Source organism: Ochotona princeps, chromosome 11 (assembly GCF_030435755.1).
Source record: "Ochotona princeps isolate mOchPri1 chromosome 11, mOchPri1.hap1, whole genome shotgun sequence".
NCBI lineage: Eukaryota > Metazoa > Chordata > Mammalia > Lagomorpha > Ochotonidae > Ochotona > Ochotona princeps.
Window position 1 is genome coordinate 47,833,629 of NC_080842.1, and position 447,583 is coordinate 48,281,211.

The 447,583-nt window shown below is 42.7% G+C and overlaps 3 protein-coding genes across 11 annotated transcripts; 1 reads left to right on the forward strand and 2 right to left on the reverse strand.

The window, feature by feature from the left end:
* Positions 1 to 9,848: 9,848 nt before the first annotated feature.
* Positions 9,849 to 13,824, forward strand: PHOX2B (paired like homeobox 2B). Its single transcript, XM_012931340.3, has 3 exons — positions 9,849 to 10,639; positions 11,507 to 11,694; positions 12,719 to 13,824. The coding sequence occupies exons 1-3, from the start codon at positions 10,399 to 10,401 to the stop codon at positions 13,235 to 13,237; spliced, it is 948 nt and encodes a 315-aa protein (XP_012786794.3). The 5' UTR covers positions 9,849 to 10,398; the 3' UTR covers positions 13,238 to 13,824.
* A 41,660-nt stretch (positions 13,825 to 55,484) lies between these two features.
* On the reverse strand, positions 55,485 to 367,846 carry LIMCH1 (LIM and calponin homology domains 1). 9 transcript variants are annotated; one of them, XM_058670165.1, is made up of 34 exons: positions 367,625 to 367,829; positions 236,460 to 236,530; positions 212,193 to 212,262; positions 145,156 to 145,262; positions 141,306 to 141,336; positions 139,283 to 139,393; positions 132,315 to 132,510; positions 126,604 to 126,856; positions 125,099 to 125,365; positions 118,344 to 118,643; positions 116,650 to 116,892; positions 115,775 to 116,101; positions 114,642 to 114,748; positions 114,421 to 114,532; positions 113,748 to 114,008; positions 109,676 to 109,711; positions 104,674 to 104,800; positions 103,119 to 103,276; positions 102,526 to 102,934; positions 98,627 to 98,845; positions 86,877 to 86,967; positions 85,215 to 85,378; positions 82,743 to 82,848; positions 79,170 to 79,207; positions 76,299 to 76,379; positions 74,607 to 74,699; positions 73,656 to 73,760; positions 72,340 to 72,467; positions 71,234 to 71,355; positions 69,839 to 69,965; positions 67,641 to 67,718; positions 66,064 to 66,172; positions 63,393 to 63,495; positions 55,485 to 58,326 (listed from the first exon to the last, which is right to left on the reverse strand). In XM_058670165.1, exons 1-34 carry the CDS (start codon positions 367,718 to 367,720, stop codon positions 58,301 to 58,303), a joined length of 4,872 nt encoding a protein of 1,623 aa, XP_058526148.1. In that variant the 5' UTR covers positions 367,721 to 367,829; the 3' UTR covers positions 55,485 to 58,300. The 9 variants fall into 9 exon arrangements, with proteins under 9 accessions (XP_058526148.1, XP_058526145.1, XP_058526142.1 ...); XM_058670162.1 differs by lacking the exons at positions 113,748 to 114,008; positions 114,421 to 114,532; positions 114,642 to 114,748; ... (2 more) ...; positions 118,344 to 118,643; positions 125,099 to 125,365 and having other exon boundaries at positions 367,625 to 367,846; XM_058670159.1 differs by lacking the exons at positions 109,676 to 109,711; positions 113,748 to 114,008; positions 114,421 to 114,532; ... (3 more) ...; positions 118,344 to 118,643; positions 125,099 to 125,365 and having other exon boundaries at positions 367,625 to 367,846.
* Positions 367,847 to 406,547: 38,701 nt separating this feature from the next.
* UCHL1 (ubiquitin C-terminal hydrolase L1) lies at positions 406,548 to 417,721 on the reverse strand. Its single transcript, XM_058670389.1, has 8 exons — positions 417,689 to 417,721; positions 416,984 to 417,586; positions 414,176 to 414,326; positions 412,831 to 412,916; positions 412,702 to 412,749; positions 411,149 to 411,215; positions 410,250 to 410,308; positions 406,548 to 406,943 (listed from the first exon to the last, which is right to left on the reverse strand). Exons 1-8 carry the CDS (start codon positions 417,719 to 417,721, stop codon positions 406,857 to 406,859), a joined length of 1,134 nt encoding a protein of 377 aa, XP_058526372.1. The 3' UTR covers positions 406,548 to 406,856.
* Positions 417,722 to 447,583: the final 29,862 nt, after the last annotated feature.

A 447,583-nucleotide genomic window follows, 5' to 3' on the forward strand; every position in this document is an offset into this window, starting at 1 on the left:
ATTGTCATGAAAACTAGTAAACAATCAGAACTCAATATTTCTCTTTTTATATCTTCCATATCTTAATAACCAGGCTATCTCATACTAACTGAACGTTGGGCACTTTATCAGTAACTGATAAAGGAACTTTCTTCTTTATAAAGCAGTCTAGCTCATACAATAACAAGAATAATATAATTAAAATGTTAAAGTTTTGGAAGATTTATTTTTAGTTGAAAGGTAATTACAGACAAATCTCCCATTTGCTGGTTTACTTCCCAGATAGTCACAAGGGGCCAATCTGGGCCAGTTCCATGCCAGCAGCCAGAAGCTTCTTCTGGGTCTCCTCCATGGGTGCAGGGTTCCAAGACCTTGAACCATTTTCTGATGTTTTCCCAGGCACTTTAGCAGGGAGCTAGATTGGAAGTGGAACAGCTGGATTCCAACTGGGGCCCATTTGGGATGCCAATGCCTCAAGAAGATGTTTGGCTTGCTATGCCATAGCGCCAGCCCCAAAATATTATTTATTCCCTTTCCCCATGAATGGTATGATGTAATCTAGGCAATGATAATGAATGAATCCTAAAATCATTAGGTAAAAGATGATTGAAGGGAGGTGGGATTTTGGCCTAGTGGATAAGATGACAGTTAGGCCACCTGCATCCCCTAAAAGGGTGCCACCCTAGAAGAATGCTCTGCTCTGGCTCCGGCTTTTTGGTGATGCAGACCCTTGGCACAGGGGGGTTGTGAAGCTTCAATAATTCAATCTGTCACTCTGTCAGGGACTGTGTTCCTGGCTCCTAACTTTAGCCCAACCTGGACTATTACAGGTATTTGGAGAATGGATCAGCAGTAGGAGCTATCTCTCTTGCTCACTGCCTTTCAATTAAATAAAGAGATGATGATTTATTTAAAATGCAGAGTCTCTCTCTCTCTCTCTCTCTCTCACACACACACACACACACACACACATACACACTCAAAGATGTTCCATCTGCTGGCTTACTCCTCAAATGCTGCAATAGCCACTGGTGGAGCAAGCTAAAGGCAGGAGCCAAGAACTGGTTTCCCACGTGGGTGCAAGGGATTGAAATATTTGGTCCACCTTCTGCTGGATAGGGATCCCTGGAGTTTGGGATAAAGCTAGTTGGCCTCAGCTCTGTGCTGTTTTGTTCTCAGGTTATTCTGTTCCGTTTTCCTGTCTCCTCTTCAAACATCTCTTCTTCTCTTCTTCAGGCTCAATCCTAAAAGGTAAAGGCAGGACAGGTATTCCACACAGCAGTTAAACCACTTGGGATGACTGCATTGTTTATCAGAATATATTGGTTATTCCCGCAACAGCCTGGGTTGAGCCCAGCTGAAGTCAGAAGCCACTGCATTAGGGTCTTCCACAGGCACAGTAGGGACCCCAGTGCCCAAGCTGAGTTTGCACCTTGGTTCCTCCGCTTTCAGTTCAGCTTCCTGACAGCATGTACCTTATGTCTTGGCAGGTGATGATTCAAGATCCTGGGCCCATCCCCTCATGAGGGAGACCCAGTTTGCCCTGATTCCTGTGGGTTTTGGGGAAGGAACCAGTGGAAAGAAGATCTCTCTCTGCCCCTATCTCTGTGCCCTTCACAGAAAATGAAAATAAGTAAGTGATAATTTGAAAATGAATGGTAAAAGCCTATGAGTAAGCAAGGGACTTAATGAATTTGTGATCAGAACCCTCAGCCCTCTGATTCTGTAAGCTGCCATTTGACTTAACCACACAAACAGATGGAAGCAGTGGGAAGAGGTGGGGTGGGGGAAGTAGGCAGACAAGAAATGTTGTGTATTTAAAAAGAAAATGAATATTCTCCATTAAGTTTAACAGGGGAAATACTACCAACATGCATCACTGTAACCATTTTATTGTCTCCTGAGGTCTAGGTCGAGTGGTGCCTGTCCCTGACTACTGGATTGCATTTGCTTCTATATTCTGAATCAGCTGAAATTCACATTAAAATGCATGATGCTGCAGCACATTACTGGCAAACTCCCACAAACCTCCAGAAGAAAACAAAGTGAGACAAACTAAAAAACAACCACAAAGGGGTCTTTCAAAAACCTGGCAAAGAAAACATTTTCAGGAGTTTTCCAGTGCTCTGGCATTTGTGTACCTATTTCAAGGTTGTGTAGTTTTAGGCCGACAAGGACAACAGAGGTCTCCAGGTGCCTCTTGATTGGCTTTCTGGGCTGCTAAAAGAGGCAAACCAGCATTATGGGATATTTTTTTTCTGAGTAGGAGGGTGGTGATGTAGGCTGCTTGAGTACCAGAAGCAAGGGAAATGGAAATCTGCGTGATGTGACAGGAACACCCTTGCTTATGGAATGCCTGGACCTTCACCATCAGTGAGCTCTTTTTCCCTCTGCTACGTCTGGCTCTTAGCATCTTCCTTGGAAAATACACCCAGGAGAGTCACACACCAAATCCTGAGACCAGAGTGGGAAGGCTGGAGGAGTGAAAGAATCTCTCTTTTCTCAGGGTGCACGCTTCCTTAGGCTCCAGAACAGCTCTCTTGCATTTCCCACTCTTTACAATGTTACTCACATTTGTTCTTTCATAGAGAAACATGTGCAGACCTCCCCTCCCCAAATCAATAAACTAGAGGCCACAAAGGACAAAGACCTCACATAGTGTTTGCCTGTCACTCGAGGCAGCTGTTTTTGTCCAACCTGTGTGGTGACCAAGGATCAGAGCTGGTTCTGGAACCTGTGCATTCAGGCTGCACCGAGGAGACCCGCACTCTGATTCCTGCAATCAACAGGTCTGTTCCATCCCTAGAATCAGCTTTCTAGACCATATCTGAGCCACTTTCACTCTGCTTTCTTGCACCTACTAGTTACTTACTAAATACTTATACAGTTGAATAAATGAAAGAATAACTTGTTATCATCAATGGTGACCATTCCCAGAGAAGGAAGACTGTTAAAGAGGGTTGCTAGGTCCAAGCTGCAGGATAGAACGGTTTGCCAGCACATCTGGGAGGGGGCTTTGTTTGGAGGGTCATCTTGGGTTGCTGAAGCCTCAGCACTGAGCTGAAAGCCTGCAGGCGCTGCTTGCCTTAAGATTGTACTTTTCTTAACTTCTTTTGAATTCTTTCATGTCTCTTTACACTGTGCTACCATACTCTGGCTTAGGTTTCCATCACTTCTTGCCTAAAATGAGGCTACGCTCTCATAATTTATCTCTTGGCTTCTTGGTCAGTCATCTGTCTTCTCCAAACCACGTTACACTACACTATACCATGGTGCCTCGAGATAGGACTCCAACCCATGTCTCCTGACTTGTATGTCATCACAGCTCTGCGTGTGTGTGTGTGTGTGTGTGAGAGAGTGATATCATCTCTGCTGTGCTAACTAAACTGCTTACTGAGTCCCAAACACTTCACACTGTCCCTGGCTTCCAGGTTGCTGGCCATCACTAATTCCTATATCTGAGGTCTCCTCTTTTTCCACTTCACTACCATTCTGTTTGCCTTTGCACCCAATAGTACCTAGCATAGCAAGTGTTCCCTCCTCCAGAAGTCTCTCTGGAAATCCTGAGGAACTACATGTTCATGCGGATCTGTTGAGGCCACTCCTGCATGACTGACAGGGCAGTTGCCACCTGGAACACAGAAGAAAGCAGAAGGAGGAGACTTGTACACTAGCTCTCACAGCTTCATGGGAGGTCACACTTCACATTCTGATCAATGTCCGTTGGCTAAAGAAAGCCACATGGCTGCATCTAACTTCTAGAAAGTAAGGAAGTGAAACAGCGCAATACGTGCGAAACAGTGTTAGTGATCTTTATGTTCCATAAGGTCAAAGCCTGGACAATCCCTAGTGGATGTGATGACCTTGATGAGAAACATCTAACTTGGAGGAGATGACAGAAACCATATTGGAGAGAGCTATTGAATAATTGAGAAATACAGATGGGGCCAGTTTTGGGGTGCAGCCAATTAAAATGTCACTTGCAGTGATAGCATCTCAATATGGGCACTTGTTCAAGTTCCTGCTGCTTCTACTTCTAATCCAGCTCCCTGCTAATGCCCCTGAAAAAGCAGCAAAAGATGGCCCAAGTGATTGGATCCCTGCATCTGAACAGAAAACCCAGCAGAAAATCTTGGCTTGTGTCTTCAGCCTGGCCTATCCCTGGCCATTGCAGCCATTTGGGAAGTGAACCAGCCAGATGGAAGACCTCTCTCTCTAACTCAACTTTTCAAACATATAAAATAAATTTTTAAAAAGAGGGAAATAAAGAGAGTGAGAAGAGGCAACTCCTTCAAGATGTTTAGAGAAGAGAGATGGGTGTGGGGAGTGAGGCTAAGGGAGGATACCTATTGTTTGGCTATTTGTATAAGCAGGAATTGGGTGCAAGTTGACATGGTAAGATGTATCCAGATGAGCAGAACAGTGAGAAGAGCCATGAAAGGGAAAGTTGGGACAGTCCCTGAGCCAGTCGTTGAAGTAGAAAAAAATTCAGAAATCCTTAGACAGAGTGAGCCAGAAAGAAATGCTGCTTTGTAACTCTTGTTGTTTCCTAGAGCAAAGGCTGAGAGGATGCTGACTGCACTGTCATGTGTGTGCCCCCTGCAAGTTGGGTCTTATCACAGGCAACCATACAGATGCTTCTAGCTGCCAATATAAGCATACGTATCAGCCTAGTGGAAAAATGGCTCAGTCTGAGTCACTGGCAGTCAGAGTTCTAAGTTTTTAAAGCTGTTAAGTGAAAAATCAGTCTCTGTCCACGCTTGCCCAACAATATGCCGGGGTATTATTAACCCATCTTCTTCCTGTGTTCAACCTAGAAATGACTTCATGGGCTAGTATACAGTCACACAGGTCAAGGAGCAAAGGATGACACTGGCTGGCCATTGTCCTGGGAGTGTATGAGGACATCCTCGAGCTCTCGGGACATTGCTACCTCAGAACACGGTGACTTCAGTTCCTGGAAGCTGCTGGCCTACACATCCTGCTTCTCTCCATTCGTGCTCTCTTGAGCCCTGCAAGCTTGATCAGGGGTCCTGATTGCTTTTTTCTCCTCCAAACAACAAGTCCCCACCCCCACCGCCTGCATCCCCTTTTTCTTTTGGTTCAGGGAGGGCTCCCTGCCTAATTTAATTTTGTTGCTCTTTTCTTTGTTCCAAGCAGATGCCACTTTTACATCTGTGCCTCTGATCAAATGCCCTCTCTCTCCCCCACCACCAGCCCAGCAGATGTTGCTACTATTAGCCAAACTCCAGCCAAAAGGTAACAAGGCAGCCCTGACTGCTAATCACAGCATGCCCTTCTATGCTGGAGAAGAGGAGGGACAAAGCAGAACAGGCCTCTCCCCATGACGGTGACCTTAAAGCGATGGACACAGGCACCCATACCCTGCTGCCTACAGAGCCCAGCACTTACAGGCTGCCTGCCAAGCCAATCCCAACACACACACACCAGGAAATATCATCTCTGTGCTACCCATAAAACTCCAACTCAAACCCAGAGCAAATGCCTTTTCAAGGAACAGCACCCTGAATGACAATATTTACTCACCTGCTGGAAGTCATCCTGCATAAATACTGCATATAATGTAGAATAAAGAATTTAACCAACCTACCAATATATACAGGCTTTCCAGTAAATTACTTAAGAAATATAATGTTCTGCCTTTATTTTTTTTCTCACTTGATAGATACTCTCTGATTTGTCTAATTTACTCTTCATGCATGACAAACGTGCAATAGGAAAGATGGCACATCAAAGCACCATTTCAACTCCAAATTTAAGGTGACTTCACCAATATCCTCAGCATCTTCATCACCATTACATTTGCCAGGTTTTTTTCCAGATGCCAAGCACTGTGTTAATTGTCTTAAACGCACTATTGCCAATCAGTTAATTATTAAGTCTCACAGTGCCAGAGAGTTAGTTACCAGAACTTCAAAGAGCTTCCCTTATGAAATGTGTGTATGATGGTTGCTAGGCAAGGGAAAGTGTGGTACAAATTACAAAACCCTAGGAGAAGGCTGCGGGTCACAGGGTCGGGAGTGCTGTGGCTTTGCTGGATGTTCTGGAGGACACGGTGTCTGCTCCAAGTCTCACCCAGGTTATTTTCTTGGTGCAGGTGAGTAGCCAAGGCTGTCACCTGCAAAAAGTTTCCTGGAAAAACACAAGGGGCAAAGAGTGTCTTATTCTGTGGTCGGGAGAATTCTAAGGCTGGGAGTTGGGACCATCTCCACTACAATGCCAAATATAGCAATCAAAAAGAAAATTCCCCTGAAACTCTCACTGGTATTTAATATTTTACTCATTCCCGTGTTACTGTGCTTCGCCTGAGGTAAAATAGCCGCAGAACAGCCTCCTGCGAGTGAGGCATTAGGCAGCTACAAGACAATGGCATTTTGTTTGCTGTTTTGTTTCCTTGTCTTCTAACATTCTTTCTGACTTTCAAGAAAAAAAAAAAAAGAAAGAAAGAAAGAAAAGGAAACCCTCCAATGAATGGCAAAGAAAAAGAAAGAAAAGTTTCTTTTAAACTTTCAACCTTTTTCATTGGGTGTTACATAGCATGTCAACATTTTTTTTTTCTCATGGTGGATATGTGGCCGCCTCTTCCCTTTTTGGGGCTTTTCGGTGATCTTCCCCCTCCCTTGCCTTTTGGCTTTCTGTGATTGATTCAGGAATCGGCTAGGGAAAAAGTAAAAATTCACCGTGTACACATAGGAAGAAAGGCAAGTCAGGGTGATGGCACAAACCATCCATCTACCCATGCGACCATTTATCCATCAATCCACCTCGCTACCCACCGGCTCCATGAAAATAAATAGCAGGCACTGTACACACGGCTGGCTGGCTGAAGTTGTGATCTGGACAAAAGGTCTGTTTGGGAAAAAAGGATGCTGAGGCCTTAATTCTATTTGTGCCGGTTGAAAATCAGGAGGGGTTTTTCTACACTTCACTTTTATTAGATTATTTCTTATAGATGGTCTCTTTTTTCCTCCCAGACGCGTGGTGGAGGCCGCTGAAGCAGTTGGTCTATAGTTGGAATAATCAAATTAACCATTTGGTACAACTTTTAGGGGAGAGCTCGCGTGTAGAAGCACAACTGGAACAAAACGCAGCGCTGGGGCTGGGGTTGAGGCCTGGCCTTTCATCTCTGAGCAGAAAGCAGGACCCCGGGCCACAAAAGACGGGCCAGGGGGACAGTGGGCCAGGGCCGGGGGCGGAGGGATGGTGACACAGAGTAAAATAAACCTACAAGGCCGACAAAGGGGAAAATGAAGTCCAGCGCATTTGCTCAGCGGACCGTGAGCGGTCCCGGGCACTGCGAGGGTTTTTCCTACAAAGCCGAGCAGGATCGCGACACTCCGACCCCGCCACGCCGGGCAGCAGGGGGCACCCCGAGACAGTGTGGGGACGGTTCGGCACCCCAAGAGCGCCCGAGGCGGCCCGGAGCCTGGGGGCGCAGGGCGGGTAGCGGCCTAGCCCCGGAAGATGACTTGTGCTGGAGTCACCCTCGGCCGGCAGGGACTGCACAGCGAACTCCTCGCCGCAGCCTGCCATCGGATGCCCAATGTACACGGTTGTCCCGCAAGAGTCAGTCTCGAACACTTCCCGAGCTCCTGGCACTGCAGGCCAGCTACCCGCCTTGCCATCCACTCCCTAGCCCGGGACTCTGTAGGACACCCCAAGCAGAATGGCCCTGCACTCGGGTCCAACGTAGGAACCTGGATCGCCAGGCGTGGGGCTGGGTTGAGGCTTTCCCGGGACCGGCAGAGCGCGCGCGCTGCATCCCACCCAGACACACCCACACCGGGGCACGGACGCCAGGCAGGACGTGGACGCGGCTATTGTCCAGCGCAGGCCTCCCCCAGGAGCCGCCTGGTTTTTCTCTCATGCAGGGCAACGCGTTGAACCCGGCCTCAGCAGTTGGAAGAGCAGGTTGACCAGAGGTGCCATCAGGGCCCAGTTTTCCCCAAGGCGGACAGGGGTGGGGCAGGGCCGCTCTCGAGGCAACTGCCCCCCAGCTCCACCCCCACCCAAATCAGAGTGCCCCCGGAGACTTCGACACCCGCGGTCCTGTGGTTGACAAGCGAGCCCCTGCCTCCCAGAGGTGACAGCAGAGGGGGTAATTCCATGAGGGTCCCGCCACCTCCTGGCCCCCACACAGATTCATATTCATGAGAGCCGGGTAAATCAAGACAAATCCCCGCTGTAATAACACTTGGATTCGCATCCGTCTTTGCTGGCCTTTAGGTTTGGGGGACTGGAGACAGATGTGTGCGTCCCTTTTCTCCTCTTGTCTGGTAGCCAGAAAGAAAAACCATTTAGAGCTTCGCAATTTGTTTTCCACCCTAGTAAAACCTTGTACGCATTTATTTTCATTTCACCCCCTCCCCGTCCCCCGCGAGCACACACACACACACACACACACACACACAAACACACACAAATGTGCGCTGGTCACCCAAGACCCCTCTTTATCAAATACGCATTGTACAACCTACAACTGCAATAAAATGGTCAGCTCTGCCCCTATCAAACGGCCACCAGGCGTGGGGCCCGGTACCTGCACTCCTGAACTTTTCTCCTTGTCCCCGGGACGGGCAACCACTTGAGAGGGGCTTGAAATTGGCCTCTCAGCGCAACCCGGGGCTGGGGGACCCCCCGCGGTCCCCACCGAAGCCATTAGGGCGACCGCCACGGTGGAATGCGCAATAAAACACCACCGCGGTGGAGAGTGCTCGCTCATCCACTCCCCGGCACTCGCATCGAATTAAACCACTTAGTTTGGCAAACACTGAACGCCTAAATGCCCCTATAAAGACTTTATGAGTTTGTTACTTTAATTACTGACTTGTTACAGAGCACATAAAGGGGGTAATGAATGCAATAAAACTAATTATCTACACATTTAATTCATATAAAATATCTAGGGTTTGTTTACACCGCACGGCGATTCCGCTAAGCATTCCCCTTCTTGTCCACCGAGAGGAAGGATTTAATGAAATAGTTTCCTTTATTTTGCCAGAGCCTCACGAACCGAATGAAAATTACCCTCCGTTTAAATCATGGGACCACCGAGGTCCACAAATCACTGCTCGCCTTTTTGCGCCTTGCTGCCAGTGCCCAAGAGCCCGAGGAATTGGACAAGCAAGGTGCCCACGCTGCAGCCCTGGTCTAGGCATGTGGAAGCGGCCGGGATCTGGTCGCTGGTGCCCGCACGGGAAGACGGACCGCCAGGCTCTTGGCGGAGCCCCAGGTCTGCAGGAGGGGATGGCGGGCACTGGCTAAACCCAAGTCGGCCGAGAGAAGGAGAGTTCCGAACAGGTGCACAGCAGACACCCGCTAGCTCACAGAACCAACAGTCACACCGAACCCCCGTACCAACCCTTCGCCAGCCCGGCGCGCCCACTGCCAGACGCAGACCCCAGGATGGGGAACCCATCGGCTGTGAAACCAGAGGTTCCACATTTAAGAGCTTTTTGGTTTGGTTGAATTTTATTTTTCAAGCATCTGTACCCTCCGAGTCTCCAGAAAGCACAGGAAGCCCCCACGAGAAATGCAATTTATCAGCTGCTCTCTGATTTTCTAAAGACCACCTCTTACCAGGTGTATTTGAAAGAAATCCGCTTATCATTCGACATAAACCCCCTTGGCCCACTTACTCTACGTTACAGGGCGCCTGAGTCTTGCCAATGTCTCAGTCCTTTATAACATTTCATGCACTTCAGGGGGTAGGCTTGTTGCTAAATTGAGCGTGTAACACTCTTACAAAACAGGTTTTCTATGACATCAAGGTTTCCTCTCCCTAACCAAGGGGAAAAAAAAGGAGGATCAAGAAGGGGGAAAACACACACACACACACATACACACAGACACACACACTCACTATCTCAATTTATGCCTAAGGTATATGATCAGTTAAAAAGGCTTAAAAGCTCGGGGAAATTGGATCAGGGAGAATCGTCACCCAACTTTCATTATTTCCAAGTAGTGTGATTGAATTAAAGGGCAGGGAGCTGGTTAGAAGGAGGATCAGGGGCTCCGTGCGTAATGGTGTGGTATTAAATTCTAATTAGAGATGCAGGAATCAATGATAGGGAGGTTGGACAGCTCAGTTCCCCAGCGCCAGCCCAATAGACGGATGAGTTATTGTCATGTAAAAAGCGCCAGCAATAAGACCCACCGCTTTGCTATTGTCCAAGTGGAAAGAGCCAAGTTTATTATGAGGACTATATGCTCTAGAGACCTCAGACAAGGCATCTCATAGGAGGCTTTTTCATAAAACTAGGCTCTGCCGGTAGTAAGGAGGCCACTTCAGAGGCAGGCGTTGAGCTGTGCACATCTTCCCCACTCCAGCCACCTTCTCCACATTCATCTTTTATTTCATTTTGCCACTTGGCTGAGCCATCCAGAACCTTTTCAATGTATAAAATGGAATATTCTTACCTCAATTCCTCTGCCTACGAGTCCTGTATGGCCGGGATGGACACCTCGAGCCTGGCTTCAGCCTATGCGGACTTCAGTTCCTGCAGTCAGGCCAGTGGCTTCCAGTATAACCCCATCAGGACCACTTTCGGGGCCACGTCCGGCTGCCCGTCGCTCACGCCGGGATCCTGCAGCCTGGGCACGCTCAGGGACCACCAGAGCAGTCCGTACGCAGCAGGTAAGGACCGCCAGCTTTCTCCGCCGCGGAAGCCGCCCATCCGCTCGTATATAGGAAGCTTTGATTGCATTTGAAAATGGAAATGTGTTTAGTATTTACCAAACGAAATTTGCTTACACAAATGAAAGAATTTATCACGTTAGAAGCGATTGCAGGGAGGGGTAATTCACTTACAGGGTTACACTATCCTAGTCACACCCGAACCGCCAACAAAATTATCTTAAGCTGCCAAAATGATAGGCATAATTTATTTACTTTGCGATGAGACGTAAAGCTTAGAAAATAATTAAATAACAAAGAGTAAAGCTCATTACTGGCAGTGTCTCTCTCTCTTTTTAAGAACCGACAGCGGCTCACACCTCTTGGGTTGGTCATTTTTAGGATGGTTTCTTTCATTTCTTACTATTATGATTTCTCTCTGCAGTCCTTTGCCCAAACTTTTGGGCCGGGTCAGCTTCTGAGAATGGAAAAGTTCCGATGGCCCAAATGCTTGCTAACTGTTCCTCCGGCTCCCTGGCATTCCGATTGATGTTTTTGGACTTTTCTGTTTTGGTTTGGGTTGCGAATTTTTGTTTTTCTTTTATTTTCCCTCGTTTCCCTTACCCCCTTCTGAGAGCGCCGTCCCATCTCTCCGCCAGGCACCATTTCAACCCACCCAGAGGCGCTGGTGCCAGAAGGAACCCCGCTAAAGCCGGAGATTAGTCTCCACAGATACCGAATTTTCTCGGTTTTTCTCCGCGGGTCCTCTAGGCTGCTCTTAACGCAGGTGTCGGCGGCGGCTCCTTGGAGTCCCCACCTCCGGACTAGGGGGCCCGCGTTCTTGCTACTGTTCGGCTCACGGTCTTTCTCCTCTTGTCACCCTCTCAGTTCCTTACAAGCTCTTCACCGACCACGGAGGCCTCAACGAGAAGCGCAAGCAGCGGCGCATCCGCACCACGTTCACGAGCGCGCAACTCAAAGAGCTGGAGAGGGTCTTCGCGGAGACACACTATCCCGACATCTACACCCGGGAGGAGCTGGCCCTGAAGATCGACCTCACCGAGGCGCGAGTCCAGGTACCAGCGCCAGGCGGGGAAGAGCAGCCGACCGGACTCGGTTCGCACCTGTCCAAGCAGGGCTTGAGGATGGGGAAACAGGTGGTGGTGGTGGTGGTGCGGGAGGGATCTCGCCACCCCAGGACCCTGGACCGGCTACAGAGGTTCAGTGGGCACGGCTGGGCGCTCCAGGGAGTGTTAGGGCGCGCACCCTTGGCGGTGGATCCGCAGTCTTAAGACTGTCTCCCACCCGGGACCTTGGGGCTTGAATGAACTAGGCACTTCGGGGACAGGAAGTGCCCAAGCCGAAGGAGGAGCGCAGATCTTGCTCTCCTGTAACAAGTATTTATGTGTTTACTTGCTGCCAAATGCCTCCTAACGTAAATCTGTTTTCAAAGTGTGTTTCCTAGGGAATTAGGACTTGGGTCAGATTTGGCACTGCACAGTGACTACACGAGGGTCAAACACAACTGATTCTTCTACTTCTCCTCCCCTCCCCTCGAGGGTCACGGGTGCTCCCTGGAGCTGGCCGTGGGGTCTCCCAAGTGGTGTTTCCCGGGGCGGAAGCGCAGCAGGAGAAAGATGGGCAGCCACTGCACGCCCCTCCGGAACCTCAGGCCGGGACTGGGGCAGCTCAGCCTCAAACTTCCAGGCAGCCTCCTCCTCTGTCTCCCAAAGTGGGATTTAACTTTCAAGGCGAGGCCTAGCCATGCTTGATGAGCTGTAAGGGATGGTCAAGTTGCAGACTGAGCAAAGGGCCCAGCCCAATATGAGATTCCCCTGCAGAGTCTTCTCACTTCTCTTGCAAGCTGCCCTCTCCCAGGCAAGCCCAGCCGGTCCTCCTGAAGTTTCTCCTGAGATGCACAAGCAACAGGAGGAGTTGATTCGGAGGCCTGGGAGCGCACGGTGCGCTGGGTGGCGGGATGTGAGGTTGATACTGGCCGGAGGGGCACGAGGCCCATCCTCACCAGCGCTTTGCTTTCTCGTTTCCTTCCTTATCGCCCTCGCTTCCCCGTCTTCCCCTCGCGCCTCCGGTGGGGTCCAGGTGTGGTTCCAGAACCGACGTGCCAAGTTTCGCAAGCAGGAGCGCGCTGCTGCTGCGGCGGCGGCCGCGGCCAAGAACGGCTCCTCGGGCAAGAAATCCGACTCGTCCCGGGACGACGAGAACAAAGAGGCCAAGAGCACCGACCCGGACAGCACGGGGGGCCCGGGCCCCAACCCCAATCCAGCCCCAAGCTGCGGCGCAAGCGGTGGAGGCGGCGGCGGCGGGCCGAGCCCTGCGGGAGCTCCCGGAGCCGCGGGGCCCGGGGGCCCAGGAGGCGAGCCCGGCAAGGGCGGCGCAGCGGCGGCGGCAGCAGCGGCGGCGGCGGCTGCAGCGGCAGCGGCGGCGGCAGCTGCTGGTGGCCTGGCTGCAGCCGGGGGCCCTGGACAAGGCTGGGCTCCCGGTCCCGGCCCCATCACCTCCATCCCGGATTCGCTCGGGGGCCCCTTCGCCAGCGTCCTCTCTTCGCTCCAAAGACCCAACGGTGCCAAAGCCGCCTTAGTGAAGAGCAGTATGTTCTGATCTGGGATGCGGTGGCGGCCGCAGCAGCGGGCAGAGCCGGGCCCTTGCGGGCGAGCGGGCGAGCGGGTAGGCCCAAGGCTACTGTCTCGCTGCTGCCGTGGCTGCTTCCCCAGGGCCTAAAGTAATCGCGATCAGAACAAAAAAGAAAACGACAACGCCCTCATTTCAACCCAATTCATACCCTCCTCTTCCTCAGCCCCTCAAACAAAAACAAGCAAAGCAAAATGTTAAACTCTCCCTGGCTTGCACCTGCAGAAGGGGGACTATGAGCGGAGCGGCCTGGACTCGGGGAGCACTCTCAGGGGGCTATTGTCTGCGTGCCGGTGTCTGTCTGTTTTGGGGGCAGGTGTCAGGGAGAAATGAGGCCACAGCCAGCTCCGTAACTTGCTTAGAAAAAGAGGAAAAATAAACAAGAAAACGAAAAATGAACCATTCGTAAGGCAGCAACTTACAAAAAAAAAAAAAAAAAACCGAAAACAGGCTTTAGAAATAATAATAGAAAAAGAGACAATTAGAGGAGGGGAGAATTTGCAGCCAGTGCTGTTTGAGGGCGTGCTTGCCCTTCTGCCGCTACCTGGGGTCGACTACAGCGTCTCCAATCCCCATTCCTGGGGTTGCAGCGGCAGTGACTCGCTTAGACTGTCCCAGCGGCCAAAGTGACTTTCTGTCCGCTTGCCTGCTCCACCTCGCTCAGCACCATCCCGCTTTTCAGCGAGCCTGGGGACCCCCACGCCCTTTCAGCTAGCTCCCACCCCTGAACCCCGCCAACATCGCCATTCTCTTCGCTCGGCCAGCTCCAGGAGATGCCTTTTCGTTCACAAACTGCAGCCTCTTCTCCCGGCCCCATCCCACGGCTCTTTCGCTTCCCTCTCCTGCCACTCGCGCTGGCGTGTTTTCTTCTTCCACCAGCTTGTACTGAACTTTGCGGGCGCTGCTTGGGATGGGAGTCAGGTGCAGGGTAGGCCCCTGGACACGAGCGAGGGGCGCGCGTCCACGCAGGTGTGGGCTGTGTGGGTTTGCGTGTGTTGCAAGGGTCTGAATTGGACTCCCCTCCGGTCCGGTGGATGGACTGTATATTGATTCATTCTTTGCGCAGTTTAGACAGCTCCGTTTGGAATTTGTTTTGTTTGTTTTTATTTTTAAAAGGCACAAGCGATAGATCTTAGTTGAATGTTGAGGCTTTAACTTTTTCAGTGTCTTTCTACAAACTGTTCTGTGACTCAATTGTATCGTGTTAATATCAGTACAGACTGTCTCTACGTGACCGTATGATGTTTTTCTCTTCTTGTAGTCTCTATGACGTGTCTTTATGGAGTAATAAGGTTCTCACGGGTTCAAAATTCCTTTGTGTTTAGAAACGCCATGGTCCAGGCAATGGTGTATATTTTTTTCTCATCAGGTGCATGTCTGTCTGATTATTTTCTTTTCATTGGACTATGTTTGTGAACATAACCATAAATTATGTTTCAGATTTTTGAATTTATTTATATGTGTTATGATGGATGCATCTATTTAAAAGGGAAATATTTCTACATGTGCATATAGTTTTCCAAGAGTGTACCATTAACTTGGTTGTTGATAATAAAAACAAAACACAAGTCTAGCCATTGAATGCTTCTGACACTTTTCCCAATTTGTTTGTGTTGGGTCGCTGCTTCTTTGGAAATTCCTTTCAAATTGATGAGGGAAGGTGGAGGGTAATGACTAGATTGTCAGAAACGTGTGCAGCTTTGGAAGTCTAGGTGGATCAACCATTTAAACTGAGCACCCAACTTAAATGTGAAAGCCAGGTAGATTCTTCTGGTTGATGCTTATTCGTCCCCCCCGTCACAGGTCACAGAAGAATTTGGACATACACTGGGGTCATACGGGTCTTTGAGAGGGACTTGAAAATGTGGATGATGGCTACTGGCACCTTCAGGACAGATATTGGAGCAGTCTGGGTGACCCAGCCTTCCAATGCCCCACAGACTGCTGGTGTGCAGGGACAGCCAAAGAAGGGTCCCCAAGAAGGCAGATGAATGGGGACAACATTGGGCACTGAGCGGCTCTGGCTTTGTTTCCTTATATGAATTTATCTACCCTCCCCAGTGCACCCACCAAGCAGGTGTAATCCATCCCTTCTTTCCTTCTAAATAAACGAGGGTATGGAAGCCACAGAGGGGTTATCTCACTCAAGGCTCCCTGAGCTTATGAGTAAAGGCCAGCTGAAGAAATCCAATTCATGGTCTCGCACATCAGCAGTGCCCAAAGCAGGGACCTGCACAAGCAGCAGCAGCAGGGGCAGCAGTGGTACCCTGGCATTTGTTGGACACAGACTCTAGGGCCCGTCTCAGACCTACTGAATGAGGAACTCTGGAAAGGGGGAGAACCAGCAATGTGTGTTTCATTAAGCTTCATTGACAATAATGGGGCACATTGAGAAACCAGATAGGAATGTTCCAGAACTGGATGCGTGAGAAGAGCTGGTGGCAGTAGGGAACTCTGGCAGCTGCAGTAGTGCACTTTGCAAGGGAAAGGGCCACTACCACAGCCCCCAGACACAGCCCTGATCTTCCTGAGCCACTGGAGAAGATACCTCCTGCCTGCCAAAGCCCCACTAGACTTCTGGTCCTTTGTTGAGTGAGGGGAGGCTGCGCTCTGCCTCCTCTGGCTTGTCCTTTAGTAAAATCTCTCTAAGAAAACAGTGTCCATCAACCAAGCTGTTCATCTTGCTGTTCTAAGATGCCTGACATTGCAATCTTGGGTTGTAAATCTAATCTGGAAGGGCTGGGAAAGACACATAGAAAGGCAGGAATTGCTAGACAAAAACAGCTTTCCAAGCCCAGGTAACTACACCAAGACTTGGCTGGAGTTAGAGTTGGCTTTTCTGAGGCACTGAGTGCCCCCAGCCTCAGCTTTCTGAGAGTCCATCTGCAGAGCAATCCACATTCTGGTGAGGTCAGGCTCTACACGGAGGAAGAAAACAAAAACTGCAGAAAGAAGAGAGAAAAGAGAGAAAAAAACCAGGTAGCTAAGGAGTTTGGGAAAACTCTAGTGAAATCCAGCAAAATCCTTCCAGCTGTGAATGAATGGGTTGAGGGTCCCCACATTCCTTGCTCCTGGGCTACTTGAGTGCTTTCCCTTTAGGACAAAACACAGAGATGACAGAGGGAACCATGTTCCTCATGATCCCTTCCTCGTCTACCCTAGTGTTCCAGAGGAGCACACTGGAGGAGTCTGGGACTGGCCAACTTACCTTCTTTTTCCTTTGGATCACGTCTGCTTTTCTCAATTCCCAGAGGCCAACAAGGGTGGTATGTCTATTGCCAGGCGCAAAAAACAAGATCCTTGGGATGTGATGGCACCTGGTGGCAGGACATTGTGTGTGCCCATTGTGTCATCTCCTTGGAGCCCCACACAGTGTGAACAAGCTCACTTTCACTTTTCCTCTCCTGAGGAATTTGCATTTTGGCTCATCAAGGCATCCTTTTTCCTGGCAACTCCCGGACTACATGTGACTTCACAAAAGCTGCATGAGCTGGTGCCAGATGGCCTCCCCGAAGTCAAGTCTCCTTCCAAACAACCCAGTACGGGGAGCCCAAGAGTGGTTCCAAAGGGAAGTATTGGCCCAGCTGTCAGAAACTGCTCTTTGGCAACCCCCCACCGCCAAATGCTTCTCTGTGGCTACCTCACTGTCCTAGGAACATGGTGGATGACTAGAGTTGCTCTTCAATCAGGGAGGGGGTATATGTGTCTTTGGTTGGAAAATAGCCCCATGAGTCTGATTTATCAACCCTCAATGTGAATACTCATACAAGTGTGGGGCTGTGGGTTGTCTAAAGGAAACAATGACCAACAAATAACTGGGTGGCCCTACGTTTTCAACAAATGTTGGATATAATGTTTTTACTTCTGTTGGAACTCTTTGGTCCTTTTATTCTAGAAATATTTATTTATTTGAAGACAGAGTTATAGAAAGAAAAGGTAAGAGAGACACTGAGAGAAAATCTTCCATCTGCTGAATCATTTCTTAAATAGTCACCATTTAAGAATGGACCAGGTCAAATCCAGAAGCTAAGAGCTTCTTCTGGATCTTCCACATGCATGACAGGAACCCAAGTACTTGAATCATCTGCCTCAGCTTTTCCAGGTGCACTATCAGGGAGCTGGATCATCAGAGGAGCAGCTGGGATTCTAATCAATGCCCATATGGCATGTCAGTATCGCAGGCGGAAGCTTCATCTGTTATGCCACAACACTCGCTCCTAGATCCTTTCTTGATTTCTCTAGCTCAGGTCTCAGAACATTAAGAAGAGCTCTCAGTCATCATTTAAGTCAGTGTCCCAGGAAGCAGAAATAATGAGCATGCTGAGCTGGGTGCCAGGACACTTCACCAAGGGTGGCCAGCTGAAGCCTATAGTCAGTCCAGGCTCCAAGTACTAGATCTCGAGGCCTCACTCTATGCTAAGCAGTGTTTCTAGCATAAGAGTTTTAATGTGAATTGTTCTCACAGTTATTCTTTGGGAGATGCACTCTTCCCATTCATTCATTTTGGGAAACTGAGGCATCCAGGGGTTCATGCATGTGCCCAATAGCACCCTCCTAGGAGTACTACAGCAGGAATCCAGCTCTGCTAGACTCCTCACAGAGAGAAAGTTCAGGGTAACACGTGTATGTCTTTAGCCTCTGTTGGGTAAGGGGACAAGCCCAGAAGCAGCCAGCCCTGGAGCATGCACTGACTGGGAAAGGACAGGTGCGTTTGTGCAGTGCAGAGCCTGAGCTGCTCCACTGGAGTGGCTGGCCAAATCAGACAGGAGCCCAGGATCTTGACAGACCTTCCACCGTTCAAAGGACAAAGGCAAGCCAGGGATCGGCCGCCTCCTGCCATGACTCCAGAGCAGCTACTCAGAAGTCCACATGTGGACGCAGTGGCCAAGTGCCTGGCCCCAGCTGTGTTTTTGTGTCCCCATATAAAGTGGAGTACAAAGACCCATGGCCTTGTCTGGGTTGTAGGCAGAATTGGCCAGACATAGGTCCCCATTGCCATGGTGGACAATTTTGACATGTTGGGCATGGTTTGGATCAGGAATTCTTAGCTTGGAGTTCACAGGTAGAATAGAGGGATAGGAAAAAAACCCACCAGTATGTGTAGTCATTTCAGCCTGGAATTCAGCATCTTTTACATGATGCAAGTGACATAGCCATGGTAGTAATTATTTTATTTATGACTTTGCCATCAATAGAAATCACAGATACTTTCATTTCATATTTGAGTCTTTGAAGCTATCTTAATAGATCTCACTATTTATATTCATCATTAGTTTGAAATTATGCTAAGCATTAAGCCAGCTATTGTATCTTGTTAGTCATTGCATTGATAAAGAGACACATATCTCACTGCAGCACAGATTTGTTTTGGAACAGCTTTGAGCATTGGGTGTTCGCTGCACTGGTTAGCACGCCCCTTGGCATGCCCACATACAATACGGAGTATCTGGGTTCAAGGCTCTGTTCTGTTTCTGATTCCAGATTCCCGTTAATCTGTACCCTAAGAGGCAGCAGTTGATGTCTCAAACCCTTGGGTCTTTCCTCCACCTATGGGAGACCAGGATGAAATTCCTGGCTGCTAGATTCAGTCAGGCAAAGCCCCAGCTGTTGAGGTCTGAATGTGAACTGGCTGGTGGTGTTGCAGCCTGATCTGACCTGTCCTGCACCCTCATGCTGCTTTTCAGATCTGCCAGTGAATGTTATGAGGTGGCCCAGCCTGGCTTGCTCCATGACCTGACCTACATTATGCTGGTGGGTGGTGGGTACTGTAACCTGGCCTGGTCTGGGCTATTCCTTGCCTTGGTTCTTGTTCTCACCTGCAGGGACCACATCCTGACAAAGGAGTTCTCCAAGCTCCTCTATCAGGCATCCTCCCAGTGGCACATTTTGCACACACTGGTGGGTCCTGGGATCAGGCTTTGTCCACCTCCTGTCCTGACCGGAACAGTTTCTTTGCCCAACTGGCCATACCCATTCCAGTTCTTAATGTTGGGTGTTACAGCACAGCCACACTTGGTCCACGCCCAGACACAGCTCTCAGGTGGTTAAGCGGGAACTAAGACCTATTCCAGCCTGTTCTACACCCACCCTGGCTCTCACAAGCACTAGTGGGTGCTAGAGTCTAGTCCAATCCGGTGCACCCAGACCCAGTCCACATTCATGCCAAAGGAGACTACAGCCATGTTCATCCCAGGCCTCTGCACCCATTCTGGCTCTTGTACTCACCAGTGGGAGGGAACCCCAACCCAGCCAGAATATCCCCTTAGCTCCCCAACCAGGCCTGTTCCCAGCCACAGATTTTGCACATGCCAGCGGAGATTGCGGTTCCACAGGGGTAAGCTCACATATTCCTTCCATCGCACCTCCGCTCTGCCCCCAGACCTGATTGCCTTATGAGTTGGTTAGTGGCATTGCCTAGCCTAACATTACCTGTCCCAAGTTTTGACTCTCACTGGTGGGTACTGTGATCTAGCCCTGCCAGGCATGTCCCAGTCCAGCTTTAGTGTGTGTCAGTGAGTGGTATTTGGTGATGGTAGATGCCAGCTACCCCAGCTCAGGTCTCCCACATGTGCTGGTGCTTCTGTCTGACCCTTAAAGGTCCTTCCATTCTCTCCTCCAAACTGCTCTGCCTCAGCAACCCTCACTTACCTGCATGTAAATTGGCCTCATCTATGGAAGTCCCTCATTAGTCATTCCTTACTTGGACGTGAACCCTCAGGTCCCTGCTCACCCCGACCTGTGTCATCCCCCAGAACTGCTACAAACCCTCACTCCCAAGTCCCCAGAGCAGACAGGGCGGGTAGGTCAGCGGACCCTTGACCAGGTCCGATCTGGGACTGCTACTCAGTGATTTTCAAGAACACGTTGCTATTCCCTATAGTTGCCATGTTGTACAATAGGGCTCTTGAATTTATTCCTCCTATCTAACTGAAATCTTCTACCCTTCAACGCATATTGCCACAGCTTCTTCTGGCAGCTGCTTTTTTGTTTTTCGTTTTCTTTTTCTTTTTAAAAAGAGAAAAAAAGAGGTATTCACTTCGCATGTTCACTTTCTGTTTCTTATCCAGCTTCCTCTTTGTGGCCTGGCAGTGGAAGATGGCCCAAGTCCTCAGCCCTTGCACTCATGTGAAAGGCATGAAAGAAGCTCCTGGCTCCTGGCTTTGGGCAGGCTCAGCTCTGACCCTAATGACCATTTGGGGAGTGAACCAACGGATGGAAGATCTCTCTATTTCTCTCTCTCTCTTTGCAATTCTGATTTCCAAGTGAAATAAATAAATCTTTTTAAAGATGCTGTCATGAAAAGAGCTTAATGGGCATCACCAGATTGCCAAGGGTTTATAGCACACACAGGAACCCAAGGAGTTCTGGCTGTTTGTCTGGAGCAGGCTGTTTTCTTGTGATGCTCTGACCAGATGTGTTCATTTTATTTTACTTTTAAGGTGAAGGTAACCTTGAAGGAGTTTTAAACTGATTATCTGTTCCTTTAAAGAACAGACTAGAATAGAACAAACCCTCAAACAGAGCAAAGAAAGTTTCAGCATTTAAAGACCCCCAGCTGCATGGAGGCAGCAGTGAAGAGGAACCTCAGGGGGAGTTTTGGCTGGATTTGAACATCCTCTCACTGCTTATTGACAGTTCACCTAGGCCAGATAGCGTGTCTTCACTGCAGGTAGCACTGCACTTCTTTCTCACTACTGAGATGCAAAGTTGTTAAGTGTTGCTCAAGGTTACACCGATAATAATGGGAAAGTAAGCTCTCAACCCAGAGTTCAGCCTTCTGACCTTTATAATTAAAAGGTTAAAATAATAATAAGCAGCAAATGATGAAGAGAAGTCCTCATTTACCTCAGTTTATTTCTTGGTCTGAACCTGAAGCTATTGGGCTTATATAAAATCCCCCAAGGCCAAGTGATGGAGCAATGAAGTTACTTCAGCCATATGCTTCACGTCACAGACCTCCCTTTGGGGAAAGTCAGACGTCAGGGGGAATACAGGCCTCTCACCTGGCTGTAATTTTATTAGGAAACCAAATGGCTGACTGCTTGCTGGATGACTTCTTGGATGAATTAAGTGGTGATTTCTAGAACAGGAAGTGCCTGGATATAAAACTTAATTTCTGTAAGGCAGGGTTGGCAAGCCTGGTTTGTTTGAGACACACGAACTTTGTGGATTGCTTACTGTCCACAGTAAGTTCTGCTGACTGTGTTTGCATTTGTTATCTGTTACAGACCTCAAGACTCCTGGCATAGAATATTACTATTCTCGTTTTCCAGATGGAAAAAAAAATCCAAGTGACAGAAAAGCTGAGCAACTTGCTCGGAATTCTGAAATTGGTAGGTGTCAGAGGGAAGTTTTATCCCAAAGCCCCATCCTCTGGCTCTTCCAGAGTTCAGGGGAGTCACTGACATAGCAATCTAGATCTCAATGTACCCTTGGCCTTCCTGTGTGAATACCAACAGATGTTAAGAGGACAGAGATGGTGTAGGCACTGGGCACAGTGGTTAAGATGCCTGCATCCTGTACTGGAGTATGTGGCTCGAGTCCTGGCTCCCCTGCTTGCAGTCCAGCTTCCTGTTGATGCATACCATGGGAGGCAGGAGGTGATGGTTCATGTATTTGGACCCCTGGTACTCACACTAGGGACCAGGGCTGAGTTCCTGGCTATTGCAGAAATTCGGGGAATGACCAAACTGTTCGTTTTCTATGTCTTCGTCTTTCAAGTAAAAAGAAAATAAATATTTAAAAGCAGCTCTCTTTCTTTTAAAAAATAAAAAGCAGATAACGTGATGAACAGGTTCTGAAATTACATCCTGGTGGTGGCTGCAACATCCGTCAGTATGTTAAAACCCACTGAACCATATACTCCGAGAGGGTAGATTTTGTGGTATGTGACACATATTCCAGTGTAGTTTAAGTTAGTCACCATTGATTTTATATGTATCTGAAGGCAGAAAGACAGAGCTCTTCCACCTGCTGGTTCATTCTTTAGATGCCTGCAATAGTCAGGGGGAAGTGGGGCCAGTTAGGAACCCTGGAAGCCAGTCTGCTTCTCCTGTGTGCCTGGCAGGAACCCACATATTTGTTTGCAGACCTGCTATGAACAGGTTACCCACAGAGCATAAAATCTCCCCAATCCAGTTCTTGGAAAGTTGCTTCATGTCTGATGGTCAGGTGCCAGGGATTGCAAGAAGAAATAGACTGCACTTGGAGGAAAGTATTGTCTGGGTATAAGCTCATTGTGTCTTTGTTACTCTCTTGTTACTAAGTTTCAGTTTGGTGGGAGAAGATCACCTGCTGACACAACCCTGTAGTCCTTTTCCCTTTGGTGGGACTGTCCTTCAGAACCAGCCATAGGACTGGTTCATGCTGGCTCCCATGTCTTTCTTTTTTAAATTTTTTATTAAATATTTATTTATTTTTATTACAAAGTCAGATATACAGAGGAGGAGAGACATAGAGGAAGATCTTTTGTCTGATGATTCACTCCCCAGGTGACCGCAATGGCCAGTGCTGTGCTGATCTGAAGCCAGGAGTAAGGAACTTCCTCCAGGTCTCCCATGTGGGCGCAGGTCCCAAGACTTTGGACCATCCTCAACTGCTTTCCCAGGCCACAAACAGGGAGGTTGATGGGAAATGGAGCTGCCGGAATTAGAACAGGTGCTCATATGGGATCCCGGCGTGTTCAAGGTGAGGACTTTAGCTGCTAGGCCACGCCACCGGGCCCCCATGTCTTTCTGAAGGAACAATCTGTTCTAGGAGTTCCCAGTGTATCAGCAGTTTATCAGATAATCACACAGGGAACACCCAGGCCCACCAACATTGCCCAGGGGAATAAAAGCCTGAAGTGAACACCTCATTGATGGTGTTGTGAATTGATTGTGTACTTGGGATGACAACAGACCTGAACTGTCTGTATCATGCAACATGTGGTAACCTGGAAAGTTATCTTTTCACCCCAACCCACCTAATGCATCCCACCAGGTTCACACTAGCACCTCCTCTTGAAGAATAGCTCTTGTTAGGAATTTTCACTACAAATGCACACACCAGGCACAGTGAGTCACACATGTCTTTATTTGTGCAGAAGAGATGGCTGAGGGAACAGAGAGAGAGAGAGCAGAGAGAGCACAAGGGAGCAGGTATTGGGAGTATGGAGCCGTGAGGGATTGATGGGTAGGACCGTAGGTGGGAAACAGAGATACGGGGCCATGAGGGATTGGTGGATGAGGCCATAGGGTATAGGGCCACAAGGTTACAGTGGATTAGTGGAGAACAGGGCTACAAGGTTCAGGCATCTAAAATGGCACCAGGTCTAAGATGGAGTAAGTTTTATCAGTCCTCAGGGCTGATGGTTGATGTTCCAGTCACTCCTCACACCTTTTACTTTTGTTGGGATACAAGGTGTATGTTTAATGTAGCATTTTAGCTGCCATGTGGGATACCTACATTTCATATTGGAGTGTCTGGATTTTGAGTTCTAGCTCTGTTCGACCCAGCTTCCTGCCAGTGCACACCAGGCAGGCAACAGATGATGGCTCCAAGCATTGTACTCCCTGCTGCACACATGGGCAACCCAGATGAAGTTTCAGGCTTTTGGTTTCAGCCTAGCCATGCCCTGGCTGAAACCAGGGAGCATCTGGGGAGTGGGCCAGCGGATTGGCAGGTTTCTGATTGTTCTGTTGCCAAAAATTGGACACAAAAGACAACAACAACCTCATTTTCTGTCTCATATGAAAGAAGAATCTTCATGTGGTCAATTTCAGAGTGCAAAGAGGAGAGAGGTCTCCTGACATAGTGACAGGAGGGAGCTCCAAGGGAAGAAAGACCCTAGAAAATGGTGGAAGTGGTGTCTTTTATGCACCGTCTCAGGAAGGGGGACAAATGAGTCAAAAGGAAGACAGGGCAACTCACTCACAATGGGCTGTCTTTGTCAGAAGGGAGTGACTGACTGCCTCCTACTCCCATTCCCATGAGAAGCTTAAATCTTAGGGCCCATGTTTTTGATTCCTCATGATAAAATTTCAAAAAGATGCAAGGTGATGCTTTTATCTGGTCAAAGATCAAGGGAAGACTTCTGATGTCTTCTGCATTCTACCTGGGACCGCTAGACCACCCCCTAAAGAAGCCCCTACTGCTGCTGTTCCTCAACAATGCCCCCTGTCAGTAGGAAGCAACTAAGAGTGGTCGCCGACCCATTTTCCCTAACAGCAGTTAGGGTACCTTCTTCTGGGGGCGGGGGGGTGGAATGAGAGAGGATTTAGACTGGATGGTAGGCAGTTAGTGTATTCTGGGTCCCCAAGTCATCATTTTTTTTCTCAAATAAAAAAGGGTATTTCCCCCACCATGTCTTGGATTTACCAGAGCACGTATCTCCCGAGACAAGTGCATATTTTAACATATCAAGAACACACGTCCCCAAGAGACAAGGGAGACATTAACAAACCAATTCCCGACCTGAAGTGTCAGCCCAGTTCTGTCTGGCCATTGCCAAGGGGGAGGGCCTCAGACTGGTCTCTTTATCATTAGAAACGGACCAAGGAATTTGGCTGGTGACACCTTTCTGGACCTTTTGTCCCAGGCTAGGTACCAGGAATTCTGCTTTGTTTATGGAGAAACATCTTTGAGATGAACCTTTAAAAGATGCTTTCCCCACCATTAATATGAGTTTTTTCCCCCACGTTTCCTCCTGCCACTATGGCAGAGGTCTAGGGTTTTTCTCTCTTTTCTCCTCCTGCCACTATGGCAGGAGGTATGGGTCTGTTCTATTTCAGAGCCCCCTCCTGTCACTAGGATGGAAGCCTCCTTTCTCAGCTTTTCCAATAAGTCTTGCTTTAAAACTTAAAAAAATCAATGGAACTTTCTGACCCTTTTAAAATCTCAGGTAAAACTGATACTCGGTAGAATTCACATCCCCAAAGGGGCTCTACCTACCAGCCCAGTTGCTATTCTTAGGCAAGACCAGAAGCCTGAATGAACATGTCTTTCCAAAGGAGGGAAAAACAGGAGGGACATTAACTACCTATTAACCCAACTGATTCTGCGCAGTTCTGCCCCTTTCCCTTTTAAATAAATAAATAAATAAATAAATAAATAAATAAATAAATAAATAAAACTCTGTTTTTGATTTATCACATATTAGAAACAGTGCTAAGCACTTGCACCTTCAGTATATATCTGTACCCATTTTAAAGATACGGAAACTGGGATTTAAACAGATTGTGTGGCCCAGCGCAATAGTCTAGTGTCTAAATCCTTGTCTTACATGCACTTAGATCCCATACGGATTCCATTTCCCATCCAGCTCCCTGCTTGTGGTGTAGAAAAGCAGTAGAGAATGGTATAAGTCCTTGGGATCCTGCACCCAAGCAGGAGACCCACAAGAAGCTCCTGGCTCTTGGCCTTAGATCAGCTTAGCTATTGTAGCTGTTTGGAGAGTGAACCAGTAGGCAGAGGATATTTCTGTCTCACCTTCTTTCTGTAAATCTGCCTTTCCAATAAAAATAAAGTAAATCTTAAAAACAGCATCAAAAAGAAGAGATCAAGTGGCTGGTTAAGCTCTCCCAACTCATGAATACCAGAGCTGGAATTTGATGGAAACTCAGCTCAGTCCAACTGCAGAGACTACTCAGCCCCCCTGCATAAGGACAGGAACCAATCATGTGGTCACTGATGTGTTAGTGAATAAAAGCCTCCTGTGATCCTTCAAAGATTGCATAGTCCTTTGTGTGAGCAAATACTGTTGTCTGGGGCACGAGTTCCCAGGTCCTTTATCATATCCTCATCCCAGCAGGTGCTTGGTGAGCCTGTGCCTGGGCTTGGTGCCTATTGGGGTCACCAAGGTAGGGCAGTAAGGACTTTTTGGGAATCTGGGTGCTCTAAGCGTTGGTGGGAGATGGTGGAGCTTTGTTTGAGGTTGCTGAAGGAGGAAGTGCTAGCAAAGCCAATTTAAAATCCCCTTCACTTTACTAAGAGATTCTGCCGCCTTCCTGGAACCTCTGCCAGGATAAAAATGACTGAAATAGCTGAATCATTTGAGAAGCACAGGAAATTCTTTAGTCTTTCTTCTCCACATGAAAAAAGCCATTGCCTACAGTCCAGCCCCGAGGACTGCTCTCAGCAAAACCACAACTGATGCTGCTGCTTTTGAACCCCAAGAACCCTGCGGCAGCTCAGCTACAGCTCAGGGCACAGACCTGGAGGAGCCAGAAGGGCCCGCCTCTTCCCTGCAGCAGGCTCATTTCCAGCCACGGCAGGGACAGCAGAGGCATTAGCAAGCCTGCAGCATCTGAAGGAGCCAGATCAATTCGCAGAAGCGCTTCCAAGGGAAACAAATCGATACAGTTCCTTCCCCTAAAGACTGATAACATCATCAGGAAGCAACAGATGCATTTTAGGGCCCAGTGCACAGGCAGGGGAGGTGAGTTCCCTGCGCTGCTGCAAGGAGTCTGAAAAAGCCATGGTGTATCAAGTCGGTACCCTAGTCCCATTCCCCTCAGACAACGCAAGCCAATGCTGCGAAGGCACATGGCAGTTTTCAAGGTGCCTTGGCATACATTGAGTCTTTTGGTGAAGACCCTATCAGAGAAAGACCCTCACGGTATAGCCAAATTCAATTGCCTTTTTAAAAGAGTCCCCAATTTTTTTAAAATTTAGTTTTTTTGAGACCCCAATTCTTTATATCCAAGCTGGAGCTTAAATTTTCTTTCAGTTCTATGTTCTGCCTCCCTATCCCTAAGCTTTGTTCACTCCTGCATTACCCGCACAACTTTTGACACATCAAACAACTTCCTATGTGATTTTTTTCATTGACTTAGAGTTTTATTTGTGTATTTTACATATATTTGTTTTAAAACAAATCTTTATCTTCTTCAAAGATAAGAAGTTTTGCTTTAGGACACAGGGCTAGGATGCCCATATCCCTCTAGCATCATAACTGGATTTGAATCTTTCTCTGGCCTTAAGCTTCAGCCTCATGCTGGTGTAGACTCTCAGAGGCAGCAAGGAAGGCTCAAGGAATTGGGTCTCTGTCATTCTGATGGAAGATCTGGATTTAATTCCCAGTCCCAGCTCAGTCCTGGCTGAAACTGACCCCCCCCACCCCCACAATATAAAGGCAGGACCCAGTCTTTCATCTGGCTCACTTAGCCCGAGATATCCTTGCTTGTATTTTTAGTAAAATGAATTCATTGACTTAAGGGAGTAATCTAGCTGCCCTTAGAAGGTTCCAATCACTGGACTCAAGGAGTCATTTACTTCTTCAATAGATAAGAACCTTGAGATGGCCTCCCCAAGAAACTGATGAGCTTCTCTAGACAATAAGATGCGGCACTTCTTGCCTGGTAGATGCACGCAATGAAAGAATCTCAACTGAATTTGATCTGTGGTAACGCAACAAGGTGGAGGAACACACTATGGTGGTGGTGGGGAGAATAACAGGGCCTATAAAACCATGACACATAATGCAATGTAATAAAAAAAAAAACCAAAAATGTAATACAGCAATGGGGTGGAGCAATCTACCATGGGGGGGGAGGGCACAGGGAGGGGTTGGGGCATCTCCAGAGCCTATGAAACTGTCACATAATGAAATGTAATTAATAAAATGTATATTAAAAAAAAAGATAAGAACCTTGATGGCCAGTGTTGTCCTGGGATTTGTGTGGCAGAACTCCAGGTCTGGGCAAAATGTAATTACTGGCACTGATGTGATGGCTCAACTAACTAGTCATCCATCTGCAAGTGCTAGCATCCCACACGGGCACCGGTTCACATGTTGGATGCTCTACTTCCCATCCAGCTCCCTGCCTGTGGCCTGGGAAAGCATTGGAGGTTGGCTCACTTTCGGACCCTGCACACATGTGGGAGACAAGGAAGAATTTCCTAGCTCCTGGCTTTGGATCAGCTTCAGCCATTGCAGCCATTTGTGGAGTAAACCAGCAGATGGAGGATCTTTCTTTCTGTCTCTCCTTCTCTGTGTAATTCTGCCTTTCCAATTAAATAAACATTTTTTTTTTTTATTTTGAAAAAGAGTGTAATTGTCATTATCACCTGCACAGAACCTACAGACCAACTAAAGAGCACGGCATCACTGACGAATCAAACGAAGGTCATAAGCACCATTGACCAACCCGGAACTTGGATACAAGCTTATCAGTCCCAATTTCAACCTGTAAAAACTTTACCCCTATCTTCTTGGGGATGTGGGGCAGGATTCAAGAGTTGCTGCCCAGTTCCTTGCTCTGTACTTTGCAATAAACAACTGCTTCCTTTCACCACTCTGATGTCATATTGGATTTGAGGCTTTTTGCCCTCCAGGCTAGCAGGTCCACTTTGGGGGGTTCTACAGCAATGCCATCAACTACTTTGGGGAGTTGTTTGGCAACTTGGTCATTACGGTTATTTAGGAAGTGATCCAGTGGATGGAAGCTCTCTCTCTCTCTGGTCTCTCAAATAAGTACATAAATAAAAATTGAAAAAAGAGAAAACTTCCTCTCAATCTTACAGGTAAACACAATATGGCTTACTATAAATAGAAAAGAAACAAGAAAGTTACTTGATCTCTTTTTTTATTAAGCCCTGGTGAGGCACTTCCCTTAGGGAACACGAATTTCCTACTTTTTATGTTTTAACAATTTATTTATTTATTTATTTGAGAGAGAGGTATTCATTTTTTAAAGATTTATTTATTTTTATTGCAAAGTCAGATATACAGAAAGGAGCAGAGACAGAGAGGAAGGTCTTCTGTTCGATGATTCACTCCCCAAGTGAGCACAATGGCCAGTGTTGTGCCGGTCTGAAGCCAGGAGCCAGGAGCCAGGAACCTCCTCTAGGTCTCCCACGTTGGCGCAAGGTCTCAAGGCTTTGGGCTGTCCTCAACTGCTTTCCCAGGCCACAAGCAGGGAGCTTGATGGGAAGTGGGGCTGCCAGGATTAGAACCGGTACCCATATGGGATCCTGGCGTGGTCAAGGCGAGGACTTTAGCCATTAGGCCACGGCGCCAGGTCCAGTTACCTGATCTTTAAACAGAAAAGTGGCTTACATTTGTCTATGTGTATTCTCAGCCAATGGTGCGGACTATTCTTTGTAAACCCAGTATAGCACTTGAGAGCTTTTCTGAAAGAATCAGAGTGCAGTCACCTTCAGTTTTGGGGTCCTAAATCATGGACTTTATTAAAGCAAACTGTGCTTTATTTTGCCAAAATGGATAGAACAGGTGCCACTTACGTATTTGTTAATTTGAGGACAAATAAGGTCTCCTTTTATTCCAAGAGTCCCCACCCCTGGGCACTACTCCAGGTGAACATAAGGGGCCCAAGATACATTTCCTGATGTCTGAAGAGCAGAGGAGATGATGAATTTCAAATAACGCGAGCTTTTCATCAGTTAAAAAAAGAAAGAAAAAAAAAAGACCAGTGTTCTGTGCATATAACACAGAAATGAACTAACCTTGCCATTAAGGTACCATGAAAAGTAAGGATGAAATGGAAAACTGTAACTTCACCCTTGAGACTAATCCATCATTTAAATTTGTTTAAGACTCATTGAAGTCTTATTGTCAGCTCTGACCCGTAAGTGCTTTCCCCTGCCTGTCTTCAGATACTTATTGATTCACTTCCCTCCACATCCCTGGGACCCCTCCTTTAATCAGCATCCTTGCTGAAGGGGTCTGAGGTCAGCCCCTGTATTTATTACCTGACTTCTCCTAATGGCCTCCTCCTGGAGTCCCTTGCTTCCAGGCAGATCCCCTCTAATTCATCTGCCACCAGGTACCAGAGCTATGTTGCCAAAGCATGGAGCTGCTGTATGTCTCCCTCATTCCACACACTACCACTGACTGCCTTTACTAGAACCCTGATTTCAGGAAAGTCTAGATTTCTGAGAGACACATACAGAGACAGAGATCTTCTATCTTCTGGTTTATTCCCACAACGCCCACAACAGCCAGGGCTGGGCTGGACTGAAGCAAGAAGGACACAGCTCTATTTGGGCTTCCCATGCAGGTTGTGGGGACTGAAATACTTGAGTCAGCATCATCTGTTGACTCTCTGAGTGCACATTAGCAGGAAGCTGGAATTAGAAGCCAAGCTAGGACTTGAATCTGGGTACTTAAATTCTTTAATGTGGCCCACAAGGCCATTTTGTATGCATCTGGGTGTAGATATTTGGGGGAAGGAAGAGAGTGTAAAAGGAGACTAGAGACTGGCATTTTGGCACAACAGGTTAAGCCACAGTTTGTGGTGCTAGCATCCCATATCATTGTGTCAATCCAGCTCTCAATTCTCCACTTCCAATCCAGTTTCCGGCTAATAAGCCTAGGAAGGCAATGAAAAAAGGCTCAAGTGTTTGAGTCTCTGTCATCCATATGGATGGTCTGGAGGGCATTCTTAATTTCTGGTTTTGGCCTAGACTAGGCTTGGCTGTTGGGACCACTTGGGAAGTGAAACAGCGGATAAAATGCTCTCTCCCACCACTCCTGCCCCACCCCATTTCTCTCTTTCCCTCACTTTGGCTTTTCAATGAGGAAATCTTACAAAAAGGAAGCAAAAATGTGTACTATTATTTATAATCACATATCTCCAAAAAAGGAGCCTTCCAGAATTTTTTTCCCACAAAACCCAGATCTAATTAGAATGATTGTGTTTTATTAATCCATTCCACCACTGTGTCTCATGTTACCACCTTGAACTTCTCTCTCCAAGCCCAGAAGGCACTGGACGCTAGCTGAAGGGTTTTTAATGTGGGGGATTTTTGTGTACTTCTGGGCCAGGCATTTTCTGTGAGCAATACTAAAGACACAGAGTAAAATTGTCAAGGCATGAATTATACATACATTTTTTACTTCTCTTCCCAAAGGTAATTCTTTAAGAACAAAGTTTATTTGTTGATTACTCACTTTGAGTAAGTGGCAATGTTGACTGAAATATGGTTCTTGGTGTGGAATATAAGACTTACAGAAATTCAAATCTATGTTTAGAAAAGCATATATTTTCATCTATTAGCTGACAATGACTAAGGGACAGGCTTCCCTGAAAGCAATTACCAGTTGGAGGAGAAGTGTAAACCTGAGCATAATTCATGAGCTGCTTCATCTTTCATTCTTTCTTCACGCATTAGTCTGGGTTTGGTATGAAATCAGCCCACACAAGCCTTAAGTGCTTTTATATTTCCCTAGCCTTATGAAATCTGTGGATTCATCACAAGGCCGTTCTGCTCGACAGATCCTCGTTGCGTGTCTCCTCTGAGCCAGGCACATTCTTAAAGATAGGACCATTTGGTTTCACGATTGGGTATATCTGACATTATGGGTTCCTGCCTTAATTCAGAGGCAATATACAATGCGTGGGATGGTTTGGGTATGATGTCGCACGAAGTACGGAAACAGGCATGGGAAGTGATAAATCCATCACCTGTTTTTGCTCCTCTTTTTTTTAAAAAAAACATTTTAATTTATTTTTAAATTGCTGATGGTATTTACATAGTTGACCAGGGTGAGACCATTGTTTCAAAATATTTCCCTGCTTTTTCTCCTGTAGCTGGGGGAACATGGGAAATTAGAGGAAAAGTCTCACCCAGCCTCCCTGCCACCCCAATACCCAGAGGTGGGGAATGGCCTTCTGGTGCTGTCCCAGGGTCCCCAATGTGGGACCTGCTCTGAGAGGTCTGCTTGAGTAGTTACAACAGTTCTGAAATGCTGCTGATCTCGCAGATCTAAAGATAAAGAAATCCTTCCAAGATCTATCTGCCCTCCTTCCTCTGCTATTGTACCAGAAGTCCTCTGCAGCCCTAATGGACTACCATATCCTCCATGCACACAGCGCATGCTGTTCATTGCTCAGTCTTAGCCACTGAGGAGCCCCAGTGCTGACACATGCACTCCATGGTTAAACCACAGGTCCCATGATTCCCCCCAGGGTTGGAGTTCTTAGACCAACAGTTCAATTGGGGGATCCCCACAGAAACCTCATCTGAGGTGATTCCAGACCTGAGTCTTGTGTGTGCTTGCTAGTATAGGGTCCAGCTCTGTTTGTCACACATGTCAGCCTACATACACACTGGCAGTTGTAATTGCAGGGTTGGTTCTATCTCCAGTCTCATCTTTTACGTAAATTAATGAATGCTGTGACCCAGCCCAGCCCTTTCCGCCACACACTCGGCTCTCACGTTCACTAGCGGGAATTGTAGCCTGGTTAGAGCAACCCCCAATAACCCATACTAGGCCTGTTTCCAGCCCTGGTTCATATACTTGCTAGTATGTGCAGCAGACTGGCACAGTCTATCCCACATCCCATTCAGTTCTCATATATATCAATGGGTGTTGAAACTTAGCTCAGTCCAACAAGCCTCACTATCCAGCCCACACTTATGCCAGCAGGTGTCACTGCCCAGCTGGTCAGACCTGCCCCCAGCCGTTATTCTCATTCTCACCAATTACAGCCCATCAGAAAAGTGCCACATTTTCCCTCTTGATCCAGATCTTACACGTGGCAGTATAGTCTGCCCCCTCCATCCTGAGCTGGTGGCTGTTGTGATTGGCCCACCCCATACCCTATTCTTGGGTGCTCCTATGGATGCTGCAGCCTGGACCGGCCCAGCCTGATTCCAACCCCGGTACCCATAAGTATTAGAGGGTTCCATGGTCATGCCTAGCTCAGCCTGTCACCACCCAAAATCTTAACCAAACCAGTGGGAATTGCAGTTCCACAGGTGTGGGCCCACATATGCCGACAGAATCTTCCCCTAGATCTGGTTCTCTTGCATGCTAGTTAGTGTCATGGCCTAACATCAGCCTAACATTACCCATCTCATATTCAGACTCTCACTGATGGGTACTGTGATCTAGCCCTGCCAGGCAGGCTCTCAGCCCTAGCTTTAGTGTGCACTGGTGAGTGGTGGTCAGCTGTGAGCCATGCTTACTAGCCCAGCTGAGATCTCCCACTTCTGGTACTACATCTGTGTTCTTTCCACTCCACTGAGCTTGTCTAGCCCCCATGGAAGGAGGGTCCTGAGGTATGATGAAGCCATTGGGAGAGTCAATGATGAGATTCAGTCTGACTTTCCCACATTTTGATTTTTCTGTGCTCTTTCAGACACATTGACTATGTCTCTCTTACTCATAAGCTTTTATTTCTCTCCCATGAAAATAAACATTGCCCATAGGGCCATAGCCATGGATGGTGTGGATCATGGAAATCGGACTCAACATCAGAATATCAGTATTCATAGCAAGACTTCAAAGAGAAAACAGGATAAGATTCTGCAGCCACTGTCCATTGCACTCTCTCTGGGAGTGGATTGGTGGCTTGGGCAGGCTGCTGGGTGGTACACTTTCAGTGAAGGGTGATCACTGATCAACAATCAGTGCTGGCCCATTAGAGCATTCTACCCATGGAGAGGTTATGGTCTCTAGGACTCCTCTGCATGTCAGGCCTAATCCTTTAGTCTGCAGGATCACTGGGGGAAATCTGAAGGTCTCAGAAGAGGAATTTAGGGGAGTATCTCTTTACCAAATGGCACTGCTATCATTTGCTACTGTTTCATAATGATTATGTCTGTATGTCTGTTTCTGTGCTTATTGGTTCCATATTAGCCTTTGTTCTGGCCCTTTTCCTTACCTAGAGTACACTCCCACTTTTCCCAGAAGATGATTTTCCTGTCCTGGACGGCTGTGGCTCCTGGAGAGAAGAGAAAAGTAGTTACAAGGTACTTGAGGAGTTGTTCAGCCTTGTGCCTTTAGCTCATCAGCAAGCTTTGGATGGCAATGACTATTAATCATTCTTTAATATCCACTCTTCCCTTCCTATTTTACCCCACTCTGGTGTTTGAGTTGGACACCTAGCCGCTTAGCTGGAGACTACATTTCTGTATATTTTTAAAAATATTTTATTTTTTATATGAAAGGCAGATAGATATATAGGGAGAATGAAATACATAGAGAAAGATCTTCCATCTGCTGGTTCACTCCCCAAGCAGCTGCAATGGCTGGAGCTGGGCCGGTCTGAAGCCAAGAGGGAGCAACCTCTTCCTAGACTCCTTCATGGTGCAGGTTCAGGGTCCCAAGGCTTTGGGCCATTCTCCACTGCTTTCCCAGGCCACAAGCAGGGAGCTAGATGGGAAGTGGAGTAATCAGAATACAAACCGGAACCCATATATGGGATCCCAGCAGATGCAAGGTGAGGATTTAGCCACAATATTGTGCTGGGCCCCATATTTCTTGAACTTCAGTGTTATTATACAGCTGCTTTAGCTTATGGAATTTTTCCGCTTCCAAGTTCCACCTTTAAAGGAGTAAGTGTGATTCTTCTAGCCCTTTATTTTTTCTCATGACTGGGATGCCTGCAAAAGATAAAGCAGCATGCCAGCATTGTAGTGCAATAACTTAAGCTAGGTGGAGCAGACAAGTCAGAAGTCATTCTCAATGACTTTATTTTGAATGCAAGCAAATTCATTGTAAGCGTTTTGAGTAAAAGAGTAACAGAGTGGTTACCGTGGAATGTGGAGAATGGGTTGGAAGGGTGCAAAATTAAAGGCCAAGAAACCAGGTAAAAGATGTGATACCAGGTGAAGAACAGTGGTGACCTGACTATATGATGGAGAAGTAGACAATAAGATGTAGAAGATGCTTGAGATTTGGGGTAGATAAGGGGGTGGTGGTGGGGGGAAGTGATTAGGATGCAACCCAGGTGTCTGTCTGGTGTGGTGTTCTGTGTGGTTATAAAGAGGGCATTCTGGAAAGCCCTGGCAGATTGATAGGGCCAGCTGCATCGGGCTTGTCTGGCTCCTGGAAATTTCTTTTTGTGCACCTTAAGGTTCTCTTCTTCTCACAGTTTCCCCAGGTCTTGTCTGTGAATCCCTTTCCAATGTGTCTGTTCTCTAGAGGCACCTGTCACCAGTGGTTCTCCAATGTGTCCTGAGAACTCCTTTGTCCTCAGGTGTGCCCCATGCTTTGAACCGGTTTGTTTTGTTTGGTTGGAATTGGTAATCAGGTGCTGCTGTTCTCACAAAGTTGCTGGTGTTGCCTTCTTACCTCAGACATTCCTTGCAATGGATCCAAAGCCTATTAGAGCTATGATTCACAGGGTGATTATAACAGTTGCTATCATGCAAGTAAAAATGGGAAGTGACATTTTATTCATTAATTTCTTAAAAAAAATCAATTATTTGAAATGGAGAGAGTAAAAGAGAAAGAGACATCCCTGCCTTGCACAGACACACTTCTCAAATGCCCCCCAGGAGGAGGGACCTGGGCAAGGATGAAGCCAGAATTCAGGAACTCTGTTCAGGTCTCCCACATGACAGACAGGGTCTCAACTACTTGGGTCATTGCCACTGCTTCCCAGAGTATATTAGCAGGAAGCTGGAACCAGGAGCCAGATCCAGTACCCAAATACAGATGTTGTTATATGGAATATGAGCTTTAAAGGCATCCATAACTGCTACATCAAACATCCCGCAAGCTGACATCTTTCAACACCTGCCACGCACACACGAAAGTGGCTTTTGTTTTGTTTTTTAAATATTGAGCTTTAGGGAGGCTCATTGGCAACTTTCTCATTCCTAAAACCCCAGTTTTCTCCGGATTCCTTTCTACCATGAGGAATAGCAGATTTTTTTGGTCCCTTTATGTTGTAATAATTTCTGCTCCTCTTTGAGAACTCTTATCATGTACTCTAATGGGCACATTCAATATCTATCTTCTTTCGGTCGCAGGGACAATCATATGTCCCAGACTGAACCAAACACAGTGCTCTTTTCTGTGGTTACTAACCCAAGGTAGGTATGTGACCATGGGCCACACATGGTCATTCTTGAGATGGATACATAGATGCCTGACAAACAAGGGGTCTTTGTTAGTTCTGCACTTGTGTTTTACAGCTGTTAGCCTGTGTTCATCTTCCTAGGGCGTATGGAGAAAGCATATATTCAGTAATAGGGTATTATGCCAGCATCTAGAGAGAAGCAGAACTAGAAAATAGGCTGAAAAAATTCTGTTGCTGCTGAACTGCTGGTTCCAGATCCTGTGACTGGTCCTGATGTTCTCCCTCAAATCCCATGAGCTACCCCAGGTCTCTTTCCGGTTTGGGGAGTCAGTGAGCCCTTTGCTTGGTAAGCTGGTTTGAATTTGGCTTTTGTCATTTCCAGGGTTTTAATAATGCATGCCAGTTCCCAAGGCTTATCTGTAACATCATTGCTAACTAATACCTAAGAGCTTACAATCACATGGAGTTCTATGTTCTCTGTCTGGCTTAGGATTTACATTTCACCTAGGAGCATCTGGAATTGATGTCTTGGTTCCAGAATCTTCTCAGTCAGGAGAGCAAGTTGTAGACAGTTGAATAAGGTCAAGGCAGAGATGTGTGCTGGAGCTCTTGGACTTTCTGCTGCCTTACAAGTCTTTTGAGGCTATGTAGCAGAATCCTCCACCCACCACCTCCACTCTTACTAGAGTCCAACTATTTTAGCTGAATGTAGGGATAGGAAGCAATGAACATTAGGACCTGTCTCTTAAACTTCTATTCATTTGAGAGTGAGAGAAAGAGAGCCAACACACATCCATTCGTGTATACCCCAAGTACCTGCAACAGCTAGGAGTAGGCCATGGCCAAAGCCAGGAGTTCAGAACTCAATCCAGGTCCCCCATGTGAGCAGCAGAAACACAGCCAGTGGTACCATCTGCACTGCTGCCTTCTAGGGATTGCAAGAGCAAACAGGAAGCTGGAGTTCACAGCTCGGGGCATGCACTGTTCCAAGGCAAAGACCTTACTTTAATGAGCTGTCTTTCAGCCCTAAACCTTGTTACATAGGTCCCTGGCTCTTCCTCCACTCCACTCCAGCAAGGAATGGGTGGGTCATTTAGTTGGGAATTCACCACTAAATAGCAATTGCCACCAATATCACTACACTTCAGGGAAAGACAGTTTGCAACTAATTACTTCCCATAAAAATACCAAACATAATTTTGTTCATTATTAAAATTTTCCAATAATAAATTTATCTTCTCCATTAAGTAATACATTATTCTCCCACACAATACACACTGAAGTGGAATTACTAGACACTGCTTATATTAAATTGGTGCTTAATAAATTAAAACTCCTATGGTTATGAATAAACTGGGTCATCTGCACATTTTGTAAATTAGTAGTTTCTTGTAGTTATTCTCTTCTGGTCAAAGCCTGAAAAAGGGAGAGAGGAAAAATGATTATCATTATTATTTTACTGTTTTCAAGCAACTTACTGCTCTCTGCATTGTAGTTTAAAATAAACCACTCAATCTAATACACTAGAATCAATATTGTTGAGTATCAATCAATAAGGATAAAATTTAAAGGCAATGGTTGCTAAACTTTTTAGGACACATTAGAAGCTGTATCCACTTGAGTATGCAACGCCAATGAATAACTAACCTCCAAGAGCCAAGATTTTTTGGTGCATTAAGTATTTTTCAAAGTGACTCTCATTATTGTCCAACACATTTTCCCCTCTGTCAACTTTTTTGGAGTATTCTGGCTTTTGGATGAACAGCTTTCCCTGTATCATCTTTTCTATTTATGAGGATTAATTAGAGGTTTTTCAGCCGCGTCCCAAATGGTTGAAGCTATTAAAGAATCAGTTACAAGGACTCCTCAGGTTACAAAACCTTCACTTACAGAATCCTATAATGCAAACAGATTGTGGTACTCTGCTTTCCCTTCTTTCTTTTTTTAAACTTCCCTATCCACTCAAGGTCTCTAAAGGTAGGAGTCACACTGAGACAATTACCCCACCTTCAGGCAAAACTGTGGAGCTAACAGAACCCTCAGTGTCTTCTAATCACCGCCCTTCCTTCCTGACTGAAGCGTGCTGGTCTACCCTGCTCCTCTCCTGCCCGCTCTTCAACAACTATAGTTCAGTTACTCATACCCAACTACTTTGTCCCCTCCTGTCTACACACAGATCTTTGTAAAGCATGCTCCTTGTCATGTCTCTTTCTTCATCTTTTGTCTGATAGCTCCAGGAATACTTCTTTGTTCCAAAGCTATCTCTCCTCTTGTGTGTCACTTCCTTCACTTTCTCATTTTCTTTTAACCTATTGAAAGTCAAGAAGAACAACAGTAAAACCTTTTATAATGCTTTGCATGTGCAAAAGTGGTGTTGGAAGTAACAAGGAAAAAGTGAAACATTGGAACTGTAGGTAACAAAATAAAGGTTCAGTGTTGGATACAGGGGTTTACCTCAGAACCCCCTCAAAAATGTTATCTAGTTCTAATTAAGTCAGTGAAGGCAAGGCATTTCACATTCAACTTTGTGTGTGTGTGTGTGTTGAAGCTTTGATTGAAAGTGAATGTTTTCTTCCCCTATACATGCTAGTTTAGACACATTAAACAGCTTTGACATTATTTCTGTGAGTACTATAAATGACAAAAACTGACTTTCTAACCACAACATTCTGAAAGTTGAAAAACTCTTATGTTTACTAAAAACTACTGTGGTTGATTTTCAGGAACTACCTCTGCTATCATGGTCAAGTATTATTATTAATTTAGTTTATTATTAATAATAGCTTTCAAGGTGGCAATTATTCACTGGGAAAAAAACAGTGAAATAGATAAAATAAAAAATTGTAATTCCTATCTCTTGCTCCTTTATCCATTTTTCATTAGAGATAGTCAAAAGTTTAAAGTATTCTCTTTAATACATTTTTCCATGTAGTTATCATATATTTTTTTTTCTGAGAAGGGGCTGTGACCTATTTGTCAAATAATTTTTTTCTTCTACTCATGAAGACCTTTCTGTCCATTAAATATTTAATTATTTCTGGTAAAATAAAAGGGTGAGGAGTGTATGAATCTTCTGCTGTTTCCATCATAAAATGCCTAAGGCTGGGTAACTCTACGAAGAAAAGAGGTTTATTTTGACTCACAACCTGGTGCAAGGTCAAGGGAATACATCTGGGGATGTTTTTTGGCTGGCAGTTGGAGTGACGGATGGTTAGACAGAACACGCACACACACACACATTGGGTTAAGGCTAGGGTTAGTGTGTGTGTGTGTGTGTGTGTGTGTGTGTGTGTGTGTGTGTCTGAGACCAGAAGGGTTCATCTCTCTCATCCTACAAAGCCAAGAGTATTCAGTCCTGGCGGTGGCACCCTCATGATGTTTTCTAATTCTTATCCCCTCCCACAGCCTTCGTCTCTTTATGCTATAATTGGGTTAAGTTTCTAATCCCTTAACACCTCACAGTGGGGACTCAATTTCAACATGCCAGCCTTTTGGGGTTATACAAATCAAAGCCAAACCACAGCAGGAGGTGCAAAGGAGCCTGGCCCATTTGAGAACAGAAAGCAGAGGGGCATGGAAAGAAATTTGTCCAGAGCCTATAGCCAGAACTCTTCTAGAGCATAAAGAGAGAAACAGAAGAAGTGAATTTGCCTCATTGTTGAAAGAATGCTGGGAAGTTCGAAGACAGGTTTTGCTAAACTTTAAAGGAATAACTTCTTTTTACACAGCGCTTCCGTTTTTAAAAGATGCAATTCAGAAGTCGTTTTAAAAGATGCAATTCAGAAGTCGTTGCACATTTGCATGTAATCTGAGGCTCATCCTTCTGATGTATTCTTACATTTTGCAAACCCACACATTTTTACCTCGTATTACTGTAAATGTTATCTCACTTGTGGGGGGCCTAGAAACAACCACAGAAGATTAAAGGCAGTCACACTGTCTTATCTTAAATAGATAGATTACCAAAGACAACTGCTTCCCCCCACCCCGTTTCCTTTATCCCACATAAGAAGTTGTGCAAATATTGCAGGAAAAGTACACCGCGGTACCAGAATCTGTCTTCCTGGGACCCATGTGGCTGAGTTGCACCTGCCCATCTGTTGTGCTCCACATCCCACACCTCCCCACAGCAGAGGCAATGGGAGCCTGGCCTTGTTCCCCAGCCTTCATTCAAAGTGTAGGCATCTGGCTGAGTGCTGGGATTCTAGTCCTGACTCTGGCTCCTGATTCCAGATCTCTGCTAATGCAGACCTTGAGCGACAACCTGACACCTGCATAGGGACCTGTGCTAAGCCCCTGGCTCCCAGTTTTGACTGGTCCAGTCCAGAGTATAGTTAGCATTCAGGGTCTGAATCAGCAGATCAGGGCTGGTATTTCTCTCTCTCTCTCTCTCTCTCTCCTTCTCTCTCCTTCTCTCTAAGACTTACGTATTTTTATTGGAATGACAAATGAGAATCTTCTATTCACTGATTCACTCCCCAGGTAGTTGCAACAGCCAGAGCTGAGTTGATCCAAATCTAGGAACCAGGAGTTGCTGAGTTGATCCAAAGCTAGGAACCAGGAGTTTCTTCTGGGTCTCCCTCTCAGGTGCAGAGTCCCAAGGCCTTGGGCCATCCTCTACTGCTTTCCCAGGCCACAAGCAAGGAGCTGGGTGAAAAATGGATCAGCCAAGACAAGAACCAGTGCCCATTTGATATCCCAGTGCATACAAGGAGAGGATTTTGCTACTAGTCTATTGTGTTGGGCCCCTCCTGTCTCTTATATAAATGAAAAAGAAAAAAAATAAAAAGGAGAGCCATGGAACCACTCACGTTGTAGCAGACTTCTCATCAATAACTTCTCTTTTCTAGATCTGTTTCACTACGGACACCACTCAGATGCTGACAGTTCCTTGAAAAGAGGAATATCATTTCCTTCACTCTGTTTTTTGCAGTGTAAGTTTCTCATTGTCCTGCTAATTTCAGATTACTATGTGCTGAAACTGATGGTTTATGATGGCTATGTGGCTGTCTCAGTCTGTTTTGTGTTGCCATAACAACATATCTCAAGCTAGGCTCCTCATTAAGAAAGAAGACTATTCAGCTCACAGTTCTGGGGGCACAAGGTCATGGTTTTGGCATGTACTGGGCTCTGGGGAGGTTCCCATGTCAAACAGCATCACACTGGTGGGCATGGCTATCAGAGTGTCTGGTGGCATATGTGAAAAAGAAATTCAGGGAAGGTACCAGGCTCCCTTATAAAAACCAGCCCTAATCTCATCTCATCTCTAATGGGAGCTACCCTAATCCCATTAGAGCTGCAAGACAGCCTTAATCCATTCATGAGGGCAGAGCCACCTACCAGGATCCATCTCCCAAAGGTTCCACACCTCCCAGCACATGTGCCTTTGGGAAGCAAGCCTTAGCAAATTATAGCAATTTCCATCCCCTCTAAACCCCACAAAAAACCACAGCTCTGCCGCGTCTGCCTCTTTCTGGGTGCTCACTCCTTCATCATGTGATCCTGTAAGTGGTCTGGTACAGAACATCCTGACAGCTCATCTGTTATGTGCACCCAAGGAGATCAGCCATTTTTGGTACGTGGATTCACCCCTTTGGTACCTCCCTTCTTCAGACATCTGTGTCAAAGAATCCTCCACATATATGGAACTACATTGTCTTTTAGAACCTGTGTGTGTATTCAAGGAAATTAAACAATCAAAAACCATTGATGCTGGGAGCTTTGAATTCACCTTTCTTCCTCGGGATGTCATGGAGGAAGTTGAGAGCGTTGTGTTACTAGTGGCAAGAATTCTTTGCGTGCTGAGAGGAAGAGCGTATCCAGTGAAAAGTTTCTGTTCATCATGATTTTTCTAACTTAGATTGATTTTTGCCTGAGGGAGAGTGGGGCTGTAATTTGAATGCATCTTTTACTCTTCATGATAATATTTTAAAAATAACTGCTTATTTTGGATCTAGCCAAAAGCCTCAGCTTGCATGCACCAAGATTCTATATGGGTACCTGTTCATGTCCTGGTTGCTCTACTTCCCATCCAGCTCCTGGTTTGTGGCCTGGGGAAGCAGTAAAAGATGACCCAAAGCCTTGAGGCTCTGCACCCACATGGGAGACCTGGAAGAAGCTCCTGACTCCTGGCTCCAGATCTGCTCAGCTCTGGTAATTGTGGCCACTTTGACAGTGAACCAGTGGATAGAAGATCTTGCCCTCTGTATCTCCTTTCTGTAAATCTGACTTTTCAATAAGATAAATCTTAACAGTGAAAAATAATTGATTCTTTCCTGTTATTAGAGGAAATGTGCGTATAACACAATGTCATGGAGTTGGTTCAACTGGCTAATCCTCCACTTCCAAGAGCTGGTATTTCATGTAAGTCCCTATTCATGTCTTGGCTGCTTCACTTCCCATGCAACTCCTTGCTTGTGGCCTGGGAAAGCAGTCGAGGACAGCCCAAAGCCTTGGGACCCTGTACACACATGGGAGACCCAGAAGAAGCTCCTGGCTTCTGGGTTTGGATTGCCTCAGCTTTGGCCATTACGACAATTTGGGTAGTGAACCAGTGAATGGAAGATCTCTCTGTCTTTCCTTCTCTCTGTAAGTCCGCCATTCCAGGGAAAAGAAATAAAGCATAGAAGACAATGTCATGCTTACTCACCATCTGAAAAAAAAACTGGCTTATGTTGATTTCCTCCAGACCTCTTTATATTTCGTTTACTGAAGATGGAAACTCTTTCTGCTGGAGGGGTGGTGATCTCACACTCCTAATGGCCCCAATCCAGCTTTGTTCTTGTTGCAGGCACAATGTTCTGGTTCATCATCCCCTCTTCCTTCCTTCCTTTTTCTTTCTTTCTCTTTCTCTTTCTTTCAAATCTTAGTTAAATAAGTCATGAGAAAGGGGACAGGGCTGAGAGGGGCTTTTGGGGACAGTGACATTCCTATATCTCCAAGACCACCCTTGGAAAACCCTACCATGCCACCTTTACTTCCTTCTGCTCAGCCTGCACCCTGCGACTACAACTGGCCTCAAAAATGGGAGCATTGCTCATTGGTCATGTTCTCCAATAATCAGTGTATTTTTTAAAAAAATAATACCATATTCTTGCAATGCCAAGCAGCCAGTGAATGTTAAAGGGAAATAATCATCTTGTAATTCAGACTGGTAGGAAACAAACAGTCATTTCTAATTACTCGTCATGAGAGAAGACAATGTGATTAAAGATTCTGGCTTAGACTAGAGCCTCCACGTAGTCAAGGCTTCTGTTGATTCATATTTTGATTGTCTGAGAAGGCCAAGTCAGCCAGTCTGACCATACATTTATCCAAATTGGCTTTTACTGGGAGACACCTGATGGATGTTTCAGGTTTGTGGTGGGTTTTACATAGACTTGGAGAGCTTGTTATTAAAAGCCAGGGTTTTTAGTGCTATGAGTTAAAATGGATTATTTCGAAAAGAGATTTGGGAACACTGCTAGGTGCTTAAGAATCTCAACACAGTCTTTCCTGGGAGCTCATTATTGTGAACAGCTTAGGAATCAAAGATAATGGTTGTTTCCACCCGCCCTCCCCTAGCAAGACATTTTATTGTGGCAAAGACAAATGTTTTATGTTCATTAAGCCCTATTTTATGTTCTTCTCCATGTGTATCTAAGAAGATGGGTGTTTGAGTCGGACTGCTGGAAACACACTTCTGTACAGAACATGTAAGAGAACCGGACATGTCACTTGTATATGGAAGCGTGGGAGGGCATGAAGGAGACATGAGCCCTCCATAAGCCTGACTGTTGTTGTTAGATGCTGAGGCCTTGTCTTAAGATGGCAAAGGTGCTGGAGGGAGCCTCCCTGGATCCTTGGATCACTGCTCACAGCTGGCTTTCCTTTGGGTCCTACAGAAGACTGTGTGAGAGGCGAATATGCCTGTCTTAGAAACCTACTGAGGGCAGTGTGCATTTGGCCTTGCAGCTATGACACCCACATCCCACATCAGAGAAACTGGATTTTAGTCCTGGCCCTGGCACCTGACTCCAGTTTCCTGCTCGTGCAGACCCTGCAGGGAAGCGGTGATTCCCAAGCGATTGAGTGCTTGCCACCCAGTTAGGAGACCTGGCTCAATGTCATTGGTTGTGGCGTTTCGTGAGTGAAGCAGCAGATGAGAGCTCTCCTGTCTCTCAAAATAAAATCTAAAACCTCTGTGGTTTGGAGGGTGTTTGTGACCGAGACATTCTCTAGGTTATTCTGACTCTTGGGAGGCATTGGATGCTGACAATTTTTCTTGAACTCTGCAACTCAAAGCTCTCTTGAGTTGGGTCACCCCTCTAGGATTTCCTCTTCCCCCTTTTCAGTCTGCCTCAGCTCTCTTTCCCTCTATTTCCATGTAAATTCCCTGTTTCAATTGCCGTATGATGAGGACAATCGAGCTACACATCTAACCCAGTCTTCCTTTGAACTAAGAAATCCTTAGCCAGAACATTTTACAGATTTCAAGCTCAATCCCTTCCACATTCAATTTAAAACCTTCCCTTCAACCTGCTCCACCTCCAGGTTTCTTTTCTCTGCAAATAATCTCATTATACATTTTAGTTAATCTCCAAAGATGCTTTTAATGAACCAAACCTCTCCACAGTCCCTAATCTACCTACTTTGAATTTGCCTTGTCCCATGACCAACTTTGATCAAAGGAGAGACTTGACACCAACGACTTCCACCTTGGTAATTGTAACAACCTCTGACTGTCTCCTAAGATGCCCATGGAGAGATCCAGGAAGATAGTGGGATCCCAAGTCTGTATGGAATGACACGAGCAGCCCAATTCTCCCAGTATCCCAAGAGAGCCCAGGGTTCCAGATACCTACAATGAGGCAGCTGATGTGTGAATTGAGCCTTCTTGGATGCTCTAGTCCAAGCTAACCCCTCACTGTAGAACAAGTGAGAACACAAATAAGCAGGAGGAGCATCCAACTCAGCATCTCTAATGATAGAAGCATCAGAAACAAAATATTCTTTTAGTCACTCAGTGTTGGAGTTTGTATACAACAATAGAAAAATCATAGCCCTGAGAACTTGAGGATTATCGTCTCCGTTTATCTTGCTGGCTCCTCCACATCTGATTTCTCAGTTTTTCTGAACTGCTCCTTGAATACTATGCCTTGGTGTAATGTGTATGCCATTATCCACTTAAAATAGTCATCTTTCCTTCCCTAATGATGCTCCAGCCTGCAGCTCAAGGGGTCATCTAAAATGAAAATAGGGGTTCGATCTTTGCTGGCAACTTGAAATTCCCCATAGTTAGTTTCTACTATTTGGGGGAATAAAATTCGATCTTCCCAACTGCTCACAAATCCATGAAGGTTTTGGTCTTCATCTCTTTCAGCCTTATCTTACATGATCCTACACACCAGCCAGTCTAGATTTAATTCAGTATCTCCAGGGCATCATGTTTTTGACTCTTTAATTTTGAAGCTGTTCTTCTTATTTAAAAATACTCCTCCCTGTGGTCATCTCTCCATTTCTCCTCGATTTACAAGTTTCTGCTCATGCTTCAAGGTCCCAGTTTAGATAGCATTGCTTCCTAGGCCCTCCAGACTGCAACCACACCTGCCAATTATTCCCATATTATCCATCAGTGCTCTCATTTATCAAATATTTATTGACACTATGCTATGAGCCTTACATTCTCATCCTCCTCTTGCCTCCTGTGCTATAACGATTTATTTATCTAGTTCTGTCACAAGCTTGAAGGTCCTTCAAGGAAAATACCATATTTAGCTCAGTCTATTTGGTATATCTGATGTCTAGCCTATAATAGATGTTCAATACATATTCATGGATGAGCGAAGTTATAAACGTAGTCTCCATACATGACATAACTATTGGAAGGATTTCATTAGTCATTAGGTGCATTCTGATGAATGTACAGATTAATATTTTAACAGATATTTAGCAGGACAAAAATATTCATGCTTTGAAAAAGTACATTTACTTATTTGAAAGGCCTAGAGACATTTCACAAGTGCATGCTATTCTGGGCTGATCTAGACTGTGCTGAGGAGTCTTGACTGGGGCGTCTAGATAGCTGGTGGAGCCCCAACACCTGGACCATCACCGGCTGCTTCTCAGGGTGCACGTTAGCTTAAGAAGTAAAGAAATAATTATGTGCCAGAATTTGCTGAAATTGCCTATTTTTCTTGGTTGATTCGTCCACCGCTCCTATTTTGTAGACACATTTGAGCTACTTGCACTCAACATCGGAGACATGTTCTTGTAAAAGAGGTGAACGACGAAGTCTTTAAAAACTATTGCTAAGATGTTTTATATGCTTTAGTGTATGTCTTTGAAATACTGAGATGCATTTTTCCTGGCTGATTGGACATTATTTGGCTAGGAGTTCTTCCTCAAAGAATACTGCTCCAGGGCTGCGTCAGCTTGCAGAAAATGGCCATTCCAGGCACCACACAGGAATTGGAGATGTCCACATCAGACTCGATAGAAGAGAATTAGCAGAAACTCATCCCCATGTGCCTTCAAGAGGAAACATAGCAGACAGCCTTGCTAATTTAGCATATAGACTTGGAATACAGTCCAACATCCATCATCTCATCAAAATTCAATTAAAAAGTGGGGGACTGGCCAAAGAAAAGGAGCCAATTCCCCACCCCCTCCTTCTCCTCTTCTTTTTTGGAAGAAGAGTTCTTGGAACATCACGAAGTCTTTAACAGTCCTTTCATTTTGGGAGCCAATTCGAAAGGAGAGTTTGAGCATTTGAATGACTCCTTATATTAAAAGTTAAAATTTGTGCCGCCCTATAATTGCTATTCATTTAAATTGTGCTGGCGCTAGCAATACTGGCCAGGTAAGAAGGTGATTTTAAGGTCTTTCTCTCCAAAGGGACTTATGATCTAATTTAAAGACTGTTTGGCTGCTACAGGATCTTCTCTTATATGGCAGACAACGCAGAACAACCATTACCCACTTAGCCTTGATCTATTCCTTGATTTAAAAAAAAAAAAAAAACCCACTTATTTGCTATCACATACCAGGCCTCTTACAGGCAAGAGGTAAGCCCACAGGTCTAGTAATAAGATTTGTGGTGTTAAATGCAATTGGGTCTCAAATTTTAAGCAGTTAAATGTCTTAATTTGTTCTTTTCTTCCTACCGTAATATAACAAGGATAAACCTTGACACACAGCAGCTCTGCAAAGGGAAGATTTCTCCTTGTTCATTGTTTCTCAAACCAATCTTCTCTCCAGAAATTTGATTTTGGAAGTGCCTTACAGTCCTTAAGCCAGGTGGCTGCAATGAGTCCACTTGGAACATTCATAATCATCTGAAAGGATAGCACACTTTCGAAGCCAGACACACTTAAGACAATCAAATGGGGTTAGTCACCAAGTAGAAATAACTCTTTTAACCTCTTGCTAACTGTGCCCTTTAGCCTACTGACGCCAGCACAGGTTGCTAAAGGGAATTTCCTTGGCTCTGAAATAAATGGTATGGATCTCTCTGGATGAAGTACTTCTGTGTCCTCTTAAGCAGAGTATCTGCTTTTTTTTGTTTTTTTTAAATCTACTGTCAATTGTAAGCTTGCCTCCAATTGGAAAACTGATGGGTGCTTTCCCAAGGACCAGCAGAGGTCCCTTCCTCCAAGAGGACCTCTGGAAACGGCATCATCTTTAATATTTGACTATGACCCAGGGGTTAAAACCATCAGCTGATCGGAGTGATGGACGGTGGCGGGCACTGTGCTTACTAGTAGTACATGTAGGAGCCTGGACTGGGAATGCCTCAAAGTTTTTTTTAGGGGGATTCCCCTGAACAAAATGGAGGAATCAAAGCATTAATCAAAAAAAGATGGAAAATGGAGTAGATGAATCAACCACCTCAGCTTTATGCTTGCAGCGGAAAACTGGACAAGGGGAAACCCTAAGACGGACTATGTCAATCAGTGGACTCTGCACCAGCCTCATCATACCTGGACTGTTGCTGATGATATGTTGGAGCTTCTAATTGATCGAGGTGACGCTCTGCTGGCTCTGCCTACAAACCTGAGAGGGCCTCCCTAAGAGGCCGTTGAACTTGAACTGGACAAGTGGGATGCTGGACTCTGTATGGTGTAAACTTTTAATTAGGGAATCTCAACGGAACTTGAGCTGTGGTTATGCATCAAGGTGAAGGAATTCATGATGGGGGAAGGGTTTGGGGTGAAGGGGGGGGAATCCCAGTACCTATGAAATTGTGTCATGTAATGCAATGTAGTTAATGAATAAATGAATATTAAAGAAAAAAAAATATTTGACTATGAAATGTTATCTTTTTTTCATATCAGCAGCTTCTCCATCTCCAGGAAGGGTCACTGCAGGAAAACCACTGCAAGGTTTTTAGAACATCCAACAAATCCATTTGATATGTGGGAGGGTAACCAGGGACTTGGATTTGTCCACAATCTGCCATCTTTTTGTTTCTCTCTCTCTCTTTCTCTTGCTTTTCAACAAAGTGGCCTGGAACACGACCTTTTCTCATGCTACAATTAGCTTGAGGAAGAACTGGTTCTCATTATTTTTGTAGGTCATTTCTAAACAGCAGACTGACCCACCTGTGAGTCAAGCCAAAATTCATTTTTGTGGGATGAAAGTAACTGGTAACTTAAAAAGAGATATGCAGTTTCTTCTTACGTTTGAGTTCCACCCTCCATGGGAAAGTAAGAAGGCTAGTGTTGAAGAAGTAAACATATAGAGCAAACCAATGGTATTAGGAGAGGAATACAACTGAGGAAAAACTGCAGAGCCTGTTAACTTCTGAACTTTAAACAAACATAATAGTAATTTGAAAAACACCAAAATAATCTAAGCACAATAAAATAAATTATTAACACCTATGCTAATTTTAATGTGATTTTATGGCCTAATATTCCTACCTCAATTTGGAAAGAGTACAACAGTTTAAACAGTTTAAACAATATGGCAATTCATGGGTTTCAGGAAACTGCTGAGAGCTGCAGAGTCAGAGCTTAACGACATCACTGTGGACACTTGTTTTCATGTCTTTTCTAATTTTTTGCCTGATGCTTCACCCTAAGGCAGGCCTTTCCCAATGTTACAGCTCTCTGCCAGTATAATTAGTTCTGTATGCTTCCTCTTTCTTACCCAGAGAAAAACAAAATGCTTTTCTTAATTCTCACACAAGTTCTTGGATTCTCACTGATTAGATCACGGACTGGCTTAGATCTAGATTACCTGTGAGCCAACATCTACAGCAAGGGGGTGGGATTAAACTCTTGCATCACAACAACCCAAGCCCAGTCCCTCCTGAGCCGATGAAATTCAATCACTATAGAATGGACATTGGGGAGACTGCAACTGGCCTGTCTCTGGGGGAGAATGAGTTCAAGATTTCCATCTTTGTAGTAGGTTTTCTTAGAGAATACAGTGAGTGACATAATAAGTATTTTAAAATTATTAGAAATCTGTTTTTATGGTACTCTTTCTGGTTCATATTCTACTGAGGTTGTTCGACAGAATCCCCTCCTTCGTGTAAATCACCCCTCCCTGTGGAATCACACAGAGGTGTACGGATTCAGGTACCAAAGTTGCTGAGAGCCAGAAAGGTTATTACATTCTGCACCAGAAGGTGAAGATCAGTGGCACTGAATTTGGGAACTATCACAAAATTTTCAAAAACTTTAAATGATGTTATTTTTTTTTAAAAGATTTATTTATTCTTATTACAAAGTCAGATATACAGAGAGGAGAGACACAGAGGAAGATCCTCTGTCTGATGATTCACTCCCCAAGTGACTGCAACGGCCAGTGCTGCGCCGATCTGAAGCTGGGAACCAGGAACCTGGAACCTCTTCTGGGCCTCCCACACGGGTGCAGGGTCCCAAAGCTTTGGGCAGGGAGCTGGATGGGAAGTGGAGCTGCCGGGATTAGAACCAGCGTCCATATGGGATCCCGGGGCTTTCAAGGTGAGGACTTTAGCCGCTAGGCCATGCCGTCGGGCCCTAATGTTTCTATTTTTTTAAGCTTTGCTTATTTTTACTTGAAAGACAGATTTACCAAGAGAAGGAGAGACAGGGAGAGAGAAAGACAGAGAGAGAGAGAGAGAGAGAGAGAGATCTTCTATCCTCTGGTTCACTCTCCAAATGGCCACAATGGCCAGGGCTGAGCTGATCCAAAGCCAGGAGCTACTTCTGGGTCTCCTACATGGGTGCACAGGCCCAAGATCTTGAGCCTTCCTCTGCTGCTTTCCCAGGGAGCTGGATGGGAAGTGCAAAAGCCAAGACACAAATGGGGATCCATATTGTATACTGGCCTTAGCCGACCGAAGATTAGCCTGTTGAACCAGTGTGCTGACGCCTGGAATAGCGTTTCTTGATGACATATATATTTAGGAAAATATTGATTTAAGAAATCTGTATGGACTACGGAATAGTCATTCAGGCCTTTAACATGCACTCTATAGATTCAAGTCCAAGGACAGCTAGAGCTTCAACAGTTTACCCTTGGAACCCTTTTCTTGAGAAGCATTTGCACACAACACTTTGAAAAAACTCATTTGGGAAAAATGTTCATTGGTCAAAGGACTGCACTTTCTGTGCATCGGTTATCTGCTCCTGCTTTGGGCTGTGCTGTTCCCAGGATCGTATTCCAGGATGAAATTCACTAAGAAAAGCTTGCTTTTTTTTTTTTTAAAGGAAAAATGGGATGGAAAAATGGCTTAAAGCTATGTTTTCAAGGACACCAGATCTAATTCAAAATCAGAAGCTTTTTAAAAATTATTTATTATTTTTAATTCATTAATTACATTGTAAATCAGAAGCTTTTGATTCATCGTAATTGTATTTCTGAGAACGTTCGACATTCGCTAGTGACTTCTAACTCCCCTTTCTCATCTGGAAGCACGCTCTGTTATCTAAATACTTTGAGGCCGTTACTGGGCAAGTGATAACAATATGGTTTTAAATCATTGCCATCAGGTTTTACTGAAGCTGTTTTAGGATCTCACTTGAAGTGAGAATGAAGACTTCACACAGGAACTGCCAATGGAGACAAGGACCTGGTCTTCACTTCAAGTTCATGGTCATGCCAGCTCTGCTCCACAGCACAGACGTCTGATGCTCTACATTGAGGAGCAGCAGCTGGAAAGCTCACCGGCCTTCACAGAGCAGCTGCTCATCCTCCCCATGGTAAGACCCTGCCAACACTGAATTTCCACGTAAATGCTCTTTCTACCTAGGCCTGGACTACGTGTCACTGTAGACTTTTTCATGGCCAAACTCACTGTAACAAAACATTTTATATGAAGTAGGTATAGAAAAGGACTTTCTTTTGTTTATTATATTCTTACTTTTTTTCACAAAATAAAACGAAGAGATTTGTGAAGATTAAAAAAGGATGCAGATAGAAGTAAAAAAGGATCCATGATCTCACTCATCAGAAGTAAGTGCTGTCAATATGCTGACATGTCTCTTTGAATATTTTCTTTCACTTCCAGTAGACAGGTATTTGTTATGCAGTGTTCTGAGAACATCGCTGCTCTCTGTGTGGTCCTACTGCTGCGAGGATTGCATCTCTTTTCAGAATGGACTCCCCAACAGTGTGCTGCTGCTCCCAGAATTGACTGCTACTATGTCTGATTTTAAATGCATCATCCAGTGCCTGGTCGGAATCCTGGCTCTCATGTTTCCTATTCCGTTTCCTGTTCATGCATGTCCTGGGGAAGCCCAATGAGGATATGAAAACATGCTCAGTTGAGCCTTGCCAGTTGTGAGGGAAATGCAACTCAAGACAATGAAACGCACTTCCCTCCCACCAGAGAGGCGAAAAGGCAGGAGCAGCCCAAGCCACCAGGTTTGGGGTACACAGTTGTCAGTCAACTTCAACAATAGCTTAGCAGAGTTGGTTGCTTTCCTGTCATTTGAATTCCCATTTAGTTGATCACTAGTTGATCAGTTTGATTACTAGATAGAGGATTGTTTTAGTGTTTATTGGCAATTTTTTTGTGAGCTTTTCTATGTTCCTCCGCATATTTTCTATTGATTAGTGAAAGGTTGTCATATTATGAATTTTAACCCTTTGTCATGTCTGTTGGAAATTGTTTCCCAATTTTTAATTACTCTAAAATTTTTGCTCAAGACATTCTGCATTGGGTTAGGCATTAACATAATCAAGCCAAGAGGGATGACTGCAGTGCTCAATAAGCTATTTGATAGGGGCTTCCCTGGGCCATGTGTCAGTTACAGGAACTCTGGAATCCTTCTGCCCCATGAAAGAATGAAACACCTCGATTCATGCCATCAAGGAATCTGTCTGCAGTGAAACGATATTGTGAATATGCATCACTGTAGGATTGTCTTCAGTTTTCTTCCCATTAAAAGGTTGGAAAGGGACTCTTTCTTTGTTAGAATTACTGTTGTTGAAGTTGAGAGAGCTGAAGTTCAGCTGTGAAATGAAGTTGGATTGGACAATGTGTGTCTACCATGCAACCCTAGCTTTTCCACACTGAAGAACAGACTTGGGAAGGTGGAGGAAGGGTTGAGGGTGGTCTGCATGGGAGCAGAGGATAGTGGGGTACTGTTGGGGCATTTGATTGGCCTGGGAAAGCTTCTACTCCAACAAATGTGTCCCAAACTTATCATAAAGGAGAGCTCAAGCCTCTCTTCTGAGAACAAGAGAATCTAACCCCAAAGGGGGAAACCTGGCCTGGGAAGCCCATGGTGAGAATTTATTTGTAAGGGTGCACTTAGGAATTATCCTCTTCAATCCCAATCAGGGATAGCTGGAGAAATACACACACTGATGTCAAATCCTGCACTCCTGTGTCAGTCACATCATCTATAGACCTTGGCTTCTCATCTCCAGCCTTGGGAGGTATATATATCTTTCTCCTTACATATCAGAAATGCTATGGGATAAGCAAACAATGCTTGCAAAAGCACATTTGATGAAATAAAGCTCAAGTTGAAAACAATCAGTTTGCCTGTTTGCACACACTTGCGTCCTTGGGAATCAATCAGATGCAAGAAGGAAAACATCAAATGGAAGAGTGTGTCTGGAGAACACAGGGAACACAGGTACTTGTAAACGAGTAGCCTTTTACTCTCAGGTATAAGTAACGCTACCCAAGCGAGCGAACTGCAGCAGTACCACTCACTGATTAATGACTCTCTGAGCTTCTTTCTCCGTTTGATGCAAGACACTCCAAAAAGCCCATCTCCTGCATGCATTTCTTGATATATATGTACCAACCATAACGATCCAAAGCAGAGCTGCTTTGAATAGTAGTGGTTGACAGAAAAAGCAGAGACCTAGCCATTAGTTGTAAAGCAGCGGCCTGAGAACAGAATTGTACTTGCACAGAGATTTCACTGAGCCCCACAACTCAGGAGAATGTTTGGAATTGTCAACATTTAGAAACCAGAGATTTCCCATGAAAATGATTGGGCACAGTCAAATAGCTCCCTTCTTTATGGCTTTCAGTTGTCCTTGTCCATTCTAATCTCCAGTGTTCTCTTCCAGTTCCCACATACAGTGCCCAGCAGTCCAGTTCAGAGGCAAAAATCTCACAGCACCAGTCAGGGAGCTTAGATGAGGACTCTAGGGAGCACTCCTGAGATAGGTGCTTGGGCTTTTTTTTTTTTTTTTTTTTTTTTTTTAAGATTTCTTTATTTTTATTTGAAAGGCAGATTTTACAGAGAGGGAGAAATCTTCCATTTGCTGGTTCACTCCCCATGCGGCCACAGCAGCTACAACTGAGCTGAACTGAAGCCAGGAGCCAGGAGCCTTTTCTGGGTCTCCTGCATGTTTGCAGGGTCCCAAGACTTTGGGCCGTCCTCGACTGCTTTCCCAGACCCCAAGCAGGGAGATGGATGGGAAGTGGAGCCGCCAGGATTAGAACCAGCAACCATATGGGATGCCAGTGCCGCAGGGTAGAGGATTAGCTTGCTTTACAACTGCGCTATTCCTGGGCCTGTTAAAACACCTACATCCCATGTTGGGGTGCTGGGTCAAATAGTTGAGTTCCTGCCACCCACATTGGAGACCAGGTTTGAACTCCTGGCTTTGGCCCTGTAGTTCATGGACATTTGAGGAGTGAGCTGACACATGGAAGATTTATCACTTCCTTCTCTGTCTCCCAAACACATAAACAAAAATTTTAAAGTTGAGTTTAGTTCAAAGAAATATGGAATCTTTAGATCTGGAAGAGAGTCAATAGAAAGAAAACAAGCTTCATATGTTTCAGAAAATATGCTTTAACATTTAAAAAAATTTTTTTCTTCCATTTTGTAGGTTGCCTATAAAAGTATTTATTTCATTGGAAATGTAGAGAGACAGAAAGACATCTTCCATGAGTTGGTTCACTCCCCAAATATACACAGCAGTTAGGGTTTGGGCCAGATCAAGGCCAAAAGCCAGGAACATAAACTTAGTCTCCCACATGGGTGACAGGGACCCAAGCAGTTGAGCCATCACCTGCTGCTTCCCAGGATACACCTCAGCAGGAAGCAGGAATACAGGGAGGCACAGGGACCTTAAGCCAGACATTCCAATATCTAATGATAGTGAGTGTCCTAAGCAGTGACTTCACTGTTACGCCAAATGTCGCCCTTGGTTTTCTTTCCTCCTTCTTCTTTTTTTCTTAAAAGATATACTGATAAACCACATGTCAGAGCAGCAGCCTTTCCTTTGTCTTGAAATTCATTGCACTTGAATGGGCTTTTCATTCAAATAACAATGGATATATTAAGTTACTCTAGTAGCTACTAAAACTGAGAGGAAAAGCATCCACTTTTCCATGGCAACAGCAGCAACTACGAGCTGCCTACAAAACTTTACAAAGTTACAGAATACAACAGGTGGTGGCATTTAGAATATTATATGCTAACTTTGAAAGGATTTGACTCTTATTATCACCATCTATACCCTTGAGACAGGACAGGGGAGAACACACTGATACATCAGAGAGTTTTCACAGCATCAGATGTTAGAGCGTCAGTATCAGCTGGGTGCAGTTTCATAGCATTTTCCGTGGCTCATCAGCCAAGAAAAAAGGCCCATAGTGAAGCAGACACAGTGGGCCACAGAGGAGCAGTTCTGCAGACAGAGACAGGAGACAGGGCCTCTGAACAACGTGCCTTCTGCATCTCCAGCGAGGGCTGGAAGGAGACCATTAGCTGGACAGTCAGATCTTTCTGTTGGCCTTTGGATAGTCTCTCCTGGCAGTGGCATGCCTCTCAACTCAAGGACTTCCACCCCCCCGCAACCAGCAGTTCCTCAGTGATCTTTACCTCTGGCCACTGAGCTTGACTTGGTTTAAGACACTGACCACAGCCATGCATCACTGTGCAAAAGCAAACAGGCCTTGCTGCCACCTTCTCACTCTGCCTCCGGGCCACAAGCCACAGCAGATTCTCTGGTCCCCAAGTAAGGAAAAAAAAAAACCAACCCAACTCCCCAAAGAATAGAATACAAAGTTGATTTGAGTATTTTATTTATAAATGTACATTTACTATAAAAGCATTGCTTTTTTAGACAACCTTTTATTTTTATTCATTTTTTAACTACATCTCAGAGGCATTTTAGAATAAATATTTTCAATGAAAGTTAGTGTAACTGATAGAGAACCAGGGCCCACCCACAGCAGTAACATCTTTTGGATAGACTCACATAGGAGGTGGGTCATTTCAGTTCGTTAAATCTTACATGGTGTATAGATAACTAGAATACGTATTGCATTAATAACACTACATAGGAAGAACAAGGAAATGTCAGGAAAGTTTGCTAGTGAAACATAGTTAATTCTCTCCTCCCCCCCTTTTTTTTTCTTAAGAAAGGGAAGGAACTAGCTTTTGGAGTATGACAAAAAAAATATACTTCCTTAGGAGCAATACATCACTCACTTGCCTCATCTGTTTTCTAAAGAAACACATTTACATTATAGCTCAGCAGAGCAGAACATTTTTTTTCCCCTGGGATCTCAAAGATTATTTGAAAAGAAATAGATCATAGTCGTTATGCTTCCTTGCAAAACATAAGATCTAGTCTGCCCAGGCTGCCATGTAACAGATTCCAAATGAAATATAAATCAAATAGAAATAGAAACAGTTGGCAATTAGAATTTAGAAAATGTTGGAGATTACTCTGCCCGGGTGACTAGCGCTCATTATGGGAGAGCACATTTTGCAGCGGGAGAATGGGGTTTTATTTTTCTTGACTCAATTCCAGCTTCAATACATGTACAATGAGTCTAAGAAATATGTATAAATGGGTTTGTGAAACCAGAAGAGAATGTGCAATATTCATGTGATCCTTACATAACGGATGGAGTTCCACATGTAAAAAGTATTCTATAAAAGTTGGTTATGAATGAACATATTGTACATGTTTTGTGCATCATTTGTGGCAAAGTACTCTGCTACTATCATGCAAAGTGTAAACATCCACGTTATCAAAATATTTAATAAAACATGCAGGAGGTTAATCAAAATATCAGACTTAATCTGTACATTTTCAAAATTTTTTTTTCTTTTTAGTTTTCTTTTTTTTTTTTTTTAGAATTTTTTTTTCTTGTAAAATGGCTGACACCTCCAATGAGAAGTCATGGGAACTTGGAAGTGACTTCATCTCTCTTTCAATGAACTGTATCCATAATTCATCACGGACTATGTGCAACAGCTTTGCATTTTCTAAGGCACAATTTTTAATGAAATGATGTGTAAATTCCAATCTAATGACAGCTGTCCGAATGAGAAAATGGTCAAAATACCTCCAGTGGCTGAGGAAATTCCTGCACCTATGTGGAACTTTACATGCAAAAAATCATCTAGCGTAGAAATAAATAATTGCTAGCTATACTCAGTAAGACACGAAACAAATTATTGCTTACACAACAGAAAGATATATACTTGACCTGTTTCACCACTACATCCACCTATGAGGATTGTATCCATAGTCCACATCCATGAAGTGACATCTTACTTATTTGCCGTCATTTTAAGGCAGAATAAATAGCTCTCCTCTCTCCAGTTGTTAAAGAAACACAAACCAACCTGGAGGATGTCAATTGTGATGCTCTTTAGGAACTCGATTCCTTTCTTATCCAACAGAAATTCATCACTCAGGACAGAAAACTCACTAGTTCTCAACAAGAGTTCCTCTCTGAACTCTGTGATGAGGGTCCAGAACTCCCGCATGTCCATGAGAGGGGGCAGGGCCTGGTCTGAGCTGTGGGTTCTTGTAGATCACACACCAGGGGCTTAATACATCATCCATCATTTGCATTATAATCAGGTGGGCTGAATATTTTCTGGATATTCGCTTGCTTCCAGATGAACTTGCAGGGATGGGTGAGCAGTGTCACAGCCATGATGGACCAATCTCCACACCACACAGTCCACATGCCTTGGTGTTGAGTGTCTCATTGAAGATCTAGTGCCTGCAGGGAAGCCAGCCAGCCAGCCAGGCCTCGTGCTTGCAAGGACCCACCACTCGGTTGGTTAAACTTTCACAAAGATCTTGGTAGTGACTTTGGAGATGAAGACAGAACTATTTCCCTCTGGGGTCTTCCTACCCCTGGGCAATGTTCTCGAGTGTAAGTCTAGCTGATATTGCAAGGGTTCTCTTTACTTGACGGACCAGCCTATATTAATAACATAACTTTCAAGGTATACAAGATCTAATGCTAACAGGGCAATAATTTAATTGGTATAACCTCTACTTCCAAAGGTGAGTAACACAAATGTTCCAGGATTACAGCACATATTGTCAGACTAGCGTCTCTGCATTAAAAACAAGGTACAGCTCAGAAACAGAGCTCACTGTGATGTTTAGTTTCTGAAATGCATTCAGCAGATGCTCCTTGTCTTAGAAGACCACGTCTCCAATTGGCATGTTGCACACTTTCTGTGGTTCAATTCTGTAAACATAAAGTGTTTAATTCCTAGAAATACTAAAACAGAACAGGTTTGTCACATCATTTCACTAAACCGTAGGCCTGCGTGACTTGCTTGACGCTAAAACCATTTTTAGGATTCTTCAGGATCATTGTAACTCAACATTCTTTTGGAGATGCTGTGCAAATGCAAAAACAACAACAACAAAATGTACTGCACTACTAAAAAAAAAAGAAAAAAGAAAAAAAAACAACAAAAAAAGATACCACCTTTTAGAAGAGCCTTTCAGAAATTTGATGGAGGCTAAGAAGCCCCTGAACTTGGGATTTTGTTAAGCGATTGCCAGGGGACACCTTTAATAAGGGAACGGTGAGTGATCTGGAAGCTGGAAAACCACATCACAATGTTGTGGGCTGGCCAGCACCTGTGGCAAACAAACAGAGCAGTGTTCAGTTAGCCTTCAGGTGTGACCTTACAAAGCCTCTCAAATCAGCAATTGTCTAGCAAAGTCTCTCCTCCAGTGGGGAAAGGAAGCCAGGTTGTACCCTGCAGAGGGCACTGTGGTCCAGGGACCCACGGGAGTTTGTTCCAGAGGGGGACAGCTGGACTCCATCTCAGACACCCTGAAAGCACCCCAGTAATTCAAACCCACTGTCAAGTTTGGCTCAGAACCACTGGATGTTCCCTAAATCAAAGATCTCCATCGACCTTCCTACTTCACCCTCTGGGACTAGTAAGGGAATTTCTTCTCTCTGAGCTTCTCCAGGTATGGTTTTTTTTAAGAGTAAATATTTGTAACCAGAGGGATTGGGCATAGGATCTGGAAATAGGATTGCTAAAATTTTTTAAAGATTTATTTATTTATTGGAAAGTCAGAGAAGAAGAGAGACAAAACAGCTGGAGCTGAGCTCATCTGACACCTGGAGCCCAGAGCTTCTTCTGGGTCTCTCATGTGGGTGTAAGGTCCCAAGGCTCTGGGTCGTCCTCAACTGCTTTCCCAGGTCACAAGCAGGAAGTTGGATGGCAAGTGTGGCCACCGGGATTAGACCCAGTGCTCATATGGGATCCTGGTCCATGCAAGGTTAAGACTTTAGCCATTAGGCTACTGTACCAGGCCCATGGATTGCTAGTTTTAACAAGTAAAAATACATGGGGGGGGGGGAACCCAATAAGAAGTACATTTCAGAAAAAAACATTATTTTGAAATTTTGTGATTCATCTGTGAGGCAGATGCGTGTGCTCACACCAGGGGTGAAACAGGGAAGGAGACAGAGAGCTCCTTCCTATCCGTGGGTTCATGCTGCTGATTCACAGCCTGGGGTTGCAGCCAGTGGCTGGGATCTAAATCCACGTGGGTGACCTGAGCCATCAGAGCCACCACCAGGGTCGAGATCACCAGGAGGCAGGAGGCAGACGCCAGAGCTGGGAACTGAGCCAGGCACTGCGATGTGAGTGTCCGAGCCAGTACACCACAGGCCTGCTCCCGCGTGTTTGTTAAAGTATACCCCATGCAGTATTTGGGACAGATCTTTGCTAAATTCAGAGCTTACAGTACTTGGAGCACATCCACACATTCCTAAAAACTCATTTTTCTCTGAAACGCAAATTTAACAGGGGAAAAATCAATCCTTGATTGCACTGTCCTTTTGTTGGTAACTCTGTAGACAGGATGGTTGGAGTTCCCCTTTTCCGGTAGAAACCTTCACAAGGTTTCCCTTTTGTGTTAGGCAATAGAGTTGTGATGAGGTAATCACAATATTCAAAAAGACCTGGGGGAGTCTGTGCTAAATGCATTTTGTGGGAGTGAGTGAGGGACCAGAAGGCTACATCCAAACACGGTCGTCCAGTGCCACGCGCAGATGGCACGGCTTCCTATGTGACAGGTAGTTTGTTTTGTAGTTCTAGTCTCATTTACATGCAAACTTCAAAACTGCTTTCATTGCTTTTAGGAATTGCATATTAATACGCTGCTATGCTATTTTTCCCTCTAAGAGAACAATTCCATTTAAACGTGACCAGTTACTTAGAGAAAAATTTGATTATATACTCAGGTTTTACTATTCCACAAAACAAAACCATTGCGTTTCATTTAGGATGCCCAAGATGTAAACTACCTTTCACATCTATCCAAGTCAAATACAAAAACACAGAACAATGATTTTTTAGCCATTGCTTTCCATTTTGACTCTTTGTTGCCTCCGGGATATAGGCAACCAATTAAGGTTTTTTGGTTTTTGTTTTCCTACTTCTGCATTCAAATCACTATCTCCTCCTCCCCTGGCTCCTCATAGTGTATCTATTTTTTAGGACACCAAGAAAACAATCAACTGAACTCTTGGATGTGTTTGCTATCCTTCTTGCTTTCACTAAAATTAGCCTGAAAGTAATACTGCTAAGATTTATCTGAAAAAACAAACATGAGAAAACTGTTGGAAAACTTTCGGAAAAGAAAACCTGGAGAGAATGTAGCTCTTATTACCTAATATTAAAACATATTATGGAGCTACATTCATTAAAACCATTCAATAATGGAGAATAATAGAATAAATAGGTTAATAAAACACAATAAAATATCCAGAGGTAGACTCAAATATATAGGAAAACTTAGTTTATGAGAAAGTTGGCATTTTGAATCAGTGAGGGAAAAAAAGGTATTATTCATTAAGAGATATTTGCATATGTGGCTAATGGATAAAAAAAAGGGCTAGAAATCAACCTCATATTTCACCCCTAGATATATTCTTCATTATCACACAATTATGTGTTTAAAAAAATCCAAGTTAAGCTTAAAATCTCAGCTAGGTTTATTTACGCCTTTGGTATAGCTAGAGCTTTTCTAAGTAGGACACAAAACCCGGAATCCAAAAGGGGGTTGGGAGGATACACAGACACTCTATAAAATTAGTTGAAATGAAAATATTCCGTGTGAAAGCCACATCACAAAGGAGAGCAGCCAACGATAATTGCCAGGTGCAGTAAACACCACAAGGGGAGAATTTCCTGAACTGGCAAAGAACGCTTAGGCATCAGGTGCCAACAGAATGGCCAGAGAAGACGGACGCAGCTCATAGAGAGAGGAATCCAAACGCTAATAAATCTACGGGAAGACGTTCAAGCCCATAACTAAAGAAACTCAATCAAAGCAATGAGGTTCCCCTCCATGTCTCACAGTGGAAAATTTTAACATTGGAGGCTGCCCGAGCTGATGGAGGTGCCGAGGGGGGAGGAGAGCTGTGCCTTTCCCAGGAAGGGGGCACAAAAAAATCATTAGGCAACACATCTGGACCTGGTAAGGAAACCTGCCTTATAACTCGGCTGTGCTCCCAGACACAGGCAAATGGTGACCAGGGCATTGGGATGGCATGTTCCACAGGACATTAAAAAATACTAAAAACTCTTAACAACCCAAGTGTCTATTCATCAACCTTAGTGCCTACAAGGGGGACTTGGCACAGCTGTTAAAACGTCATGAAAAAGATGAGGGGAAAGAACACACTGCTTGAGAAATTTCCTAAGGCGTATCACTAGGTTAAAAACACAGCAGCTGGATCCTGGGCATGGAACAGTGCTGTGCTGGCATCCCTACTCCCGAGCGGAGGCCACAGACATGTGGGTATCTGGGGTGCGGGCATGAGTCCCCGAGAAAGGTCAGTGGTGATGGTGGCTAAAGAGGCCGGCATTCACTGTTCAGGTGGTATCTTCCAGAACAATTCAGTTTTTCCTATGACATCCTCTTTCTAGCTTTGCTTTATTTATTCTTGTGATGTCTACAGAGGTACTGGGATACAGAAATAATGCACCTATTTTGTTTCTCCTTTATATTTTTTAGCATTCTAAAAAAAATTTTAAATCCCACTAAAGTAGGGTATTTGAAACGGAGTATATACGGAGGAGGAAAACCCTATATTTTTAGCCCACCTCTAATCACTTTCTTATCATCTTGCTAAAATAATGCCATGGATTTTGTCTTTAGATTTAGAAATAAAAGTAGTTCACACCCTTTACCTACATGTAAGAGAAAGCCTTGGCTTACATCAAAAAATCCAATTTCAAAAAGAAATAATGAAGAATCATTCACCTAAGTTCTCAACTAAAAAAAAAAAAGCCTGGATGAAAACAGAGGTGGGTTCAAACTCTAGCCTCCTTCAAGCACCTGCTGCAGCTTTCTGTTCTTCTTAGCCTCACACTGCCCTCTTCTGGCTCTGGGATGCACTTTCAGCTGCGCCACTGAGACGCAGAAAAGCACTTTCTAGCAAGACAGGAAAAAATTATCCTGAAATCCAGGAGAGAAAGGATGTAGCTCCTCTTTTCAGTGTGTGAGAACAAAACAACAAAAATCCGGTTGGAAGAGCATGTCTGCTATCTACATTGTACAGGGATGTATGTCTGCATATGTTTATGTCTCTGTGTACCTCTACTGATGGTGAACTTATGGTATCATCTTTAACAGACACAAAATGTTATAAAAATCACTATCCCCCCCCCGGACGCACGGTACACTAGTCCAGTTCTGAATCGACACTGTTATGACCATGACTCAAACACTGACTATAAATCCAAATCACCTGTGTTAATCTTGACTTAATCTTTATGTACCATCATTGTTATTAACAGGCATAAATGTCTCTGCATTTGCTAAGTCAACAGCAGAAACAACCTAATTTCAATGTTTGTTCTTCAAGTCCTCAGTCCTGCAGATTTATAAACTGGGGTAAAAAGGACTGTAAAAAGATCGCCTTGCTTATTTTGAATACTTATAAAACATTCTTGAATTTCAAACTCTATCTCCTCACTATAGGTTTTTCCTTACACATAGAGACTGAAGAAGGGGCTTGCATGAAAAGGCCTCTTCATTACCCTGGAAGAAGGAAGACTCAGAGGCAAGCCAAGGGCTTCCTTTTAAAGCTTCTAAAGCAGTACTTGGGCAACAGCGACCCCTGGTGCCCCAAGGCCGCAGACATTCGTGCACCTTTTACTCTAAACTAAGGTGCCACGGGTTAGGGAAGATCCACCAGGAACTAGAGCCCATCATTTTAGCTCTCAAGGAACTTGCTATTCAGTTGGGAGCAAAACCGCAATAGGTAATGAATCTCCCACAGGCAAGGCATATAGATAAACAACGAGCCACTCTTCTCTGGGCCACCCTAAAAAGGTGCCCATGGGAACACATGCCAAGTGATTCTGGATTTTATATCCCCCTCAGCCTCTGCAGGGTCTCATGTGCTGAGCTCAGGACACGCCTAAACCCAGTCCATTATTTTTACCCGTGGGTTTCATCAAACGCTTCTGGATAAGAAAGCAGACACTGCTCAGAAGAAACACGTGGTGAATAAACAATTATTTTATAACCATGCTTTAAATCTAGATCCCAAGAAGCCGTCTGTCAGGGCAGGAGTGTCAGCTGACGAGAAAAGCTTTGAACTCCTACACCAGGGTCTATGAACGACTGGTGTTCGCACCCATCATTGGTGGCATTCTCCCAGCACTTACTTCTGGATCGCAGGTAGCAATCGTTGCAGTTGAGCAGACCATTTCGGATTCTGACATCCGTCCCACTCACGGCGTCTCCAAGCTGACCTTTACAAATGCCACACTGGAAGGCAGAAGATACATACATTGTCAGCTACATCAGGAACTGCCCCTGTCCTACCTGCAGCTGCTGTTGACACAAGTAGCACACAGATCACTTCTACAATTTGCACGTTTGGTGAGCATCTACTACTTATTAGATGCTGCAGCGAGAACCAATTTATCACAAAAGTAAATGTACTTTTAGCCTTTTAACATCTTGTATTTAGTGGAGAAGGTAACTATTTCAGACAGCAGAGTGGGCCAGACCCAGTGGGTTTGTGCGTGTGGGATGATGATGCCAAAGCCCGTTGTCCTATAAGCTTCAATACAGAACCATAACACTCGCTGCTTCACCAAGATGGGGAGAGGCACTGCCTCTTGCAGATTAGTGCTTTTAAGAAACATGTGGCCAATGGATTATTGGTTGAAATTAACCTATCACTAATGGCTAGAGGCTTTCTGGAATGTCACTGAGTGCGGCCAGATCAGAATGACTAGCACCCAGCTAACACATTCAAGGCAGGGACACCCATGCTAACTAGGTTCCTGGTGATGGGACTGTTCAGTCAGGTCAGTTCTAAGTGTGGAAGAAGACTGTGGGACACACAACTGGCCCTACACCTCACAGGGCCCACATCCCAGGGGTCAGCTGACCTCATGAAAATATTTGAAAAGCAGAAAAAGAAACAAACAAAAAACCACCATTGCATCTGTATTGAAATATACAGACTGCTTTTTGCTTCTCATTATTCTCCAAGCCTGCAGTTTCACTGCCATGTACATGATGTTTATAATTGTATTATATGAGTCCAAGGGGGATTTAAAAGATAAGAGAGGATGTGTATAAGCTGGAGGTAAACCCTCTGCCATTTTACCAAAGGGACTTGGACATGTCTGGACTATGGCATCTGCAGGGGGTCCTAGAAGCAATTTTCTGTGATGCCAAGGGACAGCTGTCTTCTGCTGTGGGACAGTGGGGGTGGGTCCAGCTGGCAGGCTCTTGTGGGGGTGGGGATTAAAGTCCTTTCTCTGCTGCATGTCCCAGGAGGCGGGGTGGGGAGGCAGTGGGAGGGTCCATCCACATGGAGAGGGCCCATCCTAAGGGGTGCGAGCTGTGCCCATGCTGCAAGGCTGGGGCACAGAAGAGGAGGCGATGTGCCTTAAAGCATCAGACCCCTATAAGTAACTGCAGGGAGGAAAAAAAGGACCTCCTCAGCTAAGAAGGCCAGTCTTCTCTTAGCTTGAGAATTCATGAAGAACTGCCACCTTATTTGTAACACTGATAAAGTTTCTGAGCATACAATGTGCTGAAATCTATTATTATTTACATGTTTAATATGTTTATGCTATATAATTATAACATGGCTATTCTATAATATTAAATATTACATTATATAATAGTTATAATACATTTTATAATGACCTTTATTATGTTATTATTTATGTATTTTAAAAAGATAATCCTTTGAGCCCTAAAACATGCATAGACAACTTGGGATATAGAGAATAAATTTGATTGCCTTTTATGAAACTGTTCTAAAAAAATCCATGACATTAAGGACTTGTGCTAAGATTTTTGATAAATGGAATCTAAAATAAATGGCCCTAAGCAGCTTCATCTGTGAGACTCACTGTCCAGGAATGACTGGTATGACTAAATTCAGTAACATGCTCTGAGCTTGGAGGCAGAGTGGACATTCTTTTAAATCCATGCACATTTACTCTATTGTCAGGAAGCTACTGACAAGAACAGGACAAAACTTGAGAAAGAAAAAGAAAACATTTCAGGGTTCTGCAGAGATAGAGGGTGTTCCTTCCAGAATGATCTATTCATGTGAAGTATGTCCTTGGAAACCAGGATGTGCTGATCTGGCCTAACTTACAACTTTCATAATAAGCCAAGTATATGTGGGTGGTTAGTCTATGTATTCACTAGCAGGAGACCCAGGACTACAACTGGGGCCTCCTCCCTTCAACTGTTCACTAATTCATTCATCTAAAAACACTGATTGGGCACAGAGGGGATCATGTTGACTGTGATGGCCTTGGATGCTGCCCCGACGGTACCCACAGCTGAGTCAGGAAGCTGACCATGAACAAGCTCACTTACTCTGGAGGGCCAGAGCAGCTTCTCAGAGGGAGGGACGTTCCATCTGAGATTACAGACACGCAAAGGCCTTTAATTTTGCAAACAGCGGTAGTCATTTCTTCGACTGGAACTCTTCCATTAGGTCGAGGGCTGAAGCCCTTTGACGGGGAATGCCAAGACTTGAAGAAGCAGCAGAGCTGTTACATTATAAATGAATTCACAGCTCTCTCAAAGACTTGTATGCATTCTCATTTCCCAGTGTCCCAATTTCCAGGTCCTTGCTAGGGTACATTGTCTTTGGTAACAGAAGTATCTTGGTCAGGTCACGTGTGTACATCTGTGTTGCATCGTGTGTCCAGGCATCCCAGAGGATAGCTCCACCCACAGGTCCACTGCGCCAGTGTGGGCAGACCTTGTGGGAGAGGCTGTTAAGATTTCAGGAGGAAGTGCCTAGCACAGGGCACTGGCCAGAAGAGGAAGGAAACGAGTGGGAGTACGTACCCGGAAACACTGGATGTGAAAGTACAGATTGAGGGTCTCAATGATCATCGCAGCTCCTTTGCCCAGAGCAAGCCCACAGGAGGAACAGAGCTTCTTCCCACTGATGGACCTGGGGTTACAAATGCAGATGAGAGACAAAGCCCAGACACAAAACCCAGTCGCTCAGACACACAAACCTGAGGCCCCATGCAAAAGAAAACGTAGATTTTAAGATGCCTGTATCGTGGATGAAATGAGAATTACTGAACTGATAACAAACTGGAAATGAAGCTTCAATTACAAATGGCAAACAACACAATTAGCTTTCGGTGGCATGGCATCTGAGGGGTGTCTGTTTGTTTTGAAAAACCTGTGTTACAATCTATCCAATCACAGTGACCAAAGGTGCCTGGATGGTTCAATATCCTTGCATGTTTCCCTAAGTCCTAAGCAATCAAGTTTAGCTTCACTAAAGTTTCAGTGTTGCTTTAACATTTGTCCTAATTGGCTGATTGGTCCACTAGTGCATTGTCTTTCACTCAGTTGAGGACATACTATTTTTGCTGTTGCTTTAAAGTAGAGTGCCAATTGGGATACCACAGAATAGGTATGGGGCAGACAGCGTTGCTGGGGATGCGGGTTCTGTCACTGCATTCTATGATCTGGGTTACAGAACTTGCCTTGTGCTTCCCGTGCACCTGTGAATGTGGAGACCTGTGCTAGCAGACGGCACACACTGGGGGAATCTATATTGTGGGTACTTTGTCTTATTGCTAAATTGCAAATCTTGAAGGCAGGCCTGTGTCTCTCTCATCTTCGCACCTCACAGCGCCCAGGGCAGTGCCTGCCCATGGACTAGACCTCCAACTCCACAGATGAACATCCTGTGAGAGTCAGGGTCCTCAGACTATGTGAGTCCAGTCAGAGCAGATTGCCCAGGGGGTGAAGAGCTCTAGAAGTTCTGTAGCCCACAATAGTACTTTGCAAGCCCATGCGTTGGAGACAGACAGCAGGATCAAGAAAGGCAGGCAGGAAAGAGGAAAGCATTCTCATCAAACTGTATTTGTTAGGGTTTCCCTCTCATGCAGGAGTGGGATGAATTCCTCCATCAGTGAAAACCTCCCAGCACCTGGGATCTGTCTCTGCAGCAGATGGGCACGTTAGGTAGCTTTTAAGAACATCATGGGCTCATTAGAGGAGGCTATTGGAGAAGGACAAAGTCTCATTTCTCAGCTACCGCCTGGGCCTCTGTATGAGCCATCAGCTGATTCTGCCTAGCGGGGCTGTGTCGCTTTGGAGGGAAAGGCGCCGACGTGGGAGCCCAGTGAATGTCTGGTGGATTTTATTATTAGATTGCAGGTTTCACACAATGTAATTACGGCCCCATGGCCGCAGCTGCACCAACGTCACACGCCTGGCTTTTTTTTTTTCCTGTGGCTCATACGTCTACCTCTCCTTGTACGTGCGCATGTGTGCGTGTGTTGGAAGAGCTGTGGATGCACAAATCTCTCCTTCAAATCCCTCAGTGGCTGAAAGGCGGCATGGCCGGCTCAAGTTTGAATCCGGCAGCCTCCCAGAGGCCTGCTGATCCATTATACCTGTTTGGTGACTGGCCAGGTGGGGTGGGGGAGCAGGGTGGGAAAGGCCCAGCCTGGATGTTCCCTCGAGGATTTTTCCTGCAACATGGGAAAGGAGCCAGCATTACGGCACGTCAAGAGAAGCCAACTTCCAGATGCATGCAAGCAGGTTTTAGATCAGTGAAAATGTAAGCATCTTCTTTGACAACCAGATGAGAGAGCAGAGTTTCCTTGCAACATTTTTGTTTTATTAAAGAGCAAAAACAGTACACAGAGTAAGCAAAAACAGTGTAGAGTGAGGATTACCCATGCATGGGCCACATAAAATCTCAATCAGGTTGGCTTTGATTAGCAAAGATAGGATATGTCTCTATTCTTTATTTTTAAAAGTCTTGTTCAGTTAAAATGGTGGATTTTATTTATGTTGTTTTCTGGCTGAGTTGGATCCAAAAATCCTGAACTCAGAGAAGGAAAAAACTTCTCAAGAGAGGCCACACACGAAAGGTAGACCCCGAAGGGGAGTTTTGCAGTGAGGTGGTCTTCACTGTCATGTACAACATCACCGTGGACACATATGCTGAAGCGTGGCATCAAGATGCTCCACAGTAGCCATGCCATGGGTACCGAGCGATCCTGACGCCCCGCAGCCAGCAGCTACCAGAATGGCTACTCAGGTGCTCTGTGTACACATTGCCTGTGAGCTCTGCCTCTGATTAAGGTGTCAGTTCTGCTACTGAAAGTTGATGTCATGTTGTCAAGAAAGAGTTAGAACACCAAAAAAACACAAAGGGGAAAAAACCATGTCCACAGAGGTACAAACAGAGCTAGAGCCCAAGCGTCTGCTAACTGCTTTCCAGGGAGCAGTCAAGTGTCCTGTTCACTCTAAACTCCTTCCTTAGGCATGGCATAGCCTTGGCCAAACATTACATTTTCCTGTCCTTCCCAAAGTGTAAAATGGTGGAAAACTACTGCATAAGCAATCACAACAGCGATTACTTCTATGTGATCTTAGCTTCTATTGACTCTGGGTATCATACAGAGTGGAGACTGCACAGACGGAAGAGGAAAAGGGAAAATGGTCCAAGCAGGGATGACATATTTTACTCTTGTTACTGTTCTGATGAAAGTTACACGGATATGATTCAGATTACTTGGCCAGGTGTACTTATTAATCTTTACAGTACAAAAATCTACAGGTTGGTAAATATGTAAACCAACTAAATATGTAGATCTGTGATGTGCAAGTACAGCATTTAGAAATGAGCCAGGCACTAACTTCTCACATTTATACTTTGCAGATTTTTAATTGATTAGATATGGTATCCTCCGTACTTGAGAAAAATGAAAATGTGTAATTACACCACACCATGGGGAAGAAGTGCCTCCAAGGCGCACATTCTCACTGGCGATTCCAACAGACCATCTTTGTGCTATCTGCATATGAGGTCGTGCTGTCTGCACTGCCTTGCACACTCACCGTTTCATTAAGCATGAACTTGGAAGCTATTGTCATTTTTTTTCCCCACAGAACCAAATCAGCCTGGAGGTGAACCTTCAAACTTGTATCCTAAGCTTTCAAAAATAGTTTTGCATAAGCGCTAACATTTTTCAAAATGTTGTTGGGTAGTTTAACGTATCAAATATTAGGAAGAAGTATGTACTGCATACATAGGAATCATAATGTGTAAAATCAATTCAGTGTATGTGACTGCACAGTTTATTGCTTTTTTGGTGTTTGTTTATTTTGGGGGTAAGATTTATTTACTTGAGAAGTAGAGTGACAGAGAAAGAGAGAAAGAGAGAGAGAGAGAGAGAGAGAGAGAGAGAGAATGAACCACTGGTTTATTCTCTAAATGACAGCAATGGCCAGGGTTGGCCAGGCCAAAGTTAGGAAGCAGGAGCTTCTTCCAGGTGCTCCATGAGGGTGGGGTGACAGGGCCATCATCCATCGTCCCAAGGCATATTAGCAGGGAGCTGGAACAGAAGTGAAGTAGCTGGGACTCAACCCGATACTCAGATATTGGGAGGAGGGGAGCTGCTGCAAGGGCTGGGCTTAACTTACTACATCATTGCATTGGCCTCGACCGCACAAACTAAGGCATACAGAGCAACTAGCTATTTTCCTGGAATATTGCCCTGGACCTTTTCATATTTTCCCCTTTCAAGTCAATACGTTTTTTTTCCAAAAAGGAATTCTGTACCACTGCACTGTTACTCACTTTCGCCTCTCAGTGGGAGAGTCAATCTGATGGCTCATGTTTCTATCCAGTGGCAGGGATTTTGGCTTCACATCTTCCGAAACGTGCATGGCTGGTGGGTTTGACACCTGCTGATGCTGGGATGGATCTGAGGCCAAGCAAAGAACATAAAGGCAGTACTACATTATCTCCTGTGCTGTCTTTAAAGTGTGCCTGTCTGCCGGGGTCACACAGTGACCTATGGGCCTTGTGCGTAGGTGGGGGAACAAAGTGAACCACTGTTGTGCGTGAATTCTAGAAGCAAAGGAGACTGGCGCCAAGCCCTTTCACTCAGTGACATCAAAACCCACACTGTTTAAATGCTGACTCCGACTATTAAGGAAATCAAAGTTCTAGAACCCAGTACATGGTGACTGTGTTCTCTGACCCCATGAATTACACGAATTGCGGTGAGGTTAAAATTCACAGGGCACCTGATAGACATTTGGCTTGCAGGTTATCTTAATATGAGAGCATTCATAAATCAGTGTTTATGTGTGTAACAGAAACTAGGCTAACTATATGAATGGAAAACATGATAACAGATACAAGCCCACAGTCATGGATTCCAGGACTTAGGATGCCCATTCACTCAGCCTAATTTTCTCTGGTGATTAACACATTTATCATGGACACCAGTTTGTATCCTGGCTCACTCTCCTTTTTATACCATTCCTCTGACTTCACACTAAGTCAAGAAGTATCCGCAAGGCTTCTAAAGATATCTTAGTGGCGGAATAAAAATAAATATAATAAACAAAAAACCCACATAAGCATGAAACTCAAAGTCAGAGGGGGCTCAGAAGGCAGAAGCTTTGAGACATCTGTTGAGTTGATGTGGGCTGTTCAGCGTTCTAGGGGTAATTCTCACAGTGCATGGTGTGCAAGGTTTGGTCATTCTGCTGAGGAACACACTGACATTCTGTTGTGGCGAGCCTGAAGTGTGGGAGTCACAGGTGGGAGTGAAAGTGCAGTGGGGACAGGAGCTGATGGGATCCTCTATATCTTCCAGCATCCCGAACTTTGCAGCTCTATTCCTCCATAAGGATTTTATGGGGTAAATCAATAAAATCTAGTGCTAGAATTGGAAAAATCTGATAGTGTTCCAAAATGAATCATCTATGAAGGTCAAAGCTTTTTTGTAAATTTATATATGTGTTTTCTTAAGTGTTAACACCTGCTCAGGTCTCACTAGATTTCCAGTAATTTATTGAATAGTCTATGCATATGGGACTGGAAGTTGATTCACTAAACATGTAGCATCAAAGTCCAGAGCCCTTAGTGAGAAGCCTGTGGCCAATAGAGGTCATGTCTGTCTGGACAATATGAGGATCTTACACTACTTTAAATGTCAGGATCATTGTTCATTATTCTTACCCTGGGATGGCTGTGGATTCATTCCACAGCTGGGGGCTCCAGCCTCTGCCCCCAGCTGTTGGTCCTGGTGGATCCCTTTTGATGTGGGGTTCTCAGAATGAGCCAAGGCCCCTGGCATTAGACTGTTAAAACAAAGAGGTACATTTCAGAATAGAGGTAAAAGCCACTGGCTCGGATGTGTTGGCCCTGTTCCTCAGAGCTTGAGAGGAGCCCTCACAATATGAAAAAAAGAGACAGGATTTACCAAATGTCAGCTCATTCTTGATATTTTAAGCTAGACTTAAAATATTTTTTAAAATGCCTCTATATCAGATGTGCTGACTCAGGATGCAGGACCCAGACTCCTGGAGTGTCCAGCCTTACAGCTGATGAGCAGAGGAGATGTCTCAAAACAAAAGCCCAGCAGACAGACTCGGCTCTGTGAGCACCTTCCCAGCTGGTCTGCACTTGCAAAGGGCCCTTAGACTTCTTCACGTCTCTGCAAGGATGCTGAGGAGGCACCTGTGAGGCACACATCTGCTTCCCAAAGGATAGCAGGCAGCCTAGCACTGCAACCAGAACCCGCCCTGGTGTGGACTGGCTCGGACAGCTCTAGGAGTTTCTGATCTAGTACCACAGTTGGGTGCTTACCGAAACTAACCAGTATGTTGGTTAGTCTTTCTATTGTCACTGGTGTAAGTGTGGCTTCTCATTCTAAGGGATCCTATGGCCAGGTTCAGGTCCATCCTCCAACTACAGCAGGTGAAACCTGGACCCTCAGGGTCTCATTTCAATGTCTATCCCCTCAGACAGAGTTGCCATTCTGGGTGAGCAACATTTAAGTTTGGAGCAATGGATTGGAGACGTACTTCTTTGATGATTTATATGGTCTTCTCTAGTCTCCAAAAGGTTTTGCCTATTTAAACACAAGGTTATTTATATTCAAGAGCATGAAGATACTGACTTCAGAGCTATTACAATATGTTCAAGCACTATGTAATGTATTACTGGAATGATTATTTCAAAGCTGAATATGATTTGCATCAGCAATAGGCACCCTTCCTGGGACGGACCAAGCAGAGCCAGGCTTTGTAAATTTTCACAGACAGCCTGGTACCAGCTCATACCTGCCCTTCTCCTCCATGGGGTCACAGCCCCCAGTCTTCAGCAATAAGTCATAGTCATCTCCCTGGAATGGTTCCTTTGCTTTTCTTTCTTGTTTTTCTTCTTGACAGTTTTCCAAGTTCATCTTCTTCTAAGGGAGGAGCACAAGGATAGGTGTAAACATAATTTTAAACACTATTCATTTATTTAAAAGGCAAATCAAGAGAGAGAAAGATCTTCCATGTATTGGTTCATTTCCTAAATGTACTCAACAGCCAAGGCTAGGTTAGGCCAAAGGCAGAAGGAGCCCAGAGCTCAGTTGGGGTCTCCCATGTTGGGCACAGGTATCTACGTACTTAAGCCCTGAGCTGCTGCCTCCCAGGAGGATATACATCAGTAGGAAGTCGGATTAGGAGTGAAGGAGCCTCAAGATTCATACTAGGTACCCTGCTCACCAGCTGCAGGTGTCCCAAACAACAAACACTAGGCCAAACAGCCACTCCTTAGGTATAGTTTCTTAGTGGACAATAATTAATCTTGGTTGTGGGATATTTGAAACATTCTTCAATTACCTTGTGTGCGACTTAAAGAGTGGTTCAAATCGTCTAAGTAATAACTGAGCTTAAACTATTGAGAATAAATGTCTAATCTGGATCTTCCCTGAATGTTGTCATGAGAGGGAACTGGTCAGGAAGCACCCCTTTCAAAATAAAGAAAATGACAAGAGAGCTCATTTCAGGACACAGGGATTTAGTTCGCACAGATTATTTTATTTCCATACATTGGCATGTATAATTCCTGTCAGTATCTCCACACCCTTGTTTAAGGGTCCAGGAGTAGACCAGTCTCTGTAGGTTCTTTCCGACCCTCCAAGATGCAGGTACATTTCTTGTGGGATTTTTGGTAGGAGCAGTTTTTGTGGAGACTGATGAAGATCGTGCTGTGTTTCTGGCAAACACTGTGAGAGGGTTCTTGGTGTGGCTGAGACGAATACATGTCTGGAGAAGCAATGGGTGATTCAGCAAGCAGGCAGTGAGTAAGGCACTCCAGCAACATGGCTTCTCCAGAGGAGATCTCATCAGCCAGAAGTGAAGAAACTTTGCTGCCAGCCCTTCGGCATAGATTTAGCTGGTATAATGGATTTCCTGCTTTGGAGGAAAAGGCTCTAGGGTACCTTGGCATAACAGAGTACAAAGACCATCTGGCCAACGTGACTCTAAGGGCCTCGCTAGTTCTAAATTTTGTTCTGTTGGGTCTGGTGAGAAACTGTTGCCTGGTGGTTTTATACTTCTGGTTGGGTTTACTCATCTCACAGACTGTTTTTAATGTGAAGTCTCACCAGCATCCCGTTGCCATTGGTCACAGAGGGGGGTGAAGAAAGCTGGTCTGCAGAACTTGAAGAAACAGTAAATGGAACCACAGTGTCTTCAATGATCTTACGCTCCTAAGAGAAGAAGGGCAGGAAGTGATGAAAGTGGAAAACAAGTCATATTTGCCAAGAGGAAAACTTCATTAAGGAACTTAGAAAAAAATATGAATGCATGCAAACAGGCCATTTAAAGAAGCTTTATTTTTAAAAAGCATGCCAATTGTGTAGCACTCTCTATGGGCAACACTTTCGAAATCAGCCTTGAATTTCTGTAAATTAGTGAGTGTGACATAAGAAGCTTTGTTAGAAAAGTTACTGGGAATCAGTACAAAAATTGTGGTTGAAGGTAGAATTCACAACCATGTCAATTATAAACAAATTTTAGATAGTAAGTATAAAACAGAGCCCCTTCAAATTCTCAGATGATAAGCATAAATTCTCTAAAATGCTCTGGTTTGTTTACTTAAAAAATAAAATGAAACAAAATTCTCTTTCCAGATCTCTTAAGTCTTACACAATGAATATCAGTGATAACAGAGATAAATCAAATTTACCCTCATGAAATTAATTCACTACTATTGAGCATGATTGTCACAAACAAGTACACATACACACAAATTAGTTGATTCTTTCACATCATCTTTGTAAGAAAGATAAAAAATTCAACTCTGGAGAACAGATGGAATGGTACTGTTCTTGTTGATGATTGCCCTATATACCCTGACTGAAAAATATATGTTGGGTGATGTAGCGGTCTTTCAGAAACACTTCGAAGCACCTGTTTCAGGGAGGGTGCCGGGGTTCTGCTGTGAGTAGGGGGAGCCAGACACAGTCACATGCTACAGATGACACTGATATTGGCGGGTTGACAGACATCAAGGAATCGGGCTGGCCGACTGGATGGCCTTGAGAATTCCCTACCTCCTCATAGTATCTGCGTTCTTCCTCTTCCACTTCCTTCTGGGCCTTTTCCCACTCTTCTTTCAGCTTGTCCTGCTCCTTCTGGTACCTCTCCTGTTACGCAAGTTGCACAGATTGTTCTGAACTGACCACTGCATACAGCATTGGGATTTTTCCCCTCTCTAAATCACCACATACAATACATGGTAACATTCTCCTTTTTCATGTAACACTGTAAATCTAAGAATATTCGTGCAATACAATGGAAGTACGATCTTTAGAAACATATTTTTATGTTCTAGTGGGGGGTAGCATTTTCTGCTGTGGGTGTTTTGTAGAACTGTTTTTTTTCCCCAAACAAATGAGTAGAAATTTGTTTATGGATGAACAAGAAATGGAAAGAGTCAACAACAATCATCCTTTAACCTGGGTTTGGTCCTGGGTGAGGTTAGATCAATAGTTTTCACTGGATCTTTTGGAGATGAGTTTTCTCATTTTACTAGTAGAAATACGTTGTTGCCAGGAGCGTTGAATAAGAGAGTGTTAAATAACCTCTCTGGCAGGTTACAAGACATACTGAAAGGTCCAAAGAGGACAAGACAGTAATTAGCTGCATAGCTGAACTGCTTGGTGTCACTCTGCACTCAAAGATCTGTGGCTGATTCTGCCCAACTCTCTCTTCCTGGGTACTACACTGAGATTTCCTCCAGGTACTACCTGTAAGTCATTATCTTAGCAACCAACGGAGTTCATTAGCTTTCTCTGGAGCCTGGCATTCGTACTCATGCAAAGCCAATTTTGGTCAGTCACACAGACTCTGGCTCCAGGTGAAAATTTGTTAGCAAAACCAAATAGGGTCACGTTTCAGAGAGGAATTTTAGTGTTTCTCAGAATAGAAGAACTAGATCCTAAAATTACATAAAAACCTGAAAAATAAGCAAAGCTTCTAGGCTTGTTGGTTCTAGGAACTCATATCCCATGCTGCTTCTCTTCAAGAAAACACACTGGTGATGCAGGGAAAGGCAGTTCCTTACACACACACACATACACACTTCCCCACAAACACTTTGGCCCACAACCCACCATGCCACACCAGCTGATGTGGAAAGACATCACTTTTGGAAAGATAAGAGCCGTACATTCACCTGGAGGCTGTGCTTGTGAGCAGGGCCACCCTGCAGAGTGGAATTCACAGAGCACCGTGATGGGATGCACACTTGCCTGTCTCCTGTATTTATTCAGCACAAGTCTGTCCTGTTTTTAAGTTTGTATTTGTTTATTTAATTTCTTTTCATCTGCGGGTTCATGTTCCAAATGCTCTCAACAGCTGTGGCTGGGCCAGCCTGAAGCCAGGATCCTGAAACTCTATCTGGGTTTCCCATGTGTGTGGCAGGGTCCCGAATACTTCAATCAGCATCATTGCCTCCCGCATTTTTACCTTAGCAGGAAGCTGGATGCTGGAGATGGAGCAAAGTACTGAACCTGAGTACCCCTGTGTAGAATCCTGACCTGTTACGTGCTAGGTAGAGTGCCTGGCCCTGGAGTTGTTGTGTTATCCTGTTGTTCAACATCATAGCCTCTGGTAGGGCACCCTATTGCATGGACTCGAACTGACTTTCCTTGACTAAAAGTCTACTGAATCTAACAGATCCGAGTAAGACAGCATCATCTGAAACAAAGGAGACAGAACCAAAGCAACAAAGCCAGTCCTACCTGGAGCAAACGCTCCTGTTCTTGTTGCCATTTTTCCTGTCGTCGGCGCTCCTCTTCGGGGTCCCATGCCCAGAACTTAAACTGTTCAGAAAAATAAAAGCATGATTAGAAGGGAGCTGTGTCCTCAGTGCCAGGTGAGGAGCAAGAGAATGGTTAGCCCCTGGCACCCGGATGGGCGCACAGAAGTGGAAGCCTGCACGTACCCAAAGCTCCTCTTTGGCAGCAGAAGTCACTGCTTAATCTTTGTCATCTTTACTTACAAGATATTGCATGATTCTATGAACATTTTTTGGTAGCCAATGAAAACACAGAGTAATTGGCCACTGGCATCACTTCTCTGAAAGTGATTTCTTAAAGGTATATGTGCTCCTGGGAATCCACTATCTCCTCCTGTATATTGACCCTGGTCCAAGCCAACAGGACCAGTGACTCCGGCAGAAATGTGTTTTGTCAGAAGTGATGTCTGTGCACGATAAAACTAACTTTTTATTCTGCTATGGCTTTTACTACACTTCTTTCCCTAAACTGGATTGTATAACTCACCAATGCCCATCTGTACCTCCTTAGGTGTAGGTAAATAAAGCTCCAAGGAGTCCATAGAACACAAACACTCAGATCCAAAGGCCTTTCATTTGCCTTAAAGCACGTTTCCTATGACTGTATAAGCCAAGGAGATGCACAGGAATATGGGGAGAAGGATGCCAGAACCAAAGCAGGTGTCTAAGCTGGAGGTGTAGTGAGGGGGAGGCACCAGCAACAGAGACGCTACTGCGTTTCAGGCACCCAGGGTAGATACCAGGTAGACCAGGTTTCACACACACAAAATTGTGCTCCCCTTACCTCTGTTCAGATGGCACACTTTTGGGAGGCATTTTAGAAAGGCCGAGGAGTCTTGAGTAGAAAAAGCAAGGCAGAGTGGGTGCAGATAAAGGAAAGATGGGAGAACCTGGGAACTACGGAGGAGGGCAGGCAGAATCCAGCTAACCTTGCTGCCTGGGAAGATAGGCAGGGCCTAGATTCCCAGATTCCCAGGTTTCAACAGATTCATCTGCTGCCCAGGGGACCTGGGTCAGCCCACTTTCCACCCATACAGTCCAGGGAAGGGTCTCCAGGCAGAAAATGCAGGCCGGACCATGGGATGCTGGGTCTAGAACTACTGTCACTGCTTTGATATGTCTAGATCTGTGAAATGCATGCCTCCTTTTGCACTCTTGCTCTGGTGGCTGGGCATTGTGAGGTCATCACAGAATAATCAGAGAAAGGTGGGTCAATATGAGAAGACATTGACTTGCTGTTGGCCACTGCTGGATTTACTCAGCATATTCATTGTCGCACTACAGGCTCAGCTAAGAGAGGCATGGAGAATGGAATTTAATTTGTTGTGACCTATGGTCTTCCAACTTCCTTTGGATGACCACAACATGTCATCCACATCAGTATCCCTACTGGGAGATTCTGCTGGAGTCCAAAGGTGTTGGGAGGCAGTCCTGCCTGCCTGTCTGGATGAATGAAATCACTCCACGCTGGGTAGTGCACCTGCAACCTCCACAGTCCCCAGAGCTTTGAGCCATTCCACATCTGACCAGAAACAGCCTGCGTCCATTAGGTCAGCTTGTGTCCTCTTCCAACTTCACCTTTGCAAGTTTTGTGCATTTTTTCTGTTTTGTGTAGAGCACTTAACAAGTGAAGAGCATCCGTTCTGAATGGGGTTTTCAGAGGATTTACTTATGTAGGCCAGTAATTTGTCTCTTGTTCTTACTTTCAGAAAACAAGAAACAAGAGCATGTCTTTTTGGGATGCCCTTCTTCTCCAGCTCTGCTTAGCAGGCTCATAAACAGCTTGATACCCTTCACCTAAATACAGCATAACATAGAAATCAGTGGGTCACTTGACACTCTTCAGATCTATTCCATGAATGCCAGCTTTGGGTTCCTATGCATGGTTTCCCAGGAAACTCAGGATTCCCAGAACTGAGCCGCCACAAATGGTCCCTAGCTTTTGAATGTAGCTAGAGATACAGTTATGTGACAAGTGAAGGGTCCCATCTCCATTCTGTGGAGGTACTTAGGGCTCCCCCACAGGGGATAAGTGACCTGTAGGTGGGTACTGCTGTTGCCTATGGTGGGCCTCTCGGATTAGCCACTGTGCTGGGGGTTCTGTATACTTATTTCCATTATGGCTTACAACCATACCAAAGGTGACCATCACCTGATTAGACAATGCAGGTGAGGATGAGAGAAATTACACAACTCCTTCCATGGCTTGTGGGCCACACTGGTTGTGTTACAGAGGAAATCACCAGATCTGATGGGAATTTCAGAGAGCGAAAGCATGGATGACAGGCCCAACACTGGCTGCACTAACTCAAGAGTACTAAGATGGAATTCAGCAGCAAGGAAAGAAAGTTCCACAGTGCTTGACATTATAATTAGCAAGTGCTTTTTCATTTCTTTTGAGATAAAAAATGAAAAAGAACAAATACAAAATACTGCTTATGACAAGGCATATAACACAGAACGTGGGTCTCTGCTCTACACCGAAGCACTGTCCTCATGCAACAAAATAAAAAAAAAGGTTTTGAATGCCTATGGAAATTGTCTATTTAATACTAATGTGTATTGTCATTTTAATTGTTTCTTCCAGATTTTATTTTCCTGACTCATCATTCTGCTCCCAGGTGCAATACCAACCTTGTGTAATGCTAATCCATGTCTTAGCGATCTGCCTGACAGCTTTATACATTGCTTTAAATTATTTTAAAATTAATTGTTTGGATCTTGCTATTGTTTAAATACTCTATAAGGAAACAGAACGTGTTATAAATTAAAATCACACTACTCACGATCTTATTTCTTAAAATGAATTACTTACAGGTGTTGTTGCAGGTGACTTTTCATTGCTTGGAGAATCTATAGCACAGAATACAAGAAAAAAGGGATATTAATAAGTAGTTTCTCATGGCTTTTCCTTTTGATTATCTCACTGGCGTACAGTTGCTATGTCAGCTTCATTCATTTTTTTTTTTTTTTTGGTAAATTAAGAGCATTAGAAAATCATAATAAAGCAGACACCTAAAGCAGGTTGTACCCACCACCAAAAGAAGTTGTGGCACATGTGACATGATTAACCACAGCAATTAGCACCAGGTACTAGACTAGAGGAAGCCAAGGCTATGCCTAGATTTGGTTTCAATGCACCCTGCATTCTGGTCTAACTGAGCAGTTCTGGCAGTGCCATGGAGAAGTACAATACAGAGAGGTCAGATGGCATCCCAGAAGGAAAGAGAGAGAGACACAGTTAACAAGAGGGCTATTTCCAGTTTCTGTAAAATACTCTAATCTTTGTTTTGAAGGGGAGGAGCAAAAAAGAAAGCAGTGGACATTTTCTTTGGATTCTTAAAATCAGTGCAACATTTTGGGCATTTCTCTCCCCAATTATAGCACAACTAGTATACTAGCTCTTTGCTAACTGTGTCGGAAATAAGCATTTTTTTCTGGTCTGAAATCAGAAGGGAAGATAAATGGCAGCTATCATTAGTTGCTCCAACAGAATATATATATATATATATACACATATTTTTTTTTCACAAGAGAAAGGCAGCTACCCAGGATGCAGTTTACCTGACTGGGAGAAAAACTGGGAACGTCGCCAAGAGTTCTGAACTCTAAGCGGGACACTGGCAGTGCCAGGCAGCTCTAGATACGATGGCAGAACAGAACAAACAGAAAATCAGGGTGAACACTGGCAGAACCATGGTGCCAAGGACCCAAGGAGGTCTGGCTGCAGTCAACAGAAGAACGAAGAGTCCATGAACCTAAACACACAGAGAACCCAGGAACGGCCACAAAGACCTGAGACACGATGCTGGTGCTTGCTTTCCGCTGTGTTAGGAGAAATGCTACCGGCTCATACTTGGAGGTGATAATATTCAAACATTACACTTCAAAACAGTAGGAATATGCTAAAAGTACTGCCAACAAGCATGCGGCTTTTGCAGAACACTATAAGACAAAAGACGGCTGAGGTGGGGGCTGTCATGTTGTCACGCTCATAAAGGTGATGTTTGGAGGTGGTAGCACATTATCTTTGCACATATGAAAGAGTGTGTAAGCATTTATGGAGCTCACAGCAAGCACTTGGCATCCCTCAGCAATGGGCTGTGCTCATCTGTCATGCTCAATGCAATTTTATGGCTTCGGAGCTTAAAGAATGCTTCTATTTTACTAAAACACAATTTTGAGGTATCTTATTGCTGTGGTGATACAGTTGAGAGAGAGAAATTTGTCATCTTTAAGTGCATTTTATGAATGTTCTCAGAGGATATAAAGATGATCTTAGTGTAGGTGAGCTTGTTGAAAGGGAATCCTTTGGAACGTCCCTGACAGACTTAAAACAAATGGGGAGATTTTGCTTTCTGGATGATAGGTTATCAGGTGTGGCTCTAGGATTTCTGCCCTAATTATACACATTCTTTGGACTTGATGCTTGGCTTACTGACCTGCACGTTGGTTCTTATTTTTGTAACTGGGCAGAGACCTCCTACTGCCCTCCTCCCATCTGAAGACAAATCAACTCCTTTAAGGTTCCATTTATTCCAGGATATTTACTTTCTGAAAGTGGAGTTTCATTTTCCTATCAATGACGTGTTAGGTGCACAGTGCCATGTCAGGGAGTTTTCAGAGTGGTCGCTGGGTCTGCAGCTTCGGAGTCACCTGGGACCTTGTGAGATGCGCAACCTTCCCAGCCCCAGCCCAGCAAGCCTGAATCAGCCATGCTCTGGCACACACCCTTTGGGAGAATTCTTGCTTCAAGTCACTTCTCCACAACACCAGCATGCTCATTTCAAGGCAAGCATTTAAGGGCAGTTTAGTTCTGCCTCATGTCTTGCTCCATACTTCTGTTTCTATTGGGGCTATTCTACAATGACTGGATCATATTAGCAATGTTTACTCTGAACCAGATATGGCCCTAAATACTTTTTATAAATTATTTCACACAATTCTTTCAGTACCTCTATACGGGTGATATTCTTCTTTTAAAATCTTCCAGTGCCACTAAATCTTAATTTTTCAATCACTGAACCTGAATGAGGTAAAGTCTGTAAAGTTTAACAGCATCTTTTATAAAACCAAAATGCCTAACAACAAGGAACAGAATGTGACAATAAAATTAAAAATTAATTAATATGGTTTAACATGTCCATTCTATCTGCACTTGATTTCTCCACATATCACAAAGTGCTAGAAATGAGGCTGAATTAGATTAAAGGGTCGATTGCTGGTTCAGCTGTAAGATTTTTTTTTTTTTTTTGCCTATTTCCTTTGGGATCATCAGACTGGAAAATCTAAAACAATGGCTTGGTATTGAATTCATTCTCATATTAAGAATGGAGTCAGCATCAGCAGACATGTCAGCAAATGCCCTCTCCAGTTCTCCCATGGCTAAGGGAAGTTTCCTCGCATCCTGCCAGCGGAGCCCCCAAAGCTGCCCACTCTTGACAACAAAAGTAAAAATAAATCTCCATCTCAAAGAACCTGTGCCCTCATGTCTTTGGACTGCTGAGTGAATCTACGAAGTGCACTCACAAAGAACGTACATTAAAAAGGAAGACCAAGGAACCCTGCTCCCCAAACTCTGTTTACATAGCAAGAGAATGCACACAGGAGAGCCTGGTGGCCCAGCTGCTTTGAACAACAGTCCTGGTAACATGTGGGATCCTCGGGAGCCAGTCTCACACCCCTAGGAGACCTTTTTGGCGGTTGAGGGCACATGGACTTCCTACATGGAGAAAGGGATTAAAGTTGGGTTCATAAAGAGCAAAGGGCATGACTCCACAACGCATATAGGAATTCAAGGGCACTTAGTGGGTTTACCGTAGTCGGTGGCCCTACACCCAATGTTTCCAGAGACTTCCCCCCCCACATTATATCAAACATTTGAAAAACATTAAAACATATCCTCAGTACAAAGAATGATGAAATCATAAAAACATAATACTGAGGGTATATTTTAATATGGCATATATATTACTACAAATAATTTTCTGGACAAACTAAAATTTTGGGCTATGAGTAATATTTTCAATAAATTATTTTTAAGAGTTTAAAAATGTCATTTATTTGAGAGAGAGAGACATAGGTCCAGGATCCAGGAACTCAATCCAGGTCTCCCAGCAGGTGGAAAGGTATAAACACTTGAGTCATCAGCTGCTCCTGTCCCCAAGGATACACACCAGCAGGCAGCTGCAAAGTGCCTATAGCATCTGGCTGACAACACAGCTTTGGCAGCAGGGTTCCTGGCTTGTTCCCATGGAGTAGCCCCACCTACTAAAGTTATTAATTCAGCTATCATGTACTCTGGTAAACACCGTGGCTAAAATAATATCAATACACAGGAGTAGCCTCCCTTTAAAAGAGGGACCTAATAGAAAATATTTCTCTTTACCTTGAGAACTGATATTTGGCAAATGTAGTTGGTTGGTTTCATGCATCTTGTCCAGAAATGGAAATGTCAGGGTAGCTTCTGGTTCCGGGCTCTTTGGCTTTGCCACCTGGACCATGGGTAACAGACACAAACATTACACAGATTATTCAGGAATATATGCACAGGTGAAACAAAACCCAAGTCCTCAGCTATTACAGAAGTCTGTAAGTTCAAACATTTGACTTATAAGTGGAAATTATTTACCCCTGCCCTAAAATTCTTTCATGCCTTTCTATAGTAGAGAAGTCCATCTTTCTCAAATAAATGCATTTTTAAAAAAACTGATGGTCTCTTTCCTTCAAGTTCAACTTTGGAATTAACTCAACTTTGGAATTAAACATGAACCCCTCTTTTTCTTGTTGACCAATCTCATTCCCTTCTGGTACCACCACCCTGTTTTTGTAATATCAGGAACTGAGATAGTCCTCATAAAATAATTAAACACTATCAAACATGGCCCAAACCCTGATGCTGTTGGAGCATTTTTGGTACATTAGAAGAAATCTTATAGTAACCAATTCCAAAATAACAGGTTTTAAGTATTCTTGGGGGTTGTTTTATAAAAGCAGAATTTTTTTCCCTAGTGCTACTTAATTTTATTTCTTATCTCCTTGCTCTAAATGATCTTTAGTAATCTTTAATGAAAGTGTCTGCCTTCAGGTTTGTTGTTTCTGATGAAGCTAAGTAATAAGACCAGATTTTCAAATGCCTCAATACAGTTTCTAACAGGAGAGCCAGTAGACCCCGAGCACAGGCCTGAAGGGAGAGCTTGCACCTGCTGGTACGGCCTCCTCACATGGTCTCTGTGTCTGCTGGCTGTCCTGCCCACACACTCACTTCAAAGCATTCAATGGGTGGCCTCAGAGCAAGGGAGGTATAGGGCACTTGCTTCATTGCAAGCTATTCTATGACTTGGTTTGAATTTCTCCCCTGTGGGATTTTAGTTTTTCTTTAGGAATAAGGTAATCACATCTAAGAATTGTGGAGGAAATAGGAGTATGTGGCTAATTACCTCATTGTGCACCTCTTGGTCTACCAGACACCCAAATAAATGAACATTACCACTAACCAGGACTGCTATGGAAACATTAAGGCTGGTGTGCATAGAAGCGGGGTTCATAAAAGAAACACTCCCAAGTGAAGTCAGGAAATGAAAGCAATGCCAAACATGCTGATATGACCACTGTTGTCACCTGCTACTCAACGAGCAGGCGTGCTGAGCCTGGAGCCCACAGAGCAAAACTCACAAGGTGCAGACACTCCATTTTGCTGGACAACAAGAACGATTCCTTAACCCTCTGTGTCTTATTTTATGCTTTTCGAGTGTTATTTTGAGAATAACATTTCTCACAGAGCCAAAGGGTCCTTTGTGCCAAAATACCAGGCATACTTAACGACCCCTGAGAACGAGTTTTTCCTTAGTGGGATACTTCTGACATCAGGGGTCTAAAGGGAGATCACTCAAAATGTCCAGCGTCCAGTACTAAGCCCGGTGTCACAGCAGGTGCAACCACTAGTAGTCTGTATAATTGATGGAGGAATCAGAAGCAGCACGTTTTTTTCATGAAGGTGGGTTAGCACTCTATAGAGTTCCCTGCTTTAAAAGCCAGTGGTTTTCCCTTCTGGATTCCTATTAGAATCACCCAGAATTTAAACGAACTAACTCATCTGGGACATGACTCTAGAGAGGCTGGTTTAAGCTTGTCTATAGGGGCTTGGTTCTTTCTAAGTTCTAAAGGGTTGAGGCCACCAGTTACAGATGATGAAGGCTTTTAGACTCCACCTGGAAACAAACCAAACTTACAGGGATAACAGGAGACTCCAAATGTATAGGAATGTAATAAAAACAAGTCTTTAAGATTCATTGTATCAGGATAATACTCTTTCTAGGTTTCCTGCTATCCAAATCCAAGGGCATCAGAGGTATCATTATTAGGAAGCAAGTGGATTTGGAAACAGAATATTTGATAAGCTCACAGGTTAAAAAGCAAATAACCAAGATCACACAACAAATTAAATCTTAATGACAAGGCTTTATGCCACATTTTTTCTTTCACATATGCTGATTTTTTCAAAAATTAAAAAATCAATTACTTAAAATAAATTTTAGAAATAGTGAATCTATACTGATTTTCCTGATGGATAGATTTCAGACTTCTCCATTCCCGCTTATTTGCATATTAAAATCTATTTGCATGCATCTCTTGATCTTCTTGTAGATATTTACATGTCTATCACTTTCTCTATACTTAATATTTTCACAATGGAAATGCAGTATGTTTATATTTAGAAAAAAATGTAAAGCAAAAAAAGGAGAGAAAGTGAATGAATTGTTAACAGCTGTGGCAGCCATAGGCAGCCCCACGGTGCAACCATAGCCAGCCCCACGGTGCAGCCACGTTCACTTTGGGGTCATCCACCCTCCTCCTTCACCTTCTGTGACAGCACCAGCTCCACCTTGCCGCTCACTTCGTGCTCGGAGCTCTGCTGGCCTTTGTCTTGGGGCGCGTCGTTCTTCAGCGGGGGGCTGGAGGCCAGCTCCACCAGGGCCACGGTGGGACTGCAGCACGTCACGGTGCTGGTGAAGTGCTGTGGCTCTGAAAAGGAGTCACACACAGAAACACAACCAACTCTGAGAGAAGCACCGGAAGGACTGCTTACCCTACAACATCCTGGGGCGCATGCGGTCTGCAGCCTGCCCTGGTCAAGAGAAATAGGGTGCCATGTGTGACAATGCCTACCAAAAGGGGACGGTTGCCAGAATATAGTTCTGTGCTTTTAAAAAAATATAAAGCAAGCAGCATAAAATCCAACAAACAGCCCCACAGTGAAAAATTCAACACCTTTAATTTTTTTTTTTACATTTTCTTCCTAATATTGTCTATGTAGTTGAGGGAGATGTACTTGGAAAATTCAATTTCTTAGAGTCATGCTTTACATCTGAATGACAGCCTATGAAAGCACAAGAGACCATCTACACTGATTTCTACCCCAGTGACCGCGTGGCAGCCTGATGCTTCCTTTGGTATTGCAATGTTCTTTATGATACCACAATTCCCACGCAGAAGGTACTAAGGATTGCGGGGTACGTGTATTGGTGTCAAGTAAATAAGGCATCCTGCCATCTGCAGAGAATTATACTCTCATTAGAGGGAGCAGAAGAGTTACCCCAAAGGTGGGCATATCAGAATGTAGAGGCTGGCATACTACTGGGACGGGCGTAGCAGGGTGGTTTGTGTCCCCGTGACTTTGCTTCTGATTTAGTTCCCCGCTCACGTCCCGGGAAAGCCGAGGGGATGGCCCAATTGCCTGGGCCCCTGCTCCTGATATGAGATACCTGGATGAAGCTCCTGGCTCCTGGCTTCAGCCTGGCCCAGCATGGTCTGTTGCAGCTATCTCGGGGAGCGAACCAGCAATAAAAAGATCTTACTCTCTCTCTGATTCTCAAAATAAACAAATCTTTTAAAAAGTATATGCTATTATTTTTAGTCACAGGGTTCATTTATTTTAAAGTGATACTTACGAATCATTTGTTATTGGGAGAGAGATGAGTTTTCAAAAGAAAATAATGCGTGAAAATATGACAATTGCAAAGCCACTGACGACCAGTCCTTTAGGGGACGGTGCGGCTCTTTCTCTAAAAAGGGACAAAGTATATTCACCCTCACTGTCCAGATTCACATAAAACTTCATTCACAAGCTACCACCTCAGCCTTTATTTTTAGGACACAATTTTGATTTGTATCTTACCCATTGCTGTTATTGTGTCGAAAACATGACCCTCTTGTTTTAGTAAGCCCAAATTCTTTAAAATGATACACTTGCAAGAAACAAAATGTCATCAGGGACAGAAAGAAGGAAAAAACAAAACAAAACAAAACAAAACAAAAAACATGCAAAATCGTGGGTTTCTGTTCCTATAGCATCCTCAATCCTATGGCGAGAGTTCCCCCAAGCAGCCTCTGGGTGGCAGCACAATCTCACCACTTGCAGTCTACCTCCACTTGGCTAGCTCAGTAGGAGCAGTTCCTGGCTGCATTTTCTTCCAAGAGTCTCCCCCATCAACCTTACAAGCACGTCTGTTAGGAAACAAACCTGATGTGGCAAGGTCTGCATCCTCACTTCCTGGTTTTCCACCATCATTCTCATCTCCGTGGCTGTTCACTTCTGCTTCCTCAGTGGTTGCCTGAAAAAGAGATTTCTCCCACTTGAATAAACTTACACCTTTGAAATGGTTAAAGAGCTAAGGGATTTGTAATAGCAGTCATGTTTAGGTTAACAGTGGGGTTTCCCATAAAAATAGGCCTTTCCTGGGTGGCCTGGTGGTGACAGAGGATGGATGTACTAGCGTGAGACCTCCTTTGTGAAGAACAGGTGATTGTTTCTATGACCTGCTGCAGGTGAGACACCCAGGTCACTGCTACACTGACAACATCACTGACGACAACACATTACCATGTGTTCCTGCATGCCATTAGCTTAGTGTCAGATCACTAGGGACTTTTTTTTCTATTTGAAAGGCAGAGTGACAGAGAGATGGACACACACACACACACACACACACACACACACACACAGAGTAGATTTTCCATCTACTGGCTCACTCCTTCAATGCCTGCAAAAGTCAGGGCTGGGGAAAGTTGAAGCCAGGAGCCTGGAGCTTTGTCCAGGTCTCCCAGATGGATGGCACGGGTGCAAGTACCTGAGATATCTTTCACTGCATCGCCAAGCACATTAGTAGGCAGCAGGATTGGGACTGGAGCAGCCACACAGCATGACTCATTGTGCCACAATGTCACACTTTTGTTTAAGGTTACAGTTAGTCTCACAGTGGCCTGGCTGCAGCACAGTTGCTTGTACCTCTTAGTATGGCAGAGTTTATTTCTGAAGTTCTCTTTTCTTCCTGGGATCCTAATGATTCTGTCTTCTTGAGTTCTAATTAACTCCCGTCCTCACCCCCACCTCTACTCTCCTCCCAATGGTTCGTCTTTATTGCTTGGCTTAGGAGTAATTCCCAGAGACTTCCATTTCTCTCCACCCATGTTGACTCACGTGACTCCCACAGGCTCACCTCGCCTCTGCCCTCACTTGCAGCCTGTAGCTTCGTCTTCAGTCCAACATTCCACTCAAGCTCTAGTTCAGCTCAAGCGCCCATCTGGATGACGCCAAATGGCAACGCTCAACTCGCTAGTCCTTCCTCCAAAGCTGTCAGTTTGTGTTTATGGCACTGCTGGTTTCTGTTCCACCAGATAAACTTGGAAGTGGCCTTTAACTCACATCTGTTAAGCAGCCTGCCACCATTTGCTCAGCTCTGCTAAGCATCCACGTTTGCACGTCCCTCTCTTGCTTTCTGTCCTTACATCTGGAGCCAAGGTTAGGTCTGACTTCCTTGTTCTTCCACTCGAGGTTTTCTCTGAGAACTCACTGTCTCATCTGCCTGGCAGGGCACTGCCACATCCATCTCGTTCACTGTCTCATCTGCCTGGCAGGGCACTGCCACATCCATCTCGTTCACTGTCTCATCTACCTGGCAGGGCACTGCCACATCCATCTCGTTCACTGTCTCATCTACCTGGCAGGGCACTGCCACATCCATCTCGTTCACTGTCTCATCTACCTGGCACGGCACTGCCACATCCATCTCGTTCACTGTCTCATCTACCTGGCACGGCACTGCCACATCCATCTCGTTCACTGTCTCATCTACCTGGCAGGGCACTGCCACATCCATCTCGTTCACTGTCTCATCTACCTGGCAGGGCACTGCCACATCCATTTCTTTCAGCACTGCCTCAATTCTATCAGTTTTCTGCTTGATGGAATTTATAATACCAAAAAAAACCTGGAAACAACCTAAATATCCAGTGACTGGGAAATGATTAAACAAATTATTCACATGCATCAAGGAAGATTTATATAATCAAAAAATGAGATATTGAACAAGTTAATAATATGTAAAAACACTTTCCCAATGTTAAAATATATATAATGTGATGCTACATGATGGGATAATACTTATGCCTATACACACGTAGATATATATGCCAAGCCATCTTAAATATAAAAATAAGGAAATGCAATATGTTAATCATGACTAATTTTAAGGCACTTACATTTTGGATGATGTTTCCTTTGCATGTATTTTTTCATATATTCTAAAATGTTCTACAAAAAAGAGCAATGTAAATTGACACTGTCTCTCACTGGAAGTCACTTGAGTCCAGAATGAAATCTGAAAGTTTTCCCCATATTATACTAATGATAAAAAAGTGAAAGTTAAATTACATGCTAACCAGACTAACCTTGACAGCTAAGCAGGATAAGTTAATAACGATTTCTTTGTAGAAGTTTTGGATACAGTGCTAAAGTTGAATTTTTAAAACATATGTGACATATTTCATAAATGCAAGAAGTTTAAGACAAAGGCTATGATTGATTTTAGAAAAGATTTTACTGAATACAAAATAGTCTTACGGCTTCTAAGGAAGCTATTGATTTGTGGATTTATCTTGTGCTTATATTTTACCTATTCATCAAAATCTGCCTCTCAAGTTACCAAAATGAAAGTCCTTTGACACTAAATGCATTGGTAGAAACTGTCATGAACTATTAAAAAGCACTTTAAGCAACAAAATTGTCAAGCTTTTTAAAAAAGGAACAATAGCATCCAGTGGCCAAAAAATGAGTTTGCTTTTGGAGAATGGTGTGGTTTTGAAATCTTCATAATTATGTGAGTGTTTTTCAGAGACACATAACCATGTATCAATTCTGGAAGAACATACTATTAAGTTAAAATACACGTTAAAAACCCAAGGCAGGAAACAAGCATCACATTGAGGGTATTTCATGGATTCTGCGATTTTTAAATTACACCAACAAGCCTGAGTGGAATCTTTTCAAGGGACTTTGTGAGCGAACACAGTTAAACCAAAGTCTCTTTTATTACACTTACGATATGCCAGTGTGTGCATGTCTACACTGCTAGATAAACCATTGAAGATTAACCAGATTAGCTTAGTGAAAGGACAAGCTGGGTCCAAAATCTTGCCCTAACACATAGGGAAATATTAACACACGGTCCTATCTTTATTTTGTGATATTAGCCTATTATATCCTGGCAGAACAAGTGATTTCTGCCACACATGCCCTCCTCCTCAAGCTCAGTGTATTCAGTGATAGGAAACGACCTGCAGCCACGTAGGACTGAATGGTCCTCTTGAGAACACGGGTGCTTCTAATAACTAGAAATAAGATAAATGAACTACAAAACAGGGACAAAGTCTCCCCAGCCCCAAATTGGCCAAAGAAATGAACACATTTTTATTACATCTAAGATGCCATCAGCTTTAAGCTTGCTACTTTCGGAGGCAGGAAGAGAGAAAACACCCTGTTGGCTGACGGTGTGTCACTGATTATAAGACCAATCCCGACCGAGAGATGTCAGAGTGTGGGAAGTGTTTCCGTTGGAACAAGTGAAACACCGTCACTCATGAAGTCTGATCGACAGGACCCAGAAAGTGAAGGAGCTGGGCGCCTGATGCACTAGCCATCCCATCGAAGACCGTCTCACTAGCATGTTGCCTTCCAGAAACATTTCACTCAGGCACGACTAATGGGGAGCTTCTACTTTCAAGAATTCTCACATTTCTAAATGCATCACTTGTGGCTCCAAACTCAAACACTGAAACCTGGGATAACACAATATAGCTTCCCTTAACAGAAAGGTGATATGCTGGCCTTCTATACGGCCAAACATAATGACCACAATGGTCACCACAATCCATAGCTATGGCATCTGCCCTGTGTCAGCAGGCAGTTGCCACGCAAGCTCATATGGTAAGATCCAATAGGTTTATAAAACAGATGAGGAAATCACCCAGGAGGTTAACTGACCTAGCCATGGCCATACTCTAGCAGAGAGGGGAAGGTGGGAACTTGGCCCTGTGCTGGTCACCTCTATCATCTGGCTTTGAGTCATAACCACCTCCAAGTTGTCATTGGGGATGAAGAGGTTTCAGTCCATGTGAAGCCACGGAGTGTCAAGTTTATTGCCAAATGATTCACATTAACCTTTTTCATTCCCTTTATTTCCTCTCCTGCCCATCCACTTGTTTCTGTGAAAGATCAGAACTGCCTGGAATCTCTGGGGACAGGAGACTAAACCGCTCTCAGCACAACTCATCTCAGGCCTTCACATTCAGCCTAGGTTGTGAGAGGGTGGGACCAGATCCACATGCATGTCAGGCACACAAATGTAATACATGTATTATCGATGGGATTTATATCCTCAAGTATACTTTGAACACATACTAGTCATCAACAGTAGGCTACTACTAGCAAACGACTCAGGATACATTGAGAAAAAAAGTGAGCTACAACATGATTTGAATACTACAAATCTACTGAAAATGATTTTATATGCATTGAAAAGAAGTATATATTTTAAAAAATGTTAATAATAGTAATTCCTGAATAGCTGCAGTTTTAGCCAGCTGACATTTTGTGCAGTTTTCTGTATCTTGTATTGGGTACAAACCACCTGTTAATAAAGAAAAGCCCTGAGCCAGTTTCATTAACTCATGTCTGGGCACTCCATCCTGAAAGCTCACTTCTATGTTCACATTGTCACTTTGACAGAAATGAGTTCCAAGTTGGAGGTTTCCACCAGTCCCAAGGCACTGAGGGATGAGCCTTAGATAAACCCTCTGGCTCGAAAATTCACTCCCTGACTCTTATTTTCCTTTGGTTACATCTCACCAGAGGGGAATTGTTTCCTTCTTCAGGTGGCAACACTTTCTCTAAGATGGAAAGAGGTAAACAAAGCAGAACCCTGGGCCTGGATGAATGGGAGCCCAGAAAGGTGATAGGAGGCCGAGCCAGGGCAGTTGGCTTCCCCTTGGCTGGCAGCGGGATCCAAACTGGCCCAGCAGCCCAGACTCAGCCCTGAGGCAAGGCTACAGGTGGGAGCTGTCATGTCTACAAAGCCAACCTGATTGACCTAATAGGATCAGGGTTCTGCTCCTGTTATGAACATGGAGAAGTGTGGGGCTTGGGCTGACCATTGGACCTCTACCGGCTGCAGCAAGTGAGGTCCGAGGTTCTTCCCTGAAGGACAATTCTGTGAATCTGAGCGATTTCTTGGCTCCAGCCCTGGATGCCTTATCTGCACACGAGTCTGAAACATCAGCCCATTTCTGCCCTGGCATCACGTCTCAAGTATAACATGCCAGGTGAGTGTTTCTCCTTTCAGTGTTATACCTCTAAGTGTCTATGGCCCCTGGAAGGAAGGGGAGCTATGGGGGAGGATCAGGATTTTTATGATTCAGGTATTTCTTTCTTTTTTTTTTTGCATTAAACTTTTTCAAACCAACAATATCAGGCTCTGATCCATGTAAGATGGGCCAGGATTCATTTTTTTTAAAGTTATGTCAGATGTGTGCTTTTTAAAATCTATAAATATTTCTCTATTGAGATATCCTAAAGAACACAAAATCAAACAAATGTACAGTTCCTTCTAGATGAAAAACAAAGTGTCTAAGGAAATGCTTGTGGACATTTGACATCTACAAGGAATCTGCAGTTGGTCTCAGTTGTAAGGGAAACAGTACCTACTCAAATGTTTTCACCCTACTCTCCCTACAAAGTAAAATGTTTCAAGAAAGGATTGATTATTTTCCTGGAACAGAAAATATAAGCAAATACTGAATTTTCAAGAGGAAAGCTTAGGGCTTTTTGAAGATGGGAAAAGCAGACCCACCTTACTACCACATTTGAGACAAAGCAGATGAAGTAGTTGAGCTACCTAACACCTTCACTGGCTGTTGGTCAACCACAAAGGATTGCCACACAGCTACGGGGACGTGCAGCCAGCAGGGGAGACAAGGGTACTGGGGATGAGCCTTTGATGGGGTCTGCTCAACATGTGGTGACAGGGGCATCAGGGTGTGGACTCTTGCATTCTAGGTGGCAGGAGAAAAGTCAAGAAATGGGGAGGAGTGAACGGGCACAGGAGGAAGGGGTCTGCAGGATGAATCACTGGCAGGAGCAACTGTCTCCTGGAAAAAGTTGTGCACATCTGTGTGGTTTCTCACAGAGTTACAACTGGAACAAGTGAGCAGCTGAATTGCAAAATGACACGGAATTTACCTCATGTGTATGAAATTCACATCTGTTCAAATTAGTAATTTTGAATCCTCTTATTTCAGTTAGGAAAACTTTGCATCTATTCTCTTTTTGAAATCCTGAAAAACCTATTATAACATCCTTTCTCTCGTTTGTGTGTGACAATACTAAAAAATGTTTAAGAGCACCTGCAGTCTGTAACTCACCTGGACACTGGGGCAAGAGCTCTATAAATACAAAATCTCACAGTAACGCTCTGGTGGGTATTCTATTATGATGCTTGCTTTGAAGTAGTAACTGAGGCAGATAGTTTAACTTGTGCAGGTTTTTGTTTTAAAGTTTACTTATTTGAAAGGCAGAGTTACACAAAGGCACACACACACACACACACACACACAGAGAGAGAGAGAGAGAGAGAGAGAGAGAGAGAGAGAGAATACAGAAAGATCTTCCATCTGCTGGTTCACTCTCCAAATGGTCACAATGCCTGGGACTGTTCCAGGCTAGAGCCAGGAGTCTGGAGTTTCTTCCAAGTCTTGCACATGTGCAAGGGTCCAAATAGTTAGGTCATCTTCCAGTATTTTCTCAGGTGTATTATCAGGGAGCTGCATTGAAAGTGGAACAGCTGGGCCTCTAACACAGCTCTATGGGATGCTGGCATTGCGGTCAGTAGCTTAATTTGAATGGCCACAGCCCCAGGCCTCCCATTCAAGTAGCATTTGGACCTTGATGTGCTGTATCCAGTAGTTTACATGTTTTAGAAAAGGGTCATTTTGATACCACTGAGGAAAGAAGAGGTTCAAATGTAACTACAACTGACAGTGGATCAAGCTCACACTGATATAGCCGTGAGAGGGCATTACACAGGATAAATTACTTCTGTTTAGGTTTCCTAATTATTTCCTAATCCTGTATTGTAGGAGTCTACATTTGTAATACACCATTATTTTCTTAGAGATGCCAATATTTTTAAATGTAAAGAAAAGTATTAGGTTTCCACTGGGCTTTTAATAGAGATGTTAAAATGGGAAAAAAAAGACATCCCAGAAATATTGCAGGGATATATGGGAGGTGAGGTGAGCAGAGTGAGACCTGAGCCGTCTACTTGGAGTGCATAGCACCTCATCGCCTTCATCACTGCCATGCCTCTCGGGGGTTTCTTCCCGCTGTGGATGATTTTGACTGCTGTTTCCATCCCCATGCAACTCTCACACTCCAGCTCAAGTTTCAAAATCGGCACCTCACACTAAACATCTCCACATGAAACTTAGCCTCAGTGATCTAACCCGTTCTTTGCAATCTTATATCCAGCTGGCCTTCTTACTCTATAATCTAGTATTTAGTCATATATTGTGGAATATGCTTTCTGGTTGATTTCTGAAATTTCCCCCCAGTAAGTCTACAAGTTTATCCTTCTATTTTAAAAAAATTGAGTACACAGTAGGTTTTAGTTCATACTTACAGCTCTCAGACACCCATCTGCAAGGCAACTGCTATCACTTTGTTCCTACTGTGTAGGTGGTTCCACTGTGGATATCTGGAACTTGCAGGAATACCCACAAGTACTAAAAAATATTCTGATTTAACTTGGAATGTATGGGAAGTCTTCAGAAGTGTCCCAAGAGAAGAAAGTACACATGGGTTTAGAAATGTTTTCTGTGGCAAAAATAAACTAATCTTTTCATTTCATTTTTTAACAGAAATTTTGAGGAGCCCCATTGTATTTCTACAGGAAGAGTTGTGGTTCCCAGAGTTTCCAGTGAGATCAAGAAAACTAAAGAGGTGGTATGGTGTAACAACAACAAAAAAAAGGTTGATACTCCAACTCTCCCCAACCCAGCTTCTCAGCTACCCTTCTCTGCTGCTCTGCCTCCCATTCCCAATCAGTGCTCCTGCCTACAGCCAGCCTGTGTCCTTGGAACAGTTCCAGCTCGCCCTAAAGGAATTGTGACATTTTGGTGGTGGGTGAGGCTACTGCTCTGCAGAGAGTGTATCTGTCTGGAATGCAGTTTTTGAAATAAAGACACTATTTAAAAAGAACACTATTCCTTTGACAGTTCCACAGAACTGGGCCAATAAGTTAGACACAAGCATCCAAATGCAAGCTCAGTCCCAGGGAGTGCTCAGGGTCAGCCATCCTATTCCGCCATGAGACCAGTTAATTCCACCTTTTCAACAGGGCTATGCTGGCTGTCATACAGTCAAGGAATGCTTTTCTTGGAAGAGTGGAGAAGGAAGTAAAATGAGGAGTAGGTTCACTGAAGAAGTGATTCTTTTCAAAGGACTCTTGGGATCAAACACTCTGAATGGAAAACTGCTGGCGTTGAAAGTCATAAGTGCTTATGAAGAGTGTCTTAGTAAGGAGCCAAAGTTCAGTGTCATACAGCTAACAATTGTGTGCATAGTCTAATCCACTTAGACAGACTATACCATAACTGCACAGAGAATCATGCAACGGTCTTTGCCTAACTGGATACATAAATTCTACTACCTATTGAGAACCATGAGGGTTTACTGAACTAGAAATTACTCTGAACCAAGAAATTTTTCCAAGGGAAAAATAAGCCACAGGAAGAGATTTCCAGACTTTTCCATGAGTTTGAAGCTGTGTCTGGAGTGTACCCAATCAGGCTGTTTTCCAGGAAGAAAGTCAATAAGGCCAGCTTTGCTCACAAGTTCTGCCTGTGATGGTGTCCAGACTTCTGAATTTGCATGATTTATTTTAGGTTATGCAATTTTTCCTTTCTTAAAATCAGGTACGTGCCTTGTTAAACTAGGTGCTTTTTTATATTTATTTTTATTGGAAAGGCAGATTTAGAGAGAAGAGATAGAGAGAAAGATCTGTCCACAGGTTCATTTCCCAGATGCCTGCAACAGCCACAAATGAGCTGATCCAAAGCCAAGAGACGGGAGCTTCTTCCGGGTCTTGCACACAGATGCAGGATCACAAGGCTTTGGGCCGTCTTCTACTGCTTTTGCAGGCAACAACAAGCAGGGAGCTGGATTGGAAGTGGGGCAGCCAGGACATGTACTGGTGTCCATATGGGATGCTGGTATTTGCAGATGGAGGATTAGCCAGTTGAGCTATTAACGTTGGCTCCTTGTTTTGTTGTTGTTCTTGTTATTGTTGTTTGCTTTCTTCAACTATTTATTTATTGAACTTTTTATTTGGGTGTAGCATTAAGAATCTGACTATAATGTAAGCTAAAAAAAATCTCAGGGCTAATGTGCTGTACTAGGAAAAGCAGTGGCCTTAAATGCTAGCATCCCATATAAGTGCTAATTCAACTCCTGGCTGTGCATCTTCTGATATAGCTCCCTGCCAATGCTCCTGGGGAAGCAATGGAAGATGGTCCAAGTGCTTGGGCCTCTGTACCGACATGGGAGTTTCCAAAGATCCAGACTCATGGCTTCATCCTGGCCATTGTGACCATTTGGGTAGAGAATCAGAGAATGGAAAATAGATTTCTCTCTCTCTCTCTTCTTTTCCTCTCTCCCTCTACTTCTCTGTGTAGCTCTGAGTTTCAAATAAATAAGTATACTTTTAAAAATATATCAGAAATAAAAGAAAGAGAGAGGGAGAAAGGAAAGAAATACCATTATATATTTTGAATTGTATCTAGGAACTTTATTAAATATGTTAAAACTAAAACAAACAAACCAGCCAAACAAAAAGATGATAGTTTGGGACCAGTGTTGTGGCATGATGGGTAAAGGTGTTACATGGGATGCCTGCAACCTATATTAATGCTAATTCAGGTCCCAGATACTCCCACTTTAGATCCAGCTCCCTGATAATATGCCTGGGAAAGCCACAGAACACGGCTGAAATGCTTGAACCTCTGTCACCCACGTGGGAGACCTGCATGGAATTCCTGGCTCCCAGTTTCACCTTGACCCAGCTCCAGCTGTTACAGCCATTTGGGGAATGAATCAGTGATAGAAGATTTTTTCTTTCTATTTCTTCTTCTATCACTCTGACTTTAAATAAATTAGGTAAATTTTTTTCAGCATAAAACGAACAAAAATAAGGTACTTCGAGGGGTATGTAATCAGTGTGACATCTTTTCTGAATGGTCTTTACAAATATGACAAAAGACAATGAACAACAGAATATGAGCTGTCCAATAAAAACACTTCATCCTTATAATGGCTGATAATTTGGGGATCATTTGAGTTTAGTAGCATAAGTTTACTCCACCAGTTAAGTTCCCACTCTGCTCTAGAATTCAGTATTTCATCTCATGACAACCTGTAGAACTTTCCAGAAGCGGTTCTGATGATGTCGACTGCTCCAGTGCAATGTCATCCTGAGCTCTCTTTCTGGCTGTTATTGAATGACTCTATGTACTTTACTCTGGCCTCTGAACAAGGCTTTAAACTCCTCTGAATCTAAAGGAATAAGCTAATAAAAACTTAGCTTTACTTTAAATGACTTTTTCTTTCTTTTTTTAAAAATTAATAAGACTCTTTCCTGCATCTTGGCAAGGATGAAAAGCCAGGTTTGTTAGGGACTACTCATTTTCAAATTGTATAGCACCCGGCACAGTAACCTAGTAGATAAAGTCCTTTAACCTAGTGGCTAAAGTCCTCGCCTTGTATACACCAGGATCCCATATGGGTGCCAGTTCATGTCCCAGTTCCTCCAGTTCCCATCCAGCTTCCTGCTTGTAGCCTGAGAAAGCAGTCAAGGACGGCCCAAAACCTTGGGACCCTGCACCCACGTGGGAGACCCTGAAGAAGCTCCTGGCTCCTGGTTTTGGATAGGTTCAGCTTTGGCTACTACAGTCCTTGCAGAGTAAACCAGTGGAAGTAAGATCTTTCTCTCTGTCTCTCCTTCTCTCTGCATACCTGCCTTTCCAATAAAAATAAATAAACCTTAAAGAAAAACTGTACTAACAAGCCTAATAAGGCTGTGAACAAATGGAAAGAAGTAGCTAAATCTTTGTTTTTCTCTAACACAGGACCCCAAGCATGTGAATGCAAGAAAAGTAATTTCTCATTTGTAAATGTTATTATCCTTCTATCACAACCTAGTGCTACGAATTGAATTGGGTTGCCCAAAATTTACATATCTGTGAGCCCCCAGACTATGATCTTATTAGGAAATCTGATTTTTTAAAAAGATTTATTTATTTTTATTGGAAAGTCAGATATACAGAGAGGAGAGACAGAAAGGAAGATCTTCCATCTGATGATTAACTCCCAAGCAACTGCAATGGCCAGTGATGCGCTGATCTGAAGCCAGGAGCCTTTTCCAGTCTCCCACATGGGTGCAGGGTCCCAAGGCTTTGGGTTGTCTTCGACTGCTTTCCTAGACTACAAGCGGGGAGCTGGATGGGACCCAGGACTGTCAGGATCAGAACCAATGCCCACATGGGATCCCAGCGCGTTCAAGGAAAGGAATTTAGCTGTCTAGACAATGTCTAGACTGCCAGCTCTTACCAGAAGCTAGGAGAGAGGCCTGACACTGATTCTACACCACTAAGAGATGGAATTGTACCAACACCATGACTTTGGACCTGCAGTTACTAGCACTGTGAGAGATAATTCATTTCTGTTATTGAAACCACCCACTGTGGTACTTCGATATACAGCCCTGGTAAACAAATATAGTACACCAGTCAGAAACGGATCATGATTGTGACCCACTTATTTTTTTATAAGACACATTGTTTGATGATGGTATTATCTCAAAGAGGAAAAACAAGTGTGGTTCTTACTGTCACTTCCTGGGGAACAGAATTTGGCTTCTTTATGTTGATCTCGATGCTGTTGTTGTCTTGTTTGAGCTCCACTGGTGACTCATGTACTCTGGCCACACCTTCAAACATCTGGGACTTGGTGAGAGACAGGGCAGGTGGCACTGTGGGGCTGTGTCTTCCCTTGTCTTCCTCATCACCATGGGCTGTCTCCCCATTCATGCTGACTTTCCCGTCTACCTATAGAAGCCACAATGAACAAAAACATGCTATTGCTCAACTCATGATGGTAACAAACAAACAAACTGGAATTCCCCTATAGGATTTTCACTTAGCAATCACAGTCCAATAAAGAAAGGCTCTCAAATATTTTCATCGGTTCTAGAACTCAAGGTTTTTTACAAACACTATCTTCGAGAGGGAGTTGGTCTTCTCAGGCTACTTCCCCCTGAATTCTATTTCATGTGCATTTGATTTATGGTGTTCTTTCACTGCAAAGCACAGAAAGTCACAGGATCTTAAATATGTACAAGTCACAAATTTCAGTTCCAGCAATTTTTCATTTAACATCAAACTGTGATTTCATAAACTGACTTTTTTTTTTCTGGTTAACCTAGACATTAGGTGGGATGCCCCCCTTCTATCAGATATATTCTACATGTCACCTCATGGTGGTGGAAGTGACAACGGATATGTTGTTATCACAGCTGTCATGGAAAGCAGCAAACATGATGCCATGATACCAAAAAAAATTTCCAGTTAATTTTGCAAACCTACATTTTCCAGGAGAAAAATCACTAAAATAAAATATTTTTTGCTTTACACTCGTATCTAAGGAAGGTGCATAAAGAAAGGAGAAGCAGACAAGGTGGTGAGCCTGCTGTAATGAAAGGCACCTAAAAGTCTGTTGAAGTTTGAGGCAGAATGTAGGGTATAATGAGACTGTAGGTAGACCACCTGAGACCAAATCCCAGAGGTACCATTCAGCAGACTCAACAAGCTCCCCTTCCCACCCCTGCTATTTACTTTCTTATTCATTCATTCATTTATTTGGGAAATAGGAAGAAATACAGAGAGACAAACTGCTCCCATATGCTGGTTCATTCCCCAAATGTGCAGGTAACTGGATTTGGGAGCAGAGACTTGAATCCAGGAATACTAATCTGGGATTTTCCAGTGTCTTAGCTGCTTTATCATAAGCCCACCCCATCAGTAAGCTTCTTGTTCTCTGTGCTCAACTCCAATATTTAAAATAAGGTGATCTCATTCATATGTAGGAAAGGGGCTACCTGACTCATCTTAAGTACTTACATATTAGCTATTGCCATTAAGCCCTCTACATCTTTCAAAATATTTTATGAAAAGAAAATCTTTAAAAAGATGAGGAAGAATATCTGGAAAGCCAGATACCCGTTAGCTTACTTTCATTCGTGTTCATGCGCTATCATCTGTTACTCAGAAAAAACACTTTGAATTGTCACTCAGCACAAACATAAGCAGAACTTCTTCCAAACAATATGTATCTCTATTGTGCTTGGTGAACTATTGCTGTTTTTTTAAAAAATTATATTCTAAACCACTTTAATTTTAAGTGCTGATTCCTGTTGGTTTGGAAGACCTTAGATGATTGCACCTGATCTTGCCTTGCTCCTAATTCTGCTGCACTGGGGAGGCAACTGGAGGTGGAGTCTTTTGCCTTCTGATCCCCAGAAAGCACATACATACATTAGGGTACTTCAAATACTCTGCAGGAAAATCAAATTAATTTTACTTTAGTGCAAAAGTATTTTTTAAATCCATGCATGCTTTATTAATAATAAACAGGTTTCATAAACTTTTTGAAAACTGTCATGTGCATGGATGTCAAATTTTTTTCACCGAAACAATCTTTTGGATCAATTTTCCATGAAATTTTGAAGTATCCTGTACACACACACACACACAAACACACATACACACACCTTGGCTTCTGGTCAGGCATTAACTGTTAATAACTGTCAGATTTACACATTACCTTTGGTCACAATTGTCCCTCCACCCACTCCTGCACTGCTGGCTCAAAACAGAGCAGACAGTCATCAGGATTCAGTGATCCAGGAGGCAAGGAAACAGTCACTATCAAAAGCGAACTCTAGAGGCTGGTACAATGGGTTAAGCCACAGCCTGTAGTAACAGCACCCCTACTGGTTGCCAGATCAAGCTCCAGGCGTTCCACTTCTGATCCAGCTCCTGGCTAATGCATCTGGGAAGCTGTGGAAGCCACCCATGCAGGAGACCCAGATGCAGCTACTGGCTGTTGGCTTCAGCCTGGCTCAGCCTGAGAAACTGCAACCATTTGGGGAGTGAACCAGTGGATGGAAGATGTCTATTTCTCTCCCTCAGTCTTTCTCTGTCTGAACTTTGCCTTTCAAATAAAGTCCTTACAAAAGAGTGAACTCAAGGCGTAAGACCTCCATTCGATTCCCTCAGTACATACCTGCCCAGAAGCTCTTCTGAGGCCTTTGCATTACCTGTTCTACCTGCTGTGTTGATGCTCTAATAATCACAGACAGGATTTTGTATTTTGTTGTAAACTCATGTCAGTTTCTCTACTTAAAGAACCACACTGCACAACTTACCCAAGAAGAAACAGACATTTAACTATTATCATCTGATGCTCAGATAGCCAGTTACATAAGAGTTAAATAAGTGTATTGCCCACTTGTGTAATGGGACCCCTTCAATTACAAAACCTTCCCTGATGGATTGTGGGGCCGTCTGTGTATGTGTGTAGTATGGTATGCATCTGCAAGATTCATAGCTCATTTTCTCAGGAAAATTCACTTATTCACTCAATAAACATGCTCACTGCCTACCGTGTCCTGGGCACCTCTGCTAGGCTCTCAGGATGGAACTACAATTAAGAAGAACCCGTCCCATCCTTGCTTGCAAAGGGACAGCTGTCTCAATCCAGAGGAGACAGTCAAACTCTCTCTTCTCTCTCTCTCTCTCATCATTGTTCCATCAAAGCCTAAGGCACAATTTTTCAGGTATATTCAGAGTCATCTAAGCAGAAGTCAAAATGTGTAGCTGCTTTTCTCCGAAATCCAACTAGGAAGATGTACAGCATCACATTACTCGATTAGTTCAGTCATGTAAATGTTCGCAGCCATAATGGTCACATCTCCTAGGGAGACAATCCCCTCTGTCTTCTATCACAAGCTGATGTGGTGTGTGTGGATGAGAAATGAGCTTTCTCTGTAGTCAGAAGAGTTTAAAACAAAGAACAAATGCTTTGTCACAATAGAATGGGAGATGCTGACAGCTGAGGAAGTAAAAGTTATGTGTTGTCACAGGTCTTTTTGTTCTGGAATATTGATTTGTACACTCCTTAGGAAAAACAACCCAGTTTCTTTTCTTGTAAAAGACTACCTGTCTCTTCTGAGGACCAAGTACCTCCTATGTTTCCCCTGTATTCCTTGTATTTTTTTTTTTTTGTCAATCATTGCACCTTTTTGGATACGCTGTTAATTTCTTCTTAAAGGAGAGGCAGCTATTATCTATTTAAACCAACAGCAGTTACAATTTTGCTTTATGGGGTTTGCTTTGTTTCATAACTGGAGATCCTAGGTTGTCAGTCCATTACCACTTCCAGAGTGAGACCCTGCATTGTACCAAGCTGGAGAAAACACTTGCTCTTCGAGATGAACTATCAGTATCATCAGAGCCCATCAGTATTAATCATAGTCATCAACAGTGACTTCTATCTTGATTAAATCACCGCCACCACAACCTCCTAACACACAAATAGGCAGTTGCAAGTGTCAATATATTTTGCTTTTGGGTGGTAAAAATAATCATGTTTTCCCAGTTCAGGATACACCATTTCACTAACTACCTGTGATTCAGTTTGGAATTGACTGTTCAGAAAGCTGTCTTACCTTAAAGGTCTTCAGAACCTCTTGGGAGTTTTTGGGCTGGGAGTAAGGCTTGGGGGTCAGCATAGGCACTGCTTTGGGAGTGACAGTTTTGCTGGGAGACCCACTGCCTACTGCCGTGCTAGGATCCGGGGCACCAGCTCGTGTGATGGTGGTTTCGACAGTGGCAGTGAATTTGGGTGGAGGCAGTGACTGTTGCCGTAGGTATTTCATGGGGCTGGGGTCATTCAGGAAGGAGGATAAGTTTGGCTCCGTTGAATGGCTTCTTTCCAGGATTTTTGGCATCTCCAAGCGCTCAAGGACAGCCTCACTGATGGTGAACCTCTCGATGTACTGCTGTAAGATGCCCTCTGCCTCCTCTTGGGACCGTGCGTTCTTATATGCTTCATGAAGCTCTCTCTCTCTCCGTTCTCTAAGTTGGGGTGAGGGGAGAAGGAAGTAAGGATTAAAGTCAGCAGACGTGGAAATGGCAAAGAAGCAAGGCAGAGCTGATGAGTATGTAAAGGATCAGGTTCAGGGTATTTGTGATACATAAGTTTTAGGAAAAGCACTTGGAGATCACATTGCATAGAAAGAAGCAACCAGACAGAACCCACTTCTCTTGAACGATTTCTCTGTAGGTTTTGATGCTTTTCCTTCGTTCACTCATTCCATCCTCTCCAGCCAGTAACTTCTCCATCTTTTTCCTTTCTTCCTCTTTCTTGATCAAGTCTTGAGATGCACTTCTCCTACGACTCTTCCAGCGAGCCAGGTCCTGGGGGGATAGACACAGCATTCTTCAGGCCTGTACAGAATTCCACTTCTCTTCTGGGTCTATTTACTTGACTCTTACTAACCTTTTTTTTTTTTGTGTGTGTGTGCATCTTCTTTAGTTAAAATTTCATTTTCATCTAATTTCATAGGCAGAGAGACAGAGACAGACAGATGGAGGGCGGGAGAGGAAAGATCCCCACCCAAAGTTCACAATAGCAAGGGTTGGGCCAGGGCAGGCTCTGGATCCTAGAATTCAGTCCAGGTCTCCCATATGGGTCCAGGGGCTCGACTACTTGAGCTACCACCTGCTGCCTCCCAGGGTGTGCATTAGCAGAAGTTGGAAAGCAAGCAGGCAAGCCAGAGTTTGAACCGGCCACTCCAAAATGAGATGCAGGTATCCCAGGAAGCACTTTACCAAATGCATCCAATGCCTACCCTGCTTCATATTTCAGTCAACACTGAGATGAGGCACTCTGCCAGGGCATTCCCCTACAACCCAGTTGAAGTTTGATTGGAATTGGAACGCCCCATATGCACGAGCATTCAGATAGAATCTGATTTGTCCATACCCGGACAGTGCATTTAAATATGGCAATGTGCACTAGCACAAACTTGGTTCATGTCAGTTGGCCACAGTTTAGAGAGCTGCCTCACAACGTAATAGTATGAACCATTTCTTCCCATTTCCAGTCTCTGTCCTGTGAAGAGATCTGCTGACAACAGCATGGAAAGAATTGAGAATTTTCTCCTGGGAGGAAGTAAAGGGCAGAAACAATGGACTCCACAGTCTCACACATGCACCTGTTCCATTTGATACATACAAAAATCTACAACGAATTCTGCAGGAAGTTATATCCTAATGAAGGAGTGAGGGTTCTGGAGTCAGATGGATGGGAAGTAATCCCAGCTCTGTCTCTTCCATGGTTTGGAATCTCAAGCGCAATTCTCAGCCTCTCTGTACCTCAGTTTCCTCGCCTCTAAAATGGGAAAAATGGGAATGATAGTGGTACCCTTTTTACAAGCAAGTAGGGTTGAATGCCAAGGTGTCAGGCACACAGAGCTCCAGACATTTTAGACATCAAAACGACTGCCCTGCATGGACTCTGGAGACGTTTACTACTTTCACCAGTGATAGAACCCAGTCTATAGCAGCTGGCTTAATGCTCATGCGACCCTGCCTTCCGCCTTTTCCCTACTCCGCCTCTGCTCTCAGCACACCATCTCAGAGGAGTCCTCATTCTCATTCAACTGCCTTACTGGGTTCTCACTCTGTCTACCCACACTGTCCTGTCGACACCTTAGGGAACTCTTCTGGAGCACCACCGTGCCAGCCTGGCTTGACTGTCAAGCACAAGTCCACCCACCCAGCCCCTGCTGCCCGCCTCGGCTGGAACTCACGTCCTGCCATTTGTCGTCCTCTTCCCGCAGCTGGTTGTTGATCAGCTGCAGCTGCTCCTGGCGCGCCCTGCTGTGCGGCAGCACGGCGGCATCCTCTTCACACCGCATGTCAAACATACTCGTGCTCCTGCGTGTGGGGAGAGTAGACAAAATCCCGAGGCCGTCAGCACCCCGCGGATGCCCTGCAAGCTCGCTTGGCGGTCGGGCCGCGTGGGGGAGCCGGCGAGACTGCACCCGCTCGCTTCCCGCCCCTGCACCTGCAGCGCGCAAAAGCCAGGATGCAGCCGCCTTTGTCCTCAGGGTGGCACCAAATCGGGTCAGCATCACTCTAAAATAGGCGCCAAAGAAGAGCTAGAGAGAGGCATCTGGACCCTGGGGCTCCTCTCATTTGGAAATGTCTTTAAAAAGAATTAAAAGTTGTACAAGGCAGAGAGACCTTTTGAAGGGGAAGAAGGGCAGGGTTCCGATTGGTGAGATTTGATTACAGCGAATCGATTGGGTGTAGAGAACTGGCTTAAGTGCTTTAACATTGAAAGAAGACCACTGCCCCATCTTCAAACAAACAATAGCATCACACAGCCTCAAGCGTAGCTTAAGATGCTTTATCATATTTTATTTTCAGAGTAGTCGAATGCATCTAACAACGTATGGGTTGATGACACATAAGTGTAAGTGGCTATTTCTATCAATTTTCTGTCAAAAGTGTCCATAATTCCCAGTGCCACTGACTGCATTTCAGGAACAATAAAATCAGCTGTTTTTATAATAATAAGGTATAAAATATAAAAATATTACAGACTTCATTTCTTGATAGACACATAATTATGTCATTTTATTTTTGTCAGGATAACTCTGAATTTACTTCTGAAAGCAGGCGGAGAATGTAGACTTTAAAAATACTTAGGGCTATACATATGAATCTATTCCACAGGAAACTGCTAAATTTTGGGCAAGGTCATAGGATCTTCTCTGTGATGCTGACATAGACTCTTGCAACAGCAAAAGCTGAAGCAGCAAGATGAAAACAGAAACCAAAGCAAAATCCTTTTTTTTTCTTTAAAAATAAAAATGACCAGCTCTGTGGCCAAGCAGGATACAGGGTTCGATAATTAAGCAACAGAGGGGCCCTTGGAAGCTCAAAGGTCACTGCTAAGAACACAGAAGGCAGCGAGGATCATCCAGTTTTGAAGCCAGCTGAACACAAAGGAAAAGAGAAGCCATGCACTCAGACATGAGGTAGCGCCAGACAACATCAGGGAGGTTGGCCATTGTAGCCAGGCCACGGGAGCCATGGTGCCATGGCGTGTATTGAATGTGGGCATTGCAGGAAGCTCGCTGCTCACTCGAGGGGACGACCCTGGAAATACCAGCTCTCACCTTGGGCCCAGCGTACCCAGAGGGAGCCTGGGAGGAGGATGGTCTCTGCCTGTCTTTGCAGATGCTGAAGTCTGAACTGCAAGAGCTAGTACTCAGGAGTGTGTGTGTCCTTTAGGACCTTTGCTGCACGGAAGGCCTGCCATGTGAGCTCAGATGAGCATGGGTACAATAAGCCACCATCTGAAGCTGCCTTCACACTCTCGGTGGGCAGTCCTGACCTCAGCTGTCCTTCTGGAAAAGTGGACTGTCATCTCCCCCAGAGGAGAAGGGCCAGTTATGTGCTATGTTAACGTTGTGCTAAGATTTAGGAATTTTCAAGGTTAGCTGGAAACGTCTAACCCAGACTTTTGGAAATCTCATCAGTCACAATTTACGTTAGTGGGCATTTTGGAAAGAGATAGAAATTCATCTCATTCCTCTCACAGCTCACTGAAAAACAAAAATCTGACCTTACCAGGCCTAACCCAGTGGGTTCATCTTTTAAAGCTATTTATCATCTTTGCTAAGACCTTAAAAGAGTATCATCTCTTTGAACTTTGACTCCTGAGGAGCTGGCAGGCTGTAGATGAGAAAGGAAGACATTGGCTTTCTGAGTGCTGATGGGCAGAACTATGGCTTAGACCAAGAAGGTATCCAGGATGAAAATGGACCTGGAACTTCCAGGCCTTGGAACTTGGTTATCTCACCCACTGGGTGGGCAGGAGACAGCAGCCTGGCCTTCAGAACTGCCCTCCTCGCTCTTGGACTCCCATCTCTATTCCCATAGTCAAGATCAGGCTGCTCCAGCTTCACCAGGCCAAAATTACTTAGTTCTGCTTGCCCTTTCATGCACTAGGAAGTACAATTTTTTCCCCAATATATTTTTTTAAAGAAATAGCAACCAACTGGTCCCCCCCCAAAAGAACGTTTTTTAAAAAGCAGTAATAACTTCATGCCATTAAAAAAAAAAAGGATCTGAGAAAGTTGAGAATTGACAATACTAGATAGAAAACGGGCTGAGTCACTGTTCACATGGCATGTTTCCTAGTTCAGGGCTGAATTTGGCCTCCATAACGAAGTGTGCATCTGGAGGGTGGGGAGCCCTGGAGACGCCTGGCTTCCAGCATACCAGCATGGCTGGGAACCAATCTGCACACAGCACCACTGCTGATGCCCTTAGCTGCCTCGACAAATGCCTCTGGCCACACAGCCCAGGTAGTGTGGTGCATTTTTGAGGGCACAAATCCAATCGCCTCAAAAGGAGCCTGAAAATTGTTTCTGGGCCAAGGCTAAGCTAGGGAAATTCAGAATCATAGTGGTCTGTGGCTTTCGTAAGACACAGGCTGCTCTGGTGGAGAGAGTGTTGAGGGAGGAGACTTGGGCAAGAGAGCAAAGGGGGCAGGAAGGTGAAATGAAATCCGCGGAAATGTTCCTGGCTGGCCAGGAGGCGGAAATTCCACAGTGGGCCTGTGCGGCTCTCTGACCTACATTCCCCTTAAAGGGCACATCTCTTCTTGTTTTGGATAGATGTTTTAAATGTGTCAATGATTAATCAACACAGCCTGAGCCAGGAATTTGCCTTTAAAGATTTTGGGAAAGACAGATGGGAGGTGGGTGGGGAAGGGGGACTAAACTAACAATAGTATAAATTTGTATTTAAAAAATTAACTCCTGGGGCCGTTGTGATTTACCAGGTAATGCTACTTCCTGCAAGGCTGGCACTCCATATGGGCTTCAGTTCGAGTTCCAGCTGCTCCACTTCTCATCTAACTACCTGCTAATGTCTTGGGAAGGCAGTAGAAGATAGTCCAAGTGCTGATTGCCCTGTTACCCATGTGGAAAACCAGTGTGAAAGCCTAGGCTCCTGGCTTCAGCCTGGCCCAGTCCTGGCTGTTCTGCTCATTTGGGGAGTGAACCAGTGGATGGAAAATCTCTTTCTGCTTTTCTTTCTCTCTCTCTGTAACTTTGGCTCTCACATAATTAAATAAATACACAAACAAACAAATAAATAAATAAAGGATCTTGCATAAAAAATGAGCTGATATCAACTTTTCATTTTGAACCTCTTTGGGTTCATGTAGGTTGTGAGTACTCCAAACAAGAAATTCAGCACTTAGGATATTTCTAGATCCCTGGAAAAGAGAGTCCTTTTGCCAGTTTTGGTCACTGCATATGCTCTTTGTAAACTTGAAAGAAAATAGAGGGCAGTCCTCAATTCTATATCTTTCAGAAAATCATTAACTTTCCCTGTGGGTGAGGTTTTGTGCATGTACAGGCAAAATCCAAAAGCTCTCAAATACAACTTCCTTTCTTTTACCTTTTGGGGATTCCCAGAGATCTATTTTAGGCAGATTGCACAGCAGCTTTGCACTGATGAAAAATAAATCCATTCTATCAAAATGTTTTTGCTTGCCAAATCAGAGTGGTGTTTTGCCTATCAAGCTTACATAATCCTCCTTTCAGAGAATGTTAAATACTTCCACAGCAGGTTTTGAAAGTAATAATTGGGGCTCAATTTTATAGACTACTTAGCTCTGCACAGTCAATCAAGCTGCGGTTGAACTTGGTTTAGACATGAGCATTTTGTATGGTGGGCCACTAATCCAGCCAGATGAGACATCGGAAACTGGACTGCTTAGTACTAACGAGAGTCCAGATGAAGCCAAGCACAATGGGTAATCACTGTCTTCGGGTGGAAGTGGGATTTATGTGTGCCATGCCCTTAGCTGAAGACCTCATTTCATGACTTGAAACTATGGCTCAGGCCAGCGAGACAGGGAGGAAGAGAGCAGGTGTCCACTCTTTGGAAATCCAAGCCTACCAGGAGCCCACAGAATGCCTCTCCTAGAGCTCAGAAAGCACTTGCTATTGCGATTAGTATTGGTTCTGTTTCTGAAGAAGACCAGTGACTTGAACCCAAGAAGGCTAGTATCTTGCAAACGTCTGCCCTGTGTATCAGTCTCAGAATGGCCCACACAAGGGATAGCCACTTTTGAAAGGGAGCTACTGGGGTCCCAGATGGAAGGAGATGGATTCTCCTGAAATGCAGCTTTCAGGGCTGGAATGGATCTCTGAAAAGCATCCCAACTCATGTTTTACATCCTCGACCCCTCTGTATGCCACAAAACTTGGACAAGACTGCAATGTTTTGGTCTCCAGCATTCCCACAGTTTATGTGACTCCAACCCGGGAGGAACTTGGGCCTCTGAAGGTATAATTTGTGGCTTAGGATTTATTTTCTTAGCTTAAAAAATGTGAATAGGGAATGACTACTTCATTGTTTACTTGAAGCCTTAACATATCAAGAAGTAAATGTGAAATTCAGAATTCCCTTTCGACAATCTCATGGTTCAGAAGGGGCACCAATGTACAAACCCTAATGAGAATGACTTTCACATGCTATGAAAAGCAAATGTTAAATTTTAAGCAGCAGCTGCACATTAGAGTCATGCTTAAGTTGCCTTTTTATTCATCTTTCCCATATAGGACATATGTTCTGCATTCCAACTTGAAGCACTTTGCTACATAACTCAGTTAACTAGTCAGTTCACTGTTGCGTAAGCTGCATTTCAATTAGTGGTAAGTACTGGAAGCATGCAGTTTAGGCTAGTAATTAATGTAATCCTACAAACACAAAACAACTTACTCTGCGTCATCAGACACAGGAGTTCTCGGACCGTATCTATAAGACCAAATACAAAGTTAGAAGACTGGCAGGACAGATAAGTTAACAGTGTAACCAAACTGGAAATTAAAACAGCTAGTGAAATATATGTGTGCCAAACTTTTCTGCTGATCATACTGGAAGAGAAATGTCATTTACAATTAGCAATAGTCATTAATGCTGCTGCAAATCAAAGAAAGGTCTAGATTGTTCTAAAGAATGTAAAATTTATATTAAGACCCAGAGGATCAATGTAAATTATCTCCCATGTTACAAAGAATTCATTCAATATAATGAAAAGGCTTTGGTACAAACCACAATGTTTAGAGAAGGTAGCTTTAAAAAACTATGTAGAATAGTCATTTACAAACAGCGAAACTTTTCATGCCATTGTGCTCAGTGCTAACGGGCTATAATGAACCCACAACATCCAAGCATGCCCTCACTACCTCTGTCCCTGACATGTTAATGCATTTGTACAAGTGACATCAAAGTTTCCAAAGTTTTCCGGAAGCAAACTAGAACTCAAACCAGAACCACAATCAGGGCCTTCTGCAGGCATATGACAAAACCCACAATTCCTAGAAAGCTGGTAGCTTTAATCAAAACCAGACTTGGATGATAATCCACAACTTGCAAAACCCAAGTATCCTTAATCTTTTATATTCTTCTGATGACATAAGTAAAGTTGTACTCTGCCACAAAGTCACTTTCACTCTATGTGCATCTGACAAAGCAAACCAAACAGTAAATTAGACAAAGAATAGCTCAACAGTCAATTTTAAATATTTTTTTAAAAAATGGAGCTTCACAAATAAATCTTTCTTCAGTCAAAGTGAATTTTAAGGACCGTTTCTTACCTTGACTCTGAGAGTCTGCTAACTGTTGTAGTCTGCCATAGACAATGAGCTATTTCAGTGAAGAAAATAGACCCCTGCTTTCTGCCTCCAATAAACTGCATCCTAGGATTGTCAGTAAAATTACTAGGGCTTATGTTCATTTTCATAACACTTTACAGAAGAAAGAATAACTCCTAAAGACCTCTTTCTACCTATAACCTTATAGAAAACACCTGACACACATGGCTACACACACTGGTTCTCTCTTCTTTCCTAGGCATTTATTCTAATGCATTCACAGTTTCATCATAGTGAAGGCAACCATACCAGGATAAAACCCCAAATCCCTGTGGAGGTGGCCAAAATCAAACCAGGAAAAAGGTTTGCAAATGGTTTTCTTCTGAAAGACTCATTTGCTGTTTCTCCAGGAGATAGGTCCAGAAAGTGCTAAAATTTTAACTTACTATTCCTAGTTTTCTAAAAACCACCACCAGACTGAAGTAGATGATGAATGGCTTCTAACTCTGAAGAGTGGAGAAATGTTTCTCAGTTAAAAAACATATCTGTTGGAATGGACTTACTGAAGTAAGTATTTCTCAAATTACCTATGGAAGAGGGCACAGAAGTTATGTTAACAGAAGTTAATCTTAATGGATAGATAAGAAACAATCTATGAATAGCTTTTATGTGTTTTTGTGTCCCTCACTAAAAACTCTGAATTAATATTTTATTGAAGCATAACATAAAGTACACACTACACATTTACCTGAATAAATATCTTTACATCAGTGTTATATTTTGCTCTATATAAATGTACTCACACTGCATGTACTCTTATGTTTGTCTGCTTTAGCACAAGCTTGGTTTTCTTTTGGAGATGTTTAGCTATTTTGTTGCATACAGGACAGATCTGAAGTTAAATTGTTTCTGCATAAGATAATTCACAACATTTCAGACATCTCTCCAACAAACAGAGATTTAAGCTAAACTCTATCCTAATGGGACAGGAGAGGACGTTGCTGTGTGGATTTCCTGAACAGTGATCAGACTGGCCCTCAATAAGCATTTGTGGAATACTTATTGAGGACTTGGGAAATTGAAGAAATTGCAGTCTGTGAGGATAACCAGCATTTATCCTTCTTTGAATGCAATTGTAGACTTCAGGAATTTCCTGTCCAACTAATTCATTAGCTTTCAAAGGGCATCACCTTAAGCAGAATTGCCTTTGCTGGTAAGGGAAGATAATTAGAACTTAAACTTTAGGTGCTTTCCCCAGTTATCTTACAAGAAACATAAAAATAAGGGTAAGTTACAGAAAAATCACTTACAGATTTTTAAAAAGCAAAGTTGGTGAGTTAATGTACCCCATTCTTCATGGGCTACAAAATTGGTCAAATTACAGCAGGTGTAAGTATTGTAGCAAAAAAAATCAATAAAGTTTACTTTTAAGGGTAGGGATATAAGAAAGATAAAGGGAGTGCTTATGAACGGACTGATTGTAGCATATAACTCTCAGCACTATGAAAGCGTTCAGAGTAAATAATTGGCTGTTCATACATTTCTACATTGTGAACTTGCATTAGATTCCATGAGAGTGGGAGGGGAAAATGCTTTTACTGCTCATTTAAATGATCCCCTAGCACCCAACAGGATCTTTTAAACATAATAATTATTTGGTTAGGTATTTGTTGCAAGGAAATAAGAACTCCCAAGGTGCATATTGGCTCAATCACCTAGTTAGCTCACATAGTAACCTAACCATATCTCCCTCTGATCAAATGAATCACCCTCGCTTGAGTAGAGTGGATTCTTTCTGGACCACAAAGACAGTAAAGAGATGGGAGCAGCAGGAAAGTTCCCAGCATCCACAGGTTCCTCTGTTAGTCTGTGTAGGTAATGAGCTAGCGTGGGATAGTGGTCTTCCACTCCACTGACTTGGATTCTGGGTATGTGGGCCTAGATTGCTAACTGCAAATGCAGATGGGAATTCTAAACTCTCAAAAGATATAAATGAGAATATAAGTTCTTAACTCTCAGAAGGAATAAAGAAGCAGGAGAGCATCCAGATAATACCCAACAGGCAGTAAACCTCCCTTCCTCCTTCACCTTCATTCTAACTTGATTTACAGCACCACTGAGCCAGGGCCAAGCTCCAGGATGAGGCACCTGGAATGTGAGCAACTGTGGAGGACCAGGCTGACTACTCCGTCCTTCTGCCATTCATCAGTCGGGAACCAGATGGGACCCACTCACTTCACGTTACACCATACTTCCTGTTCGTGAGATGGAACTGACATCCATTCATTCGACTCATGAATTCCCAGGAGAGGGTAGCATACTCTGAAAAGGCTATGTGACACTCCATCAATGCAAAACACAAATACCACCCATGCCTCCTGATAACAGTGTTGCAGCAAAGGCTCTGCTCTATCATTCTTACCCAGAAGAAGGTAAAACAGGCTAAATCAGGGGATACAGATGGTCAGGATACCCACTTGAAGAATGGAGATTACACAATGTTCTCCCTTTTTGTTACTCTGTCCCAGTGACATCTACATCCTGTAACAAGCAAAACTCCAACATGTCCTCTGCTCTAGTGAACTTATAATTATGAAAAACAGTCCTCACTTCTTGGCTCACACTTGCAGCACTTATGTCATTCCTACTAAAAGATAACAAGACTTCAGCATGTAGTGCCTCATTCTATAATATGAACTCCAGTCTATTATTTCCCTACTCTTTTTAAACCAAGGCAGAACACAGAATAGAAATCCTACCCTCAGAAGGCAACGAGCATTTGCTAATGTTGGATAAGTAATTACAAATTTTGTAAATGGTGTTCCTCTTCTTTTGGCCTGAAATCAAAGAGTGATAAAGCAGGTAGGAAGAAATACAATCCATTCGCCTATAGGCCCCTACCAGAGGCAGGAAGGATAAAAGAATTTTCCATCTATTTTGGCCACAAGAGTGACAGTGAGACAATATTTAATGTGTGAATTCACCAGTAAACTATGATTTTAGCTCCTGTTAACATGCAAAGAAAAGGAAAAAACAAACAAACAAAAACTTGTTCAGACCGTTTTTAGTCATTTCATTGCAGCTAGCAATAGCAGGTAAGTGTCCTTGATGCACCATATACAGTAACACCACACTTAAAGTTTGTGTTAAGGTTCAGACTGGGGGAACAAAGGCACAGGGCACAGGGAGCACCTGACCTCTGATCCTGCATGGCTGGACCCTTGATTGGTTCCTCAGCATCCTGTTGCTTTGCAAGTGGAACTAGAAGGAACAGGTTTGGGCTAGATCCAGTGTGTCTCATGGCCACCCCAGTTCTCCTGGCCATCATGTCATCCTTTTGTGAATCAGCCATCTTCTTTGGGTTTTTTGTTCCATTGGTGCTCCAGCCAAGAGCTGTCATCTTCTCCAACTTCTCTTTTGTGCCCACAGTCTCCTCTTCACAGGCCCAAGCACACGTACTAGAGCAACATTCAGTCCAGACAATCAAAGGCCCACTGATCACTAATGGTATTTCCGGTAGCATCACTCACTGGGATTAATTCAAAACAGATGGTGGCAATGGTATGGAGGCAGCAGCACACAGCAGCAGAGTAGTAATCCCTCTTTTAATACACCAAATCTCTACCATGCAGCTGGCACTCACGCAGGTTCCCTTTCTGATTTTCATGATTATTGCAGATGGAATCTGGCCAGTTCCCAACCCATGCAAAGCCTACAATCTGCCCAGCAAGGGCACCAGAAGCAGAACTCCGACCCTGCAGCAGGGACATTCTTGTCCCTGACCTTCCTCCCCACCGCATCAATCACTGAGTGCATACTGGCCACACAGGGCAGAGGCAGCACACCATGGAAGGCAGGCAGGATGCTCACAGTGGCTGGGTGTTCTCCATGGGACATTCTGCTTTGGACAACACCTCAGCATCTCCTTGAACAACTCCTTCGTTTTCTTCTTTGCCACCCTGTGGCAACTGTGTGGATGTAACTAAAGCCGGAGAGGATAGTTTTACTACTAGGAAAAAATTCCTACCAGAGGCCTTGACCCCACCTGTCACCCTTCACCTCTTGGGGAGGCAGGGGACAGGGCTCCTCACCTTCCTCTGTCTTCCTGGGGCACTCACTCAAACTGCAGCCCCACTCTTCCTGAGGAGTCGGGCGAGAGTCCCTCTGGCAATAGTCATCCATGCCCGAATTCACTATTCTGTTGATGAACAAGTACAGGTGGCAAGAGAGAAGAGGAAAAGGGGTTACAGCAGGAGGGCATTGAGATGAAAGTTCAGTCACTCTCAGGCTAAGGCCAGTTAGGAAAGATGACACAGTCAGACTGGGAGAATGAGATGCGCAGCAAGAGCTTGAGAAAGCCAAGGAGGGCTGGCCTGAGTTTGCCATCATGGCAGCAAGCTAGAATAGTCGCTCAGGATGCAAGCACACAAGGATGCATTCCTAATGAATTTCCTACCCTCTTCCACCTCAGATCTCCACCGGCCACTGAAGCCCCAGCCATGTACCTCTGGTGAGCTAAGTTTGGTTCTATCCACAGCCTACTCTCTTATACTGTTATCTCCTATGCAGTCTGGAACCAGACTGGATGGGAATTCACTCGTGGATACTCCCAATTTATAACACTCCACTTTCCCACCCCCAGTCCAGGCAAAGAGCAGTCTTTCATATTCGGGAGTCAGTAAATACTATTAAAACATTAGAGACCTGCATATTTTTTTCTGAGTCTACTGAGATGTGCAAAGCGTGCACTCATGACATTACTATTTTTTCCTCCCTGGGGCACAGGAAAGAGCAAGGCTTTATGCAAAGCCTGATCCTTACCAATTTATCTTTCAGAACAACATTAACCACACCGTTGCAACATTCTAGCCATATCATAGTTCTATTGGTATCTTCAATTAGTAAAGCAGGGTTTGGAGGTTTGGAGCCACTCAGGGGAGGGGTCATTTCCTGAGGCTGCTGGCATCCCCACACAATCATCTTGGGGATAACAGAATCCACATGCTTGCTTGCAGTTTTCAACACACACACACACACACACACACACACACCCATACACCGCCCCCCCCCACGCAGCGTCCAGGTGGCCCACAGACCCAGCGGCAGGGTCTGCGACAAAGGTGTCATCACTAGGGCTTTGTTTAGTGTGCAAACCCTTAAACAGCAGCAGCAGCAGCAGCAGCAGCTCCCATGCAGAGCTCCTTGCCCCTGGATGCTGAGATACCTGTGGTCATTCAGGGGAGTGTGCATCGGGGCTTCCTTGCAGCCAGTGGTAGCTGCGGAGGCAGGGAGGATGGAGGGCGTTTGAACCCTTTCACTGTAACTGATGTCTTCTACGCCCTTCCGGGGCCCAGGTTTGCCAATGCTGAGCCGCTTCCATGTCTGCTGGTCTATCTCTGTAACTGGCCCAAAATGCACAAATTTTTGCCTAGGGCTGGAAGCTTTCTTATAGGCCCTGGCTTTGCGGCCGGCAAAGTCATCCCGGATGGCAGTTTCTGTTTTAATTTCTGGCGAAGGCTCGGGGGCAAGGATGTGCTGAGAGTCTGCATCCCTAGTCAGAACCAGAAAGAAGTTCCAAAGATTTCTAAGGCAAGCACAAATCAACAAGAGGGTCTCTAGAAAATTCTAGAATTACCTGTGGCTAGAGCAGCATTACTACTCCACTGATCAACCATTTGCAGAAATGACCATTTTCTTGCCTGAGTAAGCAGGGCTTTCAGTCTATTTTGGCTAAAGTATTAAATCTAATATCATAAATGGGGGCATAGGAAAATCTTACATATAGTGGAATAATTAAATTCTTGAAAAATTCAGTTTGAATTTTCTACACCACACCAGCATAGTAAGATAAATAACCATTTATAGCAAGTCAGATGGTGAAAGAGGATGTTTTCTGTCTATGTGGCTTGAAACCTTTAGGATCAATTTCCATTTGAACATTTCATTTGAAACTTTTAGGATCAATTTCATTTGAACACGTTTAGTTCCAGGAGCTCTGTGTTTTTAGAGGCATTCTTTCTAAATAAGAAATGGTCAAGGATAAGCACCTGACTTCTTCAGAGGTAAAGAATATGACTGACAGGGGCAAACTTGACACACCTCGTCTTCCCTGACACCTGCAATCTCTCCCACGTCTTCAGGTCAGCTTCCGTTATGTTGGAGCGTATGATGAAGCTTGGGGCCTCACGTTGAGGGCCAAGGCAGCTCTGAATTCTCCGCTGGGCCAGGTCATCCTTGTAAAGATCTGGCACCTTCCTCACTCCCACTTCCACTGGTTCCCACTCCTGAGCTGTCATGACGCAGGCCATCCTTGATGTCACCTCTTCTGTTTGGCCCTGGTTTCTGCCAATTGGATCCAAGCCCCACGTCACTGGACAATTTGATTTCAAAGAACAGGCGCAGACAAACAGCACATCAAGCAAGGAAGACAAACATCACAGATGGAACACAATGCCGGAAGCATCATTCCCTAATCAAAAATTATGGAATCAATAGGAGTGGGGAAGACTTTGATCTACACTGTTCTTCTAATGCTGTAATGAGACAGAACTTGTTTAGTGGATGGTGGGCTCTAGTTTGGGAAGAGAAACCAGGACTTGCTGAAAGGACTAAAGAATGAAAATGAGATTTCAGTTTGATAGTCATGATGTCCAAATTCCCACTCTGTTCAAGTGATTGTAATGAATTCACATTTTCTGATCAAATCCCTTAGTTCTCTCGGAATGCTTTTTACTACACTGATGAAATGTTAGCACGCTGCTCTGCTTGATCCAGATTCTAGGACTGGTTTGGAGATAGTAGAAGCCTTGTCCCGTATTAAACATGTCAGTCATAAACTCACAATTGCCAGGAAGTGCACTCAGATTCTGAACAAAGACTCAATGTGTAAAGACTTCAGTCTCTGCTTTTATACTGGCCAGGTTTGGCTAATGCAAACTTGGACAACAGAGACTGTGTCCTCTTATCTGAATTTCTAAAGTCAGTGCCTTTCCTTCATAACTGATATTTTTAGTTGCTCCTGTAAGAAGTAAACATTAGCTGATTCACGTTGACAATGTTGTCATAGGAAAGAAACCAAAGTTGAGGTGTTTACAGGTATAAACATTTGAACATGTCAAATGTTGATTTTTAACTAAGCCTGCTTCTGCAGATAAAAAAATTCCAGAAAGGCAGATAAACAAGGCTTAGTTCTTTTTTCCCCAAAAAATAAATCACCCACAACAGTTATTGTAATACAGTGTGTCAAGCTACTTCTTGGGACTGTTGCATCCCATATTGGAGTGCCAATTCAGGTCCCCATTACTCCAGGTTTCCAATCTAGCTCCTGGCTAATGCATTTGGGAATAAAGTCCTTGGGTTCCAAATGGAAGACCAGGATGGAATTTTTGGCTCCTGATTTCAGCTTGGTCCAACTCTGGCTGCTGCTTGCATTAAGGGAACAAACTAGAGGATGAAAAATCTTTCTGTCCTTCTACATTTCAAAGAAAATAAATAAGTAAATCTTAAAAAAAAATCACCCAATGGCACATATCTACATACACCAGTCAACAATACCTGCACCCACACGTGACAATGTGCACATGCAAATTCCACGTTTCTCTGCAAAATTTAGCCCTAACTTGGACATGGCCACATTACTCTCTGCCATTTACATACAGGCATCTAGGAAAAGCTGACTACCTCGAGTTCTACTTCCAAGTTAAGCACTTGTAATTTGGGAGGGAAAGAGGAATGGGACTGATACAAATCACCTTTGTTTATGTTTTCTCTACATCCACACACACAGTGCACACCTTCTGTGTTCTAGACTTTTCTTTCCTGCGCTTCCTTTTGACAGTTTGCTGCCATCTGATCTCTCCACCTCTTTCTTTCTGAAAGGCCCATAGAGGAGTTGATTCAATGGCACCATTGGCTTGGGCTGGTTCATCCTTGTTCTTCTCGCAGCAAAGTCATCTTTCACAAGGTCGGGCAGTCGACGTGTCGCTTCATCTTCTGACTCAGAATCTTTGCCATGTTGATGGGCCAGGAAAGGGTTCTCTTTGCGAAGAATAATATCACAAGCAGCTTCCTTCTCTTCATTCGGTTGCTTTTGACTGACAGAACAGAATTAAATGAAACCCCACATGTGATCACACGAAGCATACTTAAAGTCCCCATCTCCAGACAGACGATTGGGCTGTTAGTGAAATATCTTCTCTGTATCATTAGTTCAAATGGCAATTTTTTTTTTATTACTTTAGTCCACAGTTACAGCATGGTTAGGGCGGGGTTTAAAGCCTTGAGGTTTTTCGATAGACACTAACAATGCTAAAATTTCTTCTAGCTGCAGCAGCCTCAGAGTTCACATCCTAAATGGCTCCTAAAGTGACAATTCAGTTTCTTCCCATCAAATTGAGAAGAAGTAGGAAGCTCTTTGTTGCTATTATTTCTTTTCTTTTCTTTTTTAAGCATATGAATCATGCACCCAGCAGGTACTCAAATTTGTTCCTGACTGATGGGGCAGAACACTGGGCCGCCGATGAACAAATCCAGCTGGATTCATACCTGGAATGTGTGCCAGACTGCAACCTGTGTGGAAGGGCTTTCTGTGGAGCTCAGTTAACCTGACTCATCTGAAAGAAGTTAAGAGCATTCACAGGGTGGACCCAAGGCATAAATAAAAGCTCATCTGCTCTGCCCCCTACTATCAGCAGCTTTTTCTTCTTTCTCATCTTCCAACATGGTATCTTCTATGTATGACAGATGCCCAGTAAATTGTGGTAGGAAACTTTGCCAGGACAGATTTAAGATGATGGTTATGGACCATTTTCAAAGGGATCATGAAGGTCTTTTTGGAAAATGGGATCTTTAAATTTCTGCAGGCATACAGTTTAATGACAGATTACCAGGCAGTAAGTCTTCAGATTTTTTCCACTTTGTTATATTTCTGCTTTTTGTTTGGGGTGGAGGGAGATTTATCATTGCGCCTTTGTGACACACAAACAAATCACTACTCCTCCACTTAAATATAAGACTGGCCTTGTTTCTAAGTAATAATGAATTATGAAACTTTTTCATCATGTATTATCTTCTTAGCTAATATATGACTTCTACAGAAAATTTCCCAACTTTGATCTGTTTTCTGAGAAAGGGTTAAGAGAAACGTCTTCATCCTCAAAGGACAAACTCATCTCAAAAAAAAAAAAAAAGACAGGAGGAAGTAGCCTGGCTGACAGCGAAACAGCAAGACTGTGTATGATTCTGGTCAACCGGTTAGTCGACTCTTTTCTAAAACAGATTATTACCCTAAGGTGACAGCAGGTCCTCACTCCCCCTGAATTTTGAACAGTCCTGCTATCCTTGACATGCCTAGAAAACTCCTCATTACTGTTAATTATGATTCTCAAGAAAATTTTAAAACATGGAATTTTGTATGGTGGTGATGCTTTGCTCCCTGAATAAAATGCCATCCTATATGAAATCTTGCCCTTTGACTGCACATAGGACTTGCAATCTCCTGCCTGGTCCTTCCCGGGACTGTGTTTTTTCTTCTTCCCTGAATCTTAGCCAGCCCCTCTGGCAAAGACTAGCTAACGTGGCCTGGCTATGATTATAAAGAATGGTCAGAGGAAAAGAACACACCACTGAATTAGCCTCTTCCAAAGCACTATGTTAACTACACACTGAGGATGACATTGAAGGTAGTAAATGTTCATTGAGCATGTACTGTGCTAGAATTTTTGTACACTAACATTAACCTTGCAAGGCCACTGTCATCATTATCATCCCTAGTTTGGCAAGTGGAAACTTAGACTTGGTTAAGAAACCTGCCTGAAGTTGAAAATCTGGTGCTTATGTTAAATTTCAAACCCAATCTCTGAAGCCTCTACTCTGTGGTCTACTCATTGTCCTATCGGAACAATGCCAGGATCAGTTTGAAAAGTAGAACATAGTACAAAAAAAAAAAAAGACATTAAATTAGTATGAGAGCTGGCACCAGAGAGGCAATTTGGTTACTAAATAAGAGAACTTGTGAGTTGTGCTCAGAATAGAGTTGTGATTTGCATTGCTGCTTATAGACAGCACTGGTGATGGCAGAATGCTAAGTAGCCATACCTTACACTATCTGTACAACCCCCGTAGGGTTTACAAAGCTCTTTCAAATCCCTATCCCACTGTGGGGGCACATAACCCAGACACTCTACTGCACCATTGTGGGAGCAGATCTCAGCTTAAAGCTTGCAAGTCCAAGAACAGCATGAGTCCTAGGCTTCCTCTGACTCAGAATTCTTCAGAATAAAATATACACACTTATGCAAATGATCCTGTCAAGTTTTGATGCCAATTTGAGCAGGGAGAATCTGTTACCTTATGCATCATGTGAACCCAGCCAGGCTACAGATTTTCCTGTGTGTTTCTTTTTAGGCTCAATGCCCAGTTTGGCAGGACTCCTGTCTAGTGATCTCAATTTAGATATGTGGACTTACTAAAAGGGAGTTGAAGAGAGCTTTCCATATCATTGGCTACTTAAAAACATTCCCTATCCACTTGAAACACTGTCATAATGAGTGATTTTTTTTTCCTTGCTAATTGCTTGAATCTTGCAAATCCAGAGCCACAAGGCAGACTGTTTACAATAATTACACAAACTCTGAGCTGTCACTGTTAGTTATGAAATAAAGGAAATAGGCATGAGGGAATGCCAAAGTTCATGGAAAATGTGTGTGTGTGTTTTAAATATACATGGGTTTCAAAGCATTTTGCACCAAAATAGACTTATTTTCCATTCCATCTTTCCATGAACATTGACAGGTGTCCAGTTACCCAATAATGAGATGAGTTTTCTTTCTGCGAGGGATCTTCAAGAGTGCAGTTTATTATGAAATTGGCATATTGGGCTTGATTTTCCAGTCTGGGCAGTCCACATATCCCAGAAGCAGTGACTTCCCTGACAACAATGTCAGGTAGGAATTGTGATGAGGAGACGATCAAAAACTCTAGTTCTAAGTTAAACAAAACAAAAACAAAAACTCATCAAAAAACCCAAAAATCTAACAAAACCAAAAACAAGTTCAGGTTTTCATGATAGAACAAATGATGAACCCAAAGTAAGACAGGAGAAGGAAAAAGTACTTGTCTCAAAATTTCTAAGGTTTGCGTATTTCAGAGTGACTGGGATAGTGAAGAGCTGGCATCTTCTTTCCTCTTTCACCTGGCAACACATAAGCAGCCAGCTCAGATTGGCAGTCCCCAATTCTATTGAAAGAAACTGGGCTCTCAGATTGGCAGTCCCCTTGTTCTATTGAAATAAACTGGGCTCTCCAGAAAAGCCCGTTAGTCATTCTGGGAATGTCACTGGCAATGCCTGGCAGGGCAGCCAACAACTGGTGCCATATGGGTTCTGCAAGCCATGTGCCTGCCTCACCCGAGCACCTGCTGACCTGTTCGGCAGTGACCAGGAGCTAGAAGCTGGCCAGGAGGGACATGAGCACTTAGGAGTCCGGTGTTTGCTGTATCTGCTCTTACTCTAAAGCTCTCTAAAATGTCTATTGTTCCTTGGGGACTTTTTGTCTCCCTGTAATTAATTACTATGTGGTTGAGAAGACTCAACCAGCAGAATATACTGAAACATATGAAAACAATTAGAAATGAAGTTACAATCACATGAAACCTATAATTCAGTGCATTTTTTTTCAACTTCTCCAGAGGGAAGCACCAAGTGAAAGAACTTGAATCTTTGTGACATTTTAATTCAGGGGAAGTGAACTGTGGTTCTTCTTTTATCCTCTCAAGAAAACAGAAATCTTGGCTTTTGTTTGGCAGATTCTTAGATTTGAGGGAGTAATTTAGTTAATGAAATCATAAAATAGGAGTAAAAGAGATTTATATACTTTTTTACTTTATTGGAAGTCCTATAAATATTGAACTCTGTACATTTATAAAAAAGTTCTACTTTCTGTCCCCTGATGCTAAGTCATCTCCTGACAGATTTTTTTGACAGAAAGCATGGGACTGCTAGGCCTCTAACCTCACATAAAAATGGAATTAACAGGCATCTTTGCTCCTTTTTGTATATTGCAGTAAAAACAGGCCAAGGAGGTGTTTGATGATGTTCATACTTGGGAAACAAGCAAAATCAAAACAATGCCATCTGAAAAAAGCTTTGTTCTTTGTCTACAATCTGCTCCTCTTGCCTAGGCCTCCACACTCGCATCCATCTCTGTACACACACAGTTTCCCAGCAGAGACAGGGCCCCCAAGAATCACCCTATGTGTCTTACTGGATTCAAAGATCTGATGGCCAGAATCTTCCGGATGCTGAAGATGAGAGGCCAAGGTTAAGACGCTCCGAAAGACATCTGCAAATGTCAGTGATTACCATCGCCACATACCAAGAATCCCTTTCTTGTTCATGATAGGATTTTCATTCTAGTGAAGCTACTTCCTGCTACTTAAAAGCAGGATCCCAAGTGTGGATAAACCTACAATGGCTTTCAATTCTGATGTGGCTTTCAAAAAGTAAGAGCTAGTTATGCCAGGCTGGTGACATGATACACATGGAACCCTCATGAATGAACTAACAGCTGGAAATGGTGTTTAACAAGTGGATTCGAGGTATCTGGGGCAGCTTGTTGTGTTGCTTTTAGGAATATGTGTAACTGTCTTAAGCTCAATTTTAAATGCTGAATCAGAATATTGGAGGTGTGGTGACTTGCAGACTTCTGCTTAATTAAAGGGAACTAATGAGTGAAACAAGAATTAAGCCAGAAAACAGGAAATACAGATGAGAGAAGAAAATAACATTAATATAATATGCATCTATCAAAATTGCATTTTTAAATTAACCCATGATTCTATATGTATTTATCTCTTGGGAATAACCGTGTTTTATCACAAAATAAACTTTTCATTTATTGACATGGGCAAGTACCCCCACAAAATGCCCAGTCATGGACCAGTCTCTTCTGCTACATCACCATTTCTCCTGGATATGTTAAACTAGCTTAAGGGAGTGCGCCACTCATTTCCCTATCTTTGTGACAGACTAGAAATGATGGTGTCCTTGGTGAATTTTAACCTCAGGTTTTCACATTAAATACTGATTTTAATGTGATTAAAAGTGGAGGTCTGTGTATCAAAGATATGGAAGGTTAACATTCTGGGTAAGCTCACACTCATACCTTTATTACTTATTCTTTTGTGTTCTGGGATGAAAGACAGAAGCAGGGAAGTCTGAAAAGTGGTGTGTGGTATTCCTAACACTAAGCCCTGTCTCTGGTACAAGTAGATGCTCACAGGATGCAAAAAACAGGCACATGTCTGGCAAGGTCTCAGGATCCAAATGTAAGACTTTTTTAGACTACTGCTGTTATTAAGTTTCTTCAACATAACTCTTCATTATTTCAGAAGCTCAGAGAACAACTTATAACACAAGTACAATTATATGTCAGGACTTTTTAGAAGCCCATACATGTTTAGAACAGGCATGACCCTAGGATACCACAGAAGCGGAAGAAGTATATTTTTGGGTTTTCTTTAATCAATACAAAGCTACTCTGGGATTAAATTCACATAAGTGAATGTTGGCTCTTTCAATTAAGGACTGAACCACAGAAATAACCACATTTAGAATTGTGCACCAAAATGGAAAATGTTTGGTTAAATATGTGGAAGGCAGATGTGATGCTGTGGTTAGAAAATTGGAACCTGGCTACTAGGCCAGTGCTGCCCTCTGGCAGTCATTTATTATCCCTGGTTCTGTTTCCTCTTCTGAGAAACAAGTATATCACCAACCTCTTAAAATTAAACAGAACAGCAAGTAACAAAGGAATTTCAATAGTCAAATTGTTATGAATGTCAATTTGCCAAATAAATTTTGCACTATTATACTTTTTAAGGTTGTTGTATTTAATATGCATGAAAAATGAACCAGCTTCTCAAAACATTGAACAAACACAGTTTTCTGTGGCTTCGATCATTCTGGGTCTCCATCTGTCAGTATATGAAGCCATCAGGGATGTGTACTTGGGCCATAGTTACAACTGAGTAAAGTCATTATTACATTCTTTGTTTTGGACTCAGCATGCTTTGGAAATAAAATTAACTAGCTACTCCCTTGGGACGTTTTTGTAAGCCAGTTGCTCTTTCCAAAGAGAGTGTTCCTCATCTAAAAGAAACTGACAGTTTTCTAGGGATTGGAACTAAAAGAGAAAGATATGAGCCATTTAGGAGTAGTGTGAAAATTAACAAGCCACAAACAACAGGAAAATATGACGTCACCACTGGGTAAATCCTGCAGTCCACAAGTGACTGACCACAAGAGCATGACTAGGACAAAGTCTAACCAAGCAGCAAGGAACTCACACTTCACCTCGGTACCGAGCACTTAGCAGAGACATGCCCAAAGGCAGATGGCTGTCTAATTCTACTTTGCTCAGGGCAGGGAATGTTATGCAATGGGACAAGCAGTAAATGGAAAACCCAGTTGAACACTGCGACTCACTAGACAGATCCCAAGCCTCCAGGCATGCAGAAGGGCAGCCAGCCTAACCCTCAGCGGGCGGCTAACCTGGCAAAGCGCTGGGCAGCTGGCATGACCTTGATTCCTGCTTGCTCTAGCCTTCTGCGCTTTCGGACTTCGACAGCACCTTTTTCTTCCAACCGGGGCACAGGTGCTGCTGCAGTTTCCTCCGCAGGAGGCTGCCCCTTACCACTGCCGTCGGATAATCCTAACCCTTCATCAGAAGGATTTCCACCAGGATCCATCTGGCTGATGGGGTCCTCTTCCCCTGGAGACCCTACTTCACTTCCCTCTTCCTCTATTGTTTCAGGATAGCTATTGAGTTGGACAACACGGTTTATCAAACCAATGACTGGGCAAAGGAAGCCAACCATATGCCACCTTCCAGCCACTCTGGTATAACATTTAACTTAAAAAATTACATGTCATAGTAGGTAATATGACCCTGGTAAAGTGAGGAAAATGAAATGTAGCCATTCACTAATACACTGCACCATATTCTTAACACTGATTCAGAACTATTGCAAAGTTGACATCGATAGCAAATGTCTTCTCTGTTGGAAAGGTAAAATTCATTAGTCTCATTCAATAGTTACAGTCAAAACATCCACTTAGTGAAACACATCATAGATAATAAAGATGAGTCTCCCCAACAGTTTGTTTTATTGTAAGATCCTCGGAGGCAAGGACTGCGTCTTAGCTATTATTGGGTCCCTAGGGTCTATAAGATAGTCTCTAGCACATAGAAGATGCTCAAGAAGTACTTGCCAAATAAATGAGAAAATAAATATAAATGCATATTCAGAGACTAAGGAAAAAATACTGCTTGATTCTTTAAAGCAGGCATGAAGAATATCCAGCCCATCAGCAGTACAAAGCCCACAAAATCTAACCTTGCCAAGGAAACTGCAGGTGGGACTTGAAATTCAATAAATCTATAGCAGGTTAATTTTTAAGTTGATAATTCTGTATGTGCCACAAATGATGTCATAAATATCCAAATGGCCTCTGGAAGAATACAGGTTGCCCACCCTTGCTTTACATGGGTGAGACATTAGGCGCATCGTCCATTTACTACCATCACTTCCTTACATAGTGGTGAAGCACACTCCAATGCGTTGCTTACATAGCTAAGTTTGTATCTAGATGAACTTGCATCTTAATCAAAGGAGTCTTTTTGCATAAAGATACAAGACATTCTACACTTCCTAGAACAAGATTATTAGGAGTCAGGCAGTCTCCATAGAAAGATGCAGATGACAAACTCTTTGTTCTGTGTGTCCTCTCAATAGAACTGGCTTTACACACCTGCTTGTTAGATAAGGATTTGTTGAATATCGATGGTGTGCTAGACATTTTGATAGGTCCCCTCGGGAAGCTGATATTTTATCATGGCAAGGATAGAGAATCTGTCCTAACCCCTTCACCCCTACTCCTTTGTAATCATCCATCCACGTTCAGAATGGTGACATAACCCCACTCACAGCCAGGAGCTGAAGTTCCTGTGCCACTCATACCCAGCTGGGAAGAGAGTAGCACAGACCAGGCCTTACCTAAAGGGCCTCTCGCCACCGAGCGGGGAGGTGGCAGTACTCCAGCTTTTCCGGTATTCTTCTCGCTCAGCCTTCTTCTTTCTTAGAGGAGCTGGGACGTAGGCCGTCTGGTTGCTTTTGTTGGGGAGGTATTGGTTAAAAGGCACTGCTGATTTCGGCTCACCATGGGAAGTCCGTCGCGCAGACATGTCATCCTTCTTCACATCTGGTAGCTTCCGATGTGGCAAGTCGGACTCAGAGTCACTTCCTCTCCCTGGGGAAGAGAAGAAGGGAAACTCCCAATGTCATGTCCACAGTAGTAAGGACATGGTCAGATCTGTAGGTCCCAGCGATTCCCCCTCTAAATGATTGTAAAATAAATCTAAAGTAGCAGTCTAAATTAGTCCCTAGTCAGACAGAGACACTCAATTCTAATCAGGAGAAAACTAACACATAAAAAAATATCCTGAATCAAAACAGAAAAAAAAAATAAAACCACTTTGGCATAGGTATCCATTTTTATAATAGTGGTTGATCAATTTTAGTCAATGAGAACAATACAAGACTATCCAATTCTGTTGATTACATATAGAAATATACATATTTACACTTCAGAAGAGACTTAAACTAAAGAACTAAGAGAGGTGGCAGCCTGGCAGAAAGACAGTGCACAGGGAATTAGACTAGTTACACTTCTTTTTGAGTCCCCTCTTCCTTAACTGTGGCACTTCGTGCATGATCCATCACCCACTGAAACCTGCTTTCTGATCTATACAATGAGGATGATAATACTACCTAGTTCATAGGACTGCTGGAATAATCAGACTCATCTGAAACTACCAGTACAGAGCTTAACATAGAATAACATTAACAAATGCCGGCTACTCTGCCAGAATGATTCAGGGTCAGTTGAAAATGCGCCGGGCACTCCTAGACTGCTCTCCAGCACACTTGATTGTCCTTTTCTATAAAATAGGAATGAAATGATTTGCCCTGCAGATGAAATGATAAAATACATTTAAGAGTTAAGAGCACTGACCATAAACAAGTTGTTCATTGTTAAAGATGAAATATTCAGCTTATGAATTATTTATGCCGCTTGCTTTCAGCCGTCCTTCCAAGTTCTGACCATTTTGATTCAGGACTTAGCTCCCTCCCCACCCCAAGTCTTTTAGTAAGTGTATCTTCCGCAGTGTCTAAAATGTTGATAGTCCCCTCTGAGTGGCTTTATATGCAAATACTGTCTGGCCATGTGACACTCTGAGATTCATTTCTCCATGTGACATCTCCACTTAGGTCTACTACAGCGGTGACAGGGGCCCAAACACTTGGGCCATCTTCTGCTACTTTTCCCCATTTGATACAGGCTGGGAAGAAGCGACTCACAGAGGTGGAAGGGCCCCTTCTGCATGAGTGGCCAGCAACTGTGCTAAAATCCCAGTTCCTGCTCTTCCAATACCCAGTGAGAGCTCCCTTCCCTCGACACATATTTCTTTGGATGTTTAGTATCGTAAGGTAAGTATCACATTTTATTGAGCAAACAACTGAATGAAAACTATTCTTCTGTCAACCATGGAAGCTTAATAGCACAATAGTTTCATCTCAGGTCCCTCAATTCTGTCTTACAAGTCTGGACTTTATTTGTGTTGATATCTGAAACATGAGTATTCTTCAAAAAAAATCACGGAATTGCATATTGTGAAAAAAATGCATGGGTTTTCAATTTGTTTTGCACTGCAATAAACTTATCTTTTAATTCGACTTTCTATGAACTTTCTGAAATACCCTCCTATATTACCTAAAATATACCAAGTGCAAGTTTTGAATTATATTGTTTAATACCTAAGAAGGGAAGCTTTGGGCATACATCTTGATAAACATTAACTTACAAATGCCTTAGGGCATCATAGCTTAGCTGTAGGAAGTGTAGCTTTTTGGACTTAGTATCCAGGATCTAATTTCAGTCCCAGTGCCTGCTAGCTGTGCACCCTGCAGAAGTCAAGTTTCTTGAATTTCTGGGTCTGCATAGGACACACTGAGATGATAATATGGCTCTCAGAGATTGTTATGAAGATTACATGAGATAGTGCAAAACACCTGAGAAGTAGCTGACAGTAGCTTCAGTAGACGTTAGCACTTTCACTTAATCTGAGGCCAAGAAGTCAAAAGATTTTTAGTTCACCTCTTCCTGCAAACTCAGATATTTATTCTGGTGACTTCTCTATTCACACCCAAAATTAGGGAGATGGAAGCTGGCATCACAGCATAATAGGTAAGACTACTGCTGGCAGCACCAGCATTCCAAGTTGGTACTGGTTTGAGTCCTGGCTCCTCCATCTCCAATTCAGTTCTCTGCTAACATGCCTGGGAAAAGAAGAGGAAGATGGCCCAAGTGCTTGAACCCCTATAACCTTGTGGATGACCCAGAAGAAGCTCTTGGCTTTAGCATGGCCCAGCACTGGCTGTTGCTGCCATCTGGGAGTGAACCAGTGAATGGAAGATCTCTCTGTCTCTCTGCACTCTATATAACTCTGACTTTCAAGTTACAATGAACAAAACTTTAAGACAACAAAACAAAGATGGGAGACACAACAGAGCATGTGGTGGTGATGCAACTTGTGTGCCCCTTCCTTTCCAGGAGGCTATGTGTCTCTCTCTCCCTCTTATAGTAAACATGGGTTCTTCTGTTGTTCAGGTACAACTAAAGCCCTTTTACTTTTCAATTTCCCTCTACCACTTTCATTGCTCTCATTCCTAATTTCTCTCTCTTTCACCTAAAATACAAGATATTTGGGCACCATGATGCATCATATTTGCAAATAGAGTCTTAATTTTAAAAGTACCTGGGGCCTGGCATGGTAGCCTTGGACTAAAGTCCTTACCTTGCATGCTCTGGGATCCCATATGGGCACCAGTTCATATCCTGGTTGTTCCAATTCCCTTCCAACTCCCTGCTCGTGACAAGGGAAAGCAGTCAAGTATGGCCCAAAGCTTTGGGACCCTGCACCTGCGTGGGAGACCCGGAAGAAGTTCTGGGCTCCTGGCTTTGGATCAGCTCAGCTCCAGCCATTGTGGCCACTTGGGGAGTGAACCAGCGGATGGAAGAGCTTTCTTTCTGTATCTCCTTCTCTATATAAATCTGACTTTCTGAAAAAAATAAGTTAATTTTTAAAAATGAAAGTACCTGAGTGAAAGATTTTGCATTTTTGCTGTCTCCTTTTTAAAAGGTTTATTTTATATATTTTAAAGGCACAGTGTTAAAGAGAAGGAGAGACAGATCTCCCATCAACTGATTCACTCTCCAAATGGTCAATGGTCACAATGGCTGGGGTTGGACCAGATAAAAGCCAGAGCCCACAGCTCCATTTAGGTCTACCACAGGAGTGACAGGGGCCCAAAAGCTTGGGTCATCTTCTGTTACTTTTTCCTAGGAGCATAAGCAGGAAGCTGGATTTGAAGTGGAGCAGCTGAACATGAACTGGTGCTCAGATACAGGATGCCAGCACTGGCAGGCAACAGGCTCCTGCATCTTTTCTTCAGTGAAGCCCATCAAATGGTCCAGATGGGGTATCAGTGAAGGTGAACAAGGAAGTGGGTAACTCTGTAGCAAGACAGACTGGCAGAATTAACCGTGGAATCTGTAGAATCCTACCAGGCAGCTCTTAAACCATGAATAAGTCAGCAGACATCAATCATAATAAGAAAGCTTTCCACATGAGCCAATACACAGTTTAAGTATTTCCTGGGATGACTTTCCCTAATTATGAGTCCTAGGAAATACATTTTCAAGATTCAACTATATATATATATATATATATATATATATATATATATATTCTCCCAAATTTGGAAGTGTTTGTTAGGACTGGCAATCTCCTTGATTAGTATCATTAAAAAAAATAGCATAAACTCTTAAGAAAGAAACATTTGGCTGAAATCATGGGACTTTTTTTAAAGGCAAATTAAACAAATATGTTGTCTTTAAAAACCTCATTAGCTCTTGATTAGTTTATGGGAACATAAGCCTTAAGGTATCAGACTGATTGGTAAAATCTGTGTGTACAATGCTCTTCCATGAATGGTGTCTGGTAAAGCTAAATTTCATGTTCTTTAGATGAAGAAAATATTTGTCAAAAGGCTCTAGCTTATCAATCTTAATTGCTGCAAACTAACATGTGCCTCAATATATATTAGTATAATATTAGTAATCACCATCTCAAATCCCTTCAAGATGTGGTTCATCACAGATTCTGAACCCCTGGAAGCTTATGACAAAAAAATAGAGGGCATGTATTACCAGTTATAAAAAGACTAGCTTGAGGAAAATGCAATAAAGCACAATCAAAACAATATGGATGGAATAACTTGGTTAAATATGTTTTACAAAAGTAAGCCTATTTCTTCGGTCTGGTGAAGACTCAAGTGGATGGTAGGCTTGGCATTTCCCTTCTAGTATTGTGGGTGGTACAGAAAGATGTCATAAAATTTTAGAAATATTTTTCAAGAGACTCACAATGCAGCATGGAATTCTTTAGGGGTCATAGACTATGGGGCCCTGAGGCTAATCTATTTGCTGAAAAGTTTAAGTTCTCAACAAAAGCAATAGGGCAGTCATTCTAGAATAAAACACCCATTAGACCAAGAGAACACTGAGTAAATTAGGCTTAAGAGCATAACTTTGGGGCTTACTCTGTGAGTCTGATGTGGTCTTACTACTTCCTGGCAGCGATTTTTTTTTAATCATTTATAGTAGGGGCAATTCTTTCATTTATCCAAGGCTCATTAGTGAAACAAAGATAAGAAAAAGAGACACTTTGTGCTTAGTAATTATCTTGGGACCTGGATACATCTGTCCATCAAACATGTTAGTGGTCTTGAATTTCTCAGCCAAAAGCAATCTTCAAGCTACAAAGGTAATCTTGATCTCAGAGAGGAGGCTTATATCTAGGAACACTACCATCAATTAAACAATATATCTATTTAAAAGAAACAAACAAAAACTCCTCAACTTTCTGCGAGTTTGCACATGCAGAGCCAGGTCCTCATCTCTATCTAAAATTACTAAGGTACAAGACAATGAAAAAAGGCATTTGATTTATATGAGGTCCTCTGACTACACATTTTTGTAAAGAAAAATGATCATTCCTCAGAGGTGACATAAAATCCATGGGATTTCAATCAAACCCACAAGCAACAGGCAACCTTGGTTATACACTAGGCAGTAATGGCCACCTGCAGTGCACCGGCCCCTGTTCAGGCATCACAAGTTTCAGATTGCCAAAAATGTGCCAATTAAAGTGACAAGATTCCAGGCTTGAGAACATTCATAAGCGTGGATAGTGCATTTCCAGTTTGCTGGAAGTTGATCTATTTGCACTTGCACACAATGGTACTCACTCAAACATTTCCCTTCCTCCTACCCAGGGCACATAAGCCTCTGGCACACTATTTATGAGTTTATGGTCTACACAGAGTGCTAATTCACAGGGAGGAATGATGAGCCACATTTTCCAGTTGAAGATACCCTCACTGAGGCATTGCTTAACGACACTGCTTGCAAAGCCATCCCAAACCGAAAAGATCATGAAAAAACAGACATTTTACCCCTACCATTTTACAAACACTGGCACCCAGCAAATTCCACCTTCCCGATGCCCAGTGCTGCTCCAGGGACAATGTAGCCCTGTGTAGGCTAAGACTATGATTTGCAGCTTGTTAGGACAGCAACGTACCATCACTGCTTCCCCTGAGCACTACATCCGGAGAAGGTGTCTGCCTGGAGCGGGAGCCAAAAGAATCCAGGCTGTCGAAGGAGTCATCACGGCCGTGGCGAGGAGGAGAGAGGGAGTCGCTGCGCTCGGAATCCCAGCAGTCGATGTAGCCGCTGTCTCGGATACTCCGCTTGGGACTCTCAATGTCATCGGTCTCCTGTCCAGAAATAAGAAGAATGGATTACAGGTATCACTGCCCCAGAGCGCCTTCATTATCAGAAAGAATCAGGTTCCAGCCATCTCCCTGCCTCCCCAAATCCAGCCCATCTTGTCACTATGAAGAGCTTCTGGCAAACCGTTAGGGAATGGGTTATCCCCTACAGGTCACCATGGCATTCCTTGGCGCTTCTCTCCTGCACTTTCCCAAGCATTTCCCCAAGATGCTCCAGTAACTCATATTCTGAATAGTTAAAAAAAAAAAAGCAAAGAAATAAGAATAAAGGACCACACCGTTAGGATTTGCAAGAGCACAACAACAGACAAAAACAAAGCAGACCCTTCACCTTGCCCTGTCTCTCGGAGTCCATAGCAGCATGTCTGTCCTGGCAGCAAGCCGTGCAACTGCTCCCGTGTGCGCCGTCTGGCAAACGCCGGCAGCATTTGTTTCTGTAGCACTATCGGTCCTGCAGAAGCCTAGATGCGCACACTTCCCTATTCTGCTACCTTGGAGGAAAATTCCAGTTCTGAAAGGGAGCTGTCTTTCTGAGGCAAGAAGTTAAAAAAGGGGGGCGGGGAGAGGGAAGCAGTGAAAAATGTGCAAACGGCTTTTCCCAATGCCTCAGAAGAAACCAGGCATGCTCTTGCTCTCGGCCAGTACTTGGCGCTGGGGGAGCTGCAAGCACTTGTAGCTGACCCACATGTTCAGAGCAGGGAGAACAATGGCTGTCTTTGACAGCCCGTGATTATAAATTCTTTCCAGCACAAGCAGCACATACTAAAACACTGAAACCCCAGCAGAAGAAAGGTCAGTCAAAGCCGTCCTCACCCTTGTATTATAATAAAAGCCTTGTTCCCACCAGAGCCTTCGCCTTCATTACAATAGTGCCGGCTGACGAAAACAAAAATAACTCTGGTCACTCAAAGATAAACCTCACTTTAATATACCCCCAGGCTGTTGCTTAAGAGGAAGGCTGTGGGTGACTCTGCAAAGGCTGGGAAGTCACTAAGAAGACTTCCCAGAATACTTGCAAAGATCCCTGTCCCCTTCCCAACAAAGAGGAAAACAGAAAGAAATGTTCTCCTTGTTGGCGATTTTGGAGTCTGCTCAAGACCGCCTGAGAGCTCACCGGAGCCCACGCCTTTGCAGGAAGCACCTTTGCTGCCTGCCTCGGTCAATTATCTCCGGTTCCCTAGACCTGCTCCCAGCAGGAGGGATGGGGTCTGCCATTCACAAGGCACAGGCACATTTTGCATTAGGGGAATAGGTGAGAGTGTAAGGGCAGGGGCAGGATGCAGAGGAGACCCCTGCAGGCTCTGCAGTGAGGGTCTCTGAATGCTCCTGAAAAAGTTGTTCTCAAGTGGCTTCTATGAGTACAGCTGAGCTGACCCTCCAGAGAAAGGCAGGCACTCGCACTATGAAAATTATGGTGAATTACTTGCAGGTCAAAAGTTAACCAGGACCTGAACAAATGTCAGGCTTCACCAGCTGGGAAAGGAGGAGAAAGGAGGAGTTCAGGATTTACTGCAAAGTCTGGAACAAAATTACAAGAAATGATCTGGGATTTATCTACCAAGAACACACCAAATGGTTAAAAATGTGAAGACCATTTTTATTGAACACTCAGTAGGTGTCCGGGGTTTACCTGATGCATTTTAAACATTGTGTTATCTGATCCTCACAACACCCAATGTTGTGTTAACACTCTCCTTATTTTACAGAAGAGAAAAATTAGGATGGGGGCGGTTAAATGACACAGCAAGTAGCAAAGCTGTGACTCCAATGCAAGACTCTCTCCATATTCCAAATGGTAAACTAAGTCCTTTTTGGGTTACGTCCAGCTGTGGCCACCAGTATCTTCTCCTCCACGTACTGGACACACACTATGTCCTTATCCTGTGCACGATGCTACCTTGGCCTCAGACTTCTGGCTCAATGCCTTTAAAATGTCAAGATCATTGTACTCTAAATACCACAAAAAAAAAAGAAGTTAAAGGAAATGGTTAAGAGCATGTTTTTGGAAACAAGACAGAACCCTGGCTGCGTTTCTTGTTAGCTGTATGACCTTAGGCAAGAGATTCCACCTTGCTGGAACTCATCTATAAGATAGAGCTAATAACAACATCCATCTCTCAGGGTTGCTGGGCAAGGTTACATGTGCTAATACAGGAAGAGCTTTCAGAAAAGTGCAAGATGCAGAACAAGTACTCTAAAACTATCAGCTGTGGTTATAATTACTACCAGTTGCTCACTCAGGTAGGTGAATTTCAATAGGTAAATCACATAGCACTTGTGAATGTAGTTAATGGCACAACTTCACCCCCATCCTCATTCTCCATTGTACTCTAGATCTGGGGACCTTGGATCTAGTTCTCTATCAGAGCATGCTGATATACAGGGAGCTGGACCACTGGTCACTTGTGGATGTGACACACCTATAGACTGCTTGGTGCAATATTATCAAGTAGTATTTTCAAGGGAACAGCCCAAATGTTTTCCTCCCCCTTCCTCTCGAAACCACAGATGACGACAAAGGAAGAAAGAGAAAGTCAACATGCCTGCCAGAGCTTCAGCTGTTGTCTCATAGTTAGTTATGGGAAAGATACACAAAACAGCCATTATATTCCTGACTGTGAAGAGAGAGAATGGTGAAACCCTGCATCAAGTGTGTGACAATCAGGTGCTGTGGTTGTCCTTGGTTAAGTCAACCCTCCCGCCTCTACCACCCAAACACTACCTCAGGACCCAGTGGTGAAGTTGAGGCCATGGCTTCTACTGGGACTAAAGAAATGGACATTAGAGACAGGTGGACAATTTGTCCAGCTTTTTTCAAGCCACCACATTTACTTAGTATTATTGTTGTTGTTGTTGTTGTTGAGCTTTAGTGAGAAAGGAGAAGATCTCTGTATGACGACACAAAGGCCAGCAGAGCCTCAAGTCTGTTATTGTGGAAGCTAATGACATCATCTGGACTTCTTACTGAGTAGTCCAGTAGCTTTCTGTCTTTACAACAGAGAGCATTCCCAGGATGGAAGATAAGATTCAGATCAGTTCCTTGTGCTAACTGCTTGTTGTTCTTGTAGAAGTGTGTTAGTGAACTACTAGCTTCTGAGAACTTTTTGAATTATTCTACTCATCTGTCTCCTTCTTATCCTCTTTTTCATAGATAATGAGAACCAGCTAGGATTGATGCACGGCTTACGGCCTCCAAAAAATCCAGATGCCTGTTTAACCACTCAACATTCTCTGCTTCCTTTGTGATTTATAGGGCAGCTATACCTATTCTGGAGTGGCTCAGGGTTCTACTTCCCCTGTATGATCACTCATGCTTCATCCACCACCATTCCATAACTCTTTCTTGAACATCTTTTACGTGGCAGGCACTGTTCTAGTCTTGGGGGCAAAATATTGTGCAAAAATTCACAAGTATTCTGCCCTTATGAGCCTTAGGTTCTACTAGGAAAAACAAAAACAAAGAACATACAATACAATGTCAGGTGATAAGCATCATGAAAACAAAACAAAACAAAACAAAAAACAAGGCAGGTTGAGAGACTAGCAGCTGACAGTAGTTTCCAGGTGAGACACAGTCTTGCATTTGGCTGCCCATCATGTTTTCTCCTCTTTGTCCCTTCTAGAAGGATGTCCTTTATCTCCTGAAAAGGGGCCGACCATGAGAGCCCCTCTGATCCTAGGATCTAGTTCAGGAGTTGGACTCACATGGACCAGGGTACATTGTTAGAAACTGTATACTTTGGGCTAAGGGAGAAGTACTTCCTGCCCTCTGAGAGCAAGTCGCTAGAAGCAAGTGATGCTGGGGATACTACTGGTTGTTTCTTGCTGGAAGGGAATGCTTGCCCATAGGAGGAAAGAATGGATACAAGCAGAGATCAGAAGAGAACAGAGCAAGATGCAAGGAGACAGAACCTACACAGTCGACTTTCTAGTTTCAGTCCTTGAGATCTCTAGACACCCCAACCTCCATGGCTCTCACATCAATCTCAGGATTTTTCCAGAACTCCTCCTTGTTGAGCTTCAATGACCTCCTCTTTGGGAGGCTTTCCCTGACATATCAAGTCAGAGTAAAAGGTCACAGTCTCTGTGTTTGCAGAGATCCTTGGACCCTAGGACTACAGTATCAATCTATGCATACCCTCCTATCTGCCAAACTAAAGCTAAGGGCTCTGCATGCTTATCTATGATATATACAATTTGATAAGTTACACCATAACTAATACTTTTTATGCATATTTCTCCCACTAGAAAAAATACCATAAAAACAACTTCTGGCTAATCTCCTTGGCAAAAGGGAAAACTTTCATTTCAAACTTTTTTCAACTTGTGTATGCAGAAATTCCAGTTGTCCCTCAGTAGTTGTTCGACACTGCTCTCTAGTGAAAACAGCCATACATTTTAGCTGAATTAAAGTCAACTTTGTCTTTTCCTGTAGCTTGGTGTGGATATGTGACCCAGTTCAAGTTAGTAAGATATAAGCAGGGGTTGCTTTAGTCTACTTTTTGCTGCTATTAACAGAAAACCACAGACAGGGCCATTCACAAAGAGGTGGATGTGTCAGAGTTCTGTAAGCAGGATGTCCAAGACCGAAGGGCAGCATGGAGTGAGGGTCTTTTGCTGTCTCCATCCCACGGCGAGAGAGCTCAATTTTAACCCAAAGCTCCTCATTGCCTAACTAACACCTCTTCATGGTACCACCTCCTAATACTGTCACAATATTTGCACTGGTTGCTATGACAGCTACATTACAGCTGGAATTTTGGAGGAGACGTCCAAACCACAGTACAAGCATAGGATCTAACTTCCCAGAAGCGTGCATAAAGGGAAGAGATAGGCCCTTCTCCCTCGTTCCTCTTTCTTCCTGGCTTGAATAGGATATGACAACTAAAGCCTAAACATACACCTTGGGCTGGCAAGTGAGAAGATGAAAGCTGAGGATGGTGGCACAAATGCACTGAGTCTAGAGTGTCTGATGAGAAGACCAGTCCTGTACTTTTCACATCTACAACTCATTTCTGTGAGTTAGAAATAAAATTCTACTGTATTTTTTTAAACGATTTTCAATCTCTCACATTTTCCAGCTGAATGCAATCCTAACTGATAAAATGAGAAAATACACATTACAAAGCTGTGATTTCCAGGAGCATGCTTGAACCAAGCAGCAAAGGTCATTAAGTCAGTCACTGTACCTAGAGAGATGCGGAAGTCCCATTCCTGGTCTCTTCAATTAAGAGCCACACTTTGTCCAGTGACACTCATTACTCCTTCATGCCCTGCCTGGGTATCTACATTTATTGAAAAGGGTAGCAGCTATGAGCAAGCAGTCCTTCCCAGGCAGTTGAAGCAACAAACCCACAGTAGAAAGGGAGGTAAGGAAAGTCGGAGAAGCCAATGGCTGCGCATGCTACAGAGGAGCCTGACAGGAGGGGAGGATCGTCACTAATGAGTACAAGCCTGGCCCCAACAGATTGTGAGCTAAAGCTCTCAAAAAACAGTTTGAAAAGATGACTCAGCCAGTATTAATCAAATCCACATCTAATATAAAAACAATAAACATTTAGACTTCCCAAATCCAGACTGGAACTTACATCTGTCATTACTCTTAAGAATAGATCTGATGAAAAATTAAAGGAAAAGTAAGAACTAAGTCTAAGAACCAACATGTTTTGCTTAATTGTGTGGGTGAGTTTATTTTATTTTGAAAAGAATTTGGCCTAAAGGACTTCCTTTATACAAGTACCAATCCATATAAGAACTGTGTCCATTTAAAAATACATGAGCCAGACTGGTTCTGGCCAAATGTGTAGAACTATGAGGCCCATTAGCTTTACTTTAAGGAAAGGAGAATAAATCACCAGAAAGTTGGAATCAATTTTCACTTTCAATATTAAAAAAAAATTGTAAAGCAATGAGCAACTCTCAGTGAGGCTGCATCAGCTCATTCCACTTGAGAGGCAAGAAGACAAGCTGGGTCTCAGACACTTGTGCTGTAACCCAGGTCTTACCCCAGACATGTGGATGCTGCCAAAAGGCAAGTCTCACTTGTCCAGCAAGGCTGCTCTGGGGTGAAATGACCTGCTACTCTCTACTGTTTATGTATATTTCTGAACCTTCCAAAGGGACACCCAGGTAGAGACGCACAACTTGTATCTTGGACAAACTTACCTTGAGTCAGTCTTTTCCAAAGTCAAACAAACCAAGCTCTTAATAATGCACCAAATAGTTTTCAGATTCCCAGGTTACTCATTTGTGATAGCCATAAAAGGCATATGTTATAAGAAAATAAGAAGAAAGCTTCTAATTAAGGAGAATCTACACAGGGTAGATGCTGAGGGAAAAACTTGGCTGGCATTATCTCACCCACACCAAGGCTTAGATGGGTAAGCAAAATGACCTTTAGGACAAAAGTGCAGAGCAAGTCTTCATTTCTGTACAATACTGCACTGTTTCCTTCAAGCATTATTCCCCCAAGAAAACAAGCACTTGGCTCCTTGGTATCCAAAGCCACATCCTGACAGACTGAATTTGCTCCATTGGATGGAGCTCAGAGCTCCCAGTCTCCAAAGCGTGCAACTGCTCAGATAAGTATGAGCTGCATGAGGCCAAGATATCCTTGATTAGACCAGCAGTCCATTCCTGAGTGCCGGACATCTCGGGCCTATAGAATTATACCATGCAATAATCCTACAAACAAGGAAATGTGTTCTTTTCCCACTCTGTCTAAATCTCCTGGGACCAGGAAGAAAAGCCAAGTTACCTTTCTCATCTGAGCCAACAAGCCTTCAAACTCCTTCAAGTTCAGAGTAGTTCCGCTGTAGGATGTGTAGCTATTTGCAGCCTTTCCCAGCCAATAAATGGTGACTAGTACCTGTGGAATAGAACAATGCACAGGGTAGGAGAATTTTCCCTCAAGAATGGTGTCTCAAATGAAGGATTCAGAAGTGCTCCATTAAGAGGAAAGCTGGAAGGACAGAATGTACAGCTGACTGACAAAGTCACTCTTCATGACGTATCCATTAGATGTTAAATCATTTGACGAAGAACCACTGTGGTCTCGCTCAACCAAACATGACTCAGTTGTGATAATAAGACTGCAGTTTTTAGAGTCAGTAGATGATGGGGAAGTCGACCTTTATGGGCAGGAAGGGAAAAAAATAAGTCCTCCAAAATGATTTTCAGGTGGTGATGTTTCCACAGGCTGTGACAGTTCTTAGGAACGTCACATGACTCAGACAGGCAATGCAAGAGAAGGTCAACTCCTTTTGAGAGGGGCACATTTGCAGGTCCAGCATCTCTGCTGTAGGCTACAGAGTTTTTGCTAAGCCCGTGGTAAAACTCCCCAAGGAGTGATAAAGGTTCCCAGCAGTTGATCAACATCATAGAACTAATTAAGAAAAGGCAATGCACTAGCAATATCATCTGCAGATACTCAACTTTGGGGCATTGATTCTCATGGATTAAGATGGGAGGTTTGTAGTTCTAACAAGGTGGCTTGGATATAGAGAGAATGCCTATGCATCTGAGGCTAAGGTCTTGAGTGAATTTTGCTTACTTTCCAAAGAGACTGTCCTCAAAGGCAGATGTTTTTTTACACCAGTGTTCCCATAAAACCCAGCAGGAGTTGGCTGAAGATGAGCTCCTTAAAAAATGAATTATGGTGATCTGAGGCCTATATAAAATCTCAGACTATTATTTAATGTTCACATTGTTTCACTGCTTGGAGCAGGCTGGGGTGTACTTATTGTACCTCCCTCTCTTTGGTAGGCCAGAAACTGCTTTGGACAACAAGATACAGATGTGTGGTTCCAGCTGGCAACAGGCCCCAAATATGGTTATGTGCATCAGTGCTAGGATATGATTCTGTTTCCTACCTTGGTGGGAAAATTTTACTTTATGAATCCTTCAAAACTTCCAGAAAGACTTTTTAAGCTAAATGCCTACAAATAAATTTCCAGAGAACAGATTAATTCCAAGTGTCAGGACAGGACATTAACAAGGACTATAAAACAACGAATATGTATTAAGAGTGTGAGACTTGATGGAAGAAGGGAAGATAGGCTGTGCTGGGTTTTAAATTATGGGTTTTTATCTTGGCTTAAAATTTAATAATGAAAAATGGTGTATTCTTCTAGTTGGACAAAGGAAGACAAAGACAATAAGAATCAATCAAATACGCTAGGATCTGGTAAATTTTTAAAAAAAGATCACAGCCAATTTTTCTGTTTTTGAGAAGGCCTGATTCTTACATTGTTCGCTTTCAATTGTAAATCAAAGAGCGTTAATGTACTTGCTGTTTGAAAATAAGATATAATACCAAAAACTGACATGAGAAGATAGTAGTAAGATACAAAATATTAATAGGAAAATAGTACAGGCCAATGGCAGTCAATGCTACCAACATTATGTTGCTGGTTCCCTAAAACTCTTTGCCCAACTGACTAATTTAATACTCCCCTCTGGACCTACAAAATGGAAAAGGGTTCATGTTCATGTTGTAAATGATCATTTGTGCTTCAGGAACTGAAGCAGAGACAGAGTACACACATTTATTTGTTAATTTCCGAATCCAGCCCTTACATGACTAAAGGGAAACCCTCCAAAGGGATGATTTTCATGTCTGTCACAGTCATTAATTATCCTAACAGAGACAAATGTCTCTGATTCCAGAAAGGACTCTGACTAGCAGTGCATTCGGGAGGCATTGAACTTCACTAAATTTTACATTGGAATCATCAAAGTCAGAAGGATATGAGTTTGGAAAGTCAAGTTCAAATACTTACATTTCTCAGCTTCCGACTGCAATCGAGGCTCCTAAATAAACAAAAGGAACAGAAATTCCGGTCAGTATAACATTCTCTCCAGGATGATCTCTCCTTAAACACCTCCAAGGTGACCTTGACATTCAGTGACTGAGACCTCAGCTTGGTGATTTGAGGCACTGAACAAAACTATTTAGAAAGTGAAATGCAGAAAGAAATAGAAAGTTGTTATATTATTAGCTACCTCTTACAACTTTAAAGAAATTTGACTCAAAAGATGAAAACAAAAAGAAAATCTATGGAAGTTTAAAATTTTTTTTTAAAAATTTATTTATTTTTATTACAAAGTCAGATATACAGAAAGGAGGAGGGACAGAGAGGAAGATCTTCCATCTGATGATTCACTCCCCAAGTAACCACAATGGTCACCGCCGTGCTGATCCAGAGCCAGGAGTCAGGAACTTCCTACAGGTCTCCCATGTGGGTGCAGGGTCCCAAGGCTTTGGGTTGTCCTTGACTGCTTTCCTAGGCCACAAGCAGGGAGCTTGATGGGAAATGGAGCTGCCGGGAACTAGAACCGGCACCCATATGGGATCCCCGGTGCATTCAAGGTGAGGACTTTAGCCGCTAGGCCATGCCGCCGGGCCGAGAAGTTTTAAAATTTTTATGAGAAACAAATTTGGAATAGGGAACATGAAAATAAAATCTCATGAACTAAAACCGTGATTCAGTGATAAAATCATACCGTGGCCATGGAAGATGCTCATAAAATATCTGCTGAATGATTTCTTCATAACAGCCAATTCCGTGGAAATACTTGTAAGGTTTTACAGAGACACACAGTAGGGAGCTGACTCATGTCCTTCCCGCATTTTCGGCCAATCACTGTGACTCCCTGCAATGGTCCTTGTTGAGTACCCTTCCTTAGCTATGCTTTCAGCTCCCATCAAGGTCGTTTGGCATCCATTCCGGGTAGAGTTCACATAATGATTTACGCAGGCAACAATCATTTGCAGATTTCCCTTTTTGTTTTTGTCGAATCAAGCTAATTCTCCAATTTGTAAAAAATTATCCACTATAAAAGCTAAAATAAAGAGTATTTTTTAAAAAAACAGATAATTTTAGAAAAGCACCCAAATTTCCTCTATGGAACCCACTGCTGTATCTTACTGCTTATGTTATTCACCGGGGTCCTGGAGTGCTTTTCACCTCTGCTGATTTCTGCTCAACTTTCAGGGGGAAGAGAACAGAGAAATACCAGTTTCATTTCTGTTAGCTGCAAAATCTACATATGCTAAGCATGGATCCTTCTTCATTGACAAGTGAAGCCAGCATGAACTTACTAAAAACTTGCGAAGCAGGGAGCTCATTCCATGCTCCATGCTTCATTAAAGCTAGAAATAGCAACTTCCTAAGTACTATATGAATTTAATCATAAGATTCTTCTTGCCCTTTTAAATAATCATACAGTGTAGCAACTTCTCTATAATCATTCTATGGTGAGCATCCTACCATATTGGTGGGCAGCCTCTCTTCCCACACCTACTTTTCTTCATTACCCATTACACACAGCTACTTTGTTTCTTCTTTTAAACATCAAGCTTGGTCCTCTTGTCCAGGCTTAGTTCCTGTTCTTACTCTGACTTAAATGCGCTACAGATCTTCACATGGCTCCTTCTTGGTTTCTGTTTATATCTCAGAAATGCCACTGTTCAGAGAGGCCGTCTTGACCACTTCTGGACTGGTCACTGTTTTTCACATCATCCTGTTTTTCTTTCTCCTCAGCACTTGGCACTCCCTGTGACTATCCTCTTTGTGAATGTGCTTGCCTCTCTGATGTTGGAGTGTGACTTGCCTATGGGGTAAGGGTTGATTATTTCGTTCACTCCATTTGGAAAGCATCTCACACGGGATAAAGTGAAGAAAAAGTATTATCTGCAGAAAATAATGCTCAAGTAAAGGAAAAAATTTAAAGGAAAGAAAATGAGGAAAGGAACTGTGAAGAGCAATGAGATGGAAAGATGGAACAAAGGAGAGACAAGGAGAGAGAAAGGAAGGAAAGGTCCTAAGAACAGGAAAAGAAGATGATGAATAAGCAGTGAGACACGATGGTGTCCTGGGTCATTGGCCTAGTGGACCTTTCCCCCTTCAGGTTGTTTTCTGTGTCTTTGAATTAAAGTGTCCTTCTTCAGAAGTTAGATCTACACTGAGCAAAAATTAGCTAGAATCACACCTGCAATAACGTGCCATTTATAGGTGATGGCACAGAAATTCATTGTAGGAAGAGAATTCAACCAGATCTGACAACAGCAGACCCCGGGCTGCACACCTTATTACCTGATGACCAATTTTTTTTTTTTTTTTTTTTTTTTTTTTGTAGAAAAGCAATGAAGTTGACAAGATCTGTAAATTTCAAAAACCAAAGTTGTCCTGGTTTAGTAACAGAGTGCTATACAGTGGCTCTGAAAAATCAACACAGGTACTGACATGTCGAAGTGAACTTCCCTGCACCTTCCCAGTGATATGTGTGTGACTGATTATTGACCGCAATGTTGTGCAGTACTATTGTTTCTGGTCATTTGCCACTCAGGTGAAACCGCGAAAGTGAGATGAGGCAGAACGAAAAACAATTTCCTAAGAGGAACAATGATTTATGGAGGCAGCAGTTAGGAGCAGGAATAAATGGAGCGTGTGATGTCTGAGATGAGGTTTATAGCAGTTTCCTAATTTTTGTTCTTTTTTCACTTAACTGAATTTTTTTCCATGGGAAATATTAAAGAATGCCACATTGACAACAGGAAAGTGATTCTGGATAACCAATCATGGCAGACTCTTACTTGTTCTAAGTCATAAAATCCAACATATACTGCCAACTTCGTTTAATTCAGTGGTTTTCATTTCAGTTTTCCTTATTATATATATTTTCCTAAATAAAGATCTGCAAATAATATAAAGTTAATGGTTCTAAATTTTGGCTTTTCTCTTTTCAATTCTTCCATTATAAAATGACCCCAAAAGAAATCAAAAGGAGAAAAGCTGCCAGTCCACAGGCCCAATCTACACAATTAAGCTTGTTACTAAGCTATAGTCATGCCAAGTATTAATTAAGTAAAGTGGAAAATGTTTTATAGGAAATTGGTAAGGTCTAAGGCACTCCTAAAAAGTCCTCTCTGCCATCTCGAAAGGACATTTCTTCTCATTACCTTGGACACCAGTTATTTCTTTACACAGAACACTCTGCCTTTTCTTTCACTATGACATTTGGCTCCAAGAATTCTTTGGCTGCCAATGTACCTTGCTGAGTAGATACAGTCAACACATGGCCAAAGAGCCAGTGATCCATCTCCAAAGAACTTGATCACTGACACAGGAGAAAACAGTTGCAACTGTAAATAAAGATGCAATTTTCCCATCGTCTTATGCCTTCCCTGCATAATAAGCAGAGTTCAGATCTGTTTACCTAGTTTGTGGTCTTCCCAGAGCCTATTCAAACATCCAATTGGAGCCAAGAAAAGGGTTTTCTTGTAACACACACACACACACACACACATACACACACACACACACAGATTCTGTGCATATTCTTGCTTTAGTTTCCATCAAGCTTCACTTAGCACTTCTTTCTTAACATTCCGGTTCTCCATGCCTGAATTTTACATTTGAAAAAAATAACATTTCATGATGATACAAGTTATTTCCAGAGGGAAGGCTGATGTTTGTTTTGGAAAACTTGATTTTTTTTTACCTTCTTAGTGTTGTCTTATTAGACATCCCAGTTCTCTGCCTCTTAGGACTTCATAATATCATTCACACAGTTTATAAATCAAGCCACAAAGGAGCTTTCCTTAAGCATAAATCATGTATTACTTACTTGACTGTTACTCTGTTAGATGTGTCCTGGAGGTCACTTGGGTCAAACAGTTGAGACTCTTTAAGGCCTAGCTCTTTACAGCCTCTCAGGAATAAGATAATATTGTCCTGAAAAGAAGAAAAGAAATTCATGTCTGTATTAGTTTATTTTATGAACTAGCTCCTCCCCTTCAATTGTCTAAATTGTAGCAGGGCTGCCAGGCATTAAGGAAGCAAGGGTCAGTTCTAAATCTTGGCTTGTTGCAAAACAAAATTATACATTGTTAGGAAATGTCTGAGTAAACAGACACTTCAGACTTCCAAACCCACAGGCACGCCAAGTTGTTTTTTTTCCCCCTTTAGCTTGACACATTTGTATAAAAGTGAAAATAAAAACAGCATCATTTGGAGGGAGTGATACTTTAAAAAAAATCCAGATATTTCCACTATTTCTTCAAAAGGTTTTGCTAGACTCACTCAAATTGACATCTTAAAAAATAGGTTTTGATACTCAGAAGTTTTTCTCAACCTCACCAAATTTCCCTAGTTAATAGATCTTCTAAAAGAAATCACTTAATTAACTTATATCTTTTATGTATCCTTTGTGGTTTTTGACTGAAATCATTTTTGTGGACTATAAACTAAATTATATATAAAAACAATAGATTTATTAGAATCATAATATGAGGGTCACATGTGGGTGTGTATTTGATATGGAAACTTATAAATGGTGAGGAGTAAAAGCAAAACAAGTGCATACAAAATTTATTATTTGCATATTTATGAGCACATATTGATATGAGAATCACTACAATGAAATATTACTAAAAACTGAAAAAATTTGTTTAATATATGAATAAAAGCTCATGAATGAAGTTTTTTTTTAAAAAAGACTTTCTTTTAAACTTTATCCACTCTTTTTAAAAGATTTATTTTAACATCGATTCAAAAGACAGAGTGGAGCTGGGGGCAAAGATGTTCTGACCACTGGTTCATTCTTCAAATGGCCGAAAAACCCAGAATTCTGTACAGATCTTTTGTGTTGGTAGAAGGCACCCCAGTAGTTGAAGCCAAATATGTTTTTCCAAATGCATTTGTTGTATCAGAAGCAGAATCACCAGGACTCAGACTGGCACTGAACACAAGATGCTAGCTCACCACACTGCACCACAACATGATTTACTATTTTATTGTATACTACCTACTCACCATTATGATATAAATCACTATGCAGCATTATTCATGATCATTATTACTACACTATTTATACCATTTATTCACTGTTTTTAAGTCAAGAAAGAGGTTATGAGGCTTCTGCTACCAAAGAAGATTTGGGAAGCTGTGTGAAACATCTAACATCCTTAGTTTACACTCATGGAGTATTTGCCAAGGGGCTGGGATGGTCTCTTTTAATCTCAAAACAGCCATGTGAAGCAGCTACTCTTATCATCTTCATCTTACAAATGAGCAGTTGGAGCCTGCTCTCAGTGGACACACGGATCGAAATGAGGCTCCTCCAGATATGAAAGTTCAGGTTCAAACAGACATGATGCCCTTTCCCACCTCTGCACATTTCCAGGTGCTTCATTCTTTTCCAGTCTTCCTGACATTTTCATTGTAATTCTTATTGTTGTTACCTTTTCTTCTTATGTTTTCTTCCCTTCCTCCCACAACCACACACATCCTCACATTCATGTGCCCCATCCTTTCCTTAAGCATTTAGCTCTGAGTCTTGGAAGGCACTACTGGTTTTAGCCCTTGGATAATTGTGAAGACATCATGCTCAAAAAGGCGTGCACCTGTTGCACAACTCCACATTTCTTAAGAAGCAAGCAATCCCCTTCAATCCTGACTAAAGCAACCCCAAACCAAAGGTGGTAGTTAGCACAGACCTTCTGGGCAATCTCGCTGAGGGTTTTCTTTGGATCTTTGTGACTGGCCTGTAACTCTGGGTGCTTCCTTTCAGAGAAAAGCAAAGAGGAAATGTTGGTGCTCTCTATGAGAGACCACAATAAAGGATAGAACTGGTGACCATAAGCTTCTTAAGAGGCTCATGATTGTGGCACTCCGGAGGCTCAGGAAAAACCATGAGGTGAGATGCTCTGCCCACATGCACAGCCAGATGCTCAGCTGCACCCTTGAGTGCTATGCTCCATTCAGCAGTGTTCCAACACAAAAGCTTTGTGCCGCCAGCCAGCATGAACACTTCGGGCTGGAAGATTTAAATAACTGCAGGTCTGTTTCCAGTTCCTTGCTGCAACCTAATGATGCTGGCAGAGAGCCAGGCCCCCGTCGAAAGAAAAGCCAGAAGGAAGAGCCGCTGGGCCAACAGCTTACTAAGAGCAGGCCACTGGAGCAGGCACAAAACACTGTGCCTTTGGTCACACAAAGCACATGCTGTGTGTCCTCGGCTGCTTAGCTCTGCACACTCTGAGTTTTCCACATTTGCAGTTTGAGGCAAAGTCCACATCCTCATGCTTTAAGTTCAGAAGCCCAAAACTGTGTCTCGATCCCAAGCGAGAAGTAGCAGACACTGATTTACTTCATCACAATTATATTTAGCTCTTGCTAATACAGAGCTAACAAGGCCGTTGAGACTAAGCAATCGTTACCAGAACATTTTAAGAGATTTGGAGAAAAAAAAATTCCCAATGTCATGAAAAAAACAAAATCTGGTGATTAAAGGTCATGCTGTTCAAATGCAAGGTATTACCTCTGGCTGGACTCTAAATTCCCACAAAATTTGAGAATATCAAGTCAAATTTAAACATCGATGATCCAATTGGGTTTTATTGGTGAATGAGTGTGAATTTTATGAGTTTGATGACAATACTGCAGTTCTATGAGAGTAATTTTAGTTTTAATCATACATCAAATTTGCATTCTGGTGTGGTAGGATAAACTGCAGCCTTCTATGTCAGCAACCAACACTGAACTAGGACCTGGCTCATCCACTTCTGATCCAGCTCCCTTCTAATGGTTTAGGACAAGCAGAGAAAGATGGCCCAGGTGTTTGGGCTCCTGTCATCCATGTGGGAATCCTCTGCTTCAGCCTGGCACAGCACTGGCCATTGAAGCCATCTGGGGAGTGAAGCAGTAAAGGGCAGGTTTTCTGTTTGTCTCTCCCTCTCTCTATAACTCTGCCTTTTGAGTACATAGACACACATAAAGATAGATCTGTTTCCAAATTAGACACTGGGAAGGAGATAGGAATGAACATCCCAAGGAACACAGCATGGGAAAGTTTCAGTTCAGAGCTCAGCCTCACCTTCTTGCTAGTCAGGCATTCCGTTTTTTTTTTTAATTTTTTGTTTTGTTTTGTTTTTAAGATTTATTCTCTTTTATTGGAAAATCAGATTTACAGAGAGGAGAGACAGAAAATTCTTCCATATGCTGGTTCCCTCCCCAAGTAGCTGCAACAGCTGGAGTCGAGCTGATCTGAAGCCAGAAATCAGGAACCTCTTTTGGGTCTCCCACATGTGTGCAGTGTCCCAAGGCTTTGGGCCATCCTCTACTGCTTTCTCAGGCCACAGCATACAGCTGGCTGGGAAGTGGAGCAGCCAGGACACAAACTGGTGCCCATATGGGATCCCAGAATATGCAAGGTGAGGATTTAGCCATCAGGCTATTGCACCAGGCCCACCAGCTAGGCATTTTTAAGAACAATTTCTACACTTTCTGATTCTCAGATTTCTAATCTGTATGGTAGGGGGAAGCTAGTAAGCTTAGAGTGACGTCACAATCACAGAAATGTACATTACAAATATAATCCAACATCTGGCACCTTCTCCCTTTCTTCTCCTGGGATCTCGTTAGAGTAGCCACTTCTTACCCTGCATTTTGTTTTCTATTGTTTCAGTTATTCTTGGTCAATCATAGTCTGAAAATATTAAATGGAAAATTCCAGGAATATGTTTTGTGTGCCATTCTAAGCAATGTGATGAAACCTTGCACTATCCTGCTTTGCCCATTTGGGATGTGAATTATTTTTCTGTCCAGAGTATCCACAAGGTATATACTACCCACCTGTCCCATCACTGAGTGCTTCAGATAGACTGTCATGATATCACAGTACCTGTAATCAAGTCATTCTTAGGTTTCTCAGCAATGCCTTCAAATCACAGGAATTGTGATACTGACCATTTTATTACAGTATGCTATTACATTTGTGCTAGCTTATTACTAGTTGCTGTTATTTATATTTTGAGGCATAATTTATACATTAATTGTTACCATAGATACAAACATATAGTAAAGACATAGGGCTCATTACTATTTGCACTTTTCAACATCCACTGAAATCACAGACTATGTCTCCCATGGATAAGGGAGGAAAATTATATACTGAATATTACCATGACATTCTTGTACACTCTGGTCTGGAAAGGACCATATATGGTGAGAACAAGAGTACACACCTATGAAAACTACATCATACACACTCAGCTCTTACCAGTTACATAGTTAAAAACAACAAAAAATGGTGGTTCTAACTCCTGCTACTAACCATTAGCTTTACTTTCGGACAGGCAGACTCAAACTCTAGGGCAGGTGACATGTCAAAGTTCCTGGATAAGGCAGTTGCTTGGAAGTTATGATTTTTAGTTATCCCACTGGAGTAAGTCCTTGCATGGGGGCTCCCGATTCAGGACAGAAAAACGTCTTAAACCAGAGTGTACCTAAACGTAGTCATCAGTTACATGATGAGGCTTACAAGCTGTGCAGAACATTTTAGAAATGCCCAGTACACATCTCCTCTTGGCTACAGGTGGGTCACAGGCCATCCAAGAGTCTCCCTTAGCCCGCAGCAGTGTAAGGGAAGCGGAACCAAATGTTTATGCTAGTGGATCCCCTGACCACACATCACTGCTTCACCCAGTTTGTTCTCCTTTTTAGCTTCAGAAGCAAGCCAAGACCTGCTAACTCCCTTCCCCTATCTCCAGATACCAGATTTGTCTCTTTCCCTGATCTACTGCAGAGACAAACTGTTTTTTAGGCTCTGGAGCAGGAATCCAGCAGTGAGTGGTTTTCATAGGGAAAAATTACAGGGAATAAATAGCAAATTCCCTTGTGTGAGAGATCACCTTGGCTTTTCTTCTTTTACTTCAAAATAAATATCAACATATTCTACCAGCTCTAACTTCGGACCAGAAACGGTCTCCTCAAGAAACTATTCAACCCATCTGGACTCCATGCTTGGTATATGTTTGCAAGGAAAGAATCTTGATTGAATTTGAACTGTAATACTGCATCAAGGTGGAGGAATCCACCAGGGGGAGGAGAGGGAGAGGGGTGGAGGGATTCCCAGAGCCTATGAAACTGTCACATAATGCAAAATAATTAATAAAAAAAATAAATATCAACAAGCTGATAGAGCTGGGGTTCCCAGAAAAACAAAGGTAATGTTTGTTTGGGTTTCAAATGAACCCAGATCCCTCTGCTTCCAGGTATGTAAAATGCAATGTACATGAAACTCGCATATAATTTTTAGTTTCTATAAATCCAAAGACTATATGAGAAACAGTAAAATATAAAAAGTGCATATTTCTGATGAATTTATCATTTTAATGTATTTCCTATAATAAATATTTATCTTAATCATTTTAATAAACATTAGGATATTGGAAAGATGTGCAAGTGTATCAGGGAAGACCCAGAGCTCATTAGAAGATTCATAACTAATGTATCAAGGTTACTTTTCTATCTTACCTAAAAGACTTTTTCTGCAACATGATTTGGGTTAGGCTTTCTGCATCTAAAGTGAACTCCCTTAAACAGAAATGCAATTAACAAATTCAGAACTTAAGGAATACATTACCAAAAATATCTCCAGGAACTTATCCCATAATTAATAGAATTTGGGGATTTCCTGTACCTGCCATGTGTTCACAGTCACAGTCCTAGCCTGTATGGGCTGCAGTCACACTCCAGTGATTGGCTTCTATCCAACAACCATCAGTGCACACCAGACTTCCAATGCGTCTTGATTTTCCAGGAGCACTTTAATGAGGATAGCAGTTCTTCCACTGAGAGGAAACCAAGCTCACTTTGCTTACAGGAATGCTGGGGAGGAGACTTAACTCAGAAGGTGGCAGCTAGGGAGCCACTGACAGCAGAAGAAAACCATTTAGGTAGGAGAACTGGGCAGAAGTATAGTGCATTATAGAAAAAAGAATGGAAAGTAAGATTGAGATAGAATCTGAATGCCTGGCTAGGGATCTGGACTGTTGTTTAGGTAGTGGGGAGTTCAGGCTGGGGATCAGGGAATCTAGCATCTTGGCTTTGTTTTAGGAGCATGTATTGGGTGCAACAGGAAAAGCCCTCTGTGTGGAATAGAGGATCCATTTAACAGGTTACTGTGAGATCCCTACAGCAGCAGACAAGGACCAAGACCTGAGTGCCTCTTTTTGCTCAGGACAAGGTCAAGGTGATATCAAGGATTTTAACCACTAAGATCATCTTAAAGGAACAGAGAAAGAGACGATTTGGTAGCAAGGAAAACAAATGAAACCCGGAACATCTGGCAGTCACACAGCCACAGTTCAAGGGGAATTTTTAGTCTTTGGCTGAGATATGAGAGCACTATTGAACATCCACGTTTGGGAGTTATCAACACAGGTATTTACCAGGAGAGCTCAGAGAGAACAAGACAGATTGCAACAAAACCAACAAGAATATGGACATTTAAACAATAGTTAGAGGAGTCAGCCCTTGTGTTAGACGAGAAGCAAGAGTAAGCAGGAGGAAAACCAAGGTTCCTGGGAACCCACAACACTACCTGGGAGCACAGTTCGAGGTGCACAGTATGTGCAGTGCCAACGCTACATACAACACCTTGTCTAGGACATGAGCTGTCATGTACTGGCTAAATGACCAGAAGCAAGGTGCTTAGTCCTTTTTTTCTTAACTGTCTCTCCAGAAAGTCTGAGTCATTCAATGGCCTTACAAGTCCTGTAGGGTCTGTCACCCACTCCCTTCCTAATAACAAATCCACACCCCTCCCCTCTTTCAAGGATCCTGCCAAGTCAAAGACACCAGGGATGGCCAGGATCCTTGTATGACTCTTTTTCCTCCTTAAGTCTAGGATAATGGCTAACATAGAGTAAGGAAACAATAAATATGTGTGGAATGAGTGAACATCATATCATAGGCCTGCTTATGGAGTCCTATAAGAAAATATATTTAAGTCCTTGGAACAGAACAGCGTTTGGTTCATAGCAATAACCCCTTAAGTGTTTTACATTGTGATATTCATTTCTCTTTCTAGGATGAACACTGTCAACTATCGGTGGATGAATTTCCTGTTTAGAAAGACATTCTTAATTTCGGAGAGAATTTCAGGGAAATGATGGGTAAAAGCACATTATAGGAAGTCCAGGAGTCAGTGTAGAATGAAAACAACAGAACAGATTTATAGAGATGTTTGGCAGAGGGTAGCAGGTGTGGCACAGGGGATGGAGGAGAACCCTGGTATCTCTGCTCTCTCAAAGCTCCCCTGGCTCTCCCAGACCACTGCTGCATCACCCTCGGATCACCTCACTCCATTTTGGGGCTGAGCCATCTACTTTTCATACTGATGACCTCTGTTCTCCCCTTTCTTACTGTCACATCCCTGAGGGATTCTGCATTAAAGCTCTTCACTGAACACACTTGATGCTCCAGGTGACATTAAATTCTACATGGCCATCTTATCCTGAAACCTGGCATGCAGTTCTTGGACTTCACCAATTATGATTATTTTTACTGACTCCATTTCAGGATGAAGCTGTCAGGCAGGCCTGTTTGCAGGGTCACAAACTCTTATATCCCCCTCTTTTACCTCAGCCACTCTTTCCAGGTTGCCTCATTTCTTCTCTCCCATCTCACAGACCCTCTCATCTCCAGATTTTGCTCCCTCTCTCTGTCTACTCCCCTTTCCCTTTGCCATCTTATTTCTGTCATGATCCAGTCTGGACTAATGTAACCATTCAGCTGTTCTACTGCCTGTATCCTCAACACCCGCACTCCTTTATCTTTGGTGAGAGAGCACAGGGTAAGACAAAGAAATACTATAGGTGGCATGGTTGGCTATGAGGGCTAAGCCAACCATCTCTACTTGAAGAGGGATCAGTTGGTTATTGACATGAACTAGGATACTGCTACTCGCCTTTCACTCTCTCTTCCCTTTGGCCGGGCTGAGAGTAGGAACAGGGTACACTCAGCTCCACCAGTTCTGGCTTTTCTCTCTGTGGAAGACTGTCTGTGGGACACATGTGTTCTGTCTGTCTCTGTCATGTGGTAAGGGGCCCCTCTCTGTGGGGGAGGCCTGTGGTTGTCTATCTGTGCCAGGAATGGTCAGTATAAATTTATTTCAGGAATGAGGATTAGCAAACATTCTTGGCTGCAGCTCTAAGCTGATGTTCTCCAATTTGTTTCATGGGAAGTAAAGCACATATTTTGATTTCTATCTGATCCTACACATATTATTTATTGGCCATTCTCTATCCCTAATACTTGGCTCCTAGTGCTTCTGGAAATAATGGTGCTGTTATTGGGCCTGGAGTTGTTGCAAATTTATGAGCTTTCACCTCAAAGGGTTCCTTAGAGGTACACGGTCATCTTTCTAGGTTGCTCTGGTAGTGCACTGTTCCAGTTCTTGCAGAAATGACCCTCCATCTTCTCCAATGTCTGTACTACTCTTTGATTTGTTTTTCCATACCAGATATCATTAGTCATTAGCTTCCACCTGTTAAATCCCTTCACTTCAGCTATCCCTAATTATAAAGCTAAAACTATATGTATATATATTTGTATATACATATATATATATATATAACAAAATAATGTACTGTTGCATACTTCAAAGCATTTTCAAATGCTCTATTAGTGTTTTTCTAACTGCAGGGACAGAAACTGAGCTTGGATTAATATGAAGTTAGTAGTCAGAAATTATGCTATATTAACTTCAGCTTTTAAAGATATTTAAAGATGTTTATTACACATCTCATAAAAAAGGCAATGCATTGAGTTCTTTGGGCAGGGAGAGGCAATGATAAGAGTTGGGACTCTTATTTGGAAATAGAGAAAGTCCAACAGAAATACGCATATATTGGGTAACAGAGTATACGTACCCTAGCTACAGGGTGGAATGAAGGTGCAGTTGATCCTCAACAACAGCTGGAAACTAAGACCTTGAATATCTGAACCCTGGACCTGCTCCAGCTCCTCTCTGCCCATTTTGCTTGTTGGCTTGTTGGCTCTCTCTGTCGGCAGATTTCTTTAACATGGTTCCCTGATTCCCAAGTTTTCCACATGAAGGCTGTCACTCTCTGAGAGGAGTGACTCTCTTTCTCACTTGCAGATTTAAAAACAGCAGAAAGGATTTTAGAGCTTTTTTTTTTCAATGTAACGTGATAGATGGTTGAGGCAACATCCATGCTTATGATTTGATGCATACCTATATCGGAGCACCACACTGTGCTAACATACGTACAACATTTACATGTCAATGAGAACTAACATGAAATTAAAATGCCACATAATACTTTATTGTAAAAAGAATTAAGAATAAATTTGAGCTCTCAGGAAAAGAACCATGTTGGTTCACTAAGATTTATGTTCCTTCCCATAGAGGCTAATGGGATGGGAAAGAGGAGACCATGGATTCTTTCAACAAATGGCAACAGAAGAACAGGGAAGCAATAGCTTCTGAAAGAAGGAGAATGAAATTCCTTAGGAAGGGGGCTCGGGACAGACAAAATCACCAGCGCCAGCTGCATTCACAAAACTGGGTCACATCTGATTTTTCTCTAAAACTTCTTATACAGTAGAATGCCAAATTACTAATGTGTTTAGCATATTAAATATAATTGATCTAATTTGGTTTACTTTCTTGAAAGAGCCTGTGCAATTAAGTAGTCAGGTTGCCTCAGTTTCCCAAGGTTAACAGTCTGGATGCCAAAAAGAACCAACTCTAGAATGCAGTAAGCACAACTTACATAATTAACTCTGCTTGAAAGAGTTTTATTCAAATACAACTCTTCACCAACACAACGATTGAAGCCTAATTCGTCTTTCCCCATGGGCATTCAGGGAATCAGAGTGCCCAATCTGAAAGACTCCACTGGCTCCAGCACCTTGATTTTTATCTCTGTTTCTGGATTCCAGACTCATGATCAGCCATGTGCAGCTGTTTTCCCTCTTGACATTCAAGATCACTTGAAGATCAATACCACAGTGCTGTCTCAGGATAACCAGGAGTGCAGCCAAACAAGAGAACTGTCCAGATTTCAAGGAATCTGTCCCTCCAAAATAATGACTGAATCAGCCCCCAGACTACTTGAACTCATCCCAAAACTCAACATAAGCATTAGTATGTTATACTGCCAGGCTCTTTTCTAACATAATGTACTAATTTCATTTTTGAAAATGAAGGGAAATAGCCTAAGCAGTTAGTACAAAACCAGTTAAATCATCTATATATCCCATTAGATAACACTAATATATTTGACACATAAAATATGACCATGATCATGACAGTAAAAATAGGGCTCATGCAATATGCATTTGGTACTAGTCTGTAATAAAGTAAGTGCAGACTGAAATGCTTTTATTACAATTGGCTTTTTAATCATATCCAAGAGTGTGATCAATAGATTCACCCTAATGAACAGGGAATATACTATTTTGGATATTTCCCAATTTATACAAGTTGCTTATTATACTGTGATGTGTACTTAATGGCAGTAAAATCACTTACTTACGTGGGTTTGGAAATTAAATAATAACTAAATGCAGATTAAGCACAATAAGAGCATTTTACACTCAACAGAATAGTTATTATTCTTTGAAGAAAAAGAAGACAGTAAGTGTTCATACGAATGTAGAGCAAATAGAACTAGTGTACAGTGCAAACAGGAATGCAAAATGGTGGAGGTGCTGTCGAAAACAGGTGGATCTTTAAAAAAAATTAAATGTATCATTATCATTTCTACAAAAATGCCCAAAAGAACTGCAAGCATGGACTCCAATAAATAATAATATACCACTTCACAGCCATACTACCCAAAAAGCGGAAACAACCCACTTTCAATAGATGAATAGAGAAGCCAAATTCAGTTGACTCATACAACAGGATAGCATTCAGTTTTAAAAAAGAAATTCTAGGGCCTGACACGGTAGTCTAGCAGCTAAAGTCCTCACCTTGCACACACTGAAATCCCATATGGATGCTGGTTCTAATCCTAGCAGCCCTGCTTCCCATCCAGCTCCCTGCTTGTGGCCTGGGAAAGCAGTCGAGGACGGCCCAAAGCCTTGGGACCCTGCAAGAGGCTCTGGAAGAGACCCTGGAAGAGGCTCTGGGCTCCTGGCTTTGGATCAGTTCAGCTCTGGCCATTGCAGTCAATTGGGAAGTGAATCAGCAGATAGAAGATCTTCCTCTCTGTCTTTCCTCCTCTCTGTATATCTAACTTTCCAATAAAAATAAAATAAATCTTCAAAAAAAGAAATTCTATACATGATTGATGATAGATGAATCTTGATGATATTACATGAAATAAAATAAGTCAGACTCCAAAGGACAATATTGTGTAATTCCACTTATATGAGGTATTGAAAATAGTCAGATTCATAGATAGAGTACAGTTGAGGTTATGGGGAGTGGATAATAGAAAGTTGTTACTTAATGGGTACAGAGTTTCAGGTGATACAGTAAAAATGTTCTTAAAATGATGATAAGATGGAATGTCTGTGTTCTCCAGGAATTCAGATATTGAAATCCAATCCCCTATGTGATACTGTTTGGAGGCAGGACTTAGGGGAGGTGAACAGGTCACAGGCAAGGTAAGCCCTTTGTGAATGGGATCAGTACTCTTATAAGGCAGAGCCTTTGGAATATCCTTGCTCCTTCAGTCATGAAGGGACACAGCATGATGGAGTGATCTGTGACCCACAAAGTGGGCTCTCACCAGTTACCAAATCTGCTACCACCCAGTTCCAGAACCATGAGAATTAAACTTCATAAACAAGTCAGTGTACAGTACTTTAATACAGCAGCCCAAACAGACTTAGATGAATGCACAATGGTGACAGTGTACAATGCTGTGAATATGTGTACTGTCATAAAATTGCACACCTAAAAATGGTAACAATAGTAAATTTTAGGTATTTTTTCCCACACAAAAATGTAAAAAAGACCAACAGCATCAAAACTCATTCTTCACTACATCCCTCAGTCCTCTAAAACATGTCCTGCAAGATTCTGGTCCAAATAACTTTGAGAGATGTTGCATAAAACACTCGCCACTTGGAGGTCATAATGCTTCCACTAACAGTTCTGAGAAATTCCTTTAAGCCAGAATTTCCTAAACAAATTGGCTTTTATCACTTCATCATTCTTTCTCTCATCTCCCCTTTCTTTCTCTGTCTCTCGGCCATACTCCTTGTAATATCTCATGAAATACACCTTAAGCAGTGCTGACCAGGATAAATCACTGAAACCCAGTTCATACTTACACATCATACCCACACAAGAGTGTAACAGTCATCACATTATGTTGTGGCCCAAAATCCAAAACTGCCAACCTTGAACCAGTTCCTACACTGACAGGAGTGTGGGGCCAAGAGAAGTCAAACAGCAAGGGGCTGACTCATTACGGCAACCTTCAAATAGAGCAACAAAGGCTCTATTTCACACTTAGCTCTACAGGTTGCAAGTTAAGACAACAATTTACTAGTCAGGGGTGATTTCAGGAACAAAGCACTTCATAGCGCAGGTCAGGCGGGTGGATAACATTACAAAAAGAAAAGAGGCTGATAGAAGCCAAATGGGCATTCAGAGCTGCAGCCACATGGACGAATCTAAATGCAATTACCCCTATCATATGTAGAGGTCATCACCTCTCTACAGAGAGGGTTAAAAGTCAGCAAGAAAGGAAATACTGCAAAGCAGAAAGCCTAGACCATGACCTAGACCATGACCTAAAGCAATTTTCGTATTAAGCATTTTAAGTCAGGGGAAAAAAGTTCACTTAAATCTTCTGCTGAAATGAGAGTGTATATGGAAAGGAAGAATAGGTACACAGAGTGAAAATCCAAAGCAAAACAGAAATTCGGTGGAAAATTCACCATCATGCTTTTGATCCTTTCAAGTTTACCAGGATCTCAATCCACGCAGAAACTGTCTCAATTGTTTTTTTCTTCTTTCTTTCTTTTTTTTTTTTTCGGTGTAATTCAAAAAAGGTGTGGGGAAAGACAAGATGCTTGACTTTGTAATTGTGCACAAGTGGAAACCACATTTCGTCTTCAAGTCATGTTAAAAAAAAAGTGTATTCAAAATAATAAATTTTCCATGGATACTGACTTCCTCTTTCCAAGTTAATGTTTGGCCTAATTTATACAATAAATCTAATAGGTAAGTTATCTCCCCCAAATAGCACCTAACACATTCTTGGCATCTACAAGGAGTTAACACATTGCATATGTCGATCGTGTTCACAACACAATATGTATGATGGCAAAAAAGTTACCAGCAAGGGAGAGGAAGAGAAGGTTGAACACAAGAATGTAGAAGGCCACCAATGCAGCAGCTTAGGCCCCCCTAAACATTCAGACTTTTATACACGGGCACCCTAGGACTGAAACTCTATAAGGTGTTTGAAGCTGCAATTCCCACTTCACTCAATTATAGCTGCCTAGCACTAATTGATGCTCATCTTACAGATGTAGAGGAAAACATGTTTCAAATAAGTTCTGCAGTAGACAGGGTTCTCAGGTACACAGCTTCTGCTTCAAATTGTGAGAAAAGCCGGGCAGTGGTGATGGTTGCACAACAACGCAGGTGTTGTATAAAATTAACATTCTCACCAACCCGAGAATGGACACTGTTATTGTCCCCATTCTCCAGATAAAAAAAGTGAAAAACAGGGAGGAATGCACCAGGCAGGTAGTCTGAGTCCACAGCCCCTATTTATTAACCACTCCACTGCACTTCCTCTGAGGACAAAAATTAGAAAGACTAAGTCTCGCTGGCCTCAAGATGATCCATGAACCAACAAAGTCAATTGGCTGGAATGCTCAGAAAGGTTAGCAATTAAGCACATCTTATCTCTGAGACTATTCCAAAGGCCGGCCTGAGCACACCCTTCCATGAAGTCTTCCAAGCACCTGTGGGTCCTGATACCTTGGCCCTGTCTGAACCACCCCATGGCGACAACATGCACAGTGCCTCGGAGCTCTGCATTATGGCTAAAGCCCACCACACCATTCTCCATAATTCCATGAGCTGTCGGTACATGAATCTGTACTCCTCCACGATCCCCTTATTTTAGGACTAGTAGTATGGATAGTACCCCTTATGTTTTCACTAAATTTTTAGAAATTCACTTGGAATCATTTAAATAATGTTTATTGCAGCACTATTCACAATAGCCAAGATATGGAAACAACCTAAGTGTCCTTCAGTGGACAAGTGAAATAAAGAAACTGTATGTTTTGTAGATATTACTTAGAACAAAATATCATTCAGACAAAAAAGAATGAAATCCAGGAGCCAGCTTTGTGGAGCAGTGGGTTAAATACAGGTGCAGGTTCCAGTGCTGGCTGCTTCACTTCCAATCCAGCTCCCTGCTAACGCACCGAGGAGAACAGAAGTAGATGGCCCAAGTGCTTGTGTCCCTGGCCCCTTGCGGGAGGCTCAGGTGGAGTTCTGGGCTTCTGTCTTTGGCCTGACCCAGCCCTGGATGTTTGTGGAGCACATTAGCAGACAGAAAATCTCTGCCTCTCCTTGCTTCCATAATCCTGCCTTTCAAATCAATCAATCAAAATTGTTTCAAAAAAATGAATGAAATTTCATCATCTGCAGCAATGTCTATGAACCTGGAGGACATTCTGCTAACTGAAATAGGCCAGGCAGGGAGACAAACCTCACAGGACCTCATTTATATCCAGAATCTGAAAACATTACACTTTTAAAGAGTAGTGGTTGTCAAAGGCAGGGGGAAATGGGGAGGTGCTAGTCAAATGGTATCAAGCTTTAGTCCTAAGTTAAATAAATTCTCAGGGTCTAACTAAGAGCATGGTGACTGCACCTAATGTTTATCAACATTGTGCCACAAGGGTAGATGGTACACATTTATTGTATCACCCACCTAAAGAGGTAACTATGTGAGTGATGAATGTGTCATTTAGCTAGGTTGTGGCCATCATTTTACAGTGTATATGCATATCAAATATTCATATTCTACACCTTAAACACAGTTTTAATTTATAAATATCTCAAAATAGCTAAAAAATAATCATCCATTCTTTACAGTCAGCCATCTAGTTCTGAATTCCTTTTCTATTTTATTAAAGATTCATTTATTTACTTGAAAGACAGAATGACAAAGAAGCGGGAGACACAGAAAAAGAAATCTTCCATTTGATGATTCACTTCTCAAATGAACACAACAGCTGAGGCTATGTCAGGTTGAAGCCAAGAGCCTGAAAACTTCATCCAGAACCCTCATGTGAGCAGCAGGGGCCCACACCGTCAGGCCCATCATCTCTAACACCTTCCCAGGCACATCAGCAGGAAGCTGAATCATAAGCAGTATCCAGGACTTGAACTGGCATTTGATCATGGGATGCCAGAATTCTGAGAGGTATCTTAACTTGCCAGACCACAGCAATGGCCCCTTGGCTCCTGCTCGCTGTGAGCTCCTTACTTCTCTTTCCTGTCTCGTCTTGAATGATTGATATAATCAGAGTGTTCATTTCTGGAGTCAAGTTTGATTATTTATGTTCTGCTAAGAGATCATCCTTTTCTAACTGGTTTTAAAATCTTTCATGCATTTCTTTATTCAAGTCTCATCATGATTTTTAACTTACCTTGCCTCTTATGCTTATTTCCAATTTCTTTTCTTTTTCCTTCTTTTAACAGTCCCATTCTTCCTTAATTGGGCTTTCAAGGGATTTATCTATTTTATTGATCTTTTCCAAGAACTCAGTTTAGGATTTATTTATCCATGCTTCTCTCCTTTAATTTTAGCTTTTATCTTTATTAATTCCCTCATGTTGAGGCTCATTTTGTTCCTCTTTGTTTCCTAAGCTGAGTTAATAAGCTACTCTATTTTTCTTCATTCCTTAATAAAGAATAAAAAATTCCATCTGAGGGGAGCTTCCATTGGGTTTAAAAGTTTTGATACAAAACATTCTCTTTTTCATTTCTTCCCTGGTAATTTTAATTTCCTCTTTGGTTTCCTCTTGACTCATTGACTTATCAATGAGTGTTTTTCATAATTTGCAAATGGGGAAGGTTATTTAAGCCACCTTCTTGTTTATTTCTCTTTTCACTGCAAAATGACCAGAGTATAGGGCTGGTTACCTCTCTTTCTTTACATTGAGCTTTGGAGGGATTTCTTTGTGGTCAAGAACATGATTTGAGGGAGGATGACTGTACCTGTTTTTGGGTATTTCACATCTTTACACTGATCCTTGAAAATGGACATGAAACTTGCCCACTTAATAGTTGTTCTATCGGGCAACTAGTATAAGGTGGTGAGATGAGGCATGAGATTTGGAATTTGAAAATCTTGTCTCCAGGGTGGGCCTAACTGTGAAGACACTGCTTCAGGTACCTACCACCTACATCGAACCATGTCCTGTATCAAACTGCCTGGGTTCAAACCTCAGCTCCACTCCTGTTCTACCCTGGGAGACAGCAGGTGGCTCAAGTAGTTAATTCATTGCCACTCATGAGGGATAGCCAGATGGACTTTCCAGATTTTGGCTTCAACCTGGATCAGGTCCATCTGTTGCAGGCATTTGGGGAGTGAAAGTTTCCAGTTCCTTGCCTTTCAGATAAATCAAAATTTTAAAAAATGTAAGAGAGAGAGAGAAAGATCCCTGTCTCATAGCTTGCTAGGCCTAGGTCTTATTACCTTGTACACAAAATGTAAATTGGGCCTTCCTACCTCCTACTACTATAGATGAACATGAAATGAGCATGGTGTGTTTATACTGAGCCTCTACAAAGTTCCTAAACATACTGCCCAAGTGTGGGGATTTGGTAGAGTAGTGAAGATGCCACTTGAGTCATATCCCAATTGCAGTGTCCAAGCTCATTCCCTAACTCTATTTCTGATGCCAGTTTCTGGATAATGCATATGCTACAGCAGGCAGCAGGTGATGCTTGAAGGAGTAGGGTCTTTGCCACCCTTACAGGAGACTTGCATGGAGTTCCTGGATCCTGACTTTGGCTTGACCCACCCCCAGCTGTTACAGGCATTTGGGGATTGAATCAATGGATTGAATATCTCATTTCCCATTGCTCCTTCAAATAAATCAATGTGTGTGTGTGTGTGTGTGCATGCTTACATATACCTATACATACCTATATATACCTATACACATACACACACATATGTTTTCCCCCAAAATTATGTCACTTGGAACAGGATGCCTGCTTTCCATATTTGAGTGCCTTGGTTTGAGTCCCAAATCTCCTCTAATCCAGCTCTAGCTTTTTAACACACATCCTGGTGATGGCGCAAGCACCTGGGCCTCTTGGCACCCATGGGAGATCTGGACTGGGTTTAGTCTCCTGATTTTGACCTGTCCCAACCTCAGGTTAATAGCATTTGAGGAGTGAACCATCAGATAAGATCTACCTTTATTGTTCTCTCTACCTTTCAAATAGATTAAAAATAAGTAAATAAAATCCTTCTCCTCAGGCCCCACCTGAGGCCGTGGTCAGTTAGGGTTAGGATATCCCTGGGAGGCAATGGAAAGGCCCTCCTAGGGAGACTGCACCTTGCCTGGTACCTCAGACCACACAGAGTAGAGATGGATGCACCACTGCTCGTATGTTATCCACATCCAGAGGATCCTAGAGGAAGGTAGTCTGGATCAACTGTCTTCTCAAGCAGTTAAGTGTTTATAATCCCTTAAAACACTGAGTACACATGGATGGCGGGGCAGGGGGAGGGATGCATAGCTGTTTCAGCAATATTGCTGTTATATTCAACATTGTAGAGAATATTTTTGAAACCAAAGACTGATTGAGAAGGACATCAAAAGAGTCAGATTTGTTTGATGTTTGGATATTTATGCATATTGTAGACCACTACCACTCTTCTATTAATGATGACTGCCTATACACCAGATGGATTGTGTGACTATGTCAAGAGACACAGAACTCCAAGTCATAACAAAGACAGATTAAGGTAAAACCATCCCAACACAAATGACTCTTACCCCACACTTTGGGATGTTCCACTCTTGTGAGTTAGAATAAATCAGAAAATTAGAATATACATCTTTTTAAAGATTTATTTTATTTTTATTGGAAAGTTAGCGAGGAGGAGAGACAGAGAGAAAGATCTTCTGTCTGATGATTCACTCCCCACGTGGCCACAACAGTCGGAGCTGAACTGATCCAAAGCCAGGAACCCAGAGCTTCTTCTTAGTCTCCCACACTGGTTCAGGCTCCCAAGGCGTTGGGCAGTCCTCTACTCCTTTCCCAGGCCACAAGCAGGGAGCTGGATTAGAACCAGCGCCCATATGGGATCCTGGCATGTGCAAGGCAAGGACTTTACTAGGCTACCGTGCCAGGCCCTAGAATACACTTGTAAGGTTTCTCCTTAAAACCACTCTGTAGGTGAAGAGGTGAGCCTATGCCAAATCAATTCTGGGTAAGTCTTGTTGAGCAGAAAGCAGAATGTGACAAATATTTGCAATGTTCAGAGGTATGAAGTCAGGTATAGCTCAGCAACTGGCTTGCAGATTCCCATGATCATTTCAGATTTTCCATTTCTAAAAGTAGCTCTTAGCCTGAGATCTTGAAAGCAAAATACAAAGGGAATCACAGCAGATGCAATCCAAACTCTGCATAAGTCCTTTCAAGGCTTTGGTCCCACAAAACAAACAAATAAAAAACAAAAAGCAAAACACTTAAAGCAGCTTTAGGCATCAGATTAATTGAAACAAAGAAAAACAGAAGATCCAGATCCAGTATTGCGGGAAGATATGAAGAAGTTGACAGACTCATGTTCTGCTAACAAGAGTATAAATTGATTTTACATTTTATTTTAGAACAGTGATTTAGATATATGGGTCCCAAAGCTTGAGAATTTTGCATTTCTTGGACTCCCCCTTTAGGAATCCGTTCTAAATACACAGACATGGATCATCCACAAAAACTTTTGTAAAAAACCATCCAATGAAATGTTCTTTAAAATTAAAAACTGCAAACAACATAAATCATTGGCAACAAAAGACTGTTTAAATGCTTATAGAATTACGGTACACAGTCATGTTGGAAACTATTATGAGATCTATACTCACACCTACATTGGTGCATATTTATGTCAGGCATTAAAATGATTAGAAGTCCAGATTAATGTAGACATTTAAAAAGAGGACCACAAAGTGATTTGCATGTGAACTAATCTGGGTAAGTGTTGCTAAGGTCAGAATGTAAAAATGTAAAGTCATTTTTCCATGTAGATCACAATTTTTATTCCATTCCCAAAATTCTTCAGAGATTTTCAGTATGCAGTTAATTCAGATGGTTAAAAAAATACAGAAAAGGGTATATTACAGTTTCCCTCCTACTTCTGTCCTCCAGCTTCCAGATTCCCACTCCCAAGGCAACTAGTATTTTTGTTCTAGCATATATTTCCTGTGTTTTGGTGTGTCCAAATCTAATTTACATATTCCACATCCTCCTTCACCTTTGCTTAACCCAAGTTGTCTAAACTTTGATTTTTTGTGTGTAATTAAAGACAAAGCATGTAATCTTCCCCTCTCTTTTTAAAAAATGTCCCATATGGTATTCTGTGGTATTCCAATCTTAACTGGGAGAAAAGTAGGGCAAACACATAACTTATTGTCTAAGTGAAGATCCCTTTGAAAGGGAAAGATTTGCTACTACAACTCTGATAGAAGAAAAGGCTTAAGCTAAGAGTGCTCCAGATAAACCTGGATATATGATTGCCTTTGCCACTAAATACCACCAGTCTTCCACCAAAGGATACTTAGACTGCTTCTAATTATTTTTTTGTACACACGTACACATAATAAAAAACTATAATATGTCATTTCACACAAGTCAGAGTACTGTAAGATCATGTCTATTCAGAGGATAGCCATGTTATTTGATAGATACTTCCCAATCATCCTCAAAAAGCTTGGCATCATTTTTTACTTTTTCCTGAAATAATCAAGTATTGATTTTTATATGATAAAATATGCTACTTTAAAAATCAGAAATTCCTGAGGTCTGGCATGATGGCTCTGTGGCTAAATTCTTGCCTTGCAAGATCCCATATGGGTGCTGGTTCAGGTCTCAGATGCTCCACTTCCCTTCCAGCTTCCTGCTTGTGGCCTGGGAAAGCAGTCAAGGATGGCCCAAAGCCTTGGGACCCTGCACTCACGTGGGAGACCTGGAAAAAGTCCTGGCTCCTGATTTCAGATCAGCTCAGCTAGAGCCACTGCAGCCACTTGGGGAGTGAACAAGCAGATGGAACATCTTTATGTCTCTCCTTCTCTCTGTAAATCTTTCAATAAAAATAAATAAATCCTTAAAAATAATTGGAAATGATTCAAAGATGTACATCAAGCAAATTTTTAGGATTCTTAGTTATAAGCACAAATAGAACACAAGGCTGGAAATAATTAAAATTGAGTATATTTAGACTATATAGGACTTTCAAAGAGAAACATAAAGCCCAAGAAATGCAGACAAATGAATAGATTATGCAGTCAGAAGGGGAACTGTCAAATTCTTTGTAAAGTACTGCTTATTAGTTTCACTGTATATCTCCTACCTACTTTTTATCTTGTATTTTGCATTGTTTTTTGGTCCAACTAGACAAGTCAGTTAAGACAACAAATGGCAGACAGAGCTTATCTAGTTTTCTTAGAGAATAAGGAGTTCGCAAGGGTGCTCTATTTTTTTAAATTATTTTTTGATAATCTTACTTAGTCGCAAAGGGTGCTCTAATACTTGGGGGCTGCTATTGCAGAACTAACAGTGTTTGTTAAGTGTGCTGGACTTGAAAACCACGTTGGCAGGACAGCCTGTTGTAAGGCGATCAGATAGGTCATGTTTGCTAAACTTACGTTGTCTCATTGCCACAGAAGCAAATATTACAAGCACCAAGACAGACTTATTTCTGCTTTTTTTTCTTTTAGCTCTGAAAGAAAAGCCACAGATTATTTCACTTAGGAAATGAAGCTCATGCTTGCCAAAATTTGCCTTAATAGTCTCATACATTGAGGCCTTAACCTTAAACATCTTCCTACTGCTCACAACACATGCCTGACATGCGCTTTATATTTATTGTATAAATTTTTATGCCAAGAAGTTACAAGACCAAGGTACAGAATGTTCTCAAACATATGAGGGAGGCTTTTGAGGAGTGCTTTTGTAAGAAGTTCACGTCCACAAGATGAAAATTGCTTCCAAAAGACTACACGCCAACATCAATAACAATTTTTAAATTTTGAGCTTGTAATGAGTCTGTGAACCCACAGCATCATGCTGGCATGTAATAAACACTGACTGAGTAGTTGGATTTGGGGTGAGACAGACTTTTACCTATGAAAGTCTTTCCTGATGCTGTGCAAGCCAAGCCATTAAGCAGGACAGCACAATCTCAACTACAAAGCCCTACATATGCTGTTGTGTTAGTGCCTCTACACTTAAAGCAATAATAAAAGCTACTGGTCTCAGCCAAAGAACATTAGTTTTCCGTGAGGATTATATTTAGGTTGTTTCCAATCATTTACTACCTCAAAATATGTTGCAATAAACTCTGTGTGTATGTGTATGAGATTATACAGAGGTTGGAGTGTGTGCATAGGGTAAGAAAGCTTAGAAGTAAAATGATGCTCCATCTTTTCAAACATTTACCTTTCCATTTTCAGAACAGTTCTACAAGGAAGGCTTGATTGCTTCTAGTTCATGCACAACAAAATCGAAGCTAACAGAGTAGTGAAATTATTTCCCCAAAGTCACATAGCCAGCAAGTGGTAGAGCTGGGGTTTACACCTAATCCCATCTGCCATGCTCATTTCACTCCCTGAGAGTCTCAGATTTTCCAGTGAAACCAGAAGCAAACAGTCCAAGAGAATACTCAGATGACCCTTCAAGTCTGGAGAGCTTAAACTTTTTAACATATTAAAATCACCACAGTGGGAAAAGTGAAACAGATAGGTAAGGGGACGCTTCCATCCCCCTCAAAGGACAGATTTGGTTCCTACATAATGGAAAGGGACAGGAGTCAAACCCAGGCTGGTCCTCCCACACACATTCAACATACTCCATTTTTTCTGAAATTTTCCTCTCTGACCCCTGCCAGATCCCACCTGATTCTTTACTTAAACTCTGTCTGGAAGAAAGCTAGTTCAACAAAATCCATGGCATTTCCTGCCTCCTGGGTTTGCTTTAGAAAAAGAGGTCCATTTGGACAACTTGGCATAAATCTCCTCACAGATGGTATATAAGAGAGATTTGTCTTCCTAATTATATTACAGAGGAGAGCTTATAGCAAAGGCCTGGGTCTGGGAATTTTAGAAATACTTAGAGCTAATGACCTAATAGCATTACACTTTATAATCTAATATCGCACTGCAGGGCCTACACTGCACTTTATGCATATAAAGTATATATTGCAGCCTTTTTTGAGGGGTCCTTGATAATATGTTTTAAAAACCTTAAAAACATGAATTTTCTTTAATCTAGTAATTTGACCAAAATCTGTCTTACCAAGTAGTTGGAAAAAATATGCATGTACATTATTGTTTATCACAGGTTGATCTACAATAGCTTAAACAATACAAATATCGAAATGTCCAACAAAGAGTAGGTTTAAATAGTTACTGTGCATGCATATGAGAAAAAATACATATAGCCACCAAAAAAGTGTTTTCAGGGGCAGGGTTTGGTCTCTCGGTTAAAATACCAGTTAGGACAGCTCTGTCACACATTGGAAAACCTGGATTTGATTCCTGATAATGCAGACCCCGAGGGGCAACATCAATAGTTCACATAGGTGGATTCCGGCTACCCATGTGGGAAACCTGTATCAAAATCCATGTCCTGAATTTGGCTTCCTAGGTGTTGCAGCCATATCGGGAATCAATCAGCAGACAGGAGTTTCTGTGTCTCTGTCTCAAATAAATGAGCAAATAAATACATTTTAAAAGTTTAGACAGTATTTCCAAAGGATTCTCAACAACATTGAGAGAGTTCTTATGATCCAGGTCAGGAAAAATGTAGCAGAGAAAACTAGTGCATAGGATAACCTCCATCATGCCCTGGATACACAGAAGATAAAAGAGAGAACACCAAAAGAATAAATCACAATGCTAACACAGTCTGTAAATTGTACATGCTTTCAGAATCCTCCTTATGCATTTCAAAATTTTTATTTTCACTCACAGGTTATTTGTTGTAGCTAACTCTAGAAACAGATGACCAACAGAATTTTCCAAAAATTCTTTAAATGGATTATTGATGTTCTTGACTTCCTCCTTTTACTGGGGCATTCTCCAGTTATAGTCAAGTCAATCAGACTTGACCTATTTCTTGCTTGCCTTCTACCAATTCACTGATCACTGTTATGTGCACTGGTGTAGAAATAAGGCGTGCATCAGTGAAACTTAAAGCCCTGTTTTTGGTGGGGAGATTACTTGCCATATGTTTTGCTTGGCAATTTGAAATATCTCACACCAGCTAAGATTACTTAGAGAGTTAATTTATTCAGCCACTGATGTAGATGTCCTATCACTGTAGACAGACATATCTTGGTCTTAGGGAATGTGACCTCCTGCACTAAGAGTTTCCCTGATGTCAGAGAATGGCAATAGCCCTTGTGAGGCTCTTGGCTCTTCCTTTGAATGCGCTTGTCTGTTGCTCCCCCTCAATTTCCTTCTTCCTGATGGCTTCCACCTGGAAAGTTCTTAATCAACCTGAGGCTTACTAACCAGGTCCTAAGCCAACGTCCTATCTAACCGTCAAGGTTCAGAAACCAAAGCACAAACTTCATGCACTTTCACAAATGAATTCCAGTTCATCTCAACCCAATCTCGTATTATTCCTTTTTGCTTTCTCTTCCTTGCTTTTGGAAGAACCTGTCTCATGTTCCTTAATCATTTACATTTAAAATTTGCTACCAAGAGCCTCGCTTTCTTCTGTCAGGAAGTCTTAGAAGATCATGTATTCTCTATCATTCAATCTCTACTTTTAATTTTCCTCTGGGATTTAAGATTTTTTTTTACAAAAGTTGTGAAATGTATAATATTAGGCACGGACAGGTGACGAGAAGCCAGTTCCAGCTGGGTATCTATTTAGACGAGATCGGGCGCGTTCAGGGTTGTATGGCCGGAGACTAGATAGCTATTTAATACCAGCAAATATTTGTTTCTGTATAGTTACCAATTCTCAAACTGTATGTATCTATATACAATTTATAATCACGGAATGAGACTCTTACAGCATCATTATCTTGCATCTGTGAAGATGTTATTAAATGTGTAACATTTGCAGACGAAGCTGCTTTTGCAAATGTCTGACAAAGCTGAATTCAGTTCAGCAGTTAAAATCTGTCTCTTTCACACTCAATAACTTCCCAAAGCTCTTTACTTACTCTCCTACCCTTTTCAGCAACCAATAAATATTTCTGAGAACTTGCCCTTTCATCTTTCACTCCTATTTAGGAACACATCGTTAGAGGTTAATCCAGTCTCTGGTTTACTTCTTGTTTAGTATAAATTAGGGACTAGCACAAAGCATCCCTTGAGGACTACCAGGCACCTACAGATACTTAATCAGGGTTGGGGTGAATTTTTGAGGTGACACCACTGTTGAACCTCTTTAACACCCAATCATAGTGGATCTACTTGACTTCTTATAAGGACCTTTTGGAAATCTGCTCCAGACCCTTGTTACTGCCTGTGGTGAGACCTTGCAAAATCCAGTGCCCCAATTCATGGTTGCACATATACTGGATCTAGCTCTTTCTCATCTTCAAATGTGTTGGTTCTCGGACCTCAAAACAACTTCTAATTATTTCATCACCTGATGAAGCATGTTGATTTCCTCACATATTCAAGATTTCCAAACTCAGCTGAGTTTCCACGGAGCCGACAGTAGTCCCCGCTTCCCCTCAACAAGGAATCCAACCTTCTATTCTTTCTTCATGATCTTTGTGCAACACTCCCCATACAATGATCTCCCTTTACCTGCTGCTGTGCAGAGAAAGTTGAGGACCTTGAGACTTCCAGTATCCTTTCTTTATCCACTGCTGCGTTCAATTCCTTTCGTTATTCTGAGGGCAGGAAGTCTTTCCTTCCTTGTCCAGGTCACCTCTTTCTGACTTTCAAGATTTCTTTCCATCTGTTTTGCTCTCTATTTTCACCTTTTTCCTCCCCCTTTCCAGTCTCCTCCTTGTCTTTACGCAGCTTTCTAAAGTTCCTACCCCATAAGAATATTCCTCTGGTGACTGTGTGGCTCCTTCACCTTAACACTCGCTCTTAGACCTTCCTTCTTAACTCTTGTGCCCACAGAATTGTCCCCAGTCACAGTCTTTATTTCTTCCCTCCTGTTTGATCCCTTCTTATAATCTGACTTCAGTTCTCAAGATGTGGTACAAACACTCTTAAAGTCAGCAAATCATTCCCAAAGCTTGCTCATCCAAGTGATCCCTCCCAGTCCCTGCAATGTCCCAGGTCCACCTGCAAATGAGATAGCTCATCATCTTTCTTTTTTTTATCCATCCTCCTTCTCACTAATGTTATAAACACTCTAAATGTCATCATTCTTGTGCTTCCTTTTCTCAGTCTTCCACCTGAGATTTTTCCTTCTCCTCCGTTCCTTAAAGAAGCATCACACGAAGTCCCACTCCATGATCAGTATCCTACTCATGGGCACTGCCATTCATCCTCATGGTGTTAGCCTTGGCCTGAACATTTTTGATTCTTAAATCTTTTTGGCCCCTCACAATCCGCTGGACATCTTTATACCACATAATGTCCAGAGATGGGCCAATGCTGTATATCCCATGGAATGACAAGTGTATCGTTTCCTTGGAGCATAAGTCCAACCTTGTTATCCACTTTTCCCTTCAAAATAAACACATATGCCTAAGTGCAAGCAAACAAACCAAAATAAAGATGGGTTTCTGCTTACTCCAAAACATGTGAGGAGTTTTTAAAAGCCTTCATGGGCTGTGTATACAATGAGAAAACTATGCCCGGGCTCCAAAATTATTGTGCCAAAATAAGCATATTTTCCATGGAATTTTCACACAAATCTTCTGATGTCCACTCTGTCACCCAGGAAAAACAAGGTTGAACATGACTAAAGAAAGTCTTCAGCTTCATATTCAGAGTTTCCATAGCCATTAAGCAGAGGAAAGGCCATTTATTTAGTCCTTGGGAAGCAAAGTTTTGGTAAATCTATATCCAGAATGCTTCAGGTTATTTGTTAAAGCACAGAAAAAAAATACAGACGTTTGAGAGCCAGATAGGCTAATGTGGCCAGAGTCCTCTGAGTACGTTATGTTGCTAAGGTGCTGTTGTGTGTGATCAAGACACACAGTAACACTTACTGTGCCATACTGTAAGCATGTGGTGAAGGCTGTACAGACTTCAAGCTTTGTCTTTGGCAATGATGTTATAACTGCCTGTCTTTTTGTTTCCCCTTCCTTGTTGCACAGAAATTCAGTCACAATAGTGAGAAATGCTAAATGGATGAAACACTACAAAGAATTCAAACATAGATCTTTTCCTGCTGATAATGAAGACCAAGAATTTGCTCTGATCAACAGGTTATTTTTCAATGCTGAATTTGAGGCACAGCCAGAATCCAGCATCTGCTTTTAATGGCAGCTTTTTGGCGCTCTTATGATGCATCATTATCTTTGAAACTCTCAGTATTGGAAGTGGTCCTGCACTTGACTGTCTTGATATCCCATCTCTAGTGAGCAGGGTTTACACAATGTATTGGTTATAATACTTAGTAAGCACAATCTGTTGTAACTAATGTGTGCAGCTAGAGTAAAATGAAAAGACCAAGATTTAAGTTGCAGTTCATTTTACAATTTGTTGTTGAGGGTAGTCCCGTTTAATTTTTGCCTCATGTTTCCAGGTAGTGGAAGCTCTGCTAGAATAATGCCCATGGGCACTCTTCTGTCACCTTGCACGTGGGTAAGTACTGGAAAAGATGCTGAACATAGCTAGCCAGGCCTCACCCTTCAGTTTTCATTAAGCATGCTTTCTCTTCTATTCCACAAAGTTTTACAGATGCAGGGAAGATTTACACTGTGATTGCTTCCTAGGACTGGGACGCTAAGTCTAGCTTACGTAAGGCTGAAATACCAGAGGCTGGTGCTGTAGTCTAGCATGTTAAGCCCCTATCTGCAGTGCCAGCATCCCATATGGGCACTGATTTGAGTTCCAGCTACTCTTCTTCTGGTCCAGTTTTCTACTGATGTGCCTGCGAAAGCAGAAGATGACCCAAGTGTTTGGAGCCCTACACCCTTGTGGGAGACCAGGAAAAAGCTCTTGGTGGCTTCAGGGTGTTGTACCCCCATTTGGAGAGTGAATCAGAAGATGAAGACCCCCTCTCTGTTGCTCCCTCTTTCTGTCACTCTGCCTTTCAAATAAATAAGATAAAACTTTCTTAAAAAGTAACACCAAGCATTCTTCTCATAAACCAAAGTCATGATCTTCAGCCCAGCTCTTATGATTAATAAAGTGAGCACTGTGATCTTTTGTTATCAACATGAAAATCAATTATTAAACAACATCTATGTTGCTTTGGATGCGAACATTTATACAGTCAATTCTTGTTAGTTTTCCTAGTCAGTAATTCCAATTTAGTGTTAAGAAGCACAGAATCATATTTTTAATTGCAGAAAACATTTCTTTATTGCAGTCTGTGTATATTTTCATTACATCATATCAAGAAGGTCAACAGGATATAAAACTGGAAAAACAAACGCAAAGAGACAAAAAGGGAATAAAAACTTAATGAGCTTGCCAAGCAGTCAGACAGTCAGAACAACCTGAATAGAGAATATTATTTATAAGTCTAGAAGTCCTCATTTCTGAGAAAATACTTTTAAATGTTTATCTTTGCAATACATTTCAAATTCAGGCAACTTCTTTCAACAATTGCTTACTATTCAGAGGAACTGCCAACACCTAGACTTGTAGTCTTACTTTGATTTTACAACAAAGAAGACAATTTCCATTTGATTATATCCTGCAACATTCATAGACGTTTCATCAACGTTTTGGCCCATTTTAGCAACACCATATTTTTCTTATTCAGTCTTTCTGAATGAAAGCCAGAAGAAATAATCCATTTTAGAGTGTTTTCCTAACATTGGTGTTTGTAGAAACTTAGATCCAAAAATAAGTGGAGCATTATATCACCACAGTTTAAATACACAAACTCAGTGTTCATGTGGGTCAAATCCATGGCACTCCATTACAAGGGATTGCAGGATTTCTTGCCTTGTAATTTCAGTGTGTCATATCACTTGGCAGGTTAGCAAGCCTGAGGCTGGAGTATGATAATCTTCTTGTTTTAAAATTATTTGCAGATTCAATGATTTACTGTAAAGTGATAGGAAAGCTTTCGTTCTGTAGAGTCTGTCATTCTATATCATGTCTGGTTGCAAATATTGGACCCTACTGACGATTTATTCCTCAAAGGCCACTTTTCTGCCCATTTTCAGTAAAGTAAATGCCAGAGCTGCACATTTTTGTGTTTGTCACCTAGGAGGTAAAACCCATATGCAATGGTTTCTAATTCCACTAATTATAGAATTTTTTTAAATAATAAAAAAGCTACATGTTAGTAACTACGAGTACTAGCATACTTTCAATGGTAAATGTTGAAAGACCTGTTTGGGATATTTTGGATTTTAATTTTCTTTTAATTTATGAAATGCAGAGAAGGAGAGACAGGAAAGAAGGGAGAGAAAAATAAGGAAAAAGGGAGAGAAAGATAGTAAGACAGAAAGGAAGGAAGGAAGGAAGGAAGGAAGGAAGGAAGGAAGGAAGGAAGGAGGGAGGGAAACAGGAGGGGGAATGAGGGAGGGAAGGAGAGAAACAACAGCTCTTTCACCCTCTGGTTGACTTTCCAAATCCCTGCAACAACCAGGAATTGGAAAGACTGAAGCGAGAAGCCTGGAACTCAATCTGGGTCTCCCGTGTGGGGGGCAGAGACCCACGTATTTGGGCTATCCTCTGCTGCCTCCCAGATACGCATTATCAGGAAGATAGAATGGGAAGCAGAGGGGATCTGAACCCTTGCACCCTGATATGGGATAAAAGTGTCTCAAGCATTGTCCTGACCGACTGCTATGCCAGTTGCCCACTCCAAGGAGCGGATTTTAATCATTCCTTTTTGAGCAAACTGAACAGCCTGGGTAAACTTGCTATACTTCATCTGTAAAATGTAATCATACTTACCTAACTTGTTATTCTGGGGTATAAATGAAATAACTCAGAGACAGCCCTTAACTTAGCACTCAGCACTAAAGCTAAGAGTGTGAGCTCTAGCATTTAATCCTGGCTCAAACACTTATCACTACCACTACTGCTACTGTTGTCTTAGTCACGATTCTGTTTGAATCCATCCTCCACTTCTTAGGCTGAGAACCAGTCAAAAGCTCCATCATGTTGATAAAGCCAATGTTAACACCTTCTGATACCAGACACTGATCTAAAGGTTTTAAAGGTATTAATTCATGAATCTTAAAAACACATTTTTTTCATATTATCCCATTTACAGCATAGAAATGTGGAAACCAAGGCACAGAAATGTTAAATAGCATCAACATGCATACACAGCAAGTGGCTGAAACAAGGTTAGACCCTGGGTAGGCCCAACCCTCAACACCAGTGTTTTCTCTTCTTCCTTGTGCATGACCAGTGGTTTTGTATTGTGCCATGACCCACTAGTCCACAGAATCCTTAGCAGGTCCCCGGCAACAGTGAAAGGAGGAACAAGTTTAAGCACTGAGATGTCGGAGTGGATAGAAGGTTTGGCAAGCCAATAGGCACTTCCCCTGGGGATAGCTGAAAGAGCATTCTTGGTTGGACGCAGGAACTGTAGGCACAGCAAGGCAGAATCCTCACCAGAGAGCCCCCGGCCCCAACCTGAAGGCTTCAGTGACGAGAATTTGGCCAATTTCTGAAACACTTTAGTCCATCAATTGATATCTCTGTGATACAAAATTATTTTTCTTCTAATTTTATTTATTATTTCCAGCTTCATCAGCACATACCTGACCAAGATGACAGATGACCTAGGATGTACAGAGTACACAAAGTGATATTTTGGTCTATGTATCCATAGAGAAATGATACCACCATGATACTACAGTCCATCTGTAAGTATTTGTGTGGGGGGTCTTAGATTGAGGAGGTCTTGCCTTCACTTTATAAGCTCTTAGTGAACTGATTTCCAGGGCTTCAGATTTGTCTCTGGAGGAGAAAAACCTATGTGGTGGAAAAGGTATCAGATACCACCAACGGAGCACTTTCTGGATGCCCATACACAACACTGGCTACTTCATGTATATCGGTTTTCATCCCCAAAATAATTCCTTGAATGGATCGCCGCTCCATTTCACCAGACCAGAACACTGATTACCGGACAGATTCAGTGATTTGATCCCTATTGTGAACTGGTAAGTAATGGCACAAAGATTTGGTCCAAAGTCGAGACAGCTCAAGGCTCATGTTATAAATCCTCACCTGGCAGTGATAAACAATGATTCCTATGAAGTAAAGCACAAGGTTTCAATCATTTCCAGTGGTTCCACTGGAGAGGGCAAAGAGCCATCTTCACTGGAATTGGAGCTGCTTCATCCAGTCAAGGATGCAATAACTAGGAAATTAATCCCTCAACAATCTTCTGCCCACTGCAGTGGGCACTGCTACTGCCAACTACAGTAACACTGCCCCAATCATTCGAAAGACCTTTTCTATCAAATGCCATAAACGGAAAACAAGAAAGCACACAGTAGTTCACAAAGGACAATACTTGTACATTTTCCCCACTATAGATATTCAAATACCTATTAATAAGAAGATAATTCTGTCTAACTCCTGCTTCACAGAAGGCAAATATTGAATCAATACCTACTTCCAGACCACAGTCTGAACTCTATTGATTTAAACATTTTGTAGCAATAACCATGGCTAACCTGGAATATGATGTAGATACTACAAACAGCAATTTTGGATTTTGCTATCTCACCAGCAGAGTGCATGGAAAGCCCAAATTAATTTCATTTTGGATAGTGTGGCTGAACCAATGCACGTTTTTATGATAGGTTGAAAATATTTTTCTTTCTGTTTCAGTGTTTCACCAAGATTGCTATTCTACCACTATACTTACTAACATTTTCCCCTTTCCCTTCACTTCTGGAGAACAACTCAGTTAACTGATGATCTCTCAGACTTTGGGCATGCTCCTGAAGACCAGGAGGGAGAGTTAAAATGTCACTCAGAGCTTGACTTATTTTCAAAGTGTGAAAAATATTATTTATTATTTTTATATAATAACATTATTACATACTATTGTTTCAAACGCAGAAAGAAAGAGAGAAAGAAAGATAAATACACCTTCCATCTATTGATTTACTCCACAAATATCTGCACCAACCAGGTCTGGGCCAGGACAAAACCAGGAGCCAGGAACACCATGCTGGTCTCCCAAATGGTTGGTAGGGTGGACCATTTCCCACTACTTTCCCAGGCACGTCAGCAGGAAGCTAGATCAGGAGCAGGGCAAACTGGACTCAACCCAGCCTTCTTAAACTGCTGTGCCACAACTCTGGCCCCAGTGCCTCTTTCTCAAAGAAGTTATCTCTCAGCTCTGGTGCCAGTAACTCCTGAAAAAAGTCATGCTGGTTACTCTCAAAAGCTTCTCATGGACTCTAAGCAGAAGCAAAAGCAACATCAAACCAAACCCAAACTTGCATGCAATAATGATATTGTCTAGGCAAAAGGGCAAGGCACGCAGAAAATGCTGCATAATTCTCTATAGACAGAAGACTTTTGGAGGCCTTTGGGGAAATTTCTGAGGATTCTTAAACACCATTTAAAGTAAACGTTTATTGAAGTGCATACTCTAGTGACATCCTACTGTTTCTTCCCTGTGTAATTAGGAGGCATAAAGAACAGAATGGCAGGGTACTTTGCCCATCCTGCTATTTCCTTTGTCTCTTGTTGATCAAATTCCTGGTAGGAGCTTGGTTATTCAACATCTGTGGAATTTCTGTTGGGTATCTTTTTTTAAACTCCATGATGTTTGTTCTGTGTTTTAATGCCCCCAAATTCCAAATGAATATAGAGGTTTAAAGAAATAGTACAACCTAATTTTTCATACAAGATCGAGCATACCAACTTCCCCTTGAAAACCAGGACTCAACAGCCTCGTATTTATTTACAGTCTTTTCAGAATGGTTCATACAAGTGCAGTGACTCTACATTCTAATGAGCTCATCTGTATGCCATTCAGGCATTGCCATGCTCCAAGAACTTAAAACTTCTCATCATCATTTATGAGCAAGCCTTGACTCACCAAGATTTACAAAGCAATCAGTGGCTAAGTTAATTGGAATCTAGATTTTCTACCACCTACAGAAAAATTCATGCACTGCTGTTGAAAAAAATACAGTGAATGAAGCAAGACTAAATGTTAAGTGTGGCATTTCTAAGGTGGAAACAGACATGGGAAGGGAGAATAACTTAAAAGGCATCTATGCATTGCTGCTGAAAAAATACAGCGAATGAAACAAGACTAAATGTTACGTGTGGTAATTTCTAAGGTGGAAACAGACATGGGAAGGGAGAATAACTTACAAGGGATCTAAATGTGTAAGGACAGAATTATTTTTCCTCCACATCTTGGATGGATTACGCAATTTGAGGTCAGGAAGAACCTGGCAACTGCTACAGATCCAAGTCATCATGTCTATCTTTTTGTGGGTCTAAAACATCCTGGAGGATGCTGGCGTGTAGTTTAGCAATGAAGATGCCCATCTCTGACACTGAAGTACTTGGGTTTGGGCTCTAGCTCCTGACTCAGCTTCCTGCCAATGCAGACTCTACGAAGCAGCTTGCGTGGCTGGGCTTCTACCATCCACTAGGGAGACCTGAATTACATTCCCAGCTCCTGGCTCTAAATCTGACCCAGTCCTGGTTATTGTGGGAATCTGGGGGAGTAAATCAGAAGATGGGTGCAGCATCTGTCTGTCTCTTCCCTTGCTCCCTCACTGTATGCTTAAACAAACAAACAAAAACTAAACATTTTTTAAAAGAAATATATTCTGGGGGCAGAAAAGAGCCAGAAGAGGTTGGTACTCAGAGCCAGGAAAAAGATGGAAAGAGGAGGACATGAAGCAAAATTTAGGGAGAAACAATTGGTTAAGAGAGGGGAAGCTTGGATTTTTGTTCATGTCCATGTCCCAGCCGCCTAGACCTTGACCATTAGCAATGGGACTGCTTTCTGCTATGCCCTTATAACTATACAAGACAAATGACAGCCCAACTCCTGTGGCTGTCAGACACTTGTAAATGAACCTGAAGACATCGGCCGTTATACTAAAGAGGCACAACAGAAGCATTCTGCACTATGTGGCAGGGATTTTGGCGAAGGCCAGTAGGATAGAAAGGAGGAGACAACATGAGACAGGACTCTGAAATAACCAGACACAGGGTTGAGTGTTGGGAATGTCTCAAGTATGATGGCTGGAGGGACAGTGTTGTCAGTAAGGAAAATGAGGCATTCTGGGAAATAAGTATGCAGATGGATTATATGACAAGTGATGATTTGGACAGAATGAACCGAAATGATTTTCGAGAACATAGCAAAAGAAGTGCAGGTAACACTTAGAAATAAGTGTACAAAGCCTTGGAGAGAAACTTAACCTGTCTACCCAGATTTGGATTTAGGGCTCTATGGAATATGAATGGTAGTTCAAATAATGAATGTAAACAGGGTGACCAAAGTAACGGAAAAAGAGAAAGTGCAGAACCTGGAGAAATGCCTGCCCTGAGTGGGTGGGGCAGTTTGCATATAAAGTGGTGGTGGAAGCTATAGGTTGGCAATGACAACAGGAGAGGCCATTCTAAATAGGGATTAATCCACAGTACCCGTCATGTGGTGCTCACTAGTGATTCTAAGAATAGGCTCCACCCAGCAGAAAAGCTGAGAATCAGAAAAAAAAAAAGTAGAGGATGCTGAGGATTTGGATGATGAACAAGCTTGCCACAAGCTAGTTCCTAAAGATGAAAGTTGAAGATGGATGAAGAGTAGAAGAGCAGAAAGGAATGAATAACTTTGTAGACTAACAGAAAGGGGTAAGATGAGAGATGGGAAATATAAGAGAGGTGACAGAGACAGTAGGCATCATTGAGGACATTCTGGAATAAAGTAGAATCATGGAGGAGGAACCCTTTTCCTCTGGAACTGGGGAAAGGAGGGAGGAAGCCAGGTCACAGGAAGAGCTGAGAAAAGGAGAGGACATTGCAGGTGCTCTTCTAAGATGACTCGAAGCTGGACTTGGATTTATTTTTGTTTTGTTTTGGTCACAGGAATAGCAAGAATACTTTGTTTAAAAATTTATGGTTCTTAGAAGAGTGTTTAAAAGGAAAATAATGAAAAAGGTTTTTACCTCTTGCTCTGTTCTGCAAAAGCAATCTGTTCAAAAGGCCAAAGACACTGTGGTTTAGTTACAAAGACTGTACTTTCTGGGATAATACAAAGCAAAACAAACAAAAATCTGTATGTGACTGACAACTCTACATTTGTACATTAGAAGCTCAAATATTTATTGTAATAATCAGATGACAAAGAGGTTTGTTCAGTGTGGAAATTCAAAATTTAATTTTAAAGAAGAAGTCTAGCTTACAATGAGATTGTATACAGTAAGCCACCCCTACATAACACTAATTCAATCAATTCATGAGCTATAATTATAACTCATGCTGCTGAGGGAGTTGATAGGCAGTGGTCTTTAGATCCCACAGAATTTTCTCTCTCAAGGATGAGATAACCTAGTACTTCACTTATAAACACAATATGGGTGACACAGATCAGCAGACAGGCATGTGGGAGTCCCTGGAAAGTGCCCAGCCGGGAGTTGAAGTGGGCTAGGCCTCCAATTCTGACTTCAGTTCTGTTTCTTCTCTGAAGAGAGAAGGGACCTGAAAGGTCATGGCATTGGAATCACGGGACAGGGAGTGAGGCTATGCAGAAAAGAACATGGAGTGTATCCTACTGGGGGAACAGGCCATGTTCTTAGCCACTGACTCCAGTGAAATCTCCCCACTTTCAGGGAATTTCCACAAGATCTAAGCCAGGACAGACTATCTCATTCCTGCTTTCACAACTCACAGAACAAGATTTGAGGTCCATTTTTTTTAAGTGTTAGTATAAGCTTTTAAAAGACTCTCTAAAGAAAAATACAATGGCCTGAGAGCATTCATCAAACTGTCAAAAGGTGACCCAAAGGCAAATGGGGTTTATGGGTGACTTTCATTTAGTCTGATGAGTATGTAGCAGCTATACTTAAAGTTTTAAATAAACTGACAGCCAGGCATTGAGAGGAGTTCTTGCAGAACTCAAAACAAAGCCTCACAGCAGGGGTTGCAGAACTCAAAATACAGCCACACTGGCACAGGGGGCCACTGCAATTTGGCTAAGAATCTGCAACCCTTCCAACTTGTTGAACATCCACTCTTAAAGGAATTGGTGCCTAGTTCACCCACCTAGCATCTGGTTTTGAGCTTCAAGATGGAAGCTTCCACAGTAGCCCACCCCTGCTCTGGTTCCCCTTCACTGGGAAGGCACCATGCCACCCTCACCCACTGGGGTTGCTGTAGGCTTCCCTTCTCATCATTTGGGCTTCAAGAATTCTAGTAAAACAAAGCAAAGCAAAAACAAAAAACCTGTCTTCATTGATGAACACTGTGCTGGTTTTCATCAGGAAGCTGGAATAGTAATGGGAACTGCTCATCGGGCTATGCCTTCTACAGATTTTTGACCATTTTATTTACACACAAACTCAGATATCTGCTAGAGGATATTATAGTAAGACTTTTTAAAAATGGTTTTGATCGATTTATCTGTATCTTTATCTACTCAAAGAAAAAAACACCAGTTTAAGCTTCCTTGAAAATCTTTTTTAAAAAGAGACCATGTTTTCCAAACTATCCTTCCCAAATTCCAAATTGCTATGAATTCTAAATGTGTGAGAAAGTTGATGTACATATATATATATATATATATATATATATATATATATATATATATATATTTAATGAGTGTAAGTACACTAACTAGTACACGGGAGTCCTGTGTTTCACCCGTCTTTATACATTGTGGGACATAATTTTACATTTATATTTACTTTTACTACACTGTTGGTCACTAGGACTATTGGATGATTGGTGCCTATAAATTTAGCTATCCCTCCATCCTTGAATTGTTGCCATGGAGAAATGGGAAACACTTCACAACAGCCCACAGTGGGATACATTTGGCAGAATCAGAGTACAAGGAAGGTCTGTGTTTATTATCATGTCAAGATTGTCAAGCAATCACTAATCAATGGGGTTCAGAAAAGGACTGGGTTTGTATCCCAGGGAATGCAAGATGTGCTCCAAGAATAGTCATGAATGATAGTTAAAAATAAGCAGAATGGCTGCCTTTATAGGCCACAGGCTACACAAAGAGGTCTGTTAAACTGACTAAGAGGCTCAACTCCAAGCATTTTGCCTTATTTGAGGGATACTTCCTGAGAAAAGTAACTCATTGGAGGTGGATTTTAAAGAATGTGGGTGATGTAGTTTTCCTTTATAAATCTGATCTTCTAGTCACTAAACTCTCCCCAAACTGTCCCAGCCAAAGGGTCATTCTCCAGTCCCCTCCCATCAGTTAGATATGCATGGGTGAGGGAAGCCAAATAAAAGAGGAAAATGCTTAATTTTGGCGAGTTCAAAGTCAAATGAACTCAAATCCCACATCAGATGACTTAATGAGAGTCTCTTTCCTCAACTGTAAATAAACTGGATGGATAACACACTCGAACTCGTGGGCAGATTCAACACAATGTCTATAAAGTAGCTGATGCTTAGACATACCATGGGTACTCAAAAACTGATAAAATTGTGTCATCAGCTAGTCAGCACCATAGTTAATTATAAAAATGGTAATATAGGATGGATGTTTGGTACAGTGGTTAAGTTAAGGCTTTTTTTTTTCAGGTAACTTTATGCCATACTGGAGTACCTGGGTGGGAGTCCCAGTTCCAATTATGATTCTAGCTTCCTGATGATGTATACCCCATAGCAGCAGGTGCTGGCTTGAGTATTTAGGTCCTTGCCACCCAAATGGGAGATATGGATTAGGTTCCTGACTTCATTATAGAGCAACTCCATTTATTGTGGACATTTAAGTAATTAATTATCAGACAAGAGATCTCTCCCCATCTCAGCCTTTCAAATAGAATTAACTAAGCAATGTTTAAAGCTATAGATTCAGTGGCCTTTACACTGGCTACCTGCCTTCTCTACAAATTTTATTTTCTCAACAGTTGCAGGGCTAATTTTTTTTAAGATTTTTTACTCAACTATTACCTTCTCAATGAGGCCTAAATCAAGCACTCTATAATAATGTTCTCTGGCCTTTTATCCCAGCATTCTATGCTCTTGTGTGTAACTCTTATTGCCTACAATATGATATAATTTTCTTGTATGTTAATTTATTATCATTATTATTACCTTCAATGGCAGGTGCTTTGTTCACTGATGCATTTCCAATACCTTGTGGAGTCTTGACATTCGTTGACTGAGAGAAGAACATTTAGATTTTTTTATTATTGCTACTATTATTATCCATGATATGGTTCTGCAGGTATAGAGATTCCTCTCTCCCCTTACCTTCTTTTTCTTTCATTCCCACTTTTCCCTTCCACCATTCCCCTCATATTATCAGTGGTAGTTTAGTACTTTAGTCATAATTACAGATTTAACATTCTGCTATTTAACTGTATCATGGTAATATATGCATAGGCAAAGGTAAAAAATCTAACATCCTACTTTCAGGGTCCAATTAACTGATTCATTGAGAGTCCTCCTTGTATTCACATGCAACAATATTCACTTCTTGGTAGAGCATTTAGATTTGTCTTGCATTTTGGAGTTAAATCTACTGAAGACGGCTGATTCTTACTAATCTATCAGCCTCACAGTTGGGACAAGGCCAAGTGCACCATGCATGGGGTGCCCAGAAGCAGCAGAAGGAATTCAATGAGCTCTAACACAGCCATGCCATGTGATACTGGTGACAAAAGCATGTGTTTTTCTTTTTTTTCTGGGATAGGCTTAAGCATTTGGCACAAGCTGCCTCACCTAGAGCTTTTCACACATGATGTCCATCAGGCAGCACAGGGGAAGGATGTTTGGACTTTCCACAAAAACAGTAGGAAACCCTTGCTAAGTCAACATTGCCATGAGCATGTCAGTCAAGAACATAATTTTCAACAGAAAATTGCTTTTGAAATTTGTGAAGAGTTTCCACTTCTACTAACTATTCATGCCTTGTTCAGGCAAATGTGTGAATGTTTCACCAAAAGGCCAAATATCAATCAAATGGAAATGACTGGAATTTTAATCAAGTACAGGAGTGCTCAAATATAATGGAACGGACCTCACAGCAAAAAAAGATGATTCAAGCAGATAACATATTTAATCTTGAGTGCTAAATCAAATATAATGGAAAGGACCTCACAGCAAAAAAAAAAAAAAAAGATTCAAAGCAGATAATGTATTTAATCTTAATTGCTAAATCTTTAATACCCACTTAATTTTCTGCAAGTTAAACATAAACAGATGAGCAAAGATTGCATCCATATCTATTTCCCACATAGTGTCTTATATCTAGTGGATACATGGTAAATATTTATTGAAAGAATGAATGAAGTTAAGTTAGTTCAACACACATTTCAACAGCCCTTTACAAAACTGAGTTGACACAGTCTGAGGACTAGACAGTAAAGACAAAGATTCTGTTCACTAGGACTCGGCAGCTCTGTGGCCAAAGATCTGAGAAGTTTTGTTTTTCAGGAACTTGACAAGAGATGAGTGCCAACTGTGTAATTCATTAGTGAATTAAGCTAATGCTATCTCACCTCAAATTATCAAGGAACTGAAGTAACATAACCAGAAGATTAAAAAACAATTGTCCCTCTATATTGCTTACTAGTCACCACACATGGAAAAGTTGTACAGGTCTGGGTGCACGTTTTAGCAAAAACCCTGGCAAAATGGCAGGTAGTCTAGAAATGAGGTCTCACAGAAAACAACATGGTAGATGACAGCCAAGCAGAGCAAGAGCAGCCTGGTCTGCCAACCTCATTCAGCAGAGCATTTGACATCGGCAGTTGGGCAACTGGTCAAACTATTGTGGGGTGGTCGGCTTTGCTGGTTTCCAAGCTCAAATCCAGTAAAACCTATTCATTTGACACACGGCTTTGATGCTGATAAAGCTATAATTTTCCAAAACCGAAGTTTTCTTTTTGAGAACCACTAAGGATCTGAATCAACGTTTCCATTCTCATGTTCTATACAAAAAGGACTATTTCATTCCCGCTTATATATTGCAGATCTTCCATTAGTTTTCTTTATATCAGCTACCTAGTATTATAACTGACCTAGGTAACAATACAAAGCTTCAGAAATGTAAAATAATTGTTCATTGCTGAATTGGATCTACCTGGCCTAACACTGCTGATCTTGAGATACACTCGGGCCAGAGATACCACCTGTATTATTTCTATATCCCCATACAGTCAGAAAACAGCATAGGAATTATCATATAGTAGGCCCATTTACAATAAATATTTAGCAAACCAGCAATGAGTTCAAGATATTAAAGCTGGCTTCCAGTACTTGGATCCAAGAGGGACAAGTGCTGAAACTGGTTCTAGAATCTTAAGCCAGAGGTCACCACCAGGGTACCAGGAAGTCTAGTCTCCTGATGAGCACATTTCTTTGGAACCGTGAAACCAGCCCATTCTGCCATTCTACCATTCTTCTACCCCATCATCTGTAAATTACCTGCACATCAGTAAGAAACTGAGTCAGACCCAGGGGAGAAAAAGCCTATACCCAGGGATATGTGGGCATCCCAAGTCCTGTATTAACACTGCACCAAATGTCTACCCTAAACATTTTGAAGTGATATAAGTAACCTCTAATTTCATGACTCAGTTGTATAAAGAAAAGCAGAACTTAATTAGAATTGCTTTGTCTCAAGCAACTTGTTTAGGAAATTTCAAGGACCAAGTATTTTTTTGAGTAGTCCTGAATCTGCTTGCTGATATAAGGCAAAGCTGCTATAACTATCCATGATTATGCAAGTTCAACTAAATTCATGCATAGATGGAGGGGAGGGGAGACACAAATCTTCCTTCTTAGGCTATCTGTACTCTTCTCTATTTGCACACCTGGTCAAACAATGACTCAAAATACTTATCATCTTTTTTTTAAAAAAAGATTTATTTATTTTTATTGGAAACGCAGATTTGCAGAGAGAAGGAGAGTCAAAGAGAAAGATCTTCCTTCTGCTGGTTCAATGCCCAAGTGGCTGCAATGGCCGGAGCTGAGCTGATTCAAAGTCAGGAGCCAGGAGTTTTTTCTGGATCTCCCACACAGGGCTGCAGGGTCCCAAGGCTTTGGACCATCCTCCACTGCTTTCCCAGGCCACAAGCATGGAACTAGATGAGAAGTGAAGCAGCCGGGACATGAACCTGCACCTATATGGAGTTCTGGGTGTGTAAGGCGAGAATTTAGCTATTAACATATCACACCCAAGATACTTATCACATTGACTGGCCTCAGTTTCTTCCATGAAAGTATAACGACGTTTTGAAAGTTTGGAATCACAGAGTTAGTATTCTTACAGAATACCTCTAAAACTTAAATTTCTTTTAGACTTAGATGTTAGGAAAGCTTTCTTTTCTATGAGGAAATTAGTACTAATTTACTTTATAGAAGCTAATACCTTGATAATTATTTTCATTTTCCATTTTTCTCTCTCTGCTAGGAAACTCAAAGTCAAATATGTGCTCCAATTACAGAAATTATATGAGATGTCTTTTGTTTATACTAATAATTTTTGTACTAAAAACACTTTTACTGTCCCCTTACTGTATACTCCTATTTCCAGTCCTTTGTAGAATAAAAGGGAGTGTCAATTAATTCATTAACCATCTAATAATAGTAGGCTTGTATTTTTAACTTAGGTACACAATAGATCATGTTAGCAATCCACTTATGCCACCATCAGCCAAATAAAGCATTTCTTTCAAAAACTCTCATTTCCACAGTTGTCCCTTACTTCTCCACATGTTTCTGTTCTTCATCTGGCTGTCAGTTTCTTGTTGCCATAGCACTTAGTGTTTATGTACACAACAAAAAGCAAAGAAATAATTCCTGCCCACTTCCTGTCATATAGTACTTGAAACTTCAAGCCAAGTGGTGTCTGAATGACTCCAGCTCCATGCTCCGAGAGAGAGAATGCCATGCACCTTTAACCCAGGCCACTGAGGAGGCAGAAGACACACTTTTAATGCCTTGGAGACCAACATGAGCCAAGGATATCACATGATTTTTCCTATTGTCTTAGTCAAAAGATATTCACTGAGCATCTCCTCCATGACAGGCTCACTAGATTAAAAAAAAAAAACTAGATTCTATATCAAATTTGGAGTCTAATTTTCCTGTAAACAGAAAACAGAGTTCTACATTGGAAAGTGAGAAACAGAGGACATATATAATGAGAACCACAATGATACTGGGGATGAAGCTGACATCTCTTGCAATTTAGACACATGGTAAAGCTGTATTCATTCACACAGCATTATATGGAGTAGAAGGCAAATCAAACAGGGAGCAGAACAAACCTTAACATCTTACAAAACAGAGTCTACATATAAATAATATCTTGGTTAGTCAATAATTTGTATTTGTTTCTTCAAGTAACTCTGGCAAAGCCTCATTCTTTCATGCTTCACATGCCTGAAATATTTTTTTAAAAGTACTTCATGATAAAATGTGCCACAGCTCAGCTTTTCTCTCACTCAGAAAGGAATCTAAGGGACTAGTGAGAAATTCAGCCAGGCCATGAGATGGTAACTGTTAGGCTTAGGTTTGAACTTCAGCTCTGTCACACACTTGCTGGGATGACTTCGGCCAAGACGCTTAGTCTTCCTTCACATGTCTCTTCATTTATAAAATGAAGGTCATTATATCCTTCTCAAGGTTATCGTGGGGAGAAGATAAAGGAGGGAAATTCTCTAAGAATGTGCTAAACAAGATGCTGGCACTGGATTCTCAGATTTTAAACTCTAGCTGCATTTCTCACTCGATGCATTCTCACAAGCCTGGACTTGAAATCCCTGTGTCACTGCTTACTTCACTACAGGGGGAGGATACCAGTTGCATCTACCTTTTCATTGTGAAGAGTAAATAATAAAGTGCTCCACACATGATGAGTACTTAGTAACTGTGAACTAGCATTAGAATAATGCATGGCATATTGTAGATAGTTTAAAAAAGTAGCAAGAACATGGAACAAAAATGTGAAGGAATAGGGATCATAAGTCTTCAAGAGCAGAAAGCCTTACAATACATTCAGTTTTGTTTTTCATTTCATAGATGAGGAAACTAAGGACTAAAGCAAACCTAAGTGCCTTTTCCTATGGCAGCCCCTCAGCTCTGGAAGCAGAGCCTGCAATGCAACCTTGGTCAATGGGCTTCAAATCCAACATGCTTGACCTGAAACCACAATTCATGCTTAGTCTGCCTCCCTCCAGGGGCAATGGGATCATAGTGGAAATCAGTTTTCATTGTCTATTCTCTGAAAGGGAACAAACTAGATGGAAATTTGTGAGGCGAAACAAAGTAACAGCAGCCATTGGCAAAGACTGAATTGAATATTGTAACCCAGTATATGTAACGTAACTCTGGAAGGCATCAAGATTTCATCTTTTCTGAAACTTGCCAAGGATATGTAAGTTGAAAGTATAACACACATGAAATAAGAATAACTTCAGAGAATTAGAGACTGCTCAGTTTTACTCTTTGGGATAAGGCCAGTTGATGGCATCCTTAATGAAACAGAACAACCCATATTTTTTTAGTAAGAGACTAAATAGAATAATTTAGGAAGGTTTTTGGTGACACAGGAGTAGACATGTTCTCTTGGATAAGTTTCTCATTAACAGGCACTTTTAAAAAATGATGAAGTGATGTGATCATTGCTAAATACTTTAAAGATAAGGTAAAGGCACTTGGTTCAGTGGTCTCATTTTACAACCAAATGATAGAAAAAGAGAAAGCAAGCTAACTGACCCAAAATGACTTAGTGAGTTTGAGCCAGGTAATGACTTCAAGTGTAAGACCAGGATGAATGCTGGCCTACTGGTTAAGACACCACTTTGGATCCCTGCATCCCATATCGGGGTGCCTACGTTTGAGTCCCAAATCCACTCTTGATTCCAGATTCCTGCTAATGTGTACCCTGAGAGACAGTGATGATGATACAAGTAGTTGAGTTCCCTGCCACCAACATAGGAGATTCAGGTTCAGTTCTTCACTCCAAGTTTCAGCCTAGTCTATGAGCCAACGGATAGGATCTCTCACTCTCTCTGTCTCTCTCTCTTTTATTTTCTAATTTTTTTAATCTAGCAAAGTGTAAACTTTAAACATAGGACAGAGACATAGTATAATGATCTATATCACTGCAGAAGTCAAAGCCATTCACGAACACTTAGGTGCTATATAGCCAACTAAGTTGATCAACTGCCTGTATTTCTAATAAATTGATGCACTGAGTACTACTATTAAAGCCCTTCCCAGGCAGGGAAATACAGGTTAATAGAGGGATGTGAGTGATGTAAACATCTGTATTACCCCCATTATTGTAGCAATTTTTTTGTGAACACATACCACGTGTAAACGTATCAGTTGCTTTATATATATATAGCTCCATGTGGTGAGTAATATAGTTAATCCTCCTTTTGCCAGATAAAAAAGGTGAAATTTAGAGAGTCAGGTTAACTAACAGGTCCAAGATCACATTGCTGGGAAATAGCTAAGGCAGGAGACAAACCTGGGCCTCCAAGTTAACTTCTTCGTGAACAAGCACAAGAAGACACATACCATATACTCTTACTTCCATGTAGGATTTTTTAAAAGTAGAACTGATACAAGCAGAAAGTAGAACAGTGGTTCCTAGAGGTGTGGCTGGAGGTGGGGTTGAATGAGGATAGGAGAGATGGAAGTCAGAGGCCACCAAGTTTCAACCGGAGAGGAGGCAAGGGTTTGAGTGATGTATTGCAAAGCACAGCAACCACAATGAACAACAATACAATTTCAAAATCTTTTAAAGAGTAGATTTTAAATGTTATGATAAAGAAATGATAAAAATATGAGATAACAGAAATGTGACTAGACTTGATTCAATAATTCTGCAATATATATATACATAAATACACACACACACACATGCACATATGTACATAAATTTCCTAACATTCACACAATTATTGTTTGCCAAAGGGGAAAACATTTTTCAACTGATAAAGAATTGTTGCAAGGAAAAGTCACTATTTGAAAGTCACTGACATTTCAGATGATAAAGAGCCAGGCTGATGAGATGTCTGCCTTTCTCCCTGTGTGTGTGTGTGTGTGTGTGTGTGTGTGTGTGTGTTTATACACAAGTACATGGATTCACACAGGTGGAATGAGGGGCAATCCTTAGTATCTCCATGGGTAATAGCACCATGAGCTGAGTTAGAGTAATAATGAGGATGACTAGGAGATATAATTTTGCTCTGACTGGACTAGAGCTCACTACTTCCTTTGTGCTACAATCTATGACCAGGGAAGCAACATGTTCCTTGCTTGGAACAACATAATAAGTGGAATAGTAAATCAGGTAAGAAAGGAGTAAGGTTAGAGTGCGGCAAGACTCAAAACAGACTACAGGAGAAGTTTAAAGTAAGAAAAAGAAAGAGGAGATAAATGCATTTAAAATATTAATACATTGGAGTTAATTTTGCAATGCAGCACAGTTAAACCTATGCTTGGGACACTAGCATCCCACATAGGAGTGCTGGTTCAAGGCCCAGCTGCCTGCTTCCAATTCAGCCTCCTGCGAATGTGCCTGGAAAAGCAGAGGAAACCAAAGTCACACACAGAGGAGACCTAAACAGAGTTCTAGGCTCCTGGCTTTGAAATGGTGCAGCCAAGTGGAGAGCAAGCCAAAAATGGAAGATCTCTCTCTCTCTGTCACTCTACCTTTCAAAGAGATAAATAAATAAGTAAACCTTAAAAAAAAATCAAGGCATTGATTCCATTTCTGAGACAAACAAGTATAAAGGAACATAATAAATAGTTCCTTAGGGATTATCTTTATCATTAAAAAAAAAAAAAAAACAACCAATGAGGGTTTCTTACAGCTCCCCAAGGCAACAGCTTCTTCTTGCTGATAGCAGTGTCTGCCAAAATTCTGCAGAGATCTGATAAGTGTGCCTTGGGAATGATGATAAGTGAATAAGTAGAAGGGTCAAGTAGGAATACTTTCCTATTTTTATAAGTCATTTAGTGTATTTTTAATATTTCATGTTGGCAAGTTCAGCCAGTATAATAGTTGAGCCATCTAAAATATTGCCCCCCAAGATTAAAATTCCAAATCATAAATCTGAAATGACATGGACATTCATAATTAAATACATTATTATATTGTCCAATTGCTCCAGTACCTAAATTCTTTGTTTATTCAATCTTTTTGTAAATCTTTTTGTAAGAAGCCTGTACTTCTTAAATCACTGTTTTCTGACCAACCCTAAGAGACTATCAATCACTAATTTTTTGATTAAATAACCATTATACAAAATGCTAGGCAGTTTCAACCCTCTACAACTCAATTTGCAAGGGCATCTTTTCAGGAATGTACATGAGTAAATTAGTCTCTTAACCTGGGAGAGAAAGGAAAAGCTCTAGGCCAAGGTCAGCTGGGAGAGCCAGATGACACACTTGCAGCCGCCTAATAATTCTCTCTGTGAATTTCTAGCAAAGCTCTTTGTTTTCCATTCCAGCTAATGGCTACTTTGCACTTTGCACAGTAACTCTCCCCTCACATGGACAAACAGGAAAAAACCACTCAAGCTCTTTCTTACATAATGTGCTTTTTTTGCAGGCTACCCAGAACTCAAAGAGCCTTGACGCTTTTTTATCAACCCCACTAACCGTCAAGCGCAGGAAATAAAAATATTTTTCTCTTCCGATTCAAATACAATACCCTTTTGTGAAGCTGTTACGAATCTAGAAACAGAAAATCTGGGAAATTTTTCAGGTGAGAGATATGCATCAAAATGCTTCATTTTGCTAAAAATAGCCCAGTTTTTTTTTTAACATTCCAACATATCACAGTGAAATTCAGTATGATGGCAAAAGATTGTTCTAACCCTTGTTTAGGAGTAACGATGAGGTTAGAAAAAGGAGATTCCATAAACCTGTTCTGGGATCCTGATGTCCAGGCAGACATTTGCCAGTTTAGAGCAGTTGCTCGCAGAATGGAAATAAGCAAGACACAAAAAAACAGACCAATGCAAATTAGTGCCAGTTACCTGGCAACTGGAGTTAGACCAAGGACACAAGCCGTAACTTCAGGAAGCTGGGCCTCCCTGCAGACTAAGCTCATCAACAGCAAAGCTTGCTGTGTCCTCATCAGATGCCTAGTATAGATAAAGGAGTCCTCTTGGGATGCATGGTCATGCTAAGGACAGTAAGGCGGATCCAGGGTCAGAGATGGACATGGCGGCAACAGGAGAGATGTATGGTTCAAGGAAGGCTCCAGGGTGGCTGCTCCGCAGCAGAGGAGACAGGTGAGAAAGAGTACATGTCAAACAAAAAATCAGCCTTGGGCAGCAGGGTGGATGGTAATGGAATAATTAGGGAGCCACGGGGCACCCAGAACCTCCGGGCTCTTTTCTCTGTGGGTTTGTCCTTGCCACATCAGCACCTCCTTGTTTCAATTGCTCCCCTCAATGGGAGTAGAAAATAGATGACAGCCAAGTTTTCTTCAAGTCCTGCCAAGAAAAACTTTGCAGGGTTAAGATCACAAAAGGCTCCAACCATCTTGCTACTGAGCTTCCTTTTTGTAAGTTTCAGCACACACACACACACACACACACACAGAAATTCACTTTGACTCACAGGGTTCAAGAATGCTCAGTCTTTCTGGCAGTTATTATGTTCTTAAATTCTGTTCAACAGCTCTATTTGTTCTCAAAAGGGTGACAGATTCACTTAAGAGCAGATTATTTTTTAAGTTGTCCCTCTCCAATGCCAAGTAGAGCCTAGGAAGTCATCACAGGTTTGAAGCAGAGGAGGCAAAGGGGCAAGGTGGGGCATCTGAAACACAGGGACTCCTTCATGCTACTCGCTGCAGGAAAACATATCCGTCAGTGAAAGGGTTAAACTTCAGCAGCAACAACAAAAAAGAGGCAAACATTTGGAGAAGGATGTTTTCCACCGCAGGCTTTTGTCAGCACGAATCCAAAATTCATCACCCATGCAAACACAAAGCAAGGAAACACACTACTTCGGATCAATGGAAGACTGGGGCAGTGACCATTTGTCTAAGGCACGGTAACATATTTTTACTAAATGATGAAAAGTTATCACAGAAATAATACATACCACTTGCTTTCTATGAAAGACTAACATACAGGTACCCTTGTTATTATATCAGAAACCCAGCCAAAATGTCAAGACTCCAAAGAAAAGCACTTTTCTGGGCTCTGAGGCTTCAGAGTGCAACAGAGATTTAAAATGCAGATTTAAGATGGTGACAACAACCCATCGCACATTGTCCAGTTAATCAGACGTGAGGCAGATAGAATGACTACCAGGACTGCCTTTCTACTTGGATAGATCCAATACCAGCTGAATTCAAACAAAAACAGAGCTTCTACCTGGGGCAAATGGAATTGAAACTGGAGTTTAGCCATATGTATTAAACTTGGCCTATGGTCCTGCCAAGGTAAATTTTAAGAAAAATTAAACTTTTAAAAATATAACCTATGTTAGGGAAAACACAATTTTTCCAGCAGCTTACAGATGTTCCCAAAAACATACTCAAGTGTATTTCATGTTTTCTTTTTAATATTTCAACCTGTAAATGTAAGTTAATACACTCCAAATAAATCACATAAAAGGTATATTCATAATGAAAATGAAACGCTTTTAGCTAAGTTAGACATGCTATGCCTTCAAAGGCACCAATTATCTTTGGTACAAATATTTCTCATTGGGGAAAAAAGTTCTGGATCCACCAATGAACACCTTAGATACAGGTATACATATGACTCCCCACGCCGCCGCTCCACAAAACACACATTTATGGAATCTGCTTTCACTGAACCAACACATTGATCACCATTAATGATCAGAAAAATATGCTAGTTCATTGTTTCTTCAAAATCAATAGATCCTTTGATCATGACATATGCCCACTGTCTTTGCCAGCATCAAAACAGCTAATTCTTTAGGAACAATATATGGGATATTTTATACCATGTTCAGTGCTTGCTTCATGTGAGGAACTCATTCCTGCAAACCTTATGGAACACAGCAAGTTTCCTCTCTTCCTCTGAACACCAGTATGGATGTAGGCTGTCCTTCAACAGAAGGACACACCTTGGTCACATGCACTTCCGGGGGCCCAACATGGGAAGCTGCTCCTCTTGGGACAGGTTTTTGGAAAGAACTGAAATGACAATGTGGAATAAATCTTACCAATACTCGTTTTAAGGGAATGGAGAAAGAAATAGGGTCTTAAAGAAATAAGGTTTTAAAATAGGGCAGCTTCAGAAAATAGGTAGCACAGGCTGTTAAAACAAAAACAAAAGAATAAGAAAAAGAAGAAAGAGACCAAAAAATACTCAGTTCATTGTCTCTCTCCCTACATGACTCCATTCCTCCCTTCCTTCCTTCGTTCCTCACAATAACTTGTCATTTTTTCCTGTAAGTTTTTACTGCTAAATTCATATTTTTTACCCCAGTTACTTTGAATAATTTGAGAGCAAAGGCCTGCTGATACTACTGTTTCCTTAGAATAAAAAAACCATAGATTCTCTCTCTCTCTCTCTCTCTCTCTCTCTCTCTCTCACACACACACACACACCACATACATACACATCCAAGAAATCCCTGAGCATTCCCACATTTCTAAAGCAAAATACTATATAGTAGTTGCAGTGTTGAGTAAAATCAATACTTTGAGAATTCTCTAAGGTTTGTTCATTATTCTGAGAGCAAGAAATTGAAACAGAAATGAGGAAGATGAAATGAGATTCTATCAAGGAAGACTCCAGTAGTCTCGAGGCTATGGAAAAAGTTCCAGGAGGCGCGATAAAAGAAAACTTGATGTAGTCAAGACTTGTGGTCCAGCCCAGCCAGAGGAGGAGCCAAGGAGCTGGCAAACACACACTGCTTCCAGACCACTGCTCAGCCCTGACTGAGCTGAGGTCAGGCTCACAAAGGTCAACTCAGGGCTCAGTTCTAGGAGGGTCAGGGAAACCGCAGCAGCATTTCAAGTTGTGTTCTTGATGGTCTCTGTAGGGATACAAGGAGCTGATTTCCAAGGCCGTTCTCCAGCACGTTCCATCAAAATGCTGTGGAAGCCACTGGCAACCCTTACATGGGAATCCAACAGAAGGAACTACACAAAGCCATGTTAAACATGCCCCAGTCATTTTATAAGCCCCATGTCTTTGCTGTTGGCTGCTGAGGAAGAAATGACTGCTTTCAGAAACAGAGACCCCAGGAATGAAACTAGCCACTGGGATGAAAACAGAAAGTTAACTCTTTTATTCCATTCTTCTTGCTGCTGACTACACTGGCTACAAGTTATAACACCAGGGATAACACCACTTAGCACAGATCTTGCAAAGGTCAGTGAGTGGGGTCAAGAGCAGGCACAAATCACTACTAAAGATCTCCAAAGTCAAGTAACAATTCCCTAGATATGTGGACTGGTCTGCCACACGTACTGGCAAACCAGGGTAGGGAGCGGGCCTGGTTGGGGTTATTGTGGGTCTCTCCGGCTGGGCTGCAGCCCCCACTGGTTTATGTGAGGTCCGAGTATGTGCTGGGTAGAACCAGGCTGGACTGCAAACACCCATTGGTTCCAGTGGAAGACAGGGATGGAAACAGAACCAACTCAGCAACTGCAACCACCAGCTGATCGGGGCGATGGACTGTGCCGGGCCTGGTTCTTGCTAGTACATACAAGAATCTGGTCTGGGAACACCTCAGAGAAAGTTTCTTTGGGGATCTCCCCAATCGAGCTTTCGGACTCAGAATGCTAACCATCAAATGACAGAGGACAGAACAAGTCAATCAACCACCTCAGCTATATGTTGGCAATAAAAATCCTGGGCAAACGGAGACTATATGATGGACTATGTCAATCAGTGGATTCTCCAATGACCGTATTGTGCTTGGAGTGGTGAGAGTGGCAGCAATTCAGATCTGTTGAAGTATCAAAACCACTCTGCCGGCTCTACCTTCAGACCAGAGATGGTCTCCCCAAGAAACTGATGAACTCATCTGGACAATAAGATGCTGGACTTTATGCCTGGTAGATGCTTGCAATGAAAGAATCTCAACTGAATTTGAACTGTGGTAATGCAACAAGGTGGAGGAATCCACAATGGGGGTTGCGGAGGGGTGGGAGGAATCCCAGTGCCTATAAAACTGTGTCACATAATGCAATGTAATCAATAAAAAAATTCCCTAGATCAAAACATCCTAACGTTTCACAGCCAGTCCACACAAGCAGTAGCTCCTACATATCCTGGTGTTTCCAAGAGATGTGAGACTTGAGACTCCACAAAAACACAGGCTCATCCACCAGTACCTGTAAATCCTCAGGTGACACTCTCAGAGTTGGGCTTTGGGATTTACAGGGCTTGATACGTTATGGCTGTTATTTCATATCATTATAACAACTGCTTCAGTCCTCTCACTCTTTGCCTACTTAACTATACTCCTAGGAATTTCAAAGATTAATATCATCATTTTGCATTTCCCTCTGGTTTCATGATTGAACTCAATATCCATGCCTACAGATCTCATACTGATTTAAACACAGGCTTTGTATGCCACACTACACACATACACACATGAGTGCATGCATACATTCACACACCCCTCTTTCCCTACTCCTCATTTCTTTCTCCATACTGGGGACTCACTGGGAAACTTCATCCTCCAAGGTATATCCACATTCATTCCTCTTTAATTGTAGGCAATAAAGAACATAACTACTATGTTTGTGGGCTAATGAATTTCTAGTCCCTCAAACTTCCAAGTGTTGGCACTGTGACATCCATCAGGGGAGGAATCCTGATGGTCTCACCATTGAAGAGCTCATGCTTGGTGTCATATCTGGCATACAGGAGGAGCCCAATGACTTATTTATTTGGAGATAAAATGCAACCCCTGGATTTCTCACATTATTTTCTCTGCTGATAAAAAAGGTTTATAAGTCATTGAAAAAAATCTCAAACATTTCTAAATTAATCCCAGTGATCTATTCACTGCTTCCCTCTTCTTTCTCCTTCTTTCCCTGCTCTTGTTTCTTATTTTGAACTATATGATAGGAAAGATTTTAGGCCTTTGATCTATGTAAATTATTTAGTTTTCATGAATGCCACTGAGAGAAGCTAATATAGTAGTTCACAGATGGGAAAACAGGGACCTCAAATGATAAAACACCTTGCCAAAGCACACAACTAAGTAGTGGCAAATCCAGTATTTGAACTTGGAACACCTAACTCTAGATTATGTCTGCTCCTAACCACCTGTAATGTTATCCCTCATGGATGGCTCACAACAAAGCTAACCAAGAGAAACTGGATCCTGGTCAATCACCTAGCAAACACCTACTGTATACCAGATGCTGAAAATGCCTCTTGCCACCATGAACACTGTTTCTATGCAATCAATATTCCAGTTGCTGTTTTTCTCTTCTCCTCAAGACTGAGCATCCTGAGGAAGCGCGGGAAGAGTGGGTTCTCCTTCTGCTCCTTTACCTTTATCTCCCATTCTTTTATCTTTCCAGCTTCCTCAAAGCAAACCATCACTGCTCCTGCATTCTCTGGACTCCAACAAAAGCCAATAGGGAATATGTGGTGGCCTCAGATGCCAGAGTCATGAGCCGGAATGGAAGCAGGGAAATGAAATAAAATGGTGTCAGGAAGTCCCTTTCCGCTCTAATATTAGAAACCACCCTGGCAAATTCTCCACACCCTGATCAACAGTCAGAAAGGCAGGCTATCAGGTGCATGGCACATTCTCGTCCCTTGTCCCCTTGGGAGGAGTTTCCAGGCAGCAGCTGCTCTCTGCACACCTCACTCAGAAAGCAGGCAAGCCAAGTAGTACAGCCCCCAGGCGGAATTCCTGAGCGCAAGGCAGGCTGCTGAAGTTCATTGCCCCTGCCCATCTCTGACCTTCACGTTTTGCAGGGCCCCATTCTCCCCAGGGCTGCTGAATCAGCCGCAGAGGGTAAACCCAGAGTGACATTTCTAACTCCTCAGACGCTTGGTGTATTCAGCACAATGGAAGAAATGGCAGTCCGGCGAGTGAATTAAAATGAGGCACTGCCTGCATCCAGGTGATAAAAATAGATTTCCCGACTCTCCGAAGATGAATCACTTAGCCATGGGGATTCACTAGGTTTTGCTGCAGCATGGTTTTCAACTCAGCCCATAAATTTGACTTAGAAAAATTTCTTCTAGAGAACTAGTGTCATGAAGCATTTAGCTTTCAGACAAGTTGGACAGGACTTTATTACAGGATTGCCCAGAAATAACCTGCGTTCCTTTCCCAGCCTGCAGTAAATATTGACTTTGAAGGACAAGGGTTTACAGGACTGGGCTTTCATGGGTAGCCTGTGGGTCCACACTGGCTGCAACGCTGTTCCCATTTTCTCCACTCCTCTTTGTCTCCCCATTTCAAGAAACAGAGATGTTTATAAAGCAAAGAGCATGGGGGAATTGGGAGTAGAGTGTGAGAGACTGAGAGACAGCAGGTCCTTAGCTGCTGCAGCCAGGCTCCCTCCAGGACACCCATGCTGTCGGGGAATATAGTCACATCAGAATCAATCTTGAAAATGCACAGTTGGCTTTGAATTTAAAAACTGCTGCAAATCTTCTTTATCTTGACTAATGCGGTTATGCGTCTTTCAGCCCCGATGGAAAAACAAAACAATGTTTTCCTGAGACTTTTAAAAGCTCAATTTAGGACAACAGGTGGCAAAGATATCAAGGGACAAGACGAATCCAATAGGAAACTAATTTTGGTATGACTTCAGCTTCACTCTCTAAGTACCTTTCTATTTTTTAACTGTTAATAACTAAATGGCTTTCTCCCTCCCTCCCGAACATTAAAATCATGCCTTTTGGTCATCATGGGTCTCACTCACCCACACAGGTCCTCATACTCTGAAGGGAATGCTGCTGTGTCCATGCCGGCAGACGGGAGGCACATGCTTCCTTCATGTGCAACAGCAATCAGCTGCAAGCCGGCAGCCGAGATGCTTCAACATTCCTGGCCCTGTCCATCCACCGGCTGGCTGCAGCAGCTGAAATACTGATGAAGTAAAAAGGAACCAACTGGGAGTGAGCTGATTGCCACACCTAGTGGGGAGGGAGGCGGAGAATTCGGCTCCCTCTGAGGGAGGGAGTCACACCCCAAGAGCCAGAGACTGCCTTGATGTGATCCTGCGGCAGAACTTGGAACAGCTGCACATAGTAGGTTTGCAACAAGCTGAATCTAGACAGGTAGCCCTGATGAGGGGTCAAGTTCCAAGTCAGGAACAAAGTAGCTACAAGATGCAAGCATATCACTGATAATTGAGTCTATTTTCTTGATTGTCAAAGAATGGTGTTTCAAGAAGAAATCTCTACATGGCATCCTTTCTGAAAGGCTGAGGCCACCCTAATAATCATGAGCAGGATAAATAAAAAGCACTGCTACCACTCATCGGAAACACACTCTGTGTCATCCTCCACACTCTCCACACTGGGTATATTACGTTCATTGCCTCATCTAATCCCACCATGCTGAGATGCGATTGATCAACTCCATTTCATACAGGCGGAGACCAGCCAGCCTACTTCATGAGTTCCCATGAAAATAAAGAATCATCATATGCATTCTATGTTTTGAATTTAAACAGGAGCATTTAATCTTGATGCCTGAAATTGAAATGACATCTAAGAATGGAATTTCTGCACTGCTGGGTGATTAATGTGCTTCTAGTCCTCTGCTGGTATAATTCTGGGATACAGTATTTATGGTTATAGCCATTCACACCACTGCAAAACCCATTTTCCACCTGTTGTTTTTTTTATTGAGCCTCCCTAAAGGACACGAAATATTCCTTTGTGTAGATTCTGAAAAAAGGATTTTGAAATATGTGAGCAGAAACATTGTGTGTGGATTTGCCATTTGGAATTTTTAGATGCTATAAAACACTGTTTACAACCAATTCATCACTTCTATAAATTTATTGGATTGATAGACCCACAGACTCACTGGTATCCTGTTATTTATTGGTACCCATACGTTAAATGATAGGCTGACATTTAGTATTTATTAATAACTTTTGGGTTTGCTCCCCTTTTCCATACTTTCCTTGCTTTGTGCTTTCTTCGATCTTGATTACTGTCCACTCTAATTTTTCAAGCAAACTTTTTATTTTAGAGTTGTTTTAGATAAAATAAAAACAGAGAATGGCAGTATCATTCATACATTGTACCTTCCACAGTTATCCCTAGCAATGACATACAGCTCATACCTGAATGTCATGTTTATTGGGGTTCCATTAATTTTCTTTCATGTTCTTTTTCTGTTTTGAGGTCCTCCCTTGGACCACCAACCATATTATATCTCTTCACCAGGTCTCAGCTGCCTGGGCCTTCCCTCCATTCAGAGACTTGCTTGCTTTTGATGACCTTGGCACTTTAGAAGAGTAGTGATCAGATATTCTGTAGAATAGTTCTCCATCTAGACCTGTCAGATACTTTTCTACTGGTTAGACTGGGATTATGGGTTTTAACATTGAATCACTCATTCTACTAAAATGTGTAAGTCAAATAAAAATTTTACATCGAGTAAAGTTAAATTTTGGAAAAGATAAAGATCAAAAGATTTACTCAGGAGTCTGTTCTGTTATGTCATGGAGGAAATAACAGAGAGGGACGCGAGTTTGTGAATCCATTTGGAGATGGAGATGGCCTTAAGGTTTCAGGAGGAAGCCAGATAATGACAAGAGAGGTGTCTAGCAAGTTCTTCTGAAATGCTTGCCAAGACAAACTTCCTACAAAAACAAAAAGCTGTTTTTGTAGGAAGGCAGGCATCGTTTAAGAGAAATGCGTTTCACCTTTGCATGATCTATTTTTCACATGATGCCTTTAACTAGCTAGTGAAGTACTGAAGTTGTCAAATACTAGAGTCCCTACAAACCCAGGTTTGGGGAGCACAAGGAAATTTAATTATTTAGGCAAGCTATGACTACAAAGAAAAGAAATAAGACTCAGGCTGGAATATGTATTTCCTGCTATTATATGTTTTCTCCTTACAGTTCCTAATGGAAGGTCTTGTTCCTAAGGGGAAAAAAGTAAGGAACTGATGTAATGCTACAACCCTGCTAATCACTGCTCAATGAAAGATAAGGGAGAACAGTGGTCTCCTTCTTCAAAGAATGACATTTTTTTTTTAAACAGTGACAGGAAGGAAAAAAATCTAAGAAAAAAAGCTTTACAGGACTACTATATATAACTCCCTACCTTTGCAGACACAAGATAATTATGGAAGTAAGCTTGGAAAAATAATTTGCGGTGCATTAAGAGGATATTAGTCTTGAGCTAGAAGGTCCAGGTACTCATATATGTGTGAGTAAGAAGTTAAGTGCTTGGCTGTTTTACTCACTGTTATGGACTCAATTGCAGCCAAAATTTATAAGTTCAAGTCCTAATCCCTAATAACTCAGAATATGATTTTTGTTTCTTTCCTTGAAGGAGGTAATTAGGTACTATGAGGTCATCCAGATGGGCCCTCATCCAATGTGACTGTGTCTTTATAGAAAGTGGAAAGACAAACACAGACCATTGCAAGTGTACTTTAAAAGTTCCAGGAAAAATGGAATTACAAGTTTTTAAGTGCAAGCAATTTCTTAATTGTATACACAGGAGGTCTTCATACAGTTCAGAAAAAAGCATGCTGTGAAAGAGATGTATAAATTTCAAAAATATTTCGCCCCCCCCCAAAATTTATTTAGCTTTTAATTCTATGAAGTTATTGAAGTTCCCTCATAGAAAGAAAAACACCAGGTGAAGAAGTCACCTTGAAGCCAAGAAGAGACTAAGCCCACACTGCTTTATCTTGGGCTTCTGGTTGCCCGGTTGTGAGGACACTAATTTTTATTGTTTAAGCCATCAAGTTTGTGGTACTTTGTTACAGAAGCATGAGCACATGGATGGGCTCATCAAGTACTAAAAGTGAAAGAGCAAGGAATAGAGGAGAAGGGTCAGGTTTGAGAAGAGGGTCTGGGATGGGGTTGGGGGGAGACAGAGGCTGGCATTGTAGAACAGCACGTTAGGCCGTGGTTGGGACGCTGGTATCCCAAATCAGAGTGCCAGTTCGAGTCCCAGCTACTGCACTTCCAATCAGCTCCTTGCTGAAGCACCTGAGAAGGCATCAAATGAGGACCCAAGTTACCTGAGTCCCTGCAACCCAAGTAGGAGACACGGATAGAGTTCCAGGCTCCTGGATTCAACCTGGCCCAGTCCAGCTGTTGTAATTGTTTGAAGAATGAGCCATCAGATCTGTCTCTTTGTCACTTTGCCTTTCAGATAAATAATATTTAATATTTAATATTTCAGATAAATAATATTTAAACTGTCAATGACACAAAGATTTTTCTAAGTGGCTGTCATAGTTTTCAAACCTAAGTGCAATTACTAATGACTTCTACAGTCCCAAATTCCTTTTATCATCCCTCCCTTCTTCCTCTAGTCCCAGCCAATGTTGATCAAGCACTACAATGAAGACTATAATACGGGGAGATTTAAAATTTGTGGTTATAGAAAAACAGATAATTTGTCTTCGTAAGTACTTAAGCATAAAGACTTAAGTTGAAAACAATTCACTAATCTCATCCAATTTTTTATAACATTCTCTTGACGTTCCAAACCAACATTTCTAATAGCTCACCAGACATATGCATATAAATACCTCCTAAAGATATCCAACCCAACAATGTCCAGAAGAGAATTCATCTTTTCTCCTGGAACCCATTTCTCATTCCTTTGCTCCCAAGATTCCCATTAATAGCATCCGTATCCTCCAAGTTGTTTGAGTCCAAAATGTAGATGTCATTTTCCTAAGATTATTTATTGTCCACCTACTCTAAGATGTACATTTTTTTAACCTTTGAAATAAACATGAATCTTGCCATGACTGGTGTCTTGCTATTATGTCATAATTGAATTGGCATCTTTTTTTGGTTAGTTACACTTTTCAAAAAGGCATGTCCTATAATTGATAGCACATTATATTCAGTGGAAAATAAACGCTGGCTCCTCATTTCCACTCCCCTGTTCTGCCAAGTCTCAGGTGTTCAACCCTCTTGCTTGGCGACCAAACAAATGACTAAATGACTAAATGAGTAAATGACTCTTACTGCTGTTCTCTTTCCAAAACTCTGTCTTTCCACATGGCCACCAGTTATCCAAACACATAAGATTCTCTTGCTTTTTCAATTTTACTGCATGCAAGACATCCCAGAAACCTCCCTATGGCATTTTTAGTTTCAAAATATAATCCTGTCCAGGACCTGGGGAGGGTGGGAAATTGGGTGGGCCGTCTCCCTTAATACCCCGCTTTAAACATGAAGGAAACAATATGGAAATAATAGTCTTACCCACTTCCCTATAGTCCTTGAACCTTTTTTACCCTAATTAACTATGTAAAGATTGTCAAAAATATAATAAAAATAAAATTAAAATGTCTATATTAAAAAATACACATATATATATAATCCTGGTCTATCTTCCAAAGTACCAATTTCTCTCAAGTACTCTGGGCTCCAGCTATACACACAAATAATAGCCACTTCCAGACCAGAATCAGGTTGTTCCGGTTCAGAGTCTTTATTCTTCCAGGCCCTGAAGCCATAATCATTTCCCCAATTCCAGCCCTGGTCCAACAAAAACTTGTTCCTTGTATGTTATACTTCCTTAACATTTTGTAGTCTTCCTTCGATTAGCCCTAACTTGTGCATTTGTTACATAGGAGGTGATCCTCTAAAAGCCTAGAATTATGTCCTAAATCATAAGTATATTTTTACTTGGAGAGAGAATAACCTCTTCCTTTTTGGGGGGCGGGGAGGGCAGGGGATGTATATGTGAAGAAGAAGAAAACTGCAAAACAGGCATTAATATGCAAGAGAGGTATTCAAGCCAAATCATATTATTTTTATAGCCCTATGACTACAATGGGTTTCATAAGAGAACGATAAATCTATGCCTTAATTTGCTACATGAACACAATCATTTTATTCACCATGATTGGCCTATGGAACAGCTCCCAGAGGTCACCACTCCCTGATATCCAGGCTCTTGTGTAATTCCCTCTTCTTGAACATGAATTAGACCTAGTCAATTGCTCTTAATTGTTAGAATACATAGGTGATGAAATGTGTAGAGATTAGGTCATAATGGATTGTGGCTTCAAACACCTGTCTCTAGCTCTTCTTGCTGGCTCACTCAGATTAGGCAAGCCCAATTCCTTGGGCCCCTACACCCATGTGGAAGACCCAGAGCAGGCTCCAGGCAATGAACTAAGCACAGCTTTGGCCAATGGCCTGTGAGGAAATGACTCCTGCCAATATCCATATAGGTAAGCTTAGAAGCAGAACCTTCTGCAGTTAACTCTTGGATGCAGTATCTTGGATGCAGCTGTATAGGAGACCCTGAAGTAGGGACCCAGCCAAAGTTTGTTCAGATTTCTAATCCACAGGAACTACATGGTAACAAATATTAATCTAAGTCACCAAGTCTGGGGGCAATTTGCAATATAGAAGTAAATAACTAACATCCTCACCAAAATAAGAAAACCAATAGAGAGATAATAATCACAATGTACATGGAGGGACAGGCAATCTCAATGAGTCTTTTCAAGTACCTCTCCCCTCTAAACATCTAAGGGGTCTAATGTTGGATCTGTTCCAAGCACATCATTGAATAACCTGAGCCAGCCTGCCATGGTAGATATCAGAATGCCTCGTCAACTTCCCAACCCACTATGAAGCTGGGTACACACACACACTCACACGCCTTTTTGAGGCAATTGAGTTTATTCCAGAAGCACAGGAGAGACATATAAGAATGTGAGATGATCTATACATTTAAAAGCTAGCACTGGAGGTTGTTGCAACCAGCAGCACACAACCACGCTGACTTGGACATTCTGAATGAACTGTGGCTACGCTGGACTCCTATGCCACCACTGAACTGAATGCAGACTTGAATGCACCAAAGAGTACATGTCTGTTGTTTGCTGTTTTCCCCTCCAGTTTGTCCTCTTTTATGTCTAGACCTACTCAAATGCTAACCACTGCTCCCACTTTGGCTTGGCTTTGGCACCAAACACAAAAGCAGCAAGTTGAGCATTCCTTCTGTGTGTTGTGTGGGAACGACTGAGGTTTCTCATACTGTGCCAAGGATAAAGATAAAGGGAAGTGTGTCATTAAATTCAGTGTGGGCTGGGATACTTTGCAAGGTCTATTCATCCCCCTCAATGAAATATGTCTCCTTCACACCGCACATCGCTCAGCTACAGACTTCACTTGGCCCCAAAAAGAACAGGATGCCCCAGGATTCCCTGAAGGCACCAAGTAGTAACCAAAAAGAACAGATAGGGGCAGGAAAAGCACATGAGGGAGATATTCCTAGTCTTCCCTCCTCCTTGACCCACACACGAGAATTCCCTGACCCTTTGTTGCCCGTGGTTAGAATCCTGGGCTGGGGCTGGAGTGATTTGTACTGGAAAAGGTTGCTGACAGTCAATAACAGTAGAGAAACAGCGAATAAGCAAAAAAGGAAAAGGTTAGCACAGCATGAGTCTGCAGGATTTTATGTTGTTGGTGGTAGGGATACACTTGCAAGAGAAGGCAAGTATGAGATTTGTGTGTGTGTGAAGGGAAGACAGAGATGAGGGCTCTGGCAAGTTCTGCTACAATTTAGGACTGGAATCACTGCATTCTTCTGGAAAGACTTCACTAAGGTTGTCTAATGCTTTACTGCTGTCTTCCTTTATCAAAAAGATTGCATCCTTGACTTGACACTTAGGGTGTGGCCCCAGGGCACTGGGTTTTAATGGAGTAGTAAGAGAAACTGTTCCTCAAGGAGTACTTTTTAAAAATGAGTCATTGTCCAATCTGATCTTTAGCGACAAGGACGAGAGGCTGTCTTCTAAACGGAGACCACCTTAGAGGTTGATGTCTCCAAACAGATGCTTGGATGTGTTGAGATCAATTATAAGAAGAGTTCTTTGAAAGTTGTGATATATGATATCAGAAAAAAAGTTTGTCTTGGAGCAAGATTTCTTAATATATACATACTCTGAGGACTTCAATAAGTTCAGGGAGGGACAGGCACAGTGACTCGATAGGATAATCCTTTACCTATAAGTGCTGGGATCCCATATGGATGCCAGTTCATATCTCAGCTGATCCATTTCAATCTGGTTCCCTGCTTATGGTCTGGGAAAGCAGCAGAGGATGGCCCAAGTCTTTGGGACTCCACACCCTCATGGGAGACTGGAGGAGACTCCTGGTTCCAGCTCAGCGCTGATCACTGTGGCCATTTGAAGAGCGAATCCAAGGATGAAAGATACTTTTCTTTCTGTCTCTCTATAAACCTACCTTTCAAACAAAAATAAAATAAATCTCTCAAAAAGTTCATAGAAAACGCACATATTTTAAAAACCTATGCATGAATTTCATTTTTATCTTGCACTAAAATGAAAATATTCTTCAATCCCAATTTCCCATGAACCTTTTAAAGTCCTTTCACACACTGGTATTATTGGATCTAATGGAAAGAGTGTTAACACAGTAGGAAATGAGCAGACCACAGAATTGGGCAAATTCAGGTTCAAATCCCAGTTCTGCCTGAGGCAAACTGGAAATCCATTAAGAAACTTCTTTGAGCCTTGGTTTTCTGAGCTATAATAAGGATCCAGAGATGACAATATCAAGGGATACTGACCACTGTACCTGGTACATGGGAAGCCGTTAATAGCAGGTGACAGTTATCATTATGGTAACTTAGGTCCATGGCCTCTCCCTCTGCCTGCTATGGCTCCCTGCTGGCCTAAAATTATAATCTGAACCAGAAGAGAAACAGAGAACAGAACTTGGCAAACTTCTCTGTGGTAACTTACATGACAAACAGCTGAAAGAAAAGCAAAGACTCTAGAAATTCTAAAAGCAGTTGCATAATAGAAGCCTCAAATGGAAAGGACTATAGATGAGCAGAGGTATGCAACAGCTAATCTCTTGGTAGGGCCCACACGCAACCTCTCCTTGGAAGGCAGAAAAGGCTACACTGGCCCCCAAGTACAGGATTTCATCAACTCCCTAAAATCACGAAGTTTGTATAAAGGCTTGTCCTGCCACTCAACTGTCAGGAGCGTTGTATGTTTACCTTTTGTTCAAAACTATCTTTAATCTTATCATCATGTGGAAATCTCTATAGTCCTTTCATCATCTTCCCTACTCCGACCACCTTCAAACAATGGAATGTCAGGTGTTCTGGTATCAGTTTCACACAATTAAGCAGACATCTTCTGCTTGAAGTCAGTCATTAATGGAAACTTTCCTTTATAGCTATTTCAGGAAGCTCAGCTCCAGCCATTTTTTAAATCATATCTCAGATTTGAGAAAAATACAACCCTTTTTCCAAAGCAGACATTTCTGAGCTGGCTACAGTTACTAAAAGGTAGGAGCACTGTACCAGTCACATTCCTGCCCTGACCTACTCAACTCCAGTGTTGAGTCTAATTTCCCCCATTTATCAGGTGCAGAGACGGCACATGAAGAGAGACCTTTCACAGAGTGTGGAAGGATAATTTGTATTGACCAAAAGAAGAAAAAAGGAGATAGATTGGAAAGTGAGTCTTGGCCTTCCACCTTTTTCTCAGAAGAGATACAATCAGCTTTCCTTCCCCCATGGACCATCCTCTACTGCAAGCACATGAATATGTAACAGTTGGAGAGAAGGGGTCCTGGGGTTGGAATCCACCTCAGCTTTTACTAATTTGTCTAATTTTAGCAAATAACTTTCTCCTCATTGGCCAACACGCCCTTAATCTAGACAACAATTCTTTTTTTCTGATTCCTTTCAGCTTCATGAACTCACATGTCAGATCAAGTAAAGATTTCATGACAGCCCAGGGGAAAGTCAGCACTGGAAAGCAAAACCCCTGAATACCATCTATTGCCCTTTATGCTGTACCGGTGCACACATATATGAACACACACCGAGTTGTCAGAATTAAAATCTGAGTAAGAAACAACTGAATCTCCAAACTTGTATCACAGGCAAGGAACTGCGGCAAAACAGCACGCTCTCTAATGATCCCTAAATTGAGTTTCAGGATGTGGCTTGATTGTGCAATCCTGACGAGCTGGTAGACTGAGGGGCAGTGTTTTTAAACATCTTGGATGTGCCAAGACCTAAGGTTGAGGTCTTTCTTTCTGGCCTCAGCTAACAGTATCACTAACACCTAAACAAGAATGCAAGCATCTGCAGGCAGTCACCAGGCGGCTTCACATGTCAGCACTGGTTACCAAAGCAATGCAGACCTGGACCTAGGCGCTTCACATTCTGGCCAGGAAATGATTTTCAACTACTTTGTTTTAACACCTTCACCCCTGAATTCTCTGTAACCACAGCTCAACTCAGGGGCTAAAATACACCTATTTACACCTTTGAAAATCTACATGTGTTTACAATTTGGGATGGCTTTGTGAAAATAAACTTCCCTATTTATCTTCAAGTCAAGCAGCTGTTCCATCTTAATGGATTGGCTTCTAACACCAGGACATCAAGACATTAAGACTCTCTGGTGACACTCCTCAGATCCCCAGGGACCTGCTACTCCAGACTTGTTCTTGGTCAACAGCTGGCCAGTTACTGTCAACCACCTGACAAAATACAAACACCCTGGAAGACCCCAGATTCATTTGAGGGAGTCTTTGTCCCTTCCTGTCACAATTATCATAAAGAAGAAAACACTGAATGAAATACACAATCACACAACTGAAGACTATTATGCTCAGTGAAACAAGTCAGTCCTCAAAGGACAAATATCATATGGTTTCTCTAATATAAAGCAACTCCATTCAAAACACAAGATCAATAGCCCTTTCAATACTGTTTTTGTTAAATCTCAGAGGATTTAATATTTTGCTTTTATTTTCACTCATTCAAAAAAGTTTTTTTTTTTCTTATTCATTTCCTCACTGACTCACAGGTCACTCAGTAGCACCATGTACTCCAGGAAGGTCTCTGATTTTCTCTTTCATTTCTTCAGTGACACATTGGTCATTCAGTAGCATTTTATTTATGTTACTGTAAATTTCCCATTTTCTTCTCTGTTGTTCGTTTTGTTTTACAGCTTTTCATTTAAGGGGATGTATAGTAACTGTATAGTATAGACTATCACATACAGGTGTGAAGATACTATGCAATGTGCATCTCCACTTACAAGGCAAAGATGGACTCCCACTGAAACTACCGAATGTATTTTGACAATAGAATGCTGAGCTCTCTGCCATTATGCATGCCTACAGTGTCAGGATACACTTAAATAGCAGAATTATGGACTTGGGACTATTATAACGACATGGGGGAAATTAGTGGAGGATCAGGGATTTGGGGAGGGAGCAAGGGAAATCCTGGAGACTATAGATCTCTATCATGGAACAATAAAATTTATTAATTATTTTTTTAAAATGTCTAGAACTCCAACTAGATCTCTCATGTGAATAGCAGAGTATCACTTGCTACTTCCTAGGATGTGCAATAAAAGGAAGCTGAGTCAGAAGTGGGACAGCCAGGACTCAAACCAGGCATCCTTCCCATAGGGGATGTAGGCATCCCAGATGGTGGCCTAACCTGCACCATCACACACCTGCCCCTTAATCTCTAGATTTTTAGTACCAAAAACTTTCAAACCTACAAAACAGAACAGTATTACAATATCTCCATGCTATTTGTCTGGATCCAACATTTTGCTATATTTCCTTCGTCCCTCCCTCACTTCCTTCCTCCCTTCGCTCTCTCCATGTGCATATAAAATTAAACGTTATGTACATAGACTTTTTTCTGAGCACCTGGAGGTTTAGTTGTACACACGATCACATCTATGTCTCTATACTCCAGCATTTGTAGTGCCTGAGATTCTGAGTGTTTCCCTATACACACAAAACAATTATCGTATGATACAGCCAAGTTAACTCTGAGCAAATCCATTCATCTAACATCAACTCCTACTCAAATTTCCCCAATTATCCTCCTACTATATGATGTAGCTGCTTTTCCTCACTCAAGGATCATGCAATAAGCTTAGCTGGCATATCCCTCTAGTCACCTTTAATGTATTTCTGCTTCCCAGCTTTTAGGGAATGAAGGAAGTAACTTTTAGGAAAGTGACAGTATTAACAAGTGTAAGCCAGCTGTCATGCTGAATGTCTACGCTTTAGACTACTTAGATGTTTTCTTTAGCACATCACTAGGATTTTTTACATCATTTGGGCCCATTACAACTAAGTTTGATCACACAAATTAACTGCCTAAAGCCACAGTTTCTTAACATGAATATTAAACCATGTACATGCCTTTCAGTTCACAGAGTTACCTAGAGTTATTAAAAATCTTTCTTCCCAGAGAATATTTCAACAGAGCTGACTTTCACCTCCCTCGTGGATGAATTCATTTTCTGTTATGCCAGGGAATACTATCTCTATGCTATAATAAAATATCATAATGGGCCATAAATACTAAACTTTTCATGAAAGCGATGATTTCACAATAAATCTTGATAAATAAACAGGGCTCTGTCCAAAAGAACAGGAAGGGAGTATATTATATGGCTGAGACATTCTGTGAGAAAAAGCATCACACTCAAGAACGAACAGTGTTTGTTAAACTGGAAAATGGCTGGAACAGACCAGGCAGGAGAGGAGGAAAGATATTCTGAGGCAGTGGCAGAGAAAACCAAAAGAGTATAGAGAAGACAGAAAGTTGCCATTATTCTAACAGCTAAACTAGAGGTAACGAATGTACTTCAAAAAGTTTCATGGAAAATGCCTATTATGAAAAAACTATGTATGCATTTCAAGGTCTTTTGTTTCAAAATGAACTTATCCTTTAAAATGGGAACATCTTTTTCATGAATGTTTTGAATTGTCTTCCTATATCTATGATGTCTATACTGACACGGAGAAATAATTAGGTAGCAGTGGTCATCTTAAGTCCTTGACTATATTAAATTTGGGTTGGAGCTGTCCGATCAAGAGATCACAGGTCTGGAGTTGGGAAGAGAACATTTGGTGGGAGATGCTGATTTGGTCAATATTACACAGAGCTGAACTCATGAAGATGAAGAGCAAGGGTGAGGAAAGATAACAGATCCTAAGTTTGATGTGAGAATCTTGCAAGTACATTAACATAAGGGGCAAATGGCAATTCTATTTCCCTAACTAGCCCACAAGGTTTTTGGAAATGTTGATTTGGAGGTAACTGGAGAAAACAAAAAGAATAAGACCAAACTTGCAGATTCAGGAATCAATAATGAATAGGTCCTAATGGCTTGGGAAAGTCTTTTTGGATGAAAGGTGATGTTGATAATGAAGATACAAAGTTACAGAGAATAAAGGTGAATAGGGAAGGGTTTGTTGGAAAAGGCCCATAAAGAGACAAACAATGGTTAGGAACAAACGGAAAGGAAATTCCAATGCAAAAGCCAAGAAGAGGAATAGAAGCCAGGGATATAACTGATCAGAGAGTAGCAGGCTGCCTTGCTTTCTTGCATCAAATTGCCCAACTGCTCCAAAGCAGAGATAATATGTAAAAGAACAACATTGGAGTTGTGACAAAAAATAATATTTAAAAAGATACAGGTATCCCAAACCCCGAATTTGACTAAAACGATTTTTTTATCATGTTTTAAAAGGTTGCAACCTTTTTTGATACAATAGCCAACATTAATTTAAAAAATTAGAGTTAATTGTCAAGTATTACGAAACAGATCAATGCCTGGGGGGGAAAGTCAGACCTCACGTGAAGACATAAGTAGATTATGTACACAGGTAGGATTACAATGGCCAGGACTTTGCTTAAACAGCTCCCCAGATGACAGTAGACCAACTCTGTGTCGTTACATTCTAACATTTAACCTACACATGTAGCATTTAAATCAAGTAGATTTTTAATATCAAAATAGCCATTTATGTAAGTTACACTGTCTCTAGAAATTCTTTCCCTCATATCCTCCTCTTCCTCTTCATTCCAGAGAAATGTAGTAAACAATTGGAGTAAGAAAATGTAATTAAAATAGCATTTCTCTTCTGGGGTCAACCTAATTACCAGCCTCTCACCCAAAACAAATTTACCTGTTCAAGAATGAAGGATCTTGTCACTTGTGGGAAAACTATAAACAAAGATTAAGATGCCATATAGGCACCATTGCTATCTTTCATTTTTAAGTGACCTCTTAGTTTAATGGATTCAATGTGTTTGCATTCAAGTAGAATATATATTGCAGGAGAGAAGTGTAATAAATGGTACTGTCATGACCCTTAGTTTAGAGGAAAGGAACACTGGAAAATAAATCTCAATTCTGGATACTCACCAATCCTGCAATGGGGGTTGGCAATCTATTGATCTTTTTAACAAGTCCTGGCTTTATGGCATTCAGCAACCTGTCATGAAAAAGGCAGAATGTCAAGTGAGACATAAAGCAAGATGGATCATACAAATCACCTTTATCCGGGGCTACAGCTAAATCACTGAATAGGAAAAGCAGTGAATTTAAAGCATGCAGTAAATCTCAATAATCTATCTGCTTTCATGCATAAAAGTAAAGAGCTTTGCCAGCAGCAAGTTTATCCATGGTAGGTGGAGATTTTAAACTTGGAAATTTCAGGAGTAAAGAAAGGATAGGAACTAGAATACTTGAAGGTAAAGGACAAAGATATGAGCTGGACAGAAGTTAGGAAGGAATTGTCTAGAACTGGAGCCAGGTATTCCCATATAGCTAAAGGCTTGGTGCCAACTCTCCTGGCTGAGGCAGGAGTCTCTCTAGGGACACATCAAATTCAGACACCAGCATCTATCTTTGCGAGTGATTTGCCAAGACAAATTCCACCTCTGCTCTGTGAACAGAGTGGCCTGTTAAATGTGGTTGGCCATCACTTCAAAAAGGGAATCTGTTTGGCAAGAGATTAACCAGTCGTATCCTGAAGACTTTAAACCAGGCTGACCATAATTCCCTAGGTACAAAACATAACTGGGCAAAATTTTTTCAGGGCAAGGTTGAAAGTGTGTAAAATTGGTAATAATCACGAAGGCTTGTAAGAGAAACAACAATAACTTCCGTATTGGGAAAGTACGAGTTCAGAATGATGAGAAATAGGGAAAGAATCTTGGAAAAGCTAGAATATGGTTAGCATCAGGGTATCAGGGTAGAGTGAACTGTTTGCAAAATAAAGTATTCATCAAGGGGAAACAGGAGGGGAGAGGATGTAGACTGAGGCATTTATTTGCGCATTCAGGGATTAGCCAGGCGATCAGGTGGCCAGGACACCTTGCAGACAGAAACTCAGGACAGCTTTATTGTGACTCAGTGGTGAGCAAACTAGCATCCAAAGGCCAAATCCAGCCTAACACCTGTTTTTTTTAAAACACGCTTTTACTGGAACACAACCACACTTGTTCATTTACATATTGCCTGAGGCTGCTTCTGTGCTACATTGGTAGAACAGATATGATGACGAAAGTGTGTGATCTAGAAAGTACAATTCTTTATCTTTTTTTAAAGATTAATTTCTTTTTATTGCAAAGTCAGCTCTATAGAGAGAAGGAAAGAAATAAAGATCTTCAATTGTTGGTTCACACCCCATACAGACAACAACCGGAGCTGAACTGATCCAAAGCCAGGAGCCAGGAGCTTCTTCCAGGTCTCCCATGTAGGTGCAGGGTCCCAAGGTTTTGGGCCGTCCTCAACTGCCTTCCCAGGCCACAAGCAGGGAGCTGGATGGTAAGTGGAGCAGGCAGAACATGAACCAGCACCCATATGAGATCCAGGAATACTCACTCTTTCATTTTACAGCTCAGGGATGGTGAGGAACTTCCCCAGAGCTGATTTATGGAAATGTCAGACCTAGCACTGAAGTTTCTTGATTTAGTGCTCTCTCATGCAGAGTCAATACTTATTATCCTCTGCTTTAAGATACAGATTGATACAATATTTCCAAAAGACAAGTGAGTTTTTTTTTTTTTTACTTTATTATTTGAGAGGAAGACACAGGGATAGAGTTCCCACTCCCAAAATACCTGCAATGGCTAGGCCCAAAGTCCCTTACATGAATTGCTTGGCCCAAGTTATTGAGCCATTACTAGCTGCCTTTCAGGGTGGGCAAGAAGAGCCATGACTCAAATGCAGGTCCTCTAAAATGGAACGCAGGTGCCTCAAGCAGTGACCTCTTCACTAAACAACTATCCCCTAATGAAGTTTCTATTTTTTTAATAATTTTGTTACATAGTAAACCATTTCCACGTTTTATAACATTATTGTTGACTGATCGATTTGAAAGGCAGAGTGACCAAGAAAGGAGTAGCAGACACACACACACACACACACACAATCTTCCATTTGCTGCTTTATTCTTCAAATGCCTACATCAGCTAAGGTGGGGATAGGCAAAAGTCAGGAGCCAGGAACTTCATCTGGATCTTCCAAGTAGGTCGCAGGGACTGAAGTATCTGGGCCATCACATTAGCAGGAAGCCAGACTGGAAGAAGAGGCAAGACTTGGTCCTCCGCCCTCCAATGTGGGATTTAAGCATCCTAAGCAGTAGCTCAACTCATCACACCAAAGCCAACTCCTTAAATGAACAAAACTCTACTTACATTAGCTTCCTCACTAGTTGCTTAACAGTGCCATGTTAAGCTGAACTTTTAAATAATGCCTGTGGAGAGTGTAGATAATTCAAAGGAAATAAAAAACATACAGTGAAATGTAGGTCCTACGAACATCATCTCTGTATCACAGAGTCCCGGTCTTTACCCCCTAGGTAAAACCTGAAAGACTTTCTTGGTAAAAATTTATAAAACATATATCACATAGTTTTTAAAAAGGCAGGTGTGTGAAGCCAATACAGAGCAATCTGATACATGTCATATTTTTTGTCAGTGATTCTCTGTGTTTTATATGTAGAAGGATTTACTTGTAATCATTTGGTTCACAGCATCTGAGATCAATTCTAAAATATTTGGGATATTTTCAAGACTGAGTTGACTGTATTTTTTTTTTACATACACATTTTACATAGTTTATAGAACACAGTTTACAGCACACAAAATAACACTGAGTTCCCATTGTAGAAATGTCTAACACCTGTATATCTTGTATTTTGCATTAAAATTATTACAAATCTGATGAGATGTTCAACAAGGAAGCTATAAAAGTCAAGAATATTCACTTGCAATTAGATTAAAAATCAGTATTACCCACCTGTTTAATTAAAATATAAGTATTTTCAGCAAATACTTCTTGGTGGCCTGGTTTAAAGTGATGATGCTGATACAATATTTTAGATGTATTTATGTACCTTCTGAAATGCTCATCCCCAGAAGTCCTGACCCACATGGACAGGCCATGTATCTGGTCCACTGTTTCTAAAGAGGAACAAATTGAGTCTTTTAAAAAATATTTATCTATTTATTTGAGAACCAGAGTTACAGAGAGAAGAACAGATGGAGTTCTTCCATCTGCTTGCTGATTCATTTCAAAAATGGCCACGACAGTTGGACCCAGTTGAAGACAGCAGCCAGGAGCTTCGAGGAAGGTTGTTTAACAACTATTAAGTCACTGTTATGACAAAGAAAATATATATGCCCACACTACACATGAAAGTATAGAAAATTTTAAAACAGAAAGAACTATTTCAGTTGCTTATTTATTCAACATTTTATCAGATGCCTATAATGTGTTGTATACTATTCTACGACAAGGGAGGGTGCCATAGTGACCAAGAAAAGCCACTTTTTACTGTTTTTGGAATTTCTTCTTTTCATACATGTGTGTGGATGAGACCAATGGAGAAGGAGAAAACAAGTAAATATGTGAAAAAAAAATTCTAGGTATTCAAAGTTCCAGGAAGACAAGCATAGCAGCCCACCATAGAGACAATTATTTAATTAGTTGATCAAAAACTGCTCTACAGTAGAAGGTGGCTCAAATCCCTGGGCTCTTGAACCCACATAGGAGACCCAGAAGAAGTTTTTGGCTCCTGGCTTTGGCTAAACCAAGTACCTTCTATTGCAGCTAATTGGGGAATGAACCAGAGGATACAGGATTTCTCTCTGTCTATCCTTCTCTCTGTAACTCTGTCTCTCAAACAGAATTAAAGAAAGTATTTTTAAAATGTCAATATTTAAAGAAAAAGCTGAATGACACAAGTGCATTAACCAAGAAGAGATCTGAGCAAAAGAAGTTGAGAAAAAACAAACTTTGAAGTAAGCATGTATATAATGCTATCCTCAAGAAACAGCTAGAAGGCCAGTGCAGCTGAGCAGGCAAGACAGAAGGCAGCAACCAGTGAGGCAAAATACAGACCCAGGTAAGGAATTTGGATCATCTTCTATGTTATGGATTAAGCATCAGATCTGCTTTATATCTCCAAAATACCATCATATGTTTATAGGTACAAAATAAATCTACAGTTATTTGCATATAGCAAATGTCTTCATATTAAAAGATTTCATAAAGTAGATAAATAAAACATCATTCAAAATATACAAACATCAAATATCAAGCTTTATAAAGAGGAAAGCAGAGTGAATTTGGAATCAGTAGTATAGGTTTTAGCAGCTAAATTCAATGCACATTAACTATGAGCTATTAGGAAGTCATTTGCTTAAATCTTATTTTTCTTTTTAATAAAATGGAGATTTAAAAATAACCTGTCATCTTCCATCTAGAACTGGGATTAAGGAGCCAATGGAATGACATGTGTTGCTAGCATTTGATAAACGGAAACCTGCACATCTACTCATATAGTAGACTCAGTAAATCCCTTTTAGCTAGTATATGCTAGTCACTCTAATTTGAACTTTTCCATTACCTAAGTGCCAAAGACTGAAATAAATTTTATTTATTTTCTTTGTTCCTAGCCACTGTGGATAAAAATCTTACGCAAATAAATCAGATCACCAAGTGTGGATGGTTGCCTAATATGTATCTTGTGAGAAACTAGACAAAAACTTAGGATCTAGACTAACCCTCAATTATGAGGTCAATGACTTTGAAAGGAAGCAAAAATCAAATGTGTTAAATGTATTTGTTACGTGACAGAAATTCAACTGGAACTACTAAATTCTTATATTTTAAATCTAAGATACACTGTTGCCCATTTCAACCAAGGCTAGCCACGTGTTCCTTTGTGTACTGAACAAATGTTTATTGAGGATGTGTGATTTCTGAAGCTGGGTTCCAGAGATACAAAGGAAAGCAGAGAGCACCACAGGTCTCTCCCTCAGGAGGCACGCTTACTAGTAGATTCCAAAGCCACAGAAAGTCCAGACCTGTGCACATATGTGGTTGATTGACATACCTCTGAACACAGGATCACCCTGAATTCTTGAGAAGGTCAATTAAAGATTTGCTCTGCACATACTCTAGGATACAAGTCTTAATTAAATTCCTTAAATAAGCAATTATTGAGATACTCAGGAATGAAGCTAATGTTTCATTTCATAACTCTTCATACCTTAAACATCCAGCATGTACAGCCTTCCAGTTACTGTTAAAAGGTTACAAAATACAAAGTGCAATGTTTGCTTCTCCACCACTTGTAACTTTCACAAAAACAGAAAGCAGCAGAGGATACCTCAACGTCTTGGGTTCTTGCAGCCATGTGGGAGACCGGGAAGAATCTCCTGGCTTCAGTTCTAGCTGTTGTTGCCATTTGGGGAGTGAATTAGTGATGGATGATCTCACTCAGTCACTTCTCTCTTTCTCTGTAACTTCTGCCTTTCAAATACATATATTTAAAAAAAAACTAAAACACAAAATCTCAAATCCTACCCTGGGAAACAGATGTTGTTTCATAGCAACCCTTCCAACTGTGGATATAATATGTCTTCAGTGGACACAGCACCACCACAAGGCACCCATGCCAAGACCATGTAGACCATAAGGATTACATCAATGGACAAGTTATTTGTTACTAAGCTGTACTATGAGCATTAAAGGCAAACTTTGTTTTCCTCTTTTTAAAAGATGTTTTTATTTATTTTTATTGGAAAGGCAGATTAGATCTATGGGGAGAAAAAGATCCTCCATCCTCTGATTCACTCTCCAAATGGCTGCAATGGCCGGAACTGAGCCAATCTAAAGCCAGAAGCCAAGACTTTCCTCCAGATCCCCCATGCAAGTACAAGTTTCCAAGACTTTGAGCTATCCCTTACCATCCCTCCCAGGCCACAAGCAGGTAGCTGGATGAGAAGTGGAGCAGCTGGGACACAAACCAGCATTTCTTGTAAGGCAAGTATTTAGCCAATGAGCCATTGCACCTAAAGGGCAATGTTTTAAAGGATTGAAAATTTTGAAAGAATTAACTTACCAGTCATTTAATTCAGAAATTCAATTTTTAACAATTATCCCAAAGTTTAGGACAGAGCAAAGAGGTTAGCTACACCTGAAACCCAGAGTTGGAAAGCTCGTGCTTAACCTCATGGGAAATCACTTTATTCTTTGCCAACAAGAGATTACATCACCATCTCATTAGCTTGGTTTGCACAGCTGCTATAGGCAACTATTGTCAGAAAATTACCCACTCCATGTTCCTTTTCATTTGGCTCAATAGTGTTTTTCTATGTGGTTCCCCTGATCACATTCTGGATTTGGCTATGGACTCTGGACAGAGGGATATGCACTTCCACTTAATCTCACCTGGCATCTGTTCTTGAACCTAAGCATGACATCAATTTAACCTTGACCATAAACCTGTTACAGATGTCATTTTGAAAGATTTCTTTTTAGAGTCACCTTGGCAAAACCAGGAAAATTAACAAACCCTCTGAGGTCAACAACAAAAAGAGAAATGATTGAAATACAGGGAAAAGTGAAACCTGACTCAGAAAAGGAGTTTCATATACACAAAATAGTGTTGGAACGCTAATTGCATCATTAATATCTACCAAATGTCTGTGGGACGTTGTGCATTATCCATAATGTGTGAGGCCTAGGTCACCTTTGGGCCACTTGTCTCAAGCACACCAAGGAGGGGATTATAGAAGCTTTAGAAGGGTTTTGTAGTCTTGGAATTTCAAGATGCTGAGGCTGACACTGTGGGTACTGGGGCTCAGTCGTGCTGTGATTATTCTATAGGCCTGTGGCAGACACTGCTCATCACATGTCTTCCATTTCTCTTGGACACATGGCTATTTCCAAGGTCCCTCTGTTACTGCTACAGCTAGAGGAGTGTAAAGCAGTTCAAGTCACTGGAGAGAAAGCCAGATACATGTAATGTGTATCATCCCTAGCCCTGGCTGGAAAACCTCTCCCAAGCCATTCATCCTCCTGCTCTCTTCATTCACTAGTTAGACGCTGATATACCCAGGAAGTCCTTGGAAATCATGCACTGAAGATGGAGGTTACAGCTCAGTTCCTAAATACCTGCCTGAGCACAGTGGTTTCTACCCTTCTCTGCTTTCAAAATTAAACTTTTGCAAAAGTAGAAATACACTTCCATTGTACAGACCACTGAGCTTTTGTGGCTTCTTAGTCACAGGAACTTACATTACCTTAACTAGCAACACATCCAAAAGGACTTTTTTCCCATAAGAAAGGGGGACTCTTCCCAAACTGTACCCAAGGAAACCTTGTCCTCGTGTTTAAAATTAAACAGCTGACACATCCTTTGCCCCTGAATCTCATTGGGACTGCAGCAAAAAGAAGACACCTAGGATACTTTAAACACATGGATACTTTTAGATTTCTTACATACCACTACCATTCTTAATACTAGAATCAAATAGCACTCACAATCTATAGCATGGAAGGAAGAGTAGAATGATTATCTGAAGGTCTGGGAGCCGCTATGATTCACTTCCCATCTCTCAGACTCCACTGTTGGACTGAGCATCCCTGCCATCTGGAAATCAGCGAACCTGGGGTCAAAAAGACACCTGAGAACCAAGTAAAATCATCTGAAATATTGTTTCAGATAAGCAAACAGTCATCCAGGGAGGTGAAGGTCAAGTCTGAAGTCAGGGCACCTGCACCACAGGTACACTGTAGAGCTGGGAGCACCAGTTCAGGCTTCCACACCTGAGCAAGGTGCTTTTCGATGACAGCTCACTTTCTGACTTTTGAAAGATCCTCAGCCACCAGTATCTGCCATCTCTATTAGTCTACCCCAGGCACCCTCCCAGACCACATCTAACACTTGTATTTGTTCATCCTTTTCCCCCTCTTCCAGAGTCTTCCAGGCTCCTGTGTGTCCAGCAAACTGCCTCCAAATATGTCCACTTGGTCATCATCCCCTTTCATCCCCTCAAAAGCCCCTCCCATTGTGCTTCTTTCTCAAAGTTCTCCCTGCTTTTATAAGCTACTAGATCAAGATGACATACATGACTAATGGACCATGGAGGTTGGCAACATACAAATAGAATCTACTATAACCAAATAAAACAGGAACTAAAGCTATTCTTACATGGGCAACAATACACAATACATGTAATCATCATTGCGCTATGTGGTGATTATGTGAAAATGATTGTAATTAGCACTTCTTGTGCACAGTTAAACCCAGTTACTGCCAGGATTATTGTCAGCAGGGTGGAGAGAAAACTCGGAAAATGAAATTTTTGTGATATGTCCCTGAAAGCTTCTATATCCAGTCTTGGGTGGGATAAGCCAGTTCCTTGCCCTCAGGGCTTCCTCAGCAAGAGGTTCTTGGAAACCGGAGTTCCAGGCTCCATAAAATTCCAAGAATAGTAGGAGTCTCCCAAGAAGAAGAAAAAGTCCTGGGTCCCAATCCCATCTCAGTAACTCACCAAGCAAGTTACAGAAATATTCTAAATTTATGAGCTACAGTTTCCTTCTCTGTCCAGCGGAAAAGGAAAATACCTACTAGTCAAAGCATGAGAGAATGGATTAAGTCAAATATACATGTAATACATTTGGCTTAGTCTGGTATCTGGTACGCACTTCATCACTAGCAGGTGCTGTGAGGGTCTCCCCTAGAAGGTTTCAGCTCCAGCCTTCCCACAGGTAGATGTCTGATTGCCAGTTAATGATTCATTTCTTTTTCCAAGGATCCTCCCTAAGACTGAAGCTAGGTGGGGAGAGATAAGGGAAAAGACGTAAAGGGATGAGATCATTCGCTTTTGAAGGGCAAGCCTAAATGGGTAGGAGGTAGGAAAAAACCTAGGCATGGGAAGGAAGGAAGGGAGGATGCCAAGAGAGGGCAGTCAGTGCCAAGTTCTAAGATCAAACCTACACTCTCACTGCACCAGAGTGAGCTTCAGCGCTCGCTCTCTCTCTCTCTCTCTCTCTCTCTCTCTCTCAGCCAAATTCTAGCTGTGTTCCATCTCTTCACAGGGCTTTTTCCAGGTCATCCTGCAGAGGTGACAGTGCGAGCCACAGCTTTAGAGCCCTCTGCTCTCCCTGGATGGGGAAGTCTGCTCCTAATGTGGCCATATGAGGATTTAGAATTTATTCCTCTTCATTCCACATGTCATCATCAAGCATTTATCCCACAGCAGCTATGCCCAGACACCCTCCTGGCACTCAGACCTGGTGTGGGTTACATGACACCTGGGGGAAGAATAAACTAGTTCAAGAGGAACCTATCTGCCACCATCTAAATGAAGCTATGTTTGGGAAAATCGTCACTGTGAGTCTGTCACTCAAGCATAATGTCTTTATGGTCTTTTTTATTCTCTTGCTTTCTACCACTTCTTTAAAGAAAAACCTATTTCTGCAGTTTGCTTTAAAAAGAAGTCGTTGGTAAATGGAGTCTTTTCCTGTGGGTAACCAAAGGAAATATTTAGGACAATTGAGGTAGGAGTTTTGCTCACTTGATTGTGGTAAGCCAGCCCACCCAGCTTGACAGACCATTAGAAATAATCAAAAAATGAATTATTAAGGAAATACAAATAGGGAGCTAGTAAATCCTCTTAAATCCCAGCAAAGCCTAATCCAGCATGTAACTCCAGAGGCAGCAAAGGGGAAGGCCAGCTTCTCCCTCAGCATACAGGCAGCACATAGGGAGACCTGCTGTTGTACACATTTTTCAATCAATTCATTATTCGGGTAAATGCATTTTAATTTTTTGCAGGAGGAGAGAAATTGAGCTTGTGATTTCAATCAGCAGAATCTTAATAAGACATAGGTTGACAGGAGGAATGGAATCACATTTGGAAGCAAACAGTTACTAAACATTACTGATGCCAAAGTAAGTTTCAAGTACATGTTTGGGAAGCATCAAGACAAACTCGACAGCCCAATGAGGCTGGGTAATAGAGTATTAGAAGTTTTAGAGTATTAGAAGCAGGGACAAGGATTGCATAATGCTGTATGGATTATTCACAAAGATGGGTGAGCTTGGAAGGTTTCAAATGCCAGATGCTGAAGTGCACATAAGAGCTTATCAAATACACTAGGTAAATGATGCCCGAAGAATAGTTTGAATAGAAGCAGTGCTCTTCACTGTGCTAAGAGCTCATTTTTTGAGTAAGAACCAAGAGCTGTTTTTCTGATGAGGATTCAGAAAATCTCAAAGACGCTGGAGATCCATCCTGCATATTTCGAGAGTCATACACACTGCCCTTCCATGTTCTCCACCTGTTTTCTGCTTTCCTAACAGATGCCTGTTGGGAATACTCAGTCTCGGCCCAAGTCCCCTTCAAACGAGATCAATCTTTAAGCAGAAAGTAGCTTGTCACAGAAGTGCTTTAAAAAAAATTTAAATACAAGGAGTGAGTTGAAATGTCCTCACTTGAACTTAGAGGCTTAATGAGTTTTGGTGCCAAAAAGTTGGAGTGAGACTAAGTCAGTGAGGTTAATTGTGATTTGGCAGAAAGACAAGTGATAACCCTACACAGAAAGCCTATCAAATTTTTACCTGTCTGCTAAGGCCAATGTCAGTAACAGCAGAAGGACCCAACTTTGCAGAGCTTTAAGCGAACATCTAGGCTGGAAAAAAGTGCTATAGACCAACAGTTTGAAGATGCAGCATGATTCACACCTGCTGTCTCCACCTACTCATTAGTAAATCAGGGACTAGAAGACTCAGGTTGTTCACCTACTCGGGTTGCTGTGAGGATTCACAAAGGACAAGTGTGTGAATATTGGACAACGGAGTGATGATCAGAAAGTACCAGTCTAAAGTTATCATCAACCACTGGCACGGTCAAGTTTGCCTAGAACAATCCCACAGCCTACTTGCTATTGCAGTTAAACCCTCTTCCACTTAACAGTGACTCATTTTGCATGACAAACTAGGTGTTGACTGTATGAATAAGTCATTGAATCACATTAATCTGGCTTCTTTGTCAAAAGCATAGGAAAATATTACATGTGCGGTTTATATTACATAAGGTCTCTAACAATGACCTGCTAAAACGATCCAAAAACACCATCTATGCTTAAAAGCACCTAATGGACTCATGATGATTTGACTGACAGTTGCCAGAGCTGGGAAGCAACTGACCGAGGGCTCTAATACCATTTTTCCTTCAACACACAAACGTGGGCCTTTCCTGAGGCTGCACTCAGCCTGGCAGGTAAGCCCTATCTTCTGAAGTTTTCTTTGCTGGGTTTCCTCTCATCTCTGTTACAGGTACTTTGTGAGTTTTTCTTTTTCTCACCTCCAACCCAGAGCAGACACTAAGCCAAATTGAGATATTGTTCTACTGCTCTAATTTTCAAAAATTATTTATATAAGGTGAACTAATTTCATGTATTTCACAATCTAGATTTAGGACCATCATAATTCTTTCCACCCCCACCCTCCCTCTGCTGCTGTTTTCTGCTGCAGTTGCTCCCCCAGAGATGTCCACAGCTACACTTAATGTGCAGCAATGGCTCCGAAATCCAGTATGTGTGAGTTTAATCCACCATCTCATCCCTAATCTACAGGCCCTCTCTATATCCTAAACTCGACCTGCCTAAACTGAAATTCAGATTTTGTTAAGAAATATAGGACCTTTTCTATCTTGCCTCACGAGCACGACTCCCCAACTGAAATACTGAACTTATTCTTTTTACTTTCCTCTTATTCATCACTCCTCTCTCTGAAATTCTGCTGATTTCATTACAATCATTCTCATTTCTGTTGTCCTTGTGATCCACTTTAAAAAAAAATCCTTATGTGGATTACAAGGCCTGACACAATCCTGCCCCTCGTCTCATGCTATCATCCTCTCCCCCTTCTTGTCTACATTTTGACCCAACAAGTCTACCTCAATTTCTCCAATACACAGTGTTCCTGCTACCTTAGATCTTCGTAACATGTTCTTTCAACCTGAAGCATGTTTCTTTCCTACTTCTATCCCCCTTCCCTCTTTGTTGGTAGAAGAATATAAATTTGCACTCTTCATTTGAGTCTCCACTCTAAAGGCATTGCTGGAGAGAACCTGATATCTCACATGGAGTCAGGATTCAGAACCTGGGTCTCATCAGTCCCCCTCCCCTAAGGCATGACTTTATTATACAATATATTCATCTTCCTAGTCACCTACTACATTATGATACATATAGGTTTTAGTGGACTCAAGAGAGAAAACCTTTCTCACATCTGGCAGCTCTCTGCTGTCTGTCCAACACAGCATACTCATTCCTGACTTCAACTCCTTCTTCTGTCTGTTGACTCTGAAGGATGCTGTGGTGCGGCTTACAATAAGAAGCATACATTCTGGTCTTCAGCCCTGATTCCCACTGGAGAGTTAGAATTCCCTCAATGTTTGAGAAGCTGTTTGCACACTTTCTTTGAATCTAGGGTCTTTGACTCAGTTGAGGACATGAAGTTCTTGCTCCCTTGGAATTTCCTAGGTGACAGGAAGATCTTTTTCTCCAGTAAGATGACTCTTGGTGAGTTTCTGGAGGCGGGAGGTGCTCATCCCCAGAAAGATAAAGTCATGAAACTTTCAGCCCCAACCCCATCACCTGGGAAGAGGAGAGGGCCTGGAAATAGAGTTCATAACCAATCATGCCTATGTAAGGAAACCTGTATAAGCATCCCAAAGCCAAAGGCTTGGAGAGAGTCTGTAGAGGTGCTGGAAGGGTGGCCCACTCAGGAAGGCATGGAAATTCCATGACCTTTACCCTATACCTTGCCCTGTGTAAGTCTTCCACTGGGCTGTTCATCTGTATCCTTTATTATATTCTTTATAATAAACAGGTCAATGTCAATAAAATGTTGCCCTGAGTTCTGTGAGCCATTTTAACAAGTAATCAAACTGAAAAATGGGGTAATGAGAATATCCAATTTACAACCAAGTCAGAGAAAAGTTGTAAGTAACCTGAGGACCTGTAAGTTGCAATGAATTATCTGACATTGGGGGAAGTTTGATGGGACTTAACCCTTAACCTTGTAAAGGCTACACTGATTGCAGTTAGTGTTTGGATTGAGTTGAACTTAGGAAACTCAGATGGTATTTTTGGAGTATTAATATGTGGGGGAAAAATCCGAACATATTTGGGTGACCAGAGTGCTGTGCAAGTAAAAAGAAAGAAGTTTACTTCTCCCATAAAGACAATTTTTTTCTTTTCATTAGCCTACTCCTGTCTTAAGAGAAATTCAACTGATATAACATCTTCCCAGTAACTATTTCCAAAACCACAAAATCCTTTTGCTTAAGCTCATTAATTTGTGGAGATTAAATCTTGGTTATTTTTGCATATATTCATGTTCTGGTTTACATTGAATCTTAACTTTTGTGTGTGTGTTTTCAATCTCCGGGTACTCTATCAACTTTTTACCTTAATATTCCCATTTCATGTTCCTTTGTGCCTGATTTGGTGTGTGCAAATCATATGATCAATATGCCACCTGCCCTCCACATGATAAAACTTCAGTCTCAAAGCTACAGTCTTAACTCCCAACCTGTCCTGGAAGATTAGCACATGTCTATGGCACAACACATCTCATGCTGAAATCATGACAGGAATCCAAAACAGGCTTTCCTTCCTAGAACAAGCAGCTCATTTATCAGGGATGATATAAACAAGTATTTGCCAACAGATTTCTTATCTTTAAAAAATCTTTTCAGCAACATAAGAACAGAAAAAAATTCACTAAGGCATTCTTTATTGGTCACTTATTTGCAGACAAACATACTTAAACTTTGAATCCCATGAAAAGTTCATCTGCAAAATAAAGCCTCATAAATTCAGTTCTAAGACACCTGGGAATGTAGGAATTATAGTGGAAAACTGCACACCTAAAGAAAGTGAAGCAAATAAATCAATCCGTTGGCTTCCCAGTCTTCAGAAACAGATGCATTTTTAAAGTGGTGTGTGTGTGTGTGTGTGTGTGTGTGTGTGTGTGTGTATTAGACAGAGAGGGAGAGAAATAGACAAGAGGATGAGAGAGACAAAGACAGACTGTTTACTAAGACTGGAAGAATATTAGGATGCCACTGATGACCAGGTAGAAATTTCTACCTTGGTAGAAATCTTACTACTGAGTGTTGAATTACCCAACAAATACTTATAACACACGGATCATGTCCAGTGAATGAAACAGAAAGATAAAGAGGAAAGTTCATGGAGAAGCTCACCATCTGGTATGGATACAGGACAGAGGTAGACCTCTGAGACAGTACCAGAGTGGAGTTGGGTACAGGTACTCAGAATTCACTTTCTTTGCCTAGAAGATTCTAAAACAATTTTTCAGTCCGGGGGGAAAAATCACAACCTACTGGAGGGAGTAAGAGGAAATGACATCAATGCAGAGATCAAGGTTATTGTTTCCAAAACAATCACTGTAGGCCCCAAGCTCTGCCAGCCAAAGTTCATTATTCACAGATGATCAAGTTTGTAAAGGAACCAGATTTTCTTGCCCAGTTTTTGATCACCAGCTAGGCAAGGGATGCAAGAAGTAAAGTCCAAATTCCTTGATCTTGGGGTTGACTGGCTGCCTGAGGGGACAAGCTGACGGGTGCCCAGTGACACAGTTGCAACAACCATGTCATATTCGTAACTGACTGCTGGCCCATTTCCGACACTAACAATGACACAGCCAGTAGTTCGAGTGTCGGGCAAGCATGGACACCATGCTGAGAGCTTTAGTGCATTCTTCCACTAGACTCTCACGGGGATGTCAGGAGGCAGTGGCTTTTCCATTACAAAGATGATGGGAGGAAAGTTAACACTGAAGTGCCTGTTATGCTCTAAGCACTGAACAAAGAACATTATGCACATTACCAAGTCATTTAGCACTGAGAACAACCCTATGAATTCAGTAGTTTTACAGAAGAGTAAACTGTGACTTGGGTAACTTGTCTAAGGACACCCAGGAGGCAAATCTAGAATCTGACTCATACACTAGCCATAGGAATTGAGCCATAGGGAATGACATTAGCTGACTGTTTTGGGTCTATGAACACAACCATTTCATAGGAGTCAATGTCAGAGTTCCAAAACCCACTCACTTTTCTCCATACTCTCTGATAGCAGGGTACAACTGGCTTTATTAAATTTATAGTTATCCTCGGACAGTAATACAAAAAAAAAAAGAAAATGGAAGAAGATGAAAATCAAACCCAAGAAGAAAGGACAGCCTACTGCTAGAATAAGAAAATCTCACAGTCACACAAAAAGAATTTGGCTTTGCATTTCTGGACAGACAATAATACAAAAGCCCTCCATAGTTTCCTGCCTGCTGCCACTGTCAGGAAGCACCTGGGAACTGGTGGGTGAGTGTGGGTCCTTTTCGGGACTGGGAAGCACTACTGGCTTGAAGTAAGCAGGATCAAGAGCGTGTAACATCCTCATGTGTGGAAGTGCTCAGAGGCAGCAAAACATGCCAGCAGCATCATGAGGAGACACAGCAACACCAAATTTAAAGCCCATCCACAGGGCCTTGGGAAGCTTTATCAGCACTGCTGGGATTTATTATCCGGGGTCCCCCAAACCTCCTAGAAGAACTGGCTCCTGGAACTCCAACAACTCAGGAATGAGAGATGCAAGGAACAACGCCAGACAGGCAAGCATTGGCCTCCATCCCTGAAGAGAAAGGTCTCAGGGAGGCAGAGACTTTGTCCTCGGAGGCTGCAGATAGCCATCAGACACTCAAGTGGCCAGTCCAATGTCCTCTGACCCACATTGAGGGTACCTAGAGCCAAATTATTGAGTAGGCAACACTGTTAATCAACAGGAGACGTACAGCCTGCTCAGAAGCTGTCTGTCTAAGGTTTGCTCAAAGAGCTGTAATGGAAGAGTGGGTCCTATCCCTGCAATTTCAAGTGCCCCTGGGGCAGCAAGGTGAGAGAGGTGACTGTGAGTACTGCAGTGACAGCAGGTGCATCAGGAGAAAAGTGGCAGCTCCTGATGGCACCAGCCTAAACCTGTGGTAGGAGAAAAGGAGTTGGAGAAGATCCCTGAACTGGTGGCAATAACCACCTAGGGCCCAAGGAAATGACTAACAAGAGACAAAGCCTGTTTTCTAGGAGAGGGGCTTTTCTTTGAAACACCTCAAGAAAGGGGTGTATCGTGGTGATCACCACACCTCCCCAGGGTTGGTTGTTCAGTGCTTCAGGGCTATAGGAATAGGCTCCTGAATGCAAAGGTCAGAAAGCACAAGTCCTTCAAAGCATCTTTTTTGAATTGGCCCTCCTTTAATCTAATCCAGGCCACAAAGAAATCTAATAAAGCATGCAGTCTACTCCCGAAAAGCTCAGATTTTCTGTACTAGAAGTGTAGATGGCTGCATGTTTTCAGTGGAGGGTAAAACCATGGGGAATTGGACTGCCTTTGGAGGCCAAGAACTCGGAGGACATCCACTCCGTCTTGGATCTTCCACATGGGATGGAAGAGGCCCAGATCCTTCCTCACAGGATCTAATGTCATCGGAGCAATAGCCAGGAGTCCTGAGCGGACCTCAGAAACAGCAGAACAGGAAACTCCCGTTGGGACTCGGGAAGGGAGCTTTCTCTGGTCCTTACTTAGTTTCAACTTTGGATCCCCACTCTCTCTTGCAATGACCATCAGGGTCGCTCTGGAGCCTCCCCTGCCCCCCCCCCCGAAAAATTTAGAGTAAACAGATAGAGAACAACAAGGGAAGCTTAGAACCAGACGGGCAACGGTCAGCTTGGACTCACATATACCTTACTAGGTAAGACACAAAGATAAGCTACTCCTCACTAAGGCATTGAGGATTTCTCTGCACACCCCTCCTAAAACTGTTATGCACCTCAACTGCTGACATACGCCTTGTTAGAGTTATAAACCAGTTTAAACTATCCTAAAATCTGCCAAGTTCAGTAAAAATTGTGCTTCAACACTATAAATTGCTAAATACTAAAGTGAAAATAGACGCGAGACAGCTGAATAGTACCCTATAGCCATTTTAAGGTGTATAGAAGCCAGTTGTATATAAACTAAAATTGAAATGTCAATGAAGTAGTCAGGATGAGGTTAAGAACTTGCATGTTCTAACATATTGGTTACTCAATACCATGTTAATTAATTTCATAATGTTGTAAATTGTTGTTGATGTTATCTTGTGGCTTTTAATTGGTCAGGATGATATGCTGCCAGCTCTGCCTTCATACCAGAGATGGTCCCCCAAGAAACCGGTAAATTTATCTGGACAATAAGATGCTGGACTCTATGTTTGGTATATGCTTGCAATGAAAGAATCTTGACTGGATTTGAACGGTAATAGTGCAAGAAGGGGAGGGGTTAGGGGAATAAAAATATTATGCCTGCAATTGGTGCATTGTGTGACTATGGGTATACATGTATGTACACACGCATTACATGTATACATGTTGTGTTTTTGTGTATAGACACACGTGTGTGTATATGTGTACCTGCGGTTAAGATTCACTTCTATGCTTACTTGCATGAACCGATCACTTCCCATATTGGTTTAAACTGCAACTGCATTTCTGTCCCTAGAAACTACAACAGTTCTCACTGGCCAAATCCAATCTCTTTCCCCACCCACACCAAACCAAGTCTTTAAAGGCACATCATTGTGTCATGTCTTTATATGCATGAACAGAGGAAAGCACAAAAAGAATCATGGATCAAGTTTGGGGGAATTAAAGCATTTTTTTTAAATTTCAAATTCTTTCCCCTGATTCTAAACTAAGAATGTCACCAAAGACTCCAAGTACTGGACAAAGGAATGACTTGTTCCCTTCACTTTTGGTGAGTCAGTCATTGTGTCGCCCCACCAGGAGGAGATTTCCAAATACTCTCATGTGGACACCTTGGAAACAGAAAACAGGAAGTCTGTAGTGATGCCACCAAAAATCTGAAATTATTTCACAGAATCATCAGCAAAATAACAAGAGGAAAGCAGGAGAAAGCATGGATACTGCTGGCCCCTTCCAGAGGACATGCCTGAAGGGCACCTGTCTGCAGGGCCTGTCAGCTCTCGGTCACCCACATCGAGATACATTCAGAAGTGCAGAAGCATTTTAGCTTTCTTTTTTTTCTTAAGACTCATTTATTTTTATTTGAAAAGCAGATTTACAAGAGAGTTAGAAAGACAGAGAAAAAAGCTTCTGTTGCTGATTCACTTTCCAAGAAGCTGCAATGGCCAGAATTGAGCTGATCCTAAGCCAGGAGTCAGGAGCTTGTTCCAGGTCTGCCACATGGGTGCAGGGTCCCAAGGCTTTTGGAAGTCCTCAACTGCTTTCCCAGGCCACAAGCAGGGAGCTGGATGGGAAATGGAGCAGCTGGGACAGGAACAGGCGCACATATGGGATCCTGGAGTGTGCAAGGCAAGATTTAGCCCTGAGCCATCGTGCTGGACTTTCTAAGCACATGATGCCACTTTATGTTTGTGAGCAGGGCACAGATTTTTATACAGCTTGAGTCAAAAAGACATGAGATTGTAAAGCAGATAGAGGTTAATGCACTTTGAGATTCCAGCAATGACTGTTTCAGATGAAAGATAGGATACTATTAGCAGTTTCTTTCTCAATCACATAAATCTACCATGTCAAAAGAACCAAATTCTTAAAAAAATACAAACTTTAAAAATATTGAAAAGTCTTATATACCTGGCTCGTGGAGCATCTACAGTTTTTCCAGAGTTAAGGAAAGTCACAGTGGCCATTAACAGCTTTTCCTGTGTTGAGTCGCTACCCAAAGTCCCTGAGGACATTTTAGAACCTTCTAAAGCCCCCTGTGACTCTGTGTCTTCACTGATAGTCTCTTTCTGCTGGACACATGTCCAATATTGTCACACTGAGGAGTTTGAGCACCAGCTAAGGCATGGCATCTGACCTCACCAACACTGGAAATTGAGATGAAGCAATAATTGGAAGAAATTATGAAAAGAAAGTTCAAACATAAACTAACTGCCTACATAAGTGTTCCTCAAAATGTTCATGAAAGTGAAATGAAAAGATATGTTTATTTTAGTTCCAATAAAATGCAATCTATGCTTTTTTTGAACCATATGAAGACTTTTCATAGCACAGCAGAAGCTTTAAAATCTAGTCTCCGATGGTGGCATTTTACCAATCTAGCAGGCTAGTATCACCTCGTGCATTCTAAAAAAAAAATTTAACACTTCAGGTGACTAGATTATGACATATTGGATACACGTAATCTACAAATTCAAACAGTGACACTCAAAAAACAAAGAAGGAAAAAGAAAAGGCTCTTCTTTAAAGAAGACCAAGGAATATCAGCTTACAAATAGACTAGAATCAGAGAGTGACTATTTGGCAAGTACTAACGTCATAATAGCCTCAACAAAGTAATTCCAACGGATACCAACGTATTTGGTAAAATATTTGGGGATATCAAATTGTGCCGACAGTTTAAGAATATCCTTCACAGATGACAGAAGAAAGATCACAATCAAAATCCATAAATCTTGGGAACAACCACACTGACCAAAAATCAGTGATGACGTCACCAACAATGGGTCAAACTACACCACCCAGCACATACACACCTACAAGTCATCACTCATGCAGTCTCCTCTTCACAACTGTCTAACTCAATTAGGAAAAAATTTCATACCACAAAACAAGTAGTATGAAATTTTCAAAAACGACAACATCATGAAAGACAAAAAAAAAAAGCTAGTGAATTGTTTTGGGTTTAAGGAAACTAAAGACACAGAGTAGCTAAATGCAACTTGTAATCTATGATAAGTTTTTAAATTTTTCAAAATCAGTATGAAGGACATTATTGGGCATACTGGGAAGTTTTAACCTTGAACTCTACACAAGTCATCACTATGTTATTGCTAAATATCAGTAAAGGCGGTTATGAGATTGCTGTATATCTTGACAATCCTTCCTGCAGCATTTAGGAGGTATCTTTCATGATAACTTCATATTTCTTTGGCACAGTTAGAAAAAGAAAAGGCAGATATAGATAAAGACAGTATGACAAAATGATAATAGTTAATACATACAAGTTAGAGGGTATAAGCTCATTCATTACACTATTTTTAGGATACTTGTACACATTTGGAATTGTTCAAAAACTAAAAGTAAAAAAAAACTTCTAAAAAAATCTTTTGTAAAAAATATTTTGGAAAAAGTTATTTTCTGCCCAAATAGCATTTTGTACAGTCCAAACTCAATTATTTAACTTTATAGGAGTAAACAATTTACATCTAAAATTAATTCCATAGTCCTTTTGGTCTGGCCCAGACTCCCTGTAAAGCATTAGACAGTAAACATTTTAGTTTTTGAGGGCTATATACAGACTCTTGTTTTGTTTAGTTTTGTTTACAACCCACTCAACATGTAAAAACCATTCTTAGCAAGCAGACCTGTACAAAAATAGGCCAAAGGCTAAAATTTACCAACCCCTAATCTTAGATGATATTCCACTGAGAGCTATCTAAGTAATGAAATTACAGCCCCAGAAAGTAAGTGAGGAATTTCCTGGAATTATTTTGGGACAGTCTGGTGTAGGTGCAGGGGGTACACGTTTACCATGACTTCATCCTGGGACCAGTTTCCACAGGGAGTGACTCCCTGCAGCCCTTAACCATAAGTCCTCACAGACACAGTGGAACATTCAACTGGTATTTCTAACAGCATGACTCTTGTTGTGCACTTGTAGCTGTGTCTCACTTCGGCTTATCACCTGAGCATTTAACTTCCCAACCTTCAACTCATCACTTGGCAAAAAAAAAAAAAAAAAAAAAAAAACAACCAGAGGAAGAGACAGACAGTGATAGCAAAACACATCTAATAAAAATCTATGGGATGCATGTACTTTACATTTTATATACTTATTTTAACTTTTCTAGTACTGAAAATGAAAGAGTTGTGCATAATATTATACGCAAGGGCTGTACAGGACAAATCATGTGCAGCAAAAGCTCTCCCAGGGTGATAATGGCCCTGCTCAGTTTCTGTTAAGACACCTGTGGATACCTGTCTATTCTCTCCCTGTCTCTGTCCTCTTTGACTCATACACCCCACTCTGAGTATTCTCAATGTGGTCCTGAGAGCTCTAACAAACCTGAGGTATCTATGTCCTCTACAGACCACGGCCTCTTTCCTTTCAGCTTTCTCATGCTCTCCCTCTTACGAACCTGGCTTAGCATCTAAGGATACTGGATGTTTACCTTTTTCTAAAAGGCCCAATCCAAGGGACCCTTCTTCACTCACCACCCAAAGACCATCTGCTGCTCCACCCTTCTCCCCACAACCCAGGTTTCCTGATCCTCCCTCCCTTCTTCTCCATCAGCCTCTTCATTTTCTCTCCTATGACAACCCCAATTCTAGAAACAAGACAATGGGTGAGAGCCAATTCCAAGATACTAGACTTCCTGCATTTAAGTCTTTGTTATCCATGTGACTTTATCCAAGTTACTTATCACCGTGTGTCTTAGATGCTTCCTCTGTAAAATGGGTATAATAACAGCGCAAGTTATAGGTAAATTTAGAATTAGGCTGGTGATAGAAAAAACCCTGGACTCAGACAGTGCTCTTCTCTTTGAGGAGAACTATGAGAGCATTTTTTTTCCCCACAGACTCATAAACAAACCTGGACATTCTGAGTGAACAAACAGCATGACACCTCCACATAGTTGCAACTAACTTCTACAGGAGATTCAACTCAGAAAGGGTGAGAACTTACTGAACAACAGGAAGAGTTCCAGAAGGCTATTCAGATATTTCCCTGCTGGGGTTATAATACTGTTAGAAAGATACCACTTGGGCTTCCATTTTGAACAATACAAAAGTAGGAAGCTCCAAGTGATTTGGAAAAAACAGAACTACATATTATAAAGACCCAAATAATTGAACTGTTAACTTGAAAAATTTGTAATTATAGGGAATTACTCTTCTACTTTTTAAAAAATTTATTTATTTTAAAAGAGTTACAGAGAAAGACAAAGCACTTCCATTTGCTGGTTCACCCTTTAAATGGCTGCAACAGTCAGTAGTGTGCCAGGCCAAAGGCAGGAGCCAAGAGTTTTGTCTGAGTCTCCCACATGGGTGGTAGGGCCCAAGCACTTGGGTCATCTTCCACTGCTTTCCCCAGACCATTAGCAGTGATCTGGATTGGAAATAGAGCAGCTGGAACTTAAACCAGCATCCATATGGGATGCTGCTGCTGCAGGCGGCAGCTTTACTTGCTATGCCACAATGCTGGCCCCTTCTATTTTTAAATGTTGCCCCTCGGATAGCAGGAATGAGTTAGCATTCCTTGACATCAGCGCTCACTTAATTATCTCTGGTTCTTGGAGAGCGGTAAGATCTTAGGCATTCTCATCTACTCTCCAAAGTCAGGTGCTGGAAACTCTGAGTGAACCTGCCCTCTAGGACCTGTCATTTTCTTTAAAGCCTCCAAGCTGAATGTCCTATTTTTAGTTCTGCCACCAATTCCACACCTGAAACAGTGCATGTCCTCTTACTGTTTGAGTACCTACTTGTAGCCTCTGGGTAAAAGTCCCAGAAAATGCACCTGCTCATCTCAGCTAATGAAAGTTCAAGGTTCCCAACTCAAGAGAAAACCTAGCCATGAAAATAAGGTCAGAAATCCTTGTCCCACAGCGTTACTAACTTCACTGCATTCAGTTCTTGGTTTTAAATCTCACTATCCTGCAAGTGCGACACCTGCTTTCTCTGGGTGCTGATTTTAGCCCCTGTCTGGGACTCATATTGCTGGCTTTCCACACCTACAGCTATCCAGACCACTCATCCCACATTGGCAGACTTCTGGCCAGGGAGGCCAGCTACAGTCTCACCAAGAAAACCAGGATCTGGGCCCTGATCCTCATTCTCCAAAATTCATGCTCCTTCAAAATACACCAGTGGACTAAGAACCCACAGTCAGAGGGCTTAGACAGACAGCAAGTCTCCTGTTTTGGGTGTTACACCTATCCAGCAGTAACATTTGCCCCTCTTGTTCATGTTGAGTCAGTTTCTTGAGCTCCACTCTTGGGTTTCTAGGAGCCCAATGCTGCATTAATTGAAAGAATTACCTGGCCATAATCTATTGTAGTTCTAACCATCTATATCTGAACACTGGTCCAGACCTAAAACCCCCCATCTCCACTCTAAAACTCCTACCATTCATTATTGTGTATATAGAAAACCCATCAATGGATACTGACTTTGAATGTGTGGGAAACCCACCCTCTAACTCACTGTCTTTCACTAAGAGACAGATTACACAGGTGTGAATACCTCAAGACCCAGGGCCTTGTCTCCAGACAAGCTCACCCTGGACCTAGAGTTCAGTAGGCAAAAACAAGCCTACCCAGACACATGGGAAGCACGACCTGACAATGAACTCCCTGATTGCTGAAACATTAAAGAGTTGGTGTGGGGTGGGAGAGCAGGAAGCAGTATTATGGCTCAGTGAGTTGAGCTGCCATTTAGGATACCTGCAAGTCATGTCAGAGTGCCTGGTTCAAGTTGTGGTGGCACTGGGCTGAAGTGATCAATTGCAGAGTGTGAAAGATATCTCTCTATATATATAACTCTGCCTTTCAAATAAATGCATCTGTCTTTTTAAAAATGAAAATTATAGAGCCTATTAAATACAAATTTTGAAATCTTGATTTGAATTGTAGATTCTTCACCTACCCAACTGTAAGTATTAAGACTAGATTATTCTGTATGTATAACCCCTGCACATAAAGCTCCTTAATTCAGTCATGCCAGCAACATTCTATGACAGAGCCTAGTTTCAAAACATAAACACTCTAATTGTCAATATTTGAAGTTTTCCAAGACCCAAATTAAACATATTCAAAATACCTAAGTGAAGTAGGCCTGGAAAGAAACAGCACCTGATGTTTCTCACAAGATGTTGTTAAGCTTGACAGCCCTGTTTTTTCTTGTTACTTTGGCAGAAGAAAACTACTTTTTTTTCCTGAGATTAAAAAGGAGAAGAAAGCTGCCACTTTCACCACAATTAGGTTGTACCCTTAAAACTACCTGTATAATAAGTTGGTTGGAGTAATGTAGCAGCTACATCTTCTTTCTTTATCTAATTTGCAGAACTACCACAGTCCCCACCATTCCCAATTGTTACACAAAGATTCCTTCACCTACTTGTGTTCCCTTTCTTATTCAGGTGTTTTTTTTTTTAATTTCAGATCCAACTGTGAATTACATTCAAAATAAAATGCTAAACATTTCATAGATAAACTGAAGAGTACTCATGATGGGGGCAGGCAGAGGGAGGAAACAACTGAAAACTGGCCATACTTACTCACACAGAAGAATTCCATTTTCCAATCCTGTCCGAAAATCTTTGTCACCAAAACTTCTGCCAGTCACTTGCTGGAAAAGAAAGAAGAATAAGCATAAATTTTTCTTTTTCATTAAAGACATTCAATCAATTTTTCAGAAAACTTTGTTTATTTTCATTGGATTTAAAGACCAAAGGACATGAGAAATTTCTCTCTGTCAGTTCACGCTTCAAGGGCCCACTCTATGTAGGACTAAGTCAGGCTGGAGCCAGCAGGTGGGTCCCTCTGGGTCTGCCATGCAGGGGACAGAGAGCCAGGCCCTTGAGCATCCTTTGGGGCCTCTGCAAGGTGTACATTAGCAGGAGGCTGGATCACACACAGAAGAAGCAGGACTTGAACCCCACACTCCCAACTGAATTGCAGGCATCTCAACAGTGGTTCAACTGCTGGACCAAATGTCTTTCCTGAGCTATACTTTTTGTTCTGGTCTGTTCAATTCTCAAGAACCTTGAAAAAAAGAAAGAAAAAAAAAAACCAGTGGCATTCCAGGAATGGGGGCAATCCCTTAGGCCTCAAGGTCTGTCCCACAGGTAGCACTGCCTAGAATAGCTGAGGTTAAATTTAAACCATTTCTTTGAAACTTTTATTCCTATCTACTATATTTCACGATAATTGTTCTTTGTGATAAGGAATTCTTACTTTTGGAGGTTTGACCAGGATAAGTCAAGAACACAGCGCGACTGAGATGCTCCAATCTACACACACACACACACACTTAAAAAAAATCATAAAAAACACCACCGAGGAATAAAATCTCCATTTTCTACAACATTAAGAAGTTTACGGAAGAGAGAATATAGACACTGAGACTAATAGCCAGACCAAATATTAAAGCCACTATTCACCAGTAACAGGGTGTAAAACAGGAAAAAATAAATAAAATACAAGGAAAGACTACCTATCCGACAGCACAGCACTGCTGGCTCTTCTCAGTGCCCCTGGCTCTCAGCAACCTCCAGACTGACCACCAGACGTTTCACTCATTTGTTTGCTCAGAAAGTATATACAGTGTCCCTACAATACTGCAACCCAATTGCAAACACAAATACAGCAAAAATAAAATTATAATTATTAAGCCAGAGAAGGAAATAAAACCATAACGATTTTAAAAAGGAAAAAAGGAAAAGGGAAGAATAAATGGAGCAAGACAAACCAAACTTCCCTAATTAAAAGACAGAGATTGTGAGAGTAGAAGAGTAGAAGAGGAAGCATGAGCCAGCTATGTGATGTCTCCAAAAACGCACTCTACATATAAAGGTACAATTGAGTAAAAAGCAACAATGGAATACAATACACAGTAGACTAACAATAATCACAAGAAAGCTGAAGTGGCTATAAATATACCTGACAAAGAATCTTTCAGAACATGAACAATAAGAGAAAACAGTCGCTTCACGATTATAACGACATTTACTAATCAGAAAGACATAATAATCCTAAACATTAATGCATCTAATTTTAAAAAGCCTCAAAATACACAAGCCAAAACCATCAGAAATGCAAAGAGAAACAAAACAATACACAGAGTCAAAAGTCTAAATCTCGGGCCCAGCACGGTAGCCTAGTAACTAAAGTCCTTGCCTTGCACATGCTAGGATCACATATGGGCACTAGTTCATGTCTCAGCGGTCCCGCTTCCCATCGAGCTCCTTGCCTGTGGCCTGATAAAGAATTGGAGGATGGCCCAAAACCTTGTAACCCTGTACCCACATGGGAGACCCAAGAGAGGCTCTGGGCTCCTGGCTTCGGATCGACTCAGCTCCAGCCATTGTAGCCACTTGGGAGGTGAATCAATGGACAGAGGATCTTCCTGTCTCTCCTTCTTTCTGAATATCTGCCTTTACAATAAAAATAAATAAATCTTTAGAAAAAAGTCTAAATCTCTCTCTTCAACACTTGATACAACATGTCAGTACAAAATCAACAAGGATATAGAAGACCTAGACAACACTATTGATGAAACTGCCTTAATTTATATTCCCAGAACATTTTATCCTGCAACAAAAATTTGTACACTTTTTTTCATAAGTTCACAATGAACACTTAACAAGATACACCAGATTCTGTGACAGAAAACAAGTAAACCTAACAGCTTTCATATGAACTATGTTATCTGATCATTCAGTAGCATGTTATTCAACTTCATGTTGTTGTAAATTTACCATTTTTTCTGTTCTTGATTTTGTTTTATGGCTTTTCATTTAACAGGATGTATAGTAACTGTGTAATAGGGACTATCATTTCCAGATGTGATGTTACAATGCAGTATGCACTTGTACTTTCAAATCAAAGATGGACTCCCAATGAAACTACTAGACGCATCTTGACAATAGGATGCCGGACTCCCTGCTATTGTCCATACCTACAATGTCAGGATACATTTAAATAGCAGAATGATGGACTTAGGACTGTTTGTGAAGAACTATGTTACTGTAGTAATATGGGGAAAATCAGTGGGGGGAGAGGATCTAGGAAGGGGAGAAGGAACATTCAGGAGCCTATGGAACTGTACCATTAAAAAAAAAGTCTGTTATCTGATGGTCAGATGTCGAGGTGCAATGGGTCAAGGTGCCACCTGGGATATTCATATCCCAAATGGAATGCGAAACAACTTCCTGCTAATGCACCTGGGAAACTAGTGGTGATGGGTCTCTGTGCGATTCTTGCTTCTCATGTGGAAGACTAAGATGGAGTTCCAAACTCCTTGCTTTGGTCTGGCCCAGCAGTGGTTATTGCCAGCATTTTTAGAGTGAATCAACACATGGAATATCTTTATCTTTGATTCTCTGTCCCTCTCTCATCCTTTCCTTCTCTTTAAAACAGATGAACAGATAAATAAGTAAATATTTTTAAAAGTATGCTACCTGGGGCCCAGAGTGGTAGTCCAGTGGCTAAAGTCCTTGGCTTGCATGTGCGGGATCACATATGGGTGCCGGTTCTAATCCCAGAGGCTCCACTTCCCATCCAGCACCCTGCTTGTGGCCTGGGAAAGCAGTCAAGGATGGCCCAAAGCCTAGGGACCCTTGCACCCACGTGGGAGATCCAGAAGAAGCCACTGGTTCCTGGCTTCAGATTGGCTCAGCTCTGGCCATTGCACGACTTGGAGGATTGGATCAGCAGACAGAGGATCTTCCATTCTGTTTCTCCTCCTCTCTCTGTATATCTGACTTTCTAATAAAAGTAAATAAATATGTTTTAAAGACTATGCTCCCTAGTCAAAATGAAATTAAAACCTAAATGAGCAACAGGAATATTTCTAGAAAATCCCTGAATATTTTTAAGCTAAGTAACATAATTCTAAATAGCCCATTGGTCAAAAAATGAAATTAAAATTGAGCATGATTTTTTATATTTATTTTCAACTTTTTCCACATTTTCTAAACTTCCCATAATTAATATGTAATACTCTAATCAAAGAAAAACTAACTAAGATTTTTGGTTTGTTTTTAATAAGAAAAGTTGGTGTAAGAGCAGGCTAAGGAAACCAAATGGTCTGAGTTCCTCCAAACCAAGTTCACGTTGTATTATTAAACAACCTCATTTGCATACTAATTAAAAAGGAAAGTTATTAGCCGATGTAATATAAGGCATAAAAAAGTATTTTGCTATTATCTCTCATTTTTATTTGTGGGAATGCCAGGAAACAAACTGTCATATAATCATTTATTTGGCAGAATTTTGCAGAGTTAGGATGTCACTTGGGATACTCTCACACCGTATCAAAACGTCTGTCTTGAGTTCTATCTCAAATCTAATCCCAGCTTCCTGACAATGCATTTCCTAGGAGACCCAGGAGATAGCTCAAGTGGATGGGTCCGTGCCATGCACAAGTAAACACAGCTTGAGTACCAGGGTCCCAGCTTTGTTTTGCCCAGTCCAGGCTGTTACAGGCAAGTGGGGAGTAAAGGAGTGAAGGGGAGAGATTTTCTCTCTCTCTCTCTCTCTCTCTCCACCCCCCTTACTTTTTCCCTCATTTCCTCCCTCCCTTCATCCCACTCTCTGCCTTTCAAATACATAAAAAGACATTTTTCCAAAATTCATTCTTACTCATTTGCAAATTTATCACTTTCTCCCCAATACAAAAAATTAAGAACAATGGCTTTTTAAAAACTAATCTTTCAAGCACAGACTTTAAACTGTTGCATTTTCTTCCCAAAATCTGTCAGTAATGTTTCTGTCCTTGATCTGCCATCTGTCATAACGATTCATCCTCTGCCAGCATCACTCACACTCTCTATGATGCTAACCTCCTTTCACCAAGAAGTGATTAGAAGAGACAGAAAACATTTCCCCCGATCTTTACATTTTTGTTAAAAGCATCACGTTCCAGTCTAACAAAAGCAGAGCCAACACTGAGGACCCAAGACAGCACAGTCGCAATTACGTGTCCCAGGCCTAAGATGTCCCAGGTCTCTCTCCACATGTTGGGCAATGATGAGGAACAATATCAAGAGACACAAGTGTGGATGAGATATGGCCACTGTACATAGCAAGCTCACAGACTTGTGAGCAAAGCAGCTATCTAAACTCTAAACATGAAGGGGAAAAAACCTAAATAAACATTAAGATTAGTAGACTGGATTAAAAAACAAAATCCATCTATTTATTGTCTAGAAGAGACACACTTCACCAACAAAAATCAGCGGAAACTATATCGCATGGGTTTTGTTATTTTCTGTTAGTTTCATCTCTTCAAAACTTTACTTTCTTCTGATTAAATTCTTCAATGACTTGTAGATCATACAGTAGCATCATTTTCTTCAAGAAGGTTCTTGATTTTCATTTCTTCAGCTACATGATAGTCATTGAGTAGCATGTTATTTAACTTCATGGTGTTGTTAATTTCTTTTTTCTCCCTGATACTGATTTTGTTTTGTGGCTTTTCATTTAAGGGGATATATAGTAGCTGTGTAAAGGAGACTGTCATATCTAGTAACATGTCATTTAACTTCAAGACATTGTAAATTTCTATTTTTCTTTCTATTATTGATTTTGTATTGTGACATTACATTTAAGGGGATGTACAGTAGCTGTGAAATGGAGACTAACATCCAGATGTGAAGATACAATGTAGTATGCATTTCTACTTCCAGACAAAGATGGACTTACAATGAAACTGTTCACTATATCTTGACAATAGGATGCTGGACTCTCTGCCATAGTCCATGCCCGCAACGATGGCCATATGACTGTGTATGAAGAACTATATTTTAGTAATGACATAGAGGAACGAGGTGGGGGAAAGGGAATTGGGGAGGGGATAAGGGAAATGCCCGGAGCCTATGGAACTGTATCATAAAATGATAATAATAAAATGTAAACAAAGATTATAAGAAAATATTGGTGGCCCAAATACAACCTCAATTGTTCATGCACTGTTTACAGTTATCTTTCCTATGATGAATAAGTCAACCTGCTAATCAATGTCCTCCAAGATGCTATCTGGCCAGAATTAACTTCTTAGAAGCCCAGCTCTAAAGGAAGACTTAACACCATGTGTTTGGAGGAGGGTGCTTTAGTTCCATCTCAGTTCCTCCTCTTCTGTCCCTGCTTCCTGTGCCATTAGGTCCTAGCATGACCTTTACTCTGCTGCCCACTGGTCAATGCCATTCACTCCTCAAAGCCCAGTAGGGCATCTGGATCTTTGCTGGGAGAATCAACAGCTGATAGACCACAAAAATTCAACCAGGAGTACCTGCCTCTGACAGGCCGGTCCTGAGACCTGTAGCTGTAGAATCTTCCCCATTAGAATTGCTAGAAACGCAGGCTCAGCCCTCCAACACTTAGTAAGCCTGACCAGTGTTTCAAAAATGATCCCCACACAATTAACAGGCACAGTGGATGTATATGAAGCCCTGACCTAAGCAGGGCCAGCAGTACAGAAAGCCTAAAGGGAGGGCCTTCTGCTGGAATCGGGATTTGGAGTGACCTGTTGCAACAACTCCCTCAGTACATCTTTATGATGTGTTTACAACATCACTCACTGTATAGTCTAACTATAAAGACTGCTAATTACAGTTCCCTTCTTGATGGCACAAGTCATTGCTATTAACAGGAAAATAGCTGCCAAAATTCCACCATTCCCAACAGCCCATTTGCAGGAAAGTGAAAAGTGACTGCCAAACCTTCTCTAACTATCCGACCTGGGTCCCTACCCAAAAAGGACTCTCCCACTAGGCACAGGGAAAGCCATCAACTTATGATCCCACCACAAAGACACAAAGCCAGGAGAGTGTTGAGGAGAGCTCTTAATGAGTGGGATCTGGAATATGGAGTGGGTGGAGAGACAATCCAGCTTCAGAAGCATTCAAAGGCCAACAGAGAAGGACAACATGAATGTCATGAGCAACTTATCCTGCCCCCAGTCCTGTTTGCTCACCCTGCTGGTCCTCATCCATCTGATCAATGAATTTCAGCAATCCCTTCAAGTCTCAAATCTTCAGTTATGTTAGACTCCTAGGCTGAACATTTCATTGCAATCACCCACAAATCCTGCTGCTGCTCCCTTTGGAACAAAGCCTTTCTCACTGCCTCTACTCCACCACTTCACTCCAAGTCACTGTCATCTTACTCCTACATAGTGTGAGAATCCCTTAACTCACTTCATTGATTCTACCCTTGCTCCTTTTTATCTGTCTCAATCCAGCAAGCTAGGATAATCCTGTAAAATTAGAGCATACCTCTACCATCTTATTAAATAGCTTTCACAAGCCTTTTATCTCACAACCAGTAGAAGGCATAGTTCTTGTCATTCCCTATAAATGTTGAAAATATAAACAAACAAGTAAACAAAAATATAATAGGAATGTATAGGAACAAGCGGCTAGACATTGCTTGTACCAATCTCCACTCCAGGAGGACCTTACATTGAGTTGTGGTAGCAATTATGTCACAAAGCATGTCCTATGTATCTTTCAGGAAAGTCCAGTATCAGATTTTTCCTGCTTTAGAGTTTAGGATTAATTCATTTTAAGTATTAATCAAAGTATTTTTGGAAGGAACTACAGACTAAAATTGTCAATGAATGTACAATGTACTACAACATTAATGATTTTGAAAGAGTAGAAAAGCTTTCATCTCCTTTAGCTATTACGCCAAAAGCAGAAGCAAGGGGACACTGTGATGTGTCATCACACTATTTTATGCAAGTAATTACTGAGGAAGCTCATCTGTATCTGATTTCCTTTGCATAGATCTAAAAGGTAATTATGTTCCCGAGTTTGGCTGTTACCATGGCATGGCTGTAAACACAAACAACTTTCGGGCAAAGAAAAAAATAGCCTAATAAAGAAAACCACACAGAAATATGAATAACTTTTCTTAAAAAGAAAACAGCCTAATAAAAAAAATCACACAACTTCAGGATAGCATGTTTGTAATACATTGTATATCACAATGCTACATTCTGCTAATTACTTTGTCACCTCTGTTGTTACTTAATGGCCAGGAAAATCCACAGGCTGCCAAGAAAGGTTCAATTTCCCAGCCTTATCACTACCATTTATATAAGTGGAATTTCAGAAATATTTTCCTGCACTTTCTGCTGTTTTTTTTTTTTTTTAAGGCAATCCAGGAGATAAACTGCAGTCCACTGACAAACTGCAGCTCTACAGAAGAAAAACTAGGTCCCTGTGTGACGGCCTAGTGGCTGCATCCTCGCCTTGCATGCGCCAAGATCCCATACAGGCACCAGTCCACTTCCTGCTGCTCCACTTCCTGCTGCTCCCTCCTTACAGCGTGGGAAGGCAGTGGAGGATGGCTCAAAGCCTTGGGACCCTGCACCTGCGTGGGAGACCCGGAGGAGATTCCTGGCTCCTGGCTTCTGACTTCGGACTGGTTTAGCTCCAGCCACTATGGCCACTTGGGCAGCGAACCAAAGGACACATCTTTCTCTCTGTATCACCTTCTCTCTGTACATCTGTCTTTCTAATAAAAAATAAATCTTGAAAGAAAAAAGACAAAGAAGAAGAGGAAGGTGAAGGAGGAGGAGGAGAGCAAAAAGAGAAGGAGGAAGAGTAAGAAAAAAAGGAAGAGGAAGAAGAAAGGAGGAGGAGGACTACAGGAAGGGGCCGGCACAGTGGCATAGTAGACTAATCCTCTGTAGTGTTAGCATCACTTTTGGGCATTGGTTCAAGTTTGGCTGCTCCATTTCCCATCCAGCTCCCTGTTTATGGTCTGGAAAAGCATTAGAGAATGGCCCAAGTCCTTGGGCCACTGCACAGTCCTGGGAGACCCAGACGGCTCCCAGTTTTGGAGCAGCCCAGCTCTGGCTGTCATGAATAAATAAATCAAAGAGAGAGAGAGAAAAAGAGAGAGAGAGAGAGAGAGAAAGGAAGGAAGGAAGAAAGGAAGAGAAAAAAGAAAAGAAAAAGAGAGAGAAAGAGTGTGGATAAATGTTAAAATCACATAAGACAAATGATTTTAGGTGAAGATTTTTCTGGCTAACAAAATATTGGTCTCTGTATTTGAGCAATTGCAACAAAATGTGATTTTTTTTTTATATTTTGGCTTTTCAAAGCCAGGAACATTTTCCAAATTGTAGATAAATAAGTATGTTTTCCAGAAGGTTGTGATTTCTGCCTATAAACTGCTAATGAAAAAAGTCACACCTTGATATCTCAGCTCATTAAAATGCAGCTCATGATGCTTACTGCTTTCCTGATCATGTTTGACTTCATTAACAAGGGCATCTCAGTGTCTAAATAATAAAAAGAAAGCAGATTAATACTGCCATTTTCTTTTTTTTTTTAATTTATTCATTTTTATTACAAAGTCAGATATACATAGAAGAGGAGAGACAGAGAGGAAGATCTTCCATCCGATGATTTACTCCCCAAGTGAGCGCAACGGCCAGTGCTGCGCCGATCCGAAGCCAGGAGCCAGGCACTTCTTCCAGGTCTCCCACACAGGTGCAGGGTCCCAAAGCTTTGGGCCGTCCTCAACTGCCTTCCCAGGCCACAAGCAGGGAGCTGGATGGGAAACGGAGCTGCTGGGATTAGAACCTGAGCCCATATGGGATCCCGGGGCGTTCAGGGCAAGGACTTAAGCCGCTAGGCCACGCTGCCAGGCCCCGAGAACTGCCATTTTTCACATTTTCTGAAAAATAAATCTTTTGTAGAGTTGCTAGAAAAATCAAGTCATTGTTCTATGGAGCTGCTTTGTAAACAATGAGGAATCAACTCCTCAGAGCCAAACTTCACAATCAAGCGATCATTTACTAAACACCCAAATCATGCCAGAAAGGGTGAAAGGCATGAGTAAGACCAAAAATAACAATATCTGTACCCTTACCCAGTGGAACCACAATCCACAGGGAAAGAGAAGATGTTACAATTCAGGAAGTTGCTGGATGAGAAATAGGATCTAGAAGAAGAGCAAGCAGAAAGTGACCAACACAGACTGCACGGCTAAAGCAGTTGCCTAAGAGCTCACATTCCCACAGCACGTGCCTGTTCTAAATGCTTGCCATGTACCACTTTCTTTTCTTTTCTTGACAACTTTTTTTGTGTTTGGCTATCATTTCCATGTAAAAGTCAATTAAACCTGGTAAATAACATGGCCAAGGGTACAGGGTTAGCAAACATGAATCTGGACTTAATCTCCCACTCGTAAGCACAATCCTGTGCAGTATCCAGGCAAAATTCTATGGGAGAGCTGTAGGATGGGCTCTCTCTGCCTAAGGACATCAGGAAGGCCTTTGAGGCCCTGACACTGGAGGTGGTCCTGAAGTCTGAGAAGGGATTCCCCAAAGGAAAGAGACAAGACAGGGAACTCCGGGCAGATTGAAAGAGCTGACCAAAGCCGCCTTTGAATAAGGTGAAAAATGCAGAAGGGGAGAGTAGTAAAAAGTGAGGTACCATAGTAATCACAGCCCAGTCGGTGAAGCACCTTACGTGTCAAGACGGGGGATTGTACTTGAACCTGGAACAACAGAGACATCTCAGATGAAAGTAGAGACAAGGGTTTCTTTGGCAACTGATTTTACCATTTCTGAATAACCTCCTCTCCCAAAAGACTGTCCCAGAATGACATGGAGTTTATGGCTTCCAATTACTCATCTATCTTCATGGCCTCTCTCACCCCTGCGTATATATATAACCAATGACCTCACTGTTGGAATCACAGTGAAATGGAAGCCATTTAGCCAGACGCTCCTTTAGAATGTGCATACATCCCTCAACAAACTCTCTCTACATTATCTTTCCACCTTTTCCTGCCACCTCAAAAGGGAGAAATGCCCTATCTCTTTCCTATGCAGGGTTCCTCTATCAAGGTTCTGGACCCCTTTGATTCCCATTCATAGGCACTGCCTCCATCTCAACCAGTCACAGTTCCCTCCATCTCCCTGTTGGGAGCATCAGGAGTTTTTCTTTTTAAAACAGATTTATTTATTTTTATTAGAAAGAGAAGGAGAGACAGAGAGATCTTCCATCCACTGGTTCACTCCCCAGATGACAGCAATGGTTACAGATGAGCCAACCCTAAGCCACAAACAGGAGCTTCTTCAAGGTCTTTGACGTGAGGGGCAGGGTCCAAAGGACTTGGGCCATCCTCCACTGCTTTCCTTGTCCATAAGAAGGGAGCTGGATCTAAAGCAGAGCAGCCAGGACACAAACCCGTGCCCATATGGTATGCCAGCACTTAATTCAAAGGACTAGCCTACTGTGTGTGAGCTTTGAGATTTTTCTCCTTTGAACCTAGCATGTTAGCAGCATGAGAGTCAGCCAATCCCTGATTTTTTCCTTTTCATTTCCTATGTCTCCTGGGCTTCCTAACAGCCATATACTCCTGGTTCTCCTTCTGTCCCATTTATAAATACGCCATCACTCCCTGCCTAAGTCTTTCACTTCCTTCACTTTCCAACTGGAATGTGGGCCTTTTTCTTTCTTCACTTTTCTCTCCACCATCCTGTCACCATCTCCCTGGGTAGTCCTATCCAGTCTTTCAATTTTCTAGATCTCACATAAGTCATATGTTTTTGTATGCTGCCTACTCCCCGCATTTTCTTACCCAATACCTCCACCAAGGTACCTAACAAAGAACACACACTAAACAAAGCAACATGAAACTCATGAAATCTGCCCTTTAATCCAGCCTGCCCCATCTTTGGCCTTCTCCCTATCAGAGAAAGGGCACCACCATCTTCCCAGCAGAGCACATCTCAGATCTGCCCTTATCTTTCTCTGTGTGTTCCAGGACCCCAATTCAAGTGTTCACTGCCTCTTGTGCAGACAACTGCAGTAAAACATCTACAGGGTCTCTATCTGTTTGGATTCCAGTCCCACAGAAGTCATTTCCCACCCACACCCATTCTTCTCACCAGAATAATGTCCAGGTTTAATTTTCAAATGAGAAAAATAATGTCCTATAAATGAAGCGACATGCTCAGGGTTGTATAGCCAGGTAACAGCCGGGAGGGGACCAGACTCAGCTCTGCTGTCACACTAGAGCAGGAGTCCCTGCCCCCACTCAGATACAGCTCGTCTACCAGTAATTCCATTGCTATACATTTTTTTTTACCAACAATAACTCCTGATAGCTACTCAGTTTGGATTGGCAAAAAACAGCACAGAAGTCCAGGCCCAAGGTTATTTAATCAACATGATCAGACCATGATTCTCTACAGCAGCAGCTCTGAGTGCTTAATACTGAAGATAATAAAATGCAATCTGCAGAATCCATTTATATTTTCATCATGTCATCAGAAAACCAGAAGGCGCTGTTTATAACCACAAACCGACAGACTCTACAAAAAATCTAATTAAGAATACAGCCGATGCTCCAAAGTATGCTGGGAGCATTAAATCTTCTGCTCTAACCGTTGGATGACTGAGACACAGAAAACTGACCAGTCTACAAACATCAGATTAGTATAATTATGTCTGTATATTCTCAAGCCATTATAAACTTAGAAGGAGGCATAGGCTGCAAGAAAGACAACACGCAAAACGTGCCCAACCACAACCAAAGCCTTAACAACTGCTTTGAAAACAAAGAGAAAGAAGATTCCAAATAGAAGGCAGGCTAATGAAGTGCCTCTGGGCTCCGTGCACTGTGACCATTTCAACAAGCAGAGACAAGCCTCAGCCACGGTATTATTTTCACCTGGAGATTATGTTGCTCTTTAAATAAATATTTGAGTTCTGGGCTAATTCTGGCAAATCCGTTCTGTGTCACTGTCATGGTGAAGTGAAACCTTTTGATGTGAGGAGATCTAGGATCAAAATCCAGGTCTGGTATTTAGGAGCTAAATGATACCGAGCAGCTTCACTCGTCGGAGCTTCCTGGTTGTTAAAAGACAATTTCTAAGAGCCTGTTTTACAAGGTTCCTACAAACTAGTAGAAATCAGAGCCAAAATCAGCTCTTAGGAGACACAGGACTAATTGGGTATGTAAAAAAAAAAGTAGTTCTATTGTGTTTTCCCTCACTCCAGTTTCATATATAAGGAAAAGAAAATCTATAATTTGAGTGTCTACATCAGGTGGTTGCAATTGTTATCAAGAAATACTTTTCAGGGAGGGAGGTGAGGTGGAGGATAAGTCAGAGGTAGAGAGAAGGGTGAGAAAGTCCAATTGAGGTGCATTTTACCCACTTCACAGATAGATCTAAATTTGTGAATGCTGGGTGCAAAATCAGACAAGGGAACCCATGTGATAGTCTTCTACACACTCTCAGGGTTAAATGAGTCCAGGGAGAAATAACTATATAAATGCAGAAAATGATACATAAACAAGATTTCAAAAACCAACATCATGAAAAAAAGAGGGGCTGCCACTCTACATAAAAGCCTTAAAAGACATAAGGACCAATGGCAATATACATGGATACTTCGAAACTTTGTGAAAAGAGGGAATTAAAAGATAAGTTTATTCGGGCTTAAAAATATTTGAAACCTATACATAGTTTTTTTCACAACATGCATTTTCCACAAGGCTTTTGAAGTACCTTTGTATATTCATTCCTTAACCCCTACGTTTAAAGAATCTTTATAAAATGACTATTTGAGCTCAGATGGGAAAACGCAAATATATGCTAGTCATTTAAGCATCACTGCTCATTTTATTAAGAGTGATAATGTGGTATGTTGTGATGGCTCAATTGGCTTATCCTCTGCCTCCGAGTGTCAGCATCCCATATGTGCACTGGTTCAAGTCCTGGTTGTTCTACTTTCCATCTAGCTCCCTGCTTGTGGCCTGGGAAGCAGCAAAGGATAATGGCCCAAAACCTTGGAACCCTACACCTGCATAGGAGACCCAGCAGAAGCTCCTAGCTCATGGCTTCAGATCAGCTCAGCTCCAGCCGTTGCAGCCATCTGTGAAGTGAAACAGTGGATGGAAGATCTTTCTGTCTCTTTTCTCACTGTAGATCTTCTTTTCAAATAAAAATAAACTTTTTTAAAAGTGTGATAATGGCATGGTAGTTATGTAAGTAAATGTTCTTACACTTGGCAGGTGCATTCTAAACATTTTGAGGAAAAGGTATGTGACATCTGTCAGTGATTTTGAAATGGTTGAATAAGTACTAGAAGAGCTTGTCTGTGTGCACCATACATGCATGTGTATAGAAGCAGAAAAATAGATAAACAATTATTAAGACCAGAAGTAAGTACCTGACTTTCTTTGACCCAATATTTCCTTCATTCTTTTTTCCCCTTGTGAGTATTCAGAAACATGCAGTCAAGTGTTGCTTGAGAGTTGGGGCTGAGAACATTTCAATGGCCAGGGAAAGAACTCAGGTCAACCGCCCATCCACTGTCCACTCATTCATTACTATGAGGATTTATTGATATATGTTTTCACTGATATCAGTCATTTGTCAGTTTGCTAACTGGACATGTCATCTACGTTCAACCCACTATCTCACCTGCTCACTACACAGACATGACCCTGGCCAGCCTCAAAAAGACATGACGTGAGCACGGAGGATGGGAAGGAAAAACGTGTCGACCCTTGACTTCCTGATTTTGAGCAAAGAACTAGGGCTAGAGGCTCTGCCAAGTACACACAGTCCTGTAGCCATTGTGGAGCTGTCTGATGAAGTGATCCATTTCACTATTTGATATTCTAATAACTGAATAACTTTTACCTAGGAATCCAAAATAACCACAATACTGCTGTCCATCGCCAGTCCTTGGCATCTTTACAAAGCCTCAAAGTCAAGTTAGGAAACTACTAGCATTTACCCAAACAAGTTATTAGGTTACTAAATGAAAATAAAACAGAGAGAGCTACTGGCACTTGGGCATTTGGAACAACCTATCCTTAAAAGAGAAGAAGATTGACTTGGGCACCAAGGTAGCAAGAAAAGCAAAGCAGTGATCACCCGAGGATGAGGACATGGCCTCCACAAGGGAGAGAAACAGTCACGGGCAAGGACATGGGTGACGGGAAGTTCTAGTTTTCAAGTCGGTGACAGTTACACATCTACTCACCAAAATCAGTCCTAAGCCTTGTATTTGTTTTATGTGATTTTTCTCTACTTGGGTTGTATTTTACATTTCCAAAGGCTTCACAAAGGAGGCTGGGAACACACAGTCTAACTTCCAAATGGACTAACCTTTATATTTAGCCCTTTTCATTAGTGAGTATATTTTACAGTTGATTTTACTCAGACTTCGCAGTGAGAAGAAATACTACTTTTTAAGGGACTTATAATTTAAATATAACAGAAGCATGCCTCCAAATAAAATTCCATAAATCAATTATTAAAATCGTGATTGTGATCCATATGCCCCTATTGCAAGGGTATATTTTCAAATGTATATTTTAATACCAAAGGAGCCACAGTACCATTTGGTTTTGAAACCAAAGACTGTATTGTACTCTAAAAGCTGTCATGTGGATGGCTCTAGGCGGACAACCCCCTCAGAGTAGGCATGACTTGTGTCTTCACCCCAATCTTCCAATAACAGTTTTCTGGTTGAACCTCACAGTGTACGTGACTCCTGGTCAGGACTAGTGGGAACACCAAAGTGAAGACAACTAGCTTCTAGCCACAGCTCTGCTAACACTCAAGAGCTTCCAGCAAATTGCTGCAGGTCTCGAGGACCCCATTGCATAAAGCAAAGGCTTCTGAACCCTTTTCCATTCCAGCTGAAGATAACAGTGACAACTACAGCTTCTAATAAACCCCAAGCCACCTCTTGACCCTCTGTGGGTTGTGCCCTGGAAATGGGCAGTCTGCAGAAGAGACAAGCTGGGGCTCAGACCAAGCCTGAGGTCCTTTTAGCAAGCCAACTAAACGTTGAAGAAAGAGCCCTGTTTTTGTTTGTTTTAATACAAATAAAGCCACTTTCTGCACCCAAGCCACTGAAGCCTACCCTCAAAAGATAAGTTGTTGGAACCTGCAAGCAGGTGCCCATTGGGCTCTCAAGAGACCTGAGGTCAGTATTCTTATTAGCCCTGCCTTCCAGATGAAGAACCCTGGGTGTAGCCCCAAATCTCTGTAGCTGTCAGGCGGCAGTACCAAGACTCTAGGCTGGACTGACAGCTCCTGAACCAGGTTCCTACCCAGCAGCCTTTGTTGCATCCTTGACATTTTCCCTGTCCTCTACTGAGTTATGAATGACAACTTGGCTCCCCACTGCCATCTCACCTTGTCTCTTTAATTTGCTTTCTCCACAAAATGTGGAATAAGAAAATAAAGTCCAAATCCACTCATTATCAATTCACTCAACACCAATGGAAGGAAACAACAGCAATCTTTGTGATGTCACTGGGTTATTATCTGTTTTTTAAAAAATCATCAGAAACATCCAAAGAATCCAATTTGAGGTAATCCTAAATACAACTTGATCCTCTATGGAATGCAGAATAAATATCCTTTGAAGGTAGGTGAAGGGGAAGAGAAGGAAGGCAGACAAGATGCTTTATTTTGAACCATCAGGCATTTCATAGAAAATATTCCCCTACTTACCTTACCCTGGTTCCTTAAAACTACAAGTAAGGTATTATGGCAGGAAATCCTTTGGCCAGATTATGATGAAAACAACAGGTGTTGATCCTGTCCCGCTAAGATGCCAGTTATCATCAGCCTCACGGACAGTACTGGTGGAGCTGCCCTGCCGTACATTGTTCCCAACCTCCACTTCCACAAACAGCACCCACATCAGCAAGCAAGAAGCCCTGTATCCAGGAGGTCACAAAGAACTGTAACAAAACCATGAATCAGGCCTACCCCAGAAGAATCACACACACCAAAAAAGAATAATAATAAGAGGGTTCTTCTCTGTAAACCTAGTGACTGAAAATCATGTTTAACTCAGAAACACAATGGAGCCATGTGCCCATGTAACATCCTAAACTTCATTCACCAAAATACTGGGGAGAAAAAGGATCTAAAAGACAATTGTGAGATAGGTGATTAGCATAGAGGTTAAGACATCTGCATACCATATCAGAATACCTGAATTCAATTCCCAGCTCTGCTCCTGATCCCAGCTTCCTTCTAATGCACTTCTGCAAGGCAGCAGTGATAGTTCAAGTAGCTCCCAGCTCCATAGTTCAGCCTTACCCAGATCCAGCTGTTTGTAGGTGTTTGGGGGAGTCAACCAATAGATAGAAGCTGTGTGTGTGTGTGTTTGTGTGTGTCTATGTCTGTGTTTGTCTGTCTCTTTCTATCCTACAAATAAAAATTTAAAAATAAAGATTAGCTAACTGTTATTGTCCTAAGGCTCACTCTTTGATGAAGTTCTTAATTGTATTTTAGAACTTATCTACACAAATAGAGTATCTTAACCCAAGAATCTAACATCCAAAAAGTGCTTGAAATTCTGAGACTTTTTCAGTACTGACTTGACACCACAAGTGGAAAATTCCACACCTGATGTCATCTGATGAGTCACAGACAAAACACAGGCACACTCCAAATAGTACATAAAATTACCACCAGGCGACATGAATTTCCTGTTTAGACTTGGGTCCCACTCTCAGCATACCTCCTTATGTCTATGCAAATAGTCCAAAATCCTTTTTAAAAAATGAAACTCAAAACACTTCTGGTCTCGAGTGCTTCTGAGCAGGAATACTAAACGGGCAAAGTCATCCCCAGGAGACAGCCCAGAACCAACACAGTTCTGCTAAATGTTAACAGTAAGTTCTCCCAGGGAGTTGGGTCGGGACTCTAAGGTATGCAGTGGCTAATCTCCCCAGGGAAAATTTCCCCAAAGTGGTTGAAATCAAGTTCAGCTTGTTGTCACTAAACGCAGAGTGGGTGTCCCCAGTCGTACTAGCCAGCTCCTACTAAACCCATCTGCACACTCACACTCTTTATTATTCATCTTAGAATATAAACAGTTAATTTAAATGCAGCATTTCAACTCTAGTTATCATTTTGGAATAACTATGACATTAGGGAATTTTATTAACAGATAACTGAAAGCAGTGTATCGTTTTGATACAGCAACGAAGTCACTGGGACACCCAAATCCTACACTCCAAAAGCTGGGTTTGAGTCCCAGTTCTGCTCTGCATTCAGTCTATGCACACTAGGAGGCAGCAGGTGAGGGCTCTAGTCCTTAGGCACCCACCACACAGAGGAAGACCTAACTAAACTCTGGGATCCCAGCTTTGGCCTGGCCCAGTTCTGAGAATATTTGGGGAATGAGCCAGTGGATAGATGATCTCTCTTCATCCCCTTCCATACAAGTAAAAAAAAATTGTTTATATAGTGATCAGAAACAGCACATAATTATATAAACATTTAAATACTTCTAAACTTACACATCTTATTCATAAAAGATACAACTCCCAAAATACTGAAAACCAATCACCCTTTCAGACAATGGTTTCTAATGTCCTAACTACAGGTAGACAGCAAAAAGCAAAACCAAACCTCACTTAATTCATGAAAACTGGAAGAAGTCACACTAATTCAAAGATAGACCTTTTCTGAGATTTTAAAACCAAGTGTGTAAATAAGTGCATTTTGGTCCTCCAGTAATACCTGTTGCCCCAAAGTCCAAATACACTCAAAACACATTATTTCTTCCTCCCTTATAGTAGAGCCAAGAATTAGAACAGCAACTAATTCTTCTCAAGTTATTCTAAAGTGACAGAATCTAAATAAGTGTGCAGGCAGTTAACTAGGCTGTAGTATATATTAGAGCACAAAGCGAACACAATTGCACTGCTGGTCTTCGCATGTATTCTCTGGTTTATACAGGAGAAGAAATGCTTACAGCAGCATTTCCCAAAGTGTGCCCACCCGGACCCTAGTTCAACAGGATGGGAAGAGATGTAATATGGATACAAAGGGTCCATGGTCAAGTAAATGTGTAAATTTTTAACTTTGAGCTTCTTGATTTTAACATAACTGACAATATATGAATAATTCTCCAGTTAGGACTGAAATTCTGTATTTCCCAATCCTTCTGACCAAAACTGTCTTCAGGAAAAGTCTGTGGGGACAGGCCCATTCCCAACCATTGCAGCTGCCTAGGGAGGGAACCAAAGGGTGGAAAATAATTCTTCTTTCACTTTGACTTTCATATCTAGTTTGCTAGCTAGCTATCCATCCACCTATCAATACAGCCAGCCAGCCAGCCATAATCAGGGATAAAAGGCTCCAGTGTGAGTCTTGTGCCCTATGGAACTTGCATTAGAAAGTCTGGCTATCCATGATGATCTCTATCTCTGGCCTGATAAGGATACATGCCACTCTCACCCAAACAGATGCAAGTGTAAACACACACACACGTGGTTTAGCCTTTGCTATTGGTACATACATGATATTTTTTTTAATATTTATTCATTTTTATTACAAAGTCAGATATACAGAGAGGAGAGACAGAGAGGAAGATCTTCCGTCCGATGATTCACTCCCCAAGTGACCACAACGGCCGGTGCTGCGCCGATCCGAAGCCAGGATCCAGGAACCTCTTCCAGGTCTCCCACACGGGTGCAGGGTCCCAAAGCCTTGGGCCGTCCTCAACTGCCTTCCCAGGCCACAAGCAGGGAGCTGGATGGGAAGCAGGGCTGCCGGGATTAGAACCGGCGCCCATATGGGAACCCCGGGGCATTCAAGGTGAGGACTTTAGCCGCTAGGCCACGCCACCGGGCCCCACATACATGATATTTTTTAAAAATGTGAATAAACTGCCAACAATTAAAAATCAGAAGTCACTACTGAAACATCCCTCAAGGTTTGGGACTGCTTCTTTGAGAAAGGTCAATGGACTAATGGCCACATTGTGCCCACAATCTTGTCCACCCTCTGCAGAATGCTCCAGATCACAGGGGCACAAAAATATTCCCTGTTTGACATGCAGACAATGGCCCAAGTGACTTAACAAAATGACAAGAGCATTTGTGCTCAGGAAGATGAAACAGGCAAGCAGTAGCATGACAGCAAAGACCATGTCTCCCAGTGGGTGGGGATGAGCTCAGAAGACTGCATTGAAAAGTGGAATGTGTGTGACACGAGGGATGGTCCAGAAATGAAAGCACATGGGTGAAATTGAGGTCATAAAAAGAAATCAGAGGCTGTATGGCAATACAGACAGGAAACACAGAAGTCTGAGTTTTCATTGGAAATTTGGTTGAGGAAAGCAGTGGTCAGGGATTTTAACAAGGATGCAGCTTTGAGGTAGCAACAGTACCTAATTAAGCTACTAGGACACAGGTCCAATCTCTTGGGGAACAAACATTAGATATTTCTTAGATCTCCAACCAAGTCATTCCCAAGACAACTTCCACCAAAAGCCAGGTGCAAAAGTCATCGTAGCAAAGCCAGGCGCAAAAGTCATCGTAGCAAAATCCTTGCCAGCTCTCCACAGCCCTGGGGTGGCAGGGCTTCCATGAGCCAGCAAGCCAGTTCAAAAATAATTCTGGAGCTTCAGAGATCCTATTACCAAGGAGCAGAAATAGATATTCAATATTAAATATTAAGCATGTTCCACCCAACTCTTTCCACCATCCTAGAACAATTATTATCAGCCAGATCAAGGTGAGTCAGCTTCTAAAACAAAGCTTCCCCAGGCCCCAAGTCATGGTGCACAGAGGTTTAATCATAACATAATAGAAAAGTCACTTAGAAAAACATTACAGTATTTTCCTAATTAGAAGTTAGAGCTAACACCCTATGGGACAAATGTATTTGTTAACTTCTATTAAACTCTAAATGTAACTGTCCTATAGATGCTGCTATTTTTCACATAATGGCTGCCCCAAGATTCCTAACCTCAAAACCTTAATCCCAAAACTTAAGTAATTTTCTATCTATGTTTTGAGAAGAATGCCTTGCTTTGGAAAGATTGGAAATTTTCTGACAAATACACAAACACACACACCCCACCACAATCACCTTATAAATACACTGGGATCTTTGCACCTCCTTTCTACCTGTAAGCAAGAAAGCAAGAATTGCCTTTTTCTTCCCAAGCAAAATCTCCCAATCCTTCCCTTGTTCTTGTTTCCTTTACCTCTGATCTCCACCCTCTCTCTCTTTACACTGTACACCAAGCTGCAGGGTAGGGTTTTTACAACCTTTTTAATCTCTGCATGGCATTCTGTTTAAAACTTTTTAAATTAAGCTTTATTTAAAAGGCAGAGCTATACACACTCAGAGAGAAAATCTTCCATCCAGTGGACTCACTCCCCACATGGCTGCAATGGCCAGAACCAGGTGCAGCCAAAGTCAGGAGCTCCATTCTCAATGACCAGGACTCAAGTACTTAAGCCATTCTCTGCCACCCTCCCAAGCACAGGAAGCTGGATCAAAGTGGAATGCTTGAGACTTGAACTGATGTCTGTCAGGGATGTTGGTCTCACACACAGTAGTTTTATCCATTTTACCACAATGCCAGATCCCACATGGTAGTCTTGATTCAAAAAAATGTTTTTATATTTATTTATTTTTATTGGAAAGGCAGAGCTACAGAGAGAAGAGACAGAAAGATCTTCCTTCCACTGGTTCACTCCCCAAGTGGCTGTAAACGGGTGGAATTAGCTATTCCAAAGCCAGGAGCCAAGAACCTCTTCCAGGTTTCCCATGGGGCTGCAGGGGCCGGAAGCTTTGGGACATTCTCTACTGCTTTCCCAGGCCATAAGCAGGGAGCTGGATGGGAAGTGGAGCAACCAAGACATGAAACAGCACCCATTTGGGATCCTAGCACATGCAAGATGAGGATTTAGCCATTGAGCCATTCATTGCATCAGGCCCCAGTCTTGATTCAAATTAAAAAAAAACAACTCCTACCATGCAGAGCTCTAGTCCTAATTCTTTAGCTTGCCAATCAAGGATCTGCTCTCCGAGTCTGTATCTTGTGAGAATTCACCACACATACTCACAATTCACAGCACTCTGCATTTGTTCATGCTGTTTCCCACCTTTGGATACCTTCACCCTTTGTGTCCCATGCCTGTGAAGAAACCTCCAGACACATACTGAAATTTTTCTAACGCATTCATCAGCCTCTATCCTACTTGGAAAGCCATATTTCTCTCAAATTCCTTAAACACTTCCTGCCTTTGAATGTTTAGAAACAAAACAAAACAAAAAGATGGGATTTATAACCAAAATATTTAGGTTTAACTCCATGCTTCTACCAATGACTGTGATTTGGGCCAGGTACCTCTGCAGAATAGCTCCTTCTTTATCTGTCAAATATGGGCAAACGACAGCGCTTGGATCACACAGGTGAGAGTTAGTGAGACTACCTGAGGACAGAGTGAAAATTGTGAATACTCAAACACCTGTAATCTGTAAAATGCAATTCATTTCAAGCTATCATTAATATGTGAATGTTTTGTCCCTGGGCCTGAGTAGATTGATTCATTCAGCAATTTCCTGGCCATGTAATTTTTGCCTGACATTGTTCTAAACACTGGGGATATGGTCCCCGATTTCAAAGCACCATCTGGTAGACAAGACAGATAATAAACCCCATAACATATAATATTGCAGCAGATAGTGGTTAACAGCTACGGAAGAAAATAAGCCAAAATGGAAAGTGGCAGGGGATGAATGACTCCTTGGGTTATTTTACACTGAAAGTGTTTCTCTAAGGAAGCAATACACAACCAGACTGAAATGAAGGGTGGGGGTGATGCTCACTTCTGTGGAAACAGAATTCTCAGAAGGGAAAACTAGAAATTCAAGGCCTACAGGTGGGTATGAGCATGACATTCCTGAGAGAGAAAAGGGCAGGTATGGATGGAATGTAGCCCATGAGGGTGACAGATGGCAAGGCAAAAGCAGAGAGCAGCTGAACGCTTTCACGGCACTAGTGCACCTTTCAGAACTTATTTTCAATGATATTCAAAGCCACTACACATAGAGAAAGCTTTGATGTGATTTGATTAAAATTCCTAAAAATTACTCTGGCCATTATATAGAGAAGGGGAAAGATACACGGGGAAGAGGAGGCCAAGACTGAAGACAGAAGACCCGTGGAACCCATGTGTGTGGTTAGCTGCAACAGATGGCAACTTGGGCCAGTGAGGTAGCTGAGAGGGTAATACATGTGAGTACGCACAAGGCTTATTTTAGAGTTAGAGGTCAAAGGTTTGCTGGTTTACTAACCAATTGTGAGATATCAGCAAAGCAGAAGAGTCTCTACATTTTTACTTTGAACAGGATGCCTAAACTACTAATGGGGAAGAGTGGGGGGAGAACAGGTTTGGGAAGAAAATTCAAAAACTATTTACTGTTTTCCTGTTATGGTTGAAATGGCCACATGATAGCCAAGTGAAGATACTGAGGAAACAGATATAATACAGCTCAAAAGAAAGCAGAGTTAAAGACATATGGGGGCTCTCCAACGAAGTCATAAAGATGTGTATTATGATATAAAACTGTGAGTGGATTTTGACATATTTGCACCAAAATAAACTTGCCTTTTAATTCCATTTTCCATTAACTTTTTAAAGTACCCTCACGTATGTGTTTATGATCAGAGACCATGAGATAAAATCATATATGAAGTCTGTACAATGTAAGACTGAACCTTGGGACTAACCACGATAAAATGTCAGGGAAAATGGGAGTAACAGGATAACCTCATGCGGTAGAAGGTCAGCTTTGAGATGAGGCTATCCTAGAAGCCATGGGAAAATAAATGTTGGAAGAGCAAAGTAGTTTATGGACCAGTGATATTGAAAGGATATGTAAGATGAGAACTAGGATTCGGGCAATAGGTAAACAATTTTATAGAATGGTGGGGAGAAATGTACACTGGGATGGACAAGTTGAGAGAACAGAGCTAACCCTTCAAACAAGTAGATAAGGAGAAGCAGTTAGAGATGGATGCATACTTTAGAAAGACACACGCTAAAGGGACGATGCAGGAGAGAAGCAAAATTAGGCTGATGTAGAAGCTGAGGTAAGAAAATAGAAGGATGACAATGACAGGGGTGAAGAGCGACTCCCTGAAGAAAAGGAAGGATGCAGAAGGCAAGGGCAATGTGTAGCCAGACATGAACAAGGAAAGGGCATGCTTGTGAACCAAGAAAGACAAGATTCAGCACAGATGGAAGGTAGATGGTACATGTCTGGGTGGGAAGTAGGCAAGTCCCTTTAGATTGCTTTGAAAAGTCATAGATTGAGGGAGAACAGGAAAAGTTGAGTCGAAGGTTGGAGGAGGGGAAAGGATTAGGAATGGGGAGAGGGACCTGACATCAGTGGAGGATCATTATCAGCTGCTCACTGGCTGTTCCCTTTATCCTCCCACTCCAGGCTCTCTTCAAAGACCACTGACAGCGTTGTGGTTGTTATCCATGAACATGGTAAAACTGTGCTTACTGATGAGCCTGATGGCTTCAAGAAGCTCAAAACCTGGCATCCACAAGATTCTTTGCAAGTTTTATAAAACCAGCATCAAGTAATCCTGAGAAAGGTTGTTTAAACTAAAAGAAAAGCTTCTCTGGGTGATGTGCTGCAGATCATGCCCTGGACACTAGAAAACATGCCTTTGGCTACAGGCCTGGCCAGCAGCCCATATCCACAGTCACCTTCACTTCTCATTTTGACAAGTACATGGGAGTCATTGACGGACAAGACGTTCCAGTGAAACAACACTTTAAAAGGTTTGGAATTCTATCACCAACTTAAAGAGAGGGCAGAAAATACATTAGCTTATGACTATACTGTGACTTTCGAATTGTGACCATACTCATATTTCCTGAGTAGTACAAAGAATCGCAGAGGTGGAGAAGCACCAGTTACTCAAATGCAGTCAGCTTTGTTTCTATTATTGGGGATGGTGATTTAAAATACCAATATCAGCGGTTGCCACGATGACTCAGTGGCGAAGTCCTCACCTTGCAACTGCGAGGATCCTATATGGGCATTGGTTTCTGTCCCAGCTGCTTCACTTCCCATCCAGCTACCTCTTTCTGGCCTGGAAAAGCAGCAGAGGATGGTCCAAAGCCTTGGGACCCTGCACCCATATGGGAGATCTGCTCAGCTCTGCTTATTGCAGTCATTTGGGGAGTGAATAAACAGATACAAGATCTTTCCCTCTGTCTCTCCTTCTGATCTGCCTTTCAAATAAATAATTTTTAAAAATAATAGTAAAATATCAATATCCATTTATCAAATGATATTACAAACTGATTTTCTAACTCCTAAAAGGCATGATAATCTTCAGCACCAATGGTTGGACAAGATGCAATCCTCAGGCCACAGATACTATGACTTTTTTTATAAACACCCTGGTGCAAGTTTCCCTTTGACTATTGGTGAGTGATAAATTACAATAAACCCTCTGCTGAGTCTTTTGGAAAGAAGCATTTGAAAATCACTAAGATAATCATCTTTTCTGGGTTTCCTAGGTTAAAACAGTAGTTTTTCAGTTTTTGCAAAATAAGAGCCTCTGTGGTGGGTATTTGTCACAGAAGTTCAAATGCCCGTTGGGACACCTGCACCCCATAGAGGACTCCTGAGTTTAAGCCCAAATTTCATTTCTGGTTAGTTTCCTGGCAATGCACATACCAAAAGGCAGCAGATAATGGCTTACTTAAGTAATTGGATTCCTGCATGGGAGACTTAGATGAAGTTCATGGCTCCTGACTCCTGGTTTTAGCTCAGTCTGGCCCAGTCCTGCTCTTGTGGCATTTAGGGAATGAACCAGAAAATAATATTCTCTGTCTGTTTGTCTGTTTCTCTTCCTCCCAGTCTCCTCAACTCTCCTATCTCATTAACTCTCTTTCTCTCCCCCCTTCCCTCTCTTCTTTCCTTCCTGTTATATAAAAAATACATTTTGTTTGTTCATTTTAAAAACATTCTCAACAAAGTCCAGAAATCTGAGCTGCTATCCACAAGCAATACTGATACAATAGCAAATACTAGAGTGTTTCAAAGTCAACAGGTGGCCATCAGCATGTGCCCACCAACTTTGATCTTATCTGTAAAAAGAAAAAACAAACACAGGACCAGAAGCCTAACACCAAACTCTTGAAGCTAACTTACAACTCTCTAGATTTTATACTGACAATATGCGTACTGTCTATTACATCACACCTTCAAGGAATCTAAGTATTTTATAAGCAAACAATATTTCTTTTGCAGTAAAATATTTAAATGATAGTATCAAATGGAATAAATATATAAAGAATCTCCTCAAGTTTTTTCAGATTGGGACAAGATTTTGCTATTAAATTAAATCTAAAAGAAAGTGAAAGAGGTCAAAAATAATAAAATTTTTAAAAAATAAAATGAGAAGGAAAACTTGTATTTCTCAAAGCTTTTGGAGGTTCATAACTACATCTACATATTTGTGGGCATGTAAAAATAAAAGCAAACATGACAGCTTTACCCTGTAAGCTTGATAGACTGGCTTATTAGGTTTCCAAACAGCTGTCATTTTATCACATAAAAAATGGAAAAAATAGTGACTATCAAAATTGACAAGCATCAAGCAAGCACCCTCTGTTGCAGCATCATTTCTGACTCTGTAGGAATGGCACCAACCCAGTAATGTGATGAACATGTTTAAATATTATTTGTCCTCTGGGTTCAGTGGTTCCAACAAGCACAGCATTGAATATTCTGTTTTCTGGTAGACCTACAAGCTATACAATGCCTACTGACCTTCCAAGAACATAATCCCTTGTGTGAGAACCAAAAAGTCTGTGTGCCAGGTCTGAATTTTCCAAAGTCAGAGCTAGAGATATCAAATTGTAAGACACTAAACAGGCTCAAATATGTACTTGTATACCCATGTATATAGCAGTATTTTCATAACAGCCAAATCAGGAAAGCATTCCAAGGTGTTTCAACAGATTAAAACATCAACAAAATGCATAATACATATGCACACATAAAGAGATACCATTCAGTCTTAAAAAGGAATGAAATTCTGACATAAATTACAACATCAATAAACTATTAATGTATACATAATGTTAAGTGAAAGCAACCAGCTATAAAACGACAAACATATTGGGCCCAGCAAGGTAGTCTAGTTGCTAAAGTCCTAGCCTTGTATGTGCCAAGATCCTATATGGGCAGTGGTTAGTGTCCTAGTTGCCCCACTTCCCATCCAGCTTCCTGCTTGTGGTCTGAGAAGGCTGTCGAGGATGGCCTAAGGCTTTGGAACCCTACACCCACTTGGGAGACCCAGAGGAAGCTCCAGGTTCCTGGCTTCCGATCCACTCAGCTCTGGCTGTTGTGGCTGCTTAGGGAGTGAATCAGCGGATGGAAGATCTTTCTCTCTCTCTCTCTCTCTCTCTTTCTCTTTGTCTTTCCAATAAAAATAAATAATAAATATTTTTTTTAATGACAAATGCATCGTTATCCCATATATAAGAGGTACCTACAATAGTCAAGTTCATAAGGACACAGCACAGAATGGTGATTTCTTGGAGCTGGTGAGGGAAGGAATGAGGAGTTATGGTCCAGCAAGTACAGAGCACCAGTGGAAAATGATAAAAAGAACCCTGTGGATAGATGGTGATGATGACACAGTGATGTGAAAGCACTTGGCATGACCGACATGTATACTTATAGATGGCTGAACTGGTCAGTTTTACATGTGCATTTTACCACAGTTAACAAAGGTCACAATTTTTTTTTAAGATTTATTTTATTTTTATTACAAAGTCAGATATACAGAGAGGAGGAGAGATAGAGAGGAAGTGGAGCTGCCGGGATTAGAACTGGCGACCATATGGGCTCCCAGCTGTTCAAGGCGAGGTCCTTAGCCACTAAGCCATGCCGCCAGGCCCAAAGGTCACAATTTTAACGGAGGTTAATAGCAACAAAAATAATATCCTGAAAATCTATGCTAAACAACCTGAAAAATGACATAGAAGCTCTCCAAAGTTCAAAATGACCAGGAAATGAATATAGGAATGAATCAGAATGTTATGCAGATGGCTGAAAGGAAAAGAAGCTGAAACGTTCTCCCTCTGAGTAAATGATCTCACTGGAAATTTGCAATGAGCTTATGGGCAGGTTGGTGACTTTCAAGATGCCTGAGGTATGAAGCCCCTTTACTCATTCTCTGAGCTGAGGCTAACGAATTGGATCTCATCACCCCTCCCCTTTCTTCTCCTCTTCCTAAAGATGTACTATTTTATTGGAAAGGCAGATTTACAGAGAGAAGGAGAGACAGAAAGATTTTCTATCTGCTGGGTCACTCTCCAAATGGCTACAGTAACCAGAGCTGAGCAAATCTGAAGCCAGGAGCCTGGAGTTTATTCCAGGTCTCCTATGAGGGTTCTGGGTCCCAAGGACGTAGGCCATCTTCTGCTGCCTTCCCAGACCACAAGCAAAGAGCAGTACTGGAAGCACGGTATCCAGGACATGCGAATTGAGTCCTATATGGGACACGGTACTTCAGGCAGACAACCATGCAGTTGAGCCATTGCATTAGGCCCCAGAATTGGATGTTTCTAAGCTTTGGTAATTTGTATAATCTGGATGGACCAGGAAGTAGACTTTATCACTTGGTCAACAGGAACTGAATGGGTTTTTCAATCCAACTGCACATTACCATTGCCTAAAACTATGACCCAATCAGAGACATCATTGTTCTGTTTGCCATCCCATCAGGGATCCATCAAGCTGATTTCAAAGATGAAAGAAACATTGGGCAGGGACTCACCCCTATGAAACTGGCTCATAGCTGAAATTCCAAAGAGGAAGCAATGTGGGCAGGCATTCAGCAGATTGAATTATCAATCACACCCCACATCAGAATACCTGTGTTTGATTCCTAGTCCCAGTTCTTGAGTCTAAGTGCCTGCTTATGCAAACCCTGAGAGGCAGTGGGAATGGCAGCTGGGCTCCTGTCACCCACATAGGAGACCTTAACTGAGGGCCCAGCTCCAAGCTTTTTTTTTTCTGTTTCTTAGACCATTCACTGACTCAATAAATATGTGTATGCATCTAGTCTGAAACTGAGACTGTACATGATCCACAAAATGTGAAAGGGAGGCAATGGAGGGGGAAAGATGGTTATTAAATAATCAGGCACAGCATAAAACTAGAACTGCTATAAATGCCCAAAATGGAAAACCATGAAGGAACAAGAGAGCCTAAAGTGAGTCTAGACCTACTATAGAAAATGGCCAGGCCCAGCATGGTAGCCTAGTAGCTAATGTCTTCACCTTACATGCACCAGGATCCCATATGGGAGCCAGTTCGTGTCCCAGCTGCTCCACTTTCCAGCCAGCTCCCTGTTTGTGCCCTAGGAAAGCAGTCAGGAACGGTCCAAAGCCTTGAGACCCCGCACCCACGAGCAGGAGACCCAAAAGACGCTTCTAGCTCCTGGCTTCAGATCGGCTCAGCTCTGGTCACTGTGGCCACTTGGGGAACGAACCAGCAGATCTTTCCCTCTGTCCCTCCTCTCTATAAATCTGCCTTTCCAATAAAAATATATTTAAAAATAATAATAACAATAAAAGGCCCCAGAATTAAGATCTGAAGAATGAGTAGTAGGTGTGGAAGTAAAGAGAAGGAGCTTTCCAAGAAGGGGAATGGTAGGGCGCAGCCCACTTGAGGGAAGGCCAATAGGAACCCTGGGTGACAACAGGAAGAAGACAACACAGAGAGCAAAGGCAAACCCAGGCCGACACCTGCTAAGGGTGGGGCAAGCTGGACAAAGATCAGCAGGTGGCTCATGGGGCACTGAGAAGTATCTTCAAACCCAGGAAAAGTAAAAATCTGTGGACCGGATTTAAGCAGAGTTAGGGAGATGACAAGATCATATGTGGATTTCAAGAAGATTCCATTGTAAAAAGAAAGGACTGGGAGAAGGGAGGAGGTAGGGCACGAATATAAAAAACAAACAGGATGCTTTTTTACAAAGCCCTAATGGGAAATGATGTCACAATGAGTCGTACATTCCTACCAACTTACTTTTCTAGTTTTAATTAACTAATTAATTATCATTTATGTGTTTGAAAGACAGGCAGAGATGGAGAGTTACTGTCTGTGGATTCACTCCCCAAATGATTTCTTCTATTGAGCTGGAGCTGAAGCCAGGAGCCAGGAACTCAATCAAGTTTTCCCATGTGAATGGCAGTGACTCAAATACTTGAGCCATCACCACTGTATTCCAGAACCAGCATTGATAGGATGCAGGGGTAGGAACCAACTCCAGGCATGCCAATAGGGGACAGAGGTGCCTTAAATGTTAGACTAAACACCTGTTGCTAGCCACTAACTTTTTAAGTGTCCAGGTTTATTTATCACAAATTTACTAGAGAAGGTAAATCATTGGATTTTTCTCATCTTCTCCTGTGCTAGCCCTTAAACACAGATGAAGACACTTTCTGCTAAGGGCTGAGATCGGTACATAACATGTTAGGTGGCATGAAAACAGAGGTGATGTCTAGGAAATCAATTGTAGATGTGAAACAGCTCACACCTAGGTCACCCTGCCCAACCTCTCCAGGAGGCCCCTGGAGTATGGGCAAAGTTTTCATAGCCTTTTGGAAGTATACATTTCCTGTGTGTGCCCAATTCATTTCCTGTGTGCGTAATCCACTTTGGGTTGTTTCACAGTAAGTGGTTGTAGACACCCAGGAGATAACTGGTTCAATATTGAGGTGGTTTAAAATCTTGAGTCCTACCCAAGCAGTCTTATCCCAAGATAATTAGGAGTTGTGCCTATCTTGGCACTCAAAACAGCTTTGGCTTTCCCATACTACAAATGACACTTAGGAGACCAATAAGTGCTATTAAACCTATGTTCACTGATTTCACGTGAAGATGGAATTTCAATATAAACTCTAAAAAAGTAAAAGGTCTATTAAATTTCCAGACAATTACAAGCAAAGAAAAATGCTGCCTTTTGCTAGCTCTATTAGTTTATTTTTTTTTCGTGAAGGAAAAAAAAAGGCCAAACAGACTTCCTCTTTTATGTTTCATATCCAAGCCAAAAGCCAACAAACACTGGTATTTACTCCAATGCTAATAAAAGTAAATTACTTTGTGGTTTTGGGTCATTGTTATAAAACTTGTGCTCCTTATAGTTTATGTACAAAAGTTCAAGATTTCAAGATGTATCCAGCACCAACTGATGACTTACGTATGCTTTTCTATGTGATTCAAAGCATTTTTCAGTGTATGTTTGAATTACTTCTGCTTTTCAATGCCAAATGCACTCATGGTTCCTATGGGATTCTTTTTCTTCCAATTTTTGTCCTATGTGATGTTAGAATTCTTTTCTTTTTTTCTTTTTTTTTCCTTCTTGAGATGTCTCCTGGATTATCATCTACTGAAGGAGTAAGTCAAACTCACAAGAAATCGCATTAGCAAGGGAAACTCTCAACTGTAAGTTACCTATAAGGATTCTTTTCCAGAGGGATGGAATCTAATGGATCCCTGTTGCAGTTGCCTTTTTATTTCCTGAAGGATACAAGTCAAGTGAGACCAGCACAACTTGAAAAGGACATTCTAGGACCTGATACACAGATGCCAAACACACCACCCTTTCCCAAATCCATTAAGTCCCTACACCAGATGCTGGAGCAACACACACTCAAAGTTCAGCATTCTTTCCAGTCGGTCTTTCCATCAGCCAGATGCTCAAGCCGACAGATCCTCATACAATTATTTATCATACACAGGGAACTTCACAGACCTGAACAGCAGCCCTGCGGCAACACTGGCCAAAATGCTAAATAGGCTGGTCTCCTGTAAGCTGTCCAAAAACATGCTACTGATTTAGACAGTCCTGCAGAACAATCCATCATGGTCTGGGTCCCGATGAAGGGCTGTGGGATGCACATGTTCCTTTCATTAGGCTCTTACTTAGGTCTGAGCACTTTTCTCCTTTATGTTTTTAAGCTTAGGTAATCATTTCCATTCAAAGCAAAGGGACAACATGTGAAGGGGAAATGCCACTTAGGCTAACATCTTGCTGACGGGCTTCACAATTCTAACTCCTTGAAAAAAAATCCAAATTAGGTTGAGGGTCTTCCAGCTTTTAAGAGACTGCCAAGCTTTCAAGAACCTAACACAAATCAGACACCAATCATCAAAGCAACCCAATAAACTCTGCCTCTCCTTTTTGTTATTCTTAGGGCAAGCTGGTCACAGATGTGTGAGGGAAGTTATCAATAAGCTAAGATGGTGTCCTCTGCTCAACTGATACAGGCAGAAACTATAGCATTATAATCATCTTTGGCACCCACAGGTTCAAGTCCCCCCTCATGGATACAGAAATCCATAGATGCTCAAATGCATTGCACAACATGGCATAGCATGTGCATATAATCTATGCATATTTCTTCCCTCCCCATATTGAAATACTGTCTGTTTAGAATATTAAATATAATGTAAATGTTATGTAAATAGTGATTATGCTTTATTGCTTAGTGAGTAATGACAAAAATGCACATGTTCAGTTCAGACACAGTACAGAACCCACCAATGCTAAGGGACGCCAGAATATCTATATGGAGCCACAGACCCACTGCTTCTCAGAAGCATCTGTAATTTTCTTTCATTTTACCTCTTTTTAAAATAAAAGGCAATCAAAATTGTGCAACTCACAATACAGCTATATGTCCAATGAGGCAAAAATCTCTGTAGTCATTTTAAGTAATCAAAGAAATAGATTCAGACACATTGCACCCAGCACTGCTGGGACCTGAGGGACAGAGCATGGCTAACCTCATGGATTTTGGAAACAGATGCCAAGCTATGAACCCACTTACCCACTTTCTATATGAGGGCAAGTAAACATTGTATGCATCAGTTTCCTCATTTGTAAACTGGAGAAACCACAGTGCCGCCCTAATAACGCTTTTGTGAAGATCCAACAAATGAATTGGTATTGAGGGAGTATGAGTGCTTAGAAGAGGCGGTGACATATAATGACCACTCTACATATATTCTCTATTTCCACAAAACCATAACCATACCAGATTATCAGTTTGAGCATAAAGCAAATGGAAGAAAATTAGGATGAAGAAAGTCATTGGAAGATGACTTTTCAAAAGAGCAGCATTTCCCTGTCACTCCCTGTGCAGTGCCTGTCACATGGCTTGTGGGGTAGCTGAGGACAGCAGGGAACTCATACGAACAGCATTTCCTAGCCATCATGTAAGTCACATCGGCTCCTTACATCAGTCAACTACACAGACTAAAGTGAAAAGGCTTATCTACGAAAGGAAAGACCAAAAGGACACAGCTACTGGGCTGCTCCTAAGAGCCCACCAATGAACCAAGTGGGATGATGGGTAGCAGAGGATACAGGAACTAAGACCAAGGCTGAGCTGTAGCCTAGTAGCCCTTTGTAACCACTAGTTCTGTACCAATAGTCAACTGACAATTAATCAAAAATACTCAGGGGGAAAGGACATCTGTAATTAAACTTGCACAGGCTTTGTTCTTGTCATTATTTCCCAAACCATGCAGTACAAAAATGATTTACAGAACTTTGATTTTGTCTTACACAGTATATATAAGTCATCTAGAGAGGATTTAATGTAGAGAGGATTTAATGTAGAAGAGAATATGTGTGTGGGTTTTATGCAAATACGCCACGTTAAGTAACTTAAACGTTCATGATATTTGACATCCTGAGGGGGCCCTGGAACCTGTGCGTAACTGAGAATGTTCCAGCAACACTGGGCTCCCATTACATCCAAATAGGCTACCCTGATGGAGAAACATACACCTGGCCAGACATAACCGTGGCTCCACTATAAATCAGAACGACAAAGATCTCGCCATGGTCAAAGTCAGCTTTGATCAATTGAAATACTTAACTTTATCAAATATCTGCTCAAAAGTAAGATAGAAAAAAGTATTTGTGTAACTTGAGGGCTGGCTAGTTCTACAAACTCATCCAGAAACAAAAACCTGCCTCTCCAACAAGGCTCCTGCCTTAATGTGGATCTAGAATCACACCCCCGTCCCTTGCTTATCTCTTTCTTTGTGACCTCAGCTGAGATTTGTTTGTCCTTCCCCTCTTCTATCTCAGTTCTCCTGTCCCAGTACAGCCACCATTTCCTGTCTTCCACTCACTAAACCTCTCAGAGTATCCAGGATGGAGTCAGCATTTGCATCATTAACAAGTTCCCCGCCCCGGTGAGATGCTTCCTCCAGTGCAGATGATATACTCCTTAAAGAATCCATGCTGTATCGTTCATGCAGAATGCCCAGGGTCTATCATAGTGTTGAGCACAAAACAAGCGCTCTCAGGGGCAGACACAATGGCTTAACTGACTAATCCTCTGCCTGCAAGCATTGGGATCTATAAAGGTGTTGTTTGTGTCCCACCTGCTCCACTTCCCATCCACAGCCTGCTAATGTCCTGGGAAAGCAATAGAGGATGGCCCAAAGCCTTGGCACCCTGCACCTGCGTGGGAGACCTGAAAGAAGCTCCTTGCTCCTGGCTCCTGACTTTGCATCAGTTCAGCCCCAGTTATGGCTATTTGGGAAGAGAATCAACAAATGGAAGATCTTCCCCTCTCTTTCTCTCCTCTTTATAAAACTGCCTTTTCAGGGTCCGGCACAGTATCCTGGAGAATAGTCTTCACCTGGTATGTGCTGGGATCCTATATGAGCGCTGGTTCTAATCTCAGCACCCTATTTCCCATCCAGCTCCCTGCTTGTGGCCTGGGAAAGCAGTCAAGGATGGCCCAAAACCTTGTGACTCTGCACCCGTGTGGGAGATCCAGAAGAGGTTCCTGGCTCCTGGCTGATACAGCTGCCTGGGGAGTGAATCAGTGAACAGAAGATCTTCCCCCCTCTCTCTCCTCCTCTCTGTATGTCTGACTTTCCAAAAAAAGTAAAATAAATCTTTTTTTTTAACTGCCTTTCCAGTAAAAATGACTACATCTTTTTAAAAGTGCTAAAGATATATTTATATAATGGACAAATTCATGGCAACTTCAACTCTTACAAAGATTTGGTTGTTGGAATCCCCATTTAGCAAGTGGGAGGCCTTTCCACTGACTTTCTGCTTTATGTCAAATCTCACATGCATCCCACACTCTGCTTGCATTTCCTAATGTCAAAAGGCTCCCTAGTGGAAGGGTCAGTTTCCTGGCCATCCTTTCACTTTGGATGAGACCCTTACCAGCTAGATCTACTTCTCATTTCCAACAAGGCTTCCACTCACCCCTGTTCTCTTGACCTGTTACTTATAATAACTCCTCAAGGTCAGTACTATTATCTCCATGGTACAAACAATAATAAGCTGACAAGCAACTTAAACAGGTTCAACTATGGAGAGCATTAAGTGACTCAATATCCGTTAAAAATACATGCAAATTCACACAAACTCATTCCACTGAAATATACTATTCTGACTCTCTTTTACTCCCCTACAGTCTTAGGAGAAAGCACAGAGCTCTCCAGAGATAGATGATCACTGCTGCACTCACACCAGCCAGGTGAGCCCCTGTAGGCATTTGGGGAGTGAACCAGCAGATGGAAATCTGTCTCCTGATCTCTGGGGTTAGTTTCTCTCTCTCTCTCTCTCTCTTTCTCTTTCTCTCTCTCTCTCTCTCTCTCATAAATGTACACAAATAAATGTTAAATGGATAAATAAGAACAAAACTAGAATATAGGGAGAACAGTCAAAAAATGAAGACTTTTGAAATGGGGAACTTTATAGAAAGAAATGAAAATAATGTTCTGGAAACAGCAAGCAACTATTTATAAAGTTGATAATAAATCAATTTTTAAATGGATCTCTAGAGGCACTTGGGGATAGAGTTGGGGTAGGAAAAACACTAATCACATATGTAAAGGAAGTATGTAACTCAGCTTGGCCATAGGGAAGGAGAAAGTGGGAGCCAAATCTGGGAAAATGAGTTAAAGCTGAGAGTCCTTTTGTGACTATCAGGCCAAGGACATCGTGCACTGTGTTTCTGTTTTTACTGCTAAGCAAGCACAGTAACCAGAGCACATGGTGTGTTATATAGCAACAACTAATTGACAAAGGCAGTATCCACTCTCTGCTTCTGCTATCGCATATCCCTCACACGACTGCAACACTGCTCAAGGACACACAGTATTGGTTCAATGCTAGGTCAATCTAATAATAAAGCAATATTGTCTGACAAATTGCTTAAACCTAGGCACAGCACTTGCTGCACCTGGTGAACTTGTGGTTCTTCCTTTTAGAGAGAAAACACCACCAAAACAAAGAATAAAGCATGCGTGCGTGCATAGACACACACACATTAAAGAATGGTACAGATTTTTGGAAAACAACTGGATCATCCACATTTTCCTTGTGAATAAGCTATGTAGTATGAGCAAAAGTTGACATAAACATAAAATATAAGATGGATGTGAGATACAAAGCTAGCTTCATTTCCAAAAACTGGCTATTAAAACTTATGCTGCTATTGAGTCATAAGTTTTCTGAACTCAAATAGGGCAAATAAAAGATATTGATCTAGATATTCCACCGGTATTACATAAACCTAGGCAGGCCTCCTCTCCCAACCAAGAATCCAGGAGTTAAATAAATGTAGAAATCAAGGAATTCTAAAATGCATTCTAACCAGATGAGATAGTTTATTATTTTTTCCAATGGCACAAGCAATGTCCTACATGTTACCATCAGGTTCAAAGGTACTTCCACTTGGCTGGAAAATTGGAAACCTGGAAAACATTCGCAAGAATAGACTGCCCACATTAGTAACAACTTGGGACCTGAAAAGCATTGACATGAATGCTTGTGCTGAGTCAAGCAACCAAATACACAGATCCTTGTTAGCAGTGTTGCAACAGCTGCCAGAGGAAACAATTTCAGGCAGTGGATAAAGTAAATCTAGAAACCATCTAAACAGACGATGCCAACATGATGGAAATAACTGAGCAATTAAGTCATAATTTTAGAAACTGATTTGAATAAACAGTAAAGAACAGATACAGATGACCTTGTACCCAGCAGGACTAAAGCAGTGTCCTTTTCTGTTCCCAACTCTGCTCCCCATGCTCTCTCTACTCCTCCCCCAAAAAAACAACCCACCCTCAGTCAGAAGAACCCAAACTAATCAGTGTCTCCACCCCAACCAATCCAGTCCCACTCTCTCTGCCTGTGGCTGGTTCGTCTTATTAATCTGGCTCACCCCTGTTCTTTCATGTTTATGGGGGACACACCCAGATGTGCTCAACCAGAATTTGCTCACAAATATTGTCTGGCACATTAAATGAGAAATCAAATCATCCTTTTTTTAAAAGCCATCTTCTCAACCGATTATTCTTAAGCACTCCCACTGAGAGTAACCTCTTTTGCTCAGACTATACAGACTCTTTTTTTTTTGTCTTCTAATCGGGGAAGACTACCTTCTGGAGAATAAAACAGCATATAAGCCTGTAGAATGGCAAAGTCCACAGAAAAGTGCAGAACATCCCACAGTCTCTTAGTACTCATGACAATGACTTTCACTAATCAACGAAGTACATTTCCATTAAATTTGGCCTGCATGCGTGGGCTTGTACACCAACACGCCAACACACCACAGGTATAAAACTCCCAGGTATACATTTTTTTTCATGTAGAATCAGGAAGGAAGAAAATCCCACTGAGCTTGGGATTGCCCTTAAAAATTACCTACTGAAAACTGTGTACCAATAAGATCAGATTTACAAGTGCTCTCTAAAGAACAACTTCCTGTGAAAATAGGCATGCCCTGGATTGCTGTGTCTCTGTCTCATCTTTTAAGAGTAGTTGTATAATAGGCTTGCCAGTAGATGTACTACCTTGTGACACATAGTCAGCAGGCAGCTGTTTGAATATTGCAGTTTTCTCCCAGAGTCTCCATGAGGAAACACCAGGATGGACATGGCACAGAAAGAACAGCTGGCAGCACCAGATCCCAAGAATGCAGCTCTTGTGCACCCAGATGCACATGCTCGCTCTCTTGGTCATGCAGCTGCTGGAAGAGCTCCATTTTCATTAATTTCAATTAGCAAACAAATACATTCTTCTCAGAAGGCAAGTGGATATCATTAAACAATTTCTTTATCACTGATAAAATTAGAAATTAAATCTTAGTTTAATAAAATGGTGGCCAAAGAGAATCACTTGACTGCTTAATGACTCACTCCCTTACTTCCCAAATAGACTTTACTCAAGCTCTAAAAAAGATTTACATTGTAGCGGTGGAGAAAAATATAAAATGGATCTGTAATTACAGTGGAGAGGGCTATGAAGGGAACACGAAGGCCGTTATGGGAAAGAATAAAGCGGGTAGAGTTGCAGAAGAGTTGACTTATTTTAGGCGAGAAGGGAAGACTGGATGAGATATTTAAACCTCAATGTGAAGGATGAGTAGAATCTGAGCGTTGTACAGGATACATTACAGAAAGAAAGCTGAAAAGGAAGCGAAAGAAGAGAAGCAGAAGAGTAGAAAAGGTAGCAGTATTCCTTCCGGAAGCACTGTATGCTCAAGAGCTTCAGGCTTGAAGTTCATTCCAAGAAATAAGTTCTAAGTGGCAGTTTAACAACAAAAACCAGTATTAATATCTTTGATATAGAAAGCTATCATATTAAGCAAGACAAGCATCCCAAAAGAACAAAGAGAAAGGACACAAAGAAAAATAGTAACATCAATAGGTAAGTGGGTAGATAATTGATTGGCAGATGGATAGATGACTAACAACCCTAGCACTGGAGCAGGTGTGGGCTGCCAAGACCTTGTTTGCTGCTGGCATTCCAGGGCAACACCTGGCCATCAATCAACAGCCTGCAATGAGTGTGGGTCCTTTGCGTCAGTAGTCCCATTGAGTATCATCAAGTAGGAAGGGTACAAATGGTTTCCCAGAACATGCCCAGCATTGAAGTATTCACACAAATATTTACCAAACACCTAAAGCATACAAGGTATTGGTACAGTGGGTACTGCTAGATGAGTAAGATCTTCTCAACCCTCAAGGACCATAAACAGAAAAGTATGCACCAAAGTATCAGGCATGGAAACAAAAAGTCTTACAAGTCTCCAAACAAGACGAGACAGTTGATTCTGAGGAATCAAAACAAGACTTTCTTGAAGACCTGGCATCTGAAACTGGTCTCTTAGGAGAAAAGAGAGGAACTGTATTTCAAAAGTTCCTGGCAGCAAAATGGTGAACAAATAAGCCTTGCTACCAACTCCAGGAGTCTATCACCTGGCAAGGGCATTAAGCAAGTGCCATGAAAGTACACAGGCTCGGGGAGCTGTGAGTGTGTGAAGATAGGTACCAAGACATCCCAGTGTTAGTGAGGACCCAGGAAGAGGAAGTTGGGGTAACAACTTTGAGGAACAACTGTTCAAAACCTGGAAAGGCTAAGAATGATACAGAGTACATGAATTGGCAATTACACAAACACATCTAGGGAAATTCTTGCACAAGAAGATACGCAAAATTGTTCAGTTCAGCAAGGTTTGTAACAGTGGAAAGTAAATGAAGCCCCCTAAGTGCTGACTAACAGGAGATGAAAAGAATAAACAATGGCCTGTTTATACAACAAAACTCAGTAGCAAAGATAAATAAATTGAAAAACAGAAGAAAATCTCCTGGGCACAGAAAGTGAGTTGCAAAATTATATAATCAGTATATTACTATTTCTATAAAATTCCAAAGCACACAAAACAATATTATTACTACAGCTTATGGATAAAAACCTATGCAGTGAAAACATGAAATATTACAGGAATCATAAAAAAACAAATTCAGGCTGGGAGTTGCCTCTAAACAGGGAAAGAGAATGGAAATGTGGAGAGGCACAGAATGGGCTTAAAACACAGATTATATGTATGTATAAAAAACCTCTCAGGATAGGCTGTAAGATATTGAATCCAGAAAACCAGCAATTATCTCTCTGTCTTCAGTATCTAGCACCAAGCCCCACCAGTTTTACCACTCCTCAAATATCTGTTGAGTGATTCAGAAATTGCCATTTCAATTGAGCATTATTAGGATGCTAACAGCTATGATTCTGCCTGGGCATAACCTTTCTTTCCACCATCTCCTCTAGCTGCACAAAAGCAAATTCAAACATACACACAATTCACCAGAAATTTAAATGTTTGAAAAATCCAGCAGTAAACCAATGCAATGATAACTCTTAGAAGGAAGAAAAGAGAAATTCAGCTTTGATCAGAAAGAGCTGCATAACCAGGAAGTTGCAAAGGTGGACAGGGATCCCTCAAAAGAGGCAGCTTTCCAGACCCTGAAGGTACTAAATGTCAGATAAAAAGTCCATTAATTGCAGAAGTCACACAGATTCAAGATTCAAGATCCATATGATCTCAGAGTCTTCATGTGTTTTGCCTCTATGTCATCCAAGAAGTCAAATGTTCAAGCCACATGGTAACAACCATGCATGTGCTTCCTTCCATGATGTTCTGTACATCTTCTTACACATTCATAACTGAAATCAAAGCTGTCCCTGAAAGCTGTCTGCAGAACAATCATGGTTAGGAGTAGAGAATGTTCACTTTCAACACATCCCAAAGTGAATTAGCGCATACTGTGAAGTCACCCTTCTGAAGATAACAAACGCCCTGTTTTAGATTGACAGCCGATTTGTCATCCATTGGCTGCCAAAAGATATTTACAAACTGGGAGTATAGAACAACCTGCCAGGCCACCTCACCAAGGGAGCCATGAAGGTCTAGAAAAAAATGAAATACTCTCGGAACCACTGGTGGCAGATTGTTCTGGGTACAGGGGAGAAGCCACAGACCAAACAGCTGTAATGAAGGCCTATGAAAAGAAGCAAGGCCAAGTGCATGAAAAGCATGCAGTCTAGTTGCTTGACAATTTCATGCAAGTAACCCTTCTCAGTCAGGAAATAATATCAAAAGGGAGCTAGGAAGTAGTGGCAGCAGTTGCCATCGTGGCAAAAGCACACTGACTTTTCTCAGTTCTGTCTGTGCTGGAGGGTTGAGGAGAGAAATTCTATGCAGCAGAGCTTGGGCCTAAAGGAAAAGCCAAGCAGGAACTGGACTGTTAGATCTTGAGAACAAAGAAAAAACAGAAAGCAGGCCCAGGGCTCTGGGGCAGCTAAGTGGCCAGTGATGTAAGTATAAGCCTGCACCGAGGGAGTGGTGAAAGCTAAGAGCAGGAGGCAGGCAGCTGCTTCAACAGTTGTCATTTTCTGCTGAATGATCACAAGAAAAGAAAAGGAAGTCATGCGAGAATTGAACACAAAAGAGGGTCTTCAAAAACTTGTAGAAAGCATGTCATAAGAACAAACTGCATCGATTTCAACTTTTCTAAATAAACATATCTTTTAATTCCATTTTCCCATGAACTTTGAAGTAGCCTTGTAAAGTGCTACTTGGATGTTACAGGTTTAACTGAATACCAAACGATATCCAACATCAAGGCAATGACTTGAACCCAACAGATCTCTGAACTGCTAAGGTGGTTATGGTTCCTCTGTAGGATTAGAGATGGAAAAGGAAATGTTAAACACTGGCAAAATCCTCAAGTATTCCTCAACCCGCAAACATTTCAGATCCTAAGGGGGATCCAAAGAGGAAGAATATCCAGGAGTTGGAAATGCAACAGGATATAGCAGCAAGAAGTTCTGAGTTTCTTAGGGTCAAAAATAAATAATTTAAAATAATTACCCTTCATAGGGTGTTTCTGGTTTTGCCCACATAAGCTATTTTCAACCATCTGCATTTCTAAAGAACAACAAGAAGGACAAGAAGACCTTAGTAGCAGAGTTCATCCTGTGCAATTCTTTCCTCCTAGTCGCTCAGCTTCTATACTTTTTCCACGACAGATTACCAACACAAAGTGGGTTATCAAGCTCAGAATTCAGTCTGTTCTAAAAAAGGACAAGACAATTTTAAACTAATTCAAATATGTAAGGACCCCAAATTAAACACAACATCTATAACTTTCACATTTCAAAATTAAAGGCCCTGCCTCCCTAGAATATTGCCCCTCTACTCATTCAGTGAATTTATTCCACAGACATTTATTCAGTACCAGCCACACCCAAACCACCAATTCACTCTCTCACTTTCCTAATTTACCTAACACAGTTTACCCATATTCTTTCTTGCGCTAATGCCACAAACCTAATGAATCTCTAACAAGGGATAACAACATACAGGATGCAATGTAAATTCTGAATAACAGATATCAACCTGCAGCAGCCAGCTTGACCTGTACAATCAGGGGTGTGATTTTTCTGGTTTGGTCAGGCCTAGGTTAGTCTCTGAAGGAAAAGTTCTAGAAGAACTACAGGACAGGTACAACATGACTTCATCCAGCTGTGTCAACACACACACCTGCAGAGCACCTTGTTACACAGTGTCTCAGGGCAGACATAACACTTACATGGACTATATTCAGTGTACTCTGATATTTTCAATTCCATTTCATTTTTTTATCTTTTCTTCACAACCCACGAATTTGATTTCATCACCCTGGTAAGGGTCATAGCCAACAGTTGGGAAAGTTGTACTCTACAGAGAAGTGGGTAAAGATAAACATTCATTTGTCTCTATATTCTCTTCTCCATTTTTCCACATTTCCAGACTGTAGAACTAATCCACTCAACAAGAATTTTCCCTCAGTTTAATAAAAGATACAGAGATTAACATATGTTCCATATTATGAAAAACAGATTTTAAGAGCAGACAGGCAATTCCCAACTCTATTACTTTATTTGAAAATAGAAAAAGAATATTTGGATTTCCTTAAATATTCCATGAATCCCAGTCATCTAGTTTGGATGGACATCACTGCATTAATAATAAGAATGGCATTTTTCTGCCCAAAAGTTGTCTTTACTTCCAGACACAGACAAAAGTGGTGATTCTATGAAAGAAGTAGTTAGCCCAATGAACCCAGAGTCCCTATAGTCTTCTCTGGAAACACTTTCTTCTCGTGAAAGGCAATAAATAAATTTAACCTTCAAATTGATCTTTGATTTTTCTACTGCAACACACCATATCACAATCTGTAATTAGGATGCATACCATACACTCTTCAAGCCATTCTTCTTTTCCTGTTTTGATAATCACATTTCTGAAGCTGTTTTTCATTTTCAGAAAAACTTTCTAAGATCAAGAAAAGCACTAAGAATTTTATCCTTCATCTTTAGAATATTCAAAATGAAATGTATATAGGAGCTTTTCCTAGCTTAATCATAAGTATATTATTTATCCCTTTAAATTTCTGCTAAATGCCCAAGGGCTCATGTTATTGTCTTCCAAAAGTTACTCAGCACAAATCTCCAATTGTTCACCATTCCAGAAGGGTTATAGGATGTATGACATGTATTGACTCATTAGAATGAAGATAAAGTAATCAACATTCAAGATTCACTTCATTCCAGCTGCTCTCCAGGATGTCCTCTGAATACTGACTTCAAAAAATCATGGTCCCATTAACCAAATATATTCATGAATCTCTTAGGATGATTTTTCCTCCCTATTGGGTAGAGAATCTAATTTTTCTTCAGGTTTAATATGCACTGGTTACAAGCATTAATAGACACAAGAATTACAAAAGTGCAAAAGGAACAGAAATGCAGATCTAAGTCTTCTATATCTTGCTATGCTACCTTCTGCCCCTGCCCTCGCTATGCCCATTCCAAACCTCACAGCTCCCATCTGTGCATCAAGCAAGTGATGAGCGACACATCAGCAGCTCCCCTCATGTGCTCCCATGGAGTCTACAGTTCAGAGAGCAGCCTGGCTCTCAGCCCCCTAGGCTGTATGAAAGGCCTCCTATACAACGCTGACTCAATTTACGAAGGCTTCAAGTTGTAATCCTTTAGGGAAATTTCCTCCTGTTGTACTGAAAATTTCAATTCTTTCCACAGTGGCAATTCTCAAGGAATTAATTCATAAAAGAAAATAAAACCAACTTTAAGTTGATATATACTTATCTCAGTCTCAAAGAGCCAATGTCTCCACAAAGTGCATCTGTTTGGCTGAGACATTCTGGGAATGCAACTTGGGAGGAAAAGGTACTGCCAAGACCAACAGATAGGGAAGCAAGATAGAAAGGTCAGTAGCTGACCTCAACTCCAGTATGCAAAACTCTCATCTCAGGCCATTGGTGCAAAACTAATTTCCATTTTTATGCTAAGTAAATTCCATTTCAAAGTATAGTGGAAAGATACAGGTCAGTGAACAAACAGATAAGGAAACCTTTGCATACTTTTCTGCTTTACTTGAATACCTAATTGGAGCAACTAATTTTAACAATCCACTTTGGCTGTTTTTATTGAAAATATTAACAGTGCTTCAGTTGCAATTATTGTTGCCAAAAAGTCTGAGGACAAAAATTCCACAGGTGCCTCCCATCCTTCCTGCGGAATAGGAAGTTGCTGTCACTTTCAGCATAATTCTATGAGTCCGTATTTCTCAGGCAATCAATCAAATGATGACCTACACAAAGGCTTCACAGAAGTTGAATCATAAATAAATGGAAAACACTGAAGATTCTCTTCATCTGGAGCTACAGAAACACCCAGGAATTACTGAGCAAGACACAGAGCTAGAATATGTTGGGAAAATAGTTCTTCAATAACCCAACATACTAAACCTCAGTCTGGCAATCTAATTATCACATCGGAGACTGTGGATGATCAAAAATACAGTCTACAAGAAAATTTGTTTTATGAGGACAATATTCCTAACCACTGGAGAGAGGAAGATTATCATAAAGCATACTCAAATGCCCAATGTTGACCAAAATTGAAAATCTCATTGTTATATGATGGCTAGTGCAGAGGACACTGAGGGACTCTGGAATGTTCCTCCTTAGGATCAGTGGAGCCCCATGCTGTTGTACTTGGCAAGGTTTTATGGTTGTGTTAGCTCCCTTGTTCCCAGGGTCATTTCAGAGAGAAAAAGGCTGCTGTGTTATACTGGCTACTCTAATGAGAGAGAGAGATTACCAGAGACGCCATTGTGTTGGGCAATGAAAAGTGGCCTCAGAAAGAAGCTATGAATCAGCCAAACACTAACCAAAAGTTCCAGGTTCAGTGATTCAGCCTTTTGATTAAGTTCATGAATTCATATTGATCCCACTCCATCCCCCGACTAAATTCAATGACTCTATGTCACTCATCTCAATGAAACACAACAATAAACTCATGACATGCTCTGGACAATATGGCTCTGAAAAGTCATCCAGTGTCTGTTTAAGAGTACCAAAAATAGGAAATCTGTACAAAGAAAATTTTCCAGTCTATAAACTCAAACCAAATGAATGTCTAAGTTTTTGGAACTATTCAAACTCATAGAAATTGGAAGAGCTCTTTGCTCTCTGAGCCATTCCTTGTACACATTTCAGCTTTCTTTAGTCCCATGGACAATCGCTATCCAGATAGAAATAGCTGCACTGTCTATGATTAAAGAAAATTTTCTGGCAGATGCTGCCTCTTCTACCAATCACAGCTTTAGTTTGCCTTGTCAGCTTGCATTTCCTTGAGCCCATGAGTTTTTATGTGGGCACATCTTTCAAGACAAAGCAAGCAATACAGACATTGCTGAGTAGTTATATTAACCACGCTTTACCCTGAGGCCAGCCGAACCCCCTTAGATCCTTCACACACTGGAATCAGTTTCAGCAGCACCTGCTCTCTGAGGCCCTCTCATCCAAGCTGCTCCCTTAGTTAATGGTGATCATTCCATTTTAACTGGCAGGAGAGCTTGCTGTCACCAGGTGGATTTCTAATGCTTTCAGAAAGGAGTTTAGCCATCGCTTACAAATACTGTAAATTAACAGATCTTCATTTCCTCCAGGAAATGGTGTTTCTGGATCCCATGTGAAGATTTAAAAATATACAGCTGCCCTGGCTTCCTGAAATCTGGAAAGCTTTACAACATGAAAGAAGAAGGGGTTCATTGGATAATAATGCATCTGCAACAAGAGCAAAGTCCATACTACTATTAAATGTGTTTATCCACTGATTCATATGACTATTCCTTGATTTGCTTTAAATGCTATAATCAACTGTTGTTATTTAATTCAACATAGATTCAGGAAAAGCAATTTGGATACTCACAGGAGGTCTGAATTCATTATTTGGTCATGTTTGATGAATTCGCCACAACAGAAAGAAAGAAGATTTTTTTCCCTCTGTATGTTGGAGCCTGAGTCAAAAGCTTTTAAGAGGGAACTCGCTACCCAAAAGAAAGACTACTAGCTTTCTAGCTTATGTTTTCACTTAAATTTCAAACCAAACACATATGAAAAGTGATAGGATCCCTCCTTTGAAAAAAGCTAGCATCAAACTTTGGAAGAAAAACTTTAAGCCCCTTCCTGGAGTGCTAAACAAACAGCTATACTGAAAGAATTACCAAACACATTTGTATGTTTACCATCCTCCAGTTAGCAATTTTTCTTCAATTTAAAACTCTGCGTTTTGCAGCAATTATTATTTATCCTACTTAAACAACTGGTATATAATAATGTAATTATGTAGCATAAAAGTGAGGGGAGATGAGTGCAGCTGACATGATTAAAATTTGATCTATAATTATTTTCATCCTGCATCACAATAATATGCGTGCTTTTCTAGGAAGCTGTGGTTCCAAGCATTTCAGTTTCACAGTCAATCACAATGAGGACAGGAAAGTGCTTTAAGAAAATACAGGTAATCTCAACTCACAGTGGTGACCCATACAAATGAATGATTTCAACTGAGTTGCAATCAGTTAATTCATTAATTGGCTATAATCAAAGTGAGCAGAAACAGATACCGGTTGTATAATCAAAGTGATGCCTTTTGTAAAACGCTTTTGGGCGGAAGGAGGGAGAATGTTTTGCCCCATCTGTTCTCTTCTTTTTTAAAATTAAAGTACAAGAGAACAAATCATAGCTCTCATTGCATGTATGATCCCCATATTCCCACTACAGAAGAGTGTTGAGACAATGAGATACAAAGAAGCAAAATGACTTCTGATTCTGATTCTTCCTTCTTCCTGTGGCAGATGTCCCACACCAACAGCAAAATAAAATCTACAAAGTGAACAAATTGAGAATTTATACTATTATTTGTCTACATTAGCAAGCTAGCTTACACTAACAATGTGGATTTTTAATGTTAACTTTCATTCTTTAGACAAAGATAAAACTCAAGAGAAAAAGATTCTTACCTACAACTTTGCAATTTAAGTCCCTAAATGAAATAGCAGTATTCAGAAATCAGAACTCTGGCTCTTCTAGGAATGCGTTTTTAAATACTGTGAAAGATCCAGCTTCTAATTTGCTTTCCAAATCCTGTGCATATTTTAGATGTTGAGGGTGGAGAGAACGAAAAATTCCAAACATCTAATACAAATTCCACTCCCACCTTAATTTTCCCTCGTATTAAACCCAAGAATAATGATGTCTTTGCCAAATCAGGGGAAAATCATGACAGGCTGGAGAGAGTATTCTATGTTTTCAAGTCTTTTCTATATAGAAACTCAAAAACAAGAGAGAAAGAGAATATGAAGCCAAAAAACTAAAACACCATAATTTTCAAACATGCATTACATAGACGTTTTCCTGGATATTATTAATGAGTTTCATTGATGAAGCTGTTTAGTTTTCATTTTATATTAGAATAAACGCAAATTTCTGGGGCCAGCTTGGTGGTTCAACAGGCTAATCCCCAGCCTATAAGCACAGGCAACCCATATAGGCACCAGTTTGTGTCCCAACTGATCCACTTCCCATCCAGCTCCCTGTTTGGGGCCTTCGAAAGCAGCAGAGGATGACACAAAGCCTTGGGATCCTGCACCCCATGGGAGACCTTGAAGAAGATCCTGGCTTCTAGCTTCGGATGGACTCAGTTCCAGCCGTTGTGACCATTTGGGGAGTGAGCCACTGGATGGAAATGTGCTCTCTCTCTCTTTCTCTCTCTCTCTCTCTCTTTCTTTCTATCTATCTATCTAGATAGATAGATTTTTAATAAGTAAATGAATTATTTGAAACTAGATAAGAAGGGAATAAAAAGATAATTCACTGAAAAAAGTTGAGGTAAAGGAGAAGGAGAAAGAAGCTGAATTAGGAATCCCTAGCACTCCATAGAGTCCATGGTTTTCACAGGCCACAAAAGTAGTGCGAAGATAGGTTGGAATAATCTGTACCCAAACATGCAGCACAAGAGGCAGGAGACCTCCCCACTATGAGGTGAAGTCAAATGGAATGTGCAGTAAAGAGTTGGAGCATAGTAACCTTGAAAGACTTTAGACCAAGCTTACCATTCCTGTCACATAGTCACATTCAGCACCACTGAAAAGGCTTTGCAGTGCTTGATTGATTGAGCCTATACCTAATTATTGTAGAATTGTGTCTGCCAGCCTACCAACCACAAATGATTTTTTTTCTTTGTACTGTGCAACCTAAGATTCCAGACGATCATTTATGACATCTTAGACCAAAGAAACTCAAATGGTGCACATTGTGCCATTTTGTCAATACTGGCTCAAATAACAACTTGTTCTGCTACGTGCAGGCAGTGTTCACACTTCTGCCTGGCAGGTTTTATTTTTGCAGAAGGTGTTAAAGTAAAAAATATTTAGCAGGATATGACTTTTTCCCCCACAGATTTAATTAGATGCTCAGTTTCTTGATGAAAACTCTTAGAAATTATGGTAAATATCTTAGTCACCCATAACAGATAGAACCAAGAATAAAGCAATATTTTCTTAAAACTTTCCATTATTGCTATGGTTTGGTGATTCTCAGAATTCATGAGCCATATGCTAACCAAGTTGGACGTAGGGCCTTTATAAGGCAATTAGGGTCACGACATGTCAAAGTTGGGCCCCTGTTATGTATTAGTGGCTTCACACAAAGCGGAAAGAGGGGGTAGGCATTGGATGTTTGACATGCTGGTTAAGACACCATGTGGGATACCTTTATTCCTTAACAGAGGACTTGCTTCTGCTTCTGCTTCTGATCCAGCTTCCTATGAATGCAAAGCCTGGGAGGCAGCAGGTAGTGGTTCAAGTACTTGGGTCACTCTCATCCACATAGGAGTTGAATTCTACATTCCTGGCTTTGGCCCTGCCCATCTTCAGCCATTGTGCGCACTTAGAGAATAAACCAGTGGACAGAAAACATTTCTCTGTCTCCGCTTCTCTCTTTCTCTCTCTTTCTCCATTTCAAACACAGTGAAATAGACTGATTCTTTTTAAGGAGGAGGAAGAGAGGGCAGCATAACAAGCTTGCTTTGCTCTATCATTTGATGACACACACAAAAGGCCCTCACTGGATGCTAGCACCTGGATGTAGGTCTGAGGCTCCAGGAACAAGGAGCTAAAGAAACTACCATTATTTAAAAGGCCCTGGTCTCTGATATTTTGGTTTAGCAAGAGTGAGTAAATGAAGACAACAACAGACCATAAACTAGTAAAATGACACTAAATCTTATTAAATGACTTTTAAAATGTTCTTTTCCCACTTCTTCCCTTCCTCTGGCAGCAGTAAACCCTATTGGGCAGGAGCACTATCTTCATCACAAGACTCGCAGCAAAGTCTGGGACATGGAAAGGCTCAATGAAAAGGCAGAACAAGACGCTAAGCCAATTCATCAGGACTTCTGCAGAAACCGGACGCCAGGATGAATATGTTTCCTTCCCCTGTCAGGTATGTGGAGCAGGTATGAAAAGTCGCCTGGTGCATCTGCAGCAGTGACAGCTGTGATGTGTTCTTATCTGAGCACAGCACAATAACCTGCCTGTGTTCAATGAAAGCATAGCCTGCCAGAGGCATTACGGACCCCAGAGCACCTATCAAAAGAAAATCACCTATTGGGCCCAGTGCGGTAGCCTAGTAGCTAAAGTCCTCATCGTATACATGCTGGGATTCCACATGGGTGCTGGTTTGTATCCCAGCTGCTCCACTTCCCTTCCAGCTCCCAGCTTGTGGCCTGGAAAGCAGTCGAGGACGGCCCAAGGCCTTGGGACCCTGCACCCGTGTGGGAGATCTAGAAGAAGCTCCTGGCTCCTGGCTCAGGATGGGTGCAGCTATACAGAAGATCTTTCTCCCTGTCTCTTTTCCTCTCTATATATCTGACTTTCCAATAATAAAAAAAATCTTTAAAAAAAAATCACATATTCAAGCCCTCCCTGCCCCACTTTATGCCCTGTGTCTCTGTTTAGCTAAAGCAGTCTGACTTTTCCCTGAGAAATGTGCCTTCATACTTACACCCAAGCAGTACTACCACTCCATACACAATCTGTGATTTGATCACTGCCAGTCAGTTACAGGAATGGAGAATAAGCATTTGGAGACTTTCAGAGCCATCTGGCCAGACCATGATCACAGCCCTCCTCTGAGCAGGATGTCTGTGTGACCGCAGCTGGCCAACTGGCCGGGATGAACTGCACGTCGTGCACGTCATACACTGACCATGCACAGTCCGTCCTGCCTTACAACAGGCAGGATTTTCAGAAACCAAACAAAAGTATCCGACCTTCATGGCAAAGTGTGCAAGCTCTGCAGTAAAACACACAGGTTCTGCATCGGGAGACCAGGAAGGGGGACACAGCACAAAATCCAAGGCAAGTTTATTCAGGTGCAAAACTGTCACAAATCCATTCACATCAATGTCTTCAAAAGTTCACAGGAACTGTTATGAAAAAAAATGATGCATGAATTTCTAAGATTTTTTGCAGCAAAGCATAGTTATCTTTTAGTTTTGTTTTCCACAAACCTTGTGATGTCACCTCATGTGAGTCTTCGCTCTGCAACTCAGTGGCATGGCCAGAGCAGGTTACTCAACCTCTTAACACCTTCTTCTTTCCTCTGCCTTGCCCTCCACCAGCCCTCGTGAAGGAGGGTTGTACCTTAAATAAGAGCTCCCTCCCCTTGTCACAGAGTGGGCAAGTTTGATGAGGAGATATATAAATCAATGAAATAGAACATCCCACAGTTCTTTGTCTGAGAGAGGCTGTTGCACTGATGGCATCTCCATTCGGAATTGGCTGAAAACAAAGGTATTCACCCTGGGTGGAAAACAGGAAATTTGTACAACTGTCTCTTTGAAGACACAAGACATTTAAAGAAGAAGTCTGCGATTTGATACCAAGAAATGACCCAAGTTTCTTCCACTGTTGAAGTGAGATGATTTGCAAATAGGTTTAGATTTCTAATGCTAAATAGCATTTCTATTTTCTCTCCAGCCCTTCCAATAAATGTAGTCACCAAGAAGCAAAACTTTTTTCTGGAGCTGATTTGTTCCATTGTATTACTGTAGATGATTACTGATACTTTTCCCCCTTAAATTAAGTTTGATGCCTACTTTTTGACTGAAGAAGGAAGGAAATGGGAAGCTGCCAACACTTGCTCACTACAAGGGTCAGTCACACACTGGGATCTGCTTCAGATGCGGTTTGTTCCACAGCTGAGTGAACATGATGGCTGTTCTGAGCAGCTGCTACCCAGCAACAAGACGGGGAGCGTCCCAACATCTTCCCATAACCCCGGGGAGCGTCCCAACATCTTCTCATAACCCCAGGTAAAAGTTATTTTGGCGACAAACTCAGTGCACAATGGACTGGATGTGGCTATGATAATATTGTGGTCACTGCAGGATCCAGACTTAACCACATGTGACAATTCACTCGGGGCCACTGTGAAAGCAAAGAATCCTCAGCTCCATCCAACAACAGCGAAGACCTACAAACAGCTATCCTGAATGGTTTTAATGACTTACAGTCATATACTCAGAAAATGGCACCAGAGAGAAAAAGTGGGAAAAGTTGCTTGATATGGAAAATATAGGGAGACGCAGATAACTTCATGCTTTTCACACATAGGTGTGTTTTGGCTGCCTTGTAAATCAAAAATAAAACCTTTTTCCCATTATGGTGAATTCGGCTGTCCTACACCAAGCACTGTATCTGGTGAAAGCAAGCTGCAAAGAGAAGTTCCCTTTTGATCCCTAAGTTATTTTTACCCGGAAAGTTGTGCTTTAATTTTTCTGCCCTGATTTAAATTAATTCCATTACAGAGTTTCCTTTCTATTTACTCTATGTGCCAGCTGGGTGGAAGCCTACTGCTGGGTCGGGGACACTAGTCCCACTGGTCCTGAGATCATTTTTTTTTTCCACTCTCAATCTTTAGGACAATCAGCTACAGAACTCAAGGGGCTGCTGGCTGAACACAGGACTGCCCCATCCCGCCAAGACTGCTTTACAACCTCCGTCAGTGGGCCCCAGCTCAGCTCCTTGCACGCTTTTGGCTCCTGTTTCACTGGTTGAGGGTGAGGTCGCCAGGGTCACCCAGGACCTTACAAGGTTTCTGGGGAGAATAATGGCGTTTCTGTATCCCTTCCTTACAAAGGGGAGCTGATCAGTACCACTGTCTAGACATGCAGATATTTTTCATGGACACAGATAGGTTTGGGTTCTTGTCTGAAGCAAGAAAGAGGTTGCTTTTATTTTAAAGCATGCACACAGCTACAGGAGCCCTTCTGGAAACGCTGTTTAGGAGAAGTTTATGGTGTCAAGCTCACACTTAGAAACAACAAAGAGCCTGGAAAAAGGCTGAGAACACCCTGACAGAATGGCACATCTTGCCTGGGAGACTCCGGAGATGGCTTTCATCTTTAGATCAAAAGGATTCGCCTTTCAGAGAGGAAGTGCACAAGATCAACCAGAAACCTGGCATTTTTATCCCAAGTTTCTGCTCTTTACTCTGTTGCTTTAATGAGCTGTTTCGATCCGCTCTGCCTTTCCAATACAGGTATGTACTGATTCCAAAATGTTTTGCATCAAGGTGGGTGTCTGGCAAAATGGTTAAGATGCCACTGGTTGGGCTGCCCACACCAAAGTAACAAGATCTACTCCTGATTCCTTCTTTCTGCCAATGCACACCCTCTGGGAGATAGCAGATGGTGGGGCCCATGTCACCCACAACGGAGACTCCAATTGAGTTCCCTTCCCCTGATCTTGGCCTTATTCAGCCCTATCTGCTGCAGGCATTTGATGAGTGAACCATTGGATGAAACCTTCATTCATCTGTCAGTCTCAAGTTTTTAAAAATTAATTTATCAAAATCAAAATCCTCTGATTTCATTTTCCATACCTTCTTGAAGTTCCCTTGATCCAATCCTCATTTCATATCCTTTTGTAAGGATACCCAAAGTTCCCTGGGTATGGACGAAGTTCAGACACAGAAATGTAGTAATTCTTAAAATTTCACACATATTTCCCTGGTGCCATTATTTTAATTACTTTACATGCTGCTCTTACAATCCTGATGATAAAATGGAAAAGCTGTTTGGCTGGACTTGTGCTGCAAATAGCACAATGACAAGGTTAGGAAAAAATCTCTCAGAGTATTAGTTGGCTCACAGAGATTATTCTTAACACAAGCTGTCCCCAACAAATGGATATTATTTCTGCACAGCACAGAGTATGGAGAAGGCCTGAAGAAGACTGCAGTCCCAGTTTTCCAGTTGGGGACACTGGCTCCCCTTTTGCTAAGTTAAAAAAGGTCCAGGAGATGTGAACTGGAGATGGACCCACATTTCCACAAATGTCCAGAGGTGCCATTCACACCCACACACAAGTACAGGGGACAGGAACACAGATGTCCAACGATCTAGATCCAGATGCCAAGACAAAGGCTCAAATCACTGCCTCCAACAACTAACAGACCTGGGTTGAATTCTGACTCGCCTCCCAACACAGTTTCATGCTAACATGCATCCTGGGACGTAGCAGGTAATAGCCCAAGTACCTGGGTTGCTGCCATCATGTGGGACACCCGGCTGAGGTCTTGGCTCCTGCTTTTGGCATAGCCCAGCCTCAGTCATTTGGGCATTTGTGAAGTGAACCAACAGATGGAACATATCTCTCCCTCTTTCTGCCTTTCAAGTAAGTGAGCTTATTTAAATACTTTTTTTTAAACCCACCACATCTCTAAATATGGAACAAAGATTTCTGATATCCTAACTTACAAACTAGAATGTTTTCAATAATAACACAAAGTTTAAAGAGACGTTCTGCTGACTCTAAACTTGAAGAGCGCTGAATTTTTAAAAAACTATAAATGAATTGAAAACTGCCTATTCCTCTACAAGTAGAGCAAATGTGGTAAACAGTACTTCTAAAGGAGTCACAGTCTCCAAAAACAAGGATGAAGGGATCATTTAAATCTTATAGCAGCAAATTTTTTCACATTATTTCTAAGAAACAGCATGATAATACATGGATACAATATAGGAATTTAAAAATGGGACTTGGGAACTTCTGAAAGCTTTTCTTATATAGATTGCTATTTGATACATGTTAATACAAAATATGCCCCTCCCTGTTTGTTATGGCTCTAATGCAGATTCAATCAGAAATCATTTGATCTGAGCCAAGTTACTGAACTTTAACACCTGTCCCTCAACTTTTTTGTACACCAAGAAGAAATAAATCAAATTTTACTAGGAGGATGAATATAGAAATAAATAAAGGTAATTCTAACTTAATTCCATCCAAAGTTTAAAAAACAAAGGAAGAGAGGGAGGGAGGGAGGATAGAGAGAAAGGAAAGGAAAGAGAAAGGGAAAGGAAATGAAAAGGAAGAAATTAGAAGGAAGGCCCCTGGCTTCAGTTCCAGACCAGATCTAGCTGTTACAGGTATCTGGGGAATAAAGTAGGCAATGGGAAAATCCATCTTTCTTTCTCCCTTTTTCCACCTCTCTCTGCTTCCCTTCCTCCCTCCTCCTGCTCATCTCCAAAGCAGTAACTGGGCATATGGTGAAAGGGGAGATGTGTATAGTTTACTAGAGTGACTTCGGAAAGACAGAACCCCATCCAATGGTCCTCTGGATCCTAGTTGCTGGTCTGGGCTGATACCTAGACTTTGGGAATGAGAATGGTCAGATCATCAACCCTGAATATTCTATGCATCTGGTACTGCTGTCCACTGCTGATGTCTAGGGTCACGCAACACCACTGGCCAGCCTACAGTGGAGCTACAGCCTGTTCTGGGCTTCATCATCTACCCAGTCTTTAACCCAAGCCCATTTACCTCTTCACTCAGAATTCAAAATCATGCAACTCCTACCACTGCACTGGAGCTCAGAGAATTTAATGAATGTACCCAAGACCCCTATCCACCTGATCTCACCACTCTGGCTCCTTGTGTTGCTGTGCAATCCATCCAGATTGGCAGGAAGTTACCCCAGATTGCAGTCTCTGCCCAGACACCTAAGCAGGAAATAGATCAAAACTCACCTCTGCCTTTGGCATTGCCATCAGCCAGGACAAGGCCCTCAATATGCACCTCTACTTGTCTGAGTTTGGCCTTCAATTCCTTCCTTCTGTTAGGCATGCACTGCTCAACTCATTTAAAAAAAAAAAAAAAAGATTTATTTTTTTTTTTTACTGGAAAGGCAGATTTACAGAGAAAATGAGAGAAAAAGACTTTCCATTCACTGGTTCACTTCCCAAATGGCCACAACAGTTGCAGCCGAGTCATTCAGGAACCAGGAGCCTCTGCCAAGTCTCCCACATGGATACAGGATCCCAAGGCTTTGGGCTATCTTCCATTGCTTTTCTAGGCCATAAGCAGGGAGCTCGATGGGAAGTGGAGCAGCTAGAATATGAACTGGCACCCATGTGAGATCTCAGCACTTACAGGCAGAGGATTAGCCAATTAAGCCATCATACCAAGCCTTAAAACCATGTCTATTTTCCTACCCTTGAAACTGGACGTACTCTGTCACTCCCTTTGACCAACAGAATGTGGTGGAAGTAAATGCTGTGACTTCCAAATTACCCATACGAGGGCCTGCAGCTTCTGCTTGCTCTCCCTTAGAAGACAGCTACCTGCAGATGTTCAAGTACCCTGAGACCACCAGGCTGATAATGAGTCAAGCTCAACACCAGCAGAGTGCAGTGAAAATGGGACATAACTGCCCCCACTGAACTAGTCAACAATAAATTATTATTTTACTATTAATTTTTGGAGTGGTTTCTTACACAGCGATAGATAACTAAAGCAATCAGGAAATAAAATTTTTAAAACTATGTATATTTTAAAAAGATATAATCATAGTGACATAGTAAGGCATATATAAAATGTAATAAGTAATCATATCACCAGAATGCCCACCATTTGCAAGAATTTTATTGTACTTTGTTTCTTAACTGAATGCACATGCTCGTTGAATTCATCTGTAGCCAAAGAACCAGCCGCACTATTTCCCCTCTTCCCCGCACCCCCCAATCAGCATGCAGGGGTTTCCTTCAAGGTTAAGAGAATGTGATATGCAAAGTCACTGGAACACTGTCCGGCATCACAAACCAGACTCTTTTGACATCAGTGAGAAAATTCCTCAAGAATGCAAAGGACATAATGCCAATTGTTCAGTGTGAAATTCCAGAGCATTAACCCTTGGGTTGATGCTGTCTCGTTCAGTTTTATTTGGTGTTGATCAAAAGAACCGTGAAACTAGATTGAAACATTATGCACCAGACTGCACTGCCTGCTTTCACAAAACATTGTAATAGGAACTGGATCCTTTAAAGATCTCCCATGTGTCCTATATTTTAGCAACTGGGCCATAAGTGAGGAAGGATCACTATCATTTAAGAAGGGTATCCAGCCAAGCAAACCTCCTAATTCAAAGTCAAAATCTTTAACTACAGCTGCTGCACAGGCCTTGATGTTTACCTTTGTAAATGTTTCTAAATGGAAAACTAACAGAACAGCCGTGCCCAAATGACGCTATTCCAAACAAGAAGAGAGGACCCCTGGATTTGCTTATGAGACCCATGTGTTTAGAAAGTTGTCGGGAGTGATAGAAATGAGAAAGCAATTCAGGCAGTAAGGCATGGCCCAATTTTCTAGCTGGCCTCCTTCTGCTTACTTCTGATCATAGTCATCCCCTCCCATCACACCCACAGATGAGGTGCCACATACACACAAAAGCTGAAATCACAAGAGGAGAGTTCTGCAGAGGACAGCCTCTGAGCCTCTACAACCTTCCCATCAGGCATAACCAGCAGCAGCACATTCAGATTTGTAAGTCGCCCAGACAAGCAGTGGAGAGTGTACAAAAAGCCAACATACGCTCCTTTACTTGGAGCTGCCACAGTTAATCCACCCTGGCGCATCATCCAGGAGGATGGCCTCCCCATTGTGAGCTGATCCTCCTCTACACCGTGGAGTTTGGTGGGGGGAAACAAGTTATTCTGAAGGCAACTGGTGCTGAATTCAAACCTGAGCGCTACCACTGACCAAGCATACTATCCTGCACATATTACTTTAAATCCCAGCCTGACCATCTTCCTCTGTGACATACACATATAATAACCACAGCTACCTCAGGTTAAGGAAAGTGAAAAAATTATCTCATGTGAAAGTGAAAACTTTCATATTTCATAGAGTAGCTATTTAATTTTATTTATTATTTTATTATTATTTTCTATGATAAAGTCTTGTAGGCATAGAGGCTATTCAGTTTTAGTAACAGTTATTATTAAAGTTCTTATTCTCTCTTCCATAGTATCAATGCCAATCTCCTTATTCATAATAATGCTCACTAAAGCAATCACTCAAAAATACTAAGAAATCATGGGCAAAGGTTGTGATTTAAGAATGGTAGAGAATTCCATCTACCAGGACACTTGAAAACGTTCATGGACAAAAGGAATTAAAAGATAAGATTACTTTGGTACAAAAAAAGTTTTAAACCCAAGCACAGGTTTTTTTTTTTCATTAGATGTATTTTTAACAAACTTTTAAATTGTTTTCATAGGTTTGACAGGCAGGGAGATATGAACAGAGAGAGAGAGCTCTCACTTGCTGGATCATTTTAAACGCCCACAGTGGCTAGAGCTGAACAAGGCTGAAGACTAGGGCCAGAAACTCAATCCAGGTCTCTCACAGAAGTCATAAGGACCCAATTCCACAAGCCATCATCACTCTCTCCCAGAGTCTACAACAGTAGAAGCTGGAGTCAGGATCAAACCCTGGTAGTCCAATGTAAGACATGAATGCCTTAACTGATAGGCTAAATGCTCACCCCACCACCACACATGCACACCCACACACACACACACTTTCCAAATAGCCTCATGTATGGACTCCAACACATGAAAGTCACTACTAGAGGAGAAAACTGACATGTCATAATTCTAACAGATGTTTGCTAAGAAAATCGTGATTACTCTTGAGAATTCAAAGAGGATCTGGCAGCAAAGGCTGGAGGGGAAGGTGGGACAAATAAGATTACTTCTTTTGCATTTTCCCATAATACAAAAACCTTGAACGCCCAGGAAGCACAGTGCCAATATGGATCAGATGCTTGTTAAGTGTCAGAACTTTGTATAAGCCACAGATATTACAGCTATCACAGAAAGCCTTTCTCATGTTCATTTTACCAAAAAGGAAACTGAGACTTCAAGAAATGAAACCAGCACCTGTGCACAGTTCTACAGGGAGTATGGCGCTGCCCAAGATCCCTACCCATGACTATGAATCGCCAGATGTCTACTCTTTCTGTTCTTTTGAAAGGAAGGGTGCCCTCCATTTCAATTTGGCCGAGAACAGACAATGAGTTACACACCATTTTTCACAGCATTTCTATGCTCTAGGAGACAAAACATATAGCCCTCTAGGATGCAGAAAAGCAGCAACAGGCACTGGGCATGCAACTGAGGAGGATAGAGCAAGATACCTGAACTTTCAGCCTGAATGGTCAGCACCGATTCAGGCAGGCATCTAGTACTGCCAATGATGAACTTGCTTGTGTATTATGTAGAATTACTACAGTTTCCATGAGGAAGCCATAATGCTGGTTAATTTCCAATTTCAACACTGAAAGAAATACAGGAAAAAGAAAACCAGAAAAACCGTTGGCTTTCACCAGAATTCTGGCTGCATTTTAAGCCAGCATGTAATAAAGAACTCATTCTCTTTAAATGTGTTCAATTTGTAGACTGCTGAAACACGGCAAAAAAAAAAAAAAGGCCAAAAATGCTGTGTTCACATATTAAGATTCAACAGAATATCTGAATTTATATAAAGCTGACTAAAGCCAATCTTTCTTAATCAAATTTTAAGTTCTTAAGATGATTTAAGAAATATTTGTAACTTTGGGACAATATAAATCTAAAAATATTCATGATAAAGGAAACATTCCTAATTCAATCAGCAAAGAAAATATTTTAACAGCCATTTTAGGGGTGAGTGCTTGGCACAACGTTGAAAACAGTGCCTGGGATGCACACATCCTGTGTCAGAGTGGCTGGGTTTACATCCTAGCTTCACTTAAAACCCCAGCTCTTACTACAGAGCACCCCAGAAGAGAGCGGGTAACAGCTCAAACACTTAGATTTCTGATATCTATCCACGGTTGCAGGCATTTTTGGAGTGAATCAATGGGTACAATCTCTCCCTCCCTCTTTTTCCTGTGTAAAAAAAAATTGTTTTAAAAAGAAACCATTTTGGGCCCGGCGGCGTAGCCTGGCGGCTAAAAGTCCTCGCCTTGAAAGACCCGGGATCCCATATGGGCACTGGTTCTAATCCCGGCAGCTCCACTTCCCATCCAGCTCCCTGCTTGTGGCCTGGGAAAGCAGTCGAGGACGGCCCAATGCATTGGGACCCTGCACCCGCGTGGGAGACCTGGAGGAGGTTCCTGGTTCCCGGCTTCAGATCGGCGCAGCATCGGCCCATTGCGGCTCACTTGGGGAGTGAATCATCGGACAGAAGATCTTCCTCTCTGTCTCTCCTCCTCTCTGTATATCTGACTTTGTAATAAAATAAATAAATCTTTAAAAAAATTTAAAAAAAGAAACCATTTTACTTTCATTATTGTATTTTTGACATTTCTAGCTAAAGCTGTTTCCCCGGTACTTAATTTCTCTAGAACTGAAACACACTAGCATTTATCATAGTGACACCGACTATAGTGTCTACATGGGCTCTGTACTTAGCATTTAGTGCTATTCACTAAATATTTATAATTCTTTTCCCTCCAAGAACATAACAGGATAGTGTTTCTTTGTCTATCTACTTAAGTCAGTTATGGATGTTGACATACCTGTATTTACATTTCACTGGACAATGAATTTGAGTTTAAGACCAAATCTCACAAGTTATGGTGTTCCCTTTCCTTCACCAGAGGTAGGACATCCCAGGTGGAGGGAGACTGCATCAGCCTGCATCCACCAGTGAGGTGTACATGGATGTCAGTCCCAGTGGAATACAGCATAGGTTGTAAAAAACTCGGGGCTCTCCAACTCCTCCCCATTCAACAGACAGCCACAGCTGCTTGAGTGGTGCCTCTGCATCCTCAAGACATAATGATAAAGATCACAATGAATGGGGTTGACCATATTGAGGCCCTGATCAACCTTGGCAAAGCACATGTTGTCACCATTAATGATCATTTCACTGACCTCAACTATATTGTCTGCCTGTCCACAATGAAGCCACCCGTTGGAACATCTATGGTGCAGTCAAGGCTCAAAACAGGAAGCTTGTCATCAATGGGAAACCCACCTCCCTCTTTCAGGAGAAAGATCCCACCACCATCAAATGAGGTAATGCTGGTGCCAAATGTGTTGTGAAGGCCCCTAATATCTTCACTATTTTGGAGAAAACTGGGGCTCACTTTTTAAGGGTGGCACCACAAGGTCATCATCTCTGTCCATTCGGTGGACGGAGGCTCTCAGCTTTCCGATTTGCCGGGGTCCTGGTCTGATGGCCTCCGTTTGGGGCAGGAAGGTTGTCCTAGGACCCTGAGAAGCGGATTGGGAACGCCTCTGAGCCGCCATGCCAGGGGCTGGAGTGGGGGAGGAGCTAGCACGATCCAGGCGGGGGCCCAAGCAGCTTGGCCCCGGGCCGCCATGCGGCCCGGGTGCGAGGGTCCCTGCCACGATTCCAGCCTAACACAGCCAAGCTTTCCACCACCTGCGCAGGTACATGGGGTGCGAGGCTCTCGGGCGGCCAGTGCGCCATTTGGTGCCAGGCTTCGCCTGCTGGCCGCCCGGCCAGGAAGTTCTGGAATTTGGTTTCTCTGATATGCTGCATGAGACGCTCCGTGCTGAACCCACAGTACTCTGAGAATATGTTTTAGTCCTTAAGCTTTTCAAAGGCATTTAATCTTCCTCTGAAGAACCTGTAGTCACCTTATAGTGCCGATCGCCAACATCAGCTCACTTAAAAGGCAAAATTCCGGGCTTGTCCAGCAGGATGCCCCATTACCTGATAGGATGAGGGATCAGCAGAGGGGTCACAGAAGGCATTACTATGACACTGACTGGCATTCAAGAACCATACTCGGGGCTAGAATGTGTGAGGCATACGTGGACCAATCCCCTGGAAACTCTGACCCCATTGGACGGTTTAGAAGGGCCGGTGGAGTCTATGCAGGAGGCATGACAGTCTATAGGACGCTCTGGGCTGACCAGAGCAACCTCTGGCATAGTTAACACTGGCTGGCAACAGGCCTGGTTGGAGAGCGTGGTGGAGGCCTTGGCTGCGTGGAGCCTACCACTAAGGGGCACAGGAACTGGAGGGAGGCTGAGTTCTGGTCGGGTCACAGTTGTAATCCCTTGGCACAAATATCAATTCGGCTTTGACGCACCATGCCGGATTAGACCACAGCACAGTTTGGTGCTCCGGAGGACCAGGATAGACGTTGGACGGGCTCGGCTAGGCCTCAACCCCATCTGAGCCATATATGAGATATGCGTGGGTATGGATGAGCCGTGGCTGGGCTGAAACTCTCAACAGCAGGAACCAGAATGGATTGAAGAGCGGAGCTGGCCGAAGGACCTGCTGGAATGCGTGAAGCCCGACACCATGAAGGAGTCGGAGGGACGAACCTGAACAGTTCCTCTGACAGGACACTGACTCTACAAATAAACGCAAGAAGCATGGAGGTAAATAACCCAGAAGAGGCTTTGGAATGTGACCCACTGGAATACACTTGGCTCGGGTTGGGGCAGACCAGGCTGAGTCGGTTCACGTCATCCACTGGCAAGCCCAAGTGCTGAAACTGTGTGGGGGCCTGGCCGGGTTTGGTTGCGATAAAAAAAAAAAAAAAAAAAAACAGTACAAAACACAAAATGCCAAGGTGAAATGGCCTGTGCTAGCAGGGAATGCAACACCCGACCAGCACTCCTCCCACTGGTTTAGGTGAGGGACGAGAGTGTGATGGGCAGAGCCGGGGAGAGATGCGATACTCATTGGTTCCAATAGAGGTCGGGGCTCAGAAGAGAACCAACCCAGGGGTTAAAACCATCAGCTGATCGGAGTGATGGACGGTGGCGGGCACTGTGCTTACTAGTAGTACATGTAGGAGCCTGGACTGGGAATGCCTCAAAGTTTTTTTTAGGGGGATTCCCCTGAACAAAATGGAGGAATCAAAGCATTAATCAAAAAAAGATGGAAAATGGAGTAGATCAATCAACCACCTCAGCTTTATGCTTGCAGCGGAAAACTGGACAAGGGGAAACCCTAAGATGGACTATGTCAATCAGTGGACTCTGCACCAGCCTCATCATACCTGGACTGTTGCTGATGCTATGTTGGAGCTTCTAATTGATCGAGGTGACGCTCTGCTGGCTCTGCCTACAAACCTGAGAGGGCCTCCCTAAGAGGCCGTTGAACTTGAACTGGACAAGTGGGATGCTGGACTCTGTATGGTGTAAACTTTTAATTAGGGAATCTCAACGGAACTTGAGCTGTGGTTATGCATCAAGGTGAAGGAATTCATGATGGGGGAAGGGTTTGGGGTGAAGGGGGGGGGGAATCCCAGTACCTATGAAATTGTGTCATGTAATGCAATGTAATTAATGAATAAATGAATATTCAAGAAAAAAAAAGAATAGGTATGAATACTATAAGTCCCTCATGATCAGCAGCAAAGAGTTTTGTACCAACTGCTTAGCACTCCTGGCCAAGGTCATCTGTGACAACTTCAGCGTGGTGGAGACACTCACAACCACAGTCCATACCATCACATATTAAACTGTGATATAACAGCTACAGAACTACCCTAACCCTCACCCACACAGCTACTGGTACTGCCAACGCTATGGACGAGATCATGCCTATGCTGTATGGGAAAGCCACAGGAATAGCCTTCTCTGTGTCCAGCCAAATGTGTTGGCCATTGATCTGACTTATTCCACAAAGAAAGCTACCAAAGATGATAACATCAAGAAAGTGATGAAGAAGGTATTAGAGAGCACCCCTGGGCTGAAGACCGAGTTTTTTGCCATGACTTTCATAGTGACACCCACTCTTCAACTTTCAGTGCTGTGATTAAAATTGGTCTTCAGTGACCAAATAGTCAAGCTCATTTCCTGCAATGTCAATAAATTTGGATAGATAGAGAAAAAGCTCCTGGACAAGAAAGCCCAACAAGAGCATCAGAGGAAGAAAGGGGCCTCCCGGTGCAGTAGCCTAGTGACTGAAGTCCTCATCTTGCACCCACCAGGATCCCACATGGGCACCCATTAATATTCCAATTGCTCCACCTCCCTCCCAGCTCTCTGTTTGTGGCCTGGTTAAGCATTAGAGGACAGCCCAAAGCCTTGGGACTCTGCACCTATGTGGAAGACCCAGAAGAAATTCCTGGCTCCTGGCTTTGGATCAGCTCAGCTCTAGCTGTTGCAGCCATTTGGGGAGTGAACCAGTAGATGGAAGATCTATCTGTCTCTCCTCCTCTCTATAAATCTGACTTTCCAAGAAAAAAAAACTCAATAAATCTTAAAAAAGAGACAGAGGCCCTAGTGGGGGACACTGGGGAGTCCCTGCCCTCAGCGAACTCCCAACACACTGCTCCCCTCTTCAGTTTTCATTCTAGAACCTCAGAGAACCACAGGCCGCCAGTAAAATCTCTACATCCATTCCTCTCTAAATTTTTGTTTTTTACAAATAAGCAGCTATTTTAAGGGATGCAATCAAATTTGAGTATTATTTATTACTGCAGTACAACCTGGCACATCCTACCTGTTAAATTCTGAATAGAAACTAACTAAAGACAACAGCTAAGGAACAAAACTTGAAAAATATGGGTGCAAAGGTCATCTCCATTGGTCCCATCCTCCTTTTTTCGGAATTCTTTATAGATTCAAATCTGAGAACATTGTGCTTCCCATGGTCTGATGCAAACATGAATATAACCAACTTCAACATTTATTTGAACACAGCATCATGCTGCTCAATGCCAACTGTTGTCAGCGTCACCTCTAACAGATACTAAAATCCGCAGGGAACAGTCTGCTCATGTATCCATGCCAGAATAGTAAGCGTGCTCCTTAGAAAGGAGCACCCTTCACTTAATGGCTAAACACAAGTAAATTTATATTCAAGCACCCCAGAAGCAAAAACCACAACTGCTGCTTTGTAGAATAGGAATATTTAAAGAGCCCTAGGGGAACATGAGACCAAAAAAGCAAACTGAAAAACAAACACACACACAAGAAAATGGTGCACAGATGGACTATAATATCCAAAATATGCTATAAAGTGAGGCAGGAAGAATTCCACACAGCCACTTACATAAGCACTCTCCCCCCTGCTGGAACTCATCTGGAGGATTTACACCTGCTATTTATGTTGTACCATAGCATTTCTTCCTTCCCAAGTAAACAAGAGTTCAAACAACATAGTCCATTTCATGTGCAACTTAGGAAGGAAAACAGTCAGGAAAAAATAATCACCAACTGCTTGAAAGGGACAGGAAAAATACATGTCAGGACCCCAGGGAAGCCAGGCAGCTAACACCAACCATCTTCAAGAAGCAACTTCATTCCCTGGCTCCAGGGCGACCCACCGTGCCATCGGGAGGCTCTCCTTCCTCGTTCCCTTTCAGGTGATGACTTAGACATGCCAGATGTGAACTCCTTCTGCGCTCAGAATCCTACCAAAAATAGGAAACCAGTCTGTGGATTGCTGGAGTTGGAACACACCTAAAGGCAAGGCAATCCAGTCCATTAGTACCTTTTACAGTTGGGAAGGTTAAAGGGCTCACTTAAAATCTCTGGGAGTTGGCGTTTAGCCTAGCAATTAAAATGCCCACATCCTAAATCAAAGTACATGGGTTTTGATTCCTGGCTCCAGCTCCTTGACTCCAGTTTCCTGTCCATGTGGACCCAAGAGGGCAGTGGTGATAGATCAAGTAATTATTTTTCCATCACCTACACCCACATGGGAGGCTGGACTACATTCTGGCTCCTGGCTTCAGCCTGTCACAGTCCTAGCCCTTATGAGGCTTCTCTTCCCTGCCTTCCAAATAAACCATTTTAAAAAAATAAACAAGGTTACACATCTGAATTGTTGGAAGCTACTTAAAAACTCCAAATAGCTACATTTATTGTTTACCTTTTAATATCCAACCTACTCATTTTCCCTGCCACCTGTGACACTGCCAATTATCTCATCTCATTTGAAAGGAGTCTGCTTAGAGTTCTTGCCACTAATCTCTTCTGGCATTTTCCCATCTGCATTTCTCTTCTGTGTATTTAACAAATGCTTTTGGAGCTTTTACTATGGACCAGGCATAGAAATATTAATGTATTTAATCACAATACCATAATACAGACACCCATTATTATCCTCATGAAACAGAGGAGGCAATGACTCATTAAACAAGGAGGGTAAATGACTTGCCCAAGATTTCCAGGTAGTAAGAAGCAAAGGGTTCAAACCCAAGCCAACAGAATTTGGGTTCTGTACCCCTGCCCCACATTGTCTCCCTTTGCTGCCGCACTCTTTCCTCTCCTGATTAGAAAGCTAACACCATTCCTCCTTCAAGAGGTCGTTTTGGGGGTGCCCAGTCCACAGCAATCTGACTGTTGCACTGATGAGAACATCCAAGGAAAGCTGCTTATTATTCTCCAGGCCCCACTTTGGGGTGTTTTTTTAAATTACTGAAACCATTAAACTACTCTTTTCTCCCCTAAATTGATTAACTCTTCGGTGGATAAACAAGCTGAAGAAATAGAACCCAGCACCAAGGACCAGACAATATGGTCTGAGTTAAAGACAAAGCCAAACTGTGCTAAAATCATCAGGAATGATGGATTGAAATTTACCGGGGGAACTCATTTGTTTGTACAATCTCAAGGAGGAAGGAGTCCTGTTTTGGTAAGATAACCTCGCGCCTGGCTTCTGTTTTATTTTTGTTGGTATTTTTGTAATTTGGACTTTGCATGAGCAGGAGTGCAAAGGTCTTCTGGCAAAGGCTCTTTTGTGAAAAAGCCAGAAAAACAAATAATCAACCTTGATGTTTCAGAACAGGCCACAGCTGCCCGGCTTTCAAACATTTTACCTTCCACTTCTTCAAGGAAATGAGCACACAAAGGCTTCCAGAGTCGTCTGGCCTGATGGAGGGTCACGGCACGGGACGGGGCAGGACAGGGGAGGAGGGGCAGTCGGGTAGGAGAGAGGAAATGGTCACACTACACTGATAAATACCAAACTGCCTACTCCACTGACCCTGGGGCAGAAGAAAAACAAAATCCATCATCTGTGAGCTTGGCACAGGGAGCTGTACTTTGAAGGCAAATGCTCTGTAGTACTTAAAGCACACATGATATGGTTTTCCTTGGAGTCCAAAGAAATGAGCCGTTCACACAGGCAGACCCTAGACAGTCTGGTAGAAGGATGGGATAGACAGGAATAGCAATGGAAGTTCTCAAAAAATTAAAGTATCCCAAGCCATTACAACAATCCCTCTGGAAACATTCCAGAAAGTGCTCAAATAGGAAACAGCCCAAGTCTAGTCACTGTCTCTGGTGCCCAGATGGAATGAGGACGTGCCAGGGATCATGAATTTATGTCTCTCTCTGTGCCCAGGAACTATGTAGGGCACTGGACTTAGAGACTATCATAGGCAGAACATCCCTAGTTCAGAAGTTCTACAGAATCCAGAAAGTTTAAGCACTGCCATATTTATCACAAGTGGAAAGTTTCATATCTCAGTTCATGTGACAAGTCACAGTCAAAAGGCAGGTGCTCAACACATAGTTATCACATAGTTATCTCCAAAGGGATTAAAAAAAGACTTTGACTCTCCTATTCCCTTAAGCTATGACAAACAGATTTATTCTTATATTTAAAATGTTGTATAAAATTACCTTTCAGCTATAATATATGAGGTAAATCAGAAACATAAAGAAAATTTTATGTTTTGATGTGGGTTCCATTCCCAAGCTCACTCACTATGTATGTGCAAATAATCCAAATCCAAAGAAACTAGAAATCTAAAATGCTCTTGCTGTCAAGCAATTTGCACAAAAAAAAATCTGTTTTTAATGCCACATCTCCCATGGCCTCAAAGAGTTGTGAATTAACTGGCATTTCACCAAAAATACTGAGTAGGTGTTTGTTATGTACGAGAAGAATCTATTTGTTACTTTCTGTCTTACCTGTTACAATTATTTTAGGTGAAAGGAAACCCAAAAAATGAATTCCTCAATAGCTGTGAACAGTAACTATGAAGGGCTACATTTTTCCACTACTTTCAACAAAGCTAAAGAAGTTTATTTACAAAGATCTATTCAATCTACACTCAGGAATGGGGTGGCTCTTTGGAGCAAATTTATTTCCATGCCAACACCAAATCTAAAAGGGAGTCCCTGGATGGAAACGATGACACTATGTAGAAACAACTACAGTGCATGCTGAACTCTTAGCTATACCCACAAAACAAATTTTTCCAAATCTTTCCTTCAGTGCAGAATGCAGTACAATGAAGAGAAATCAACAGGTTGTATTATCTGAATTACTCTAAAGATAAGATATTCCTAATGTAAAATTTTCAGGATAAAGATATGATATACTAATTGAACTGAAGGTTCCCATGAAATATTTCTGTTATAAACATTTATCACTATTATCAAGAATGTAGAAAAACACTTCATGAAGTATTCATCTATCTATAGAAAAACACTTCATATATATCTCAATATCTTAAGTATAGAGAGATATATTAAAAAAGAATCACCTGGACTCTTCCAGAAATCTTTCCATTCACTCATATTTCAGACTTCTTACTCAGCAGTCCAGAACTCAGATCAAAACCATTTTCATGCATATAAATGTTCTTCCTAACATCTCAGACATGCATCCCTGGCTGCCCCAGCCACTCCAGGTCTCTGAAACAGCCAGGAAAGTAGAAGTTTAAACATCTGCAACTGTGAGCAGAATCCCCAAGAGAAGGATGCTGGCATGAAGAGTGAGGAACAGGCAGTGTGTTTGTTAGGCAACTGAGTACCCAAGCCAACACCCACAGATACCCCATCTGCAGGAACCAAACAGTGGGCACATTTGGTCTGAGAACCAAGCAGGCAGCAGAGGCAGCTGACAATAGACAGGGATGGGCTGGGAGGAAGGAGACTCCCCTGAGAGCCCTAAGACACCAGGGCAGAGAGCAGGATCAGGGGAAGAGGAATATGGCAGGAGTAGATGAGAATGGAAGGATCCATGGGCTCAAGACCCTTCACAGACACGAAGCCATTAGAAGTCATTATCTCTGAACCAAAAAAAGCACATTCCTCTTCACAATCTGTTCGGTTTTTAAGAAGTTCAGAAGAAAAACAGATATGCCCTTCTCAATCTAAGATCTGTTTGTACCGGGCCAAATTCATGTTGTTAGAGGCAATGACTAATGTCCTACTCTTTGAGCCCTGATAAAGCAGAGGGATCAGGCAGCGAGTGAGAAACTGAGTGGCCAACAGGAAGGTTTTCACTACAGAGAAACACAGCTAATCAGGATCTAACACAGACACCCAGAGAAAAAAGACCCGTTTTCCTCTGATTTTCTCTGACTGTGGAACATAAAAGAAGTACAGATTTCCTGCAGGAAATAGAAGACAAATGATACCCACAGCCATGCTGCCCGACCCAGAGGAAGCCAATGCTTTGGAGGCAGACTAGGCCATGAACTAACAGCAGCCAAGCAATAAATAGTTGCAAAGAGCTGCTAGGGTCCACAATCTCCTATTTAAAAATTAAAAGGGCCATTTTATTTATTTGAAAGGCAGAGCTGCAACGAGAGAGAGAGAGAGAGAGAGAGAGAGAGAGAGAGAGAGAGAGAGAGCCATTTTCCACCAATGGTTCATTCTAGAATTGGCCTCAAGAGTCAAGGTTGGTGCCAGACCAAAGCCATGAGTCTCCATGTCCATTCCAGGCTCTCATTGGGTGACGGGGCACAATCTTCCATTGTCTTCCCAGGTACATCAGCAGAGAGTTAGATCAGGAGCTAAGCAGCCAGATTTGAACAGGTGCCCATACAGGATACCAGGATGACAAGCAGCAGGTTAACCCACTATACCACAAAGCCAGCCCATCTTCCACAAACTTTCTGAAGATCCCTTGTACATAAAACAAGGATCAGGGATGAGATTGTTCATTTAAGAGCATCTGGTTCAGAAAGATGCTAAAACACACACTGGCTGAATGATTTAAACAATTTAAATAAAAGGGAGGGATATTATCTCAGTAAACTTGCTTACTCATTCAAACATGATGTGTCTTACACTTGACAATACATAAAAGACAAAAACACCCCTTTTCCTAACTCAAAGATTTAGATTGGCTGCTTGAAGTAGTCTAGCAGATACAGGTACACAGAGCTTCACCTGAAATCCTATAGGACCAGATATATTTCTTTCTATTTTTCCTTCAAATTTTATTTATTTGAAAGGCAGAATTAGAGAAGAAGAGAGGGTAGGAGGGAGGGAGAGAAAGACGGAGGGGGACAGAGAGGGAGAGAAATAGAGAGGGAGGGACAGAGAGAAACTGGCCCATTGGTTCATTCCCTAATAACCACAAGTACCAGGTCTGGTCCAGGTGAAACACAGGAGCCTAGAACTCCTTCCAGGACTCCCACATAGGTGGCATAGGCAACAATCTGCTGCTTTCCAAGGCACATTAGCAGAGAGCTGGATCAGAACTGGAGCATCCTAGACTTGAACTAATGCTCATATAGGATGCTGACTTTACAAAGAGTAACTCAACCTGCAGTGCTACAATGCTAATTCCCAGATACATTTTATATATCAGAATTTTCCAGGTTGTAAAATGCTAAGTGGAGCAGTTGGGACTTGAACTGGCATACTGACACGGGATGCCACTGTTGCAAGCTGAGGCTCAACCCGCAGTGCCATAGTTTTATGAGTGGGGGTGGTGTGTGTTTGCTTGCTTGCTTGCTTGTTCATGTAAATATCTGAGAAACATTATCTGGACTTGTAGTCTTCGCAGTGATGTCAACCTTGAAACACCCTGTTTGTCTCATTATGAAACAAGTTAAGCCTTAAGTTTTCTGAACATGACCACATAGCCACAAGTTTGACTTTCAAAACACTCACACCAAATTCAGAATATAAGCAAAATAAGTTGTGAAAAGCAAGCAACCAGTGTCACAGCTACAATTGAAAACCCCAAGTTAAACCAGCTGTAAACGCCATGGTTGGCCCTCAAACATCCAATAGGAGAGTTGTAAGTGAAAGTACCACCATCACATTCCAAACCTGGGTATATCCACAGGCTGTGAGCTGCCTCAGGAAAACCAAGGGACAGCTTTTCATGTGGAATGGCTAATGACATTCTGTGGCTTTGGGCAGGTTTTATAAAGCAGGGAAGTGCCTGCCTGACCTTTCTCTTCCCCAAGCAGACTTATCCACCCTTGTGTGCATGCATGGCATGCGCTGGGCCAGCTGGACAACTGCACACAAGTTGTTTTGTGAACTCCCCCTCCTCCTTCCTTCCAAAAAATGTTCTAGAAGCCCACAGCATCCCCCTTCTTGTGTATCTCACAGCAGCCCACCACTCGAACCCCCTGCCATACTCACAAGTCCATGCGCTAACAACACTGTCCTCGGGGTCTGCAGATCTCATTTCTGACCCCGAGACAACATTCTGGTAACTAACAAATGCAAATCACCTTATGCTCATTTACAAGATTCATTTGAACAGTCTCTCCGTCATGTGTCCACATCCCACCCCAAACGCTCTCTCCCAGACTTCATGAAATTCAAGTTTTCCCATTTGTTTTTTTTTAAAGATTTATTTATTTTATTACAAAGTCAGATATACAGAGAGGAGGAGAGACAGAGAGGAAGATCTTCCGTCCGATGATTTACTCCCCAAGTGAGCCGCAACGGGTCAGTGCGCGCCGATCCGAAGCCGGGAACCAGGAACCTCTTCCGGGTCTCCCACGCGGGTGCAGTGTCCCAAAGCTTTGGGCCGTCCTCGACTGCTTTCCCAGGCCACAAGCAGGGAGCTGGATGGGAAGTGGAGCTACCGGGATTAGAACCAGTGCCCATATGGGATCCCGGGGCGTTGAAGGTGAGGACTTTTAGCCTCTAGGCCACGCCGCCGGGCCCAAATTTTCCCATTTGTTAACGGCTCTAGTCAAAGCCAAAAGCCTTTCCTGAAGCAATTACCCTTGGAAAGAAAAGTGGTAGCTTCTTGCCAGCTCTCAAGTTTGCCCAGTCTCCTTTCCTTCTCCCAGTCACAAGGCCTCCTTTCCTTCTCCCAGTCACAAGACGTCTGATAGAGACGTCTGTAGAGCACCCCATGAACCTTAGTTCTTACTGAACACCCCAGGGAGGCAGTGCACCTGTTTCCCTGAAGGCTGCCATTGGGCACCAGAACTCCATTAGAAGCCTCTCCGTGTCTGCTGAAGCCACACAGGAAAACCACACTTTTTAACTCCGAATTGATTTATTTCTCTCTTACTTGCAGTACCTCTGAATCTTCCACTTCTGCAGTAATGTCCCCATTTTTTTTTACTTTGTCCTCAAATAAAACTTTTTATGGCTTAAAAAAATGAACCATAAAAGCTCATTTTCAATAAATTGCTCATCCTTTCAAGCAATTCCCAAAGACAAGTTTCACTCATCCAATGTCTTGACAAATGACAACATCACAGGAAAAATCTACAATCTCATTTGGAAGTTACATTTGCATTACGAATTCATTCGTAAAATCATATTCTCGTGCATTTTGGCTTCATGGGAAATTTTCACTTAAACGTAATCTTGGAAATACCATTTTCAGTCTCAGGTTTTTCTCTTTGTAAAATTAGTAGCCAGATATTAAAAAGCCATACTGAAATTATCATCAAAAGTAAACAAGTGCCGGTTCAAGATAACTGCCAATTGCCCCAATTTCCCCATAGGAAAAGCAAAGGCAATGGTGTTACCACTAGGAATAACATGTTGTATTACTAAAATCTTTCATATCTTCAGATACTACTTTGTGAGCTGATGCCTTAGAAACACATTCAATAACTGTTCAACAAATGAAGATGTAGGAAGATTACTAGACTTAGAATCAAGAACCATATTTGGGTCCCAGCTCTACATATCTGCTCAGTCAGGCCTGCAGTGTGATTTCCTGAATGTTGTTTTTGTTTCAAATTAAGTCTTGGATGACACCAGGCATTACTCTAAGAGGCTTCCATCTACTACATCATTCATATAATACGCCTATGAGGTGGGTGCTAGCATCTCTACCAATAGAACAAACTCAGAGTGGTTATATGGTTAATCAGGTATCACAGATAGTGGTAGAAGATTGATTCAATGCCCTGAAAGTATACAATCAGACAATCAATCACCCCTGGCACTGTGCCACACACCTGGGGGATATCAGTCTTAGGGCCATGCCTAACAACCCTCAAAGTTGCAGTAAGGCCCAGTCACATAGATCAAGAAGTGAGTTCTACACACACATGAACATTAATTATCCATGTATTGTCTGAGTACATCTTGGATACAGCTTTTGAAATAATGTCTTCAATAATTACTGACCAGTAAGCAAAAATTCCAATTGGCTCCTGTATAACTAAACATGCCTCTCCAGCAATCTTGCAGTAAGGAATCTCTTTCAATAGGCACCTGGCAGCCACTAGCTAACACCTGCTGTCAAGTGTCCCCAGGCCAAAGCCATTTCCTCCACACTGTGCTGTGCAGAAAGTGGGATTTTCAGTGGAAGACCTGCCAAGCACCTGAGTTAATCCCAGAAAGCTTCCGGGCCAGCACCTTGGCCCTGCCTTCAGAGCTTTCTGCATCTCATCCATCTGGGAAGCAGGAACTGAGTTAAGGAAACCCAAGGTATGGACTCTATTATAAAGTCCCATGTCCAATTAATCCAACAAACAATGAGATTTTAGCCAAAGTCTGAAATTAAAGTGGCAGATAATGAGCCATAATTAACCTCTCTGGTATTCTCAAGAGGCAAGGGCTTGATTCTGACGCCATCAAGTGGGATCCAAAGATTGAATCTAAAGCATGGCTCCAACAGAAACCGTAATCTGATCTCTGCAGATGTTTTGACACATTCTATGATGATGACTTCTACTGACAGACACAAGAAGATGAGTGACGGAATATCTTTAAAACCATGTTATCGTAACTGAGGGTACTAACCTGAGCATTCTTGCATATTACCACCATTAATCCACTTAACCTACCATGCATGTATTACCATCCTGCCATTCCTCCTCCCCTGCCATGGCCGCACAGAAGAGTCATACAGGTACGGCTGGTGGCATCTCCCATAATTTCTCATCATTCAGACCCCAGCTGACAGAGCCATTCCAAAAAGGTTTCATGGATCAGCCCATTTCCCAGACCCTCTTCATCACATGATCTTGTTTAGCTTTATTCATGCATTTATGTTGTCTGAACTTCTTATTTAATTCATGTTTTGTCTGTGTCCCATTAGAATGTCAGTATCTTGAGAGCAAAGGAACTCTCTCTGGTTCAAAGTCATGTCTGCAATGTCAATAGTAATACTAGTTAAGAAATGATGTTTAAGTGTGTGAGAGAAAGGGAGAGAGAGGGAAAGGAAGGCAGGAAGAAAGAGGTGGGACAAGGAAGAAGTGGAGGAGAAAATGCACACTCCTCCATAAATTTCAGGAGAAAGAATGTGGCATTGGAAAGAACATTGTGATGTAGAAACTATATGTCAAATTTTAAGACACTTTATCAAGGAAGGTTGTGAAGTAATTGGACACTCCGAAGTGAAACCTGCCGTATATCTTCTGAAACAATTTTAGTATAACCCTTCATGAAATATGACTGCCATGAAACTCCAGCTTCATGCCACCTTTCAGATGACCTGATGTTGTCAGCACCAGCACAACCTCTGAAAACCAAATCCAGTGTTTGTGCTCTGGCTGGAAATTGCTCACTTACTGATCCTTGTACTGTCCCCTCCCCTGGCAGCCCTAAAAGCCTGAGTTAACAGACTTCCATGGTCACAAGCAGCATTGTCTCCAGTTGGATTTTGGCTAGCTGACCACACATACTAGCCCAAGGAGTCAGCAAACATCTGGGCCAGTGAGTGTGAGAAAGATCTGCAGTAACAAACATTTCAGAGGCAACAATGAGAGTGGAACACCCAGGCAGCATGGAGCAGTACCAGTCCTCCGAGGCTCCATCCCCTCGTGGTCAGAGCTGCCTGGCTCATGGCCGAGTGTGGCAAGCCCTGCAACATTTCTGGCACATAAACACTGCATGTTGGGCACGTGTAGCAGACCTGGTCATCACTATTCTTGCACATGCACAGGTTGACCAGTTCCTCAAACAGCTGCTCATTCAGGGTGAGACCCTTCTGATAGCAGATGAACAGAGACATCGGCAGGTTTAACTAAATATTAGAAATTCCATATGATATAGAATAGAGGCTTTTTGAAAACTATAAAGTCTGTTCCCTAATGAAATGAGACAAAGAATTTGCTGGCTAGAGAGTTGTCACCTTATTGACACACTCAGAAATTTCACCATATTATTTACTAGCTAAAACCTCACATTCCTCAAAAACATGACAAAGTCAAATGCAAGTGGACTTGCTTTGATCTAGAAAACAAGGACAATCTTGGATAAGACAAACAAAAGGAATAAATACTGGGTATCATCCATTGCCAATGAATTTTTTTCACTCTTACTTGAATGAATAACTTTCCCAGCCAAAAAAGAAGTAACAGTTATTAACTTTTAGTTTCTCAGATTTAATCAGATGGATGGTTCCAAAACAGAGTTATCATTTACTACTTATTTTGCTAATTATTAAATTAAACAGAAAAATATCCTTTTGAGTGTAAACTCCCCTGCTAACCTAGTACTCACTGATGGATAATCTGTCAAAGATGTTGCTCCTGTGTTCAACAAATAAACACACACGTTGCATTCTGTGCTTCAACTTGTTTTTGACCAATACGCAAAATATTGTGCTCCTCTTCCAATGCCAATCATACAAGCTGTATTTCATCTATAAAACAGTATATGATAGCATTGAGATTTGAGAGAGATGTTACAAGGGTTAAAGGAGGTGTTTGTACAGGGTTGAAAATACAACCTGGCATATAATCTTTTTTAAAATTCGTAAATATTATCAGCTACCTATCTTGTGAGGATTTAGTATCAATTACTTGGAAAATGCCCTAGTGTTGAAAATGTCAGTTATCTCTAATTCTTCCCAGTATAAACCAAAACAAAATAAATACCATAGCATGGTTCAGTTTGATTGCTATTATTATGAATAATTTTTAATTATCTTCCATTGCCTGATACTTCAAACTTCTATTGAAAATATTCATTTGCTCTTTTTTGCTGTTAAATTTGTTCACTTAAGCTCAAATCACTTGTGTGACAAAATCAAGTATTACAGTCATCTTAGAGACAAGAAAAGTATGGGTTTACAAGAGTGAGTAAATTTCCAAAAGCCATCCTTCAAGAACCTACAGTCATGCTTTGTCCCCAATCATGAAAACACTCAACAACTTTTTCCTAATGTGGCACCCAGCAAGTTTAAGGCTGGGCACTGGGGCTAGCCGGAAACAAACACCCTCAAAGAACCCAGCATGGCAGGTGGGCAACTCATATTTTTTTGTAACCATATAATGTTCCCAATGTTCCCAGCATAAGAAAGGCCATGTGCACAAACAGCAAGACCAGACGTGTAGACAAAGGAAGTAATGACTGAGGCAACAAAAACATCACAGAACTGGTCATCTTTCCAAAATCTGTTTCCAAAGAGAGACAGATGCACAAGCATCTGATTGCTAATCCCATCTATTTGTTCTGCAGCGTGGTATTTGAAGACTCGGTCAATTTCAATCATATGTGCCAGCAAAGAACTCATATACATATAATTGCCACCAAACTTCTATCCAAGAAGGGAAGGGAATAAAAGAGAAGATGAAAAGTGTAAAAGAGAAGATGAAAGTTTAAGGAACATTCCATTTTAATTGCATGGTTTTTTTTTAAAAAAGTCAGTACCAGGACATCTTGTACCAATATCCCTTCAAGACACATTATAAGCATTCCCCACATTGTTTATAGAAAAAAATATGTTCTACAACATTAAGATCAATGATGACAATAAACATTAATTCATCCGCATTTTCAGGAAAACAATATCAAATCAAGGTATCAGCACAGTGAGTTATAATGCTGCCTGGGATGCTAGCATTTCATATAGGTGCTGCTTCATGTTTACCTGCTCCATTTCTGATACAGACCCCTACTGAAAAAGCAGTGAAATTGGCCCATGCACTCAAGCCACTGAATCCACATGGGAGACCCAGATGAAGTTCCTGGTTCCTGGCTTCAGCCTGAACTAGCCCTGGAGAGTGAACCAGTAGATGGAAGATTCGTCTTTTTGTCTCTCTCTCTCTTTCCTATCCCCTCTCTGTAACTCTTTCAAATAAGCAAATTTTTAAAATCTTAAAATTCCACATGTTAAGCATAGTGCTTATTAATTTCTATTTTAATATTTACCTTTATTATTTCTCTTTTTGTTAATTACACCTAACAAGTACAGAAACCATTATAATGTGCCAGACTAGAATGTTTACATTCACCCTCTCAATCATCACAATCTCTCTATGAAACAACTATTTTGTTATTCCTATTATGTATATAAGGAAGACAGGTTGAGAGAGACTAAACATGTTATAAGTGACAAGGCTAAGTCTCTAAGTAAGCTTTGATTCCAAAATCCATACTCCTAGCTACTCTATTGGGCTTACTTTCCATTTTAGCAATAATATTTCCTTTTTGCAATATAGTCAGTAAAATAGGTACATAATAGTCTTTGAAAGCATTTAATAATTCTACTTTTTATATACTGAAAGTTACCTGTAAGATTTCAGTTGCTTGAAAAAAAAATTGTAAAACTTTATCATCAAGGCTAACACCTAACTCTCAAATTGGCACCTTCAATTGCATTTCCTACTCCTGATGTTTAGTATGAGGACCAACAGCAAAAAAAAAAAAAAAAAAAAAGATGATTTCCATGATGATTAGTTGGCATAACACAAAATTTTATATCAGGTTCTGAGTCCAACATGACTAATGTTCATAACAAAAATGGCAATGTCTAGCATCTACATAGGGGTTTAAGGTTTATACCAAGTCAAAGCATATTAACTAGTTTATCTAAACATCTGAATCCAGCGATCATTCTAAGGGTCAAGTCAAGCCTATCAGAGTATTTCACTGACTGTGAGAAGCAGAGAGGAAACTACTTCTCTTGGGTATTGGTGGGTTCATGGGACAGTGTCACTGGTGTGTGTGTTTTGTTGTTGTTGTTGTTGTTGTTTTCCTAGCTGGAAAGCACCAACCTTCAGAATTACTGAAGTTATCTCTCCACCCTACCCCTTTCCTTGCACTAAGAACTCAGCTGAGTCAAATGCTGTCAAGCCATGTGCTGGCAGAAGACAGAGAAGATCCTAGGGAATCTACCAGCAAATGGAGGTTTTTCATCATTCATTGTTCTGTGCCATCCACACACACCCTCTTCCTGCCTCCCTCATCCTGTTAACATGAGTAATAGAAGATGCTTTCTTTTTTTATTCACTCCCAGATACTTTGGAGGCTGAGTTACAATCAATCTGTAATCTAATCTTTTCCCACATAAACATAAGACACTGTAGTTTAAACCACATATATTTATTACCCTCCAATGATATTTCCCATTCTACCAGGAAGGAGCGAGTCATGGCCCAAGGCCCAGAACCTTTCGCATCTATATGAAAACCCTGCACCAGGTATCTATGGTCTATGAATCCTCAGCTTTCCATCTCCCCACTTCAACCACTTCCTATTTAGAAACCACAAAAATCTCCAATGTGCTTTTCTCCAACGCACTTAAACTCCTCCTTCTTGTGGTCAACTTTCCATTAGTTAGAACTCATCTGGACATGAACTGCTCCACAACAACAATAAAGGTGTTAAATAAATATCCATACCTATAAGATTTTAACATTTTGCCATTTCTTTAGGTCTTTATGCCACATCACTGCTGTTTTCTTAAAAATTCACATGTAGACCACATCTCTACATCATCATAAGATTTCAAACCCTTCAGTGAAATGATAACTTCCAAGAAGTTCTCCTACAACATACAAAAACATTGAACTTTTGTTCTTTTTAACTTCGTAAGTATCCACTGTGTTTAATAAAATGATGCTTAGTAAGGTTTTCTAGGCAAAGGGACCTCATAAAAAATAAATTGCGTCATTAAGGACAATTTAAACAATATACAGATCAATCTGTACAGGAAGAAGAAAATGTGACATTTACCAAGTACCAGTTATCACCATTATCTCAACAACCTCAAAAAGAACGGTTTCAGGGTAAGCACAAGGATCTGTAACCTTAGGGTCCAGTTTTCAGTGACTCACCTGTTACAAAGCTAGTAAGAGCCAGAGATTTGTTGAACATCTTATTTTTTTGTTTACATTTTTATTTTTTCTAGTCCAGTCTCAACTATGCAGCACTGGGTACTTTGCTTTTTAATTTTTCCTCTCAACAAGTGGTTCCTTCTTGCCATCTATTGGCCAGAAGGCCAAGAGCAAATGTATCTGAATGCAGAAATCTGTTTCAATTCCAGCTCCCCCCCCTCCTCCACAGCCTTAGGTCAGTTCATTCAACCTCCAAGGCCCCTTTCCCCATCTGTAAAATAATGTTCTAGTGCAATGGCATGGAATACAAAAATCCTTTTCACTGCCTGTGACTTTCTCACATACATACAGATGTATATAAACTGACCTGGTTATTACCCTCTTTTTAAATACTGTCCTAAATGTTAATATTTCAGAGTAGCTCATTTTACTTCTATGTCCCCCAAAGACTATAAAAATCTCATGGCACATATTATCCTACAGTAGACACTGAAACTGTCTGACAACCTTCAAATCTGAAAAATGAAAGAAAAACGTGTAATTCTGGACCTAAAACAACAGCTGCCCAATATCCTCAGTACATAGTTGTATTGTATGCATTACAAACCCTCTAATTTTCAACTGGATCCTTTCTTAGACACAATTGAAAATATTTGGCTCTATGAGAATAATCAAGCTCCAAATGAAATCTTCAATTAGTCCTAATAAATCACTGCTCTACCACATCAACTCCAGTGTATATATGCAAGAATGAGAGCAACAGGTCACAGCCTTAACACAGAAGAAAACACTTGTTAGAAAAGAACTGAAGTGGGAGAAAGCCTGTTTTACACAGAGATATCCCAGTGACCCCCTATTTCTGCTGGGGCCCAAGCTCATCAGCAGTTGGTAGACCCCAGGAATGGCTGATACTGCTGTCAATTAAGCCATGGATGGCAATGATCTGAAGAGAGAAGAAGTGAGGTTTGAATATCTATTAAGCTTTCAAGGGATGTTGTTAATGAAATAGTCCCATTCCCAGTTCTACATCCCAGGAGGCAGCAGGTGATAGCTGAAGTGCTTGGACACCTGTATTCCAACTGGGAGACCTAGTCTGAACTCTGGGCTCCTTGTTTCGTTGGATCCAGCTCCAGCAGCCATCACAGACATTTAAGGAATGAATGAGCAGATGGAAATCTCCATCTCTCTGCCTATCACTATGTCCACCTCTCAAATAAATAAATAAAATTCTTGAAGTTCACACTTAGCAGGATAAAAACAATTACTTTGGTGCAGAAAATTTGAACAACATGCATGTTTTTCATCATATGTATTTTACTTGAGTATTTGAAAACCCCATTATAGACACAAATGTTAAATTTCTTATACCAGAATATACTTTCATTTTAAACTCAGTTTCCACAAACTTTTTGAAGTGTCCTCAAATATAAAGGGTTGTATGTATGTTCTCACCTCTCTACTATTCCAAATATAAAATGTGATTGATGAAAACAAGTCCTGAAGACAGCCAGGCAGGATTCAAATCCCAGCCTAATGACATTTTAGAACTTAATTGCTGTAAACTCAGGCCACTCAAGCATCAGGAGTGTCAGCAATACTACCAACCCCAAGGGGGCGGTCTAGGGAGCAAATAAATGAATATCGACAGTCAGGGAAAGCTCGTCATTACAACTTCATGTCACCCCATTATTATCACTAGCACATAATGTTCAGTTCCTCCTGGGTGCCAGTAAGGTTCACAGAACTCTGATAACTCAGAAATTTCTTTCTAAATACACAAAGAAGTTTGTTCAATGAATATTCAGCTTGCAAAGGAAAGATATAAAACAAGTGCTTCAGATTTGCTGATTCTACATGTAGCTATGAACTGAAGCAGTCAACAGAAGCAGAACACTACTGGGGGCAAGGTCTTTAAACCCGGGATGGCGCGGAATGGAGCAAAACAAGGACCCTAGGCTCCTGGCCGCGTAGTTTGCACAGTCGTTTAATTTTTTAAAACCCTCCACCCCCACAGCCACAGTCATTTACTTTTTTTTTTTTAATTTAAACTTGGCAGTTTATAGTATTCAAGCAAGATTTTACAGAACTCCGGACATTTTAAGGTAATCAAAACAGTGTTATAACTCTAACAACCCACATATTAACAATTGAAGAGTAGAAAAGCCTTAGGTAGGTGAGCAGAGAAATCCCCAATAACTTAGCAAGTGAGGAATAACTGAACTCTACATCGTACCTAATGAGGTCTAGGACAAGCCAAATTGGGAGCCTGACCAGTAAGGTACAGGCTGAGCAATTTTAGGCCAGCCGCACAGTCATTTCTTTTAAGAACTCCTTCCTCCCTCTTATATGGGAAAGCACCTGGTGTTGGCTCTACCTCAAATATTCTGCATATTTCCTCACCCTAAAAATCTCTAACTGATTTTGCACATTTTAGTTTAAATCTCTAAGCTGTTGGCCTTCATCACTAAGGTTAGGCTAGGTCTGGTGCTTTATATCCATATAGCATCTCTTCAACATGTCCCAAGTGCCTACTTCTGTACTGGTTCATGGATGGCCATTGAATGAATGATAATGAATGGGTGACTGTGAGATAAAAATAACATATACTAAGAGCAAGTGAGACATCACAGATGAAAATGCACACTGTAAAAAAAAACTTTACAAATACAGACGCAAATAATTGCTGGACTTGAAAACATTTAGAGTGTTAAGTGAAACACAACGCAAAGGAAAACAAAGAAATTGAAGGTGACCAAAAAAGAGAGAGAGAGAGAGAGAGAGATCCTGGTGGTGGGGTGGGAGGAAATGCATCCCAACAAACAGAATGTGCAAAACTGACAGAATGGGGTTAATTCACGTGAGGGGGTATGAGCTGTGTGGGCCATGGAGGATGAGAATAAGCCAGGTGAAGTGGGGACACAAGGTAATACCATTTTCCTTACCAGGCAGGAGGTGGATGTAGTACAGGGAAGATAATCACAACAACGGATCCAGGGAGCATCACACATAGCACACACACAGACAGGAGCCCAGGGAATCTAGCAGAGGCAGGGGCAAGACCTGACCCCAGACCCTTGACATGTGACATGGGCATCCCAAGTAGTGACTTAATCCATTGTGCCACAATATCTACCCCCTAAACTTTGGATGTAGTAACACATTTACTTTTTAAAGAAAAACTAAATAACACAATCAGATTTTTTTAGGGTGTCCATGAACTCGGAAAGGGAAAAATAGCACCTTTAAATCCAACTGAAATTCAACATGTTCTTTAATTAATAAGCCACAGTGGCATCAGCAGATTCTGTGACTTGGTCACAGATTTCTTTCATTAATGATTGTGTGATGTGGCCCTAGATTTCAACAATATTAGAATTCTTGTAGAACAAAAACATATTTTTTATTATCAACATTCCAAATGAATTTTTTAATCCACCACCTAATTGTGCTATTTAGTTGTTTTTTTTTTTCTTAAGTATATATCCCAAGCCACCACTTGAGATGACCACGTAGCATATCAGAGGGAATTCCTGGCTCCTGGTTTGGTCTGACCCAGCCTGGTTACTGCAAACATTTGGGGAGTAAACCAACAAATAGAAAATCTCTCTCTGATTTCTCATTCTCTGTTGCTATGCTTTTCAAATAAATAAAAATGAATGTGTAATCATTAGGGAAAAAAATAGCCCAGGCCCTTTAGTTCCCAGCCATGTGATGTTGGATGATTTTTAAAAATTTAATATTTCATAACTTATTCCAGTATTGCTGAATTGCTTTTAACACAATATGTTTCATTTTCTATATTTGAATACAGATCTATGGACTTTAGCTGAAAACTAAATGCATCCACGGGCCAAAAGTAGGTACAGATCTCTAACTATAAAAATGTTTCCATGGAACAAAGAGAATCAGTAGTGGTAAGGGGAAAAAAAGAATATCTGTGAGCCAACAAAAACATGGGAGTAATTCTTTTGAGTTTTGCAACACATGTGAAGAAAAGTTTGAGGAACTGTTTGATTAAACTAGCCACGAGCTAACTAAAAGCAGAAGATGGACTAATGAACCAAGCATGCAGCAGAAACAGAAGCAAGCAATGTAACCCCCAAACATCTGGGACTCAAATACTTGTCCTGGATCCCTGGCTGGGAGAGGAGACCACTAGCAGTGACGGGCAATGACAGGCAGTGCAGGTGAAAGGTGATCTCGGCAGGAAGTACACTGAGTTCTATTTTGCTGATTTTCAGGTAAGTGCATCCAAACAGAGCTATCACTCCCAGGTCAGGATGTAAAGTGGTTCGATGGCACATCTTTCCGGGGGAGGCAAAGAAGGACCATTGATTAAAAAAGAAAAACAGTAATAGGAACAGGAAGAATTCATTCTTCCATAAGCTTTAATTCTCTACAATGGCACAATAGCACGGGCTTTAATGGAAGAGTAGAATACAACAGGCCTGAAAATCTTAACTGAACTCAGAGAAGCCACACTGAAGAATGTGAGACTGAATCAACCAAGAGCAGGGAGCCGACTCAAATACTGTGTAAGATGCAATAGATCTATGAACTATCAGCACAGCCTCCTAGGGAAGGATACAGTATCTCAACTACCACCTTGTCTCTGGAGGCACATACAATGCCAATGTATTCATCTGCTGGAGCTGCTCCACTCTGACCCACCCTGACTCTTCCTCCCTACATTTTGATTCATAAATGGACAGAATTTTTTCCTGGTTTACACGAAAGAATGTGGATAGTCTAAGGTCTAAAATCCTTCTGTAACTGCACTTTCAAAACTCCTTAAGACAGTGACTGCTATTCTGCGGCAGGTAAAGAGTAAAGGAATAACTTCAGAATTTCATCCCCCTTTTAGAGAATGTAAATCAAAATGATTGCATTAGGAGGGAAGGCTTTAATAAAAAGGATCAAGAAGAATGAACGGGGTTGGCTGTTACTCAACTCAATCAGCTTGTGACATGAAAACTAATTTTTAGCATGTGCCCTTTTCCCTTGGAATGAGCAAATAGGACAATTTTCACATTGTTTCAAATTACACTGCAGCTGTAAGGTCTGGCAAGATTATCTGAGCAACAGAGCCAAGAGTAAACATTTAAAAGATGAATACAGTGTTACTGTATCATGACATCATTTATAGGAACCACCCAGAAGTTCATTTCTGAGTAAAAGCCCAATCAGCTCAAAGCTAAGAAATCTAGCCCAGTCCATGTTATGCACACATTTGAGGGCAAATAACAGCTTTTGAATTACAGCAAAGATGTCTACATTCTTAAAAGATTAAACAAACCAGCCAAGCTACTTCTGGTTACTATGAAGTACTTTTTCGGCTTCACCTCAATAGTATCCTGCCCAAATCTGAAATGCAGTGAAAATTACCCAGCTCTGCTATGGGCTTCATTGAGTCCCCTGGTACTCGGACCAGAGGAGCTCCAAAGAAATGTTTGTTGGCTATTTTCTAGTGAATTGACTCAGACTTCAAGGCATGGACCTCAGCTGCACATGAGTAAAAATGAGTCAATCAGGTTCTGCATGGTCAAATGTATCTGCTTATAAATAACAATGTATTTTTTAATTTGGCCTGTAAAAAATTAGCCAAGCTCTGGCACCTCTTCAGAAATAAAAAGGTTATATCATAGAATTAAAGTTTCTGAAGTTATGTAACCAAAAGTGCTCAAACAGTGAAGCAATCTCCACAGTTCATGAACCGGCCAAGTCAGGGCTAGTAAATTTGATAAAATACTTCTAATCAAAATGCAGATGCAGCTGAGCATTGTGGGTCACTGATTCCTAAAACTAAAGTAAAAAGTCTTAATTCCAAAATAAAATTGCTGATCTTCCCTGGATTTTATCAGAAACTGCAGGACACATGTAAGTATTAAAAGATTCTGTGATAACAGTTGGGGCCAGTAACCACCCCATCTTGAAAGTTTAACCTTGGCAGGACCCAGCTGAACCTTGCGAAATTCAAACTGTCACAGATGTTTAAGAAAGGGATAAATGAAGATGCTATTTCAGGTGGAAATAAAACTTATCGATTCAATTACTCTTTTGGATTTCACAAATATACACCAGAAACAACTTTCCTTGCCTCTGATTTCTCCTCCTCTTCCCATTTTTGCTCAAGACATACAGATATTCATACAGTTGGCTGCAGAAAACCTGATAATTTGTTTTCTAAATATTTATTTAATTTATAAATTTGAAAGAGTTACAGTGAGAGAGACAGAGAGAAAGGAGATCTGCTGGTTCATACCCCTAAATGGCTGTACCTCCACTGTTTCCTGGACCATTTTGATCCAGGAGCTGCATCAGAAGCAAAGTAGCCAGGACGTGAACTGGCACCCATAAGGGATGTCAGTGCTGCCAAAGCACCAGCACCAAACTTGACAATTTTTAAGTGGGTATATACATATATCAAGGGTCAGCAGAAAGGCTCTACCTGTGAGATGCTGGGCAACATCCTCGATTATTTTACACTCAGTTTCCTTATGTCTAAAATGTAATAGCTGTAAGAGTATACTTCAAAATGCTCATGAAGAATGGAGTTAAGGGCCCAGCACACTAGCCTAGGGGCTAAAGTCCTCGCCTTGCACATGTCAGGATCCCATGTGAACGCCAATTCATGTCCCGGTGGTCCCACTTCCCACCCAGCTCCCTGCTTGTGACCTGGGAGAGCAGTCAGGGATAGCCCAAAGCCTTGGGACCCTGCATCTGCATGAGCGACCCAGAAGAAGTTTCTGGATCCTGGTTTTAGATCGGCTCAGCTCCAGCCATTGTGGCCACTTGGGGAGTAAACCAGTGAATGGAGGATCTTTCTGTCTGTCTCTCCTCTCGGTATATCTGACTTTCCAATAAAAATAAATATTTTTAAAAATAGAGTTAAAAGATAAATCTATTTGAGTGCAAAAAATGTGGAAATCCATGTGTAGTTTTTCGTTATATGAACTGTCCACAAACTTACTCAAGATCCCTCACAGGTGCAGCTCAACTTGTTGCAAACCTCAAAACATTCACAGTGCAGTTGTGGTGTATTTACAAATAGAGAAATCCAAGTGTACTGAGCATTCCTTAGAACGGGCCTTTTACTATCCCAAATAGGAGACTCCATGGGAGGAATTCTGCTCCAACCCAGTCACCTCTGTTCAACCTTCTCTCTCATCAACCGAAAATCTTTTCCTTTTCCTTGGTTCATTAAAGCCCTCTTCATCTGGTCCCTCTATGCCTTTCCATCTGTTTTTATTTGTTAAGTTTTCCATTAGTAAATCCATCTGAGGTTCATTCCTCATTTGCTCAACCTGGCATTTTAAGCACCAATTATAGATAAGTTATTGAGCATGGCAAGGTATGAGATGAAATCAGTTTCATATCCTACATGGAACTATACTGGCAAGAGACCAGTAACTATAACTATTTGCAGTCTATTTTGTTTCCAGAAACATTTTATGAATGTCACTCACAAAGGAAAGTCCACTAATGTGTATATAGTAGATCCAAGGACTAATTTTTTAAGTATTCTAGGTACCAGTAGCCCAAAGCTTAAATCACAAAAACCTCAAAAGTGGCAAAAATTGACTTCAAGTATCTAAGTCTAGACCTACAATGCCACCTGCTTTATCTCAGTAAGGAGAACCATGATAAAAGCAAGGCAGAAAGAGGTTGGTAGTAGATATGGAATAGGTGATGTCTGTGGTTGGTTAGTTTTGTCTGATTTTGCTGATTTTATCTTTCTTAGCCTGGGTATGGTTGGCCAAATGACAACACTGACTCTGCTCCCAAACACTGACTACTCCATGCAGCATTCCGATTCAAGTGATGAAGGTGACAGGGATACCAATGTGGAACCTAGGACCTCCATCCCAATAACCAACACAATGACCAACACAAAAAAAGTTCTTTATTAGAAAGTAGGAAGAGCACCTACGAACATGAGGCTGGAATACAGACACACTACCCTAAATGGTGAGCTCCTTAAAAGACTGAACAACAATGGTACATCATGCCTGTAAGTCCACAGACATAAACATACTCATGCTGTCACATGGACTCAAATGTCCGTGGCTTGGGAACAAATGCCACCAACCCTTAATCATATTTCCTAAAGCATGGTAACTCTGGAATCCAAAGATAAACCTTCGCTGAACTCTTCCATAATGAATGTATACCCTGAATCAGCTCAATTGAAAAAGTCAGATTACCCAGAAATTCTGTTCTGATTTTTTTTTGTATTTTAATGACAGAAAAATCTTGTCTCTAGATTGTCACAGCTAAAAGATTGTCACTGTTAAAAGATTGCTGTGATACCTCAGGGAAATCATGAACAAAATAAAATAGCTGACATTTCATTCATTTTTTGCCCCAATAATATCCAAACCCCTGGCTTCTACAGTAAGAAGAAAAGTCATGAACAATCAACAACCACACCCTCTTTAATGAGGGTGGGGCGGGGCAGCCACAGGTAAAGCAGCTACCTGCTGCCTGGGCATAGGAACCCAGCTCTCCAGTCACTGGGAAATATCCCCCTGTGTGCATCACTCAGCCTTCCAAGCACACCAAGGCAAAACTCAAGCTGCTGGTGACAACCCTGCAGCTGTTCTAGATGATTCATTGAATAAAAGTGAAAGCAACCAACTAAAAGAACTATTATAAAGCACACCCAAGTGTAGTAAGTAGACTTTTTATAAACTATAAATCAAAGCATGTTCTTTGCCCAGAGTCAGAACAGCCCTATAAAGTAGCTTTAAAAATGTCAGTTAATTATGTTTTTTTAAGCTGGAAACACTGGATGTGGTCCCAGAAAAATCTACTTCAACTGCTCCCCTGAAAAGAAGATACTAAAATCTTTACGAAAAAAAAGAAAAATTGATTAATGGAGGTTTCATTACATTAGAAAACATACCAAAAAAATCCTAGGAATGATAATTTTGTAGAGGCAAAATGAAACAAATCGCCCCAGGGAAACAAGTCAAGACAATCTAAGCAGACTAGCACATTCCACACACAAAATCTTCAGTGCAGTCCTCTGCACCCAAATCTCCTCGTACTTTGTTCTACAACTACTTTCCATATTGCAGAGCCACAGCTCTACGTTGTAAATCCAACCTGCCGAGTAAGTCTTTACTGAGCCGGTATTATGTACAAGATACTGTTGTGTGAGAACCTGCAGTAGAGAGACTGCACAGGTAAATGTATTTCCAGTGCTCACCTAGTTCTAAGAAACATAAAGTTACACACACAAATTTTATTCAATATACAGAAATTTTTTATTTATCTGACTAACAAGGAGTGAAGTCATTTGATTCTACTAATTAGAACAGCAAGGGCAAAAGTACACCTATGTATTAGAGACAAATTTTTAAGATGTCAAATAAAATGTTAACAAACTAAGACACATTCAACTATTTCATTTTATTTGATTAGCAGAGAAATATAGACAGAGCCTCCATCCACTGATTCATATCCCAAATGCCCATCACAGGGCTGCGGAGCCAGGCTACCGCAGGAGCTAAGGAATGTGGTCCAGGTCTCCCACAGGGAGTTTGCATGCCAATCATGCAGCTGTCATCACTGCCTTCTAGGATACACGTCAGCAGGAAGCTGGAGTCAGGAACTAGATCTCGGTTCAGACTTAGGCACTCTGATAAGGGACATGGATGCATTAACAGCATCTTGACCACCAGGCTTAACAGTTACTCCAAAAACGATCTTCTTTTTCTATTGCTCCACAGAAAGATTTTTAAAACACAGCCAATACACTCTGCTTACTCTTGTCAATCAAATATTTAGTAAGAACACAGTTGGAAAGCAAGGTGAAGGAGACAGTCCAGGTTCATACCTTGGAGGAAGTCAACAAAATCACAGATGGAAAATACCTACATACCTAAGGGTTGAATGTGTGTGACAGATTCAAAACAGACAGGTATACACATACATGAGCTGCACTTGGGAATAGCTAAAAGACCAACAAAATAGTAAAAATCGGTTCAAGAAACAAATACCAAAGATTACACAAGCTCAGTCATACTTGATATTTGATCGTTCAATAAACACTGAGGAGATGAAGGAGCAAAAGAATGAAGCAAAGAATGAATTTAAAGCCACAATCTGGAACCACTTATTTGGCCGTTGCCTTTGAATGCAATATTGTAGGGGCACAGCACAAAACTGCAGTGGGTGGTCCTACACCTACTGTAATCTTTTACTGATGCTGCCTTTTTTTTCCAGGAAAGTCCAGAAACAGAATCAACCATGGCTGGATTCTGGCTTGCCTGTTTAGACACACAGTCTAGTGGCTCTTTCCCTGCCCACTCTGCAATTAGTCATTCCTGCAGGGTTTCCTTTGGCCTGGGGATCATGGCCCAACAGGAAGATACTGTCCCTTCCCACTATCAGGCTACTCATAGCTGTAGAGTTGGTGAAGGAATAACCTTTCAGTCTGGATCCAGCCTGTAGGACATGTGCAGTACAGAAGAGAGAAAAATCCCTTAGGGTCATTCATCACTGAAGCATAATCTATCCTCCCCTGGCTCAGCTACAGGCAATCATGTGCAAAAAGTCATTCCTGAGGCCAAGGGTGTGGCACAGCTGGTAACCTGCTGTACACTGGAGTGGCTGCTTCAAATGCCACTCCTTGGCTGCCAATTAAGCCTCTTGTTCATCTTCTCCCTTGAAGGCAGCAGAGAAGGCTCAGGTACTTGCGTCCCTGCCACCCAGGTGTAGACCTGGCTAGAACTCCCAGCTGTTGCAAGTACTGCAGGTGTAAACCAGCAGATGGAAGATCTCTCTCCATGTTTCCATGCCTTTCAAATAAAATGAAAATAAAACTTCAAAACCCTGAACCTATGCCCATATTAAACACTTCCCAGTTATCTGAGAATTCATTAAATCCCAAACATACTATGTTTCAAATATCTGAAATCAATTTATTTTCATACTATTCCTTCCAGCAAAGAATTTGACAGAGGAAAAAAGGAGCATGAGAACAAAAGCAAGAAGGAGGAGAAAAAGAAAACCAATAACAACAACAAACACAACAACATGAGGAAAGCAACAATACAAGGAAGAGAGGCAGGAACAGGAGTGAGGAAGGTGGCTGTTTTCACAGTTCCATCCCTTCATCTGACAAAACCCATTGCAATGCAGTCTTCCCAGCAATAGCCCAAGGCATAGCATCAATGCACTTCATGAGGCTTGCTATCGGAATAATGTGGACATGCAAAGGAACTGAAATGCATTAAAAATACAGAGAAACAGTGCAGGAACTAAGTACAAATTGGAATTACTAATGGACAATAACCAAACAATAAACTTGCATAGGCACCCTAAAATAAAACACAATTATTTACACCTTGAATTTTATCTTAAAATTCAAGTACAGAATTCTATCTCTTCTGCCTACTCTAGTATAAAAACAGTAATATAACATCTAATGGACAGTTAAAGCATTTTTACAGCATTTCATTTGTTTTTCTTAGATTGAATTCACTGGGAAAATATGTAAGCCATGAACTATGTAATGTCCTCAGCATGAACTACTTCATCCCTGTCGCAATCTTAGTCATTTCACTTTCAGCATTTGGATAGGTCTTTAATTCCCAAAACAAAAACTGGGCTCAGAAAAACTTAAACCAATTAGCTTTGGAATTTTCATTTAAAATTTCAAGGTGAAACGTATGATTTTGATTACTTCCTCATATCCTTCACAAAATATATTCTAGAATCAACATTCTAGGATTAATTTTCTATACCCTTCACTTTGTTTTATGCTAATATCTGTCCTGAGATTGAGCTAGCAAGCATCAAATTTTGTAACATTTAAACACTGTCCTGACAGTGACTCTCCAGATGGCTATCTCTCCTTCTCTCCATAAATCTGATCTGCCTTTCTAACAAAAATTCAAGAATCTTTAAAAAAAATATTTTCAGACACTTGCCCTGCGTTTCCTGCTTGTCTCTACCAACTGGCCTCTAAAGATCTATTAGGTAAAATCTATGCTTCTTCTGCCACAGTTTACAAAAACCAAAGCCATTTCAACGGTGCATTTTATTTTCTCAATCATTCAAGTGCACTGGAGATGGTTATTAGGAGAAAAATGTTGGCCTGAACCTTGGTTTTACTATTACTGGGTGATTTTATCACTTGTAAATTCAGATTTTGAGAAATTTCAACTAAGTTTTAGTTCTCCCCACAACACAGAGAGAGAGAGAGAGAGAGAGAGAGAGAGAGAGAAAGCAGTATCCAACTCCTAAGATTATTCATAGTAAAACTAAGTGAATAACATATGTATAGTCTGGATTTCAGTATTTTGACACATATGTGGTAAGCAATCATTGGCCATTAGTCAATATTTTTATTTTAGTACCTCTCTTCTTGGCATGAATGTCTAGACTGTACCTCATGTGACTATATGCAAGGCCCTGTTCATTCTTTCTTCATTTATGTTCATTGAATGGATCTCAATTTGTTGCACCTCATTCCCCAGTCTCCTTCAGATAAACTACAAGAAAGGGCTTCTTGGGACATGGAGTCCAACAATCAGTTCATTTTGGTGTCAAAATTTTTGAAATCTACATGCATCGTTTTTTCTCAATATGTATTTCCATAAGTTTTTCTGAAGACTTCTGATATGCATGGGCTTCAAAATGTTTTCACACCAAACTGCACAGATCACTAAATCCCAACAATCATACACTTTCTTGAAAGGGCCCTCACATTTCTGTCACTTTCTTCTTCATCCTCTATCTTTATGGGTTTTCTTGTCCCTCTTTTTATCCCAATAGGTAAATGTTATGTAACAAACAAGGGAGGTTTTTGTCTTCCCTCGCTACAGGAGAGGCATTCATCATCACGAATGATATGGAAACCACCTGGACCATGAAGATCATGGCCAACACTTTTCTTCAGAAGAAAAAAACACCCAGTGGAGTCCTCCACCTTGAGAAGTCAACTAGGTCTACACCAGAATGTCAGGAGAAACTAACCAAAATGTTTAAGACTATATCCGGTGTTATCTTTGTATCTGATTTTCACCTGCTTTATTATTCCTTGGATTATGCAAAGAAAAATGAACCAGACTTCTAAAACATGGCCTGTGTAAGAAAAAACAGACTACAAGCAAACAACAAAAGGAGTACAAGAATGAGCTGAAGGGAAATGGCACAGTCCAGAGCAGGTGCTGGCAGGTGCATGAGCTGTAGACTGGATAACAGCAGAAGCAGTCAAGATTGCATTTGGACTTTATCTACGGTTACTGTGGGAATTTCTCATGGACACTAATGAACTACAAAAACTTAAAATACACCTTAGCATGTTTCCAGAATCAGCAATGGCATGATATGCACTAAGCATCATGGGAAAATGAACCTCCTTACATGATAATAGCACCTTATGCTTCTGTTTTCCACTTTTAGCATGCAAGGAGACAAAAAGCAAGTCTATCTGCTAAATAACATCTCACACACATGGTATCCTGAAATGTTAATTAGCTGAAATCTTTTCTTACAAGTCCCTACAAGGAGTTTCTAGGTTTTGCCAAGATGAAAAAGGAGCTGTCTTATGGGCAGGTCTCAGTGGTTGTTTGCTTATATTTAGGGGTGCAGAGGGATGGCTAGATCGGTGATTTTAGATCTTGATCAGTATCCTGCACTAAGCAATCTTTGGGAGCGGGAATCTGAGAAGGTCTCTGTCCACCTGTCCCTACAAGATCCTAAAAGAGAACAGTATGTGCTTTAGAACTGATCAACAGATTAATTGGTTAGCCCCCTCACTCATCAATCAGAAAAATATGCACAAAGCTACCTGTGCGAGCTTTGGCACCTCTCAGGTTTCAGCTTCAAAACAGAAAAGACACTTCTTGTTAACATTTTCCCAGGACCTTGGCCAAATTTACATGTTTTACCTGCTCACTCCCCAATTGAGAAGCTAAGCTGTAAGCCTTTATATGAACTAGAGATGTGTGAGTTAGGACTAACACCAAAACGCTGTTGTAAAATTTTAAGAAAAGTGGCAAAATTCCTAGCCTACTAAATTTGGCTGGTTGATGGGAGAAGTACAGGAACGGATGAGTCAGTTCTGTGTTGGCCAGTAATCCCTGGGTCTATAAATACTGTGCATCAGGGGTGGGATCCAAGTTCTCAGACAATTTCTAAGTCCAAATATCAGGATTCATGGGAGAGTAGCACTAATAACTCTGTCATGTGAGAATGGGCTTGTACCCTAAAATGATCCCTTTCTTCTATTGTCAGTTGAGATGCTACCAACTTCATGATCAGCATATGATACTTACATCAACATTAGTTAAAGCGTAATTTCTTTTAATTTTTATTGGAAAGGCAGATTTACAGAAAGATAGAGAAAAAGATCTTCCGTCTGCTTCTGGTTCATTCCCCAAATGGCCACAATGACCAGAGCTGAGCCAATCCAAAGTCAGGAGTTTCTTCTGGGACATGAACTGGTGCCCATAATGGATACTGGCATAGAAAGGCAAAGAATTAGCCAGTTAGGCTATTATGCCAGCCCCAACTAGAGCTCTTTAAACTCTGAATCTCTTCTCATATTAAAACTCCAGATACTATAAGGGCAAGCTAATATCACCATATTTCCACTTTAACCTCCTAAATTATTTCAGCAACGAGGGAAGCCAAGGAGTTAAATGTTACAGAAAAAAACTTCAACTATAAATTCATACAAGATAAGCTGAGAAGGGCTTTAGCAAGAGAATTCACATATCTCTATGAACTATAAATGAAACAAGCAAGCCTGTGTTGGGCAATAAGAATTTATCTTACTGCATACCAGGTAAAGCCCAAAATGAACAGGCTTCTCAGTTGTCTGACGCTGTAGCTCAGAATATACTGACTTCATTCTCAGGCTGGTAACAAGATGGCTACAGCAGCACCAGCCATCATGTCTAGACATAGCATTGACCAAAAGTAGTAAGTCAGCTTTTCTCATCCTGTCATTCTTAGAAGCAAGGAAGCTCTTCACAGAAGTCCTTACAGCATAGACCATGACTGAGTCACTGGCAACCAAGCACTAGCAGCCAGCAGATGCCAGGATGGTCTTTGGAGGCGGGATGGGTCCTCTACAGGGTGGACTGCTATCAGAGAATCAACTACAATCATTAGTTTACCCAAAACATACCTGTCGTACCACAGCTCACTTTCTACAAAATGTACCAAAGCACTCAATGTCAAAATCAGCCACACACCCAAGAAGCCACACAGTCACAAAATAACACAAAAAACTTCCATCCCCCAAACGGTTGAGTCCATTTGGTTGGCCTTGCAACTACCCTGAATGCATTCAAACAGGTCAGTAGTAAACATGGCCTTCCCCAGTTTCCCCCACCCCGCACCCAAAACAAATGCTATGTTCACAGAAGGGCACACCCGGATTTCTATCACTGCATTCAACCAACACATGAGTGTTGTTGTTTGTTTGTTTGTTTGTTAATCCTGAAGAAGTGTGAATAGTGGAACTTCAAGGGGACAGCACAGGAAGATGATGGGGGAGGTTAACAATCAGCCATCACATCAGGATCCAACTCACATGGAATGAAACCGAACATCCTTCCTGAGCTACAGAAGAATACGGATCTGGTCTCACTTCTCCAGCATCTTCTCAGCCTGCTTCTCTGCTCCACCCCACCCAGGCTCCGTACCACTTTCTACTCCTGGAGGCCTCCTTTCCCCGGTGTTTTCCTTACAGCTGTACTGTTCCTTCTGTTCATGCATCTGCCCAGATGTCACCTGATCAAGAAAACCTTAAGTACACAGCATAATCTCTTCTCCCAAGTATTGCCTAGCTTAATTACCCTGTTTGATTTTTCTCCATAACACTTATCACCATCTGCCATATGTTTTTACCTCTTTAGGTTTTACCTGCTGGAATAAGTTCCCCCCAGTGGGGTCAGCGAGTGTATCCAGGAAACAGACAAGTCCCTGTGATGCAATAGGTGCCCAAAAATTATACTGAATGGACAGATGGGGATAAGATGGAACCAAAATAGGTAAAACATATACTCAAGACTATAATAGAAGATCCAGATTCAAGAGTGGGGAACTGAGACCTGGACAGCAAGAAGTAAAGTTTTTTTTTTTCCTTCATTTATTAAACTCAAAAGTAAAACTAATATTATCACCTGACCATGATCACTTCTCATCCAGCTGATAAAAAATCTCTTTTAAAAATATAAGATAGGGATGGGTATTTTTGTAGCTCAACAATTAAGACCCTAGTTGACATATCCACAACCCATATATGACAATGAAGGTCCCGGTTAACATACCCACAATCCATATATGACAATAAAGGTCCCAGTTAACATACCCCTATCACATATATGAGAATGAAGTTCCCAGTTAATATATCCAAACCCTATATATGAGTGCCTGGTTTGACACCCAGTTCCTTTTCCTGACACCAGCTTCTTTCCAATGCAGACCTCGGGAGGCAGTGGTGATTGAGTCTCTGCTAACCACATGGGACACCTGTATTGAGCTCCTGGCTCCCAGTTTCAGCCCAGGCCCAATTCTAGCCCTTTCAGGCACTTGAACAGTGAACAAGTGGCTGGAAGCAGTCTCAGCATCTGTTTCTGTCTATCAAATAAAAAAAATTGTTAAATACTTAATAGTATTACATATCAAATGATAGTTGTCAGGGTAAGTTACAAGGAATCAAAGAAATAATTTTGATTAAATTAACACTTGATGCCCAATCATTATACAAAAAAAGACCAACATTTTCTCCCTCCCTCCTTCCCTCCTTTCCTCCCTCCTATACACGGTCTTAGAGTGACAAAGAATCAAGGATTGTAACAAGTATATTCCTGGCACTCTTTGATTTATATGCTACAGGGGCCCAATACTATCCTGAAATGTATTTGCTATTCCATTTCTCATACATCCAACCGAGTATCTTGTCTTTTTCCCCAAAGAAAACAGAGTGAGGCCACTATGTTGGATGAAGGGCATCTGTCTTCACAGAGTCCAGTGAGAACTCACACTGATCCCTTAGATTCTTCCCTCATCCAGGCCCAGACAGTTTCCTTGCCTTGAGCACTCCATGGAAATGTTACTGCCCACTGCAAGATATCTGTGTGTAAATGTCATTGCAAGTCTCCAAGCACTCAGAGTCCTCCAGCCACAAAAGATGCTCAGTGACTCTGCCCAAGAGGCTTCTCTCTTACAAAGGATGTCTCCAAATGTGTGGGACTCACAATGGTGCCTCAAGGTGACTCATAATAACCCTGAACAACAGGTCACAGAAGTACCTATAATCCCAGGTCAAGAACAGTGGTAATTTCCTCGGCATTTTCACTTGGCATATACACTCCCTCCCACCAGCAAGCTTGTGGAATCCAAAGGGTTTAAATTCCTGCAGAGAAGTATGGCAGAGATTTTCATATTAGGGTGAGCAAACAACAGTGCTTTATTCAATAGCTCCTATATGAAATTTAAGAATTTAACAGGTTCCAAGCAAGGGAATATTTTATTCTTGCTTCACAGTGTAATAAAAAAAAGTCCTTTTCATTGGGAAAGCATAAAGGGAACCCACAAAATCTCATTTCTGATTCTATCAGGATGCCACCAGCACGGTGCAATTCAAAGTGTTCATTTCTCAGTGTGCCTCAGCAATGGGGACTTGCCCAGGCAGGGATAGAAAAGTCCAAATGCAAACTGCCAATAACACATGAAGCAGAATTAATTTTGACATAGGATACATCACATGGAAATGCAAGGATATTTTTTATGTAGCTCTTTAAAAGATTTACTTGTTTGCAATGCAGAGTAACAGGGAGAGAAAAAGAGACACAAAAAGAGAGATCTTCTGTCTCTCCATTCAGGTCTCCTCCCTGAGAAGCAGTGATTGCAGTACTTGCGCCATCAGCTACTTGCCACCCAGACGCAATAGCAGGGAGCTGGATCCAAAGCAGAGTAGCCAGGATTGGATACAGTATGATATGCAGCTCTGACATAGAATGCAGGAAATCCAACTAGCAGCCTAATCCACTACATCACAATGCTTACCCGATTTATTAAGCAGCCAAAGTTTACATAAACAAATAATTTGATCCCAAAAGCAAAAATAAAAAGCTGCCCTCAGAAAGAAAGCTTCTGCTTAAAGCCATATATTTCAGACTCAAAGCAATTTTATATTATTCTAAGACCAATCATTTTTCCCTAATGACACAGTAAAAAATAAGTTCTGAGATCACTCAGTTGAAAAGATTCCATTTCATATATCTCCTAAAAATGTGAAACTCTGAGCCAGATGATAAAAAACACATTTTGAACAAAAAGAAAGAGGGTTTTTCTTGTATAAGTATCTTTAGGTCTTTCCCATTTTACAGTCTATCTTCACATATTCAATTCTAAGTGATGAAGAAGGGAATCCATTATTATAGGCAAAAGAGGTCAAGATGAAAGTGCTTTTCTTTTTGTGACAAGGCTTTAAAGCTGTGGTATTTGCTACAAGGTATGAAAGCATCAAAGGAAACTATGGTGCTTTATTCTATGAGAGAAACTCTCATTTTCTTTCATTTCCAGCAGTTTTCAGCCAGGCTGCTTCATGCGGGAACTAACTAGCTATCCACGAACAGAGGAGCACACATCTGCACCACCGGCATGTTCTTGCCAGTTGTATTTAAAGTTCACCTTTTGGGGCTGCCTAATGAAAAACTCCTTTATCAAAGGACATACTGAAATCAGGTGCACCAATCCCCAGACTCAACTAACACACACTGCCTTGCCAGTAAGAGTGGCTTGCATGGAGAGTTATCAAAGTCATTAAGGACACAACACACTCAGCTTGGCCATCTCTGTTCCTAACAGGCAGGAGGGGAGCACTGAATTAGGCAAGCCTGAGAAGATATACCGTCAATCAAGAAGTAAGTCATCTTCTTCCAGCAACACTCCCCATCTTGATTATGAATGAACCCTGAAGTCTCAATCAATTTGCCTTGAATGAATTCAATGTCAACAATTCAGGCCTGACCAGAAAACAAAAGAAAAATAATCTGAGTAGCATGACCAGCTTGGTTCTTCATCGCCCTGGAAAGCATACAGTTCTTAGATCCAATGGGAGCAGTTTCCCTCTTCGCTCAGGCTCAATCCTTACACTCATGAAGTGTGAGCACCACGCCAAACATGGCTCCCAGAGGTAGAGATAAACGTTTTCCCCTGCAGGACTCCAGCAGACAACATCCCTTCCTGTTCTTCTACGTACTGGGCATGTGCTGCCTTGGGGCCCCTTGCACACGCTATTTCTTTGTCTGCAGTGCATTTCTCCAAGGATATGGTCTACTTGGCTTATTTCTTCTTCCTTCCTGTTATTTCTCAGTGAGGATTTATTTGGGCCTCCCTTCTAAATGTTTATCAACCCTCAATACTTAATTTCTTCCTTGCTTGCTTTGTGCTTTTCCCACAGCCCTATTTGTTTAACATGCTACCACATCTTGCTTATTTCTTTTGTACGTTTTCTCCCATATTAGAATGTAAATGCTATAAGGGTAGGAATTTTTTTTTCACTGTTATTTCACCAGCACCAGAAAATTCACATTAAATGTTTATCAGTAAAACAGTAATCTGTGGGCCCAGCGCGATAGCATAGTGGTTAAAGTCCTCGCCTTGCACGCCCGGGATCCCATATGGGCACCGGTTCTAATCCCGGCAGCTCTGCTTCCCATCCAGCTCCCTGCTTGTGGCCTGGGAAAGCAGTCGAGGACGGCCCAAAGCCTTGGGACCCTGCACCCACATGGGAGACCCGGAAGAAGCTCTGGGCTTCGGATTGGTTCAGCTCCAGCCGTTGCGGCCGCTTGGGGAGTGAACCATCGGATGGAAGATCTTCCTCTCTGCCTCTCCTCCTCTCTGTATATCTGACCTTTCAATAAAAATAAATAAATCTGAAAAAAAAAACAAAAACAGTAATCTGCTCTAATGCTGGTGGGCAAATGTTTCAAAGGAAAACACTGAGACAGTCTTAAGAGAATTCCAGGAGTGCTTTCTGTAGAACTTTTAAAAACAAAATAGCCATTGCTTTAAGAAAAATTACAAAACAAATTTCCATATGGCCTGATGTAATGTGTGGCTTTATAGGGGGAACAATATAAGCATGTAGAATGCATACAAAGTCAACATGACTTGCTTCTCTTGGAATGCACTTCAAACACTTGATAAAGGCGGTGTCTGCCAGTTTTCTCCACCATGAAGTTATTTTTCTCTTCCCATAGTCTATTTATTAGAAGTGAGTCTATCAGCCTACACTCCGTATTGCTGCCCATACAGAATGTGTTCTCCAGGTACTGACTTTGTAGCCTAACTCCTGCCAGAAGTTACTCAATTTATTACACAATTCAACTCACATGGCAAGAGATAAAATATGCAAAACACAGGTAATATGTGGTGAAATCACCAAACATGGAATCAACAACTCTCCATGTAACATAATTACTTCTATGACTCTAATCAGCACATTTTTCTTTTTCAGAATATGACCACACAGGATTAAAATAGTTTTATCTTCATCTGTCAGGACAAATCAGCCAGTGCACTGTATCTAAGAATAATTCACTATACTGAATCTTCAGCAATGATCCAATTTCTTGGTTAGTCCAACTTGGTAATAGCCTTTATTCTGCTAATTAATTTTAAATCAATACCATTTATTTCATGATCTTTCAGACAGAAAACAAAATGTGTGGCCAAAAATGTTAACCCTCCTTAAACTCTTCCCATATAATAGAATCCTGAATTGGTAGCCTGGGCAAGTGGCTTCCCCAAACCAGAACCCTATCTAAGCCAGTTAGAGGATGACATGGTCAGCTGATTATGTTCCAAACAATAAAATATAAGTGGAAATTCTAGACTCAGTATATAATAAGGTTAACCACTGTTTCCCACGAGCTTAGAGTCCACTGGGAGAATACATGTAATAGTTTTCCAACTACTCAGATAAGGAAACTAGGGCTCAAAGATTTTAAATCTCCCACTGACTTCCTAACCACTCAGTGGAGAAGCAAAGAATGAAGCCAGGCTTCACAAAAATGTTAGAGTTGACCACTAAAACATGAAAATTCAAAGGAAAATTAGAAAAACCTGTTTATTAAAACCTGACCTAATTGTGCGTTCTGTGTTCATGTTTGCTAAATATGGCAACCCCAGTTGGACTATCATCCAAGTACCCTGGTACTTGGATGCCAGTTAAAAATCTGTCACATGGTGTATGGCAGACCTCCCACATATCACATCTACTCCAGAACCATTTGACGACTTAATTATGCAGGACATTTATTTTTGCTGCATCTGTCAGGCAATGCTGGCAGTCTCATCAAGAGTGCTATTTTCAATGAGTTTAATTTCTTTATTTTCTGTTTTTCTGTCTCTTGGTGATTCCTTGAGGACTTTGGTGATCAGAGCAGAAGCGCTTGAATCTGGACCTCTGTTCTAAATGGTCCGTTTCCCTGCACTCCTCAGGCCCTAGCAGTTACTGGTTGCCTTGGCAATGTCTTCACCACCCATTTATGGAGACATTTGGGGAGATGACCTTGGGTGACTAGGATGGATGTGGCGCTAATGCATGAGCAGTGCACCTGGGATATAGAGTTTTGATTTTGTTGGCGTCCAAACTAGATGGCAGGTGAAGGCAGTTGGTGAAGAATCCCAGTGTGAAACATAGAAAGCTATACCTTCACTTCCTTTGAGCTCAAAGCTAAAAGTAATATAGACATCAGTTTCCATTTCAGCATAGGATGAACAGATACTACCTATCCAAGAAATAAATAAAATCTTTACAGGGGTTTGATTTAGTAGTTAAGATACCTACATCCTCTATCAGAACACCTGGGTTCAATTTCCAGTTCTCATTCCTGACTCCAGTTTCCCACTAACATGTACCCTGAGAAGCAGTAGTGATGGCTGAAGTCATTAAGCTACCATGTGGGAGACCTGGATTGAGTACCAACTGACACGGCTCCAGTCACGGCAGAGTATTTGAAAAGTGAATCCCCGGATGAGAATTCTCTCTCATGTGAACTCTCTCCGTATCTCATATAAATTAATAATATTTTTGAAAAAGTAGCTTTATGGTGCACCCTATAAAATTCAGTTATATATAGTAAATGTCCAATTAATTTTTTTTCATTTGTAGAATTGTGCATTCATCACTGCAAACATATCTTACATGATTTCTTTCACTCCAAAAAAGAATCCCCATGCCCATAACCAAGTAACCTACACACTCATCTTAATTAAGCCCAAACCACCAACATCTTCACTACTTCTCTAGACCTGTCTTTTCTGGACACTCCTCATAAATAAGATAATACAGAATAGTCTTTCACATATGGCATCTTTCATACAACATGCTCTTGAGGTATGTCCATATTATAACATCAGAGGCTTGCTCCTTTATTTTGCTAAGTGGTACAACTTCAATTTGCACAAACATATCGCCTGTTATCCTTTCTCTAGTTCACAAACTTTAGGGTTATTTCCACCTATTGGTTCTACAACTACTGCTGCTATGAACACTCATGCACAAGTGTGTTTTCAGTTCTCTTAGATAGACTTCTAGGGGTAGAACTGTCAGATCACTTAAGTTACTACCATTTACTAAGTGTACTTAACAACAAGCTAACATCATTTGAACCACTCCCAAAGTGGTGAAATAGTGGAGTTCCGGTAGGGGAGTAGTCAGGTTAACAGAGGGTTTAAGATGGCTCATAGGATGCCTGTGTTTAATATCAGCGTGAGTCCCAACTCCACTTTTAATCCTGGTTTCTGCTGATACCCACTCTGGGAGGCAGCAAAAACAGGTTCAAGTACTTGTGTTCCTGCCTGGATTGTTTCCCAAGTCCTGGCTTCAGCATGGCTCAGCCCTGGCTTTACAAGCACTTGAGGAGTGAATGGAAGATATCTCTCTGTATGTCTCCTATCTCTGTCTCTGTGTCTCTCTACCCTTCAAAATAAAAAATGGAAAAACAAAAATGTATGCAACCAACCTGACAGCACAGAAGGATATCAACAACAAAAAAAGCAACAAAAGCAGGGCCCGGCGGCACGGCCTAGCGGCTAAAATCCTCGCCTTCAATGCCCCGGGATCCCATATGGGCGCCGGTTCTAATCCCGGTAGCTCCACTTCCCATCCAGCTACCTGCTTGTGGCCTGGGAAAGCAGTTGAGGACAGCCCAATGCATTGGGACCCTGCACCCGCGTGGGAGACCCGGAAGAGGTTCCAGGTTCCCGGCTTCGGATCGGCGCACACCGGCCCGTTGCAGCTCACTTGGGGAGTGAATCATCGGACGGAAGATCTTCCTCTCTGTCTCTCCTCCTCTGTGTATATCTGGCTGTAATAAAATGAATAAATCTTTAAAAAAATAAATAAACAAATAAAAGCAACAAAAGCAGAAATGTTTTAATAAAGTTGTGAAATAGTTGTCCAGGGTAGAATGCCAGGGCAATTGTCTGCCTTCTTTTCTTCATCCCTTTCATGTCCTCACTGAGCTATGGTGTCTCTTCCACAAAACTGGTGTGGATTTGTCACTGAACACTGAATGAGACTGGCCTCCCTGCGACACATATGCAGAAGGCAGCTGCTTTTCCTGCTCTATTAAAATAAACAGCCCTTTAATTTGAAGGAACCTCATTACAAAGCATGGCTGCCAAGTATCTGGTCCTGCTATTTAAGAACATGTGTCGGGCTCGGCAGCGTGGCCTAGTGGCTAAGGTCCTCGTCTTGATCCCATATGGCGCTGGTTCTTATCCCGGCAGCTCCACTTCCTCTCTATCTCTCCTCCTCTCAGTATATCTGACTTTGTAATAAAAATAAAATAAATCTTTAAAAAAAAAAAGAACATGTGTCTTTAGAAAAAGGCTACATTTTAATAATAGAATAATGAGTAAATGCTGATTTAAAATATCTTTTTTAGTGACTGGTTCTGCTCTCGTAGATACATGCTCATTGTAAAGGAAATGTGTTTGTAAAGTGTTTTGAAATAGAAATCATATGAGCTTAGGAGCCCTTTTTAATTGATTACATGTATGCATACCTAGAAGTAGACGTACATCTAAAAAAGACTGAACATTTTTGTTCTTTGTATTCAATTACATTTTCTTTTTCTGTATTTGCATATTTGTAAGAAGACAAATGACAATAAATGCCTTTTTAAATACAGCATATATAAGGGTTTATTTAATTATTGTCATGGATAACAACTTCTCTTAAACTATAATACCAGAAAAAATGTCACCTGAAATTTGACAAACTTCAGAAACTCCACTCAGGAACTGAGAGAAGCATCCCCTTTATCACTAAACGCTAAAGCCAGGAAGTTCTATGCATCAGTGATCTCCCAGAATCTCACACAATGCCAAGTGATTGAAAATTGAGTTTCAATATATTCCTCCTCTTGCATATTTATTCCATTTTGACTCATGAAAAAGCAACTATGTAACCACAGTGAAAAGTAATTATTGGCCATTCTGTAAACATTCCCAATTCAGAAAAGTCATAGCCAAAAACACATTCCTTATAGATTCATGAATAATTAAGCTCTAATAACTGGTGCTTGCTGTGTTGAAAGATATACTGTTTCATATGCATACATATTAATGCAACTATTCCTCCAAGCAACCTGAGATAGGTACTGCTATCATAACCATGTCAGAAATATGGAATTTCAGTTTGCATAAGCTAAGCAACCTCCCCAAGCTACTCACAAGTAACTGGGTTTCCAACCTGGTCAGTTGAGCTTTATGTCAAGTACTCCATCCCCTCTCCATCAAACTTACAGACTCTCATTCCTGAAGGTCTATTGGTACTTCTCCCAGGAAGGCCACAGAGGCTCCAGTATAGTAGCCTGTTGGAGTCAGAGGCTGAATTCTAGAGGGCTAACCAGGATGACACATTGCCATCATGCTTGCTCACCCATCTCTCTTAAAAAATTATTTTTGGTTTGACTCTACTTTTCGGCATTACTAAACCCACTGACCATGTATTATTTCTTTTTCAACATTTAATAAAACCCACTGACTACATATTATTTCTTTTTCAACATTCATCCCTGATCTCATAATTATTTTAATAACATTATTTTAGTGCTGAAGGTGCCAAAAACTGTGTGATGACATCTTACATAACTTCTTCCACCAATTCCTGCCACTGTCCCATTCATGCTTGGCTCTGCTACTTGCAAGTAGCTCCAAAAACCTTACCTTACAAAGAAAACTTCAGTACACTACTTAACAGACCTGCTTTAGAAAAGCCAACATATAAGTCATCTTTTTCATAGTTCTAGCCTATAAGGAAAAAGTCCAATGTAGTCCTAAATAACATTCATCCACACATGGCACCAAAGTAAGTATTTTAGCCTACTTCCTAGATGCCAGATCTTTTATAGTTTTATACTTTTATGCTTGCATTGATCTTTTATACTTTCTCACCAAGTTTTAGAATTTTCCTTCAGAACACAAAAAGAGCACTTTACTAAGTTCCCACGGTGATTTTCTTTGCTTTTCTTTCCAGAACACTTTTAATACACAGAACAAAATGTGTTACAGCTCAGACAAATCTGAACACCCATAGGAAAAACTTGACATCCTTCCAATAGTCCTTATGTGCAAAATTACATTCTAAAACAGTCTCAGACATTTAGGGAAATCCACAACAGTGACTATACATCATTAAAATATCAGAAAAAAATGAATTATCCAATTTAATTCCTGTAAGGTTCTCAGATAACAAATACTCTTAATCCAAAATGGCTTGACATAAGAAGAAGCTCACTTGTTCACATTAATTTCTTAGCAAAGAATTCTAAGCTGAAATACAGTAGAACAGAAACAGATGTTCAATCCACATATGCAGATAAGAATTCCTCACTTGCCTGCTTATCACTAACAGATGAAGGAAGTGCATTCATTGAGGAAACAAAAACTTGCCCAAGTGGAACCTAGCCAGTTATCCGCTGGTTCAGAGTATCACTGAGCTTTTACAACTTCAAAAGAACAAAGCAAAGTTAAACACATTGCAAACTTTGCATATACAATTTGAAAATACCACAACAGAGGCAAACACAAGCCAACTTCTCATCCAAAGAGCGCATGTTTCCCCTCCCAGCCCACCACGTTCTAACTCATCTATGCCAAGAAATTGGGTTTTTCACGCTTTGTTTCTTAAATTCCTATATTTCTTGCTCTCCTTTTAAAAAGTGCTATCACATTTTCAAAGATGCAAAGTAGACAGGAAGTTAGCTTTGATTCAATTCAAGCAATCCATGGTAGTATTTAGGATGGACTTTGAAGACAGTAAAATGCTAACAGAAAAAGTTAAAAAAAAAAAATCTAACCCAATGCATCTACAGGGGCTGGCTACTTGCTACCTTGCTATTTGCACATCTACGAAACAAAACCAAAGCCTCTTCCTGCTTTTCTTGAAATCTTATCCAACTGTCATTACCCAGTGCCCAGTCACCCAAGCTAAAAATGTTGCTGCACTTTAACCCTTTCCTGACTTCTCCTTGCTTACTTAGTCTACTGGGTGCTCTGGATGCCATGATGTCCAAGGAAGCAGAACCTAATAGGAAGGATGCCCCCGGGCTACGCTGTCACTTTGTGCTCACTGCTCAGCCCCCAGAAGCCTGTCTTCTGTCCCCACACTCCACTCAGTGGCTCCAGCTTCCATCTCTAATGCAGTTTTGCAGCCAACTCTAATACCACCCGTATGAATTTCTTATGGCCTCCTTGGTGGCATGTGACAATTGTGTTTACCTCTCTAGTCTTAGCTTCTGATATTCTTAGTCATTGCCTATATGTAACATCTAAGAGTCCTGCTGAAATGACCACAGGTCAAACGTCTCCAAATTCCTGTTCCACACATCACATAAATGTTGTAGTGCCTTGTGGTTCTCATTTTACCTTTTACTTATTTCTTGCTCAAAATTTTACCTGCTGCCATCAGCTCAAGCACTAGACATATACGGTGGTGATATACAACTATCCATCTTCAGGCTAGGTACTTCCCCTGCCCTCCAGATTCTAGTAACCTAATGGATAATTCCACATTCATCCCTAACTCATCTAAAACTAAATGCCTCACATTTCTTATGAAAATCTCTTCCAACATCTCCATCACTGACACAAACTATGCCAAAAACATGGTAGCCATCTTTGGATAATATGCCTCTATCCCCAACATTTAATTCACCTTAAATTCCATCCCGCTGGAACCAGTTCAGTTTGAACTGCCATTATCACCCACCAGGATTGTGTTGTCTCAAGTTTCTCTGCCTCTTATCTTTTCCTTCTCCTCTCCATTGTAACTCTGTGGTTCTCAACCCTGAGGACACACCAAAGTCACCCAGACATGGGCAAGGAGATAAGTCAATCAATACATAGGTGGATCAATTAACAGATAATCTCTATATCTGGGTCACACACTCTCATCATGGTGATTCAACAGGCTTGGAGTGGGGCCCAGTACCTGTGTTACTAAAAGCTACATTAAGTAGTCACGGTATATGACTAGGCTTGAAAATCAGTAACTTGTCAGTACACCTTTGATTATAGCACCTGAGACCCTTCATGACCAACCCACGTGAAATCTTCCTCTTTTCCTCAAATGTGCTATGTTTTCTCTCAACTTAAGGCCATGACATTGACGGTTCCCTGGCTTAAACTCCTTCCATGTCATATCTTTTTTAAGACGTATTTATTTTTACTATAAAGGTAGATTTACAGAGAGGAGAGATAGAGAGAAAGATCTTTCATCTACTGGTTCACTCCTCAAGTGACTGTAATGACTGGAGCTGAGCTGATCCAAAGCCAGGAGCCAGGAGCTTCTTCTGGGTCTCACACGTGGGTGCAGGATCTCCAGGGTTAGGGCCATCCTCAACTGCTTTCCCAGGCCACAAGCAGGGAGCTGGATGGGAAGTGGAGAAGCTGGGATACAAACCAGCATTCATACGGGATGCCAATACCACAGGTCAAAGGATGCTGTGCCATCAGGCTGCTCTCTTCCATTATCATATCTTACAAACATATATTACATATCTTTCCCATGTCCTTCCTCAAACAGGAAGGAACTTCCTTCTTCACTGGCACCCTCCCATTCCACACTGTCCATCACGTATGTTCTCATACCCTTTTTCACTTCCCACATGGCAGCAAGCATATCAGGTACTCCCCATGATAGCCTAAGTTTCAATAAAGCAGGAACTATGTCTTTAACTTACAGTCATATCCCAAGTTCCTATCATCACATCAACCACAGAGCAGGTACCTGATGAGAGAAATGGCAGCTGACAACAAGGAAGAGACAGACTTATAGCTCTGTAGTTAAAATGTGAGATGGAAAGTTCAATGGTTAAAAAATACATATCAACAGTATTGCAACCAGAAAATACTAAAGCAGTAACAGCCTGGAACTCATCCTGGAGGCATGGAGTTTACCAGAAAGACTTCCCTGCAACCTAAATATTAAATATTGAGATATCTTACACAGAGAGAATCAAATGTACAAGCCAGCAATGTATGGGCCACCGAACCGAATCAATCTTACATTCACCTGTATTGTAACCCAGTCTCCTGTGCCTGGCAGCCATCTCTCCATTTTCAAAACTACAACCATTCTCCAAATCAGATATCTACATGAATCAATGGAACTGCTGAAGAGCCCTCCATCTGCCTCTGCTTCCCCTCACCCTACTGTGGTCTCTAGTACAGACTGATAATCCTATTCTCTCTGCTCTAATTAAATACCTGGGTACTTCAAAAAACCACATGGAAAGTTGAATTAAAGGATGTTCAAGTGGTACCAAAGCCAAAATCCATATATATAAAGGGTCTTTAAGAAGTTTACAGGCAGTACAAATCAATTTTAGAAAACTATTAGTTTCAAAAGCTTTTTAATAAAGTTCTTCCACAGAATTTTTAAAGTACCCCGCACACACAAACTCCTGTGTGCCCATGTGGAATGAAGAATGGTATGAGAATCTCAAAAATACCACCCAAGCTTGGTCTTTCTGCCTTGTCTTTACCTCACACTAAACCCAATTCTTCCTACAAATCCACTCTGCATGCTTGGTTCACGACATGGCTTGTTACTGTCCAAGTATACCCCCCAACTGTAAAATAATTTCATTTCTTTGCAAGACAGGGAGAGAGAGAGAGAGAGAAGATTCCCATCTGCTGACTTACTGTTCAAATGCCCTCCAAGTGTGAGGATGGGGCCAAACCAAAACCACTAGCCCAGAACTCAATCTGGATCCCCCACATGGGTGGCAGGGACCCAGTTACTTGAGCCATAACAAGCGGCATGAGTATGAAGGCAAAATTGGGAGCAGGACGAGGACGCAAAGAGCCAGGCATTCTGATATGAGATCTGCATATCCCAAATAGCACCTTCACTGCCATGCCAAACACCTGCCCAGCATCTCCTATTTTTGTATTTCCGTGATTTATCCATCGTATTAGCTACCCGTTCTATAATCATGCTGCTTTACACATAAACCTCACTGACAATTAGGTATCTAGGGTCAGCAGCTAAGTAGTACTATTGGTCTCAGACAAATACTTTTAAGTCCAGTAATTCTTCAGTAAGTGCAGTTACTTCCTGTCCCAGAGAACATTTGACAAGGCCCACTCTAGAGACATTTTTGGCTGTCACTACTGAAGGAGGACACTGAGTGATTCAGCTTCAACTGAACAGAGGCAAAGGATGATGCAAAACAGTCCCCTAGCACAAAGCATTATCCAACACCCAATATTAATGGTATTACTCAGCTGTAAGGGTGGGCTGGCTGTTAGCTGATCTACAATGGCCTTCTCTGAGACAGATGAAGCAACATGGCTCTGTCCATGGTCCCTTGACTCCAGCAGGTTCTCACAGCCACGATGGCATGGGGATAGCCAAGGAGTAAGACCAAGGCATCTACGACTCAGGCTTGCAACTGGCACATCCTCACTTCTGCTACATCCTACCTACCAAATCCATGGATAAGGAAATAGACCCAACCTTGCTAGGGAGAAAAACTTCAGTCACTTGGTAAAAGGTATGCAGGATGGGATGAAGCATAAAACAATCAGCTGTTACATTTCTATTCCCTCTGTGAAGCAAAGAGATGAATTTGGAATTCAGAAAGTCCTCCCTTTCTCCATTTCCTCTGGTTTACCTTTCTCTTGGCAGATTTTAAATATTCTGCTTTGGACAGTCTAACTTTTGGACAGTCTGCTTTTGGATAGTCTAACTATGGCTAATGTTATTGTAACTGAATCTATCCTGATTGGTTGGTGCTGTGTCCCTCAATTATCAGGTTGTTACATTTAATAATTACTAAATTATTATTTTTTGCTTTTTCTTCTAATGTTTGTGTGCCTACTTTGCTTCCCACTTTGGGAAGAAAATGGGTGCCATAAACTATATTAAGATGTAGTTTAAGAATACCGTTACTAGGGAGCTGTTATGGTGGCATAACAGGCTAATCCTCCACCTACAAGGCCAGCATCCCATAGGGGCACTGGTTGGAGTCCTTGCTGTTCCATTTCTGATCCAGGTCTCTGCTTCTGACCTGAGAAAGCAGCAGAAGATAGCCCAATTCCATGGGCCCTTGCCCCCAGGTGGGAGACCCAGAAAGAAGGTCCTGGCTTCCAGCTTCAGATCAGCTCAGCTCCAGCCACTGGAACCATTTGGATAGTGAACCAACACATAGAAGACTTCTATCATTGTCTATCATTCCATCTCTGTAAAACCTACCATTCAAATATAAATAAATCTTTTTTAATGTAATTGATGCTTTTCCTTGGACATTCAGTGCCATAGGCATTCATTCCATCTACATGGCATTTTGTAGGTATTCATTATTGAATCAATGAACATATGAATGTAATCATGGGAAAGGACAGTCATTGCCATTACCATAAAGTCACATCCCATGATTTGATAAACAGAAAGATTCTCCTAAAGAACCTGCCATAACATTTTCTCAGATATCTGGAATTTCATATTATTTTTAACTGTCCACTGTGAAATACTGAGTATGTTATTCCATTGTAGGAACTAGAAATGATTTTGTTGGCAAACAAAAGTAACTCTATTCCCTGGACGCACATCTCTCTGCATACTCCCACAGAAATAAAATAACTAAAATGAGTTTGGAATCTCCCATCTGCCAATCTCACCATGGGTAAGTTGCTCACTTGTTTTGTCATCTGCTGGTTCCCCACCCTTGCTGCATATTGGAACCACTTGGGGGAAGCGGTTAGAAAACAACCAAGCCCAGGCTCCGCTCCAGATAGTTTTCAAACAAAAGCTCCTGAGCAGCTCGAATGTGCAGCCCAGGGCGGAGAACTGCTGAGCGGGAGCTCCCTACCACCAGGGAGGCCTGCCAGTGGATGCCTTTCAGCAACAATTAAAACATGAGAAAAGCTGAAATCTCTGTAACATTTTCCTTGTACAAAAAGTTTCCAGAACTAAGCCCATTTTCGAGTAAAGGAGGTTAGGTTGAAATAGCAAATTCTGTGGGGTCGGAGTTGTGATACAGTAGGCTAAACTGCCACCTGTGACACCAGTATTCCATATGAGCAAAGAACGGATGGTTCAAATCCCAGCTGTTCTGCTTCTGATCCAGCTCCCTACTAATGGGCCTGGGAAAGCAACAGTGGCTGACTAAGTGCTTGGGCCCTTGTCACCCATGTGGGAAACATGATTGAAGTTTGAGGTTCCTGGCTTTGCCCTAGCCCAGTTCTCGCTGTTGTAGTCTCTCGTGCTGCCTCACCCCCTCCTCCTCTCCTCTGATGCTCTCCTCTTCTCTTTCCCTCTGTTACTCTGGATTCTCAGTAAATAAAATATATCTTTGAAAAGAAACAAAGAAACAGCATATCACCACTGATGATCTACATCAGGAGAGATTCCAGGGTGGAGGCTCTTGCTTCCCTACATTGCTTCCTATCTCTGCATTTACCATTTTATAATGTAAAGGACTAGATCTATTTTGGAAAATAAATCCAAGGAAAAACACCTTATACTCACCACTTACCAAAACAGACTGAAGTAGGACAAGTTGATGGTGTACCAGAAGAGCTGACATAGATGTTTTATATAATGAAACAGGATGTGCAAGCAGCTACAACTAAATGATGATTCCAGAGTCACTTGGGGTGGTTTCTTTTAAAAAACGTGAAGGCTGTACCTGATGACTCACTTCTACTTCCAGCCTCTGTGGAGAAGATGGAGATATGCAAGGCTGAGGCTGTGCCTTCCTGGGCATCTCCTGCCTTGTGCCTCACTCTCTTGCATCCTTGTTCCAGGTGGAGGAGGGGTAGGGGGAGACCTGCTGCTGCATGAGAAGGACACAGGAGCATCCATCAGGGAAGCTGACAGGCCAGCAAGCAAAAAACCTCCTGGAGCACTTCCCCAAGCAAGTCCTCCTGGAGGCAGATACTTCTGCCCAGCCATGCTGTCAGACACCTGCAGCCCCAGAGCATCCTGATCTACACCCACAGGAGAACCAGAGGCAGGGCTGCCTAGAGAACCAGTCCCCAGCTGATGATTCATACACACACACACACACACACACACACACACACACACTGTGAAAGCATAACTATTGGTTGTTTTCAGCAGCTATGTTTTGGCATAATCAGCAATAGTTAACTACTGTACCACTATAATTTATTTCACAGTTTTCCTGACAAATAGCGGAATGGTCTTCTCTTTATACCTACTCTCAGTTCCCTCCCTGTGTAGCTAAAGAACCCGTCTTATCCATCATTCCCTTTAACTGTTGGATAATCCATGCCTCCCTCTCAGCTCCTTTTTTTTTTTTTTTAAAGATTTTATTATTATTGGAAAGCCAGATATACACAGAGGAGGAGAGACAGAGAGGAAGATCTTCCATCCGATGTTTCACTCCCCAAGTGAGCCGCAACGGGCCGGTGCACGCCGATCCGAAGCCGGGAACCAGGAACCTCTTCCGGGTCTCCCACACGGGTGCAGTGTCCCAATGCATTGGGCCGTCCTCAACTGCTTTCCCAGGCCACAAGCAGGGAGCTGGATGGGAAGTGGAGCTGCCGGGATTAGAACCGGCGCCCATATGGGATCCCGGGGCTTTCAAGGCGAGGACTTTAGCCGCTAGGCCGTGCCGCCGGGCCCCCTCTCAGCTCCTTTTATGGAGCCTTCTGGATGGGGCAGCTCTCCCCAATCCTTAAACCAAGAGCAAAAGAAAGCTTGCTGCGACTCCATGCTCCTCCCTTGCTGCTCCTTATGTCATCTTCCTTCTCCGCTCTCAAGCACCAGGAGAGGTAATGCACACTCCCTCACTCAGCCTCCACACCTGTCACCAAGCCTTATGCCATCACAGCCACTGCAGTCAATCCCCATGGTCCACTGGTGCACACTGTGCTAATGCCCAGAGCCCCAGGATCCAGCTGCTGAAGCCCTGCCAAAGATTTACCAGGCTCCTCAGATAGCATCCAAACCTGCACTCCTCCTGCTCCTCCTCACAATGCTCCCCATCAAGAATCAATTACCCATGCCAACAATCTGGGACCTGCTTCCCCTTGGAGGGGGAAGAGGGGAATTCTCTCACCTCCTGCATCCCTTCACTCACTAAAATTGCAGCAATATCACCTCTTCAATGTCTGCCACACTCCTCCCCACTGGTGTTGCCATCACTGCCCCATCTGCCTCAGGGTAGCAAGCCTGTAGCCTCCACGCTTCAATCCTGGCCACATCATTCCCTCCATTCCCATCAAGATCATCTTCCCCTACAGTCATATAATCATGTCAGTTATATTCCATAGCTTAGAGGTAAAAATCAACTCTCTTAATAAATACTACCAGTGGTTATGCCTATTGAGCAACTAATTATGTGTCAAACACTTATATAAGTGTATTAACTTATTTAATGCTAAAAACAATCATAAGGTAGGTGCTGAAAATAACAGATGATGAAGTACAGCACAGAGAGGCTGAGCACGTGTTCATGATCACAGCATTCCCAACAGGCAGTTCAAGTCTGGAACATAGGCTGTCTGCCTCCTGAATCCAGCCCTTTCATTCTCTGCCCCAAACTTTCAGGCCTGGCACATCAGTCTTTCACTGATGGGACCCAGCCCATCTTCTCCCTGCTTCCCTCTCTGTATGCTACGCTCCAGTTCTGCCATCTCCCAAAGGGACCTCCGCACCTGTGCCCAAACCCTGCCGTGGTCTAGAAGACATTTCCCCACCTTGGCTACCTCTCCTCACCTCTTCTCAAGCTTACCTTCCCCACTCACCTGCTCATCTTAAAGGACTCAGTCCAAGGAACCCAACATCGATCTCCTCAAAGATTCCAATCTCCATCAAGAGGAGTGTTCACATCTTCTTTTGCAGTCCCAAGGAACCCTGAGCATACTGATTCCCTGACATCTGGTGACAGACTTGAGTACTGGAAAACAGCCATTCCCTCTCCTCCTCCTGTAAGCAGAACGTCCTTCCCTGTCCCACTGGAGCTGGCCACATTAGTTGCTTTAATAGTGAAATGTGAAAAGATACAGTGCAAGTGGGGACTTTAAATCCATTCATTGCATGGTTCTAGTGCACCTGTCATAAAGCAAACATCCTCCAGGGAGCTTCTGATCCAAAGACAAAAAAAAAGCAAATTTGAACACAACCTATAATCTTAAGTCAAGTACAACCAACCTGGAGCTTTAAATGGAATCACTGTAGCTGATCTTCGACCAATGAACAAAAATAAAATATACCATGCACATTGCCAACTGCTGCTGTGTTTTAAAATGGCTTATGATACTGCATTATTGGACCAAGAGAGGTATAACATACACCCAGAAGTTTGGATCTAGTGTGTGTTCACGCAGCTTGAGATCAGAGACTAGTGGTAGAACGTGAAAAGCTATTGGCAGATTTTTGTTGTTCAGATAGACTTCATAAATCACCAAATTCATCCTTTAAAAGTGTCTAATTCAGGGGTGGGTTAAGACACCAATCTAGATGTCCATATGCCACCTTGGACTGAAAGATTCGAAATCCTGGCTCTTGATTCCAGCTTTCTGCTAAGCAGAGTCAGAGAGAACAGTGATGATGGCTCAAGAAGCTGGGTAATTGCCACTCCTGTGGGAGACCTGGCTTGTACCCCACAAGCTTTGGCCCAAAACTAGACTGTTATGGGCTTCTGGGCATTTGCCCTCCTCTTTCCCCTCTACCTCTTTGTCTTTCAAATATATAAACACAATTTTTAAAGATAGAGAATTACTGAAACATTTTGTAGTATTTTCAGAAAACACTGTAAGTAAAGGGATGACCCTTGCCACTAAACCACAGAATATTTTAATCACTGGGAAAAAAAACTATCACTAGTATTATTCTCTTAATAAATTTGGATTTTTATAAGTGAACAAGCTCATGCATAAAAATCTAAGAAAATCCTTAGAATTCTTGTTCCAAGCTAGTTAGGTAATATTTGCGTTGCAGAATTTTTTTTTTTTTTTGCCAGAAATGTACCCTTGTGAGGGTATTTTAAGATCACTTTGCCTTTTAAAAATAGCATTATATTTCCCATATATTTTAAATATAAATACTTAACATTCTTTTTAATTGGTCTTGCAAGACAAAAGCCATTTGGGGAATTAATTTTCGGTCTACAGATCACAGAGAGATGATTACACTAAAAGCCACAAAGCACTTGGGAGAGAAAAAACTCCACATAGTTCAAAGCTATCAGTAACATGGAAATGGGACACAGAACCCGCTTTTGCATTAACAAAAAAAGATCTCTTGGTCAAATGCCAAAAGCAAAATTCTCAAAATGCCAATATTAAGTGTTTCAAATATTAGCGAAGTCACGTCTCAAAAATATAGATGCCAAAATGCCAAAGAATATGAGAGATTAAAAAGCAATTTTAAGTGGATAATGTTGCCCCATACCTTAAACTATTATCTAGTTTGGATTTTAGTTTACCAAAAAACCTACAACGACAGTCTTCATCCATTCCATTTACAAAAATAGAGGTTTTATTTCAGGATAACTCCATAAAAAAGATACTTCTGGGAAAACGCTTATCATATACTTGAATGTGGGATAATTGGATAAATAAGAAACCCACATCAAGGGCAAACGGTTCTAACCTTAAGAAACAGATTTCCTACCTATAAAGAAGAGCATTCACAGCTTTATTTTCCTGTGCTAAGAAACTACGTCACCAAATCTTTAAAAAAAAAAATAAAAATAAAAAAAGACAGAAATTGGGTGTTCTAATCATTTCTGTCCTTACAATAAGCTAACAATCCAAGTGGGGACAGACACAGCCATAACCAGGGAACTTTCAAGTAGCCTGGCTCCACCTAAGCTGCCCAACCAGTTTTTATTTTTACCCTCCTCTTTCCCGTACTCGCCCTGCATAGGGCCCAGCTGTGCTGTGCCAATCTGGGTCACCCAAGGCAGAGGATCAGCCGATAACAGCCGCTGTGTCCACTTTTAGACAGGCCCACATGCCTGGGGAGGGCTCGGGCACACAGCAACACATTCTCTGGGTCCCGGGTTTGCTCTTCTCTGGCTCCAGGATTAACGAGTCCACCCCGACCTTACCTGAGAAACATGATATGGAAGAAGCTATTTGAATGCTGATACTTTCATTTCTAACATTTCTTGAAGTTTCTGTTTTAGAATTCAGTGCAAAGGGCACCTCATAAAGTTTGTGGGGAAATGCAATTAAAAGATTATATTGTTACAAAAAAAAACAAAAAGCTTTTGAAATTCACATACAATTTGCAACGCTCAAGTTGCAATAAATTTTTTTAAGTCTTCTCATATACTTGAAAAAAGTAGAGTTGAAGTATCCACAATAGATCTTTCTTATTTTTAATTTTTATCAAAAGTTCAAAAATTAGTCCGGCTCATTTGATCTTATTCCTATACCTAATAAATAGAACCAATGAGATGTGGTAGATTGGGCACGTGATATGCATCAATAGCTCTAAAAATGGCACTTTTCTAGTCTCATAAAAATAGGAATAGAACAAAATTATAGGAATAAAACAATCTGTGATTTCTGAACCATTCTCAGATTATAATTCTACACTCATTTCAAGAACTAGCCACTGTTCTGAATTTTCATTATTTCCTTCCTTTCTTTACTATCCATGTATGTGTTCCTATCATTCACTACATTTTAATGAAAATGTTCACAATAATTGCTGGGGACATCCACTCCCCAAGTTCTTCTGCTGGAAGCAGCCAGACTTTATTTGAGAGAATTCACTACTTTCCTGTTGGGTAACAAACAGGATCTTCAGTAGAGATGGAACAGGGTGGCATCTGACTAGTTAAGCTAATCAACCCATCTATGGCCCTGGCCATCACCAATGAGGGCCCTCTTTCTGGGCTCAGAGGATGTGACACAAGTATGACAGCCAGCATTGCTTTTTCCCAGGCAGCACTCAGCAGGAAAGCCTGGAGCTGAGCAACAGAGAAGCAACAGAAAGCCGGAACACAACCGCACACTGTGCACAGCACTGAGGTAAGGCCAAAAGCATCTAGTTCCTACTACTGTCACTGGGCTGCTGAATTCATGCTGTCTCAGGGATGGATCTATCTCCAGGCCATCTGTGAGCCAACAAACCAGGTATTGTCCTAAAGCCAATTTGAGTTGGATTGCTATGACTTGCCACCCTAAGAACATAACTAAAGCACACACCAAGTTTGAATGACAAAATTATTCAATAAATATGCCACTTGTAAAATCATATCAATGGTAAATAAATGTGTAAATAAATCTTGCAACTCGCAGCTCTTGCTGGAAGTTAAATGTAGCCTACCACGTCAGAGCAATGCCAGGGTTCATCACACCACATGAGCATCATAGTGCCTGTGTATGTTCAAAGATGAGGTTCAGGAAACCTCTCTGTCCCCATGGTGACAGTAACATCAAGGAACATACCAGGTTAGAACTAATTCAGAGGTAATTTTAAAATATTAAGATCATGTGTTAAGCCAACACTGGCCTCCAACTTCCCTAGGCAACCCCTCACTTGTCTTCCAAGCACGGCTCTTCAGTATCATTCCTCAACATCAATACCCCTCCAGGACACCCCTGTGGGAAGCCCATGGTGCACCCCATTATACAGGGAAAGGTATCTGACTGCATCCATCAGTAGATCAGCTCTGCCATCTGTTTGTGTGACCTTTGGCCACTGTACTATGCATCATGGGAGTAATGACAGTTTGTGCTTAACCCAAAGAATGATTGACAACAGGGCCTTCTATAACATAAGCCCCCACCAATGTTACCTGTGATTGAATTTTGTTTCTCTTGAGCTGTGGGCAATGGAGGGAATTTGAGCAGATTTAATCCATGCTGTCCACGAGGCTCCCCGCCTTCTGCATAAGGATGAACAGCCTCATCGTTGCTTGTGCTCACTTCACCCACACCTCTTCAGGCTGACTCCCAGCACTCCTGCCTTCCTCATCTCCCTTAGCTCTCCCCTGACTTCCTGCCCAGCTGTGAATAGCCAACCCTTTCTCCTCCTTCGGGTCTCAGTCTAAACAGTACTTCCTGGAGGAGGCTTCCCCACGGTTCCTAAGACCCAAGAAAACCCTGAGCCTCTGCGTTCCATACAACCTGCTTGCAGCCAGCATCTGATCTGTGCATTCTGGGTCTGTCTTTCCAGGCAAAATAAAAACCTCATGAGGGCAAGGGACCTCGTTCATCTCATATACTTCTATCGCAAAAATACACTCTTCAATATACATTGAATGAAATCACAAAATGACACAATCGGCTAACACTCCAAGACCGGTGCTGAGAGACCCGATGCATTAGCTGTGAGAACACATGCCTGAGGGACAAGGTCTTCCAGACAAAATTCCACCCTGACGTCCCAGCATCATTTCCAACTCACCTTCCAGGAACTTCTCACTCACAAGAAATAACTCATTTGGGTTCTCTTGGAGAGAAGAATGCTGCTTTAAGTGCAAAACTCAAAAAAAAAAGTCCCGGGGGAAAGGCAATATTTCACCGCCTGCTCCAAAAATACTACAAGTCTTCTCCTGGGAATGTCAACCAAGGTCTGTAAACACACAACAGAAAATGAGAAGTCCCTAAAAACACTCTGCATGAATGAAGGTCCTAGACCCCTGCATCAAGAAACCTCTGGTATTGTTTTATACATCTGTGTGCAGGAGCATGTAAGTAATATTGTCCACAAAAAATACTAATGTCCATGTACTTCTCAAAGAAAACAACATCTGCATTACTACAAACTACCAATAATGTCTCAAACCAAGACGAACCACCCAAACCTCAGTGTTCTACAAAACCACACACTAAGACAACAGGGCTTATGGAAAAGACAGCACTGGACAAAAGACTAAAGCCCCATTCAACTTTATAATCAGAGCACCAGCAAAAACAATAGAACACTGAAAACTGTTCACACAGATGAAAAAAGAAGTTTTCTGTGTGAGTCTACCCAACAAAAGACGGGGTGAGCAGAAAATACAAGGGAGGGTGTGGGGCCACACTGAAGCAGTTCCACTATGAAGAAGCAAATGTAGAAAGATCTGGGGAGACCAGATTTTGGAGTGATCACCATGCTAGTTTGCTGTGTTCACCTCTACTGGCCTGTTTTACTTCCAACTACTGCTATTCGGTGTTGCAAAATAGTAAAGCACTCCTAAAACCCGCCTATGAACAATGCATCATTCCCACCTTTATCAACTGCCTATGCAATCAATCACATTGCAGAAACATACATGATTTCTCCCCATGGTGCACTATACACACAGGGATGCATAGCGGAAGTGTAGCAGAAATAAGCATGTCCATAGCTGGAAACAGAGAGGTATGTCCCAGGGCATATGGTGCAGGGATGGACTTGCAGCAAAACAGCTGAGAATCTCCTACATTGTTGGGAGACACCTCAGGGGCAGCATGATAGACTTGTGAAAATTCACAAAAGACACCCACTGTAAGACTGGAGGGGGGAACAGGGGCAGGGAGGGGAGGGAGCTTGCGAGAATGGAAACCCCGGTGTCTACTAAACTATGTCATAAAAAAAAATCAAAAAAAAAAAGGAAGAAAGAAATATACATGACAGCAGAACCTGCTGTAGTTGCTCAAAAGACCAGGTCCATGCCAGGTAAGTGTTCTGAGAAGGGAGCTACATGGACAGATGAAGGCTAAGAGGAGGACCACTGGGAAGGCACCATCTGGGGAGCACTCAGGAGCCACATGGGATCATAGTGTTGTCCAGCCTGCCTGCCCGTCTTAACAGGAATGAAAACCCCCGAAACCAGCACAACAGACAGCCTTGCACTGGGGCAGGGGACACATGTATGGAGCAGGATACCAGATGCCTGGCAAGGAGTCACAGGGGTCACAAGAGCCTTCCTTCCCTTCACCAACCACCCTGTTTGCTCTGTATCTCAGTATGCAGGTCTACTGGAATCCAGAGCAGGAGCCAGGACCCAGTCAAGGGACAGCAGATGGAAGAGGCATGGGATCATAATGGGAGTAAAAGACAGTTTAACCTGTTGGCTATGGTTCTTGCTGCCACATAACAGCTTTTGGTCAGAGCTTTAACTGTACCCCTGACAGTACTTTTCTTCTTAAAAACACTGAAAGGGCTCCAATGTCAAAAATTGTGTTTGAGATCCAAAGGTGTAGAACTGTTTCCTAGCAACCCACAGCACTGTACTCCCTGAGGATAAGGCTCAGCAGCAGCGTACACAGAGGAGAGAATGAGAAGGGAGTAGAGAAGGTGCTCCATCAGCTCACTCCCCAGATGGCTGCAACAGGACAGGCTGTAAACCCCAAGCCAGAAGTTACATCCAGGTCCCAAGTAAAGGCAGAGGTTCAAGGACTTAGGCCATCTTCCACTGCTTTTCCAGGCACACTAGCAAGGAGGAGCTAGATTGGAATTGGAGTAGCTAAGACTTGAACCAATGCCCATATGGGATACTGACATCACAAGCGGTGAATTAATTCACTATGCCACAACACCAGCCTCTCTTTCGTTTCTAAAGGATCCCAAATGTAACTCTGGAAAGTCATCTTTTCTAATGCATATGCATATTACACAATGAATGAATAGAAATGTGCCTAGTAAAATTACACACACACACACACACACACCCCTATGAGGGCACTTCAAAGTTTGTGGAGGGGCCGGCACATGGAATACCATTTAGGACATCCACGCCCCATATCAGAGTGCCCAGTTTGAGCTCCAGGTCTCAACTCCAGATTCCTGCCGCTATGAACCTAGCTTGACTATTTGAGTCTCTGTCTTCATGTGGGGGACCCGGTTTGAGTTTCTGAATCCAGGCTTCGACCTGGCCCAGACCCAGCTGTCATGGTTATTTGGGCCATGAATCCAGGAGGTGGGAACTCTCTTATCTGTCTCTCAACTAATTTTTTTTTAATTTTAACACCTATGGATAATGAAAGTTTAAAGGCTAGTTTATTTTCCTGCAGAAAATTGAAAAAACATGTCTAGAAGGATCTTCAAAGCTTATGGACAATTCATATTATCTTTTTAAAAACACATGGAAGTTTTGGCATCAAAATAAATATATTTTTAAATTCTATCTCCCCATGAACTTTATGAAGCACCCTCGAAGCACCTGTCATGATGGACACAGCAGAACACGGCTGTCACCAGTCCAAGCTCTGGCTCCAATCCCAGCTCTGTCACTGTGTGGCTGTGTAGCTCAGACAAATCAATAGACCCTCCCATACTCCAGTATTCCCATGCGTGAAGCAGGGGCAAATGGTGCTTAGTCGAGAAGCACCTTATGGGCCAGCACTGTCCCAGGCATGGGTGCGACACATATCATCTCATTAACTCGTCAGTACCTACGCCAGCCCTAGCCTTCCACCATGCTCTGAAAGAGTACATGCTGCTATTATCTTTGTATCTGGCACCAAACTAGCCACGTTATCACATTCCACCAACTCTTGAAACATGATGAATCAGGCCTTCCACTTGGCTCTGAACCCTCCTCCTATTTATGACATCTTGCAAGGTTCCAACAGCAATAGGCAGCAGCCACATCTGTTGGTTGATGACAACACTCAGTCCCACAGGCTACTCTCGTTCATTCACCCTGGGGAAGGTGACGAGGATGCTATTTCTCGGTGTTGCTGGTCATGATAATTAGTGGTCACAGTTCTGAATTGTTTAAGAATCTCAGCCACAGTTCATTGTTTTCATGGGCTTTGATTTTCACTTTCAAAATGACATCTAATCTACCTGTCCAATAAGACCGTCAACAGGTGCTTATCACACTAAAAGTGTTTCAGCACTTATGTGTTTTTAAGCGCCCCATAATTGGAAGTAGTCGAATCTTCCTTCTAAATGGAGAAAAGCTAGCCTCCTGCAACAGGGAAGGCACAGGAGCTTGAGCTTTTGGTTTGAAGCAGGGAAAGGTGAGGATACCATAGCCAAATGCAGAGGAATATTTAAAGAAGTGCTTACTCCGGTTCTGCAGCCAGCAATTCCAAGTTCAATGAGCCCTACCCTTGTGTAACCTGAGGGAGGTTGGCTAGCTCAGGTAATTCCTTCAGCTGATATCACCTGTGAAAGGGCCAACTGAGCAGCCATTATCCAAATGTCCAATCACTGACTGTCTCCAGGCAACTAGTGGATAAACTGCTTTTTATAATCACTCTAAAAAATAACCTACAAAACCCTTTGCTTCCTGTCAGGCCAGCAACAGAGTCTATTTTCTCTGCCACAGCCAAATTCAAGTGCCAGCCAGGCGGCTGCCACTGGGCCCAGACTCACCAAGCAATGTTGCAGCTAAGGGTGATGCGGCAAGGGCCTCGCTAGCAAAAGGCTAAGCTCCAGTCCTTGGGCACAGGAGATCCGGGCTTATCAAAGGAGGTAACTCTTGTACAGCAAAATACTCACAACAGGGAAATAGGTGACAACACAGGGACAAGTGTACAGAGCGAAGGAAACGATTCTTAGGCTTAGAGGAATCAAAGCTGTTCATTGAAGCTCTCTCCGGAGGCTTTTTCCCTGGGGAAGTGAAGAACGGGCCTTCCAGAGTGTCCCAATCCCAACAGCTATTTCCTCCAGTCTCCTAAACAACAGAATTCAGTCCAGCCTCTGGGCATTACGCGGCCTGCATAAAAAGATCCTTCTCTAGGGACCCCTTTCTTGGCCCCCGCACCAGAAGTGGCCATGTCACAAAGTCTGGGCAACAAAATAGAAGTTGACTTACTAGAAGGTAAGGGTACACTCTTAATTTTCCCTTCCTCCAGGCTGCTTCCTGCAAAGAGGCTGTAAGGATGCGTCTCTGATAGCCATGCTGAACTGTAACGAAGCATGGGGTGAGCAATGGATCAAAAAGTGATGGGTTCAATTGCTGGAAGATATCTCACTCACAGATGTCCGGAACTGACCATGTATGAGGTTTCCCAAATGGCACTCAACTTGGTTAGCTCATAAAGGCCCCTAAAGCCCAAGGACATCCACAGGCCACCACTCGACATCTCACAATGAAATTGCACTGTTGGACCACTGAAAAACAAGCAGATCTCTTGTAGGGATGTCTTCTACAGCCCCTATGTTGTCCAAGAATTTTGATCCCAGGGTCATAGTCCAAACAGAAACCTCAAAGTCCTCTCTGCCACTCATCTTATCAGAAGGGTCTCTACGTTATCCATGCCTTGGGTGTTAAGGTACAGAGAAATGGCTCCAGGAATGTTCTGGAACTCACTCTTCAGCTCCTGCTCGCTTGCTCTCTCTCTCTCACACACACACACCTTCAACACACCTGCACATTGTAAGAGCACTTGTAATTACCTTGATTCAAAGCATGTTCATAACACAAGTGTGTGCTACATGTTCACTCCAGTTACTTTCAAAACTAGCATCGATTTAATTGTCCGATTGCAATGTCTCAATGGTCTTTGTGAAATCATTATTTTTTTAAGATTTTATTTTATTTACTTGAAAGAGTTACAGGCAGAGGAGACAAAGAGAACTTTCCATCTGCTTGTTCACTCTCCCAAATGATGACAACAGCTGGGGCTGGATGAACCAGGCCAAAGCCAAGAGTCAGGAGCTTCCTCTACGTTACCATGTGGGTACGGGGGGTCTAAGCAGTTGGGCCATCTTCTGCTGTCTTCCCAGGTGCATGAGCAGAATGCTGGGTCAGAAGTGGAGCAGCTTGGGACACAAATGGGCATCCCTGTGGAATGCTGGCGTCATAAGACAACAGCATTATCCACTAGGCTCCAGCGCTGGTCTCTCATCATGACTTCCACAGAATCCTTGTCTATGTAAACAGCACTTTCCTTTGGGTGGATGTGTGGCACAATGATTAGGACACTCTTGGGATACCCTTGTTGCCAGGTTCAAGTCCCAGCTCTGCTTCCTTCTAATGTACACACTGGGAGGCAGCAAACAATAACTTGTGTATCCGGGTCCCCGCCACCCATGTGGAGACCTGGGTGGAGTTCCTAGTTCCTGCCTATTTCAGGCACATGGGGAGTTAAACACTGGATGGAAGCTCTCTCTCCTAACACATCACCCCACTCATTCAATCATTCAGTCAGTCAATCGATATAATGGCACTAAAAGAGACATCTGCCTTTAAACAGAGCACGTTTCTCTCATCACCTTGCCCCCTTCTCCAGGCAGGTATCCCAGCTCTCAAAGACACATTTACACCTACTCTTTCACAGTCCCACCCTCACTCCATTGTGCATTTCATGAGAGATCATGTTTATTTTGTTTAGCACCTAGTCCTGGCACCTTGCATGAGGCTTAATATAACATTCAATAAACATTTTTCAGGAAAGGAATTTTAAAAGCACACTTTTACACATTAGTGCTCATTTTCACCACTGCTTATACTGAAGAAAACCTATGAGCAAATGATAGCCGAGCTAACGGAAAATTACCTTTAAATGAAAATTTTAATGCTCTAAACCAGTTCTCTGAGCTATCATTTTATTTCAATGAGAATACTCAATTAAAAAAAAACTTGGAATTGCTTAAAGTATCATGTGAAAAGTATTTCCTAGAAGAAAAGAAAAGATTATGTCCTCTACACAATAAATATAATTTCAGTTCCTCACTTGGTACAGCTCACTTGGTGAAAACACAAAGCTAAGACTTTTTTTTTTCCATGTTGGGATATGGAAAAGAAAAAACCACAAGCTCTTCTGCCCTTGACCTTTATTGAAAAACCAAGTGAAAGTTCTTGACAAGGCCTCCTGCAGGGTTATTTAGGGATGGATGGGTGGGGCAGATTTTTAACTTTGAAGGTTGACCAGCCAGTTGGTCTGCATCCTGCTCTAACTGCACCAGCGTTGGCATCCCAGGCAGGGCGCAGGGTTCAGGGCAGTGGGAACACAGTGCTTTCCAAGCCCAGCCAACAGCTGGTCCATAACGGCTCAGCAAACACAAGGAGGCAGTTTTTGTTTTTGTTGATGTTGTTGTTGTTGTTGTTTTACCATGTATGTTTAATGGGTAAAGGTGTCAGTGAAGCCGGTCCTTAGGCGCATGTTATACATCTACGTCATCCTGTTTTTTCCCCTGATGCCAAAGATAATTCCCTGAAATTCCATGGCTAGCCCGTTAAGGGTAGACACATGAAGACGTATTTTTGTTTTCAACACCACACAGAGGGAATTGTACCAAAGTAGAATTAAATCCCATGACGTCATTCCTCCTTGCCAGAGAGACATAATCTCTTACATCCAGGCAGTCTTTCCAGTGTTCCATCATTCTTTTTTTTACATACTATTTTCTTCTATATTACCTAGTAACCCACTGATTTATGGTATCACTTCCAAGCAATGCAATTATCCTGTCCTTCCTTCATTAATTAAACGGAAGTCAACCTTTCCCCACCCCGCTATCATTCCCCCCAAACATAATCCTATTTAATATTTTTCTTTAGTCTCAATTGTAAAACCACACTAAAACACACATGTGTTGTTTGAAACAAATACGGAAGAACAATAACAAGTTCTAATGTCTTTTTTTTTTTTTTTTTACAATTACAGCACAGTGAACTGGGCTTAAAAAGAAAATGTCTTCCAAGGAGAGTAGTAGAGTAGTTTAGACCAAAACCATCCAGTATCAACTGATTCTGTTCTCAAACATGAAGATAGAGGCTAAAACATAAAACAACGAAGGTTGGAAGGTGATAATGATGTCAGTTACCAGCCAAGATTCCCAGAAGCTGTAGAGCTGCTCCCTCCAAGCTCTTCAGCCTGTCAGAAGGAACCTGGCTGCTGGCAGGAGAGGCTGCCAATCTTGCTCAGAAGGAACTACCTCTTGGCTGAACTCAACGACAACATTGTTCCAGTTGAAATCTTGTCCAGACGGGAGCATTCTCAGGTAGAAGTGAGAGTGGCAAAGACCTCACATTGGTGTGCCAACAGCCTATAGTCAGAGCCAGGAGCTAGGAAGTCAATCCAGGTCTCCCATGTGGCTGGCAGGAGCCCAATGACTTCAGTCAGTCACCACCTGCCTCCCAGAGTCTTCATCAAAGGGAAAGTGGATTCATGAACCAGAGGTGATACACAAACCCAGGTACTCCAGTGTGGGACATGGGCATATGAATGGCAAGGCCAAATGTCTGAGCATCCACTAGCATATGTTGAAAGCAAAATGGACCCTGCACTCGTTGATACAGATAATGTTAGGAATTTTCACCACAAACCCAAACATCAGACACCATGAATCACACAGGTGGTCTTTATGGAGCAGAGGAAGGTGGCCAAGGGAAGAAATGGAAGAGAGCAGAGGGAGAGAAAGCACTGGGAGCATGCTTTTATGGCAAACGGGTGGGTATTGGGAGTACAAGCCGTGGGGGATTGATGGATAGGGCTATAGGCAGGCACCAGTGATACAGGACTCAAGGGATTGGTGGGTAGGGTTACAAGGTAACAGCAGACTGGTGAACAAAATGTGAACCTAAAGGGTGGGAAACTCAAAAAAGCAAAACTTAAGGAAACTGAGATCTCAAGGAAGGAAGCAAATATTTAAAATGGCATCAGCTCTAAAATGGCAGGGGTCTTATCCGATTTCTGGGTTGATATGCGAGCCACTCCCCCATAGAAACAGATCAGGCATTGCGAATAAAGTTATAACAAGGAAACCATGTTCTCAAACATTCATTACATCTTCTATCATCTTTCTTAAGAAATACGATAATAAACTAACAAGCTTCAAAACTTCAAAATGCAGTGATGTACCCAACTGTCATTTGTCCTAACAAAACATGGGTGGAGCAGTTGGGGTCTGCAGGACACAGAAAGTGCATGTCCATAACCCTGGAATATACACAGCCCCAGTGCCCGGCTCCACCTTCAAAACACCAGTCCAGAAAGCAGCAAGCAGCAGGGAGGGGCTGAGTCTGCACAGACCTTCAGAAGCCTCCTCCAAGGAACACTGAGTGCTCTGTCCAATGGACAGGAACATAGCTGAAAGGCAGCAAACTCTGGGGAAAGGAAATGCTGGGGAGCCCCAGCTGCTGAGACCCACATCCTGCCCTGACGTAGGGGAGGAAGGAGGCAGGCTAAAGGAGACCTCGACACAGTCCCCAAAACAGATAAGCTTAGTCGTAACGGGAAAAGTCATTCATGGTCCTAAATGTGGGAAGCAATACGAAGAATCAGATAACAAAGGCAGTGACATCAGACAGCCTGGATTGGAAGACTAACTTTAATAATTATCAACTAGATGATCCTGGACAACCAACCTGACTCCCAGAAGCCCCAATTTCCTTAACTGCAAATTTGCCCATCTGTTCACTAGCATTAAGAAAGATGCTTTGAATTAATGTTCTAGCTGAGACACTTACTTGGGACACTGGACAAGATATTAAGTCTCAGAGCTTTATGGGCCCCATCTCTAAATGGAGGAGAATAGTACTTATTTACGAAACATCAGTTCATACATATATATTTGTCCAAAACCAACACCTAGTGAGCATTCAAATACTGGCTTTAATCAACAGTAGTGGCATTACAGAAATTGCCATTACAATTATTTTATTATTCTCTACCTATGCTGCCATTAAGTTTCAGAATGGTCTAAAGCAATAATAATAATAATAATAATAATAATAATTTCAAAAATAAAAAGGAGCTTACAGGCCAGTTTCCAGCAGTTTCCAGTTCTCTAAGAGCTGCCTAGGTCCACCTAGCACTGACTGCCACCCATAGAATCAAGGCCAGATGTCTACATCATGGTTCCATTGTCCACCATCAGTAGAGAGCCAGGGCCTGGGAACATGTGCCTCACCCTAACCCTCCCTGGTAGCTAGTGCTCAGCCTGCCCATTTGGAGTTTGATGCAATCAGTTTCCAGGGAGATGCTGGAGCAAGAAGTGCCAGCTCTACCTCCCACTTCACTTCCCTTTTCCCCAAATCTGTGGGGCCTCGCTGTTCTCCTACCAAGTGACAGCATTTTGTGTCATACCAGCCTTGTATACAAACAAGCCAGACTATTTAAATGTCATGGTGAGAAAGATGCTGCCTGCTCTGGTTTACATATCTATTCAGACCACCACTCTTTTCTTGTCCCAGCCAGAAAGGTTTCGCTTCCTCTTCCTCAGCTCTCCATCCAGAGCTGGAAGAGCACTGCCACATTAAATCTTTATTTAATGAAAATACGTAAGAGTCACCAAGTCCCTACAGAGACAGAAAATTAGAATGCTTATATAACTTCCAGCATGACATCACCAGTGTCATACATTACTGGCCACTGAATGCTAGAGCACCTTAAAGGTCATACATAAATTGTCCCCACTGCCAAACAATACAACATCTTTCAGTTTTGGCAACCTACAGTCCCCTCAGTTCCTTTAATCTTCAGATTCAGGTCCCAGACGAATAAAAAAACAACTCTACGTGGGCTGGTGGGAATGCAGAAAAATGACAAATCGATCCCCACCAGCCCCAGTTCCCACTCACGTGAAAAATGGATTAGGTCACAAAAGAAGATTGTCTTTCTCACAGGCCCCATGGGCAGGCTGTGATGAAAGTTAAAGCAGTCCAGGAACTTCTCAAATTGAGAAGTAAAACTGAGTTAAGCTGGAATTTCCAGTCCCTCCCTAAGGCCAGGCAACCTATTCCAAATCACAACTGCAACCAAGTTGAGAGGACATCTGCTCCTCCAGAAAGTATTTGGCATAGCAGAACCACAGATTAAAGCAGATCAATATTGTGCTGGGTGGACAGGCAAAGGGGAAGGAACAACCAGGAAAATTAGAATTCCTCATGTAAGGCAATAAACTTCGTCAGACTAAAAAGACAAAAAGAAGTGATAGGAGTAAGAATCAACTGCATAATTAATTTCTCTCAGCAAAAGTTGACACAACTTGAGTGAACAAAAACCCTACTGCATTGGAGATGAATATTTGGATATTCACCACTCACATGACTAAATATTGGCTTGTCTGCAAGAGAGGCACTGGGCATTCATTCTGCTTGGGGTTTGGCAGCAAAGGCCATGCATTAAACTTAAAAATCCAGCATCATCTTGAGGAATAAACTGCTACATCTTGGTGGATTACCAGGATGATTTTGAGAGTAGATACTATGAGATCCGTTCTGATCCTGCAATCACTTTTAAAGTGGATTAGAGTAACAAGTCCCATCTACTGCCAGGCCAGGTACCCACAGTTAATCAACTTGACAGGGCAAAATCAGTAAGTAGTATTTTCTACACTGGAAATGAAGGATTCTGAAAATCTCCTTTCAAAAAGCAGCCTTAGTTGCTATGGACAGTAGCAGAACCAACAACAGCCATACTAGTCATAATAGTGACAACGGTAGGGATGGTATGTAAGGCAGTCAGAGTATTAGCAGGAGTGAATGGTGATGATGCACTGATTATCCCTCACCCAGCATTTCCTAAGCACTGGGCCTTATTGGGTACATTTTAGATACTCACCTATTTAAACCTGACAGCACTCCCTTGATGTAGGTGAGTTATTATTAGCATCTTCTTTTACACTTGCTTTCAACAACTTCTGTTTGTCATTGTTGTTCTTGTTAACAACTAGAGATGTCTTTCCAAAAAAAAGCACTTAGAACCAGAAGGGGAGGAAAGAGCTGCTTGACCAAGTCACCCCAGCTAGAAGTGTGACCTCCTTGGCCTGTGCTCTGTGCTGCTCCCAGACCTGATGAGTAGGGAACCTGGGAAGCAGTCAACCCTGCTGCTGCCTGTTGGTGGCCAGAGTTAACACAGGCAGGTTAGCCTTTCCTTGAAGGATATCTCGGAACCCACAACAATCCACACTGCCTACTCTTCCCAGTAGGGAAAGTCAAGGACCAAGACCATCTGCTTCTGAGCTATCCTCTCCTGGTCCATGACCATAGCGAGCTCCCTGCCAGCTAAGGCAGAAGTTAGAGGGTGGGGTGACATGGGAGCCTTGTTTCCAGGTCACACTTCCTGCCCAGCAACACCGCCCTCAAATAGCCAAGGCTGCAGCTGAGAAATTCCTCACTAAAGAGTTAGGTCCGGGAGCCTGGATTCAGAACAAGTGTCTTACCCACTGCCAGTCCAAGGAAGCCAGAGGGCCGAGGAGTGAGCTTAGTGAGCAGCCAAGTTTGTTTATTAACCTGCTGCACCCAAGGGAACAGTTTTCTGAAAGAGTGAAATTCCTGACTACTCAAAGGGCTGGGGGTTGGGGAGAGGAAAGCCAGTGGGAAATTTAATCACTGGGCTGAACAAAAGGGGGTGAAAAAAAAGAAGCAGCTCTCCCAATGAGCCCTCTGGCAGAGACAATGGGCCCCTAAAGGAGACCCAACTCTCTCCAGATAACGCTCTGGGGACTGGGCACACACTCTGCACTCCCTTACAGCTCCTCCAGGAGTGCAGAAATCCTTGTTCACAGGGCCAGTGTGGGCACAGCCAATCTATTATGGCCCCGGGGAGCTCCAGGATTCCCCCAGTCTGCACACATGGCATCTACTACGGAGGAGGAACCCTGGAGAAGAGGGGAAGGAAGACGGAGGTCTCTGTTTCCTGGAGCAAACACCTTTTTATAGCATCTGCAAGGGGGAGAGACGCTTGTCGGCAGCGAAACCCAACCCCGCATTGGAAAGGAGAGAGGCAGCTTCAATAATGCACGCGCACACACGCTGTGCCCTGGCCAGCCCCAAAGCGATGCACACCCTGTTATGCTTTAAACATGCTTTCTTTGGGCAGAAGAGGTAAAGCCCCTGGGATTCCACCAAACTGGAAGCCCCTTCTCCCTGTTCTTCAGCCTGACAGTAAGGCTATCAGTCTACACCTCATATTTGCAGTAAGTCAGCAATAAGTCACCACTTGAAACAGGCTGCAATGTGGGCTGCAGGGACAGTTTCTAACTGCGTCTAGATGTGGGCTGTACTGGAATCCACCAAGGTCAAAATCCACGCAGTCCTGCACTTACGATACATGCGCTGTCCTGTATGTGATGTATAATACATATGCCACTCACAACCCAGGAAATCGGGAACAAATCTCTCCCTCCCTCAAGAACAGGAAACCAACTCTGCTGTAGCACCCCCACCCCCTACCACGCCCAAAATCTCTCCAAAGAATTCTAAAGTTAAGCCAACTCTCCACCAAGTCCCTGTTAGAAATGTACCCAGTGAAGCCCAGGAGCTCAAGTGGGTTGCACTGCAGAGGCACCTGTCACCCCGTTCATCCCTTCCAAGCCACATATCAAAAATCCAAAGCCACGGTCTTTTTTTTTTTTTTTTTTTACTCTGCACTGAGCTATGCAGTTATGAGCCACACGCCTGGAGTTCTCCACTGTTTAGTCTAGAGTTGATTCTTCTGTTCCTGCACCCCTATTTTAAAACAGATGTTACTGAACTCTTGAGTAGCACTGGCTAGCCTGGGGCGGGTTACCCTTGGGGGTATTCAGGCTCCAGGTTGGAGCACTGAGGCAGCAAGGAGAAAGGTTTGGACAAGGAGCTCATCGGGTTTACATCTGTTGTCTCTTCAGAGCTGGAAGCTCCCCGCAAAACACCCACCCGGACCCAGAATCAGCATCCTGAGATCTGAGGGCCAGAAAGAGGGGGATGGGGGCCAAGTAACAACGCAAGCTGTGAGATGCTTCATCATTGCCCTCCTGACTTAGCGGCGCACTTTCTCCTCTCCCTCCGTGCCGCCTGTCATCAGGAGTTAAGGGCCGAACTTACCTTGCATCCCAAGAAAGATACGCCGCCCCCCCCCCCCGCGCTGAACCTTTGTTCAGACCATCCCCTACCGGACCCGCATTGAACAAAGGCTCCGGGCACCAGTGCCCGGAGGAGGCCACCGGCCCCATCACGCTCCCCTGGGGGTGATCTGTCCCTGAGGGACAGGTCTTTTCGGAAGCGCAGGGCTTCCAAGCTGCCTCTCCAGAAAGACACCACGAATCAGAACTGCCTAGCGAGCGCTGCCCTAGCTGAGTCGGGCACCCAGGTGATCTCCCTGGACCGTCCCAGCATCTTTCACACATGTGAAATATGCCAACCAGCCCGAGTCTTCCGGTGCCTCGAAGCCCACCCCTCCACCTCTGGCAAGGAGGGGGCTCTGCCAATGGCTGGCCGGCGTCTATGCGGCTGGCGCGCCCGCAGGTGGGTCGCGTAGGCTTCCCCAGGCCGGGTGCGCCGCGCGAGCCCCTCACACCTGGCCTGGGAGCCGGGAAGAAGGCTAGAGGCTCGGCTGAGGACACGACCGGCAGGGAAGGGCGGGGAGGGACGCCAAGCGGTGCCACGAGGAACGCGGAGCGAGAACACCCCCGCAATGCCGGGCCCGCAAGGACTCCGCGGGCTCGCGCTTCCAGCGGCTTGGCAGCGTCTCGCTCCGCAGCGCCTGGAATCGACACGAGCTGACTGTCAGGCCGGCGAGGATGGAGACGCCGGGGACGCGGTCCTGCCCCTCAGGCGCACAGCGAAGACTGCAGCAGCGTCGCCCGTTCGCAGCCACCCTCGCCCGGACACTGCACTGCCCAAACGCCAGGCCAGTGCAGCTGGGCCGAAGCCCGGACCGGTGACCCTGGGCTTGCGGGTGGAGGCAAACCGGGGGAGGCGAGGCCGGACCTGCGGCCGGTGAGCACGCGCGGGTCACTGACTCGGAGCGGACGCCGGCCCCTGAAAGGCCGCCTCAGCAGCCGGCGGCACCTACCTCGATCCACTTCTGCGCCTCAGAGAAGGCGGGCTCGGGGGGCGGCTCCGGCTGCAGAGGCTGAAGAGCTTCCAAATCGAGCGCGGGACAAGCCATTTGCGAAGCCCCGCGTCCACTCGAGCGCTGGGCCGCCGGGATAAGGACGACGGCCACCGCCGCCGCCGCCGCCGCCAGAGCGCGCTCCCCGCCCCTTCCCGCCCGGCCGGCCCGCCCTCCGCGCCTTCCCCGCCCGGCGCAGGTCCCCGAGCGCAGCCTTTGCCTGTCTCTTCTGGCTCCGCCTGCCCAGGGATGGGAAAAGTTTCCCCATCCAGCCTGGTTTCCAGAAAGTGCCCCCTTCCTCCCACTAGATCCCATTTGAGCAGGCCTTTTTGCATGAAGACCAATGCTTGGCACTGGCTCAGCGGCATAACAAGTATGTTCCCCACCTGTGATGCCTGTTCTAGTCCCGGCTGCCCCACTTGTGATCCAGCTCCCTGCCAATGACCTGGGAAAGCAGTGGAGGATGGTTTAGGTCCTTGGGCCCCTGCACCCACGAGAGGAACCCAGAAGAAGCTCCTGGCTCTTGCATTCTGGCTTCAGATCGGTATAGCTCCAGCTCTTCAGGCCATCTGAAGAGTAGATCAGCAGATGGATGGTCGGTCTCTACTTCTCTTCAGAACTGTTCCTTTCAAATAAAAATATAAATTCTTTACAAAAAACTCTTGACCAAAAAAAAAAGTTTCCTTTTTTCTTAATTATTGATTTGTTGACTGACTTAAAAGACAGTTAGAGAGACTGAGCTCCTATCCATTGGTTCACTCAAGATATCTGCAATGGGCAGAGCTGAGGCAGACCAGGCCCAAACCAGGAGTAAGCTGCAACTCCAGCCAAATCTGTCATGTAGGCAAGAAAGGGCTCATGTGCCTTCTGCTGCGTTCTCAGGAGCACTACAGGGAGCTGGCTGAGAGCAGAGCAAATCAAATCAAAACTCCAACGTACCGCCACACACACAAAGCACAAGCTTCAAGTCAGGGTTTTCTGAGATGGCAGTGCAAGGTGACTTAACCATGCAGTAAGCTAGGGGCAAGAATTCCAAATGGACCAAGGCCTTTAGCATGAATGAGTTTGGTGAGAGTGGAAGAAGCCCCAAAGGATCCACCTGACTGGAGCGTGCTGCAAAAGGGACAGATTTACCCAAGTGCAGGGTAGTGGGGGCAGGGCAGCTTTGCCGTGTGTTTGTTGCGTGGGCATTCACTAGGAGGCTTGCTAGGGTGAGCCCAGCCAGGGCACGTGTCATTAGCTGTGTATGTTTAGCTCACCTGGACTGAGTGGTTCATGGCTTTAGAATTAAGGCTGATAACAAGCAGTGTCTACGCATGTCAGAAGACCACAGGTGCCTCAGCAAAGTCCCCATCCCCTCCTTGGAGCTCACGTTCCACTTTGGTACAATTCCGCTAGTACAACAAGGAGCCAGAGCACAAGGCAGGCCTGAAATTGCACTATTACCAGCTTTGCAATCAGGCTGTCTTACAGGGCACTTGTGCTGTGCCAGGCCCTGTTCTAAGTGCATTAGAAACAACTGACTTAACCCATGTCCATTCCAGCTCCTGTAAGATAGGTCCATTGCTACTCCTGTGAGGATGTCAGAGGGTGTTGCACAGCTGTCAGCAAGCCCAGACAGTCTGGCTCCATACCTGTAACTATACACCAAGTGACCTGACCTGTCCTTGCCGGACTCTGCCACTCACAATGTATGCGTCGGTTTCCTCATCTCAGATGAAGTCAAAATGACCATCCAGTGGGTCATTGTAAAAGGTAGATGTGAAAGGATTAAAGTTGGACCTGGCAGGTAGCTTGTGTTGGGTTCCAGCCAGGTGACCACCCTGCCCCCCAGAAATAAGCAAAGGTATATAAAAAGGTATATAAAAAGAGACAAGGTGATCAGAACACAAGAACAGAGACAGAAGATGACTTTGTCTCTGAAGAAACCTGGCCATGTAGTTGTTTGCCAGATGACTCCAACAAACCTACAGAAGGTGCCTTCTCTTTTTTTTAAGACCTATTTATTTTTATTGCAAAGTCAGATATATACAGAGAAGAGGACAGAGAAAAAGATCTTCCTTCCACTGATTCACTCCCCAAATGACCACAATGGCTGGAGCTGTGCCAATCCAAAGCCAGAAGCTTGGAGCCTCTTTCGGGTCTCCCACGTGGGTACAGGGACACAAGGCTTTGGACTGTCCTCGACTGCTTTCCCAGGCCACAAGCAGGGAGCTAGATGGGAAGGGGGGTTTCCAGGATTAGAACTGGCACCCATAGGGGATCCCGGCACGTTCAAGAAGAGGACTTTAGCCGCTAGGCCACCATGCCAGACCCAGGAGGTGCTTTCTTGGCTTAACCAGGAGGAGGCGGGGCTGGCACAGCTAGCTGGCATATCTGAATCCATTTGAAGGTGAGCAGTAAAATGACGTCTGTCACACCTCTACAATATCTGGTGTTGATATCAACAGTCACATGAAAACTCACTTTTTTTCAAGCCTGTTAGGATATGACATAAAATCATACCTGCTTTTCTCAATTTTTTTTTTTGCCAATAGCAACTTCACATGGGCTACCAAAGACCTCACAACCATTCAAACCCAGAGTTACTATCAATAATGTTCACAAATCATTGAGCACCTACTGTGTGAAACAGCTGACAAACCCACAAGGGACCCAAACTTTGCCATCCAGGAGCTAATAATTGTATAAGTGAAATGGTTCTCATCGGTGAATAATGTAGCTCTTTCAAATATAAGAGTAATTTACACCCACTAGAGAAACTTGGATAATAGAATGAAGAAAAAATCTAGAAGACTGGTAATTTAGAGATCTTACTGTTTGAGGGAAATGAAATAGAATTTTGGTTGGAAAAATAAGCATGAAATAAGGCACAATATATGATCAAGGACAAATGAGAGATATTGATAATGAATACTCACAGAGCAAGGGCTGCTTGTTATATTGCTTGATGATTTCACATATTTTGAGATTTGATTCAAACAGTATTTATTTCATGTATACAACTCAGTTGTCTTAGTACAACTGTGCTACATCACAATTCATTCTGAGGAACTTTGACCACCCCCCCGAAAGAAACTCCAGAATTCTCAGAAATAATTCTGCCATGCCACTAAGCCTTTGCCATCATTCAACTACTTTCTGCCTCCATAAACTTGCCTCTTCTAATGTTTCCTATAAACAGGATCCTAAGATAGAGACATCACGAATGCATTGCTTCTTTCATGGAAGACTGCCTGTAAGGTTCCTCTGTGTCACAGCCTGTACCAGTGCCTCACTCCCTACTACATCCATGGCATTGCTGTACACTTGTCACAGCCACTTGCAATTGATAGACTTTCTGGTTGCTTTAACTCCTTGTTTATTATCAACAATGTCGCTAACCCAAGGAGTGGAGCTGCTGGGTCATGGGGTACCTCTGTATTCAATCTTTTAATAAGCTCTCAGTCTGCTTCTGAAGTGGCCATGCTATTTTACATTCCCACCAGTAGTGCATACAGTTTCCAGTTTCACCAGCTCCTTTCCAAAACGCGTTACTGTCCAACAGTTTCAGTGTAGCAATCTGAGTGTATGTGAAATGGTATCTGATTGCGGGTATTAATTTGCATTTCTCGGTTGGCTAATGATACTGAGCATCTGTTCTTGTGCATATTGGCCATTTGTGCATCTTCTTAGGAGAAATGTGTATTTGAATCTTTGCTTGTTTTTTTAACTGAGTTACAAGAAATCTGCATATATCCTACATACAATTCCCTTATTTGATACATGATTTATAACTCATTTTCCCTTATCCATGTTTTGACTTTTCCTTTTCTTGAAATGTCTTTTTTTTAACAGATTTATTTGTTTTTATCTGAAAGGCAGAATTGCTTGGCGAGTGACCTTCCATCCACTTTTTAAATCCCCCAAATGGCCACAATGGCCGGAGCTGAACTGGTCCAAAACCAGGCACTCAGGAACCTCCACTGCCTTCCCAGACCATTAGCGGGAAATTGGATTGGAAGTGGAGTTGCTGAACCTAAAACCAGTGCCCATGTGGGATACTGGTGTCCTAGGCAGAGGTTTAATATGCTTTGCCACACCACTGGTCCCACCTGAGGTGTTGTTTAAAGCAGTCTTTCATTTTGATTAAGCCTAATTTACCTTTGTTACTTGCATTCTGGGGGCCACATAAAAGATCATTGACTAATCCAAGGTTGTGAAGATTTGTTTTTACCCAAGAGTTTTACAGTTTTAGCTCTTACATTTAGGCCTTTGATCTATTTTCAGTCAATGTTTGTAAGCACACGGGTTCTGAGGTCAGACTGCAGTAGTCTGGATGCTGTGAGAAGCAGATGCAAAGATAGAATCAAAGGCACAGGGTTTTAGTAGGAACTGGACAGGGCAGGAAAATACAGCAGGTGCAGGAAAATGCTGGGAGAGCAGAGCACAGTGCAAGTGCAACCACAGTGCAGTGCTGAAGAAAAGGAAGGACGGTCAAGCGGTCAAGCGGAAGAGTCATGGGCTGTCATTTAATCCTAGGGAGGTGTAGCAGGTCTTCGAGAAGCTCCAGCCACCAGAGGAGCCCTAAGTCTTCTGGTCAGTGATTAGCCCTGGTGTCTCTGCCATATTTTCAGTAACTGACTGGGAGCAGTGACGGTTTTTAACTGGTATTCTCTTTCTTTGCCCTCCTCTGCCTTGGAGCAGCTCCACATTCTATATAGACTGCCTTAGGGAAGTGGTGGTGTGTCTGAGCCAACAGAACCTTTTGACAGCCTCATAATCCCTCCCAAGTGCCATCCTATCATAGGAAAACGTACTTTGTGAAAAGGTAGAAAGGCAGAGACAAAGAGGGAGGGAGGGAGGAAGAGATAGGAGACTGTAAGGAAATAGGCATTCACAAATACTGCTAGTGCATGATAAAATCAACACAATCGTGAGGAGGCATTTGGCCATCAATTCTAAATGAATCAGTGAATACACCAGACTATTATAGAAAGAATGCTCATTTCAGTGTTGTTTATAATAGTGAATAATTTCAGGAATAAATGTCTAGCAATAAAACACTTTAAATTACATTTTAATAAATTATTAAAATGGAATAACTTACAGTCACTTGAGTGAGTTAGGTAGTTCTATGTTTGCTAATAGTTAAAAGGGAGAGTGGCGAATTTTCAAATTGTGTGTATATTACCAAATTTTGGCAACCACCCATTGATACTGGCACAGAATGATTCTAAATTCTACAACCACATGCACAAATGTGTTAAGAGTGAGAATCATTGGTTAACATGATTAGAGGTTAATTTATTAACTTCTATTCCCAATTGACTTCTCTGTATTTCTCATTATTTTACAATGGAGATGAGTTAGTAATGATACTATTTTCTTCATTTTATTAAAACCAAAAAGAAGCTGTGACCATGGATAGAGGTGAACAGTTGGAAATGGAGGGCACCTAGAAAGCAGCTCCAAGATGGAAATGTGTCTTGCCTACATCACAGAGGCATTTTTCCTAGATCTCAGGAAATAACATAACTCTAAAAATGATTAAGCCATTTTTCCTCACAGTCATCAAAAGATTTTGAAAATTAATATGAGAGCCAACATCTTAACACTTTTATTCTCCCAGTTGCTTACAGGTGATTTATTTTCTTTTGCCTGGGTTGCTAAGCAACAAAATATAGAGTGGCATTTCTCTAACATGATTATTTTCTACTCTCCATCTAGTGTCATACAGTTGCTGTCTACACCATGGATTCTCCCACCCAGATCCAACCTGGTTGAGAGCCCCAAGTACTCCAAACACAGGCACACAACCAAGCAGCCATTTCCAAAGCAGAACTGGCTGTTTCTGATATTCCCACCCCTGGAAAGGAGAGACTAGCAAATTCCTCCAGCTGGTTCTAATGTGCCTCTGCCAGACACTCCCATTCTGATCTGTGTCATTCTATGTAAACATACAAACAACAACAAAACCCCAGAGGGTCCCATTGTTTCTGTTGGTTTAACATCCGTTTTATTTCCTAAGGCTGCTGGAACAAATGAGTGGGATCTTGGGGACTGAAAAGAACGCAGTTTTAGTCTCACATGGTCCTAGAGGCCAGATGTCCCTAATCCAAATACCAAGAGGGCCACACTCCTCTATGGGCAGTGGGGAAAAGCCTTTCTGACCTTTAGTTACCACGGCTCCTGGGCTTTCTGGACTAGGCAACCCAATTCCCACACGTGCCTCAACTTCTAATCACAACTTATTCAGACAACATATCAAGCATCTTATAAGCATAATCTCAACTAAGTTGCAAAATGTCTTTTTCTCACCCCATCCACCATCCCCTCTCCTTAACTGCAAGTATCAAGAGTCCATGACTTGCCTTTCTGGTAAAGAGAGGAGCACTCCAGAATTCCTGATGGTAAATAAAACAACAGCTTTCACTAATGAGGAAGACTTGCATGTAGATGATCACTCGTATGACCGGCTTGGCTGCTTTCTGACACTGTACAGCTAGATTTACTCTTGATTATAATAGCAATGTGATCTACAAAACTCAGCATGTGAAACCAGGTTCTTTGTTAGGAATACAATCTCTGTCTGATTCACCACTTGTATCAAATGCATGTGTCAAGTTAGATTATCACAAGGTATATTGACTTTTTTCTACTTTTTGTATGAAAATTAATATATGTATGTATATATGGCAGAATTGAAATAATCTTTCAATTAATACCCATGTTCCCACTACTTAAACCAAGAACATTCTACTATTTTTACCTTATTCTATTATTATGCCTCCATCCATCCTATTTGTCTCTCAGTCCACTCTATTTTGTCCTCCCCATAACTACTTCTGTATAGTTGCATCATTAAACCGGACCAGGTGGATTCCTGAAGAGAGGAAGGAGAAACAAACGCCCTGAGCAGGCCCACTCCCTTCCCCAACACTTACCAATTAAACCAGGCCCTCTGTTTGCCTTGGGGAGAAACAACAGGTGGCAAGAGAGCTCAGGAACATGACACTCAGGATCTCTCTTCATCAAGAAACAGGAAGAGTGAAGAAGATGTCCTTCTCCCAAGGATGCCCTGGGTGTTGTAAAGGATGCACAAATACAATGTAGCTTCTGCCCTAAGTTGCTTTGCTGCTAAGCAGTGAGTTAGACCTCAGTAACTCCAACTCCTTTGCTTTTGCTATTTTCCCATGACTGTGTCCATCTCTGTTTCCCTCTGAGTTTCTTGGCCTATTGCCCTGTATATCTCATACTACAAAATGACATTCTCCCAGCAAAGAAGAACAAGGAGCCTGAGGTGACAGGCTTACCTTCAAGGAAGAAAAATGATCATTCATTTCTAACCTCTGACTGAAAAATTCAAAAACAGAACTAAAGTTGGTCCAGCTTGTACCACATGTTTGTTATGCACCAATCCCTAAAATCAAGAGAATAGAGAGTGATGGGCTCAAACTGGGTCATGTGTCAACACCTGTGATCCAACAAGACCTATTCTAGCAAACAGTTAGGGTGCTGGGCTTCCGCAGCAGCACAAAGGAAACACAACATGCCAGCTGGTATATCTGTACACCCCTTTTCCCTCAAAGGCCCACTCCACCCATAAATGTTGTGTGAAAAATTGAAAATCCTGTTGATGTTTCACAGAGAAAATTCTGCAGTTCTCATACCATGACACTTTAGGAGCAGAGATTCAAATTTCTTTTAAAGATTTGTTCAGATTAACTGGATGATTAGTGAAAAATCAATATTCTTTTTGTATTAAGGAATATCCGTATTTATGGAAACTGGTCATGAATATTCGTAAAATTTTTGTTGAATCAAATAGAAATTTTCACAGTGAATTCAAAATGCCTTAAGAGACTTGGTATGAAGGGAGAATGAACTGTTTAACCTCTGTTTAACCTTCTCTAGCATGTTTATTTAAACATTCTGCCAATGTTGATATGATTCACCCAAGAATGCAACCCAGGTTATGTACAGTTGGATATAATTTATTTACAAATCTCCAGGGCTTTGCTTGCTTCTATAACAAGCTTCGAGAAAATAAACTGAATGTGCAATGGCTTCCATCAAACAGTGTCAACACATCACAGCAAAAACAAAATTGAGACAATTCCAACCTTGAACAACTCATTTTCTAACACAAGAATTTGACCAATAGATAAAGATATTAGAACAGATAACACAAAGCCAGTATCCCTCATATCAAAATCTTACTCGTTTCTCCAACTTTAAATTTAAGAATCAATCCACTCCATCAAAATAAGAGCCAAAGTCCATGGAAAAACCCATTTCCTTTCACACAAACTACAATCTTGTCTTGTGATTGTATTAGAAGAATTAAAATTCTAGAACTCTTTATCTTTCCCAGCACATGGGTTTTTAGATCTTTACCAAGGCTAAATACTACAAGCCATAAGAATGTGGGTACAATGCATATTCAAATGGACTCAAGGGAGGAAATGACATAGCAAATGGCTCTCCCAAAAGATTTCCTCAGATATTCCATTTAGGATCACTTGAGAGACATCAGGCAAATTTTGGCTTGTTCCCAAATCTCGGTGTCCTTGAAGCTGGTGACTGCAGGCCAGCACATATCCTCTCTCCACCCCGCTCCCACAGCTCTGTGACTTAACTCTCCCAGTCCCTTGCATTGCGTGTGCTTCTTTTGCTTTGTAGACAGTCTCTCAGCCCTGGGAACTTCAGCTCACCAGTCCTAGAAACCTGGGCGGAGTTTTCACTCAACCAAGTTAGCCTGCTTCTCTGAATCTCCTGGGAGAGAAGATAGTGGAGTTTCACAGTTGAAACATAACAGGAAAGCAGTTTGTCTAGGTTCCTGTACCAGGAAATAGCTTCCAGTGCCAAAACCCTAACTCCAGTGCCAAAACTCCAATCATATGGAGTTGGACATTCTGCATTTAATTCCACTGCTACTGAAGGAACAAGACTTTGCAAAAAATCATGATGTCTAAAGTGCATCCTGTTCGGCATAGAGCCTTGAGCAAACACAGAAATCTTTGTCCTTGCTTGTGTTATACAGGGGACAAAGGCTTCTAGTCATAATTCTCTGCTCATTTTGGACATGAACATCAAGCCTTAAAAAAGAGAAACAGAAAATGAATGCAAGACATTAGAACATTGGAACTCATGAGCCAGACCAGAAAGCAATCCACTTAGTCCAATATCTTGTTTTCAAAAATGGAGAAAATAGTGATTGTAAGGAATAACATGGTTGCTCAGTCCTCATAAACCTAACCCCATCACAGAACAAACGCATCCACATTGAAAGCAGCCAAAGAGATGGGCCAGTAACTCAGCATCCCTGATCCTCTTTAATTCCGTTTGAATAGACTTAAACACATTGTTTGAGCCAAACCTTCCCACTTCAGTGCATTGATGATTGAACGGGTTCTAACCAAAGGTTCCGTTTCTAGGCTTGTGATCTTCTATGTCCCTCTACTCGTTTCTGGTTGCAAACAATAGGTTCTAGAGCCATGTGCTATATTCACATCATAACTCACATTGGACTTGATATAACTTTCTAAACATAGTCTTTCATGGGCGAAGCATTCCTTAGTTACCTGCTCTCCTCTTTGCAATGTGTCGCTTTCCTACTTTGCAGCCAACTGCATAGTTCAAGAACCTACACCAGTAGTTTCCAACCTTGACTACATACCAAAATCAGGTGGGAATTATTGAAGAGCCAGACTCCAGAAGTCTGGCTTACCCAGTCACTCCTCCGCATCCACTCAGGACTCCTCCCACCTCCCTGTCCCACCACCACTATGAATACTGAAATCAAATTTCTTACACAAAGTGGCATCATATTTGCATATCACCTATGCCCATCTTCCCATGCATATTATAACTTCTCTGAACTACTTACAATTCCCAATACAACATTACTGTTCTATAAAAGATTATTAGGTTGTGTGGTTGGGAGGAAGATGACACACAAAAAAAATTGTACATCCTTAGTTACAGGGATGACTTTTTTCCTTAATATTTTCAATCCAAATTTCTTGAATCCAAGGATATGGAATTCACTGATAGGGAAAGCTAACTACATAGGATGGAACAGGGATGCTTTTGGAGTTCCAGAGTTGGAAATTCCTAGATTGGGAACGTATATTTTAGTTCACGCCGACTTATCCCTTGTGCACATCTGCTTTTACTGACCTGAAAGTTTAAATCTTTTCAGTCTAACTTCTTACAGAATTCTTCAAGCCTTTTGGTTCTTTCAGCTGCTACTCTCTGCTCACTAAAGTTTGTGATGTTAATTTGGACAGGTGAAGTAAATAATTGATACCATTTGCAGCATATAGCAGCTGGAAGTCCAACGGATGGAAATGATCATATTGTAAGCTTCTTAAAGGAATGGGCATGCCTTATTCATCTTTGAATTTCCATGACATCCTACCACAGTACTTTGATCAAAGTAGGCACCTAATACATATTTAGGAGGGAAAGAAGGATTACCTGCTGATAGGGTCTGTTTCTAATTTTTAAAATATCTGTAATATACTCAGATATGATATATATTTGGAGTTGAAAAAATAGTTGGTGGAATATGCAGTATTTTCTCAATCAGTGTAGGTTTTTAGCAGCTTTCTGTGTATATAAATCACATGTCATACAATACACCCATTTAATGGGCACAACTCAATAGTTTCAGCATAGTCACAAAATTATGCAGCCAACTGCTACACTTTTTAAAAAATGTATTTATTTTTATTGCAAAATCAGATATACACAGAGGAAGAGAGACAGAAAGGAAGATCTTCCATTTGCTTATTCACTTCTCAAGTGGTCACAAAGACCAGACCTGAGCCCATCTGAAGCCAGAAACCAGGAGCCTCTTTTGGGGTCTCCCACGTGGTTGCAGGGTCCCAAGGCTTTGGGCCATCCTCAACTGCTTCCCCAGGCAACAATCAGGGAGCTGTATGGGAAACAGGGCCACCGGGATTAGAACTGGTGCCCGTATGGGATTCCAGCGTGTTCAAGGCAAGGACTTTAGCCATTGGGCTACCACACCGGGATCTTGCTACTTTTTTTTTTTTTTTAACATTCAGTATCCTAACAGGAAACTTTTAAACCATGAGTGGTCACCTCCATTCCTCTCTAATTCCTCTAATATCTATACAACCACTAAACTATTTTATGTCTCTATGAATTTGCCTATCCCAGACATTTATACAAATAGCTTCACATATTTTGAGGTCGTAAGTATTAGGTTTCTTTAACTTCACATACACTTTCTTTTTTTTTTTTTTTTTTTTTTTTTTTTAAAGATGTATTTATTTATTTATTTTTTAAAGATTTATTTTATTATTTTTATTACAAAGTCAGATATACTGAGAGGAGGAGAGACAGAGAGGAAGTGGAGCTGCCAGGATCAGAACCAGCGGCCATATGGGATCAAGGCGAGGACCTTAGCCACTAGGCCATGCTGCCGAGCCCACTTCACATACACTTTCAATGTTAATCCAACATATTCTCGTGCACTCATTTTACTGCCAAATGACAGTTCCTGGTATAGATGTCAAGAATTTTATTTTTCCACTTATCAGTTGATGGACATCTCAATTATTTTTAGTTCAGATTATGAACATTTGCTTTTGCTATGAACATTTGGCTTAGGGTGGGCATATATTTTCATTGCTCTGGAATATATACACAATAGAATGGCAATGTCCTTAAGGAATGTTCACAAGGGAACTCTGTATTTAACATGTTGAGAAATTGCTGAACTGCTTTCCAAATTAGCAGTGCCATTTTGCCTTGCCCCAGTCTCTCCTGCCTTCCTCCTTCCCTCCATGCAAGCAGCTTTCTTTTCCCAGTGCTGAAAGGCAAGGATGTGGCTGCTGGAAGAAGAAATAAAAGTGTGCCTGTTATTTTCAAAAGCCCACACCCTCAGAGGACCAGTGAAGACTCACAAAACAGACAAAAGGGATTAGAAAGACAACTTCCCTTGCTCCACTCCACCCTGATCCTCAAAGATGATTTTCCTCCAGGGCTGGAAAGAGAACAAGAGAGCAGAGAAGCGAGAAAAGATGCTGTGGGTGGGTCCTAGAGGGATTGCCAGACGGGCAGCTTCCCTTCATGAATGGATCCCACAAAGTTCAGGGAAGAAACTTCTGTGTGAAGAATCCCGGCATCTGAGTCTTGGGAGAATGTTGCAGGGATTTCCTTGCTTCACTATGGCAAGCTGGAGCAGATGGCTCAGCACTCAGCGAACCAGGGAGTGGGCGGTGTGGTAGTGAACACATCACTTGGGGTGTCCTCACTCTTGCTGTCTGTGTTTGAGTCCCACCTCTTCATCTGATCTACCTTCCTGCCCCTGCACATTCTAAGAGGCAGCAAGCGATAGCTCTAGGACTTGAGTGCCTGCCATCCACTCAAGGAACCCAGATGGAGCTCCAGGATCCTGGCTTCGGCTTAGAGCAACAGTGGCTGTTATTGGCATTTGAGGAGTGAACTGGCAGTTGGAAGATCTCTTTCTGTCTCTAACCTTCTGCTTTTCAAATAAATAAAAGTAAATACATTTTTTTAAAGGTGACACGGGGTTCCTGGTGAGATAGCCTAGTGGCTAAAGTCCTCGCTACCGTGCATGCATTTGATATGGGCACTTGTTTGTGTTCCAGATGCTCCACTTCTCATTTAGCTCCCTGCTTGTGGTCTAGGAAACCAATAGAGGACGGCCCAAAGGCTTGGGACCCTGCACCCATGTGGCGGACCTGGAGGAGGCTCCTGGCTCCTGGTTTCAGATCAGCTTAGCTTTGACCATTGAGGCCACTTGGGAAATGAACCCATGGATAGAAGATCTTTCTTTCCATCTTTTCTTCTCTCTTTAAATCTAAATTTCTAATAAAAATTAAGCATATCTTTTAAAAAATAACACAGGAGGACCAGGTTGGCAAGAATGAAGGACAACTTGTGTACAATGCCCAGAGCTGAAAGCCCAGGGCCTACTCCCTAGCATCTCGGAACTACATCCCGGCACTGCCCTCAGCCTCAGAGGGAAGATGTGATAAGAGATTCCCAAACCATTTAAGGCCAATGCTTATCACATAAGATGAAAGAAAACCTAGAGAAATCAAATGTCAATAAATATACAGAAATATACACCTCTGCTGACAGTACCACGTGCACCGAGCATTGGATCAAGAGGAATTTAAAGCTCCGGGGAGAGCAATCAGTGGAAGCTACCACTATAAGTAGCAAGTTAGTAGTACTTAGTAAAGCCAGTCAACACTATACAAGCCAATAGTTATTTGCCTAGAAATATACCTAGTAAGCCAAAACTCTTGAGACCAAGAATTTTCTGAAATGAAAAGGCAATTTGGCAAGTATATGGCAAGGCAGCTGTTACAGATGTGAGCTCTGCCAAAAAAAAAAAAAAATCAGGTCCTGGGAGAAGTTTCTTGAAACACCAACAGCAAGACTTGGATAACAGCTGAAGAAATTTCTGCTCTACCTGCCAGCCAAAAGCATTTTCATAATGAAGATGCGGGGAAGGAAATCAGAAATTGCTGACATTGAACTTGATGTTGACTACAGGTAAGAGGGTTGGGATAACATGAAGAGAGAGAAACTTTGTGACCAAGAGACTGTCCATCCAGAGTATTCATTGCCCCTGGGTTGGTCAGGAATGCAAGCAGGACGTGCTGGTGCCTGGTGGTCCCTGGTCCCACCGCCTGGGGTATGAGTCAAGGTTTCAGTGGGTAGGCAGGTATGTAGAGTTGTATGTTGTTGGTTTGGTCCCTAGCTATTACCTGATTAACATCCTTTATCTTTCTTCTGGCCTTTGATACCGAAGTTAAGAAATCTCAGAACTTTTCTTTATCACACCCTAGAGAATGCTTGCACAAGTGTGCCAAGAGATATACAAAAGAATCCTCGTTGTGTCCTTTAGGACATTATGTGATGTTAAAAACGCATTACAAACCGGCTCAAGTCCACCTGAAGGGAAGAGACCTATGCTGTGCCATGTGCTCTCAAAGGAACATTATACAACCTTTCTGCCCCAGATGTGATTCCGCACTGGAGACTTGTAAACCTACCACATCTGAAGTTTCATGTTTACCACATCCTTCCAGAGGGTGAGCCAATTAAAGGTTGAGAGCTGCAGGTCTGTTAATGAACAAACGCTACAGGAGATGGATAATTCTCAAAAACATAGTATCAGAGAATAAAATTAAAGTTGCCAAAGGTTAGCACATCATGATGTCATTTATATGAAATTTGAAACACTGAATAAAAATGTATTTTATGAATATGTTCTGTGTACTAGACAGAAGAGTATGTAGAAAATTTATATTAGCAACAAATTTGGGGTCCTGGTACCTCTGGAAGGAACAGGAGAGGAATACCACAGGACAAAGCGCATTCAACTTCAATATGATGACTGTTTAATATGAAAGGTAAATACACTTGGATTTCTATAGAAAAATTTGTGGGTTTTTACTTGCCTAAATTTTTCACTTACATAAGAAGGTTTTTAAAATATTAGTATACGCAATTTTTATTTTCTTTCATTTTTTGTGCTTTCTGTTTCTTTATATAATGACCACGTATTGCTTGAATGATTTTTAAAAATGGTCTTAAAATTCAGTTTTAGCTTTACTTTTGGAAGCGTCAGCATCTTCTCAAAGTATCAAGTAGACTGCCAGTTATTTACGCCAATCTCTCACTGCAGTCCTTGCCTGGGCACATACACAGGATTGGCCTAGAGTCATTAGCTATGCCCTGGTGGCTACCACTGAGACATCAGTCTTAACTTGGGCCTAGTTTCTTGCCCTGACTGCCTTCTGGGACAGTGTGAAATTAAAAGAGGGGAAAAAAGTCCTTTTTTTCTTGGCCCCTCTTTTCTTTAAAATGGAGACACTTGTTTATTTCATGGAGTTGATGTGAAGACAGAGAGATGGAGTATAGAAATGGTTCTGAACTTAATTTGCTCTAGGAAAGCCAAGTTCTTGTTCACATGTTCAACTCTATGGACAGGCACTGTGGCACAGAGGCGTAAGCCGCTGTGTGTGTCGCCACCTAAATGCTATTCTGATCAAGCTTCCTGCTAATGCACCTGGGAAAACAGCATATGATGCCCTAAATGCTTGGGCCCCCACAATCCACTCAGGAGGCTGAGGTGGAGTTCGAGCCTCCTGACTTGCATCTGGCCCAGCCCCAAACATTGCAGCCATCTGGGGAGTGAACCAGCTGATGGAGGCTTGTTCTCTCTCTCCTGTCTTGGTCTCTTCCACCCTCTCCTTGTCACTTTACTTTTCAAATAAGTAGATCTTAACAAAAATCACCTCCATGGCATCAGTCACCAACCCTGAATCTACCTAAAGGTCCATGTAACAATTCCATTCAGGTGTTTGTTTTGTGTCTGCTTGGTAGGGCAGTGTTGAGAGTTGTACACCAACTTTTCCAGTTATTTCCTCCATTTCTGGACACATGGTAGGACTGTACTTTCATTCTTTCTTGATATTAAGGATGGCCACGTGACTTGCTTTGTCCAGTGAATTCTGAACACAAGTGATATGTGCAGGAAGAAACTGGAAGCACCCTTTTAGGAATCATCGTATCAGTGCCCAATGACAGGAAATTTCCAAATGTGAACACGTGTGGTGAGGGAGCCTCCGAGAACCTGAAACTCTGAGTGACTCAGATAAGTCAGCTCCCAAATGCAAGCGGGCAGTGGTCAGTGCAGCGTGTAGACTAGAGAAAGGAAAACAGGAGTGTGAGTGCTGGCGTGAAACAAAAGCAACAGGGCAGTAACTATGTGGATTCCAGAGCTTTCTCTGTGAGTCAGCACACTTAGCATGCTTTCCTCATGGAGGGTTGAGGGAGGGCAATTGTGACTCTTGTCAAGCAGCGTACCCATGTCTCAGGGACAGGTAGTTGAGTAGAGGATTGGCACGGTGGCTATTCAAGTAGCTTGTCAAACATTTCTGGGGTTCTCCTGGCCCTCTGGCAGTTTGCTGTGCACCATGGGTTGTGACCAATCCATTACCAGAATGAGGCCTGTCAGAAAACTTTCCTCACAAGGTTAGAGACAAGCTTATTCTGGGCACAGGAGCTCCTAGGTAGAATGAGCCCATTCTTGCCCAACCCCAACAGACACATGTTAAGTAAAACCTTGAACTGGGTTCTAAGCCACTGAATTTAGGGGCCCTTTGTTATAGCAGCAAGACCCAGCTGCTCCTGACTGACACAGAGAAATCCCAAGAGAGCTAATGCTTCCTCTTTAAGTGTTCACAACTTCCCACTGAAATAACTTTCCTTCCCTTCTCTGGTTAACTTAGCAGATGTTGAGTAAAACATAAACCAAGTAAAAAGAAGTCAGCTCACCTAGAGAATCATGGAATGGAAAAATCGCCCCCAGTCCTCTGGGGAAGGAGCCTGTGTGTTATTAGGGTGAGCCCAGTCTGTCCTTGGGTGGTGCATGTAGGGCGCCACCTTCTGGTTACTCTGCTTAGGAAAAGATGCTGTTCATTCTGTCTGGAACTGGTGCACCCCACCTCCTGAGAAACACAGTTTACGGTCTATGTAAGTAGTGGTACTCCTCAGGTTCCAGGCTGCAATGGGATTGAGCCCACCAGTGCACTCAGACTTACATACTGACCGTCCCTGGAAACATTCTCACCAACACACCCAGCCTTCTAAATATTCATTGACCCCATCAAATTGCCACCTAAACTTAACCATCATGCCTGGTGTCACATGAGTCATGTGTGAGACTCAGACCTGAAGCCATTCTTCCTAAATCTTTCCTGTGGCTTACCTCCCAGGATTTTTCTGTACCAGGGGTATAAGTTTTCATTAAGAACCAGAGGACTGGGCCCGACGCAATAACATAGTGGCTAAATCCTCGCCTTGCACACGCCAGGATCCCATATGGGTGCCGGTTCTAATCCCAGCAGCCCCACTTCCCATCCAGCTCTCTGCTTGTGGCCTGGGAAAGCAGTCAAGAACAGCTCAAGGCCTTGGGACCTTGCACCCATGTGGGAGACCCGGAAGAGCTCCTGGCTCCTGGCTTCAGATTGGCTCAGCTCCAGTCGTTGAGGCTGTTTGGGGAGTGAACCATCAGACAGAAGATCTTCCTCTCTGTCTCTCCTCCTCTCTGTATATCTGCCTTTCCAATAAAAATAAATAATAATATCTTAAAAAAAAAAAAGAAGAAGAAGAACCAGAGGATCCGCTGTGATGGTTCAATTTGCTAATCTTTCCCCTTCAAGCGCCAGGATCCCAGACTGACATTTTTTTTTTTATCATTTTTTCCCTGTGTCTGGGGTTAGGGGAGTAACAAAGGGAAAAGCCCCACCCAATCTCCCACCCATTCCAGATCCCCAAAGGGAGGCGTGCTCTGAGGGTCCTGCTCATACAGTTTTGATTGTTCATCAGTTCTGGATTGCTGCCAATCTCTCAGTTCCAGTCGCAATGAACCCTATTCAGAATCCACCGGCTGACAGTCTCTTCATGGTTGGGGTTCTAAGATCAGCAGTTCAGTTGGAGGGATCTCCAAAGAAACTTCATCTGAGATGATCCCAGGCCTGGTTCTTGCGCGAGTTTGCTGGTACAGACTCCAACACCGTCCATCACACCGATCAGCTTATGCACATGCTGGTCGTTGCTATTGCTGGGTCCGTTCTGTTTCCAGCCCTGTCTTCCTCGTGAACCAACGGGTGTTGTAGTCCAGCTCGATCCTACCCACTTCATACTTGGTCCTCATGCAAACCAGTGGGAGCTGCAGCCTGGTTGGGGCAACTCCCCATAACCCCCACCAGGCCTGCTCCCTACCCTGGTTCCCATGCTTGCCAGTATGTACCGCAGGCTTGTCCAGTCTGTCCCACATCCCATTTAGCTCTTGCACATGTCAATGGGCATTGAAGCCTAGTTCAACCCAACCAACCCACTATTGAGCCTACACACTTACTGGCAGGTGCCTTTCTGTCTAGCCATGCCTGTCCCTGTCCTGGTGTTCGTGCTGCCAGACAGACAACTGTTCGTGTCCCGGCTGCTCCACTTTCCTTCCAACTCCCTGCATGTGACCCCAGGCAATGGAGGATGGCCCAAAACCTTGGAATACTGTACCCATGTGAGAGACCTGGTAAAAACTGGCTCTTGGCTTCAGATCAACTCAGTTCAGGCCATTTTGACCACTTGGGGAGCAAACCAGCAGATGGAAGATCTTCATCTCTGTCTCTCCTTCTCTCTATAAATCTGTCTTTCCAGCAAAAATAAATAAACACAAAACAAAACAACCACAACTCTGCTTTTGGAGTAAGGTGTCAAGGCCTCCTGTTTTTTCTCTGTCCTTCCAGTGTACACTCTTTCTTGTATCTTCTCAAAGCCAGTGACATGCTGGTACCTACTGTATGATGGGGCTGATGCAATAGCCTAATTTCTCAGCTGCAGCTGCTTCCAGCTCTCATAAATCTTGGATATTTCTGCTAGACCAATTTTCCTGAAAAAAAAAAAAAAAACAATGTCAGCATTTCGTTTCTGTGATTTCAGAATCTATGACAAATTTAGTGCTAAATCCAAGTACCATTTTGCTATGGTTTGAATGATTAAGTTGCCTCCAAAATTTTTGTTAAACTTAATCCCTGAGGCCGGCACGGTGGCTCATCAGCCCACTCTTTGGTCCTGCAGTGCTGACATCCCATATGGGTGCCAGTTCATGTCCCAGCTGCTCCACGTCTGATCCAGCTCTCTGTTTATGGCCTGGGAAAGCAGCTGACAATGGGCTGAGGCCTTGGGACCCTGCACCTACATGGAAGACCAGAAGAAGCTCCTGGTTGCCAATTTCAGATCAGCTCAGCTTTGACTGTTGAGGCAATTTGGATGAATCAGTGATGGAAGACCTTATCTATCTCTCCTTTTCCTTATATAAAATCTGCCTTTCAAATGAAAATAAATGAATCTTTTTAAACAACTTAATCCCTAATGCAGCAGTGTTAAAGGGCCTGGGCTTTGTGGGGTCATGAGATCATAAGGGCAGAGCCTCGTGAATGGAATTGCAGCCTTATAAAAGGGCTCTAGGTTGACAGGCGTGCTCTCTTCTCCTGCGGGTAAGGACGCAACACTCCTCCTCTCCACAGAATCAAGCCAGTGCAAAGCAGCCCTCCCCAGACACCACCTCTGCTGGAAACTTGAACTTGGACTTCAAGTCTCTGGAACCATAAGAAAGGAATATCTGCTCCTTATGAATTACCAGTCTTGAGTATTTTAATTTAAAAGCACGCTCAGAAGCAGACGCTGACCCAGCAATCACATCACTGCTTTCTACCTAACGAGGCTTTTCTCGGCCCACAGGTCCAGGCTGCCCTACCCACTCTGCCTCCAGAGTATTTTGCTCATCCTAGCACACACTGTTCATCTTTCTGTTCACTTTTCTCAGAATTCCACCTTTGACTTCATCCCTTCATAACCTTAGAAAGCCTAACTTCCTGGAAACCAAAGACAATTTCTTTGGAATAGGCTTCTCGTTAAATGAGAGATGGAGGGATGGGCATTAGGCCCGGTGACTGAGGTGCCCCTTGGGATGCCTGCATCCCATATCAGGGGGCCTGGGTTCAACGGAAGTAAGCCCCAGGGACAGAAGCTCGCCAAGCTCCATGCACTTTTACCTCCCAGATGTCCCCTGTTAACCTGATGGCTGGGTTTCCACATCCAGTTTTTTTAGGGCCTTTCTCTGGGTCTGTCCCTGCTTCCCCTCCACTCTGTCAATTCCACGCACACTGAAAGCTGTCTGTCAGAGACAGCTGGCCAGGGCTGCCCAGGAGATCCTAAGCAAGCAATCAACCACAGCATTTAGATCAGTTTAGTGGTGGGGAACATGCTTGCCAAAAAAAAAAAAAAAAATATTTCTAATCTTCCAGAGTTGTGTAAACAACTTTTCCCCTTAATATCCTTCATCATTTGTACAACTTTCTGTCAAGTCCAATGATGACTTAAAATAAGGCATGTAGTTTCTCTCTGGCATTTGTCACTGTGGTGGCAGTTGGGTCTGTGACATTAAAGCACCTGTCTCCTGTATAGTAGGGGTGGCACTAATGCTAAGGGCAGACACCGCTGATTAGAGGGCTTTCCCAACAGGTTATTTCCCCAGTCCTTCCAAATACCCCACACATAATCTATCTTCTTATTTTAAAAGTCTCCACTCTGTTCAGGCTAGCCATGCTGTGCTTCCTGACTGATGTGTTCACTGCCAGGCCCCTCTGCCAAGGGGACCAGTGTACCCCATATGATGAGGCAAGTCTCCTTGCAGAGTCTCCTGGTTTTGTCTTTGGGAAGCTCAGAGCTCATGACACCAGATACTTGCTCAGCATCGACACTGTGGGCACACATGTGGGTGGGTCACCAGGGCCTCTTCTTGCTCTCTCGGACATACTCAGTCACTGTGGCCATCTGCCTCACCATCCTGTCACTACTTCCAGAGCCACCTGGTAGCTTTCTTTGGACAGCTCGGCTGCCATCCAACCAGCTGGTTGGCAGGAATGGCAGAACACAGCTTGAGCAACAGCAATGGTCCTGAGGGGGCTGCACAAGACATGATACTGCCTGCAGTGTCCAATATCTCCTCTTTCAAATCACCTTCTGGGAAAGCTTCCACACAGTTTCTTTGAAGGTGGCAGAGAAAAGCTAAGTCGGGAAGTTCCTGAGCAGCACCCTCCTGCTGGAAGTGCTCTCATCTTGGTGGCTCTGGGCAGCTATCATCACTGCAGCCTCATCCAGAACAAACATTTTGAGTTCTGTGGCATCACTGGACTTGAGCTTGGAGTACCATTCCAAGAGTGCCAATGCCGTTCTGCCCACTGACCTGCCTCTTTCCAATTCACTGCCTTAAACAGCATAAGCCAGCTTCAGCTCAGGCTAGAAGTTGCACATCTATTCAATCACCTTTTTCATTTTAAGGGAGAACTCATATGTCACAAAGAAGCACAGAACCTGTGGGTATCTGTTGGCAGGTTCTACCTGGTTGAGTATGGCCAACACAAAGCAGCAATCATACAAATACAGACTAAGGATGAGCAATTAAGTCCTAGAGGGGTTCGGCAAGCATGTAAGGAATGTGTTCACTTGTATCTTGGATGGATGGCTCAAATGACTGTTTTTTGACATCCTGGATATGATGTAGCTTTGGCCACACCTCCTCAAGAGGCTTCATTGAGTGCAGGAGAGAATTTGGGTCCAATTAGTTTACTGACAAGGTTACTCCAGGTCAGCCTCTTGAGTCAGTCCTGGACAGCTCTACCCTGTCTCTTCTTTGACTTCTCCGTATTAGCAAGGGCCTTGACAACAGCACCATTGGCATAGTCTTCAGTTGTGCCAGGCCCCCTCAGCCCTTTGAAGTCTTTGCTTCAATCTCATTTTCCCCCTGAAGTTTCACCTGACTCTCCTAGTTAACCCTGCAACCAGCTCTCCTTCATTCCCATGCTCTATCGCATCTATTCCCCATAGCAGTTCCTGTTCTTGAATGCAAATTTTGCTGGGGCAGGAATATTTGTCCAGTCCATGCCCCAAGCACCTGGCATGATGTCTCCTGTATGACAGAAGTTTGATATACGTTTGCTGAGTGGTAACTTGGGTGCTGGACTAGTGCTAAGCAGCACAGATAGGGCCACCATATCACAGAGCCCAATGGTTTATTGGAGGAGACCACTCATAAATACAGAAATGCCTATCGATAGTTGTGCTAGATAGAAGGGGAAAATGCAGTGCTGTGAGAGCACGTGAGCCATTTAACCTACTTAATGGTTAGAGGTAGTCAGTTTAGTCTGAGATGGAAGGTTGAATGAAGTAACCCAGACGAAGGAAGCAGGGAAAGCAGAAGAAAATTCCTTCCAGATTTCACACAGTTTTCAATAGCTTCTCTTGCTATAACAGAGCATCCCAAAATCTCACCTGAAGGTTCCCTCTTTCCTCACGAAGTAGCCGTTAAAAACACATTTCTAAAATGTGGTGAGCTCTTTACTCCATCTCTAGTGCCAACATCTGAACATGAACTTCTGAAAATTCCTTCCTCTGTAGATGGATAGTCTTTACTAAATCTGTTTCTCTGTAAGTAGTCTCTGTAAATCTGACTTTCCAACTAAAAAAAATCTTAGATTTACAGAGAGGAGGAGAGACAGAGGAAGAGCTTTCATCCACTGGTTCACTGTTCCAGTGGCCGCAACGGCCAGAGCTGAGGCGATCTGCAGCAGGAGCCAGAACTTTCTTCCAGGTCTCCCATGTGGGTGCAGGATCCCAAGGCTTTGGACCATCCTCGGCTGCTTTTCGGGGCCATAAGCAGGGAATTGGAAGGGAAGCGGGGCTTCTGGGATTAGAACCGGTGCCCATATGGGATCCCAGTGCTTGCGAGGGGAGGACTTTTAGCAACTAGGCTACTGCGCCGAGCCAAAGATATAAATTTTTTAAAAAAATAGCTGAGAATTAGACTAACAGTTACATGGGCAAGAACATCCCAGGCTGAGGGAACAGCTGAAGCAGAGTCTGTAAGGCAGGAGGGAGCTGCTTTGTTCTTAAAAAGACAATGGAGTAGCTGTGACTGAAGTTGAGGAGAGTAGTAAAAGCTCTGAGATGCTCGATCCAGATTTGTCAGCTCATGACTGAAAAAACAACACTCATTACTAAAATTTGCTTGAAAGAACTTTCACATGACTTGTGTCTTTCCAAACAGGTGAGCAAACAGGATCAGTCCATAAGCTTGCAATCTCATATACACTAACAGACAGCTCTACCAGGCTTTGTGCTTTCACAGTGCAAAGAGGCAGCAGCCCTCCACCCTCACCCCCGCAGGCTGTGTCAAGAGCCGCCACGTGTTCTCTTAACCAGGGGCTCCTGGGCCCCTCTAATCCCCAGTTCATGCAATGGAGCCTGGAGCTAAGGAGATAAAGAGGGGCCATGGCACCAGTCACCAGCCGTGGTGCTGACAGCACACTCCACCCTCCAGGCTGATGGGATGGGAATCCGTCAGTGTAGGCAGTGGAACAAGATGTTCAAAGAAGCTGAGATGCACTAATCTCTCTCAGCACATTGAGTGAAGGACACGGAAAGGAAAAAGACTCTGTGGCAACATTTACCCACCCTCCGGAAAGGCATCAACCAGAAGTTTCCAAATACTACTGTAGAAGCAACTCGGGGGCTTGGGCAACTCTCCATTCCTCCTGGGAAGTGGTTCTCCAAAATGCAAATTCTAGGATCCCATATCTGCAGGGACTGAATTAAGTGGATAGAAGTTAACTTAGGAATCAGTACTTTGAACAGCACCCGGAGGCATACTAATGAGCTGCCTGACAGCAAGTCTGCATTGGACCCAAAATATTACCTTTTGCAAAGGACTGGGGTTTCTCTTGAGAATTTCTTAGGCACTAATGATCAAGTTCCATCAAGATTGCAAAGGTGGTGGAGAATCCTGCTAGATTTTCTGAAATCAAAGTGGAAAAGACCATCTTGAGAAGGCAGACACTCCTGTGGGACAACAGTGAGAGAATTTGTCATGCTCCCCCAGTTTCATCTCATTTCCATCAGCACTTTCTTTCAATTGGGTCATCAGTTTGAAAGAAACTGGAGATTTTTTTAATACATATTCTTATTAGTGAAATATACAAAAGGGATAGCAAGCTTGAGAACTTCAGAGGTTCTGTAAAGACTGTCATAAGCAGTGGTGAGGAAGACGGCTGTGGAAGCCACCACCAGGATGGCCTCCAGGGATCCCTGCCTGCTGGTGTCCATGTCTGTGGCGAGTCCCTTTAACTTCTCTAGTGTTAATATGCAATGGCAGACAGCCAGCAGGTGGCCTCTCCCACACACTGTGGCTTTCATCCAATCTAGCTTCCTGATAATGCACCTGGGAAGGAAACTGATTATTACCAAAGTCTTGGGCTCCTCTCACCCATGTGGAAAACCCAGAAGGAGTTTCTGGTTCCTGGCTTCTGTCTGGCCCAGATGTGGCTGCTGTGGTTGTTTGGGGGAGTGAACCAGTACAAGCTTCCTCCTGAAATTGGGGTTCCCATCTTTTCCATTCCATTTGGATGCGTGACCAAATATCCTTCTTCGAAGAAGCCTTCCTCAACAACATCTTCAAGAAGATGTCCATGGCAGGTGTTTAGCACAGCAGTTAGGAGGTCACTTGGGATGCCCACACATCAGATATGACTCTCAGCTCTGCTTCATATTTCAGCTTCCTGCTGACAGACAGACACCCTGGGAAGCAAAGGTGATGGGTACAGTGGATACATCCTTGCCACCCACATGGGAGACCCAGTTTCTGACTCCAAGCCTCAGCCTGACCCGGCCCAGGCTGTTGCAGGCATTTAAGGCGTCACCAGCAAATGGAAGATAGGACCTTTGCTTGTCTCTCTCTCTCTTCCTTTCCAGTAAATGAAGCAAACATGTCTTAAATGTATTTGCAAATGAAAAATACAATTGTACCCACTGCTTTCTGATGCCCTTACTGTGCTTTGTCCTGCTTACTGGATGTCAGCCCCTAGCATGACATTCACGGTCTGTGGCTGGCTTACTGTCTGTCCTTCCACTAGGATCTAAGCTACCTCTGAGAACTAGCTACGTTCTCTCATTCAGCATTTAGAGCTACACTGGGAACCCTGCTAGGTGCTCAGTATGCTTTGTTTTCAATTACTGAATGAATGTGCAGCCTTCAGGAGAAACTTCAATGAGTTTCCAACATCAGTGTGAATAGGAGGGAGACAGGTGGCAAAGTAAAAACTGCACAGGTGTTCCCCAGGACAGCTCTTAAAAGCCTGCCAATTGCCTGGAGGGTGATGAGAAGAGCAAGGTGGATTGTCTTTTAGTCCTTATCTGCTGACTTACAAAGAATGAGGGAGAAAACAGCATAACTGAGAAAGCATAGAGGAGCAAGGCTCATCCAGCATTCCAGTGCCCACTGGGATGTCTTCCCTCCCTGCCTCTTACGTGGAGTCCCCTAGAAGCAGAGCCAGCAAATGTGCCCAGATGAAGGGAAGCAGGCGAGCATCCTGGGACAGGAGAGGCAGCCACTGCCAGTCTGATCACAACTCCAAGCTCTGGAGCACAAATTTTGCCCCTCAGTCAGCCCCACCTGGAGGCAATGGGCCAGGCTTTTCTGCCCTGTGCCAATCAGTCGGCTCCTGTTTGGTCAAGGAGAAATGTCCAGGGAATGGAACAGCTGTGAGCTATTATCTACCAACGCTCACAGCAGCTGGGACATGAAGGATTGACAGACAAAGAGGATAGGAGAGGAAGCACTGATACCAACCACAGAGCCTGCATCCTGCCCAGCTGGAGCACTCTGCCTACAGCTCTCATGAGTCTAACACAGTGTCCTTGGTGCACAGGTGGTTCTTACACTTTCTTTTTTTAAAAAGTTTATTTTTATTCAAAATGCCTGCTCATGTCCTTTCCTTCTTTCTTGGCTGGATTCTTTGTTTTGTTGTTGAGTTTTTGGAGCTGTGTATGATTCTGGACATTAATCCTTTATCAGTTGCATGGTGTGCAATGTCTTCTCCCATTCTGTTGAGGGTTTCCTTTTCAGTGAAGAAGCTTCTTAGCTTGATGTAATCCCATTCTTCTTTTTTTTTGCTTTAACTTCCTGGGGTCTTTTCCAAGAATTCTCAAGCTGTGCCAATGTCTTGCAGAGTTTCCCTGGTTGTTTTCCTATATCAATTTGACAGTATCAGGACCTAGATTTAAAATACTGATCCACTTTGAGCTGATAGGTGTGTCAGGTGTAAGGTAGGGCCTTGGTTTCATATTTCTGCATGTGGAGATCCAATTTTCCCAGTACCATTTGTTGAACAGACTGTGCTCTTTCTAGGAATTTATTTTAGCTTATTTGTCAGAGTTAAGTTGGTTGTAGATGCATGGATTGATTTTTGGGTTTCTATTCTGTTCCATTGGTCTGAATGTCTACTTTGTACTAGAACCAGCGTGTTTCGATTGTTACTGCCCGGTAGTATGTCCTGAAATCTGATATTTTGATGCCTGTGGCTTTGTTTTTGTTTTGTAAGATTGCTTCAGCGCTTTGAGGTCTCTCATGTTTCCATATAAATTTTAGCTTCATTTTTTTTCCTAGATCAAAGAAGAATGTTGCTAGTATTATGATTGGGATTGTATTAATTTGTAAGTTGCTTTGCATAGTATGGGCATTTTGGTGATATTCATTCTTCCAAAGCCCAAACATGGAAAATTCTTACTTTTTTGTCTTTTATTTCTTTCTTTAATGTTTTATAATTTTCCATTACAGAGATCTTTTACATCCTTGCTTAGGTTTATTCCAAGGTATCTAATTTTTTGTAGCTATCATAAATGATACTGATTGTACAAGTTCTTCCTCAGCCATAGAGTTGTTTATGTATACAGAGGCTCTCGCCCTTCCTGCGTTGATCTTATATCCTGCAACCTCACCAAACTCTTCTGCATTCTGACAGTCTCTTAGTGGAATCTTCCCATTAAAACTTCCAGAACTCTATTACATAGCAGTGGTGAAGGTGGGTATCCTTGTCTGGTTCTGGATCTCGGTAGAAATGTATCCAACTTTTGTTTACTCAAAATGATGCTGGCTATGGGTTTATCACACAGTGCATTCATGAATGTTCCTTCTTAAAACCTCGATTTCACCACATCTTTGCTGTGTTTAAGAAAATCCTGATGAATTCCTACTCTATAGCTCTCAGCTTCATATATATATATATACACATATATATGTATATATATACATATATGTGTATATATATATATGAAAGGCAGATATACAGAGAGGAGGAGAGACAGAGAAAAAGATCTTCTGTCCGATGGTTCACTCCCCAAGTGACCGCAATGGCTGGAGCTGAGCCAATCCAAAGCCAGAAGCCCAGAGCTTCTTCCAGGTCTCCCACATGGGTGCAGGGTTCCGTGGCTTTGGACCATCCTTGACTGCTTTCCCAGGCCACAAGCAGGGAGCTGGATGGGAAGTGGGGCTGCAGGGATTAGAACTGGTGCCCATATGGGATCCTGGCATGTGCAAGGTGAGGACTTAAGCTGCTATCGCGCCGGACCCTACAGCTCTCAGTTTCTAAGGCTCATGTGACACGTGAAGTCCTTCACAAGCTAGCCCTAGCCTACTTTTTCTAACCTAGTCTTTAACCATGAAACTTGAGCTTTAACAACCATGAAACTGTTCCCTTTTCCCACAATTAATGCTATTGTCCCATGGACCCTCCGGTTCACTGCTCACGTGGACAATGCAACTCCAAGGGCACGTTCTCATTCCAGCCTTCCTCAGTTCCTTCAGTCAATACAATCAGCCTTGTCTCTGTGCTTTCTTACCACCTTCCTGCCTCTATTAAATCTCTTCCTCGTGTTGGCTTGAGGCCATCCCTCCTGCATGCCCCAAGTTCCTGAGCACAGGAACCAAGCTGTATTTATTTTTGTACCCCTACAACCTAGTGCAATACCCTGCTTGAACTTCAGCCTTCAAATAGTAATTGGCTGGTGTACAATGCCATCAAACACTGCTTGAGAACAACCATGAAGTCGTTCTCACCCTGTAAGACTCTCACATGATAGGAACTCACCAAATAACACTTTAATGTGATTGAGTGATAGGAAATAAAAAGGTTAAGAAATGAGGAAGCACAAATGTAGTAAAGAATACATTAAGAAGTTCTATTGGAAAAAGCAGCTGGGAGACCGAATTTTTAATGTGCCAACTGGAACTTCGCAGGGTGAAAAAAACCTTAACCATTCTCTGAACACAGACTTCTATACCTGAAGTTTCCTGCTACCTCTCTCATGGCACCCATGGGTGAGCTTGAAGAGAGGAAGGAAAGGGGTTCCCTCTGATGTGGTCTGGGGAGCAACAGTGCTGGCTATTCTCGGAAACCTCTTCACACAGGCCCTGGCATCGACTCCCCGCTCAGAGTCCGGGCTTGAACGAGGCACTGCCAGGATGAAGTCCAGGCCCGTAGTGACTGACTCTTGCAAGCTATTCCCATGTGGTGTCTTATCCGCCGTGATAAACTGGAGCCGCCTCAGATGGACCAGGAGCACACTCCAGCTCCTTTGTTGGCTCTGGGGTGTGAACATGAGTGATCTTCCCCAGGATGTCTATGTGTAGCTGTATTACTCAGGCTCAAGGTGATTTCCATTTTCCATTGTTGCACTTGGAGATTGGAGCTTGGGTTGGCATTATAGTTCCATTCGTGAGATGGGAGCTTGAGTAAGCAGAGAACTTTCCAAGTTCAGCTACATCAGAATTACTTGGGGGGTTAGTTAATGACAGGTGGCTTCCAGAGTGCTAGAGCAGAGGAAATATGGCTTGTTACAATTGATTTTATCTTGGGCCTGGCGCAATAGCGTAGCGGTTAAAGTCCTTGCCTTGCACAAACCAGGATCCCATATGGTCACTGGTTCTAATCCTGGTGGCCCTACTTCCCATCCAGTTCCCTGCTTGTGGCCTGGGAAAGCAGTCAAGCATGACCCAAAGCCTTGGGACCCTGCACCCACGTGGGAGACCTGGAAGAAGCTCTGGGCTCCTGGCTTCGGACTGGCTCAGCTCCAGCCATTGCAGTCACTTGGGGAGTGAATCATAGGATGGAAGATCTTACTCTCTGTCTCTCCTCCTCTCTGTATATCAGCCTTTCCAATAAAAAGAAATACATGTTTAAAAAAAAAACCAATTAATTATATCTTTCAAAATCACCAGTGGAGAAGATTTTACACATGCCCATTACAAAGAAATAATAAATGTTTGTGGTATTGGATATTCCAAACACTCTATTCTGATCACTACACTTAGAAGGCATGTCTTCAAATCTCATGCAATATCCCGCAAATATGTACAAATACTGTGCACCAAAAAGACTTTTAAATTTTAAATAAATAATTACAGAACCCACCTAGATTGCTGAGTTCCATTGTCAGGGTGGCTGGGTCATTTGCATGTCTAGTCAATTCCCAGGCGGTGCTATGGCTTCCGGCACAGAGCCCACAGCTTGAGCACCCGCTGCCTAACCAACAACATCTGTGGAAAAAACTGTATCTTCTATCTCCACATGCTCAGTGCCCGGCACATAGCAGGCGTTCAATGCATGCTCTTTTTTTATTTGAAAGACACTAAAGTTAATCATCATTTTTAAGACAGAGTTATTCAAAAAGCATTCTATTGTATATCAATAGTATATTTTTGAATATGAAGTGCTTAAAAATGTCATGGAAGATTCATGTTATAAAAAAAAACTATACATGGACTTCAAAAATGTTGGCACTAAAATGAGCTTACCTTTTAATTCCATTTTTCCATGAATATTTTAGAGTACCCTCATATTAAGAAATAAGAACAAGTCTGGGCCCAGCGCGATAGCGTAGCGGTTAAAGAAATAAGAACAAATCTCTATAGAAATTATTTGTTCAATTTTATCTCACCCAGCAAACTACTAAAGAAAGCAACTCAGATAACAGCCTCTGGCAAACCAAGAAAGTGTTGAGATACAAATCATTCAAGTACATTCCAGAAAAAAAGTTTTCCTACAGATGGCCATAAACTACTCTTGGTATTGTATTTGCTTGGCTAAAAGTAATAAGTGCATTTCCCCAAAACAGCTTAGATGGAAAGCTGCTTGTACTGCTTTGCAAAAGAAATCCAAGGAGCATTGGAACTACCTAACCAAGAAGAGCCCACTGAACAAACAGCACCAGGTTTCTTAAGGCCGCCAGTCCTCCACTACACTCATGTCTCAGCCTCTCTCTTCCCTGGGACCTGTTATGTGTCACTCTACACTGGCTTCCTTGAGTTTCAGTGAGTTTCTGGAGAGCCTGAACGGAGCTTGAGTTAGGAGGTGGTGTCCTGTAAGAGACCGGCAGGTGGCCATGAGGTGAGGAAGGCGTGGCTCCTAGAAATGGGGGAGCACTCCAAGCAGAACTCAGGCACTGTGTCCCTGCCCAGAGAAGCCCTATGCCAGCGGGGTTCCTTCTTGATATTCCTTTCCACAGTACCCTCAAGTACAAGGGGAATGTGTCTGAACATGCGTCAGACCCCAATTTACTAGCAAACATGTGCTTTAAGATTTACTTATTTATTTTTGAAAGTCAGGATTAGAGTTATGAAGAGAGAGACAGAGAGAGCATTTTCTTCCTCTGGTTCACTCCCTCTATGGCCACAGTGGCCAGGTCAAAACCAGGAGCCCAGAACCTCATCAGGCTTACCACAGTGTTGAGTACTGTTGCTTTTAAAAAAATAATAATAAAATAAAGAGGCATTTACTTATTGGAAAGAGTTATAAAGCAGTAGAGATGATAGTGATGGGGGTGTGAGCAAAGGGGGCGTGAAAGAAAGAAAGAAAAAGAGAGAGATGAAGAAAGAGAGAGGCTGAAAAAGAGTGACCAGGGCTGGGCTAGGCCAAATACAGGAACCGGAAGCTTCTTCCAGGTCTCCCACATGGGTGCAGGGACTGAAACACTTGGGCCATCTTCTGCTGCCTTTTTTTTTTTTTTTTTTTAAGGCTGTTAGCAAGAAACTGGATCAGAAGTGGAGTAGCTGGGACACAAACTGGCACCCACATGGGTTACTTTCTCAGTGGTAGCTTTACTCACTATGCCGGAGCCGTGGCCCCACAGATGTTCATAAGGATGTGATCATGGTGTGCTGAGATCTTTGGGAAAGAAAGTATTTCCGTTCTATCTCTTCATTGACCCAAAGTCAGCAACAAAATCTGCCTCTGCCTTGGCTAACCATGACTTGGGTTTTTATCATGAAAATCCTGGCGTGTGATGCATAGTTCATATAAAGCGCCAAGCAGTACTAACTACTGTCTTTTGTACATTCGGGAAGGTCAGCCCACATTTGCTCCGTCGCTTATGATGTCTTGCATTGCAGTGTCAGTTCTAGTTTAGATGAAAGCCCACAAAGACGCTTGAAAGGAAAAAATTGAACTGCGGCAGGCATACTGTGCTGCTATGAAATCAGCATATGAAACACAAGTTGCCCAAGTTCAAATTTACTTTGAAGTTGTGTGTTTTTGCAGAGCCGTGGCTCAGGTTTGACTCTGATTGGAAATGCTTGTAACCTGTGATTGTTAGGGTGGCTTTTCTTTGTGACAACTGTTCAGTTGAAAATTTCTGGGATGGATATCTCCATCGTGTTGTTAGGCTGAGATTTAATGCTTCCTTTTCTCTGTGCTCCCCCTGTATGCTCTGTTATGGTTGAAGGTGGGAGATAGAAGAGTTTAAAATGTCTGCATTTGATGAGAAATCAGCCTATGAATAAAGTTTGAAAACGGAGTCATTTGAAAAATACTTGACAAGAGATAAAATGAAACACGTTATGGGAAAGAGGAAAGCAGGTGGGGGGGAGGAGGAAGAAGCTGGGGGACCCTTTCCTGGTGAGGAGGTCATCGAGGGACAGAACTCGGTTAGATTTCCTGTGGTTTTCCTCTTGTGCTTCTGGCCTCTGAGCTCGGTCTTCCTGTGACAGTTCTCCAAATTGCTCATGTTGACAAAATAGCAGGAACCAAGCACTGTTTTTTTTTTTTTAACTTAAGAGCCTGAGAGCCAAGTCCAGTGTGTGTCCATCTAGGAGGATGGCCTGTGTCACAGATGGGTCATATCCCCCTCTTGATACTGTCTGTTGTGGAGTGATTTGATTGGATGGTGTATATTTATAAGACAATGGATGCATCTTACAAAACTGATCTCCTGCCATACTTTCTTAGTAGTGTGCCCTTGTTGAAAAGAAAAGTTATCCTGTGTTGAAGCGAGTTTCTATACATAGATGTATTATTTGGCTCAGCAATTTAACTCCTAGAGACGCACCAAGAGAAATGAAAGTCGATGCCCTCACATAGGCCCAGGACTATGCAGTGCGGCGTCACTTGCAACAGTGCCCAACTGAGAACAGCCGAGGGATCTACGTGCCGAGGAGTAAACAGGATGTGGTTGTTCCTGTCAACAGAATACCGTGCAGCAACAAAAAGGACTGAGTGACACCTGCTACAACACCAGCAAAGGACTGCGAAGGGAGAGTAGCCAGGATGATATGTGTAGGATTCCGTTAGCATGGAATGTCCGGAGAAGGCAAATTTACAGAGATGGGAAGCACAAGGGGAGTGGAGAGCAGCTATTCGTTGCAGACAGTTTCCAGAGAACCTTATGGGAGGTGATTGAAAAGTTCTAAACCTGGATCCGTAGGGATGACTTAACTGCTCTATTCATTCCAGTCATCAATGGCATACTTAGAAGGGGTAGGTTTTGAAAAGTTGGACAGGCACAAAGTGTAGTGTAAGGCAAAAAAGTGGAGAAAGAAAAGTGAAGGAAAGAGAGAAGGGAAGAGGGGAAGTGGTGGGGGGAACAAGAGTGTCCACACTTGACGGCCTCATAGCCATAGCTCAGGACAATCAGAAGGGAACCCAGTCCAGCCGTCAGAAGGCAGTCCAGTTTCACTGAGAGGAAACTCCTGGCCTTTGGGCACTGGGTCTTCACGAGGAAGGAGATGGTGTCACAGCAACCCCCAGGAGTAAATGCAGGCACAGGAAGCAGAGGAACCAAACCTGGCCTCCAAGACAACTGTTGTTCTTCATTTCAAATCCAGCTTTTGAACTTTAAATGGGAAAATCACAATAGTGGTCATCAAGTTCTCAATGTGGCATTCAAAGGAATAAATGGAGAACCTTCTGGAGTGTGAGAGCTCTGTAGTTGGCCTTTCTGAGCAGGGCCTGGGGTTGGGAGTAACAGGAACTCATCCCAGTGAGCAGTGGGGCTGCAGGTGACCCCTGGTGGCCTGGAATTCACCACTGCATACAGGGCGGGCAGTGTCTTGGTCCCACACATGCTAAGCAGGTTTGCCCTTACCTTGTGTTCAGACAGGCAGCATTTCTGTGATCTCCTACAGGAATGAGGTAAAATATGTGGGTGGGCTTTCAATTGAGAACTCAGGTTTTACATCATCTTGCCTGTTTGTGTTGTACCTGCCTGGTGTTGCCAAGGGAGAGGTGAACAGAGGGTATGAGGTGTTTCTCAATTAGACGCGGGCAGTGACCTGGGCCAGAGACCCTGGATCACCTGCGACATCCTCAGGGAAGATCTAGAATCAGGAAGGGTGGTCATTCCTGGAATAACGATATATTCCTCCCCCTCTGGGGGACTGTGAGGGCAACAAACTGAGGAGCACCCGAACGACTTCTTCCTGGTGCGGCATGTCGTCAGTGGGAGGGCACTGCACAGGGATGTGACCAGCAGGTCCGTCCATCATTGCACTGCCTTACGAAGTCATGTGTGAGCTTTCTGTTGCTGTACCATGACCATATATGCAGAGGCGCCAATCCACATCCTTTTTTTAACATTTATTTATTTTAATCGGAAAGGCAGATATACATAGAGGAGGATAGACAGAAAGGAAGATCTTCTGCCCGATGGTTCACTCCCCAAGCGGCTGCAATGGCTGGAACTGAGCCAATCAGAAGCCAGGAGCCAGGAGGCTCCTCTGGGTCTCCCACACGGATGCAGGGTCCCAAAGCTTTGGACCGTCCTTGATTGCATTCCCAGGCCACAAGTAGGGAGCTGGATGGGAAGCAGGGCTGCCGGGATTAGAACTGCCAACCATATGGGATCCTGGCACGTTCAAGATGAGGACTTTAACCGCTAGACCACCGCGCCGGGCCCAATCCACATCCATTTTTAACACCTAATTCTGGAGGTCACAAGACCAGCACAGCACAGCTGACTTCCCTGTCCATGCTCCTCCAAGATGATAATTAACGACTGGTTTGTGATGTGGTCCCTTGCAGAACTTGGGGAGAGCCAGCATCCAGGTACATACGAATGGTCATCCAAGATCCTTTCCTTGTTGTACAATACAGCTCCTTCTCTGCTTGCTGAGGGTTGACTGCACCCACTGCCATTCTGAGGATGCACACACTTTTTTTTTTCAACCAGGAAAATCCCAGTCCTTTTTCAGGATTAGGCCAGGCAGACTCAGGATGAGTGATGTTAGAGTTATCACTTGGGAGCTTCAACTATACCGGCCAACTTCATTCAAGGCACTGGATTGAGCACCTGGAAGAAGTGCTTTACACACAATGGCTGGGACTCCTGGGGACCAGCCTGCATTCATTCTTTCCAGCACAGATCACTTGGGGAAGATTATCAGGCCCAGTCAAGTGGTCCTCAGGAGCGTTGGTACCAATATCTGAAGGGCATTCTATAAACCAGGGGCAAAAATTTTGTTATAATACAAGGAGTAGATTTTACTGGAATTCGGAGTTCAGGCCAAGATTTGAGACGTGTCACACAGTGAGGAGTCGGTGCTGTATTTTCTTTCAAGCCAGTTTGTGTCCTGGCTGCTCCACCTTCCACCCAGCTTCCTGTTTGTGGTCTGGCAAGAGAGAATGGTCCAAAGCCTTGAGACCCTGCACCACGTGGGAGACCCGGAGAGGCCTCCTGGCTCCTGGCTTTGGATCAGTTCAGCTCAGCTCCAGCCATTGCAGCTACTTGGGGACTAAATCAACAGATGGAAGATTTCTGTTTCTCCTTCTATCTGTGGATCTGTCTTTCCAATAAAAATAAATAATTCTTTCTTAAAAAAGAATAGAGAAACAAAGAATATTCATGTAAAAGATTTAGTCACATTCAAGCTCTAAGAATCTTTCCAGTTACTAATGCCAATGTGGAGTCCAAATCCAGTACTCTAAGTGAAAGTCCCAGGCTAGCTGATATGCAACTTCTTGAGAATACAATTTATTTTCTTTAGTTTTTTTTAAAGGGCTTATTTATATAGAAGGCAGAGGGCAGAGCAACAAAGAGAGGGAGAGACAAAAAAAAAAAAAGGTTTTCAGTCTTCTGGTTTCCTCCCTACATGATTACAGTGGCTTGGGCTGGCCCAGGTGGAAGCCAGGGATCTGGAACTCCAGCCAGTGGTTCACGTAAGCGGCAGCAGTTCAAGTTGCCTTCCAGGTGTATTAGCGGAGTACTGGATCAGAAGCGGAACAGCCAGGGCTTGAACCGGTGCTCCAGTATGGGATGCTGGCACTGTAAGCAGTGGCCTAACCAAGCACACCACAATGCCAGCCCCAAACCAACTTTGACTATAATGTTGAGAAAAGAATGTTTTCCTCTAACAACTCATAACCAATTCCGTCATTTCCTAAAGCGAAGATGGATTTGAAAGCAAGGTTTTGCTAGCTGTAGAATCAATGACATAAAATCATCTGTATTTGGGATAATATTGAACTCAGCAGGAATAAAAAGAAAAAATACATTCACTTATAGTAAAGTTGTGACTTGCGTTTGTGGCTGTTTATTACTTTCCGTGATGAATGAACCAACAGTTCCAAGTCTCTAGCCAGAGTAGCTCATCCAGTTAAAGGGCCAGGATGACGGGTCAGGCACAATCCTCCCAGACCTGGCCAGTATTTCTTCTTTCTGAATGAGCCTCCTTAGATACAAAATTGTCATAAGCTTTCCTATCACGCCACCTACTGGATATAATGAGGATAGCTTTGAATAAATGACAATGAGTGTGAAACAGGAAATTTAGGTGTTAACCATGCAATATGGATTTACACATCCAAATAATGGCATTTAAAAGCTGCTTATTTTCATGGTTAATGATATGTTAATATCAACAAAAGCAAGCAGATCTATGAATCAGAAATTTCTTTAAATTAAAAAAATCAAAAACATTTATTTTAGTTGGAAAGTCAGATACAGAGAAGAGGAGAGACAGAGGAAGATCTTCCATCTGTTGAGTCACTCACCAAGCGGCCACAATCGCTGGAACTGCACTGATCTGAAGCCAGGAGTCTCTTCCGGGTCTCCCACACGGGTGCAGGATCCCAAGGCTTTGGGCTGTTCTCTACTGCTTTCCCAGGCCACAAGCAGGGAGCAGGATGGGAAGCATGGTTCCCGGGATTAGAACAGGCGGCCATATGGGATCCTGGTGTGTACAAGGCAAGGACTTTTAGCCACTAGGTTTTAACAGATTCGATGTGGTTTGTAGATACAATTCTAAGAATATATTTCCCTTCTTTCTTCCCTTTTTATCCCTCTCTGCCTCCCATACTCTTCCTACTCTCATTTCAGCTTTTGAGATAATACATTTTAAATTTACATTATAGTAAAAGGGTTTAATATTTCACCTTCACCAAACAATGTAGACTAAAGCTATAAAAATAACTGGGAAAATGACCACTTTACTCATATACAGTAAATTTTAAAGTTGTCACCAATCACTAAAACTATTGTAGTAAAATTTTTTTTTAAGGTCCACTCACCAAGTAGCAACAACGACTGAAGCTGAGCTAATCCAAAGCCAAAAATCAGGAGCTTATGCTCAGTCTCCCACGCGGGAGCAGGGTCCCAAGGCTTTGGGCCGTCCTCGACTGCTTTCCCAGGCCACAAGCAGGGAGCTGGATGGGAAGTGGAGCTGCTGGGATTAGAACCAGCGCCCATATGGGAACCCAGTAGAAGCAAGGCAAGGATTTAGCCACTAGGCTACCAAGTTGGGTACTATAGTAAAACATTCTTAATGATTGGTTTCACAAAGACATAAAACAAAGATTTACAAAACTATGTTGGCAGCAATGCTGATGTACACAAACATTTGTGTTTTAAATGTTAGCTCCCACATACAAGAGAACATGTGGTCTTTGTCTTCCATATGTCCTCCAGCTGAGGCCATTCTACATTCTTTTTTATAGCTGAATACTCCATTACATACATTACATACACATGTATATAATATGTACATGTTATAACAGCCTGCTGCTTCACTGAATTGGGTACTAGTTCTAATAGATATTTGGTGCAGTATTTGGGATTTTCCGTGTACAACATGTCATCTGCAAACATGGATAATTTGACTTCCTTTTCCAGTTTTAAGGCCCTTTTTCCTCCCAAATTTCCCTTGCTAAAACTTCCAGTACTATCCTAAGTAACAGTGGTCAAGGTGGACACCCTTGCCTTGTGCCACATCTGACAGGAAATGCCTTTGGCTTTTCCTCACTATGACAATGGCTGTTGGTTTGTAAAATATGGCCTTAAATTTTTTGAAGAATGTTCCTTCGCTACCTAAACTGTGGAGGGTTTTTTATCCTGAAAGGTGTTGAATCTTACAAAATACTTTCTCTGTATCTATTGAGAGGATCATATTTTTTCTTTTAATGATGTGATTTACGACATTTTTTGATTTGCAAATGTTCTTACCCTTGGATCTCTAGGATAAACCTCACTTGATCCTGATGTGTAATCTTCCCAATGTGGTTTTGGATAATAACTTTTGAATCTTCACATCTACGTTGTTTTATTTTTATTGGAATAGCAGATTTACAGAGAGGGGATACAGAGAAAAAGATCTTCCATCTGCTGGTTCACTCCCCAAGTGGCCACAATAGCCAGAACTGAGCTGATCCGAAGCCAGGAGTTTCTTCCATGTCTCCCACACAGATGAGGGGTCCCAAGGCTTTGGGCCACCTTCCACTGCTTTTCTAGGCCACATGCAGGAAGCTGGATGAGAAGTGGAGCCGCCAGGACATGAACAGGTGCCCACATGGGATCCCAGTGCATGTCATACAAGGATTAGCCACTGAGCCATCGTGCCAGGCCCCCACATCTACACCCCTTACAGATCATCTCTAAATGTGTTTCTCTGTTAGTCTGGCTAGAAGTATTATATATGGGGGGGGGGGGTTGCTGTCTTGTTGATCTTCTCCATTTTTATTTCAATTTTAAACTATTCCCTTCTTTTTAATACTTACAACAGGAATAAATACACTTACACTCTGCATGACTTAACGTGAGACAGAAGGGGCCACCTTACTGCTAAGAAGGCGGCATTAAGGGACTCTGGAAGCTACAGAATACGGTAGTAACTTTTCCTAAAAGTGATTTTGGAAATGTGGTGTTATCCCAGGAAATGAGATCTGGTTTGGCATTGAACAGAAAAGACACTTGGAACCTTGCAATGTGGGCTGAAGAGCAAAGGGAGACGTGGAGGCTCGATGAAGATCCAACTTTGGCTCTTCTGCTCTAGGCACAGCCCCAGAGACAGCACAAGCTTCCACAACCACCCCAGCAGGGGTGGTTACGGCCTGGCCTCCATGGTGATGAGGGATGAAAACCTGAATATATCACCTAATGTCTCCTCTGGGAAACGGGACACTCTGCTTCAAGGGTTGCCATCACCCACACGTCACTCAGTGCACTGTCCTCCACACAGGGCATGCCAGGCACCTGGTTTGAGAGCATTTAAGTGAACATGCTGCACCCACCCATACCAGGTCATGAACTGAAAATGTGTGTCACTCTAATAAGGAGGAGACGGGCTGAGGAGTTTATGGGAATTTGACAATATCTCCAACTTTTCTACCAATCTAAAATTATTCTTAAAATTTCTGCAATAGTTAGTTTCTACAGGAACGCATAGGAACAAAAATGCACAGGAAGAAAAGCCCAGTGCAGTGGCCTAGCAGCTAAAGTCCTCGCCTTGAACGCACCGGATTCCACATGGGCGCTGGTTCTAATCCCGGCCGCCCCGCTTCCCATCCAGCTCCCTGTTTGTGGCCTGGGAAAGCAGTCGAGGACAGCCCAATGCATTGGGACCCTGCACCCATGTGGGAGACTTGGAAGAGCTCCTAGCTTCGGATCGGCGCAGCACTGGCTGTTGCAGTCACTTGGGGAGTGAATCATTGGACGGAAGATCTTCCTCTGTCTCTCCTCCTCTCTGTATATCTGACTTTGCAATAAAAATAAATCTTTAAAAAATGCATAGAAAGAAGTGTGAATAAGATATTCAACTGATAACCGTTTTCTGGCCAACAGCCTTGCCTGAGGTGTGTACATGGAAGGCACTTTTGTCTGTCACTCTCCAAAGAACCCGTGATGTACCAAAGGAAGCGGAAATGAGAGCCAGTTTACAGACTTTCATCAGCAGAAAAGTTTTATTCCTTTTAAGGACAAATAATTCAACCTCATCCAAGGCCTTAACTTAGAGACATAAACCGAAACAGCCATGTAAAGCATAGATATTAAGGAACGAGACATACAGTGTTGGGGGTGGGGGGAATGCTTCGCCACCTGAAGCTTACATCAAACCCCACCAACTCAGCTAGTGCATGGATGGGGCAGGGCAGGGCGGGGAGCAGGACACAGAACCACTGAAGCGTGTAGATGGCCCGGTCCGGGATGGACGCTTACGATGAAGGGCGGGGGAACAGCAAAGGCCCTCCCGCGAGCATTAGGCCGCCTTGCACAGGGCCACGGCCGAGAAGCGGACCTCTCCTTGCTCACGCTCGGTGAATTCCCGGCACACCTTGGCAGCATCCTGAAAAGAAGGCACAGCATGAATCCCCCTGTGGTGACAGCTCAACAGGAACATCTCAGAGTGCTTCATGCTCAGGTCCAACTAGAAGGAATCCCCACTGCACCTTTAAATGGGGGGCTCAATGCGAAAGATCAACAAGGAGAGCCTTACCACCTCTGCCAAGCAGCCATGTCTGCTTACCTCGACCTGATTTGGGCAAGAAAACTCAACTGTGAGCACTCTTCTCAAACGGAAACAAGACAGGAAGCTGATCTGTCCTCTGCACCTCACAGAAAAACTCCTAACTCAGACACTACTGAACTAGACCCAAATGTCCTCCAAGTCAACATTTTACAATCAGCCTTTAAGCTTACCTGGTGTTCCGGGTATAGACCCATGAGATTGATTTGCTATGGAGTGGGCAGCATGTGTAGGTGACAAACCTCGCACACAAGACTGGAAACTCATCTCAGGGCTGGCTACTTCCAAATTCTAAGATTTAGATGCTTAATGCAGGGGTAGGGATTCATGTTTTCTAACATGCATTTGCATATTTATGACATCATTTGCAGGCCATCCAAAATTCCACTTCCAAGGATTAGGCTACTACAGACTTGCTGAATTTCCAGTCCTGCATGTGGTTGCCCGGCAGGCCAAACCAAATGATTTCAACAGCCTCATATAGCCTTTGGGCAGGACACTGCCCAACCCTCTTGCAAAAATCAGAAATAACACTCTATCCAGTTTTTAACAAGTTCAGAGGAAGGTTCATGTTGCAGCCCTATGAGATCCCAAACCTTTAAAAAACAAATACTCCAGATCCTCAACTTGACCAGTCCCAGGAGTTTGTGGGAGCAGGTGGTTGGCCTGGGAGTCAGGCTGTCCAAGCTCCACTGACGGGGCCCAGGCCGAGTTTCCTGCAGGTGGGCAGCTGTGGCGGCTCCGTCAGTGGTTTCCTGCCACCCATATGGCAGACCTGATTACCGTTGATCTCTGCCCCAAGCCCTAGACTTTGGTGGGCAATTGAAGAAGTGTTTGCTTGCCCTAATAAAGTACTGAATCATGGTACTTTATTAAAAATCCTAGTAATGATGACTGACAAAGCTATCTATCACACTGGAGTTTTGTTCGCGAGATGAAACTGGGTTTAAACACTAGCACAAGTCTATGCCGACCTCCACATCCTGCACTGGAAGCCCGGCTGGCCCGTCACTACACTCGACTTGCCCTCTTCCCATTAGCTGCCCGGTCACGCCCAGTGGTGACACCTCCGCTTTCAGGCCTGCTTTGAAGAGAGCAGCCAACTTTGCCTGCCTCCAACTCCAGCACAGCAGTCACCTAAGGATGCCTGGCTTACATTTAATGTCAAATGTGGAAAGCCTCAAACATCTTGAAACTTACTTAGGACAAGAATTGTTGCTCATAAGTATGTGGATTTGTATCAATTTTAAGTGAGATTATAAACAGATGTTATCTTCTAAGATTTGGTTTATCTGAAAGGCAGGGTGACAGAGGCAGAACAGAAACAGACAGTAAGAGACAGAGATGGAGAGAGAGAAAGACAGAGAGAGAGAGAGTGAATTCTTTGTCTCATTGCTACATTCCCCAAATGGCCAAACCAGCTGAGGCTGGGCCAGGAGAAGCCAAGAGCCTAGAACTCTATCCAGGTCTCCCCGGTGGTTGCAGAGGCACAAGGGCTTGGGTTATCTTCTGCTGCATTTCCAGGTGCATTAGCGGGGAGCTGGACGGGAGGTGGAGCAGTGGGAACATCCTGGTAAGGGATGCCAGTGCTGCTCCCCAATGCTGGGCCCAGGTTTCTTTTTAACACAAAGGTTTATCCTCCCCATGCCTCATGTGACAGCTTTAGGGATCTGATGAGGCACACATTCTGTGTTATTAGGAAGTGTTGTTAGATAAAAGTTGGCATGAAACTCAACTGTATTCAAGGTCAAAGTGTTGTTCCTAAATCAGAGGCCAGACATTGTGTCTGCAACCTCGTCATACAACCTGCCCGCTCCCAGCCTCTCCAAGCCTGGCTTCTCACTCCATGTCACCGTCCTCACTCAAGGAAACAAGACCCTGTTAGATGAGTGGCACAAACAGGTCTGTTTCACAGGCAGGTCCACGAGAAAGGCAGATGCACAACCTACAGCCCTCGGGCCAGCTTGGAATCATAGTTCTCTGAAGTCATTGTCCTTGGGTGTGACTAAACCTCTGGGTGACATGGGGACAGTCACCCCTACCTCATTGCAGCACTCAAAGGATTCTACAAGAGCCTGTGCTGTGGCACAGTACGTAAGGTCACAGCCAGTAACATGAATATCCCATATGGCCCCTGCTGATGCTCCTGGGAAAGTAGTGGAGGAAGGGCCAAGCCCTTGGGTCCCTGCACCCACATGGGAGAAGCTCCTGGCTTCACACTGGTCCAGTTTCAACCACTGTGGCCACCTGGAGAGTGAACCAGCAGAGTATATGGAAGAGCTCTTTCATCTCTAACCCTACCTTTCAAGTAAATGTTTAAAAATGGAAGTACTCTACCAAAGGCAGAAATTGTCCAGCAACAGAGCAGTCTGTTGGCTGACTATAAACTCAGTTGGGGTGAGTCCTTGAAAGGCAGAAATTGTCCAGCAGCAGAGCAGTCTGTTGGCTGACTATAAACTCAGTTGGGGTGAGTCCTTGCTAGCCACATTCATTCTGCAGCTGCCCACTTGTGGCTCTGCAGCCATCACAGCTGAGCTAAATACTTGCAACACAGCCAGTGGCCACCCAACACCCAAAGCACACCAGCTGGCTCGTGACAGGGCGCGCCTGCAAATGCCTGCGCTGCACATGGCCAAGTGCCCAGAAGGGACAAGCTACCAGTCCTACAACAAATGAAGTCTGCTGAGGGGATTTCATTTTTAATCACACTTGAGCAATGTTTCTCTGACAAAAAATGGAGTTGAGGCTAGAGTTCCCGTTGAGGGTGCAGAGGCCCCACAACCCAGGTCCTATACAGAGCCATAGGTCCCCCCAGTGGCCTCGATCAGGAGAGCACCCGAGGATAATGGCCCCCCTCAATCCCACACCTAAGCAAAGCAGTGGATTTCTGGGTGCTTGGTGTGAACCAAACACAGCACACGACACACATTAGTGAAGACTGTTCATAAGGATCCCCATTCAAGCCACTTGCCATGACAGGAGGTGGATGGAATTAGGGAGAACATGAAGGGCAGGTGACAATGAACCCAGACAACTGAGCTGGCATTCCTGAAATAAGCACGAGTCCGGTGGACAGCCTGGCTGAGGATACATGGCCCATGAGCTGACACGCATTCCAAAGATTACCTGCAGCAGGGAGTCCTCCGAGCTGGCGCCGTGGTTTACCGGGAAAGGCATTCGCCCATCTGGAACAAAGACCAGGCATGTTAAACGTCCTGTGCATTTTCCAGCTACCGCATTGTGTCCTGATCAGAGGCAAGTTTTGGATTCTACTGAATATTACTGCCACTGCCACAGACAAGCCTGGTTATGATACAACCATTTACAGGTTTGAGGGTTCCTAGATATCTACCCCAAGCAATCCTGCCTGCAATAATCCAGGTCAAAGCTAACCCAGGAACTCTAATGAAGGGGACTATGCCCCGCCTCTTGGCAAAGACCAGTTCCTTGAGATCTCATATGTCCTGCCATGAATGCCCACTGCCCTGTACTGTCCTGCAGCCTGGACAGCTCTTCAGTGGCATCTTTCTTCAAAGATGATGGATCTTGTATAAGGCAGACAATCTTTTCTTTTGCCATAAATCAGCTAATGGAGATTACTCCAACATCTCCAAGCTCCTTTTGCACAGGTAAAGTCATATTCAGCATGGGCGATCGGAAATATGCTTTACCTGATGAGAAGATACTAGAGGATGCCACAGCATGGGGTGGGGAGAGAAGGGCTGATACATTTGCCTTGAACTAGTGCTGCTCTATTCTACTCTCTTCTCTGGTTTACAAACTAAAGTCATACACTGGGTACAAAGGTACTTCAAAACGTTTATGCATTTCCATGGACTTTTTGGAGCCCCATCTATGTCAACTGAAGGAGGGCACCCTCTGGGTCCCACAGGAGGGTAAGTGTCCTAGTGAGAACACGTTGTCCCCTCCATACCAGACACTCCAAAAGTCACACATCAGTACCGTAACATTCAGTCTGAAATACATGAAAATACGCTGGATTCCAAAAATAGAATGACACATACCAAGTTCATAGAGGTGGCCGTCCACATTGTTGAACATGATGAAATGAAAATTCACTTTGTCATCTACCTGAAGAGAGTCAAGAGCATGATTTTGGAGATAAATAATGTGAGCTGAACTTGTTAAATGAAATTCTCTTGCAATTTAAGCAAAATATACTTGAACCAGCCTGTTTATATTTTCAAAAATAATTATAGCTAATATTTATTAGCCCATTAAGGTAGAAATACAGTAAATGTTAGCACAACTCTGTGCAGGTGCTATTACTACACGCTTTCTACTGAGCAGGAAATTAAGGCAAAAACAAGTATCTCATCCAAGGTCAAGACCAAAATGTGGGTGTCAGGCATGATGGCTCAGTGACTACATCCTTGCCTTGCACATGCAAGCACCCTTATGAGCACCAGTTCATGTCCCAGCTGCTCCACTTCCCTCCTAGATCACTGCTTGTGGCTTGGGAAAGCAGCAGAGCACGGCCCAAGGGCTTGGAATCCTTTATCCACTTGGGAAGACCCAGAAGAAGCTCCTGGCTTCGGATCAGCTCAGCGTCAGCCATTGTGGCCACTTGGGGAGCAAACCAGTGGACAGAATATCTTTCTATGGATCTGCCTTTCCAGTAAAATTAAATAAATCTTTGGGAAAAAAATATTAGAAAGTGAGGGTGCAGGCCCTATGGAGCAGAAGGTTAAGCCACTACTGGGCATCATGTATCAGAATACCTGGTTTAAGTCTCAGCGACTCTGCTTCTAGTCCAGCTTCCTAACGCACATTCTGGGTGACAGCAGAGGATGGACCAAACATCTGACTCCCTGCTGTCCACATGGGAGAGCGCCAGTGGAGAATCAGGCTCTTGGCTTTGGCCTGGCTCTGACTGTGGTGGGTATTTGGAGAGTGAGGCAGTGGATGAAATATCTTTCTCTAAGCCTTCCAAACATTTAAAAAAAAAAACATACTAGCCATCTTCGGTCATAGTGCCAATTTGGAATTTCTGTCCACATTATGATCTATTAGTTATTCTACAAAGTGTCAGTCCTTGCTGGTATATGAAGGTCCTCCAAAAAATTCACGAAAAGGAGGACTACGAGATAAATCCGGGTGCAAGAAACATTGAAATCAATGCATATGCACTCTTGAAAAAGTTTATGGGAAATGCATGTTCTAAAAAATAAAATTTCCAGGCTTTCAAAACTATTCTGCATCAAAACTTACTTCAAAGTACCCCTCACACCTTATTCTCCTCCAATAATCTGAGCATAGGATTTGAAATGCTCACACAAGATGTACTTCTGACTCTAGAAGCCCCATTCGGATCTGAATAAAACTTATTCATCTGAATTCATTCAAAACTCCGACCTACCAGTGAGGGTTGTTAAGGCTTATTTTTATGAACAGGCCTAAGGAAAGCATTACTTGGGTCAAATACCCTAACACCAATTGACCTGCAGGTGGATGGGGAGCTAACACTGGCTGTGTCCCAGCAGAGGATCCTTGCACAGGTATCAGCGGACATACAGGTGGCAACCCCAGGAAACCTGGCTGTCTTATTTGCACTTACCCGACACTGGCCTTCCTGTGCCACTGCATCATGGGCTGCCTGTATGGCCTGCAGCAAAGAGAAAAGAATTAGCAGCACAAAACCCCTCCCCATTCCTTAAAGGGAAGGCCATGGGAGTTCTCTCCCTACCTCATTCTTCTCAAAGCATTTTGCCCTGTCTTCAGGGGACATCTTCTCCGTTTCAGAAAGAAATTGCTTCAGGACTGATCCATCCTCTTAAAAAGACAAAAAACTGCATCACTAGAGAGAAATCACAAAGCACTTACCTATCTACAGCATATATGGGAGGGGGTAGTCTTCAAAATATTCATGCAACTAGGTCTTAGGAAAAATGTCAGGCATAGATTTCCAATTTTGTGAATCAAAACCACCTCTTTTCCATGAACTTTCTGGAGCACCCTCACCCTTGGGGGAGCTTGTGCCAGAAAGGCAGGCACGGTCTCACCTCCTGTTGTATGTACAGCACCTAACAGTACACTGAGACACCTATCGTATACCAAAACCAAAACATGCTAATCTAGTAAGTCCCCAAACCCAAGGTTCAAATCCTAAAAGTATACCCAAGAGTTAAACCTTGGTCATTCTTCACTTGTTATATATAGATAGATAGATATAGATATTTAATATTTAATCTGCTACAGGTTGAACAGCCACCCCAGCCACTGTCTAGGTCAGAGTCGGCAACCATGTTGCCTAGTTCTGTCAATAAAGCATCCGCTTACTTCCCATCTTGTCAATCATCAGCTGATTTTATAGTGCAAGGGCAGAGACCACCTGATCCTCAAAAACCTATGACTGATTCTGTGGCCATCTAAGAAAGTTTGCTGGCTCCTGGTCCACATCATGCATAACGGTCACGTTATCTGAATACATTTTCATGGTGTGAATTGTGCTTCTGCAAACTTAAGGGTCTGGATGCATTTCTCCTCTATCTTCCATAGTATCCTCCTGTATCGTCATGGTACTCCCAGCAGGTGCATCCACCATCACAATGCCTCCCTGAAGAACTCGCATCCCTTCCACAGCTAGCTACTCCCAACTGTACTGCTTCTCCTCTTGTTCACAAAATACAGAACCCATCATGACAGGTCCTAACTGTTGATATTTTCTGGCTTTACATCATCTGATTCTCCAGAACTGTTGATAATTAAACAGGTGCATGGAATCATCGCTCTAGCAATCAACCTCAACGGGTTCTCTCTTCTCATCATCATGCCCAGTGCAGCCGTGTGCAAATGGAAGGCCCAGAGAGACAGGCAGAGCAATAATGCCAAGCTTCTTGTTGAAGACAAACAAAACCTATGATGGTGTACACCTGTCTGAGGAGGCACCATGACTAAACATGGTGCAAAAAACAGCCGAGGGTGAACAGTCCCTGAAGGGTCCTGGGATAAAGTACAACAGTTAGCTCTGCTTTCTGATTTCAGGTTTCACATTTAGTTACAAAATGGCAGGCTGCAAAACCCACACTCACCAAATTCCATTTTGTCCTGATTGTTGGCCACAGCGTGGATCAGCCCGATGGTGCCACAGGAGTTTCCAATGGTTTGCTTCATGAAGTACACCTTGGGGCTGATTTCCTGTCCTTTCAGTTCCTCAATCTGCTTTTTCCTGAAGTTCTCATGCTGTGGATGACAGAAACGTGTCCCCAACAACAAAAAGGCTGGGATGAGCAAGTGGCAGTACAGCCGGGTCTCCCACCCAAATTGAAACACAGGTGGGAGAAACCTGGAACCTTGCTCCCAGACCCTGGGCCCTGCCAGACAGCAGCCCGGCCGCCTCCCACAGCCACGCCTGCCCCAGAAGGAAGCCCCACCCAGATGCTGCAGTGCAGCCCCAGCCTTGGCCTTCACCCAAGGCTCTGTCTAGACACCACTGCAACCTTGCAGCTGCAGATGGAGAGTGGCACAAAGTCAGAAATCACACCAGGTCAAGATCGCTTCCCAGCAACAACCACCACCATCATGGCATTCTGCACAGGCATCCCAAGTAAGTTCTGGCCAAGTGAGTGACCCAAGGGACTGCCTGCTACATTAATATATTCCTGCTCCTACACGTTCTACTTGTTCTATCCAACTCTATTCTAAACCCAAACAGGCCTGTACCATTTAAAGCAGCAAATAAAAACTATTTAGACAGGTTAGCTATTCCCAACCAGTCACACCTCACCCACCTCTCCAATATAAATGGTTTAGTACAATGGGATGTAGTTTTCCCAAGTCTGGTCATTTAACAAGATGATGTCACACTGGTTTACACTTGTCTGCTATATACAATATAATTTCAGGATAAGATGCGTAATTGGGGGGCTGGGCAGGGGAAGACTGGCAAATTACAGAACTAGAAGACAGACATCCTCAAAGCAGCTGCTAGTCTTCTCTGCAGCAAGTTAGCTGGCCTGTCTGCACCTTTTGGTGAGGACTTCGAAAGGAATGTGAAGTTTTGTCTCCTCAGTTCAAACAGGGTGCAAATACTAAAACACCCCTCTCCCATAACCAGCAAAATGCAAAGAAAGCCACCAGTGTGTTTCCAAATCCAACAGTCTGGCCCTCCTGCACATGGAACGCAGTGTAAGCTTGCTCTTCGGCAACATCAGAGCAGTAAGCTCTCTTGTCCCACCAGACTACCTTAGATAACTGGGAAGTTCTCACTTTAAATCTACCAGACCCTTAATTTTAACTCACTGGTAATGATTTTCACTTTCCAGTGATAGTTAAATAAAAGTCTTCAATGGACTAGAATCACCCTGGAGGGTTGTTTAGACTCCTGCATGAAGACACTTCCATCAATACTTCAGTATCATGTAATGCTTTCAGATGTGGTCCATTTAGAATTTTTAATATCTCCTTAGTCAAAGTCAGGTGTTTCCCAAATGATCTTGTTTGGGAATCCACTGATAAGTCTCCACTTTTGTTGACATCTGTTTCAGTATTTTTGCCCAGTAGGCAACTGCAGAGAATTGTACTCAGTAAACCTACCAAATGGAGCCGCAGCGAAAGGACAAAGGCTTCCTGTCAACAGAAGCCATTCAAACCAGAATGTTCTTTAGCGAGAGCCAGTTGGTGTAGCTCAAGAGCAGCAAGCTTCTAAAGGCAAGCGCGGTGTGCCACTGCCTCCCAGCAGCCTTCCTCCAGCAGCCTCTGAAAACCTGCCAGTCATCGTGTTTTGCTGAATAGAAGCTCTGCTAGACGCTCCCGAGGAGACAGGAGGCTGACAGGTGACCCTATGGGGGATGTGCTCTACAAGAAAACCACACTCCCTTTACGTCCAAGTTAAATTTACAAGAGACTAGAGTGGGAAGAGACAGCTGTCGTCAATGTGTAACTCCCCCATGCTCAGCCCGTCTGCCAAGAGGGGAGACCTGGAACTTCCCCTCCTGTCTGGTTTGTGCCGAGGGTGCTTTGAGAACAGCCAGTGCCCGGGGGGGGGGGGGGGGGGGGTGCTTCAGTGACCTTCAGTGATTGCAGTGACGCCCCAAGTTTTATAAAGCCAGTTCCAATCACTCCCAAGTCAGGGTCAAGTGGCATCAAATGTGAGACAGAATTCCATGCATACAATGGGGCCCTCACACACAGCAAGATAGCAAGTAATTCTCCCAACTGATCATTTGTTAATCTGATCCTCCAAGATCCCTATGTCCCTGCATGCTAGGACAAGTGTATGCCGAGTTATCAAGAGAAATGGGAATTCCCTGTGGCACAGCTCATCTCCAGGCTTCAGGAGACTGTCATGACCACAAGAGATGGAAGGGTGTTCCCAACAGCCTGACAAGGTCAGAGATGATGACAGGAGAGGTGAAGAGGAGCCACACCCACAACGCAGCATTAAAAACACTATGTCCAGAGAACTGCAGGGGCGGGAAGCACCCCCTAAGTCTGTCACAAACTGAGGCCAGCACGGGAGAATTTATCGTTTGGAGTTGGGCAAACCCTTCTCTCTCCATTTCACAGCTATGTGGGAACCAAACAATGAGCCGACACAGGTCCCAGTCCTTGAAAGGGGCACTCCCAGCCACTCTCCTGAATGGTAGGCTCAGCAAAGGCTAAGTTCAAAGGAACTCAGAACAGGTATGCTACAACTGAGATGTTCCTCCCACATTCAAGACAATTTCAGATAGATGAGCCAAGAGCCCCCAATGAGTAAGCATCCCGATAAGTGCATCCTTTTAATCCCTCCGGGAGGGAAAACAAACCGCTTAGCAAAGTCTGGGCATCCAGCCCCAGCGGAGAAGGGTGCCCTCAAAGCGTGCCTCACCGTCGGTGACCAGCTCGCGCATCCCTACCTGGGCAGTGAGAGGAAACAGCAGCAGCAGCGCGCACGCAGGCGCTGGCACGGAGCCCAGCGTCTCCTCCTCCAGTCCCAGAACGTCGGCGAAGCGATACTGGCCAGCGACCCCCAGCCGGGACAGCACCTGTGGGGAGGAGACGCGAGGCGGCGGCCAGGCGCACGGGGACCGGCAGGTGCTGAGCACCTGCCAGGGGGCGGGGCCGGCACGCGCGTCCTCCGCGCCCCCATCCCAACCCCCACCCCTGGGCACCCGCCGTGGGAGGAGCCCCGCCCCGCCCCCCACCCGCGGCGGCGCAATGACACAGCACAAAGCGCGGCCCACACGTGGCCCCGCGCGAGGCCCGGGTACCCGAGTCCGCGCGCCACGCCCTCGGGAGCAGCAGCCTCCTTCACCTCCGCCACACTGGTATCGCAGAATCACCTCCCCAACCCCCAAATCCAAGGCGCAGGGAGCGCGCCCAGCGTGCGCCCTAGCCCCACCGCCTCTGGAGCGCGCAGGGCGCGGCTCACAGCCGAGGAGCGCTCCCTGGGGAGGGCGCAGAGGCAGCAGGCGTCGCCACTCACTTTGTTCAGCATCTGAAAAGCGAATGCAAAGGGGGGAAAATAAGACACCGAATCAAAGCAGAAGGAGATACCTCCACCTGGCGAAGGCTGACCTTCAGCCTCGCACTCCCCAAGCAACAGTGCACCTGGCGCTCACCTCGGGGTTAATCTCCAAAGGCTTGAGCTGCATCTTGGCGTTCCAGCGAGCGAGACCGCAACAGGGAGACGAGGAAAAACAGCTAGCGGAGCCGCCCAGGCTACGCTATAAAGCGCCGGCCAGACGCACTGTGGATGCCAGCGCAGGGGGGAGCGGGGGCAAAACCAAGCGAGGGGGAAACGACCAGGCCCAGCCAAACGGGCGCGAACCCCCCTCCCTGCGCGGCGCTGGATGGTACGGCCGCTCCCCCCTTGCCTTCTCACTAGCCGGTGAGATAATCTGGTGGTTGTGGAGATGGATTTTACTGGTGGGTGTTCCTTGAGTGGATGGAGCAGTCCTTTGGATGAGGTCTTGGCTTTTTTGGGCGAAGTTTCCGGAAAACCATTTCTTGCTACCATTTCAATCACCCGAAAGCTCGGGGGTCTCTGAAGCGTTGAGAAAAAAACACAAACTCAACAGGTATATATTTAATATGAATATAAACGTGTTCTCCCCCTCCCCCCTCCAATCGCACAGCGGTTTGCATTTAACCTTAGAAGTCTATCCTCCATTAAACATCACACGGCACCGAGGTTCGTTTGTAATGGATTGTTTAGAACAAAGCCTTCTCTGGTTTATAACAGATGTGACATTAGTGGTGTCGGGGAGGATTGGTTGGTGATGGAAAAGCGGTAGCGACCCCAGGAGGGGTCTGTAATGCCAGGCATGGAGGAGGCGGCGGCGCCTGGCGGGGTTAGCCCACAGACCCAGGGAAAAGCTAGCTGGGCTTCCCAGCCCAGAGGCAGGAGGAAGGAATGGGTTTTTTTTTGTTTTTGTTTTTTTTTTTTTTTTGCTTAAGATGAGAATCTTTGAAAAATAAAATGCTGGTTCATGGTAGAATGCTCCCAATGAAGGAGAAAGAAAATGGCAACTAAGGAAGCCGTGACTTCAGGTGGGTTGCTGTGTTCTGTCAGCAAGTTGAAAGGATGGGGAGGAAGACTTGTGCTGCTAACTGCATGAAAAGGGAATGATACCAGGAAAGCCAGGCCACAGGAGCAAGCCGGGCTTGCAGGAAGACCAAGCCACTAAGGAGGCAAGAGAGCTGGTGTTTATATATATATATATACACACACACACACACACACACACACACACATACACATATGCTGAGCGCAGAAGGAGGGTGAAATAACAGCGCTGAGGCTGAGGAGGGCCGGGCTGACAGATACCAGAGAGACACCGGAACGTGTTCGAAGTTAATGCCCCCTTATATGCAGCAGCTCATTTCATCCTTAGAGGACCCAAGAAGAACTCTGGCTAGCGCACTGTACAGATCGGAGTCCAAGGCTTGGAGAATCTCATTTGCTTAGGGTGGCCAGTGAAGAAGTCAAGCTGAAAAGGAAGTGCTAGGAAACTAGATTTTATGTGCCCATCTCTACCCAAAAAATGACTGCACATAAAATGACAGTGACGGAGACATGAGTAAGAAGAACTCAACGGGGACCTTCATGGTGTACACTCAGTGCAGTTGTTGGTGAAGGTGAAGACACGCAGATCAAGACAGGTGACCAGTTACCATGAGAACACCTGCTGACCTTAAAGGAAGCTTTAGATGGAAACAGATCATTTTCCAAAATTACTTATTCTTTCACCCAAGCAAATAATTGGCTGAGTACCTGCTATGGTGCTGGGCACCAAGCTTGAAATTGGGAAGACAATAGTGAACAAAGAAAATTAAGATGGAATGTCCCGTGTGAGCTTTGCTTGGTAATAGGAGTCATGTGACCTGGGAAAGGATTCACCAAGGCTTCCTGAAGCAAGAGGCATTTAAGCTAAGGGCTGGCAGACAGGCAGAAATTAGTAGTTGATTGCTATTACCAAATACCTTGTGAAAACCATCAAAGCATTGCCATTGGAAATCTTTGTCAAAGGCATTGATTCATTCCCTCAATAAACATAGGCACGGAGAGCCTACTACGAGCCGGCAACACGACAGCCTGCTTACCAGGAGGGAACAGATCATAGGCATGACCATATCCCAATCTTTCAAAACAAAAACAGAGGGCAGGTGCTTGGCACAGCAGTTAAGATGCTGTTTGAAGGGCACACATTGTGGGACAGTGGATTAAGCCACCACATGGGGTGCCTAGGATCCAGCCCCGTGTTTGATTCTAATCCAGAATTCCTGATGAAAGACACGTGAGGCAGCAGGCTTGGCGTTCCTAGTCTCTGCCTTTGGCCTGGCCCAGCCCCAGCTGTTACTGCCATTTGTTAAATGAAGCAGCAGGTGAAAGATGTATATTCTCTCCCTCCATCTCCCTTTTTCTCTGTCACTTGGCCTTTCAAATAAATACAAATAAATAAAAACCTTTGTATAAGAAGATGGCACATGGAGAGCTGTATGCCTCATCGGGTGCCTGGGTGAAGTCCTGGCCCTGCTCGGTAAGCCAACTTCCAGATGGTGGCCACGTGGGAGGCAGCAGGTGCTGGCTTAAGTGCCTGGGTCCTGCCACACATGCAGGAGACTCCGATTGAGTTCCAAGTTTTCAGCTTTAGCCAGGTCCAGCCTTTGTTTTTGCAGGCATTTGGAAAATGACCCAGGTGATAGAAGATCCTTCTGTCTCTGTGTCTTTTGTTCAAATTGGAAAAAAAAAAAAAAAGGTTTGTATGTGGGAGATAACTCGAAATGTATAGCAGAAACTGCAGGCCAGGAGATTTGATATGTTTCATCAGCCAATTCTAGAGTTCATAATCTGTGACTCTTAGAAAAATCTCTTGCGGGCCCAGCACAGTAGCTAGTGGCATACACCAGGATCCCATATGGGTGCCAGTTCAGATCCTGGCAGCTCTGGTTCCCATCCACCCATCTCCTTGTGGCCTGGGAAAGCAGTCAAGGATGGCCCAAAGCCTTGGGACCCTGCACCCACATGGGAGACCCAGAAGAGGCTCTGGACTCCTACTTTCAGACAGGCTCAGCTCCGGCCATCGCGGCTGCTGGGGGAGTGAATCCATAGTTAGAGAATCTTCCTCTCTGTCTCGCCTCCTCTCTGTATATCTGACTTTCCAATAAAAAAATTTTTTTTAAAAAAAGGAGATGATTTGTTGATATCCCATCCTCTCCATTATTTGACAAATGAGGAGATTGAGACTTAGCAAATTGAAACACCAAGCTCAAATCACTGGATGCCCTTAAGCTATAGTGTCAGAATTCCAACACCAGAAAGCTGACTGTAGAGTTGGTTGACCTAACTGGTGTGTCACATCCCCTCTCCTACTGTCTCCAGCCTAAGAATTTGGCTTTCCTCCTAGATCATTTAGGTTAACTTTCTTCCATTTTTGTCACCCAAAACAAAGTATCAACCCTCATATATTTTGCTGAAATGTAAATATCAGCCCTAAAGCTTACGTAATTTAATTAAGTGGAAATTTGTGATGTCTAACAAAGAGTATGAAATGTAATGTGCACTGTCAGCAACATAATATCATGTGTCCAACTTACTGGACCAATCTCCATATTCCAGAGTCAAACCAGAGTGGGGCCAGGGGTTACTCAACAGTCATATAACCTAAGGATCTAGTCTCACAAGACAGAGTTATCTGATTGGCTCACTTGGGAATTTTAAGTAGGATGGTCATTAAGAATGTCCACTGTTTCTCTTCCTTAGCTGATGCATTGAAGATAATATTCTCTCTCTTAATCACCAACAACTGAGACAGAGACAGTAAAACTCAACAAAGCAGATTATTAGCATGTCAGAAGCAAAGGAAGCTCATTTTAGTGTCAAATATGAAATGATTTTAGGTGAATCATAAACATGTACTAGCATTTATTTAATGCCTATTATAAAAATGGTGTGTTCACCGATGGGTAGATAATACATTAAGCTTGTGATTTGACAGATGTTAAAATATAAATATAATAAATATTATTACTCTGTGTGGATATAGTAAAAATCTTTCACAGATGCCAAATATAGGATAATTCTTGCTTTAAACAGCTTGTTGTTTGAAAGAATTATTTATTTTTGTTTGAAAGGCAGATTTTACAGAGAGAGAAGAAAAGATAGTGAGAAGGTCTTCTGTCCACTGCTTCACTCCCCATATGGCTGCAATGGCTACAGCTGATCCGATCTGAAGCCAGAAGCTTCTTCCGGGTCTCCCACATGGGTGCAATGTCCCAAGGACCTAGGCCACCCTCTACTGCCTTCCCAGGCCACAGAGATCTGGATTGGAAGGGGAGCAGCCAGGATACAAACTGACACTCAAATGGGATGCCGGCACCACGTGGCTGAGAATTAGCATGTTGTGCCACTACACCTGCCCCCAAACTGCATATTTTTGGAAGAAGGAAAAGAGGAAGGGATTAAGGAAATCACCTGGCCATTTGTTCCATAGTGTCTCCCAGGCACTGGTTTACTTCCCTAATGCCCCCAGCAGCTGGGATTGGGCCAGGACCAAACCAAGAGGCCTGGATCTCAATTCATGTCTCCCATGTGGCTGACATGGACCCAAGCACTGGTGCCATCACTTTTTATCCCCCAGGATCTGCTGAATAAGAAGTTGTAAGCAGAAGTGGAGCTGAGATGCAAACCCAGGCACTCTGCTATGGGGTGTCAGTGTCCCCAGAAGCATCCTGTCCACTGTGCCCAGTGCCACCCCTTTGAGGATAATTCTGTTGTGATGGCAGAGGAATCTTACTACGTGAAGGCAAGGATCTGGCAGTGCTATGGAAGCAGACCACTCAATGCTCCCCAGTAGCGTGGGAAGTGGCTGTTTCTGTCCAAAGCTGAAAGAAGATCTAGGAGAGGGATGATCAAGGGAAGAGCGCCAGCATCTAGGTGTTTATCTTGATTTTACAGATAGGTAAACTGAGACCTCACTATGGCTGTTTTCATGTGCTAAAAGTCACTCAGGGATCCAAACAAGGGTTTGAAATACAGTTTCATCTGCTTTTGAAGCCCATGCATATTCAGTTCACCTACTTGCCTCCCACCAAAGATTCAGCCCTTGCAACATTAGTCATTATTGCTGGACAGGTGGGTGAAGCGCCACTAGAGAGAAGAAAGCACTTAAAAGAGGTTTCTGCCATTTCCAGGGCCAGGGCAGGTCACCAGCTCTCTGATAAGCTTGACTCACTTTGAGATTCTAGAGTCTTGCTGGAATTTATAATCAGTATGACATTAATTATTGACAGAGTCCTTCCTCAACATTTTTAAACCCGCTTGGCAACCCCTTTGTCAATAATGTCTTCCCAGCAGTAAAGTTCTTACATGCAGGGATTTCAAATTTAAAAATAGAACAATAAAAATAATGTATAATGCAAAGAAATTACCACAGTTAGTTCCCAGGGTAAAGTCAATTTTTCACCAGTTTCCTAAAAGCAGTTTATTAACTGGCTAGTCACAAGTATATCTGAAGGAAAGAGAAGATAAACATAAGAAGAGATTGCATGCTCTTTATTTAATTTCATCTTATTTCACATACTCATACATCCATTCGACTATAACACCTGCTATGTTAAATACACTCTACTAGGTTAGACTTTTGTCTGCCATTTGCCAGCCCTCATCCTAACTCAGGTTAGCCTAGTATGTCTAGAATGTTCATAGGTTTTAATAAAAATATTTATTTTTTATTTGAAAGCAGAGTGGTGGAAATAGAAATCTTCCATCGATTGTTTTGTTCCACAAATGACTGTAATGAGCAGGGCTGTGCTAGATTGAAGCCTGGATTTAGGGCCTCCATTGGGGTCTCCAATGTGAGTGGCACGGACCCAAATACTTGAACCATCATCTGCTGCTTATTTAAGTGCCATAACAGGAAGCTAGATCAAAAGAGGAGGAGCTGGGACTTGAACCAGCACGTTTATGGGATGCCAGTGCTACAGCTGGAAGACTAGAGTACTACACCACTGCACTAACCCCTTTCAAGATTTTCATTATCCCCAATAAGAACAGTATAATGTGATAGATATTGTTAAAATATATTTATTTTTATTTTATTATAAAAGAAGAGAGCGAGAGAGAGACTGATGGTTCTTTTGTCTGCTGGGGTTTGTTGTCAAATGTCCCCAATAACCAAGGCTAGGCCAGGTGGAAACCAGGATTGCAGAACTCTGCCCAGGTCTCCCATGTACGTGGGAGGGACCCAAGTACTTGAACCATCATCTGTCGCCTCCCAGTGTGTGCACCAGGAGGAAGCTGGATCAGAGGCAGAGGAGCTGGGATTGGAACCATACAACCCAGTGTGAGATGTGGGCTTGTCAAGCGTTGACCTAATCACCAGCCAAGCCTTTGCCCCCAGTAGAATGTTTTGAGAGGGAGAGATTGCAGCTGTATAACTTCTATTGCAGTATGTACTGCAATTATTCTATCTTATCATTAGTTTTTGTTGTTGAGCTCTTACTGTGCTTAATTTATAAATTAAACTTTCTCATGAGTGTGTATAGAAAAAAACACAGTATGTATGGAACTTGGTACTAGTCATGGTTTCAGAAATCCACAGGGTGTCTTGAGACATTTCCCCTGACAATAAAGTGGAACTGCTGTGCTATCGCCTCTATCCTTACTTTTGACATGCTTGCTAATGTCACCTGGGTATAAATCTCAAGATGTGCCAATATTTTTCAGTGTGCTTCAGAGTTGCTTGTTCATGTGTTTTTTTTTCTTACCAGAGGTTATTGGGTGACGAGGATGAGCAGCAGAATTTTTTAAATTCTATAAATATACCAGGAAGAAATGTTTTCTTGAGTATGCTGCTAAATTCTAAGACCTAGCAAAACATTTTCAGAATCCGGAGGGTGAATAAATCAATAGATACATGTCTAGTGCTTTGGCCCTATCTGGGTATCTGGCTTTTATGGTCTGGGAATGTGATGCTATTAAGAAAAGACAAACTAAGAAAAAAGAGCACATGAGCTGAAAAAAAGAAGAGCACTTAACCCAGAAAGACACCACCCTAAAAATGTTGTAGTTTCATTTTCTACAAATATTCCTTCTAGTTCTGGCTATTTGTATAGAAAATTCTTTGAGGTAGCCATAGATAAAAAGAAATAAAATGAGCATAATGATAAAATAAATAAAATATATAGTTTTTTCTTTTTATCAGCTTCTAGACTTTTTATTTGACAGGCACAGTGACTGAGAGAGCCATCTTCCATCACAGGTTCAATCCCCAAATGGCTACGGTAGCTGTGGCTGGGCCAGGCCAAACCCTGGAGCCAAGGGCTTCATCTGAGTCTCCCAAATGGGTGTCAGGGACTCTAGCACTTGGCTGTTGGCTGCTGTCTTCCCTTGTGCATTATCAGGAAGCTGGATCAGAAGCAAAACAACCCATCAGAGCTCAGGAAAACTCAAACCAGGTGGTTTCTCAAACAGCATCTTATCCCACTGCACTACAATGCCCATCCCAACCAGCATGCTTTACCAGCAGTCCCCACCACTTGAAAATTGCCCTGTGTCTAGCCAGAACTGAGTCTCATAGTTACCTCAGCAAAGGGATTCAATCACCTAAGGAGAATGGGATGCACGTCCTATCCCAAGGAGGAAAAAGAAGAAATCAAGCATCACCTTTCAAGAAGAACAAACTGGAAAACACATTGTGGGCACAGGTACTGGGGTAACAGTCAAGAGGCCACTTGGGACTTCTACCTTCTGCACTGGAGTCCTGGGTTTAAGTCTTACCTCTGCTCCAGATTGCAGCTTCCCGCGAACATGCACGCTGGGAAGCAGCAGATGATGGCTCAATGCTTGGGTCCCTGCCACCCACAAGGAAGACATGCATTGAGATTTGGCTTTGTCCTGGCCCACCTGCAATGCCTGCTCCAGGCAATCAGAGAGTGAATTGGCAAATGAAAGGTTTCTGTATAATGCTCTGTCTTTCAATAGATAAACTCACAATCTCAGTGAACCCTCTCTCCCAATTATTTGCAAAGCATTCAGACTAAATAGTCATGAGACCAGCTCATGGCTGAAAAGCCTGTGTTAATTTTTCAGACCTGACCTTGGGCAGTTACAGAATATTTTACCTGGCAAGCCCTTGAGGGGCACTCCCTTCTCTGCACCAGGCCTCTGAGGGGGCTGCAACCCAGGACTAGGCCTCCTGGCACGTTTGCATTTGTGGCCATGGCACAGTGTCTCCTAAGTCTCCTTATCTGAGCGAGACTCTGGGCTGAAATCATCTTCAGGCATCTTGACTTGGGCCTCTTTAAGCAGAGAAGCGGGAAATTTGAAGGGTGTGTGTCCACTCCGACTCAGTACTTTTTGGACTTAACTCAAGTCACAGTTCCTCTGGCAGGTGGAATCTCAGCTCTCTCTGTCCCAGCCAGTGTGCTGCCAAAATGCAGAAAATGTAATTTTTTTTTAAACCTGAGGACCATAGTTAAAAGACTTAGTCTGGTGGACTTAATTAAAACTCTGAGCCCAAGAATTTTAAAATCTGTATATCTTCTCAAGTATATAGATGTAACATTTGCAGACATTAAGTGCTGATCCATAAGGCATTACTCAACAAATTTTTAAAAATTAGCATTATGCAGACCATATTTTTCCAATTATACTGCAACTGATTTAAATACCAATAGTAAAATAATAAATGAAACGGGATTAACTTTGGAAATTTAAGATATATAAGCTCTAGTAAACCATGGGCCAGAGTAGAAGTCATAGCTGGAATTTGAAACTCTTTGGAACTAAAAAATATAAAAGATATAAATATCAATATTTATGAAATGCAGGGCAGTAGTATTTATGGGAAATTTATGATATAAAAAAGAATAATGTAGACAAGTTGTGAGCTAAGCATCCAACTTAAGAAGTTAGAGAAAAGAACAAAGTTAAGGCAACTATGCGCAGATACAAGAGAGGTCAGTAAAGTTGCTCCTCAAAATGGTTAATGAAACAGGCAACCATCAGGAAGAACTTAGGGAGACAAGAAATGATCCCCAAGTAGACAATGTGAAGGCTGTAAAATGGAAATGTAATCACCTACTCATTATAAGTTTAAAAGATGGTAAGAAGTACTAGGAAAAGCTTATGCCGGGGCCCTCACTGTGACCCAGGGCTTAAGCTGCTGTTTGGGACACCAGCACTGCAGACTGGAATGCCTGTGTGAGTTCTGACCACTGTGCTTCCAGTCCCTATCCCTGCTCATGTGACTGGGAATTGCGCCAGGTACTTGGGCCCTTGCCACCCGTGTGGGAGTCCCAGAAGGGTTTTCTGGCTTTAGCCTGCCTTAATCTTGGCCATTGCAGCCAGTCAGGAAATAAACCAGCAAATGAAAGATATTTCCCTCTTCTCTCTGCCTTTCAAATACATTAACAACAATAATATAATATTTTTAAAACTTCAAAATTTCCCTTTATACAAGCAATTTTCAAAACCTGGTTTCTGGGCCCAGCATGGTAGACTAGCGGCTAAAGTCCTCATCTTGGCGAGCACCGGGATCCCATAAGGGTGCTGATTCTAATCCCAGTGGCCCTGCTTCCCATGCAGCTCTCAGCTTGTGGCCTGGGAAAGCAGTCGAGGACGTCCCAAAGCCTTGGGACTCTGCACCACTGTGAGAGACCTGGAAGAGTCTCCTGGCTCTTGGCTTCGAATTGTATCAGCTTTGGCTGTTGTGGCCACTTGGGAGTGAATCAATGGACAGAAGATCTTCCTGTTTCTCCCCCTCTCTGTGTATTTGTCTAATAAAAAAAATAAAATAAGCCTTTAAAAAGATTAAAGGGGGGGGCGGCAGCATGAGCTAACGGCTAAAGTCCTCACCTTGAATGCATCAGGATCCCATATGGGCGCCGATTCTAGTCCCTGCAACTCCACTTCCCATCCAGCTCCCTGCTTGTGGCCTGGGAAAGCAGTGGAGGACGGCCCAAAGCCTTGGGACCCTGAACCCGTGTGGGAGACCTGGAGGACTTTCCTGGCTCCTGGCTTTGGTTTGGTGCAGCACCAGCCATTGCAGCCACCTGGAGAGTGAATCATAGGATGGAATATCTTCCTCTCTGCCTCTCCTCCTCCTCTCTGTATATCTGACTTTGCAATAAAAAAAAATAACTAAAGAATAAGTCTTTCACAAAAAGTAAGGTGGGACATATTGTAAATAAATAAAAATAAATAAAACTTTAAAAAAAAACCCTTGGTTTCCTGAAGCCCTTACTCACTTAAAAGACTTGTCTTTGAACTGAGTGAGATACCACTTGCTACTAAAAAATCTATCGCATGGGTATTTTTCAAAGGTGTTAAGAATAAGTAAAGTTTGGCTGCCTGAGGCAATGGATAACAGTTGGGAAAAACCACAGACCAACTAGAACCTTACTAGGAATGGATCAACAGTGAGATGAGGGCTCGAGAAGCTCTGACATAATCCTTGGATTCCACAGGGCCATTGCGCATGCCTGTGGCCGTGTGCAAGCTCAGGAAAGTATGAGAAAGCCTTGTACTCTCACCTGTAGCGGACTCCCACAAGCAGGTTGTGAAGCCCAAGGCAGAGTGCTCAGCTGGTTGCGTTCAAGTGCCTGAGTTTAGCTCTTCGCTGTAGTGCCTGGTTGCAGCTTCCTGTTAACGCACAACACTGTGAGCAGCAACAGGTAGTGGCTCCAGTCTTGGGCTTCCTACCCCTGGCTTCCAGATTGGCTCAGCCCTGGCTGTTGGGGTCTGTTGGAACGTGAACCTGTGGACAGGAATTCTTCTGTCTCTGCCTCTTAGGTCAATAGAAGCTTTCTTAACTGACATTACAAAGATATGACTGGAGATGCAATCAATGTGTAAGTTATGACTTGGTAAGTTACATACGTGACACCATCACCCAGTCAGCACCAGGGATGTGTCTACCATTGCCCTTTTGTGATTCTTTCCTTCATCTCCTGCCTGCTCCCCAGGTCTCCAGAAAAAAAACAGTCATCTCTCTGCTACCACTACAGATGCTTCTGCAGTTTGTAGTTTTATATGTAATAAGTATTAAGTCAGAACCCGGGTGATTTTGGGGAGCTTAGCTTTTTCTGAACAACCTGTGATGTCTTGTTTCTTCATGTTGAAGAAATAGATTCACAGATGTTACACAACGTTCCTAATATTATAGCTAATAAAAGGTGGACCTGGCACTCCAACCCAGTTTTACTTGTTATCTTGATGTGTTAAGAGTGAGGTTCTGAATGGGTAAATGAATTGTCAAAAGTTACAGTGCCTGCAAGTGTCCAAAGTAGGACAAAACTCACTAGGCCTCGGCCTCTTGGTTATTTATGTTGCCATTTGAAAGAGCACGGGACTCTTTTTAGGTTTCACTTGAAGCTCAATCTCAGAAGTTCTAGCCCTTAACTTGACCTTGCTGGTGGCCTCAGATGATCTAATGTGGTATGTTTTAATAAAATAGTTTCCTTCAACTTTTCAGAATAGAGACATCTCCTTTAGACCTAGCTGAAGGTTAGAGGACTCCTTGATTGCTTAACTTCTTCCTTCTCTCCTTTTTGCATTCTTCCTTCCTTTCCTTCTTTCCTCCCTTGGTTTTGTCCCCTCCAGTCTTCCTTTTTAAAATATCCATTTGCCATGAATCTTCCTCCTGACTTTTGTTCCCACTTCTTCATATAGTAGGAGGCCTGGACTGCCAAGGTAATGCCTCAAATGTCAGCAAAAAGGCTTGCCTTGTGAGTCTCTAAACTGCCCTGCTGTCAGGGCTTGACTTCCATTGAATGTGTGGATTAGGCTTCTGTGGTTCCCTCCTGCCTGAGAGAGCACTCGGACTTTACCTTAGATGCCTGTAGGAGTTAGGTGCTGTTTACATGTTCAAAAACAAATTGACAAAGGGAGGCGACTATTTATGTCACAACCAACCAAACAATATCTTGAAAAGAAAAGTAGTGAATTATTGAATGCTTGAAGAAAGGCCAGGAAAAGAGTTGAATGGGGTTTTAAACAATCTGCTTTAAAAAATGACTTTCATTGTGTGCAACTATTGTACTTTGTGTACTTGTATGTCATTTCAAATGTCAAAAACCATATGTTTGGACGACGTTTCTGAAGATCTTGGATAACCTATAAAACATGATGTTCTGTATCCTCTGGGGCGAAGTGCTCAGAGGTGAATACGTCAATATGAACTTTAGTTGAAACATGATCCGGGCTCATAAAAATATAAGCTGGAAAGGAAGAGAGACCATGTCTTTAGAGTCTGGCTTTATAAGCCTCACAGTCCCAGATTTATGCCCAGCCACTCAGCAGGAGGAGAGGACCAAGCAATATTTAAAATATTAGTGAGAGGTAACCATTTCCTGGAAAAACTCCAGCTTATAGATTTAAGCTTGTATTCATGAGCATAGGAATATGCACTGAAATTTTTTCAGAAGCAGATGCACTGTACATACGGATCCTGGGAAGCCATTGGTAGAGCAACAAGACAAAGGTGACCTTTACAGGCAGGTCCTCTGTGACTTCCGTACTTGTGAAACCTGCTCATGCTGCTCTATGAATTTTTAGTATCTCTAATATTCTCTTTTATCTTTGATCTTTGTTTTCAGGTAGCATGCCAAACCAAAAAGGATATATACAAAGAAGGCAAAATGTACGTGAGTAATAAGATAGATACAAAATTAGTAGACGTGTTTATATGGTGGTAATAGAAATCTGTGCTCTTTGTTGCAAGTATCCAATTAAAGAATAAAAGCTACAGACAATCATTTTAAATATTTAAAATTAAGAAGAGTTTGAAGTGAGATGTCCTGCCTCAGACAGGATTTCAGCTCTTTGATCTCAGGAACATGCTATTCTAGAACTACCGAGTCCCGGGGTCTCTGTCATGCATCCCATATTCTATGCACACACAGTGGAAAAGACAGACACAATTTGTGGAAGCAAACAGAATCCTTGCTTGTTTTCCAGTTGTCTTGGCCAAGTTCTTTTACCTCCCTCAGACCTGGAAGAAGCTCCTGATCCCAGGCCTAGGATTGGCTCAGCTCCAGCCTTTGTAGCCCCTTGTAGTGAACCGGTGGATGGAAGATCCGTCTCTCTGTCTCCCCTTCTCTCTGTAAATCTGCCTTTTCAATAAATAGATCTTAAAAAAAAAAAAAAAGACTGGAGCAAAGTATGTTTCCACTGGATGCACTGTATCTCAAACTTCTGAAAACACAAAATTCCCTTGTGTCCATGTTAGGAGCCATTTATGCTTATTCCCGAGGTAAGCCAAGTTTTGATATGCTGGAACAAAAATCCTTGGATTTAAGGTTAACCACTGTGAACACAGGATGTGAGACTGTAGCGAAATGTAACAGGAAAAAAGAAATGAATGGATTAGTAGTTACACATGGGTACACCTGCCAAGTCTAGTTTTCTCAGCCGGTCCTGGGCTCTGAAACTGATCACCATGATCCTGAGGGCTGCTTGCTTCTACTTCCTGTTGCTCATCAGCATGAGGTGAGAGAAGCAGCAGTGCCGTAGGCCGGAAGCCACAGGATCTGATTCACTTGCTTATGAGACTTAGTGTGCCCGCAGGACCTGTTATGGCCAGTCATGACCTAGCACTCCATTTAATGCAAAATAAAGGATAGGATATATATCTATATCTATATCTATATCTATATCTGTATCTATATTTATATCTATCTATATCTATATCTATCCATATCTATATATATGTTGTATTTATTTGGGATGGAGGGAAGGAGAGAAGAGAGAGCGCAAGAGATCCCATCTTTTGGTTCACACCTTCAGTGCTCACAATGGCCAAGAATCTAGGAACTCAATCCGGGCTCTCACATGGTGGTAGGAACTTAATTGCTTGGGTAATGACTGCTGCCTTCCAAGCTTTGCATTAGCAGGAAACTAGAATCAGGAGCCAGAGTCAGCACAGAACCCATGTACTCTAGACATGGGATTGTGAATGTTCCAATTGGCATCTTTTTTTTTTTTGTTTAAATTTATTTATTTTTATCACAAAGTCAGCTACACAGAGAGGAGGAGAGACAGAGAGGAAGATCACTCCCCAAGTGACCGCAACAGCCGGTGCTGCGCCAATTCGAAGCCGGGAACCAGGAGCCTCTTCTGGGTCTCCCACGAGGGTGCAGGGTCCCAAGGCTTTGGGCCGTCCTCGACTGCTTTCCCAGGCCACAAGCAGGGAGCTGGATGGGAAGTGGAGCAGCCGGGATTAGAACCAGTGCCCATAAGGGATCCTGACGCATTCAAGGCGAGAACTTTAGCCGCTAGGCCACGGCGCCGGCCCCCAATTGGCATCTCACCTGCCTAGTAAATAGATATTCTGAGCTGATCCAGAACTCTCTCTCTCTCTCTCTCTCTCCCCCCTCTGCCCCCCATCCTCTGACTTTTGAGTGTCCTGCCAAAATATCCAGGATCTTACTCCTTCCTGCTTGCCTACAGGTTCCATCAGGACAAAATCCTACTCATGCCCTTCTATTGCAGATTGATACAAGCCAGGCCTCCTTCACTGGCTTGCCTGCCTCTCCTCCCAAAGCCTGTGTCTGGAACACTGGGCTTCCTCCCACTCTTTCAAGGAGCAGTGCCTTTTCCCACCTCAGGATGCTCCCTCCGCATTCCATGGCAAGGCTTTGTCCCCCTAGGAGATTTCTACTCTGATTTTAAGATTGTGTCTCCTTGCAGAAGCTGTCCACACTTCTCCTTCCTCCCTTGATGGTATGTTTCTGCATGTTCTAGAATTACCTCCTTAATGATAGAAGTCTCAATAACAATGTCCTTCCCTTGCTATCGTCTTCATTTCATCAATAAATACAGACTGCATCAATTAAACTGCGTTCTTAGCCAGCTGTCTTCCAAGTGGCTTAATTAGTGTGGTGTAATATGAATGAGAACAACCCCCGTATCCTGAATAATCAATCATTGCTCAATTTTCTTCTTGTCCTAGGCTAATTTTATAGTTACATATATTCTGTATTTTGTAGATAATACATGATTGTGAGAACCTCACCATCCCTCCAAACACTTGAAAATAAAAATTGACTTGATGATTTAAACAAGCAAAATCTCCACAAAAATGGTCATAGTCCAGCTTAGGTTGAAAGGAAATCCAGACAGTGCCTGTTAGGAACTGGAATGGTGATGCCTGGGTATTCAATTTAGGTGACACAGGTCAAATGAAGAAGAATTGGAACCCGATCGTGACCGAAGTTCCACTGGGGAGTCTAACTTAGTGGCTCTGAGAACCCATGGCCTGGCATAGGCAAGGAAGCCCAAGGACCAGAAGCTGCCAAGACCCCTCAGTGCATATACTGAGTCATTCCTCCCTCTCCCTGGGGATTGGCTCCAGGCAACCAGCTTATACCAAAACCCTCAATTTCCTAAGTCTCTCATATTGAATAGCAAAATATTTGCACATCATCTCTATAGTTTCTTGTAATAAAAAAATGTATTCGTTTGAAAAGCTGAGTTACAAAAAGGTGTAGGGGTGGGGAGAGAGAGCACAATCAATCTTTATCCACTGATTCACTTCCCAAGTTGGCTATATTTATGTGGATTAATTTCTGGGCTCTGTACTCAGTATGATCTATATGTTGGTTTTTCTGCCAGTACAATGCAGCTTTAATTACTAATTACTATAGCTTTGTAGTGTGCTTTGAAGTCAAGCATTATGATGCCCCCAGCTTAACCTTTTTTTAAAGATTTATTTACTATTATTGGAAAGGTAGATCATCTTTATGGAGAGAAGGAGAGACAAAGATCTTCCATCCACTATTTTACTCCACAAGTGACTGTGACAGCCAGAACTGAGACAATCCAAAGCCAGGAACCGGGAGCTTCCTCTGGATATCCCACGCGGGTGCAGGATCCCAGAACTTTGGGCCGTCCTCAACTGCTTTCCCAGGCCACAAACAGAGGGCTGGCTGGGAACTAGAGTGGCCAGGACACGAACAAGTGGCTTGATGGGTTATTTACAATTGTAAGGTGAGGATCTAGCCATTGAACCTTTGTGCTGGGATTTGTTTTTTTTTAACTTGGGGCTGTTACAACTCTTATGGATCTTTCATGATTTTGTATTAATTTTAGGGTTGGTCTTTCTAATTCTCTAGGTTATCACTAATATTTAAGCAGGGATTATACTGAATCTATATATTACTTTAGGTAATGCAGATGTTTTGTTGATATTGATTTTCCAATCCATGAGCAAGAAATATCTTTCTATTTTGTGTGTGTGTCTCCTTGCTGATTTCTTTCATGAATGTTTTAAAAATTTTCACTGCACAGATTATTTTTTATAAAAATTTATTTATTTGTATTGGAAAGTCAGATATACAGAGAGGAGGAGAGACAGAGAGGAAGGTCTTCCGTCTGATGATTCACTCCCCAAGCGACCGCAAAGGCCGGTGCTGTGCCAATTCGAAGCCAGGAGCCAGGAGCTCCTCCGGGTCTCCCACACGGGTACAGGGTCCCAAGGCTTTGGGCTGTCCTCGACTGCTTTCCCAGGCCACAAGCAGGGGGCTGGATGGGAAGTGGGGCCACCAGGTATCAGAATCAGAGACCACATGGGATCCTGGCGTGTTCAAGGCGAGGACTTTAGCCGCTAGGCCATGCTGCCGGGCCCACTGTACAGATCTTATACTTGTTTAAATTCACTCCTAAATATTATGTTTTTGCATGTGTGTAGCTCTTGTGAATGAAAATTCTTTCCTGATATCTCTTTTGGTGAATCTATCATTAGTGTATAAAAAGACTGCTACTTTTGGGATGTTGATTTTATAACCTGTAACTTTACCAAACTGATTTATTAGTTCTAGTAGCTTTTTGGTGGATTGTTTAGGTTTTTCTATGTGCAACATCATTTCAACTACAAATATGGCCATTTTGACTTCTTCCTTTCTAATCATGATGCCAAATATTTATTTCTACTTCCTAACTTCTTGTTTATGCTTCCAATACTATTTTGAATCAGGGTGAAAGTGAACATCGTTATGTTGTCCCAAATCTAAGAGGTTCTGTGTTTTGAGCGTTCCCTTCTTCAGTGTGATATTGGCTGTTGATCATATGTAGCCTTTATAATGTGAAAGTATTTCCCTCTTGTACCTAATTTGTACAGTTTTTTTTTCACCATGAGTGAATGTTGAATCTTATAAAATGCTTTCTCTGCATCTATGAAGATGACTCTATGGTTTTTGTTTTCCATTCTGTTGGTGTGATTTAGGATATTTATTGGTTTGCAAATATTGACTCACCCTTGCATCTTTGGGACAAATCCCACTTGAACATGATGTATTTCTGATGTGGTTTTGGATCTGATTTGCCAATATTTTGTTGAGAATTTTTGCATCTACATTCATCAAGCATGAAGTCTGTAGCTTTCTATTTCTTCTGTTTGTTTGTTGGGTTTTGATATCAGAGTGATGCTGGGCTCATAAAAAAGGGTTTATCAGAGTTTCATCTGTGTAATATTCTGGAATACTTTGAAAAGTACCAGCGTAAGTTCCTCTTTAAGTGTTTCGTAGGACTCAGTAGTAAATCCCACGGGTCCTGGACTTTCCTTGCCGAGAGATTTTTAATTACTGCTTCAATCTCATTGCTTGTTATGAATCCATTTAGATCATCTGTGTTCTTAATTTAATCTTGATACTGTTGAATTCATCTATTCTTCAAAGCTTTTCAGTTTGTTAGCATATAGTTTTCTGGCAGTTTCTCATAATCCTTTATATTTTAGTGATGTTGGTTGTGATATCTCCTTTTTCATCTGTGCTTTTATTAATTTGAGTTTCTTTCCCTTTATTTGGTAGTCTGGCTAAAGGTTTGTCTATTTTGTTTATATTCTAAAAAAACTAGATTTTTGTTTTGTTAACCTTTTGTATTTTTTTCAATTTCATTTATTCATGGTTCTTATTGTTTCTTTTTTAAAATATTTTTTGCTTATTTGAGAGTTGGAGTTATAAAGAGGAAGACACAGAGAGAGAAAAAGAGAGAGAAAAGAGAAACATAGAGAGAGAGCTTCCCCTTGTTCAATCCCTTGATGTCTACAAAGGCCATGGTAATACCAGGCCAAAAGCAAGAGCCAAGAGCCTTTTCCAGAGCCACAGCAGGGGCCCTTGCACTTGGGCCAGCCCACCACTGCTTTTTCCCAGACCCTTAACAGGGAGCTGGGTCAGAAGTGGAGCAACTAGACAAACCCATGAGCAATGGATGTGGTGCTGAGGGGAAAGCTGCTTCACCCAGAACGCTACAACACTGGCCAATCTTTACCGCTTCTTGCCTCCTGCTGATCTGGGCTTCGGAATGACTTTATATTTGAGATGCTATGTTAGCTTGCTGATTTGATATCTCTCTTTCTTAATGTTATCACTTAGTGCTATCAACTCTGCTCTTATATCGCTTTTGCTATCCCCCACAGACTTTGATATGTTGCAGTTTCAATTATTTTTATTTGAAGATAGTTTTTGATTTAATTTTTTCAATAACCCTTTGCTCATTCAGTAGCATGCTGTTTAATCCCCATGTATTTCTATTGTTGTCATGCTTTGAGTCTAGTTTTATCCCATTTAACCTGAGCAGCTACATGGTATTGTTTCAATCTTTTTAAACTTACTAAGATTTCGTTTGTGGTTTAATGTATAATTTATCCTGGAAAATGTTCTGTCTATTGATGGGAAGTTAGCTCTGTAGCTATTGGATGAAATATCTGTAAATGTCTTTGAGGTCCGTTTGCTCAGTAGGATAATTCCACTCCAATGCATCTTTATTGATTTTCTTTCTGGATTATCTGTCCAGTTGACGAGAGTGGGCTGCTGAAGTCACCCAGTGCAGTATTAAGATCTCTCTCTGCTTAGGTCTAATAGTATTTGCTGTATGTATCTGAGTGATCATATAGTGGCGGCATATTTACTCATGCTTGTTTTTGCTTCTTGCTAAATCAACCCCCTTATCAAAATACAATATCCTTCTCTATCTCTTTTTACAATTTTTGATTCAAATTCTGTTTCATCTGTTATGAAGGTAGTCAAACCCCCTGCCTGTTTTTACGTTCTGTCTGCCTGGTTTCTCTTTCTCCAGCCTTTCACTTTCACTCATGTGCATCTTTACTTGTGAAGTGACTTTCTTGTAAGTAGTGTATAGTGGGGTCATCTGGATTTTTTTATTCATTCAGCCAATCTAAATCTTTTGGAGAATTTAATATGCGTTTTTTAAAGATTTATTTTATTTTTATTGGAAAGTCAGATTTACCGAGAAAAGGAGAGAGAGAAAGATCTATCTGCTGACTCACTTCCCAAGTGTCCACAATTGCCGGAGCTGAGCTGATCCGAAGCCAGGAGCTTCATCTGGGTCTCCAATGTTGGTGCAGGGTCCCAAGGCTTTGGGTCGTCCTATATTGCTTTACAGGCCACAAGCAGAGAGCTGGATGAGAAGTGGAGCTGCCGGGATACAAACCGTAGTCCGTATGGGATCCTGGCAGATGCAAGGTGAGGAATTAACCATTATGCTACCAAGCTGGGTCCAGAATTTAATATATTTTTGTTTAAGGTTAATATTGAAAGATAAGAACCAGCATCTGTCACTCTAGTGGTTGGTTCCTGATTATACCTGCTTTGTTGATGAATGTGGTGGTGTGTGTATTCAGGATGTTTATTTCTGATGTTAGTGGTGAATCTCTCCATTGTCGCTTATCTGGGACATGATTCTGTCACTTCTAACGTACAGTTTTGCTAGATACCATGTCATTGGTTGGCATTTCTTTGCTTTTAAGATCAAATCTCTTCCGACCCGTTGGGCTTTTTCTGAGAAGTCAGCTTTAAGTCCGATTTGTTCTTTGTATTGGTAGTTTGATCTTTTCTCTTTCTTTGGGATCCTTGCCTCTAATTTTTGACAATTTGACTGCAAAGTCCCTTGGAGAAGACCTCTTTGGAGGTTGAGTCAACTTCACTTCCTTTAATTTTCTGTATCTAGATGTCCCTGTCTCTTTCTAGACCTGGGAAAATTTCAACTGTTGCTTCATTTAGCAGGTTCTCAACTCATTTTTCTTTCTTTTCTCTTTCAGGAATAGCTGATCATCTAATGGCCCTGAAAAAGCTCTTGGCTTCAGATAGATTATGCTCTGGCTGTAGCTGTCATATGGAGAAAAAACCAGTGGATGGATTATCTCTCTCACTCTCTCCCTGTAATTTTGACTATCAAGTAAAAAATATTTTTAAAAATAAAATTATGTAGGGCAATATTAGCACACTGATAGGAAAAGCAAGCCCTAAAAGGGAATAGAGAGCATGGGGCGTGGGTATATGGTAGAGGTAGCCTTATCAACAGGTAGGAGGGGGCCCAGCGGCGTGGCCTAGTGGCTAAAGTCCTCGCCTTAAACACACCAGGATCCCATATGGGCACTGGTGCTAATCCCTGTTGCCCCACTTCCTATCCAGCTCCCTGTTTGTGGCCTGGGAAAGCAGTGGAGGACGGCCCAAAGCCTTGGGACCCTGAACCTGTGTGGGAAACCTGGAGGAGGTTCCTGTTCCTGGCTTCGGATCAGCACAGCACTGGCCATTGCGGTAACTTGAGGAGTGAATCATCAGATGTAGGATCTTCCTCTCTGTCTCTCCTCTCTGTGTATCTGACTTTTCAATACAAATAAATAAATCTTTTTAAAAATAAGCAAGTAGGAGGCAAAAGTGTTGCTTGCTTTATCACATTAGAACTTGTAAAGTTATACCCATATCTCCCAGAGTATTAGAAAAAAATTAAAATTTAAATGTGAAAACAACACAAAATAAAATGTGCAAGACTTGAAGCCTTTTTGGATATACTAGGGGAAATGTCTTTATGACTTAGGTGTAAAAAATTGTTTTCTTAGTCAAGAATTTGTTTTCTAGTTCACAGAAAAGTAGTGATATTTATCAAAGTAGAAAGGGACTGCTTTGAAAACCACACCATATGTAAGGATAGAGCTCTACCTCCTGTCTCAAAGCAACCAGGCAAAGCGTTCTGTAGCACATATGTAACTTAGTTCTATTCCAATAAATAACATGTAACATTGTACCTTATATTCTTGTAAACATAATTTCAACTGAATAAGAGTTTTCTTGCAAAGATAACTTTGTAGGCAGTATATGACTCTAGAACAAAAAATAAAAATTCTGCCCTATGAGCTTATTCCATTTTTTGTTTGTTTGTTTTTGTATCCCATTTGTACTGTTCCTTCACTTCTTGGGAACTTTCTATCATGACAATCGCTAGTGCATAATGGAAGAAAAATATCTGTACTCTATTATATTTACCAAGTGTACCTCTGATTTAAAATTTTTAGAAGTCTAAATAAAGCTCTGAATTATTACTTTTAAAGTCGCTGGCTTGGAAACTGTTTTTATGAGAAATCACATATCACTTGATTAATCAAACAGGAAAAAAATTCAACCTCAAGGAAAACTCATTTGCCTTCTAAGAATAGCATTTTAGTGTGTTGAAGAAATTAAAAGTGGAAAAATCAATTAAACCTAATCTTCCGGCTTGTCAGAAAGGATTCTTTCTATAAAATACATCCCAGATCTTTGTTCATGTTCATTTTAAGTATCTCCAGGGATGGAACACTCGACATAACTCTTTGAAGTCTTTCCTTTTATCTAACTGATCTCATCTCAAACTTTTATTTGTAATCCCTAACCTCTGTGTTGGGTATGAATTGTGTACTATTTTAATCACATTCTTTTTCCTATCTTAATATCCCCCTCCTCCAGCATCCGTCATTAAACTCTGAATTCTCTCAGGTGTTTGTGGGGAGCTGGTTTTCATTTAACCTGCCAACAGATGCCTGCATCTCCTGATGCCTGAACAATCTCAGAAATCATCAGGATTTTCCTTTTTCTTTGTAGACCTGGTAACGAGGCACTTAGAAATTGCAGAAAATGGTAGGAACCAGTAGAGAAAGGAGACTATACAATATTTCCTGTATGCCTGAGGAGACTATAGATTTTTTTTGGCAAATTAGCAATATAGTTCATGTCTGTCTTGGTAGGAGTGAAGCATTTTTTCTCTCTTAGATGATTTCCAGTTCTTTTTCCAAAGTTTCTAAGTGCTTTTCATTTCTCATCCCCCTTCCTGTTTAGCTTTACTTTTGTGAATTTAAAGTTCAGAATTTTTGCATGTTGAATGATGTTTATGCTGTATGCTTTAAACACACAAATGATAGTTTTCCTGTAATCACACAATTTGAGTTCTTTTTTTAAGGACTTATCTATTTTTATTGGAAAGTCAGATACACAGAGAGGAGAGACAGAGAGGAAGGAAGATCTTCCATCCGCTGACTCACTCTCCAAGTGTTGCAATGGCTGGCACTGAACCAATCAAGCCAGGAGCCAGGAGCTTCTTCTGAGTCTCCCATGCAGGTGCAGAGTCCCAAGGCTTTGGGCCGTCCTCGACTGCTTTCCCAGGCGTCAAGCAGGGAGCTGGATGGGAAGTGGAGTCACCAGGGCGTGAACTGGCATCCATATGGTATCCTGGTGTGTGCAAGGCAAGGACTTCAGTCACTAGGCTATCATGCCAGGCCCAAGATTTAAATTCCTGTCCTTATCAGTACAGAGGATTCATTGTGAGACACCATGCACACTGGTATTCTGGACTGATTTCTGCTGTCTAATGATAAGCACAACAAGGAGTCTGGGAAGGATGAGAGGGTATTTCACAGCCAGGGAGGGAGAATGCTTTGAACATAAAAGCATAAATTCTGTGTAAGTCAGCTGGTTCAATGAAATGCCAGCATCGTTAATAACTCTTGGTGATCGACTGGAAGGTCAAGGCAAAGAACATGATCATTTTTGTGTACTTTTGTGCTAGTTTAATTGGGTTTTTATGAATTCTTATATAAAGACATGTAGCACTATTGTCCAAGAAACCAGGAGAGAGTGTTTATGAAATCTACTAAATATATTTTTCAATCATTAACATTCTAAAAATTCATGTAATTAGTTTCCACTTATTACCAAGAAGTTGTCTGTGTTGCTTTTAATATAGTGTAATTTCTTAAAAGGATCTTATGCTACTTTTCACGGAGACATAATAACTCATTAAATGCTGAGTTAAACCTCCTTCCTCCAGTTCTGCCTCTTCTCTCAACAGCTGTGTGACCTTCAGAGAGCAACTCTGTCTGGATTCAGCTTCCTGTTGTCAACCCTGACGCTGTCTACCTGAGGAGCACCTGAGTTATACACTGAGAGAACTGAGCTCGTGTTTCTACAATGCCTTAAACATCATTCCCTTCTTTCCTTCATCTGTTAGATAGATATTCATCAAGTATCTTCTATGTGGTGAGGGTGGAAACTGGACTTGGCAACTCAGCAAAAAAAAAAAAAAAAGAAAACATCTGGCACTCGATGTGCTACCAAGTCACGTGATACTCCTCTGGCAGTTAATCCAAGTGGTAGAAGTATCTTGGCCTCTGAAGAATGGGTGTGACCTTGAAACACAGACAAGCTGAAGGATGTGGGGGTGAATACCTTGTAAAGCAAGGAGGACATTGCAGGCAAAGTGAACAGTGTAAGTAAAGGCGCAGAGCTTGGGCGTGCGTGATGTGCTTGCCAACGAGTGAGTAGAGAGAGATGAAGCATTGTAGTCAGAAGAGGAAAGAGGACATGACCCCTTGCTGTTCCCGCTGAACCCCTCCTAACCACCATGTGGATCTGGGCTGGGAGATGGTTTCACCTCCCAATATGGGATCTGAAAGGAGGCATACCCTTCTCTCCTTTTCTGACTGCACACCAGGCAGGTGACCTTGGCACAGCCAGTCAAAAACTTTGTGACCTTGAATAGGGAGAGGGTGCAAAGGCTCAGTGGCCAGTGGCATGGTGCCCGGGACTGGACCATGGCTTCCCTGTGGTGTTTGCTGTCCACATTCCCTTGATCCTGATCCTGTTTTGAGCCTGGCTCTCTACCTTAGTGTGCATGGGGGTGGTCTGAAACCCTCTCCTAAGCTCTCTGTTTTCTGAAGCCATTAACAAGCGTTAGCTCCTCTTACTTGTAACTCGCAGGGGTCTCAAGTAACAGAGAATCTTTAGAGTTTATCATCTGTGCTACCTAAAATTTTGTTCAAGGTCTATGAAGTACTTCAGTAAGAAGACACTTTTTATTTAGTGCAAAATCATACGTGAATGTGAAATAACATTTTTTATTCAAAATTATTTACAATGTAAAACAAAATAAAACAAAAAAAACCAAAGACCTGGGCCTGGCAAGGTAGCCTAGCAGCTAAAGTCCTCGCCTTGCACATCCCATGTGGGCTCCAGTTTGTGCCCCAGTAACCTCGCTTCCCATCCAGCTCCCTGCTTGTGGCCTGGGAAAGCCACAAGTGGAGGATGGCCTGGAGCCTTGGACCCCTTACCCACATGAGAGACCTGAAAGAAGCTCCTGGCTTCAAATCGGCTCAGCTCTGATCGTTGAAGCCACTTGGGGAGTGAAGCAGTGCATAGAAGAGCTTCTTCTCTGTCTCTCCTCCTCTGTATATCTGACTTTGCAATAAAAAATAAATAAATCTTAAAAAAATATCAAAAACCCATAGAGAAAAGGGATGAGGTTGATACTCAGAGCAGTGAGTCTTTTTAGATAATATGCACTGAGTGCTCACCCAGGAGCTGTGCACATGTCATCATGAGCTTCCTGTGCTTGGCTTAGGTGCACTCGTGTCTGGGAATAGCACAGTGATGAATGGTTATGTCCGTTTCCAGTGATGAGATTGATGTCAGACGAGGTCATTTGCCCAAATGTCCACCAGAGGGAGAATGGCACCGCCAGCATTTCAACCCAGTTCTGTGGTATTGGCACTACAAAGTCTGTGATGTACTGTGACCATCTTTCCCTAATGGAGCTGGAGGAGCTTTGATGGACGAAGTCTGAACTGCATCTCAGTGAGCAAGCAGGATGTGGCAGAAGATGTGACAGAGTTAGCACAGCCCCAGGAAGGAGTGTGTGAGGGCAGAGATGTGGAAGGGAACAGTTGAGAAATATCTCAGGCATGGGATGATACTAGATGTGGCGGCTGCTGTCACTTTAGAATCATTCAGATGTGGGTTTCAAACAGTGTGAGGGTTTATCACGTGAGGCTTTTGGTTCAAAAACAGATTTTATCTTTAAGTACGTGGAAGTCCCAGAGATTTTAAAGGAGCAGAGTGACAGCATCAGAAACTAATTTTATTTTATTTTATTATTTTTTTAAAGATTTATTTTTTATTACAAAGTCAGATATACAGAGAGGAGGAGAGACAGAGAGGAAGATCTTCCGTCTGATGATTCACTCTCCAAGTGAGCTGCAACGGGCCGGTGAGCGCCGATCCGAAGCCGGGAACCAGGAACCTCCTCCGGGTCTCCCACGCGGGTGCAGGGTCCCAATGCATTGGGCCATCCTCAACTGCCTTCCCAGGCCACAGGCAGGGAGCTGGATGGGAAGTGGAGCTGCCGGGACTAGAACCAGTGCCCATATGGGATCCTGGGGCGTTCAGGGCGAGGACTTTAGCCGCTAGGCCACGCCGCCAGGCCGCAGAATCTAATTTTAGACAGACCACCTGGCAGCAGCATGGGGGCGTGCAGGAGCTGGTGAGCAGGGATCTCATACAGTGCATGATGAGCCCACAAGGACGGTGGGAGCAGGGACAGTGAGAGGGCTGACACTGAAGAGGCATCCCAGAGGTAGAAGCAATATCCTTGATGACTAACTTAAAGTGGGTGGCTGAAGGGGAAGTTAGGACTGAAGATGACTGAGATTTCTGAGAAAAACTCAGTGATTGATAATGCCATTAGCTGAAATAGGAAGACGGGAAGCCGGGAGCCTGGGGCTCCATCCAGGTCTCACACACGGGTGGCACGGGTTCAAGTGCTTAGTCTGTGGTCCACTGCTCTACACAGTGCATTAGCAGGAAGCTGGATCAGAAGCAGAACAGCCAGGACTCCCAACATGGGATGTCAGAGCTGCAAGTAAAGGCTTAACTTGCTGGGACACAACATCAGCTTGCTCTACTTTAATGAATTTCATTCAGTCCACCTGTGGGGCACGTGATTACTGTGTTGGATAATTAAGGGCTAGAAGAACTAACTAGGCATTGAGCATTCATTCAAGGAGAGGCCTTGTTGAGACCACTGGGGGGGAAAAATCAACATGTAATGTGACTATCTGGGGGTAACACTGGTGCTGACTGGTTCTTTCCTAGTGATTTCAAAACTGTTTTACCAAATTTCATCTTTAGAAGAGTATATACAATACTTCTGTTCAGGAGATAAATATCACAATCACTTCCTCTGAAGTTACCTTTTAAATGTAAATTAGATTACAGAGTTTAATGTTGAGAGCCCAGGCTCCATCTGGGCAATCTGCCTGAATTCCTGTCCCAAGTTCTGCCCCTGAATGCATCGTGCTGTGAGGGATTTTCACATTTTCAGCCCTCACTTTCCCTGTCAGTAAAATGATGATGACAGTGCACCTTTCTTCCAGGGTAGATGTGAGGTTCAAGTTGAAGACCCATGTGATACACTTAGCTGGTGTCTGCCACTTGGTAAACTCTGGGAAAAGTTAGCTATTGTATAACCAGAACACTGCCATGACTCTATACTTGGGACCGTTGTGTTTTGACATTTCTGTGACTCTATTTTTACGTAAGTAGAAGGTATTTTCCCAGATCTGTAAATGTCAGAATGTTCTAAAAAGAAATATAAATTTATCAAGATAAAAAGGATACACAGAGTTCTAAAGTTTTATATATACATTTGTGTGTGTGTTTATGTCTTATTGCAGGCACAATTTTTATAGCCATTCTTGTATTTCATTTTGATTTCTGTATTAAAGTCTCTGGAATCATCTCAGAAGTAGATCATAACCCAGATATTTTGTTGTGATTATTATAATTCTCTGGGGTGAACATTAAATAGTTTACTTGATCAAATGATTGCATATAATCACTAAAGGGTTTGCACGTTGACCCGGGGGATTGGGAGTTTGGTTGGCACAGAGGTTGAGATGAAAGTACTAGCGCCCTTTGGCATGTTTGCGTCTCATATCGCGGTGCCTAGGTTGCAGGCCCAGTTTCCTGCTAGTGTATGCCTTGGGAGGCAGTGGTTGATGGCCATAACGCCCAGGGCCCTGCCCACCACGTGGACATGACTCCTGGCTACAGCTTGGCCCAGCCCTGCCTGTTGTAGATCTCTAGGTGGAAGATCTTTCTAATTCTAGCGCTCACTCTTTCTCTCTGCCTTTCAAATGAAATCACACACACAACACATGAATATTGGCTTGAAAGACTTCACAGCACTTCGATTGAAGCATTTACTGTCTAGTCTAGCTATCTTAGAAGTGGTTGGATAGGTTGTTGATCAAAGACTATGTCAATGTTTTAAATTTTATTTTTACCTTTTGACAGGCAGAGAGCGAGGAGAGGCGGGGTACTTCCCTCTGTCTGTGACAGCAAGCCAGGGCCAGGCAGAACTCCAGAGACAGGAACTCCATGTGAGTGGCAGGGTTCCAAGCACAGGGTTCCTGCTGCTTCCTCCAGGAGTGTGAGTACAAACCAGGACAGATGCAGACCAGGCATTATGATAGCTGAATCATCTGGGTTTAAAAACTAATGACTTTGGGCCCGGCGGCGTGGCCTAGCGGTTAAAGTCCTCGCCCTGAAAGCCCCGGGATCCCATATGGGCGCCGGTTCTAGTCCCGGCAGCTCCACTTCCCATCCAGCTCCCTGCTTGTGGCCTGGGAAGGCGGTCGAGGACGGCCCAATGCATTGGGACCCTGCACCCGCGTGGGAGACCCGAAAGAGGTTCCAGGTTCCCGGCTTCGGATCGGCGCGCACCGGCCCGTTGCGGCTCACTTGGGGAGTGAATCATCAGACGGAAGGTCTTCCTCTCTGTCTCTCCTCCTCTCTGTATATCTGACTGTAATAAAATGAATAATAATAAAAAAAAACTAATGACTTTAGGACCTCCATTGTGGTATAGGGGTTAAGCTGCTGCCTGCAGTGCCAGCTGTACCAGCTCTGCCTATGGGTGTTGGTTCAAGTGCAGGCTATTCCATTTCCATCCAGCTTCCTACTGATGTACTTGTGCCTCGGCCCTCAGGAGATCAGAAAGTACTTCCTGGCTCCTGACTTCAGCCAGCCTGCTGTCTGGCCACTTGGGGAATATTTCAGCAGATAGAAGCTCTCTGTCTCTCCTCTCTCTGAAACCCCACCTTTCAAATAAATAAAATTAATCTTAAAAGAAAAAAAAAGCCGAATGACTTCGGAATCAGGAATGTAGGTTCCTCTTTGTTCCTGTGTAACTTTTGAATTGAAAAGCAGCATTGTCATATATTCTTATGTTTCCTATGGTGTGAGCACCCACATTAATTTGCTTAGAATGTCCAGCTATCCAAGTCCAAATGTCATTTTGCCCCTGGTTTGTCTAAGGAAAAGACGTTTAGGTCTCTGTGCCCCAGGGCGGTAATCCCTGGACGCACCGGAAAGGACTTGGGTAATTTTTGTGTACTGCTCTCAAGGTTGGCTTTTATGCAGCAACAAGCACGGTCTTGGGGACTATTTCATTTCCCTGGAAAACAATTTCGCGGGTGAGTCAGCACGAAGGAAAACACCCACTCACAAGAGATCAAAATTGCTCTAGGTGGTTGACTGCAAACTGAAATGAGGAGCTATAGAGAAAGCGGTGACTGATTTTCCAACAGGAGAATGCGGTGCGAGAGGAGAGGGTCTTGGGCTGCCTGGAGACGGCGCTATCACCGCGCCGGACAGCAAACGGGTGCAGGCGGCGGCCAGAGGAAGGAAGCCAGGGGGTGCGCGCCTCCCTTCCACCCTGTACGGCCTCCCTCCCCGGGCAAATACATAATTCAAGGAATTTCCTCTTGCAGCTTGGGAATGCTCAGGGGGGCGTTTCGACGTTGCTCTTCACGGCGTCCAGAGTGATTTTTTTTCCTTCTTTGCCCAGGAGCTTGCTTCCCGATTCCTTCAGTGGATCCCCCGGTGTGTGTCGGGGGTGGGGGGACGCACACGGCCACGCTGCCCCCCGGGACGAGGTCGGGCGTGGGGCGTGGGACGCGGGAGCCGGAGCTCGGCGCGGAAACGTTTCCTGGGTGAGCGCGCCGGCCGCGCCCGTTTCCGGAAGGCTGATTGCATCAGGTGTGGAGCCGGGCGCCTCTTGGGCCCAACCTGGCGGCCACGGCGCCTGCGCGCCTCTCCCCTCCCCGCCGCCGTGGACTCCACCGCGGGTTTTCCTCCCGCTCGGAAGGAGACGGGCCCGGGAGGGGTGGTCGCCGCGCACCGCCCCGGGACCCTCGGAGAGGAGAGTGGCAGGGCGGGGCTCTGGGGATCCGCCTGGGAGCTGTGAGGTCCGTGAGGTCCGAGTGGCCGGAGCTCAGCGCTAGGAGCAGCCGCCTGGATGGCCGGAGGCCGGCGAGCGCCGCTGCGCACGGAGTTGGTCTCTGGCCCCAGGGTCGGACGCCCAGGCCCGAGATCCCTTATAGTCACCCAGGGGCCGAACTGCGGCCCGCCCCCACCCACAGTCCACAATCCCCATAAGTGGATTTGGGGGTCGGAGCCTCAGTGCCCAGGGCGGCCAATGCCATGGACGTAGCCGGTAGTGGTTAAACGAGGGAGTCTAGGCTTTGACTGGGTCTTGCGGAAGGCCCTGATGATGGTGAGAGACGTTACCCGGTGTAACAGCCAGACCCCCTTTTGGTCTGAGCCTCCCTCTTCCGTCCATGTTTAAGTGCTTATTTGCTGGATGGCTATCACCGTGCTGGGTGGTCCACTCCATGGAGACAGGATTCCCCAAAAGTCATCTTCGCCTGAATCCAGGGCAAGTCCTTGTCCGTCTTCATAAATCCAGAGTGTATGCCTGAAGGAATAACATGGTGTGCACCCCAACCGCGTGGAGCCCTCCCCTGGAGAATGAGGAAGGGAGAAGCACCAGTGAGGACGGAGTGCGTTCTGCAGGTCCGGGGAACCCGATGGGAAGACCTCCACCCACCTCCTGCAGGCCCGGGGAAGCT

Coding starts and splice junctions, on each gene's coding strand:
- PHOX2B (XM_012931340.3), top strand. CDS start 10,399: ATGTATAAAATGGAATATTCTTACCTCAATTCCTCTGCCTACGAGTCC. Junction 10,640..11,506: donor GAGCAGTCCGTACGCAGCAG/GTAAGGACCGCC, acceptor TCACCCTCTCAG/TTCCTTACAAGCTCTTCACC. Junction 11,695..12,718: donor TCACCGAGGCGCGAGTCCAG/GTACCAGCGCCA, acceptor GGTGGGGTCCAG/GTGTGGTTCCAGAACCGACG.
- LIMCH1 (XM_058670165.1), bottom strand. CDS start 367,720: ATGGCTTGTCCCGCGCTCGATTTGGAAGCTCTTCAGCCTCTGCAGCCG. Junction 116,893..118,343: donor AAAAGTCTAGAACACAGAAG/GTGTGCACTGTG, acceptor TCCAATTGGCAG/AAACCAGGGCCAAACAGAAG. Junction 104,801..109,675: donor CCTGTGTCTGATGACGCAGA/GTAAGTTGTTTT, acceptor CCCCACACGCAG/GAGCACGAGTATGTTTGACA.
- UCHL1 (XM_058670389.1), bottom strand. CDS start 417,721: ATGCAGCTCAAGCCTTTGGAGATTAACCCCGAG. Junction 414,327..416,983: donor TGTTTCCTCTCACTGCCCAG/GTAGGGATGCGC, acceptor TGTCATCCACAG/CATGAGAACTTCAGGAAAAA. Junction 406,944..410,249: donor CGGAGGACTCCCTGCTGCAG/GTAATCTTTGGA, acceptor CCTTCTTTTCAG/GATGCTGCCAAGGTGTGCCG.